The sequence below is a fragment of the Cervus elaphus genome, chromosome 23 (assembly GCF_910594005.1).
Source record: "Cervus elaphus chromosome 23, mCerEla1.1, whole genome shotgun sequence".
Taxonomy (NCBI): domain Eukaryota; kingdom Metazoa; phylum Chordata; class Mammalia; order Artiodactyla; family Cervidae; genus Cervus; species Cervus elaphus.
In genome coordinates this window covers 17,727,561-18,304,276 of record NC_057837.1, presented here as the reverse complement: position 1 = coordinate 18,304,276, position 576,716 = coordinate 17,727,561, and the positions used below count along the sequence as shown (strand labels likewise).

The 576,716-nt window shown below is 40.9% G+C and overlaps 13 protein-coding genes, 2 non-coding genes and 1 pseudogene across 44 annotated transcripts; 8 read left to right on the top strand and 8 right to left on the bottom strand.

Moving 5' to 3' along the window:
• Nucleotides 1-5,472: 5,472 nt before the first annotated feature.
• Nucleotides 5,473-13,826, bottom strand: LOC122681308 (endogenous retrovirus group V member 1 Env polyprotein-like). Its single transcript, XM_043883249.1, has 3 exons — nucleotides 13,712-13,826; nucleotides 9,181-9,340; nucleotides 5,473-9,150 (listed from the first exon to the last, which is right to left on the bottom strand). Exon 3 carries the CDS (start codon nucleotides 9,111-9,113, stop codon nucleotides 8,055-8,057), a length of 1,059 nt encoding a protein of 352 aa, XP_043739184.1. The 5' UTR covers nucleotides 9,114-9,150; nucleotides 9,181-9,340; nucleotides 13,712-13,826; the 3' UTR covers nucleotides 5,473-8,054.
• A 93-nt stretch (nucleotides 13,827-13,919) lies between these two features.
• CCNY (cyclin Y) lies at nucleotides 13,920-120,432 on the top strand. Of its 3 annotated transcripts, none has more exons than XM_043882722.1 (10): nucleotides 13,920-14,441; nucleotides 84,098-84,172; nucleotides 87,789-87,823; nucleotides 94,177-94,277; nucleotides 107,194-107,229; nucleotides 108,871-108,928; nucleotides 109,024-109,143; nucleotides 113,188-113,372; nucleotides 116,800-116,962; nucleotides 117,777-120,432. In XM_043882722.1, the coding sequence occupies exons 1-10, from the start codon at nucleotides 14,288-14,290 to the stop codon at nucleotides 117,891-117,893; spliced, it is 1,044 nt and encodes a 347-aa protein (XP_043738657.1). In that variant the 5' UTR covers nucleotides 13,920-14,287; the 3' UTR covers nucleotides 117,894-120,432. The 3 variants fall into 3 exon arrangements, with proteins under 3 accessions (XP_043738657.1, XP_043738658.1, XP_043738656.1); XM_043882723.1 differs by having other exon boundaries at nucleotides 13,924-14,441; nucleotides 113,206-113,372; XM_043882721.1 differs by lacking the exon at nucleotides 13,920-14,441 and adding an exon at nucleotides 46,594-46,727.
• A 23,041-nt stretch (nucleotides 120,433-143,473) lies between these two features.
• Nucleotides 143,474-217,154, top strand: LOC122681476 (amyloid beta precursor protein binding family B member 1 interacting protein). Its single transcript, XM_043883616.1, has 14 exons — nucleotides 143,474-143,599; nucleotides 181,720-181,791; nucleotides 183,880-183,967; nucleotides 186,077-186,360; nucleotides 188,186-188,263; nucleotides 192,589-192,748; nucleotides 194,409-194,530; nucleotides 200,101-200,187; nucleotides 201,694-201,837; nucleotides 203,833-203,943; nucleotides 208,794-208,892; nucleotides 209,645-209,759; nucleotides 214,533-214,636; nucleotides 216,309-217,154. Exons 2-14 carry the CDS (start codon nucleotides 181,720-181,722, stop codon nucleotides 216,822-216,824), a joined length of 1,980 nt encoding a protein of 659 aa, XP_043739551.1. The 5' UTR covers nucleotides 143,474-143,599; the 3' UTR covers nucleotides 216,825-217,154.
• LOC122681481 (peptidyl-prolyl cis-trans isomerase A-like) lies at nucleotides 175,797-176,551 on the bottom strand. Its single transcript, XM_043883629.1, has one exon. It carries the CDS (start codon nucleotides 176,508-176,510, stop codon nucleotides 176,016-176,018), a length of 495 nt encoding a protein of 164 aa, XP_043739564.1. The 5' UTR covers nucleotides 176,511-176,551; the 3' UTR covers nucleotides 175,797-176,015.
• A 1,513-nt stretch (nucleotides 217,155-218,667) lies between the features above and the next one.
• On the bottom strand, nucleotides 218,668-251,713 carry LOC122681479 (protein adenylyltransferase SelO-like). The gene is given in 15 exon segments (XM_043883628.1): nucleotides 218,668-219,276; nucleotides 221,966-222,045; nucleotides 231,093-231,136; nucleotides 232,158-232,237; nucleotides 235,383-235,475; nucleotides 235,580-235,661; nucleotides 235,760-235,804; nucleotides 236,780-236,909; nucleotides 239,192-239,267; nucleotides 240,022-240,068; nucleotides 244,112-244,199; nucleotides 245,814-245,912; nucleotides 246,016-246,072; nucleotides 247,824-247,952; nucleotides 251,528-251,713. Coding segments are annotated over 10 exon segments (756 nt in total). The 5' UTR covers nucleotides 240,025-240,068; nucleotides 244,112-244,199; nucleotides 245,814-245,912; nucleotides 246,016-246,072; nucleotides 247,824-247,952; nucleotides 251,528-251,713; the 3' UTR covers nucleotides 218,668-219,153.
• A 576-nt stretch (nucleotides 251,714-252,289) lies between these two features.
• On the top strand, nucleotides 252,290-292,399 carry PDSS1 (decaprenyl diphosphate synthase subunit 1). Of its 2 annotated transcripts, XM_043883626.1 has the most exons (11): nucleotides 252,290-252,502; nucleotides 256,581-256,645; nucleotides 258,062-258,182; nucleotides 261,352-261,482; nucleotides 273,709-273,850; nucleotides 276,129-276,240; nucleotides 276,362-276,471; nucleotides 282,987-283,067; nucleotides 283,162-283,275; nucleotides 288,558-288,638; nucleotides 291,947-292,399. In XM_043883626.1, exons 1-11 carry the CDS (start codon nucleotides 252,344-252,346, stop codon nucleotides 292,085-292,087), a joined length of 1,257 nt encoding a protein of 418 aa, XP_043739561.1. In that variant the 5' UTR covers nucleotides 252,290-252,343; the 3' UTR covers nucleotides 292,088-292,399. The 2 variants fall into 2 exon arrangements, with proteins under 2 accessions (XP_043739561.1, XP_043739562.1); XM_043883627.1 differs by lacking the exons at nucleotides 252,290-252,502; nucleotides 256,581-256,645; nucleotides 258,062-258,182; nucleotides 261,352-261,482 and adding an exon at nucleotides 271,907-271,985.
• A 277-nt stretch (nucleotides 292,400-292,676) lies between these two features.
• Nucleotides 292,677-374,233, bottom strand: ABI1 (abl interactor 1). 8 transcript variants are annotated; one of them, XM_043883624.1, is made up of 12 exons: nucleotides 373,943-374,232; nucleotides 343,148-343,315; nucleotides 317,730-317,906; nucleotides 315,678-315,692; nucleotides 314,844-314,944; nucleotides 313,552-313,692; nucleotides 310,068-310,168; nucleotides 309,110-309,190; nucleotides 304,721-304,897; nucleotides 301,570-301,656; nucleotides 297,855-298,040; nucleotides 292,677-294,336 (listed from the first exon to the last, which is right to left on the bottom strand). In XM_043883624.1, exons 1-12 carry the CDS (start codon nucleotides 374,057-374,059, stop codon nucleotides 294,161-294,163), a joined length of 1,527 nt encoding a protein of 508 aa, XP_043739559.1. In that variant the 5' UTR covers nucleotides 374,060-374,232; the 3' UTR covers nucleotides 292,677-294,160. The 8 variants fall into 8 exon arrangements, with proteins under 8 accessions (XP_043739559.1, XP_043739560.1, XP_043739552.1 ...); XM_043883625.1 differs by lacking the exon at nucleotides 301,570-301,656 and having other exon boundaries at nucleotides 373,943-374,233; XM_043883617.1 differs by lacking the exon at nucleotides 309,110-309,190 and having other exon boundaries at nucleotides 373,943-374,231.
• An 18,751-nt stretch (nucleotides 374,234-392,984) lies between these two features.
• Nucleotides 392,985-423,930, top strand: ACBD5 (acyl-CoA binding domain containing 5). 5 transcript variants are annotated; one of them, XM_043883727.1, is made up of 14 exons: nucleotides 392,985-393,104; nucleotides 394,438-394,606; nucleotides 398,521-398,641; nucleotides 400,092-400,164; nucleotides 402,119-402,233; nucleotides 402,331-402,363; nucleotides 406,247-406,381; nucleotides 407,285-407,488; nucleotides 408,247-408,353; nucleotides 409,824-410,091; nucleotides 411,911-412,110; nucleotides 413,477-413,521; nucleotides 414,165-414,274; nucleotides 421,961-423,930. In XM_043883727.1, exons 2-14 carry the CDS (start codon nucleotides 394,531-394,533, stop codon nucleotides 421,971-421,973), a joined length of 1,500 nt encoding a protein of 499 aa, XP_043739662.1. In that variant the 5' UTR covers nucleotides 392,985-393,104; nucleotides 394,438-394,530; the 3' UTR covers nucleotides 421,974-423,930. The 5 variants fall into 5 exon arrangements, with proteins under 5 accessions (XP_043739662.1, XP_043739664.1, XP_043739663.1 ...); XM_043883730.1 differs by lacking the exon at nucleotides 392,985-393,104 and adding an exon at nucleotides 394,075-394,248; XM_043883729.1 differs by lacking the exon at nucleotides 413,477-413,521.
• On the top strand, nucleotides 396,805-396,943 carry LOC122682356. The gene has a single exon (XR_006337363.1). It is a non-coding gene; the product is annotated as a U4 spliceosomal RNA (small nuclear RNA).
• Nucleotides 423,931-429,763: 5,833 nt separating the features above from the next.
• Nucleotides 429,764-458,678, bottom strand: MASTL (microtubule associated serine/threonine kinase like). Of its 7 annotated transcripts, none has more exons than XM_043884439.1 (12): nucleotides 458,413-458,651; nucleotides 452,769-452,906; nucleotides 450,769-450,908; nucleotides 449,999-450,087; nucleotides 448,308-448,414; nucleotides 447,964-448,114; nucleotides 445,887-446,059; nucleotides 443,800-444,945; nucleotides 442,594-442,735; nucleotides 439,118-439,231; nucleotides 438,913-439,014; nucleotides 429,764-429,927 (listed from the first exon to the last, which is right to left on the bottom strand). In XM_043884439.1, the coding sequence occupies exons 1-12, from the start codon at nucleotides 458,596-458,598 to the stop codon at nucleotides 429,881-429,883; spliced, it is 2,535 nt and encodes an 844-aa protein (XP_043740374.1). In that variant the 5' UTR covers nucleotides 458,599-458,651; the 3' UTR covers nucleotides 429,764-429,880. The 7 variants fall into 7 exon arrangements, 6 of the variants coding, with proteins under 6 accessions (XP_043740374.1, XP_043740372.1, XP_043740373.1 ...); XM_043884437.1 differs by lacking the exon at nucleotides 429,764-429,927 and adding an exon at nucleotides 435,000-436,165 and having other exon boundaries at nucleotides 458,413-458,678; XM_043884438.1 differs by lacking the exon at nucleotides 429,764-429,927 and adding an exon at nucleotides 435,000-436,165 and having other exon boundaries at nucleotides 442,594-442,732; nucleotides 458,413-458,678.
• On the bottom strand, nucleotides 455,416-458,063 carry LOC122681885 (chromobox protein homolog 3-like). Its single transcript, XM_043884444.1, has one exon. It carries the CDS (start codon nucleotides 455,902-455,904, stop codon nucleotides 455,416-455,418), a length of 489 nt encoding a protein of 162 aa, XP_043740379.1. The 5' UTR covers nucleotides 455,905-458,063.
• Nucleotides 458,679-458,759: 81 nt separating the features above from the next.
• Nucleotides 458,760-487,738, top strand: YME1L1 (YME1 like 1 ATPase). 3 transcript variants are annotated; one of them, XM_043883924.1, is made up of 20 exons: nucleotides 458,760-458,843; nucleotides 459,526-459,707; nucleotides 466,196-466,327; nucleotides 471,860-472,022; nucleotides 472,482-472,580; nucleotides 472,803-472,912; nucleotides 474,223-474,373; nucleotides 474,773-474,856; nucleotides 476,172-476,254; nucleotides 478,401-478,491; nucleotides 479,198-479,350; nucleotides 479,934-480,066; nucleotides 480,813-480,875; nucleotides 481,754-481,866; nucleotides 482,703-482,858; nucleotides 483,792-483,943; nucleotides 484,545-484,671; nucleotides 484,766-484,839; nucleotides 485,908-485,994; nucleotides 487,366-487,738. In XM_043883924.1, exons 2-20 carry the CDS (start codon nucleotides 459,675-459,677, stop codon nucleotides 487,507-487,509), a joined length of 2,148 nt encoding a protein of 715 aa, XP_043739859.1. In that variant the 5' UTR covers nucleotides 458,760-458,843; nucleotides 459,526-459,674; the 3' UTR covers nucleotides 487,510-487,738. The 3 variants fall into 3 exon arrangements, with proteins under 3 accessions (XP_043739859.1, XP_043739860.1, XP_043739858.1); XM_043883925.1 differs by having other exon boundaries at nucleotides 458,826-458,843; nucleotides 459,523-459,707; XM_043883923.1 differs by lacking the exon at nucleotides 458,760-458,843 and adding an exon at nucleotides 458,882-459,154.
• LOC122681644 lies at nucleotides 463,232-497,844 on the bottom strand (annotated as a pseudogene).
• On the top strand, nucleotides 497,462-573,795 carry ANKRD26 (ankyrin repeat domain 26). 8 transcript variants are annotated; one of them, XM_043883916.1, is made up of 36 exons: nucleotides 497,475-498,385; nucleotides 500,087-500,201; nucleotides 500,362-500,535; nucleotides 504,509-504,615; nucleotides 506,755-506,822; nucleotides 509,621-509,654; nucleotides 510,780-510,849; nucleotides 513,707-513,767; nucleotides 513,853-514,055; nucleotides 516,800-516,929; nucleotides 517,230-517,291; nucleotides 518,463-518,556; nucleotides 520,404-520,502; nucleotides 521,121-521,149; nucleotides 521,244-521,316; nucleotides 529,174-529,256; nucleotides 534,202-534,356; nucleotides 536,234-536,401; nucleotides 538,211-538,244; nucleotides 538,524-538,659; nucleotides 541,373-541,586; nucleotides 542,429-542,612; nucleotides 543,267-543,404; nucleotides 546,216-547,172; nucleotides 548,768-548,920; nucleotides 552,210-552,280; nucleotides 553,040-553,133; nucleotides 554,522-554,634; nucleotides 556,179-556,308; nucleotides 561,417-561,707; nucleotides 562,296-562,513; nucleotides 563,731-563,959; nucleotides 566,409-566,454; nucleotides 567,591-567,700; nucleotides 573,382-573,496; nucleotides 573,657-573,795. In XM_043883916.1, exons 1-35 carry the CDS (start codon nucleotides 498,156-498,158, stop codon nucleotides 573,457-573,459), a joined length of 5,151 nt encoding a protein of 1,716 aa, XP_043739851.1. In that variant the 5' UTR covers nucleotides 497,475-498,155; the 3' UTR covers nucleotides 573,460-573,496; nucleotides 573,657-573,795. The 8 variants fall into 8 exon arrangements, 7 of the variants coding, with proteins under 7 accessions (XP_043739855.1, XP_043739851.1, XP_043739853.1 ...); XM_043883915.1 differs by having other exon boundaries at nucleotides 497,478-498,385; nucleotides 536,231-536,401; XM_043883917.1 differs by lacking the exon at nucleotides 520,404-520,502 and having other exon boundaries at nucleotides 497,479-498,385; nucleotides 536,231-536,401.
• Nucleotides 522,697-525,542, bottom strand: LOC122681642 (pre-mRNA-splicing factor SLU7-like). The gene has a single exon (XM_043883927.1). The coding sequence runs from the start codon at nucleotides 525,474-525,476 to the stop codon at nucleotides 523,737-523,739; it is 1,740 nt and encodes a 579-aa protein (XP_043739862.1). The 5' UTR covers nucleotides 525,477-525,542; the 3' UTR covers nucleotides 522,697-523,736.
• LOC122682272 lies at nucleotides 542,214-542,320 on the top strand. The gene has a single exon (XR_006337291.1). It is a non-coding gene; the product is annotated as a U6 spliceosomal RNA (small nuclear RNA).
• Nucleotides 573,796-576,716: the final 2,921 nt, after the last annotated feature.

Sequence of the window (576,716 nt, the reverse complement as noted above, 5' to 3'; positions counted from 1 at the left end):
ATTTTTCCAAATGACTACCCACTGTTAAAATTTCAGCACTGTAATAATGAAAGAACTTGCTAGGAAACTGGGGTTGTAACAGTTATGTTTTGGTAGTTATTAAGTGTTGCAGAAAGTTGAATAGTGTTTTGCCATTACACAGCAGAAACTATACATCTGCAGAAATAAAGAGCAATGAACAAAATGAGAAAAGCAAACGCCATCATTCTGAGTTTGCGATAGTAAGGGAGCCAGCCACTGTCACTGGTGTTTTGGTGGAGACTCAAAGGTGGGCAAGGAGTGGGAAAACTTTATAAGATGGAGAAAGGGAGGTTTCAGGTGTGCCTGGCAGGGGGCAGCTGAGGGTGGGTAACCTAGCACCGCGGATCTTACGTGATTGGTTGGGGGTCAGGTTTGACTCTCTCTGGTTGGCTTTAAGTTGGAAGCAGGGAAAAAATTAGGAAGGTGTGTCAGTTATTAATCAAGCCCTAGCCATCTGAGGCCAACTGTTAGAGAGGTTACTATTTAGCTTCCTGGCTTGTTGCTAGAGACAGCAATCTTGCTTCCTGTAAGTTTGATTTAAAGGAGGCTGGCTTCCTGGGCTGGTTACTATAGATAAGGGGTTGGTCTCCAGGGTAGGTGGCTGCAGGCTGTGGGTCAACCTATTGCTCTGATGGTCTGGCCATTGGGTATGTGTACATTCAGTCTCTCCCATTCCATTCCCTAATCTGTGACAGAAAGAGAAACTAAGCAGATACACCCAGATGTTGATGAGAGATCAAAATGAAAAATTTTAATCATAATGGGAATTCCCTGGTGGTCCTAAGGTTAGGACTCTGTGCTTCCACTGTATCTATGATTTGATTTCCCAGGTGCTTCACATATATAAGTGGAATCTTAAAATATCTGTCTTTCTGTGACTGGCTTATTTCACTTGGCGCAATGTCAAGGTTTGTTCATATGTAGCATATGTCAGAATTTTCTTTCTTCCTTTTTTTAACAGCCCCCCCACCTGCTGCTTCCCCTGAGAAAAATTAGGAAAGATTTAATCTGAGAATAATGAACTCACAGCAGTGCCCTTGTTTCTCTTCATTTACTTTCACCTTTTGGAAATGGGCCTCATTACCCGCATTTGTAACATGGGGTCATAATATATACATATTCGTGTGCACACTGCCTAGCACAAAAGAGGGAATGAGGGGCTGTAGGTCTCCCCTGCTAGTCCCCTCAAGATGGTTTTCCCCTGCACCCCATCTCCCCCTCCTCAATTTCCTTCTCTCTTCTTTTGACCCTCCTAGGAACTGAGAGAGGGACGGACCAGGATGAAATGTTGGTCATGACATGCAGAGGTCATAGCCTGGTGGGGAAAGGCTGAGAGGGAAGAAAACTCAATAGACCCAGGACAACATAGGGATTCTCAAGGGGAAATACACCCTTTTTAAGGCTGAAAAACATTCCATTGTAGGTATACACCACATTTTGTTTATCCACTCATTTGTCAACAGACCCTTAGATTGCTTTTGGCTATTGTAGATGCTGCTGCCGTGAACAGGAATGTACAAAAATCTTTTTGAGACCCCACCTTCAAATTTTTTTGGGGGGTACACTCAGAAGCAGGATTGCTGAATCATACAATAATTCTATTTTTACTTTGGGGGGATTCCCCTGGAGATGGAAATGGCAACCCACTCCAGTATCCTTGCTTGGAGAATCCCATGGACAGAGGCTACAGTCCAAGAGGTGACGAGTCGGACATGACTTGGCGACTAACCGCCACCACCGTACTAGTTTATACAGCAGCTGCACCAGTTTACATTCCTACCAGCAGTGCACAAACACGTTTCTCACTCCTAAGTCTGATTTCCTGGTGTGCTGGTCTGGAGTAGATTGCTTCTTTAGTCACTAAGTCGTGTCTGACTCTTTTGTGACCCTCTGAACTATAGCTTGCCAGGCTCCTCTGTGCATGGGATTCTGGGGCAAGAATACTGAGTGGGTTGCCATTTCCTCCTCCAGGAGATCTTCTTGACCCAGGGATCAAACCCACATTTCCTGCATTGGCAGGTGAGTTCTCTACCACTGAGCCACCTGGGAAGCCTGTGGAGTAGTTGAGAAGCAGTGAATTAGAAGGGACCAGAGGGTGAAATAATAGTGTGTCATCTGGCAATCTGGCTGAGAAACAAGAATTCTAAGAAGCAAAACTAGCACTGGATTATTACACTATTCAATAATGTATACTTAATGATGCTTTGGAATGCAATGAAAAACTTCAATTATGTCTGATTTCCCATTTACAAGGAGGCAGACATCTATATGGCAACCCACTCCAGTACTCTTGCCTGGAAAACCCCATGGTGGAGGAGCCTGATCAGCTGCAGTCCATGGGGTCACTGGGAGTCAGACACGACTCAGCGACTTCACCTCCACGCATTGGAAAGGGAAATGGCAACCCACTCCAGTATTCTTGCCTGGAGAATCCTAGGGATGGGGGAGCCTGGTGGGCTGCCATCTATGGGGTCGCACAGAGTTGGACATGACTGAAGCAACTTAGTAGCAGCAGACATCTGTATACATTTTAGAAAAACATCCACTGATAAATATGTAAGTACTTAAGCATTTGATTATGATTTCTGAAACGAAGAGTGCCATCAAAAATGGTGAAACTTTTCAAAGGGTCCTTAAGGAGGTCTTTTAATTTACCCAGGAAGTTTACTTAAATGGCCTGGACCCCTTCCTATAATGCCACATCAGTGAGACATTGCTGTTTCCACGTATAATGATCATACAGGGGACTTTTCAAATTTAAATCATTATGTAAGAAGGACATACACTAAGCCAGGATGATATTTTCAGCTAATGGTGTTTGTACGGTAGTGAAATGTTTATTAAGGAAAGCACTAATCTGTTGAGCTGGGAAAAAATTCTCCAAACCATTGGGGAACAACAGGTCTAACAGATAATTACCATTTGGGGGTGTATATTGAACTGTCTACAGGGCACTAGGAGTCTGAGAGAAGTGAGGAGGTGACATATGGCCTGAGAAGGGTCATGACCTAGTTATGACACACACGGGACATTATTACAGGGTGTGGGCTGCACGTAGGAAGAAGGGGGTGGTCAGAGAGAGGTGTGCCCTCTATCTTGGGCAAGAACCATTGCAGCCACCCTGTTGATATCTGGTGGGCTGGCAGGGATGTCCAGAGGCGGCTGGTGGAGGCATGGTGCTGGGCCTGTGCAAGCCAGGCCAGGGGTGCTGGGGATGGAGGGTGAGCTGGGAGGCAGATGAAATGGTTGTCGGAAAGCTTAGTCAGGGCTCACCATCAGAGATCAAAGCCAAGGTTAGGGAATCCAGAGTGACCTGAACAGAAGGTACTGAGGCTGAGACTAAGTAAGTCACTGATAGTTAACGGGCTCCCCAGGTGGCACAGTGGTAAAGGAATTCACCTGCCAAAGCAGGTGATGCAGGAGATGCGGGTTTGATCCCTAGGTCGGGAAGATCCCCTGGAGTAGGAAATGGCAACCCACTCCAGTATTCTTGCCTGGAAGATTCCATGGGCAGAGGAGCCTGGCGGGCTATAGTCCATGGACTCGCAGAGTTGGACATGACTGAACATAGTGCCCTGATAGTTAAAACGGCAGAGGTGTGTGGGGACATCTCACATAATGAAGTTATGCTTGCCCATCTTTTTTTTTTTTTTTTAATTTTCTCATCTTGAAATGGGAAAAGTGCTGCTGTCCTTTGTTTGCCCCACATCCTGGCCCCTTTGTGAAGTCGGCTGTGTTGTCATTTCAGGGTCATGGTGAGGAAACTGGGCGGTGAGCCTGAAGTCTCTTCAGTCACATCATGTCAGGAGCTGAACTGGGACTGGAATTCCCTGCCCTGGAGCTTTCTGCTACCAGGTGAGCCTTGGTCCTGTTATTTTCCAGTGCTAAACATCTCCCTAGAAAAAGTTTTTGTTTCTAATAAATGTGTTATGTCTTAGTGGGCAGTGGGCTGTGAAGCCTGGAGGGTAGCTTGTGCAACAAACTCAGCCAAAATTGCAGGTTAGTACCCTGGTTTCCCCAGCAATGTTAGGAGGTGGCCTGGAATTAAGGTGACTTGGTTTTTGAAAAGTCTTTTTTAGAGACACTAGGTTTTTGGTGGCTGGCTCTGAGACTTCTATTCAGTACAGATTCTATACTAACCAATAAACCTTGGCTGGACTAATGATTTCTATCTAGGTGAAGGTATTCATCTGTTTTACAGGCAAATGAAGCAATGGCTTTTGCATGTACATTTAACACTTCAGTGAATATTTCAGAAAATCACTAAAATGTAAGACTACTGAGATTGCTTATGTTATTTAAGGCTTTTAAAAAATTAACTGGATTGGTAGGGAATGAATCTTGGCCACATTTTCAATTGTAAGTTCCCTTATTCACTAGTTGTATCTTTAAACCTGAGTTACCACTCATTGGTTACAAACAGTTCAAGGCATTAAAGTATTCTAGAATGTTCTGCAAACAACTGCAGCTTAGGATGTATACCAACAATCGCAAGGTGGAGTGGGCTCCCTTACTTCCTAACTCACCTCAATTGTTCTGAGGATAAATGAATCACTTTACGTTGGTCCAGGTCAAGTTGCTGTCAGAGTCTATACTTCCCCCGTAGCTGGTTACCATCACATTTTCCAGGGGCCTATTTTGGAGGGGGAGGGGTCATTGGAAAATAAAGTGACAGGAGAGCACTGGTGGCACAACAGAGGGTCTTGGTTATCCCACAGCAGCCTTATAAACATCAGCGACTGACAGGGAACCTGGCCACCGGGTGGTCGGAGCAGATACACTCTGAGCAGGTATTTAGCCTGAGCTTGGGGCCATTTTCCTTCTTTTGACCAAAGGTCCACGTCCTGGGTTAACTTGGCTCACTGTTTTCTGTCTTCTAAGAGGTGATTCAGGGAGTTGTGCAAATTATGTAATTTGCACATTGTTGTGTAATTATGGCTCCCTGATTCAGATGAGGTGGTTTCTTTTTATAAAGATATTTATAAATTGTTTGAGCTGACAGTGATATTGCTCATGTTTTCAATATTGTGATTCCTTTCAAAATTCTGCTTAAAAAAAACCCAGCTTCCATAGCTAAAAAGTTTGAAGAGCACTGACTAAGCTATCCCCCCAAGTTTCATATTTACTTCTCTACAACAACCAAAACCTTCAACAGCGATTACGGAGATAAAGGGGGAAAAAAAATTGCCAAGTACTTCTGTCTGCTTAGAGAGCAGGATGGGGTTAGCTGATCCAGCTGGAAGTTTTCTAAGGCTGAGTGTTCAAGGACAGGGTCTCAGACTGCACTGCTTACCTCCCCTTGCCCACTCCAGCCCCACACCTGGGCCAGGTCCATGTGAGAAAGTGCCCCTGCATTCAGACTTCCAAGGGCTACATCACAGCAGATGCTGGGGCCAAAGGCATGGGTTCTTCCTGAATAACACTTCTCAACCTTGCTGCCTTTGGTCGGGAGGGCCGAGTTCCACAGAAATAACAAGGCTCCCCTCTCTTCAAGTCTAGAACTAGTCCTAGGCAGTCACTCCCAAACCACTTCAAAAAGAGGAAAGGAGAGAAGCAAGGCTCATTAGAATGGGTCTCTTTCCCACTCGAAACATCTGCAGAATCCTCTCTCATTATTCCAGTCTGCTTTCCTGAGCTCCTCCTGTTCAGTGATTCCTGGAGATGGGGCAGGAGGGTGGGGTAGAGGCGGCTGAGAGGGTATCTTGCAGATAAGATCCCCACTTTGGCCATTTCTCAGTAGTGTGACCTGCCACAGATTTAATGATCAGAATTAGTGTCTTTATTTGTAAAATGGAGGATAAAAGCATAGGCTTGGTTATTAAAAACAAAACAAAATAAAACACCTTAATATCCAGCAGGTGTTCAATAAATGACAACTTTCATCATCATATTGGCACCATTTCTCTGTACTGTGACCTTCCACAGGTTTAATGGTCAGGAGCTTCTGCGGCCTTTCCTGGAACTCTCACCACGTGTCAAACAGGAGCCATTTCTGTCTTGAGGATTTTCACGTGCGTGTTTTGGTGGGAGGGGGTTGGCACTCTGGAAAATTACTGATGAGGCCTTAATACTTATCTTTCCTTTCCAGGCCTGCTAACCCAAAGTCATATCCTGAATAAGCCCCGCAGATGCATTGCTAAGGGGAATGGCAGGAACATTAAAGGAGGTGGGATGGGGTGGGAAGTGCAGAAAAGTCCCTGTAGATGAGTAGCTGTCCATCCATGGGCAACAGCCTGTGGCCACCTTGCCCCCTGGTCGTGTCTAAGTGCTCCCCCAGATGGTGTTCTCAGTTGACACTGCCATTCTGTTCTGCCAATGACTCTTCAGCAGAGAGTGTGCAGAAGTCATGCTGTCTCCTATGTGCCATTCTGTGTCTCCTTGTAAGCCCTTCAGCCCACATCATTAATGTAAATATTTTAACTGTTATGATTAAATAAAAAGTTCATGTGTCTGCATGGACATGCTGCACACATATGGTCGAATGACTGCAAGCTTCCTTTCACATAGCACCCAAATCACAAAACAGCAATTGGAACAGATCACACAGTAACCATGCACTGCAGATCTGAAAATCTGAATATTCACTGACTTGCAGTTACATCCCAGTCAAACTTGCCTGGGAAGCAAAAGAGTCGGAACTGCCTTAATAAAGAGAAATACTTTCATCCTGTCGCTACCTCTATGGGACTGCAGTTCTTTAGAACTTTCCTTCCTCATCTTGGCATTAGCACTTTGCTGTCATTTATCTTCCCAGTGCTACTGCCCTGGGCCCTTGGACTCTTTAATCAATAGAAACTGACAAGAGGCCAGATGAGAATTTCCAAGGTTTTATGGGAGCTCACACTGCAGCTCAAGGGAACAAAGGCAAGAATCAGGTGTCCTTGCCCACCTGCTCCTTCACAAAGAGCTCCCTGGGTCCTTAGATGGGGTGACGGTGGGAATGGATCTGCAGTCCAGGCAGGGGGCATGGCTCAGGTGGTCTGTCCATCCTCCTTGGCAGTGCCATATACGTGAATTGTGCAAGTTTTTTGCTTTCTGCATTAGCACTTCAAAATGGCAGATTGCCGACTACCGCCACCAGGAAGGGTGTGTAGTGGTCAACATCGCCCTACTGCATGGGCCTGAGGTTGTTTTTAATCACTTGTGGTTAACTTATGGCCTTCAGCACCATGTTTAAGGAAGCGTCACCCCTTGGTCTAAGGATGCCAGCTTCCTGTTTTTCAAGGAGGCACTGTCCTGGGGCAAGTGTCCTGGCAGATGACCCAAGATCCCAGCTGATCTCATTTTCCTTTGAGGGATTTTACACACTTTGTTCTTAAGGGTCAAGGAGCCGAATGTCTCTTCTCCTGGAGCTTCTTTCTGCTTGAGACCCTAGCCTAGCCGAGAGGTGTAGAAGTTCCTCGCTGACTGTTTCAAAGACCTATAGGGACCAGGGTCACCTTCTAGGAATGTGTTTAAATCCTTGGGCCATCAGGAGCCTCACTTGGAACTGTTGAAGCATGGAAGACACAAATTTAACTAAAGATTAAACAGGCAGGCTCTGAATAACAAAAGAACTACCACCACTAGAGGGCCCAGGAGAGGCAGAAACCAAGGAATGTAACAAGATGAAACCTTTGACTGTGTCCCATATAGTTTGGGCAGTGGGGCAGCTGAACCCATGTAGCCATTTAACTTGTTCATAAATTTCCTGAGTATTTACTTCAACTTCCTCTGAGTTGTTGATGCATGTTCCACGAGTTTTGTTAATCACTGCACAGACACCCCCTTGTTCATCCAGAAGATGACCCAGGGTTATTGTCAAACACAACACTGGCTAAGGATCTGGGGACTCTTGGAGACCCCTTAAAGGCATCACCAGTTGCTGTTGTTGTTTTTTGGCTGCACCAGGCATACCTTGCAGGATCTTAGTTCCCTGACCAGGGATTGAACCCGCACCTTTGGCAGTGAAAGCATGGAGTCCTGACCCCTGGACCACCAGAGAATTCCCTGGTTTTTTGAGACCAGGTTTTCAATGGCCTGTGTGAGGTTTCTTAAGATTGTTTCGTGATAGGTGAAACTCCCCAAGGGGCAGCCAGACCTATGGCCACCCCAATTCCTGCCAGGACTAGTCTGAGTGCCCAGTTATGTCTGTTTTGAGAGGTGGCATTACTGTATGCAGTGGTGCTTAGTCCTTCAGCGCCCAATCGGCCCAAAGTGCATTCTCCTCGGAAGTGAACATTGTCTAAGCAGGGGTAGGCCATTGCTCGGAGAGGCCAGGAGAAGGAGGAATTTGGGCTCCCTTCAAAGGGTAGTTTATTCTGCGGTGGACCACAGAGGAATAGATATCCAGCAGGGGTGCAAGCTTGGCGGGGTGAAGTAGAATTAAACCATCGACGTAAAAGGGCACCCCAGCGAGGGGCATTACTGCATCTAGGGGACAAAGGCCCTCCGTCTAGTGATCCCCCATCTAGTTCTGAGTTTTCCTCTATTTCCTCCTCGTCACTGAAGGCAGAGGGGGTCTGATAGGTGAGCCTCCAGGCCGGGGCTGCTGTTCCTTTCCAGTGTGTACAAGATGTGTTGGGCTGGGTGCCTGGGGAGAGCAGAGATGGGTCCACACACCAGTGAGTCTGGTTAGGAGTGCAAGAGGAGCTTAACGTGGAAAATGACATTGGATAAATAGATAGCGAGCTTCCCACATCAATAAGGCAGCCATCTGTCTGGCAGGGGCAACAGGGTTTTCCTTGCCCTGTGCAGAGAAAGGGCCGCTTGATCCAGAGACCCGTTTGATTCCAAGGGTCTGTAAGTTCTACACACCCCATTTCCTCATGATCTTCAAGATTCACTATTAGAAGCCGCGTGTTCCTAACTGGTTCAGAAGTCAGGGTGAGATTAACATCCTCATCTACAGGCACAATCTGGAGCTGAGGAACCCCCTCTTGTGGGTGGGGATGACAAGTCCAACAATTGGAGAGATTATTTCCTGAGGACAAAATGCTGGAGAAATTGACAACTGTGTTCTCTCTCCAGGTTCCCCTCTCCACGTTGTTTTGTCCCCAACCCCTCCTTAGGAGAAGGGCCAGGAGAAGGGTCCATGTTTCCCATCCTGTCATTGGTTCTGGTCTTCTAGACTCCGAGGGTCCAAAAAAGCTGCTTATCCGGTGGGGGTGGCTGAGCAAACTGCTTATCCGGTGGGGGTGAACAAAAATGCAAGGACGAAATTAGCAACCGGAAGTCCAGCCTAGTGCATCACTTTTTACTCATCTGTTAGTGCTGCTTGTCTTCTGCATAAGTATCGCAGGTCTTCAACTGGCTCACGCGTGTATTCTTCCGTTGTAGCCTGTGGGGTTTTTGGAGGCAAGAGATTTAATCTAGTTAAATGTACCTAACTAGGTATTCCTTGTACTTCACTGGCAGTGAGGGTAGCTAAAATTACTCCATAGAGGCCCTTCCATCTTGGTAGCTGATCGTCAGGGGATCCCTCCTTCCAAGTTTTAAGAACTTGGTCCCCAAACTTAACTCATAAAGAAGCTGCCCCCTCTGCTGTAGCCCTAGTGGGCGCTGGTGGTGCCTTGTTGGCGCTCGCCAAGGCTGCTTCGTGAACCTGTTCCAGGGTAACAGTACACTGTAGGCACTGGCTCAGTTCCTCACACTGGTGGTGAGGAAGGGCCTCTGCTAGGGCACGTCAAATGAGCTAATCTTCAGGATACCCTGGGGCTGTGTGCACCCTGAGGAGTGCAAAAGGAACCAGGACTCATGAGTCTCTTGGCAAAGTTTTGTTAAGGTTTTCTTTAAAGTATGGCTCATTTTTTCCTACTTTTTCCTGAAGATTGGAGGTGCCAAGAGGTGTGCAGATTATAGCTAATCCCCAAGGTGTTTGTTAGGCCTTCCTTTGCTATGAAGGAGGGCCCATTATGGCTCTGGAGGGATTTTAGAAGTCCATCCCAAGCAACTGTCTCCTTTAAGAGAGACTCACAGACTTCAGTGGTCTTTTCAGATTGAATGGGGAAGGCTTCCACCCATCCTGTAAAAGTATTGATGGACACAGGACGATAACTTTTATCCTGACTGTGGGGGCATCTGCGTGAAGTTCAGTTGCCAGTCTTCTCCCAGGTCTGTCCACCGGTGTTGAACTGGCTTGAGTAATGAACCAGGGACTGCATGGGCTTGCAGATTATTAAGGGGCTACAAATCACAAGCAAGGGTCACTTGTTTTATTGCTCCTTTAAGTCCCTTTCCTGAAAAAGGCCTTAGTATCAAGTCCCATAGTGCACTCCTCCCATAGGTGGTGGCATCATATGAACCCTAATGAGCCTTCATTGTTAGGCTCCAAGGATAAGAAACTTGTCATCCTTTCTATACCAGCTTGTTCTAGCTTTCTTATAGCCCCATTTTTCAGCATCCTCTTGTTCCTGTGGGGAACACAGGGGAAGGCAGGCCAGTTCAGGGTGGGGAGACAGTAATTAGGGCCGTGATTTGGTCATGCTCTGCAACTGCACTGTGTGTTTAGGGACTGGATCAGCTTTGTTCTTTCTTTGGGTTATAAAGGACCTGTCTTTCCGATGGCCTTTACAGGGAATTACTGCCACCTGGGTCAGGAACTGCACTGCTTCTAAAAGAGCTAAGATTAAATCTTCATGTTTTGTGGCAGAATTTCTAGCAGTTAACATTCCTGTCTCTCTCCAAATGGCAGCATGAGCATGTACATATCACATGGAATCCATATTTAGAATCAGTAAAAATATTTTTCTGGGCTGAAGTCTGAGGTGGTGGGGCCTTGGCTTCGATGATTTTATATAAGCCAACTATGTGTGCTGCGCTTAGTCTCAAAGTCGTGTCCGACCCATGACAACCACATGGACTGTAGCCTACCAGGCTCCTCTGTCCATGGGGATATCTAGGCAAGAACACTAGAGTGGGTTGCCTTGCCTTCCTCCAGGGGATCTTCCCAACCCAGGGATTGAACCCAGGTCTCCAGCACTGCAGGTGGATTCTTTACCATCTAAGCCCCCAGAGAAGCCTTAACTGTAGCAGCCTGCCATCTGGATTCCCATCTCTATAAACTACTCCCATCAATGAACCGTTCAGCCTTAGGGTTGTCATGGGGTTCACCCAGAAGACTGGATCTGACAGAATAAGTTTGCTTTACTGTCTCTGTACACTTATGCAATAAATTTCCATTTTCAACAGCTGGGAGAAGTGTTGGGTTTAAGGCTTGGCACACCTTTAAAGTAATATCAGGAGCGTCCATTAGAAGAGCCTGGTATTTTGCTAACCTCCCTCTGGTTCACCAATGGTATCCTCTGGCTTCTAACACAGACTGCACCTGATGAAGGGTTAATTCATCTAGATGTTGTCCCAGGGTGAGCCTGCAAGCCTCACTGACCAGTAGGGCCATGCTGCTAACACCTGAAGGCAGCTGGGGCATCCCAAGGCTACTGAGTAGAACTATTTTGAAAAGTAAGCCACTGGCCGTTGATCTGCTCCCAATGTTGGGGTCAGGACTCCTAGTGCTATCCCTGCCCTCTCATGGATAGGGTGAAGGGTTTGTCTAAATTTGGAAGCCCCAGTGCTGGTGCTTTGCTCAACTCAGTTTTTAGAGTCTCAAAGTGCTACTGATGCTCCCTACTCCACTGAAGGGGTTCCCTTTCTCCCTTCAGAGCTTCATATATAAGGCCACATTTGGAATCCGGATACGGCAGAATCCAGACATTCCGAGAAAGCCTCGGAGTTGTCTCTTTGTGGCTGGAGGTGGTAATGCACAAACTGCTGTTTTCTGATCTATGGCCAGGGGGTCAAAACAAACCCTAAACATTGAGCCTGTTGTAAAAGTTCAGGCTTTGTTGAGGAGACTTTATATCCCCTTTCTGCCAGGAAACTTGGGACCTTCAGTATTCTGATCTGAATCTTGCCTTATCTCACAACTTATTAATGGTCGGACATGAGCTTCAACAAACTCTGGGAGACAGTGAAGGCCAGGGGAGCCTGGTGCGCTGCAGTCCATGGGACGCAGAGTCGGACACAATTTAGTGACAGAAAAACAGTTAACAGGTCATCAGCATACTGGAACACAGCGCTCCACATTACAGGCTGACTTCCACCAGTTCTTTTGCTAATGCATTTCCAAAGAGATGGGGGCTCTCCAGAAAGCCCCAGCGAAGCACTGTCCAAGTGCTTCCAGGGTATCAAGTTCCTTCCATTCAAAGGCAGAAAGGTATGAGTCTGAATGAAGGAGGATAAAGAAAAATGCATCCTTGAGGTCTAGGAGAGAGAAGTACTCAGCACCCCCTGGCATTTAGGTGAGTTGGGTGTATGTATGGGTTAGGCACCAACGGGTGAATTGGGAGGATGACCCATAAGTCTTGTACAAATGGAGGCCAAACCGTATCCCTGTGAGGCTTTTTGGATGGGAGAATTCAAGTGCTGCAATAGGACTGACTGGGCTCAGTGGGCCTGTGTTTTAGGAATTTGGTGAGGAGAGCAGCAGTTTGATCTGCGACCCCTCCTCCCTGCCAAGGTCTCAGGCTTTAAAAGATAGTGCCTCTACCAGGGGTATTTTCCCACAGGCTTGACCTCTATTTCCATCCGGGGAACAAACTTTGCCTTTCCTGGTACCGATATAGTTCCAAACCATAGGATCCACCTGTTTCCTAATTTCCTGGGGAATATTTTCATGACCAATGGGTGGGGCATCTGGGGCTACTAACAAATGCATTCTCTGTTCTAATTTTCCGTCTTCTTGGATCTAAGAGTATACTAGCTTGGTTCTAAGAGTATACTAGCTCCCAGTTTATTTAGCAAATCTCTTCTGAGGAGGGAAAGAGGCCACTCAGGCATATACAAAAAAGAATGAGTGATGAGATGACACCAGCTGCAAAGTCACAGGTAAAGGGTGTAAATCGTCTTATGTTTGGCCGCCCATCACCCCCCGTTAGTACAGTCGCGGATAAAGACGCGGGTGGGCTGGGGACGGCACAGCCGGGCCAAGTCAGAACAAGGACACCTACCCCTTATCCCAATAAACGGCAACAATACACTTCAGACATGGAGCTTTTAAAATGCGGACTAACAAAAAGACACAGGGGGAAGCACAAGTTTAAAAGAGAATAAACTCGTCCAGAATTAGACAAGATCATGTTTACAGTGCCTCTGGCAAGCTGTACACACAGTGCGGATGCCGAGTATTTGCTCCCTTTTGTTACCAGTTAGCACCTGCGTCGACACGTCGTGTTTCTGGGCCTCAGTTTCCTCGTATGGAGAACGGGGTCACGCCAGGTTCTACCCGCTAAAGCATTCTGTCCCCGGTCTCAGGATACCTTCCCCGGCCATTTGGAAAAGGGGGGCAGGGTTGTTTCAGCTGCCTTATATTTTCTTTCCGAGGGGCGAGGGGGCAGCGCTGCAGTGTGTGTGTGTGTGGGGGGGGGGGGTCAGGATGGGGACTACCCTGCAAAGTTCCCGCACCCACAGCTGACTGCGTGGCGGGGTGAACAGGAGAGCCTGGCGCACCTGACGATAAACCTGCGGGGAGCGCGGCGCCGCCCCGGCCCAAGGTGCATTCTGGGCAGACGACGGGCGGCTCAGGACGGGAGAGCGCCCCAACCCTGCCCATTAACTCTAACCTCTGAGAGTTTAAAGGAGGAAAAGAAAAAAATCCCCTCCCTCCACCCCGACTCCCCTCCTCCGCTGCCAGCGGCCCAGGCGCCGCACGCACCTCTCTTCCCTGCGCCGGTTCCTCGCGACACCACTACACCTCCGGCGCGCGCGCGCGGGAGGCCGCCCCCTCCTCCGCATCCGCTTCCAGGGCAGAGGGCGGGGCGAGGCCGGTGGGCGGGGCGCGGAGGGCGCGGAGGGCGGGGCGGCTCGCCGGTGGGCGGGGCGCGGAGGGCGGGGCCCGGCCCCAGCGTCCCCCGGGCCGCCCACGCCCGGGCCCAGCGCCGCGCCTCCTAGCCGCCCGCGTTCTCGTCGCCCACGGCCGCTCGCGTCCCCGCCGCCTGCTTTCGCCCCCGCGTCTCCGCATCCCGAACGGCCGCGCCCCCTGAACCGGAACCGCTTGCGGCCGCCGGCGCAGAGCCGGGCAGATCGGGAAGCGGAGGCGGTTGCGCGGCGCCCGCCATGGCGGCGGCGGGGTGAGCCGGGCCGGGCGGCCGCAGTCGCGCGGGCGCGGGCGCTCCTCCGCCGCGGACAGGCCGCCGGGCCGGGCGAGGGGAGCCGGGCCGCCCATGGCGAGGCCGCGCCGCCGCCGCCGCCGCTGCTGACCCGGGGCCGCGCCGGGGCCGGGGCGCCAGCCATGGGGAACACCGCCTCGTGCTGCGTGTCGTCCAGCCCCAAGCTCCGCAGGAATGCCCACTCGCGGCTGGAGTCCTGCCGGCCCGACGCCGACCTGAGTCGCGAGGACACGGGCTGCAACCTGCAGCACATCAGCGACCGAGAGAACATCGACGGTGAGGCGGGCGGGCGGGGCTCTGATTCCTCCGACGCCCCGCGCCCCGCGCCCCGCCCGGCGGCCGTTGCTCTCGGCCCGTTACCACGAGCGGACCGGGGTCTTCGCCCCGGAGAGCGGGCCGGGGCGGGGTCCAGGCCGGGCTCCGGGTGTCTGTCCGGCGGAGCTGCCTGTCGAGTTGCGCGCGGAAGGGTGAGCCTGTCTGTTTCCCGAGAGGCGAAGGAGATGGGGACCCTGGGCACGGCCGAGGACTGAATGCCTGGGTCGGCTCCCCGGAAACTCGCGAATTGAGCCCACTTGCTGGCCCTGACCCCATTTCTTTAAAAAAACAAAAAACAAAACCACGGCCCTCCTCGCAAAATACCAACAACAAAAAGGATTTTGGGTGGGGGAATGTTGAGAGATTGCAGTCAAATAACGTCACCTGAATTCTTTAACATTTTTTTCTTTACAGTATTATCGCAGTGATTTGCAGACAGCTTTGGAATAAGCCCCTTGTTTTTGCTTGAGGTTGAATTACAGTCCTGTGAATTTCTGATTGATTTCAATGACTTCTGGACTAGGATTTGTAAAGGAAGTTAAAGGACTGATCGCTGCACCTAGTAATGATTGTTTATTGGTCTTACAGTATTTTATTGGTACTGTTTTATCAATAAGCTTATGTGATTTAATATCTAATAGGTGGGTAGTTTATGCATCATACAGTTTATGTAATTTTCAACTTAATTTTGAAATTGGAAATACATTTTTATGAAATCTTGACTTTTTTTTAAAACCACCGATTCTTTTCACAGTTGATGTGGTTGAACTAATTTGAAAAAAATTTCTTGTGTGAATGAATTGGCACGACTCTGTCATAATTCATTCTTGTCACTTTTAGGATGGCGCATTCCATCTAGTATGCAAAGCCAAATTTAAACTCTACCACGGGGAAGAATTTTTTCATTGTTTGGCGTCATTTAATTTCTTGTAAATAGTAAATTCATCTTTTTAGAACAACTTTATTAAATGGGTACTATATGTAAAGAGAGACTAATAAAATATCTGGTCTGTAGTAGACAATAAGTTAGGGTTCAGTATGACATTTCTAGTGGTGTTATTTTAGACTTCCTTTATGTTAACCTGGGCTTCCCTGGTTGTCTGGGTGAATGGGTGCTAAGTCGCTTCAGTCGTGTCTCTTTGTGACCCCATGGAGTGTAGCCAGCCAGGCTCCTCTGTCCATGGAATTGTCCAGGCAAGAATACTGGAATGGGTTACCATTTCCTTCTCCTGGGGATTTTCCTGACCCAGGGAGCATTTCTTAAGTCTCCTGCATTGGCCTGCAGGTTCTTTACCACTAACTAGCGCCACCTGGGAAGCCCTCCCTGGTAGCTCGGTGGTAAAGAATCCCTGGGTGGGGAAGATCCCCTGGAGAAGGAAATGACAGCTCACTCCAGTATTCTTGCCTGGGAAATCCCATGGACAGAGGAGCATAGTAGGCTATAGTCTGTGGGATCAAAAAGAGTGGGACATGATGACGCGACTTAGCACACATGCACAGCAGAAAGATATTAAGTCCCACTTGTTTTGATCACTTCTGTGGTCCCAAGCACCTGAAAGAAGTGTCCAGCATGTAATAAAGACTGAGTAACTATTGTATTATAAAGGGATGAATGAATGACTTTGTTGTAGAATATCGTTACTCATATATATTGTTGGAACATTGGAAATAATTTCTCCTTTGTGTTGTGCCCTAATATTGGGTAGAGACATTGTTTTAAATGATGGATTAAAGCAGTACAAAGAAAAGGAAGACTCATGTTTCTTAGACCCAGGCTGCATGCTGTTATGACTATAATAAGAAAAGGGGAAAGTAAAAGTAACTGTAATCAGCTATTTGGCAATAAGGTTTAGAAGGATTTTGCCAGAAAAATGTAGAATGGTGTTGTGTGTTCTTTTATTTGGAAGAAGTCTTACGTTTTGGTCATTTGTTTTTCAGAAAACATTTGGAAGATCATCAGCTCTTGTTTTGGAGCTTTGGGATAGTTTGAGAGACTGTAGAGCAGGTTAAGAGGATTTCTGATCTGGGCTATAGTGTCTTCTCGCCCCAGAACCCACTGGTTATGATGCTAATTTAAACCCAGAAGTATTCATTCACTATTTAAATAATGTTCTCTCTGTCTATCACATTCAGTCAATAATACTTGTAATATTTACCTATTCAGCTGTTCTCAATGATTTCAGTTAGACCAGAAATCTAGGACTGGGCTTTGGCATGAGTATGTGTAAAGCTCTCCAGGTGATTCTGAGATGCTGCTGGTTTGAAAATCACTGGCTGGGGTGAGTCTTGGAAGTGTCATTGTTGTTCAGAGGCATTTTCTGTGGGAATTCACTGTGTCAGAAGCTGGCAGAGAAGAATAGATTTGTTTAAGTTGTAGTGTATAGATATGTATATATATTTGTATTTTAACTTCTGATTGTTAGACGATTAAACTTTTAAAAACTGCGTCTCAAGAGTTCTTAATTTTAGTACATAACAAAAGCTGAAGTGCCTAAGTACCATATTTCTTCTGTCCTGAAAGACCTTCCAGATAGCTAGACTTGGAAGATGCAGAGAAATTCATAGAGCTTGGTTAGGTTAGTTTCTTTAGAGCACCAAGGATACTAGGTTCATGTTTTCCACACCCAAATACAGCAGGTAATGTTTATCTGTAGAATTTCAGTGATTGTATTAGGCTTCCATGATGCCCAAGGGGAACTTGCCTCCTTTTATATTTAGTGTACGCTAGCCACTCCAGTATTCTTGCCTGGAGAATCCTATGGACAGAGGAGCCTGGAGGACTGCAGTCCATGGGGTTGCAAAGAGAGGAACAGGATTGAGCAGCTGACACACACACAATGTTAGGTTATTCCTGTTTTAGAAATTTAAGTTAGACTCATCATTAGCTAAGTAAATGAATGAGTTGCTAAATGAAATAAATGTTACTAAATAAATGTTACTTCTTATAAAGTTATTGTGAGATCAAGAAGTAACAAAAACACTTAGCAACAATGATGATAACAAAGTATAACACTTACATGTTGCTTGACATCAGCTCATTTGTTTAGTAACATTTAGTCACATTTAGTGACAGTAACATTTATTTAGTCACTCATTCATTTAGTAACATTTAGTCACAGTAACCCTGGGGACAATATCATCCTTACTTTACAACCAGAAACAAGGCAGAGAGGAGAAATGACTTGCCTAAAGCCATGGAGCCATTAAATTACAAGTGGAAACTTTTCAGTGTTGCTTGACTAGCCGTCAGATAATAACTAGGCTGGGGTTGCCTTCTTGGGTAGGCTGTGGGTCACTGGGTCATATCTGTGGTTTCTCTTCTTCCATCTGTAACAACTGGTTTTACCTGATTAGATCTTTTTTGTGGAAGAAGAAGAGGAGGAAGGACTAAGGAGAATTTAAAATTCAACGAGGCCAAATAAATCAGGATAATTATAATACCTGTACCTGCATGTCAGTTTGGCTTTACAAACTCAAATCTTAAAATGATTGAGAGCCACTTCATCCAGGGATTAGCTGTCATCCTGGACCACCCTATCACTTCCTCATCTCCTGTTCAATCTGCCAGGAAGGCATGACTCTGCCTTCAGAGTACATCCAGAGGGACTCCCCTAGTGGTCCAGTGGCTAAGACTCCATGCTCCCAGTGCAGGGGATCAGGTTCTATCAGTCGTCAGGGGACCAGATCCCACATACAGCAATGAAGATCAAAGATTCCGCATGCCACAGCTGACACCCGGTGCACTTTAAACTTCTCCTGCTGTTGCCACGTAATGAGCCTGACTGGTCTCCCTGCCTCTCTACAAGCTTACCCACCACAGTCTGTTCTCAGCACTGCTGCTGCACTGAGATCCTTCTGAGAACTTGAACACATCACTCAGAAAACTGCAGCGACTCCATCTGTCACATAGAATAAAAGCCTTACAGTGCATTTGATAACGCAGGCCTTCCAGTGGACTCCAGGGTCCTTTGTAATCTGCCTGCCTGCTTACCTACCTGCCTCAGTCACTTGCTCTTTGCAGCCACACTGGCCCCTTCAGTTCTGTTCCTTGAATACGTCAGATGTGCAGTCACCTCAGGACCTTTGCTCTGTCACCCTGCCTGCAGTTCTCTTCTCCATGTGTGCTCTTGGCCAGCTTCCTCACCACTTTCAGTCTCAAGTCAGGCCTCACTTTTCAGTGAATCCTTCCCAGACACCCCACTAAACACCCCTCTTGTCACCCCATTAGCAATCTTAATATGCCTTTTGTGCACCACCATTTTACTTTACTGCATATCACCTATAGTGCATTGTATATATACTTTTACACTGCATATACCATGCCACTGCATACCACTTTTACCACTGCACCACTTGCGAAGCCCCTTTTCGTACATATATACAACTGTAACCATAACTATTTCTACTTACTTTAGCATGTAAGTTCTAATAGAACTCTTTATTTATTGATGGGACCCACATGCTTACAGTAGTGGTTGTCTGATACCTTGCAGACACGCTCTATTTGTTGAATGAACGAGTGACGCCACCCACTGAAGGACATCAGAGCATCAGTGTGTGTGTTTATTGAGAGGAAGTAGAGAATGTGTAAGACTTGTAGTAATGAAAGCAGATTGGAATAGGAAACTTTTTGGTTGGTGTGCGTTTCTACCTGAGAGGTAAGCAGATAGTGTCATGTCCTGAAAATGAAACTTAAGAAAGATTTCAAAGCATATAGCAAAAGAAAACGCACCCAAACGAAAGGAAACTGAAAGGAAACCGTGGCTAGTGGCAATCTGTTTAACAACATGATACTGTTCAGTCTTCTTTCCTTGTCTCTTTAGATGAATGACTAGCTGTCTCACATCTTTGAGGATCAAAAAGAGTCTCACATGCTTAACACACCAAAAAGTACTAGATAAACATTTTTGATTAGGGACACAGCCACTCACGGTGATTTTCATGTATTTAAAGTGAGGTGTGTTCTGAGCTGATGAGCTGAACCGCTCATCTCAGGCGTGGGAGGGTAGCTGGGAAAGTCCACTGTGTTTAAACTCCATGGACCTCAGTGCCTGTTGGGGAGTATTAGCTTGGACTCCTGCAGTCAGTTTCTACGCTGTCTGCAGCCTATGGAAATTCATCTCTTATGCATTCTTTTTCTCGGGCTTTAACCCACTTTAACCTTTCCAGCTTGACGGGCAAAACCATGCCTGTGGACTTTGCTTCCAAGCTAAAGTTTATTAGCAGTGCTGCCTGTGAGGTGGTGAAGATCCTCTGACCAAGTGTGGGAGTGGCTCCCTGACCTCCACCCCACTCACTTATTTTCCTCTCTGATTTAGCGTAGGGGGTCGTTTGTTCCCATCCCCTCATGCTGTGTATGAGGAAACTGAATCTTGGAGAGGTGCAGTCTGTTGCCCTGGTCTTGCAGATCCTGGACAAGGGCAGTGAATCTCTTCACGTCTTTGTCCTCATTTTCCAGGAGAGGTAATCGAGTCTTAAAGGTTAAGATATTTGCTCGAGTTTCTGCAGGTGGTTAGTGGCAGAGTTGGAGTCCAGTCTGTCCTCACTTGGTAGAGCATCCCACCTCAGCTGCCCTGTGACTGCTAATTCGAGGTGGGGGATGGTATGTGCCTGGCCCACACTTGCCTTGTTTTCAGAGATTCAGTTGTTGCCTGGGCACTTTTGGCTAGCAGTATTTGTGATTAGGATTTTTACTTTTCTGCTTTTTGAGAGGAGTGCATATTAAATAATTTTGTGGGCAAGTATTGAATAGATTTCCTCACCCTTTTCTACAAAGCTGATTGTCTCTATCATCTTGAAATGAATTGCTTTCACATTTGTGGCTAGATGACACTTAACAACACAAAGATGAAATTCATTCCTACCCAGGAAAGGGCAGAACCAAAAGGAAAAATATGAGAGACAAGCCACGTGAGCAGTTTTGAAATCCCGTGTAGCTCCAAATGTATAGTGTTGGACTTGCCTGTAAGGAAGCAGTGTTTGGTATTTTTCACGAGAGCTATTGGCAGTGTTATACTTGTCATACTTCAAAGTACAAATCCGTTAACGATTCAGCAGCTGGGTGCCCAGGGTAAGTGCATGGCACCAGCAGTTGATGTCAGGGCCTCGCGTGCTCTCAGTATCGTTTTCAGCAGAGAGCTAGAGGGAAAGAGAGAGCTCACTGTCTCTGCAGCCTTTGTTTGCATCATTGTGAAATGTTGAGTTTGTGGCTGCGAGTCTTGGGTAGGAGATTGTTTCCTGTCTGTGCTCTAAGACTCACTGTTAGCCTGTCCTACCTTTCCTGAAGAAGAGGGAGGGCTCTTCCCTGGATGTTTTTCAGAATATGCCTCTGGCTATGTGAAGTGGGTGGAGGGTGAAGAGCCCAGAAGTCTGGAGTCTGCAGTCTGGCCATGACCCCGCCTTGGCTATGGATCCTCTGTCCTACTGAGCCTCACTGCATCTCTGCTTAAACATACTGCCTTGACATGTGACCCGAGGAACCTGCAATTGGACTAAGATGGTTAATAAACCAGAAGGTGCTAGATGGATATATGTCTTGAATGTAGCATTCAGGTTGATTTTCTTGAATTAAATGTGCAGCGGGTGTAAGAGCTACAGCAGCCTGTGTATGAGCTTGCTGTAGCCAGAGAAGCCAGAAGCCAGAGGGCTCGTCCTGCAAACACATGGAGGGTTCAAGGCAGTCCTGGAAGGATAAGTGGAATTTGAGAGCTGGGTGGGAAGAGGTTAGACAGAGCTCTGTGACTTGAGTGGATGCTTGCTGGCAGTAGGATTCAGACTGCACATCCTCCTCTTCTTGGCATTTATTGCCCTTCTAGGTTGCGTCTCTCTACAGTCACACCATAATGCCGCTGCAGAGAGGGTGAAATGAGTGTTTTAGGCAACTCCCCTCTCTCCCGTGGGTGCCGGACCCACCCAACCGGCCAGTCTGTGTCCGCCCTCATCCTCGGAACATCAGCTTATGCCCTGACAGAGAGGGTGAGGCCAGGGATTTAAAAAAAAAAAAAATTATTCAAAGAATAAGGTTTAGAGGCCTGCATACAGGTGCTTTATTTCATTAAAATACTGCTCTAACTAAAGAGTAGTTGATGGGCTGAAAAATAAGCACAGGCAGCCCTGTGTAAATTTGGGGGATGGCTTGTGCCTGTTTCTTTCAAGGAAAAGTCTGACCGGCTGGGTCTACAGCTGCAGAGGTCAGAGGAGACCTATGGTCCCTTCCTTTGCTTCTTTTTGAGGCTTCTGTTGCTCTCTGCCAGCTTGGAGAGAGGGATGTGCTGAAGCTAAAATTGAGTGGTCTGCCCAACAGCAGACAACTTGGCAGGCTCCTTGGTTGGCAAGATTCTGCCTAGAAAGTCAGTTGGTGGCTCTTAGAAGAGAGGTCATCTCAGGGACGGTTGGTCCCAATCAGCAGTGTGCTGGCTTCTCTGCTGCTTTGCTGGGGAGGTTACTTAACACATAAATACTGGAGTGGAAAACCTTGAAATCCTTTATTCTTCACCTTTGTCAGAATACTGACATTCTATACATTGGTTTTGACTTTGTAAAGAGATTTTTGTTTTCATTATTTGTTTTTTCATATAGCTCAAAAGTTGGACTGAAAAGAGTCCAAAAAGGGAGTTAGTTCTAAAATGTTCCAGCAATGGTGACATCTCTGGGCTAAGTGTCTAGTCTTCATTGCTTATACTACTTTGATTTAAAAATAAAAAAAAAAATTCAACCTGGTTTCACTATTCCATAGATACATCACCGGGCACGTGTGATTTTAATTTCTGGGTCATTTTCTGCGGTCTTTGTCCCCTACTCGGGCTGTCTGGCGGGGGCTCATTGGGGGTGACAGATGAGTGCCGTGCCCAGCAGAGATGTACCAGCCTCCGCAGACTTGTCAGCTGGCTCCTGGTACTGAGAGGAATACAGCTGGAGTACACTGAAGATAATTGTTAGCCACTGCAGTTACATCCTTGCCAGTGTGCTCTATGAGCTTTGCAGAAGTCTTCCTTGGATGGTGAAATGCAAGTCACTTCTATTTTGGATGCCTCTGATTATAGACCTTGTGACTCTGAGGAGGGTGAATAGGAAATGCTCTACATGGCAGTTGGTTGATGTGTAGTATAGCCGTGAGTGTAGTGCTTGAAACATTCTGTAAGCAAGTTCTTTCTTGTGGCTGGGTGATTCTGGTCCTTGGTGGGGAAAGAAAAGCTATGAAAAATATTCTGATTATATTTGGGGAATCTTGTCTCACTCTGCAAATTGACCATTAATCTGGGGAATTGGCGCATGGACTGATAGGTTGAGAGGCCTGTACTTCAAGAGAAGGCTTTGCTCCACACTTAGGATTTTGTCCATTAATGAACCTCTGACTCAGGATACCAGTTGATGGCAGCTGTTCTGTTAAGTGTAATTGTCATCGTCCTTTAAACACCCTTTTGTTTTTAGATGTGGATCTAGATTTTGTACAGTTGCTTGTCAGTCCAGGTTTTAAGGCTCCCCGTGAGTCCTGCCAAAATCTAGGACAATAGTCGAAGTCATGATGCTGTGTTTGAATTCAGCTTTGAAAATTTTGAACTCCTGAAACAATCAAGCAGTACTTTCATTTATAGTGAACATTACTTTTGCCAGTTTTATGCAGACAATCTTTTTTCCCCTCAAGCTGTAAGTGATGAGCGGTTATTTTAATGTGTAGTCCTTGCTACTCCTTTGCTTGAAAGGCATTAATAAGCAGGGTTTCTGCAGTGTTGGAGAATGCCTTCTGTTTTCTGCAAGCTGCAGTGGCGACTCGTTCATTCACTGTAATGTTAGTGTACATTTGACCCTTAAGATAAATCTAATGTCTAATTTTCTGTTTCTTGCATTTTGTCAGACATCTGGAGGAAGCACAGCAGAGCTGGCCTTCAGAAGTGTGACTTTAGGTTTTAACCACACAGCCCTGAACTGGAGGAGGAGAGCACAGGTCCTTGCTTTGCATGCCGCTCTCTTCCCAGAGGCTGGTTGTTCGGAGCCCTGGCCCGGCTGCAGGGCCTGCTCCTTTGCAGCGAGGGTGGGGCACCTTTGTTGCTGGCTTTGCAGCTGTCACTGGCCCCTGGGTGTTGGGGGTGCAGGACCTGAGCAGAGTGTGCGTGAAGGAGCTGCAGTGGCCTTGAGAAGGGGGAGGAGACCCAGCACCAGACCCCCAGACTGGCAAAGCCCCCACGGTGGCCCAGGAGTGGTCAGTGGCTCTGCTCCTGGGCCGTGTTGGGTGTCTCTGAGCCTTTGAGAATGACTGCGGCTGGATGGAGAGTGTGGCCGTGGTTTTCACTTGGTGGGGATGGTCTACTGGGGCCCTGTGGGCTTCTGGCGTGGAGCCGGGAGACTGGATGACTGGACCACATCACCTTCTCTCATTTAACCAAGAATGTTCTGGGAGGAGCCCTTGTGGAATCTAGAGTCGGGTTTTTTGAAAACAGTTAATCCTGTGTCTGGGGTAAAATGGTGCTGTGATGGCTCAGAGGGAAGGACAGAAGGAGCTGTGGACAGAGTGTGAGGACAAGAGAGGGCGGCACGAGTAAGCGCGGGCCCAGCCACTGAGGCCAGGCTGAGTCACCCTTGTCCTGGCCACCCAGCCCCCAGGGACCTCAGGCTCGATCTGTGTCTTTATGTTGGATACAGAAGGGTGGCAGCCGGGGCACTGGGCGAGTGCTGTCCCCCGCCTTCTGGGTCTGGAACGTAGTGCTGACATTCAGCCAAGAAGGACCTCAAGCTGATTTTCATAAATGGGTTTCTGATGAGCTGTATTCACATGTGAGGGGATATTTTTGGAGCCTGGCTTCTTGGGGTGAAGATCAGGGTCACGTTCAGTAAAGCAGGTGTCCTCAGCGAAGGCCCACTGGGTCTCTCAGCTTTGGCGTCATTGACGCTTTGGGCAGGATCCTTCCTTGGTGGTGGTGCTGCTGCTGCCTGTCCGTGGTAGCATGCTTAGCAGCGCCCCTTCCTCCACCCGCTGCTCAGGAGAGTCAGACATGTCTCCAGACTTTGCCAAATCTCATTTCCCCAGAGGGCAGCTCCCCTCTGCCCCTTTTGAGAACCACTGAGCTGCCAGGCTCCGTGAGTCACAGGTGACAGAGAAACTGACGTGGTGGTCCTGCACCTTGGTCACGGTCACACACCGGAGGCTGCAGAGGGGTCTCCTGGGGCACCGTGTGAACCGTGCCGCTGTTCCCCCGCAGGACTGCTTTCTGTACTCATGTGGACTCGGTGGAGCTGGCCCGGGCTCTGGGGTGGGGCTCCTCCTCCACAGCTCCTATGGTGCTGTGGACAGAAATCTGTGCCCCTGACTCCGATGGTGCCATGGCGTTCTGTGTGCACTGAATGGTGTGTGATTCCTTCACTCAGATTAAAAGGTCATGTGTTTTTCTTCTCTGTGCCTTTTCCTTTTTTTCTCCTTTCTTTCTTCCCTTTTTAATGCAATATACTGAGAGGCATGGTACATTTTTCTTCTTTTAGCCAGCAGTTTTATTTTTTACTTCAACTTCAAAATCAATTAGTTTTTTTGTGTGGGTTTTCCATATTTTATTAATATTCACCGTGGGCTTTCTTCTGAGACTCTGTTTTGAGGAGAAATGTAAAGATTGTTCGAGTTGATAAAGCTCTGATCTGTGTTTTCTGCTTCACTCTGGCTTGGTTTGAGTGCTCAGTGTGGTTTTGTGTTTTTGTGGACCTTATCAAATCTCATCTCTGCAGCTGAACGATCTGGGTGAACTGGGTGGGTGTTTGATTCAGGGTCTGGTGTTCAAGGTCATGCTCGGTAGAAAACTTGAGGGGAAACCCTCAGGGCGTGGATCTCTGTTGCAATGTTACACTCTGAAGGAAAAAAGTTGAGGGATGAACCCACTTAAGTCATTTGATTTCAAGAAGTTTCTTTACCCAAGCTCAGCACTGCTGGAATGAGGAAGTGGAGTTTGGGTTTCTTGAGATGGAAGTTTAGAAATTGAGGTCTTGGTTTGTAGCTTGCCTAGGTGAAGAAAGCCCCCTAAAATATGGTGATGCTATATTCCTGACAATTAAACCTTGCTTCTATGAATATTTGAACCCAAACTGTCAGTCCCTCCATTGTAAAAGTCCTTGTAAAGATACAGATGGAAGTGGTTCCTGAAGTTAAGAGGTTTCTCCCAGAGCCTGGGGGTTGAAGGTGTATGGTCGATGTCCGCATAGCACAGATCGCTGGTTAGAAAGTGTCCTTGTGGTCAAGGTGCAGCTGCTGGTTAGAGGAGTGGTGGTCAGCACCCTTGTTACAGAGCTAGGAGGGAAGCTGGCTGCCTGGACCTTGACTGCAGGATTGAAAAGGATCCCAGCAGAAAGATGGGAAGACGGAGGCCTTGAGGCTGGGACCGCGTCTGGGGCTGCCTGTCTGCGCACACACAGTGCGCCGTTTAGCAGCACTGTTTAGTTATCAGGTCGAGCCCCTCTTGATCCTTGGGACACATCTGGATGTGACGCAGAGATGAGCCTCAGAAGCAGCCAGAGCTTGGTCATTTTCTCTCAGTTCTTTCTGTATTCTGAAGTCCTCCAAAGTGACCTTCAGTATTGTTTTCAGAGTGACTCTTAAGTTTAACCAAGCCCAGCACATGCCTGTGTGCATGAAATAAGAGATCTCTCAGGGAGGGAAGGTCTGGCCTTACCCAAGCGAAGTGTGTCATAGTTCTTTCAGCTCCTTTCCCGAGCAGCCCGGCTAGTGAGTCTCTTTGCACAAGAAGAAACACAGCAAAACGCATTCTGTACCACTTACAGAGTGGTGCTTAGCAGTGTGTGGGAACTCTGAGACAGAAGATTGTGGTTATAGAGAATTTTAAGTATTTTAATTTTAGGCATATAAACAAAACCGTGGGGCAGTAGAGCTTATCATTAGGTGCCCTCACAAGACTCTTTCCGTGAGCAGGTGACCAGGATATAAAGGGGTGTCCAGTGTGAACCTGCATCCTGTTCCCTCAGTAAAGAGCAGTGTTCCTCGCGAGTGTCTCCACCCCAACAGTTCATGGGGCTATTTCTCCTTTTACCTGTTGGTGGTTTAACATAGCGGCCAGCTGGGTGCTGTCACTGAGATCTGTGTTGGCCATGTTGTTTGGTTTGCACCCTGGGGCGCAGGTAATTTACCTAATTTTAAGGTATTATTAGAAGACACTTGGTGTGTGGCATTTTAGCCTTCATTTTTCTAAAGTCTACCGAGAATACACAACTTTTGGTACCATTTTTGTTTGAAATGATTGTTACTGTTGATGATGGGATCAGTGATCCCATCAGAAAGTTTTTTTTTTTTTTCCCCAGAGTTCAGAAACGAGATGACAGTTTGAAATTCTCTCTATAGATAAAACAGGCCAAGTGAGCAAAATACTAATGCTGAGAAGTTAGGGGGCTTCCTTCCCTGTTAAACTAACATGTCTAGCAAGTGGTAAATTCCTTGTGAGAAAGTATTTCTAGAATGTGTTCTCTTCAGCCACAGAGTTGGAAAGAACGTGGGATTCAGTAGCACGTGTTGGCTGAGAGATATCTGGTCTCCCTCGCACTTACAGGGGAACTCGTGGTGCCTGTGACCACTGGGCTCAGAGCCCTGGCTACCGTGGGCAGCACACAGCTATGCTGGCATTTTGTACAGGAGCGAGAATTTGATGCCCCCTGTTGGAGTTTAAGGTTCATTTCTTCTGCAGGTCAATAAATAATTGGTCAGTCCATTTACCAGTAAATTCCAGGCTCCTTCCTCACTGGATGCTGGGAATGCAAAGAACAGTGTAGCTCAGACTTTGCCCTTAAGGACCTGATGATCCTTTAAGGGAGACAGATATGCAGAAAAATGATTGCAGTAGGTAGAAGGGAGGCCAGTGGTGACCTCTGACCTAGGTGGTGAGGGGATGTGGTCAGGGGAGGCTTTGCCAAGGTGGCCTAGTGGTGAGGGAAGAGGAGTGGGCATGGGGAAGAGGCAGGAAGCGGGCAGAGAAACTGCTTCAGAAAGCTCACACATGAATTGGGCACGGGATAGTGTGAAGTCAGTAGACAATGTTGGACTTGTTGGTGGCTTAGCCCCAGACATCGCATTTAATGATTATGCTTGTTAGGGGGACGTTTGTTCTAAAAGATTTCCTAATGGATGGATGTTCATTGGAGAGCAGTGTCTTGTGTATTTTGCACATACTGTGGATTCTGGAAAATGATGACTCAAAGTTGTAATGTGGAAGACGAAATAAGGTCTGGAGAACTGTTTTTGTTGAGCTTGAGAAGTTAACCTTCATAGAATCACAGAATGTTCATACCATCAGGGACCCCCGAGATCCTCTAGCTCAAGGCCAGGCAGCCTGCTGGGAGGGCTGCTTCTTCCCAGCGCCCCACGATTCCTGCTGGGTGGTGTGCAGGTGGGAGCTGTCTCCTGACGGAGTCAGAGCCTTTCACCCTGGTTCTCGCCACCAGGTTAAAGATTTCCCCAGAGGAGATGAATCTTGACCCATCTTAATGTTCCTTCTGTACATGATGTTAGTCTGATTGAGAGTTGTGTCTTAGAGAATTGTGTTAGTCATCAGGCTGTGTAACAAACTACCCCCAAATTTAGTAGCTTAGAACAACAGCATTCATTATCCTCAGTGTCTGTGGGTCGGGACTCAGACCTAGCCTAGCTCGGGGCCTCTGGTGGCATTGTAGTCCAGTTGTCAGCTGGGGCCTCCATCCTCTTAGGGCTCAACCAGGGGAATTGAATCTCCTCCCAAGGCCTTAGGTGCTGGCTGTAAGTATCATTCCTTGCCTTGCGGGCCTCTCCAGGGCAGCTCACACTGGCAGCTGCCTTCCCTGGAACCAGTGGTCTGGGAGGGCAAGAGAGACCCCTAGGGTGAAAGCCGCAGCCTTTCTGTACCTAAGTTAGAAATGGCATTTCATCATTGCTTAAGACTGGCCCACACCCAAGGAGCCTATGTTCCACAGGAGTGTGAATTACCTGGAGGTATCTGGGGGGCTGTATTGGAGGTGGCTTACCATGAACATTAGACCAAATTCTCTTGCTTGTATGTAACAGAAGTCCACTGAAACCACGAGAGCAAGGTGGGTGGGGAGTGCGAGAGGGAAGAGCTGTTGCAAGTATGGGAGGATATTTCATGGAAAACGAGGGCCAGGAGCAGCCTGAGTCTCACAGAGAACTGGAGTTGGGAGTTGGACACCCTGTTGGAACAGGCGCACCTTTCTCTTCAGTGTTTTACTGTCAAATTCTCTTGTCAGGCTTAGTTGGTCTTATCCTTCTCCATGTCTCAGACTTACTTTTACGTCAATTTTTATTCTCTATAAAATTTCTTCTTTCCTTCCTTCCTCCTTCCCTCCCTCCCTTCCTGTCTTTTTCCCTCCCTCAGTTCTAAGACCCCCGCAGACTGACTAGGATCTCAGTGTTCCAGCTTCCCAGGAGAAAGGATTGCATTCACTCAGCCCAACTAATGGGGTGGCTCCCCTGTGAAAGGCGTCCAGTCAGCTATGGTGCAGGAAGGTCGAGATGGGGATCTAAACATGACTATAGAAGCGTTATCTCTGTTGTTGTGGAAACAGATAAAAGGATGAGGATGCAGGGGCTGGTGAATGGTTGGGGGAAGCACATTTCAGAAAAGGGCATTTGGAAATAATTTTCTTAGGTGTATTTTTAAAATCCATATTTCAGTTTTTCTTAGTAGAAAAAAAAATTCCCTAGTAGACCTAAAATGATTTGGGTAAAACTCAAGCTAAGGATAAGTTTGCAAATAGTTTTGAAAGGAGGGACCTTAGCAGAAAAGCATGGTTATCTCTATTAAGAAACAAATTAAAAAATTTCTTTGAGGCTTTTGTTAATTTGAAAGCTGGAAAATCTATTGGTTACTAAAATTACTGTTTCTCTTTCTCACTCTTTCTGAGCTTGCCCCTTTATAAATTCCAGGTTTATCCACTTTAAAAAAAAAGTTCTTAGACTGTGAACATCTGTCAGCTTTCCTATCTTAGATTTTTTTTTAGGAGTTTATGTAACTTGAATTGAAATAAGCATTTTTGTTCTGTTCTGAAACTGCCCACTTAAGTGTCTTCATAACACTATGTTTTGGGCTTTAATTGATTTTAGTAAATTATAAAAATGCACAGAAGGTTCTTAGCCACGTTTTTGCATGCTTGTTTACTTTCACAACATTTTAAATGGTGTACACTTTGACTTAGCTGTAAAAAATCTTGTATTGTAAAGGTGAGAACTAAAAGCTTTGTTTTGTTTGTTTTTTTGCTTTGTAGACAAGTTGGTTGGTTGGTTTCGAGTTTTCTCGGAGTTTGATTTGAATGGCCCTAGTAATAGCAGCAGGTCTTTTTTCCTTCTAGATTCGAACAGGAAATAGCACCATTATTACCAAATGTACATCTGCAATAGGGGTTCCCTGGTGGCTCAGTGGTAAAGAATCTGCCTGCAGTGCAGGAGAGCCAGGCTCAATCCCTGGGCTGGGAAGATCCCCTGCAGGAGGGGATGGCAACCCACTCTAGTATTCTTGCTAGGAAAATCCCATGGACAGAGGAGCCTGAAGAGTTACAGTTCACGGGGTGGTCAAGAGTCGGACACGACTGAGTGACCAAACACACACACGCCAACTGCAATAATGGAGTGTTGTGTGAGGAATATATTAGAGTCAATAGAGCGAGTAGACTTTTCCAAAGGAGCACCAGCCAGCAAACCTTGCAGAAATCAGTGGACCCTGAAATGCTCAGAATACCCTCTGGGTCTCCACACCCACTGGTGCCAACTCCGCTTGCCAGCCCCCAATCCAGGGACCTGTGAGGGCTTAGCATTCCCAGAGACCATTCTGCCAGTTTCAATTTTTAACCAACAGAGCAACATCCTAAGATGTCCAGGCTTAAGTATTCACCGCGTGTTAATCTGCTTTGACTGGCACAGCACACCCAGAGGCACATGTGTCCTGTTCATCCCAGTGCTGCTGATGCTGACTGCACCCTTGGTTAAGGGATGATGTCATCCAGGTCTCTTCAGCACTCTGGTTTTAGTTACTAGTAATAAGTGATTTGTGGGGAGATGGAGACTGTGTTGACACCCTGTTTCTGATGAGTTTATTTTTCTGTGAGCTGCAGTGTCCATTGGTGACTTAGCCCCTTCCATGTTTGGGGTAGGCATCTATTGTGGGGGTGAGCTCTTCCTTCTCACTTATATATTTGCCAGTATGGAGTCATGGATTCTTATTTTATTCAGTGAGTTGCAATACCCTCATCGTCTTTTTTTGTTGTTCTTGCTGAAGTTGTCCCAGATTTGGTTGGTGGAAGCCTCTTCAAGCTGCAGACTGGTTTCTTTACAAGCTGTGTCATTTTTCTATGTCTTCCTCATTCCTTGAACACTTCCTTAATTTCCAGCAGGTTATTTGCCTTTTAGAAGTAATTTTTCTCTTAGTTTGGAAAAAGTTTTCCCCTTTAAGAAATACAGATGCAATATTTTCCTTTCCAGAACATCACAGTAACATCAGTAGCCAATCATGCTGCCTGAGAATGTGACTAGAAGCCAGTCTCTTGTAAACTCACACGATTTTGCTTGCTGGTCCTGAGAAATCAAAAAGAGGCAGCTTATCTGCTGGTAGCTCACGAAGTAGAGAGTTCAGTGAGATGCTGACAGTGTTTACTGAGTACTGCCAGTGGCTCAGTGGTAAAGAAATCTGCCTGCCAGTGCAGGAGACACAGGAGATGTGGGTTCGATCCCTGGGTTGGAAAGATCCCCTGGAGGAAGAAATGGCAACCTACTTCAGTATCCTGGTCTGGGAAAATCCCATGGACTGAGGAGCCTGGCGGGCTACAGGTCTCAGAGTCAGACACGGTTGAGCGCGCACACATACCTGGAGCTGAAACCACTGGACAGTTGCCGGCTCTGCTCCCTGAGATGGATGGTTTAGTGGGGGAAGACTAGACTGTCTGCGCTGAAGAATGAGTGAGGTCAGAAAGTTGGACTTCGGTAACAAACAGTCCTCTTTACCTGCTCACACATACAGGACAAGGCAAGGCCAGGGCCTGTCCCTTTGACTATAAAGATATGGCCAGTCACCTTCAGATTTAGATGATTGATTACCTATTTAGACAAAGGAGCCGGCGTCGCATAATCCTTGTCCCGCACGTCAGCAGGGGTGCACTAAAATAAAAGGGACCCATGATTGTGTGACTCACAGAACCCTGCTGCCATGAAGCCCCATCTCAGTGGGTTTGTGTCCTGGACATCTGCTCTGGGCAGAGTGAGGTGTGCAGAAGGCCCCCACTTCACCAGAACCCCAGGGACAGAGAACTGTCTCATGGCAGCTGCCAGAGAGCAGGGCTGGCCGACGGGAAGTGGCCTCTGCTGTGTCTGAGAGTGTGTGTTCCCCAGAATTCATATGTGGGAATCCTCACTCCAATTGGGTTTGTATTTAACTCAGGCCTTTAGGAGCACTTAAGTTGTGAGGGTTGAGCCCTCATGAGTGGGACTAGTACCTCATGGAAGAGATTTCAGAGCACTCCCTCACCCCTTCTGCTAGGAGAGGGTACAGTCAGAAGTCTGCACCCCAGAAGAGGGCCCTCACCCCACCGTACTGGCACCCCAGTCTTGGACTTCCAGCCACCAGAACTGTGAGAAATCAGGTTCTGGTGTTCATAAGCCATCCAGGCTGTTTGTATCTGCAGCCAGAGCAGACTGAGGCAGGCTCCAGGCGCTCCTCAGGCCCCCTCCTCTCATGTCCCGGGAGAGGCACAAGGTCAGATCAGCTGCGGTTCTGCCTCCGGGACTGTGTAGATGAGTGCCGGGTCGCTGGGGCAGCGCGGCGGGGCCATCCTTCTGCACTTTTTCACTTTCTAATATGGTCGATATCTCCACATGGAGATGGTCATGGGACCTCTGATTGTCGCTTACCTGGTTCTTCCACTTCCCCCAGTCCTGATCCACCTGGCTACACATCTGTTCTGTGATTGGCTCTTGTATGTATCAGGCTCTTCTTGGGGCTCTGTATTCCCTGTCTACTCTGCTCTTTCGATCCAGTCTAAACTCATGAATGGCATTTGTTTGAGAACGCCAGGTCAGGCTGTCCTGAATGCCATTGTTCAGGAGCATCTGGTTTTGGGCAGCAGGCTCAGCTGGTCAGGGTGGTCCAGGAAGATGAGTGTGTTGGAGCTGTGGAGCCAGAGAAGTTGCTAATAGGAAATGATGAGCCCATGGGTTCACGTGGAAAGTCTGAGGTGGGATGGTGGTCTTGAAAGGAAAGTTGTGGAAGTGCCCTGATGCCACAACCCCCAGCATCTTGCAGACGGAGTCCATTAGAACACCCACACCACTCACTCGACCAGCTTTGTTGAGAATGAATGGAGTCTTGGAGTTTAGTACCCGAGTGATGATTCAGAGCTGACCCTGGGTCCTTGGAGAAGGGAGGATGCTGTGCTAGTGAATGGAAGCTGCAGGAGAGGAGGAGGGATTGACTTTGAGGAAGGAGGGGGCAAACTTTGGGGGCAGAGACAGGTTTCATACAGTTTCTCTCAGTGTTCAGTTCAGTTCAGTTCAGTCACTAAGTAGTGTCTGACTCTTTGCGACCCCATGAATCGCAGCACACCAGGCCTCCCTGTCCATCACCAACTCCTGGAGTCTGCCCAAACCCATGTCCATCGAGTCGGTGATGCCATCCAACCATCTCATCCTCTGTTGTCCCCTTCTCCTCCTGCCCCCAATCCCTCCCAGCATTAGGGTCTTTTCCAATGAGTCAACTCTTTGCATGAGGTAGCCAAAATATTGGAGTTTCAGCTTCAACATCAGTCTTTCCAATGAACACCCAGGGCTGATCTCCTTTAGGATGGACTGGTTGGATCTTCTTGCAGTCCAAGGGACTCTCAAGAGTCTTCTCCAACACCACAGTTCAAAGCATCAATTCTTTGGCGCTCAGCTTTCTTCACTGTCCAACTCTCACATCCATAAATGACTGCTGGAAAAACCATAGCCTTGACTAGATGGACCTTTGTTGGCAAAGTAATGTCTCTGCTTTTAAATGTGCTATCTAGGTTGGTCATAACTTTCCTTCCAAGGAGTAAGCTTCTTTTAATTTCATGGCTGCAATCACCATCTGCAGTGATTTTGGAGCCCCAAAAAATGAAGTCTGACACTGTTTCCACTGTTTCCCCATCTATTTCCCTTGAAGTGATGGGACCAGATGCCATGATCCTAGTTTTCTGAATGTTGAGCTTTAAGCCAACTTTTTCACTCTCCTCTTTCGCTTTCATCAAGAGGCTTTTTAGTTCCTCTTCACTTTCTGCCATAAGGGTGGTGTCATCTGCATATCTGAGGTTATTGATATTTCTCCTGGCAATCTTGATTCCAGCTTGTGCTTCTTCCAGCCCAGCGTTTCTCATGATGTACTCTGCATATAAGTAAAATAAGCAGGATGACAATATACAGCCTTGATGTACTCCTTTTCCTATTTGGAACCAGTCTGTTGTTCCATGTCCAGTTCTAACTGTTGCTTCTCAGTGTTCAGTGATAATTAATTTTCACAGAGTTCATTTTCATATATTCCTGTTAAGAATGTAATTTTCTAAGATCTGAATGTTCTCATCCTCAGATTGGTGTCAAAGGGGTGATGAAAGGATCAAGGTTTATAGTCATTTCACTTGATGAAGGTGTGTGTTTATAGCAGCTCTTGGTGGTTTGGGATCCTTTGATTTTGTTTCTCATGGGACTTCAGAGCCCTTCGCCCATAATTCAAAACAAGAGAAGGGGCAAGTAGAGGTGAAATTCAAGTATTCAGATTTAACTAAAGGTTCTTTTGGTTATTCCTTTAAGTTATTCAAGCTAGCATGATAGAAAGTTGACTAAGTTTTATGTCCTGTTTGTCTCACTTGTAATTAAATATATCAAAAGATTGCTTTCTGACCCCCAGACATAGTTTTTAAGTTGGTTCAGTATAATGTTATGCATTTAACTAATTTAAAAATACGATGTGGTGGAATGGTCAGAAGTACCATTAGGATGATTTTTTAATTAAAAAAAAATTTTTATTGGGCTATAATTGAATGACCATGTTGTATTAGTTTGAGGTGTACAGCAAAGTGAATCTGTTAAACAAATACTTTAAATCCACTCTTCTTTTAGATTGTTTTTCTATATAGACCATTATAGAATATTGAGTATTGATGTATAATTGATTTACAATATTATATTACTTTCAGGTGTGCAACATAGTGATTCAGTATTTCTATACATTACAAAACAATCACTGCAATAAGTTTAGTTACCATCTATTACCATTCAAAGTTATTAAAATAGTATTGAGTGTATTCTCTTTGCTGTACATTACATCCTTATGACTTATAACTGGAAGTTTGTGCTTCTTAATCTCTCTCACCTATTTCACTCATCCCCCTACTCCCCTTTCTTCTGGCAGTCACTTGTTTATTCTCTTTATGAGTCTGTTTCTGTTTTGTTGTTTGTGTTCGTTGTTTTTTTTTTTGTTATATGCATCTGCCTTCCCAGGTGGTGCAGTTGGCAAAGAATCCGCCTGCCATTACTGGAGTCACAAGAGATGCGCGTTCGATCCCTGGGAAGAGGAGATCCCCTGGAGTAGGAAATGGCAACCCACTCCAGTATTCTTGCCTGGAAAATTCCATGGACAGAGTCGTCTGGAGGGCTACAGTCCATGGAGTCACAAAGAGTCAGACATGACTGAGTACACACGCATAAGTGAAATCCTACGGTATTTGCCTTTCTCTGACTCATTTCGCTTAGCATAATCCCCTCAGGTCCATCCATGTTGTCACAAATGGCAAGAGTTCATTCTTTATGGCTAATACTCTGTTTTATAAATATGCCACATCTTCCTTATCCACTCATCTGTTGAAGAACACATAGATTGTTTCCTTGTCTCAGCTACTGTAAGTAATACTGCTGTGAATATGGAGGTGCAGATAGTCAGTGTTTTTGTTTTCTCTGGATATGTACCTAGAAGTAGAATTGCTGGATCATGTGATAGTTCTATTTTTAATTTTTCGAGAAACCTCCATACTGTTTCTCATAGTGGCTGCACCAATTTACATTTCCATCAACAGTGTCCAAGGGTTTCCTTTCCTCTGCACATTAGGATGATCTTTGAATTTGTGTTCATAGTGGTATCAAATATCAAGAGACAGCATATTTCTGAAGAGTTCTGAATTCTTATGTGAAAGTCAGCTTTAATAGGAACATTACCCACACTGATGTGCTTATTAGACATTTCACCTCTGTGAATTGTATGTTTTTATACTCCATTTTTTCCAGCTGATTGTGTTTTTTCCAAACTTTGATTTCTTTACAGATTTGCCTATTAACTGTTACAACTTTTGAACTTCTAAAAGCCACCTTCTTTTACAGATTGAGGTCTTTGCCAAAGCAAAGGCTGTATAAATCTGATTTGGGGAATGGTCCCAAGTTAGAATTGGGCACTAGCTGTCAAAATGTGGATTTTTTGAGTTCTTCTAGTGTTCATTTAAGTTCAAAACCACCTTGTTTATGCTTTTGAAGCTAGCCAATTAACATATGTTTAACAATCAGTCAATTTAAACAAATGTGTTTTGTAACATGTTGAACTTTGAACATTAATGCTTTGGAAGGTGGAAAATTCCAAGTGCATGTGAAAGATTTTTATCACTGAGTTTCCTACCTTAAAGTCAGTTCTATCTTACACTTACTGAGTAATGTTTGTTGAGCTGGTGAGGTTTATGGAGTATAAATAAGATAGGTTATCTTCTTCCCTGTAGGACATTTGAAAGCAAGAGTAACATAAATTTGATACTCAGCTAGAAAAGAAAAGAAATGTGGCTAGTGGGTGCAAGTGCTCGTTCGTTAAGTGGTCCACTTTGAATGCCAATTTAAGTGTAAAAGAAGAGACACAGACATTCAGTTCTCCATTTTTGATATAAAATCTCCATTAAAGCACATAGAAATGATGTTACCATGTTGACTCTTTGCTTTTGCTTTAGGGGTGCATTAGTGAAAGTCACCTTTTGGGTACCTCTTTTTTTTGGGAGGGGATGGCATGCCACATGTCTTGTGGGATCTTAGTTTCCTGACCAAGGATTGAACCCGGGCCTAGCAGTGAAAGTGTGGAGTCCTGACCACTGGACCTCCAGGGAATTCCCCTTGGGTACCAATTTAAAATATTTTTTTTTTCCACATAAACTTTTTTCCCAGGTCAGTAAACATAGCTTATCTCTTTGTTGTTAATCACTGTTGTAGTATTCTATTTTATGGCTTGTTGTTAATCACTGTTGTAGTGTTCTGTTTTATGGCTCTGTCATCCTTTACTTATCACCTATTTATTCTTTTAAAATATTATGTACAATTTTTATGTTACATGCAATTCTTAGGAGATTAAATTATGTACATTCACTTGGGAGGGGATACATCTTTGCTTTGTTCCTCAGGAAATTCCTAGGATTACCGCTTCCTAGTCAAAGCTCGGGTGTATATTAGGTTGGTTTGGTATTTACTGCCAAAGTGCCCCTGCTGTCACCCCCGCCTCTCAAGGCTGGACCAGTTTACTCTCTAAACTGACATTTGTGGAAAGTTCATCAGAGTGAGACACATTTTAGGGGTCATGTGTTGACATAAAGGCGACTTTGAGGTGGCATCTGCACTTTGCTGAATCTTTGTCTCTTGTTTCTACCCCGTTCGGGGCAGAGGTGCCGTGACCCTGAACATGGTGTCGTGTTAGATACTTGGCTCTCTGGGTTGACCTCAGGGTGATGGCCCAGCGGCACCTCCTGGGGGGCAGGGTTGGGGCTCGTCTGGTGGGTTCTCGCTGCCTGTCGGGTCTCCCAGTGGAGAAGCCGTTTACTGGACAGCAGTGGGCCTGGAGCCTTCGGCGCTCTCTCCCCGGCGCTGCTGCCCCGGGACCGAGGCCCTGGCTGAGTACAGTGATGCCACCTTCACGGCCGGCGCGTCTCTTGCTGGACCAAGTTAGCTGTCTGAGGTCAGGTCAGTGCTGCCAGTCCAGTGCTGAAAACAGGTGTTATTTGACATTTGGGACAAAAGGGGGCCATTTTCTTTCACGATTCTGTCTAATCTTCCTTCTGAAAAAGGCCTCAAGTTCAGAGACTTGTTGAAAGGAAGTAGCCTGGCTTATTCTTAATTTATTTTTAAAGACAACTTTTAAAAGAGCAGTTAATGTACACCGCAAAATTGAGAGGAAAGCAGAGCAGTTTCTCATACATGTCCTTCCTCCCCAGCTGCAGAGTCTGCCCCACTGCCAACATCCCCTCCCAGAATGGGGCTTGTTACAGTTGCTGGACCTACACTCATCATCACCCACCATTCATATTTATGTTAAAGTTCACTCTTGGTGCTGCACATTCTTTGGGTTTGGACAAATACATAATGACATGGATCCATCATTATAGTATCATACATAGTATCTTCACTGCCCTGAAAATCCTCTGTGCTCCACCTGTTCATTCCTCCCTCCTCCCAGCTCCTGGCAACCACTGATCTTTTTTACTGTTGCCATAGTTCCTCCTTTTCCAGAATGTCATGTAGTTGGAATCATACTATATGTCACCTTTTTTAGACTGGCTTCTTTCACTAAATAATATTAATTCAGGGCTCCTGCATGTCTTGTCATAGCTCACTAGCCTATTTCTTTTTAGCACTGAGTGATTTTGCATTGTCTGAATGTGCCACATATGTTTATCCATTCACCTAATGAAGGACATCCTGGTTGCTTCCGAACTGGGGCAGTTCAGGATAAAGCTGCTATAAACATCTGTGTTCATGTTCAGGTCTATGTGTGGGCTTAACTTTCCGATCCCTTTGGGTAAATACCAAGGAACATGATTACTGGATTGTATGGGATGAGTACCTTTAGTTTTGTAAGAAATCGCCAAACTCTCTTCTGCAGTGGTTGTACCATTTTGTATCCCCACCAGTAATGAAGGAGAGTCCTTGATGCTCCACGTCTCACCAGCATGTGGTGGTGTTGGTGTTCAGATTTGGGCCATTCTTATAGGTCTGTGGTGGTATCTCATTTTAATTTACATTTCCCTGATGACATTTGCTTATTTGCCTGCATTTTAGAAAAAGTATTAATTTAAAAATTGTGATAAGAACTGACCTCTGCTAGAATTAAACCTGGGGAAGTGAAGAACCGCTAGCACAGAGATAAAATCCCCGAACTTTAGAATGAACGGTGGAAAGCTTTTTCTTTGACGGGCTGTATGTGGGTGGGAATAATAGCCCTTGCTTATCAGAGAGCAGAGTGATGTGGGAGATAAGATATACAAGGAAAAGTCACAAAACAAGAAGACTTTATTAGATCGTAAGAAGGTAAAAGAGGCAAATGGGTTAACATTCATGGAGCATCTGCTGTGATTACCTGGGCCTGTTACTTCATGTCCCTCAGCCTCATTTTCCTCTTCTGTGAAATGGGGTAATAAAAATGCCTACCTCAGAAAGTGTTTGGGGCTCGCATGGGGAAAAAAAGGATCAAGATCACTTACTTTGTTTGGTACAAAGTACTTTGTACCATATAATAACAAATACTAATTGTTATTCATCATATTACTAGGTGAAGGTTGTTTCTTGTGAAATGACAGGGGCCCAAATGTCGTGGATCTTAATAGAATAAAACAAACACGGGAAAACTTGGGACAGGTTAGGCGTCTCTGGATTCCGAATCCCAAGTGCTGACCATTTTACCTTGGAACCAGCTAGTCCGGCATCTCTGGAATGCTGCTCTCCAAGAGGCTGGCTTCCCGGGTGGGCGGGCAGCCTCTTCTGGGGGAGTCATGTGGCTTGTTAGAGGGCACCTTCCCCTCACAGCCGAGTGGTGGAAGTGGGCAGGGACATCAGGGCACCTCTGGGCCTATGTTTTTTCCACAAGTCTGTGGTTTGAAACTGATTTTCTTAAACCAGAACAAGGCGTGTCTGAATGACCAGAAGTTGAAGATAAAACCTGCTCTTGGGGACTTCTCATTCTGCCCAGTCTCCTGAGTAATGGGGTACAGAGAATAGTCACACATAAAAATTCCGCTTTCCCACTCCTCTGTAAAGCTTCAGAGTGTAGGTGCTGGTTTAAAGAGTTTGGTTACTACTTAGATGGAAAGCCACTAGCTTTTCTTTCTTTTTTAATCAGCACAGGGAAATAGGCAAAATTATGAGAAGGGTGATTTAGGTGCATGTGCTAAGGAAACTCTTAAAAGTAAGAAATGTTAGAGCTGGAACTGGTCACAGGTGAGGCTGCACAGTTCTGCCTGGGGGGCCTTAGAACCAAGGTGAGAGCTGCCCCATTGGGAAGCAGCTCTGCAGCCAGAAATTGGGAGGCCTGCCATAAAGTCACTCAGCTGCTCCTAGCTGCATGACCTCGGGCGAGTCCTACGAGTTTCCCGGGCTTCAGGTGCTTAACCTTCACCCTTAGGACTCATCTGTAGACCAGGCCCTAGTATCTTTAATTTGCAGAAACTGCACTGCCACAAAAAATGGAAAAATCATAGTCTTTTCCTAATTTGCAAAAAGGAAAAAAAGAAAGCTTTTAAAATTGCATTGATAAGCTTTTCTTTGTTCTTGTCTTATACTTTTTTTTTTTTTTTGGTTTGGGCCCAGACCACGGATCGAACCTGAGCCCTCTGCAATGGGAGCACAGAGTCTCAGCCACTGGACCACCAGGATGCCCCCGTCTTACAATCTTTTGCTTCTTTTCACCTGCATCGAGCATTCATAGATAATATATGTGCTTGTTCTGTTCACAGATGTGGTCATCATCATATCCTCTGTTAGGCTGTCAGAGGCATGTCTGTACGGGTGAGACCATTCCCAATTTGCCATGGAGCCTTCTGCACCCCTGCCCAGAGACCGGGACTTCCCTGGGGCACTCACTGCCCTGCACAGGCCCTTCTCAGTGGGATTAAAGATGGTGTTTGAAGTAAAGAGTCATGAAATCCTAGATTTTAGATCCTCAGAGGGGCCTCACAGAACATCTTACTATCTTCTTAACTAAGGCTCAGAGTTGTCCCAGCTCATAAGGCTGCTGAAAGGCTGCTCAGTGGGCTGGGCAAGCAGCTGTCCGGACTCCAGGCCAGTGTACTTTCCACTACTGAATTCTCAGAACTTAGCGTTCTGTTGAGAAACCCTTTGGTGTTTGCCACTTTCTGGTGTATAGGAAAGAGCAGCAGTAGCCTGCCTGTTATCCTGTGAAACTTCCTGCTGGTCTGACATCATGGACGCCACCCAGCTTGCTTTGTGGAAGTGGTTCGGTGCCAGACATACAAATAGCATTCTGGACTAATTCATCATCAGGTACAAATGGCCTTGCACTGTGTCATGGACAAGATTAGTTAAGACTATCTTAACGAAGGTGCTGGTGACTGTGGGAACTGATGTCCCCCTGCGGGTGTCAGCCGATAGAGGAACAGAGCAGGACAGATGAATCTTGACAGAGGTCCTGCCCATGACCTTGGACTCATTAGCACCATATCTCATCCCACCAGAGGCATCAGCTAAACTGTTAGGGTATGAACATTGTTTGGTTTCAGGGGTAAATTTGTTGTTAATCACATTCGCAAAGCCAAGGATAAAAGGCTCAGCAGAGTTCAGGGAGGTTGTGCTCTTTGGCAAGTCCTAAACAGAACCATTTCCATAATCCCTGAAAACTTGGATTCTTGCTGTCAGAAAACACAGAACAAATTCCAGTCAGTTCTTTATGGGAAATAATTATGAAAATGTAAATTAAAAGAATAAATTCTTGGCTTTGTTGACTTGAAAAAAAAGCACAGTGTTAGAGCTGTGAGTTTCAGTTTGATTTGGGGATGGCGGTGGTCTTATTAAGGACTTCAGCCTGGGAGACAGCCTCTCAGATAGCGCTGAGGAACTGCTCCACAGAGAGAACCATGTGTGTGATTCTGGTGAAGGGTAGTATGTGTAATTAGGGCTTTCCTAGTGACTCAGTGGTAAAGAATCCTCCTGCCAATGCAGGAGATATGGGTTTGATCCCTGGGTCAAGAAGATCCCCTGGAGGAGGAAATGTCAACCCACTCCAGTAATCTTGCCTGGAGAATCCCAGGGACAGAGGAACCTGGAGGGCTAAAGTCCATGGGTCCCGAAGAATCAGGCAGGACTCAGAGACTAAACAATAGGCAGCAACATGTAATCAAGCACACCTCTTGGTAGAAGGTTGCTGCTCGTCACGAGGAACAAATGTCTCAGTTAATGATATTAGTGCTTTTTTAAGTATGGGAAGATGCCAGGAACTGGGTTCATGACATTTTCTCCTAAAAATACCTGTGTGAAGCTTGAAGTGCCTCATTCCTGATCTTTGCCCTGAATTCCTTTTGTGATATACTGTAGGTAAAACTGGAATGTGGGCAGCATTCTTTGTTTTATAGCTTTATATACCCTCCTGAGAAAACAGCTCTATCAGGCCATCCTCTATTAAATTTATCTTGCCTGTTATTTTCATAGTATTTTTCTCACTGGACTAAACCACCTTAGGTGAACTAAATGTATATAAAAATTTGCAGTTGAAATATGTTTCTGAGATTAAACCTACTAATGTGTAATGGAGTATTTTTCTACTTCCCATTTGTGTGTATTTCATCAGTTGGACCCTAGAGAAATCAGTATCTTTATTAAATTAGAGGTGACCAGATATCTTAATAAAGTGCATTTGAATTCTGCCCTGTGTTGCTCTAAACTTGGCAGACCACTTTTGAGAATATTGAAAAGGGTGACTGTACATTATTCTGGATCAGAATTCCCTGGGTGGCTGTTTGAAAATACAGATTTCTAAATCAGAATTTGCAGGAATGGAACTGCAGAGTATGTGTTTTTAGGAAATTGCCCAGGTGATTTGTCCTAAAGCCTGAGCTCCTCCAAGACTCACAGCATCCCTAGGATTTCACTGGTAAGGGCATATGCTCAAAGAGGGGAGGGGAATCCTGTCTGTCACCCTGGCCATATTCTCTGGGCGTTGACATGTATTTGCTGTGTGCTTGGAGGTGGACTGGTTATGAAGCCTGAATTGAATGTTGTTTTGACTTAGCGAGTTACAACGTTGCCCATAAACAGGGATCTTCTGCTCCGTTTCCATTGCTGATCATCCGGAGACCTGGCCAGGTCGTGTCACTGCTTTTCTTCCTCTGCTCAGCTGTTTCTGGTCTCATCTTGGAAGAAGCTCTTAGACTCTGTTCCTTGTTGAGTGCCTCTTAGGTAGCTTATTTCACTTTTTGTGCTGTGAAGTTTTTTTAAAAAGGCTGGATTTCTTCTCCTTCCTCCCTGCCTAGCCTGCTCAGCAGGGACTGTATATGGATGGTGTTGGTAACAGCAACAAGGGGAAGCAGGAGGAACGTGGTGCCTCGTTAGTGACGTGGACTGGTGAGACCTTGCTTTCTGTTGCCACCCTCGCTCCTGCCCTCATCTCGTAAGGCTGGACTCAGTGGCCTCCTCGGCCTCCTCCTCTGTGGTCAAGACCCATCTTCGCCATCCTGCCAGGCTGATGTGTGAACACTGCTTTGACTGAATCCGTCCCTCCTCAGTGACCTTCGCTGACCCTCGCTGGCCTGGGAGACTCTCCACAATCTCCCTTCTGCCTGCTTTTTCAGCATCTCATCCTGCCTTTTCAGATCAAGTCTGTACCAGTTGGGATTGGCTTTTTCATCCTCCCACGGTTTTAAATGTGGGGCTCGTGCTGAGCAGGCTCAGGACAGGGCCGAGGTGGTGGAAGTGTTCTCCTGGCATAGGCTGTGGGCCCAGAACGGGACACGGGGCTACAGCTCCGGTTCAGAAGTCAAGTGGAAAAGGGTGGTCAGAGTTGATTCGGGAACCAGGAGAGGCAGCCTCAAAGTCCAGGGAAGAAAGAGTTTCCAGGTGAAGAGGATGATTGAGAGTATTGCGTGTTCAGGCAAGTGGGCGAAGACTTAGGGAGTCCCACTGCATTTGATGAGTGAATGACGACAGGCTGTTGTGCTCTGAAAGCACCTCAGTGGGAACAGAGGTTAAATTGCCCAGTGAGGAGCCAGACCACACACACTTTTATGAGATTTAAAAATGAAAAGGCATGGGGAATAAGTGTAAATCTATGGCTGATTCATATCAATGTATGACAAAACCCACTGAAATGTTGTGAAGTAATTAGCCTCCAACTAATAAAAAAATTAAAAAAAAAAAAAAAATGAAAAGGCAGGTTTTATTTTCTTTTTTCCCAAATGGCAGATTCTTAGGTATATTGAAGGCTCAGAGGATGGAGCTGGTATACAGAAGATTCAGAATAAAGAGCTGTCATGGAGGATGGGGGAAGGGACCGGGTTCCCCTGGGGCAGTCAGGAAGGAGGAGAGGGCGGGAGGCAGGCGGAGGCACTCTGTCCAGCTCTATCCCTTTTGCTGTTGGGAGGAGAGGAGTCTCGCTGTTAGCCTCTCACCTGGCGCAGCTTGAGGTGAGCCTGCACAGATTAGTCTGGCAAAGTCTGTCTGTGTCATCCTCTTCTCTTCACAAAGCTTAGGTGACTCCCTGTCGCTGGCACGAGCCCGGGTGACTTCTGTGGTGGCCAGGCCATTGCCCATCTGCCTGCCCAGCCCCTCTGTCCCGAGTGTCATTTCCCCATCACACCCGGCTGTTTGCCGACGTGCCTTCACTCACACAGGCTCAGGCCTTGGCCGGAATCAGCCTTTCCTGCTCCCCTTCCTCCACTGTGCTATGGGTCAGTTAACTGTAGATCTCACTCCGTAGAGAATGGAAACACATTCCTTAAAACTATGGTTATTTTTAGTCATGCTTTATTTCCTCTGCTAGGTTTGTGACTGAAAGAATTTTTAAATCCAGGAATAATTTTAAATGTTATTAAAATGTAGTGAGAACATGCCTGTCAGTATCAGAGGACAGGCCCTAGCTGGGCTGACTTCAGTTTGAATCCAGGCTCTGCTTCTCCCTGGGTGTGGTTTGGGGTGGTTACATCCTGTCACCTTATTAACCTACAAAGTGGGGATCACGCAACTGACCTTTTAGCAACGTGGGGCCCAGGCCTGGCACACACTAAGTACTCAGCAGTCTACACCCCAACAACATCTGGCTGCACCTCGGGGGGTGGGGATGACGAGGTAGAGGAGAGTGGGTGAGGGTGCCCCCTGCTCCTCATTAGGGTGATGGGGGCAAGGATGCGTGATTCTGCCCTTCTGAACATCCTTTCCCATGTCTGTGCGCATCGGGTGACGCATGTTATAAAGAGCTGGTGGACGTTCTTTATGATTGTGCTCACTTGTTTCCTAGAGTGTCCTATGCTAATAGCAGTTTCATTTTTTTCCGCTGGTGATTGCATAGAAGGAAGTGCGTATTTATTCTAGGAAAGCAGTGTACACTACAGTCAATAGCATCAATTTGTACTTTTTTAAAAAGATTTGATTGGCAACTATTTGGCAGTATCACACAATTCGATATTTACACTTATGGCAGGAGGTGCAACCTGTAAAGTTAGTTTCCCCATTGAAGTTGCTCTGTTTTGCCTTTGCCCACAGAACTCTCGGCATGTTGAAATGATTTGGTTTTAGGCCCCCTCCTTTTCAGAACAAATGCTGAGGCTTAGATGTATAGTAGGGCAGCTGTATGAAGTGTATGTACCATATCGCTTATGAAACCAGAGAAGGAATATTACCACGGGGTTCGTTTTTTCCTATAAATTTTTAATGTATTTGACATGGTTGTGGGTAGCCGATCCTTCCATTTTCTCAGTAGGAATACAAATGTTTCCTAACAGAGAAATGAAAAGAAGCTTGCTCTATGAGAACTCGATAAACCAATATAAATATTTTAAGAGTATTCTGTTCCTCTCCATAGCCAGTCACACCAGGTTTTATCTCTCATCCCTCTTCATGATAAATGAGTGCACATTAATTTTTAGTGCTGAAAATCTGTCTCGTGACATGGAGGCTGGTGACAAATGACACTTCCAACCAAGAGATTGGGTTGAGATGTTTTGCAGGTGCAGATGGGTTGGTGGTTCATAAATGAGCCAGTGGGAAGCATCTCATTGAATGCTGATGCATCCTTGACCTTTGTGAAGTGTCTTGGTTTTTCAGATGGGCATTCTGAAACAGTTTATGTTCATAGCATACTAGAGGTCTAACTGGAGATCTGACACGTGGATCTCTGGAAAATAGGTAAATATGCCAAAGAGAACACTGACAGAAAGGGTGGGGGAAATGAAGTCTGCCCACGAAAGAGATTTGGATTGTTAAAACCAGAATGCAAAGGAGACAAAAGCGTATTATCAGTACTTGGTATGAAGTGGTGCTGAGCAAGTACTCTGATGTTTGTCATTCGACAGAAAATAAGTGTTACGAGTGAGGGTTCAGATTGTAAGAAAAGACATTGAAAAGCTCCAGGGAAAGAGCGTGGGTAGACCCGTGCCCCTTCCTTCCTCCTTCCATCCATCTCTACCTTCCCTCTGAGTGTTTGCAACAACTTTATTTGGAATAGTTAGAAACCAGAAACCACACAGATGTCCTTAAACGGGTCAGTGAGTACCCCATGGAACTCTACACAACAATCAGAAGAAACATACCACCTAAACATGTAACTCCCTGGGGGCATCTCCAGAGTACTGGGCTGAGTGGATGAAGCCAGGCCCCAGGGATGACCTCGTGTTCAGTACCAAGCGTGGGGCCGGTCTCCTTTCGCTTTCTGGGTTCCTGGCCACCTCTCCACGCTTGTCTCTCCTTCACTTTCATCCCAAGTGTGTGTCTCTCCTCTCGCGTCTGCTGTACTCGTTGGCTTCCCGTAGGAGACAGCCTGGGACAGGCAGCGGCGGGCAGACAGCGCTGTGCTTCTGGTGCCCCTCTCTGAGCACCGGGCACAACACGGGCTTGGAGAGGTGGATGCAAAAGCCGCTCTCCAGAGTTTCTGAGATACAGTAAAGACAGCATCGTGCCCCTGTGGTCTGTCCGTGCTACAGCAGAAGGCAGGATTTCCCCATTTTGAGGACCCCATTTCAAGGTCCGTAGGACTAGCACATGGTAGATATTAAGTGCATACATCAACTACTGTTGTCCCATATTATAATTCTTTATAGCTCTATCTTCTTTGATCCAGGCTCTCATCGCTCCATCTCCAGCATTGGGCACAGTGCCTCAGAGAGAGCAGGGCACTGATAAAGCTGGGATTAACGCATGAACTCCTGCGGGTTGGTATTGGAGGAGGTCGTGTTCAGCAGCTGCCTGCTGTGCCGGATCTGAAGGGAAGGAGGCTGCTTTCCCGGACGAGTAGTTCATCTTTTGGTGCTTTCTTGATAACTTGGATGGTGAGTGACGTTTTCCCCAAGGGTACCAGATAATTGCAGATTTTGATATTTGACATTTGGCTGAGACCTCCATCTTGGGAGTCTCTGTGGTGATGTTTGAGCTCATGAAGATGTTTCAGGCCGGCGATACACGTGTGATTTCCAGCCATCACCTCTTTTGAGGAATTGGCCCCAGTGTCCATTTGGATGTGCGCGGGGAACACAGGTGCCCGGGCAGGGAGGGGGCAGCGGGGCCACGGGAGGCTGAGTTCCACCTGGATCCATTTCTACATTAAGACCTGCTTTCTCAGCACTTTGATCAGTTTTTGTTTGGTTTGTTTTGTTTTTTGGTTTTGTTTTCAATTTGATGACGAAAAGTTTGTGAGTATGGGAGCCATTACCTTAAAGAGGTTTCGTTATTCTTTATCCTAACCCTGAAACTTGGATAATTAACCTGGAGGTGACTTGTTACATTTAGATTTTTCAAAATCGACATCTGCTTGACTTCTGAGCTCTTCCTTATTACCAGTGTTGTTGTCAGTGGGAGAAGTGGCTTTTCTTTTTCAGTGATTCTCTGTGGTGTGATCAACATATTCCCTTCCTCCAAGGGGCTCAGAAGTTGAGAGGGAACCCCAGCTGTTGGCCTTGGGGGCTGTGATAAGATGTGTGATATTCAGTGTTTGGCAGTATGAGAGATTGTGCCTGGTGTTAGCCTGTTTACATGGATGACTCCCTGAAAGTCCTCCGTTACTGCTCGGGTATGAGGAGAGCTGAGGTTTTGTCTGTTTGTGTTCAGTGATCTAAGCCTTTAGAGCAGAGCCTCGGGAGCGGCGGAGGGCAGAGAGCAGGGCAGGTGCTGGGGGGGGCGTGGCTCATCACCTCGGGGAGCCGCTGTGTGTGTAGCACCACAGCTTGCAGCTTGCCATCCGCCCCTTCTGCTCCTCGGCGTCATCAAAGGGCAGGCAGGATGGCCAGCCGTGTTTTCTGAGTGTGACACTGAGACTCACACCTGCCAGTCTCAAGTCATAGGTAGTCGGGGGTGGAGTGGGTCCTGATCCTCAGGCCTTCTGCTCCTGTGGACACCTGTAGGTTTGTGCCCACAGGGTTGGCATACCAAGTGGCGACCTTGGAAAAGACTTGGGCCGAAGTTGGAAGGAGCACCCGGAGACGTGTGGAAGTGGGGTGGCCCCTGCTTGAGCTTGGTTCGGAGGTCAGGGGCTCATGAAGCCACACACACACAGGGCGTGTTGTCACATCCGAAACTTTATGGGGAGCACCGGGCAGGCGCTCAGGCAGGCTGAGGGGTGTTTTAAGAGAGCAGGGGAAGGACATGGCATGGCTTTGTGTTTCGAGGGTGAGCTTGACTGAGGCTTCCTTGGTTGGAAAGTCCTGCGTGTGCTAAAAGGGGTCCCCAGCTTTCTTCCCAGCTCACCCTCAGAAAGCCTTAGAGTCTTTTGTGGTGTATAGTATTGCCTTCAACTCAGCCTTTTGAGGGGGTATTTCCTTCCTCCAGCAACAGCCCCCGTCATTGTGTCCTTTGCTGGGCTCTGATCGTGAAGAGCAGGAAGATCCAGGCACCAGTCTCAGGTCATCAGGGGCTTGGATTTGAACGTGCTGGTCCCGTGTGGGTTTGTATTTTGGAATGAAAGCCTGGCGTCAGTCTGACATCCAGTCATTGAGACGAGTATGTGTAGGATCCCGAAATGGACTAGTATAGTGTATCCCTATAGATTCATCCCCAGATTCAGTAATTTCAAGGTATTTCCTGGGTACAGCTGCCCGTTATGTCTAGAGTACTTAACTCTGCTTTTATTACTTTACAACAGCTCCATGGGGCAGGTATTATTTATTTCCATCTTGATGATGAGAAAACTGACAGGCCCAGAGATACGAAGTAACTTACCCAGGGTCACACAGCAGCAGCTGGCCTTGGCAGCCTGAGTGCTGACTCTCTTGACTGCACTGCTTGGGAATGCTTCTTATCTTTTCTGACAGTTTAATAAAACCATCCAAAAGTTTGTCTGCAAAATCCGAAAGTCTAGAATTGTGCCTGTAATTGTGAATGTCGGTGATGGCATACTCCTTCAACAAAAATCTTTTGTTGGTGTGTGTTCTGCACAATTGCCATGGTAACTTGAGTTTTAACAATATATGTGTAAGCCTCAAATGAGTACTTTTTGATTACTTAGCCTTTAGTAGACATCGTAGACTGCATGAAAGTTAGAGACTGCTAATTATACAGTTAGCTGCTAACATGTGGTGAGGGACTCAGCTATGTGCATTCATTTCAAGAGAAGATTTTTAAGAGTTTGGAATTGTTCCAGCTTGCTTCAGACCTTCTTCCCCTACTTAACCCCTGTGGTACTGTGTATTTCTGCATTTAAACAGTAGATTTGAAATGAACAATAGTAGTGATATTGAATAATTCTGTCATTCTGTGTGACCATATGGAGTTTTTTTTTTCTGTTTAAAAATTAAAACAGATCTGGAGGTGTAATATTTTTTCTTTGGTAAGTTCAAATTTTAGGTCATACATAAACTGTTTTACTAAATTTGCTTAATATCAGTAAAGTTGAAATGTATTATTTTAAAATGGGTGGTTCTGATACTGAAGAACAAATCATGAAAATAGTTGATTTTTACGTAATTATTACTGAAAATAGTGTTTTCATATGAAGAGAGTGTTTTTAAAAATGGTCCTTCCTGGCTGTTGAATACATGAGGTATATCCTGGCAGGCAGAATTCTTTTTCTGTGATTCCTTTTTAAGTGGACAGAATGAGAATCTCGTATGCATGCTGCTGGAGCCTTTGGCAGGACAGGAGGAAAGACACAAGACTCTACTGCACGAGGAGTCTGTGCCAGAAATCACCGCGGGCACGCACTGCACCTTTATCTCACTCTGTCCCTCTGCAAACTTCTCCCGGGCCTGCAGCCCATGAGACCAGGCAGTGAGGGCTCCAGCAGGGCGGGCTGGGTGGAGCCGCAAAGGATGGCATCGAGGCTGCTCCTGCCCAGGTGGTGAGCTGGTGGAGACCTCTGCTCTGACCTGGAGCTTCACTCAGGGCAGTGTCCCTACCTGATTGTGTGCCCGAGGGTGTGTGGTCAGGATGGGAGATATTCGTGGTCACAGCTGGAGGGGTCTGACCTTGGCATCTTGTATGTTGAGGCAGGTTATGCAGCTCAGCATCCTCCAGGGCACCAGGCAGCCTCTCCACTCCCACGGCAAAGAACTCTCTGCCCAGAACGTTCGTCCACGGTGCTGAGAAACTCTGACTTAGGACAAATAACGTAAAATTCCCTAGCCTGTTTCGTTTCCTTGAAATGGGAAAAAAATTAGTGCTTTTCTCATAGCGATTTTGTGGCAACCTGTGGAAAACGATACGTTGAAGAGGCCAGTTTTGGGTGGCATAACAATGATGGTTAATTTGGTCAGGAGACGCATAGGATGGAAACCTGTTGCCGTGACGGCTCAGGTGTAGTAGAAACGCTCCACTCTGCATGCTAGGTACTCTGCACGGGTGATGGTGCTTAGGATCCTGCCTTAGATATTTATTTCTTTATTTTGGGCTGCACTGTGCAGCTTGCGGGATCAGGGGTTGAACCCAGGCCACTGCGCCAAGTTGTAACCACTGGATCGCCAGGAAATTCCCAAGATCGTGCCTTTAAATTAGGAAATTGAGCTGGAAATCGCTTAGAAACCTTTGAACAGGAAGCAGTGTTGCTGGCCAAATGCTGGCTTGTCAGTCCTTTTCCAAACTGGTCTGACGATAAGCCATCTGGGCTGCTTGTTACATGACAAGATCCTCCCCTTGAAGACTCAGAGGTTAGAAGAAGGGGCCAGGGTTGGCTGTGTGGCAGGAATCCTCAGTGTCAGCAGTAGTCCTCAGTGAGCCTTAAGATCAAAGAAGTTTGGGAAACAGTCCTTTTAGGTGGGAAAAAAGGACAAACTCACTTGTCAGTGAGTTTGGAAAACCATGGTTTAGAGTAATGTGTGTGTGTTAGTCGCTCAGTCGTGTCCAATTCTTTGCAACCCCATGGACTGTAGCCTGCTGGGCTCCTCTGTCCATGGAATTCTCCAGGCAAGAGTACTGGAGTGGGTTGCCATTTCTTCTCCATGGGATCTTGCTGACCCAGGGATCGAACCCAGGTCTCCTGCATTGCAGGAGGATGCCTTTACCGTCTGAGCTACTAGGGAAGCCCATCGTTAAGAGTAAAGCAGACATCTTTCGTATAGCCCTCTGCTGAGCCTTTAATAGGGTAATTTGCGTTGCTGTCTGCTCAGTGTCCCATCTGGTACAGACGTGGGACAGGGTGGTGGGACGGGAAGCAGCTTTAATCAGCCGGCTGACCACATGTGCAAAGTTGGACACTGGGTGGTGCCTCCGAGAAGCTATGAGGAGATCAGAAAAAAGAAAAAACTCTAGACATGAGAGGAGGGGAGGATGCACATGTTCTTAAAAGTGACTGTATTCATACAGTTCACTTGTTTTTAAAAATTTACTGTGGGAAGTGTTCTAAGTGCAAAAAACTAAGACAAAATTTTGGACAGTGTAATAAATTTAGTAGTTAATATACAGCACATTGAATGCAACTTCCTGCCAGCATCCACAAGATAATTTTTAAGCCACAGATCGTTGATGGATTCTGGACACAGCTAGGGATTTCATACTGAAGCCTGACTTTCCTGAAAATAACCCCAGAGGCATGGTCCTTCCCTTTGGCCTCGGTCCTCCTGAGACCGTGCTCCCCAGAGTCATCGTGAGGCACAGACACTCTCCAGGCTGGGACCGCGGGGCAGCCGTTGCCTTGTGCTTTTCCACACTCACGTCCAGTTGGTGTTTCAGGATTCGGCCTGGCAGGAGACTGAGGGCTGTTTCCTCTGCAGAGCAGTTCCGGAGAAGCAGACTCTGTGGCCCCTGATTGTGTAGCTTTTTGTGGCATCACATTTAAATGCTGTGCTCCATGATAAGCAACATCTATAGTCTCTGTTGACGAAGGCTGCCGCAAAGTAGACTCAGCTAGCAGGCAGCTCAGAAGGCCTGCATCAGATGCACGGCACGCATGTGTTCAAAGTGGTGGTGCCAGCCCAGTGGTTGTGGCCTTGTAATTTGGCAAGTGGTTTGTCTCCCCAGTGACAGCTCTCTGGCTGGTGAACGAGTGAAGGGTATTTCGAGAGCAGGCCCTGGAGACCTACTGTAGCACCATGAACGTGTGGAGCTTGGCCGTTTGTGCTTCTGGGGGAGCGTTAAGGTTGGACAGCCTCGCTCTCCTTGCCGAGCCTGGCTGATGAAGCTTTGGTAAGAGTGAGTGTTCTCGTTCACATGTAAATAGTATCTTCCCACTGCAGGCCTCTTGATTAACTTTCTGTTGCTGCCTTAAATTACTGCACATTTAGTAGTTTAAAATGCTACAGACGTGTTTATTATCTCTGGTTCAGAAGTGCGCGTGTATCACCAGGCTGACATCACGCAGCCCTGTGTGCGCCTCTGGGAGCTCCCTTTCTCCCTGCCTTCTCCAGCTGCATCCCTTGGCTTGTGGTCTCCTCTGTCTTCAAGAGTTAGCAGCCTCACATCTCTTGACTTGCTTCTCTCTTTGCATATCTTCTGTTCTCCATGTTTATAGGTTCCTGGGGTTAGGGTATGGACATCTCTGGAGCCACTATTCTGCCTACCACAGGCTCTTTCTATATTTCCATAGTACCCTGATCTGTACTAAGTCACATAGAACTTCTCTGTTTATATATATTTCATTCCTACTAAATTTCCCAGGCTTCTCTAGGGCCACCACGTTGTCTGTATCACCTTTGAATTCCCAGCATTTCCGCAACACCTGGCACACAATATAGGGTGCTCAGTAAGTGTTTGCCAAGCTAAACAGAACTGTTTCAACCCCCGCCCCCCACCACGCAACCCTGGCCCAGATTTTAAGAACAAACATAAGAGATAGAGAATTGTGACTTTTACAGCAAAGCAGTAAGAACTCAAAACCCCTTTTGTCTCTTGACTTCTGGAAAGCCATTGAGTGTAAGGCTCAGACAACCTACATGTGCAGTAGAATGCATTATTGTAGCCATCTCTCAGGAACGCATCATCTGATGCTGGTCATGAGTGTGAAACCAGCTGTGCAAAATGAATTACCGCTTGTCTATTTGAAGACTGCTCTTTGCTAAACCGAGTATCGCTTCATAATAAATCATGGAAAATGGAAAACCTCAAACCACACATTCATTATTGCCTTGCTGTTAAGGATAATATTGTAAAACTGTGAGGACTTCAGATTATTTTTGTATTAAATATACCATGTAAGTTAGCACAGAAGCATAATTTGATCTTTCTATTACAGGTGAATATAGATAAATTCTCATCCACTAATTTTGACTTTGTCTGAATGCCCTTTGTGCCACCTTTTTAGGGATTAATTTGTAGGAGGCACACCTCAGATAGAGTAACACCCCCCAAAACTTGCCCAGAATACCTAGTGAGACTGCCTCAGGAGCAGGAATGCTGAGAAAGCTCACCTTCTTTTGCAAGATTGGCACACATTCAGTTGATTTTAAAATAGAGTTACACATCTGTTGCATTTGTCTTGGTATTTGAGTTCTTAAATCAGAGCTGGCTCTCCCAGAACAGCAGTTTCTCTGCAGTTTGTATTGAACGCCATTGCTTTGAGGGTGACCTGCACATTTGGTTCTGGTGTGGACGGTTGTCACCCCTAGAGGCTCCTTCACCTCTCTCCTGCTCCAGGTCTCTGGAGCTTCCTGGCCCTCATGTGCCATCTCATTTCTGTTTCCAGCACATGCTTCTTCCTCCCCCCTGTGTCACTTGCCCAGCATACCTGCCAAATACATCTCAGCCCCTCAGGGCCCGTGTAATTGGCACTATGGCAAAGGAAAGTGGTTTTCAAACTGTTGTTTATTTTCTGAAGTGTTGAGAACTCCTGTGTGTGTGTGTGTGTGTGTGTGTGTGTGTGTGTGTGTGTGTATTCTAATGCTCTTTTACACAGATACTGAAGATACAGAAAATAGGTACAGGTAGAACTGCTCAGGTGATACTGAAGGGGGCCAGGGCCTTCCCTGCTCAGTGTGGGGACTGAGGCCACATGTCTGAGGATCCCGCTGGTCACACAAGTACCCCCTTGAGAAATTGCTAGTGGAGTGGAGAGAGCACAGACTCCATCACTTACTAGATGTGTGCTTCAGGCAAGTCACCCTGGTTTTCAGTTTTGTCATCTTTAAAAAGGAAATGATAGCTATACCTACCCCCTTCACCGCCCGCCTCCCCCTGCCCCGGTGTTGGTAAGGACAAGAGGAGATCATGCTTATCAGGAGCCTGGGGTCTGGCTGCTGTCAATAAATGGTAGTCTTGGCTGGAGATAGGGCTTTATTGGGACAGCAGGCCAGGCATGTGTTCTCCTATTTATAGGGGCTCTCAGAAAACACGTGCAACCGGAGGCTCACTCACCATCGCCTCTTGGATACTCTCTCTCGCCTGATTCCAGCCACGTGGATAACTTTCCTTTCTATTTGGATTCCCTTCCAGCAACATGTATTTGATGTGGGCAGTTTTGCAGAGGAAGCCTGGTAGCCTTTGTGAGACACTAAGAAGTCATCCTTGTCATGCAATGAATAGTCATTTTATTCAGAATCTCCCTGGTACAGTGCTGGGGTTTCATTCTGGGAGGACAAGCTGAACAGTTACCTTCTTCTCACCCCGTCCTCCTGCTTTGGGAATGCATGTTGAGGGCACTTCAGTGGGCCTCGGAGGGAGGAGGGCACTTGGCATCACAGCCTGCAGCCTTGTAGTTGCCGACTTGATTGGATTACTTGAAGTAACCTTGTGTGCTTGGTTAAGAATAAGCCTTATTGAGAAGTGTATTTTCTGTTCTAAGAACTGAAAGAGATTTTCCTAACTGACATCTCCCAGTCATCCAGCTGAAAGAACTATCGGGAGATATCTCCAGAGTCATCAGCTGTGGGTTAGATGACTGGGAGCAGGAATATGAATGGTGCAGTAGGTACTCAAACAGTGTTCTCAGTGGTGAGAATTCCAATCACAGAACAAGGGAGCCCTCCCTGCCCTGGGAATCTTTGCAGCACGGAGGCATCAAATGCTTGATGCTGCGAGTTGGGCTGTGGAACTGTTGCTGTGGCAACCTCTGCATGAATTTCCAGACTATTGTGTTTTCTTTTAGTAGGCATGCTGTGGCAGTGATCTGTTGATTTTAATTGGCACTTTCTTTCTTTTGGGAGAAGGAGAAGATGGTGGAGAAGAAAAGAGACTTTTGCATGTGTACTTTCTAGAAAACGGACTGCGGTGAACTGTGCTCTGAAGGGCGTGTGGGACTGGCAGGGAAGATGCGGGGCTGGCAGGCGCCTGCGGGCGGTACTTGTGTTTGATTGAGGTTGTTTCGTCTGGGGGGGTTCTATCGTGAGAAGCAGGTGCCTCTTCGCATCCCTGGCCCCCAGCCGCCCTGTGATTGCTCCATCGCAGCTGTGGAGAGAGGAGTGGAAGCAGGGCCGAGGGCAGGCCTGTGCAGAAGAGCGTGTACTCCCGGGGGGACTGCGGCGTGTTCCTTTGTGACCCCCTCATTGCCTAGGAGGTGATAACAAAGCCCTGGCGCTACCAGAGGACCACAGAGTACTTGTCCTTCCAGCTCCACTCTTCTGGATTGAACGATTGCCTGCGAGTCCTCTCCTCAGACAGCTGTAGCAGAAATTTGTTTTGCCAGAAGCAGGCCCAATTCTAAATTTTTTGCAGGGTAGGGGGAGGGAGTGGCACCTGCTTTTCTCACTCTGAAGTGTTTTTTCACTCAAAATAAGTGACAATTCGGGACCTGACATGAGAAATTGATGAACACAGGCCAACAAACTATATTGTTTCATCCTGAATGGCTCAGCTTGTGTTCTTGCCATCCGCCACCCTGCTTAATAACTTGTTCTTATTTTCCAGGAGAAAAACAAAAAGTAATTACTCTTTCCCCTGAACCCAGGCACAGAGATGAAAGCAGAAATCAAAGTGACCCTGCCTCATAGCTCATTATCAGGCAGAGAAGCAAACTGTGTTGAGAGGACTGTGTCTCCCTCACGGACTCGCCTGGCTGTGTGTTGTGACCAGGAGTCACCAAGCTTCCGGCCCAAGCCCAGGTCGGGAGCCGTGATGCTGTGTAGCCAGGTGCCTTCACGGGGGCGAGCCCTGCGCCTACATGGTGAACCCCCCACCCCCCCACAGCTGTGGGGTCCCCGGCTCACTGCAGTGATGGCTCCGGCACCCTTGCTGCCTTCTCTGGAGCTCCTGTGCTGGGAGAGCCCGCCGGCTGACACGGGCCTGGGCGCTGGCTGAGGGGGCCCGGCCGCAGCTGCTGTCCGGGCATCTGAAGTGGGGCAGCTGTATGCGGGCTGGCCAAGCCACACGCTCCGAGAGTCACTGAAGTCACCGCCGGCAGCCGGAAGGTAACGGCTGCTGTGAACAGAGGACCAGCTGGTCTCCTGCCCTCCAGAGGCTGGGCCAGAGTGAGGGGAGAAGAGAAACAGTTGGGAACAGAAAATGTACCGTAATTCTAAAGTGCAAAGAGAAATTGCTTTAATTTAAACTGACATACAGATGATTCCTGGGCTTCCCTGGTAGCTCAGCTGGTAAAGAAGCTGCTCGCAATGCAGGATACCCCAGTTCAATCCCTGGGGGGTCAGGAAGATCCCCTGGAGGAGGGCATGGCAGCCCACTCCAGTATTCTTGCCTGGAGAATCCGCATGGAGCCTGGGGTCGCAAAGAGTCGGACATGACTGAGCGACTACGCGCAGCACAGCACAGATGATTCATAGGGAAGAAAGACAGTAGAGGGAACACTTTGAAGAAGTCATGTTAAAATAAAATTGGAATTAATACTAAAATGTTACAGATAAGAGATACTCCGCCCCCATGTGATAAAGTTGTCTGTGATTCTTACATATGTCTTGGATGGTACAGAAACACAAAGGAACCAAAAAAATCAGCCTTGACCTGTTCCCCTAGAAAGAGCAAACCGTAGATGGAGGAGAGGCACTGACTTTTCAGAACAGTGTCAAAACCCTGCATAAGCAGAGGCTTTCACTAAAGCTAGAGACAAGACAGAACAGTGAAAATGGTCTTACGCCTTGAGCACAACCAAGGAAGAGACAGGCTCCCTGCATGGAAGATGATACAAAACAAGCAGTTTGGTTCTCTCCTACATTCCCCCTGCTCTGCTTGCATACCATCTGGGCAGAGCTGGACTGAGAATGAGAGTAGACATGGGGAGATGTAATGTTCAGGACAGAGGCGCGCCCCCCCCCACCCCCCACCCCGCTTTCTTGGGGAGCTGTGGAGCCAGTGGTGGCTGAACTTGACCTCTCAAGTTCCCTTCTGCCATGGAGCCTCTGTCACAGAGTCAAGTTGCAGATATTGATCTTTCAGTCCAAGGGTTTCTACCTTTTTTTACCTGTCCCTTCTGTGTTAGTTTTTTATTGCGGTGTGGCAAATCACCACAAATTCAGCATACCTCGAGTGCTCTGTTGTGTTATTTCTATTACTTGGGAATTCTTGAAGGAAAGTTAATAAAAGGTAGGTTGAGGTTAATTGTGAGGCACCTTTAATGTGATTTGATGCTAAATAAGTTGTACTTTGTCCTGTAAGTCTTTAAAAAATTAAGCAAAGCAATGGCATGGAGAAGTGTTTTGGAGATGTTGGAACACTGGCAGAGTCATCCATGATGGACCCGGGGTTTCACTGGAAACCTGGTGAAATAATGAATGCAGGTGTGCCTCAGGCATGCACCTGGGTGGTATCCATGGAGACATAAAGAGAGCTGGGGTGCATTGGTCCTTTCCCTTTCTTTGCTGTGTGTATCAAGTGTTAAATTAGAGGTTGAGAGACTGATTGAATAGCTAATTTGGAGACTGTCCAAACCTAGGTCCCCATAGACACACCACTCACTGTACTTTCATCCTTAGTCATGCATGTATATGTGTGTGGATTTTATATATATATGAATTATACATGTATATATGGTGTTTTCAGTTTTGATGCTTTCCCATCACTGTGGCCATCTTCAGTCTTCTGAAGGTAGGACATAGGTTGAGTGATTATCAATTGCTAGATAAATTTTCTAATTAAAAGAAATAAGAAATATGGCTGTCATTATTTGGTCCTGCAAATGATTTCTTCCTTATTCAGTTTTTCTCTGTAGGAAAAGTTTGGTGCCCCCTGTTCCTAATCTTCTCTTTTTTCTTGGTTGAGGTCCTAGGCCTGTGTTTGCCTGATTCTTCCTGCGCTGTCTCTCTTGCCCAGCTAAAATAGTGGGAGTGTTGTCATGTATATAAATTCCAGAAATTTTCCTTTGAACCACTTTGCTCCCCAGAGAAATCTGCATCCTGCTTCATCTTTTGTTTGTGTGTGGGAGTGTATCGAGCCATGCCCGAGTGATTCATGTCCTGCTCTGGGAGAGAAGGTTTTGGTGTCTTTTGCCTTGTGTACAGTGGAGTGGGCTGGTGGGATCCAGGCCCAATGGTCCTTCCCAGTGGGGAGGAGGAAGCCAGCTTGGGAATCTGGGTCCACCTGGATATTCTGGGTCTTTCTCACTGGTGGCCTCTTACCTCTCGAGAAGGTGTGAAGCTGTTGTGATGATATTTTTATGCCTCTGACTTGGCATAGGTAGCTTTTTGGTGAGTTTACACCTACTCCTCCAGCGTATCTTCAGTTTGAGGTTAAAAAAAGATGAAAATGTGTGGAGTGCGATTGGAATGAGGTAAAAACCCACACCTGCGGATGGAGGCTCTAGGGAGTGGAGTGTGGGACCCAGGATCGCCTATCTGATCCCTGATAATGGAATCGTAAGGAAAATCACTACCTTAGCTCAAAATCTCATTTGAAAATAAAAATGAAGTCTCACCTAAAAAACAGAAACTGAATGCTAAGTAAACTCTAAAATGAAACAACTAGCTGCCATGCTGCAAAAGCAGGTGCTTGCTTTTGGCAATTTTGCTTGTCAAGCCTAGGCTGAGTGTGAGTGGAGAATAATTCTTAACTATTTCAATATTAATTTGTTGGAAGCTGGATGAAAATGAGTCTGAATTCTCATTTCAAAATCTTATTTGGCCGACCACAGTGAAAAATGTGTCATTATGTTACTAATTCAGAGTCATACCCTGTAGCATTTTAAGCCAAATCTGAGCCTGTCTTCGTCAAATGTAAATGTGCCTGTTTCCATTTATTTCTTTTTTTTTAAGTGAAAAAATATATTTTTACTAGTTCTTTTCTTCAAAAGATACATCAGAGTAATAAAATGCCTTAATAATATTTAAGCTTCAGCCATCAAATTCATCTTTTAAAATTTTTCTGCAGTAATAAATTTTCCCTTTTAAATACACAAATTAGTATTTCATTATATACTTTATAAATTCATAATATAAGTTGTATCTCAAATTATTTTCTTACATCTTGCAAAAAAAATACAGTTAATGCTGTTCTTAATCTAATATGATGGGGATTTTTTCATTAACCTTGATTTTGGACCCTTTTGCATTAGTTTTTTTTTTTTTTTTCATTTGTATTAGTTGGAGGCTAATTACAATACTGTAGTGGTTTTTGCCATACACTGACATGAATCACCATTTATTTCTTAATCGCGCAACCAGCCGAGTTGACAGGCCTGTCATCTAAGTCAGGCTCTGCTGCCCTCGTGCTGAGGCCTGCTCGGCTCGGGGGCTGGGCCTTGGGTACAGGACCTAGGGAACCTGGCTGAGGACACGGAGCGGCCACACCGGTGTCCAGCAGGCCCGCTCCCAGAAGCCAGTGCCTGTGCCCTTCTCGGTTTATCTTTGGAAGGCCAAGTGTAAGGACAGGGCATTTCTTCTTTAGGTTGGCAGTCCTGGCGTCATGGACATGTCTTTACTTTGACCTCTCTGGAAGTTAGTGGGCAGACAACATGGTGCTTCATGGGGTTGTCTCTCTAACTCAGTAAATCCCACCACTTGTCTACTGTTCCTCAGGTTTACAGGGCAGGTGCCTTGTAGTCCTGTCCAGGAGCCCTCTCCTCTTATTCTGGACCCTGACCCCGACGGCCCAGAACTTGCTAGTGTGGCTTCAGTGTGCTGTCTGCAGTCTGCGGCCAGGGACTTCTGACTCCCTTGGTATTTCAGGGAGTCAGGCTGTTCACGTCAGAGACTCAGCTTCATGCCCCCTTGGCTTTGTTTTCCTCCAGAACCACCCTGCTAGTCTTAGGCAGATGCTGCCGTGTTCTCCTGGCTGGACCCCGTTCGCCTGGGTCTGGTCAGCCCGCCCTGTGTCCCTGAGCGCAGTTGCCCGTCGTCCTGCGGGAGCTGTGTCTTCCTGTCTGCTCTGTCTCTTCTGTGCTCTGTCCTTGTCCACGGGGTAACCCTCCCTCCAGACGTCTCCCTTCACAGCAGCAGCCCCAGCGCAGTGCTCGCTGCAGCCAGACGTGGTTCTCAGTTTGGGGCACATTTAACCCCTTCCTCATTACAGTCTTACAAGGTGCATTATCCCCGCTCTGCACGTGGGGCAACAGAGGCGCAAAGAAGGTGGGTCACTGCCCCAGGTTGTCAAGACTGCTAAGTCGGGGAAGTGGGATTTGAACTTAGACATCTGTCTCTGTGACCAGATCTCGTACCACTGCTTTATTCTGCTTGGTCTTGGTTCCTCCACTCTGAAATCTTCTTTCCATCTGGCCCAGTGGTCCCAGGTGGGTCAGCCTGTTCATACATGCTCAGCCACTCTGTAACACAGGCAGGTGTGGTGTTTTGAAAACAGCCTCGGGCTTTGGGTTAGATCTGGGGTCCTGGCTTCAGCACTCACCTAATTGTGTGACTTCGGACAAGCTTCCTAACCTCCCTGGTCTGTTTCCTCCTCTCACTCACGAGCATTTGGGAAGATTAAATGTGAGTAAGTAGCAAGGTTCCTGGCGCAATACTACATACTCAGAAAAATGGCAGTTGTTATGTCCTTTATGAAAAAGTGGTAAACTGCTATTAACTTGAGAACGACACTAGTTCTTGTTTGCAGTTAGTTCAGGTTTATCATGGATGGGGCCAAGAAAAGACTTGGCAGTTTACATTCAGTTTGGGACAAAAAGGCTCTTTTGTTTTTGTTTTTTTCCAGTTAAGAGCTGAAGGGATAGGAGGGAACTTTTGACATCTAGTTAAGTCTGAAGATACTGATTTATCTTTTGCATTTTTTTTTCGTATTTTTTTTTCCCATTTACTTTCTCTCTTAAAAAATATCGACTCATTTAATAAATGTCTATAGCTAGGGTAAAGGCCCTTAAAACAGTTTTCTCTAAAAACACAATAAAATAGTCTTTGCTTTCATCTAATTGCAGCCTTTGAAACTGACTCCAAATGTTGTTAGATGGCACTAAGTCATCCACAGTTAGTGCTCTAATTAATGGGGAGGAAAACCCCCTTGATTTGTGAACCTCTATTTTGAGCCAACAAACCCCCACCCCCCGCAGTCTCCTAAAATAAGACGGGCCCTCCTCGGGTGCTGCTTGGTCAGCATGATGCTTGCCTTTAATTCAGATCAGTTTTCTGTAGATAGTCTTCTTTCACTTATTTAGTCATTTTCTACTGAAAGAGGCTTTTCGGGGAGGGGACGTGCATACTGAGGGGTTGACTGCAGCAGCGGGTTATTTTGGTAGAAACTGTTGTTTTGGGAAGAAGCTTTCTCCCCCATGTGCTGGATGGCGGCAAATGCGTCAGTTTGGTCTCAACACTTGAGAGCTCTTGGAGATCCTGCAAGGAAACCTTCTATCCAAGAAGAACTTTGGCCTGCTTGAATTCCTGGGGCAGAAATTCCTGCCATGGCCAGATCAGGCAAACGATTAAAAACAGCAGATCTCTTTGACAGACATCCTCCTTTGAAAATTCTCACATTTGCTGTTTCGAAACTCCAGTGAGGCAGCACATATCCAAAGGTTGCTTTTCTGGTCACCTAACAGAATTCATGCAGTGGAACGTGCTGGTTAGAGAACTCTAACCCAGCAGATGGTCCCCAAGTCCCCCTTCAGCGTGGAGATGAGGAAACTGGGGCAGTAACGTGCCCAGAACAAGGGGGCAGAGCAGAGAGCAAGGACGGGCCCTGCAGTCAGACTGCCTGGGCTTCTCCATGTCCCAAGCCGCCCAGCGTGGGTAGGAGCCCTCCTTCAGACCAGCTGTGAGGGTGGGATGAGTTACTGCATGCAGAGCCCACTGTATGCTCTCGGATGTTAGTTTTTCTGATTGTGATAAGTAACCCCTTGCCTTTCTGCAGTGCTTTGTGGCTTACAGAGTGTCTCCTCACACATTCTCTCATCTGAGGGTCACAGCATCTTCTCAAAGAGGGTGTGTCTGCTGTCAGTGACGTTGGACCTTGTGTTCAAGGGGCCTGAGCAGAGGCTGGCTCTGCAGCTGTCCAGAGTTGAGAACGAAGGTGTGTGTTCCACCATGTGTCTGAGGAGACATGTATAGTTTATAGAATTCATGCTTTGAAACTCATGCCTTGTGTGATTGTAGAAATTCCCTTTGCTGAGAACATATCTGCTGTCAGGCACAGCCTAGAGAAATGTCTAATCTGCATTGTCCTCCAGCTGCACGAGCTTGGAAAGTGCAAGTAAAAACGTCAGGTACAGGATTGGTTCTAAAGCAAGTAGAACCGTGATTTCTTCTCAACCCCGTACACTGGCCGGGGTTTTCTCTGGTTCTGCAGAAGCCCTGATGCTGTGTGCTGCGGTCCAGATGTGACGTGGGCGCCCCGCGCTCACTCCAAGTGTGTACAGTCACACGCGCAGCCAGAAGTGCAGCCTGGGCCCCCAGAGGCTACACGGCAATCCTCTTCTCCGGAGATGGCAGGCTGCCCCAAAAGGCGGTGGTGTGGTCGTTCAGTCGCTCAGTCGTGCCCGACTCTGTGTGACCCCATGGGCTGTATGTGGCCTGCTAGGCTCCTCTCACCATGGGATTTCCCAGGCAAGAATACTAGAGTGGGTTACCATTTCCTTCTCCAAGGATTTTCCTAACCCAGGTATCGAACCCTTGTCTCCTGTGTTGGCAGGCAGATTCTTTACCGCTGAGCCACCAGGAAAGCACTGCCAGAAGAGGGGCTCCCTCCAAGTAGCATGGGCTTTGGGATTGCAGTTCCCATTTAGTTGACTTACTCTTTACTGTTTTCTCCTATTAGGGCCAGGAACCTTGGAAAGGCCTAAAGATGATTGCATTTGTATCAGATTAAAAGTTCTGTAAATCGTCACAACTTGTTGGGAAGGTGACTGGGCAATATCTGTTTAAATTTACTTGACCCCTACAACCAAGAAATTTCCATTTCAAGGCCTTTATTACTAGTATGCATTTGCAAAGGTCTAGGGTATTCATCCGGGCTTCCCTGGTGGCTCAGATGATAAAGAATTCGCCTGCAGTGCAGGAGACCTGGGTTCAGTCCCTGGGTCAGGTTGATCCCCTGGAGAAGGGAGTGGCAACCCACTCCAATATTCTTGCCTCGGAGATCCCATGGACAGAGGAGCTTGGCTGGCTAAAATCCATGGGGTCTCAGAGTCAGACATGACTGAGCGACTACCACCTTTCAGGCGTTCATCACAGCATTATTCATAGTAACTATGTATTGGAGGCCCTCTGGAGAAGGAAATAGCAACCCATTCCAGTACTCTTGCCTGGAAAATCCCATGAATGAAGGAGCCTGGTAGGCTGTAGTCCATGGGGTTGCAAAGAGTTGGACACAACTGAGCGACTTCACTTTCTTTTTTTCATTTGGTTAAAACCCTGTTTCCTCCTCCCCGCTCCACTACCCCAGCACACACCCGGGTGCACACACCCACACCCATCCTTACACACTTGGACACACAGTGAGCAGCACTTAAGCCTTTGCTCTGAAATCTTCTCTACAAACATGCTGTGTTGCCTGCTTTCCCAGTTGGAAGCAAGTTATTAGGAAGGTATGATAGTGAGGAAGGAGACAGCAGAACTATAGAGAAATAAACCAAGACCTCAAAAAACACCCCAGGTCAAACTCCACGTTGGTGCAAAGACCCCAGCATCCTCAGTAGCCTCTTCACGGCAGTAATGCGTTGTGCCTGCGGATTTAGCCCGATGACTTTGGTCAGGCATCGAGAACAGGCAAGATGCGGTCTCAGATACTCTGATTAGGAAGGCAAGAGGGTGCGCAGTACATTTTAAAAACACTCTTAGAATTTCTTTAACAGCATGGTATAATAATACAGTGTCAGTTATCTGGAAATTCTGTGATGCTGAACCAGTGGTTTCACTGACTTTTAAAGACAATATCCATTTCCCTGGAGCTCTTTGTCTCAAAAATACAATGCTAAGTTGAGGCCAGAAATCTTTCTGGCAACCCTTCCACCCTGGTAGAGTATTAGAGTATTCTGAATTATCATTTCTACGTGGACAAGCACTCTGACAGAAAAGATGTCGATATTTTGTTCTGAGGAAGAAGTCAGATTTCTACCCGTCTGTGTGTCACAATAGGCTTTGTGGTTCCTTCATTATTGTTAGATCGAATCTGTAATGAGGAGAAGCCATTGTGCCCCTGAGGCTTCCTGTCGCCACTGAGGCAGAAACCATTTCTAAGATCCATTGTGCACTCTTAAAAAAGTATATCGGTGTCTTGAGCAGAGCAGAAAGAAGGTCCCTTTAATATCCTGGGCTTTATGTTAGTAATTAAATGCAATGACCCCTGTCACAGATTTATTAATTATCACGGAGAAATCCACTGCTCAAGCTGCACACCAGGGCATGCGACATGCATTTTGTCAGGGACGTAGTTGGTACCTGGGTGGACTAAGGCGTTAAAGCCTTGGAGTGAGGAACTCAGGAGCCTTTTGGGTCTTTCGTGATGGGGGGCTGGGGCAGCGCGCTGCCGAAGGGAGGCTGGTCCAGGACCCCACCCCTCCCTCCAGCTACCCCGCAGGCTCCCCGACCAACTCTGAGATCCGCCTGGCCCTAGCCCATCCCAGACCCGTGGAATCAGGAGCTGTTGGGGTGGATCCAGGCATCAGTATTTTGTAAGCTTCCCAGGTGAGTCTCAGCTGCAGCAGGTGAGCACGACTGCTTGGGATGGATCAGTTGGAGGAGAGGAGCTCTCCTTCAAGGGAAGAGGAGGTGGTTACCTGTCTCTCCCAGTCCTGCCCTCATGTCCACTCAGGGAACCAGCTTCACCTTTTCTGTGACACCTACACGCACAGGAAGATGCTATAAATTTAAAAGGGAAGAAAAGAAAATGGAAAACTGTGATTGAAGCCTAAGATGAAACAGAAGTGAGGCTGAACACAACCCCAGAGAGCCTGAGGACCTGCCATGAGCCGGGGGCTCATTTGGCAGCAGCCAGAGTCACAGGGAACTCTCCTGGGGTTCGCAGGAATCCGGGGCTTCCCAGGCTCCATGCCTTCAGCCTGCCTGGGGTGCTGGGAGGCAGGGCACTGTGCCAGGGCTCGGCTGTTTGCACGCACACGCGTGCCTGCGTCAGTGCGGCCTGAACTTGCCTCTCCACCCTGTGGCTCATTGAATAGAACACCAGACAGCACAGCTGGAATTTGCTAAATACCAGGATTTGTGAAACAGTGCACTGTGGAGAAGGTGTGTAAGTCAGGGGTGGGCAAGGGTCATACTCCGTGCATCTGTTTGTGTCAGGTCTAGAGAAGACGCCTCCAGCTCACTGTGAGTGGCGGGGATCAGGGCCTGCCTGTGGGTCGGGGTGAGGAGGGCTGTGTGGGCTGGGAAGGGGCACAGAGCAGATCTGAAGGCATGAGAATACTCTGTGTCTTGACTGTGATGGTGGTCATACAGTGTGTGAATTTATCAAAACACCGTGAGATGTACACTCAAAATGTGTGTACATTTAATTCCCTGTAGATCACCTCCGTAAAGTTTATTTTTAAAAAGTGGACAAGAAAAAAGGTGGGCGAGGAGCAGCAGTGTGAGCGGAGGGCCCTGGCATTGCTGTTCTCAGGGTTTGTACGTCATGGGTGTTTTTCCAGGGAGGGACGTGGTCATTTTCTCTGTAGTTAAAATACATGCTTCCTAAGGGCATACTGTAGTTTTCCATCCAGGCCAGCAAGGGTGGAATCAAAAAAGCCGGTTTTAAGAAATGTACAAAGTAAATGGTATTACCCTTGGTAGTTCCCCCCCTTTCTTTGATGCATGTGATTGTATGTGCTTACATCTGGCCTGAGAATTCATTCTATGGTGGAGATGGATCTCCAAATAAACCCACTGTGCTAGCTCTGTGTGTGGTCAGGGCCTGCCGTGGCATGGAAAGACTAATTAAAGGACGGTATTTTCTTCTCTTAAAAAAAAGTCCAAAACATTTTTCTTTCCAAGCTCCTGCTGGTAGGCTGTAGTTTGGCAGAAGTGTAGTGAGCTTGGGGGAAAGAGATGGCGGGTCTGCAGCAGAGAGACGCCTGCTCCGCCTCTCCCCTGTGGTGGTTCAGTCGCTCAGTCGTGTCCGACTCTCTGCGACCCCATGGACTGCAACACAGCTGGCTTCCCTGTCCTTCACTATCTCCCGGAGTTTGCTCAAACTCATGTCCATTGAATCAGTGATGTCATCCAACCGTCTCTTCCTCTGTCGCCCCTTTCTCCTTCTGCCTTTAGTCTTTCCTAGCTTCAGGATCTTTTCCCACAAGTTGACTCTTCACATCAGATGCCCAGAGTATTGGAGCTTCAGTTTCAGCATCAGTTCTTCCAATATTCAGGGTTGATTTCCTTTAGCATTGACTGGTTTGATCTCCTTGCTGTCCAGGGAACTCTCAAGAGTCTGCCTCAGAACCACAGTTTGGAAACATCAATTCTTTGGGGCTCATCCTTCTTTATGTGGCCTTGGGCCAGTTATACAGCCTTCTAACCTTCAGTTTCCTCATTTTAAAATGGATGTGATCATGGAATGTTCTTTCTACTATGAAAGCCTTCTAGTAAGTAAGTGAAATAATGCATCTAAAACCTTTGTTATGCCTGGCACATAATAAATATTCCATAAATGTTAATGATATGTGTATCTGTGTGAGTATTATAATACTTACTGTACATGCATTCTCCATGTATGTATATGAGATAAATTTGTTACAACCCACAGAAGCATATGTGTAAATAAAGAACATAGGTTGCAGGGGAGTTGAGATCAGCATCTGGGATTTGCCAGGAGCAAATATGTGTAGTGTCAGTGGGAGCCTGTCAGAGGTCTTCATAAAAGAGGCTGAAACCCAGTCTCAAATTACATCCTTCATTGAGACTTAAGGAGCAGCGACTAGCCAAGCGCTGACGGGCGCCAGCTGTGAGGGCACCGCACACTGCTGCGTCCTTCACCACTGCGCCTCCTGGGCCTGGCAGCCGCCACTTAGCCAGGACGTGGAAGCTTCCCTGGTACCTGGTGACGAAGGCGGGAAAAGTCACTGTCACAGCCTGTGGGTGTGTAAATTGGCTCGTTCTTTCTGGCGTGTGTCAGCACATTCTGATTCTATGTTAGTTTTTATTTATCTAACAGCTATTTATTATGTACTTATTCTATGCCAAGCTTTGGGTTAAAATGATGAGCAAAGCAGATGTGTCACTGCGCCAAGCTGTTCACAGCCAGGAGGGCGAGGTGGTGCTCTGTGATGGATGACGGGCATGTTCAGATGGGGAGTTGTGCAGGTGAGAGGTGATGGAGATAAGATTAAGGTGGTGACGTTGGCAGCACGTGCTGGATGCGTGAGGGGAGGGAACCACTGGTTTGAGCCACTGCACGGTGGTTCTGCAAACTCAGGGAACCCTGGAGGAGAGCGTTTTGAATGCATCCGGACTTTCTCTCCTTTTCTTCAATCAAAATAAGGAGAGTTGACTGTGGAAATGAACACAAGAGTTTCCTGGAGGGGAATGGAATCCGCCACAGGGCAGCGGGTAGCCAGAGCCTGAATGAAGCAGCATTCGCCTGGCCTTTGGGGTGGCAGATTTAGGGATTGGCAACGTAGACTGAGGAAATTGACAGCTCCTCTCCTGACTATGATAGCATTTCCCTGGATTGTCTCAGGCTATGGAGAGGAAGAATCTTGGGCAGTTGTCCTTATCCAGTGCTCCCTAGGGGCAGCTCTACAGGGAAGTAGCTTTATGCTTCCCTGGTGTGCTGAGTTCACATACGATTTACATCTGCAGGGGATGAAAGTGCTTTATAGACTGTGGGGTCAGGTGAGCTAGGTTTGGGTATCGGGTCTGCCAGTTTCTAGCTTTGAGACACTAGGCCAGTTATTTAGTTCTCTCTCAGCCTCAGTTTGGGCTTCTCAGGTTGTGCTCGTGATAAAGAACCTACCTGCCAGCGCTGGAGATGTAAGTGGTGCAGGTTCAGTCCCTGGATTGGGAAGATCCCCTGGAGGAGAGTATCGCAGCCCACTCCAGTATTCTTGCCTGGAGAATCACATGGACAGAGGAGCCTGGCGGGCCACGGTCCATAGCGTCGCAAAGAGTCAGACATGACTGAAACGACAGCACACACACCCAAGCCTCAGTTTTCATTTGTAAGATAGGAATTAAAAGACTGTGTTTATAGGGTTGCTTTAACTAACTACGTTAAGACTTTGTTAACTTCTACCGTGTATAACCTGCTCAACCCACTCCGTGTCTGTGGTGGTGCAGCGGTGGGCAGAGGACGGCAGGTTGGTGGGGAGTGAGGACAGAGCAGGTGCTCGTGTCAGCAAAGTGCATGCATCTTTTGAAGCATGTATTTGGGTTATATAAATGCCTTTCAAGTACTTAAGAATGATTGACATTTTTTTGAGATACTGATAATTAGCATTGAAGGGTAAGAGACTTGAATAAATGGTACATCCCTGTATTCCTTACATGGATAAAAAGGATGGGCTAATACTGCCTTTTTTTATTTTTTTAAAGAAACAACCATTTTCAAAAGGCTAAGCATAATTAGTCTTTGTTTCTTGTGGTGTGTCTTGCCACTTGTTCATGAGAACTAACACATATACTTTTGCATACATACTTTTTAGTTAGCAGAGAGTGTGCTGTTGGGGGATTGAAAGTAAGGATGGGGTGGCACTGGTCTAGAAGCTTCCTTGTCCTACACCCTGCTTAACTGTCAGTTGACTTAGACATTCTTGTTCTCCTGGGGAGTGACACCTCTATGCCCTTATCCAGAGATGCCCTCACACGTATTTCCAGCCTTGGTCTTTTTTCTTCGCTCTAGACCAAAGGTCAGCTGACTTTTTCTGGAAAGGGCCACATGGTCTGCATCTCACCTACTCAGCTCCGGCAAAGAGCTACAGAAACAGCCACAGACAAGCTGCACATGAGCAGCCCCCCCCCCGCCCCCACCCCGGCTCCAGACCCTTCTTCTTTCCCATGCCTCGTACGGCTGTTTCTCCAACACTCCCAGAAGCAGTTTTGGGGTGTCTGGCTGGGGCTTATGCCTGTGTTCTAGACCCTGTTCCTGATCTCCAGTGTTTGAACATTTGACACATGCTCAAGCACACTGGGACCCGGTCTCTAGTGAGCTGCCCTTCCAATAGACATTGCACAACACTTGTTTGCTTGTTCACAGCATTTTTAGTGATGTTACCCATAGAAGTCATCCAACTCAGGCCTGCATTTTTGCGGAGTGTCGCTGAGTCAAACATCTCTTTGTACACATCATTTTGGCATGTGCTTCTGTGATGTTGTTTAAGGATGGGTGCTCTTATTTCTGTTGTAGAGCTCTGGCCAGAGACATTGCAGGAAGCTGTGCTTTTTCTCCAGTTAGAGTATTGTGGTTGCTAATCCGGAGTTCAGGCTATATTATTAGCACCTCCCTGAGAAGACCCCGTTTGCTGGAAATAGAAAGGCAGAGTCTGTTAAGAAGCCAGACTGAAATGAATAACATGCATTAGATTATTTACTTGAGATTAGGCCTATAATACGGGCTTTCCTGGTAAGCCAGTGGTAAAGAATCCACTTGCCAAGGGGGAGACTCAGGTTCAATCCCTGGGTCAGGAGGATTCCCTGGAGAAGAGGATGGCAACCCACTCCATTATTCTTGCCTGAAGAATCCTGTGGACAGAGGAGCCTGGTGAACTACAGTCCACGGGGTCCCAAAGAGTTGGACACGACTTAGCAACTCAGCAACAACAAGGCCTGCAGTAGAAAAGGAAAGGTGATAAATGTTCATGACAAGAAGGGAAATCCGCTTCTCCCCCCGCCCCCGTCTTTTTTTTTTATTAAGCAAAGTCATGTGTTACAAATCAGACTGAAATTGCTTGAAATGTAAAGTTTCCCAAAATGTCAACTTCATAAAAGTTCTCCTCATACTAAAGGGACATAAAATGTGGCAGTAGAAGTTTAATATAGGAACTTAATTCTGAGTCCCAAGTGCTGCAATTATACAATAATCTGAGAAGAGCACTGTTGCATAACACCCCATGCTTTGAAAGATGGGCTCTGTGCTCCCAGTGGCTCCTGTGGAGCGTGTCATGGGCTGGGGTGGGCTGGGGGTTCTCCAGCTCCGACAGGTGTCGGGCCCCCTCCTTCAGAACACAGCCCGTTCCACCGTCTTGCAGAAAGGCGCCATTGTGAGTGTGGAACAAGTTGGCTTTCAGACTATTGTCAGCGGAGAAGCAGCAACAGTCTTGTTTGAAACGACTTTCACTGTGGAAGGGACGGTGACAGGAAGAGCCAGAGCTTTCCCAGATGTTGTGTTTGTGGCCTTAGGTAGTTACATAGTGTTTCTGCCTGTGCATCAGCCTCTGTGTGCTGCTTGTTTTAGCTTCGTGGTCTATAAATAAGACTGTACCTCAGAAATTAGGCTTTTAAATGGAAAAAGCAGGAGGTTATTCTTATAAATTTGGTAAGAGTTTATCTGTTATATCTCATTTGACAGTGGAGATGCCTTTTATGTAAAGTTAATTTCGGTTAATGACTCACTGTAAAATTAAAAGAGAAAGAAAATATGTTTCTCTGGAAATAAACTTGGCTTCAGAGTTGAAGATACTGAGAATACCCAACCTTATAAGAAAATCTATGAAAGGGAAAGTTTCCATTTATAGTTTTAGATAGAAAAAGTTTTAAACAGTGAAACAGTTATAAAGAAAGGAGGTTTTAAACAATAGTTTAAAAGTCTGAGTAAAGCAATATGAAAAGTGTCCCTGGGCATAACCCAAGGGCTGGAAAGGTCAGTTTGTCTCCACGACCAGCACTAAATGACCAGTTACCTGCCCAGCAGAGCGCATCGGTATCGCCCCTGGTGTGTAAGGTCATGTGCTGAGGTTGGGCTTTGGCAAACCTTGAAGTCAGGGCCCGTTACCCTGCGTGGGTTTACAGTGGAGCCTCAGGATCCTTCACAGGTCAGAGCACTGGGAATTGACAGGAGTTGGGCAAAAAGTGCATCGTATTTAAAATCTAAGGGCAGTCTAAGAGTCAGAGGAGGAAAACTTCATGGAGAGACAACAGCGGAGCAGGAGTTGGAGTCACATCGCCACCAGAAAAGCTGGAGTCTGGTTAGAGCTGGCATGTTGGATGTGAGAGTCAGTGGTGACTTTGGTGAGAAAGGGCTCAGGTGAGCAGAAACAGAAGCCATGTTTGGAGGTGGCTTGGAGCCGGGAGTGGGGCGCGAGAGCCTGCCTTCCTGCAGGTCTGACTAGGAAAGTACGAGGTTGGATGAGAACCAGAAGTGAGGAAAGGTAGAGAGTCTGTAGGAAAGACTTCACAACCTAAATAACTCTTCTTTTGTGTAGTAAACCTGCTGATACATGTTCCTTCATGTTTTATTTGTAAACAGTTTCAGACTTACAGAAAAGTTGGAATAGAACTAACGTAACCGCCAAATGTGGTTAACATTTTGCCACAATCGCTTTATTATTTTTTCTTTCTTACATGGATTTTTTTCCTGAACCATATGAGAAAAAGTTGCAGACAGTAGGTACTTTTACTTCTCAATAGTTCATGTTTTAAGAACTCTTACATTTGTTATATAATCTGTTTAATACCCTTTACTCTCATAAGAAAAGATTTTTGAGACACTGTGTTGAAAAATAATTAGGACACCTCACCATCTCCTAAAATATTTTATGGTTATTTGTCTAATGGGAGGCTTAAACACAGAAAGTCTGGGACTTGGACTATACTATACTCAGTTCTGAAATAAAAAATATTCTTTTAGATATTGGTTTTTCTTGATTGGTAACCAATCAGCAGAAAAAGTAGAGGAACATGATGGCTATTTGGACCTTTTTCAAAAACTAGTAAATGTTTGATTCCACAGTGTAACACTGTGTTATTTATTAATTTTATTAATTGTCTGAGAAGTGAGATAGATCAGTGAGGTTCAAAAGTCTTCCCTTCAAAATACTTACATGTCAAATTAATCCCTGAAGTGTTGTCCCCTATGTGGCATTGGACAAATATATACACCCAGTGGAAAATGTGAGTTTTGTTCCATCCCTTCCAAATACAGAATACTTTAGTTCATTCGATAGTACTTAACTGTCCTAAATCCGCTGCCCTCTGGAGCATGTTTGTGTGGAGGAAGTCTTTCCCTTTCCTTCCCTGCTTTCAGTGAAAACGGGTGGTGTATATTTGCCACAGATAGTGTATATTTGGAACACAAAACTCAGAAACAGGAATTATCATAAAATTGTGTCAGATCGTCTTTCTTGAGCAGCTTCCCCTCTTTGCCAGGGTCTTTTTTTGGTGGTGAGGAGAGACAGCCTTCTGTCCTTGCCTTGCCCTTGTGGGATCTGTGAAGCTGATGACCACCCCCCACCCCCAGCCCCCACGATGTTTCCCCACGGCTGTTTATGGTTCCCTGCTCTGCTGGTTAGAGGGGAGAAGAGGGTTGGTTTTCATTTATATTTAAAAGCAGAGGATAAAAGCCAGCACTCTGGGCCTGAGATGGTGATGATGATGACAAAGATGGTGGTGAGGATGGTTAATCACCATCATCATCGTCATCGTCATCTCAGTTATTTCTAACACTCTGCATTCATGTTTCCTGAGAAAATATGGCAGGGGGGTTCCCTGGTGATCTGGTGGTTTGGACTCGGCACTTTCACTGCCATGGCCCAGGTTCGATCCCTGGTGGGGGCTGCACAGTGTGGCCTCCCCAAAATTAACTCTGAATCCTAAAAAAAGAAGAGAAAAAATATGGCAAGACTGGAAGTAATGTAAAATTTTAATTTCTAATGTCAGGGGTTATTTAGTAGCAGTGTTGTTTCAGTAGTTTGAAAGCTTTATAAATAATAACCCAAATGTAGTGTGTCTACCATGAAATGCCAGAAATAGCGTGTCTGACGCTAGGGCGTTTGCAGGCTTCATGTGATTTCTGTTCACTGGTTTTGTTCAGTCTTTTTAGCCAAAGTTGGCTATTTGTGCTGTGTCTGTGATTTGGGACCACAGATAGTTGGATAAGGAAGTAACAGGCAGGAAACAATTAATACACTTTCAGCCCAACTGTGTAGGGATTTCTTTGGGGCACTGAGCTGCTCAGGGTGCCCCTGGGTGCTCTGCCCGGCTCCCCACTCTCCTGTGAGACTTTGTCTCTGCGTATTTGCTTAGTCGCTCAGTCATGTCCGACTCTTTGCAACCCCAAGGACTGTAGCCCACCAGGCTCCTGGGGGATTCTCCAAGCAAGAATACTGGAATGGGTAGCCTATCCCTCCTTCAGGGGATCTTCCTGACCCAGGAATCGAACCAGGGTCTCCTGCATTGTAGGTGGATTCTTTACCAGCTGAGAGACGGGAGAAGCCCCGTCTCTACATACACCTTTAGGTTAAATGCTGCTGAAATGAGAAATGACATGTACACTTTTCACCTCCTACTCAGATATCAAAATAGCCTTTTAGTTTATATCAGCTCAACAGTGGTATTGGTCTTCTTTAAACCAGCCATAACCTTGCTTATCTGGAATGAAACAATATTCCTGTTCAGCAGTAAATAAATTTAACCTTGTTTAATTTGTAATGTTTATCTTCCCATCTCTTATATGAACTTACTACCAACTCTTTGTTTTTCATCTAAGTGAATATGGAAGTTTCCACCATTTTAGAGTAAATTTTTTTGTCTTTGTTGTTGCTGAAAATTTAATGGTAAGATTTAAAGCTCTGTAGCATGGTATACCGGAGAAGGCAATGGCACCCCACTCCAGTACTCTTGCCTGGAAAATCCCATGGATGGAGGAGCCTGGTAGGCTGCAGTCCATGGGGTCACTACGAGTCGGACACGACTGAGCGACTTCACTTTCACTTTTCACTTTCACACACTGGAGAAGGAAATGGCAACCCACTCCAGTGTTCTTGCCTTGAGAATCCCAGCGACGACGGGGGAGCCTGGTGGGCTGCCGTCTATGGGGTCGCACAGGGTCGGACACTACAAGCGACTTAGCAGCAGCAGCAGCAGCATGGTATACTTATAAAGGGCAGCTCTGCTGCTCTCTTCATTTTGAATGTGCAAAATATGTCCACAGAGAAAAACTGGAACATATAGAAAAGTTGTTTTTTTTAAAAAAGGAAAGACTCAAATGTGTTCCTTTTTATGACTAATATTCCATTGTATATATGTACCACAGTTTCTTTATCCATTCATCTGTCAGTGGACATCTAGGTTGCTTCCAGGTTCTAGCTATTGTAAATAGTGCTGCAATAAACAATGGGATACATGTGTCTTTTTCAGTGTGGGCTTCCTCAGGGTATATGCCTAGGAGTGGGATTGCTGGGTCGTATGGTGGTTTTATTCCTAGTTTTTAAAGGAATCGCCATACCGTCTTCCATAGTGGCTGGCTGTATCAATTTACTTTCCCACCAGCAATGCAAGAGGGTTCCCTTTTGTACACACCCTTCTAATGAGGTGGACAAACCTAGAGCCTATTTTACAGAGCGAAGTGAGTCAGAAAGAGAAATATAAATATCGTATTCTAACGCATACATATGCAATCTACAAAGATGGTACTGATGAATTTATTTGCAGGGCAGCGGTGGAGAAGCAGACATAGAGAACAGACTTAGGGACACAGGGAGAGGGGAGGAGAGAGTGAGATGTCTGGAGAGAGTAACATGGAAACTTGCTTTACCCTATGTAAAATAGACAGCCAATGGGAATTTGTTGTATGACTCAGGGAACTCACACAGGGGCTGTGTATCAACCTAGAGGTGTTGGATGGGGAGGGAGATGGGAGAGGGGTTTGGGAGGGAGGGGACATGGGTGTACCTAGGGCTGATTCTTGTTGATGTTTAACAGAAAACAACATAATTCTGTGAAACAGTTATCTTTCAATTTAAAAAATAAAGTGAAAAAAAAATGAAAAGAGAAAAAGTTCCCATGCTTGCTTTACACAAAAGAAGTACTGTGAACATTTTTTTTGTGTAGTATCTTTTAGTACTTTTAAAAGCTTGATTTACTTAAAACCACCACCACCAAAGCAATCAAATCCAAACCTGGGTGACATATAATTGTGGTGACACTGTCTACAAAATTTTTTATCTTCATTTTCATTTAGCATGATAAATAGAAGCATTTTCCCAATTATAAATGCATTATGCATTTTATAAACATTTATTATTTGTAATAGCTACAAAATTTTCAATATGGTAAATTTGCCAGCTACTTTATTAAGTCTCTTATTACTGAACATTTAGATTATTTATAGTTTTCTTTTTCCTATTATAAATAATGCAGTAATGAACATCTTTGGGCTTAAAGTCTTATTTGCATGTGAGATCATCTCACTAGGATAGAGTCCCAAAACTAAATGAGTGACTCAAAGTTTCAGATTGCAGTCTGAAATTGCCATATGAGAAAGTATGTAATACTAATATTTTATGTAACTAGCAAAAGCTACTCATTGGATGTCTAAATTGAGCAGGCATAGCTGATTTTAATTCTTTTTAATTACTTTTTCTCTCTCCAGTGACTAGACTTTTTAAAAGATTTTAATCAGGTAAAAGAAAATCTGGCATATTTAAGGCTTTTTGCAATTGTGCATGCTCTCTAGTAATAATATTGGTGTTTTACTGATATACTTGTGGCCCTTATTAATTTTTTGACTGTGACCTGTCCGAATCTGTGTTTTCTGTTCATAACCCCCCATGAAGCAGTATGATCCCTGCTTGGATCAGAGGCGGCCACTGGGTGCTTTGAGGAGGAGGCTGTCAGTGACTCAGAACCTCTCGCCACTCTGACTCCCAAGAAGCATGATGCAGTGACCATTTTACCCGAGGGTTTCCGAGGGCCTGATGTCGCTGGAACTGTCCCCTTCCACTGGGCGCGGTAACCACGGCAGGATGACCTTTCAGTGAACGCTCCAGGACATTCTAATTATGGAAGAAAATCAAAGCTAATCACTGCTAGTGTTTTCCCCTTCTCAAAGGGCAGTTCATTGCATCATGCGAACAAGTGACATTTCCTATTTTGAACATAGTCACCAGGGTATGTGGTTGATCATGGATTTCTTGGAATGCTGAGAAAAATGTTGCCTTAAAAATCCGTTTTCACCAAACCTGGCAGATTGTGGTAGGAAAAATGTAATAAATGTGGCATTCTCCCCTCCTATTCTCTGTCACAAGAAACCTACCAGAGGGCCCGCTCCTATTCTGCTCCCCCCGGGGTCGCCACCACGCTGCCAGCACAGAGAAGATGCCCCCTGGCTGCCCTGCTCGGGCCTGGGGACACCGAGCAGGCTCGGTGCCTGACTCCCCGGCCCTGATGTCTCACTGGGTCTAGAGAGGAGAGGAACAGGACGGGTGCGGAGCCCCTGGTTCTGGCATACTGACTGAACGCTATTTACTAGGTTGGCAAACCAGGGACCCCGAGTGACCTGCGCCAGTCACATGTGCCTTTGTTTTCTTCTGCAGTGGCGATGGCTGTTTCAGCGGCAGGCCGGGCACTTGGCTGCCTGTGCCCCGTGTCTCAGTGTCTCGGGTTTTGCAGAGGACGGAGGGTTTTCATGTGTGCTGGTGTGTGTGCGTGCACTCATACGTGCTTAGAGTCGTCGAGGTGCATCCACCGTCCGCCGGGTGGCTGGAGGGAGAACTCTCTGCGTCTCGGTGCTGCTGGACTGGAGCCTGACGTGCCCAGCGCTGAGCCCTCAGATGGAACAAAAGAGTCAGCACCACGCTTCTCGTGCTGGACTTATTACTGATTCAGCTTTAAAAACGAAATGTGACCGTTTCAGTTCGATGCTAGTGAACCGAGCAGCAGGTCTGTGATGGCAGGGTCTGAGGCACATTTATTTACCTGGATCTTCCGGTGTGGCTCTTCTGAATGCACGTCTTGTCCATCCGGCTGCCTGTCTTCTATCCCTCTGAACCGCGACAGACCTGATTAAATACAGAACAGCTCGGCCCTGGCAGTTGCCTCGCAGATTTTATTATTAGTTTTGCATCCCATTTCCTTGTGTCTGAGTCAAGTAGGACCCTTAGAGGCCACAGTATTCCCTTCTATATATTTCCCCGGAATTGACAGGTTGAAGTTATAGATTGAAGCAGGAGGTAAATCCTGGATTTAACGTTCTTCTTAGAATATAAGATATAGATCAGGTCTAAACGTGAGGAAAATACTGAAGGGTGATGATCTCATTTGCAGAGTATGAGTTTGACCTCTTGAAACTGTAGATGTGCTCTCGGCTGACATATTGGAACTGAGAGAACAGTCTTCAGAGTCTGTGGAATAGAATTGCTGTGAGAGAGGCAGACTGGTTCCTTTCCTGTCATTTATTCTGCGTCGTCGGCGTCGAGTAGGAGCCAGGTCTTTCTTTCCCTCAGACAGTTCTGGGGTGTCGCACCTCGGTGCCCACATTCTGGTGTCACTCACCCAGCAGGTCTCCTCACACATAGCTCACACTGCATTTGCCCCGAGTTACATCTTCTATTTTCCTGTCTTGCACGTGATATCCTTTTGTAATCTTATTTTCATTTTTTATTTGGTTTATTTCCCCTCTTTAAGTGCTTTCAGGTAATTCCTGATTTATATAACCATGATTTCTGTTTTTAGCCTTTCTGCATCTGCTCCACATGTGACCCTCATTGACATGGGTGGTGGTGACTGGGGAATGCTTCAGGTTACTTGGTGAGAATTGATTAGAGAATCTCTTGCCACTCTCTTGCTCTGTGTTCTTTACAGCACCTGTGAGCTTTTGGTGGTTTTGTGTTTGAAAGTAGAAATGCTGTCGAATCTATTACTGGGAAATCTCAGTATTACTGACTTCATTTGTCCCGGATGTTATTCAGTCCCACCTGCCTCTAAAATCAGACATGAATCTTTTTGTGGCCTGAGTATTCTTGGTGCGTTTATGTTTTCATCCCCAGCACCCGCACATCCTTCGCCCCTCACTCAACACGCAGTCTGACTCGATTCACGGCGGCCTCAGCTCTCTCCTGGGTTCTGTGGCAGCGTCCCGCCCTGACTGCTTCCCCGCCCCCAGGCCTCAGCATTCTGGGGGCCACGGGAGTGTCACTTTGTATTTCTTGCATGCAATGCCTGCATCAAGATGATTCTGAGTAAATACTTATTGACCATTGAATAAAGTGTCTTTGCTGACTTTCAGGGTGTCATTTAGCTGTCCGTAGTAGCCAATTTTACCAATATTGCTCATACTAGACCTAGTTATTTGCCTGATATTAAAACATCAATGTTCCAAGTGGTGTTTTTCCTGTTCAGTGATAGCATTGATTCAGGCCTCAGGAGAGGCTGGTTGCTAGGAGATTCTTTCTCTTTGAATTAATCTACATGGGAGTTAATGGTTAGTTCTTGCCAGTTTTTCTTTATTAAAAAAAAAAAAAAAGCTGAGAAGAGCTGCTTCACTTGATCATTCGCTTATGTATTTCTATTATTCAGCTTGTTTGTTGATTACTGTTGAGCATTTGGACTTTGTACACATGGTCTCTGTCCTCAGTGCTGATCTGTAGGGCTGAGGGCCCCGCTCAGCCTTTCCACGGGGCCCCTGAATCCCATTGGCCTTAAGCAGCACTGTCTGTGATCATCACAGGGTCTGGTGGCCTGTCAGACTGTCACCATCATCTTTAAGTGATTTGTTCAGGTAGCCGAGGAGAAGCCAGAATTCAATCTTGTCATCCTCAGTTGTACATTTTTTATCTTTTTCTCTCCTGGACTTTAAGTACCTTGTGCTTATTTTCCCGTCTCTCACCAGCTCTGTTATGCAGGTTCTAGTCGCATCATTTGTTGTGTCTCTTGACTCTCACTTCTGATGGATCATTTCCTCTGAGTCATGTCATTTGGGATGGGGAGCCTGTCTTTGGAGGGGCTCAGAGAGGCAGACTTCTCCAGAGTGGTTTGCACTTACTTCTGCTGGGCACACAGGGGTCCCACTGGCATGTGACCAGCTTGGTGTGAAATTCTTGTCAGAGGGTTCCCTGGACTATATGTGTGGAGTAGAGTGGAACTCCAGAACCATGCTGGAGATTCGGACAGACCAGTGGGTACCATTCACTGCAGCGGTGGGGAGCTTGGGAGACATTTCCCCTTCTGAGGCCCAGCTCCATTTGGGTTTATAGATAACTTTGTTTTCTAATTCAGTTTTTGTTGCAGTTGTATCTCTCTGAGGGTTCCAAGCATCTGTTCTAACTTGTATCCCCTCTACTGGCTTATATCCTACCCTGCAGGACATTAAAATAAGGTAACTTCCTAAATCAGGACATTATAAATAAAGAGGATAGAATTGGTTATTGTGTCAGAATAATCGGTGTGAACCAAGACATGTGGTCACCTTGGTTGAAACCCAAGACCCAGGGCACACAGCCAGACAGCCTTTGCTCTGCCAGAAGACTCCACTTCACTCTTCGGTTAGAGGCTCGAGCCATTTCCCTTGCCTCACTCTCTAAGCTTTTCAATGGATGTCTTATATTCTATCTCAGATTTCTAGGTGCTTGTAGTGTGAGAGCTTATAGTTTATCTAGTTGCTGTATTGGCATAACAGTCTCTCTTTAGCCTTAAACATTAGGATCTTTTCTCTCCTTTGGTTCATCTTAACAAAGAATATTTGAAAGGGACAGTGGAGAGACTGGAGAGAGGGTGCGGGAGCGAAAGAGGAGACAGATACAGGGAGAGGACAAGAGTGAGTAGGAGACTGAGAGATGGGCAGTTTGGAAAGAGGTGGATGTAGAGACAGAGCACTTGAGTGTGACTCAGATGTGTGCACAGACCTAGGCTGGAGGCCCACCATGCATAGGTGTGCCCCCAGGAGAGTGAGAACAGAAGATGACCAAATGTGAGTGCGTTAGAATATTTGTGAAAAATAAACATGAAGTCAGCAGGGGTACAAAAGATGGCTTTGGAATCGGTCGGAATTGTAGTCGCAGCAGTTTGCTGCCGCGGCAACAGCAGCAGGGTTTATAAACAGGGGTGCTGATGCGGGATGCAGGGATTGGGGCTGGCCCGGTGGCAGCCCGTGGAGCAAACCAGTGGGGTCAGGTTCTGATGAATGGAGCACTAATGAATGGAGATAGTCTCTGATCTTCAGGCAGTGGGTCACTAGTGACTAAAAATAAAAGTAAACCAAACTGATTTAAAATGAACAGGCTTTATTTGTTGATTTTTCATCATTGCTTTGCAGATCCCAGTCACACTTAGCAATATGACTACCTGAAATTGAAATTAGAAGTTTTAAGATTATGACCATGTCAAATATATTTGTCTAAAGATAGGAAACAGACCTGATGGAATCATCTGAGGTTAAGTTGGGGTTGTTTGCTGACTGCAGTTGGTCTTAAAACACTACCAAGTGCTCACAGGGTCCTTGAGTCTTCGGCCTCTACTCACTGATGCTGTCAAGCCCGAAATGAACAGCTCGTCTCTTGGATGAGTCACTGGAACATGACCAACCTGAGACCAGGCAGTGTGGAGAAAGTGGGTGGGAGGTAAAAGTTTCTGGTTTTTGCAGATCGTCTTTTATGTCTCCTCATCTATCCTAATTAGACCCAGCACTGTTTAGGCCTTGCTGCACCATCATGTTTTTCTTTTTCTGGTTTTCCAGACCGTCAGTCATGGATTGTAACTCCCACTTATCTTAGGCATCATCGCAGGGATCTTTATGGCACTGGTGCTAGTTTAAAAGCCGAGACAAACAAGGCTATGACATCTGTGGAAAGGACAGAAAAAACTAGGCTACGTGGCATGGGAGAATACAGTCATTTCTCGGTAACCACTGGGGATTGGTTCCAAAATCCGTGGATGCCCAAGTCCCTCATAAAATGCCATGGATTTGCATATAACTGACCACGTCTCCCTATACACCTTAAGTCATCTCTAGGTTACTTATAATACCTAATGCTATGTAAATTTTATATACAGTGTTTTAAACATGCAATACGAATGTTATTTAAATAGATGCCCATGTGTGGCAAATGCATTATTTTTGACCAGAGGTTGATTGAACCCACAGGTGCAGTTCCCACAGACATGGAGGGCTCACAGCATTGCTGTATTAAATTCTGTCCGTTTCTTTCCAGTTTGAATAAAGGGATCCTATCATGCCTTGTACTCAGCCAAAATGTGGACTGAAAGCATTGTGACCGAGTATTTCTGTTTTCACCTGAAAGTCTGGCGATAGACTCTTAGAATGTTGTATTAGTATGAGGCACTCAGTCATGTCTGACTCTTTGTGATCCTGTGGACTGAAGCCTGCCAGGCTCCTCTGTTGAGGGGATTTCCCAGGCAAGAATACTGGAGTGGGCAGCCCTTTCCTTCTTCAGGGGATCTTCCCAACCTAGGGATTGAATCTGCGTCTCCTACATTGGATTCTTTACTGCTGAGCCACCTGGAAAGCTTAATAAGTATCATCATCATAAAGAAGGAGTGGATTTACATGTATTCCCCATCCCAATCCCCCCTCCCACCTCCCTCTCCACCCGATCCCTCTGGGTCTTCCCAGTGCACCAGGCCCGAGCACTTGTCTCATGCATCCAACGTGGGCTGGTGATCTGTTTCATGTCAATGTATGACAAAAGCCACTACAATATTATAAAGTAATTAGCCTCCAACTAATAAAAATAAATGGGAAAAAAATAAAATAATTAAAAAAAAGAGTGGGCTGAAGTCAACTCCAGGGACTCCACATCTAAAACTGCCTTTTCTCTCTGAGGCACAGTCACCTCCAAGGGGTCTCTGTGACAGCCATCAGGGGTTGCCTCCAGGGTACAAGGCAGAGTGCCAAAGTAGTGATGCCTTTGAATTGTGGTGCCGGAGAAGACTAGTGAGAGTCCCTTGGACAGCAAGATCAAACCAGTCAATCTTAAGGGAAATCAACCCTGAATACTCATTGGAAGGACTGACGCTAAAGCTGTTCACCTAATGTGAACAACCGACTCATTGGAAAAGTCACTGATGCTGGGAAAGATTGAGGGTAGGAGGAGGAGAGGGCATCAGAGGATGAGAAGGCTGGATGGCATCACCGATGCAATGGACTTGAATTTGGGCACACTTTGGGAGATGGTGAAGGACAGGGAAGCCTGGCATGCTGCAGTCCATGGGGTCACAAAGAGTCAGACATGACTTAGTGGCTGAACAACAACAAAGAATAATAAAGTGCACAGTAAAAGTAATGCACTTGAATCACCCCCAAACCATCCTCCCCACCCAAATCTGTAGAAAAACTGTCTTCCACAAAGCGGTCCCTGGTATCAAACAGGTTGGGGACCACTGGCTTAGATAGAGCAAGCCCTAGGCTTTGACCTGCCACTCTGAACGGACTCGGGAGCCATTGCCCTTGTGTTCTCTCCTGATTGGCAGGTAGATACTTATCTCCTCCGAGGATATGATCCTCAAGTTAAAATGAGCAAAGAGCGACTTCCTTGGTGGTCCAGGGGCCAAGACGCGGTGCTTCTAAGGCAGGGAACCCCAGGTTGGATCACTGGTCAGGGAACTAGATCCCACCTGCCAGAGCTGAGGTCTGAGGCACCCCAATAAATAAATAATAAATACAATAGATATATATTTTTTTTTAAATGAAGCAATAGAACACAAAAACACAAGGAGTCAGGGCCCCAGCCAACGTGGGCCACAGGCAACCATGAGGGCTTTCATGGTCTGATTCTCTTTCTTTCCACCAGCAAGTCACAAACGCCCACCTTCCACCAGGTCATGAGCTGCCACACCTTAATGCAGGTGGCGCCTCAGGCTGAGACACAGTCATTCTCTCCCTCAAGGCAGGCTCCAGAGAAAACTCACAAGCACAGACACGCCAACACCCTCCAGAGCTGAGGCTGCCCTGAGCCCAGCAAGCTACTTGTGAGGGCCCTGGATGCCCTCAAAAACAGCAACAACAATGTGTGACCATCCTTGTTTTTTCTTTCCTCTTATCTTGGGCTGGATGAACTATTAAAGCTAAGGATAAGATCCCTTCTGTTTTTTGTTGGTGTTGATTAGATTTCTTTGCAAATTTATTGAAATAATGGAACTCAAAAGTTCTCACTGTGATGTTGGAAGCTAATTTGAAGACCGTTCTGACTTTCCATTAATTTTGGTCTTCTCTCTTCCCTCCTGTAACTTTATTCTTTTCTTTTGCTTAACCATTCTTTCCGTATGGAATTTTTTTTTAATTGAAAAAACTCTGTAGTGATGGGATTCTGATTGTTTATACTGGACAAGCCTGTCGCCCTTGGAGACTGTTCTAAGGCAAGATTACAAAGGCAGATGCCAGTAGCGGGGAGGAACTGAGGAACAGCCCGAAGGAGTGGGTGGTGGGGCAGAGGGTGAGGACTGGGCACTGGGGTTTTAGGTCCTGCCAGTTGCTACCATTGGGGTGGGGCCCGGTGTTGCTGAATGATCTGATTTCTCAAGAGAAGCTGGAAATACAATTTTTTTCCCTGTGTGATATGTGTTTGAAATACAGAAATTATACATGGGTTCAAATTTATTAAAAAAGAAAGAAAATGGATGAATCAGACAAAACACATCTGTGGCCCTGATTATGCCCACAGATGGGCATTGTGAGCTTTTGCTCTGAAGGATTAATTTTGCCTTTTCAGAAAATAACCGTCTTAATTAAGCAGAGTGTGTTGATACCAATTTGGCTGAGATATCCTATTTTAATCACATTTAACAAGGAAATACCACTCGCTTAACTGTGGATTTAGATGAGTCGCACATACCTCTCCTTAATTACGTGTTAAGACTTTGTCCTGCTATTTTGTAGTTAAACTGGGTGCAGAACAGACATTTAAAAAGAAAATGGAGTTTTGGGCTAATAGATCTCCAGCCAGGTGTCTAATTTTATGTATGACTTTCTCAAGTTTCTAAATAGTTAAGTGTTCGAAGTTGAACCTGGAAGAATCTATTAACACAGTAACTATTGGTTTCTTCCAGAATCCTTGAATGTCTTAGTAATCTAAGGTTTAAAAAATGGAAAATCTTGACTCCTTCTAGTTATCAGATGGGTTTTCATATATCTTCTTTTTCTTTCTTTAAAGATTTGAACATGGAATTCAATCCTTCAGACCATCCTCGGGCCAGCACGATATTCCTCAGTAAATCTCAAACAGACGGTAGGTTCTTTCTTCTTCTTTTTTTTTTTTTTTTAAGACTTATGTTGGTAACTAGCCTGTCTTGATTTTCCAGTCGCTGTGATTCTCAGGATAAAGATAGAATCCCCTTTAGTGACCGCTAAGGATGTTTGGGTGGTTACCCTTTGGGGTTTCTTTACTTTATAGTAAGTCATATTTTTAGAATTTACTATATGAAGCAACTGTCCTCATTTTGCCAATCAGTTGGGATAGTTCTAGGCAGTTTCTACCCTGAGAATCAGAAACTTTCCTTTAAAAATTTATTATTTGTATAAATTCTCTAAAGATCAGAAGTATTAGGTAGTATGTAAAAAGAAATCATAATACAACTCTAAATAAAAACACCATTATCTCAGTTGTGTCATTTGAGAGCCAGATTGAACCTGTACACTAGGGGTGGATATTTTCTTTCTGTCATACTTGTGTTAAGCTCTTTGTTCTGTGGCGTGGAATTTCTTCTGGGGGATTTTCCCCTCTTTTCAGCCCTTGACTTATGTCACTGTTCCCTGGCCCTTGGCTACAAAGGAGAGATAAAACACACAGTACAGAAAAAAGATTTTTTTTTTTTTGTTCCTGCAGAAAAAAGCAGTGGAGGAATCTGTTAAATGATGCTGTAGTGACAGTGCTGAGGTCCTGGGGGCTCTAGCCGTGACTCTTGTCAAATTGCTAAGCTCTCATTTTGAGAAGATCCTAAGTTGACTAGAAAAATAATCAAACATATTTAAGACAGTTCATTTTAAGAACTGATAACTCCTCAGTTATGGCTAGGTGACAACTTTGGTGTAGCATAATGCTGATATAACATTGGTGATCTTGATTTAAGCAGGCCAGTGATGAGATCTGAGAGAATTTGGTGCATTTATTTATTTATTTTAAGTGTATAAGAAGAAATCACTGTAGGCATCAAATACTTGTGAGATAAGTTTTGAATGTTTTGGGTGGAAATTAAGCAGGACATTTTTTTCTTCACCTGGTGAAGTGGGAGCCCATGGAGAGGGGAGGGTATTGCCAGGCAGGAAAGTGGTGGTGGGGTGAAGGTTTGGGACAATGAGAAATGAGAGTCAAAAGCAAGTTTTGCACTTAATATAGTACTATGAAAACAACTTACACAGCTGGCACACTTTCAGATTCGGTTCTCACTTCCTGTGAATTCAGGGCACAGACCAACATCAGTCAGAAGCTTTTTACCTAGATTCACATGGAATGGCACTAGAGCCTCTTAAGTGGGTGACACGTGGCGTGGTTGTCACGGGGAGACGGATGGCAGGGTCCTCCGACCTCACAGGATCCCTGGGTGTGAGGCAGGAACGTGCATCTACCCCTTCCCTCTCACCCTGCCCTCCTCCACCGATCGTTGGGGTGTTGGCAGCTCTCGTCCTTCTGTTTTTCCTTCATTCCTCAAATGCTGGGTCTTCTCTTTGAGTGTAAAGGATCTGCTTGAGTCTCACAGGTTAAAAGCAAGGAAGAGGACCCGACACCGTCTCTGTGCGGTTCCCTGTCTCCCAGCCTGCAGAACGAACCCTCCTGTGCCTGCTCCTCCTCCTCTTTGCCTCCGCTTGCCCACTAGGCTCTTCCTCCCGCCACCCCCGTTCAGGGGATGTGTTTGCGGTGAAACATTGACGAATCCATAGGTTCTACGCTACTTGGTTTATGTGTTAAAAACTCCAAGGGATTTATCATCCAGAATCCCTCCTAATCGCTGCAGTTCAGTCTTAATCTCCTTCAGTTCTGTTGACAGTGAGGAATTAGAGTCCACTTAATCGTAAGACTTTCTCACCTGGTTATGGGAGCTCCTTAAAAGTAAGGAGTTTCTGGAAAGAACACCCTAAAGCCTGTGAATGACTGTCACTCGCGTCCATTGTCATTGGTGGCAGCTGGGCTGACCTGACACTCTCAGGAGCCTAGAAAGCGTGGACAAGGGGTCTGCAGCATCTGCATGCCCTCTGGAGCAGCCGCAGGTCTCTTCTCCACGCCAGGCGCAGCACCTCACAGGCAGGGACCTCACATCCACACTCAATGAAAGAGCCTCACCTGCCCTTTTCCTTTCAGCTAAGGTTCCTTTTGATTTAAATATATCTCTGTTCTCTCCAGTGACCTGCTTATTAACTGTGTTGATTACTATGTTGTTGTTGTTCAGTCACTAAGTCCTGTCCGACTCTGCGACCCCATGGACTGCAGCATGCTAGGCTTCGCTGTCTTTCACTATCTCCCCAAGTTTGCTCAAACTCATGACCATTGAGTCGGTGATGCCATCCAACCATCTCATCCTCTGTCGTCCTTCTTCTCCTGCCTTCAGTCTTTCCCAGCATCAAGGTCTTGTCCAGTGAGTAAGCTCTTCACATCAGGTGGACAAAGTGTTGGCTCTCCAGCTTCAGCATCAGTCCTTCCAATGAATATTCAGGGTTAATTTCCCTTCGGATGGACTGGTTTGATCTCCTTGCAGTCCAAGCGACTCTGAGAAGTCTTCTCCAGCACCGCAGTTGGAAAGCATCACTTCTTTAGCACTGTGTGTTCTTTGTGGTCCAACTATTACTCTGTGCTGTGCACAGTCATTCAGTCGTGTCCGATTCTTTGAGACCCCATGGACTGTCGCCCACCAGGCTCCTCTGTCCATCGGATTTCCCAGACAAGAATACTGGAGTGGGTTGCCATTCCCTTCTCCAGGGAGTCTTCCTGACCCAGGGATCAAACCTGGGTCTCATGCATTGCAGGCAGATTCTGTACTGTCTGAGCCACGAGGGAAGCCCCAGAATACTGGAGTGGGCAGCCTATCCCTTCTCCAGGGGATCTTACTGACTGAGCTCTTACTCTCTATACTCTCAAAAGGGAGTTTTTAGGAAAGAAAATGCAAAACTCAGTGATACTAGGTTGTTAAAAAAGCTCCTCTGGGTTCCCTGTCTCCCCCCTCTACATCTTTGAGGTTGAGGGCCCCCATTTTGAGAAACATTGAGATCTGGGAAACGAAGGTGGGGTGCTAACCCCGTCACACACACAGCAGCGTGAGAATGGTCTCTGAGAAGGGGTGCTTTTGTTGTGAGTTTGCTCGGCCTCCCTGAGGGGGCAGGGTGCTCTGGGAGGCCCCCCAGCACCGGCGCAGAGAGTAACTGGTTTCCAGTGATGCTTCCGACGTCCAGTGTCCTGTATTTTCATCCAGTTATGGGTAGTATTGTTATCATTTGTTGTCTAGTCACCAGGTCGTGTCATATTTCACCCTAATAGTATGGACCTTTATGAGTCTGTTTTGGTTAGAAATAGATAGTCCTGCTTTTTGTTGACCATCTTAATTAGTGGCTGCATGCAGAATTTTATGAGCTTTACTAGTTACTGTTTTCTTTAGTTACTGGAAAGCCGTTACCACTCCGTTCACTATGGCGCAGTGATCTTGTTGGGTGCTGCGGTGTCCGTGGTTTTATGTTCTGCTCTCTCAGCACAGGTCACATCTGCATGTGTGCAGATCATTTCTTAAGTCATAATTGAGCAGCTGGATATGTTGGTTGGTGGAAGGATGGGACCTTGACACAGAGGCCCGTCCTCAGCAACCTGCCAGGGGTTAGCACGCAGGCGTGTAACATTTCTGTTGCATCTTTTGTTTTCACAGTGAGAGAAAAGCGCAAGAGTCTCTTCATTAACCACGTAAGTGGAACTGTTCCCCTGTGTTCTTCGTAATAACTGTCCAGAGACCATCCACACTGTGTGTGCGGTGGGGAAGTGGTCCATGAATCTTGTCTGCACGTGGAAGAGTGTGAAGAAGGCTGCAGGGCACTCGTGCTTTGTTTGGCCTGTGGCTGGACGGGCACGGCTTGGCATTTATCGCCAGGGCCAGTGTGGCCTGAAGCCCCGGGCTGCTGCCGCTCCTGGGATGGTGTGCATGGATAGTGCGGCATCAGATGCCACAGGTCCTTTCCTGCCTCCCTTCCCCCAAGTGACTGTCTTCTAACTCAGTCCCATTTGAATAAGCAAACACATGTTTTCTTCCCCCTTGTTGTTTATAGGTCCAACAGAGTCTGCATGTTCCTTCGATGCTCTAAGAAAGGATGAACTTGACAACACTTGAATTTTAAAATGAATTTAAAAAAAAACCCAGCTCTAGTCTCTCGGCCATTCTGAGCAGCGTCTCCCTGCCCTACTGGCCAGGCATAAAGATCCTTGATCTTTCTCTTCTGATCAGTGGGTACAGCCAGCCTCCCTCCACCCTGCCCAGGGGTGACCTCAAGCCGCCCCTCAGGACTGTAGCGCCCGGCCACCAGGAGATCTATGGCCACACCTCCTAATCCTCTAAACTTAGGCCTCTTGATGAAGTAGGTGTGTTACCAAATAAGTATATGCCATCAATTCTCGTATTGAAAATGAGAATGATGTATTTGATTTCTCAGGGGTTTTTCTCAGGATTTCTAAACTGTCTACATTTAAGTATTTGTGGATCTTGAAGTACTTGGCTCTGGAGCTTTGTGCTAAACAGACTTAAAGCCATAGTATTGCCTCTTCTGCCCTTTGAAAATCTGGGCAAAATGCTGTTGAAAAGAAATTCATAGCTGGACCCTTGAACCGCACCCAAAGGGCTCCACGCTCGGCCGTAGGAGGTTGCTGAGTCCTTCGTAGGCAATGGTCTCAGGGTTGGAGAGACGCCCTATGGTTTTTATCAGATCCTTACAGCAATTCACGGCCTGTTTCTGGCCCTCTCCGGTTTTGCCACAGCAGTGTGAAGCATCTGTGAAATTTATGAGCTATGTCTTAAGGAAAATATGCTGGAAATTGCTATGCCCTTTTTTATTTTTTTTGAAAGCTGTATCTGCCGGGACCTAGAGAGGTGGGAGGTTTGACCCCATTCTGTAAGCCCTCACTCCCATCTCTTCACGTGCCGGAGGCACTAGAACACTGCCCCCCGCTTCGCACGTCTGCCCAGGAGCCTGTAGACCCCCTCTGCTGGTCACTGCAGCCGCATTCAAGTGGCTGGAGGGGAGGTCTGCCCTCGTACCAGCCACACGCCCCACATGTCTCCCCCACGCCCCGCGACCTCATGCTCTGCGGCACACCATCCTGGCACCTGCCCTGCACCGTGCCCCCTGACTCAGCGTGTCCTCTCACTCCTGCCAGCCTCTCGCCCCCCGACACAAAGAGCGGAAGCACAGTTGCTGGAATGTGCTCAGATGTGCTCATTCCTATAAAAGAAATCTCTGTGCTGCCTTATGCAACAGATGCCCCGGTAATAGCGTGCCCTCCAGACCACATTGCACAGTAGCATCTCGGCTCTGCCCACGCTGGGAGAAGCCACTGGAATGTGCTGTTTCAACCAACTGAAGTAGATTGGAGTGGAAGTACCTGCAGGTTCAATTAGGCTAATAAACCAGCTGTGCTTTTCAGGTTTTGAGACACTTGAGTGTCATGAGTTAGGGCAATAAAGAGACGATAAGTGGTAATAATAATCATCAGTACAGTCTAGCCAACATTTTATACCATGTTTGTGCCAGACTCTGTTCTTTAGTTTAATGTGCTTGATAACTGTGTCCAGGAGGTACTGTGTGTCACTCCAGTCTTCCATATGGGGAAAGTGAGGCACAGAGAATCAGCCATCCGAGCAGTGGAGCCAGCCCGGGGCCCAGGGGGCTGGCCTGGGCCATTCAATCCTCAGACAGTCATTCCAAGCGCCACCCGGACACAAGTTGTTTAGCTTTTTATCTGAAGACAGAGAGCACTGTTTTCTGAATTGGGGCCCCAGCTAACATTTGTAATTTCTTTTGTTGTTGAACTCTGGAATGACCATTATTCTTTGCCCTTGTTTATAAAACCCGTTGTGTTTTTTGTTTTATTGTGAGGGATGTTGTTTCTTTTAATTTACCCTTCAAGTTTCTGAAGAACCTGCTTATTAGTACATGCTGCTAAGACAATCTTTAAAGAGGCTACTATTTAAGAAAAAACAGTGGGTGTAGGTAAGCCATGTGAGGAAAGGTGAGGGGTGATGGTCACAACAGGAAATAGCTACCACCAGGTGGAGAGAAACAAGGTCTTTTCTGGCTCCAGTACAGTAACACAGTCTAGCAAGTGATGGAAGCTGCCTTTGGGTACCGCCTCCAAGGAAGGGGCCAAAGGAAGGAACCCCTGGCTGGAAAAGAGGGTACCACTCGCTGGATGAGAACTGCCAAGAGAGACTTAAAAAGTAAAAGGAGCTTCTTCTAAAAGAATTGTTATAGATTTTAAATCTTGAAGCTATTTGAGGATAAACCCTTCGGGGGAGTTTTAACAGTAAGTTAAACCAGGGCATATTATAAAGATTAATATTCTAATCAGCACTATGTTTTAGATGTAATTATCAGATCAACAGTTACAGGAAAATTTAATAGATTACAATAGAGACACTTAGGTATTTTAGCAAGGATTGCGTAAAGGGCTTTATTTAAAGTTCGTAGCTTGCTTAAAATTTGCTGAAGTTTTGGCTAGCTGTTTTAATGAATCTTTTAATTAAGATGCGGTAGTCTCTGATTATAAATTGTGGGTGGCATTGTCGGTGGCTGAGAGTCTGGAATCTCTCTCCTGAAACTTAGGGAAAACGCACATCTTTTGCTTTAGCCTAATTTTTCCGTGGTGTTCTCCTCCCTTTGATGACAGTGTACTTGAAGGGAATTGATCATTCTAAGTTAAAGAAAAAATTAAAACAGAGTGAGTCAAGAGTTGAATGGCCAGCCTCCTTCACCCTCAGCAAAATGATCACAGTTATTTGTCTTAATATTGAGACAGGTGGTAGCTATAAAAACTTCGCAAAGGAATATAGAGCATTCTTTATCAGTTTAGCAAGAGCCATATTTGGAGCTGGACTTGGAGCCAAAAGAATTTTATTCAAGCCCTAAATCTACTAGCTGATAAAAGGGGGGGGACCTTGAAAAAGTCTTGAAGTCATAGTTGTCTGATCTCGTAGAATGACTCCTGGTCCGCCTGTTTACCTAGTGGACTGAACAGAAGGTGATTTGCAGAAGTGATTTTAGCACCATCTGAGTATGCTGATGTTATTATTGTTATTGCTCATTAGATTTGTAGGTAAATTTTGTGTTTCCAAATTCAGTAGCAAAACTGATCAAAGTCTTTCTGGTATTTTGAGTACGCGTATAGTTTTTTCGTAAGTTTTAAGCCATAGAAGTTAAGGAATGAAGTGAATGTGATCCAGGAGCTGAAATTTTAAAAATTCTAAACCTTTTTGCCTCTCTGGGAGCTTTGCTCTTAACAGAGTACAGATTTATTGAGCACAGTCCCTGCCTGCCTCTGCCACACAAGAGTTCAAACAGGGAACCAGGCAGGGGCGCTGCCCTGGGCACAGAAGCCTTTCTGTGGAGGGATCCTTGCTCTCTCAGCTTTTTTTTTTTTTTTTGGTGGGGGGGTGGATGTCAGATCAAGAGAAGTATACATTCTGTGAACCTTGTAGCCCTTCTATCCAGCAAATGGCTTAATGCCCAAATGCGGTTTCAAACGTAACCCCATTATAACAATGCCAAGGACTTATATTCAATTTAGAAATTACTAAACAGTTTGAAGGGAGCTTCCCTGATGGCTCAGATGGTAACGAATCTGCCTGCACTGTAGGAGACCAGAATTCCATCCCTGGGTCGGGAAGACCCCTTGGAGAAGGGAATGGCTAGCCACTCCAGTATTCTTGCCTGGAAAATCCCATGGTCAGAGGAGCCTGGTGGGCTATAGTCCATGGTGTTGCAAAGAGTCAGAAAGCTGAGTTGGCAACCCCCTTTGGCACACCAGCCCTAGAGGGCTCAGGCTAACAGCTGGCAGATCTCCAGGCCAGGACCGGCCCCTGGGGGGTGCTGGTTTCCAGTTAACCCTGTGACCCCAAAGGTACTGCTACTCCTGAAAGGAGGACGAGGAAGTGCCCACTCTGTGACCTCCTCCCTTAACTCTAGTGCTCATGTTTTCTTAGGGAAACCATTTACTCTTGGCTGTTCCCATCACGTTTTCATCTTGAGGAAATTTGTGTCAGAGGAAACAGTAGAAACCTCACAAATAGAAGCCAGTCATTGCTGTCCTTTGTGTCACTGTTGTGATTATTCCTAAATAATAATTTTCTTGTATTTCTAAAGATTCTTTAACATATCAACTAATTACTGAATTTTTGTGTTAAGTATATCTGTTGAGGTTTCTGTTTTAGGTAGATTTTCCATTGGTGGGGAAAATTTCATAAGGATTTTTAAAACTTGCCACACATGTTAATAGCTATTATTAGATTGCAAGTTTTTATCTGTGACTTAAGTGTGATTGCTACCTGACCTACAAAAGAGATCAAAATGGTTTTTAATGCCTCCGGCTTGTCTTAATGAAACTATTATGATTAATTTGATAGACGTGAAAAATGCCATGTTAAAATTGCACTCAGGTAACTTGAACTTGACAGGCTTTTTTGGTGCCCTTATCTTACACAGGCACAGAACAATGTGTGCCTAAACACACTGGCCAAGAACAAGCCTTATCTTTTGAGTTCCCTGACTCTGGTTATTTCCTGCTGACCCACATGGCCTTTGTAAAAGCCACGCTCAGGAGGGTCCTAGCGATTCAGTAGTGCAGTGCCCTCTGGCGGGGATTTTAGGAACTGTATGCCCCAAGGAGTGACGATTAGCAAGAGGGGAGATTGTTTATAATGCTGTCTTCTGTTTCTTAGGCTGTTGCATATTTCCATAACTTTATCACATGGGAAAGTGAAAGTCGCTTAGTCGTGTCCAACTCTGCAACCCCATGGACTATACAGTCCATGGAATTCTCCAGGCCAGAATACTGGAGTGGGTAGCCTTTCCCTTCTCCAGGGGATCATCCCAACCCAGGGATCGAACCCAGGTCTCCCGCATTGCAGGCGGATTCTTTTTTTTTTTTTTTTTTTTATGCAGGCGGATTCTTTACCAGCTGAGCCACAAGGGAAGCCCTAATTACATGGGAAACCTTATTAAATAATTAAATGTTAAACAGGGCGTTTGGTCTCTGGTGAGCTTTAAGGCTCCCTTCGTGTTCATAAACCGTGGGTACTGAGTGCTTCCCTGGGGGCGGGCAGATGAGTCAGGGCAGGGTTATCATCCTTAAGGAATTAATTGTTGTGGTTGCTGAAAATGAGGCTTTTGATTGTCAGCAAAGCACCAGGCCAGTTGAAACTGGTTTGGATGATTTGATTTTTTTTTTTTTTTAGTATGCTTTGAGCAAGAGTGATCCAGATTGATATCTACTAATCACATTGCCCACATAATTACCAAAAATCTACTTACTATTCAATTAGATGTCATCTGCGTGTGATTTAAATCCTGTTTTCTCTAGCAGTATGTTTTAGAAGTATACTTCTCAGTTCTGAAGTTTTCCAAAGAGCTCCAAACTTACACCGCCTGAGAGAACCAGATGCACAGCTGCCACAGGCACCCCGCCTGAAGCTCATCCACTGGTCATATTGTCAAAACATCAGATAACTTTCACCTTTAAAATGTATTTTGCCCTTAAAGAAGGAGTACTTTTTTCTTTACATCTTCACCTCCTGAAATTGAAGAGTAGGAGATTCTTAATTCACAGTGACTGCATCTTCCATGGTCCCCAAATCAACTGTACCTCAGGGGTAGGAAAAAAGGGGTTCTGTGGACTCCTGTCTTGATTCTGGCGCCTCACACCAGGTTGTCCCCTGCAGCATGGGCTTTTGCTGGCAAGATGAGCGCATGCTGCTTGTTTCTTGGTGATTTTTATGGGCTCTGCAGCACACCCCTTGGTGCTCGATTTTGGGAGTGTGCTGAGCTGACGGAGGTTTGGGGCCGGGAGTGGTGGTGGTGACTTTTTATATGGAAGAGCGTGGAATTCCATTGTAGGAAGAAAGTGAGTCTTGTGCTGTACTTGCTGGTAGTGTTAACATTTCTCGGTTAGACACTTTTCCTCTCTAGGCTGGTCTCAAGGTGAAGGGGATGATGGTCCTTGGAAGAATTTTGAGCCCCTTTTTAATTGTTCTTGTCTTGTTACCATTGTTTTTCTAGCATCCTCCAGGACAAATAGCGAGGAAATACAGCTCCTGCTCGACTATTTTCCTAGATGATAGCACAGTCAGTCAACCAAACCTCAAGTATACAATTAAATGGTGGGTATACACATTTTTCCTTCACTGAATGCCTTTTCTGTTCCTTAACCTGCTGGCTAACTGTTTGTTTGTGGGATCTGTGAGTGGTAGGATTGGGGAGGGGGAGGACATTGGCAGGGAGTCTTTTAAAAATGTGATTTTGGGAGTTAAAATGTGGAAGTCTTAAAAATATTTATGTGTATTACCATTTACAAAAAAAGACCAAAATTTTCAGTGACTTGAAATTGTAAGTTAAGCATAGTTTTGCTTTTGTGCATGCTTTCTACCTTCCCACTTTGTATGGACTCCATCCCAGCCTAACTCTGCTTGAATTTTACTGTCAGAATATGATGGGTCCCACTTTGACTTGGGGCTGCAGTAGAGAGCAGGTGTGTCACCGTGGAAGTGTGCTTGTCTGGAGCAAGGACAGCAGGCTTCTGACCTTGGCTCCCTTCCCAGCAGGGAGGGTGGGAATGAAGACCCTTTTCTTTGGGCTTCTGCTGTAAAGTGGGGTTTAAGGGAGGAAGGGGAGTCTTTGGATTAAAATCTTTCCCTTTGGGCTTCAGCTCCCTTATTTTAAAGTGGGAGGTGGGAGGGCCAGAACACTGGTTTTCCCTGAAGTGTGCCCCTCAGCATTGTAGTAGAAAGCCTTGACTGAGGTTACAGAGACCCATTTGCTGGGGATCTGGTCTAGGCTTAACCGTGAAAAAACCTGGGGTATTTTGTCTCTGTACTCATTTAGAGAGAATTCACGTTTAACAGCTCACTGTGCCATCCTGTGCAGTGAGTGTTTGCTTTCTAAATAAGATGCTTTCTGTTCCATTGGGCCAGGCCTCCAGGTCTAGAAACCCTTTCCTGCACATGCCCATATGTGACAGTGTTAGGCCTGCCAGGCAGTGGAGACGGGGATGGTCTTCTATGGACAGTGTCCCCTCAAGGGAGAAGGTGGGAGTTGGGCCCACCTGGAGAGTTGGGTGGGTTGTATGTCTCAAAGTCCTAAATGGGAATGTAGCTTCTTCCTTTGTTCCATTGGTGATAGAGGGTGTGGTGGTGACCAGTGGGCATCACCCCATGGTGGACACTCACAGCTAGGGGACCGTGTGTGCCCTCGCTCCACTGTTCTGCCCTGGGAGCTTCATGCCAGGAACGAGAGGTGCTGGGGGGTGGGAGCCTGGAGACCTGGTAGCTAGCACCCACTCCAGCCCTGGAGCCCAGCCTCCCTGGGGTCTGAGACCTGCCTTCCGGGGCCAGTGGGTTTCCTGGGCCTCCGACTCTGTTGCTCAGCACTTCCCCTGCTGATGACTTCACGCTGCCCCTGGTTGTGACACAGACACTCGGGGGCCCAGCAGGAAATCTGGGTGACAGTTGGATACTTCGGTATTGAGTCTGGGAGGTGCCAGCTCCAAAGTCGTGTGTGTGGTTTGTGCATCAGCAGTTTTAGCCATACTGCACCTGTGAGGTCCTCGCAGGGATCTGGTGATCCCAGTCACCAGATACGGGATCTGGATTGTCAGCCCCTCCAGGAGGGTTTCATGGGTAGCCAAGGCTGAGGACCCCGATGTCTGTGGATCTCTACCTTCCAGTTCCCTTGAAGGTGTCACCTGTGGTTAATACCAAGAGGAAGAGAAGGGTCTCCCACACAAAGGTGGAACATCCAACCTGACACCCTCGGTCTCATTAGGTTGTGACTTGTGTCTGCAAAAAAAAAGTGAAAACTTAACCTGTCTTAAGAACTACCACAGATGCTGGATTCTTCTAGAAAACATATCACATCAACTTGGTCTCTCCTCGTTGTAAACACTGACAACTGGTATATGGTATCAGTTTGTCTCATTATTGTGATGTTGTGATGTTGATTATGTGCTTAAAGTGGTCACCAGAGAGCCCCAGGTAGAGTTCCCTGTGCTGTACACTCTAACACCCTCTTACTGAGATGCCCATAGTTCCCCATTGGTGGGTTTTCTTCTTGTTGCAACAAGCAATGAAACTACTCATGGACTCGGATGAAGAAGGACATGAAGACATCAAGCCCTGAGCCTTTAGAGTGGGAGCACTGACTCCAAGACCCTTGACTACCAGAGAACTGACCCTAGAGAGCATCAAATAGTGAGAACTCACACAAAGGAAACCACTTGAATATGAGACCCGGCATCACGCAACCACCAGTAGCACCCTTTGCAGGACGCCCCATCTAAACAACAAACAAAACGAAAATAACACTCAGTCATCAGCAGACAGGATTACCACTTCGCTCAGCCTTGCCCATCAGTGGAAGAACAAACAAAAGCTCACCACAAATCTCAACCTATACGAAAATTACACAAACCACAGTACCAGCCTTAGGAGGGCAGAAACCAAAAGGAAGAAAGAATTCAACCTTAAAGCCAGGGAAAAGGAGACCTCAAACACAATAAGTTTAAAAAAAAATAATGAAAAGGCAGAGAAATACTACACAGATGAAGGACCAAATTAGAAACACAAAAGTCCAAATAAATGAAGAGGAAATAGGCAAACTACCTGAAAAAGAATTCAGAAAATGATAGTAAAGATGATCAAAAACCTTGAAATCAAAATGGGGAAAAATGCAAGAATCAATTAACAAAGACCTTGAAGACTTAAAGAATAAACATACAGAGACAACACAATTACTGAAATTAAAAATACTCTTGAATTTGAAGCAGAAGAACAAATCAGTGAGCTGGAAGATAAAATGGTGGAAATAACTTCTGAAGAGCAGAGTAAAATGAAAAGAATGAAAAGAACTGAGGATAGCCTTAGAGACCTCTGGGACAATATCAAAAGCACAAACATTCGAATTATAGGGGTCCTAGAAGAAGACAAGAAAAAGAAAGGCTATGAGAAAATTTTTGAAGAGATTATAGTTGAAATTTCCCCAAGATGGAAAAGGAAATCATCAAATCAAGTCCAAGAGGCACAGAGAGTCCCATATAGGGTAAACCCAAGGAGAAACATGCTAAGACACATACTAATCAAACTAACAAAGGCTAAACACAAAGAAAGAATATTAAAAGCAACAAGGGAAAAGCAACAAGTCACATACAAGGGAAACACCATACGTTTAACAGCTGGATCTTTCAGCAGAAACTCTGCTGAAAAGAGCAGAGTTCTGAAAGGCCAGAAGGGAATGGCAGGCTATATTTGAACTACTGAAAGGGAAAAAGCTACAACCAAGATTACTGTACCCGGCAAGGATCTCATTCAAAATTGGTGGAGAAATAAAAAGCTTTTCAGACAAGCAAAAGTTAAGAGAATTCAATACCACGAAACCAGCTTTACAACAAATGTTAAAGGGACTTTTATATAGTCAAGAAATACAAGAGAAGGAACGAGATCTACAAAGTCAACCCCAAACAATTAAGAAAATGGCAATAGGAACATATATATCAATAATTACTTTAAATGTAAATGGATTAAATGCTCCAACCAAAAGACACACACTGGCTAAGTGGATACAAAAACAAGACCCATATATATGCTGTCTACAAGAAATCCACTTCAGACTTCAAGCCACATAAGACTGAAAGTGAGAGGATGGAAAAATATATTCCATGCAAATAGGAAGCAAAAGAAACCTGGAGTAGCAGTTCTCACATCAGACAAAAGAGACCTTAGAATAAAGAAGATCACAAAAGATAAGGACAGATGCTACATAATGATCAGGGGATCAGTCCAAGAGGATGACATAACAATATCTATGTACCCAGCATAGGAGCACCTCAATACATAAGACAAACATTAACAGATACAAAAGGAGAAATTGACAGTAACACAATAATAGTAGGAGACCCCACTCACACCACTGGACAGATCATCAAAACAAAATTAATAAGGAAACACAAGTCTTAAATGATATATTAGATGAGGTGGATCTCATTGATATCTTTAGGACATTCCATCTAAATGCAGAAGAATACACCTTCTCAAGTGCACATGGAACATTCTCCAGGATAGACCACATCTTGGGTCACAAATCAAACCTCATTAAATTTAAGAAAATTGAAATTGTATCAAGCATCTTCTCCAACCATGATGCTATGAGACTAGATATCAATTATAAGAAAAAAACTGTAAGAAACACAAACACATGGAGATTAAACAACACATTTCTAAATAACCAACAGGTTACTGAAGAAATAAAAAGGGAAATAAAAAAACTTCTAGAAACAAATGACAATGAAAACACGACAACTCAAAACCTATGGGATGCAGCAAAAGCAGTTCTAAGAGGGAAGTTTATAACAATACACTCCTACCTCAAGAAACAAGAGAAACATTGAATAGACAACCTAACTTTACACATAAAACAATTGGAAAAAGAACAACAAAAAACCCCCAAAATTAGTAGGAGGAGAGCAATGATAAAGATCTGAGCAGAAATAAGTGAAAAAGAAATGAAAGAAACAATAGTAAAGATTAATAAAACGAAAAGCTGGTTCATTAAGAAGATAAACAAACTTGACAGACCTTTAGCCAGACTCATCAAGAAATCATCAGGTCAACAAAATTAGAAATGAAAAAGAGATTACAATGGACAGTGCAGGAATACAAAGGATTATAAGATAAGAGACTACTGTGAACAACTGTATGGCAATAAAATGGATAACCTGGAAGAAATGGACAGATTCTTAGAAAAGTTCAATCTTCCAGGAAGAAATAGAAATTATGAACAACCCAGTTATAAGCACGGAAATTGAAACTGTGATCAAAAATCTCCCCAAAAACAAAAGCCTAGGACCAGATGGCTTCACAGGAGAGTTCTGTCAGACATTTAGAGAAGAGCTAATGCCTATCCTTCTAAAACTCTTGCAAAATATTGCAGAGGAAGGAACACTTCCAAACTCATTCTACAAGGCCACCATCACCCTGATACCAAAACCAGACAAAGACAACACAAAAAGGAAAACCTTATTGCCAAATTCAGACTTAAATTGAAGAAAGTAGGGAAAACCACTAGACCATTCAGGTATGACCTAAATCAAATCCCTTACGATTATACAGTGGAAGTGACAAATAGATTCAAGGGATTAGATTTGATAGAGTTTGACAGAGTGCCTGAAGAACTATGGACAGAGGTTCGTGACATTGTACAGGAGGCAGTGATCAAGACCACCCCCAAGAAAAAGAAATGCATAAAGGCAAAATGGTTGTCTGAGGAGGCCTTACAAATAGCTGTGAAAAGAAGAGAAGTGAAAAGCAAAGGAGAAAAGGAAAGATATACCCATTTGAATGCAGAGTTCCAAAGAATAGCAAGGAGAGATAAGAAAGCCTTCCTCAGTGATCAGTGCAAAAAATAGAGGGAAACAATAGAATGGGAAAGGCTAGAGATCTTTTCCAGAAAATTAGAAATACCTAATTTCTCTTCGAGAAAATTAGATACATCAAGGGAACATTTCATGCAAAGATGGGCTCAATAAAGAATAAAAATGGTATGGACCTAACAGAAGCAGAAGACATTAAGAAGAGGTGGCAAGAATACACAGAAGAACTATACAAAAGAGATCTTCAAGGCCCAGATAATCACGATGGTGTGATCACTCACCTAGATCCATACATCCTGGAATGTGAAGTCGAGTGGGCCTTAGGAAACATCATTACGAACAAAGCTAGTGGAGGTGATGGAATTCCAGTTGAGCTACTTCAAATCCTAAAAGATGATGCTGTTACAGTGGTGCAATCAGTATGCCAGCAAATTTGGAAAACTCAGCAGTGGCCACAGGACTGGAAAAGGGCAGTTTTCATTCTAATCCCAAAGAAAGGCGATGCCAAAGAATGTTCAACCTACCACACAATTGCACTCATCTCACACGCTAGCAAAGTAATTCTCAAAATTCTCCAAGCCAGGCTTCAACAGTACATGAACCAAGAACTTCCAGATGTTCAAGCTGGATTTAGAAAAGGCAGAGGAACCAGAGATCAAATTGCCAACATCTATTGGATCATTGAAAAAGAGAGAGTTCCAGAAAAACATCTATTTCTGCTTTATTGACTATGCCAAAGCCTTTGACTGTATGAATCACAACAAACTGTTGAAAATTCTGAAAGAGATGGGAATACCAGACCACCTGACCTGCCTCTTGAGAAACCTGTATGCAGGTCAGGAAGCAACAGTTAGAACTGGACATGGAACAACAGACAGGTTCCAAATGGGAAAAGGAGTACGTCAAGGCTGTATATTGTCACCCTGCTTATTTCACTTTTATGCAGAGTACATCATGAGAAACACTGGGCTGGAAGAAGCACAAGCTGGAATCAGGATTGCTGGGAGAAATATCAATAACATCAGATATGCAGATGACACCACCCTTATCACAGAAAGAAAAGAAGAAATAAAGATCCTCTTGATGAAAGTGAAAAAGAGTGAAAAAGTTGACTTAAAGCTCAGCATTCAGAAAACTAAGATCATGGCGTCTGGTTCCATCACTTCATGGCAAATAGTTGGGGAAACAATGAAACAGTGGCAGAGGTTAGTTTTTTGGGCTCCAGAATCACTGCAGATGGTGACTGCAGCCATGAAATTAAAAGACGCTTGCTCCTTGGAAGAAAAGTTATGACCAACCCAGACAGCATATTAAAAAGCAGAGACATTACTTTGCCAACAAAGGTCTGTCTAGTCAAGGCTATGGTTTTTCCAGTGGTCATTTATGGATGTGAGAGTTGGACTATAAAGTTGAGCACTGAAGAATTGATGCTTTTGAACTGTGGTGTTGGAAAAAACTCTTGAGAGTCACTTGGACTGCAAGGAGATCCAACCAGTCCATCCTAAAGGAAATCAATCAGTCCTGAATATTCACTGGAAGGACTAATGTTGAAGCTGAAACTCCAATACTTTGGCCACTTGATGCGAAGAACTGACTCATTTGAAAAGACCCTGATGCTGGGAAAGGTTGAAGGCGGGAGGAGAAGGGGACAACAGAGGATGAGATAGTTGGATGGCATCACCGACTCAATGGACATGAGTTTGAGTAAACTCCAGGAGTTGGTGATGGACAGGGAGGCCTGGCATGCTGCAGTCCATGGGGTCACAAAGAGTCGGACACAACTAAGCAACTCATCTGAACTTAAGGAGACAAAAGAATTGTACACAAAAAATTATAAGACACTAATGAAAGAAATCAAAGATGACATTAAACAGATGGAGAGATATTCCATGTTCCTGGGTAGGAAGAATCAATATTGTGAAAATGGCTATACTACCAAACACAGTCTACAGATTCAGTGTGATCCCTGTCAAATTACCAATGCCATTTTTCACAGAACTAGAACAAAAGATTTCACAATTCATATGAAAACACAAAAGACCCCAAATAGCCAAAGCAGTCTTGAGAAAGAAGAATGGAGCTGGTGGAATCAACCTTCCTGACTTCAGATTATACCACAAAGCTACAGTCATCAAGACAGTATGGTACTGTCACAAAAACAGAAATATACACCAATGGAACAAGATAGAAAGTGCAGAAATAAACCCATGCACCTATGGGTACCTTATTTTTGACAAAGGAGGCAAGAATATACAATGGAGCAGACAGCTTCTTCAATAAATGGTGCTGAAGAAACTAGAGAACTACATGTAAAAGAATGAAAATAGAACACTTCCTAACACCATACACAAAGATAAACTCAAAATGGATTAAAGACCTAAATTTAAGACCAGAAACTATAAAAGCCCTTAGAGGAAAACAGGCAGATGACATAAGTTTTCAAAGCAAGATCCTATGTGACTCACCTCCTAGAGTAATGGAAATAAAAACAAAAGTAAACAAGTGGGACCTGACTAAACTTAAAAGCTTTTGCACAGCAAAGGAAACACTAAGCAAGCTGAAAAGACAACCCTCAGAATGTTGTCTGGGGTAAAAGCAAATGAAACAAATGACAAAGGATTACTTTCTGAAATGTACAAGCAGCTCATACAACTCAATACCAGAAAAACAAGCAACCCAATCAAAGTGGGAAAAAGACCTAAACAGGCATTTCTCCACAGAAGACATATAGATGACTAACAAACATGAAAAAGATGCTCAGCATAGCTCTTTTATTAGAGAAATGCAAATCAAAACTAAAATGAGATATCACCTTACACCAGTCAGAATGGCCATCGTTAAAAAGTCTGCAAACAATAAATGCTGGAGAAGGGTGTGGAGAAAAGGGAACCCCTTGCTCTGTTGGTGGGAATATAATAAATTGATTCAGCTACTATGGAGGACAGTATGGAGATTCCTTTAAAAATTAGGAATAAAACCACCATATGACCCAGAATCCCACTCCTAGGCATATATACCCTGAGGAAACCAAAATTTAAAGACACATGTATCCCATTATTCACTGCAACACTATTGGAATAGCTAGAACATGGAAGTAACCTAGATGTCCATCGACCGATGAATGGATGAAGAAGTTGTGGTGCAGATACACAATGGAATATTACTCAGCTATAAAAAGGAACGCCTTTGAGTCAGTTCTAATGAGGTGGATGAACCTAGAACCTGTTATACAGAGTGAAGTAAGTCAGAAAGAAAAAGATAAATATTGTATTCTAATGCATATATATGGAATCTAGAAAAATGGTACTGAAGAATTTACTTACAGGGCAGCAGTGGAGAGATAGACATAGAGAATAGACTTGTGGACATTGGGAGAGGGGAAGAGAGGGTGAGATGGATGGAAAAGAGTAACATGGAAACTTACATACCATATGTAAAATAGACAGCCAACGGGAATTTGCTGTGTGGCTCAGGAAACTCTGACAGGGGCTCTGTATCAACCTAGAGGGGTGGGATGGGAGGGAGAGGGGAGGGAGGCTCAAAAGGGAGGGGAGATATGTATAACTTTGGCTGATTCATGTTGGGATTTGACAGAAAACAGGAAAATTCTGTAAAGCAAGTATCCTTCAATAAAAAATAAATAAATGCCAAAAAAAAAAAAAGGAAGAGAAGCTGGAAAGCTGGACCAGTGGTGAAGGTTGAGTGTCAAGAGGAAGAGTCCAGTGTGGACGCTGTGGCTTCCCGGGACACCACCCAGATTTGAGATGCTTTTAGTCAGTAGCTTATTTGTTTTAAAATGTGCCCTGTTTTTAAAAATGTCCATTTTGGATCTGAGAGCTTGGCAGGGTGAACCCTAACTGTAGACATACCATCAGAATCCTTCCCTGTAAATCCGGTATGTCACACATGACTTGGTGATGGTCATTTTGAGAGGTGTTAGCGGACCTGGGTGACTTTAGCCAAGGCCTTTGCCCACACAAGGGGAACAGGAAGAGGGGCAGGGTGTGCGAGGTGTGAATGCCCTCCTGTTCTGAAATTCAGCCTAATCTTGTCCCACACTTGCCAAGGCCCCTGTGGCCTCCTCCCCCAAGATGTTAAAATTGATACAAACTCACTAATCAGTCATTCAGCGTCCTATGGGCAGAGTGGGCATTCTTGGGCTGAACTCACCTTCTGTTAACCACATTTGACCTTTGAGAAAAGCTCTGGGTTCTAACAAGTGCTTTGTAAGCTAATTTTAGAAGAAAACCCTCTGGGGAGTTCCCCGGTGGCCTACTGGTCAGGATTCTGGGCTTTTCATGGCTGTGACCTAGGTTCAATCCCTGGTTGGTGCAGCCAGAAAAAAGAGTAAAGTTACAAAAAGACCCAAATGGAAATCCAGGAACTGAAAGGTACTGTGAAATAAAATTCATATTTAAAAAAAAAAGAAAAGAAAACTCTTTTGTAAACTGGGGATTGCCCAAAGAGCAAACGTATTTGCACATTCTGATTAGGGAATGGGTGGAGGGTTGAACGGCCAAAGAGAAGCAAATGTGTGACAGGTTTGCACACAATTCTGTGTTCATTGTTTTCACAGGCATTGATATCTTCCCTGAGAACTTGATTTTTCCCATCTTTCCCCTGAGTGCTGATAGCTATGGTAAGAATTCAGAGTTTGCTATCCACCCCGGTGCCCCTGTAACCACCCCAGGCCCCCAGTTGTGTACAGGCATGGGGCTGGTGCTCAGAGGACGGGTGCAGGTGGTGAGGAGCTGTTCGCAGCTGCGCACGCCATGAATGGCCCCTGGCCTCAGGGTCGGAGCAGCTTCGTACACCTTCCAGAACCCGGCACTTCTGACCTAGCTCTAGGTTAGGGTGCTAGCCGTCAGAAATGGGTTTTGTTTTCCTGGGCAAGAACATAGCATCTCTTCCTTCCAGGCTCCCCTTTCCTCCTGGCTCTGCAACTAGGGCAGTTGCACCAGCCCTCTGGTCTGCCTGTCCTGGGAGACCTCACCAGTTCTGAGGACGTGGCAGAGTGGCCAGGCCTCCCAAGCTGGCCATTGCGAGTGAAGCCTGGGATTGATTCCGTTTCCAGCTGGCCAGGGTTTGCCTCCAAGAGTTGCTTACTTCTTTCACGGTGACCCGCTGAACTGGCTGGTGGAGCTGGACCACATGTGCATCCTCAGCTTGGTTTTCTCACTTTCGGGGTTTGACCTTGAGTGGACATTGGCCTTCCGAGCATCCCTGTGTTTCACGGGGGTGTGAGTCATGAGAACATCCAACCTGGCTTTCGGCTCTGGAGATATGGGAGATAGTAGTAATCTGGGGCCCTGAGACTCCCTCCACAGAGGCCGGAAGACCTCCAGAGGTGGAATCATTCATAGGACAATAACAGCTACTAATAGTAACTTTCATTTGAGAACTATATATTTGAGATCATGCTTTTATTTACTTCATTTGATTGTAATAACCACTCTGTGATGCAGGTTGAATTGTCCAAGGAAGTGAATGCTCTGAGGGGTGGATGAACTCTAACTGATGAAGGAGCCAGGTTTTGAGCCCAGCTAGTCTGACTTCAGTCCAGTGATGTTTTTCCTATGATGGGGAAAGCAGGGACCATATTTTTTCCTCAGCCAATTAAAGCAATTAAAGTAATCACTTTACCAAACCCAATCATATGAAACATTCAATTTAATCATCACAGCGTGACTTTTAAATGAATAAAACAGCATCTCTTCCTTTTTTCCAGAGGCAGCGTTATAGACTGAAAGGGCACAAATCCATTATATGTCAGAAATCATGACATCTGATATATTTACCTGAATTTTCTCATTTATAAAATAGAATCGGTAACATTTATTATTTCCCATGGCAGGGCTTTTTAGGTACATGTCAAGGCACTTTGAAAACTGTACTATTATTTTTTAAACTTTTGAAGTCCCTTCACTCCAATTACAATTCCTTCATCAGCTTAGACACTTTTCAGGATGTTAGGAGAACAAATATATTACACTTGCTCAGGAATACTTTCCACACTTAACTAAAATCTCTTGAATTCATAGATCCAGAAAGAGAGATTTGGGAGAACATGCTCTCTTTGGGCAGAGTGAGATGAGCTGCTGTTGTGTCAGGGCGTGGGTGAACATCTGGGCCGCTCGGAGTCCAGCGTGCCTGCCCGGGCTCTAAGTGGGCAACTCCGAGTGAGGGGAGGTGTCTGGGGCTCAGTCTGCTGGCTCCATGTTGGGGCCCTGGGTGGCAGTTCCTGGGCTCAGAGACCAGAGCACAAGCTGATGCAGCCAGTTAGCTATGTTCTTTAGAAGCTTAAAAAAAAAAAAAAAAATGGCCTCCTCAATAAATTTTAAAACTGTGGAAGGATCTAGACAGGTTACAAAGGAGGAAGTAATAAAAACATTGGGCAGTTCAACCTAAATAACCCTGCCCACTTGATAGGTGATCAAAGAAACTCAGGTTGAAAGCAGTTACCCTTTTTACCCTATCCAGCTGGAGAACATTTTTTCTAAACATTCAAGGTGAGCATTGGTGAAGGTAAAGTGAGACAGACACTGGTGAGGAGGTGTACACTGGTACAGCTTTTCTGCAAAGATATTGGGAGGTATGTTTGGGGGGAGCCTTACAATTATTTATGACCTTGGAGCTCCTGTTTCCAATTACAGGATGTTTTCTTGTGAAAATAGTAAGAGTTGTAGGTCATAGAATGTTTATTTGTGGGAATATTATGGTGTTAATCATAATTGCAAAATACTATAAACAACTTAAATGTTCAAGAACAGGGAAATAGTTAATAAATTATTCAACAGTATGGTGGAATATGGAATATAGTCAGCCATTTAAAGTTGTATATTTGAGTAATATTTTAATGATAAGAAACATGTTAATGAGGATGAAAGTGGGATGCCAGCCTGCTTGCTTACACACATAATTTATAGGTAACTAGGAATAGATGTCTCTGTATCTCAAGCTGGTCGTAATCATCTTTGGGCAGAGGAATTATTTTCTGTATACTTTTATTTTCCAAAATTTTCTAAATATGAATATATCTTTTTATAATCAGAGAAACGGTACTTGAAGAAAATTCAGGGGATGGGAATGTCTTCATTAAATTCTTTTAAAATGTAAAATGAAATTTTAAGGTATTAAAGTATAAGGTATTACAAATAAGAGGTAAGTACCATTTCAGCAGATGAATGAATAAGTTAGGCAGACTGCCAAGAGGTTATTGATTTTAAGAGAAAAAATGATAAACCACTGTGGGTAATATTCACATTTTTCCGGCAGTTATAAAGAAACCACTGATTTTCTAAAATAGCAGGTGCTGAATTGGGAGAACTCTAGAGAAGTTTTATTTCATCACTTAATTTTTACATAATGACTGTATTATAAAGTGAGGAAACTTAAAATTTCAGATAGAGAAATTTATTTCTGAATATCACAAAATTTTGGTGTTTATGGAAAAGATTTAATAACTGCTGGGTATAAATACCTGATTGATTTACTTTGAAGAGTGCATATTCCTAATCAGCATTCTGAATTAAATGGGGGCTGTTCAGATGGATCGTTTTACTTAAGTTTTAAATATTTATGATCAGACTGATGCCAGAGAAAATACAGCATCTTGAATATGCTTATGAAACACTGAACTCCTGCATTTTATTTTACAGTGTAGCTCTCGCAATATATTACCACATCAAAAACAGGTATGTGGATTTTGTTTAATTTTGTGCTGAAACCATCACACATTATCTGCTGTGACATTTTTCCTATTGCGTTCTAGTTGCCTCAACCTTTGAGTTTTGTATTCTTATCTCACTTTCATAGAATCTGTAAAGGTTAGGGTTATCCACACCTCCCAGAGAATTACTGAAGTGCTTCTGAGTCAGAGGAAACCAAATGAAGTCAGCAAAAGAGAACAGAGTTTCTTGACAGTATTCACCTCCTCTTGACTTTATTTTCTGTGTCATTCACTTAAACATTCTGTCTTTTATAAGATATTTTAACAAGTTTCTGTGTGCAGCTTTCACATGAAAAAGAAGTTTATAGTTTCAATTCAGTAGAAACAGTTTTGTTGTAAAGTTAGTCATAAACTCTTTTAAGGTGGCAGAAATCCTCTCTGATGGGAGACATTTCAGTTAATTTTAGAAGTGAATTGAAACCCGGAATCATGGAAAAATCATATAAGAAGTTACCTGTTCTGCCAGTTCTCTTTCGTCTTTTTGCAGACAGTAAGTCATAGAGCAGACACTGTGGTGTGTGCCACGAGGGTGCATGTCAGAGACAGATCTGCAGCTTCTAATAATTGCGAGCCTAACTGATGTTGGAATGTTACATGCTGTTACCAGAGCAGCGGTTTCCAAAGAAATTTTTTAGACTACACTCAAATGACATAAGCTTGGTGGAAGCAGAGCCGTCACTAGCGGGGTGTGGCCCCCCGAGCCCAGCGCCCCCTCTGTCTGTGTTCACAGAGGGAGCTGCCCCTTTAATGGGCCTGTGCAGGTACCGCTTGGTGACAGCCAGGTACACTTTTCTACACGCCCCCTGTTGTTTCTCAGTATTGAGTCGTGGGGCTTCCCTGATGGCTCAGTGGTAAAGAATCCGCCTGCCAGTGCAGGAGACACAGGTTTGATCCCTGATCCAGGACGATTTCGCATGCTGCAGAGCGGCTAAGCGCATGCGCCACAACTACTGAGCCTGTGCTCTGGAGCCCAGGAGCCGCCACCGCTGAGCACATGAGCCGTCACTGCTGAAGCCCATGTGCCGAGAGGCTGTGCTCTGCCACGAGACGCCCCAGCACAGCAGCTAGAGAAAACCCCATGCAGCAGCGAAGACCCAGCACAGCCAAAGGAAAATACATAAACTTTATTAGTTATTTTTTAAAAGTATAGTCGTGAAGCCCCTCATTAGTGAAGTGGTTAAGCCTCATGCTATGAGAATTTCAGACTAATCTCCAGGACATACGGCGTGTTCATTCTTATCCTCAGACTTCTTTTGTGTTGACCACAACATAGTGATGGTTTAAACAGATCCGTCAAACTTTGCTCAGAAACAAGATGTTAAAGAAATTTAGATTTGGTGCATTTGAAAACTCAAGAAATGAAAATCTTTGATTTTTACTTTATTAAATGGGGTTCATAATCTTTATTTTATGGACTATTCGAAAGTGATTAAGTATTGTCCCCAAGAAAAACAGATTATAATTCATGAAGTAATCAGTAGCATCTCTTAACAGTACTGCCTCTGTTTCTTGAAATAACAGTTGAATCAGAACATATTTTGTTTTCATTTTGACTGGCACTCTGTTACAGAAGGGAAACTCCATTTTCTGTTACTTTCCTCCCCAGGGACCCAGATGGAAGGATGCTCTTGGATATTTTCGATGAAAACCTTCACCCTCTCTCGGTAACGCTCCCCTTGGGCCCCAGGGTGTGGTCCAGCCATGTTTCTGTGGCAGGTCCTGTGGGGCGGCTAGTCATTGAGAATGTCTCCCTCCCCAGAAATCCGAAGTGCCACCAGATTACGACAAACACAACCCGGAGCAGAAGCAGATCTACCGGTTTGTGCGGACGCTGTTCAGTGCCGCTCAGCTGACTGCAGAGTGTGCCATCGTCACCCTGGTGAGTGCCCGCAGGGTGACGTGGCCACGAGCGGGGTGCAGGCGGGGATGTCCACTGCAGACTGGGAGCCCAGCGCCACCTCGGGGTTGTCTTTTATCCAGAGTAGCCACTGGATCTCCCAAAAGAGGGTGTGTGGTCTGTTCCGCAGGCCCACCTAACGCCCCTTGTCAGATCACACTCAGAAGCAGGAACGCTGAAACGACCCAAGCAGGTGAGTGGGACCCAGGGCCCACAGCGCTGAGAAGGACCAAGGCCGCCTCAGTGATGTCCAGGTTTCTGGACTGCTGTAACTGCTGTCTTGTCTTCTGTGATTTTTGTGTAAATATATGTCTGTAAGATACTCAGAGACAGGATGGACATAATATGCACATTGACTCAAGTTAAGAACCTGTAGCCTTACTTAGATTCTTAAAACCTTAGGGACAGATGATTTAGCTCCGATGTCATTGGGGAAGTAGCTTTGACAGCAGCCGCTGTCACTGACCTTTCACACTGTGAACCACTCAGATAAGAAATGGGCTCCGCCAGGGCGTGGGCTGCCCCGTGGCCTGTTGCAGGTCCCTGAGAAGAGGCCCTGTGGTGTGACGACGAGTGTGAGGACCATCCACATCTCCACCACACTGAGAGCCCCGTGTTCTCAGCTGACGGCACAGTGACCTGTTTGCTTGTGCATTCCTTCTCTCGTGGAACTTGCCCCCTGACAGGTGAACAGACACCCAGCGAGTCTTCCTCCGGCTATGTGGCGGCTGATAGACCCTGAGGTCATGACTGAGAAGCATATTTATGGCTCAGCTTTGTTCCTCCAAAGGATGTCAGATCCTCAAAAAACACCCTCCAGGCGGCAGGGTTGACATTTTGATGAAGGGAGATAGTGACAAAGGGGGAAGAAGGGGAAGAAAATCAGATAATGAGTACTTAAATTGACGCCCTAAGGAAAGATTTATTTTGAAGCTCCTGCTCCAAGATGCAATGTGGTGGGGTTTTTTACCTTCCATTCTGAAGAAAATGGTGACTTGACTTTGCCCTGTAGCACCTTCGAGTTTGGATTTATCAGTGTGAAGAAGCTTCGTGTCCTGTGAAAGACGTAGTTTCTGCAGAGACTTCTGTTAAGGATGTGTAGAGTGTGTTCCCCTGTCTCCGAGCAGACGTGGGTGGTTAGTTTGTCTTGGGAGTGCTGTGGGAGTGGTGTGTGTTTGTCAGTCGTGGGAGCTGCTGAAATCTTCCCTTGTCCTGGGACAAGGTGGCTGGGGCTTATCGGGAGATGAGCGTCTCTAGCTACAGCTGGCGGTGGGCAGCGTCAGGGGCCCTCCTAACAGGCACAGCTCTGCAGACTGATTTTTGATCCTCCAGGGTCTGCTTGGTTGGCCCAGGCAGCCAACTGTGTGTTCCGAGTGAGCCCTGTGTGTGATGGTCCCACCCGTCTCTCCAGGTTTGCAACAACCCTTCACAGCAGGTCTGGGCTAGAGCTGGCGGGCTGCATCCCTCTCTGCCTTTCTCCTGGGCCTTCCCTTGGTGGCCTGGCCCGTTGCCCGGGGGAGGCAGGGAGGACCGCAGTTAGGTCTGCCCCGCTGCCCGCCTGTGGGAGGCAGGGCCGTCAGCCACTTGCTGCTGCGTGTGACCGGGAGCACCAGGCTTGCCAGCCCAGCTGGTTCCCCCCGGCGCCCTTGAGGACTGTCACTCGGCCCCAAAGTGCCTCTCAGGCCGATGCTCTGGTGAAGAGGCCACCTGTGGAATCTATCCATTCTGACCCCAGAGACCCCCTTTTTAGGGCACATTAGTGATTTCTACCGAGGTCAGAAGTGTTGTTCAGATACAGTCCAGTGAGGAATCCAGCTTCCTCAAATATTAGCAAATAGGAAGCGCTGGGGAAGCCCACAGTCAGCTCAGCTGTGGGTAAGAGTCTACAGTGAATGAACCCAGTGCTGCTGTCTGTGATGGACAGGGAAACCCAGCATCCTCGGAAGTGTGGCCCCGTGTACCCTGGAGTCTGTGAGTTTGCACTTTCTCCCTCCCCTCCTCCCCCACACCATGCCTTTGAACAGCTTTATTTTGTACAGTCACCTGAACGCTCTGTAAGTGCTCACTAACCTGTATTTTCTAGAGACTCTCAGGATGGTCCTTCTGATGAAATTAAATCTGAAAATTTAATTGAGCAGCAGTGTCCTATTAGCAATGGTATAGGGAATGGTGTTCAGAAAAAATCAATCGTATATTATTTTACTTGGCAGAAAATTAAAATATCCAAGTGGGAGTTTACTAAAGAAATTATAGCTGACCATTGAATATAGCTTTCTTAGCAAGTTCTGCTAAATTACATGCTATTGTGTGGTGCTTATTATGAATTCCTTCTCCTCAAACATAACATCTGCTTCCCCTCGGTAATGGAGTGTGTTACCATATCTAATTTCTCTAGTTCATCTTAGTGGAATATCAGATGTGATAGATGCCTGTTTCCCTAACATCTTAAATATTACCTAGTGTGCCTATTAATATCTATCTACTGTGGTTAAGTAAGAAGAAAACTGAGTAGCCTTCTTTTTGTACTGAGTCAGTGAGAAGCTATTTCATTGGGGAGCTTGGAGAGATTTACATAGCTCATTTATATAAAAAAAATAGCGTCTTAGGGATCTGGTTGAAGAGTGTTGATAATGATTGTTTCAAAAAATCTGGAGTTAGATCCAGCCTCAGTTTTCTGCTCTTAGTACAGTTTTGTGGCACGTTTTTAAAAATTCTTTTCTTGGTGGAATGAGAAGAGTTAGTCATCAACCTTTGTAACATACATAGTCTGGGCTCCTGAGGTCGGTGTCCAATTAAAATTCCACTCGGCCTGGCCTGGATCTCTCACTGAAGAATTTCAGTTTTCACACAAAAATAATGATCTAAAACATTAGCTTACTCTTCCTGCACCTTGATTGTAATAAATGCCATTAAAAACTAAAATATGAACAATGGAAAAGATGATTGAACTCTGCTGAGTGACCTACTTTTTTTCACCAGTGGTTGTCACAGCCCAGTGGTATTCTGTCCCTGAGAGACATTTGGAGTGCCCCGAAGGTCCGTAGAGTACGGTTGGCAGGCACGTGTCATGACCTCAGAGGCCTCTGTGAAGGCCTCTCAGATGTTCTGTGCTAAGCACCCCTGAGTGGGCTCTTCCCCGTGCGGTCTCCTCTGACCCCCCATTCCCCGCGCACCTGTCTCTCAATCCAGGGCCTGAGTTTCCCACCTGCCTCTGACCGCGGCTCCTTCCTGAATGCCATTGCTGTGGGCATCTCATCCACTCAGGCCTCCCTAGACCTGCTCTCCTGTAGCCGCATTCCACACCCAGAGCTCGTCCTCCCCGCAGCGTCCTGTGTCCCTGAGGCCAGCACGCGGGGGCCACTCCCTGACCCAGCCCCATGCTGGATGCTGGGCACACGGTGGGAGTGAGGCCCAGATGTGGTCCTCAGGGGACTGTGGCTTCCTTGGGGGAGAGACCGGAGGAGGGCAGCTGCTCTGCCAGGGGAGAAATGCAGCCACGGACCAGGGTGGGGCAGTAAGGTGGACGTGATAGCTTCCTGTTTGATCACCAGGGCCTCTTGGCAGCTCATTGGGTATGGCTATTTTGTCTTTGTAGTTACATTGGTAGTTTCTTTCTCATGATTTTTGTCTTTCATACTGTGCCCCTCATCCGGTCTGAGTACCTGGTATCTGAGATCAGCCATAAAAATCCTGCTTTTTAAGATGGAAAGAATTGACTTTTCATTAGTAAAGCAGTGGAAGCAGAGTGAAAACTTTTTAAGCAGAAGAACCATCATTCGCCTGTTTATTGACTTAGCAGACAGTTAGTGCCGACCCCTATCTTAAGAGGCAGAGAGCGCCTGTTGAGCGGCAGAGGCAGACAAGCTGGTGGCCCCACTCAGCCTCCCTGGGGCTTCCTTGCCTGGGCCGCCGTTCACAGACCGCAGGCCGCACAGGCTGGCTGTAGAGGCCATCGGGGGGCTGCTGTGGTTTGGGAGGGAGCCCTGACCCTGCCTCTGCCTGTGGTTTAGGGATGAAGGGGGCCAGTGTGCTCGTGTCTTCCAGGTGTACCTGGAACGGCTCCTCACATACGCAGAGATTGACATCTGTCCGGCGAACTGGAAGCGGATTGTTCTGGGGGCCATCCTGCTGGCCTCCAAGGTGTGGGACGACCAGGCGGTGTGGAACGTGGACTACTGCCAGATCCTGAAGGACATCACGGTGGAAGACATGTGAGTGTGGGCAGGGCGGCCCCGTGTGGACGTGCACGGCGTGGAGTGAGTGACCGTGACTGTGTGTCTGTTGTGAGCTGGCCGAGCAAGGACACGGCTGCGGGCAGGATTTACAAAAACCCGTACGTCTCGTCCTGTGGGTCCCAGACAGGTACTGGTTACGCTTCCTGGCTTGTGAGTCTAGTCTCTGAAACCATGTCCCAGGGAACCTTCCTTTACCTTCCTGCTCCCTGTCTGCGGTGGGGTTCATCCCCACAGTGTACCCACTGCAGGCTGGCGACAGGCAGCAGATGGGCTGAAATGCGCCCCGCCGCTTCAGTTTCAGAGAGAGTTTCGCTGCTTTTGTCGCGTGTTGCAAGTTCAGTTGGCTTCACATGAACTCTCCATCTCTCAGGGCCCTCCTGTGTGTCCTGATTGGGCCGCTTCTCTCTCAGGGCACCGTCCTGGGTTCACCTGCAGCCCGGGGTCCGGGGTCCCTGGGGCTGGGTGTACAGGAAGTGGGGTCAGGACGAAAGGAGCTGCTTTGGAAACAATCAGGATGAACTTCTGCATTGCTGACCCAATTCTTACATTTTTCTCATCTTGTTTGTCCGGCGTCCTCGAGGCACCTCTTGCTAGAGGAGGTTCCACTGTGTCCCAGCCCCCATCCGTGTCCCTGGACCCTGTGACCACTGAGTGCTCCTCCCCAGCCTGTCCCCTTCCTCCAGTTGCTGGCTGGCTGGGCATCCCCCTTTTTGCTGCCCTGGGGACACTTGTTTATGTTCTTGTATCTTTTGCCACAGAGCCTTTTCCTACTACAGACCAGTAAGACTCCTTCCTGCATCTGTCATTCTTTATCCTTAAAAAGTAAGAAAAATACGAAGTTTTTGATATCAAGAAAAAGAAAATTTTTAAAAAAATTTTAAGTCTTGATTTTATTTCAAGCGGAAAACAGTTATTAAGAGAATTGTCATCCAGACCATAAGTTGGTCGCTTCCACCTTTTGGCTGCTGTGAGTAACTCTGCTGTAAACGTGAACATGAGTGTGCAAATTCCTGCCTGAAGCCCTGCTCTCTGTTCTTTGGAGTTTGTGCCCAGGAGTGGGATTGCCGCTCAGTAGCTGGTCTTTAAAGTGGGCTCATTTTTCTAGAAAAGTCGATAGGCCATGAGGTGATGAAAACAACTCTCTTTCCTGCATTGGAGAGCCCCATTCAGAAGTTGCTAAGTGGCATCAGTTCAACTGGGTTTCTTTACAGTGATGACCTTCTGAAATGTTTTTTGTTTATTGGCTTGAATTTATTTATTATAAAGTTTTACATCAGAACTATTTACTGGTAATTAGGCTTCCCAGGTGGTGCTAATTAATGGTAAAGAATCCACCTTCCAGTGCAGGAGACGAGAAAGACTCAGGTTCGATGTCCTGCGGAAGATTCCCTGGAGAAGGAAATGGCAGCCCACTCTAGTATTCTTACCTGGAGAATCCCATAGACAAGGAGCCAGGCGGGCTAAAGTTCATGGGGATGCAGAGAGTCAGATACGACTGAGCAACTAAATGCACACACACACACAAACACACACCCTTGAGAGTAGCAAATCCATCAAACTCATTCCCTCTGCATCACTGTTAGTTTTCTGATGATTTATCATATAACAAGCTGTCAGATGTCCCTGGAGGAGGTACTGCTATCGTTTGGAAATTCAAAGTTGGGGAATTATTTTTATTTTCTAAATACTGCCCAAGTTTGAAAACACAGCCACTCTAAAATCTTTATTTTCCCCCAAAACTTAAGCAGGAACATTTAAAAAATAAATATTCAGAAAGGCTGTTTTTCCCTTAAGGAACCTGGGGAAACTGCCACCTTGTTGGAAACCAGATTCCTCTCAACTTTAATCCTGGTTATACCCTCAACAAAAGGCAGTGGTGTCTAGATACCATCTGGGGTGGGAATAGCTTCCTGGCTCTCCCACTGGTTTTCTTCCTGGCATTGGAGCATGGGGTCTGCAGTTGCACCACTTGGCCACTAGGTGGCAGTGTGTCCACAGGCAGCTCCCAAGTCTTGTTAAGATCCTACCTGGATTCTTGTATTTCACAGGATGATCTCCTAAGTCTGACTTAAAGCAGGCATAAATAAAAGTCATTAGAAGTGTAAATTTTGACATAACATATACATTTGGGGCTTAACTCCTTTCTCAAAGCTGCATGGAAGCAGCCCCTCTGATTAGATGAACTGAATTCAGTGTCTTGGTCTTTCCCTCCAAAGCACTCAGGCCTTTGATAACAACTTGCTGAGGTTTCTCAGCAGCCTGGGAGCTGCTGTCAGGGAACCAGCCACTACTGCCTCCCAGACTTAGCTCAGCTGTCACTTCCAGGAAGCTTTCCCTGATTCCTCCACCCAGGCTGAGCTTGGTCCGCTCCATTCAATAATTAATAACAGTAATTATTGAGCACCAGCTGTGTGTCAGGTGCTGTGCTGGGGCCAGGCGGCAGTCAGATGTCAGGATTTCTGGCTCGGAGGAGAGGAGAAGGGGAGACTGTGATAAAGGACAGAAGTGAGTCCAGAGTGCTGCCCCGGGGGGTGGCCTAGAGCTGAGAGTCTGGCCCAGGACCAGTGCTGACAGACAGACCTGTCCCTGAGGATGCTTCTCCCCCGGCAGTGACTACCAAGAGGTAGGCCTGCTGATGGGGGACATTTTACAGTGTGTTCTGGCCTTCATCCAGCTATAAGTGGGTTGGCTCCTTTATGGACCAGGCGCTGTTATCCAGGTTTTCAGCAGGAGGGCAGGCTCAGCAGCAGGAGCATATTAGAGATGCATGTTCTTGGACCCACCCAGACCTGTCAAATCAGATGGGGTGGCCCAGCTGTGGGTCCTCACAGACCCTGCAGGTGATGGGTTAGGGTTAGGGTCAGGGTGGGTGGCTGGGTGCATGCTGAGACTGGTGGTCTCCTCCCTCCTCTCTCATGGTCCTGAGGAAGCTGCTCATCGCTTCCCCACCTTTCCCTCCCAGCAAGGTGATCCTCTGGGTCTCAGAGGCCTGTCCTCTAGGCAGAGTCCAATCTCACTGGACTCTGTTTGACAGCTTCTAACTGTGTCTTCTGCCCCCTGTTTGATGGCTCCTGCGGTGAGGTGAGGCCGGAGCCTGCTGCATGCGTATGTGTGTGCACACACACGTGCACTTGGTCTCAGTGTTGGGGTCACCCTGAAGCACTTCCTGGTACTGATCATCCCAGTTCATCAGGCCTCATCCTTCCCGGCACTGGATCAGATGGGCTTGGCTTTTATTGCCGATTTGGTGGTGAGATGGCAACTCTGCGTCCAAGCAGGCTGCTGGAGAGATGGCTCTTCTCCCTGGAGGGTGCGGTCTTGTGGCCTCTGTGTCCGGCAGCCTGCCTGGGCCATCCACGGTGGGGACAGTGGCCGAGCTGTGCATTTCTGTCTTCCTCTGCAGGAACGAGCTAGAGCGACAGTTCCTTGAATTGCTCCAGTTCAACATCAACGTTCCTTCCAGTGTTTATGCCAAGTATTATTTTGATCTTCGTTCTCTGGCGGAAGCCAACAACCTGAGCTTCCCCTTGGAGCCCCTGAGCAGAGAGAGGGCCCACAAGCTGGAGGTAAGAGGCGCCGGCGTCCCGCGCGTGCGCTCCTGCGGCAGAGCTCTGTGCTCAGGCCGGTTCCTGCCACTGCCAGTCATCGTAAAATAAGGGCCAGATGACCTGGATTGCATTGGTACAACCTCATACCAATAACCGTCTCAGTACTGGTTTTTATTTAATGTGCATTGATTCTGTTTTTTAAATCAAATAAGTTTTTTAAAGCCCCTGTTTTAAACCAGCATGCACTTTTATAAGGGAAAAGATACCAGATGACCCTATGATTGGCAGTCCATAAAGGTTTGAGTCTGCTTTTATTTTTTTTATTTTTTTAATTTATTAGTTGGAGGCTAATTACTTTACAGTATTGTAGTGGGTTTTGTCATACATTGACATGAATCAGCCATGGATTTACATGTATTCCCCATCCCGATCCCTCCTCCCACCTCCCTCTCTACCCAATCCCTCTGAGTCTTCCCAGTGCACCAGGCCCGAGCACTTGCTTTTGTTTTTCATTTTTTAAAGTGTTTTCTCCACAGCCTAGTCAGAGCTCCAGCCAGCCGGGTTGGTCTTGACCTGGGTTTAGGGCCGTCATTGTGAAGCTGTGACACTGTGTCTTAGGTACAGCTCGGCTTTGCACTTGCACTGGGCTCTTCCCACCTGACTTTTGGCGGCTGCAGGTGTGGGGAGGAGAAGGCTCACAGGTCAGAGCCGTCTTCCAGGGGAGGCGCGGGGCCCTCAGCACCTTCATCCCGAGCGTCCTCAGTGTCGAGGATGGAGGTGTGGCCAGGGTGCCGGCCCGGGGCTGATCTGAGTGTCTCTCTCTGCCCCTCAGGCCATCTCCCGCCTCTGCGAGGACAAGTACAAGGACCTGCGAAGACCCGCGAGGAAGCGGTCAGCGAGTGCTGACAATCTGACTCTGCCCAGGTGGTCCCCGGCCATCATCTCCTAACCGTGGGCGTCCCTGCCGGAGGCCGTGCCATCCCTCAGTTTCTCCTTTAGTTCGAGAAAAGACAGACGTGGGGTGGTTTTGTTTTGTTTCCTCTCCTTTTCTTTTTAATTCATAGCTCCGCCAGGCTGCCTTGATGAGCGCCTCCAGGCTGCGTGCACATGCAGCAGGGCTCCGAGGACATGAAGTCGGTGCCATGGGATCCCATCCATGCCTTCCCAGCCCCGGGTCAGCGCTTCCTTCGTGGAGGAAAAAGACTCTAACCCTGGAGGAGGCAGGGAAGGGACGGGAAGTCGCATAGAGGCAGGGAGAGCGGCTTGACCTGGTTCCTAAGTCCCCGTCGGTCAGTAACCGAACCAACCCGACAGGAGAGCCCGGCGTAGGTGACAAAGTTGGATGCGCATTAAAGGCGCGCGCCGCGTTCACCACCCCACCCGGATCAGTATGTCCCGTTAAGACTTCTTGCATTCCTTCTTGCTGCTTCTCGGGGATTTGGGGGGGATTTTTGTTTGTTTTATTCTGTTTTGGTTTTGGTCCCACAGAGCAGAGAATATAGTTTGTACCCACCATGGCACAGACATCCAAATAAATAGCACTGGCTGTTTCTCTCTGCACCACTCCTGCGAGCTGTCTTCTGAGCTTTCTTGCTCTCCAGGGGGAGCACTTGTCACGTCTCTGCGCACCTTTATCCTAGACGGTTTTCTCCACAGTGGCGGAATCAACTTGACTGTAGTGCTGAACCAGACGACTCCCTTCCCCCAGCTCCTCCCCCAGGAACATTCTAGATCACTTGGGTGCTTGTGCCTTCTGATCCTGCGGTGGTCTCTCTCTCTGCCTGCCCCAAGGGGCAGCCCCGTCCTCGCCCTGCCCACCCCACTCCTCTACTTCCACGTCCATTGTGCAAGCAATATTCCTCTCAACTTTTATATGTTTACTTCAAATCAAAGTTAGTCTATTTGTATAAAAATTTTTTAAAAATCTAAAATTAAAAAAAAAAAGGGGGTGGGGGTGGGTATTCACATGGAAGATCACTGAAGGGCAAAATGTTCCTATTTACTGAGGTATTTTTCACAGAATGATTGAATAAAAAACTCGACTTGCATTTTCATTGTGGGTGCTTAGTGAAGTTATATGAAACTAAAACTGTGAAGGTTTATGCGTCATTAATTATGACCATCTTTTTTCATTTCTGACTATTCTTCATTTCCTTATGGGCTAGATGAAAAGCTTTTATAGCAAGGAAAATTAAGGGTTAATGACAGAACCTCACAGTTAAGTGTAAGAATCTGGGTCAGTGAAGCATACAGTGCTTTGGGGTTTGCACATTTTCACGGGTTACAATAACAGAGGTTTCTAAGTTTTTCCTTCATCAGGTCTTTGAGGCAAATGGCAGTAGATAAATCTGTGTTTTACCACCCTCTTGTGTGAGCTTGGAAAACTCTGGAATCTTATGTTATTTGTCTTGTGCCCTGAGCTCATACACCTGCTCCCCAGACATGCCTGCCCTGAGGAGACATGCTTCGTCAGTGGGAGGGACTCAGAAGCACCCAAGCAGCCCAAGAACACGAAGCCCAGTGCTAGTCAGATGGCCCTGAGGTTTGTAGCATGTGTAAACCCAACTGTGTGGGCCAGAAACACTGTCAGATTCTTTCTGGCTTAAACTTTCAAAAGCAAACAAGCGGAATATGAAAAGTTAATTATCTTTCCATTGTAACTGTGTGTCAATATACTCCATATGGGTTCCAAAATCAGCTGCTCTCTTCAAGTAAGATTTGGATTTAGAACATGAAATAGAGACCCCCCAAAATGTAGAAAATACCATTTTATATTCCCTAAACTATATAGCTTAAAAAGGGACATATTTTCTTAGCCGACTATGAATACCTCTCAAATAAATTAGTTCCTCCCATGTAGAGTATGTTACTTTACCGATCCATTTCAGGAAAGAGGTTTTGCTGCCTTTCAAGCAGACATCTTATTTTTATCCCTTTTATTTGAATGAGAGATTTGAAAATTGAATTATGTAAATAGTTCAATGCATCTGCTATTATTTTGTGGAGTTTATTAAACTACTTTAAAAAATTGTATAGTCTATTTATTGTATGTATGTACATACAGTCTGCTAACTTAAAGTGGATTCCGTAAAACCTGACTCAGTCTTGTTTAGACTATTGAATATTGTTTTAGCCTTGTGCACTGGATTCTACCTCTGTATAGGAAAATTTTCCATATTCCTGAGCATCAATCTGTATTAATTGGTTATGTTTCTTGCACTAAGGATTTTTAAAACTCTGCTGTAAGTGTAGATTTCAGTTTTACTTTTGCAGAATGGTTCCCTTGACATGAAGATAATTTAGGTTGGGTTTATTTTTCTACATGATGAAGAAGACATTACGTTCTCTGGTTTGTTCTAAGTTTGCAAAAAAAAAAAAAAAAAAGCCCGACAACACCCAATACAGTACCTATTGATAAATCATGGTGATGTAATTTGTTTGCAAGGTGGTTCATGCCCTACAATTAAAGCCGAATTGCTATTTAGGAATACATTGTCTTAGTGTAGTTTTTGAACGGGCAGTTTTCATCATTAATGAAGGGTGAAGAAAACCACACAATTTAATGCCTTTAAGTTTAGATTTGACTTAAGGTCATTTGGGAGAATAAGTATGCCAATGAACTTTCCCTTTTTGTTTTACCCTTTTTTTTCTTTTAAACTGGGAAAAGGCAAAAAAGTCAGGGATTTAAAACCAACTGGAGCGCAAGATGGGAGGTCCTGCCAAGATCCCAGACATCGCTGTGCCTTAAATGCACCCGCTGGGGCCGTCACCTGGCCCCTCTCCCGGGTGGCCCACCCACACCACCCCCAAGCTGCTCCTCTTGGTCTTTGGCAAGACCATCTCCGCCCCGGGCTTTCCCTTGGGTCTGGGGGTTTAGATGCTTGGGCCGAGCTGCAGAGCAGAATTTGCGGAGTGAGTGATTTTGATCCTTCCAGGCTACTTTTGGTAACCTCTCACCTGGGGCCATATTTACAGCTTTGAAAATTTTAAACAATTCCTGGTTCATTGTAGGTACTTACTAAGTGTTAAATAAACAGACCAAATAGTGCTTGCCTTCTTGCTGCTTTTTTTGAATATGACATTGAGATAGAATTGAACCGGTTTTGAGGATGCTGAGTGAACCAGTTCTTTTCTACATGATGAAAAGCAGTGGAGAGTATTATGGGTTCTGTAGGTGTTAAGTGATCCTCAGAAGGACTGGATCTTCTTCATCCACTTTGACTTCACTAGAATCAAACATCTCAAGACTCCCAGTGGGTGGACTGTGGCAACACAGGCTGTCTGAAAGGCCAGCCACAGGAGCCCTTCCCTGCCCTTGTTGAAAAAGAGAAGGAAGTAGGGAACATACCCTCAAGTGAAATGGGAACAGGATACTGAAGGATTAATTTGGAACTCATATTTTAAGCTCTGTGAATTACAAGGAAGGCCCCGCACACAACTGCCTTCGGTTCATGACTGGAGGGTCCTGAACGCCAAGCCTTCCTAGCCCCACTGCACTGGAAACAAATCGTCCTGCAGGGGCCAGCGGCCCCGTCCGCAGTAGGGAGGTGAGCAGGGGCTTGCAGTCACCAAGCTGCTAGACTCAGACTAGAGTGGGGTAGCAGCTTCCTTCCACTTCTTCCTGGTAGGTTTCTCACTAACTTTGCATGTCTGGAGCTGCTCAAGTTCAGTTGTGTCATTTTCCATAAGAAATGTTCATCTCTGCTTTGAAAGGGTCATGGGAGGCGTTGTCTGCATCGCTGTGAGTCTGGGCCGTGGGTCAGACTGGGTGGTCCTGGTGCCCACAATGCCCATCATAGGTCTTTGCAGGAAGAATTGTGGAGGAGCCTGTGTCCTTTAGGGACTTGGTCTGGGTAGAGAACTTTATTCCTTAAAGAGCTTTGTTTAAATAGAATGCAGGATAAAAGAATGGCATTCCAAAACAACTGCCATTATGGGCAAAAATATTAAATGTAACTAGAACTTAGGCATAACATTTATATTAATGTCATTCATTTATATTGTAACAGAACATCGGGTTTCAGTCTGCCCAAAGTTAACTTGTGTGACCTTGGACAGGTTCCATCACCTTCTGGATCACTCAGCAAACTTCACTGGCAAGAGATTGACTTGCTCGTGTTTTCTCCACCTGTCTCACGCTTTTGCTAAACTCACACTGCTCAGCCATCCTTGCATTACAATTGCTGGATGCTGCTCTGTGTGTATGTAGGAAGGCTGGACCCACTGAAAGACAAGTCCAAGCTCATCTGTGAGTTTCCCCAGGGAAATCAGTTGTCCCTTTCAGGGCCAGGGTGGAAGAAGGGTGGGCATCAGCAGATAGGGCCGTTCTTAGGAGGAGGATGTGGGTATCTAGAATTCAGCTGCTGTCCCTCCTCCCCAGCTTTGCCCTAATGCAACTGAATCCTCAGCTTGTCCAGTTGGGTTTTACTGGACCTTGTGGTTCTTTTCCACATTGATGGATAATGAAAATCTTGCAACAGAGAAGTTGGGTATAGGAATCCTCCCCAGTGGTTGTCTTGAGAAGGGTGCTGCCTCTTGGGTTAACTCCCAAATAATGCTTATCCTCCTTAGACCTGCAGACCCAAAGCTCTGGGGGCCACCATGAAGGAGAAGGGCTTCCTTCCCCCCCTTCTCCTGTGACACTTCCATGGAACTCAGCCACTTGCAGGCTTCTCAGATCTGCCTCTGCTCACCAGTTCTTGGGTCTACTGCAAAGGACTTGCATTTTGTGTGTGTGTGGCCGGGGCGGTGGGGGGAGGGGGGGGGCGGCGGTTGTGTGCAGAAGAGTTGGGGTCCACTCCAAAGAGAAGTGTAGTATTTGGGGGACAGTGTAAAGTAAAACAGTAGACTCTGCAGGATCAGGACACCCGCGTGCGAGGATTCACCAGGGTACACTGGGCATTTGGTCTGACCAGCAAGTCTTAGAACTTTTCTGGCTTCCAGGAGCTTCATCTTTAGAGCAGAGAAATGGGTCAGACCCTGGATCACCCTAAGATCCTTTCACTTCTAAAACTCAGTTATCTTATGAACCACTTATTCTGAGATTTCCAGGAGCAGCCTCCAGGCTCAGAACGAGAGATCTACTCACCCCTGCAATGTTAGGAAAACAATTTGGGGAAGTCTATCCTGAAGCGTTCTAGGATCCCTCGTGTGTATTTGCTCCCTTCCATGGTTCTCGGCCGCATCCTGCAAAGAGTGCCAGCCTCTTAACACAGCAAAAACTGGAAACAAAATTTCTATTCCAGAATATTCTCTAGAACACAGGTGTTCGTTTGTGAGGAGTAGACGTGAATGAACGCTTTAGCTCACACAGTTATTCATTCAGCAAATACTTACGGAGCAGGAACTGTGAGGGATTGTCTGTGGGTCTACTGACACCAGGGACAAGACAGGCGAGGTGCGTGCGGCAGTAGGGCAGACAATCAGGAGGTCACTGTGTCAGGAGCACATTTCAGACCGTCATCAGGGTCAAGAAGGCAGGCGGGTGGCCCGAGTAATGGGGTGAGGCACCTTTTGAGTGGCGGTCTCCATGGACGAGCCCCAGGGGGAGCCGTTCAGGGAGAGGGAGAGAGCACCTTGCCGACCTTCATGAGGAGCGCGTGCAAGACCATCCTTGACATAACTCAGCTACGTCTTCACCAGTATATCGTGATATCATATCACACTATGTGTTCTTACTATTTTAAGTTTCATGTGGGTCCTTAAACAAGTTTGTTTTGTTGTTGTTGTTGTTAATAATGCTTTCTCTGCCTGAATGCCTCTCAGCCCCCCTTCACCTAGAGGTGAACTTCAGGACTCATGTCACATTGTTAACACTTCTAGAAAGCCTCTGCTTTCATAAGTATAACACTGCAGAAAGTACTGGAGAGCTTTCTCCTCCTTTCCGGAGGAGAAACTTCCTTCTTGGGAATTATTCTAAATCTCTGCTTCCTTCTCCCTCAAACGTCACATCACCAAGTCAGTAACTCAGTGTCTGTCTCTTCAATAACAACCTTAATGCGTTTACATTTGGGCTCCTTCATTTTTTTCCTCCCCTTTTCCTCATCTGGTCTGGAATTAGTGGGACAGATAGTAAAGAAATGATCAGAAGCCAGGTATTAGGAAAAGCTTCTTTATCTTAGCCAAGAGTGAGAGTCAGCACCAAGGACAGGGCACCCGTGCCTGTCCAGGCTCTCTCCCCTGCCCTCTCCTCCCCATCAATATTTCAGTCGTGCCATGCCTGTGTTCCCTAGGTTAAGAGCTCCTCCTCACTCCTCCTCACTGCTGAGTAAACTCTATCCTAGGTGTCACTTTATATTGAAATTACTTGTCTCTTACTATCTCCCTTGCCAAACCTAGGGGTACCCTCCTTAAATACACTTAGCCCAATTCCTGGGGCATAGCAGACTCTTCAAATTCTAGATGCATTAATAAATGAATCAATGACAACAGACCCACAAATACATTTCATAAAACAGTAAAATCCAGGGACACATTTAGATAAAACAAGTATGCCCAGAAGCAAAGGCATGTCTTTTTTATTACACCTTCAGACATCACTTCTCAACCCTGGTGGTACATCAGAGTGATCTTGAAGTGCAAAATCCAAGATGCTACTCTAGAAATGTAGACAAAAAATCCTAAGAGTGGGGGCTTTTCATGTGCATGGGAGTTGGGGGCAGGTGACTTCCAAGGGCACGAAGTGATTCTTCTGCAAAGGGCATGAAGTAATGTGGTCACTTCCACAAGTGACCACAAAGCTGCCACATCCCTAGAGGGAGAAGCAGGCATCTGGATGAGGGAGGAAGGCCCAGCTGCTCCTGTTTGTATGAGCAACAGGACCAAATCTTTTCATCTAGGTGAACCGGAAATCAGGAGGATTGTGTTCTTATGCTGACATCTACTGGTCTCACAGTGCTGGTCTAACAGTGCAGGCAAAATTATTCTTTCCGGTCCTTCCCTTTGCATCTGCAACTTACAAGGAAACAGTCCTCAGAATCATTTCACTTCCCAGGTGGTGCCAGTAACACAGTAAGTCCATTCTGCTTCAACTTTTTGTTGTTGTTGCTCAGTTGCTCTAGTCATATCCAACTCTTTATGACCCCATGGACTACAACACACCAGGTTCCCTCCCCTGTCCTTCACTATCTCCCAGAATTTGCTCAAGTTCATGTCCATTGAGTTGGTGATGCTATCTAACCATCTCATCCTCTGCCACCCCCTTCTCTTTTTGCCTTCAACTTTTCCCAGCACCAGGGGCTTTTACAATGAGTCAGCTCTTTAACTGGGGAAGCAAAGAAATGCCAAAACAGCACAGTGGATGTGAGAGTAAATCCATTTCAAGCTTTTGACTTCCTTTCTTTTTGTGAACTTCACCTTTCTGGTTGTCTAACTAGCTATGCTGCTGCTGCTGCTAAGTCGCCTCAGTCGTGTCCGACTCTGCACGACCCCATAGACGGCAGCCCACCAGGCTCCCCCGCCCCTGGGATTCTCCCGGCAAGAACACTGGAGTGGGTTGCCATTTCCTTCTCCAATGCATGAAAGTGAAAAGTGAAAGTGAAGTCTCTCAGTCGCGTCCGACTCTTAGTGACCCCATGGACTGCAGCCTACCAGGCTCCCCCGTCCATGGGATTTTCCAGGCAAGAGTACTGGAGTGGGGTGCCATTGCCTTCTCCACTAACTAGCTATAAATGTTCTCTAAATATGAGTGATAAGCATGTTTCATTAATACTGAAAGCTCAGGGACTTCCCTGGTAGCCCAGTGGCTAAGACTCCATCCTCCCAATGCCGGGGGCCCAGGTTGAATCCCTGGTCAGGGAACCAGATCCCACGTGCCATAACTAAGAGTTTGCAACCCACAACTAAAGATCCCACATGCTTCAATGATCCCATGTGCCACAGCTAAGACCCCATCAAATTGTAGGTTAAATGAAAGTGCTCGGTTATGAAACAAAATGGACTAAAGAGACATTCCTCTGACTATGCTGATTTTAATGGAAACCATTTTACAGAAAAACCTGAATGAAACTTTTGGCTAACCCAATGTTAAAATACCTTTGTGTCTCCTAAGAACTCACAGGCAGATGTTGAGGAATGCCCAAAAGAATAGTGATGGGTAAAGGGAAGGCAATTTAGAACTAGGATTTACCCTCAAAAATCCAGAAATCTGCTAATCCATTTGCAGGTGAGCAAAGATTAACAGCCTGTGTGTTTTATAAAAATTAAAGTAATACATGTTCATTGTAACAGAAGAAACCATCTGAGATAAGTAAAATAAAAGACATACTATGTGCTGAAAAAACTGATTTTAATAAAAACTGATGGTATTTGCTCAACAAATTTCCCCAAATTAATGATTAAATGCTAATATACAGGGAGTGTATCTGCTCACAACAGTAAGATCATATTATTGATATTTCTCAACTTGCCTTTGCCATGTAATAATAATAATAATAATAATGGAGTTTCTCCACCTTTGTCAATACATATCACATCTATATCATATCTATGTCCAATATCATATATATTGATACACCAAGTTATAAAAATTATATATCAATACACACAAAAATGTTGTAGAGATAAATCACATTCTATTTAGCACATACAAGGCCCCAGGGTTATTTAACTGTTCATCCAGGCAATCTTTCCTCTATCAGAAAGAATTTCTGAATTCCATACCTAAGCAAAGCAGAATAGACAATGATGAAGTCAAACACCTAAACATTTTCACGTAGAAAAGTCTGAGAGAGAAAGGAGGAGATCTTGTAAAGCCCTTAAATCAAGGTCGAGGCACTCCCTCCCCCTACAGGGTTTGCTATAGGAACAAGGTCACAGAGCATGGCTCCATATCAGTATCTTCTCCGATCTTCAGCTTTTGAACATCCTTCTGAATTAGTCATTCAGTAACTGACAACTTAATCATTTTTTGTTTTCTTGCCACTACAAACAAAGCTGTTAACAAATATCCAGGAACATACGGCTTTCTATGCCACTATCTCCACGAGACAGATTTCTAAGGTGGAACTCCTCTGCCAAAGAGAATGAATTTTTTTTTTCTTTTGGTAGATGTGGTCAGATTACATTCAGAAAAGGTACAGCACTTTACTGCCTCCAGAAACAAAAGAAGAGAACATCCGCTCTCTGCAGCACAGCTTCCTTTCTTTGTCCTGCCAATTACATGATTTATAGTTACACTTAATGAGTGTTAGCACTTTGTAAAATACATATATTTGATATAAAATTATCAAATATTCCTTCTGAAAAGAGCCGATATAACCTGTACCCACCTAACATCAGAACATTTCTTCATAATTTTAAAAATAGTTGTTGAATTATTGCTTTAACTCCTGGGACCTCCCTGGCAGTCCAGGGGCTAGGACTGTGTTCCCAATGCAGGGGCTCCAGGTTCAATCCCCGGTGAAGGAACTAAGATCCCACATGCTGTGAGGCACGGCCAAAAACTACAAAGTATATATATATATATATATATATAGGCATATACACACACACTCCTTGTTTAACTTTCACCAGCTTGACTTCTAGTCAGTTTGAGTATCTTTTCATATAAATCTTATCTTCAGTGAGTCACCTTTGCCCCTATGTTTTCTATTTCTCATTCAGAGAAATTATTATTATGGATATTAATAGTTTTGTCTGTCATATCTATTGAAAATATATTTTCCAATCTGTCCTTCAACTTTGTCTATAATTTTTTTGCCATAAACTTTAAAATTATATATATATATATATTAAAAAATACCTGTCTGATTACTAGGATTTTTGGTCTGTTTGGAGGATTTTTTCCATTCCAAATTTACTCTCCAAAATATTATTCTAATTCTTTATTGTTTTCTAATATTAAACCTTTACTATTTCTGTTTATAGTATGAGAAAGGGAAGTAGCTTTGTTTTCATGTATCTAATACTTGTATGTTACATTTATTTAAGCATCTATCAGGGAGAATGATGTCACCAAGATGGCAGAGTATGATAGGGACCCTAGTTGCCATATCCCAACAAAGATCCTTAATTAGACAGCTATGCACAAACACACACCCTGGGAGAGCTCTGGAGTTCACTTAAGAAACTTCAGTAACACAGCAGAACAAAAAAACCTGAGAATAACCACACAAAAGGGGAAGGAAGACAACCTCATCTTGCCCGCATCATCCCATCCCCCAAGCCAGCTTTGCAGAGCATCGAGAGAGAGAGAGAAGTCGTCAGTTAGAAACAGTTCCCCTCACAAGAAGAGGAAGAGCAGGGTCAGCAGCCAGCTTCCCAGTCTCTCTGGGCCCCATAGAAAGGTCGCATTCAGTTTTACCGCAACCAGGGGCCGGCAAAGCTGAGATATATACAGACGACTAGGAACGACAAAATCAGGAGGCTACCAGCAGCAGCCACGAGGCAGAAACAATCATCGGTTCTCAGGGCCCTGTCCTGGCGACAATCCCCGCAGCCTTCACTACTAAAGAGATTCCTCGCAGATGTCACCGGCTTCCATTCCACAGGCACCTGCAGCTGGCCGCCACAGCTGAGCATGCGCAGACGCCACCAATGCCGCACCCCTAACCCCCGACCCCCCCGCTCCCCCACCCCCCTGTTGCTTGTCCTCATCCCTGTTCACGGAGCCTGGAGGCTCTGCTGAGGACCCCACCAGCCCTGCAGCCTCCGTAGACCTTCCTCCCCTCCTCCTGCAGTGCTCATCAAGGACCACACAGTTGTCCTGCTGTGGAACCCAGCAGCCTGAGCTAATGACCATCACTAGACTTGGGGCCACAATCTTCCCCTGCACTGGGCAACCTTCAATAAATGGTGTTGGGAAAATTGGATAGTCACCTGCAAAAGAATGAAATTAAACCTCTTTCTTACAAAAATTAACTCAAGTGTAAAAACTGAAACCATAAAACTCCTGGAAGAAAACATGGAGAAAAATCTGGACATCTGTCTTGGCAATAAATATTTGGATTTGGACACCAAAAGCACCACCAACAAAAGCAAAATTCAACAAGTGAAACTACATCAAAGTGAAAAGGCTTCCACATAGGGAAAGGATATATATATCAATAAAATGAAAAGGCAACCTAAGAGATGGGAGAAAATATTTGCAAACCATATATGTGATAAGGGGTTAATACCCAAAATATATGAAGAAATTACATAACTCAACAGCAAAATTAAAAAGTCCAACATAAAAATGAGCAAAGGCTTTGAATACACATTTATCCAAAGAAGATATACAAATGACCAAAAAGTACATGAAAAGATCAACATCACTAATCAGGGAAATGCAGATCAAAACTATGAGGAAATATCTCATGCCTGCTAAAACAGCTATTATGAAAAAGACAAGAGATGATGTGAAGAAAAGGGAACTTTTGCGCACTGTTGGTTGGGAATGTACAATGCAGCCACCATGGAAAATAGTATGGAGTTTCCTCAAAAAAATTAAAAATAGAACTGCCCTGTGTGTGTGTATGTTAAGTCACTTCAGTGATGCCGACTCTTTGCGACCGTATGGACTGTAGCCCCATTAGGCACTTCTGTCCATGGGGATTCTCCAGGCAAGAATACTGGAGTTGGTTGCTATGTCCTCCTCCAGGGGATCTTCCCGACCCAGGGACTGAACCTGCATCTTTTACATCTCCTGCATTGGCAGGCAGGTTCTTTACCACAAGTGCCTCTTGGGAAGCCCCTAGAACTACCCTGTGATCCAGCAATTCCATTTCTGTTTGTATTTCCAAAGGAAATGAAATCACTATCTCAGAGAGGTATCTGCCATGTTTACTGCAGCATTTTTGACAAGAGCCAAGACATGAAACAACTTAAGTGTCTACTGATTTAGTGAATGGGTAAAGGAAATGTGAGAGATAGATACAAGGAGAGAGAGAAAATAGAATGTATCTACGAGAAAAAAGAAAACCCTGCCATTTGCAACAACACAAATGAACCTTGAGGGCAAGTCACACAGAGCAAGACAATGACTGCATGATCTCCTTTATATGTGGAATCTAAAAACATTAAATTCATAGAAACAGAGAAGAGAATGGTGGTAGTCATTGGTTAAAGGGTATACACTTCCAGGTATAAGGTAAGTAAGCTCTGGGGAACTGTGTACTGCATGGTGCTGCAGTTACCAATATGTATTATATACTTGAAAATATCTATAAGAGGAGAGGTTAAAATTTCTCACCACAACACCACCACAATGATAACCATATGAGGTAAAGGATATGGTAACTAACCTTAGTGTGGTAATCATTTTGCAAATATATGTGTATCAAATCATTATACTGCACACCTTACATTTACCAAATGCTATATGCTGATTATATTTCCAGAACGCTGGGAAAAAATAGCTATGATTAATATGTTCAAGAAATTAGATGATACAATGGAAAAATCTCAGTAGAAAACTGGAAACTTTTTTTTTTTTTTTAAAGAACCAAATGGAAATGCTAGAACTGAAACGATGAACAAAATTGGGTTTTGTTTAACGGTAGATCACAAACAGGTGAACCAGAACACAGCTCAGAAGATTAAAGCACAGAAAGAAAAAATAGGATTCAAAATTACAGAAAGAGCATATGAGATACATGTAAGATAGCAGAAACACTTAACATGCAATTAGAGGCCCAGAAAGTAAGGAGCAAAAGAGGGGGACAAAAGTAACGGTGTGGGGGATTTTTTTCTCTTTTTGAGAAAACAATATCCCAGCGAAGGAATGAGTAACAACAGAAGCAGCCCCTCATCAAGGGGAACAGGAAGGCTTCCTTGGCCCACGCGTCACAAGAAAAAGAGTAAAGTGTACGCTCTCTTTTCTTACAGGCTGGTGAGAGGCTTTTGATAGATTCAGACCAGGATGTGGCCTTCAGGTGGCTTATTTTCAGTAAAGTGTTATGTGAACTGTGACCCTGTCTATGTGTGACTTGTTTAACTTTGACATGTTTCTGATGTAGTTTAATTGAATGTTACTAAGTAGCTTCTCTGTGCAAATGCAATTTGGACTCTAAAAATACTGCTTATTTGTACTGGAATACATTATAAATTTGTTATTAAGTGTCTGGATGATTTAGCCCGATGAGATCTAATTATTTTCCTTTGCATTCATGCATTCTTTTCTTCCTCAAATACCATCTACAGCAACAAGAGAGGAGTTTTGAGCAAGACATTGCCTGAGTTATAAAGCACCTTATCATAAGAAAGACAGAGGAAGAAAAGATTTTAAGTAACACAGGATTGAGCAGAACTCATTTTTTACTTGTACTTCCAAAGCTTGGAGTGGAAGGAGAGAGCCCAAGAGAAGAGGAACAGGGCGGGGAGCTGGTGTGGGTTGCCCAGCCTTTCGGCCTGGTCTGCAGGGGGGAGCGTTTGAATCAGGTGGATCCCTGCCCTGACTGCATTCTGGTTGCCCGTGGAGGGAGCCAGTGTGCCCACATGTCCATGGCTCGGAGAATAAAGACAGCGATGTGGCAAAAAGCTGAAGAAGATAGGTTAGAAAATACAGCTCACAGTCCCCAAGCCTCAGCATGAGGCGGAGTAGCCACATGTTTCTCCTGAGGGCTCAGAATGGGGATGTCAGGGCTCTGGGAGCTTTCAGTAGAGACAGGCACCATTCACTCATGGGGCAGAGGGCCCAGGGACCCAGCCCGTGGCAGTCTGCCAGGAGTAGCGTCACAAGATTCAAATGAAGGCAGATCACATCAACATGAAATAGATTTGGGGAAATTGTTTTGAATAAGATTCCTTTTTATATAAGAATAAAATCACTTAGAATCGTGCAAGATGAGGATGGGAACTAAAAATAAAGGAGCCTGTTGACAGATGCATTGGTGGCTTTACCAAATACCATCTAATTGACGGACTGCAAGCATGGCTCTAGGAGAGGAAGACAATCTGACTTTGTCCCTTATTTTGAATAAATTACAATTAAAAGATGGAGACTTCACCCACAATACAGTTCTAATTAGAAACTTACATATCCTGTGATGGATTTTTTTAAACTTTTACCTTAGATGATAGGATATAAAACTGAATGAAGCAAAAGCAAACAGAAGGAGTCAAGGTAGCCTTTGTGGGGTTTTAGCAGCTCCCCCGGGTCATCTGATTACACCAACATCCCCTAATATCATAAATGGATAACACTAAAATATCTACTGCCAGCTGTTTTGCTGTACTTGACATTCATTTGTTCATAGGAAGTTTTCTGCTTTGTCCAGTTCCCTGCTTCAGTCTTGACAAAGGTGGGAAGGAATCAGGGGAGACAGTAAATGAGGGAGGGAAAAAGGCAATTCTGATCTAAGTCAGCTAGAGAAAATTTTCTCATTTGAAATTTATTTTGGGGGGGACCTCCCTGGTATTCCAGTGGTTCAGACTTCACCTTCCAGGACAGGGAGTGTGGGTTTGATCCCTGGTCAGGAAGCTAAGATCCCACAAGCCTCCTGGCCAAAAAGCAGATCAGAAGCAACATTGTAACAAATTCAATAAAGACTTTAAAAATGGTCCACATCAAATGAAACATATTTCTTGCTGTGTTCTTTGAAATAAGACACACATATTGTCACTAACTTAGTGTCTGAAGGCTGCTGCATGATGGGCAATGGGTCCCTTGAGGTCCCCAGAGCAGGTGATGAAATGATCCTAAGGGCATCTCCTCTAGCCTGTTGACCTTCTCTAATCGGTCCTTGGCAAAATTCACAAAGGAAGGCACCACTCTGATGTGAAGACCACATTAGCCTGAAGCACTGGTTCTTGTTTACACTTTTCAAGGCAAACTTGCCCACGTTATCTGCACCCCCAGTTATCTGCACCCCCACCCTGTGATTTGGGCAGGAAGACATTATTATTAGCCTCATTTTATAGCTAAGGGTGGGGTGAGAACATAAACATGCCAGCTTCTGACCTCCTTATGTTTCACAGTCTGATCACGGTATTTAAACTGAATACTTCAAACTATTTCTCTTAGAAAAGGCACCAGTGTAGGAGAAACAAAGCTCCCTGAGTTCCCCGAGGCCCTACCTTCAAACCACCCTTTCCCCACACTGCAGCAACACCTCCATGTCTTCCCGGACCTTACCTAACGGGGCAGAAGGCCACCTTTAAGCTGAGACTGAAAGGATGTGAAGACACCATTCAGAAAATTCAGAAGGTAGGAATTCCAAGTTTCTCAATCAGGAATAGAGAAGAATACGCCAGTGTAGCATGAACTCAGCTTGCTTTGGAAGAGAATACGAGATGCTATGAGATGAGGTTAGAGAGGTAGAGCTGGCATCAGATCTTTTTTTTTTTTTTTTAATTTTTAGCTACACAGCTTATGAGATCTTAGTTCCCCTGAGTGGGAATTGAACCCAGGCCCTTGGCAGTGAAAATACAGAGTCCTAACCACTGGACTGCCACTGGAATTCTCTGGCATCAGATCTTGTAAAGCCTTGAAGGTCATGGCAAGGAGTTTAGATTTTATCCTAAGTACAAAGACAAGTTTAAATTTCCTCTAGCAAAGAATGACAAACCTGACATGTTCAGGGAGGTGTGATATATAACGGTTAATAATTCAAGCTCTAGAATCAGACTATGTAGATTCAAACACCATTTCTACCATTAAATGAAGACATATTATTTAATTTCCATATGTCAGTTTCCTCATTAATAAAATAAAGGTAACACTAGTACAACGTAAGACTCTATTGAAACGATTCACTGTAAATCACTTAGAATGGTGCCTCTTGTCTAAAAAGCATTGGTAAACATTGTGTACGTGTGTGTTAGCCATCAGTCATGTCTGACTCTTTGCGAACCCATGGACTGTAGCCCACCAGGCTCCTTTTTCCCTTCTCCAGGGGTCTTCCTGAGCTAGAGATAGAACCCTGGTCTCCCACATTGCAGGCAGATTCTTTACTGTCGGAGCCACAAACATTACTTGTTTTTATTTTTAATTATTCTGGCTGCTGTTTGGAGAATGGATTGGGGGCAGGGGGTAAGGAACAAGGTCAGTTGGGAAGTTATTGAAATGGCCCAAAGGATAGTTTATGGGGCTTGGACTAAGTAGGTGAGGACGGAGACAAAGGGATATACATTTGGGGAGAGCCAGAAGGACATCTGCTGCATTAGACAAGGGTAAGAATTAAAAGATAGAATTAATAATGGTTTTGGGGTTTAGGATTGAGGTATGAAGGGGAGAGATCAGGTTTACTGAAATGAGAAAGACCAAGAGGAGCACTGGTTTGAGGGAAAATAAAAATTTCTATTTTATTCAAAATAAGTTTCAGGCAACTTGTTGCAGATTCAAGTGGAAAGGTCAACAAAACAGTTATGTAAAACCAGGTAAATGTAATAGCCAAAGCTGTTAGAATCTTGGGAGCACAGAGTCTTAGCCACTGCATAATTTAAATGGTTCTATTGAATAAGACCTTGTTGGTAACCCCAATGCCTTAAGGAAATAATTTGTATTGATCTTAGATCCAGCTCAGTGTTGAAGACCAGCATTTAAATGTGACTCTGTAGGGACGCCCTGGTGGCCCAGTGGCTAAGACTCTGCTCCCAATCCAGGGGCATGGCTTTAATTCCTGATGGGGGAACTAAGATCCCACAAGGTATGGCCAAAGATAGAAAATGTAACTGTGCCCATTAAGAAGTGCTAAATCTTAATTTGATGTTCTAAAATACTGAATAGAGTCCATTGCAATAAATTCTCATATTTTTTTGCCTTAATCAAGCTATTATAATCTTACCATATAAACATACATACAGAAAAATAACTATTTAAATTGGAAGCAGTTGAAATTCTTCCCTTCTTATCAATGGAGTCCCACCAGATAGTCTGAGAGTGTGTGGCCTCTATTACCATCTTCCCAGGCAGCACTAGTGGTAAAGAACCCAGCTGTCCATGCAGGAGATGAAAGAGACTGAGCGCTATCCTGGGTAAGGAAGATCCCCCCTGGAGGAAGGCATGGCAACCCACTCCAGTATTCTTGCCTGGAGAATCCCATGGTCAGAGAAGCCTGGCGGGCTACAGTCCACAGGGTCACAAACAGTCGGACAGACCAACGCGACTTAGCACACGCACATACACCAGCTAAAAAGCAGATTAAAAAAACCTTTGGGTACAAAAAACCTTTAATAAAGTTTGTGCTCTAAACTTAAAAAATATGTAACACTAGTGTTTCTTAAATCTTGTACTCTTTTCAGTTCTGGGACAAACCTCTCTTTGCTGTAGGATCATTCAAGTTTCCTCTGCAACCTCCAAGAGCTTGTTGTAGACAGTGGCATCAAGCAGAGCTTCTGGAAAACCTGTAGCATTTAATTTCGTATTTCTTCCCACACAATTTTGAATTTTCTAATTCTATTTCAGATCAAGGCTTCCTACAGCAAAACACTGTGATTCTTTCATAATTATCAATATTTGTTAAGAATATTAAAATTACAGACTGAAAATTTTCCTTTATTGTTGATAAGATTTTAATTAAAATGTAGTATGTAGATAGTTAAAATTATGTGTGAGGTTTTTTGTTTGTTTTCTAAATTTTTTAAGTTGCTTTTTGAAATCATGAATTGAAAAACAGTCCAAGATACAAAGATATTTTCTATAGCTCTGTTGATGTACAACTGATACATAGTAAATGACACATATTTAAGGTGTACTATTTGGTCCCTTTTTGACATATATACATACATTTGGAAACCATCAACAAAACATGTTCATTACCCTTGAAAGTTTCTTTTCTTGGCCTCGCAGGGCATGAGGGATCTTATTTCTCTGACCAGGAGTTGAACCTGTACCCTGCAGTGGAAATGCTGAGTCTTAACCACCAGGGACGTCCCTAGAAAGTTTCTTAAAATTCCCTGTGCCCCTCTGTAATCCTCCCTTTTTCCTTCCTCCCACCTCTTCCTGTTCTTTTACTCAGTACAGATTAGTGTGAGTTCTCAAGAATTTAAAGAAATAAGATCAACCATTCAACATGTCTTCTTTTTAACCTGCTTTCACTCAGCATTATTTTGAGATTCATCCACACTGTTGTATCAGAAGTTTGTTCTATTTTATGGCTGAATAATATTCTGCAGTATGACTTTTTTTAACACTATTTTTTTTATCCATTCACCTATGCTGGGCAGTTGGGTTGTCTCCAACTTGGGATTATAACAAATAAAGTGCTATGAATATTTGTGTACAAGTCATTGTGTGGACATATGCTTTCATTTCTCTTGGACAGTTACCTAGGAGTAGAATAGCCAGGTCATGCAGTAAGTATGTGTTTAACTTTTTAATCACCTGCTAAACCATTTTCTAAAGTTGTACCACTTCCACTCCCGCAAGCAGTATCTGAGAGTTCCACTTCCTCCACACCCTTGCCAACACTTACTACGATCGATCTTTTTTTAATTTTAGCCACGCTATGTAGTAGTGCCTCATATGGTTTTAGTCAGTGCAGCAGTTTTTTTTTTAAATTATTTATTTTACTTTACAACATTGCATTGGTTTTGCCATACATTGACTTGAATCTGCCATGGGTGTACATGTGCTCCCCATCCTGAAACCCCCTCCCAACTCCTTCCCCATCCCACCCCTCTGGGTCATCCCCAAGCATCCTGTATCATAGTGCAGCAGTTTTGATATCAACAAGTTGTTTAAGATTTTGGTTAAGGCATAAGTATTTTTCAGGGTTCCACTTGTGGTTCTCATTTACACCCAGGCGTGGCAATCAAACTGGATGAAACATACAGAGGAAAGACTTTAAATATTGGTTTTATAGCTTGCATTTTCACACATTTTACTTTGACAGCCCTAAACCAGTTGTCACCAGGTTTGGTCTTTCATATAAAAGCTGACTGTTGGTTGTTGCCATTTGCCATTACTGTGTGAAAAGAAATGGTGTGGAAGAACAGGTGTTTTCTTTTTAGGTTTTGCTAGGGTTAACAACTGAGTGAGCAGAAAGTGGATATTAAAAATGTAAAATTATCTAACAAAACAGAAACAGACTCACAGATATAGAGAATAAACTAGGGTTACCACTGGAGAGAGGGAAGTGGGTGAGATGATATAGGGGTGAGGATTAAATGACAGAAACCAGAACAGATAAAATAAATAAGCTACAAGGATATATTGTGCAGCACAGGGGATAAGACCAATATTTTACAATAACTTTAAATGGAGTATAAATTTTAAAAACTGTGAAACTTCTATTACATCTGAAACTTACTGTTCATCAACTATACCTCAATAATAAACAAATAAGCTACCTGATATATTGTACAGCACAGGGAATACAGCCAATATTTTATAATAAATCTAAATGGCGTATAATCTATAAAAATACTGTATCAGTATATTTTACACCTGAAACTAATATAATATTGTAAATTGACTATACTTCAATTTAAAAAAACGTAATCACAAAAATGTTATATTCTCATAATGTACAAACAACTCATAACTCAACAATAATACAGCAAAGCCACATAAAAATGGAGAAGGCAAAAAAACGTATAGAGTCATAACTACAGCTAATAATACTGGACTGTCAATTTGCAAGTTACTGATACAGTAGATCTTAAAAGTTCTCATCACAATAAAAAAAAGTTGTAACTGTGGTGACAGATGTTAACTATCCTGGTGATCATTTCACAACACATACATGTACTGAATTATCATGTCGTACATTAAAGCTACAATGAGGTACCTACTGCCTCACACTTGTTAACATAGCTACTAGGAAGAGGGAGGGTGTGGAGAAATTGGAACACTTGTGCACTGCTAATGGGAATGTAAAATTGTACAGCCACCATGGATAACAGCACAACACTTCTTCAAAAATAAAAAATAGATATGATCCAGCAATTTCACTTCTGGGTATATACCCAAATTTATTAAAAGCAGGGGTTCAAAGAGATATTGGTACACCCATATTGAGGCAGCTTTATTCACAAAAGCTAAGATGCAGAAGTAAGCCAAGTGTCCATGGGTAAAAGAACAGATAAGCAAAATGTGAATACACAAGGAATGGAATATTATTCAGCCTTAAAAAGGCAGGAAATTTTGATTTACACTACCACATGGATGGAGCTTAAGGACAACATGTAAGTGAAATAAGCCAGTTTCAAAAAGACTAACACTGTATGATTCTACTTATATGAAACAGTCAAAATCATAGAGAAAGCAGAAAGGTGGTTGCCGGGGGCTAGAGGTAGGGAAGACTAGGGAGTTAGTGTTTAATAAGTACAAAGTTTTGGTTTTTACAAAATGAAAAAGCAATGAAGATGAATGGTGGTGATGGTCCCACAACATTATAAATGCATTTAATTTTTGTTGTTGTTGTTCAATTGCTAAGTCGTGTCTGACTCTTTTGAGACCCCATGGACGGCAGCCCATTAGACTCCTCTGTCCTTCATTACCTCCTGGAGTTTGCTCAAATTCCTGTCCATTGAGTTGGTGATGCTATCTAATACCACTGAACTGTACACTTTAAAATGGTTAAGATGATAAATTTTATGATATATATATGTATTTTACCACAATTTTAAAAATTGGAAAAAAAAAAGAGATTCAGAGACTTCCTGGTAGTCCTCTGGTTCTTAGTATAGATCCTCGAGAGACCCAGCTATACTTCCCAAGTTCAACCAAGAACTTCTTTATGCCTGAGCCACTTTGAATGGAATGTGTTCCTTATAAATTGTTCCCCATTGGTTTCATACTTTCAGCCAGTCATACTAGGTAAGCAATGATAACGGCTCCAGAGTCACAAAGTCTAGGGAGGCACAGAGTATGCATGTATCTCAGTACTTCACAGATGTTAATGCTTATTAAGTAAACGAACACTGGGCTCCCATGGGCATAGTCTGTGTGCAGTGTCAATGCAAAGAAACCAACAACCACATTTAATTTTAAACCAAGACTACAATTCTTAACCCCTCTTCTTCCCTTCCTTCTCGCTTTCTGCCTCTCTCACCCCGCAGTGTCCCCAGACATCTTTCTCCCTGCTTAGCTCTCAGCTCCCCAACAAAAATTCTCTCCAAGCTTTCTTGGGCATTGTCTTCTTCCCCATCCTTCTCCTCCTGGGGTTATTCTTCCATCTCTTCTCTTCTGGTTTTCCTCCCATTCACTAGCCCCAGGGTGTGGAGCAGGAAAGGGTTGGCTGAAGGAGGTGAACAAAGGTCCGAGGACTAAGTGGTCAGGCAGAGGGAGGGTTTTATTAACAAGCAAGAGGAAAGATATATACTACATATCCCTAGCAGTCCAAGGATTAAGACTCCACTGCAGGGGGCATGGGTTTGATCCCTGGTCAGGAAACTAAGGGCCTATATTCCACACAGTGTGACTAAAATTTTTGTTAAAAAAAAAAAAAACCCATCCTCCGTTCATGGGATTCTCCAGGCAAGAACACTGGAGTGGGTTGCCATGCCCTCCTCCAAGGAATCTTCCCGACCCAGGGATTGAACCTGAGTTGCTTACATTTCCTGCTTTAGCAGGTGGGTTTTTTTTTTTTACCACTAGCCCCACCTGGGAAGCCCTAGTAATAGCATCCTAATTACACCTACATGTTATGGTTAAAATAGAAATCATGAGCAGGGTTATCTTTTTTTAACTACCAATTTGTAAGTACACCTTTACCAGGACAGAAAAAGGAGAAGCAGATACCCAAGATGATACCCTGAGCATCTCTGGCTGTGAACACGCTGAAATCCAGAGGCTCACAGAGCTGTTCACCATTATCTCTCAGGGATCTGTGGGTTGACTGAACTCAGCTGGGTGGTTTTTTCCACCCTGGTCTCTCTCCTGCAGCTTTATTTAGATAAGGGGACTGGGTGCCTTCACCTCATCCCTGATGCCTCCGAGTTTCTCCACATGGCCTCACCCCCGCTGCGGGCTGAAAGAGCCAGTGAAGGGCTAAGCCCACCACCACTTCTGCTGTCCTCTATCTGTCAGAACAGTCACAGCACCTGCCTGGATTCAAGGAGGAGGGAAAGATATGGATTCCCCTACTTCATGGGGAAAGAGAGAGATGGTTGTGGCCATCTCTGGAAAATACAGTCCGCTGCAGGGGGCATAAAAGTTAGACACTTATATCAGAAACAAACATTCCTATGTTTAAGGGCAAGCCAAATAAAATAAATGGGCAAAACTATACAAAATGCTAAACCAAAAGAAAAAAAAAAAATCCCTCTCCACTGGAGGAAAAAAAAAGGGTAGCAGGATTCTTACCTCAAGACAACCCAGCTCCCTTGCCAGAAGATGAAAGTGCCAGTTAGCTGGAAGGAAATGAGCTAAAACACAAGTTGGACTTGGTGGATGTGCCCAAAGAGCGAGGTTCTAAGAAACACAGTGAAAATCCAGTTCAGTGAAACTGAGCTCCCCTGCATTCTCTATCCACGAGCCAGCTTCTGCAGAGATATTCCAGGGAGGCCCTCCCCAAAAAGGAAGCTACCCGGAGAATTTTCTTCCACCCCATCGTACCAGGATAATCAGTTCTTCCTTGCTTGTAATTCCATCAGGCATTCTCTTCCCCATCTCAGTCACTCACTCCTGTGTCCTGAAGCTATTTCTGGAGCGTTCCTCTACTGGGGCATTAACTCTGCCCTTGCAGACTTTCCACTGCAACTTTCTCAATGGTAAGTGGTCTATTCTCTCACGCTCCATGTACCTTAGGTTCAGAGGGTGAGTTTGGTGTTCTCTGTGCTCCCCACTGCTACCTGCAGACATTCTATTGGCTCAACTTTTTGTTTAAAATAATAAAAAAGCAAACACATGTTTCTCTTGAGGTTCATGCCATTTGGGTAAACTATTCCGTTTACCTCTTCAGAACTGCCATCTCCCTGAATTCCAATCACTCCTGCTCTCTCACTTCAGAACCCTGAAACTTGACTCCCAATCTTCCTTTAAGATGACCTTAAATCTTATCATTCTGTTTGTCCAGAAGAGTCATGCATTACACCTATTTCCTGATTTCTCATCCAATTGGCACTCTGGTCCCCTCAAAAGTGTCCCAGTCTCAACAGTTCCATGTGACCACCCTAACCCTGGGTGACTTAACAGTTTGCTACTTTTTGGCCTCTTACTTCTTTGACCATCTCAAACACCCAGGCCCTTGGTCACACCCTGGACATTGTCAGCATCCATAATCTCACTGCCTCCAGAAGCAAACTTCAAACTGCCTCACTTCTGACCACAATGACCCATCCTTCCAGCTGGCTTGTTTTGGCCACTCCCATCACAACTTAAGGACTTCCCTGGTGGCTCAGACGGTAAAGCGTCTGCCTACAATGCGGAAGACCCGGGTTCAATCCCTGGATGGGGAAGATCCTCTGGAGAAGGAAATCCCTTCTGCCCCTCTCCCACCCCCAGCCCAGCCCATTAGCAATGCTGTTGGTTCTGGTTTCATAATGTATCTTGGATCCAAACTCTTCTCATCATCCCCACTGTTTGAATCCTGATCAAAGCTACCATCATCCTTCATCTGGATGGTCCCCACAGCCTCCTAAATGTTCTCTTACTGCTTTTTCCTCTTGTCCCGTCTGACTGATCTTCCAATCACAGGCCAGCACAATGGCACATAGCAGAAATCAAATCACTTGCTAAAAACCTTCCAATAGCTCCCTGCTGCAATTAGAATAAAACCCAAAGTCCTCAAGGCTGACTCCCAGGTCCTGCTTGGTCTGGAGCCTGCCTACCTCTCCGTCCCCAGCCTCTACCACTGCCTGACTCTTTTGCCATATTCTAGTTACACTGCCTTTTTAACCTTCTCCGTTCCTACCTCAGGACCTTTTCTTGCTCTTTCTTCTCTATGAATGCTTTTCCAAGTTGCTGAATGGCTGCCCCTTTCCATTATTTTGCAGAGGTGTTCCTTAACCTCTTTTGCCATGAAAGTCACTCTGCTGCTCGACTCCGCCTCTTTACATAGTACTGTGACTGTTCAGAAACTCCCACTGTCTGCCCATCACTCAAAGCAAGATCCCTACTAGACCAGAAGAGTCCCTTCCTTGCTGTTTTTCTAACATCTTGAGTGCACTCCTAACCCAAGGCCTTTGAATGTGCTTCTCCTTTTGCTTGGAATATTCTCATCCAAAAATCCACATGGATTGCTCTCTCATCCATTTAGGTCTGGCTAAAGTGTCACTTAGCTGGATCTTCCTTGATAATGCTAATTAATACAGCACTTCTATCCCCACTCCCATCAGTCTATTCCTCCCCTTTTAATTGCTGTCAAAATACTGACATTACTTGACATGTTAAATATTAACTTGTATATTGTCTGTTTTCTCCCAACTAGAATGTACCTTCCTTGAGAGCAGGAATTACTCTCATTACTACTGTTTTGCTTGTTCTTAGAAGAGTAGGTGGTAAACAGTTTCTTCTTAAATATTCAATGGCTTTACTATCTGAAATTACCTAATGAATTTATGGGTCTAATTTATGCCATCAGGTCTCCACCACCTTCCCTACAGATCCAGCTGTAGAACGACAGAGGACGTGACTTCATCCACATTTCCAAATCTGGCTTTAACTGTTGTGTTTTCAGATTTCACCCACTTTCCCTCTGGAGATTGCACTTCCGAAAGTCACCAGGTTCTTCCCAGTTCAGTTCAGTTGCTCAGTCCTGTCCGACTCTTTGCGACCCCATGAATCGCAGCACGCCAGGCCTCCCTGTCCATAACCAACTCCCGGAGTTTACTCAAACTCTTGTCCATCCAGTCAGTGATGCCATCCAGCCATCTCATCTTCTGTCGTCCCCTTCTCCTCCTGCCCCCAGTCCCTCCCAGCATCAGGGTCTTTTCCAATGATCTTAGATCGCTGGGTCAAAGGGTCACTGCAGATGTAAGTTAAATCTCTGTGGCCGAATCCCCGTGCACAAGGTTTTGGCTATTTTGGATTTCCACCAGCTATATGGGAGAGGACACAGCCTCGCCCGCCAACTGAGTGTCATTAGTCTTTAGGGTGTTGCCAACCCGATAATCAAGGCACTGCCCCTGCGGAGCGCAACCTTCCCCGCCCCAGCTCTACCACGGAGACCGCCCAACCGCGGGCGGCGCGCGGCCTGCAAGCAGGGCCTTGCACAACTGGCCCGAAAAGAGGAAGCCCCGAAAGGGCTGAAGTCGACACTTACGAACACCGCTGCAAAAGAAACCGGCTTCTCGGGCTTTGGTGGAACCGCCGTTTGGGCCCCAATCCCTTGGCCGGTGATAGATACACCGAGGCGACAATCCAGAGGACGCCTCCGAGACAGGAGGGCCCGCGACGCAGGTAGGGGAGGGTGGGAGGAAGGCGCACCTTTCCCCCGCATTCAACCCAAGTTGTGGTCTTCTTTAGGGAGGTGGGAGAGAGGAGGAGGGAGGGGAAGGAGGAAGGGGGAGGTGGGCCGTGGGAGGTGGGGAGGGGGAGGGGGAGATGCGCGGAGGCACAGAGCCGTCGAGTCGGAAAAAGCAGCCCCGGGGCTTCAGGCGTCTGTATCCGCGTCCGTGGGTGTGTCTCCCACCAGGCGTCCTCCTCGCACCTCCATGCGGAGCCGCGCGCCGAGCGCCCCACGTCTACGCGCCGCGAGGGCCGGGCCGGGCTGACACCACTTCCTCCCGAGCCGCCGAGCCGAGCCGGGGCGCAGCCCGCGCTCCCCGAAGCCTCCCGGCCGCCGCCCCGAAGCTGCCCCCGCGCACGAGTCTCCGCCGAGTGTCCGCGCGCCCGGAGCAGCCGTCGAGGTAAGTGGCGCCGGCCCGCCTGCCCCGGGGGCCCTGGCAGCGGCACCCGGGCAGCCCCCGGCCCCCGACTCCCCGCCCCGGGATGTCCCCCGACCAGAGTCGTACCCAAGGCCGGGCCGGTGAACGCGCCGCTCCGCTGGGCCCTGGAGGGCGGTCCCCTCCGCCGACCCCTGCCCTTGACCCAGCTCCGCGGGGTTTGGGGCAGAGGCTCGCCTTCCCCGAGTTGGGTTTCGTCAGATTTGGCTGATTTCCTGCCCAGAAAATTGCTCCAAGGTCAGACGGGGAACCGGTGCACCCTCTCCTGTCCAGCGGGTCCGGGAGCCCCAGCCTGACTGGCGCTGAAGGGCTTCCAGGGTCGTTTCAGGGGGCATTTCCGGGCGCCATGCATTGAGTGCAGGTCGTGTGAGAATTTGAGAGTGACGGTCACAAGTCTGTCGCGTCTTAGTGTTTCTTTCCTTGAAAACTTTCAGACGGCTGTTTCTTCTTTTTAAAAATAACTTTGCCTCCGAATGATTGTCCTTTTCGCTTGAAAATAGCAGAGAGGAACGGGCTGGACATCGGGCACAGGTGTTGTGATTTGGCTTGGGATGAGTATCCAGAGCGCCCTTTTAGAAGCACGAAGCAAATTAACCAGGATGTCGTTCTATCCAGGAGGATCTCGGGTCAGGGGTCCCGCAGAACACCTCTTCCAGTGCACCCTTTATCTTCCTTCTGGGAAGGTGTTTCTTATCGTTCGGACCGTTGTGGAATGCTCAACATGTTTGTTCCTGGTGCCTCTCACTGCAAAGCAGTTCACAAATAACTTTAAATGCGATCGTTATAGAAAGAAATGGAGTATCAGCAGAAGTACCATAGGGAAAAAGCTCAGGGGTTTATTACTGCTGAGGTGTAATGTGGTTTAAACTGAGGCAAGAGTACTAGCTACTAGTGATTTTAAAGTCTAGGCCTCTGAATGGAGGTTTCCGGGCCTTTGTTTCTTTGAGTAAACCTCAGGGTCAATTTTCTCTCTGTCCTGAATACTGAAGTACTGGGACAGCCCGTGGGCAGCCTTAGAGTAACGCTGGCTAGCAAAATCAACAGAGAATCTATGAGGAAATTTCTGTAATGTCTTCTGGGTGGTATTTCCTGTCTGCTCAACGTGTTGTGAAAGGTCTAAGAAATTTAATGTCATCTTCAGATTCTGAGCCACCAGGGAATCAGATGGTAAAGAGTCTGCATGCAAGGCGGGAGACCCAGGTTCCTTCCCTGGGTTGGGAAGATCCCCTGGAAAAGAAAAAGGCAACCCACTCCAGTATTCTTGCCTGGAGAATCCCATGGACAGAGGAGCCTGGCAGGCTACAGTCCATGCGGTTGCAAAGAGTCGGACATGACTGAGCAACTTCACTTTCTTTCAAATTCTTAGTCATTTTTACATTATTGCTGATATTTATATCTTTCCCGGGCACTTGGGAGACTTGGGTTCTTTTCTAGACCTGCCTTTAAGTAGAAAAAAAAATGATGTTATTTAAGTTGCTTTGATCTCTCTAACCTTATCAGTAAAGATTATTGGCCTACCTGATATCTATCATTAAAATAGCAATTGAGGAGTTTCCAGAATTCTTTGAATCTGTCCTGTCTTGAATGCTGACAAAGAATGGCTGATCACTAACAAAAAAGAATGGAGAAAATGATAACAGATGTTGTTAGAGTCCAGTCTTTTGAACATGATCGAGCAACTTAACATCCTGAGAACGTATACCAATCACCCACTATTTTGACTTTTTAAAATAACAAATTAAAAGTTCTAGATATCTTCATATTACTATTAGTATGAACTGCTCATAAAATGCATTGCTGGGACTTCCCTGGTGGTCCAGTGATTAAGACTTTCCTTTCCAATGCAGGGCATACAGGTTCCATTCCTGGTCAGGTAGCTAAGATCCCACATGCCTTGCAGCCAAAAAACCAAAACATAAAACAGAAGCAGTATTGTAACAAATTCAATACTTTAAAAATGGTTCACATAAAAAGCCTTTAAAAAATGCATCACCGTAAATGCCTATATTTGATATACCACTTTCAATTTATTTAAACCATCCCACTTTCACAAACATGATTTTCATTTACTTCTAATCCTCTTCAATGTTAATTATTTTTATACTCAATACCTTTTAGTAAGTGCTGAAGCTTGTAATAAATTATTTGTGTGTCGTAGTCTGTCACACCAAAACATTTACAATTGCACTGCTTCCCCATCACCTAGCCAAATTCCTTGCACCATAGTTGGGACTCAAATAACATTTACTAAATGTCCAGCGATATTAGTTCCACTTCTGGATGGTATCCTCAATCTGTCTAAGCCCTGAGACCCAGCTGGCCCCCTACCAACCCTGACACTTGAGCAGGCAGAGCTATAGCATTGCCCCAAGGCACCACACCTTCTCAGCTCCTGTTCTAAAGCTTGAATTCCTGACTCCATTTCCAAATATTTTCTTTCTTTTTTTTTTCAAATATTTTCTAAACATCATCTATGCACTTGAATCACTAAGAATCATATTATGAGAGCTAGTCTTTCTTCTCTGTCAACTCAGTTTCCTCTTTATCACCAAATGGTCATCGCAAACAGTTATTATATTTATTTAGCTTATATTTTGTACCAGACCCTGTGTTAACTAACTTGGATGTGTTGTTTCATTCATTCTGGGTTTATGGAGCTTCCCTGGTGGTGCTGGTGGTAAAAACCCACCTGCCAGTGCAGGAAACATAATGAGGCTTGGGTTCTATCTCTGGGTCAGGAAGATCTCCTGGAGGAGGGCATGGCAACCCACTCCAGTATTCTTGCCTGGAGAATCACATGGACTAGAGGAGCCTGGCGGGCTACGGTCCTTAGGGTTGCAAAGAGTTGGACATAACTGAAGCAACTTAGCATACATGCACACACACACCTGGGCTTATACTCCTATTAACCCCTTTTATCGTTGAGGAAATGAAAGGGCAGAGAGGTTAAGAAGCTTACCCAGGGAGTGAGAAGCTTAGCTGACCTTTGAACTGAGTCAGTATAACACCAGCACTCGAGGTGCTATACCAAGGGCAAGGGTTTAAATGGTGAAAAAGAACAGGAGGCCTTTTCTCGGTGAAGTTCGAGTTTAATAGGGGAGACATAAATGAGCAGTTATAGCCCCACACATGACCAAGGCCCTGTGCTGTGGGAGCACCCATCAGATTCCTACACCACATGGGGGTCAGGGAGGATGGAGTGAAGGTAGGCCAGCAAAGAACATGCCTTTTTAGAGTGGGAAAACATGTCTTTTGAAAAAATAATCTTTAGCAGCAACCATGTGATTTAATTTTTGGCTGTGTTGCACAGTATGTGGGGTCTTAGTTCCCTGACCAGGGATCGAACCCACACCCTCTGCATTGGAACCGCGGAGTCTTAACCACTAGACCTCCAGGGAAGCCCCCATGTGATTTCATTTTTAGCTTTATTATATTTCCAATCCTCTTGATAATGGACTGTGTTAATTAAATCAGTGGACAGTGAGTAGCTTTTTTTTTTTTTTTCCTATTTCTGCTGGGGATCCTTCTGATTTGATCTCATATCACAGACTCATCAGTGAAATGGCTGTAGGCTGGGAGCAGGGATAAATGCTAAATCACACAATAGTTGTTTCTACAAACTGGCCGGGAGATTTATGTCCATAGATCTATATCATATCAAACTGGAGGGAAAATACAGAGTGATAGTAGAACAAGCAAACACTATATTTATTTTCCCTTTTTCACTATGAAATATTTCATACATACAGCAGATGGTGTAAGATATATACGTGAGTGTGTGAAAGTGCCTTAGTCGTGTCTAACTCTTTGCGACCCCATGTGCTAATACAGTCCATGGAATTCTGCAGGCCAGAATACTGGAGTGGGTAGCCTTTCCTTTCTCCAGGGGATCTTCCCAACCCAGGGATCGAACCCAGGTCTTCTGCATAGCAGGTGGATTCTTCACCAGCTGAGCCACAAGGCAAGCCCATTAATTATAGCAAATAATAATAAAAGCCAACATCAAGATACATCAGTTCAGTTCAGTTCAGTTGCTCAGTCGTGTCCGACTCTTTGCGACCCCATGAATCGCAGCACGCCAGGCCTCCCTGTCCATCACAAATTCCCAGAGTTCACTCAAACTCATGCCCATCGAGTCGGTGATGCCATCCAGCCATCTCATCCTCTGTCAAGATACATATCACCTAGCTTAAGAAGGAAAATAATTCCAGTACCTCTGACTTCCTCTCAATAGCATTACGCTTTTTTCATGATGGACTTCCCTGGTGGGTCAGATGGTAAAGCATCTGTCTACAATGCGGGAGACCTGGATTCAATCCCTGGGTGGGGAAGATTTCCTGGAGAAGGAAATGGCAACCCACTCCAGTATTCTGGCCTGGGAAATCTCATGGACGGAGGAGCCTGGTAGGCTACAGTCCATGGGGTCACAAAGAGTCAGACATGACTGAGCAACTTCACTTCACTTTTTCTTGATAGAGGTCATCATTATTCTGAATGTGCTGATTTTTTTGAAAAGGATTTAGAAAGCAGGTACATGCATTTACAAAGATGTCAAACTGGGAATTAGAGTATATTGGCACTTGGGAAACTGAAATTATTTTTTAAATATTTATTTATTATTAGTTTATTTATTTGGCTGCACTGGGTCTTAGTTGCAGCATCCGGGATCTACTTCCCTGACCAGGGATGTAACTTGAGCTCCCTGCATTGCGAGCGCAGAATCTTAGCTACTGGACCACCAGAGAAGTCCCTTGGGAAGCTGAAATTAGAATCTTCACTGACTCAAAGCATGGTCATAAATAGAGTGTCCTATAAAGTAAAGACAATTTATTTTAATTTAAATAGCATGAAAACAAAGTGGATTACCAATGGTTAAGAGGGAGTACCATGGAAGTAGTAGAATCTTAGTCACTAATGAAGTAACCAAGATTCATCATGGGAAAACTATAACTTTTAAGTGTGGTAAAGCATACATAAGTTAGGAACTGCAATTTCTACTTTAAATAGAATTCAGTCATTCCAAAAAATATTTGCCAAGCCCTATTCCAGGTGAATGGAAGAGACGGAGATCTCTGCATTTGGGGAGCTATATTCCAATGAGGAGACACAGACAATCATCAGTAAGCATCATAAATAAGTAAATAATATAGGTGAGTAAAAAGTCCCATTTGAAAAGGTAAAGTTGAGTGAAGTAAAATTGCAGTGTTAAATAAGATGGTCAGGCCTGGCCTCCTTGGGAAGGTAAGACCTGAGCCAGGATTTGAAGGAGTTGACTGTCTGAGGGACCAGTGTTCTGAACAGAGGGCACAGCTAGTGCTGAGGCCATAAGGCACAAGTAAGCCTGGTGCGTTCGAGGAAAAAGGCACCTGTGTGGCCTGGAGGGCGAGAGTAATAGGAGGTGTGGTTGGAGATGGAAGAGGAGGGTAAAGAGATGACAGATCACATAGGGTCTTGTAACCCATCATGAAAACATTGACTTTTACACTGAGTTAAATTGAGGGGCCATTACAGGATTCTGAGAAAAAGAGTAATGTGATCTGACTTACATGTCAAAGGCTCACTGTGATTGCTTGAGAAAAAGCTGGATAAAATCAGAAATCTATTAGGAAGCTTTGGGAATCGGCATATATTTTAATGGTAGAGCCAACAGGATTTCCTGACAAAGCGGATGTGGGATTTAAGAGAAAGAGGAACCAAAGATGACTTGAAAGTTCTTGACCCAAACAATGGGAAGGATGGAACTGGCATCAACCACGTGGGCAGTTTAGAGGGGAAGCTGTGAGAAGTTGAGTTTTGGGGAGGGAGGCTTCAGAGGGAGGGGGCATATGTATACATATAGCTGATTCATGTTGTGGTACAGCAGAAACTACACCATTGTAAAGGACTTATACTCCAATTAAAAATAAATTGAAAGAGAAATCTGGAAAAAAAAGAAGTTTTGGACATGGTTATGAAATGTCAACTGGTAATAACTATGTGCTTATTATATAAATGGCTAAAGTCTTTCAGCCTAAGTAACTTTTGGGGAAGGTACTGTCATTAATTCTCATTGTACAGATTAGAAATGACAGTTTAGAGAGTTTTAAGAATTTTACCCAAGATTACAGTCTAAGAACTGGGATGTAAAACTAGATCTTTAGGATCCTAGTGCTTTAAACTCTTCTTTTGAAACTTGCTGAAAGAATTGACCAACAGTCTTTATCATATAAATGAAATAAGAATATAGTCAGCTAATCAGTAATATTTCATGCTTGAAACTCAAGACAGTGAGAGTTCTTTTTAATAAATGAGAGAGCAAGAAATGAATATTGAAAAGCCCCATATTTGTACATGAATTCACAACCAGTGACATGGGCCTTATAAAAGGTTTCTGTGATTGTGAGGGTTTTGGGAATTTATTTATTTGTTTGGCTGTGTTGGGTCTTCGTCGCGGCATGTCGGATCTTCACTGGGGCACGTTAGATCTTCACTGGGGCACACGGGCGTCTCTCTAATTGTGGCCTGCAGGCTTAGTTGCCCTGTGCCATGTGGGATCTTAGTTTTCAGACCAGGGATTGAACCCATGTCTCCTGCTCTGAAAAGTGGATTTTTCACCACTGTACCATCAGGGAAGTCCCCTCTAAGATTATGAGTTTAACATCAGGATTCTGAGAAAGGGAAGACAACGGCCTTTTCCACAAAGGAGGTTTTTGTGCCCTGAGGTTAAGATACTTATATTTTCAAAATCTAAGACCAGATGGATTTTAAATGGATGCATGAGTTAAAGCAGGACTAAGAGTTCACTAGCAGCTGTTGAAGAATGGTAGGTAACACAGCTGTGACATTTGGAAAGCTGGAAGTGGCTTCTGGGAAGTAACTACTGAGATCAAGATAGCTGACATTTCATTTGTTTTGGCTACAGTAGGTGTCAGGGCAGTGTAATTATGAGAGAGTAGCACTTAGCAGAATTCTGCTTACTTCATTGTCTGCATCATAGTTCATGTTGTAGACTGTTTTTTGCCCACAGGCGAAAGTTTGTTTTTCAGTTAAGTGCATGATTAGAATTTCGTCTCAAAAAGAAAAGAATGAACAAATCAATTATGTGGCAGAAAAAAATACCACAGAATCTTTTTCAGGCAATTTACAGAATGATCTCAATTCAGTGACTGACTATGGTATTAATGAACTCTTTCATCTCTGCTGATAACATCAAGTTCATAGTTGATGGGTCAATGAACTGATGAGGTTTGGGATGTAGCATTAAAAAAGTCATTTATTTTATTATTTTTTAAGGGAAATGACTCCCTTCTAGTTAAATTCCTAAATGATATGGCGTAGCAAGTCAAGACTGTTTCTTAGCAAATCAAGACTATATGTTGACTGACGTGGTGCTTAAATTTCCGCCATTGTATGTGGCAAACAGAGATGAAGTGGCTTGGGCCCGGCACGTGGGTAAGTGCAGTGTGATGCTGTGAGCAAATGCTCCCAAGATTGCTGTAGAAGAGAAAAGCTGAAACGTCCAGGGAGCTCACTGCCCGGACCATCAGAGCAGAAAAGCGCCCCTCATTTGAGATTCACAGAAGGGACTTCTGTGCTTACATGGACACTCAAGTTGAATGACACTCTGCTGAAGATGCTGACACTGGAACTTTTTCTCCAGTCTTATCACATATCTGTCAAGGGCTGACCATGTGCCAGAGTAGAAGGTGTGAAACAAAATAAGATATGGCACCGAACCTCCAGAAGCTTCTGGTCTAGTGGGAGACCCAGGCCTGCAAATAAACATATAACAGTTTGTGATGAGCATAAGACAGTGATGGGAGTGATTGTAGGGAAGACATTGTAGTGGGGGAACCAAAGGCATTTTGAAGGATAAAGATATTTCCAGGAGGCCCAGTGGAAAAAAGCTACCTTAAGCACTACATGCATGAAATTGTTCGGCAGAGCTGGAGCATACAGGGTGGCGGGAAAGGAAATGGGGAGATTTCTGTTTTAACTCTTAGTGTATAATACTCAGATTACGTTTATGTGGTACAGTCCCCATGGCCTACCACCTTTGAGTCAAAATGCTTAGCACTTGAAAAAACAGAAAACTCTGGTTCTCTGGAGCCCTGTCCAACACAAGTATAATGCAAGCAACATAGATTATTTTTATTTATTTATTTATTTTGCCATGCCATGCGGCATGAAGGATCTTAGTTCTGTGACCAGGGATCAAACCCATGCCCCTGCAATGGAAGTACAGCATCCTAACCATTGGACTGCTGGGAAAGTCCCCATATAAATCACTTTACATTTTCAAGAAGCCACCCTAGAAACAGTCAAAGAGAAACACGGGATGTTAATTTAGTAATCTATTTTATTTAGTACATGTATATCCAAAATGACCATTTAATGAGTTAATATTAATTATACTAAATTACAGTAAATGTAAGTCATATTGAAATTGTGGATGAATTCTTTTTCTTTTTTCATACTAAATCTTCCAAATCCAGCATGTCTTACACTTACAGCACATTTCAGTTTGGACGAGCCACAATTCAAGTGCCCCGTGGCCACCTATGGCTAGTGGCTACTGAACTGGCCGGTGCAGCTCTAGGTAATTGCACGAATACTGTACCCTAACCAAGTGTTGGCTGTTCAGCTGTATGGAGGATACTAGATGCCTTATGAAGAAAACTAAGGGGAAAAAGAAACAAAAAGCATTTTCTATTACTGTGGGGTGTGTCCTTGAAACCAGATTTTAATGCATAGCTCAGCCTACACCCAAAATGCTTTATTAGCCCCCTAAGCAACAAAAACAACAACAAATTGCCACTGTTTACTTTTTATTCTTTATCTTCCCCTCTGTCCACCCTCCCATCCTCACCCTTATGTTTTTGGATTCTTCTTAAAAGTAACAGGGACTGAAAAAAGGGTGGAAGTAAAACGTAGAGCAGGATACCGTAAACCCACATCCGGCTAATGTGATTGGTTGCCCTAGGCAACGGTGGTTGTCAACTCTTTTTTTTTCTCTTTAGTTTTCATCTGCTAGCTCACAGCAGCATAACACACCCTCACAACAGCAGCTGTCTTTGTGATGGTCTTCAACTCCAAAAATACACCTCCCTTCCAGGGCGGAAGATAAGTGATAAGATTTGGATTGTGGAATTGTAAAGTGCCATGGGGACAGTTCGAAAAAGCTTTAGGGAGATTCCAGTGCAGTTCCTCTCTAGTTCAGAATGGTTAAGAATCTGTCCTAGGGATTTCCCTGGCGGTCTAGTGAGGAACTAAGAACTCACATGTTGTGTGGCGTGACCAAAAAAAAAAAAAAAAAAAACACACAACAATCTCTGTCCTAGAAACACAACTGACAGATGTCCTTTTCAGCAGCTTTGTATTTTAAAGCTGTGCCTAGTCTGTGGAAAAATGGCAGTTCAGGAACACAGTAATGCAACAGGCAGAAGTAAACAAATCCTGCTTGGGACTTGGGAACCTGTATGTGGTGTGTGAGTAAGTGACGGACATTTGTTTCCACTAGTGGTTTTAGATCCCGTGGAGAAGGAAATGGCACCCCACTCCAGTTTTCTTGCCTAGAGAAACCCCATGGACAGAGGAGCCTGGCGGGCCACGGTCCGTAGGGTTGCAAAGAGTCAGACACAACTGAAGCGATTTAGCACACAGTTTTTAGCACACGGTGGTTTTAGAGGGAGATACAGTAACAAAAATGATGATGGTGGTGATAAAAATAATGGCTTAGTATAGTATATCAGACACTATACCATGGACTCAGGTTAAGTCCCTTAGCCAGGATCTCCCAACAGCTGAATGTATTTACTGAGTACGTGATGTGTGTCACAGGCTTGGATGAAAATACAAGATTTTCTGCCTGACCTCAGTGTGCTGTGAAAGACAGACACGAACTCAGTTGCATTCAAACTGGACAAATAGATACTGTGACAGCAGCATTAGCAAAATAGCTGCCAAACTCTACCTCTTAATGATCACCGTCGGTCTGTGTCTTCAGAAGGCTGTGTGGCATGATTGCGAACATGAGCTTTCGACCGAGACCTGGGCACAGTCCAGTCCTCCACTCACATGAGCTTGTGCAAATTATTGTTTCTCCAGCCCTAAGTTTTATAACCCATAAAATTAGAATAATGTCACTACATCCTAAGATTGCTTTGAGAATTAAATGAGATACTATATGTGTCTGATCTATAGTAATTGTCCCATATTTATAACTCCTACTATTCTTTTTTAAAGGTGCTAATACATATTAACATGAACTGTTATCCATTGAGTTCCAATAGTTGAACTGTTATCCAACCATAGTGCTGTGCCAGCTACTGGGAGAGTTGAGTCAAAATGCTTAGGCACTTGTAAAAACAGAAGACTGTGGTTCTCTGGAGCCCTGTCCTATACAAATATAATACAAATAAAATGCTGCCCCTCTCAGCATAGCTGAAAAGATTTTTTGAAATCTTGGTTGTTGATTCATACTTTTATTGAAAGGCTAGAATAACATAAGAAGGTGGTATGATTTACTTGGCAGCCGAACAAACCTCTTTCTTGACTATGAGGCTGATGGGTTCCACAGATGGATGTGGTGATTGACAGAAGGCAGCTTTCCTGTTTGGTTTGGATAAAGATCAGATGTGTAAGTTTCAGCCCTCCTTGGGGGCTATTTGCTGAGATCAGCAATGCCTTATGCTGAAAGTGGAGCTCCTAAAAGTTCTTAGTGCATTTCACTGAATGTGGACATTTCTTTTCTGAACCCCTTCTAATGGATGGAAGGATGGATGAATGGTTGGCTGATTGGACTGGGATCTCATGTCTGTTACAGAGTCCCAAACTTTCTGAGTCCCAAACTGCATTATTTGTTTTTGTTTTCTTGGCTCAAGTCCCACATTAAGTACCTGTGAGCCAGTTCTCCCATAGTGTATAGGGCAAGGGTTCTTGCTGATTCTAGACCCAGGGCAGTTGCAGTTTCTCTTTGTTCATTGTGACAGAGGAGTCGAATGGCCCATAGCATCAGTCCTTAATTACTCGAGTTTGTCCGTGGACTTCCATCTTTGCTGACCCCGAGTTTGGGCGTTTTCCTTGGCTCTGTGTTTGACAGCCCTCCTCCAGACCCACATTGGACCACTGCTTCCCTCGCTCTAGTGGTTTTCTGTACGATCCCTTCTCCTTAACATCTTCCAGAAATTCTTCAAGGTTTTTCATCTAGCAGCGGCATCCTTCCTTGCTTTCCAGGCTGCTCTGGGGTGATTTCACTTGAATCTTAGGAAAGGATGTGTATGCACTGCCCACTAAACAGAAGTTATCAGTGCACTTATTTTTAAGAAAATAATTTTATGTATTTATTTATTTTTGGCTGTGCTGGGTCTTCGTTGCTATGTGGGCTTTTTCTCTAGTTGCAGGGAGCAGGGGCTACTCTAGTTGCAGTGGGCAGATTTCTCACCGCAGTGGCTTCTCTTGTTGTGGAGCATGGACTCTAGGGCACACCGGCTTCAGTAGTTCTAGAGCTGTTGGGCCCTAGAGCACAGGCTCAGTAGTTGTGATGCATGGGCTTAGTTGTGGGATCTTCTCGGATCAGGGGTAGAAACTGTGTCTGCTGCATTGGCAGGCGGATTCTTCGCTACTGAGCCACCAGGGAAGCCCCTATCAGTGTATTTAAGTGATTTGAATTATGTAGATCATGAAACAGTCACTACAATAAGTTTGGTGAATATCCATCATCTCATATAGATATAAAATCTAGGTAATAATTTTTTTTCCTTGTGATGAGAACTCTTAGGATTTGCTCTCTTAACATCCTTCATATATAACATAGAGCAGTGTTAATTATAGGCATCATGATGTACACTACATCCCTAATGCTTATTTATCCTATAAGCAGAAGTTCGTACCTTTTGATCACCTTTTTCCAATCCCCACCCCACCCCCCAGTAACCACAAATCTGATATCTTTTTCTATGAATTTCTTTGTTTTTGAAGTATAGTTCTGCAACCACTGCATTAGTTCCTGGTGCACGACATAGTGATTTGATCTTTCTATTCATTACAAAATGATCATCACAATTTGTGCCGTTTTCTCATTATTATTTTTGGATAAAGCCTGACATTTTGGCTTTTTTTTAATGCACTGAATATTGACATAAATAGTCGTTTACCGCGTGTGCCTTTGCATGACACTTTTCTGCTCACAGCCTCCACTTCTTGACTTGCAGTTGGGACTAACATATTTTGCAGAGCAGGTGCGACGAGGCAGAGTCTAGCGTAAGAGCATAGTACCATGCTGGACTTGTAGAAGGTACCCTGGAGTGGTAGCTGCAGTGATCATTTGCTCTCCTGTCAACAGCTGCATAACAGACCATAACAGATCTGCGCAACAGATCACGGATTGTGTGGGTCAGGACTTGCCCCCGCAGGGCTCACTGGCCTCAGCTCCGTGATCTGTGACCTCGGGTGGGGAGACTTGGACAGCTGGAGGTGGTGCAGACTGCTGGAGACTGGGCTCACCTGGAGGATTTTTCACTCGCCAGCCTGGCCGCTGAGCTGGGCCGGGCCGGGTAACCGGAGTGTCTCCTGTGGCCCCTCCAGGTGGCTCTGGCTTCTCACAGGGAGACAGCTGGGCTTCCACAGGGAGTGTATGGAGGGAGTTCTAAACCACCTGTGATGGCCTCTCCTGGCCTGCCCTGCACACAGAGCGTCACTTCCTTAATACTGCATCCGTCATAGCAGCCAGAGACTGCTCAAGTCAAGGACAGGGGACAGAGACCCCACATCAAAGAACGGGAAGCCTTGTTTAACCATCATCATCATCACCATCTTTACACTGTGAATCTGCTTCTTCCGTATGAATAAGGAAAGGAAGTGCTTTCAAGTCCCATAGCAATTGAGTGAACATTTTCCTCAAGAGGTTACACATTGCCCAGGAAAGGAACATTAGTGATAAAGATAAGCTGGATTTTCCAGTATCTAACCAGGTTAGATCCAATATCTAACCTGATTCTTTTTTCATTCCATACTGTTGTTTTTTTTTTTTTAATCTTTTTTTTTTTAAGCCATGCCACAAAGCTTGTGAGAACTTAGTTCCCCAACCAGGGATCGCACCTGGGCTCTTGGGCAGTGTTAGCGCAGTCTAAACCACTTGACCGCCAGGGAGTTCCCTCATTCTATACTTTTAAACAGTAAATAGACAGTTTCCTATGCATTTTCAACACAGAAATAATACAGGGCATGGCACATGGTGAGTGCCTTCTTTCCTTGCGTTTGACGTAAAGCACAAGCCATTTTTGTTTTTTTTGTTTTTTTTGGGAAAAAAGTTTCTTTATTTCTATTTATTCATTTATGCAAAGATAGTATCAGCATAGGTAATAGGAACACATTTTTAAGTTTAAAATTAATTCTCCATTTTGAAAGGTTCAGGATTTTGTCTCTACTTTCTACCTTACTCTTTTAAATACTTCAGTCCAACAAAATAGCAGACAAAATGTTTATTCCCTTTTTCTTAAGGGAATAAGGTCATATTGGAATAATTAGAATTGGCTCTTTAGAATTTAGGTATCATTTATAGTAACCTGGAGATTTAATCACAGAATAATACATGTAAGAATGTTATAGCACACACACAAAAAAGTACAGAGAACTTTAAAAAGAACAAATTTCAGGGCACTTTGAAATTCTGAGGCATAAGAAAGCCCTCTTGGGTATCCTTAAAAGATTCTTCCCTTCAGATTCAGAATGAAAAATATTAGGAATGATAAGACAATGGGCACTGATGGCATGGCCCATGAAAGCTTCATTAGGACAGGGCTATATGGAGTTTCCACGTGTTAATGAAGGGACTGGCCCAAGAAAGAAAAGCCAGGAAGCTCCTCTAAACCCATGGCAGGTCAAATGATGCTGCTACAAGTGATTCCCTTAGAAAGGGATTATCCCACTGCTACCCTTTCCAAGGCTTAACTCTCACACTGCTTATACAACTACTTCTTTCCTTCACATCACCTGTTCCAGGAGCAAACCTCCTGCAAGAACGCTGGAGACTGGAAAGGCAAGACCGTGGGTATAGCAAAGGGGCTCTGGATCTCTGGTTATCTGTCACGATTTGCAATGTCTAACGAGGAGCCTACCTAATCTAAAAATGGATTGTTAACTAACTCAAGTGTATGTCTTGACTGAAACTTTTGATTCTCATAATCTTCATATACCCTGTACTTGCCTATGACATTTTAAAAAATTTACTTGTTTTTAATTGGAGATAATTACAATATTGTGTTGGTTTCTGCCATATATCAACATGAATCAGCCATTGGTATACACCTGTCCCCTCCATCTGGAACCTCTCTCGCACACTTTTTTAAAAATTTCACCATCTATTTGTAGACCAGTGGTTATCAATCTTTAGCATGCAAACAAATCACGTGGGAGGCTTTTTAAAATACAGATTGTATAATGGGCTCCAACTGATAAAAATAAATGGAAAAAAAAGATTAAAAAAAGAAAAAAAATAAAATACAGATTGTTGGTCCTCACCCCCAGAGTTTCTGATTCAATAATTTTGGAGTGGGGCTGAAGAATTTGCATTTCCAAATATCTGGGTGATGCTGTGGCTGTTGGTCTGAGACTCATACTTTGAGACCCACTGTTGCAAAAAAGGGGCTTCCCTGATGACTCAGCAGTAAAGAATCCACCTGCAGTGAAGGAGACTTGGGTTCGATCCCTGATTCAGGAAGATCCCCTGGAGGAGGAAATGGCGACGGACTCCAGTATTCTTGCCTGAAAAACCCCGTGGACAGAGGAGCCTGGAGGGCTACAGTCTGCAGGGTTGCAAAGAGTCAGACACGACTGAGTGACTAAGAGGGCAGCAGGCAGGCTGCAAAGAAAGTGCAGATCCAAGTCCAGAGATTAGCTTGGGCCTCACTAGATTTCCCAACTCTGTCAACCCACCATGTGCTTCCAGAGTCTGGCATTCTTCTCGTAGGATATATGTACTGACTCAACAAGGACAATGGTGACATGATCGATCAGTCTTAGCACTTTCTCAGCATCTCATGTGTATGAGGCATTCGGTGTTATCTAATCCTTGCAAAAATTCAGTGAAATATCCTCGTTTTATAGATCGAGAAGCCAACAGTGTTCAGGCCAAGTTTCTCAACATTTTACCACAGTGAGGGCAGGGCTGAACCCCAGGTCTTCTAGCATCCAATGTGCTGGCCCATGATCTCAGCTTCTGTGCATCCCACCATCGTCTCAGGCTGCAGAGAACAACTTCTCACCCCTAGAGAATGAGTGATCTCTCTCCTCTGATCCCTCATTATTTTATATCTTTCATATTATTGTTTGTGTGTGCTCAGTCGCTCAGTTGTGTTTGATTGTTTGCGGCTCTGTGGACTATAGCTCACCAGGCTCCTCAGTCCATGGGATTCTCTAGGCAAGAATACTGGAGCGGGTTGGCATCTCGTACTTCAGGGGATCTTCCCTACGCAGGGATCAAACCTGCATCTCCTGTGGTTCTTCCATTGCAGGCGAATTCTTTACTCCTGAGGGGGAGCCCTTAAATTATTGTTATGTGATGTTAAATTATTTTCATGTCTGCCATCCTGTTTAGACTTTGACCTTTATTCATCCATTCACCAAATATTCAAGGTATGGATTCTAGCATTACTATAAAGTCTGGCAGAGAGCTTGCATCCCATTATTGCTTCTTGAGATAATGAATGAGTTGAGAAGTAAAGAATCATGGTCTAAAACTATGACCTATCGCTGTGTAGTTAAATGAGTTCATGTGAAAATAAACACGTGGTCTCTAGGTATATTTGGTTTTGAATCACCCATTTCTCTAGGTCCTCCCAACCTAAGTGAAGAAGTAAGAAACATGGTTATTATAACAGCAACTACTTAGTGGCCCCATACAGCAGACCTATGTTCTCGGTTTCCTTTAGGAAAACAAGAGATGGTCTGTTTTCTTTTTGTTTTTTTACCCATTTTGTATATCGTGGTGAGTATATGTCAGTCCCAAACTTCCAATTTATATCTCTCCTAGTCCCTGCCCTGCTCTCCGCTTTGGTAACCAAAAGTTTATTTTCTATGTCTGTAAGTCTGTTTCTGTTTTATAAGTAAGTCCATTTGTGTCATTTTTTAAGATTCCACAATTAAGTGCTATTATATGATATTTGTCTTTGTCTGACTTACTTCACTTAATATGATCATCTCTAGGTCCATCCATATTGCTGCAAATGGCATTATTTCATTCTTTTTTGGCTTAGTAATATTCCATCATGTGTATGTGTATATATAGATACCTACATAAATACATACATACATATCACATCTTTTTTATCCATTCATCTGTCAATAGACATGTAGGTTGCTTCTGTATCTTGGCTATTGTACATAGTGCAGCTATTAACATTGGGGTGTGCATGTATATTTTTAAATTAGAATTTGCTCTGGATATATGCCTGGTAGTGGGATTGAAGGATCATACAGTAACTCTAGGTTTATTTTTTTAAAGAGCCTCCATACTGGTATCCATGGGCTTCCCAGGTGGTGCTAGTGGTAAAGAACCCAGCTGCCAACGCAAGAGACACAAAGGATGTGTGTTCAATCCCTGGGTTGGGAAGATCCCCTGGAGGGGGCGTGGCAACCCTCTCCAGTATTCTTGCCTGGAGAATCCCCAAAGCCTGGTGGGCTGCAGTTGCATAGAGGCAGACACTACTGAAGCAACTTAGCATGAATTACTGATAACCACAGAGGCTGCACCAACTTATATTCCCACCAACAGTGAAGGAGGGTTCCTTTTTCTCCACACCCTCTATAGTGTTTATTATTTGTGGGCTTTTTAATGATGGCCATTCTGACTGTTTGGATTTGTAGTTTTGCTTTCCATTTCCCTGGTGACTCAGATGGTAAAGAATCTGCCTGCAACGCAGGAGACCCAGGTTCGATCCCTGGGTTGGGAAGATCCGCTGGAGAAAGAAATGGCTACCCACTTCAGTATTCTTGCCTGGAGAATTCCATGTACAGAGAAACTTGGCAGGCTACAGTCTATGGGACTGCAAAGTGTTGGACACGACTGAGTGGCTGACGGTTTCTCTTGCACTTTTTATCTAACAGTTAGTGATATTGAGCATCTTTTCACATGCCTGTTGGCCATCTTTGTGTCTTCTTTGGAGAAATGTCTCTTTAGGTCCTGCTGTATAGCACAGGGAACTATACTCAGTACCTTGTAATAACCTATATGGGAAAGAATCTGAAAAATAATTTGTATATATATAACTGAACCAGTTTGCTGTACACTTGAGACTCACACAACATTGTAAACAAACAATACTCCAATTTAAAAAAATTGTTAAAGAAGCTATTGTAAAAAAAAAAAAAGATATGTATATATTTTAAAACACTCTCCCTTTTCTATCCATTCATGACATTCCCACCCCTGCCAGTTACAACCAAGAATGCCTGCGGAGCCAGTTGGTTCTCCTTGTGGGGAAAGGATGGGCTGAGCGTTAGGTTCCTCGTCAGGAGACTGCTGGCTGGAACAGAGTGACTTGCACTGCTCACTGTCACCCTTCTCTCCACAACCGTGATCAGAATATCCAATCAGCCCGAATCCTTGAGCATTGGAGCATCCGATATGATTTGGTGGAGATCTTGAGGGGGCATGCTTTTCTTTGAGGAGGTGACATTTAAGCTGAGTCTCAAGCACCAAAGCTACTGCATTCACCCAAAATCTCTCTCCTCAAACCCTAAGCTGCTAATCAGACTCTAAATAATGGATCTAAGGCAGTGATTCAAAGTGGCACTTATTTTAAGTAAAGTAATTAGTGATTCCATACTATTACAGCTCACTAATTTTCTGATCTAGGATAAGTTAAACTTTGTAAAGTAGGAAAAATAATGCCAGCTTCTAAAGGATTATTGTCGGGATGTCTTCAGCCTTCCAGGCCTTTCAGAGGCTAAAGAAGGCTTCAGTTCCAGTTGCTTATGGTATTGGGGCTACAGTTACTGAGTGCTCAGAGCTCAGCCAGGCCTGTTGTACAGACTGTACATGCATTCACTTATAGGCTCTCACCTGGACCCCGTGAGGTAGCTAGTTATCACATCTTTCGAAGATGAGAAAACTGAAGTGCCGAGAGGTTTGAGTAACTTGCCCAAGGTTCCCCAGCCATTAAGTGACAGTGCTGAGTTTTATCTCTGAGTTCTGGACTCTGCTCCGTCCCTGGGGAAGGGTCTTGTCTGCCCCAGGTGGCTCAGTGGTCCCCCAGCCGTGGGTGGGCCCACGTGTCACAAGGCAAATGTGAGCAAAATAGGAGTGCCCCCCACACACACTGCACCCCAGCTACTTATGGAAGATGATTTGGGAGAAAAATATTGTTAATAGATGTTTTTTGCTTTTTTTTTTAAGGGATGAATCATCGCGAATCTGTGGGAGTAAAAATTCAGTTCCTATCTTGAAAATAATTCTAACTTCAGTTCTAACTTCAAAGTAGAGTAGAAAACATTGTCAGTGCATCTTTGAGGAGAAAGAGAGAAAATTTACTAATTTTAAAATTTACTAGAAATTTACTCATTTACCAAAATTTTAGTAAAATACATTAGAATTTACTAAAAAGTTTTAGTAAAATTTATAGAAAAAGAATTAGAACTGGGTTGCTGCTGAAAACTCTTAAATGCACCTCAGATTTTTCTGATATCTTTTCCGTGGCACGTGGTATATCATGTTTTGGACACATGCGCTCACAGAAATGGCCATAAATACTTGAAAATAGAGAGAAGGCCAGGGCATGGTGGGGACACATGCTGCTTGAGCTCATTAATGCAGAGTTTACCACTCTTGACTTATTTTTACCAACAGCCCCAGTCCTTTGGGGGTTTTGGTGCCAGGTGCAGAATACTGACCAAGACCCAAAACCAGAGATTTTCTTACCCCATAGAAAGGCAACAAGAATTAATTGATATTTCCAGTTTTATCCTTAAGCCTTGCTGCATATAATTTTTCAGCAAAGGAAAACATCTGGCTCATAACATTATTTCTTGAAAAGAAGGGCAAATAATCCATTTCCAGCAATAGAGAAGTGGTTAAATGATGGCACAGCACATCAGCAGGGGACTTCCTTGGGGGTCTGGTGGTTAAGACTTCATACTTCCATTGCAGGGGCCTTGGGTTCGAGCCCTGGTTGGGGAACTAAGATCCACGTGCTGTGTGGTGCAGCCGAAAGAAAAAAATAAGTAGATAAAAATAAAAATTCAGTTTAAAAGAAAGATGTTTGGAGCCATGAAATTGGAAGAACTGTGCGTGACAGACAGAACGCATGTTATAATTGCCACTGACTGAATGGACTCACCTTCTCAGATAGGTTGTCTTGTCTTATCTCTCTTCCCCACTCCCTTCTGAAGGGGCTCCATTTGGTTTCCACCCTCAACGCTTCTCCAGAGATAGCCAGTGACTTTTATGTGGTTAAAGCCAAAGGTCATTGTTCACTTCTCATCTTGAGAACATTCAGCATCGTTATCCTGTTTCATTGATCAGTTCCTTAACAGTTTCTTTTTGGAGGTGGAAGACACTGCATCAAATGTTCAGGGACATTTTAGGACATAACAGCATACAGTTGCTTGTAGAATTTCATGTTTCTTCTTGGTATTACAAATAAAATGTGAGCCTTTACCTCTTCACATTGGGAATCTTAAGATTCTAAGACAGGCTGAGCGTGCCAGACACTCAGCCAAGCCTGTTCCTTTCAACCTTTAGAGTTCACAGTGTAATTTTTAGGCTCTTCCAAAAAAGTCAGTCCATCCTAAAGGAAATCAGTCCTGAATATTCATTGGAAGGACTGATGCTGAAGCTGAAACTCCAACACTTTGGCCACCTGATGTGAAGAACTGACTCATGTGAAAAGACCCTGATGCTGGGAAAGATTGAAGGCAGGAGGAGACGGGGACGACAGAGGATGAGAGGGTTGGATGGCATCACTGACTCAACGGACGTGAGTTTGAGTGAACTTCAGGAGTTGATGATGGACAGGGAGGCCTGGCATGCTGTAGTCCATGGGGTCGCAAAGAGTCAGACACAACTGAGCGACTGAACTGAAAAAAGTCATGAATTTTAAAAATATTTCTTATTTGCTTAAATACAAAGATTTCTTTTTCTTTATTGTCTTGAATATTTTTGGAAGCAAAACAACTTTTGAATTCCAATTACAAGTGTTTAATAGGTAGGCCTTTGGTACCTAAACAGTAATTCTTCATGATACATATATCTGTGAAATCCATCTCTCTTGAGTTTGAAAATTACAGTCTGAGCACTCTAGTAATTTCTGCTGCCATGAATTGCATGTCCTGGTCTATGAATGTCAGTCTTCACCAGACTTTAACTTTACATTTCAGTGCTGCATCACTGTGAGTTTTTTTTAAAGCTTTTTATTTATTTTCAATTTTATTTTTATTTATTTATTTTTTGGTTGTGTGGCATGCAGGATCTTAGTTTCCCAACCAGAGATTGAACCCAGTGCAATGGAAGCATGGATTCTTTTTTTTTTTTAATTTATTTTTTATTTGGAGGAAAATTGCTTTACAATGTTGTGTTGGTTTCTGCCCTATGACAGTGCCAATCAGCCTTCCTTCCCTCCCTCCATCCCAGCCTTCTAGGTCATCACAGAGCGCCAAGCTGAGCTCCCTATGTTATATAGCAGCTTCTCACCAGCTGTCTGTTTTACACGTGGTAGTGTACATACGTCGATGCTACTTTCTCTGTCGCACTTTTTCCTTCCCTCACTGTGTCCCCAAGTCTGTTCTCTGTATCTGCATCTTCATTCCTTCCCTGCAAATAGGTTCATTAATACTATTTTTCTAGATTCCATATATATGCATTAATATACGAGGTTTGTTTTTCTCTTTCTGACTTAACTTCACTCTGTATAACAGGTTCTAGCTTCATCCACCTCACTAGAACAGACTCAAATTGCTATAGTCATCAAGACAGGATGATACTGGCACAAAAACAGAAATAAAGACCAGTGGAACAAGATAGAAAGCCCAGAGATAAACCCACACACATATGGGCACCTTATCTTTGACAAAGGAGACAAGAATATACAATGGAGAAGAAAACAGCCTCTTCAATAAGTCGTGCTGGGAAAACTGGACGGCTACATGTAAAAGAATGAAACTAGAACACTTCCTAACACCGTACACAAAAATAAACTCAAAATGGAAGTGTGGATTCTTAAGCACTGGACCACCAGGGAAATCCCTGATAATTTTTTAAATGAACTGTGTCTTCTACTACCGATGCAGATAACAAATAAAATGACGATAAGATAAAAAGACACCTTTTCTGTTCCACTCGGTTGACACGTGTGTGGTTAAGGAATACTGTGTCATAGCTGATTCCTACTGGTGGTAGCCAGGTTTCATATTTGATGCTATGAATCGTGGCTTCAGAAGTATTTTAATGTCAAAATATGTTTTTGAATTGAGGAAATAAGTTTGCCTTTCATTTTTCTCCTGGCTTCAGTGATTTTTTTATGGTGTGCAGTAACCTGTGGGTCTATTTTGCTATAAGAAACAACTCACAAAGCTGGCCAGCAGTCTTAGGGTGGTATTGTGGCAGATTCAGCCCTGGGGAGCTGTTTCTTGCTTTCTAAGCAAAGCCTGGAACATGTGCTCTGCGGGGGGCTATTCCACGCATCTCAGTGGACATGTCTAGTCCTTTTTACTCCAGTGATGGCTAAGGTCACGACTCTTCATTCTTAAGAATCTTTAGGAAATATCCCCTCTGCCCTTCTGCAAATTAAAAAGCCATCTGACACTAATATTCTCATGCTTGGATATTTAAGAATTTCAGCAATCCTTCAGGGAAATCCTCCTTGCACTAGAACACATTGGTCTTCACTGCCAAAGCAAAAATGAGAAATTGAAGCCAAAGTGTTTTGACCTCTTTCCCTTCATCCTTTTCCGCTTTCAACTAGGAGTTGGAAGAAGGGAAGATTACTGTTTTAAAATCATGCATCAAAATCCTATGATTACCAGGTAATTTCTGTTTCCATCTGTTTGTTGCACACAGCATTAAGACCCACGTGGCCCCTCCCTTTCCACATAGCCTAGGGGTGGATGTCAGGACCATGGCCAGATAGGGACCCTAGCTTAGCATAGCTGTTCTAGAGCGGGGAGATGCTATGACATAGCACCCACGGTCATGTCTATGAAGACACAACCCCGTTCTGGAGTCTTTAGAAGCTCTGATGTGAAAGAGCCTCCCTTGGAGCTGAGATGTTACTGCGTGAAATCCTGTTTCAGTTTGGCTTCCTATACTGTGTGTGCCTTTTTCTCCTCTTATATTTTCTTGCTCCCAATGACCGTGTGTCATCTCTAGGCAGATGTGCTGCGAGTGTCCAGGTGTACTTTGCACCTACATTTTTCTTTCACTACGACTCCCCTGCTGTGACTTTTTGACTATGTGGCTTGTTTTCTGCATAAGGCAGGAGCAAGCAGTAGGATGAAAGAGACAGGACTCGAGTTTGAGTCCTGTCCTGTGTGATCTCGGGCCTGACACTCAGACTCCTAACCACAGGCTCCTCGTCTATGAAGATGGGAGTAGTGTTATCCACCCCCACAGGGTTATATAAGAATTAGATGAGATAACACATCAGCTCTGCTCAGAATAGATTTTTTTTTCTTTTGTATCGTCTTTGCCAGCATCTCGCACTTCATTCTCCCCCTGTTCCTCTTTCTTTCTTTCTTTTTGGCTTGGCTTTTTTTTTTTTAAGGAGTACCATTTTTTAATTTATTTCGTTTATTTTTTTTCTTGCTCTGGGTCTTTGTTGCCGCACACAGGCTTTCTCTAGTTGCAGTAAGCTGGGGCTACTCTTCATTGCAGTGCATGGGCTTCTCATTGCAGTGGTTTCTCCTGTGGAGCACAGGCCCTAGGCACACAGGCTTCAGTAGTTGCAGTCCTTGGGCTCAGTAGTTGTGGCACATGGGCTTTAGTTGCTCCAAGGCATGTGGAACCTTCCCAGACCAGGGATCGAACCTATGTCCCCTGCCTTGGCAGGCGGATTCTTCTCTGTACCACCAGGGAAGTCCCTGCTTTGCTTTTTAAAATTCAGATTCACCGGACTTAAAAGATTTTGGTTCTTTATTTCCCCCCAACTTTTTCTCTTGAAAAGTTTCAATACTTCCACAACAACAAAAAAGTAAGAATACTGCAACAGACAGCCGTATTCCCATCACCCAGACTCACTCACTGTTTACATTTTACAGTTTGTGCTTGATGTTTTTCACCATTTATCTCTTAAGAACAAAGACCTTCTCAAACACAAACCACAGTTATCACACCCAGGAAGTTTAATTGATTTAATAATTTTCTGATATACAGTTCATATTCACATTTTCCAGATTATCCCAATAACACCTTTTTTTTCCGAAGAGTCTAAACAAGTCATTTTCTTTGTTCTGCAGAAAGTCCCTCAATGGAGATTTGCTGGATTGACCCCTCCAGACTAGACTCCAGCGAAACACCCTGGTGCGTTAGTGTAGAGGTAATGCCACGTTCTGGGGGCATTACCACGGGGCAGTGATGTCAGGTTGTCCCACCAGTGATGATCCTAAGTCTTTGATTATTTGGTTAAAAGTGTGTTCATCAGATTTTTCCATTTAAAGGTATTCCCTTTGAAAGCATTAAAGAATACTCTTGTGTCACTTACTATTTCTGAGTTCTGTTGAATGTTTTGGGGTCTTATTCATGCATCTCACCTCTCACCTACCTGGAGCTTGACTTAGCAGAGCTTCATCTTTTTTCTTTCCTTTCCTTCTCTTTTTTTCTCTTTCTTTTCTTGACTATACCTCAAGGCTTATGGGATCTTAGTTCCCCAGACCTGGTGCATTGGCAATGAAAGTTCAGAGTCCTAACCACTGGACCCCCAGGGAATTCTCTACTGTTCATTCTTACCACCCACTATGGTGGCTGTAGAAACATTTCCCTTCTCTTTTCTTTTTTAAAATATTTTTGGCCACACTGTGTGGCATTTGGGAGGTTAGTTCCTTGACCAGGGATCGAACCTCATTCCCTGAAATGGAAGCACAGAGTCTTAACAACTGGACCATCAGGTAAGTCCCCATTTCCCTTTTCTTTTTTTTTTAATTTTTTTATTAGTTGGAGGCTAATTACTTCACAACATTTCAGTGGGTTTTGTCATACATTGATATGAATCAGCCATAGATTTACACTTATTCCCCATCCCGATCCCCCCTCCCATCTCCCTCTCCACCCGATTCCTCTGGGTCTTCCCAGTGTACCAGGCCCGAGCACTTGTCTCATGCATCCCACCTGGGCTGGTGATCTGTTTCACCATAGATAGTATACATGCTGTTCTTTTGAAACATCCCACCCTCACCTTCTCCCACAGAGTTCAAAAGTCTGTTCTGTATTTCTGTGTCTCTTTTTCTGTTTTGCATATAGGGTTATCGTTACCATCTTTCTAAATTCCATATATATGTGTTAGTATGCTGTAATGTTCTTTATCTTTCTGGCTTACTTCACTCTGTATAAGGGGCTCCAGTTTCATCCATCTCATTAGGACTGGTTCAAATGAATTCTTTTTGACGGCTGAGTAAAATTCCATGGTGTATATGTACCACAGCTTCCTTATCCATTCATCTGCTGATGGGCATCTAGGTTGCTTCCATGTCCTGGCTATTATAAACAGTGCTGCGGTGAACATTGGGGTGCACGTGTCTCTTTCAGATCTGGTTTCCTCAGTGTGTATGCCCAGAAGTGGTATTGCTGGGTCATATGGCAGTTCTATTTCCAGTTTTTTAAGGAATCTCCACACTGTTTTCCATAGTGGCTGAACTAGTTTGCATTCCCACCAACAGTGTAAGAGGGTTCCCTTTTCTCCACAGCCTCTCCAGCACCCATTTCCCTTTTCTTATCCATCTCCCCTTCTCATCATTTCTTTTCCACTGCTTCCCCCTGAAGCCTTTCATCCATTTGTGGAAGACTTTTGCGGGTCTTCTATGACCAAGACAGGCACCATGTTTGGCACTAGGAACGCATAAGCAATCCTTGCCCTCGTGAAACTTAAATGAATGTATTGCATTTTATATTTTTTATTCATTCATTCATGCGACAGATATTCACTCATTGTCTATCATGTATCTGCATTGCTCAGCTTCCTGGGAACCCATCAAGAAACAAAAACAGTCAAATCCGTGCCCTCACGGAGCTTACATTCTGGTTGATAAGTAGAAAGAGAAAGTAAACAGGGAGAAGTGGGCTTGTGGTAAAGAGTTGATTTTGAAAGAGTTAGGGGAACACTGAGGGAACATTTAAGCAACCACCTTAAGGCTGTGGGGAGCAGGCCATTTAGGTCAGCAGGAAACAGATGTTCCAGACAAAGAGAAAAACGTGTGCAGATACACGCTCGCAGGGTCCTCAAGAGCAGCTGGGGGGCTCCGGGGAGCAGAAGAAGTAAAGAAGATAAAATCAGACACTCGAGGGTTGGGGTGAGGCTATGTAGTAGTTGAATATGTGAAATAAGAGGGAATTTTGGGCTGGAGATGCACACTTGTATGCAGTGTTTGGGTGTGGAGAAAAGGGAACCCTCTTACACTGTTGGTGGGAATGCAAACTAGTACAGCCGCTATGGAGAACAGTGTGGAGATTTCTTGAAAAACTGGAAATAGAACTGCCATATGACCCAGCAATACCACTTCTGGGCATACACACTGAGGAAACCAGACCTGAAAGAGACACGTGCACCCCAGTGTTCATCACAGCACTGTTTATAATAGCCAGGACATGGAAGCAACCTAGATGCCCATCAGCAGATGAATGGATAAGGAAGCTGTGGTACATATACACCATGGAATATTACTCAGCCATTAAAAAGAATTCATTTGAATCAGTTCTAATGAGATGGATGAAACTGGAGCCCATTATACAGAGTGAAGTAAGCCAGAAAGATAAAGAACATTACAGCATACTAACACATATATATGGAATTTAGAAAGATGGTAACGATAACCCTATATGCAAAACAGAAAAAGAGACACAGATGTACAGAACAGACTTTTAGACTCTGTGGGAGAAGGCGAGGGTGGGATGTTTCGAGAGAACAGCATCGAAATATGTATATTATCTATAGTGAAACAGATCACCAGCCCAGGTTGGATGCGTGAGGCAAGTGCTTGGGCCTGGTGCACTGGGAAGACCCAGAGGAATCGGGTGGAGAGGGAGGTGGGAGGGGGGATCGGGATGGGGAATACATGTAAATCCATGGCTGATTCATATCAATGTATGACAAAACCCACTACAATATTGTAAAGTAATTAGCCTCCAACTAATAAAAATAAATGAAAAATAAATAAATAAAGCCACAAGACCGCATGAGATCAGCCCAGAGTGAGTGTAGACAGAGATCAGAGGGAAGACCAGGAGATCTGGGAAATGAAGAGGGACTGATGGGAGAGGCTGAAAGGAGAAGCCAGTAAGGTTCCTGAATCTTACACATTTTGAGGACATTCCCTTTAAAAAAAAAAAGAGTACAAAATGATGAATGAAATTTAAAATAGAAAGTAAATATTTAGAGTGAGAAAGGAGTCACAACAAATGGTTAATTTTTTAAAGTACTTACCACAAATCTAAAAAAAAAAATGATACAAATGATACAAAACAGAAATAGACTCACAGACATAGGAAACAAACCTATGGTGGAATCTAGAAAAATGGTACAGATGAACCTATTTGCAGGGCAGGAATACTGACACAGATGTAGGGAACAGACCTGTGGTCACAGGGCGGAAAGGGGAGGGTGGGAGGAGTTGGGAGATTAGAATTGACATTTATACATTGCCATGTGTGAAACAGGGGCTTCCGAGGTGGCTCAGTGGTCAAGAATCCTGCCAAGCAGGAGATGCAGGAGACTCGGGTTCGATCCCTGGGTCGGGAAGATCAGCTGAAGGAGGAAATGGCAACCCACTCCAGTATTCTTGCCTGGAAAATACCATGGACAGAGAAGCCTGGCGGGTTAGAGTTCATGGGGTTGCAGAGTCAGACACGACTAAGTGACTGATCATGATGGGTAAAATAGAGAGCTAGTGGGAGCCTGCTATAAAGTACAGGAACCTCAGCTCTGTGCTTTGTGATGACCTAGATGGGTGGGATGGGGCTGGGGCGGAGTAGGAGGGGAGATATATATATATATATATATACATATGTATATATATATACACACATATGGCTGATTCATTTCATTTTAAAGCACTTATACTCCAATTAAAGTTTTTTTAATTAAATATATCAAAATTTTAAAAAATAAAGAAACCATGGTTACCAAAGGGGAAAGGGGAAGGGGAGGATGAATCAGAAATTTGGGATTAACAGATACACACTACTATATATGAAACAGATAAAACAGCAAGGACCTACTGTATAGCACGGGGAACAATATTAAATACCTTAACCTATAATGGAAAATAATCTGAAAAACAATACATACATATGTGCATTATATATAATATGATGTATATATACTATACATATATATGTATAAGCTGAATCACTGTGCAGTACACCTGAAATATTAGTAAATCAACTGTATTTCAATTTTATTTATTTATTTTTTAAATTTTTTGTATTTCAATTTTAAAAGAACATGTGTTTGTGTGTTAGTTGCTCAGTCGTGTCCTACTCTTTGTGACCCTGTGGACTGTAGCCCACCAGGCTCCTTTGTTCATGGGATTCTCCAGGCAAGAATACTGGAGTGGGTTGCCACTTCCTTCTCCATTAAAAGAACATATGTGCCACAAATATCATAATATTCCCAAAGCACATTTTTATTTTTATTATTACTAACTGCCTGACATATGTCTTCCTGCATTTTAGACTGCATATTCTCTAATCAGCTCTCCGTATGAGGATGGATTTGAAATACAATCTTCTGTAGTGGAAATAGCTAATTTTCACTAATAGCTGGAGCCTTTCCTCCAGCCTGGTTACTCATCATTAATTGTGTTACTGGTAATTTAGAAAAAGTTTTCCTTCAGTCGCATAACTCTCCATGGTCAGGCCTTGTCTGTAACTTCCTCTGTGGTTTCTTCCACTGGAGGTGCTTCTTGCCTAGGAGCAAGATCTCAGAGAACTGAGTCACTTGCTTTTGCTAGATATGACATGGTACCCATGGCTCCCAATGGCTCAAGAAGCAGCTGGTCCAGTTTAGCTAGGACCACACAGCTCCTGCCCCTCCCAACTGCTAAGCTGGCCCTGTGGGTGAGGTCAGGTGGCCATGAAGCCTGCGTCAAGGTGACTCCAGGCAAGTAACAGAGCAGAACAGTGTTTCCTTCAGACGTTCTCCTTGGACTAGAAGATGACATCCACAGTCTGTGAGATTTACCTTAGGTCCAGTTCTTGCTGGAGTCCAGGTGAAGTGGAAGTGATGCTGATGCTGGCAGCCCACTAGCCCCACTCCCAAGTCCTGAGACCACTACCAGGGTGATCTCCCAGCAAGAAAGCATTGTTCCACGCTGTGGCTTGGGGCCCAGAAGAGAAGTGCAGTCTTATAAAGAGCCTGTAAGTGAGGATCCCTGAAACTTTAAAAAAATAAAAAGTTTATTTATTTGGCTGCATCAGCTCTCAGTTGCGGCACATGGGACCTTCACTGGCACACAGGCCTAGCTGTGGTGCATGGGCTTAGTCGCTCTGCAGCATGTGGGATCCTAGTTCCCAGACCAGGGGTTGAATCCGAGTCGCCTGTATTGCAAGATGGATTCTAAACCAGTGGACCAGCAGGGAAGTCCCTGAATCCCTGAAACTTAAGTTTTACTAGCTTCAAGTTCAGTTGGTCTCTGTTAGGAGGAAAAGCAGGAAGGAAAGCTTTCATGGAAGCCAAGTGAAGAAAGTATTTCCAAAACAAGGTGATCGGTGAATGGTGTTAAATACTGCTTAAGAGGCTGAGAATTAACTACTGGACTTAGAAATGTGATGGTTGTTGGTGATCTTGACACAGTTTGGTGACATGGTGGAAACAAAAGTTCATGGTGGCTCAGATGGTAAAGAAGATGCCTGCAATGCAGGAGACCGGGGTTTGATTCCTGGGAATATCCCCTGCAGAAGGGAATGGCTAGCCACTCCTGTATTCTTGGCTGGAGAATGCCATGGACAGAGAAGCCTGGCAGGCCTCAGTCCATGGTGTTGCAAAGAGTCAGACACGACTGAGCAACGAATACTTTTCATTTCATCAGTTTGATATGCTATAACAAAAATACCGTAGACTGAGCAGCTTAAGCAACAGACATTTATGTCTCAACAGTTCTGGAAGCTGGAAAGTCAGAGACCAAGGCATGACTAGATCTGGGGACTGGTGAGGGTCTTCCTGGTTTGCAATAGCCATCTTCTTGCTGTGTCCTCACATGGCAGAGAGAGAGAAGCAAGCTCTCTCATGTCTCTTTATTTATTTATCTGACTGCACCAGGTCTTAGCTGTGGCATGTAAGATCTAGTTCCCTGACCAGGGATTGAACCCAGGCCCCCTGTATTGGGAGCGAACAGTCTTAGCCACTGGACTACTGGGGAAGTCCCTCAAATCTCTTCTTATACAAGCAGTAATCCCAACATGAAGGCTCCACTCTCATGACCTAATTTCCTCTCAAAGGCTCCATCTACAGATACTGTCACATTGAAGACTAGGGTTGCAACAAATTAATTTGGTGGCCGGGGCAGGGGTAGGTAGGACACAAACATTCAGCCATAGCAGGGTAAATTCAAGAGAAAACGGGGACAAGTAGGAAACAGTGAATATATATAACCATTTGTAGGCGTTGTGTGTATGAAAATTAGTTCCCATTGTTCTTATTTACAAATGAGTGAATAATATATTTTTCTATTTTTATCTCTTCAAAAAGCCCTAAATTATGTTGTCACTTTTGTTTGATGCCACTGTAGATCCTAAATACGAAAGCAGTTCCCCATACTTTATGTAAATGCTCAAAATAGAATAAAAAAGGAACTTAAGAAAATCTCAAGATCTCTTTTCAGCCCAAGTATATACAAGTAACACTACTTCTTGTCTTCTAAAGATATAGAAAAGTCAATAGGACAGATGCAAGTGAGAATTTGCATTCATATAAGCCGCCCTTCCCCCATGTCACATGTGGTTAACTTTTGATGCTGTTGAATATTTTGGGGTCTCTTTCTGCCGTCTCACTTTTCACCTCCCTGGAGCTTGACTTAGCAGAGTACATTATTACTCTGCCCACTCCACCCTGCATTCACTCAAAACCAAAACAATCTGGAAATAAGTCCATTTAAAAATCATACTTTTGGTGCTTGCCTGGTGGTCCAATGACGAGGACACCACACTTCTAATGCAGGGGGCCTGGCTTCAATCCCTGGTCAGGAACTAGATCCCACATGCCACAACTATGAGATTGCCTGCCACCACTGAGACCCAGTGCAGCCAAATAAATAAATACAAATATTTAAAAAATAATCTCTTTTTAAAAATATGGTAATCCATTTCATGTTACGTATGTGTGTGTGTGTCTACACTTAAGAACTTCTAAGACTTTTTCAAATACCCCTTTGGTTTTTTTAAAATTATTAAATAAACTATGTCATTTCATGATCACTCTTCCATTTACAAATGTTTTTTCCATCAAACTTTTGCCATCACAATACTGCCTACCATAGATTCCTGTTGCCTTGGCTGTTCCTTTTGCATGGTCATACATACACACACTTAACGACATCCCCATGAATTTCCTTTGTGATTAATTGTTGTATTGGTCTGTGTTGTTCATATGACCGTAATGATTATCCTGTTGACTTCATAACTGTTTGTTAGCCTAGTTCTTAAAATTTTCACTGATTTCCACCCATGAATGGATAAAGAAGATATGGTACATATATACAATGCAATATTACTCAGACATAAAAAGGAATGGGATTGGATCATTTGTAGTGATGTGGATGAACCTAGAGCCTGTCATACAGAGTAAAGTAAGTCAGAAAGAAAAATATTGTACGTTAAGGAGAATATATGGAATCTAGAAAAATGGTACAGGTGAATCTGTTTGCAGGGCAAGAATAGAAATGCAGATATAGAGAACTGACGTGGACATAGAGAGGGAAGGGGAAGGGAAAAGTGGGACGAGCTGTGAAAGTAGCATTGATACACACACAGACACACACACACACACACACACACTACCATGTATAAAATAGATAGTTAGTGGGAAGCTGCCGTATACCATAGAGAACTCAGTTCGGTGCCCTGTGATGACCTAGAGGGGTGGGAAGTGGGGGTTGGGAGGGAGACTCCAGATGAAGGGGTATATGTGTACATATAGATTCATGATGTTGTACAGCAGAAACACAACATTTTAAAGCAATTATACTCCAATAAAAACATTTTTTTCACTGATCTCAAGTATACTGTGCAAAGCCAGTTTAGTTGACCCAAGAGATTTCTTGTAGTTCTTTGCTGAGTATTATTTGGCCCTGGGTGTAATTTTAGAGATGTTTCTGCTTCCTGTTTTACGTTACACAGAAGTTTTACCTCCCGCCTCCCCCACACATTGCGAGAACCTTTAACCACGGGCTGTGTTGTTCCATGAACCACTTCCTCTTGAGGAGGGCTTTCATTGCATTTTGAAAAAAAACCACACAGCAGGAATTGGGTAAAATGCAATATCGTCTGTTATTTTCCAGTTGTACCTTACACTGGCTACTTCACGATCTCCGCCAGCATTTGTGATCACCTGGATTCTACACTACTCCATATTCCATACCAAGTGTGATTCCTATCACCAACAGAGTTTTTTTAAATTATCTCCTCTTTTGTATCTATAGTTGTAGTATGTGGGCTGGAGCTTCCCTGGTGGCTCAGTGATAAATAATCCATGGACCAAATGGTTCGATCCCTGGGTTAGGAAGATCCCCTGGAGAAGGAAATGGCAACCCACTCCAGTATTCTTGCCTGGGAAATCCCATGGACAGAGGAACCAGGCAGGCTACAGACCATGGAGTCACAAAAGAGCTGGACAGGCTGAGTGGCCAAACAGCAACAATGTGTGGGCTGATTTTTTTTCCCTTGAAAAAATAAACACAGCCAGTTGGGTTTTTTTTTTTTTCAATTTAAAAATAATAAAAATATCAAAGCAAATTGATACTGAAAGAACCTCAGATTTTTCCAACCTTCTTTTTTTTTTTTTAATTGTTTAGTTTTTATTTCATAATCATAAATTTAACTTTGCAATCCAGCTAAACTTGGAGGGGGATAAGGAAAATATGGAACCCAAAGAACTGTAGCGAGAGCACAAAGATTATGGGATATTTCGAGCAGATGGGGGTGAAGGGGTGCTCTCCTGGGCTACAGAAGGAATGGTCTGGTGGTTAAGTAAAACACAAGTCAAATTTATTAGATTTGTCCACAGTCAGCAATGGTGATCTTCTTGCTGGTCTTGCCATTCCTGGACCCAAAGCGCTCCATGGCTTCCACAATATTTATGCCCTCTTTCACCTTGCCAAAGACCACATGCTTGCCATCCAACCACTCAGTCTTGGCAGTGCAGATGAAAAACTGGGAACCGTTTGTGTTGGGGCCAGCATTTGCCATGGACAAGATGCCAGGACCTGTATGCTTCACGATGAAATTCTCATCGTCAAATTTCTCGCCATAGATGGACTTGCCACCAGTACCATTATGGCGTGTGAAGTCACCACCCTGGCACATAAATCCCGGAATTATTCTGTGAAAGCAGGAACCTTTATAACCAAATCCTTTCTCCCCAGTGCTCAAAGCACGAAAGTTTTCTGCTGTCTTTGGAACTTTGTCTGCAAACAGCTCAAAAGAGACGCGGCCCAAGGGCTCGCCGTCGACAGCGATGTCGAAGAAGACGGTGGGGTTGACCATGGCTAGACAGCAAGGAAGGCTCCGGGGTGGCGGCGTCTGCAAGGCCCCAACCTTCTTTCTCATGAATTCTGTTAATAGTTATAGTTTAATTCTCGCAATCTAGCTATAGACTCAAACACCGCTTCGCTTGCACAATAGTGCGTGATACACGATAGTGCTACAGCCAGGGTGAATCTTGAGGACAAATATTTCAGCCCACTTACCTGAGATGTCTAGTAGCCAGATTCATAAACAGAGAAAGTAGGGTGATGGATCCTGGGATTCGGGGCTGGGGGTGGGAGGGATGGGGAGTTACTATTTAATGGGTATGAAATTTTGGTTGAGGAAGATGAAAAGGTTCCGGAAATGAATAGTGGTCATGGTTGCACACCAATATGAATGTCACAGCAATCTACCAATTACATCTTAATCTCTTCATTTTACGGATAAGGAAACTAACCCAGGGAGGTTTAAAAACCTTATCCAGGTTGTTGTTGTTAGCATCTGGATTTACTGATAGGGTTGCCAAGTGCAGTGGACAGCAAGTCTCTCTCCACAAGGTATGCTGACATCCATGAAAGCTGGATTCCAAAAATCAGTAGGATTATATGAAGGATGAATGGACAGAGGAGGATGCTACTTGAAGGGAATAGTGTGTACCAAGACAAAGAGAATGTTTCAAAGCCTGTTCAGACAGTGTTAAGAGCCCTGATGTGTAAGAGTTGAACCCTGAAGAGTAGGTAGGGGCAAATTATGAAGGACTTTAAAAGATGTGGCGAGACTTGAACTCTCCCCGCTTCATCGTGATCAGCCGCAGGACAGGAGATTGAAACTTTCAGAGTCCCATTTCAAATTCGAAATGATAGTGATGGGACTTGATGAGGAATCCGGGAGTCCTGATGAGCTGATGAGAGTCTGAACAGTGAGGATAAAGGAAAGGAAAGCTCTCTGCAGGAACCACCGACAGGATTTTTTTGACTGATGGGGGTGGGAAAATGGGAAGAGTCTGGGGACTATGCCAGAGTTTCTAAATTAGACTCATAAGTGGATAATGACCAATAGCCAAGTTAGGGCGTATAGGAGGAGAATGCACCAGAGGGGGAAGAATGAGGGAAAGGCTTGTGGAATATTGAATGGGCTGTTTTAGATGAGCCACTCAGGTCCAAAACCATGGCTGGAATCGCTCATCCAAGTGGCAATGAAACCTGCGTCCAAACTGAGTTAAATAGGCAAGGTTAACTTTGCCGTAGATGTAAACAGATGTCCTGTTAAGCAATATATAGATATATATTTACATAATATATGTTATAGATAAATATATTTAGATTATGTGACATACAATACATAACATAAATATATATTAGAATACTATCAGGATACACTTTTTCCTGCACTCTGGGGATCTGACTGACATCTAACACTAAGGCATCCAACATAATGATATGGTATATGTATATATTGTGAAACAGTCATCACAAGTTGCATTAACACCTCCTATGATGCTGGGAAAGATTGAGGGCAGGAGGAGAAGGGGACGATAGAGGATAAGATGGTTGGATGGCATCACGGACTCAATGGACATGGGTTTGGATGGACTCTGGGAGTTGGTAATGGACAGGGAGGCCTGGCATGCTGTGGTTCATGGGGTTACAAAGAGTCAGACACGGCTGAGCGACTGAACTGAATTGATAGTCACCATGTTTTCTCTTACAGGCAGATTTTTAAAAATATGCATATTTAAAGCTTATATAGGAAATGTGTATATGTGGAGAAGAAAAATTATCTGTAGATAAAAACAGGCTTAGAAGTTTGAGCCTTAGGGAAAGACAGAGCATTAGGGAAAATCCCACCGCCATGCAGGGACTCTAAGGCAGAATTTCGGCCTTAAATGTACAGCCTCAACCACCCCATGCTACTCCTATCCAACTCTCTGCACCCTCCAAAAAAACCCAGCAAAATGTATCTGATAAAGAATGATTCCAAATGTTTTTAATCAACAATGGGTTGTTCTTCCCAAGACACAAAAGGAGTTCAGAGATGAGATACTCACACAAAAGGAGTTCAGAGATGACATACTCACAAAAAGATGTTAATTCCACCCAGTCACTATGTGCATGTTGCTTGTTTCACAATCCATTGCTTCACTAAGGCTCCTCCACCCCTTCTCTTTTGGCTGTTAACCCATACAACACTTTGAGTGCTCAGGGCTGTGTGTTTCCTTTCTCTCTTTCTCTCTTTTTACTCTTGATTTAAACCTTCAGGAAATAACGCACATACAAATAGACACAGCCCTATTTTCTTGTGTGTGTGTGTGTGTGTGTGTGTGTATGGACACTGAATATATCCATGGAACTCTGGTTCTGTTCATTCCAAAAGCAAGGTTTTCTTGTAGGGAAGAGAAATATGTAAGATAGTTTGAATTTACACATTAATTCACATTTATGTTATTAATAGCTTTTAACTAAATGTTTCAGGATTTTCACCAAGGATAGCAATGCTTTTAAACTGTGATCCTTTCAGCAACCTACTTTACTTACAACAAGATTTACAGAAGAATTTTGACGTTAACTCCTTTAAATAATTCAATATCAACAGACTCTAGGGAAAAGAAAGGGCAGGGGGAAGATTTTTCTATTTTGATGAACATAGGGGGAGTCAACAGAGGTCACAAGAATGTGCTGCTGTTTCGAGTTATTTCCACATTAGGTGTATGATTCACTCTGGCATGTCCTCAACTTGTTCTGGTTTTTTAAATTTTTAATTTTTATTGTGTATTGGAGTATAGTTGATTTACAATGTTGTGTTAGTTTCAGTATACAGCAAAGTGATTCAGTTATACACATACTCATTCTTTTTCAGATTCTTTTCCCATGTGGGCTATTACAGAATATTGGGTGGAGTTTCTGTGCTGTACAGTAGGTTCTTGTTGGTTATCTATTTTATAAATAGCAGTGTGTGTATGCCTCAACCCATTCTGTATCAGTGGTGTATACAGTCTGAGAATCGGAGGTGTTTGGGCTCAATGGGTATTTCTGACCCATCGATGCCACATCTTAGCCACTGGGCCACCAGGAAGTCCGCAGGGTGGATGTCTGGAAGATATGCACTGATGGACTCCAGATGGTTTTTGCAGCCCTCATCCATTCTGATTTCTCAGTGTCAGTGCCCTTCTAGCTCTTTACTCTTAATATCAACCCGGCTTATAGATCAGTTCCTAGAACAAGGTTAAGTGCTAGATAATGTCTTCATCATTGTCATCATTACATCTCTGTACTTTTAAGAACTGATTTTTTTAATCATTTGGGTCAGTTTTAAATAAGCAGAGTCAGTATGACAGAGGTCTTTTAGCTACATATAAATAGATAAATAAGTCATTAACTAAAGCTATTAAATATGAAAAGGCATTATTGCTTAAGTATTAGTTTGAGGTTATAGTAAAGGGACAACTATAAGTTTTCATGATAATTTATTCAAGGAAAGATAAGTCCACCTTGACTTTGCCTGTTTTAGCCAAATATTTTTTATTGACGTATAGTTGCTGTATGGTATTATGTAAGTTACAGGTATATAGTATAGTGATTCACAATTTTTAAAGGTTATACCTCATTTATAGCTATTATAAAATAGTGGCTATATTCTTGTGTCATGCAATACATCCTTGTAGTTTACTTCATACCAAATTGTTTGTCCTGCTTACCCTGCACCCCTATATTGCCCCTCCCCTCTCCTCTTTCCCCACTGGCAACCACTCATTTGTTCTCAGCACCTGTGAACCTGCTTCTTTTTTGTTTTATCCACTAATTATTGTATTTTTTTAATTCTACATATAAGTGATATCATATAGTATTTGTCTTTCTCTGTCTGACTTATTTCTCTTAGCATAATGCCCACCCAGTCCATCTGTGTTGCTGCAAATGGCAAGATCTCACCCCTTTTTATGGCTGAGTAATATTCCACTGTGTATGTTTACCACATCTTCTTTATCCATTCATCTTTTGATAGACACTTAGGTTGCTTCTGTATCTTGGCACTTCAAATAATTTATTTTAACTACAAATATACACAGGTGTTTGTGCAGAGATATTATTATTATGGTTATGTGAGAAGAAAAATCCTTTAGTGTTACATATATGATATCTACATAAAAAAGATCAGTCATGAGTTGGTCATTGTTAAAGCTGGACAATGAGTGCATGAAGATAATTACATTATTTTCTCAACTTTTGCATGTATTTAAGTTTCATGTAAAATGATGGAAACCCAAACACATGCATACACACACATACATATTGTTTGGTTTAAATAATCCATGCTGATCTCATCCATTCACCAGACTTCTTAGCTTGAACTGTAATGAGCACTAATTTTCCAGTGTTTCAGAGCATTTGCGACCCTTAGAAATTATCTGCAACAAAGTCCTCATCTTACAGACGATGAGGACAGCAGTTGAGTCTTTATTGGCAAACAACACATTACTAATTATGCCTTGTGACCGTGTCTCCTAATGTCCTAATCCAGCCTCACCAACAATGTCAGGACCAGAGCAACTAGTTATACCTCCCAGGGCGTCCCTCCTCATACTTTATGGAAGCACTTTTTCTCCCGTGGCCTCTTCCTTGACTTGGTTTAGGTAGAGAAAGGTTATAATGTAAAATACATTTTATTTCCATCTCTTATCACTTGATCATGTGGCCGTTTTAGTTTTAAGTGTGTGTCACCCTAATATTTCCAAATAAATGTGCTGAAAACTGCTGTTTCAGAGATAAACTTGTAAAGCAAGGACTTACTTGGTAAATTTGCTTACTCACACCTGACATCATTTTTGTGTTCGTTTTCAAGTGGAAATGAAGTTCTTTGTGGCTCTGGTGCCATCACCCATGACCTGAGGCATTCTCTTTTTCCGATCAGGGTGTCCTACATGGTTGTGAGTTCCTGAAGGTCACCCACATGTCCACTTGGCCCCGAGGAGACTAGTTCTGTCTGGGAAAACAGTCCTGTTGTCACTCTTGAGACAGTCCCTAGAGTTCGGCTCAATCTTGGAACAAGCAAATTGCGAAGAGGTCAGGCATGGAAGTGCAGGCTGAAATGAACCTTCCTCTCCACAAGCTTCTCTTCTCAACTTATTTGCCCATTGATGGGCCTTTTGGAGGAAAAGAAAGAGATGGGATGGTTATCCCCAAGGACCAGGCTTTTATTAGACTGTTTATATCTGGATTTCTTCCTTTTTCAGATGGGTGAGTCAAACGAAGATATAGACCAAATGTTCAGCAATTTGCTGGGAGAGATGGATCTCCTGACTCAGGTAAATTCTCCTTCTTAACTTTCAAATTAGGGGGGAAAAAAAAACGGTGTTACCAAATTTGATTCTAATATGACAAGAGAGCTATCTTTCTAAAGACTGGAAATTGACAATGTTATATAGTCCTGCTCTAACTGTAGTAGGGGAAAAAAAATAAAGCTTTTTTCCTGACTATTACCTTTCTGAGTTGAGTTAACTGAATACCTGGGTCACACACACATTCTGTTATGGCTGTTCTCATGCTCATGGTATTGGTCCCCAGGCAAACCCTCTGCAACCACCACCCTCAATGAACAATTTCCCTGGTAGTTACCTTTATGTAAAGGCTAATCAGCTCATGACTTTCTGCATAAAGCACTAAAATAAGAATCATCCAATATTCCTAAATAAGACAGGGATCCCAAAGTTTTCTACAAAATAAATGAAGACTAATCTATTTTTTATGTTTACTTTAGAAAAATAAATCAATACTAGTTAGCATCTACTTTATATTCTATATGAAATTCAGGGAGGTTCAGATTCTATGAAGGAAGAGACAAAAGATGAGACAATAGGCTTAGAGAAAAGGGGTGCTGACTAAAAACCAGAGGGAGGGTGTTAGGATGGTAGCCACATTTCTGTAGGTCTGAGGGCTTCTTTCCGCCTGTGAAGGGGGAGAGTTTGATGAATGTCTGCGTGTCTCTGTCCACTCACTTCTGCTCCGTAGAGGAATGACTATCCTGTTCGGTCCGTTTGGGATTTTCACAGTTAGTGTTGTTCCTGTGACCTCCAGAGTAAGGCGGGGACCCCTCAGAGTGTCCTGGATCTGCCTTTACTGAGAGCCACTCTGAGTTTTGATCTTTACTATGCTGAAGTGAGTCCAGTCACGGGGTTTGTTTGGCTAAAACTGATTAAAGGAATTCCTTCCTAAAACTAGTTTCCTTTCTCTTCTTTCCCTCTCTATTTTACTCAAAGCCTGTTACATCACACATTCATGGATACATATTTTGATAGAGAACTATTTCTAGTTTCTTTAAGTAGCCTGATATATTCCTGAGGAAAAAATGAGTTGGCCCTGCTGATTGCAATGTTATACTTCCTAATTATAGTGTTTAAAAAGCAACTACTTAATGAGTATTTGTGTGTGTGTGTGTGTGTGTGTGTGTACACTTCCTTCCACTAATTTTTTTTGCTCCAGTATCTGCCCCATAGTTTCTCCATCAGCCTTCCTTTTCTTGGCAATTTTTGCAAGCTTATTCTGGTTTTTAGAATGAATTCTGGGGTTGCAGTCACTCTTCCCTACATTTTATCCTTGATTCTAACTGTCTGGTTCATTTTTTTAAGCTTCTTGATTAATGGTCTTTTTTTTCCTACTTATAACTGATAGTATCTCATTTAATTTATTCTCAAAAATATAATGATTGCTTCTTTCATAAATTTAAAACATGAACAAGGATATTACTACATCAAATTAACATCAAAAAAATACACTTACTGTCATGAAAACATTCATGAGTAGGAACCAGTGAAATCATTTCTCAAACTATGGATTTAAAAATATTTTTAAATATTAGCTTTAAAATCATACAAGAAGTCACTTTTTCACTTAAAAAATAATGTTATTTACAAAATTAGTAACTTACTATGTCTTCATTTCTTTTTAACAAGAGTTTTATTAAATAAGAGAAACAGCATTAACATTTTACTGTATAATAAAAGATTGCATCCTGAACAGTTATTTTCTTCAAGTGACTAAATATTCCTTTCTTTGATGTCATAACTTAAGTCTTTGTGAATTATTTACAGCGAATGTGTCACAAGTGCACCATTACCAGAAATTTTTTCTGTTGTTTACAAAAACAAACAACTTCATTCTCATCAGTCTCAGTTGATCTGTTTTGTTTCAAAGGTACTTTCTAGAATAATTTTTAACCTGTCATTTTCTGTAGGGAAAAAAATCACCTAAAACGTGCAAATAAGAATACAGTTTTAAGAGAACATGTTTAGAGAGAACATGGGTAAACAGATATGATTCTTTACTTAATGATTAATTTGCCCTGCAAAAATGTGAGTATCCTGAATAACTTTGGGGCTGGGGATCTGTTTTCACAGAGTTTAGGAGTCGACATTCTCCCTCCTCCAGAACCCAAACCACCTAGAGCTGAATTTAACTACACTGTGGGGTTTAAGGATTTAAATGGTAAGCCTCATCATTTCTTTTCTTGAGTAATTTGAAATCATAGCAATGACTGAAATCTGTCAGAGTGTAATTGGTAGCATAGAAAACTAGGAATACACTTCCTTAGTTCTACATATATTCTTTCTGAGGTTTTTAAAATTCACTTCACTTAATTTTATGAAGAAGTTATGTGCAAAATAGCACTGGCTTAGGAGGAAATAAACCCTTTTTACATAGGAGATCCAAACTTCAGTCCAATGCTGTACATAGAACCGTTGTTGTTCAGTGACTAAGTCATGTCCAGCTCAGCGACCCCATGGATTCCAGCATGCCAGGCTCCTCAGTTTTCCACTATCACCTGGAGTTTGCTCAAATTCATGTCCATTGGGTTGGTGTCCGTGAGATCTAACCATCTCATCCTCTGCCACCCGCTTCTCCTTTTCCCTTCAATCTTTTCCAGCATCAGAGTCTTTTCCAATGAGTCAGCTCTTTGCATCAGGTGGCCAAGGTATCAGAGCTTCAGCTGCAGCAACAGTCCTTCCAATGAATATTCAGGGTTGAACCATTAGCATTAATGTAATAATATGCTACATGGTGTTTGTGCTCATGACATTTGGCAGTAAATGATTTCCCCATGCTTTCTGCTCCTTTGTTCCTGAGAAGGCTGTATTTCCCCCATTCCCATTTCCTCAATCTTGTTCACGTTGCACACAGCAGCTAGATTTCTCTTCCTCATCATCACTTCCACCCTGCTCACCCTTTGTTCATTACACTCACCATCTGGTGACTGCCTGATCAGCCAAGTGCTGTCCCAACTTGATTCACAGCCGAGGCTCCCTGGATGCACGTGGTCTCGTTAGTTTTCAGTATCCCATGTCTGATCACCACAGTAATCTCACACGTGGAAGAAATTCCAGAGAAACCATCCTCCCTCACCCTCAATCTGAAAATCCAGGTCTGCCCTTTCCTTTAAGAGTTAACTCCCAGGACCTCCCTGGTGGTGGAGTGGTTAAGATTCCTCTGTGCTCCCAGTGCTATAGGCCCAGGTTTGATCCCTGGTCAGGGAACTAAGATCCCACAAGCCGTGTGGCGCAGTCAAAAAAACAAAACAGTACTTAACTACTAGTATTAATGTATAGAAAGTCTTGAAAACAAGAGAAAATTCTAAAAAAAAGAGAGAATTAACTTCCAGCTCACTGTCTTATGAAGTCTTTACCAGTTAATCCCAATTTTTCAATAACGTTTTTTTCACTCCTTAATGCCCTTTGTGCTTTGTTTCCTGCTGTTTGTCATTAGTTGCTCTTTTTGAGATGTGCGAGTTACTATAATTGGATGGTGTGCCCACAGAAACTCTATCCTCACCCCAAATCTCAAGGCATATTAAATAAATCCCAGTTAGTGGAGACCGACTCTCTTCCAAGTATATTCATTAGTGTTGCTCTGTTTGCCATTGTCCAAAGACCTGGGAGAACTTTCCATCTGTTTCCAGCCTCTCCCATCCCCTACTTTGTAAAACTCTAAGATCTTGCACCAGAATGCACAAGAATTCCTCCAGTCAGCATTTGGATTTGACTTTATAGGTGGCCTGTGAGGATGCTCAGTGTAGGGAAGGCATTTGCCTCCCTTTCATTTCTTTTTTTGGAAGGAAAAGATATTTTTAGCTTTATTGAGGTTTAATTGATGAATAAAACTGTATGATACCTAAAGTGTACAACGTGCAGATTTGGTGTGCATATACATTGTGAAAAGATTGTCCCCATCACGATAGTTAACCTATCCATCACCTCACATATTTACTTCTTTTTTTAGTGAGAACGTTTAAGTTCTACTCTTTCAGCAGATTTCAATTATACCATACAGTGTTAGCAACTAGAGTCATCATGGTATACTTAGATCCTCAGACCTTATTTGCCTTATAAAAGTTCATATTCTTTCACCAACCTCATCCTATTTCCCCAACCCCAGCCCCTGGCAACCTATACTCAAACTGACTCTCTTTTTAAAAATTGATTTATTTTTTAATTGAAGGGTAATTGCTTTACAGAAAAGCTGACTCTTTAAAATGACTTTGATTTAGTTTTTCCAGGTACACATCATTATCTTGTTCATGAATGTGATTTTCCCTATCAGAGTCCTTAAATGCACTGGAAGACCAAGATTTAGATGCTCTCATGGCAGATCTGGTAGCAGACATAAGTGAAGCTGAGCAGAGGACAATCCAGGCTCAGAAAGAGTCCCCTCAGAAACAGCCTCACTCAGCAGCCGTGTATGTGCCAAGTTTCCATGGTGCAGCCTCTCCTGGTTACGGGGCACATGTTGCTGCAACGAGTCAGTTTGATGACTTACCACCGCCACCAGCTGATCCAGTGTTAGACCTTCCGCTGCCACCACCCCCTCCAGAACCCATCTCTCAGGTGAGTCCGTGGGGTCAGGACTCTGGACCTCTGCCACCCATGATCTCTGACTTTCTTCAAAGTGACAATTCCATTCATAAATTTGTATGCCCAGAGCTCTAAGATTCAAAAAAAAAAAAAAAAGGATTCCAGATATATTCATTGCAAAGTCAGACATAAAATGCCCGTGAAAGGACATGTTGGTGAGTATAAGGAACTTATTACAGCCATATTCAGGAATTACTACAGTTTGGCTAAAGTCTACATTTGTATGTGGCTTTTCCTGATACTACTCAAACTTTGAGGGTCATATGTGATTAACTTGGTATGAGCTATGGAAATGATTTACACATTGCTGTGTCCCTGGTCCTCGCCCAGTACATAAAGAATAGAAGGCATTCCTTACATGCTTCTAGATTGAACTAAATGGAATTTTGCTGAATTTGACAGCCTTGTTCATTGGCAAAGATACCACTTTTAAGGTCAAAGTTGGAAGGGGTGTTATGGGCAAGCAGGTGATAAGTGTTTGATATTAATAGATTTCTGGGGAGTTCATATTGTCATTATTTGGGATGTCAGTTTATGTCCCTCATCAATGCAAAAAGGGTGCTTTAAGGATTTTGCTAGGGTAAGCCACTTTAAAAATATTTTAGAGGAATAACCTAGCTCTGTCTCCTGTGGCTGTCACATTCATTGTACTGTATGCTGATCAGTACTTATAAATACAACACTAGTAACCCTGAAAACCCCTACAGTATCTTTTGGATGAATATATATGAAATATAAACAAATATCAAATACTACTCATTGCTGTATTGTGTGATTCTTGTATAAAAATTATTTGAAAATTGGTGATCCATTTAGAACAGAGGCTCTTTTTTCCTCCAGTTTATTGAGATATAATTGACGTATAATATTATAGAAGTTTCAAAGGGCCTGGTTGAGTCCAAAAAACTTTTAAGAGAGAATTTTGTACATTTATATTATTTACAGCAAGATGCAGTAACATAGGGGCTTCCCCAGTGGCTCTGCAGTAAAGAATCTGCCTGCAAGTCAGGAGCCGCAGGAGACACGGGTTCCGTCCCTGGGTTGGGAAGATCCCCTGGAGGAGGGCAAGGCAACCCACTCCAGTATTCTTGCCTGGAGAATCCCATGGACAACGGAGCCTGGTGGGCTACAGTCCATAGGGTCGCAAAGAGTTGGACATGACTGAAGAGACTTAGCATGCACCTATGCAGTAACATAAGACTTCCCTGGTGGCTCAGTGGTAAAGAATCCAGCTGCCAATGCAGGAGATGCAGGTTCGATCCCTGGGTTGGGAATATTCCCTGAAGGACATGGCAACCCACTCCAGTATTCTTGCCTGGAGAATCCCATGGACAACGGAGCCTGGTGGGCTACAGTCCATAGGGTCGCAAAGAGTTGGACATGACTGAAGAGACTTAGCATGCACCTATGCAGTAACATAAGACTTCCCTGGTGGCTCAGTGGTAAAGAATCCAGCTGCCAATGCAGGAGATGCAGGTTCGATCCCTGGGTTGGGAATATTCCCTGAAGGACATGGCAACCCACTCCAGTGTTCTTGCCTGGGAAATCCCATGGACAGAGGAGCCTGGCGGGCTACAGTCCTTGGGATCACAAAGAGTCAGACACGACTTAGCAGCTGAGCGCAAGCACGACTATTCAAGTTTAAGTTGTACAGCATGATGAGTCTTAACCACTGGACAGCTATGCAAGTACCAGTACAGCCTTTTATCAACAGAAAGTGGCTAAGACACTAGCGGTGGTGGGAATACTTACTCGCTAGTGTGATTAATGGACTGTGTTGACGTCTTACATTTTACAGGAAGAAGAAGAAGCTCAAGCCAAGGCTGATAAAATAAAACTGGCATTGGAAAAACTGAAGGAGGCCAAGGTCAAGAAGGTAAACTATGAATCACTTGCATGGGGCCGTCAAATTAACAGCTTCTTCATACACTTAAGGGTGTACAGTTTACATTCAAGTGGGATTTTCCAATGAGTTGTATTTTTTTTGACTTAAGGACAAAGATAAATTATTCTTTCCATGACACCAATTGCTCATTTGTGATTGATAAATAGGGAACCTATGTTAGTGTCAGTGTGGAAGTTTCCAGGTTTCTACCACCAGGGCTCGCTCCCCTGAGGATGCCCTCTGGGTTCTGCTCCCTCTTGGGTAATAGCAGGTGGCATCCTCTTCTGGGCCCACCTCAATTTGGTTAGAGTTCAGCTTCCACTGGCATCACCTCATTTCCACAGTTGCTTTTGTGCATGTCATATACCCCCTGGTGCAACCTCTAGCCTGCCCTGGGTGTCTGAGTTCTCCCCTGCAGTTCCAAATGTTCTTCTGACTGGTGCTGTGTGTTCAAAGTTGTGTAGGTTTTGAGTGACCTGCCCCAACCCTGTGGTCCCAATAAGCGTGTAATTTATTGTGCATTTTCCGTAGCCTTTTCCAGAGACACATTTATTATATTGTATCAGAAACAGACATATTTAACCTCAATAAAAGCATCTGCCTAATAATAAAGTGTTAATAATAGTTAATTTGGTAAATTAAGGGAAGGATAAACAGTTTCACCTCGACCCCTGAGGCATACGCCATGACTGAGACTCATTAAGAGCTTTTTACTTACAGTTGAGTGAATTATTCTTTTCATAGAGGGTGTTCGATTTTATGTTCCTGCAGCCCCTCTCATGGTTCTTTGAATGAAGGAGTTCAACACATGCTGATTGATGTTTAATAAATATTCCTTCATTTCCCCGGGATCCAGACAGTCAAGGTTCATCTGTGAGTTTCCAGATCAACCTGGTTCCTTTCATTTCAAGCACGCATGCACCTTCTTACTATTTTCCTTCCTATTCTCTATGTGTAATTACTTTCTGGGGTCGGTTACTGAGCTGATGCATCTGAGAGGGCCATTTCCTTCCCTGCCTCATACTCTGTGAATCCCCGGTTAAATCCAGCTCTCCTCCTGCTCAGCCCGGGCCCTCAGTGCTGCCGGAGCTCCCCACTCCAGTCTCTGTCTCACGAACCCAGAGAGCTGCTTCCACCTTGTCCTCCCCCTGAAAACCTCCAGTGCCTCCTCCCTCTTCCTCATGATGTTGCCATCCATTGCAGAGAAGTAGAAGCGATCCAAAGAAAGGTTCCACAGGCTTCTAACACATTGGCCTCCTGCCCGCCTGCACCTCCGGCGGCTGGTCCATAGTCTTGTCCCTGTGGATGGACTGTGATGTTTCTAAAACCAGTCTCCTTCGTGTGCTTAACTGGAGATGAAGAGGACAGGGACAAGTGAGCGGTATTTCCCACTGGAGACCGGAAGCCAGAGAAGGTTGCCATAATTCAGCTGAGGTGAATTGTAGCAGCAGCAAAAGCACCACCTGCCTCTAGTCAACAAAGTGTGTGTGAAACAAGCTGCTCTGATCGGGGGGAGAGAAAAGAAAATTAAGAAGCCTAGGTGTATATTTTTTCTGACTTGAGGTACTTGAGACTTATTTCTAAAAATAAAAAGCTGATAAATAAAAAACAGATAACTTAAAAAAAAAACTGAATCATACTCATCTGTTAATAAATAAGGTATACTAACACATAATCTACAGCATGTTTTATAAAGGCTGGAAATCAAGTTGACCTGAAGTACTCTGTCCTCAAATATTCTGCTGGGTGTTGTCATCTTTTTGGATGATGAATGATGTACATGGTTTGTGGTGCAAAAAGTTTTTGGAACTGGAAATCGAGTATCAGGCTCATTCATTGACTGTATTTGTTTCTTTGTGGTAAAGAATCGGCCTACCAATGCAGGAGAAACAAGAGGTGTCAGTTTGATCCCTGGGTGGGAAAGAGCCCCTGGAGGAGAAGATGGCAGCCCACTCCAGTATTCTTGCCTGGAAAATCCCATGGTCTTTACTACAATGGATTAGAAAGGGGAAATCTTTTCATTCTGGAATCATTTTGCCCTATATCATATGGTATTGACGTGAAATGGGGTCGCAAGGAGTCAGACATGACTGAGCGACTGAACTAAACTGACTGATGTGAAAAGTACTCAGCTTGCTGCATCACGTAACCGTGCTTTAGGGTGTCATGTGGTGGTATAGAGCTACCCTTCAGCTTGGAAACGGGAAGAAAGCTGTGAAGAAGAGTCAACGTGGCTTCTTCTCGCTCAACATCACCTGCCTTCTCTTGTTTTTTTCCCTAAGTTTCATAATTGTGGACATTCGTAACTACATGTGGGTTAAATTTAGTTTGCAGTTTCTGCCAAAAGAAAAACCAAAACCCAGCCCTTTCCATTATTGCATCATTGTCAAACTATGCGGTTTGCTTTTTTTTTCTCTCTTTAAAAACAAAAGATAACACCAAACTATGTTTTATTTTCTCAAGAATTCCTAAGCAAGAAAAAATGTGGTCAAAAGTCATTGATTTTCCCATCGGGAACATTGTCCTCTAAATCCTAACATTGGTAGGGTTTCTTAGGACCCGTAGCTACTTTATAGCAATAATCCTCAGCAGAGAAAAATGGGTATGCCTTCTATGGAAAATAAGCCATGGTCATGCCGATATTTGAGGAATTTCTGTTTTTCCATGCACCCCTCCAAGCGTGATTTCTCAGGTCAGATGAATGTTTTTGTTGGGTTTTTTGGCCATGTGGTATGGCATATGGGATCTTACTTCGCCGACCAGGATTGAACCCTGGTACCCTGCAGTGGAAGGGTGGAGTCTTAAGCACTGAACTGCCAGGAAAATCCCCAGATGAATGTCTTTGACACTGTGGTATTACTTGAGCCTGTTGTGTTAAATACACCAAAAGATGAACACACAACAAAGTGTCCAACTAGAAGTGTCTGGGCTTCAGGTTTCAAAGGAAAGAAAGTATTCTTTGGCCACGCCTGGAATAAAAGCCTAATTCGAATGGACTCAGGAGGAGGAAATGTACTTTACTGCCCTAGTGTTTGCATTTGAGTCTCAAGAGTGCAACTGGGGGAAGGGAAGATACTAGGGAGTGTTTGACACGTGGTCCTTGCCTGCTCCTCACCCAGATTCTTATCACCACCCACACCCTTGGTTGCTCTCAGTCACTCTGCATAGCAGTCCGCAGGAACTGTGTGTGCCCTTCACCATCCACTGTAGTGTCTTCAGGATCTAACTGGGTGATGGAGGGTCCAACGAGGCAGTTTACCAGCTGCTCAGAATATGGCCCAGACTTTAGGGGAGGAAGAAATGTTGCCAATTGCATGACTTCTCTTTCCATTCCGTCTAAATACTTTTTATTTATTTATTTTTAAAAAGTATTTATTTATTTGGCTGCACTGGATGTTCGTTGCCACACACAGGATCTTCAGTCTTTGTTGAGGCATGAGGGCATCTTTAGCTGTGGCGTGAGAACTCCTGTTGTGGCACGTGGGATCTGGTTCCCCAACCAGGGATCAAACCTGTGCCCCCTGCATCAGGAGCGTGGAGTCCCAGCCACTGGCCCAGCAGCGAAGTCCTAATACTTTTTAAATAATGACACACTTCCTATGTGAGTAACCAGGACCAACCTTAGACAAACAATAGGCAGAACTTGTCTCTATCTCACACTTCTCTTTTCAAGCAAGAATAGAGATTTAAGCAAGAGTGTTTGGGGGTTCTGGGTGATGATGTTGCTTTGGGAATTCTCTGCTGGTGGTGTGTGGAGTAGCTTCAAGCACTGCAGGCTGGAGGTTGGATGGGGATGGTCTGGAACGGGAAAGACAGTCCCATGTGGCAGAGATGGACTCTGAATTAGGGAGGACCAGTGATTTTGGTGGGCTTCCTTGGTGGCTCAGACGGTAAAGAATCTGCCTGCGATGCAGGAGACCCAGGTTCAGTCCTTGGGTCGAGAAGATTCCCTGGAGAAGGGCATGGCAACCCACCCTAGTATTCTTGTCTGGAGAAATCCATGGACAGAGGAGCCTGGTGGGCAACAGTCCATAGGGTTACAGAGAGTCAGTATATCTGTAAGTATCAGAATGCAGAGTCTCTGACCACGGAGCAAGCACTTTGCTTATTGTGTATCATTTCTGTTTTTGTGAATTGGTTTCTCTAGCACCTGTCTGTATTCCTGCACCTTAAACAAATGCTTGGCACATGGAGGAGTCTGTGGGATACCTTCTTACCTAAATTTGCAGAAGCAATAGCAGGTGAAACCTGAACCTTTCTTAGTGGCCTTCTCCAGTTGCTGGAATTTACTGGCTGTCCTGTGGCTTTATCCTCAGCTCGTTGTCAAGATACACATGAATGATAACAGCTCGAAGTCACTGATGGTGGATGAACGGCAGTTAGCCCGAGACGTTCTCGACAACCTTTTTGAGAAAACCCACTGTGACTGTAACGTGGATTGGTGTCTTTATGAAATATATCCAGAACTACAAATTGGTAAGTCCCAGTCCTAATGGCAGGCTGTACTCCAGAAACCTGTGGTTTGCTTTATTATATTATGGGTTTTGATCTAATTACGAAGAAGAGTTTTGTTCAAGGCTATGAAGACCTCCCCATCCATCACTTGCCTTATGTCAGATTCAGTGCTTGTCTCTTGGCTTGATGTGTGGTGAAGACTCAGATGGAAGCAGGTGGCCAGACCCGGGGGAGTGTGTGCATTATTGCAGCTACTTCTCTAGCAGATCCAAAAGGAGAGTGAGTGACAAGATGATGCTTCTTCCTGCTTAGCCAGCTGAACAGATGGGCCTGGGTACGGACCAGCCAGTGTCTCTTTAAAGTTTGCTTCTTTAAACTCTAAGGCAGTCATCCCACACCTTTTTGATACCAGGGGCCAGTTTCATGCAACTCAGTTTTCCCACAGACCTGGTCAGGGGTAGTGTTGGGATATTTCAAGCATGTTACATTTACTGAGTTCATTGAACAGGAGAAGGTGGATCTCTGGCAGCAATACGAGCGATGGGGAGCAGCTGTAAATACAGATGAAGCTGCTTCACTCACTCGCCCGCTGCTCACCTCCTGCCGCTCAGCTGGGGTTCCTAACAGGCCACAGACCAATACCGGTCTGTGGCCCAGGAGTTGCTGACCCCTGCTCTTGGGTAACTCTGCCATGGGCCTCACGTCACTGTCCACTTCTCTTCCTCCACGCCTCACTCACTTAGTATCTGATACTTTGTCTAGTGGAAGAGGCTCAGCCCCGAAGAGCAAAGGACAGTTGATAGAAGTTGATGAACTAAAAGCAGTTAAAGAAAGATTCTGTTACTTCTCATTTTTAATCCACTCACAAAACAGTTGTCTCCTGGGAGAGCTGGGATACAGAATGGTTGGGATACAAGATTGCCTGTTTTAGAAGCTTTAGGTATATGTCTTACTGGAGGAAATGATCTACAAGAAAATAATCCTCCAAGTTTTCTTCAATTCTTAGAGTCAAATAGAGAGAAGACAGAAAGGAAGGTTTAGGGTTGGTTTTGATATTCATATAATACTTTGTGTTTTATATGTATTTTATATGTGTTTAGGGAGCAATGTTTTGTGGGGCCCACAACCTCTAGGATCTAATTCCTGATGATCTGAGGTGGAGCTGACGTAATAATAATAATAATAGAAATAAAGTGCACAATAAATGTAATGCCCTTGAATCATCCTGAAACCATCTCCCATCCCCGGTCAGTGGAAAAATTGTCTTGCATGAAACTGGTCCCTGATGCCAGAAAGGTTGAGGACCTTTGTATAAGTGCTTATTAGTTATCTCACAATTTCATTCAAAGTTATTTACCCAATTACTGCCTACTTGTCCTCCTTCCAGGGTGGAGGGCTATTTAAAGTAGTGAAAAACCCAAATACAAAAAAAGAGCAATGGCTGAGCACTACCACTATATTGTAGGTTCATCTGCCATGTTTTTTATGGGAAGTAAGTTGAAGATCTGAGACTGACGAATAGACATAATAGGGATGTTACAGTATGACATCATGTAAGAATTAGGAATTTCTAAAACCAATGAGAAGTATGAAACATTGTGTTAGCTCAGTACCAACTTATTTCTGTGTTGGAAACCCCGATGTCTTCGGTCTGAAAGAATGCTTTCTCTTGTTACATCAGAAAGGTTTTTTGAAGACCATGAAAATGTTGTTGAAATCTTATCAGACTGGACAAGAGACACAGAAAATAAACTGTTATTTTTGGAGAAAGAGGAAAAATATGCTGTATTTAAAAACCCCCAGGTAAGATAATTTATATATTGTTAAACCATATAAAATATCCATTCTGTAATGTCAACTTGTGTCCTCACAAGATAGCTCACAAAATTTCACATTATTCATTATCTCACAAAATATCACAAATGTATTCCTTTCAAAGAAATACGAACTCAACGCTTAGGGGTCAGGACAGGGGCCCCTCATGCCCACGTGGTCCTGTCTCTTTGGGGTAAAGTGGTTGGGGCAGTAGAACCTTGCTGTCCTAATTAAAGCAACTTTGTTGACGAAGCAGCTGAGTCTCTCTCAGTTTCTCAGGCCGGTTGGCGTTGGGAAAGTTCCTCTTCCCAGTTAACTGTGGTCACAGAGTGGTCTGCTCATCCTAAAAAAGTGCCAGGTGTTCAAATGAACACAGGAACCTCAGCTGTAACCCAAAGAGTTTTGTTTTCCCAGCTGTGCTAACATGTAGCCCCCACTGTGCAAAGACCAGTGGGGCCCAAAACCAAAATAAGAAGTGTGAGGCCTGGGGTCTGTGGAGAGGGTGACCCACCTTGGTATTAACATTAGCCGACCTTCTTGCCTGGAGCCCCGAAGAATGTCTTTTTTCGGAGAATGTATGGTGAAAACAAATTAAGGTCACCTGCTTGCTGTCTTGCTGTTCGTTTCTTTTTATAAACATCTTTTATGTCTCTGACTTCAAAATTAATATCAATTTATTGGAAAAAAAACCTGAAAAGTAGAAGAAAGGAAATTTAAGTATTCCCACAGTTCAGTGATCATCACTGTTGATACTTAAGGCAATTTTTGTTCCACTGTTCTGTTTCTTAACCGAAATTTGGTAGTGGTGGTAGTTTATTTAGTTGCATGGACGGAACCACAGTGGCATGCTTCCCCTTGGGTGCAGAAGGGCACCAGCCACCATGGGGGAAAATGACCTCATGGTCTCTGCCCTCCTTTCCAACCTCCCTCTCCTGCCAAGGTTCATCTCTGAGCATCCGGGACCAGGCCCAGCTGGAAGGAAAGTCATATAGGCATCCCATTTACAACCTCCAGAAGGGGCTTTTATTTTATTTTTTATTGGTTGATTTTACTTATTTGGCGACACTCGGCCTTAGTTGCAGCACTAAGGATCTTAGTTGCAGCAAGATCTTTAGTTGTGACATGCAGGCTTTTTGTTGAGGCATGTGCATTATCCCTGACCAGGGATCAAACCCGGGCCTCCTGCTTTGGAAGGGTGGAATCTTAACCTCTCGAGCACCAGGGAAGTCCCTGGGAGGGGCTTCTCCTTTAAAACAAAGTCGTCTCTTGACTTCAGTGCCCAGAGCCCCTGACTGGCCAGCGTGGGCCTGTGTATCCGTCAGGGGTGGAGGCGTGAACACACCCTGAGGATCGCAGTGGCTTCCAGCAGCAGGTATTTCCTCTCTCCTCGGGCCGGCAGGTCATCAGGTCCTCTGTCCCCGGCTCCACAGTGTGAGTCAGAGCAAGGGAGTGCCACGTGCCTCTAACTGTCCTCAGACCAGCAGCCACCTGTGAAACTGTCCTCCTGGTGAAGGGCAAGCGTGCCGGAGAGACCGTGGAAAAACACCATGCCACCTCTCAGGCCCTCTGCTCCCATGGACCCACATTCTGTTCTCCCACCCACATTCTGCTGGCCCAAGCAAGTCGTGTGGCCAAACCGAGCATAAGGTGGCAAGGACATGCACTCCAGCCATCCCGGCGGGCGGGCACTGCACAGTCAGTAGCTGACGCATCGGTGAATTCTGACACAGGACGGAAGAGAGGACTTGGGGTGATGGTCTGGGTTGCATCAGCTGCTTGTTCACCAGGGCCCCAGAGATACCCAGTAATTTTTTTAATTGAAGTATGTTGGTTTATAACTTTTGTGTTAGATTCAAGTGTACAGGAAAGTGATTTGGTCATACACACACACACACACGTATATATTCTTTTTCAGATCATTTGCCATTACAGTTTAATACAAGATATTGAGTAGAGCTCCCTGAGCTATACAGTAGGTCCTTGTTGTTTTTCTTTTATATATAGTAGAGTGTGTATGTTAATCCCAGGCTCCTGCTTTCTCTTTCCCCTCGCCCCCACTATCCCCTTGGTAGCCATAAGTTGGTTTTCTGTGTCCGTGAATCTATTAATATTTCTGTTTTGTAGATAAGTTCATTTGTATCATTATTTTAGATTCCACATATAAGTGATACCATATGATAGTTCTTTCTCGTCTGACTTAATATGATGATCTCTAGGTCCATTCATGTTGCTGCAAATGGCATTATCTCATTCTTTTTATGGCTGAGTGGTATTCCATTGTATTTATGTTCCACACCTTCTTTATCTGTTCATCTGTCAATGGATGTTTAGTTTGCTTCAAAGAGCCCCAGTTTTTAACCACCTCTGGGCCTTTGTCCATGCTGTTCCTCCTGCCCTGCTGCTCTCTTTATTTATTTTCCTCTGTCTGAATATGAACACCTTTCAAGGCACAGTTACAACTTTGACCTGCTTTGTGAAGTCTTCCTTGATCATCTCACCCCACTGTAATTTCTTCCTCCCTGCCAACCTACAGAACTTGGCTCATTTTTAATTTGTGCAGTCTTATACGGTTCCCCCATCTATAGATATATAGCCATCTACTTACATTTATCTTCTCAGTGTGATAAAATGATTCTTAAAACAGTGATATTTTACATGTGAAGGGTACTCAGAAATATTTATTCATGGACTGATAAGTGTTTGCTTGATTTATTCATTATCCCAACAAGGTGATTTTAAAAAATGGATTTGCTGTTTCTTTCCTACCCTGCTGCTCTCAAAGTTTGCATTTTCAGAAGCTGTGAGAAAGAGGGGTGGACTGCAGCTGAAAGTCTCATTTCCCATTTTAAAGTTCCTTTATTTTTCAGCTCAGATTGTCCCTACCAGATAATGGATGAACTGTTAAATTCTGCCGCTTGCTACAGAGCCCTCCAAATTCTCACCCAAGAGCAATCAGTCCCTCTAAGGATTGCCCTGCATGATCTCCAGCTTGGAATTTCATTAAAGCAAAAGCACAGTATAGTACTACCACCTGGAAGGGGAAAGGGGTATTCAGAAGCTGAAAAAGTGAGAGGGGTCTCTGAAAAGATAATGGCTTCACAATACCCTCATAAAATGAGACCCTTCATAGTTTAGAAAGGCTCTTGCCCTGTCTGTCCTGCAGAGGGCGACACATGCCCTCCTTTTCTCAAATGATGATGATCCGCACACGCTCTGCAATCTTCATGTTCCTCTCCCTTCTTTCAACACAGACACTATCACATTTTCCCAGGGCCCTAAAGCACGTGTGCTTGCTAGCAGCACACTGTGTATTCATTGTCAGGACTAAGTTATCACATTTTTTAAAATTTTGGTAAAATAAACATAACATAGAATTTAGCATTTTATTCACTTTTTAGTGTGCAGTTCAGTGATATTAAGTCCATCCACACAATCATACTGGGTTCTTTCCTGTGGTGTTTAGAGCAGTTTAATACTGAGAGATTATGAGAAATTCAAAGCTCTGACCCTAATTGTTCTTGGGCAGTCACTTAACCTGTTTCCTTATCTGTGAAATAGCAACCACACCTACATTGTGGGGTTGCTGTGAGGGTGAAATGAAAAGTGTACCTGTAAGGCCTTAGTATAGAGTTCAGGCAGGTGGTATACGTTCCATATTATATTAGTCACAGTCTGCAAGCCAAATACATAAAATTAGAATAATCTCCAAACCCTATAGAATAACCACACTAATTCACAATATGCTGTCCTTTCAAATAATACATAAAAGTTTGTCTTTAAAAATGCATTAAAAGATAATTCAAGGATATCAACCTTGAATATTCACTGGAAGGACTGATGCTGAAGCTGAAGCTCCAGTACTCTGGCCACCTGACGAGAAGAGCTGACTCACTGGAAAAGATCCTGATGCTGGGAAAGACTGAGGGCAGGAGGAGAAGGGGACGACAGAGGATGAGATGGTTGGATGGCATCACCGACTTGATGGACATGAGTTTGAGCAAACTTGGGGAGATAGTGAAGGGCAGGGAAGCCTGGTGTGCTGCAATTCATGGGGTCACAAAGAGTCGGACATGACTGTGTGACTGAACAACAATAGAAAAGTAATTCAGTATTTATGGAAGGAGTTGTACCTGACTTATTTCCTCTATTTAAGTTAACAATTTGTCATCGTGACGCATTCTATTTCTAGGAGATCTCCTAATTTTACAAAGTTTGCTTTGCAGTTTGCTTCCTCTTTATTCTCAAACTTCAGTGTAAGTAGAAATCATCCAGGAAGTGTGCTGGAATGCAGATTCTCAGGTCCCCTGAGATTCCACTTCAGTAGGTTGGGGGCCCTGGGAACATGCATTTAAGAGATTTAGGGTGTTCTGGGGGTCACACTTGGGGAAACACTCCCATCATGTAAATAAACATTTGCGTCTAGACTCAGGAGGCTCCTTAACTTAGTCACTACCCTCCAGGGTTATATATTGTAGTTTTAATACATTTTTTTCCAGGCATTGTTTTATAAACCTTGTTTCCACCTGTAAGTCGTTAAATGCTTCAACTATGGTGGTGCTTCTGCCTGACATAGTCTACAAGCAGATGTTCCAAAAGGATAATCATGGGGAAGGCGAGGACCCTGGCTCCTCCGTGAGTCAGGGGCTGCTGGAATCAGAGTAGGTTTAGTCTCTCTGCCCTTGAACTGCACTGACCTCCAGTTTCAGGGGTAGTGGGTGTAGTGGTAAGAGCCCACACGTCAGACACACTTAGCTTTGGTGTTCATTCACACTGCAGTGCCCTAGCTGTTTAACCTGGCTGAGCTTCAGTCTCCTAACCTGTAAAGTGGAGGGGACTGTCACCTCGAAGCTTTGTCATTAGGATTGGAGGTGATGTTTGCAAAGTACCTGGCTGAGGATCTGCCATGTAGTATGTGCTCCCTCCAAATCGTGAGTGCTTCTAAATGGTGGTCTTCCTTGCCTTTGCTAAGCTGGTTCTCTTTCCAGAAATGTCCTTTCTGCTTCTCTTTGTCCCTGGAAGTTGCCAAGTAGCGAACTCTGTGTTGTGACTGACTCATGTAGTTTTAGAAAATTAAAATTGGTTGCCCACACTGATAAAAGTCCAGATTTCACGCTTCTCTGGAGAAGCCAGAATCTCTAGTCCTCAGGGACCCTACATGGTCACGAAAGGCCTGGGATCTGGGATGCTCCACTGTCCTCCAGTTCTGGGCTTTTCCAAGGGCCCTGGGGTCTCCAGGCCTCCCCCATTTGACACGGAATTCTAGACCATGGTTAAATTAAATGGCAGTTGTATCCTTTGCTGGTGTTTTCCCTCTTGTGGTTGCTTCCTCATTGATTTTAACTGTGCGGGGAAGGGCAGGTGTCACTTCTGGCCCATGGGGCAGTGCTCAGCGCTGGGTAAGCCCCTCGGTAAGCACTTGGTTGACAGAGACCATACGCTGTGGTCCTCAGTTTACCTCCTCCAGGTATGTGTCCCTCTCTGGCAAGACCACAGGTTCTGTGCAGGGCCTACCATGGTGACGAACCCTTACTGATCCTATCTTTTACTGTTTTATTTAGAATTTTTACCTGGATAACAAAGGAAAAAAAGAAAACAAAGAAACAAATGAGAAAATGAATGCGAAGAACAAGGAATCCTTGCTTGAGGTAAGATTAATTTTGCAGAGTAGTAGAAAAGAGAGGAATATTAGCTGTATCTTTTTAAACTATTTGCTTCTCAGAATAATGGGCAATTCAGAGAGACACTGAAATTTTAGCTTGGGGTTTAAGATCAAATCATTACTAAATTATAGCTATTTAGATCATTAAACTGGTTCTTGGAGTTGGTTGTTCAAAAGTATTGTTTTGGACAACATAGTTTACTCTTCATGAAGTTGGATTGGTAATTCTTGACTAAAAGACAACAATCCATATGAAACTCATCTCTAACATTCCATAGATTTCATTGCTTACATGCTCTTAACAGAAGTCAGGCGTGACTTCTTTGCAGTGAATTCTCCGATGCCCCTCCGGCAGGTGGGTGTGGTAGAAAGTGTGAGATGGCAGTTGGGAATCTGATCCAAGTTTGGTTCTGCCTGCTGAGGTTCATGTGTTATTGGGTAAGTCCCAGAACCTTGGTTTCCTGTATCGTATTGCATTATTACAAAGATTTAGGAAAAGAGTGGAAGCACCATGTGTAAAGTATGGTACACATGTCTGATTATCACTCAAGGCTGTATTGCTGAAGTTCGTTTGATGGTTGATTTTTTTGAAACTTCTGAATGACTTTCACCTTGCAACTTTGCTAAAAATTGAGGCTTTGGTCCCCACCTATAATGCAGATGCCTGCCAGGTCACAGGTCACAAATGGGCATGGGAGCCCCAGATTGTTGTTGTCGCAACAGCATGATGACCTTTTGAATTAGGAGATTTTCGGCTTCTCTTGAAAAGTCAGAAGACCTGGTGACACCTGGGCCCACATTCCCCCCTGGAGCCAGTTCACTGATGCTCATCATGAGGAAAAAAATGTATAACTGTGTGGGGTGATAGATGTTAACTACACTTATAATGGTGATCATTTTGCAATATATACATGCATCAAATTATTAGGTCGTATACCTAAATCTAATGCAATATTCTATGTCAACTGTATCTCAATTTAAAAGTATACCAAAAATAAAATACTGATTTATACATATTTTATGTCCAGAATTAATGATAGAATTTTTCTATTTACTAGCAGTGAAATCATAACTTTTCCACTTACAGGTAAAGGAATAAATTATATATTTATCAACCTACAGTAACAGAAATAGATTTTATGTAATACTTCTACAATACGTACCAAGATTGCTCTCACTACCTTCCTTATGAAGTTGGGGCTATCAGCATTCTTATTTTGCAGGTAAAGGCACTGAGGTTGAATCACTTGCTCAGAATCACAGAGCTAAGTGGTCAAGAAGCCTGGAAGTCGAACTCTGGAGCTGAAATTCAGTCAACATGTTCTTCCTGTCTTTTGGCAAATAGTACGCAGTGTCAATATATGCATTCAATTAGAGCTCTAGACAAAATGATTTTTAGCTTGCAGGCTAGCTTGCCACAGTTTATTTCAATGTGAACAAAATATATGTTTTATCTCTGATGGGTTTTATATCATTGGAATCTCAATTTCAGGAGAGTTTCTGCGGAACATCCGTCATTGTGCCAGAACTCGAGGGAGCTCTTTATTTGAAAGAAGATGGGAAGAAATCCTGGAAAAGGCGCTATTTTCTTTTACGAGCTTCTGGAATTTATTATGTCCCCAAAGGAAAGACTAAGGTCAGAAAGAAAAAAAAATATGCTTATAAAAACGGCATTTCATGAAAGTGCGAGTCACTCAGTCGTGTCCAACTCTTTGCAACCCCATGGACTTACACCATCCATGGAATTCTCTAGGCCAGAATACTGCAGTGGGTAGCCTTTCCCAATACTGGAATGGGTAGCCTTTCCCTTCTCCAGGGGATCTTCCCAACCCAGGGATCAAACCCAGGTCTCCTGCGTTGCAGGCAGATTGTTTTCCAGCTGAGCCACAAGGGAAGCCCAAGAACAGTGGAGTGGGTAGCCTATCCCTTCTCCAGCGGATCTTCCCAACCCAGGAATTGAACTGGGGTCTCCTGCATTGAAGGTGCATACTTTACCAGCTGAGCTACCAGGGAAAAACTAAAGAAATCCTCAGGTGGAAATGTCAGTACTCTACCTTTTGCTGTGAGATTCATGTGATGACAGGGTTTATTCAAATAAATATACTTTTAGGACAGAATTACAGAAATCCTTCTGAATCTCTCAGTTGCTTTCTTTTAAAGGTGAAGAAATCTATCTACTTTAAAAGTCAGGTCTCAGAAATTATGGCCAAAGCATTTCTCTAAAGATTCATTCACTTTTTTACATATTGATTTCAGAGGACTTTTTTCCCTTCCTTTTTACTCTATTGTTCTGTAGGCATAAAAGTATGACATCTTTTATCTGGAATCATACATCTGGGTATAGCCAAATTGGGGGACAGTTTAGCAAGATCTAGGCAAATGTAAAAGGGAATACCCCTTCAAAGGCCGGCTTCATGTTTAGCAATCTACCCCACAGAGTATTTTTTGTAATAGCAAGATATTAAAATAACCTCTAGTTATCTATAGTAGGATGGTTAAAGAAATAATTACATCTGTACAGTGTAATGTTATCTAGCTATATAATGTGATATAGCCTTTCATACATCCTGACATAGAAAGACCCCAAGATATAATGTTAAGAAAAAGAATAAATTAATGACAAAATATTAAGAGTAAAATCTCATTTATATTTTTAAAATTTTACATGTGAATATGTCTACACATACATAGGCATATAAATATATCCCCAAAAACATTTGGAAGAATCTCTTCTCTGGAGAAAAGAAATGAAAGGAGAAAAGAAGAATGAAGGAAGATTTTCATTTTTCTTTTAAATATATATTTATATTTAATTTATATTTAAATATAAATATATAATTATTTTTAAATTATGATGAATTATTTTTCTAATTAAAAAGACTATAACTTTAAAAATCCAGAAAAAAGGATTTCACAAGAAAAACATGTACTACCATATATAAAGGAATAATTGTGCATTGAGATGTAGTAATTCTGCCCTTTATTTTGTATTCTTTAAAAAACAGAATGTGAGAGGGGCAAAAAGTAATAGAACAAATTTGTAGTTGATGTGTCACCAAATATGTAGATTAGAAGTCTTCACAATGTATATTATACGCAAGGAGAGGATTCTGTTTCCATAGCAACACTGCCAGCCCTAAAGAGATGGCATGAAAGGAATCTCAAGAAGAGGTGCATGAGGTGTGTGCTGATTTTCTGAGCATCAGATACCACTCATTGTTCATCCACGAGGGATTTTTCTCCTAAATGCTCAGTCATGAAATCCATCAGTGACTTAGAATGGCTAAAGCCAAAATAAAACATCTGACAAGGTGCTCAGTCACCTTGTCTGGACCACATCAATATAGTAACGATGTCTCGAGGTGAGCCGGTCATCTCTAGGGGTCCGTGTGCAGGAGCTAGGACAGCACTGTGATCTTCTGCTCCACCTGTGGCATGCTGTTTTGCCTTAGATGTGCCCTTTCACTTAAAATGTAGGCCTGGCTTTTAGAAGACTACATGGTAAATGGTTAAGTAACACTTGAAATTCTGTATTTTCCTACTAAAATGTAACCCTTCATTGTGCCGTGAACAACCTTGGGAAAATATTACCTGTCAGCTAGGTTGAGGTTATTTTTTCCTTCTCTTTCAGACATCTCGAGATCTGGCCTGTTTTATACAGTTTGAAAATGTCAACATTTACTATGGGATTCAGTGTAAAATGAAATACAAAGCACCCACTGACTACTGCTTTGTTTTAAAGGTAGGTTTTAAGTCCCTACCTTAGATCTGTAAGCAGTTTGAATTAGTTATTTCCTTTTAAGAAAAGAAATGTTCAGGGAGAGGGGTTCAGGATGGGGAACACATGTAAATCCATGGCTGATTCATGTCAATGTATGGCAAAAACCACTACAATATTGTAAAGTAATTAGCCTCCAACTAATAAAAATAAATGAAAAAAAAAGAAAATCAAAAATAAATAAAAATCAAAAAAAAAGAAAAGAAATGTTCAGTGTTAAATAGTTAACTACAAGCATAACATAATAAGCTTTTTATTGTAAAGCAAAATAGGAGAGGAGAAAACATTTCTACCCAATTCAGATCATTTCCCCCAAAGTCTGTTACTGGGTCTAAAACTTTCAAGTTAGCCTGTCTGGATTTATTCATCACTTTATGAGAATAAAAGCTCTACATTTTGGACAGATTTTATTGACAAAATGATTGTTCAGTTCTTTACCAGGTCCTTCCTTATTCCATTGTAAGATATTTTGAGAAATTAGGAAGTTGACAAGACTTCCTAGAAAAATACAGAAAATAGAAAAAAAATCTTTTTCAAAAATAGTATTAGTGGGTCTTGAAACTTTTTAAAGTGCACATTATCAAAAGAGAGTATATATTATCAGGTGTCTGGTAAGGTTGACCTTAGCACCAGATTTTGGAAGGTTGGGCAGAAGTAACTTTTCTCTGCCAAATATAACAACTGATTCCTAGAAATGGACTCGAGGAATTTATGGAGCCCTTCTGGCCCTGACATTGCCTCCAGCACCACAAATTCCCCTTCACAAGTTCACACCAGAAGAACCCAGGTTATCTCATTCCATTCAGCTCGGGTGCAAGGCTGTGTGCAGAACTTCCTGCAAATATACTTTATTATTTTTTATTCAATTATAAACATTGCTGTGCAATGTTATATAAATTACAGGTGTACAGTATAGTGATTCACCATTTTTAAAGTTTATACGCCATTTATAGTAATAAAATACTGGCATAGAAAGGGCCATGAGAACAATGGCAGACACATTATATATTGCATCTGCAATGCAGTGAGTTAAGCACTTTTCATACGTCAGTTAATAGATTGATTCATTTAATCCTTCATCAGCCTGCTACGGTACGAGCCACAGTCCTCCCTCGTTTGCTTGCTCTCTTTGTTTTTGGCTCTGCTGGGTCTTCGTTGCTGTGCACAGGATCTCTCTAGTTGCAGAGAGCGAAAGCTGCTCTCTCGTTGAGGCGCGTGGGCTTCTTCTTGTGGTGACTTCTCTTGCTGCGGCTCCCAGGTTCTAGAGCACGGGCTCCGTAGTTCTGGCGCACAGGCTTAGTTGCTCCATGGCATGTGGGATCTTCCCGGACCAGGGATCGAACCTGTGTCTCCTGCAACGGCAGGTGGATTCTTCACCACTGAGCCACCGGGCAAGCCTTCTCTGAAGTTTGTAGATGTGGAATCTGGGCACAGAGACTCTCAGCCAGGAAGTAGCTGGACCAGGATAAGAAGCCAAGGAGGGGGAGGGTGGGGTGGGGAGGCTGTTCTCTCAGATGCTGTTTGCCGGCACACAAAATCTCTTCTCTGCCTCCCCTAACCCCAGCCCCAGCCACTCTTGAACTGTGTCTTCATGATGTTGCTCTCTGCCCTCGTTTGCAATCCTGAGACTCAGAACTTAGAAACACAGAGGCCCTCCTTTGCACACAGGCATCCCGATGCCTGCACGGCATAAAAATGTCTTCTGGCTCTAAGCGTCAACAGTCGGGGCTTCTCTGCTGGTGATGAAATGCGCTTCAGAGCAGACAAATATAATAAAAGTTGTCAGAAGCGGGTAAGGGCCCATAAACCCATGGCCAGTGACTGGAGCAGAGATGTTCAGCAAGAGAAAGCAGAGACCTCAGACCTAGAGGTCTCCAGGTTCCTAGTGCTGACTCACAAGCTTGAGACTAGGTCCCAGGATCATGGGTTGAACTATCTGGCCTGGGACGCAGGTCACCCTGGGCTGTACCAAGAATGGCGATGCTGAGACCCAGGGGAGGACCTCCCACGGACAGGGACGAGGGCTCTGAGGTGGAGAAAAATGCAGGCCTGACGATCAGAGAACAAACAGGAATCAGAACAAACAAACAACCCAACAGGAACATGCATTTCCCTTTTCTCAAAATGATGACCGATTCTGTACTCAAGCCAGGTTCCTTATGGGCAGTCACCCTGCTTGTTTTGCACTTAGGCACACTTCTCAGTTCCTTCCCCCAATGCTAGGAATTTTTATTCATTTGCTGAGTAAAAGGGTCAGTCATCCTTTGGAGAACTTAATTTTTTTACAAACATTTTGGTCACTTATTTCCCTTTGTGTCCACGCTGGAGGGTGGAACACTCTTGATATGCAAATATTTCATGAGGGTGAGCAGATTGATAGAATTCAAAGAGAATGCACATACACTGCAGAAAGGGCTCAGGATTAGAGTAGCGTGTTAAGAGAGCATGTGAGTCCACAGACATGCACAGGCTGAGAAGTTCAACCCGGGAGCTTCTTACTCAGGATGAACCCATGGATTATGACCGTCCATGGAGGGTGCTGCCGGGAAGATGGGAGTTTGAGTCCTGGCTCTGTCTCATGGCACAGTGTCAAGACTCGCTAAGCTTCACTGCCCTCTGCTATGAAGTTGAAATAACCCTTCCCGTGCAGATTAAACCATCTATGCCCGTAAGACCATTAGTGCAATGTTGACAGGCATAACCAGTGAGCAAGAATTGGAGTCATTCTTACTGCACTCTAGTACAGTTAAACATGTCTGTTGACCGGCATTTCTCAAACTTGAGAGTACATGGGACTCGCCAGGAGAGCTGTTAAGACAGGTGGTTGGGCCCCCAGAGCTTCTGATGCTGTGGGTCTGGGATCTGGCCCAGGAATTTGCACGTCCACCAAGCTTCCAGGTTCTTATCTGCCTCTTCCTTCCACAGCTGTCACCTCTTCCAAAGAACCTTTCTCTGTTTTCCAACTTTTGCTGCAGACTTTACCATGCCATCAAGTGATCATACATTTGTTTACATACGTCTCCCTCAGCAACACCCCAGCCACCACTTCTTTAGGATGGTGTGAGTCACTTTTCCTCATCTCTAGCTAACCACTCAGAGGTATCTACCGAATGCACGAGCCCTCGCTTCTCATCAGGGTTCTGCCACTCAGTGTGACCTTGGATAAATAGCTTCACCTCTCTGGTCTGCCACTGTTTCGAGGATCTCTAAGATCCCTTTGGACAAGGGTCTGCAGTTGCCCTGACCTTTGTGTGCTGCGCGGCATGTCTCTGGGAGCTTCTCCCTTTCTGTGGTCAGCAGCAACCAAACCAACGGCAGAAAAGGCTGGCCAGTGGCACGGAGCTAGCATTTTTCCTTAAACTTCTTTGCAAACATTTTTCCAGCTAAAAGCTCAAGGGAGTAAACGCCTTGGCAAGGTCCCAAGCCATGACAGCAGACTAAGCTTAGGGACTTGCCGAGTGACGTCCCGGGAGCCTGTAGGGTTCCTGCCTCGATGGGCGAGCCAGAAAGGAACCTTGTGCCCACCAGGCAGCTCATCTTAGAATCATAAAATCCGAGGCTCACGAGTGATCTTTGAGGTCATCTTCAAGATCATCCAATGTTTAATTCTCCTGTGTCCAGTCCTGGTACACTTGTGATATGAGGAAGTTGGTGAGATGCACCCCATTAATGTTGGGGAGAATGAGCCAAAGTCTGGACATCAACCTCTTCATCACAGGAGGAGCTGTGGTTAGAACTCATGGTCAAGTGTTCTTGCCTGTGTTTTGTGCTCAGCAGCCACTGTGTTTAAAGGAAGAACCACATTTTACTCTGGATGAACATACTTAAGAAATTGTTGATTGGGCTGTTCAAATGGATCCCTCTGCCCAGACAGTTGCTTCCTGCCTTTCACTCCAAACACAATATGATTTACAGTCTGCTCCTGGGAACCCGGCTTTCCCATCACATGGCATGCACAAAAAAAAAAAGAAAAGAAATTTTAATATACCAAGCCCAAGGTAACAAAAATCAAAATTTTTAATTCCTCCAGGAAAAAAAAAAAAAAAAGCTGTTTTCTAAGAACAATTATAAACCCAGATTGCAGGGGTCACCCATGTTTTGCCCGTCTTACACAAGGACCAGACCAGAAAGTTCTGTTCTGGTTCAGTTGGAAAGTTTGGTTGGAAGTTAGGAAGCCGTGTTTCTGGTGCTGAAAGACAGGGATGTTCTATATGACCTTGGACCTGTAACACTCCGTCCCCTTCGCACCTGCCCATCACTGTTCTCTTTGACCAGGAGCTCCTGGAAGGCCCAGGTGACCCCCTAGTGCAGCACCCAGCTCACCGCCACTTAAAATTAGACAGAAATACTCCTCTGGGCTATGCATGTGGGTAAGAGATGACAGAATACAGGGCAAAACCCTGAATTCCTCATAGCAGAAATAACCCTAGGCCTGCATGAGAATCACAAAAGCATTAATTCCTTGACATGAGAATTACATCAGGTAAATTCCCTTATCAGATAAATGGAGAAGTGATTTGGATTTCTTGTAGGGCTAGAAACATAATAGACGTGGTTTCCAGATGTTCGAAAAGCAGGAATGGAGATGACTATTGATAATATAGTAAAAAGTGCTTGTGATAAATCATGTCAATTCTTTCCAAATTTAGCCTCTATAAAAAAGTACCCCTATTCCTAATTCTAAAATTGCTACCAGTGATTTTCGCCACCATCTCAGGAAATTTCAGACAGTGTGAGAATTTTCTAAACATTTTTTTGAAAGGTGTTAATTTGTGAAGAGTTTACAAATGGTCTTTGGAATGACTTTTTTCCAGCATCCCCAGATTCAGAAGGAGTCCCAGTATATCAAGTATCTGTGCTGTGATGACGCCAGAGCGCTAAGCCAGTGGGTCACGGGAATCAGGATCGCCAAGGTGAGGGAATGGGTGGACTCACCCCACCTTGAATCTGCCAGCTAGCATCCTGACATGGGTCCAATCTTTGTGCTACTTGGAAACAGCTGATTCATTCTTTTCTTTTTTTAATTAATTTATTTGGCTGCAGAAGATCTCAGTTGTGGCCTGTGGGATCTAGTTCCCTGACCGGGGATCAAACCCAGGCCCCCTGAATTGGGAGCTCAGAGTCTGGACCACGGGGAAAGTCCCAACACCTGATCCATTCTCACTAAGTCAATGCCATTAATGGATCAATGCCACAACTATCACCTTGTTTATTTGCCCATTGGTTTTTTATTGAGTTAAGTGGGAGTGGTTGACACATGGACCTCTCCCATGACCTGAGAAGCAGGGATTTATTTTCATATGAGCCATTGCAGATATTGAGTTTATGGATAGCTTTGCAAGTGTTATGCGTAATTAAGAAACATGAGATACAAGCTATGGCAAAATTACATAGAGACATATGTCATCACATTGCATAGCTAAAGCTCCCTTCTCATGGGGAGGTACAAATATTACCTGATTTTGCTAATCTGGAATATTATTTCACATATGAAAACATGGTTTGTGGATTTTTTTTTAATGGAAATACTTCTAAAAGTATGTCAGAAAAGGAGTAAAAAGAATAGTCATGAGGTTCTCTTTTCCCTGAATTTGTGGATTGCAGTGGAGTGCAGAATTTGGGATAAATGGATTGCTCTGTTGCTTCTTTTGTGTTCTCTCTCTAGTATGGGAAGACGCTCTACGATAACTATCAGCGGGCCATGGCCAGGGCAGGGCTTGCCTCTCGGTGGACAAACCTGGGCACAGTCAACGCAGTGCCACCAGCCCCGCCTCCCACAGGTACCATGCAGGGGGGAGATTCTGACACCTGTTCCAAGCTCAGAGCTTGTTCTCAAACTTACCTAATGTATTTCATAGAAACAGGACTCTGTAGACGCTGTACTGAATACTCTTCCGTCCTGATGGTCAAATGTAAGATCCCCCAATACCTACCCCCCACATGCTTGTATCTCTTTATAAGTGACTTTTAGCAAAGCTCTGACCCTTTTATTCATGATGTGCTTATGGAGAAGATGGTGGTCACCAGCTTAGGGTGAGCTTGTAGGAAGCTGTGTCTCCTCAGAGTATAAGTGTGATGATTGTCCAAGGCTCCATTAATGCCCAGCAGACTGCCCACACCAAGGGTGAGAGCATTCCTTGGTGTTTTGCCTCAGTAACATCACACCTAAGTCCTTGTACCCAATTCTGGATGTCACATCTGAATGTGACAGCTACTAGTTTGTATTTTAAGACACTGAGAGATGGAGTGGGTACTATGTTACTGCTGTTTATATATATACAAATTTGCATATACATATACACACAAATAGATCTATATATATACATACATATGTATACACACACACACACACACACATATATATAATTTTTGGTCCTTATAGCAAGGTATACATTATTATCATTCACTTCACAGCTGAGAAAACTGAAGCTGTGAGAAGCTAGTATCTAGCTTGGAAAATATGCAGTTCTATGCCAGGATCCCAGGACAAAGACCAGACCTGGATGTATTACTACACCATTTTCTTCCACTTTCTCTCCTGCTCTCCTGTGTCCTTCTCATCAACACTGCTCCCTTCTTCAAAGAAACAAATTTAAAACCCTCTTATGACTCCAAATCCCCCTCTTACTGCTCCATCTGACAAGCAGACTATTCTAAAGGGTGGACTGTATTTGCTGTCTCTGTTATTCTACTTCCTGTTCACTCCCCAGGGCTTCCCAGGTGGCTCAGTGGTAAAGAATCTGCCTGCCAATGCAGGAGACCTGGGTTCAATCACTGGCCTGGGAAGATCCCGTAGAGAAGGAAATGGCAACCCACTCCAGTATTCTTGCCAGGGAAATCCTCTGGACAGAGGAGGCTGGCAGGCTACAGTCCATGGGGTCGCAAAAGAGTCAGACACGACTTAGTGTGTAAACAGCAATGTCTCTTCACTCTTCATAACCATTTCAGTCAGGTTCCTGCCTCTAGCACATCATGGAAAATGCTCTTGCGAAATCAAACTACTATAGACTTCTCTCTTTTTTTTTTTAATTTAAACTTTCCAGCTATACCCCACAGCATGGGGATCTCAGTTCCCCGACCAGGGATCAAACCCCAGTCCCCTGCATTGGCAGTGTAGAGTCTTAACCACTGGACTACCAAGGATGTCCCATAAACCCTTCTTTCTAGTTGACCTTTCAACAACCCCAGCACAACTGACCACTCCTGGAGCCAACCCCTTTTCTGGGGTATCACACACTCCACCTACACCCAACCTTAACTTCTCTAGCCACTCTTTTTCAACCTGCTCTAATAATTCTTCTTCTACCCCAACTTAAATTACCCAAGGCCGAGTCAATCCTAACCCTACTCTCATACTATCTCCCTAAGTGATCTGATCCACCCCCAGCACTGTCTACAGGCTCATCACCTATAACTGCATAAATCCAATCAAGGCTTCTCTGTTGACCTTCAAACCCGTGTATCCAACTGTCTGCTCAGTGGCTTCATCTGAATGCACCCTAGACCACAAACTCAACATCTGTAAAACCGAGCCCATCCTCTTCCTCTCCTGACTTACTCCCCCATGATTGTTCTGTTTCCACAAATAACATCACCATCTGCCCAATTATTCCTGCAGGAAACACGCAAGAAAAGCTCATTGTTGTCAAGTTGTGTCTGACTCTTTGCAACCCCATGGACTACAGCATGCCAAGCTTACCTGTCCTTCACTATTTCCCACAGTTTGCTCAAATTTATGTCCATTGAATCGATGATGCTATATAATCATCTCGTCCTCTGTCATCCCCTTCTCCTCCTTCCTTCAATCTTTCCCAGCCTCAGGGTCTTTTCCAGTGAGTCTGCTCTTCACATCAGGTGGCCAAAGTATTGGAGCTTCAACTTCAGCATCAGTCCTTCTGATGAATATTCAGGGTTAATTTCCTAAAGGAGTGATTGATCTCCTTGCAGTCCAAAGGACACTCAAGAGTCTTCTCCAGCACCACAATTTGAAAGCATCAGTTCTTTGGCACTCAGCTTTCTTTATAGTCCAACTCTCACATCTATACATGACTACTGGAAAATCCATAGCTGCGACCAGATGGACCTTTGTTGGCAAAGTAATGTCTCTGCTTTTTAATTTGCTGTCTAGGTTGGTCATAGCTTTTCCTCCAAGGAGCAAGCATCTGTTAATTTCATGGCTGCAGTCACTATCTGCAGTGATTTTGGAGCCCAAGAAAATAAATCTGTCACTGTTTCTATTGTTTTCCCATCTATTTGCCATGAAGTGATGGGACCGGGTGCCATGATCTTAGCTTTTTGAATGTTTAGTTTAAAGCCAGCTTGGTAAATGGTAGTTTTTCCAGAAGGAAGCAGAATGCTTGGCAGATAATAGGCTAGAATTTGAAGATGGTTGGGATGACAATAAATTAATACCTTGTAGGGTTTCTCTCAAAGTGAAGTAATATAAACACTCTTAATACTAAATGTTCAATACATGCTCAATCCATTTTCCTAAATGAAATGCTTAAATCCAATTTTTGAAGAACACTATCACAGCAGTCAGATGAGATGTCCATTGATCAAAAAAGAAGATCTTTCCCGTAATGGAAAATCCGTTAGTAAACGGTAAATTAACCCATGTTGGTTCTGCTGTAGAGTTTTATCAAAAATAAGCCCTACAGAGAACAAATGTGCTGAGATGTTAAACCATACTGGGAGTGTTCCTGCTTATTATTTTTTTGGAGCCTCTTGAGAGTAAGTAGATTGACTATCGTGTCCCTTTGCCCATTAAATCTTCCCTTTGTATCTTCTAAAAGAATAAAAAGTAAAATAAGGCCATTTTCTTACTAACAGCAATGCAGTTATCAAATTTTGGGAATTTAACTTTTCATGTTGAGCGAGTATTTTTAGGTAAACCACAGCCTGTATTGCAGTTTGCCAGGTGTCTCGGTGATGCCATTGCAGCAGTGCTCCTTCCTAGCACGGGTTCCCTCCAGAATTGCATTTAGGCATCGTATCTCTTTCTTCCTCTTTCATTTGGGACATTTCCTCAGCCTTTCTTTGTCTATCAGGACATTAACATTTTTTAAAGAATAAGGGCCATTTATTTTATAGAATGTCCCTCAGTTTGGATGTGTCTGATGTTTCCTGATAATTCATCTCAAGTAATGCGTTTGGGGCAGGACTAAGCTGATGTGTCCTTTTCGGGGTACCCCCTTCGGAAGCCTATGGTGTCTGTGGCCCTTCGCTGGAAACATTCACTCTGACCACTTAGCTAAGGTGCTATCCGGTTTCTCTCCTGTGAAGCTTTTTCATGTTGTATTTAATAATTTGTACAGAGATACTTGGAGACAACAGAAGTGTCCGAGTCCTTATCAAACTTTCCCTTCTTCCGCTTTTCCTGGAGTGCTTAATAACCTTCTTTGAGTTGTTCTGTAGATTTATGGGCTTTTCAAAATATTGGGAAAATATCTGAAGAAGCAAGCACACAGTCATTTCATAAATGATTGACAGAAGAGCTGGTCCTGAGCAGAGAGCTAAGGCAAGCTCAGATGCACTCAAAAGGGAGACCTCATGTCCGGGGCTGGGAGGTAGTTCAGTTGTGGGAGGAGCAGCCACCCGCAACAGTCCCATCCCCACCCCGCCTCCACCCACCCCACCTCCCCCCACCCCACTTCTCCCACCCCACATCCCCCTATCCCACCTCCCCCCACCCCACCCCGAGGATGCCCTCTTAGGACCCAGAGATCAACACACAGCTTCTGACTCTCTCAGAACTGTGAAACCTCAGCTAGGCACACTTGTGCAAAAGGGCAAATAAAAAGACAGGAAAAGCAGCATATATCAGGACTTTCTGGGGAAAATAAATATAATTCCAGGGTATATTCAAGGTTTGTACATTTTGCTCAGTCCCCTCTGTCTGCTGTTTTGGTGCCCAAAGTATTTTTTTGTTGAGGATAATGTTCAAAAGTTGTTTCTGTACACAGCATGATGCGAACCCAGATACATCCATTTCAGAAAAAATCATCCACAGGAAGAATTCTTTTAGAAGGGAGGTTTTCGAGATTTATTCCTCAGTTACCAAAAGGTTTTTAAAAGCAGAGCATACTATTGCTTGGGACCCAAGTTAATCCAGATCCTGTGGCTTGGATAAAGCATTCACTTCCCTGAATGTTTTGTGGAACCTTATGAAGTATTGTTATAGAAACTCAGATTTTTTTGTAAACCCTGTGTACCTGTTAATCCTTTCACTTTGGAGACAAACTGCTTTATCTTTTCAGATTAACTCTCAAGAATGTTGAAAATACCTCACCGACTCTTCTTGTTTTTAGTGAAGTATAGTTGATTTACAATATTGTGTTAGTTTCAGGCGTACAGCAAAGGGATTCAGTTTTCTATTCAGATTATTTTCCATTATAGGTTCCTATAATGTGAGACACTGAATAGAGTTCCCTATGTTATACAGTAACTCCTTGTTGCTCACCTATTTTATGTACAATAGTTTGTCTCTGTTGATTCCATACTCCTAATTTTCCCTCCACCCTTATCTACTCTTCTCTGTCTCTGCCTCTTAGGAGTTAAAACAAGCACCACCCAAGCCAATGGTCAGATCCCCCAGGCAACACAGTCTATGAATACTGCTCTCGGAGAAGACCGGAGACACCTTGAAACAACCAAGGTAAGACTGGGGGTACCTGACCTACTTCTATCAGACTGTCACTTGTAAGCCCCTATTCTAAACTGTGTTCAAGTAACTGCTCCTTTAAAAAAGAAAAAATACAGTTCCAACAATTCAAGTCACTATAATTTCATTTAGATAATTACTCCATATGTATATATATATTATCTTAAAGTTACATAGGCTAGAAGGGAAAATTAAAACCAACTGCTACCAACACAGCTTCAGGAAAATGTAAGAATCTTTTTTAATTCTGAGGATTGGTGACTATTTTTAGTTTAGCTACACTTTTTTTTTTTTTTTAGCTACACTTATTTTGACTGAAGTGATTTTTGTTTGTTTAATTCAAGTGGTTTTAGCCCTCTCTGAAAGTGGCACCTACATTTTAAACCCTTGGGATTTTAAATTATTTTTTCTGAATAACTTAAAGCAGTGTGATGGTCAGAAGCCCTTTATTAAATGCTAACTGGGCCCCAAACCAAATTAGAAGAATACTGATAAGGTTCCACTGTAAAATATGCATTTTGTATTTTTCTGTTAATGTTCTACATACATCCTCAGGCTAATGGAGAATAATACACATTTGAAAATAATAGCCAAATTGGTATAACAGTCTCCATAACTTTTTTTTTCAGTAGAGGAGATACAACGAAGTTATTTAAATCTAAAATTTAGCTAAAAATTATAGTTACTAGTCCAGTTGCTAACATCTCAATTGACTATACAAGTTCCACTGAATATTTCTCATATGTGACTCAAACCAACTCTAAATATACCTTCAGAAATTTTCCACCTCACACTCCCCTGTTACTTTGTCCCATCAGCCAGTGGTGGAAACAAGTCATATAGTTATTGAGCTGCTTATAATTTTTGAAAAAAAATTTAGGTCATTAAAAGGGCCACCTGGGAAGCCCTTATGTATGTACAGGAGCAAAATAATTTCAGACACCCGCTCCTGACAACTGCATTTCACAACCAGCTCAACTCAGACCAAGAAAAATGTATCTGTGTATGCCTACAACCCTAGTAGGGCTTCTCTGGTGGCACAGTGGTAAAGAATCGACTGACAAGCAGGAGGCTTCAGTTGGATCCCTGGGTGGGGAAGATCCCCTAGGGGGAGAAGGGCATGGCAACCCACTCCAGTATTCTTGCCTGGGAAATCCCATGGACGGAGGAGCCTGGAAGGCTACAGTCCAGGGGGTCCCAGAAGAGCTGGACACGACTTAGCGGCTTAAAAAACAACAAGGGTAAAGACTGAGGTAACCCCAAACTAAACTCTGTACCACTAGAGCTCTAAGACACTAGCAACCTTGTATCAAGCAGTTCCTAGAAGATACATGATTAGTATTATAATAAATAACCTTGTGAAATAGGGCAAAGTCTTCCATTTATGGAATACAAGGAAGATTAGCACCAGGTGATAACGTTAAATAATAATATTATTGATGATCCTGTTGAAGGGCATTTGGAGTCGTTCTCTGTCCCAGAGCACAGAAGGGCTAATTCAGGAACAACCTGGAGTCTCAGGACTGAGAGATAGGGGCCACCCCTGGTGGGGGTTGGGGGACAGGGACAGATGCTTCCTAAATCCGCAGACTCACCTGTCCAGGTAAATGTCTTGGCCGCACGGCCGTGTGGTCACAAGCATAACGCTGTTGTCGCTTTGTTAAAGGACAAGAAGCCCGGCCTCGGCAGCCACGACCCCGGAGCGCCCAGGGCCCAGCCCCCTCCCAAGTCCAGCCTGCCTCCGCCGCCTCCTCCGGTGCGCCGGTCCTCGGACGTGGGCGGCGGCAGCCCGGGGACGCCCCCCAAGGCCAAGAGCGCGGCCGCTAGCTTCCCAGCCCAGCCCGACGACCTCCTGCCACCGCCCCCGCCGCCGCCGCCGCCCCTGGAGGACGACGAACTCCCCCCGCCACCCCCCGACTTTAACGACGCGCCCCCAGACTTCGTGCCTCCCCCGCCGCCGTCGTTTGCGGGGGATTTGGGGTTCTCGCTGCCGCCACCGCCGCCACCCCCACCCGCCCTCGCCCCCGAACCCGCGAGGACGCCCCCGGTGGTCGTCAAAAGGCCGCCGCCTCCGCCGAAGAGGCAGGAAAACCCAGGACCGCCGGGCGGGGCAGGCGGGGAGCAAGATTTCATGTCGGATCTCATGAAAGCTTTGCAGAAGAAGAGAGGCAACATGTCCTAAAGGGAAGCTTAGAAATACCTTTTGGTGATGGGCGTAACATTGCTAGCCTGACATGTATTTTTGCTACTTTGTTTCCATGACATCTCGTTCATTTTAGATACAGTATTGAAGTAGAATATGCAAATGTAAACTTCGCCCTGTTGCCCAAGTACATTAGTAATCCTTAACCTGCACAGAATTCAGACTATCTGCGTCAATGTACGTATTTTTTCTGTGTATTCCCATTTCCATGGATTTTTATTTTCCCTTTCAGGTTAACTAAAATAATGTTTTTGTTCATTTATTTTATTATGTTCTGAACCATCAAATTAATAAAAGTTTAAAATGTTTTATCTGAAAATGGTATTTCTAGAAATATCAGTATAAATCTAGTGCAATATCAGTCCTGTTTTATAATATATAATTGACCTTTTACAAATCCTAGGCCTTCTAAAGTCTTGTTGATCTTCGAAATATGTTCCATCTCTGTCTCAGTAACCTCCAGAATTTTCAGAGAAGTCGAAAGAGGACAAAGAAAAAACCAGGAGACGTAGAGTGAATTTAGTTTCTTTGAGATTTCATTTCATTGTTTGGTTGAAGTCCTGGACATAACCCTAACTTGGTTTTGGTTTTCTAGTGGCTGAATAACATAGTAATTGGGGGGTGGGGTGGGGAAGCATTTTAGATAGTTTTTGGATTCTCTGTTATTATACTTTTATTTGCTATAAGTTGTTATGATGCTACAAATTGCTATAAAAATTTAGAGACAGGAAAAGGCAATCATATTCTTCAATCTGTTATGTTTTCCCTCAGATAAACTTAATGCGCAATTTTAACAACCAGTTTATCCTAAGTTCCTGTTACCCTTATCTCTCTTCTCTAATTGGCTGTGAATCCTTTTAGATTTTTTTTAGTTTTATTTCCATGGTTCTGTTTTATTTTCTTTTTAAGTGTAAAACACCTCAAAATCAAAAGTAATCTCTAAATTGACATTTAAGACAAAAAGCAATTTCAGATTTTAAAACCAAAATATTTAATCATTAAACCTGGTAAGGTGCACGCAATTTTTCCTAAACACTGGGACCAATGGCCATGGAAAGGAAGGGCTCAGAGAGCAGGACCAGGGGACTGAGATAGGGAAAGGGAGAGATGTGTTTATTATGGGCTCCAGTATGGGCATCAATTCAAACATATAGAAATATAAAAGTGCAAACTTTAAAATCTTCTTGAGTTTTAGCATTCGATGATACATATTTTAGAAAAACTACAGAAGAGAATTAGCTGATTTTGTGGTCAAAATATTGATGCAGTTTTAGTGGACCGAAAGGCTGAATGCACTGTTTCTGTCTATCCCTGCCTTTGTTACAGGATACAAATGAAGACACTAGGCAGCAGATGGTCCAGACAGCCCTTGCTTTGCAGAGTTCAGCCTGCACAAGTTCCAGTTAGCACAATGTCGTTAAATAACACTAGACTCCCCAACATGGTTCGTATATGCCGCCATGGTATTTTAACCAGTAATTAGTTTTAACTAGTAAGTAATTATATGGAGCACAAACTTTGCTGTTAGCTTTTCAACCCACAAATCACTATGTAACAGATACGTATCATGATCAGTGACCAGTTACATCCCTTCTTTCAATGCCTGTTAGGGATTGATCACTGAATTATTTGTTATTCAGTTTATGTACAGACAGAAAAGTGTCTTAAGGTGATAAGGTATTATACATATGTGTCAAGTCAGTAATGTTTGGAGATACAGAAATATTCATAGATTAATTGAAACTATGTCAGAATTCCTTTAAAATACTTGGGGATATGTAAATTATACTTCAATGAAAACAATAACTAGAAATGGAAAGTGTGTAAGGGTATAAATGAAGCAAGACTGATCATGTATTGATAACAAATTGGTTGAATGGCAAATCAGGTTCATTAAACTATTCTCTTTATTTTGGTAAATGATTGAAAATTACCATAATAGACAAAGAAAGCTTGAGGAGTACAATTAAATTATATTACTTGATATGACCCAAATTTCTAGGTACATGGTGTCAGATTGCTAGTATTAGATAAAAACTTATAAATTCATTAAAAGATTGTCATAAATTTTTTTTTTTAGTTATTGAGAATAACTCAGGTGGTTTATTTATTTATTAATTAAAACAAAAATGATCACAAAGATGTTCCAGAGAGTTGGCCAAGTTTATTTGGTTAAAAAAAATACATTACCATTATTATAGAGTGCAGTATTGTCAAGAAAATATAGGTGATCATTAAGAATTTATCAAATAGATTGTTCTATCCTGGATTTGATGACAGAAGTATTCCTTAATTGATTTGCCCCAAATTAAGATGAGCAGCTAACTCTGAGATCTCTGGCCCAGGAAGGAGTTGGGGAGGAATAGCCTGCTCTCTCAGCTGCAGAATGCTTCTGGAAAGGATGGCGGAGAACTTGCTGGAGGAGGTGGACCTGGGAAACAATTTAAACTAGATAAATACAGATTCTTGTAATTACTAGGACCCTTATGAATGTTCTAAATTTTTCAAACAACTAGGTAAATTTTAAATGTATATGAAGCTGCTTAAACATTTTCTGTTTCATTACAACTTCAACTACGGCTGTTACTTAAGATTTCTGTTCTTCCACAGAAAGTTCCTTAGGTACTAGTTTTTTTGCTAAAACAGGAGAGTGAATATGTACAGTGTCACGAAGAATATGTATATATCCTGATCATTTCTTAACTCCTTCACAGCATTAAGAGAATTATAATTTTCTAAAATAGTTATAAAAATAAGAGGATGTCAGTGATTTACACTATTTCCAGATCAAGGGTATGGATTCCAACTGATGCTGCTTCCTCATTTGCAATTTTGCCCTGTGACGTAAACTGAGGCATCAAAGAACTCACCTCTTTCAACAATAAATTCTAGGATCGAAATGTGTATTTTCATTTAGTTATAATTAAGTCATGGGGATATACTGCATGGTGACTATAGTTAATAATACTTTACTGTATATTTGAAAGTTGCTAAGAGAATCTCAAAAAAAGAATAGCTCTCTAAAGTCCTCATCACAAGAAAAAAGTAGCTATGTATGGGGACGGATGTCAACTCGACTTACTGTGGTAAGCATTTCACAAAATACACAAGTATCAAATCATTATGCTGTACATCTGAAATTAACAAAATGTTACATGCCAACTATACCTCAATTTAAAAAGTAAGGATAACACATGGTAAACCTGTCTATCTCACCTGCTAGTTTAAAAGCTCCCTGAATATATTTTTATACTTTTCCACAGCACCTTGCAGAAAGTGGATTCTCAAGAAATGTTTGATGCAGAAAAGTAAACACAAGAGGTATGTGTCACGGGTTATAGGTCTGAAGGTTTGACAAAATCTTTTTCTTTTCCTGCAATAAGAATTTAACCCCTGGCTAACTTTCTGGGTCTGGTCCCCTGATAACCTGATGAGTGTTTTGTCCACTGTATCACCATACAACATGGCTCATGACTGACAAATAACACTTGGCCTGGGATAACTGTAAACACCTGAGAACGCCAGGGTTCCTTTCCTGTGAGGACTCGTGGGATAAGGCAGGTCTCTTGCGGGGATATTGGAAACTACGCCCATGGAGTTGTTATGGGAGCCCCTGGTTTGTGTGGAACATTCAGCCCTTCAGCCAGGGCCACCCCTGCGCCTTCCCAGTGTGGATCATGTCCTCCCGCACCCGAGCTTTACCGCTGCCCCTTCCTGCCTGTGTGGACACTGCAAGAACTGCAAAGGAGGAACCTGACGGTGCCTGCTGCTAAGCTGTGCTTCTGTCCTATGTCTTTCTGAATCAAGTGGGGCCAAGAGCAGCCTGTAGTCATCTTAGGAAGTTGAATGTTTACTTGAACCGAGGAAGATACCTCCCCACCCACGCTGGACACTGCATCCTTACTTAAATATAATTTTGAGGAGAAAACAGGGAATGAACAAAAGAGGGAAGGAAGGCAAAACAAGCCAACAAAACACCTTATTACACACTGTTTAGTTCCCCGGCTTAGACTGATTTATCTAAATACTGACAACTCCTTTCTCTTTGGTTTTCCTTAATACTCTAAGAAGGTTACACTTTAAAATATTTTATTTTCTAAGATGAAAGGCTGGATTTTGTCAGGCTAATTGAACTACTGAAATGAAAAGTTAATGCAAGCTCCACATTAGAAATGGCAAGAACAGCTTCTCTGTCATGCCCGCTCTGGTGGGTTGTGGTGACTACACAGTATGCTGTGATGAAGAAGATTCTGAGGCTGTGACCCATGTGGGACAGAAAGAGGGCCGTGATTATCGATAACATCTGCAGGATTGAAGAGGGACAGCGCGAGTGCCGGGATCATTCCTCTTCTAAGAAATATACTGAGTGTAATGCATTTTTAAACAATTAGGAAATATTTGAGATGCAGAAGGTATACAGAATAATTAAAACAAACACCTGTGTACCCTCTACTCAGCTTCCTAACCCAAACTTCCTCCTTGTTGCTAAGCAACCACCGTCCAAAGATGATGTTATCATCTCTGTTCATTTTTGTTACTTTTATTATATGTGCATATATCCCTAAAAACAAGATTTTACATGTGTTACATGAAATTGGGGTGGTGACACATTGTATGTATTCCTTTGTTTATTTTGCTAACATTATATGTGAGATTCATCCAAGCTGAAGAGTGTAGATGGTGCCTTCATTTTCATGGATGTCAAGACTCATTTCAGTGGACCCAGGTCACTAGAGCCATGGAAGCCTGGTGAAAATAAAACCTAGCTCCCTCTGGGGAGATGCTCAAATCAGGTTTCACCAGATTTCTGAGACTAAATTCCAAAACCCCCAACATGAACAGTGAGTAGCAGAACCAGACCCTCAGGAGTTCAAATAATGTAAGTATGTGATATCAAATGAATACTTAAATTTTTAAACACATTAAAGAATAAATTTTGAAATAGAAGAAAATGCTCCACTGATTTAAAAAAAAGAAAGAACAGGCAGTGAGAATCCTGGGAAGCTAGTGCTAGCAATGATGTGGTTTAGTAAGTCTGCAAAGAAGAAAAATAAGTGTGTTTAAAAGATGATACATTTAAAAATGAATAAAAATAAGTCCAGAAAAGTCAACGACCTTACCTCTGAAAAATCGTTCCTTTCTGCTTTTTGCACTGCAGATTCTGCCATCCAGTTCTTCAGCACGTATCTAGGAATAACAGCTTAAATAAAGAGGGGGAGGTGTGTCGTGGGACAATGATTACTAGGTTGACACAGGCCATAAGAAATTACCACTGAAATGAGATAACCTTTAAGAACTTTGCTGGAAGGCCCAAATGAGAACAATGATCAACATCAGTCAATTCTGACTGTTTACAAACAATGTACTACAGTATTCTGACCTTGTGGCACAGAAAAAACTTTGTTTAGCATTATGAGCAATATTATGGTTTATCTTTTCAGTGTTTCATTGATTTGGTTTTTCACCATGTTCAGTTCACTAAGCATTTTATCAAGTGCAGAGAAAGTAGCAAATTCATCCTGTAGCCCACGTGAAGAGAGGAAAAAAGTTGCTGCTTTTATCTTCAAACAGAATTAAGGTCTGACTCTAAGACTGTTCAATGATGATGTTGCCAAGGGCAAACAGGAAGGGTTACATGCAAGCAAAACTCTCTGTAAATTTATATTTTTTACAGTAACCATGCATTTTTTTCATACTAAAAAGTATTATAATAATGGGACATTGCAGAAACTATGTCTTTATTTGAGATGAACCTTTTCCAAAATAATTTATCAAGTGGGTGGAGAGGAGGCAAGTTTATCCCCAGTGGCATAACAGGAATTCAGAGAGGACTCCCAATATCACCATTTTGTGATTCTCACCAGCATTCTTCTGAGTTACTTGAATGGACAGAACATACAAATTCCATTTCAACTTGGTTTTAAAGATCTGCAGAGACATGACAGATAATCTGAAATACAACTTCTAAAACAGAATTTCCCTGTGACCCAAGTAATCCTATTTCTCTAGGAACATAGTCTATGGAAACAAATTTAAACAAATTCAAAAGCATTATTTATAGTATGGAAAATTAGAAACAACATAAATACCTATTAACAGGGGACTAAGTGAAACATTATACACCCTTTTGTTAGGTAGAATAGGGAAAAGGAGTCCAGAATGGCAGCGGCTAAAAGACCTGGAAGGGAAAAGCCTGCGAAAATAGAACAAAGGAAGGTCCGAGGACTGGAGTGAGAACCTCAGGTAAAACAACACTCCTGGCTGGCCCAATTTACATAAGACAGGCCCAGGGACACAGAAACACATAAAAGGAGGAGCCAAAGCCCTCTTCTCTCTCTCCCGCACGATGGGGCGCTCTTCTCCTCGCGTCTTTGGGTAGACGTGCCCTCACGCCTCGAAGATGGATTTTCCTGCTATTATCTAAATAAATTGAGCTGTAACACTGATTTATTTAAGAGCTATAACACGGTCTGTCCTCCGTGAGCTGTGACCCGCCAAGGGGCTTTAATGTCCGTCACTCCAAATTTTTGTTGTGACGGGACAAAGAACCGAGGAGCATACACTCGCCTGACATCTATGGTGCCGTGACTCGGGTTTAACCTGGCTGAAATAACCTCCGCTGGAAACCAGGGCAGCGGAAAAACGAACTCAGCAGAAAGCCCAGGCGGCTCAGATTCCAGAAGACCTCCGGTTAAGGTAGGAGGTCCTCGCTCCTGTGGCTGGAGGGACATGCCTAACAAAATCTTAATTCCTTTGCAATCTCTCGTTTCTTGTTTCCTTGAACCAACCCCACCCCACCCCCCACCCCCCCTGCGCACAGGCGGGCGGCAGTGGGCGCAATTGAGGGACTCTGGCCAGGCTACCCTTCGGTATGTCCCAAAGGCACTCTCTGCTGGGCCCCAGTAGCGGTTACCCAAGCCGGTGGGGGTTCTTCTGTCCCTACTCTTCTCTGTGCCGAGAATCAGGCCAATGAAAACTGTGAGCACCAGTCAGATATCTAGCAAATTTTCCAGTAGGCTATGAAGGGGATTCCTTGGCACGTTTGTCCCACTGCTTTTTCCTCTTTTCCTTCAGCTCTTTTTCCTGGGACTCGAGCCCGACCAAAACCCAGGATGCCCGGCTCAGGCTCTGAGGTCTTATTGCAAAAATTCAGTGAGAGACAAAGCGATAAGTGGGAGGTGGATTTGCTAGGATTCAGAGAGAAGCGCCCATGCCCATTCTACAGGTTATGGGCCATGGAATGTGGCCCGGCTAGGTTTTGCGAGTGGGGTGAATTCATATGCCAATGAGTGGGAGGATCATCCCAGCCATTGGAGAACCACCCACGCCTCCCTCTTTCAACAGTGCCTTAGAGTTCTGCCACCTCTGGGTGTATCTTTTGCCTTATGGATTGGGGATTAAGGTTACTTGAATTTGACATGTCATCTTGGACCCAATTGATTTTAATCGTGATGCGTTATGCCCATGTGCTATGTCATTCTTTCAAAGGTTGTGCTCTTTCCCTCCTGTTTCATGCTCCTTTCCTCAGCCCCATCCAGGCCCACAATGTTGCCTCTACAATCTACTAGAGGGATAGCCAGAAAATAGCTGGTCTTGGGAGGTAAGTACTGTATAATATCCAACCCCTTAATCCTACCTAGCACTGGTCACACTGGAGATCTTGGGGACGCCTAAACTCCAGTCCGGGGGTCCCAGGAGATCATCACGCCTTGACCTGCCTAGGGATCTGGTCCTCAAAAAGTTGTCACGCCTCAACCTGCTCGGGGATCCGCTATTCCCAAGGGTCCCAGGAGGTCATCATGCCTCAATCTGCCCAGGGACCCAATTCTTGGGAGGCCGTCACGCCTCGACCTGCCCAGGGATTCAGTCTCTAGGAGGCTGTCACGCCTCAGCCTGCCTGGGGATCTGCACCCTGACCCAGGGACGCTTGGCTCTCAGGTTGCGACAGTACTAAGTAGGATGAGCTTACATCATGGTATCTATTCCCACCCACAGAGGACAAACCAGCAATGAGTTACAACCCCTTAATTCTACCCAGCACTGGTCACGCTGGAGATCTTGGGGACGCCCAAACTCCAGCCCGGGGGTCCCAGGAGGTCATCACGCCTTGATCTGCCTAGGGATCTGGTCCTCAAAAGGTTGTCACGCCTCAATCTGCTCAGGGATCTGCCAGTCCCACGGGTCCCAGGAGGTTGTCATGCCTCGACCTGCCCGGGGATTTGATCTCTAGGAGGCTGTCATGCCTCAGCCTGCCTGGATATCTGTATCCTGGCCTGGGGACACCTGGGTAGGATAAGCTTCAAAAAGCCTATTGTGGTTTGCCACAAATGCCATCAACTGGGACATTGGGCGGCACTCTGCCCTGGGGACCCAAGAGCCTGAAGGTCAAGCGCCAAGCCTTCCCTCACGGTGGTTCACGAGGACTGAAGCGGCCCGCCCCAGCCAGCCCGCCTGTCACAGATAACCATCACGGGGCTGGAGCCAAGGGTGCGACTGCATGTGGCAGGTAGGGCCGAGAACTTCTTGGTTGACACAGGGGCTACCTACTCTGTCTTGATCTCCTACTCCGGAGCCTTCTCCTCCCAAACCTGTACCATTTTGGGTGCTACAGGAAAAGCAACTACTAAAAGATTCACCCAAGTACTTCTTTGTTGCTGGGATGGACAGATATTTTCCCACGAGTTTCTGGTGGTCCCTGAGTGTCCTGCTCCCTTAATGGGAAGAGACATACTCACTAAACTGGGGACCACCCTTGTGATGGGAAGCTTTTCAGCCCCTGGGGCCCTACAGCTTCTGGTTACTATTAAAGAACCCATTACACCTTCTTCAATAGAGAGGGACCAAAAACTATGGGAGGACAAAATTAACCCCCAGGTGTGGGACAAGGGGATTCTTGGACAAGCCCACCAAGACCTCAGGGGTTCAAAGATAGCCCCCACTTGTTTGGACAGGCCCTTAGCCGGGATCTCCTAGATCTGGACCTGGGACCTAATGGGAAAATATTACAATATGTAGATGACCTACTAATCTGCTCTCCAGATGAGAAAAGTGCCCAACAACATGCAATTCAGGTTCTAAACTTTTTGGCAGAAAGGGGATATAAAGTCTCCCATGCTAAGGCACAGATGGTCGAGACAAAGGTCACTTACCTGGGAGTTCAGATTACACATGGGTCTAGGAGGCTGTCCTCTGATCGGGTACAAGGAATCCTCCAGTTGCCCTACCCCACGACTCGAAAACAATTGCGAGCTTTCCTGGGGCTAACTGGGTATTGCAGAATCTGGATATCCAGCTATGGTCGAATTGCCCAGCCCTTATATAAAAGCTTAAAGGGACAAGATGATTCAATCCCACTAATGTGGGGAACTCCTCAAAAGAAGGCAGAGGCTACACTAAAACAGGCCTTAACTCAGGCACCTGCCTTGAGGTTGCCAGATCCAAAAAAAGCATTCCAACTTTATGTCCATGAAAGAGAAGGAATAGCCTTGGGCGTGTTAACTCAAAGGTCGGGATCTGAGCCCCAGCCTGTAGCTTACTTATCCAAGAGACTTGATCCAACCGCCCAAGGCTGGCCCCCCTGCCTTTAAAATCTTGCAGCTATTGCAATCATGATAGAAGATGCTTTAAAACTCTCCTTTGGGGGCAAACTAACTGTTTTTACCAGCCACCAAGTAAAACAACTCCTAAATCGGAGAGGCCATTTATGGATGTCTGATCAGAAAATACTCAGATATCAAGTAATACTGATGGAAAATCCAGGCCTCACTACCCTTGTGAGGTTCTTAACCCAGCCACCCTCCTGCCTACCCCCAAGGGCTCTCTCCCCTTTCACTCCTGTCTAGAAACCTTGGACCATTGGACAAAACCCCAAGAGGGATTGTCAGAAGATCTTCTGACCAATCCTGAGGAAATCTGGCACACTGATGGAAGCAGCTTTGTCTTGGATGGAAAAAGAAGAGCCGGATATGCAGTAGTCTCCAATTTTGAGATCATAGAGGCTAAACCTCTGCCGTCAGGTACTTCAGCCCAATTAGCTGAGCTCATAGCCCTGACTCGAGCTTTAGAGCTGGGAAAAGAAAAAAGAATAGCCATTTACACTGACTCCAAGTATGCCTTTCTGGTGCTACATGCACATGCAGCTGTTTGGAAAGAAAGGAGCCATTTGACCACCGGAGGGTCCCCAATCAAATATGGTGATCAAATTCTTAGACTCTTGGAGGCAGTCCATCTGCCCACTGAGGTTTCAGTCTCCCACTGTAAAGGACACCAAAAAGGGAGCACTGAAGTGGCACGAGGGAACAAAGCAGCTGACCAGGCAGCTAAGAGAGCAGCGTTACAGAACCATGACCTAATAGGGGTTGCCACCTTAGTTCCACAGACTAACTTGCCAGAAACTCCTTCATATACTGAAGGTGAAACTCTTAAAGCTAAGAGTGAGGGCTTTCAAGAAGATCGTATGGAGTGGTTTCAAAAGGAGGGGCTCCTTTTTCTGCCTGGGAACCTCCAATGAAAGTTGGTTAACTCCTTACACGCCACCACTCATTTAGGAGAAAAGGTCCTCCAAAGATTACTAGAAAGGTCTTTCAGAGGAACAGGCTTCCAAACAACTATAAGACAAGTGGTCTCCTCTTGTCCCACTTGCCAATTAAACAACCCCCAAGGAGCTCAAAGACCCCAGCTGGCCCAGTCCGTCCAACGACGTGGGGCCTATCCAGGAGAGGACTGGCAGATGGACTTCACCCAGATGCCAGTTTCTCAAGGGTATAAATACCTATTAGTCAGATACATTCACAGGATGGATTGAAGGCTTTCCCACCCAGACTGAGAAGTCTCAGGAGGTAGTAAAAAAACTACTCCATGAACTCATTCCAAGATTTGGTCTGCCCAGGTCATTACAAAGTGACAATGGGATGTCATTTACTTCTAAGGTCACCCAAGGGGTCTCTAAAGCATCTCCATTGTGCCTGGAGGCCTCAGTCTTCAGGAAAAGTAGAAAGAGCCAACCAATTCTTAAAATCAACAATAAAGAAGATAACCCAAGAGACCTCCCTGGGATGGAAGGAGGCTTTACCAATAGCTCTCCTCCATACCCGTATTGCCCCTAAGGAACAGGTTGGTTTTAGTCCTTATGAGACGCTATATGGGAGACCTTTTGTTTATGTCAATGACCTCTTCCTAGATCCAGAGGTTCAGACCCTCCAGTCTTATACCATGGCCATTGGGCAATTTCAACAGGATGTACAATTGTGGGATATGAACCCGGACCCAAAAGATTCCAAGGAGTCACCACTATATGCTCCAGGGACTCAAGTCCTAACTAAAGTCTGGAAAGATGGGTCCCCAAAGGCTCAACTCCAGCCCACATGGAAGGGCCCCTATCCTGTAATACTTTCTACTCCCACAGCGGTCAAGGTACCAGGACATGACTCCTGGATTCACTACTCATGAGTCAAGCCGTGGAAGAAAACAGAAGAGGACACTCAATACACCTGTGAGCCCTGGGAGATCTCAGATACCTATTCAGAACTACAAATGAGTGCCATTCTAATGAACACCCCCAAAATCTGGTCTCTGGGGATAAGATTTCTCAAGACAGCTCTAAAGAGCCAACACAGCTTGGCACAAATAATACTCCAAAACAGACAGGAGATAAATCTTCTGATCTCTGAACAAGGAGAGACTTGAGCCATCCTGGTGATGTAAATTTGAAATTGGCTAGTGCCCCTACTAGTCCTTGTCATGCCACACTGACGCTGCTTGTGACTGCTCCATGTACTGTCAGTGGTCTCGCCTGTCCTGTCTCTGCCCAGGTCAAGCTGCAACATGCAGCGCCAGTTCAACAAAGATACAAAACTACAGCCGACCACGGAAAACATCACTCACCCTGAGGTGGACACCACTACGAGGACTCTGAGGCCTGAGACTAGCAAGAGGGAGAGGCCCAATGCCCCTCACCATCCCAGTTCAGCAGGAAGTAGCCAGAGAGACCTCGATGCCCCTGTTCCCAAAGAATTGGGCCTCCCATCTCTTGAGAGGGGAATGTTAGGTAGTTAGAATAGGGAAAAGGAGTCCAGAATGGCGGTGGCTAAAAGACCTGGAAGGGAAAGCCCGCAAAAATAGAACAATGGAAGGTCTGAGGACCAGAATGAGAACCTCAGGTAAAACAAACAACACTCCTGGCTGGCCCAATTTACATAAGACAGGCCCAGGGACAGAGAAACGTATAAAAAGAGGAGCCAAAGCCCTCTTCTCTCTCTCTCCAGCGCCATGGGGTGCTCTTCTCTTCGCGTCTTTGGGTCAATGTGCCCTCATGCCTCGAAGATGGATTTTCCTGCTATTTAAATAAATAGAGCTGTAACACTGAGCTGTAACACCGATTTATTTAAGAGCTATAACACGGTCTGTCCTCTGAGAGCTGTGACCCGCCAAGGGTAAAGCCCCCGTCACTCCAAATTTTGTTGTGACGAGACAAAGAACCGAGAAGCATACACTCGCCTGACACTTTCAAAGATATATTATGCAGTCACTAAAAATGTTACATTATAAAGGATGAAGTAGGAAAAATGTTTATTTTTAGTTAAAAAAGCTCTAAAATTTTTTAAAAAAAGCTCTAAAATTATACCACAATGATTACTACAATATTTTCTCATTATCAATACACACAGAAAAAGAGAGGCCAGAAGGAAATGCATCAAAAGAGTGATAGCAATTGTGTTTGAGTATGGGAGTCTTTTTAGTCTTTCCACAAATTTGCATTTTCCAAATTTTAAAGAATTCATAGAGAACTCTTTTAAAATAAAAACACATACAGACAATAAATATATACAGTCCTTAGATGAAAAAGAAATTGGCATGCAAAGAAAACTGTGGAAGCAGTCAGATTAGGCAGAGGGAGTATAGTCACCCAATTTAAAGTTTGACAATCTTAACACATTAGAGAGACCTGGCAGTGGAATGCTGTGAAAATATGCTGGGACTGGCAGCTGCAAACAGAAGTACCTTGGATCAAATTACACATATACAAACTATTTGAAATCAGAAAATTGTAGATCTGCTTATAGAATTCTTTGACAAGTTACCTAATTCCATACAGTTTTTCAATCTGGTCTGGAACTTTCCCATTGCTCATTGTGGAAATTGAGTACACTGTTCAGCACTTATTATTTCTTTAACTCAAAGCTGCAGCCTTGAATTCACTTAAATATCTTTCATTTTTCCATCTCATCCATCCTCTCATGACCAAACAAATCCAAATCCTAAAGACAGGCATCATATTTTCTTCAATTTTTTTTCCTCTTAATTGCTGAGACTATCCATATTGAGCTGCCCTATAAATTCTGTATGACTACATCAATGTACGTAAGTGGCTGGCAACTGAACCCATGCTGAGCCCCAGATAGATTATTCACTTCCTTGTAAAAACTCCGCTTGCTTTTATTTCTACAATGATGTCCTGAGTCAAAAAGCAATCTCATCCACTAACTTAGTGTGGGATATTTGCATCACCCTTATTTCATCCACATGGATCAGCCACGCTGATGATACCAACCTACTAGCTCTCCTCAAGAGTCCTCAGTAAGGCAGGAGAACTCCAGGACTTGAGTCCTTCTGTCTTAACTTATTTGATCTGTTAGATCCCACAGTGCAAAAAGAACTAACTTCCATTTTTTTTCTTCCATTTCTCTTACCAAGCATGATGTCGCATGGTAAACTGAAAGCAGTATATAAAGGTGTTTTTTTTTTTTTTTTAGCTCTATCATTTAGTGGATGTGTACCTTGGCCCAGGCACTGTAACAAGATAACTTACAAATATTATTGCTCACGATCACAACATTCCTGCAAAATATGCCCCCTTTTCAAACAGCTGAGAACCTTGAAACTATATTATATAGCAAAAAAATGGCAAGATGAGATTCATCTGTCAGATTCCAAAACTCATGTTCTTTGCACCATAAACCACATAATCTTCCTTTTCTCTCCACCATCTTTGAAGACCATATTATTTAAACATCAATTGGCAAATATATTGAAAGCATGGGTATCATACTCAAATTAAAAGTCACCTGCTGAAACTAGAAAGGCTTCTATTTGACACTTCAACTCCACTAAAATATATTCATCTAGAGTTACTGTAGTTAAAAACAAAACAACAAATTCAGTTCCTTCAAGTATTTACTTCCAGGTTTCAAAACCTATCACTTTTATGTAGAAATCTTTAAAGATAAAGAAATCAAAAGGATTACTTACCTGTCATTCTTTTTCTTCTTTCAGAATCTGAATCATTGATGTTACTAAAAAAATGAACAAAACAAAGGACATAATTAATCAGTCTCCCCAAATCATATCTTTTTTCCAAAAGGGTGAATATTATTTCTTAAGACAAATATTGAAAAATTTTTTTAATTACACTGAATCAGTATCTGAAAGGAAGAGAGAAAATACTGTTTGATTAAACAATACATAAAATAATGCCTTATTTAGTTATTTGTGCTGTGCTGTGCTAAGTCATTCAGTTATGTCCTACTCTTTGCAACCCCATGGTCTGTAGCCTGCCAGGCTCCTCTGTCCATGGGATTCTCCAGGCAAGAATACTGGAGTGGGTTGCCATTCCTGTCTCCAGGGAATCTTCCCAACCCAGGGATTGAACCTAGGACTCCCGCATTGCCCACAAATTTTTTACTCTGTGAGCCACCAGGGAAGCCCATTTAGTTATTTGAGATAAGCCCCAAACTTTTACTTTTACCAATTAAATAATTCTGTCTTAAAAAATTTAAACTCCCTGGCACCTATTTTTATCTCAAACACAGTTTTCTGAAAATAACTTGTTCTTTGTTACTCATGGACAGCTTTATGAAAACCCTCAGCTGCCATTAAACTGTGAAAGGCTGTTTGCTCCTGTGCATGCTGTGGTCTCCTCCTTCAACTTTTCGTGTCCTACCTACAACTTCATACTCTGTCATGTTTGTTGCTTCAGATTCATTGTGACGGTTATGAAGCAGAGTAACTTCTGACAGTTGTGTAAGATGTGAGGATAGTTAACAGACACTGGAAGAAAGCCCAGGACGCACTCTCTTTCCAGAGCTTCAAGGCTTTGAGGGGGTGGGTCCTTGGGCTGTGTTATCAGAGTTGAGGTGAACAGAAGGGTACTCTCTGTGTGGGTGAGATGTTAGCACACACACCTCATCCAGAGCAGACTTCCCGGGAGTTAGAAGGAAATGTTGGAAAATGGAAAGGAAGTGAGGAATCTGATGGGTTGATGATGCTAAAGTAACACATTACATGCTCTTTCAAGAACTGATTAGATCACTTTACCTCTTCAGTCTCCAAAGGTACTGGGACACACAGGCAGGAAAGAGTTTGTGCTTTGAGATCATTTTCAGTGCCCAGAATTCCTAGAAGAAAATACAGTAATAGACTGCTTATTAATATTTGTTCAGTTTATTTTAACTGTATGTTCCTTAAATTGTATGTTCCAATATTAATAATTTATAACATCCAGATTTCTTTTAAGGTTCTCTATTTCAAGCAGAGGCAGTAAAAACGAATAATGTTTTACTTTTCTTTATAAAACATTCAACTCAAATTCTAATTCATGGAAATCCATGTAATAGAATGATTTAAGAGAAATAAAAAAATATACAAAGTTCTTATAAATAGACATTACATGTGAATACATATCAAAACCCTTCCTTTAAATAGGGAACTTGCTTAATTTATAATTTACTTTGAAAATTTAATTTGTAACTTTTATTTAGTTATCTACTAATTCATTATGTCAGCTACGTGCTAGGAACTGTTAGTTGAGAAGGATATAAAAATTAATAGGACATAGCCTCTACTTTTTAAAAGGAAAATGTGTAAACAAATAATTCAGTGCCATTTGAGAAGTGTTATAGAAATATGCATAATGGTTAAAGGAACAGAAATAAGCTATTAGCTCTAGCTAAGTGTTACGGGGTTGAGAAAGTTTCAAATTCAGAAGACACAGAAATGAACTATTAAAATAAATAAAGGCATATGATCTCCTCTCCTAGATTTTCCCAATATTCAGTAATTTAAATATTAACACTTGTCAAGAACTTGTTCAGATCACGTTAACATTACTTTGTCTCAGTTTTCTACACATTAAATGATAATTAGTTCTGATAGGCAAATCATTACTAATTTTAAAATTATATCCAAGATGCTTAATAGTTAACATTTTGCTGAATAAGTAGACAGTCTTTTATTCAAATCACTCCTAAAAACATAATTTATGGCTATTTCACACCTGGGAGAACTATATATATATATATATATATAATTTTATGTAGATATATACATGTATATATTTCTTTAGTTAACACAGAAAAGATCATAAAATATAATGAAGAAACTGAGATTTTTAAAAATATGGCTATGTTTTTATCTGAAATAATAAAAACAATGATCAACATAAAAGATTCACACCCTATAAGTAGATCTATATTTATAAAAATCTATAATAAGTAGGAGTCTTCTGGTTAGTTCAGTTCAGTTGCTCAGTTGTGTCCGACTCTTTGCAACCCCATGGACAGCAAGACACCAGGCCTCCCTGTCCATCACCAACTCCCGGAGTTTACTCAAACTCATGTCCATCATGTAGATGATGCCATCCAACCATCTCATCCTCTGTTGTCACCTTTTCCTCCTGCCTTCAATCTTTCCCAGTATCACGGTCTTTTCCAATCAATCGGTTCTTCGCATCCAAGTATTGGAGTTTCAGCTTCCGCATCAGTCCTGCCAATGAATATTTAGGATTGATTTCCTTTAGGATGGACTGGTTGGATCTCCTTGCAGTCCAAGGGACTTTCAAGAGTCTTCTCGAACACCACAGTTCAAAAGCATCAATTCTTCAGTGCTCAGCTTTCTTTACAGTCCAACTCTCACATCCATACATGACTACTGGAAAAACCATAGCTTTGACTAGATGGACCTTTGTTGGCAAAGTAATGTCTCTGCTTTTTAATATGCTGTCTAGGTTGGTCATAACTTTTCTTCCAAGAGGCAAGCATCTTTTTATTTCATGGCTGCAGTCACCATCTGCAGTGATTTTGGAGCCCCAAAAAATAAAGTCTGTCACTGTCTCCATTGTTTCACCATCTATTTGCCATGAAGTGATGGGACCAAATGCCATGATCTTAGATTTCTGAATGTTGAGTTTTAAGCCAACTTTTTTACTCTCGTCTTTCACTTTCATCAAGAGGCTCTTTAGTTCTTCTTCACTTTCTGCCATAAGGGTGGTGTCATCTGCATACCTGAGGTTATTGATATTTCTCCCACCAATCTTGATTTCAGCTTGTGCTTCATCCAGCCCAGCATTTTGCAAGATGTACTCTGCATATAAGTTAAACAAGCAGGGTGATAATATACAGCCTTGTACATTGCACTCCTTTCCCAATTTGGAACCAGTCTGCTGTTCCAAGTCCAGTTCTACCTGTTGCTTCTTGACCTGCATACAGATTTCTCAGGAGGCAGGTCAGGTGGTCTGGTATTCTCATCTCTTGAGGAATTTTTCAGTTTGTTGTGACCCACCTAGTCAAAGGCTTTGGCATAGTCAATAAAGCAAAAGTAGATGTTTTTTTGGGACTCTCTTGCTTTTGGATCTCTCAATGACCCAGCAGATGTTGGCAATCTGATCTCTGGTTCCTCTGCCTTTTCTAAACCTAGCTTGAACATCTGGAAGTTCATAGTTCACGTACTGTTGAAGTCTTGCTTGGAGAATTTTCAGCATTACTTCTGGTTAATATCCATATTATTCCATAAATGCAATGGATTAGTATTGAAATAAAAAGATGACACATATTCTTAAAACTAAATTAAGAACAGCCACTTTGGTAACAGTTCAGCAGTTTCTTTAAAAATTAAACATACATTTACTAAACAATCCAGCACTTCTACTCCTCATATCTACCCAAGAGAAATGAAAACATGTTCACACAAAAACTTGTACATGAATGTTCATAGCAGTATTTATTCACAAGAGCCAGAAAATGGAAATGATCCAAATGTCCATCAACTAGTAACTGGATAAACAAAACATGGTCTATCCTTATAAGGGAGTTATAAAGTAATGAAGAGGAAATAATATTTTAATATCTACTTAAGAGATCTTAAAAGTAATAAAGAGGAAAGAACCACTGATATAGGTTACAACATGGGTGAACCTCAAAAATATGCTAAGTGAAGAAGCCAGATACTAAAGACTACATATCATATGATTCCATTTATAGAGAATGTCTAGAAAGGGAAACCTTAAGAGACAGAAAGATTAGTAGTTGCTTGAGGACAGAAGCAGAAAAAAGGAATTCACTGCAAATGGGCACAAAGGGTCTTTTAGAGTGATGGAATTGCTCTAAAATCAAACTGTGGCACAGCTGCACAAATCTGCACATTATTTAAAAATCATTGAATTATACACTTAAAATGAGTGGAATTTTAGGGTATGTAAATTATGCCTTAACAAACCTGTTAAAGAAAAGTGAGTTAAGAAAAAAGCCAAAAGGCATGAATAAATACCTGAGGAATGACTAGTTCCTATAATTGGCTTTGAGTGATCTCACTGAGCTGCCGAAATGTCATTGTAAAGTCAGCTTCTGTCTTTTCCATGAGCTAATGAAAATAATTACATTTAGCAGCCTCAGCCATTCCAAGAATATACAGTGTATTCAGTCAAATGTTAATCAGGAAATAAGATAAAATGATAATAAACTCACATGTAAGAGAAATGCAATTAAATCATCATCACCCTCGCTTTTTCCAAGTAATCCCAATTTGACTTTGAACAGTTCTCTAAATCTAAAAGGAAAAATGCCAATTCGTTATTAAAATTCTTGCTATTTTAAGAATTGCCCTCAAACCAAGCAGGATGCTTTAATGTGTTCAAACAAACAAACCTTGTATAATAAGGAATGGGATACTCCTTAAGAATCTGAGTGGCACTGTAGGGAGAAAAAAAGAGAGCATAGGTAAACCTTAATTTAATATTCACATTCTTGAATTACATTTTATGTGAACAAAGTGAACCTTCTCATATATTAAATAATGTTTGATTATGTGCTACTGATTCTATTTAGTGATTTAATTATATATCATATCTTAGAGAAAATTGTCCATATAAATTTACTGTCTCAAAGATTTGAAAACAGTACAGGTCAAATCATGTCACTCCTGAAATATCACTATATACAATTAGCTTAGAGGATGTCTCTCCATAATACCAAAAGAATTTGGCGTATTTGACCCAAAACAATGCATGAGATACCTCACCCAGTACAATGATATTTTATTTGCCTGAATGGGATGGAGGGGAACATAATGTGCAAATAGATGCTTAGTGAGGGAAAATATCTGAAAAACTTGTTCTCTTTTAACAATAGAGAAGGTGGCAGAGAAGGGAAGATAACTGTGGGGGGTCGGAAATGCAGTAGTTTCCAAATCAAAGCGGGTAGGGTAGGGTGGGGGGATGAGTGAGTTGCTCAAATCATTAAAAGGTAAGGAAAGTAGGGGGAGAGTTAAATCAAAGATAATGCACAATGTAAAACAGAAGGAATAAAATATGTCAGTTACTATAATCAATGTGAATAGCCTATATATGTCTGTTAAATAAGAAGCCCGCTACTTAGAAATTCAGAAAAACAGTAACAACCTATGGATCAAATAAGAAATAAACTATGATTTCACAACACCTAAAAAACAATAAATAGGAGAACACTTAATCCTTATAACTATGGAAAAAGGCCAACACTGTACCCTCTCCCCCTCAAAAATATATATATAAACATATATGTAGTTTGGAAGTCTTCATTATTAAATACTAAAGATTGTTTTTAAAATGTTTCTTCGTTTTCAAAAAGTGATCACTATACAGATATATTTTCACACTGATTTAATTAGTGGATTTTAGGTTTACTCACAGCTGCTTTTGCCTAGGATTCAATAATGGGTTTAGCACTTGTAACAACTTGTTTAAATTAAACATCCCAATATTGGCCTGATTTCCTATTTTATATCTTCTTTCATCATCAGATGCGTTTGGTACAAAATCTGTTTAGAACAAAAATACAACCGTTTTACAATGATGACAATTATAATAGTTCTTTCTTCATTTTTAAGTTCACATTTAAACTTAGTGAATTTATATTTATTAGATAAAAACATTTCTGACATTTAAACATTTAACTCAAGAGTAATGTAAATACTTAATACCCATGCTCGTGAAAATCTTTTAAAATATGAATATTTGCCTAATAGAGGCACATATTTCTAACCTACAAGAATTTCCAGGTTATCACGTGTACTTCACTCACCAACTCAACAGCATGTTCCCTCACCTTGATCCTATAACAGATCAGTAAGGGGTGAGGTTAAATTACTTGACCAAGGGCACAGATTAAGGATCCATCAGATGTCAGAGCTCAGACTCATGTCTGTCTGACAACAAAGGCCCTTCTTCCCTTCATGGCATCTTCTCTTAATAAGTAATTCTTTGGCTTTCTGGTTTTTTTGCCACTCCTAGGGGCTTTCAGGATCTTAGTTCCCAGACCAGGGATTGAACCTGTGCCCTTGGCAGTGAAAGCTCGGAGTCCTAATCTCTGGACCACCCATGGATGGGAATTCCCATCTTTGAGTACTCAATATTGTATCCCTGTGGCAGCTGGAAGATTGAGTAGCACATAATACTCCTGTTTAATCAATGAACCCAATTCTTTCTACTACCTCAGCATTGTGTTAGCCATAATGGTTTATCTAAAATAAACCAGTGATAATTTTTTTTAGTGAAATAAAGAATATACATGTAAATCATACATACCTGGATTATAGGCCTCCATAAAACCAAATGGACCATAGTCCATTGTAATGGATAACAAACTGAAGTTATCAGTATTACAAACACCTAATTACAACAAAATGCCAAAAGCATGATAATAAAGTAATAAAGCATTTTTAACTATATAAAACTATGCAGAATAGGAAAGATCATGAAGATGCATTTGTTTTAGAAATGAAAAAAATTAGTTTACCAACTGAAAGTTTTAACTGGTGAAGTCAAGTAGCTTAATATATATTAAAACTGTATTTTAAAATTAAATTTAGCCTTTTGTTGTATACTTCCCCTCCCCAAAGATTTCAAATACTACAGAGACAAAAGCCCCAAGAAATAAAAGTTCTTTTCATTTGTCCTGAATTTCTAGCATTATTTCAAAATATATGTAGTTTGGAATGGAACTGAGACTACTAAAGAAGTAACATTAATTTTCAAAGGTTGTGAGAGTGGGGGAAAGGTAAAATATCCATATTGGTACATATCCATATACCCCATAACTAACAGTCCTTAGCTGCAGACCACCAGCAGTGTGGGGAGGGAGTGTGGCCTCCTAGGGGAGGGGGTTGTGGCAGAGTGTGGAGAAGGAGGGAGGCTGGGCGTGCATACACCAGCCTAATGTCGGAGAATTGGATGTGGTGGCGGCAGTGCCCAGGGTAGACAGTTTCACCCTTTTTCAGAGCAGGATGACTCTGCTTGTCAAAGTGTTCAGTATATATATATATATATAGACTCTCTAATCCAGTCATTCCACTTTTAGGAGTTTATCCTCAGAAACTCACCTTCAAATACAGCTGTATGGTGGTCACTGCAGCACAGTTCATAAAAGCAAAAACTCCCTGCTCACCACCCCAACCCATCCCAAGTGAGACACAGTGAGTATGTAATTAAGGCAGAGTTCAAGAGGTTTTGCAGTGTGAGAACCCTCTTTGGTATTTAGTCATAGATCTTAGTATATATATGATTTGCTTTTCAGTATTCTCAGTTCAGGCAGATATTCCTTCCAGTGTAACCCTACACACACAAGCCAGCCCTATTTTTATAGATGTATGAATACCATCCGAAAAAAGTTTAGGAGAATTGAGATGAAATCGTTACTAATGATCCTGGAAGATCAAGAATATCCTGGAAGACAGAACTCACAGGCACTTCTGTATATTTTAAATTCTTTACCATAAGCAGATAGTGCTTTTATGATTAAAGTTTTTTTAAAAAGGCTTTTAAAAGACCTAATATATACTCACAAGGTTAAAAAGTTTTACAGGTAACAACATCCTCATCAAATCAAGGATGCTTATTCTATTTTGTGTATCTGTTCCATTCAAAATCATTTTAAACATGAGAGAATTGTTTCTCTTCCTAAAAACAAATTCATATATTATAAATGTTATTCCTGCTCACTGGTGGGAATATTTTAAAATACACACAAAAAAGAAGTCTTCTGGCTTCAACAGATTGATTCTACTTTCTTATCAGAAGACTGAAACATCAGTAGATAACTTACCATGAGCAAAACCAACAGACATCCACAAGGCAATGAACTGTGCCGTCTCAAACATCACAATAGAAAAAAAAAAATCCTAAAATAAAATTAAGAAGATTTTCAGATTTCTCAGTAGTGTAATATGATTTTAGGATCTTTCTGTTTCCAACATGAAAAGATCCTCTCAAAAGTGGGCCAAAAGATGATTAAAGGGATGGAAATTAGTACATGTAAGAAAACAACAGAAGAATATAGAATTATTGACCCAGAAATAACATATAAAAGACTCAGGCACAGTATTATGATCAGATTTTCTCCATGTACAGTAAGAAAAGGAAAAAACATTAGAATTCAGCATAAAGGAGTTAAATGTAAACAAAATGAGTTATTAAACTTTGAAATGAGTCACCAAGAAAAATAATGGAATTTCTTTCTTTGGGGCTGTTACAAGAAAGAAAAAGGTTATGCATATCAAAAAATTTCCATAAGAATAGAAAATCACATTTGCTTATGATGTATGTATTTTTTTTTTACAACCACTACTGTAGAAATATCTATATATCAAATGTGTGAGAAAAGAATATGTGTGACCAAGTTACAAAACACAACATACGTAGTCAGGATGTAGTCACATCTGTTCTCTTTTTCTAGACACCTTTCAAACAGAACAACTTCCTCATCCATGTCTTGTTTGCGAGGTGGTTCATCATCTTTTCCTTTCAGAACATGTTCAAAGTGCTCTACTTTTCCCTTTTTAACTTTAGTTTTTTAAGCACTAGGTTGTAACCATTGATGGTGGCCAGCCAATAGAGAAAGGAGAGTATTGCCCTTTGTTTTAAAAAAAAACTTACCATCTACTAAGGGGAAGTACTCCTGTATGATGAAGTCTAATAACATCCTAGAGATAAAGGGGAGATAGCCATCAGTGTTCCTCAGAATACGATATCGAATATCAATCATCTCAGTCCACTCCTGACATTCATGAATTCATTATAATGCATGCTTATCATTTTAAAAAATAAAATAAGATTTTACGCCCAGCCACAGAGAAATATTTCTTCAATACCAATCACAACTGGCAATATGTTTCTAAGATCATATTAGATGCCATCTTATTATAATGCAACTCAGATTGGTTCAACAAACATCTACAGAGAACCTCCAAGTGCTAGGAAAAAGAATGACAAAACCCAAAACCAGACATTAAAGAGTATAGAGTCTATTGGGGAGAAAAACATCTAAAGAAATAATGACCTCAATGTCTAATACATGCAATCATAGAAATATATAAAAAGGACAAAGATAACAGAGCAAGGAACGATTATCTATGTGTAGAAGGTCATGTAAGGTTTCACAAATAAGGTTTCAAAGAAATTGGTCAATGTTTGAAGTTAAAATATTGAAGTTGTGTATCATGTTCCATTCCCTACTTTAAGTGACTACCCTGGTTAGTCGACTACTAGTGTTTCTTGCATTGGATGAGAGAATCCTGAAAAAAAGCTGGGGATTGCAGATATGATTTGGGAATTATTTAAACCCATTCAGAACAATAGGAATGGATTAGAGTTTATTTAGAGTGGATTAGAGACCTGTTTCAGGCACTTGGGAAACAAAAAGGAATATATACATGGTTGTGGTAGCCAACATAGGCATTTTCAGGATAAACAGGTCACCAATATATATCAAATGTCAGAGAGAGAAGTGAAATATAATTGAAGGATGACCACCAGATGGAACAATTTCAGTGATCCGGTAAATTTGAGTGGAATGACCACCCCCCAGAACAATGAGAAGTTAGAAGCAGCGCCCTTTGAGAGGAGACTCCTCTCTCCATAAGCTCGGATGACCTTAGTTCAGTGTTGCTGTTGTTCAGTCGCCAAGTCGAGTCTGACTCTTTGAGACCCCATGGACTGAGGTATGCCCTGTCCTTCACTGTCTCTTGGGATTTGCTCAAATTCACGTCTACCAAGTCAGTGCTGCTATCTAACCATCTCCTCCTCTACTGTCCCCCTCTTTTGCCTTCAATCTTTCCCAGCATCAGGTTCTTTTCCAATGAGTCAGTTCTTTGCATCAGATGGCCAGAGTATTGGAGCTTCAGCTTCAGCATCAGTCCTTCTAATGAATATTCAGGACTGATTTCCTTTAGGATTGACTGGTTTGATCTTCTTGCTGTCCAAGGGGCTGTCAAGAGTCTTCTCCAGCACCACCGAGTCCAGTAAACACTTGCTAAAGAGACTTGGGAGAAAAGTCATGACAACGGTGATGACTTCTCTGCTTTTCTCTCTCTCCATACTCTTCGTGGACCAGGAATTTGGATTTACTAAGCTGGTAACTTCCCTGATAGCTCAGTTGGTAAAGAATCCGCCTGCAATGCAGGAGACCTGGGTTCGATCCTTGGATTGGGAAGATTCCCTGAAGAAGGGAAAGGCTACCCACTCCAGTATTCTGGTCTGGAGAATTCCATGGACTGTATAGTCCACAGAGTTGCAAAGAGTTGGACACAACTGAGTGACTTTCTCTTCACTTTCACTCTCAAGCTGATAACTACAGTGAGGATCCATGATCCAAATGATTCTAGTTTGTCCAAGAGAATTTTCTTATATTATTTCTAAGTGGCTTTTTAACAAATGGAAACAGAATTCCTCTTAAAGGAGGAAACATTTTTGTTTGAAGAAACATCTTGCTAAGTCAGCTTTGAGGAAGACAGAATTTTGTGAGGGTTGATTCCGTAGGCCCCAAGACATCGGAGTTTGGTGGAAGCTACACTGCGTGACACAAGGGGAAGAGCTTTTGATCTTTTAAGGGAGTTGTTCCTCTGTCTCACCTGAAGAAATCTTCAGTAAGATTTGTTCATAAATGCTTTGTGCAGTTTCAGTCTGTCGTTTGTTTGCTTTTGCCCTGTTGAAGGGACTGGGTCAACCCAGTATGAAACAGGCATCACACATGTCAAAACCGGAGTCCTGGAAAGAAGACACATGAGCCAGAGCACACATCCTGGGAACTCCAAATGTTGGAGGAGAGCTCTGGAACCTCGTGAGGCTGAAGAATTCGGGAGTTCGAGTTGCTTCCACCCGGTGTCTGGGTGGCACAGAAGCCCTCAGTTCCAACTGGGTTTCATACTAGAAAAAAACACTCCTTGAGAAGAGGGTCTACTGTCGGGAGCCATTATGGGGGGTCCCACCCATGACGAGGTCATGAAGAAAATACCGGGCAGGCAAGGCCGTCCGGGACCCCATCCATGACGAGGTCATGAGGAAGATACCTGACAGGCAAGGCCATCTAGGATAAGGGACCCTCCAGGTTGGCCTCGGCCTCTACCCTACCCTATATCCTCCCCCCTTTTCTGCTGTTGTTCTTGTTTGCCCTGCTGCGGATTCTTGTGTTGCCTGCTGAGACCTCTCCTGCTCCTCTTTCACTGAATGAGGACCAACTTAAAACCCTAATTAATAAATCTCCTGGACACTGGTACCCTATGAAGGGGCCAGGGGTGAAGGAAATGCTTCAATTCAAACCCTTTTGCTGGCATTCTGGCTTGTTTGATAAATGTGTGCTCTCATTGCACAAAATGCTCATAATTGTTCTAAACATCCTAAGCACAGGACGCTAACAAAAGAAACTATTAAGCCCCTTTGTGGGGTGAGAAAAGCTCCACAAATATTATAGCCACAAATGTGCCTAATAGAAAATAGTTTAGATAGAGATTAGCTGGTGACTTCTTGCAGGTAATTAACTTTTAGACTAAGAGCCTGTTTTGTGCCATATCTGCTGTTTTTGCAATCCTTTGCATTTCTGTTCTGTAAAAATGTAATCCTATCTAGTTCCCATGGAGATGACACCTAATAGAAAGAAAATAGATTAACCACAAAAAAGACAGGGTCGGCTACTGAAGTTGCTTAAAGTTGCACCAGGTGCAAGCCATAAATTGTCAACAGGCCTGAAAGCCAAAAGATATTATACATAGAGATTAACCATTAAAAAGGCCCTATATAGGCACAGAGCCCTTTGGGGGGCGAGGAAGCCCTATTAGAAAATACAAAAAATATTGTTTTAAAAGTGGTTATTAGATCAACGTTTGATTGATGTTAATGTGCTGAGGTTGTGCAGTGGAAACTATTGTTAATATAGTTAAAGATATAGTAAAATACGAGTTTAGCCCTAGTGTAAAAACAACAAGATAACTGTTAATTTTAACCAGGAGTGCTAAACAGGGGCTGCCTCACCAGAGCCGCAGAGTCTTTGTGTGTTAAACTTTTTAGATAAACTTAGCTGAGAATTTCTGCAAAAAGACTGACTTTTATGTTAACAGGATTGTATTGCTATTATGTTGCGACTTGCTATACCATGAAACTGCCAATTTTCTGTTTTCTGCTAACCTCAAGGCCAGAAGATAATGTACAAAAAATCTATGGGAAAAGACTCTCATAAACAAAAAATATACAGAGAACACCTGGCTTCATGAAGGACAAGCTGATATAATGTTAAACTAAGTCTGTGTGCTTATCTGCCCCTTAGAAATGTACCAACTTAGGGTATAAAGGCTACGGTGAAAAATAAAGCAACTGCCAGACTCTGCAGCATATCCTGGTCTGGTCTCTCTCTCTCTCTCTCTCTTTCTCTCTCTTTCCCTAGCAGACTTGGCCCCATCAAGGCCGGTCCCACGTGTCTCTCTCTCGCCGACGCCAGTGATCCTGAGGGCTCCCCTGGATCCTGCTGGGGCTGGACCCCGGCAGTCTACTGAGTCTAAACACATCTTTTTCAACCTCCTAGAAACCCACACGATGGTAGACACACAGCATATCTAATAGATGTTAAAAATATCTATTAATTGAAATTTCAGGTCTTACTTACAAGAAAACCAAAAATATTTTAACTTCATAGCACATAAACAAGTGTTTCTTCCCACTGTCTTCTACCATGAAAAAAAAACACTGGTTTTCTAACCTTAGTAAATCCAGTTCACCATAATGAGTCAAAATTTCTAACGATCCAATTCTAAACCAGGATTTTGCAACACACAGCACTACTGCATCTGGAAAAGAAACATTTATTTTAGCATAAACTATTTTAAACTGTGCAAAAACAGCATAACATGCTCTTCTTAAAAATGAAATTATTTTAATAAAAAAGAATAGAGTGATTGAATTTATCAGAAAAATAATTAATTTACATCCTACAAAGGGCCAAGGCTTTTATCTCTTTCTTTACCTAGTAAAGCATGTAAGGCTGTCGGCCATTCTCAATAGCTCTGCTTTATAAGTAGTTAAATATTATTGACTTTCAGGTCTTCTCCCTCACCAGAGATTTAGAGACAGGTTTCCCTCGCTCTTTCTCTTTTTACTACTCTACTACTCTACTTTCTGATGTTTTACTTCTGGCCTACTAACAGCTGAGGGGAAAGGTAACCAAACTTACTGGACGTAAACAGGAAGTAAGAGCAATTAGGATCTGAGGAAAGGTCTTGGGGCGGGGAGGGGGGTGTTGAGGGGTGGTCTCCTGGGAAGGAAGTGTATGAATGTTGGTGCACTGGTTTCATGACATTTTGGGATGTTTTGCATTGGTTGTCCATGAATTTCCCATGTTCACTTCCCAGATGTTTTGCTATTTCAAAGGATGGCTTAGTGATATAAGCATATGAGAAAGGATATTCTATTATCATATCATAATGCTGAACTTACATCATGAAGATCCACAGGTCACATTTTTGATCTTTTGGTTTTTAGTATTTTAAAGTCTTTACTGAATTTGTTACAATATTGTTTTTCATATTTTGGCTTTTTGGCTACAAGCCATGTGGGAGCCTAGCTCCCTGACTAGGGGTTGAACCTGCACCCCTTGCACTGGAAAGTGAAGTTTTAACCACTAAATCATCAGGGAAGTCCCCACAGGCCATGTTTTACGAAGACTGCTGAGATGCCCAATATCTGTTATTCCCGAAGAAGTTAGTCTGATTTTATGTAAGCATTCTAAGAACTGTCATTACCTTGTTCTTTTGCAAGGTTTCCACTGTAGAATTGATCTCTCCATACCACAACATCACTCACAACCAGACCGAAAGGTAAGAGAACCATCCAAGTTGTACTTTTAACTGCTAGCAGGCTATCAAGAAGTTATAAACTATACCTAATTATGTATGGATGTGAGAGATGGACCATAAAGCTGAGCACTGAAGAATTGATGCCTTTGAACTGTGATGTTGGAGAAGACTCTTGAGAGTCCCTTAGACTGCAAGGAGATCCAACCAGTCCATCCTAAAGGAAATCAATCCTAAATATTCATTGGCAGGACTGATGCTGAAGCTGAAGCTCCAATACTTTTGCCACCTGATGCGAAGAACTGATTCATTGGAAAAGACCCTGATGCTGGGAAATGTTGAAGGCAGGAGGAGATGGTTGGATAGCATCACCAACTCAATGGACATGAGTTTGAGCAAGCTCTGGGACTTGGTGGTGGACAGGGAAGCCTAGCGTGCTGCAGTCCATGGGGTTGCAAAGAGTTGGACACGACTGAGCATCTGAACTGAACTGAAAACTGTAAGAAATAATGAGAATTCACGCTCTTGTGGGTGTATCTGCTCACTTCACTGATGTGTTTCTGAAGGTAATGGGACGCAGTCCTAAAAGCTAGCTTACAGGAAAGTTATTACCTTGCAGCTCTGCTGGTGGGAATTCCAAGATAATGCAGAGCCTCACTACACAGAAATTCTCTTACAGAGGAACGAAGGATGGCTCTGCCGTTGCCATTTCTATGGGTAAAATGATAAAAAAGATTTTCAGTTATAATTCAGATAACATTAATTTCTACTTAGATGACTAAAATTAAAAAAAAAAAAAGAACCCAAAATGTACCGGGAGCATGGGGTCTTTCCTGAGCCTTTTAACTGGAGCTCCCATTTTTCACCTTGCCTTAGGAAAAAAAAAAACAACTAAATATTAGAAGATTTGTGTTAATATTTAGCAGAAAAGGTATTCTACAAGAAAACATGTAGTCCCTGTTCATGTAAATTGCAGTAAGATGGGCTCTTCCATCCCCAAACTGATCTGACCATATCCCAAACTAAAAGGGAAAAGAGAAAATTATTCATGTTTATTAAACTTTAGTGTTTACTGTAATCTTATATTCAAAATTTGTCAAATGATACTGGAACAGTGTATTTTTAAGATTATAATAATCAACAACCTGAACAAAGGTGAAAATAAAATTCAATCCATAAGTTAAATTCATTGAAAAAATATAAATTTAAGACATATAATTAATTTCTTCATCATTTTATAGCTGAGCTTAAGCTTGTTTGGGGTAGAATACTGACAACTGACCTATTTAATTCCAGAATGTGAACTAGGAACAACTGTCAGTAGAAAATTTACCTGTACTATACATATACAATATAAAACCAGGAACATACTGTACCTGGAAAAAACTGCTTTTGAATGGACATGATTAACTGTTTCCAGATTTTTGCATTCAGATTTGTTTGTGGTTGTTCAACTCCCGGCTATGCCACTTACTAGTTGTGGAAATTTGTTTGTTACTTCATCTCGGTGAGACTGACTTTTCACTTACATAAAATGGGAAAACCCTTGCCAGATTGTTGTAAGAATGAATGTTAATATATGAAAAATGTCTTGCAACATGTCCAACACACCCAAGTGCTCAAAAGATGGTAATTATTATTATTGCTAATGGCTACTTGCTAAGTTAAAGATCACCCTATTTTCTTAAATTAATCAAACTCACAAGAAAGTCACAGCAATTTCAACAATTGGTTCTGATTCCTTTTTTTTTTTTTTTAGATCAGTCAGATTCCACAGATTCCACAGAACTTGCTTCAACATCTTGCTTTACTTCTAGAAGGCAACATTAGATATAAAGCAACATGTTTGCTTTATTTCTAATTGCTTTCTCATGTACAACATCCCCAATTAATCCTGATTTAATTTCTACCAGTTTCTATTAAAAGCAGTTCTAAAACTTTGCTCTACAGCTATTCTGGCAAAATTATATTTGTCCTTCTGAGGCTTTTATATTGATGCATCAGGCGACCTGACTTTGCTTAAATCTCTTGCCAAAAACTCCACAGAATGATTTTTTTTAGCAGTAATTCACAGAGCTATTATATTGTGCTGCCTGAGTTTCCTGAGTTCCATCAGAGAAACTTAAAAAAATCACATCAGCTAATGCATATAAACATTTCATGACACATTCTTCTAGAAACATCTTGGTGAAGTTTCAATATACTAATATTAGAGAAATTAATGCAAGAAGAAGGAAATGACAACCCATTCCAGTATTCTTGCTGGGAGAATCCCATGGATGGAGAAGCCTGGTGGGCTATAGTTCATGAGGTTGGAGAGAGTCGGACACGACTGAAGTGACTTAGCATGCATGCACTTCTGTAATGGGATAGCATTTCCACCAGCTGCTTATATTTGCATAAGGAAGTGATACTGGTGCTATTTTTTTAAATTAATTAATTTATTTAGCTGTGCCAGGTCTTAGGCACTCGGGATATTCAATGTGTTGTGGCATGCGGAATCTTTTAGTTGTGGCATGTGGGATCTAGTTCCCTGAGAAGGCTTCGAACACGGGCCCCCTGCATTGGGAGTGCTGAGTCTTAGCCAGTGGACAACCAGGAGAGTCCTGGTATTATTCTTACCTGGTGGCCGCCATATCTGTGAGCCAATGGAGTGGATCCAAATACTATCTTTCTACCACTTACAAGCTGGATAAAATCATCTGTTTCTGAGACAGATAAATCAAGGTCCAAAATATCTTCCAGCACTTCCTGAGGCAGGGAAAAAAACAAACAACAAAAAACTTCTTACAAACTTAAGTAATCCTTTGATAGTTTTTGAGAAAATAAACTTTATGGAAGAAGGAAAATTAAAAGAATAAACTTCTTACAGAATTACATTAATATCTTACCAGAAGAGACGTACCATACTTTCTAGGATTATTTATGCTACTTGGGAAAATTAGTTCTATTAGATAGTTCTAAAATTTTTGTGGATTTCTTATTATGCATGGTAAAATAATATTCTTCCTAGCACATATCCTTTCAAGGAAGTAGAAAAAAGTAAATGTCCTATCTTTTTTAATCTCAAATTCATTTATATCTTGAGAGAACAATTTAGAATTTGTTATTAGAGCCCCTTTCTAAGAATTTAACTCATTTACCTCTTTTTTTTTTCCCACAAAAGTGTGTTTTCCTTGTAAGATAATTTTAAAATGAAACTGAGTTCTAGTCCTAGGAATAAGTATAAAAAAGTGATTTCTAAGAATGACATTCTCCAAGTTATAAAGTTTAAACACAAATCATTTATCAATAGACTAACAAGTTAACTCTGAAAAAAGTTACTAATTTTTTAGACAAAATTATAGTGAGTTAAGTATTTGTGTTGTGAAAAAGTAAAGCCTAACCTTTGAAACTGCTACAAGACGTACTCTTGATTGAAAAGAAGTGGGGAAGGCAATTGAGAAAACACAGTTTTTCACGTTATGCACATTATTTTAACAGGATCAGTTGGCAACACAGCTGATTAAAAAAAAAGACCTTCTTAATGTTCTCATTTGTTGCATATACAGCATTAATAATCCTTAGAAAGGCTACAGCTCTTCAAGAAAATCGACTTAAACTACTATTTTGTTCACACTTTGCTATTTAAAGCTACCCTATTATTTTCAACCATTTTCTGATTCCAATCTCATGAGAAACTTCAAAACATTTGATACATGCCTGTTCACAATGCTAGAAATTTAAAAATTGCCTCTAAAGAGATATGTTTCATAAAGTCCATACACTAAAGTACATATTTTAAAAGTCGTAGAGGAAAAAGGAGAGCTTTGAACATGTTTACTTTTAAGTATAATTCTTAAAACCTTAATGTTTTCCTAATCTAAAGCAATTAAAACAAAAATATAAAAGAGACCAGGTGTATTACTAAAAGATATAAGAAACACAAAAATCTATGTTTCTGGATAAAGATATTATCAAGTTGTCACTGTCACCAAATTATTTACCAAACATAATGGAAATACAATCAAAATCCTAGTAGAATTTCTTTTTTGAAGAAACAAAGTGTAAATATAGGAAAATAAACTTTTTTTAAAATAAGAGAGGAGCTTATCATTTTCAAACTTATAAAAATATTGCTATCCTCAAAATAGATGCAAAAATCAATGGGACTCCAAAAGCACAGAAAAAGTAATGTAAGAGTTCCCTGTATAATGAAAATGATTATTTTGAATCTGTGGAGAAAGGTGGCATCAGGTTGATTTGCTAAACTGTTTGGAATACCTCCTATTTATTCCACCCAAGCCTAGGTGGACTAAATACCAGTTATAATAGAAACAAGAGAATTCTTATATCTCCTCCATGGAAGTAAAAAACAGGCAAACGTGGGTCAGATTTAGGTCTTCATAGTTTTCTCTAAGTACATGGTGAATAAGGCAGCATCGTGGGGAATTATCCACCAAGAAAACCTCTGATTAGTAGTAGATGATCCATTGTTCCTGCTAGGAGAGCCACTGTGTGGAAATAGGCTAAATTATATAATAAAGGCATTTTCTTTTATGGTGCTATACACTTTCAGTAGCACATGGCAAGTATATGATATTTAACTGATAGTTATGATTTTGTACTGATGGACTCATACTTTGGCAAGGTAGTTCAGCTAATACCTGTGATCATTGACCATGGAATGAAAAAGACTGTTTCACAGGCACCCAGTCCTCACCCTTATTACATTTAGCCAACTCATCAGTCAGAGACCAAGACCCCAGCAAAAATTCCAAATATATGTTAACCCTTTTCGGAGAAATTGGTAATAGAAGTAAGGGTATCATTCCAATTCTTCAGAATTCAGTGGGGCCTCGGAATATTAAATGCACAAATATTGCTAACCTTTCAGTGCAACTATGTTTGAACTGCTTCTCTCAGTAAATGTTCTTATCACAGTTATATTGATAATTTTATCAGCTATCAAATAACCTCAAAATGAGGTATTTCTATGCAGTACTATGAAATAAGACATGGTTAATACATATATAACATTTTATATATAATCCTTCCTTGGCTGTAAAACCTAGTCCTACCTAGTGTTATGAACAGTATCTTCATGATGGAAATGTAGCCAATTCTGCAATATCAAAATAACTTTGAAAATGTTTTTAGCAATACACTTATTCCATTTTTATCAGTGTTGCTAGTTGTTTCTTTTGTTTAAATGCAGTGAAAAAGACTGCACAAAAGGAGTCTCTTCTTTGGCAGTTAATTGCTCAGCATAGACAGTGTGTTAACTTCCTAGAGTCATGCTTGACTTAGTTGGGTCAGAAGAATTACTTTGTATTCTCTGGTGTCCAGTTGGTGGGTTATTGTTCATCAGAAGTTTATTTATAATGTTGGAGGCCTTGACTAATTTCAGCTGCTTTACCTACTTAGCCTTGCCATTACTACATCTTTGTAAGAGCCAGGTTGTTGCTTTAATCTGGCAAACAATGTCTCAATGAAAATGGCTTAACAGAATCATGCAGAGCCCTGTTTTACCAACTATGTGAGCTTGGGCAAGACACTTAATATTTCTCCCTATCTAGAAAAAAGGGCAAAGGATACTGTTTGAAGTCACAGGATTGTTGCAAGTTCAAAGGTTTACTGCAATTCTATTTTCGCAAATTCTACCTGTTGGTTATTTCTTAATATGTAAACCTAGATCAAGATGAGCCACCAGATGCATAGTAACAACCTTAATCTAAAGCACCTGACACATTTTTTTTACATAATTTTCAATATTGGAGTGGGGGAACACCTCAACAAAATGGACATTAAAAAACTGTATTATATTCTTTTATTCAGTTGAAAAAACACTTTGAAGATAAATCTAAAAATACTGTGCTCAGCTATTTGGGTACTTATGTTTTTTTAAGTGCAAAATGCATGGGTGACAAGAACAAGAAAAAAATATCAGAATCACAGTTGTCTGCTTGCTGGTCTGTTTTCTCATCGGAGAGTTGTTTTTTGTTTCTTTTTGAGGAAGACACAGCAAGTTTCTATTTCTGTATCCCTGATGCTTACACTGTCTCTGATCAACTTTGTGCGTTTATGTGCTTGTATTGATTGATTAATTATATCACAACTTCCGTTATAAAGGCTCAGACGGTAAAGAATCTGCCTATGCGGGAGACCTGGGTTCGATCCCTGGGTGGGGAAGATCCTCAGGAGAAGAGAATGGCTACCTACTCCAGTATTCTTGTCTGGAGAATTCCATGGACAGAAGAACCTGTAGGTCTACAGTCCAAAGACGCCCTGTCAGTACCATGACAAGAATAGATGTGGACATATGATTAAGGAAAGGACTTTCTAACCCTTCTCGGGTATTAGTCTTGTCCATTCTCCAGTATCCCCTGGGCTGGTTACAAGCAGCTTCAACATTATCAAGTAGGAAACAACTCCACACAGCTCAGTACACGCACGCGCGGGACTCACACATCCAGATGTGAGCAAGACCTCCAAACTAGACCACGATATATCTATGAAGTTTTCAGAGGAGAGAGTCCAGAAGTCGAGAGACGAAGCTAATCTAGCTCCTCTTTCACAACAGCCCTGCTCGGGGTTTGACCTGTTCCTGGAAAGATGCAAAAGGTTGGCATTTCCTTGCAAGCTAGGTCTCCATAAAGAACCGACAACGGCGTGGCAAGTGACGCCCAAGAGAAGCAGCGGCGGAAACTGGAGCCTGCAAATTAGGCAGCAAAACGGGAACCCGATGCTCTGCGTCCTATTTCCGCCTAAAAACGCAGAAGGAAAGTTAAGGAGTGTTCGTCGGGCCCCCTGTAGCATTTCCAGGTGACAGCTGGTTTCCGCCAGGGGTAGATTTTGGCGGTGACTGCCGGAGGCACGGGCTGGACAGGGTCGGGAGAGGCCACTTCCCGGGAGGAAGATCCCGCTGGCTTCTCCCGGGCCGGCGGCCGGCGAAGGTACGAAGGGTCCAGCCGCCGCGGAGTAAACTTTGTGGCCGCCCCTCCAGCTCCCCAGCTAGACAGTCCTCCATGAGGAGAGCGAAGAAGCGGGGCGTGCGACGCCAAGCTCTTCCGGTGCCGGACTTCCGGCTCCGGGTCATGGGAGGAGGGGCCGCCGGGCCAGAGGCGGAGCCGCCGCCCTGCCGCGACTTTCAGACTCGGACCATGGCCTCGTGCTGGTGGCGGTGGCGGTGGCGGTGGCGGCGCGGCTGCTCTTGGAGGCCGGCGGCGCGGAGCCCCGGGCCCAACTCCGCAGGCCGCGCGGCACTCTCTGCGCCGCGGGCTGCCGCCGCCGCTGCCACTGTCGCCGTCGCCCGCGCGCAGGTGAGGTCGGGGAGCGCACGCCGCGGCCGGCCGCAGAGGTCACGGCGCCAATGACAGCGGCGCCGCGGAATGAATGGGGCACAAGCTGCGCGCGCGGCGGCCGGGGACCGTGGGGCCGCGCTGGGATGCAACCCTGGGTTGGCGGGGCTCCGAGGATGGGACCGAGCAGAGGGGTGGGCGCCCGGCGTCCGCCTGAAATGGGGGGTGCCCCGCGCGCGGCTGCAGAGTGGTGTTCTGGGACCGGGGAGCGTCTTGGGTGTCAGGGAGGGGCAACGAGGAGCCGGGTCCAGGGCAACGCAGGTGTGGCCCAATTTTCTCCTGGAGTCTGTGTAACGCGTGGAGAGCGTCTGCAGGTGTTTCCTTTCGAGTTAACAGTCAAGGCTTCGGGGGCAACCGAATTTAATTGGGATTTTAGGGCCAAAGGTGCTCTGAGCGCTCAGAGGTGCGGAAGGCCGGGGTAGCCTCGGAATAGGTCTCGTGGAGAACGCGGGGCTGCTGCTCAGAGTGAACAGGAGATCGGCTGTGCGGTAGTTGCTTCGGAGGGAGGGCACAACTGAACGGGCTGGAAGAAGAGGCCCAAGGGTGTCGCCGAAGTGGAGAAACCTTGATGTTTAAGTCTGACTTCTTGAAGTAGAGTCAGAGTCTGAGTGCTAACTGTGGACTCTGGTGTTCTCTCCTGTTGCCTTTGGACTCCATCTCTTTTTTTCTCCCTTTGTAGTCAGTTTAGCTTCTGTGTATTGACAAGTTTCTGGCTCTGTGAATCCTGTTCTGCACTCTGGTGATTAACTTGCTGTAGGCTAAGCTGGTATTGGATAGTATAATCACGCAAGATCGATGGACTCACTGTCTTTTGGAGACTTCTCCCGTCACATAGTAATTGTTATGTGTTTGCTTCTCATCTGCAAGGCTCATTTTTTTTTTTTTAAAGTTTATCTCCCAATATGAAATACATAGCATTTCTAAGTGCCTGCTTTTGGATGCATATGGGTACATAAATCACAACTTATTCAGAACAGACACTTGAAGAGAGAATGGCAGTTGGGCTGGTCTACAGAAGAGACAGTAAAGAGAGAATATGGGGAATAGAGAGACTGGGATCCGTGTAGGTGCTGTCCTAGCCAGGCTTCAGATATTCCTAGTACTGCAAATGAGGATGTTACTTGCAGAGAGGGATGCACCCACCACTGATGACATAGATTCTTCTTTGACGCTCCTGTTTTAAAAAAAACAATCCATGCCCATTAAGCAATTCTCTTAGCTACATAAAGGGTGCTTTCCTGGAGAGAATTGTTGGAGGAGCTTTGCCGATAATGCCAGTTCTGTATATCTCTCTTTTTTATTCATTTTATTTATTTGCTTATTGGCTGTGCTGGATCTTGCTGCGTGGGCTTTTCTCTAATTGCAGCGAGTGGGGACCACTCTCCAGTTGTAGTGCATTGGCTTCTCTTGTTGCGGAGCATGGGCTCTAGGGCGTGAAGGCTTCGGTAGTTCTGTCACATGGGCTCAGTAGTTGGTCTCCCTGGCTCTAGAGCACAGGCTCAATAATTGTAGCACGTGGGCTTCGTTGCTGCCCAGCATTTGGGATCTTTGGGACCAGGGATCAAACTCGTGTCTCCTGCATTGGCAGGCAAATTCTTTTAACTCTGAGCCACCAGGGAAACCCCAATACCGTCTGTTTCTGATTTTTGTGTCAGTGGTATTTTTCACTGTAAATTACTTCTGGTGTCTGCCTTAGGAGAGGGTGTGTTTTGGCCAGTTCAAGTCTCACAGGGCCTAAAGGCCCTTAGGGACAAAGTTCAGCAACAGTAAAGCCACGCCGGGCTCTCCCAGCAAAACTCCACTCTTAACTCCTGTTTGTACATTCTCTCAACCTCTTCACTGGGAGTGTTCGCATATCTTGTGATAGGACAAAAACCAGGGTTTGTCTGATTGTGCCAAATCACTGGTATGTCTTGATTCTTACTCAGCCTTTTTTTTTTTTTAAAGTAACTTCATGGGAGGCAAGTTGAATTTCAGGGGAAAGGATGAGATGGAAAGATAGAAAATCAGATTTGGGAGATGGTTGATGTTTGCGCTAGTCATGGTCCCTAGGTGGCCCCGGTGCCACAACACCCTTTTAATACAGCTCTTCTGTGTTATCTCTAACCTCACTTCACAAAACCTCAGCCGAAGATAGCTTGGCTGATAGCTTGGCTGAGTACATCCTATAAATGTTCATAGCTAGGAGCTTTACGTGTAATTGCTCAATTAGTCCCAGCATCTTTGCCATAGATTTTATCAGAAAGCTGTCTCAAGGTAACTAGTAGGAAATGTTGGGATTTGAGCCAAAATCCACCTCCTAGGCTTTGAACAAGTTACACGTTGCTCAGTGATTAAGAGCCCTCTGTGCTAGCTGTGTAATTTTAACTCTTCACCGCACTTAGAGATTAGGTTTCAAATTGAATAAGTATTATAATAAATACTAAATTCATGTGAATTATTTACGTGCGAAGGCTGAAGAAGTAGGTTAAGTGTCACGTTGGGTTGAATTCAGAGGAGGTTTGTTAGTTTTTTTCTTTAGGACATTGTAATGCCTGGGACGTCATTAATGGATTTGTAGTGCCATGGGGAATACAACTCTGGGCCACCTTCTTCGACCACTGCCTGCCAGGCAAAGTCAGCATTTATTGTCATTTTATTTTATTTATTTTTTAAAATAGTGGGCCATTTAAAAAATTATTTGACTGCCTTGGGTCTTAGTTGAAACACATTGGATCCTTCCTTGCAACATAGGCAGGATGCCTTGCTTCAAGGTATGTTGGATCCTGGTTCCCTGATGAGGGATCCAACCCACATGCCCTGCATTGCCAGGTGAATTCTCCCCCACTTGTCCACCAAGGAAGTCCCTATTGTCATTTTAATATGTAAAGCAGTGTGTGTTCACTAGAGAAAACTCAGAAAATATGAATTAAAAACGAAAAGCAAGAAACCTCCCATGATCTGATTTATTCCAAAATAACCATTTTTAATACCCCCCCATATGCTTCCAAACCCTGGGTTTTATTTGTATAGTTATACAAAATTTTTAGTGGAATCACATAGCGCACAGTGTTCTGTAGGTGCTTTTTTCTTTTGATGTGTTGTAAACATATCCGTATTATCAGTTTTTCAGACTTCTCTGAATTTCAACTTCCCTGGCTGTATAACACGTAGCTGTCGAGTTGAGCCCACATCGTAGGACGTTATTAGAAAGTCTTGGTTGTAAGACCAATACAGTGGATTCATTTTCTTCTTGCTAGTGCTAAGTCTGTCCTTGGTCAAAATATTTTCTTTAAATATCCTATAAGAGTCCTTCCTACACCAGATTAGTAGTTTTTGAAATGCCTGTGTCCCTGAATTCTTCAAGTTTGGCTGCTCTACCCCTGGGTCACTAGTGCCTGTCATATTTGCTGGCCCGTAATAGTGCTCAGCAATTGTTGTCTGTTGTCACCACAACCTCAGTCTCCTTGAAGCCATCTTCTGTTGTTCTTGATCTCTGATTAAGTTAGTATTATCAAAATGTGCTGCCGAGCTTGTTTGTTAATACTACTTTTCAAGAAGTACCATTCCCAAGTATATTCAGGAACGGTGGCTTGACATAGGCAGTGTTTGTGTAACTAAATTTCTCAACACTGAAATCCTCTTTCACTGTCTGGGCAGGTGCTTTGGGGATCTTGATTATTGTCTTAAACCAATTTAAGATTTTAAGAGTGTAAGCCACACTAATCCTTACTACTCTCTGCCCAGTGTTAGTTAAATGGAAGGGAATTTCAGATCTGGAAAGATAGGTATAAATGTGGAGCAGTCTTTGGGAGAAGGGATAGATTATAGATGTTTTCTATTTCCTGCTTTTTTTCATATTTATATTTTCTGTAATGACAGATACTGCTTTTGTAATATGGAGGGGAAACATCATTTTTTCTGAAGTTTGCAGTCTCTAAATGGACAACTAAAAGATAAAATATTACTATTTTTTATAAATTACAGGAATTCTTATTTAGTGTTATAAAAGTTTTTCATGAATATTCTCTTAGAAGTTTCTTAATGTTTTATTTTATAGATGTCCTATTGTAATCTTATGAAGAGTTTAACATCTGCCTTTCCAAATATGTATCGTGTATCACGGTAAGTTTATTATCCGTATTGCAGCTAAAATTATTAGTCATATATGTTGCCAGTAAATGTCTATTCTAAATTGTGGTGGCCTATTCACTTCAGGAAATTGAATGTGCTATTTAAGTGTCATAATACCTGCTTTATGTGATCTTGGTCTTCTTAAAAAAAAAAAACAGTCATCCATTGGTGGGGCGGGGGGAGGAGGGAACATTGGTTCTAGAGCACTCTCACCTCAGATACCAAAATTAGGGATGCTCAAGTTCTTTATTGAAGAAGGCACCCCACTCCAGTACTCTTGCCTGGAAAATCCCATGGATGGAGGAGCCTGGTAGGCTACAGTCTATGGGGTCTGGAAGAGTCGGACACGACTGAGCGATTTCACTTTCACTTTTCACTTTCATGCACTGCAGAAGGAAATGGCAACCTACTCCAGTGTTCTTGCCTGAAGAATCCCAGGGATGGTGGAGCCTGGTGGGCTGCCATCTATGGGGTTTCCCAGAGTCGGATACGACTGAAGCGACTTAGCAGCAGCAGCAGCAGCAGAAAGTCCTTTATATAAAATGGCATAATATTTGCATATAAGCTACACACATCATCTTTTATACTTTGTTATTTTTAGATGACTTATAATACCTAATATAAATGCTATGCAAACAGTTGCCTGAGCATGGTAAATTCAAATTTTGCTTTTTGAAACTTTCTGGAATTCAAATACACACACACACACACATATTTTTCAATATGAGGTTGTTTGAATCCAAAGATGTAGAACCTGTAGATACAGAGGCCCAACTGTATAATAAAATGTAAACTTGGACTTCTCTGGTAGCTCAGGGTAAAGAATCCGCCTGATTTGATCCCTGATTGGGGGAGATCCCATATGCCTCAGAGCAACTAAGCCATGCACCAGAAGTTTTGAGCCAGTGCCCTGGAGACCAGAAGCTAAAACTAATGAACCTTTGTGCTGCAGCTGCTGAAGCCCGTGTACCCTAGAGCTCATGCTCTGCAGCAAGAGAAGCCACTGCAATGAGAACCGCATACATTGCAACTAGAGAAAAGCCCTTACAGCAATTGAAGACCCAGCACAGCCCCAAAAAAATAAAAAAATCTGACCTTTAAAAAAATGTTTACACTCAGAACACAGTGAACGTGGTTTATATTTCTTTTGATTTTGTGGCTCCCTAGGTCCTGGTTATGAAAATTGGTGTAGTGTTGAGCAGGATCAGAATTCTATATGATCTTTGAAATTATAATGAGCTTTTTGCATTCATGCTTAATTCCCAGCAAGTATCTAGGCTTAAATTTTCCATCCTCCAGCTCTGTTACATATATGTGTATATGCATAGGTCTGTATAATTCTTACTTAAAAATGAAGTAACTCGGTAAAACAGCGACCAGCCTTCCATTGTGTGCGTTTCTGCTTAGGCTCCATCACGTGACGCCGGTAGCTTGCTGCTGCAGTAAGACACAGAGCGGTGAGAGATACGCCGACCCTTTTAAGCTTGGCTGGAGAGACTTGAAAGGTCTCTATGAGGACATCAGGAAGGTAAGAGATTTTTGATGATACTCTGAAGTTAGGTTGATTTCTTTGAATTACGAAAAAACAGTGCAGGTTTCCCCATGGGTGGCATGCCATTGCAGACCTGATTCCCAAATGTCTGGTTTTAAATGTTTCTTGAGCAGTGAGTATGGGGCGGTATGGAAGATGCGATACACGTCACCACCCAGAGGCAGGAATGGGAAACTTGAAAAAAAGAAGGTTCAGGCCACAAGTGCATGTCCACAGAGTCCTCTGCCTCTTTCCCCCCAGGTCGGTCGCCTGCACCGGGCCTGGGGCAGCTCTGAAGCCTCCCGCGCCTCCTGCCACTGTCCTCCCCTCTGGTTCTGAATATCAGTGCCCCAGACAGGGCTTTCTTCATCAAGCATTCTGTTCCCCAAGCTTTCAGTGGCCCAGAGCCTCACGTGGAGTCTCCTCTGCTGCCCAAGATGCTCAGGTGCCCCTGGTCAGCTTCCTCCCCCTTTCAAGGTTCTGCATTTACCCCTTCCACCCCCCGCCCCACTCTCCTGTCTCCACGCCTCCACCGCTTCCAGTCCGAGGAACCATGCAGAAGCTGTGGAGGAGGAGCTCCCTGAACGCCCGCTCTGGGCCCGTTACAGTCCCCGCCACGGCTGTAGCCTGCCTCCTCGCCTCCTCCAGCATCGTCCCTGTGCCTCTGGTTAAATGCCATGCCCTTTACCTCCCCCTTGGGGCCCAAGGTTTTCTCCCCCAAGTCCCTGTTCTCCATGTTTGTCTGCAGACTTGCCCTCCTTATTCTCTTCTGGATCCATTTCAGATGCTCCAGCTTCTTCCTGTTCATCTTGTAAAGGACCATCCCATCACCCTGTGTCCTCCCGGTTCCGTTCCAGTATTCCCAGCCTTTCTCTGTCTGTTCTACCCCTTCACCACGGCTCCACCACCGCCCTTTGCCTTCCTATCCAGCCTCTCACCTGAAACTGCCTTTGCCCGCTTCTACTAAATCCAACAGGCCCTGCTGGCTTGTATCTTCCAGACTCTCTGAACGCTGGACCGTGTTCACCACAGCCCTTCTGTGAAGCCGGCCCTTGGCTCCTGCACTGTCCCTGTGCTCCTCAGGCCATCCCTCAGTCGGCTTCCAGGGCTCCTCTCTGTCCCCTCCCCACCCCCTTTGATGTTGCCATTCCCTGGGGTCGTTTGCTCCTCTGCTCCGTCTTCAGTTTACCCATTTCCGTGCTCAAGACTCCCGTGTAAAGGCCCTGGCCTAGAATGAACGTTCTCTCCTAAACTCTGCCTGCTCCCTGGGCAGCGCTATGGAGTTGTCCATCACTGGCTCACACGGGCAGATCCGAAGCTCCGCTTCTTCCTACGAATTGTTTTTTTCTCTCGTTTATCCTGTTGATGCGAGGTTGTCACCCCGGACCTTAGGGAGGACCCTCGACTCGGCCCTCTCCTTCCCCTCCACACCCTCCTCATCTCATCTCTCTCTCTCTCTTTTGAAAGTTGTTTTTATTTATTTTTGGTTGTGCTGGATCTTTGTTGCTGCATGAGGGTTTGTCTCTAGTTGCGGCAAGCGGGGTGCTACTCTCGAGTTGGAGCGCCCAGGCTTTTCACCGTGGTGATTTCTCTTGCAGAGCCTGGGCTCTAGGTGCACAGGCTCCAGTAGCTGTGGCTCTCCGGCTTAGCTGCTCTGCGGCACGTGGGACCTTCCCGGCCCAGGGATCGGACCGGTGTCGCTTGCACTGGCAGGCAGGTTCCTACCCACCGGACCCTCAGGGAAGTCCCGCGTCGGTGTCTGGCCTTCAGTCACCAGCCCTGGGTTTCCGTCACCCCGCCGCCCCTGCCCTTGCCCCGCCGGCCTCAGGCTGAGCCAGAGGTGCCTCCTGTGCGCTCCCAGCAGCAGCCCTCACCTCCAGGACAGGAGTCCTCACCCTGCCACGCTCCACTGCGGTCCTGTTTCCCTTCCCCGGCCTAGACTCTGAGCTCCCTGTAGACCGGGGGTTGTCCCGTTTATCTCAGAAGCCTCTGTGTTTATTATCTCCCTTGGCCCCGAGGAGGGAGTGCGCTTGAGCCCTGTGAGGGGCTGCCAGGCCCGTTTGTTGCTCCTGGGACACAAGCTCTGATTCTTCCCAGCAAGTCCCTGAGGGACAGAGACAGGAGACCCACGTGCCCATCCCCAGGACAGCTCTCCCTCCTCTTCAGGAAGCAAAATCCTTCTTAGCCTCTGTTCCCAGGCATAGCTTGTCTCCTCCATGAAGTGCTCGGTTTTTCTCGTCCACACTGATCGCTCCATTCTTTGAACCTTAATGCATTTAACATATGGCCATTATTCAAGTTGCCACCATATCATTCACTGAATATTTCATATTTTAAAAAATTTTGCTTCCCTAATGCCATCGTAGGAGAAGGCAGTGGCACCCCACTCCAGTACTCTTGCCTGGAAAATCCCATGGATGGAGGAGCCTGGTAGGCTGCAGTCCATGGGGTCGCTAAGAGTCGGACACAACTGAGCGACTTCACTCTCACTTTTCACTTTCATGCATTGGAGAAGGAAATGGCAACCCACTCCAGTGTTCTTGCCTGGAGAATCCCAGGGACAGGGGAGCCCGGTGGGCTGCCGTCTATGGGGTCGCACAGAGTCGGACACGACTGAAGCGACTTAGCAGCAGCAGCAGCAACAATGCCATCGTAAGCTCCTTGCAATCATGTATAGCTTTTGTTGTACACTTTCCCTGTGAGCCTTTGGCTTGTGTGGCTGAGAAATGCCTGAACCAGACTCTGACGCTGCCCTTGTCTCTTCTCATCTCGTCTGCCACCCCCTGACCTTCTGCTTCACTGGCTCCCACACTCCGCCTCTTTGTCCTCCTGCCTCTGTCCTCCAGGCTGCAAGCAGCCCTGTTTCTCTCCCGCTCCAGCTGTCACCAGCCATCTGGCATTCCCCCTCCGCCGCTGTCACTCAGGGTCTCCACCAGCGGCAGGCCCCCCCAGCACCCCGGCCTCTGGCGGGGGGGGCGGCCAAACGCTGCTTGCGGCCCAGCCGCAGGAGCCAGCTTTGTGGCCACACAGTGTTGGCACCTCTTCCCACCAAGTGTTGGATTTCCCCGTTGACATGAATGAGTAAAATCAAAGCTGTGTGAAAGAAATTCCACTGATGTTTTGTGTAGTTATGCCGCCCTGTTGACGCAGAGAAACTTTGTTTCAGGAACTCTTCATCTCTACAGCAGAACTCAAGGAAATGTCTGAATACTACTTTGATGGAAAAGGAAAAGCCTTTCGACCAATTATCGTGGTGCTAATGGCCCGAGCCTGTAACATTCATCATAATAACTCCCGGTGGGTTATTTACTTTCTCTCCTCTGTTCTCTGTTCGGCAAACCTTCCTTCCCAAGGTTACCATTTATTTTCTTGTTTAACTAATACCTTGTGTCTGCGAACTCGCTTTGTGGTGGGTAATTTCCAGCTTTGTGTTCCCAAGGTCACCCTGGAGTCTAGTCTGGGCATCTTCCTTTTCCACACTTTTTAATATCCATGGAAGAACAACTTCAGCAAATAAACATTTTAGAAAGAATTTTCAAAGCTACATTGAGTTTTCTCATGCAGAAGTAAAGAATGCCAGCATGTATGCATACTTGTAACTGTGGTACACACGGGGCCCTTATTCCGAAGGTTGATGGTTATAAAGTCATGAGTTAGGCCCAGATTCTGGCCACCACACCCCTGCAGGACCTGACTTCCTGTGGCCTTCAGAAACATGCGAAAGAAAATTTTTCTTAAAAGAAGGCATTTTGACTTTTGGTCTTCAATTTCTGTGTTGCAAATATATGTAAAATTTTCAACTATTAAAACAACTGCCATGTTTTAATATTAAAGGAAACCTTGAAATGACAGAGGACTTACCTATTGCCATTATTCTTAAAACTCTTTGTTAACTGGAGTGTCTTCACTGTGTTTATTGTTGCATCATGCAATCTACTGATGGACACTCCAGTGGACCATAATGTGCTGGCACGTTTTCCTGGTGTTGAGTGTTTGCATTCTGCTCCCTTTTATCTGTAGATAGCTCAAGAAAAGATGTAGACCTTAGGGAGGGCCTAAGGTTTGCCATGCTGGGAAAGACCAAAGGCAGGAGAAGAGGATGACGGACGGTGAGTGGTTGGATGTTATCACCCAGAGTTCAATGGGTATGAACTTGGGCAAACTCTCGGAGATGGTGAGGGACAGGGAGGCCTGGCGTGATGCAGTCCATAGGGTCATGAAGAGTCGTTCAAGACTTGACAGCTGAACAGCAGCAGCAAAGCTTTGCCAGCACCAAATTTAAGGACGTTGTAAGAGCGGGCGTCAGGTGCTGCTGCTTAGCACACGCTGTGCCGCCCCAGCTCCAGGACGGGACTCTGCCCAGGGTGCCTCCCGTTTGCCCTGAGACTTTCTAAGTGCTCACAGGTGAGGCTGAACAAGCAGCGGGACCTCTGGGGCGGCTGTTTTCCCATCATCAGGACCACTTCTCCTAGGAGGCAGAGCAGCAGAAATGCTCCCTCTGCACCATACTTGAAATTCCTCTCATGAGGTCTGGAACTGGGTTCCTCAGCCTTGCCTCTGCTGACATTTGGGGCCAGCACAGAGTCGGACACGAATGAGGCGACTTAGCAGCAGCAGCAGCAGTCCTTTGCTATGGGGACTGTTCTGGGTCTTGTAGGGCATTTGGCAGCTGTACCTGGCCTCCATCCATTAGATACCAGTGGTACCCCTTCCCCAGTAGGTGACAACTGAAAAATGTCTCCAGACAATGCCAGGTGTCCCTTGAGGAGCAGAATCATCCCTGGTTGAGAACCTCTGGTCTAGAGATAGTGCTTATATCTTTAATTCCTCAGATTAACTTCTGATACAGCTCATCACCCTCAGAGATGACATGGGAAGGAAAGCGTTCTCTGTTGCTTGCTTTAAATCCTGTCAGCTGTTATCCCCATTGTCAGAGCCTTCAGTTTATGTCATTGAAACTGTAGAATTGTTGATTTGCAGGAATAAATGGGAAACTATGATACAGAAAAGGCATTGCTGGTTTAAAAAGTTAAGTTCCGTTCTGCCTTCCCTGGGGATATCCTGGCTCCAGCTTCGTTCTCCCCATGGTGGGAGCAGGGCTGACTGAAGACTCAGCACAGAGCTGTGTCCAGCATTGAGATGTGCGTCGTGACTGGTGTGCATTCTGCTGGCACAGTCGCCTAGCACGATTACCCTCCAAGTCCCAACTTCTTGGGAATACTCACTTCCTAAGGACTCCTGTGGATCAGGCACTTAATGGACCGGGTGTCTTCCCACTTAAAGCAGGAGCAGGTTGGGAGCAGCGGGAGAGCTTCTGGAGAGCCAGGGCCATCTGTGGTTTTGCTGTAAGAGGTTTATTAGAACAACGTGAGCAAAGGTGGCTGAAGATCCAGGCGGGGCCCCACACGCCTGTTTGCAGCGGAGGCCTCAGAACCTATTCACCTCTTGAACTACCTCCTTGTCAGTGTCGGCAGAATTGCTTCATCATTTGACAGTTGAAGTTGAATGGCTCCTCTAAGGCTTGTCAGACATCTTTAGCCTACTTCTGTGTATTAAATAAGTTAAGGGTAATCCTGGAGGGGACTTTAGAAAACAAAATAGAAACCTTAAGAAATAGGGGGGAAAATGACCTTCTATTGCTTTATTTTTTTTCCTTCATTAAGCTTTTTCACTTGTCCATTATACATTCCCTACTAGATTGTTGAGAATTCTTAACCTGAGGTCCATGGAAGTTGGGGGGGGGGGGGTCTGTGAGCCCCTGGAAATCGTATGCAAAATTTGTACGTTTGCATTTTTCTGGGGAAAGTTATCAGTTCAGTTGCTCAGTCACGTCCATCTCTTTGCAACCTCATGGACTGCAGCACGCCAGGCCTCCGTGTCCATCCACGACTCGCGGAGCCTGCTCAAACTCATGTCCATTAAGTCGGTGATGCCATCCAACCATCTCATCCTCTGTCGTCTGCTTCTCCTCCTGCCTTCAGTCTTTCCCAGCATCGTGGTATTTTCCAAGGAATCAGTTCTTCACATCAGGTGGCCACAGTATTGGAGCTTCAGGTCAGTCCTTCCAAAGAATATTCAGAACTGATTTCCTTTAGGGTGGACTGGTTTGATCTCCTTGCAGTCCAAGGAACTCTCAAGAGTCTTCTCCAACACCACAGTTCAAAAGCGTCAATTCTTAAGTGCTCAGCTTTCTTTATGGTCCAACTCTCACATCCATACATGACTACTGGAAAAACCATAGCTTTGACTAGATGGACCTTTGTTGGCAAAGTAATGTCTCTACTTTTTTTTTTTTTTTTAATGTCTCTACTTTTTAATATGCTGTCTAGGTTGGCCATAGCTTTTCTTCAAGGAGCAAGCATCTTTTAATTTTGTAGCTGCAGTCACCATCTGCAGTGATTTTGGAGCCCAAGAAAATAAAGTCTGTCACTGTTTCCACTGTTGCCCTATCTATTGCCATGAAGTGACAGGATCGGATGCCATGATATTCGTTTTTTGAATGTTGAGTTTCAAGCCAGCTTTTTCACTCTCCTCTTTCATTTTCATCAAGAGCTTCTTTAGTTCTTCACTTTCTGCCATAAGGGTGGTGTTATCTGCATATCTGAAGTTATTGATATTTCTCCCTCCAATCTTGATTCTAGCTTGTGCTTCAACCACCCCAGCATTTCACATGATGTATTTGGCACATAAGTTAAACAGGGTGATGTACTCCTTGACATACTTCTTTCCCAGTATGGAACCAGTCTGCTGTTCCAAGTCCGGTTCTAACTGTTGCTTCTTGACCTGCATACAGATTTCTCAGGAGGCAGGTCAGGTGGTCTGGTATTCCCATCTCTTGAAGAATTTTCCACAGTTTTGTTGTGATCCACACAGTCAAAGGCTTTGGCATAGTCACTAAAGCAGAAGTAGATGTTTTTCTGGAATTTTCTTGCTTTATCTGTGATCCAACAGATGTTGGCAATTTGGTTTCTGGTTCCTCTGCCTTTTCTAAATATAAACCTTTTCTAAGGGAAAGTATACATGGCTTATATTGTCAAAGGGTGGTGTGGCCCCAGAAGCTTAAGACTTAACCTTTTGTTTTCTTCTGTGTATCCTGGCAACCGCAGCACCTGGCCAGGTGCAGATAAGGAGACTTGAGTCCAGAACACAGAGCCGTGGTGGACTCCGAGCCACGTGCCCAGAGCCTGCCTTAAATGAAGGACCTTCTGCCCACGCCGCTGGAAAGCCTTTGCTTCTCAGGCTCCTCGAGGGCTGTCCCAGCAGCCGAGAGTCCTCTCACCTGAGCCCATCCACATCCGGGGACTGGTCGATGAAGGGCCATGCTAGCGCCGGGACACATGGTGAAATGGCAGCAGCTTCGGACAGGCCTGCCTTGCAGAAATCCCTCCCCCACCTCACGCGTTCATCCCGGGGGTCCAGAGGAGACAGCCTGTGCTCTGAACCTGAGAGAGTGCTTCCTGGAGCACCGCGCCCTCCAACGGGTTCAGCAGAACCCAGCTAGCTACCTGTGAGTCAGAGCTCACTTGAACAGAGAACCCAGTTGAAAAACAAGCTCTGTGAGAAATAAGATTTCTGTGAAATGCTCTGCTTACTGACAATAGCACGATTAGTGTCTCCTCTCCAACAAGCCAAAGCTGACCTCCTTAAATTTAAAGGTACCTGTTCTTACCATTGGTGTTGACGTCACCTGTTTCTCTTGGAAGTCTTCCAGCCCTGGAGAGTGGATACCAGTACCAGTGACTGAGGTAACAGGCCTCCTCCAGGTACTGAGGGCACGGGTCTATGGCTCGCGACTGTACAGGTGGTCAAGTGCCACCGAATCCTGCAGTGCACTTTGCAAAGCCAGACATTTGATTAGACAGAACGGATCTGTGGTGCAGTTGTTTTCTTTTTGTTTTTGTTTAATAACGCAGTCTTCACAGTAGTTAACAGGTCAAGTTTCCAAATGTGATAAAAGTCTTTTTTTAGTTCTACCACTTTATTGCTACCAACCCATCTCGCTCCACCCTCGTGCACACAGCCTCAGTCATGTAACCCCATGGCCTGCAGCCCGCCAGGCTCCTCTGTCCATGGACTTTTCCAGGCAAGAATACTGGAGTGGGTTGCCATTTCCTTCTCCTGAAAAAAGTCTTAAATTCAGTGGAGGTAACTTTTGTGATTCTCATGACAGCAACAGAAATTACGAAAGCTTACTGTAGGAAAGCTGTAACAAAATAGTCATAACAGCACCAGCTCACTTGAATGATTCCTAGGGTCAGGCTGCTAAAGATTCTAGACCCATTCCTGGTCTAGAATGTGTGTCTTTTGAATCGTTGAGCCAGCTACTGCTGTGGCTGTTTGTGGGTTAGGAAGTTTGGTGCCCCAGGAAATATTTTTGTCTTTAAGCCAGGAGATGACACTTTTGATGTGTCCATACTCATTATTAACATGGATCTACAAGTAAATATCAGTAACCTCAGATATGCAGATGACACCACCCTTATGGCAGAGAGTAAAGAGGAACTAACAAGCCTCTTGATGAAAGTGAAAGAGCAGAGTGAAAAAGTTGGCTTAAAGCTTAACATTCAGAAAACTAAGATCATGGCATCTGGTCCCATCACTTCATGGGAAATGGATGGGGAGACAGTGGAAACAGTGTCAGACTTTAATTTTTTGGGCTCCAAAATCACTGCAGATGGTGATTGCAGCCATGAAATTAAAAGACGCTTACTCCTTGGAAGGAAGGTTATGACCAACCTAGAGAGAATAATAAAAAGCAGAGACATTACTTTGTCAACAAAGGTCCATCTGGTCAAGGCGATGGTTTTTCCAGTGGTCATGTATGGATGTGAGAGTTGGACTGTGAAGAAAGCTGAGTGCCGAAAAATTGATGCTTTTGAACTGAGGTGTTGGAGAAGACTCTCGAGAGTCCCTTGGACTGCAGGGAGATCCAACCAGTCCATCCTAAAGGAGATCAGTCCTGGGTGTTCATTGGAAGGACTGATGCTGAAGCTGAAACTAAAGTACTTTGGCCACCTCATACGAAGAGTTGACTCATTGGAAAAGACCCTGATGCTGTGAGGGGTTGGAGGGCAGGAGGAGAAGCAGACGACAGAGGATGAGATGGTTGGATGGCATCACCGATTCAATGCACATGAGTTTGAGTAAACTCCAGGAGTTGGTGATGGACAGGGAGGCCTGGCGTGCTGCGATTCATGGGGTCGCAAAGAGTCGGACACGACTGAGCGGCTGAACTGACTGACTGACAAGTAAAGTCTGTAACAGAGGATGCCTACTGAGGTAGAGAAGGCTTTAGTAAACAGAGGTTTGTCCATTTCATGGGTGAGGTCAAGCTCCAACCTCAAGGAACATCCCTGAAATCAGGACGACTGTAGAGCTTGCTCTTCTGGCTCCTGGCCCCCAGGGGAGGCTGAGTCCATCACTGAAGGAATCACCTTCTGCACTTTCATCAGCTGGGTCCAGTTTGCAAAACCCAAGTGCATCATTCGATGTCACCATGGGTCCTGTGGAGCAAGCCATCATGGACAAGCTGCAGGTCTGAGATGTCACCATGGGGGTCCCTCTCCACACGTCTCAGGACTCTGAATGCAGTGCTTCAGAGGCAAGAAAACTGCCAAGAGCATGAGCCCTGCATCGTTCACAAGGCAGCTTTGCAGGCATCTGTTTTTATCTGGAGATCAGTCTGAAATATTCAAGAGCTGCTGCTCTGGGATGTCAGTTCTTTTCTCCTGATATTAGAACTGTTAATGGATTCATGACTGTAGGGTCAAGCTTAAAACCGCCACTCCCTTCAGAGAAAGATAGTCTTCACACTAGTCTGGTGCGCTTGTTTGAGTTTTCAGAGGAGGGTGGCCCGCAGAGCGAGTCGGAGCTCGCAGGCGTCTCTGCTGTCCCTGAGATGTGGGGGGCACTGCTGACGTTCATGGCAATGGCGTCCCCAGCGTGCCAGTGAAGAGTACAGCGGAACAGCAGATTGCAGAGGCCAGAGACCAAGGCCAGGACACAGCAAACTGGGGTAGAGGAAGAGATGCGGCGAGTGAGAGACGGTGAGGAACCCCTTCCATGGCCCCCTCACCCCAAGTTCAACCTGAACCCTGCGTGCCACTGCAGAAGGGGAGACACTTCAAAGTTGTATCAGTAATGTAGAAAAACAAGCTTTTAGACAGAAGCAGTAAAATCAAGTCATTTTAGGGATGAGATCACTGAAAAGGAAACATTTGAGCATCAACAGAAGAGGCTGGGGAAAGCAAGAAACTGTTCAGCTGAAAAATGGCTCCTCAAAAGGTATCCACGTCCTAAGCCTCGGGACCTATGTGTTGCATTTTGTGGCAAGAAGATGGTCTTTGCAGGTGTGCTTTCAGCTAATTGGAGCTAATTGTGAATTGGAGGCGTCATCCTGGATTTTCTGATGGGCCCTAAATGTAGTCACTGGTATCCCTAAAGAGGGGGCGGAGGAGACCACCTCACACAGAAGGGCATGTGAAGATGAAATGGAGGGGCTTGAAGGGGGCGCCTTCCAGCTTGTGACCACAAGCAAAGGTCCCCAGCAGCCAGCAGAACTGGAAGGAGTGAGGAGAGGACCCTGCCCTTGAGCCCCTGCAGGGAGCCCAGCCTTGCCAACACCTTGGTTTCAGTTCAGGACAAGTTTTTGGACTTGTGGTCTCCAGAACGGTGGGAGAATTTCTGTCAATTTAAACCAGCACGTTTGTGGTGACCTGTCACAGAGCCACAGGAAGCTAGTACAAATGCCGTTGTTAGCGTTGTGTCGTGTCCATGCGGGCCGTGTGCCCGGCGGGCTTCTCGCTCCCTCTGGAGGCCCCTCTTCGGGATGCACCCCAGCAGGAAAGCAGAACCCCTTCCATGGTGTCGGTCGTTGACGGGCCCACACTTGCAGCAGCCCGCCACCCGGCTCAGTGGCAGATAAGATAGAATCTAAAGTGCATCTCTGCGGATATATTGTTCAGTGAACTGAAAACTTGGCTATATATACTTCCATCAGGTAACAGTTCACATCCTGAAGAATTTTAGAGACAGAGACTTTGTTTGCCTTATAAATAGAGAATTTCTTCAGTACCAAACTGATCGTGTCCATTCCTATCCTTGAAAACTCGAGATGACGTGGAGTGTCAGAGAAGAGGTCACCCTCCTGTGACTGCGCCCTTCAGAGCAGGGGACATGGCCTGCCCGCAAGCTGTGAAGAGCCTTGGAGAGAAGCTGGCCCAAGACCTTGCTGGAACTGAGCCGCCAAGTTCAGGTCACCTTTCAGGCAGACTTCTCATGCCTGCAGTTTCGAAGCTTGGCCACAGGGGGGCAGCAGAGACCACGCTTCTGTCAAACTCCTCCTCAGGAGCTGCTTCCTTTTGGGGCTTGCGGTAAGGCAGGTGAATGCCCCCCACTCACAGATCAGCATTTCCCTGACTTTGTGCGTCAGACTCAGTGGGCCTGCCACTTCAGAATCCCAGTTCCTGAGCCCCGTCATGAGAGATCCCAATTTCTGTGTCTGAGGAACTTTCAGTCTGCATTTTCAAGAATATTGGTTTTTGACAAGGTGTGCAAGAGGTGAGATTTAAGGAACACTAGAATACCAGACCACCTGACCTGCCACTTGAGAAACCTGTGTGCAGGTCAGGAAGCAACAGTTAGAACTGGACATGGAACAGCAGACTGGTTCCCAATAGGATAAAGGAGTACGTCGAGGCTGTATATTGTCACCCTGCTTATTTAACTTCTATGCAGAGTACATCATGAGAAACGCTGGGCTGGAAGAAGCACAAACTGGAATCAAGATTGCCGGGAGAAATATCAATAACCTCAGATACGCAGATGACACCACCCTTGTGGCAGAAAGTGAAGAGGAACTAAAAAGCCACTTGATGAAAGTGAAAGAAGAGAGTGAAAAAGTTGGCTTAAAACTTAACATTCAGAAAACTAAGATCATGGCATCTGGCCCCATCACCTCATGGGAAATGGATGGGGAGACAGTGGAAACAGTGTCAGACTTCATTTTTTTGGGCTCCAGAATCACTGTGGATGGTGACTGCAGCCATGAAATTAAAAGACGCTTACTTCTTGGAAGGAAAGTTATGACCAACCTAGATAGCATATCAAAAAGCAGAGACATTACTTTGCCAATAAAGGCCCATCTAGTCAAGGCTATGGTTTTTCCAGTGGTCATGTATGGATGTGAGAGTTGGACTGTGAAGAAAGCTGAGTGCCAAAAAATTGATGCTTTTGAACTGAGGTGTTGGAGAAGACTCTTGAGAGTCCCTTGGACTGCAAGGAGATCCAACCAGTCCATCCTAAAAGAGATCAGTCCTGGGTGTTCATTGGAAGGACTGATGCTGAAGCTGAAACTCCAGTACTTTGGCCATCTCATGCAAAGGGTTGACTCATTGGAAAAGACCCTGATGCTGTGAGGGGTTGGGGGGCAGGAGGAGAAGGGGACAACAGAGGATGAGATGTCTGGATGGCAGCACCGACTTGATGGGCATGAGTTTGAGTAAACTCTGGGAGTTTGTGATGTATAGGGAGGCCTGGCCTGCTGCGATTCATGGGGTCGCAAAGAGTTGGACACGACTGAGCGACTGAATTGAACTGACGCTAGTGCTAACAGGCAAAGTGAAACGCTTCTCTTTAGAATTGTCAGAAGAGAGAAACAGAAGAACATAATGAAATATTTGGAAGTAGAGCCTCCTGTAACCCACCTGAGGACTTTCTGGTCTTACAATCCCTGTAGTTTTAGGAATAGATATGTCTCTGACCCTGTTAAAGTGACAACCACATTTACTATTTAAATTTATCTGCCTCCTTCACTTGTTGCAAGTCAGAGTAATCCATTGACAAGGTTTGATTTTCTTTTTGGAGACAACTTTCTCACTCTCAGGGTTTGCTTGTCATTTAAAGACAGCGTTGTACATCCGCATGAATAGGAGGAAAAAGTGTTTTACTTCAGTCACATGTCAGCTTGGTGAAGGGTATGTGGAGAGGTCATTATATTATTCCATCTATGCCCATCTGTGCTTCTAATTCTTCATTCTAATAATGTTGTGAATCTGATGAGGGGGAACCCCTGACGTGGTGAGGGGCTGGCTGCCTCATCGCTCACTCTTGCAGGTGTGACGCGCAGGGGACAAGAAGAACCTCTGCTCTCTGAGGTTCGGAGCCTCCTTTCTCCCGCTGTCTCGCCTGGCTGGCTTTTCCTGGCTGCTCTCCCAGGAGCTGGGAAAGTGTGGCCGCTCTTTCACAGCAGGAAGTAGAAACGGTGCCCATTTTTTTGAAGGCATGATTCGGTTCAGTACTTGGAAGATTTCATCTTCACACAGTGTGAGTTGTTTCCGGAATCTGTAAATTGGGCTTCCAGACCACTGTGCTGTGCTTGGGTATGCAGTGGCAGCATCTTCCAGACAGAATCTCACACGCGTGAAAGCCTAAGTGTGCAGGAAAAAGTACATCAGATAAAATGAGGAAGCGTCGAAAATGTGATGCTATCCTATGTAGGGGCTGTGTCATGATGCCAAAGAATGTTCTAAGCAAGAATCCTGGTTTCATCAATTTAGGCATACAAAATGGTATTTTTACATACATACCGAGTCTATTAAATTTCAAATTATTTCAAGAAATCTCTGTATTTTAATATCTTAAAATTACAAAAAAAAACAAACCACCCCAGTGTCTCACTGAGCACTGCCACTTTACTGCAGTTTCTCAGCAGGGCCCTTGCCTGCTGCTGTGATAATGGAAATGGTGCCCGACCTAGAAATGCCAGAGAAAGGCTAGATGACATCTTCCCAGTGTTTGAAGGTGAGTCTGCTGTTAACCAATAGCAAGTATATGTTTCATCAGACTGAAATTCATTGAGAAAATATTCTAAAAAAAAGAAAGTCTATTTTTAAAATGGCTGTAAAAGTCTACATCTTTTCTTGTGCATTCAACTCAAAAAAAGATAGGACCCAGTAAATGTACCTGGAAAATATTTAAGGTCCAAGCTTCTTCCTGTAGGGTCTGTGAGTGTCTCACTGAGAGATTTGGAGCAAGCTCCTAGAAGCCCTCTGAAGCTCCATTTTCTCAGTCACTAAAGTGGTCTTACCAGATCATTTGTTCCCTCCCTACTGCGAAGGAGGCTGTCATCCAGAAGTATTTAGAGCAGGTATAATTGTGACATTAATAAATAATAAGTGGCACTTTACAGTTTATTTCCAAGCTAAAAGCAGTTGGAAGGTTCTGAGATTTAGTTCTAAAAATCTTAGGTAAGAGTTGCTGGCAAAGCACTATATTTTAAAATTATATTTAAAGCAAAATGGGAAGATAGTCTTCAGGCTGATTTAGTAGTTAAATTCCAGCATCTGTACTGTAGCTGTACATCATTTTTCATGGCTTTCTGCTAGAACTGAGGCATTAGAAGGAGCACTGGCTTTTGTAGACATTCAGGTTAGATTTTTAAAGATAACATCACATTTCAGGATCCCCTTCACTTTTCTCCTGAGAGAACATGATATTTGAAAAGTAAGCTAGAGGAATAAGTGAAACATTTGGTTAGCATGTGTTTGATCCAGGCTTCTGTTTTTAGGTTAAGAAATTCAGTTGGTTATTTTCCCAGTTTGATTTTCTCAAAATTCAGTTTTTTAAAATTCCCGTAGAAGATTGATGGTGATAATAATCATGATTAAAAAGAAATTGAAGCCCCCTTTTAGCTGTAGAACTCATATCCATGTATCTTCTTGGAGTGCTTTTCCTGTATTTTGTGTTAAATGTGGGAAATGAAAGTTTAAATTTCTAATGCACAAGTTAGACATGAATTGGAACTCAAACTCCAGTATGAATGAATTACCAATTCATATTGATAACCAGTGTCAGTGGCCAAGTGGAATTATGAATTCCAGCTATCTTGGTTATGGAGGTCTTCTTACTAAACATGTGGTGGTGGTGGTTTAGTCACTAAGTCGTGTCCGACTCTTGGACCCGCATGGACTGTAGCCCGCCAGGCTCCTCTGTCCATGGGATTCTCCAGGCAAGAATACTGGGGTAGGTTGCCACTTCCTTCTCCATACTAAACGTGTAAGACGGTATTAAAAGGCTTGAACAGTGATTGGTGGTTCTTCAACACACGATTTTCTAGATTGCTTTTCACCTATCTTCCCCATCAACTCCTGAAATTTAGTTGTAATCTAATTGTAAACTTGATCAACTGACCAAGACCACTGTTACAGGACATCAAAAGACGATTATTTTCAGTCCAGTGCCCAGACTTATAAGCTGTTTATCCTTCTTTTGTTGTTCATTATACAAATTCTGCTTCTTAATGTGGTGTCCCGAAAGCATAATCTTGATTCACAGTATCTCCTGTGTTTTTAAATGTTCTCCAAATGATAGAATTGGCTGTGTAGGGAAGCCAAAGTTTTTATACAATTTCTATTAGAGAAATAAAATTCTTTATCCTAGATCCAATGTCCACTTTTCACAAGATGATTGCTGAGAAGGTTATAGGCGGCGTCTCTGTTAAAAAGCATTGCTTTCTGTTAACTAGAAATGTGCAAGCAAGCCAGCGTGCCATTGCCTTAATTGCAGAAATGATCCACACTGCCAGTCTGGTCCATGATGATGTCATTGATGATGCAAGTTCCCGGAGAGGAAAACACACCGTTAATAAGATCTGGGGTGAAAAGAAGGTACGTGCGACTTTTTGGGTTTTTTCATCTTTCATATTAAATGCCACACTCTTTGGATTGTGTTTATTTTTCAGATTTGTCTCAAATGTTGAAAATATGTTTCATCAAATGTGGTCTTCTAGCTTTCAAAAATAGTTCCTTGTATATAGTTTTCATCTATATACAGATGTTTGATCGTAGATAACACCATAGAAAGATAAACTTACTATTTCTGTTTAATCACAGTTTTACATAGAATTTGGTTAAGGAAAGCATATTTGTAGTTATCCAAAAAGTGTCTCTTATGAGGAATCACACCTTTTCCTCTAGGGCTCAGATTACTCAGATTCACCTGAATTACTCAACCACCACATGTGAGAGTGTCAGGGCAAGTAAATAAAACAAAAAAAAAGTATAAATACACAAAGGTGCGCGCGCGCGCACACACAGACGTATTCCGTCTCCATTCCTTCCTGTCCCTCACATGTCTGTAGTACCTGGTTCCCACCTGTTTGCTAACTGTATTCGGAGAAGAAATAATACCTTAATTACCATGTTTACATGCTGGTTTTGCTTTAGTATACATAATTCTGTTGTATAATCTAGTCCTGCAGTTTCAATTGTAAGCCTCTTATCACCAATTTTAGAGGAAAAGGTTTTGTGTCCTCTGACATGGCTTGCGGTTTGCTCTGTCCGTTTTCAGGGCCTGCTCTAAAGCCGTTAATACTTGAACGCTTTGGGCAGTGGAGGCTGAGGTGAACAAGTCGACATTTGCTCCTGACTGGCCCCCTCTCGTGAGTGCCTCTGCTGTTGGGGGCCTCGCTGCCTCTTTCAGCTGCGAGGCTGGCCCGCCCTGCCCGGGGCCACCTGCGAGTCTCCTCCCCTTGTCTGCCCCCCAGACAAGCCTGCTGTGTGACCAGGAAAGATCCCTTCACACAGTACCTCCGCACGAGCCCTGCTTTCCTTTCACCCTTCATCCCGGCCATCCCCAGTCTGGCAGCTTCACTTCCCTTTGGGCCTCGGGGATCCCCGGGGCCGAGAGAGGAGAGAGGCAGAAGCTCGGGGGTCCTGAGCTTCAGCGTCTCGGGCAGTAGGGCAGAGGTGGATGTGTGTGCCTCTAAGTCACGATGTATACAGTGACTTCATCAGTGTGTGTTTACAGTACCTCGTACAGTACATGTTGTATAAAATGATGTTTAGTTGGTAAACAAACTGAACATCACTAATTTTTAAATGCTGGAGAACTAATAGACAATAAAAGCTTGGGACTTCTCTGGTGGTCCAGCAGTCAAGACTCCAAGCCTCCACTACAGGGGGCATGGGTTCAATCCCTAGTTGAGGGACTTAGGTCCCACATGCTGTGTGGAATAAAGACTTAAAATGTCGTTATGTTGCATATTCTAGGGATTAAAATTTCCATGAACTCTTATCATTGATAACTATACTTTAACACTTATGCATATCTTTAAGTATGCAAATTAGTATACTTGATTATAGCATATAATTCAATCATATGATTTCTTTTTTTTTTTTATGATTTCTAATTAGTTGCAAATAACAGTGCAAATGTTTAACTCATCATCTAAAGAAAATTGAAAAAATATTGATGCATGTTCAGTGAAAAAAATATTTTGTTCTGGAATGAGAGGCAGTGTAATAGTGTACTAAGAGCTTGGAACTTAGAGCCAAGCTTCCATGGCTTAGTTTTCATTGAGCAAAGTGTGCGTGAGGCCATGGTGTGTGCCAAGTACTAGCTGGGTGATTCACAGTCTGTGCCCTTAGGGGTTTGGCAAATAAGAAAAAAGTGGGAAGACAGCAGTACCCAAAGGGCACTGTGCTCACAGGTCAGACTGAGGGGTCTCAGCGGACCTCCTGCAGGTACCGCCTGAGCTAATCCTGCAGGGGAGTCGCCAGGTGGAGGGGAGGGGCTTTTTGAGGAGAAGAAACAGTAAGTGCAGAGGTGCAGCCACATGATTTGAGGGGAGAACGAATGACCCAGAACTAAATGAAGGCAGTGGGATGCATTTCGCTGCAGCCAAGGATGAAACCAGGGGGTCAGGCACTTCCCATCTCCAGGCTTTCATTTCTTCAGCTCTCAACTGAAGAGACAGACTGGGTAATGTCTGAGAGCCCAGAGATTCCGAACAGGGTCCCAAATGTGTAAAATAATCCCACCGAGGAAGAGGAAAAGCAGAGACCCAGGATGAACCCTCCCTCCTCCCATTCCGACTTCTCTCCTGAGAAACTTCACTGTTGGCTCCAGTGCTCAGACACTTTAAAGGTTTTTGTTCTTTTCTAGGCTGTCCTTGCTGGCGACTTAATTCTTTCTGCAGCATCAATAGCTCTGGCACGAATTGGAAATACAACTGTTATATCTATTTTAACCCAAGTGATTGAAGATTTGGTGCGTGGTAGGTTAATTCTGACTTTTCTTCTTTATTCATTCTTAGTATTTTACCAGCAACAACCCCCCCCCACCCCCGCCAAAAAAAATTTCCAAAACCCTCACCTGACCCCTTTTCTTCTTTGTAGGTGAATTTCTTCAGCTCGGGTCAAAAGAAAATGAAAATGAAAGATTTGCACACTACCTTGAAAAGACTTTCAAGAAGACTGCAAGTTTGATCGCCAACAGTTGTAAAGCAGTATGTACGTTCTGTTTCTTTTCAAGTTAAAAAAAAAAAAGGCCTCCTAACTCTTTCTTGGGAGCTAATTCTCATAGAAAAAGTTGCACTGGAGAATCTTAAAATAGTGACCAAAATCCCAAGAGTAATTGAGAAGAGAATTGCATCCCCAGACAGCAGAGAGAACTTCTGCTGTGATTTTCATTTTTGCTGTTTAGGCATCAACTTTCCTCCTAGGAGTCAAATCAAAACAAGCTTTTTAATATATTCCCCAATCTAATTTCCAAATGGGTGCAACATTTTGAACAACTAATCATAAATGGTCTCCCTCATGGTTACCACACAGTCTTGTACAATTTACATGTAAAACGTGTAAAAGTGCTATGCTGTGTTCTTAAATATTGACCTGGGCAGAAATATCCAACTAATAGATTGTACCAGTGTTCTGTGTCCTCTTCTATGAGTAGTAAATCCCTCCCAGTTATATGGAATATAAAAAAGCCCTTCTACTTCCAAGTATAAGCTGAGCATGAGCCATAACTTTTCCGTACCCCTTGCTTTCTCTGTGGCCTTCCCTCCACTCTTCACATAGTTTCCTTTTTAAAAATCAATATTGTCTTTAATCATTCAGTGCTAGCCCATGAATGAGAGACAGTTCCCTGCCTAGAATTATTCATCTGACCGTCTTTCAGCCTAGCAGATACACAGGATGAAAACTGGGCCAAGTAAGAGTCCCTGTGATTAAAACAACAAGAAAGGGAGACTCCTAAGGGGCAAGTGTCAGTTGCTGCCACGATACACTCTTAACATAATTACAGTTGAAGAGAGCTTTTTCTCAGGCCTCTCAGGTGAAAAAGCCCCTTGCCAGTAATGTCTCTGTTTGGGAAAGTGTCAAGAAATGTGTCGTAATTGAGCCAAAAAAGAATGAGGACAACATTTCTTCCTAAAAAGACCCAATTGAAACCCAAAGGAATGTGAATTATGCAGAACATGATGGCCACAATCTCAGCCATTTTTGTCTTTTTATTGAAAGAGCATTTTTTTTCTTAATTTCCCAGAAATTGTGAGTGTGGTTTTCTAAAAAAAGACAGATAAAAATAGAATAGGCTGGAGAATGGTAAATTAAAAAAAACAAAGATTTAAAATGGTGGCCTTCAATCTTAATTAATCTTAAGAACATTGATGTTTCATTGCTCATCATACCCTTGATGGCCAACGTCTCCATGAAGCTGGAGACCCAGCTAGTGTGTTAGGTGACAGTGAAATCTTCACAGTCTGAGGCTGCAGAGAGGAGCACAGCCGTTAGCGGGGCAGTTGGATCTGAAACACTGCGGGCCATTGTCCACAGAGTGGACATTCCACAGGGCGCAGAGCCGGCTGCCCGGAGCCTGACCGGGAGCTCTTGCGCTCAGCGAGCCATGTCATCGGGGGACATGCATTCGCTGTCCTCTGCTTAGGAAGCCAAAGACAGGGTCGCACGTGCATTGGTTCATAAAGAGGACCTCGTCCGTCACAGGTAGGCAAGTGCAAGTGGACCTGCATGTTAACAGGGCTCCACCCTCATTAAAAATGAAATGTCTCAGGCTGTCCACTAGGAGGCAGGCTGACATCAGCCCTGAACTGCCCACTTTTCTTGTGATTTATTCCTGAGCTCCAGAGCTGTCAGAATAATAAAGCAGAATGCTAGTGTGAGCTCCCTGAATAAAAGTTTCTATATATAAGTGGCTATGGGGAGAGATGTTCCAGAGGTGTTATATATTCAAAACTGCTATTTTTATGTGATTTTGGTATTTAAAACGCAGACACGTGGCCTCTGAACACATGCAAAGCAAATTAGAGACACCAAAAAGAAGGGGTGAGAATTTAAACATCAGAATCATTAGAGAAGAACTGATGGAATTCAGGATGTCATGGGAATTTGAAGGAAACCTCTCAGCTTACAATTCATTGTCCTGAGGACTGTTTAATGAAAAATGGTATTAAATCTAAGAGGGCTGTTCAGGATTGTTTTGGGACACTGATTGACGTTAAAATAGAAGTAATCTTAAAAGGTGATTGGCTGTTTGTTTCTGTACGTAGTCACGAAAATACATTGTGTAGTTTACCAGTGAACACTGCCTTGTTCCCCGGAAAGCCTCACGGGAATGAGACCAGAGGGATCTGGTGGCCCATCCGGTGTTTTTCAGTCAGGCAGTAGCTGAGCGGAGATCTGAACCCAGAACTGGGTATGATAACCCTGCAGATTCATGTATTCATTCATTTTCTCGTGTTTTTCCCCCTGAATTTCTGTTCTCTTGAGCGCTGCATGTGGCCTGGAATCAGTGGACTGTCTTCCTGGTGCCTTATTGTCAAAGCTACAGAGGGCCGCCCCAGAACCTCGGTTTGTGGGTCATAGCTGTAGAATGCCTATTTTTTTAATTATGGTATTCTTATCTAATCTACACATAGTCCTTATTCAAATTTTAATAGTTCTCATAATATTGTTAGAACAAATAGGAACGTTGTTTTCTGGCCCAGGATCTAGTCTAGGATCTCATGTTGCATTTAGTTGTCAAGAATCTTTTTTTTTTTTTTTTTAATTTGAAATATAGTTGTATTTTTAGGCATATAGCAAAGTGATTCAGTGATATATAGATAGATAGATACAAGATTATTTCCACTATAGGTTATTATAAGGTATTGAATATAATTCTCTGTGCTATATAGTAAACCCTTGTTGTTTATCTGTTTTACTTATAGTAGTTTCTGTCTGTTAATCCCATATTCCTAATTTATCCCTGCACCCTATGGTAAACATAAGTTTTTTTGCTGTGACTCTCTGGTTTGTAGTCAATAATTCTTATTATTTTTGAGATTTCACATATAAGTGATATCATATTTGTCTTTCTCTGACTTACTTCACTTAGTATAGTATTCTCAAGTTCCATCCATATTGCTGCAAGTAGCAGTATTTTATTCCTTTTTGTTACTGAGTAATATTCCATTGTGTGTGTGTGTACACACACATACATGTCTTCTTAAACCAGTTGTCTGTTGCTGGCCACTTGGGTTGCTTCCGTGTCTGGGCTTTGTATGACTGCCGCCTTGCACACGAGGGGGTGTGTGTGGGGGGGGTGGGGCGCAGACGTGGTGCTGGGCTGCGGTGCTTGGGCTGTGGCCTGGGACCTGGGCTGCCTCTGTGGCCGGCCTGTCCCAGGACCTGTTGGCCCAGATCCAGCTCCAAGTGGGGGTGTGGGGCGGGCAAACCAGGGCTGTTGGCTGGGAATGAACGACTGTGTGCTCCTCCCCGGGGCTGTCTGCCTGAGCCCCACGGTCAACATGGTTGCCTGTTTTCCTACAGCCACGCTAACCAAATGTAGCCTTAGACTCGAGTGTTTGACAGCCTGATAGATGAGACGTGGTGTTACAATGGAGTTCAAATTTACATTTCTCTTTTCTCAGTGAAGTAGAACTCCTTTTAAGATGCTGAAGGTCTGTTTTCAGTTCTTTAATTTTTGTGAATTGTATATTCATGTCTCTAGCCCATTTTACTGATGGGTGGTTGGTCTTTTTCCCTTCTCAGTTTTAAAGAGTTCTTTATATATGAAGAATATTAACCCTTTATCTGTGATTTTATGTTGAAAAAGTTTTCTCCCACTGTTTTCCATTGGTTTCTGACGATCACCTGTTTTGGTAATTTTTTAATATAATGGTGGAGCTCCAATAATCTCCATTATTTTTATTTTTTTAAATTTTTTTTTCCAATAATCTCCATTATTTTTAATAAATAAGACCACAGTACGTATATTAACTCTCATAGTGATGTAAACACACCCTTTAAAGACAGAGATGCTCGGTAGATGTCAAGGGCTGTGCCCCTGTCAATGTGATCTTTCTGATGGTTTTGAGGAAAGGCGTAGATGAGTCTCCCGAGAGGTGTGGGTCTTACCCCCACCCTCGACTTGTGCGCCCCATGGCCTGGCTGCAAACCTGCTTCAAACAGAACGGTTAGCTAAGCTCTGCTTTCTTCTACCTTCTCCCCTCCACCCTCCTCCAGGAATCAGATGGGGGGCGTCTCTCTGAGGCTGAGGACAAGAAGTGTGCATGTCAGCGTACCTCCTTTCTTTCTGTTCTGCGTTGTGTCGCTTCTGACTTTCCTGGTTCAGACAGTCCTCGAGGGGCAGGGGGAGCAGGACTATGCCGTGGGGAGGGGTGCTCTTCACGTTGTAGTGGGGAAATCTGAGCAGGAATGTCCCTTTACTGCCTGGCTTTGGGGGGGGACGGTGAGGTGGACTCGGGGCTTTCTGCTTCCTGAGCACCGTGACTGGCCTCTCTGAGCCTCGACTTTGAGGCCCATTAAAGGCCCCACGTGATAGGGACCTGTCTCTGAGGCAGACCGCCCGGGTTCGGTCCTGATTTCGCCATCTCCTCGTCCTGCGACGCCTGGTCCCCACTGTGTCTCAGCGCCGACCTCCTCAGTGAGTGGCAACGTGAGAAACCTCAGGATAGCGCCCAGCACAGAGTGCTCAGTGGTTGTTAGCTTTTATCCTCGTCAAGCACAGAAGAGATATTTATAGGCTGTCGTGAGATCTAAGGTAATGCACAGTGCTTATTGTATGTACTCCATACATTTTAACCCATTGAGTTTAGAAATAGAATGGCGTTTTTAAAGATCTTCGACTTCTCAGGAAGGAAGTCTGTATTTCTGTGCTGCTTTGTGCATAGGAAATAGCATCACCCTCTACAGAACTGCTTTACAAGTTATTTCTGTCTAGAAAGGGGATGTCTTTGTTTTCTGGGCTCAGCATGTCCCAGGCTGCCCGAGCCTGGCTACTCACTCATTCTCTCAGCCAGGTTGATGCATCTCTTGACTTCTTTCAGAATCTCTGCACCGTCTCCCCCGGGGGCCTCCCGGATCCCTCCCTGCGGCCCACCGTGGGCCAGTGCCTGCCGGTGGTAAGGTCTTTGCTGTTGAGAGCAGTTGAGTTTATTATTCACTCAAGTAAGCAGCTGCCTGGCCTTTTACCACATGTGCGTTTTTATCGAGAGCATGTAACCAAACGTGACCCGGGCCCGGGCTTCACTCAGTCCCTGAAAACCTGCTCAGGGCTGAGCAGGTTCTGTGTTCTGGCTGCAGCAGGCCGGGACACCCCCCGGGCTCCTGTTGGCACAGCAGTGGAGGCGGGCTGGTCACAGTCTTGGCACACACTTGGGGTCACAGCTAGACGCCCGCACGGTGGGGGGGCATGGGTAGCATCACGTGTCCTCCTTCCAGCCTCTGCTGTAGGTGCTTGTGAGCCTTGGGTTCACAGAGGAGGAAACTGACGCGCAGACAGAGGATCACGAAGGTCACGTGGGAACTGAGGGGCAGAAGCCAGCCCCCAGGCTCGCTGTGGCGCCCACCTACCTGTGCCCAGCAGGGTCCCCCGCGTCCCCCGAGGCTGACAAAGGTGAGGGCTGAGGTCAGACAGGAGCCCCAGAAGAGCTCTGTCTGGCTCTCGGGACCAGTCCAGGCCCTCTCTCCCCTAGAGGAGTGTTCTCCCCCACCCCAGCCCACCCCCGTCTCTGACGTGTGGCCGGGCCTGCTCTGCGTGCTTAGCAGAGCGGCAGGAAAAGTGCGGAGTGGCCAGTGCCAGCTGGGTTTTTCAAGTTTTACAGAAGACTTAGAAGTCCTGTTCCCTCACCGAACAGAGGAAAAAGCTTTTAGACAGTACATGACTTCTTGTGAGAGAAACATGGAAACAGTAGGATCAGGGACTGTCCTTAGGTAACGGAAGAACTGTACCTGTGTCTGAAGCATGAGGCTTGAGGCTGTTACAGACACCAAGAGAAAACAGCTTTTCAGAATCAAGTGAAATCACTGAAAATGATTATAAGGACTACAAATGGGGAAATGAACGATGGCCACATCCTGTGTACGATTAAATCAGATCAGATCTCTACCCCTAAAATAAGGGTAAGTCAGTAGAAAAATAAAAATAATTCCAACAGTTGGGCCAGGTTTGCCAGGCGCTGGAAGACAGCATTTCAGATACTGTAGTCTGTTTGGTTTGCACGTCAGAAAGGCTGACTAGCAGAACTGGTCTTTTTTTTTTTCTTTTGGAAGTTGCTCAGTCATGTCTGACTCTTTGCGACCCCATGGACTATCCATGGAATTCTCCAGGCCAGAATACTGGAGCAGGTAGCCTTTCCCTCCTCCAGGGGATCTTCCCAACCCAGGGATTGAACCCAGGTCTCCCGCATTGCAGAACTGGTCTAGTCCTGTCTCATTTTTCCCTAAGTGGTGGGAAAGATGGCCTGTCTAGTGAAAGGAAGTGGGAAAGGCGAGTTTTCTTGAAATTTAAGAAAGCAGTCTGAGACTGAAGTCCTTTATTCCACAGGTCAGACATACAGGTGCTCTGTCTGTGACTGGTCTGAGAGCGGTCAGAGGCGGCACACCCAGCCTCACGGCCCTTTTCTAAGGAGGAGGAGGTGTGAATCCCCTCCCTGTGGGGACCAGTGTCCCCGCCACCCTGCCTCTGCCCTCCAGCAGCTTACCTCGGGATCCTCTGTTTCAGGTCTCTGTCCTGGGATGCCCTGACCCAGCGGTGCATGAGATTGCCTATCAGTACGGGAAGAACGTGGGCATCGCTTTTCAGGTTGGTCTGCTGCTCTGGAAGGGTGCGGTCCAGCGGGCAGGGCGGGGGGGTCACTGGTGTGGCGGGGCTGTGACAGCCCTTTCTTCCTCTCCAGCTGATAGATGATGTCCTGGACTTCACCTCGTGTTCTGACCAGATGGGCAAACCGACCTCGGCTGACCTGAAGCTCGGGTTAGCCACTGGCCCCGTCTTATTTGCTTGTCAGCAGGTAGGTTTTATGCCCTTCCCTGGGACATACTTCCGGGAGGCCCTGTGGGACCAGTACCTGCCGGGCACAGCTGATGGGAAGGTTAGATGAGATGGGAGCATTTCTAACAGACCAGAGTTCTAGATGTGATCCCAAGTCCAGGACTGAAGCATCCAAGCCAGTCATTTTTGCCTCTGAAGTCTGTTTCCTTGTTTGTAACATGAAGATTATAAGCTTCCTTCCAGGGCCGCTGTAAGGATTACCTGAGATGATATTCACGGAGATACTGTGTGCATTAAGTGCCGTGTGCATTTAAGGAAGCACTGCGATCATTTCTGTGTGTCTTGGGCACTGACAGGGTGGGTAGTTTCCACATCTACCTTGTAGGGAGACTTTGTGCATCAGAGCCCCTTAAATAGGCAGAGGAAGGCTCCCGGCAGGAGTAACTCTCCAGTTCTAGAAATTTAACAGGACTGTGGGCTGCTCTCAGCGAGCCTCTGCCATTGCCTCAAAAATGTCAAGAACAGAGGGATGCACTGGGCCCATATAGTTTCTTCTTTGTCCAGATTGAGGGGCTGTTAATTAAGGAAGGAAGTAAAGCTATCATCATCTTCCCCTTAATATGGATAAAAAACTGCAGAAGCTTCAGAGAGGCCTCGGTGACTCGCAGGGCGGACACTTCCAGATCCTGCTCTGGCTCCCGGCCACGCTGCTTCTGGTTTGCCAAATGCTCTTTAAAAGAAGTAGGACATTAGCTGGTATTTGGACTTCTTTCTAATAGATTTTCATCTTCGTATTTAATTCATTATTTAGCAAAGCTAAATGTTCATCACCAGGCTGTGAAATTTAGAATTAGCTCTTTGGTCCAAAATGCTGTAACTTATAGTCTGCTGAAGATTTTGCCTCTATTTCCCCAGAATTTACAAAGATAAATCATGTTTTCCATAGACCTCAGTGATTTCATTCTTTTCTTATGGTCAAATTTTTAAAAATTGGATCCATTTTGATATCCCAAAAACCAGTGACCTTGCTTTCACTCAGTTTCTGGTGCAAGAAAACAGAAGTTATCTTTTAGCTGTAAAAGGGGGTGGGGGGAGGGGGGGGGTGGTACTCAGAGAAGGGAGATGCCTGAGGGCAGCAGGGGACGGAGGAGCAAGGCTGGGGACAGAGGTGATGGGGACAGGCTCTGGGTGGCCTCTCGGGATGTTGAGGCAGAGGTGAGAAGTGTGAGGTCTGCTAGGAGTGGCTCCATTCTTCTGACTTGCCCAGCCACAACTCAAAGTGACACGTTCTGACAAAAATCTGTCAGATCACCTTGTGTGCATTCAAGCGTGAGTGAGGGATTTTTTTTCTTTTTTTTAACCATGAGCTCACAAAAAAGCAGAGGATTCATGAGCCATGTCCCTGTAAGGCCTCTGAGATTAGAAAGAGGAGGCCTTTGCTGCAGACACGAGTCTCCTTCCCTGGCCCCGGTGAGGAAATGTGGGTGAGAAGCCCCAAGCTGGGCCTGGCGCTCTGAGCTGCTGCCCCCGGCCCCCAGGTTATCAGGATGCCTGGGGAACGCGCCTCTCCCTGAAGAGGCCTGCAGTCTGCTGAAAGCCTTGGGGGACTGTGCTGTCAGAAGTCTCCCCAGGTCTATGTAACTGTCCTGAGCCCCTGGGACTCAGGTAACAGCAGGGTCCCGCTTCAGCCTTAGGATGGAGAATGTTTGCCTCTTCTGATTGTGTTTGACCATGAATGTATTTCAGAAGAAACACGTTTACTTTCCTCTACTCAAAGGAGTATTACTGATTCTGCCTGCAGATATGGAGGGGGTGAAGTCGGGGGGCAGTGGACCACTCCCACAGATTGACTTGTCAGTTATCTACAAGAGATTAAGAAGTGATGGTTTAAAAAAAAAAAAAAAGGAAAAGGAACAAACAAAAGCATGCAGTGTGCGAAACCACAGTTCTGTATCACTGGGACAGCCCAGCTTCACGAGGCGCACGCTCCCTCACTGGACAGGCTTCTCCCACCTGCCTGGAAAAGGAGTTAAAAGGCACAGGCTTTGCAGTGAGGCCGAGCAGGGTGATGCTCCAGACAGGACTTGTTTCCCAAGCAGACTGATTGTTCTGTCTTGTGGTGCATGGGCCTACAGTTAGTCAAATGTTTCAGTTCTTTTCAAATAAAACATCACGTCTAGACTCTCCTAGTTCACACTGTCAAAAATTAAGATTTCTGGTCAGAAATTTTCAAGATTTGTGAGGCTAAAATTGATTTGGGTTAAAATAAGTTCCATAAAATAACATGAGACTGTGCAGAATCTCCACTGAAGGAAAATGCATTGCTTTTAGAGCTTGTAAAGGATTACCTCTGATCTCACAGCTCTTCCCTGGGTAGGTAGTATGTCCCTTCTACAGATAAGAAAGTGATGCTCAAACTTGGCCAGAATGAAACCTCGGGTAAATGGTACAGCGGGCAGTTAAACGCTTTGCATCTTCTTAGACCAGTGTCGTGTCCCCACACGCTCAGAATCACTGCTGCTGCCTGTGGGGATCAGCGCTGGTGTCCAAAGGGCCCGTCTGAGCCCCCAGAGACCACCCAGAGCAGGGGACTGGCTTCTCCCATGCTGGAAAGGCTTTGAAGACACTCAGGAGTCTGTGTCGGCCTTTGTCGTTTGCCCATTTAGTGGAGTAATTCCAGGATGCCTGTCATCTTTTTCCATAGGTAGGTGTGTTTTGTTTGCAGGTTAATTAGTCTTTGAATTTTTCCACTTAAGAACACTGAGTTTCATTGCACCAAGACAAGCAACCTTGAGAGACCACTTTTCCTTTCATTTAGCGTGCTGACTTGTCTTAAAATTGGAGTTTGTTGATAGAAACCCCTTGTTTGGAACTATTTTTGAAATCTCTCTGAAGGGGTTTTTTGGTCAACTGGGGATTTAAGGAAAACGTCCACATTTCTGGGGAAGTCCCAGAGATGCAGCACGCTCCCATGGGTATGTGTACATATACTGTCTGTCTATAGGAAACACAGACCTTAACATTCAAATAAACCTTTAAGAACAGAGGTTGGATTTCAAGATCTTCAGAAATCAAATGGAGGTTGTTTTCCTTTTTGGTGAGATTATATTTGTTCCCAAATACCCTTGAAAAGCTCTCTCCTTCCTTCTTCTGCACCTCTTCCTTCTGTGATCAGTCAGCAGACCTAAATGTCAGCCTGTAGTCATGCTTCCAACTGCCGACCCCGCCACCACCAGCCCCGCACCAGCTGCACGGCTTCTGCTATTGTGAGTGTCGCCGCCTTAGAGTCACCCCCAAGTTTCCCTTGGTAACAAGCTCACCACAGTTTCCCGACCACCCTTTGTCATTAGTTTATGGACAGACTTCACAGTCAGACTCAGGTGACTTCCCTCTTAAAATCAGAGCCTAGGCAACAAGAACTTTGCTACTTCTCAGTACCTCTGCAGGCAGGCCAGCCCTCCTCCCGCCTGGTGCATTTCTCATTTCTTCTCACAAGTTTCTGGAACAGGAACGCCTAGGGGAAGAGTTTGATATTTGCATACTAAAACTGCACATACTTCATGCTTCAAAGGAAAGATGTAGTCAACACTCAATGGAAAAAAAAATTTCCCCCAAATTTTGCTTTCTCAGTGCTTTTTATAGTAAAAGGAATCAAGAGAAACCACCCAGTCAGCACATTTTACTCCAGTTGTTGGAATTGCAGGAAAATGCTCATCTCCCCTAAAAAAGGTAGTTTTACCAGTTGCTGGACCAGTATGACATTAGCTTTGAGGATACACAGCCTTCTAGAAATCCAGTTGTGAAATATGGTGTTAAGTAACTAAGACCCATGCCTACTTGGTTTGACTCTTACCGCTAAAATTGACTGATGGGAGCTTTCCTATGAAACTTAAAATTTTTTGTTCTTAAAAGACCAGTACCTGAACCTAATCACTGGTTTTCATTGAAGAACTAACTAGTTGCTGCTCTTTACATTTCATAAGCAGGTTATCAGCACCTCTCCTTTATCTGGACATGTACTTTGTTCTGAAAGGAACAATCTTCATTTGTCATTTGCTGCCATCTAGTTGAGATTTTTCTGTATGACCTATTTTCCCTTCCAGGATTACTAACGCCATGGTGGTTCCAGGACAAAGCTGACTTCATCCCCCAGGCGCCCTGCCAGGGGAGCACTGGCCGCTGCCCTGAGCACTGCCTGGCCGAACACACACCTTGTAACCTCATTTCACAGACTAAGCTGTTAGAACAGATTTCTGAATGTAGCTCGGCTCCTTCCTAACATAGACAAGGAGGCGGAGGAGCTTGGCTGTGGCAGCAGCAGGCCTCGAGCTCAAGTCTCGAGGAGGAAATGATTTGGTGTCTTGGCTTCCAGGTTCTGTTCATGGTGGCAGTTCCCCTACCTGGTTGCTAAGTACTACAGGACAGATTTTCTCTTCATTGCACCTTGGACCTGTTTTCTGTTTTCCTCTTAACTGCCATTGGCTTAAACTGCTGTTTAGAATTCACTCCAGTAAAAAAAGAAAAAAATTTCACTCCAGTAACCTGATGGCTGCTTCTGTCTCAGTCTCCTCTAACTCCATGGTTCTCAACCTTGGTTGCATATTAGAAATGCCCGAAGAGTTTTTAAAATATGACGCTGGGGCCAAACCCCAAGCCAGCTGAGTCAGAACCTTAGGGAGCAGATCCAGGCAGCTGCACCGGAAGCCTCCCCAGCTGGCTGCAGGGCCGGCGGGCGTCTAGCAGTGCTGCCCCGGTCCCGTCCACGAGCTGAGCTTTTCCCAGCATTCCCTCTGCTCAGAGACCTTGGCGTCTCTCTCAAGTAAGATGCAGCTTAGGAGTAAAAGCAGAAGGCTCACCCTCGTCTTAGGCCGGTGATTTGATTTTTGTAGTTTGCAGGCAGAGAGCAGCAGGACCGGCATCCCCTGGGAAAGCTCCAGGGCACCCTCAGGCCCCACGGCTGCTGAGTCAGAAACCTCAGGGGAGAGGCCCAGTGGGCCCCCAGTGACCTGGGCAGCCGAGAGCTTGGGACCCCGAGGGGAGCCAGCAGGTGTCGGGGTGCACGCCGGCTCCTCCCCTCTCAGCGCTGGACGCAGGACAGAACACGCGGCAGAGCGGTGCGTCTCAGGTGCCTGGAAGGAGGCGTCCTCTTCACTCTGCTGTGATTGCTACAGCTCGCTGCTCCCCCACCCCCGTCATTTAAACCTTTGATCGCCTTTGTTTTTTTTTAATCTGTTCTTACAAACTGATGCTTTAACATTTGATTTCTCCCAAGAGCTCTAAATAGGTTTTCTTTCTGGTTAGTTCCCAGAAATGAATGCTATGATAATGAGACGGTTCAGTTCACCAGGCGACGTGGACAGAGCGCGACAGTACGTATTACAGGTGAGACGATTTCAAAAGGAAGAGCGGCAGCGGCAGGCATGGTGCTGTAGAGGAGTTCTTTGGTAACCACATTAAGGAATTTTAGACACAAGACCAAGTTTGGTCAGGGAGTGTTCTGTGTTTTCCTCCAAGAGTTTTATTGTGTCTGGCCTGTGTTCAGGTCTTTAATCCATTCTGAGTTTATTCTTGTGTGTGGTGTTAGGGAGTGTCCCTCCTGATTTCGTTTTACATGATTATGTCCAGTTCTCCCAGCAGCTTACTGAGGAGACTGGAAACCACTGTATAGTCGTATCTCTTTTGTCAGATGAGGTGACCATAGGTGCCTGGGCTTTCCACCCTTTACCACTGACCTGCATTTGCTTTTGTGCCGGTATCGTTCTGTCTTGATTACTATAGCTTTGGAGTAGGTACAGTCTGAAGTCAGGGAGCCTGATTCCTCCAGCTTCATTTTCCTTAAGATAGTTTTGGTTATTCAGGGTCTTTTGTGTTTCCATACAAATTGTAAAATTTTTTGTTCCAATTTTATGAAAAACGCCATTGTTGGTAATTTGATAAGGATTGCACTGAATCTGTAGCTTGCCTTGGGTAATAGTCCTTTCGACAATATTCTTTCGAGAACATGGTATGTCTCTCCCTCTGTTCATGTTGCCTTTCGTGAGTATCTGCGTATTCTGCATACAGTTCTTTTGCCTTCTTATGTAGGTTTATTCCTAGGCATTTTATCCCTTTCGTTCCAGTGGTAAATGGGACTGTTTCCTTAATTTCTCTTTCTGATCTTTCATTGTTAGTGTATAGGAATGCAAGAGATTTCTGTGTATTTTGTATTGTACAACTTTACTACACTTCATTGATTAGCTCAGCAATTTTCTGGTGGCATATTTAGGATTTTCTATGTATAGTATCATCGAAAAAGCAAGAGAGTTCCAGAAAAACATCTACTTCTGCTTTATTGACTATGCCAAAGCCTTTGACTGTGTGGATCACAACAAACGGTGGAAAATTCTTAGAGATTGGAATACCAGACCACCTGATCTGCCTCCTGAGAAATCTGTATGCAGGTCAAGAAGCAACAGTTAGAACCAGACATGGAACAACAGACTGGTTCCAAATCGGGAAAGGAGTACGTCAAGGGTGTATGTTGTCACGCTGCTTATTTAACTTATATGCAGAGTACCTCATGAGAAACGCTGGGCTGGAGGAAGCACAAGCTGGAATCAAGATTGCTGGGAGAAATATCAATAACCTCAGATATACAGATGACACCACCCTTATGGCACAAAGTGAAGAAGAACTAAAGAGCCTCTTGATGAAATAGAGTGAAAAAGTTGGCTTCAAACTCAACATTCAGAAAACTAAGATCATAGCATCTGGTCCCATCACTTCATGGCAAATAGATGGAGAAACAATGGAAACAGTGACAGACTTTTATTTTTTGGGCTCCAAAATCACTGCAGATGGTGGCTATAGCCATGAAATTAAAAGACACCTGCCCCTTGGAAGAAAAGTTATGACCAACCTAGACAACATATTAAAAAGCAGAGACATTACTTTACCAACAGAGGTCTGTCTAGGCAAAGCTATGGGTTTTCCAGTAGTCATGTATAAATGTGAGAGTTGGACTGTAAAGGAAGCTGAGCACTGACGAATTGATGCTTTTGAACTGTGGTGGTGGAGAAGACTCTTGAGAGTCCCTTGAACAACAAGGAGATCCAAGCAGTCCATCGTAAAGGAAATCAGTCCTGAATATTCACTGGAAGGACTGATGCTAAAGCTGAAACTCCAATACTTTGGCCACCTGATGTTGAAGAACTGACTCATTTGAAAAGATCCTGATGCTGGGCAAGATTGAAGGCAGGAGGAGAAGGGGACGACAGAGGATGAGATGGTTGGATGGCATCACCAACTCGATGGACATGAGTTTGAGTAAGCTCCTTGAGTTGGTGATGGACAGGGAAGCCTGCTGCAGTCCTTGGGGCTACACAGAGTTGGACAAGACTGAGTGAATGAACTGAACTGACTGATGTATAGTATATCATCTATGGCCAATGACAGTTTTACTTCTTCTCTAATTTGAATTCCTATTTTTTCTGATTGCCATGGTGAGGCAATCACTGTTGAGTAACAGCACTGAGAGTGGACATCCTTGACTTGTTCCTGATCTTGGCAGAAATGCTTTGTTTTTCACCAAGGAGAATGTTGTTTGCTGGTGGTTTATCATAGGTGGCCTTTGTGTTGAGGTAGGTTCCCTCCATGCCCACTTCCTGCAGTTTTTGTCTATCAGTTTTGTGAAAAGCTTTTCCTGCATCTGTTAGAGATGATCATATGGTTTTCACTCTTCAGTTTGTTAATGTTGGTGTCCCACTGATTGAACTGCATATACTGAAGAATCCTTGCATCCCTTGGATAAATCTCACTTGGTCATGGTGTATAAGCCTGTTAATGTGTTGTCAAATTCGGTTTGGTAGTATCTTGTTGAGAATTTTTGTGTGTAAAATGTGTCATATTTTGAGTCACTTGGTAAAGAAAATCAGAGTCCTTTCAGTCATGATACTACAGGTATCTTGTTCTGAATGACAGCGGGAACCATGCAGAAGAAAATAAAATCAACTATATGTCTTGATTCTGCCATAAACATTTTGACATAATGGAAATAGTAAATATAATTATTTTATTAGTATTTAGCTTTTTGAAAGAACCAACATAAAAACGCAGTTACAAAATGGATTGCAGATCTCTATAGTGTAAAGATAGAGGAAAGAGAAGGAGCAGTGGTTTCTTCATCTCAGACGAGATGAAGTCAGAAGTTGATGCTGCATGATGACAACAGTGATCAATAGAGGAACTGAACACAGAGTCAGTGGTCAAGCTGGGAGACAGTATGGCTGGGCTTAAACCCCTGTCTTAACAGAAAGGCAAGAGATAATTAAAACAAAACTGGTGCCTTTGGAAGAAAGAACTGTTGATTTTCATCGTAAGCTCTTCTGTATTATGAATGTATTATGTTAAGTTGTACTTAGAATTTTACTATATAAATTTTAATGTATGTGTAACTTAAAAACTAATACTTAAATGAAAAATAGGGGGAATAGATGGCTACTTGGTATTAATGAGTTTACTGCTTGGCATGGTAACAGAATAAAAATGTGCTTCAGTCTGAGAAAGGAGGAGACAGAAAACATTAGAAACAACATCCGGCTGTTAATCAGATCTCAAGAGTATGTTTTAACTCATTGTAGCAGGAATCTAAAGAGCTGATCCCAGTGGCTGACATGCATCTGTTCTGTTGTATTTTGTTACACGTCCGGTAGAGTGACGGTGTGCAGCAGACAACCTACCTCGCCCAGCGGTACTGCCACGAAGCGGTGAGAGAGATCAGTAAACTTCGACCATCCCCAGAAAGAGAGGCCCTCATACAGCTTTCAGAGATTGTGCTCACAAGAGACAAATGACACCTCTTTCCGGTATTTCTGGCAGCTATTTTACCAGATTGTGCCTCAAGAATTCTGTGGAATATACTTTGCTTCATGTGCAGATAACCAAACAAATCATTTAAAAAGATCATTTCCTTATTAATGGGACTTTTTTTTTATTGGCGAAGTTTTTCAGAAAACTTTTTAAATGTATTTAAATCATCTGAATCTGTCATTCTTCCTGTAAACGCTAACCGAGGTATCTTGATGGTTATATGTGGTATTGTTTACACAGTTATAGTAGCCACATGTAAAGCCATTACACAAATAAATAATCAATGTTAAAATTCATATGGTTTATCTTGTTTCACCATAGGCGTAAAGATCATAAAACTGAAGTCTACATTTCAGTCCACATTAGTTAGATTTTAACAGTATCCAAAATTTCATATAGGAGAATGGTTTATTATAAAAGACTGTACATAAAATTTAGACAACAGGTTATATACAAAATTAAGAGAACAGTCCACTTGAAAAAAGGAAATGAAGAAGGTAGCTGATCACCAGTGATACTGAAATCATGTTTAACATTAACAAAGGCAAAATGCGGATGCAGCAGTCACATTGATTTGGTAGCAATAATGGCCTTTAATTTTCAGAAATAAACATCTTGCACTAGTCTTACCATTTACTATACTGTTTTAAGTCTGAAACGCCCAGTAGTACATAACTAACTTGAAATCCAAACAAATCATTGAAACACAGAAACCCACAATTGAGTGCTCTACTTTAATGTCCTAGGCAACAGAGAATTATACACGATGAGAAAACACCCCTCGAGCCCTCCCTTAAGGGGAGACGCACAAAGTGCACATGTTGCATTTCAATTACATCAAAGACAGTACAACTCTGTTGGTCAGGTACATCCCTGTTCAGTGATTAATACATGGCGCACCTTTTCCCCCCATTTACTTTATATTTAAAGTCTTTTTATGTTGCAAGTGCCAGGTAACGGGTTAAACAGTGCCTATTCAAAAATCCACTGCATTTACTTCTACCAAAAAAAAAATGTAAAAGATAATTAGCATTTCCTATCATTGAATCAGTATATGACAGTCCACTGGAAAACCAGAGGACTTGGGGCAGTCCTTAAGAATCTCACCTACAGCATGTGCACTTTGACACATTATCTTAGCTTTGAAAAAGTTACTTTAGAAAAGGAATTCAGTAGACTGACTTGTAAATAACCATCTCTGATTTTAAATTCTGCAAAAATCAGCCACTGCTATATTGGGATAGGTTGAGATAAGGCTAAATTTTTTTCCAAGTTAATATATTGAGAAAATAGAACCATAATTCTGCAATAAATTGGTATCTTTTATTTATCATTATTTTTAAAGCAAACCAGTGAAGGAAAGGACAAAAACCTTTGGTTCACTTATGTATTTATGAATGGAAAAGATTTATAATGCAAATTCACTGATTAAAAAACTTAGGTACAAATTACAACATTACAGGTAACCCTTTGTTTTTGTTTCACGTGGAGAACTTAGAGACTCAGTTCGTTTCAAGAGACCTAAGTACGAGTACTCCAACTAGTATTACACAAATTGGAAGCATCTTGGATTTTTTAAAAGTATATTTCAATACATAAATTTGTATGCATGCTTTAAACAAACAGTATATTTCAAGAATGAGCGCGTCTACACAAAAAGTATGACCAGCACCAGCGTTTAAGTTTCTGATTTTCAGCATTAGTCTGACAGAGCGTTAGTGACCGTGCTGCACTGACACGTGATGGCGCGATCTGAGTCACCATCTGTCAGGCAGATCCCACACCCCCAGAGCGTTTAGGCTGGTCATCAGGTTAACAATGCATAAGGAAGGACGTGAGCACAGTCCGTGACAGGCAGCCTCGTGCAGAATGCTGTTCAGCAATCCGCAAACTGCCTCAGAGATTTATGCTTACAGGTAGACATTCAATTATACCAATAAAACAGCATGTTCTGAAAATATGGGCACATTTTAAAACATTTTAAGACAATTCTGTTAACCATAATAGTCCCACAGTATGACTGAGTGATAACAAGAACCTACTTTAAAAGCAAAAATTTAATCAGTATAGTGCATGATTGACTCCACATAGTTTCCTGGGAACAGACCAGTCACTCGATTGCAGACTCCTTCATACCAGCCATCGTCGTTTTTCTTTATTACATAGATGATTGCACCCTCCATAAATGACAGCTCATCATCCTTGTCTTTTGTATAATCGTATATTGCCACAACTGTGGAGAAGAATTGGAAGATCATGTGAGTGCATGATAGCCAACGTTTAATTGACTTTTTAAATGTAATGCCAACCAATAGTATAGCAAACCCAACCTCTTTATGAATACTTGTACTTCTTAAATCTCTACATCCAGGTAGGTCAGGTAGCCAGCTGTGTGCCTAAACCACTAGCTTGATCTTCAGGCCAAACCAACAAATAACTCGAGAAGTCAAGAGTGTCTACCAACCTATTTAGGAAAGGTCTCTGGATTTTAGGTTTTATTACATGTTTCAATTCACTTGTTCAAATATCTACTAAGTGCCAACCATATGCAAAGCACCATTTATCAAAGTAACTATTGAGTAAACCTGCAGAGCCAATCAGTAAACCAGGTAACAACCCGAGCTATCTAATTTAAAAATATACATATATTGTGAAGTAAATTTCATCCTACTCATCCCAGAAAAATACTCATGTGTTCATATAATTTATGGGGCTATACCTAGATTTAAATATATATATATATATATATATATATATTTATATACCTTAGAAGTCAGCAAAAATTTTTCTTTATTTTTAAAGGAAAAATAGGTAAGTAAAGAATAGGTAAGTAAAGACTCACATAAGATTTAAGAGAACATTTTTGCTATTTATTGTGTTATCTGTGATTATGCTGAGTACAAAATACCCATTTCCTTTGCAAACGGTTGTGGAAAGGAAAGGCATCAAAAAATCACTAGCTTTACAAACCACTGGTTTATTATTTTAAGTATTCCTTCCTTCTGGCTTCATAACATGATCATTCTGGAATATGCAATTTTCCAGTATATGTGAAAGAGTATGTCATACAAAATTTTTTTCATTACCTCATGTAATCTTTTTCTTAAAAGAGGATTTTTAAGACATTTAAGATATTCTGGAACTCATTTTTTCCTTAAGAAAGGTGGCTATGCTCCATAATTATTCTGAATCAATAAGTTACAATAAGCAAGAGACCCGAAGTACTGATCCACAGCATCATTTGATAAAGTAAAACAGGCAATCTTTTTTCCCTATACAAAACAGTATATGAAAGTAAACTCAGCAAGTACATTTTCCTCCATTTTAATCCTGCAGTGAAATCACAGTGTGGTAATCACAGGCTCAGTTAAACATGCCCAGTTTCAAAACACCAAAACATACACAATAAATAACATTAATTATCCTGGTAATTTTGGCTAAATAAACACCCAAGAAAACCAAGTGACTGCTAGAAAGAAACATTTTCTTTTGTCACATTTTCAGTGGTATAGATGAGTTTTAAACTGATCATGACAATGCCTGATATCCTCAAAGTCATTCAGCAAAATTAAAACAGTATTTCCTCACCTTCTTAGTTCCACTTATACTAAAGAGCTAATAAGAACACTGCACCCAACTAATTGTTTCTATTTGCCAAATCCCCTCTGTAAATGAAACTTAGTTGCCCCTCCCCTCCCCTTCCCCAATGCATATATTCTCATATAACAATTCTCACTGCTGAGTATTTAACCATTAACAATGCGTGTCCACCCTAGTCTGTAGTATCCTAGTCCACATAAAGTTCTGAACTCTCCCTTCTCTATATACTCACTGTAGGGTTCTGTGGGACTAGAAATTTAATATTCTTATCTACATCTGTCATGAATGCATGCGTACTAAGTCACTTCAGTTGTGTCCGACTCTATGTGACACTATGGACGCTTTGCAGCCTGCCAGGCTCCTCTGTCCATGGGATTTCCCAGCCAAGAATACTGGAGTGGGTTGCCATGCCTCCTCCAGACCCAGGGATCAAACGTGCATCCCCTGCATTGCAGGTGGATGTGAGCCTCCAGGGAAACCCCTACATCTCTCTACATGATGAAAATTTGAAGATAGCTATCTAGTCCCTCTGAAATCTTCTTTTCCTCAACTTAGAAACAATGCTTTTAACTCATTATAGATACACTGTCTTAAATATTTCAACCTCCTGAATATCATCCTCAAAATTAAACATACTATTAGCCTAATATAAATGACTGAATTTGGCTTCTGCAATAGTCATGTCATACTGTTGGATTAACATATTCAATTGAAATCCTATTAAACCTAGTTTTAATCATCTTGTGACTTATAAAGGTGACTGGGCTTCCCTGGTGGCTCAGAGGTTAAAGCGTCTGCCTGCAGTGTGGGAGACCTGTGTTCGATCCCTGGGTCGGGAAGATCCCCTGGAGAAGGAAATGGCAACCCACTCCAGTATTCTGGCCTGGAGAATCCCATGGACGGAGGACCCTGCTGGGCTACAGTCCATGGGGTCGCAAAGAGTCGGACACAACTGAGCGACTTCACACACACACACACATTAAAGGCTTTAAATATAACCCTACTAAATACCAACTTTCTGATTAAGACCAGGGGTCCATAAACAATGGCCCATGACCAAATTCAAACCAAAGCCTTTCTGTCAATAAATTTTACTGGGGCACAGCGACATCCTCACTTGTCTATGACTGCTTGTTTTGTTTTTTCCCACTTTGGTTGCACTGCATGGCTTGTGGGATCTCAGTTCCCCAACCAGGGATTGAACCCGGGCCCTCAGCAGTGGAAGCGTGAAGTCCTAACCACTGGACCGCCAGGGGATTCTCAACGACTGCTTTCGTGCTACAACAGTGGGGTTGAGAAGTTGTGACAAGCCTGAATGACCAGCAAAGTTTAAGATATTTCATTTTGCCAATATATACAAATATCAAAGAATTATGTTGTACACCTGAAACTAATATGTCAATATACCTTGATTTCTTAAAAAGTGTATTATTTGGTCTTTTCCAAAAAATTTGGTGACTCCTGATTTAAGACTCATTATTTCCTTCAACTTGTGAAGAGATTTCTTTAATCCTGCTCTATTACCAAGTATATTAACTATTGAAAGTGAAGTCGCTCAGTCGTGTCCGACGCTTTGCGACCCCGTGGACTGTAGCCTACCAGGCTCCTCCATCCATGGGATTCTCCAGGCAAGAGTACTGGAGTGGGTTGCCATTTCCTTCTCCAGGGGATCTTCCCAACCCAGGGATCGAACCCACGTCTCCTGTACTGCAGGCAGACACTTTACCGTCTGAACCACAAGGGAAGCCCTATATTAACCATTATATCATTCCAAATCTGTTATGTAAATATAACTGTCCCATTTTCATAGTTACTTAAATTTGCTTTTCCAAACCAGAAAATATGGGTCAAAACACAATTCAAGATTGCTCATGTTTATCACTCTCATAATAACCACAGCATATCTGTTTGAAGGTACATGAAAATCTAAATATGAAGTAGAACATTCAAGACTTTCTCAGTACGATGTAGAATATTTACTGTTTAGAAAAAATTAAAATATTGGGAAATGTTTAGGAACTAAACCATCTTGGCTGAATAAGCGTGTTCAAAAGGCAGAGACACACTGGACTAGGTGTTCTTTACAGCTCTAAAATAAGATCATCGCTAGTTCCTTCCCATTACAGCAATTCAGTGATGACTGTACCTTACCTTTCTCAATATAATTCTTGGGGGCCCAAGCAGGATCCCCATCTGCGTATGGGTCGTTATACTGAACTACCGCGGCCTCCTCATCTTCATAATCCACTGGTGGTGGAGGTGGCGGAGGTGGCGAGTCGTCAAACAAGGGGATGTCATCTGGTGGAGGTGGTGGAGGTGGAGTTGGACTATCAGCAACTAAAAAATTCAGATACTTAATTGAAATCAGAAATCAGACGAGATGGGAATTGCTAAGTTAATAGAATTTAAGGAAGCTCTATCTCATATACAGCATGCACTATAATAATACATGCAAGATTAGAAATAAAAGCTTGGTGTGTTAAAGCTTCTACTACTTTTAAGAGTAATTTTGCAATAATAAAATGAGCTAAAATTAAAGGTATTAGGAAGTACTACAAATTAATGAATGCAGAGGTTAGGAGACAATATGTCTTTTTTTTTTAAATAAGACTACAGGAGTAAAGAAGTTCCCTTATTCCAAGGTTCAGGTCACAACAAATGTCACTCTTTAGTTAGCCTCTCTCCTTAAATAAGCCTTATGTCACACCTGTCATTTGGACTATAGTAAACATGAATGTTAGTTTAATGGTTTGATAACCATTTATTATGCACATTCATGTCCCCAATTTTGGTTTTTAGTTACCTTTAGTTGCAAAGAAATCTCTAGTGGGTGGATATGTGTTTATTTTTATTTGTTTTATGCAAGGGGAAAAAAAAGCTGTGGTGTTAGGTATGCTTCTATGTGTGTAGATTTTCTATTATTTAAATTTTAACAAGAGAAAATAAATTTAAATAATTCTAAGCTAGCAGAAAATCTCATTAAATATTTTTTAAATGTTTGTATTCACAATCAACTTTAAAAAAAGATAATCAGCTTCTTAAATGTAGAAAGCAAGCTAAGATTTCTGTATTATTGTTTGTAAAACTAAGAATGGAATGAGGAAGACTCGATCCTAAAGATCCAATTTCCTAAGAATACATCCTCAATAAAGATTTTAAAAATAAAGTACTGCAGGAAGATGTTTAAAAAAAAAAAAACAAAAGAAGAACTCAAATCATGTAAAACGATAAAAATGATTCATACCTCAAATTCTAGATGGCTATGGTATGTCTATGTGTGATTTAAATAAAGAGGTAAACAGTGAAATGGAAAAAATGTCATGCTAGAGTTGTTTCAATGAATTATTATGATACCAGGTAACAAATGCTCCCAATATTAACGAATTCAGAGCTGAAGCACAGCTAATTCTTAAATTTCTGATCCACAAATTTCTTAAAAAAAAAAAAAAATTTTGATACAAAGAATAATATAGTCTCCAGTATCTGAGATAAGTAATTCAGAATTCCAACATACTAATAATTCCAACATACTATCTCACGTGCCAATTTCCAGGGCTATTTATATGATCAAAGAAAACGGTTATCATCTATTCTAAGGTAGTGTTAAAGTTATCAACACCCTATTTGCAGTAATGAGCTGAGAATATAACCAAAGAACCCAGATTTAAAACACACGCACATAAGAGCCCTACTGACAACCACCTTAGTTCTGTGATCTCCGTTTTATCCTATTTGGGGTGAGAAAGAAGACCACCAGGAAACAAGTCCTGTGCGCTGATGCTCATTTGGACAGCGCTCACACAGGTGTGTAGTTTATTCTTCCTACAAATGCTAGGATCCATTTTATTTCTGCCAATTCCTTTTCCATAAATTATTATTTTTATATTCCATAAAATATTATTATTGGGATGAGAAGAAAATGCATATGAATTCATTCTGACATTAAAGAGTCATAGCTCATATCCTTAATATGGCTTAATGAATAAATTATGTATGTTTACCTGAATTCTTAAAGTATATTTACTCTTGATTTATAGACAACTTACTAGTCTAATTTTTCATTCAACTGTCTTTATACCCAACTGCTGGTTAATTTACATTGGCTTATCTTCAAACTGCATACACTGGGGAAAGAGTCTTGTCATCTAATTCCCTGTGCATAATACTATGTCTAGCACCAGGTATAATTAGTTCAAAAACGCTTTCTGATGTTAATCATAAACAGATGTAAACACACTGCTTTTTTAGACGCTCATGTCTTAAACTGAAACACATTTATTAATAGGTTAACTGCTCTGTGCATTCATTATCACCACTTTGTAAAAGAAAGTGAACGTTAAAGAACACAGAAAATTTGTAATTCATAAAGCATTTAGTATACTGATACCAATTTATCAACAATCTTCCTAACATGCTTTCAAAGAAAACAGATGCCAAATAAAGTGAGGCATTCTGTGGCACCAGGAGAATTACTGACTCAAGATCACAAGTTAGGGAGAAGAACTGAAATAGTACCATGGCCTCTAGAACGAAGACCATACATGTACATTACACTGAATGTCTATTTAAAAAAAGGATTACCAAAAATCTAATCAATGAGCTTTGGACTCACTAAATGGATGTTTATTATGGCTATTTTAAAACATTTCCTAAAAATTCTCAGCTATTAGGCAGTTCAAAGGTTGAATTGGCTTTGTTTTTAAACTCTTAGAGCACCAAGAACCAGCAATTTACCTTTATTCACTGATTTTTTAAACGAAGATTCACTTATTTTTACATGTTTAAACACATAAGTTTCCAACCAAATGTAAATGGTAAGGTTGGTTTAGGCTCAGAAATTTTAGCATTGTGAAACTGTTTTATAGAAGGTCTATTAAATCACACATTTCTTAAAGATGGGGACTTTGTCTTAGACTATGTATATTCCTCCCAGAGCCTAGGACATAACACTGAATAAACAAATACTTGACTGGACGAAGGGAGGAAACGTGGAGAATAACACAACAAGGTCAGGAGCAGCTGCAGGATGGAATTTGCCACAATGTTTTCTCCTGGAAGATGGGCTGGTCATTTGAGTTACACATCTTGTTCAAACCGTTCTGAGATTTATCTGCATGGTGGTGAAGCCAAATGAAGTGAATTAGTACTAGACCACCTTACCATCTTCAGCATTTTTGGCATAATTCAATAATAGTAATATTTTCCATTTTGCCAAATAACATTCACTATGATCATGTAGTTAGGATTATGTATCTTCCAGAATGTCAAAGTAATCAGGTGGTAATTAAAAAAAAAAACACCTCTATCCTAATTCATATATTCAAAAGAATTTCCTAGTCAATCTGACCTTCCTTCAAAAAGACCTAAAAAATGTGACAAGTCTGCCTGTTCAGAAATCATCCTCATGGGCCAAAACATAAAGAGGGCTCTACACAGATCATCACTTAAATGGGTGCATGGATGTAATTTACTTATTTAATCTCACAGTGTAACTATGCATCTTGATGAGTTTGCTGGCAACAGAAAACTAATTCCCCTAAAAACTATTGAAAGCTAGTAGTTTCCACACAATTTTAATTTGAGGCTTTGATTATGCTTTCCTTAAGAATCTGCAAAGATCTGATTTCATGTTTTAGAGCATGTGAATACATAAGGAAATTGCAGTTGTGACATTCATCTGAGTCAGTAACCATGCACACAGAAGAAAACTGAAGATCGTGCTCTTCAGTTTCAATAACGGATCTGCACCTATTTTCAAGGTAAGATTAGCTTCTCAACAAAAGTAAGGAAAATGATGACTCATCAGCCATGCATGCTATAAGGAGACAGCCTCTACTCTTGGACAGCTCAGGTTTTCCAAACTTACTGTTTTCCTGCACCCTGGCCACGAAGCCTGTGAGAGGTATCTGTGGAGTCAATTGAGGCATAGGGGGAGGGGGTGGAGCAATAGAAACTGGCGGTGACAACACAGAATGGGGGAAGTAAAACAGATAAAGGAAAGAAAAGGAACAAACAAAAAGCAGAAGTCAGTTACAAGGACCACAAACATAAGTATGCAAAGAACAGTTTGTAAATGAAACAAAACAAAACAAGAAACAAAACAAAAACCTGCAGAACCTTCATTTCCCACAAACAAACCTAAAGCTGAGCTGTGCTTAGCCAACTGGTAATTTTATTAAAAAACAAATACATCTATTTTAATCCTACTGTTACATTGTTTGGGGAAGATTTAGATTTACCATCACCTTCACTTCCATGCAATGAGAATTTTAAATTCTAGGGAAAGACTTTAACAAAACAGGTAAGAATGAAATACCAATAAAGGTTTCCAGGATACTGTTAGTTCACCTTACCTCTCTAATCCTAACAAGTATGTCTAGCTTAAGGATAATGCTGTAAATCAGAATTCAAATAAACAAAACAAAAATGTTATGGAATAGCTGTTTATTCCATGTATAAATAAATGCATTAGTTATAGGTTTCCTTTAAAAACAGTTCTTATGTATCTATAGCATACATCTAAATTATATATAATCTTATTATATATAACATGCATGTATGTTATAAGAAGATTAATTATATAATGTATGTTATATAATTACATGATAGTATAAAATATGATTCACCATGTAAATTACATGATTTAATAATAAACACATAAATTATAATACTTATATATTATACAATTATATAACAGTATGATTGATTATATAATATAATCTTATTATATACAGTAATATAATCTCATTATGTAGCTAAATATTTTCTATATATCTATATCATCTCTCTAGGAAAAATCCTTGTTTATAAAAAAAAAAGGTTACTATTATTTTTAAGTTGACAATTTTAAATACATCACTCTTAAATTTACTAGGGAATAAGAGTGGTCCATACACCATGTTAATTGTTCACTGAATTTCAAGGATATTTCAAGGGACCTTCTTCCTTTTATATCACAAAATTCTGTTTATTGGTCGTCACCAAGAAATGACACTAAATTGACAGGGAAAATTTATTGACTCCCAAAGATCATTTAATTGAAAGATTGTTTCCATTAATCCAATCTAAAAATTGTTTGGTTAAAAAAAAAATTGTTTGGTAAGCATAAAAATCTGAAAGAGGTTCAGTGTACAAATAAACAACAAAGCAATGTATGTGTATTTATATTCATTGTATGGCTAAAAACAACATTCAATTCACTATGAAATTAGTCCTGGTTCATTCTGACACTCTGTATACAGAAGTATATACATGTGTGTATATACTTGTATATACATGTGTGTATATAATGTTCCGGTATATACACATTTATATATGACAGCTTTAATAAATAAAAGATTATATACCTTTTCAATGTAAAAAAAATTTTTTTAAACTTCCACAAACCTAAAAATTTAAAAAAATAACCCTTAGTAACTAGCCATGCTGGTTAGTACATAAAGAAAAGAAAGGTTATGCTGCAACAATACTAGCCATATGCACAGAATATGCACATCAAAACACTAAAAACACTCACATGCTACCACTACAACACCAACGGTAACTCAGGTTGAAGGATAACTGATTTGACAACACATAATAATGTTTAAAATGTGAGGCAAATTTGCTTTACATATCCAAAAATATGGACATTCAGTAATGACAATGTCTTCTTTGAGGATAAGCAACCAACCCAAGCAGTGTTAAAACAGAACTACACAAACATGTATCAGGTGAAGAGTCACCAGAAGTCCTATTTGCGGAGTAAACTAAATAAATGTCTAAGTGCGGAAAAGAAAAATAACACAAAGATGAGATCTAAAAATGCAGCATAATATGAAAAAAAAAAAAATTAAAGGTTCATGAAACTAGTGAGACTAATGATCAGATCAACTGCTCTGATGGTGGGATTCTCAGCCACCAGCTACTTTTCTTTACCAAAAGGAGACTAGGGGAAATGTGAGGTAAAATTCTAATTGGCAAAGTTTCTCAGGAGCTTGGATGAAAATTTCAGTCTGGAAAAGGGTTCTAATAATATAAATTTTGGGATTACTTGTGAATTATGATATTTCTGCTAAAGTGATTTTCAATTCTTAGAAGGTTTTTTGCTTATAACCACAATTAAGTCTTTAAAATTTAACGCCCCCCAAAAGAGAGAGAATTTAGGTCTACTTTAAAACACTTGTTTAAAACATGCATCATAAATAAAAAGAATTTAAAACCAACTTCCTGTGTAAATATGAAGTATTCAATATTTTTTAGGTTACATAAAATAACATGCAGCTCCAGAAAGTAGCTAGAAAAACCACACGAGAAAGTGTGTTTCAGTCTATGTCTGGTGATCACTGTTTCAAGCCAATAACAAATACTGAACAACTGGCTCATTTCAGATTTCTCTTGGTTGGAATTGAGCATCCTGATATGGAAGAAAGTGAAATTACTGACTACTCACTCTAAGCAAGTGGAACTTTTTCACATTTTATGCCAAAGTTATTTTCTAATCTTATTAGCCTTTAAACACTGATTGCAGTTAGTGTTGAGATGTGCAATCTGAGGTGAACAGAAAGGATTTGTCAAAAGAAAAGTCCTCCCCACTGTTATAATTATTAGAGACAGAATAAGCAGGCATCAAGAATGGTTTTTAATGGTTTGGAACTCATTTCAGTATAGGTTAACAAGCTTAAAAGTGATAGCCAGCAATTTTGTTATATTATTGAAAAGAAAAATTGTCACAATATTTTTAATTTTACTGTTATCAAACTGTATCAAACATGCCAATATTTAAAAATTCAGCTTAATTAATTTCAGAGTATTTCCTCTTTAGTTTTATTTATAGTATACTCAGTGAGTCGGAAGTTTTTGAAAGTGATAAGCAATTATTCTTAAAATGATAAGATTCAAGGTCTCACTTCTTAAAACAAAAATAAACATGAAATAACATGGTTTCAATTGTTGTCTATCACTGGCAAGAACAATTTAAAATAATTTCCTTCAAAAGGAGCTCCACTGCTGCGTGCGCCTGCTAAGCACAAGCTTACTTGAATTCTGAGAATAAAGTGGCCCTCCATTAACATGAGGCTGAGCAGAAAACTGAGCTGTCACAGAGGGGGTCCGTCTGTATCCACCAGAAGATGTCGAGGAGGTGGTAGAGTTGTGCCGAGAAATCTGCCTGGTCATTGTGCCATACTGGGAACCAGGAGCTGAGCCCGGGGCTGCTGGAAAGCATGAGTCAAAGGCAACCAACAAAGAACTTGAGCACTGCAGTAACCTCCAATGGCAGCACAAAGAGAAGCAGACTCTCAGCGAGAAACGTTTTTTATCACTTTTTAAAGTCCACAGCACAAAATAAAGAGAAAAGTAAAGATACAACACAAATAGCTCCATCTCTGAACTTACAAAAACTTACAAAAAAGCAGAAAAAACAGATACTGTGTGGAAAGTGCAAAAGTTAAGTATGAAACATTCTTCAACCTTTTAATTTAGCATAATCCCAAGTGGTATTTTGCTAATAAAATGTATAATCTTTTTGTTATTTTAGAACGTATAGTTTTTATATGTCAACTGTGTCTCTCCAACAAGATAAGTACCAAATGACAGTCTGAGGTGAAAAGCATTAGTTTTTAGATGTGAATACCTTAGTATCTGGATTGTACACTTCTTCCTTTTCACTGGCAAGTCTACAGAAATGCAGTCTAAGAATCTAGCCAGCCAAACACGCTTAAATTATAAAGTTTACACAGTTAAGCTTATTTTCCACATTTACTAGTATATTTATTTGACTGTTTATTGTATTAGCAGTTATTATCAATATCTATTATAGTAAAATCATTTTTTTAGAGAAGCACACTTTCTAGCTTCAAAGCACCTATGTCAGATTTGTTGTATATCTCCAAACTTTTAAGAATTATACACTTTACCCTATCACTGAAATTTCTGTGATTGATAAAACTGAAAAAAACTTTAAGACTGTAAAATATGGACATTTTAGGGCAGCTTTGGGTAGAAAATCCACTATCTTTTCCCACATATTTGGAGGGCTTTTTTTTCCCCTTAGTACACCCAAAGCAATCTTTTCTAATTTCAAGCATATTTAAAACTAACTAAATCTGGAGAAGGCAGGGGCACCCCACTCCAGTACTCTTGCCTGGAAAATCCCATGTACGGAGGAGCCTGGTGGGCTGCAGTCCATGGGGTCGCAAAGAGTCAGACACGACTGAGCCACTTCACTTTCACTTTTCACTTTCATGCATTGAAGAAGGAAATGGCACCCCACTCCAGTACTCTTGCCTGGAGAATCCCATGGACCGGGGAGCCTGGTGGGCTGCCGTCTATGGGGTTGCACAGAGTCGGACACGACTGAAGTGACTTAGCAGCAGCAGCAGCAGCAGGTATAGAATCATTAAGATTCTTTGAGAGCACTGGTTCTTGCCCATAATCGTATCCAATTCACAATTTTAGATTAGCAAAAGTCCTCATAAATTGGGGGAACTGATTCTAAGAATATGAAACTTCTTTATGTCTAGAAGATAAAATCTTCTGCTATAGGGGTGAAAGATTAAGAAATAATGTTTTTAATAGAATGAATAACAACTACATGGTCCTCCTGTATAGCACAGGACACTATATTACATATCTTGTGATACCATAATGGAAAAGAATATGAAAAAGAATGTAATAAATATAGCTGAATCACTTTGCTAAACAGCAGAAATTAATCTAACATTGTAAGTCAACTATACGTCAATAAAATAAATTTTTCAAAAAAAAATAAATAAATAAAACTAAAGTATTAACAATACTTAAAATTTTATTCAATGTCATCTTTATCAACATCTTCAAAGTTTAAAATTTTAAAGGTTAATATAAAGTTCAAAGCCTCTAAAGTTAACTATACCTTCCAGGCAACTTCAGGATTTACATCATTCTCCCAAACATCTAACCACGACTGAAGAAATAAAAAGGCAGAATCCTGGTTTGCTTTCATTTAGTCGTTTCATTTAACCTCTCCTAGAGGCCATACAAATTATTAGAAAAATCATACAGCAGAGGTTGTTCATTAAAAGAAGTGCTGATATTCAACATTTTGGAGCTCCCAAGCCATAGGCAGTCACTAATTAAATCATCCACACACTCATTTTCTAAACAGAGACACACTTTTAAAATAACTGTCTATTCAAATGCCTTTGAGAATGAGTAATTCTGGACAGCTAAGTTTTCCAAGGAGCTAAGAGGTAATCCTTTAACCATTTTTAATAGAAATCCTAAAATGATTTTTTATATTTCTTTGACTTATATAAAAACTATACAAAATCCAGGTTACTTTTTTTGGTGATTGAAAACCAAATCGAGCTATTTATATAGTTCCAAACCAGGCCAATTTTAGAATTCATTTTAGTATTTTATTATGAAATAAGTCATAATGTTAAAGGGTATGTGACTGATGTATATATAATTATATATGCTATGTACATATAAATAATACATATACTAATGTATATTATATAACTATTTACAATGGTTATATATAATCTGTTTACATATATAAATATTATTTGTATATTTGGTTATATAGGATTATATATTCTGTTGGTTTGCTGTTTTCCTTTTATATTTTTTAAGATTCATTCATGTTGGTAAGTATATCGATATATCATTCATTTTTTTGCTTTATTTACATACAAACATGCCACAATTACAATTACTTATCCATTCCACTGTTAGACATCTGAATTGCATCCAGATTTTTGCTATTATTATTATACCACATTATGAACATTCCTAAATATGGTTCCTCAGTTTCTCTGAAACAGTGGTTCTCAAACACTGATCAGAATTTCATCTTAAGGGCCTACTGTGATACAAGCTGCTTGGCTCGTCTCTGTTTCTGAATGAGGAGGTCTGGAATGGGACCTGAGAATTTACATTCCTAACTAGCTCCCACAACAATGATTCTGTTGATCTGGAAATCATATTTCAAAAGCCACTGCTCTAATACAATGGTGGTTAAACTTTTTGGTCTTAGGGTCCACTCTAAAATTAGAGAACCTCAAAAAATTTTTATTGAAGTGAGTTACAGGAATAGGTAATTACCATATTAGAAATTAAATCTGATTTATCTTTAAAACACATGAATACACGTACACATTCCTTTAGCTGTCAAAAAATGATGCTTTCAACTGTTATGTAGCCTCTGGAAAATTCCACTGTGTCCTCATTCATCAGAATGAGAATGAAAATGGAAACAAGTCTTAGTATTATTATGGAGATAGTTCTAACCTCAAAAATGCGAAGAAAGAATTTTGGCAACACCCAGCAGTCACATACCTATATTTTGAGAACCAGTACTCTAGGGGAAATATCTGGAAATGAAATTGATAATTCTAAGGTAAGAAACCTGGTTCAACCTGGCTGAGTAACAACAAATTACTTTCTAAAGGGAGCATATTAACTAATGAACTCCCACCAGCAATGTACCTTGCCTTTCTGTTACTGCACCTCCTCAATGACATTTGGTACTAGGGGACTGGGACATGTTTACCTATCTAGTAGCTATAAAATAGTATCCACTGGTTTTCATTTTCTGTCTTCCTGATTATTAATTAGGTTGAGGGCCTAATTATTTTTTCCACATGAACTTTCTGCCAACAACTTCTTTACTAGGGCCTTTTTTTTTCTTACTTCCGTTTCCCCTTTTCTTTTGAGTACAAGTGCCAATGTTTTTAAAAGAAGATGCTAGATGGTTTTATTTCACCTAAGCTCCATTATTTGAGACAGTTCTTTATCCATTTCCACCCAAATGCTACTGTGCATTTCTAGGCTGAATGGTTTTATATAGTCTATATTTGGAATTCTTATATGCTCAATCCAGTCTCCATCAACCTGGGAACAATTTAAATGTATTTTATTGATAAAAACTGTTTTCATGGCCCCCTCAGATGCCATAAATCCTCAACTGTATCCGAGCTTTTCAACTGTGAGCCACAGGAAAGCCTCAGAGCACCCCACACATCATTCTCTTTTCCATTTTTCTTCCTCCTGTCCTCCACCTTCACCCCACTCCTTTGACTGTTGTATACACCAGGGAGTTCCAAATCAAGTCTCACTTTAAAAAAATACTGCATCACTAATGAAAAAAATTTTTTTGAACAATCACTGCTATAATATTCCTTGAAAGATCTAAACAAAACAAAAGCTAAACCACATTAAATTGGTTATAAACAAGGCAGAGACACATTTGACATCACAGAGAAGTTTCTGCGTAACTTCAGAGGCCTTTCACAAGGAGAAATTAGTGTAAATTAGATTTAATACTTAAAACTTTGTACTACCACCTACAAGCTAGTAACCACAAAAGCTACCCGTGTAACAGGGGCTGACTATGACCGAGGCCAGTCGGTTAACCCACTCCAGTGGCTATGCAGTCTCACCTAACACAGTGTTCGCGGGGAGGGGTGGTGGAAGAGGTGGTGCTGGTGGAGCTCCAGAAGGAGGAAGGACAGAAATGTTTTCTAATAAAATAGTTTATAATTCAGGTCAGAGTGCAAGAAAGAGAACTAATCATTCTGAAACAGTAAGAAAGTACAATGCTTTGGAAAGAAGAAAAAAAGAAAGACACCCATATGCAAAGCATGTTCCAAAGAATAAGAATTTCACAAGGTAAAAAGGTCACTGAGTCCACACTTTCGTTAACTATAAAATACGCCTATTTTTATAAGTAGCTTTTTCTCCTTTTTCAACAACATCCTTGAGAAACTAAGAATTTTTCCCAGTTTTAATTATCAAACTCATTTTTCAAATGTATATTTTAACACCAAAAAGTCTTCCTTTCATTTACTAAACAATCAAGGGACTAATCATAGCTCTGCTATGATTTCTTACATTTTTATAATCTAAAAAGTAAAAGAGCTTTTCCTAGTTTAATTCCATGTTACATTCACAGCGTTTTACTGACATATGTATCGAATATCATACATAAAAACAGGAAAGTCACAACCAGCTATCACCAGAGTTGATACACCTACCAGCCTACAAGGCAACATCAAAGTTCAGTGATACATAATTCACATTAAAGACACTGATCTTTCAGTTGAATTATCAACAATATTGGTTTGCTCTTGAAATAATAATCATCATTTCTGACTAGTGCCCAAGTATTTCTAAAGCAAAATGGCCCAAAAGTTATTTTTTTTAATAAGTAAGGAGAAACAGCTGCAAAACTCTAAAGATTCTGAGAACCAATAAAAAATGGTTTTTAAATTTGTTAGCTTTCATTCTGGCAACAATCAGATAAATCTAATTAGTAGTTTTATCTAATGTAACTAAATTGCCTCAGACGTCCATAATAAAGCTCATAAATACCAGCATGTATGACAGCTGATGACACACCTGGCCCAATGGTGGGTGGCGAGGGTGTAGGCACGGCGATGGGGATGCCAATACTGCTGCTGCCACTGTTCTCTCGGCTGCCGCTTCCTCCACTGCTTCCACTGCGAGAGAGAAAAATCATGAAAACAGCAATTCTAGGGATTCCTTCAAAAAACATAATCAACTCAAAGCCACCAGATACTACTTTGATGGATGTGTGTGTGCATACGTACACATACGCTTACACAGAAAGAAACATTTTAACTGTCCAATACAAATTTTAACTCTAATACCTGAAGTGATTTTTGTGTTTCACTGTGTGTGTTAGTTGCTCAGTTGTGTCCGACTCTTTGCGACCCCATGGACTGTAGCCTGCCAGGCTTCTCTCTCCATGGAATTCTCCAGGCAAGAATACTGGAGTAGATTACCATTCCCTTCTCCAGAGGAACTTCCCAACCCAGGGACTGAACCCTGGTCTCCTGCATCGCAGGCAGGTTCTTAACCATTTGAGCTACAGAGTAGTCCGTGTGTTTCACTATGTTTCTCCATCTACTGAAAAACCAATATAATCATAGAGTACTCAGAACTGTAAGAGATCACTGAGAAACAAATGACCAATACAATCTAATATACAATGTATCAGCAAGGATTTATTTAAAACCTAGTATAAACAGCAGTAAACAAAGCAGACATGAACTACAGTGTCATGGGACTCTTGGCTGAGAATGGGAAAACAGACATTAAAAAATAGTGGGACGGAAGCCACAAAAGATGCTATGGAAGTTAATAAAAACGGTAACCAACTTTAGTCTGAAATTGGTATGCACACCTCTAATTAATCTCAAAGAACAGTAATAAGACAGGGAAATTTTTGGAAAAATGAGCAAATGAAAAAGAAAGACAATAATGAAATTTCACCAAGGAACATTCTAGAATAGTGGATACTATTAAATTTTAACTTCTATGGACTCACTGTCTTTAGGCATACAACCTCACACTGACCAGTTTCAGTAACGTGAAGTGGACATGTTGTTGTTCAGTCGCTAAACCATGTCCGACTCTTTGTGACCCCATGGACTGAAGCATGCCAGGCTTCCCTGTCCTCCACTATTTCCCTGAATTTGCTCAAAGTCATGTCCACTGAGTCAGTGATGCTATCTAGCCATCTCATCCTCTGCCACCACCTCCTTCTTTTGTCCTCAATCTTTCCCAGCAGCAAAGTCTTTTCCAATGAGTCCGTTCTTTGCATCAGGTGGCCAAAGTATTGGAGCTTCAGCTTCAGTCCTTCCAATGAACATTCAGGGTTGATTCCTTTTAGGAGTGCACATGTACATATATGCAAATATACATATGTACCCATGTATCCTGAAGCTCCATATTATATTTCTAAAACTCAACATCATTGGTTCAACAGGCCCAGAAACCCAGCAGAGTAATAATCTGCACTGTCTAGATTGATTTATTTTCTTCAATATGATCCCTCTATAATTACACTGTCACATACTAACAGAAGGGGAAAAAATATTTATATAACAAAAATAGCTCTGGTGTGAAGGCCTCCCTCCTCCCAAGCTCGTCAATACTCTGCTTTGGGCCACCACCATATAACAGACAGATGCACTATGTGCCTGTATGATTAACTAATCTGTATGCCTTTTTCTAACATGAAGGTTGGCAAGTTACAGCTTGCAAGCCAAATTTGTCCCATAGTGTGATTTTTATAACCCATGGGCTAAGAACACTTTTTTATATTTTAATTAGTTGGAAAAAACCAAAAGAATAATATGACACATTAAAATTACGTGAAATTCAAATTTCAGTGCCATATATTAAGTTTTGTTGGAACACAGCCATGCTCACTCATTTACGTGCTGCTGATGGCTGCTCTCATGACACAGCTGAGTAACTGCAGCAGAGACCATATGGACCACAAATCCTGAAGTATTGACGATCTGGCCCTTGATAAAAAAGTTTGTTGATCCCTATTCTAGTAGAACAAGTTCCTGAAAAAAAGAACCATATCTCACTGGTATATCCCTAGTATAATGAAGTAACTTAGTTGTTGAATATGATTAAACTATTACTACAACCACTACAGAGAAAAATCATGCTTTGATGTAATAATTCAATAATAAACATATAAAGAAACAATTTAAAAAACAATTTTGGTCCTCACTGAACTCATACTGTAACTGATACTGTAACTGCAGATATCAATATGACAATTTATTTACTAACAGAAATAATAACAACAAATAACAATTACCTAGCATTTGAGAGCCTGGTATACCCTATGTTAACTGAATCCTTCAAAATAATTTTACCAAGTTATATCTCTAATAAAACCAACCAAAAATCAAGGTAAAGAGCAGTTTCCTGCCCAAGTTATTAAGTGAGAGGTAAAAATTAAATTAAAAAATTAAACTATACAATAAAGTACTCCCCAAATAAAGTAGTTACTTTAGGGGGAGGGAGGTAGAAGCAATCATTGGGAAAGGCCTGAGGCGGATTTCTGGGTTGTTGGTACTATTCCATTTTCTCATCTGCGTGATGGTTACATGACTATATTCAGTTTGTACTAATACATCAAGTTTTATATTAATAAATTATCTCCTTTTCTGAAATGCATGTTATGTTCCATACCAAGTTTTTAAAAATCCACTGGGTAGATCCCCTGGTGGCTCAGTGGTAAATAATCCACCTGCCACTGCAGGAGACAAAGGTTCGATCCCTGATCTGGGAAGATCCCACATGCGGCAGGGCAACTAAAAGCCCACGGCGCCACAGCTACCGAGCCCGTGCTGGAGCATCTGAGAACCACGACGACTAAGTCCCGCACCATCAGTGCTGAAGCCCACGCACTCCTGAGCTCACGCTCTGCAACAAGAGAAGCCACCACAATGAAAAGCTTGTGCACTGCAACTGGAGAGGAGCCCCTGCTCACCTCCCCCAGAGAGAAGCCCGCACAGCAACGAGCAACCAGCACAGCCAAAAACTAATAAAACACATGTTTAAAAAATAAAGGGGAAAAGAAATTCACTGGGTAGTTATTTCTAGAACTTTTTAAAAAACCAATTTATATAATAACATATTCTATAGTCTATCAACTCTCCTAAGAAATTCTTCCTCAGAGCTTCAAGTTTAAATCTCATTGTATAGTTTCTGATATTCAACCATTTACCCAAAAAACTTCACAGTGGTTATCTTGATCATTTTTTCCTAAATGACCATAAAAAAAATTCTTTAGGCTTTATCCAAATGTACATATGTATCTCTGTCAAAAAGAGGAAATACTAGCAATCTGCTAAGCAGTATAGATACTAAAAAATCTAAAAGAGTACAAGTTCATGATATAAATGTACAGAAACGTATACAGTAGTATCATCCTCAACCTTACCATCTATGTTAGCATCAGAGGAGCACTTTACCTATAATTCTACAGGAGTTTGTCACCAACCAATAACATACATTCTCAGCTGTTCAAAGGCTCAACCTAAAAATTTACCTGTGTGTCCTCGGTCTCTGATTTAAAGAAGCCGTCCTGCCTGGACTATGCTGACTTCCCAGCCTCGCAGGGCTTGTCATGTAGTCATTAGGAACTGTTGGAGGTTTAACAGGCTCAAGGGTTTTGTAAGGAGTATTTCGTCTAAGGAAGCATAATAGAGAAAGGAGTAATGGATGAGAAAGAGAAAATGGTATTTTCCCCCAAATCTGTGACTATCCCTTTATTACCAAGTATAACACAATTTTTTTAAATAATAAAGTTTGTTTTTAAAAAATGCTTTAATTGAAACACATGAATTTTGTTACTTTAACAAAAGCTAAAATCTGTTACCTTTTCTTAGGAAAACCACTGAGAAAGGTAAAAGTTCTAACTAATCTTATTTCTAAAAATAATAGCTATAACTTTTTAAATGCTCAGTAATATGAAACTCTGAAATATGTATGATTCCCAACTCAGTAGCCCACAAGGCACTTTCCTTATATATTGTGGTAGCTGAATATCTCCTCTGCAATTTATTCCTACCTCAACATGGAAATATTAATATATGGGCAAGTACATTCTGGTCCCAGTTGTGATGCCATTAATTTCTCAATAAATGATTTTAACTTTTCTATTTAACAACTTCATGTTTTTTTTCAGGGGCAAGGGGTTCACAAAATGAAAATAGAAACTAAGAGCCTACAAAAAAAGTTGGTTGCTATTAAGTTAACGATTCTACCACCCCTCCACCAAAAACTAGGAGTCTATAGTCTACAATAACGTGAATGATCTTTCAGGACTGTCTTACCAAGTATTCAGTATTTGCATTGCATTGAAAATTGGGAACGAAGAAGGCACAAACTGTTATCTTTTCTACTTCTGCACTGGCCTTCTCACAAAGCTACTCTAGAATGAAGGGCCCCAAAATGACCAGCAGAAGCACAGTTAGAAGGATTCCCAGTAAAGATTCCCAAGTCTCAGGTGAAACAGAAATGGGGATTATGGAAGAACTGCAAGCTACCAAACCAAAGTATGCAAAACAGGCCACTTATTCAAAGTTCTGTAATATAAATATTGCAAATACATGTGAAGACAATATATACGGAAACCTCTGGTTATTTCATTTTAAGGTCAGATTTATATACATGTATATAAAATTTTTAATGAATTGGAAAATAATAGACAATGCTCACTTATACACATACAAAAAACTTTTCTAGTACAGAGTTCCTCAGAGAAATTACAGAACAGGCAGATTCATTTTGGATTTCCTTCATTGGATCTGAAGAACACAGATGTAACTGAGTCCTTACCCCAGCGTTCCCCGGCCTGACATGGGAGGACTCGGTGGTTTCTGAGTAGGAGGATTTGTTCTCGACAGTGTGCCAGTTCTTGCAGGCTGGTTATTTCCATGCTAAAATGTGGAAAGAAATGCTTTTATTTTTATATCAAAATGTTCTCTTGGTGTTTTGACACCATGTATTATTATTTTTTAAATATCAGAATGTGAAATAAGGATTCCCAGACAGCTTTAATAACAGACTTTGGTACTATATTTTAAAAAGTCAAGATACCACTTGCACTTGGCTTTTCATATTATTTTGCACCCTTCATGCCAATTAATTGCAAAATACAGGTGAGATTACTGAATTTTATATATTATTTTATTGTTATACATGTTCACTGAGATCTAATTTATCTGCAATTCAAATATACGGTTTCCTGAAATTTTCAAAATGTGTGCATGAATATAAACTACAGATCTCAGTGTCAACTTGATAAAATATTCATCTGAAAAATCATCTCTATCCCAACAACTCAGTAACAAAGTCACATGTAATGTCTGGGAAACCTCCTAATTGTAAGTCAATAAAAGCAAGGCAACTATCAAAAAATGAGCAAAGCAATAAATGTTAGCAAAATTAATGTTCCTATATAAATGCAGATGTCAATATATCTTTGATATATTAACACATCCAAGCTAAATGTTGCTGATTTGAACTGGGTTTGAGTATATTTAACCCATATAAATCCTACGGGGAAAAAAGCAGACAGACATAGGAGAAGTTTTCAAGTTTTAGTGGCTCTGCAGCCTCTATCAATACAGAAGGAATACTGTGGATCAAATGATAAGTAGTATCTCTTACCTTGGCTTTTAGCCACTTTACGTTGGCAAAAAAGGGGGGAAAAAGTAGAAATTAATTCTAGATATCTTATCTGATAGGACAGTTACTTGATTCATGTTAATAAGCTTTTACCCAGTCATATTTCAAGTATTTTATAAAGAAAAGTCATCCACAAGCAGTAGGGAAATATTCATAGGTATCACATATTTATTCAAAGTAATATAATTCATAAGAAAATTACCACTTAATTATGCCAATCTCATGCAAATTATGTAATTTCTTAGGTCAGTATTTTATCCTATCAAACTAATTCAACTGAATTATGGATGATAAAAAACAAACTTTGATTTAAATACAAACAGCATACCTCATTAAATGTATGGCTATTTTAATACATCAGTCCACAGACCTTAAGACTACTGGATAATGAATGCTCACGCTTCATTATTTGAATGGTAGTACAGAATTTTAAAGAGTGATCAACTGTAAATGTTAAAATCCAAAATTACAGGTTGCTTCCAAATGCAGAAAAGGACCTAGCAACTCAGGGTTTAAAACAAAATTACAATGCACCATAACATCTTAGCCAAATTCTAATTAAGGAACAAACAAACAAACAAATAGGGTCTGGAAACCGTCTCACTTGTAGCTTAAGAACCAAATCCTAAGAGGCCAGCACTAGTAGATAGAGTTTGTTTTAGCTCTAAATTTCCTTCTGAACAAGTCTGACCAAAATTCAAAACTGAAAAAAAGCTGCTTTGATCCTAAAGGCTACATCTTTGAAACCTGGCCAGCTTATATATACGAACTAATATGTCCAAGGCAGCCTACTTGCAACATGCCACTTAAGGAAAATTATCTTCAGATTGCAGTCTTTTTCTACACTGGAGAAAAAAGGATTCCCTCAAGTTCTTTCCATCTCATCTGCCATTCTAAATTTGTATATTATCATTTTTCAAGTGACTGTAAAAGCAACATTAAGGAAAGCATCCAAAAATGGAATATACCTGGACCCATATTCTTATGGCTAGAAACCGTGCCAGAACTTTGGTATTCTTTAACATTTGTTTAGAATAACACGGCTCATTATTATCTAGATTAAACAATGTCTGGAATCCTACCTTGCCACTACATTTCACACCTGGATTTAGAAATTAAATTTGAATAGCCTCATTATCTTTGAAGAAAAGACATATTAATGTGATACCATTATAATACACTAAATACTAAAGTAACTTAGAAATATTCTAAATATGACCATACATCTTCCCTCATATGATGTTTCAAGTAAAAGAGAAAACCAAAAAATAGCATTCAAGTATAAACTAATCCCAAATGAAAGGGTGAAAGGACAACTTATTTGGGAATAAAAATTTTACTTGAATTCTGCTACTGTGTAATGGTGTAACCTTTAACCTGTTATGGAGCACAGCTTCCTCTGTTAAGTGTGTGTAAATTTACACAAAGATGTTGGGAGTGTTGGAGGAAATGATCTCTATATCTTACAACTCAAAATGTAATTGGTTAGCAACTTAAAAACTTCCACTTCAATGCCCCCCAAGCACGTTTTAGAAATAAAACATCTTAAGGAAATAAAAGTAGGCTTTTCATTTCCTTAAGATCTCACTTCATTTCCTTAACATTTACATTTATGGATGAGTCCGTTTACCATCTCCCTGGAATCTAAGGTTGAAAACAATAGAACTCTCTTATTCCACCCTGTCTTTAGGCCCTAAGTAGATCATAAACTTCGCATACTACAGGAAGGAAACTCTGTAAGATGCCAACTCCTCTTTGAAATGATTCATCAGTTCATTCCTCTAATAAAATTGAAACCTTTAAAAACACCATTCTTATGTATTATAAAACTTCAGTGTTTCCATTAATAAAACGGAACAACCCTTAGATCACATGATCTTTTCAAGGCTTGAAAAAAAAGACATGTGGAAAATCCTTCACAGTTATGAACCAGGCTCTGTAGCTATTATTATTAACAAATAATTTTAACTGTTTCTACTATGTATTCAAGTTTACTCTGAAACTGTATAGCCTGCAAACCTTTAAGACACTTACCTTGACACCATGGCCCACATCATCCAGAACCGTATAGTCAATAGGTTTCCGAATATACCTTACAGGTCGCTCCATGTTTGCAGGTGCTATTATTTTGTGAGTTCTTGATGTATTCTTATTTGTCGTCAAAATACCAATCTCTCTTCGAGCCACTTTCTCTTTATGAATGTCCACAGTCTATAAATTAAATTTGAACAAAGCAAGAAAATGTTGTTTGGCAGAGTAAATAATATATATGTCTGCATATTAAGACTGTATCACATGTCTATTTTCCAGTGAATACTACTACATGCTCCCCTTCAAAATTAAGCAAATTAATATCTTTGACGTCAAAACATGGAATCTCTAAAGCTGATTAAAAGCACCAACTAAACTATTGGTTTTGATTCCAAAGTGATTCTGAGGGAAGCGATTTTCTCTCCCAAAGAGCTGGTATGTGTGGAAAGGGAGAACTCCTACTCTGTGTTGCTTACACTTTGTTTTGTGGCGATACAGACCAGATAAATCAGTAATTACAACTAGATGAAGTAACTACTATAGTGACACACACACACAATTTATTTGCAATTACTCTAAAGGTGTTCAGAGCAAGATATCCAACTAGGTTGAGAAGGCTTTAATAGAGTAAGTACATTTAAAAAAAATAAACAGAAATATTAGAGGCAAATTATGGAAATTATTTAAGGCGAAAAGAACAGCATATTACAGACAAAGGTTTAAGAAGGAAAGAAAAGACCAGGGGTTACGATTTAGCACCAAGGAGCCCACACATCTGCAGCCTACCTAGTACTGGTCTTTATAGCTTTAAAAAAGGTGGGTTTTTGTTTTTCTTATTTAACTGTCAGTATTTTAAAAAAAACTGGATAGCAGTCAGCACATAAGAAATAGTTACACAACCACTCAACAGTTTAAGCTTTGGCCTAATAGTAATGAGTGGGTAGCCATTCCTTTCTCTAGGGGACTTTCCTGACCCAGGGATGGAACTCGGGTCTCCTGCATTGCAGGCAGATTCTTTACCATCTGAGCCACCAGTGAAGTCCCAATAGTAATAAAAAACCAATAAAAAATTCAAATTGAGCAATATCATCAGGTTTGCATTCTAAAAGATCCCTCTTGCACAGGAGGACAGAGGGAAGACTACTGGGATGAGACGAGTTAGAAAGCAGTGAGAAAACAGAAGCACGTGAAATGAACTGAAAGCGGCTGGAGGTGGGGGATTGTCAGGAAATAAAGGTTACTGCTATGTGTATTTCTGCACACCCTCTGAGAAGAGGTGCCGATTCCCCAGCCTTAGAAGATACAGTGTCTCCTCAAATCACAAAAGGCAGGCTTACTGTTCAGTATAATAAAGATAACGTCAGAAGGCTTACTGCCCATTAGAAAAGAGCTGGTCCCCTAAGCTGGGAGCTCCTTTCGGGGAACACACCTGACTGTACAGGCACCACCTGGCTGGCTGGGACATATTCTGTAGAAAGTGGGGCCGGTGTCTGACAGTGTTGACTATGACCACAATAATGACCTTGGTCTCTCACCTGGAGTCTCACGTCTTCTCCTCACATCTATGGAATTGTGGCTGGCTCAACTTGTGAGCGTCTGCGAAGGGTAAAATCTCAAACCCTTCACAGTGTTTGAAGCTTCAGTAATGAAGATGGAGTGCTGACAAAGACAAAGCTTTTTAGAGTTGGAATGAAAGGATAGCTAATGAAAATTGAGAGAAGTCCATGGGAATTGTGAGTGAACATGATCAAGTCGTGTGGTCCCCCACGCAGTATGTGGTCCTCTATCTCACAGCTGAGTAGTGAGGCTGAACTGGGGCGTTAGCTTCAGGCCAAGTACCAGGAAGTAGTTTCAAAAGCAGCAGCCTGAATGATGCCCTGGCTACTGCCAGCTACTCACTAAGCTCACCTGATGGACCCTGAAAACAACTAGTAATATTTATCGGCAGAGGGAGGCAAGCGCACATAAGGTTCTTTCAGTATATCTATACTGAGCATGAAAGAAGGAAAACTGTAACCACTCTAAGCAGAACCAGGAGAACCTCGAACTCTGGCTAGTTTGCTTGGGAGACTGAGGGGTCGGAGGGGATGCATAATGCTTGTTAAAGAAGAAAGGCAACAGCTGGCTATATTCCTGCTCAGTCCCTCCTGCAGTTTGTCTTCTCAACCTTCTATTCATTCGAGATGCGGCAAAGACCTCGGCATTTTTGACAGTGGGCCCTGTCTGCTGTGAGACAGCTTTGGCCCTTTGGGGAAACTCTCTCCGAAACAATCTCCCAAGGGCACTGATTCGTCCTGCAGGCTCTTCCATCCTAAATTGGGTTTTAAAGGATGATGACGGTAGTTCACCAGAGAAGGAGAAACTCACCCAAAGATTAAATTCTGTCACCCCTGCCAGCTTCAGGAAACTCCCAGTCCTACGCTGAAATCAAGCAAGAATCACAGAGCTGGTCTTTTGACAAAGGAGCAGCCAAGAGCCCACACAAGGCGAGCTCCTAAAAACAATGATGCCACCGTGCAGATCAAGCCCAAGCCAATGAGAGAGTACAAACTCATGGCCCCCGCCAAGAAGTAATATGGCTGTAGCTGCTGAATAAAGGTGTTCCCAACAGAAATGGATGATGTCCATCAGCAATGATGACCTTGCCACAGAAAACAGAATGCAGGCCTTTAGGTGGGCCAGAAATGCTTGCAGCCACAGCACTGCTCAAAACAAATAAATTGACCTTGTTTACGGGAGCAGAGTCACTCTCTCCCAACCTCCCCATATACCCTTAAGAGAAAGATGATTAAGGGTTGGGCCAAGTTCTCCGGGTCCCCAAGGGAAACTGAAGACCAAGCATACCTGGGTGTCTGACATCATACCTGGGCAGGACATTTTATAGCTGGCTGATATATACATATTGGAGCCCACGTCCCCATCCTGTGGAGGGAGAGGGTATCTGCTTTCAGCTATGAGGTTTGGGCGTGGTTCACAGTGGGAAACAGAAGCTAATGCGTCCTTCTGGGTGGAGTTCTTGGGACCAACTTGATGGATTACTGTTGTGCTTCCACCAATGAATGTATAATTGGTATCGATATTTTTCATGCTTGCACAGTGAATGCTCTTAAGAGCCAGAGGAGATGACGCCAACTGGGAAGAGTGGCATGTAGAAGAGCACTAGTGGTCCCAGGGCCCATCATCCTTAGGACCCCTCTGAGTACAAGTGTCTGTGCATGGATGATTTTACGGACTGGAGCCTCTGGCAAGAGGAGCAGCCTCCATTGGAGGTGCCCCTTGGGTTTGGTATATTCAAGAATGCAGCCAGCCCAGCTCCTATGACATCCCAGCTTTACATGAAAGAGTGGCAGCTACATCTTTAGGGAAAATGTCTCTTCCATACTGCCACCTAAACCAATGCCATTGATACACAGAGGATCCTCTAAGTGCCTGGGCCTGGTACATTAATAATTCACCTAAGCTGACACCCTGTGGTGTTCTATGGACCGTTGTGCTGTTTTGACCTCAGTGCCAGCTACACAGAATTGAGAAGTGGGTATGGCTGCTATGCTCCGTGGGCGGAGCTCAAGGATGTTCTCACAGATTTGGCCGATATTCCATGATAAACCTTGTTAGATTTTTACTAATCTGAGGCAGTTACCCATTGGGAATAGCTGTTTGGGTCTGCTACTTGGAAAATGACAGACTGACATCTTAAACATGGGCCATATAAATTGTGGAGACAAATTGTAGTTGCTGATCAGACCATGTGGGTCATTAACACATGGCCATGGTAAGGGCCTACGGTCTGACGAGGCCAGCTGCAGTCCAGCTGCTGATGAAGCCTGCACTGCCCAGGCCGCCATCACTGCCAGCAGATCCATCACCATTCCAGATGCGCCAACACGTGGACCATCACTACGCAGAGGTAACCACTGCATCCCACACTGTGAGTCCAGGAGAAAGACCTATCTGTCTCCTGGTGAGAGACGCCACATCTCCCACCACTGGCAGACTAGCTACATCTGACCTTTAACCCATCTTCAGACCATCAGTGGTGCCTCTCCATCAAAGGCACTCTTTCATGTTATGGTATTACAATTCCGATGCAATCTGCTGACTCCAGCCAAACCACCTGCCAATTCCTCCAGGTGTCTTTCCAACTGCCACCCCCAATTCCTGTAGCTTTTCATTCAGTCACCCCAAGGGGCAGATGAATGCCACCTGACTGGTGGCATAGGCAAGTAAGACAGATTTGACTGACCACCTTCAGGTAATCCTCCCAAAATAAAAACAAGTACTAGATTCAGTTATTTATACTGAACTGGGAGCCCTGATGCCTACCATCTGTGCAGGAGAGGACACTGGAGAAACAGCTGGTCTGTGCTGCCTAAGTAGGTCCCACCTGTGCTGCAGGGGGTGGGGGAGGACGGGACACACATTCTTTACAGAAGTACTTATACGGAAGTCAGGCATTAACTTACCTACCTCCAGAAATGTGGTGACTTGTACTTTACGGGTGGTTCTAAGAGACCCTCAAGCATTTAAGCAAGCACCACCAGTAGATCCTGTACCTGCAGACAGCTAGGACCTCTCCAAAGTATAGCTATTCTTGACTAGTAGGAGGGGCTCCCCAGAGGGATAACTGATTTGTTAATTATGTGCAGTCTGCTCCAAACTACTTAACCCTAAAATGGGAGGTATCCAATTAGAAAGGGTGGTTTGAACTGTCCCTGACTTAAGCTGAGGTGAACAATGACATCATACCAGCCCTGGAGCCATTCGGGTCAGGGTCAACTACTTGGGTCAGGCCAGTATTGTTACGGGTGACAGAACCGCCCCAGACTTCCTTCCGCAGACCCAGCCGAGGCTGTGCACTCCAGCATCCTCCTGAAGTACTCGCATCAGGTAGCAAGTCAGTGCAGAAACTTGAAGAGAAAGCCACTTGGCTCTCTAGAGCAGACCCTGAAGGGTTATGGTGTTTGTTCAGCTGGCTGGTCGAGGACCCTGGGGAGCCAAACTGAGGTCAATATTGCAGTTTGGCCTCATTCTGCTACCATGCTGATAGTACGTAAACTGTATTACATGTTTTATGAGATAAACTGAATGGCTCTGGTCCTAGGTTCTGTCAGACAGATTACTCAGGGTGGTCAATCATAGGAAATTGTGCCAAAAGCCAAGAAGGTAGAGAAATGAGGGATGAATATTGTTGGAAGGCAATTACCCTTGGACCCATCACATTTCTATACATCTTGTAGGTAGAGGCACTCTTTGTTCCAGACTATTTTAAGTACATCTACATAGTAAACAGCCAGGAAGGACAAAAATGTCACCCTCAGGAACAACAGGCAGGTTTGCTCACTGTCTCGTGCAAAAAGATGTCATCTCCCACCAGGATTAAGGTCAGGCAGGCTTTCTGCCCATTATGAAAGTCTGGGGAGCTCCTCTCCTGTAAGACATTATACTACACATCCAGAAGCATCACCCACCCTCCTCACAGTCTATGGAGCTCAGGGTTGGGAAAAGCAGCATGGATGCCAACAACTCTGGCTCCTGCCCCTGTCATGAGTCATCAAGTCTTATGTCTCTGACTGAGAAGTCTGCGTCTTCTACCAACATCCATGAAACTGTGGAGGGAGCTAACTTGTTAAACTGGAATTAGCTAAATTTGTGTGTGTGTGTGCACACATCTGCACGTACCCCTACACATCTCTTCAACACTTTTCTTTTCTAGCAGGTCCAGCACAAGATTAACCAGTACAAATTTTAACTAAATTTTGCTTGACATGGAATTAAAGTTTTGCTACTTATTACTCCACAGAAGGGAAAATATTGAGAGTTCATCAAAATATTAAAAAAGATAGATCACCTCGGTTTGCTCCTAATCCCATAAACGCTCATTCTTTGTCTCCTTTACAAGGTCACCTGACAGATAAGGTGCCTCCAGGTTTAGTCATAGGTTCTTCCCCTTTACAACCTGCCCCTGACAAATTCATCCACATTCAGGTCTAAATTACTACTACACATCCATAAGCTCTTCTCCATTTCAGACCTCTCTTCTGCACTACAGAATCATAAGAACACCTGTGATGTTCCTCTTGAATATTTCAATGGTACCTCAAAATGCATGTGCCCAAAATATACAAAATATACAGAGTTGACTTAACCCCACTTCCTCCTTCAGTTCTCTATCAAGTTAAACAGTTCAGACATCTACAACTCACTTCATATCCAGTATCATCAAATCTTGTCACATTTTCCTTTAAGCAACAGAAATTTCTTTCCTTCTGTTTCCAACACTTCAATTTACTCAATCTACTATCATCTCTCACCCTAGCTACTGCATCTGTCTTCTAACAGGTCCGTTTGCAGCCAATCTAGCCTCTTTCCAACTGTTCTCCATAGTATAACCACAGTGATCTTCACCAAAAAAACTAAACTTGCAGACAAAATGAAAAAACCTGAAGCTATCTGCTTAGTCCTACTTAAAAGAACATCCCATACAGTTTCCAGTCTTCATGGGGAAAAAAAAATTCAAAATGGCTCAAATATCACCGTGTCCACAAATCCCTTTAAAATCATCTCTTTTTTTAAATCCTTATTTCCCTCAAACACTGTAGAACTATTCAGGACACTATTTCCAATTATCTGAAAAATTTTTCTGAGTTTACTCCCTTACCAGTCTCCTAACTGGGAATCAGGAAAGTCCACATCATTACCTGATCAGTGGCATACAACCCTCCAAATGGCAGGATGAGTGAATACGGCAGCAGCAGAAGGGGAACAGGCCTGAAACATCTGTATGTCAGCATGATTATGTTCACCAAGCCAAAGTTAGCTTTCCCAGGGAGACTGGTTCCCTCTCACACTTGAATTTCCTTACTTTCACACTTTATATTTAGATGTCAAAAGAAGCAGCCTGATATAAAGAAAATTAATTTTCAATTCTAATAAACATAAAATTCAAGAGTCTCCCAAGTTGAGAGGAACTACCAGGTTGCAGCACCCTTACAGCAATCTCTGGCCCCATGAAGCTCAGGTGAAACCACTACAATAAACCAGATTTATTATAAAGCCAAAGTAAATAAGACAGCAGAGTTCTTAGATAGAGTAAATAAATGGACCAATTCAACAGAAGACAGAGCTCAGAAACAAACTCATGATCATAAGGAACCTTGTTACCTTACAGTGACTGCACAGGGCCAAAGAATGCATTACTTAAATAGGGCAACTAGTTTGCCAGATAGAAAGAAGCACAGAAAATGGACCCCTACCTCACACTCACTAGAAGGAAAAGCCAATTCCAGATTAATTAAATATACATGCAAATAAGTGGCAAATTTATATTTGAACTATTACATTAGTGAGAATGAACTACTATGAATGAAATATATGAATTACAGATAAATGAAATTACAGATAAATGAATGTAGAAACATAATGCTGAATTTAAAAAAGCAAGTTATATACAGAGTTTTGATTTTGACTACATATAGGCTGAATCTATTTTTATAAAACTCAAACTCAAACAAAACTAAACAATAACTATTTAAGGATACACATACATGTGATAAACTTTAAAAGGGCAAGAAAATAACAACACTCCTTGGGAGTAGACCGAAGCACACAGTAGAACTGACCATTTTCTAGTAAACTTTGGTGGTAGAATCACGTTTATTGTTTAACATGTTTATTGTTATAAATTTTATGTTACATCACATTTATTCTTTTGAATGTTATTAAGTATAACTTTTTGAAGTATTTAATTGCACAAAAAGCACAAACAAAGCAGGGAGGAAAAAAATGACTAATATTCCTGGAGCACCATTGTAAGACTCCATAAAAGAAACCTCACTTTAGCCAGCTGTATTTGGCAGGCCAAACAGAAGAAAGCAGACTGTGGGGGGTGGGGGTGGAGGTGGAGGTGAACACGATAACAAGAAAAAGAAACAAAACAAAAAAAGGCCAAGGGGCATGAAAACACAACATCTGCCTAGAGATAAGAGACAATTTAAAAGAGCATGAATAAAAATAGGTTGAACTGTACTCACATTAAGGAGTTACTAAAGAAAGACTAAAAAATTGGAAAACCAAATTTGATGGTTTCTTTTTAAAGGGTCGAGTGAGCCCTTAATAATATGGGAAGGGGAAGTAAATAGGAATAGGTAAAATAACTTGTGTAGAAAGCAAAGGTTCAAAGAAAAGAACATGCACAGTATTCCAGGAGTGATTCTATCTAGAAAGAAAAAGTTTTTTTAAAATGAATGTTGAAATAAAAAAGAAAAATTTCACAAATAGACAAGATTTTTAAATTGCCCTTTTTTCAGGTTTAACTATTTTAAATTATGAAATGCTTCAAACGTATGATGATAAAACAAACATCCATATACACACCACTCGGATTAAATACAGATTATCATTTTGTCTTGTTCCCTTTTAAGACATGATTATTTAAAGTCATTGTACAGAAATACATTGTTTTAACTATACTCCCCCTTATCACTTTAGGAAGTTCCAAGGTGGTAAAGGGGGTAGGGGGTAAAGTTGGGAAGGAAGGAAAGAAAGCATATGCTCCTTTTAAATATATTCTCCAGAAAAAAAATCCTTTTTAATTATCGAAAGACAGGTGGGGAAAAATATGACACAGCAAAACTACTTAATATTTCACATATTTTCTACACTATCATATTGGAAGGGCTACCGTCCCCATAAATGCCAGTGCCCATACAGGGAGGCATTATAGGTTTCAACCAAAGAAACTTGTATGTAAGTAAAATCACAATAAATGCTCATTGAAAGAGTAACTACAGAATGAAAACCAAAACACTTTTGCCCTGAATAGAAAGAGGAGGAGTATGAAAGGGGTAGAAAAAGTGTAAAAGAGGCCTGAGACAAGCCACACACAGAAAGCCTTCAGCCAAGAAAGAGACAATCTTTGTCTGTTACAGCTTCTTTTGGAGCAGACTTTGGAAATGGCCCTCTGCCCAAAATTCTGTGTTACAGGCCTTTGTTCAATAAGCCTGAAACAAGGTCCCAATCAACTGTGAAGTTAACTTGATTCAGAATGACCTATATATACACACACTATAAAAAAGATCTATTTAGAAAAGATGAGCTGCAAAATAAGACTCTGGTGGAAAAACATAATATAATAAAACACTCAGAATTATTCCAAAATATTTTATCCTGGGAAAGACTGAATCTGTCATTAACACCCTGGCCTACACCCAATTTTTCAGTACAACCCAAGGACATTTTTCTGTCCGCTAACCTCCTGCTTAAGAATATAATGCACACTTTATAACACTCTACATGGCAATTATGTGTCCACCTCAAAAATATATATTTTTTGTTATGTGCTGGATTTAATCATTTTATCCAAACCAGGATTTAAAGTAAATATGAACTTTTAAGAGGACATTAGGGGGGAAGGGGAGCCTCAAGGGGGTGGTGATATACATATAATTATGGCTGATTTGTGTTGTATGGCAGAAACTGACACAACACTGTAAAAAAATTTTCTCCCCCCAAAACATTGGAAAAAAAAAAAAAAAAAGAACATTAGGTCACACTTCATCTTCTACACATGAGGTCATGAACTTGTACTTATTCCCAACTACTACTCCTTGCTGTTGTTCAGTTCAGTTGCTCAGTCGTGTCTGACTCTGTGTGACCCCATGAATTGCAGCACGCCAGGCCTCTCTGTCCATCACCAACTCCCGGAGTTCACCCAAACCTATGTCCATCGAGTCGGTGATGCCCTCCAACCATCTCATCCTGTCGTACCCTTCTCCTCCTGCCCTCAATCTTCCCCAGCATCAGGGTCTCTTCAAATGAGTCAGCTCTTCGCATCAGGTGGCCAAAGTACTGGAGTTTCAGCTTCAACATGAGTCCTACCAATGAACACCCAGGGCTGATCTCCTTTAGGATGGACTGGTTGGATCTCCTTGCAGTCCAAGGGACTCTCAAGAGTCTTCTCCAACACCACAGTTCAAAAGCCATCAATTCTTCAGCGCTCAGCTTTCTTTATGGTCCAACTCTCACATCCACACATGACCACTGGAAAAACCATAGCCTTGACTAGACGGACCTTTGTTGACAGAGTAATGTCTCTGCTTTTCAATATGCTGTCTAGGTTGGTCATAACTTTCCTTCCAAGGAGTAAGTGTCTTCTAATTTCATGGCTGCAATCACTATCTGCAGTGATTTTGGAGTCCAGAAAAATGTCTTTAATATTTCAGGAGTGTCCCTATCCTCTCAAAAAGATAATACATTAAAAATTCTGTAGAAATGTCAGGTGTTGTAATATAATGGCTTTAAGAGCACAGACTCAAGAACCAAACTGCATAGATCTAAAAGTAAACTCTACCATTTACTAGTTGTGTAGACTGGAGCAATTACTTAATTATTCCATGCCCTCAGTTTTCTTATCAAACAGACAATTTAAAAACAAATAATTTTATCAATTTCACACAGTTAATATGAAGGTTTAAATGAGCTAATATGGATAAAGGATTTTCAACAGTGCCTATCATCTGGAAAAAACTAATGTTAGCTTTTATTGTTATTATTCTTTGTTCCCCAATCCATACTCAAGTGTTTAACTGAGTTTATCAGATGGTGATAAACCAGTTAAAGTTTACAGCCAATACCAAATACAACTGTTACAAGCAATCTTAGAAATTAAAAATTGTTACTGAGTTCATTTAAGACATTCCAGCTATATTAAACATATACTAAGGAGTGCAAATTGAACCAGTGTGATCACAAGGGTTAAACCCAACACTTCAAAGGGATTTGGCGTGTACTTAATAATAACCCCTTCCGAGCCTCATTTCTTTCATATTCATCACAGGAATATTTTTGATCCTGTAATTCTTACAAGAAAGGGCATCATTTGGGGATATTCATAAAGAAAGAATAATTCTTTAAGGTACAAGTTGGTAGATTAAAAGAATTGATTACACTGGTTTTATATATTTATACACACACACACATCATGCTGCTGTGCTATTTAGGTGCTCAGTTGTGTCCGACTCTTTGAGATTCCATGGACTACAGCCTGCCAGGCTCCTCTGTCCATGGATTTTCATGGGATTTCCCAGGCAAGAATACTAGAGTGGGCTGCCATTTCCTTCTCTGGGGATCTTCCTGACCCAGAGACTGAACCTGCGCCTCCTGCACCTGGCAGGTACGTACCACCTGCCACACACACACGTTTTTTTTTTCTTCTCCAGAATGACAAAGGGATATAAGAGGAGAAAATCAGTGGACAAGAACATCCAACAAATCATTAAATATCAGAAAGCAAATGGAGGCAACGTTAACTAACTGAGCAGAACAACAGGAGAAGCTAAAACCCCAAACACCCACAGATGGCAAGGCAATTTATTCTAAAAGAAAAACAATGACCCCTGAGAGGCTGAGAATTTGGAAGCAACAGGTTCTTTAGACTACAAAAGTGAGGAAAAAAATCAAAATCACAATGAGATACTACTTGATATTCACTAGGATGGCTATTAAAAAAAAAACAGATAAAACAGAGCTGAGCATGTGGAGAAACCGAAACCGGGACACACTGCCAGCAGGAATGTAAAACGGTGCATCCACTTTGGATGACAGTCGGCAGTCCCGTGAAGGGTTAAACACAGAGCTACCACAGGACCCAGCAATTCCTCTCATAGGTATATAACCAACGCAACTGAAAACGTATGTCCACACAGAAACTGGTACACAGATGTTCATAGCAGTGCTATTCGTAATACCCCCAACTGGAAAAAATACAAATACTCATTAACTAATAAATGGATACATTTGATATATCCACAAAATAGAATACTATTTGGAAGTAAAAAGGAATAAGCACTGGCACATGCTCCAATATGGATGAGCTTTGAAAACATCACGCTAAGTGAAAGAAGACATTACAAACGACCACTTACTACATGATACCATTTATATGAAATACCCAGAACAGGCAAATCTATAGGGATAAAAAGTAAACGGCCAGTTGCTGAGGGCTAGGTGGAAAGAGAAGGCAGGGACTGAGGAGTGAGAGCTAAGGAGGATGGAGGTTTCTTTTGACGTAATGACAATATTCTAAAATTTCTGTGGTGATGCATGTGCAACTCCATGAATATAACAAAAGCCACTGAACTATACACTTTAAGTTGGTAAACTGTATGGTATGTGAATTCTATCTCAATACAACTGTTTTTCTTTTAAAAGTGAGGAACAAAGGAAAGGTTACAACAGACAATGCAGAAATACAAAGGATTATAAGAGACTATTATGAACAACTATATGGCAATAAAATGGATAATCTGGAAGAAATGGACAGATTCTTAGAAAAGTTCAATCTTCCAAGACTGAACCAGGAAGAAATAGAAATTATGAACAACCCAATTACAAGCACTGAAATTGAAGCTGTGATAAAAAATCTCCCAAAAAACAAAAGCCCAGGACCAGATGGCTTCACAGGAGAATTCTACCAAACATTTAGAGAAGAGCTAATGCCTATCCTTCTAAAATGCTTTCAAAAAAATTGCAGAGGAAGGAACACTTCCAAACTCATTCTATGAGGCCACCATCACCCTGATACCAAAACCAGACAAAGACAACACCCACAAAAAAGAAAACTACAGGCCAATATCATTGATGAACACAGATGCAAAAATCCTCAACAAAATTTTAGCAAACAGAATCCAACAGCACATCAAAAAGCTCATATACCATGAACAAGTTGGGTTTATTCCAGGAATACAAGGACTCTTCAGCATACACAAATCAATGTGATATACCATATTAACAAATTAAAAGATAAAAATGATATGATCATCTCAATAGATACAGAAAAAACCTTTGACAAAAGTCAGCACCCATTTATGATGAAAACTCTTCAAAAAAATGGGCATAGAAGGAACCTACCTTCAATATAGTAAACACCATATATGATAAGCCTACAGCAAACATTATTCTCAATAGTGAAAAACTGAAAGCATTCCCTCTAAGATTAGGAACAAGACAAGGGTGTCCACTTTCACCACTATTACTCAACATAGTTCTGGAAGTCCTAGCTACACCAATCGGAAGAAAAAGATATACAAGGAATCCAGACCAGAAAAGTAAAGCTGTCACTGTTTACAGATGACATGATACTGGACACAGAAAACCTTAAAGGTAGTATCAGAAAATTACTAGAGCTAAACAGTGAATTTAGCAAAGTTGCAGGATACAAAATCAATACACAGAAATCACTTGCATTTCCATATACCAACAATGAAAAATCAGAAAGGGAAATTAAGGAACCAATTCCATTCACACTTCAACAAAAAGAATTAAATATCTAGGAATAAACTCACCTAAGACGACAAAAGAACTGTACACAGAAAATTACAAGGCACTAATGAAAAAATCAAAGATGACATAAACAAATGGAGAGACATTCCATTGTATCTCATTGTTCATTGTAGCACTATTTACAATAGCTAGAACATGGAAGCAACGTAGATGGCCATCAACAGATGAATGGATAAAGAAGTTGTGGACATACACACAATGGAATATTACTCAGCCATAAAAAGGAAGGCCTTTGAGTCAGTTCTAATTAGGTGGATGAACCTAGAACCTATTATGCAGAGTGAAGTAAGTCAGAAAGAGAAAGATAAATATCGTATTCTAACACATATATATGGAATCTAGAAAAATGGTACAGAAGAATTTATGTGCAGGGCAGCAGTGGAGAAAGAGACATGGAGAATAGACCTATGGACGTGGGGAGAGGGGAGGAGAGGGTGAGATGTAGGGAAACAGCAACACGGAAACTTACATACCATATGTAAAATAGATAGCCAGCGGGAATTTGCTGTGTGGCTCAGGAAACTCACACAGGGGCTCTGTGTCAACCTAGGGGGTGGGATGGGGAGGGGGATGGGAGGGAGGCTCAGAAGGGAGGGGAGATATGTATACCTATGGCTGATTCATGTTGGGGTTGGACAGAAAACAAATTCTGTAAAGCAATTATCCTTCAATAAAAAAATAAATTAAAAAAATAAAATAAATTTAAAAAAAAAGTGAGGAACAGAGCTGAAAGCTGGAGAATTAACTGTCTATTAGATTTGGGTAAGGCCTGTTCACCCCATCAAGTGACAGTCTCCGTCACACATTTATAGTTTCTACTTAAGCATTTTAGTTCCTCATCCTTAAACAGAAGACTAGAACCACCAGATCATCTGAGACAACACAGCATGGCAGGGTGAGGGAAGACCTAAAACACAACAGAAACTAAAAAAAAGAACCCCCCCCCAAATTTTGCATAGATTAGAGGAATCCTTTTCTGAAAAGGATTTACATTACATGAAATATATATGTATGCATTATATGAAGCGTAAAAGAGAATTCATTGACAAAAATCCAACTTGTGAAAAAGAAACAAACATTCTGAAAAATTATGAAGAACAGTAACTGATACACTGGAATTTATTTTTGAGATGTCTTCCAAAGGTAAAGAAACAAGATAGGAGAACAGCACTAAAATATTAATTTAAAAGGTCTAATATCTGAATCTAGAAAAAGTGGGAATACATGAATCTATGAATATTCCCAGAATATATGGGAAAACAAAGAAATAACACATAGCACCCCAAAATACAGCAGCATATCCCCCAAATGCCAGCATAATATACTTTCAAAAGACCAAGTTATAGCCCTGTGAAATTTCAAAATATCACAGCTAACAAGAATAAATATTCCAAAGTTTTCAGAGAGAAAAAGGCAAGTTACATACAAAGAATCAGATACATCAGGCATCTCAGTGACAATCCTGGAAGCTAGAAGAAATGGACTAGACTGCCTTTCAAAGTATGGAGGGAAAATAATTTTCATTCTAAAACCAAAGCGGTCCAGCATAGTGATAACAAAGCAGATTCTAAAGCCAGACTTCCTGGTTCAAATAATGCCATTTAATAGATGTATGATTCTGAACAAGTCAAACAACCTCTTTGAGTATCAGTTTCTTCATCTGTGAAGTGGAGTTGTTGTGAGGGTGAATTAACTCACAGGTGTTCACATGTGTAAAACATCTGATACACAGTAGTGTCTTAGTCGCTCAGTCGTGTCCAACTCTTTGCGACCCCATGGACTGTAGCTCACCAGGCTCCTCTGTCCATGGGATTCTCCAGGCAAGAATACTGGAGTGGGTTGCCATTCCCTTCTCCAGGGGATCTTCCCAACCCAGGGATCGAACCCAGGGTCTCCTGCATTGCAGGCCTGATACACAGTAGTTACTATTAAAGTGCTCTAGAGAACAAGGCTGAGTATAGAAAGGGGCAAAACAGATCTCAGCTTTTCACTATAATCCCTTTGGTAGATTCTGGCTGGCCTGGGCACACTCACATACGATCAGACAGGAGGAAGGAACTGTGAAACGAAGTCCAATGATAACTGCTCAGTAGAGAATTATCTATATGCCTTTAGCTCAAATGAGACAGAAAAATAGAAAACAGAAATTCGTACTGAAAGAGAACCACCTGACCAGACAGTCAAGAATGGAAACAGGAAGTAATAAGAGAGAGTCTTGGTCTGGTTGAGCATCAGAAACAGAGTAACCCAGGACAGGTGGAGTCAGATTAAAAGAAAAAAGGCAGTTTGTCGATAAGAGCAAAACAGAGTACTCAAAGAAGAGAAACTGACTTTAACCACAGTTAAAGACAAGCTTGTTCAAAGATGAGATTCACTAAGGTTTTTGGGGTTGGGTTTTTTTTTTCAAGGCTAAATTAAAAGCATTTAAAATTAAAAGATAACAGGAAAACAAAAAGGAATACCAACTGAGGCAATTTGGCAGATTAGACACCTGAAAACTCTCACTTATGAACTGCCTAAACATACTTGATAGACTCTTTAAAAATTCAGAGTCCAATATTAAATACAGCAAACAAAATTCAGGGAGGAGGGAGAAGGGGGAAGTAAAGATCAGAGCAGAAAACATCAAAGAAGTTACTCCATAGAGGTTTGCTGGCCACTAACAGACTTAAGACTTACACCAAATGGGAACAAGGGCTTCCCTAGTAGCTGAGCTGGTAAAGAATCTGCCTGCAATACAGAAGACTCCGGTTCAATTCCTGGATCAAGAAGATCCCCTGGAGAAGGAAATGGCTACCCACTCTAATATTCTTGCCTGGAGAATTCCAAGGACAGAGGAGCCTGGCAGGCTACAGTCCATGGGGTTGCAAAGAGTAGGACACAACTTTGCAACTAACACTTTCACTTTCAAATGGCAACAAAATAGAAGGTCTTGGTTTGCTCAATGTGGGAAGGTAGAAGTGACATGGCAAAAGGATCTCTGCAGATGTGATTAAGAATCTTGAGATAGAAAGATTATTCAGGATTACTGATATGAGCTCATGTCATCACAAGAGTGTTTAGGAAACTAATACACACACACACATACACCCCTGAGGGGGAAGGGGAGGGCAGTTATCCAAGAAAGTATAACAAGTTCCCATGTTTTCAGGTACAAAATTCTCAATAGTCCTGAATTGATCATACCCCAAGAACATTTGGCAGAGTAACAGAACAAAACTGTCTAGGAATACATCTTCAATTTATCTTACCAATGTATCACCCTCAGCATGCAGAGAGATCTCAAAGATGGTATCTTAAGATGGGCTCACAACCAAAATTTATAAAACATATAAGGAAATAATTCACCATAAGCGGGAGGCAGCATACACACACATATGCACATACATACATGTGCACACTTACACAGTAAGGCCTCCAGAGAATGTTAATCTGAAAGAGAATGTTAATCCAGAAGAAAGGAAAGTAACAGAATAGATGACATGAATAAAAGGTACAAAATAATGGTGGTTCATCTGAAACCAAATAGTTCAATAACTACATTAAGTGCATATGCAATAAACGCCCCAGTTAAAAGAAATGTCACACTATTTTTGTTTTTAATTTTTTATTGTTGGCTTGTGGAATCTCAGCTCCCCAATGAGGGATTGAACCTGGGCCATGGCAGGGAAAGCTGGGAGGAACGCTAACCACTAGTCTACAAGTGAACTCCCACACTGTATTTTTTTTATAAAATCCAGTTATTCCTAGAAGAGACAAATCTTAAAAGGAAAAAGTTGAAAGCAAAAGAAAGGGAAGGGTATATTCTGTATGTTAACATGTAGTAATATTAATGGTATCAAGACAAAATAGGCTATAATTTTTAGAAACTCTAGGCCAGAGAATATTTTATTCCATACTAATGCTGTCTTTCATCAAAAATAGATTTACATGAATTTACTCAATGGAGATTTTATAATTTATACTTTGCTCTTTGAAAAGAACAAACTAAAAACATTAGAGAAGCTACTTTCATGCCAAGCTTGGAGAAGGGAGGGGACAATTTTAGAAAAAATAAGTATGTGTGACTGCACATAAAACTGCAGGTGGCTAGAAAGGAAATCAGCTCAAAGGAAATATAACTAAAAATAGGCTTAGAACAGTGGTTCTACTGCCTTCATTTGGATTTTCCAATTATTTCAGAGCTAAAATGCACACAATTTGTTTTTAACCAGGAGGGTTATTTTAGAAATAATTTCTGCCATAATTAAATATATTTATTTATGTCTCAGAAGTTCTCAAGTACCACTTATAACTCAGAGACCAAAGGGTTTTTAAATGTGCAATGATCTTAATGGCAAAATATAGCACAATTAATTATTTTTACAAGTTGAAATAAAAATTCCTATGACAGCAAATTTGTTGGATCTCTAACAAAACATTCTTAGGGGTGTTATGCCTTGATGTGTGTCATGCCAGATTCTTTAATAGAATTCCTACATCTTTAGATATTATTATGAATTTATAAGCCCTAATGCTAGAAACACTTAGAAAAAGACTTAAAAGTAAACAAAAAAGTTTTCTTAACAAAATTAAAACAATGAAAGTGGTTTTTAAATAGGAAGCTACTGCCTCCAAAAAGTCTCTTTATCACATGAATTTACTCATGAAGAAACATTAAACATATCCACACTGACATTCTACAAATTAACTGGTCTATAGTTTTCAAAAGTATCAAGGTCAGGAAAAGTCCAGTGTAGGCTGAGGAACAGTGGCAGACTGAAGAAGGCTGAGGAGACAGGATAACTAAACGCTTCTGAACTGGCTCAGAGGGAGGAGCTAAGATGGCGGAGGAATAGGACGGAAAGACCACTTTCTCCCCCACAAATTCATCAAAAGATCATTTGAACGCTGAGCAAACTCCACAAAACGACTTCTGAACTGGCTCAATTTCCCATAAAGCTACTGAACAAACCGGCAGACTGCAGTAGAAATTTGAGTAGAGAGTAGTAATATATCCATGTTAATCACCTGATTTTGATGCTTGTATAACAGCTATGCAGTAGCATGTAGTTGTGTCTAGAAAATACACACCCAAGATTTCAGGACTGATGGGGCACCATAGCAGCAGGTTATTCTCAAACAGTTCGAAACAAAAAAGTTCTTTGTCCTATACTTGCAATTTTCTGTGAGTTTAAAATTGTCATGCATTCCCCTCCAAAAAAATATTTGATGTCATCTTTACTACTTACTCACAAAAATGAGAGCAAGATTTTTTTTTTCTTAAGTTCACTGATTCGGAGGTATTTAGCAATCAATGTTCCATTAACCTATGAAGGAACACAACCAAGAAAAATTTCTCTAAGATAAGGATACAATGATTTTTTTCCCCATCAACTGAAATTAAAAGGGGACAGCCCCATTCAAAGCTATAATGAATTCCAATGGCTCTAAAGTCTCTTGCATTGAGCTTCTCTAAGGGATTCTGAGACCTTCCACTATAATTTCCTTCCCTTTTATTTGTTGAAATTAACAGATGCATGCATGCTAGGCACTGGGATGATCACAGCAGAACCCTGCGGAAGGCAAAGAGAACAGGAAAAATTAACTAGATAATTCTAATAATAAATGCTTTGAAAGGGAACTATAGGATGCTGTAAAAAAACAATCAGCAGAGAATTCTAATAATATGCGCACAGGTAGGAGACAGGACAGAAAAGGGCATTGGGGAAAACCACCCTGTAATAAAATTCAGAGTAAGACCTCAAGGATGAACGGGAGGGACTTGACCAGATGAAACAAGCCTGTAACAATATAAGTCAGGTATGCAGAGAGATTTTTATCCCTAGAACTTAAAAATCCTAGATGGGTTAGTAATAAGGAATAAAGCCAAAAATAAAGGCAGGTGCCAGGCCTCTTAAAGAAACTTAAATGCTGTTAAAAAGATTTTAGGGTTTTTATTCTTGCAGTCCAGTCACTGACTTCCAAACCTTTTTTATTGTTCATCCTAATTTCAAGTCAACTCTTACAAAGAATCTCAATATGTAATATAAACAAAAGCAGCACTAACCTGGCTAAAGTGTAAAGAGAGTGCTCTAGAACTTCATCAGCTGAGCCTCCTGCTTCCCTAAGTGAGAGCAAAGGCAAAAACAGGAGAAAAGAGATGGGGCCAGTATGAGAAATAACATAAGCTGGGCTGCTTTAGCCAGACTTCCAATCAGAAACTAGTGAGATACTCTAATTAGAAGAATTCAAAGAGCATTTATAACAGAGGGACTAAACACAATGAATGGGAAGGGATAGGGGAACAGGAGGTATCGGAGCCAATGTTCTCAGCAGGAAGAGCTAAAATCCTAAATCCAAAAGGACAAGGGCAGGAGGATCACTAGAATGAGGAGGACGAAGTCACCCAGACAAGGCCACCTTGAGAGGAACAGGGACTTGGCCTGGACACAGCCAGTCCACTGGGAAGAAACCAGGGAAATAAACGTTCTGAGCTTCCCTTCCTCACTGCTGCAGACCTGTCCATGTCCACACTGGCTGCACTCTTTCTGAAGCCAGAAGTCACAGATGCCCATGGACATAATCCATACGGTAAGCCTCCCAGGACAAAGACCAGAGGGGAGACAAAAATCAAGGAAGATCAAACAGAAGTTACCTGTCATACAGCAGCAGGCACAGAAGTATTAGGAAAGATCAAATCTACTCTTCTGGAACCAACGAAATGCCTTCCATGAGGCCAAGGCAATTAAACTGAAGCTGAAGAGTGACCAGGAATTAGGCAGAGGAAATCGGGTAGGTACCCATTCCAAGCAAAGGGACTGGCCACAACAAAGGCACACTGCTAAAGCACTGTGTGAATGAGGATGTGTGAAGCCCAAAGTGCGGAGGGAGGGACGGAGGGACAGAACGAAGCTAGACAGGCAAAGGGAGACAAGACCGTGCTTATGTCCATACCACACTAACCACCCAGCCTTTGTCCTGCAGGCAAAGTGTAAGGACTGACATGATATCACTTCAAAGAGGTATGGGTGGGTTTTTAATGAAAGTAACAGGCAAAGAAATTTTCCTCTTAATGGTAAAAGGCAATTCTTGCTCTAACTTATTGACCGGCTCCTGCCTAGCTGTTTCACAAGAACTGCAAGGCGGAGTGCAAGTGTGGAGATGAATATGCAGACACTGATAACATCTAACTACAGGGCCTCATCCACTTCAGCCTCTTAAGTCTTCATACTTGGACTTTCTCAAGGAACAAGCAGGCAAAAATATATTCAGTGACCACACTGAGTATTACATTTAAGATTCTGCATCAAATAACTGATAATTCAAAATTTACATTAGGGTTTGTTCATTTTCCTTTGAAATGGAGAACTTTCTAAAAACAACAGTAGTTAGTTCAGTTCAGTCACTCAGTTGTGTCTGACTCTGCGGCCCCATGGACTGCAGCACTCCAGGCCTCCCTGTCTATCACCAACTCCCAGAGTTGACTCAAACTCATGTCCACTGAGTCGGTGATGCCACCCAACCATCTCATCCTCTGTCGTCCCCTTCTCCTCCCGCCTTCAATCTTTCCCAGCATCAGGGTCTTTTCAAATGAGTCAGTTCTTCACATCAGGTGGCTAAAGTATTGGAGTTTCAGCTTCAGCATCAGTCCTTCCAATCAATATTCAGGACTGATCTCCTGTAGGATGGACTGCTTGGATCTCCTTGCAGTCCAAGGGACCCTCAAGAGTCTTCTCCAACACCACAGTTCAAAAGCGTCAATTTTTCGGCACTCAGCTTTCTTCACAGTCTAACTCTCACATTCATACATGACTACCGGAAAAACCATAGCTTTTACTAGACGGACCTTTGCTGGCAAAGGAATGTCTCTGCTTTTTAACATGATCTCTAGGTTGGTCATAACTTTCCTTCCAAGGAGTAAGCATCTTTTAATTTCATGGCTGCAGTCACCATCTGCAGTGATTTTGGAGCCCCCAAAAATAAAGTCTGCCACTATCTCCACTGTTTACCCATCTATTTGCCATGAAGTGATGGGACTGGATGCCACGATCTTAGTTTTCTGAATGTTGAGCTTTAAGCCAACTTTTTCACTCTCCTCTTTCACTTTCATCAAGAGGCTCTTTAGTTCTTCTTCACTTTCTGCCATAAGGGTGGTGTCATCTGCATATCTGAGGTTATTGATATTCCTCCCGGCAATCTTGATCCCAGCTTGTGCTTCATCCAGCCCAGCGTTTCTCATGATGTACTCTGCATATAAGTTAAATAAGCAGGGTGACAATATACAGCCTTGACGTACTCCTTTTCCTGTTTGGAACCAGCCTGTTGTTCCATGTCCAGATCTCACTGCTGCTTCTTGACCTGCACACAGATTTTTCAAGAGGCAGATCGGGTGGTCTGGTATTCCCATCTTTCAGAATTTTCCACAGTTTATTGTGATCCACACAGTCAGATGCTTTGGTGTAGTCAATAAAGCAGAAATACTTGTTTTTCTGGAACTCTTTTCTTTTTCAATGATCCAACAGATGTTGGCAATTTGATCTCTGGTTCCTCTGCCTTTTCTAAAACCAGCTTGAACATCTGGAAGTTCATGGTTTACGTACTGTTGAAGCCTGGCTTGGAGAATTTTGAGCATTACTTTACTAAAGTGTGAGATGAATACAACCGTGTGGTTGTCTGAGCATTCTTTGGCATTACCTCTCTTTGGGACTGGAATGAAAACTGACCTTTTCCAGTTCTGTGGCCACTGCTGCATTTTCCAAATTTGCTGGCATATTGACTGCAGCACTTTCACAGCATCATCTTTTAGGATCTGAAACAGCTCAACAGGAATTCCATCACCTCCACTAGCTTTGTTCATAGTGATGCTTCCTAAGGCCCCACTTGACGTCACATTCCAGGATGTCTGGCTCTAGGTGAGTGATCACACCATCGTGGTTATCTGGGTTGTGTATATCTTTTTTGGATAGTTCTTCTGTGTATTCTTGCTACCTCTTCTTAATATCTTCTGCTTCTGTGAGGTCCATACCATTTCTGTCCTTTACTGTGCCCATCTTTGCATGAAATGTTCCCTCGGTATCTCTAATTTTCCTGAAGAGATCGCTAGTCTTTCCATTCTATTGTTCTCCTCTATTTCACAAACAATTAGTCCTCATTCACAAAAGACTAGATTTTTAGAAGTGCCACAGGGTAACTTAAAGTTTCAAGGATCTACTCCTTGTCAGACCCTAAAGGAGACACTAGGGACAAGACACAGTGATGAACCCAACAAATGAGGTTTCTTCATCACTAAATTTACCTCTCAGAGAAGAAACAGGCATTAAATAGGTAAACACACAAACACAATCACAAATTTGTCACATGCCACAAATAAGAGCAACAAGGAAGAGGTGCTGAAAAAGTATTTCTAGAATTAGAACAAAAATATCCTTGTTCCTTTTTGTAAAAGCAACATCCAAGGATAGGAGACAAAATCAAACCACAATAGACTGATACATATATATGTTTCGAGGGAGAAGACTGCCACAAGATGACAGATTCGAGAACTTAGTCTGTGAACTGTCAAGAGAGAAAAGGCAGTCTCTCAAAAGGTATGGTAAGGAAAGCTTCTTTATAAGATGGAGGGAAAATGCTGAATGTTGATTAGAGGGCTAGTAAAAGAGAGGTCAAATGTTAAAGGGAGAGAACAGATGATTAGCTATGATGACTAATAATGCCAACATTTTATATCCAGGTATTAGGCTAAGTTCTTTACATGCAATTCCTTATTTCATCTTTTAATATCAGCACTAATGGGCCAATTCTGCATATGAGAAAACGAAACACAAAAAAGTTAGGTAATTTGAACAGATCACATGCAGACAGAACTAGGATTCAAACTGAGATCTTTATGTGTTCAAAGCAGTCTATACCACACTGTCTCATTCAAAAAATACTTTTTAAATCATCTCTTACATGCCAGTTAACTATGTACTGAGGATAAAAAGATGAACAACGCCTGGGGCACAATCAGTCAGTACATGGTGCTTACACAGGATGGTCTTTACCTTTAAAGAGAGGAGGGGGAGACAGACATGGAGCTCAAGTCACTGACCAGGGGGAACAAGTAAGATGGCATAGCACAAGGAGAGCAGCAGTATCTGCCCTGTGCTAATGATCAGTGAAGACTTCAGATGGTGCTTATGTCAAGCAGAACAGAGACAGACAAAGTTCATGCCAAGTAAGACAAACAGATTACAGAAAAGAGGCACAAAATTGCATGCTATGTTTAGAAGACTTCAACAAGTTGAGCATGGCAGGAATGTGATGCGAGTTGGAAGAGACCAGACCAAAGGGCCTTTTATACCACACTAAGATATCTGAGGTTTAAAACCATAGGAAGCAAAAAACCATTTCCAGGCTTTGAAACAAGACTGGCAACTGTAAAGACTCAGCAATTGACTAGGAGGTTCAAGCTGTAGCCTGGGGCACGGCTTAACAGACAACCAAAAGGTGAGAAGATCTGCAAAGAGATTCCCAAACTCACCTCTTATTATCAGACCAAAGAAAGGAAGGCTCTAGCCCCTTTTTAGAAAAATGTAGCCTTTATTCTAAGTGAAATGAGAGCACTCTTCAGTTATTACTATTAATCAGGACAGAACTAAAATATGGTTTGGGCTTCCCAGATGGCTGGGAAAGAATCCACCTGCCAATACAGGAGACTCAGATTCAATCCCTGGGTGGGGAAGATTCCCTGGAAAAGGAAATGGTAACCCACTCCATATTCCTGTCTGGAGAATTCCAGTGACAGAGGAGCCTGGTGGGCTCAAGTCCATGGGGTCAAAAAGAGTTGGACACAACTTAGTGACTAAACAACAATAAAAATATGGTTTAGCTCAAACTTTGTGATTAGTAGGGAGAAGTCTGAAGGTTTGCTTCCTCAACACCCCAAATAGATTATTTGAGGCAGAATGTGGACTTGGGTGATTCATTTCTCCAAAAAAGCATATTGAACAGAGGCAGGATAGCCTGCTGTCTGCCTTGAAAGTAAAGAACAGAGTCTTCAGTTTCGGAAGGATACGCCCATCCTTGCTTCAGGGCTGAATCACATCAGTCTGCCATCTGGCAATGGTGAGGGAAGATGGATATTCTCTTTTTCTGCTCAGCATGCTGCTCTGATTCAGGAGTTGTGTATTTCCCACCAAGCAGATACGGAAAGCAGCAAAAGGATACACCCACTCCCCTAGCATAATGCAAGCCATTATTCAGCTTCATCAATGAAAACAAATCAGAGAGAAATGAATTAGAACTTCAGATTTAACTTTCAAAACTAACCTCCAGGTACATTCCTCATTCTAAACAAAACAAACATCCTAGTCACCCTGAACAAGTCATCATGACTTTATTATGTAAGACCATTATCTCAGACTGGAACACATTTGCACTCCATGTCCGTATGATCAAATGAGCAGGCTCCCATCAAACCCCAACTTAAACATCACTCCTTCAATGCCACCCAAAAGACATGCTCACAGGACTTATTTCTCCATTCAAATGTTCATTAAATATTTCCAGGTATACTGAATAGTATACAGACCAATCCTTCCTAAAGAAAAATTTTAACAAACACTACTGAATGCTTAGAATATGACAGGTTTAGTGCTAAATTCTAGAAATTTTTTAATCCAATAACAATACAATCTACTGCTTTTCAAAAACTCCCTTAATACAGTAAAAAAAAAAAAACAACATACATAATAAATGTAGCATTTAGGGTAAATGGGTAAGAACAAAGAAAGAAATAATTAAAACCAGAATGAAAATCAATTTAATAGATGAAAGTCAATTAATTCTACACACACTTTGCTTAAAACTGAAGAGGCGGGAACACCATCTAACGTTACTTGGTAAGGTCGGCGTTGTACTAACACAAAGCCACAGACCAGTAACTGCTGGGGTGTGTATCTTACCACACACACACACAGAATAGTCTCACTAAACTCAAAGCTGAAGCTGAAAGTGACAATGACTAGTCAGTAAGAAGAGTGAGGAATCCTCATCTCCAAGCCACCTGCCATGCTGCTAGTTAACTAAACCTGACTTTGAAGCCTTCCACACGCTGTTACCTGTGAGATGTGATTGATGGAGGACTCCATTCTCCGGAGCTGAGAGGCCTGGATGTCCAGCAGTTGGAGCACATTGTTAGCCAACGCATTTATCTGATAAGCGACACTAGCTAGGGATTGGGTTGTATAGGCTTTGGTCTCTTCTAAAGCTTTTCTCTTGTCTGTAGCCTGAAATAAGAACAAAAAAGCCCAATATTTATTTTGGTTAACATTCATTAAACATCTGTTCTATAGAAAGGCAGCATTAGAATTATATTTTTTTAATAGAAAAGCCCAACTGAATCAAAGAACTTACCTGACCAGTTTGATGAACCACAGAGCACGCCACCCTCCGACCCTAATAAAGGCAGGTGCCTCGAGTCCACTGACTTACTCTCTGCCTGCACTGACCTCCCCATGTGTCCCCTCAAGGCAAGCTATGACCTCCTCCAGGACCTGTGAGTCATAAATTTCTCCATTTCACTTTCCCTTACAGTCTTTTGTTGAACTTTGAGGTCACCATCCATGATACCCCAGGGCTCTACTTAACAAACGGTAACTTAACAACAACAAAAAAAATCACAACATCCACTAGTACAATGACATGGACTAAATCCATTCTACCTTACAATTCTGTTTACATCAATGAACATCAGAAATCCAAACAACCTGTTAACCATTACAACCAAGCTTCTCATCACCACAAAAACTACTGTAATCTTATGACCCCATCCTTTACCCATCCATTTTCCCCAAACTCCAGTGCACAACTCAGTCAGACAGTGAGAAATGTTCAGAAACCAATTTCAAAGCTAAGTTCAGAGAAAAATTCAAAGACAAGTGATAAACTTTGGGAGGGTGAGGGAGGTGATGGGTGGGGAGCAAGCAGGGTAGCCAGCAACTTATAATATATAATCTAAAAACAAAAAGGCCAGGGATAGAAAAAATGAAACAGATCTAAGAGTTCAAAAAAAAAAAAGGCAATGCAACCACTCTTAACCATGTTTAATATTTAATAACATTCAACCTTGCTCGTCATAGAAAAGAAATGCAGATGCAAACTAATATGAGATAATATTCTCATCTATCCACCCAGCGAAAATCCAAAAGCAGGACAAGGTACTCTGCAAAGTTGCAGAGGAAGACTGATACACTCACTGCTGGTGATATCCAGCAAAATTACATACAGGCTTATATTTTGTCCCAATAATCTCACTTTTAGGAATCTCAAAGAATCACTGGCAAAAATATATATGTAATTATTCATTACAGCACTATTTACAATAGGAAAAGACTAGAAACAACCAATACAACCACCAATGGGGGACTGGTCATACAAATTATGGGATCTCCAAACCTTAGGGTACTACACTGCAGTAAGAAGTAATGTTGAGAGATACTGTTATTACCACCACACCCAATCTCCAGAATACTGGTAAGGTGAAAAAGAAAAAAAAAATGTTTATAGAATGCTACCACTTAGGAAATGAGCAAAGATACAAAAATATATTTTTTTACTTTTTAAGAAAAAAGGATAAAACATAACATCTTTAAAAAATAACTGCATATGGGGCCACGGGTCAATAAGTTAGCAAGAATATGGATAAGATTTTTTAAACATACCTTGTTTTTTAGATTTGCTTTTTGCAACTATGCAAACAATTTACACAATTATAAAACAAAATTAAAATTTAAAAAGGAATTCCCCAAAATTAAATGTCAAATTAATCAAATGGGCCTAACTGTGCATCCAATTAGTGGCTTAACCAGAGAGGAAATATCCTACAAGTGGCTTCAAAGCACAGTAATTTGATTGTACATCTCTAATGGGGTTTATCCTTAGGACAAAACAATTAAAAGAAGGAAGAAAAATACTGAATCTGTTTTCAGTTACTTTATTGCTGATGGTAGTTTTGGAATTATTACCCGGAGACTGCTGTTTGTGTGGTGTGGAATAAAGCAAGTCATTAAATATGTTCAGGTCATTGAGAGCTGAGATTTGGGGCATAATTCAAAAGACATTCTGATGTAAGAAGAAAAAACCTGTGGTTCTGCATTTAAGCTGAAAACATTAATCTGAACTTAATTATTATTGTATCACATTTATCAATATCTAACCAAAAAAGCCTAAATGGTGACTGTAGTCGGTAACACTGTACTGTAAAATTGGAATTTGCTAAGGACAGACCTGACATGTCCTCAGCAAGGAGGCGGGGGGAGGTAATACACACATGAAGTGATGCGTGTGTTAACTAAGTACTGTCAATAGCAGATACAGGTGCCACTTCCAGGCCTAGACATAAAAGCCTCCCACTCATGTTTGGATGCAATGGTTAAAGTAAAATGCAGTCCTACCAAAAAAACTGGTATGATGATTGGTATGATGGTATCACCAACTGGATGGACATGAGTTTGAACAAGCTCCGGGAGTTGGTGATGGACAGGAAGGCCTGGCGTGCTCGTGGGGTCGAAAAGAGTTGGACACAACTGAGCAACTGAACTGAATCAAAAAAATTAAGCTGTATTTAACAGAAACCATTGTACATGGCTTCCATTTTTAAATTTAAAATAATTAAAATTAAATAAAATTTTAAAATTCATATTCTCAAACTAGCCACATTTTAAAGAGTTATATATGGATTGTGGCCTTACTGGAGAGAGTGCAGTTCTAGTCACAGTTAATTTCCTCTATAAACCATGGATTTAAAAGTTAAGCCTGCACAAGAATTACTGTTTTCACTTATTTCACTTAAGTTTAGTATCCAATAGTTGGTCTCCCTCATTCTTTGATACTTTTGCTGTATTAACTACCAAGCAGCCTTAATACATCCAAAGGATCACACAAAATGGATTATAAACCAGAAGACTTCTCCACAGAGCTAAAACAGACATCGTTAATCAATTACAACAGTCTTCCTACAAAAGTCTAAACACTCTTAACTAATCACTCTAGGAGCTGACATGTGATTGTAACCAATCTGCCATCCCTGTCTTATGCCACTGACAAAGTTTGCTTAAAATGGAAATAAACATATGGCTTTAAAAGAAAAGTAATTATTTAAAAGAGCTAAACTCGAAATAAATAATGTAGGCCAAGAACTTAACAGGAAATTCCTTAGATAACTGAATTTTCTCAACAGCCCATATATAAAACTGTCTTCTTCCTCCCATATCCACCTGTGGAAACCAAGTTTTACTGAGTTAAGATCTGCTTGCTGGAGGAAAGAACATTTTCCTACTCCTAGCAGTACCTACTCCTATTACATCCTTTTCTTGCCCCTCAAGGTGACTACATAGGCAAAGTAATCTCTTATTTTTCACTGTTTAAAATGGAAATGACAATGCCATAAGCAATCTCTCTCATACCCATATGTTTATCTTTATCCCCATCGCCTTGCCCTCATTCTCAACTTCCACCTATGACCAGAAGAAAAACCTCTCTCCCTCTATTACAGCTAAGTACGTGAAGCCCAAAAGAAACAAGAACAGCCTCGCCATAAGTACGCTTAAAAAGTAATACATTCTAGGTGAAAACAAATTACATGGTTTAATTTTTGCCTTTTCTTAAACAGAGAGAGAAATTTACAAAAAAATGCATTGTCATTGGACCTTACTAACATTTTAGTATAAGTTCTTCAAGTCTCTCAAGTACATCTGTTTAATCTAACAAGAATGTAAAACTAACCCTGCTCTTTTCACTTAAAAATGTATAATGAGCATTTCCCCATGTGATATTCTTCTATTCCTATTCTTTTTCAAAAACTACATAATAATGGCAGTAACTATTAGCTGACAGTTCTCCTTTTAATTCCTCTAATGTTAAGACCCTGATTTTAATCAGGACATCAACGTGTGCAGATTCAAATCCAACTTCCTCTAAATAACCAAACAAGAGGTGGCATTATTTTCAAACATTAACCTCTAAGCCAACGTTAAGAACACCATTTCTAAGTTAGGGCCCGACTACTGAAAAGACCTGGCACATGTCCTATAGCACTAGCCTGTCTAATAACATTTCAGAGAAACAGTTTAAGTTAAATTACAGTGTTCTTTTTCTCACTCACCTGAACCCTTCCCTAAAGTCTGACAGGAAGATCAGAAAATTATGTCTGCTCTGAGGAACAATCTTTCTCCATGTTTTAACTGCAAGACATAGGGCTTCCCGTGTGACTGGGTTCAATCCCTGGGTTGGCAAGATCCCCTGAAGAAGGGAAAGGCTACCGACTCCAGTATCCTGGCCTGGAGAATTTCACGGACTGTATGTGTATAGCCCGCAGGGTCGCAAAAAATCCACACGACTGAGCGACTTGCACTTTTAACTGCAAGTGATTTAATGATCCTGCTCAGGTAACAAAACAGGGGTCTCACACATTTAAAAAAAAAAAAGTTTCTCCATTTTGCTTCTGTCTTTACTTTTCCTCCCGCTCTTTGTAGAAATGACACCACATCATATCTTTTTAACAACTTTTAGCTTATCTCTAATCCAAACTTGCCAGAAACTTTTCCAAAGTAAGTTATTTTTCCCACAGAATATTTCAAATATTTAAATAAGGTTTTTCCAATTATATTAATAGAATGAAAGCAATTTCATGGTAATTCATTAAAAAATTACCCACATCTACCAAAACACACCATATTTCAATGACTCCAACAAAACAGCTATGTCAGATGCACCATTTTTATGTACCACTCAGGGAAAAACCGGCCAACTCCATTATGTCAGAATGCTTTCTTATGAAGAAATTTTATTTTATACTCAACAGAAAATGCTCTTTGGGATTTATTTAGATGGTGAGCTTTATATGTCACTCTTAATTATACAGTAATACCAGCTATAGATTCATTTTCAGATTTATCCAACTTCCAAAAGAAACCCTTTATATCTTTTATTTTGTATGATTCAAGATCCAACCGAACACGCTCACAACTCTTGACAGTCATGTCTATTCATTTTTTAAATCTACAAAATCCCCTTCAACCCTGACCTTTTTTTTTTTTTTTTCTTTCAAAACACAGAGTTTGTTTTAAAATTCCAGGCCAGTTGTCTTATAGGAAGTCCTACAATCTGGATTCGTCTGATTGTTTGTTTCCTCATGATTAGATTCAGATTAAGCAGAGTGGCTACAATAATAATAGGTGATGCTATAAACTTCCCACTATAAGCAATACATCTTTTAAAATAAGGCTCCACTTTTATTTCCACAATTTTCTTCCAAACTCCTGACACCAATTCTGCAAACTTTGACGCTGGTGCTATCTTACAAGGGGATAACCAAAAAAAAAAAAAAAATTTTTTAAAGACAAAACCCGAGACTCTTTTCTTTCCTGAAATGGTCTTTAAACGTTTTGACTCTAGTCCTTTCTCAAATGGTTTGATGACAGGTTGCAATAATCCAGTTACCCCAACAGTAAAACCATCCAAATTCATACAAGTGGGAACAATGACAACTGCTGCCTGGCTGATAGCTTTCTAAGGACAACATTAATTGAAAATGCATCCCAAGAACAGAAATTTTAAAATGTAGGGGTGAGGAAGAAGTTTCTTAGAACTGCTAAAATTTACTCTATAAGGTTAAGGTTTCTGTCAATTAGGAAGGATTTAAAATGTCAACTTTCAATACGTATAAGGAAGAGTACAGAAAACACAACACAAATACACAAAACGTCTATCTTGGTGAATGAAGGCCACTGAAAGGTCTGGCTTGAGAGTATTTCCAGAGGGAATCCAGAATCCCTTGTGGGAGGGATGAGAGGAGTCGGGACAAAAGAGCACACAGGCCCAATCCTGGCTGGAGCCATGGGGCTTAGGCTATGAATACGCTCAATACCTAGCTAACACTGAAAGGATCTAATTTTCTCCAACACAATTTCCATTCCAATACAAGTAAAAAGGAAATAAAAAGAAACCCTACCAGGTTACAGCAAATATCCAGCAAAAAGAATAAATTTTTTGCAGAACAATTCAGGTTGAAACCTAGACACTGTAACCAAAGCACAGCTCCTCCCCACCACCTCCCACTTAAGCAGCTGCTAACAGGCCTATGATCCTTTCATTCCCAGCAGAATCCAGGGAAAACCTCTGCTGCCTACTGAGTCACACAGCCGCTGATGGACAGGAATGCGAGTTGTGGCGCATGCTCTTCTTTAACTGAAGAGTGAATACTAAACAATCAACAGCTAGTATCCTCATTAAATAACATTCCAAATTAAACTCTAACGTAGATTATGTTTTCAAACCTTCACAGGTCAATTTATATCTCCAGGGCACTTCCAATAACTAGATAATTAGGTTCTGAAATTTTAGGTTTTACCCTAATTATAGCCTCAATCAATGAATTATATTTATTAAAAACAGGCAAAACCTGCAAAAATCCAATTTTAGAAAGAGCAACTACATTTAAACACAAAATTAGTTAAACGTACTATTGACAGAATATATTCCATAGGAGTCCAAGACACTGGGTTCGTTCCATCAACTCCTTCCATGTTAACTAATTATCTTCTCATATAATCTTATTTCTTCTTAAAAGGAATTAAACTGAAAGAGCCATGATGAAGAGTACAGCCTGAACACGTTCACATTCTGCTGGAGGGTGCAATTAGACAATAAGTATCACAGTTCTTTAAAATGTATATATTCTTCACTTCTAGGAACTTACTCAAAAGAAATAAAAGGCAAAGGGTAAAGAAACTGTATGTTCAAGAATGTCCACACCGTTGTTTAAAACAGCAAAAAAGAAAAAACAAAAAAACTAGAAACAACCTAAGTGGCCAATGATTGGTGTTTAAAATATTCATGTATTAGAGTACCATGTAGTCAATAAAAGTAATCTAGATATTTACCAACAAGGAAAATGCATTAAGTTAGAATTCAAACTGAGAAGTAGAACCACTATGAGTTACAGAATAATTATAGAATTTCACCTTACACAATTATAGAAGTAGCTGGGAAAACTGTGAAGGTCCCAAAGGGAAGTAGGAAGATCAGACAGTCATCAACGAGAGTCTATTTGAGACATCTGACACATTCAGCTACAAAAACGTGGCTGCGAAGGAAAGACTCCTGGGGAGATCTGAGAAGCTGCAGGTCTCCCACCAAGTGAGTGGGCCTGACGCAGCTGGTAACCAAACTATCAGCAACCAGAAGAAAAGAGCTGGAGGCAGAGCAAAGGAGATCACGATCTGGCTGGACCTCACCAACACCTCCATGTCTGTCACTGCATATCACCACAAAAACCTTCAGAGGTTTAGTGAGGGCTGCTTACACAAATTCTCTTTTGGCCAATTCTAGCCATACCCACGGAGAAGGCAATGGCAACCCACTCCAGTACTCTTGCCTGGAAAATCCCAAGGACGGAGGAGCCTGGTAGGCGGCAGTCCATGGGGTCGAGACGAGTCGAACACAACTGAGCGACTTCACTTTCACTTTTCACTTTCATGCATTGGAGAAGGAAACGGCAACCCACTCCAGTGTTCTTCCCTGGAGAAACCCAGGGACGGGGGAGCCTGGTGGGCTGCCGTCTATGGGGTCGCACAGAGTCGGACATGAATGAAGCGACCTAGCAGCAGCAGCAGCCATACCCAGCTTCAGCTTAAGTAAACTGATACAGTACTAACTACATGGCACCCCCAGTCAATATGGTACACACACACCTCTGTCATCATATTCAACTCCTGAATTAAAACAACAGCAAAATCACACTCCAGTGTAACATGATGTAACCATCCCTTACACAACTCAAAAGATGATATCTCCTCAAAACAGAATACAAAGTCTATCTTCTCTTCAAGTAAAGTTCTTTCCTTTCCTGAGTTGTACTTCCCCTTTGATATCCTGTGACTTAAATACTGAAATACAAGGTTAACCAGTAATAAAAATCTTAAGAAGAATGGGGGGGGGGGGCAGTGCAGGGAAGAAGTGGTTACTATATACATAAATATTAAGAAAGATACAGAATATTCATAGCTACTAGTTTTCATTCTACAACTGGTCATGAGGTGACCAAGAGCAGCTAGTGTTTATTATAATTTTCTTCTCCCACTATTAATCACAGTTTTGTCTGCCCTCTGCACTCATCTCATCCGGTCACTGTTCCTTGCCTGTTGTGTCTGTGCTTAGTTGCTCAGCTGTGTCTGCATCTTTGCGACCCCATGGACTGCAGCCCGCCAGGCTCCTCTGTTAATGTAATTTTTCAGGCAAGAATATTGGAGTGGGTTGCCATTCCCTTCTCCAGGAGATGTTCGGGACCCAGCGATCTCCTGTGTCTCCTGCATTGCTGGCAGATTCTTTACCTGCTGAGCCACTGAGGAAGGAAGTCCAGTGACCTAAACCTCTTTTACCATCAGCAGCCCTACTTGTATTGTGTTGCATTAGCTTTCCATCAACTTTTATAGTATAGACTCGGGAGTGGTTAAGAGGCACTCCAGGGACCTTGTGCACTCCAGACATACTCCTCTCCACCCCCACTGTGTAGTAGCAACCCAATTTCCACTCGACGGACGGGATCAATCACCGACGGACGGGATCAATCACCGTAGCCAAAACAGTAATCTCCTGCTTTGCCCTTCCACAAGGAAGGCAAAGTGGCCAGGTGTTCAATTTCCAGTTTAACAAAACCAATGCTGCATTTCCCAGTAAAAGCATTCCTCTTTGGAACTCAGAACTCTACACTGGCATGCCCCAGAGTTGAAGATAAAGAAGAAAAATTTTGCCAGCAGATCATTAGGGGTGATAGTGAGAAAAGGTCACTTTATTTCCACCTCTTGAGCCTCAGACCTATGAATGCTGGCTACAGGAGAAACCCCACCACACACCTGTGACTGATTCAGAGACCAGACCCCTTCTCAGAGAACATTACACCAGCACTGCAAAGAACTGCCACCAACAGGTGCAGTGAGTCTTCAGAAGGACATTCCACTGTTCTATCAATTCAGCTGCTTCAAGTTAATGGGGAAAATGGTAAGACCAGGGATTCCGTGAACATGAGCCCAGTGCCACATTTCACTTGCTGTAAATCAACTGCCTGGTCAGAAGCAATGTGATACAGAATACTAAGCCATAATTAAGGCATTCTGAAAGTCAATGAGGAGTTCTGGCAGAAACAGTGCAGGGAGGGAAAGCAAATCCATGCCCAGAGCAAGCAGCTTTTTCAAGGAGAACAAAGTGTTGTCCTCTTTGTTATGGAAGTAGTCCAATGCAAACCACTTGCCACCAGGTATCTGGCTGGTCCCTTCAGAGGAATGGCGTCATCCTAGGGGGTCACAGTGGTGGCACTCTACCATTAGCAAGGCGGTCATTCAGCGGTAGTGGGCTCCAGGCCAGTCGTGATGTTTCTGAGGATACACACCATCTCAATGCCTGCCACTGTGTTGTCTTTTTCATCAGCACTGTGGGCAAGGACTGAGGTAGATGGGGAAAGGCTGAAATGCAGATGTGATATCCCATCCACCTGGTCATTAAGATCCTTCTCTGCTGAGGCTGCTCCTTGATGGGCATTCACAATGAACCCAAATATTACTTTGTGTCCATTTGGAAGTATGTCTGTATATCTATTCCCCAAACTTCCAATTATGTTCCTTCCAAGCCCATAATCAACTAGCCAAACGATTAGCTACTGCCATGAATTGAGTGGGTCCACATCTCTAACCATCTTTCAAAACGAAACAACTAGGTGCACTGCTCAAAGACGCACCAGTGAGTTGCAACAAGGATTTACCATATAGCACAGGTAACTATATTCAGTATCTTGTAATAACCTATGATGGAAACTAATCTGAAAGAAAAAATATATATATATACATATATAATCATTTTGCTGTATACCTGAAACTAACACAACACTGTGAATCAGCTATACATCAATTAAAACAGAAAGGTCTGCCCACAGAGGGAATTCCCCTTCACCACTGCGCTCTGGGTCACGGCTAACTGTGGCTATAGGGCCACAGACGTCCATGCTGGCACCAGCATATTAGTGTAGAACCATTTGTAAACTAGACCTAAGTTGTTTCTTCCTCAGTTAACTGGGACTCCTCGTGAGGCCGTAAGTGTGGACTGAGAGGGAAGAAGCAAAGAAACAGGAGCTTAAGTATACACCTTGTGGAGTGTGCATCACAGGAGAAGGTCCATAAAATACTCAGTAATAAAAGCAAGTTATAGGGGCTTCCCTGGTGGCTCAGTGGTAAAGAGTCCACCTACCGATGCAGGAGCCACGGGTTCAATCCCTGGTCTGGGAAGATCCCACATGCCGTGAGGTCGCCCAGCCCATGTGCCACAACTACTGATGCCCACGCTCTACCAAAGAAGTCACCACACAATGAGCAGCCTTGCGCTCCACAGCTTGAGAAAGGCTGCATGTAGCAACGAAGACCCAGGATAACCAAAAATAAATAAATAAAATTATTAAAAAAAAAAAAAAAAAAAAAGCAAGTTATAAAATGACTGTGTGCCTGCTTTTTAAAAAGAAATGGCATATGTAAAGCAATTATCCTTCAATAAAAAATAAATTAATTAAAAAAAAAAAAAGAAATGGCATGGGGGAGACCACTGCCTCCCAGCCTATGATTCTAAGAGTGAACGAAGTACAGTTTTAAAATGTCAGTGAATCCACTGAAGTGTTTCCTCCAAGATTTGAACACCACATGAATTTTAATTAACTGGAAGGAAAAAAGGAATAGAGTGATAAAGTTTTCTGCAGATAGTTGAGGAGAAATAGTTCCTCCAGATAGTTCATTTTTGACCAATGAACAATTAAAGCTCTACATAAGGGATCTATAAATGGAGAAGAAAAAAAAAATTTTTAACACTTTTCTAAGTTATTCTTCATATAGGAACAAATTCGTATCTTTAATTCATACGCAAATAAATGTGACTTTTCGAGGTAATTACTTAAGGAGTACAATGCATCGTTTCACAAACCACAAGGTAAGGTGGTAGTTAACACTGTCACGATCAGTACCACCCTTAATTAACTAACTGAGTGGAGAAAACAAAGCACTCCTGCTTTAAAACAAACAAACAAACAAAAATCAAGGTTCTGTAAATATCAACAAAAGTAACTTGTGCTACCACTGACTGCCTATTTCCTCACACCAGCTCACAAAACAGCCTCATAGAATCAGCACTGGCGGTCTCCATCCTAGACTGATTCACTGACCACAGTTGCCAAACCAAAAAATCACAACTAGCATGACATAATGTGACAAACTATATTTTCCCCTAATTTCTTCATCTATTATATAAAAGTGTAAGAATTACAGTGGTATTAAGAATCAGTTAACAAGTCTTATTGAAAGCAGCTAAATTTTCTAAATTATAGCTATTCCCAAAAAATGTGAGACATAGAGTCATTTTTACAAGTATTAAACCCCCCCCAAAAAACTAAAAATAAATAAATAAATAAAAGAAAAAAAAACAAAGAAATTAAAAAAAAAACCTGAGACATGGACAGAGGGATATTCTGTTCCCATCCATCAGTTATAAAACAAAAAGAGATAAAAGAAAGACACTTTATTAACAAAATACCACATACTGAATACAAACCAAATAAGTTAACCATTTAGGAATCTAAAAACCAATTAAGGAAACACAATAATATTAAAAAGAAAGCCATCTAACAAGATATGTACAAGATCTATATGAGGAAAACGACAAAACTCTGATGAAAGAAATAAAAAAACTAAACACAGAATCCATGGTCATGCCTAAGAAGACCTGATACTATCAAGACATCACTTCTCCCCACCTTGATCTAGAGATTCAACGGAACTCCAATCAAAATCTGAGGAAGTTACTTTGTGAATACCGACAAAGTGATTATGAAGTATATAGGGAAAGATGATGTCAGACAACTGAATATGATGTCCTTCATCACATCTACCTTCAAAAATTTTGCATCCATCCTTGGACAAAAGGGAGCTGTGGGATCCAGAGAACAAACTGTAAAACTCAGGTGTAGTACAAGATCAAGGAGAGCTGTTTTAAAACAGACTTGTACCCATGGTCTCAGCTGGATTTAAAACTAGCTCTATCCCAGAAGCCATTGCTATAGCCCCACTTAGCTTTGGTTCTGACACCAGCACCAGATGCCAGCGGCATAGGAGGACTCCTACCCACCTGTAACCAGGTAATACACATACAGACACCAGTCTCAGGGGTGAACCATGCACTGACCTGTGAACCAGCTCCAGTTCCTTGCAGCTGCAGTTCAGGAGCCCCTAGAGAACACTAATTTAGACAATCACCCAGAGAGGAGAGAATCTCTGTGAAAGTCCAGGAGTCCTGCGGAGAAGTTCCAGCCCACCACTGGAGCGAATGAAATGTGAGATAAGATGCACTGGAAAGGGTAAGAAGAACAGTCTGATTTCACCCACTTCACACATCCCTCCAAGGCAGCACAGCTCAGTGCCAAGAGAGCCCTTCTCAACCAATGACTTCTCCGCCGGGTCAAGTGAGAGCAGATGAGGGAGCCCCTGGCTTCCCAGCTGTGGGACACACTGCCAAAGCCCATTTCCTTCTCGCCCCATCCAGAATACTGAAGCGTGAACAGCACCTCTAGGAGGTGGTGAGTGGCTGGTACACAACAAATGGGATGTGGATCCTGCTGAGCATGTCAAAGATTCCACTAGGAAACCCAACCACAAGCTTCTGAAGATGCTTTGCCCACAGTGCCCCGCGTGCCCAACCTTCCATATCCCCACCTCATAACTGGCTCAGTGAGTGCTCCTGACAGTGGCAGAGTGGGCTTTTGCAAAAGATCAGTGTGCACACATAGAGAGGCAGACTGGACCTGCGGCCTGGGAAAGACCATAAACTTGAGCCATAAGCACCACCCTCAGAAAAGCAAAAAAGGATGCCTGTTACTTTGCAGGATCAAAAGAATGCAAGCAAGCTTAAAAATTCTGTCACAAGGAGGAGCAAGAAATGTAGAGCAGGCATATCCTTAGAAGATCTATCAAAGCCTTGAAATTCCTAGCAGATGTGACAAGATATTTCTCTCCTGCAGTCAATTAGTAAAGACGGAAAGAGGTGACAGCTCTACTTCAATGTGAAGACAGCAACACAAGAATTCAAAGAATATGAAGAGACACTGCCAGAGGGAGACGGGCTGGACTTCTGTTGTTGCTATGGGAAATCTTGCTGTGTTGGGGTCCATTGTGAACTTGAATCAAAATGCCCTGAAGGCTGTCAGGTCCTGTATTCTTCTAGAACACCATCGAATCATGTATATTATCAAGGGTGAAACAGATCGCCAGCCCAGGTTGGATGCATGAGACAAGTGCTCAGGGCTGGTGCACTGGGAAGACCCAGAGGGATGGGATGGGGAGGGATGTGGGAGGGGGGATCAGGATGGGGAACACATGTAAATCCATGGCTGATTCATGTCAATGTATCGCAAAAACCACTACAATATTGTAAAGTAATTAGCCTCCAACTAATAAAAAAAAAAAAAAAGAATATGAAAATTCAAGAAAAAAGGACACCATCAAAGGCTCACAATATTCCAGTAACCAATCCCAAGGACAAGGAGTTCTGTGATTTACCCAATAAAGAATTCAAAATAGTGTTTCAAGGAAACGCTATGAGCTACAAGAAATCAGAAAGATCATTTAATGAAATCAGTAAACACATGAACAAAATGTGTTTAACAAAGAGATAAAAATCCTAATAAAGAAACAGGTTCTGGAGCTAAAAAATGCAATCAATGAAATAAAAAATGCAAGAGACCATCAACAGCAGCATGGATCAAATAGAAGAAAGAATCTGTGAAACAGGAGACAGAAACTTCAAACACAGGAGAAAAAAAAAAGAATGAAAAAGAGTGAAAAATGACTACATGATTTGGGGGATATGATTAAAAGAAACAATTTGTGTATTAGTGGAGTCCCACAGGAAGAAGAGATGGAGAAGAGGGCATAAAGTATTTTTAAAGAAATAATAGCATAGGACTTCCCAAATCTGGAGAGAGGTTTGGACACCCAAGTTAATGGAACAAAGACCTAACAGACACATCATCAAAGAAGAGCCACAGATAGCAAATACACACAGGGAAAGATGCTCCACATCTTTAGGGGAACCCAAATCAAAATGAGTTATCACTACACATCTATCAGAATGGCCAAAATCCAGAATACTGACAGCACCAAATGCTGGTGAGGATACGGGGCAACTAAACTTTCATTCACTGATGATGTGAATGCAAAACTGTACAGTCACTTTAGAGGTGAAAACAAAGGTACGTACACAAACCAGTACACGAATGTTTATAGCAGCTTTTATTTATAATTGCCAAAACCTAGAAGCAACTACAGAGAAGGCAATGGCACCCCACTCCACTACTCTTGCCTGGAAAATCCCATGGATGGAGGAGCCTGGTAGGCTGCAGTCCATGGGGTCACTAAGAGTCGGACACGACTGAGCAACTTCACTTTCACTTTTCACTTTCACGCATTGGAGAAGGAAATGGCAACACACTCCAGTGTTCTTGCCTGGAGAATCCCAGGGACAGGGAAACCTGATGGGCTGCTGTCTACGGGGTCGCACAGAGTCAGACATGACTGAAACGACTTAGCAGCAGCCGCTGCAGAAGCAGCCAAGGTGTCCTTCACTGGGTGAACAGATAAACTGTGGTATACCCACACAATGGAATACTATTCAAAGCCAAAAATAAATGAGCTATCAAACCATGAAAGGACTCAGAGAAACCTTAGATGAATATTACTAAGTGAAAGAAGCCAATCTGAAAAGGCTACAAACTGTATGATTCCACCTATATAACAGTCTTTAAAAAGCAAACCTTAAGAGACAGTAAAAAGATCACTTATTGCCAAGAGTCAGGAAAGAGGGAGAGATGAATAAGTGAAGAACAAAGGATTTCAAGGCAGTGAAACTACCCCGTACTATAGCATAGTGGTGGACACACGTCATTCTACGTTTGTCAAAACGCAGAGGATGAAAAAAATAAAATAAAAAACAAAGAATATACAACACCAAGAGTGAATCCTAAACTATGTAAACAAACTCTAGACTCTGGGTGATAATGATGTGTCCATGTAGGTTCATCAATTGTAATAAATATACCATCCTGATACATTTGATATTGATGTTGATAATGGGGGAGGCTGTCCATATGCAGGGGCAGACAGTATATGGAAATCTCTGTGCCCTCCATTCAATTTTGCTGTGAAGCTAAACTTGCTCTTAGAAAGTCTACTGGGGGAAAAAGAGTGAAAGAGAAGACAATAAATCCGTTCACTCAGTATGTTAGCTCAAGCACAGTTCGGATGCATCAGCAGTGTAACTGGTGCAGGCTGTGGAACAGAGCCCAACAAACTATGACCCTCAGGCCAAACACTTACCTTCTGCAGACAAAGTGTTACGAGAACACCTTCACACCTATTAATTTACATGCCTCTCCGGTTTGCTTACTACAGTGACAGAGTTCAGTAGTTGTGACAGGTCCCTTGGCCTGCAATGCCTAAAATATGATATTACCTGGCCCTTTGGGAAAACACTGACCACTCTTGCTCTGAAACAGTGATTTCCAACCTGAAGTGGATATTGACATCCCTAGTGAGCTTTTTAAAAAATTCCAGAGCCCCAGACCCAACCTAATCCTTACCTCCCCTCTAAAAAGATTATAATTTACTTGGCCTAGGGGTAGGACCATTAGCTATTACTATACCAACAGAAAAAATCTGTACAATAAAACAGGAAAATATACAAGATAAAAATCAGGATGCCCAGTAATACAGAAGATAAAGGCAGGAGCCTAACACAGAGACCACAGAGAACTGCATGATAAACTGGAGCCGTAAGTCTGGCTCTGACCTCCACAAAGAGTCTGCAAAGATAAAGAAACAAGGTCACTACATGATCTACCGTAACCATGAGGTCAAAACATTTTAGTGAAACTCAATTTTTTTCCTAAGACTTCAGCCTGACTGTAAAAGGAAAGCTTTATTATAATTTTTCTCTGTGATGTAAACATATCATTTATCCCTCTCACCTTATATACCTTATATACCTCTTAGCCCCAAAAAACAAACAAAAATCCTAAGAGTGGCAGGATTTCATACAGACAGTACCATGCTCCCTGCCTGCCTTTCTTCTCTTTTTGAGGAGGTTTGGGGTTGGGTGTGGTGGGGTGGAGAGTGAGGCAGGAGGAGGAGGGGGAATAAGGATGAGTGTAAGAAATGCACCACTAAACTGGAGATAAGGTGACTCTATAGTCCACATTATTAAATACAAATAATAAACCCACTAATGCAAGCAGTCCCCAAGTTATGACACATGGTTGATACAAAAGTGATTTATTCAGACCTATAATTCATTTCTCCTGCATTTACAACCACTTTTGAATGGCATCTGTTGATTACACCAAATGTGTTCACACAAAAGAACAGAGTATATATCAGGACACAGAAAAAGCATAATTTCACCTTAACAATGTTGCGGTACATTTAAAATGTGGTTTCTCTGTTTTCCAAGGTGGGAAATACTACACTGGTTTTCTACAGTTTAAGGACAGTAGTTCAGGGATATTTTTGACCGAGCCTTCTATCTCCCCCACTGCCCTCCCTGGCAACTGACACTATCAAAATCAAACAACTTTCAGCTCTTTCAAATGTGCCCTGGTGTACATGTTGTACTTACTACCTAGATCCCTTGCTTCTTAACCTCCCCTTCCGTGTTACTCATGACTCAGACAAACTCACGCTATGAGGCATTTCAAACTTCCCTGAAACCCCCAAACAATACACTGTTCCTTAAAATACTCTCTAAAGGATCCTTTCTAAAAAGGACAGTTCTTAATCCACGTGTAAGTCACACATATTTTGAAGATATTTATACACACACACATAAAAAGATTCTAAGTGTCTAAAAATGCAGCGATCTGTAACAGGAGATTATGACAGAACATCAAAGTTAACATTAGAGGGAGAAACTTGCCCCTCGCCTCCTGACACAATAGTACACAGCCAGAGAGAACTCAGGGTCCCTCCCTTTCCTCTCTCCTGCTCCCCACTGTTGCCCACACTGCCAGCTAACATCAAGCCTTATTCCTATTCTCCAACCCACTGCTCTGCCAATCAATTCAATTGTGGAGGAGGAAAAGCTGGAGTGTGTTGGAACCAACTGTGTACTAACGACTGAAAAAGAGAAGGTCTATAGATTCACTTCTGTGACTGCAAATTAGTTTCTGTGGGCGTGCCAGCTTTATGCTGGAGAACAGTTCCAGGTAAAATAAGTCATCTCTGAGTTCTCCCTTTCCTATCCACCGTATCCCCTTTACCAAGCTTCCTGATTCCTCTGGCACCTGTTCCCTCCTTTTCTCTCGTAACTACAGCTATCTCAATTCAAGAAATACCCTTTATGTGTGGACAGATGCAACTGTCCTCTACCTGGTCACCCTGCATCCTCCTCCTCTGAGAAAAAGTGGAAGGACACAAAAACTGACAGCGGTTGGGAGGAGGGGTGAGCAGGCATATGGGAAGGAGGAGGAAGGGGAACTTTAGGTTCTGCTTTGACTGCAACTGAATTATCAGACTCTTACAGGAATCTTTTCATTACCTAGATGCTCCTTAAAAAAAAAAAAAAAAAGCTGCCTGACGTTTGTTCTTTCCATACGCAAGATGCTACTGACTGCCAAAACTAAAATCAAAAATCTTTCGAAAGCAACAATTTTCTTCTATACAGAATGTTTCCTCTTCCCTAAATTTAAGGCTTTATAACCTTCAATGATTTTTCATATAACTATACTACATATAATATTGACATCACAACACCTAGCAAAGAGTCTTTTACAGAGTATGCAATTAACTATTTGTTGAGCATGAAATAACTATTTGTTGAGTTACTTTTAATACAGCTCTACAGCCTCAAACACTCTTCCTTCTAGCAAAGAAAAATAAATAGTCACAGCCTATCACAATGATTCTAGGCACTAGAAAGTTCAGATAATTCACCACCCCTCACTACCATCGCGCAAGACCAGCCCCCCCCATCTCCTCTTGAGCTCCTCCTTCCAATCCATACGTACTCCAGCCTCCTTCCAATGTTCTCCACTCTAAACACGAGCCATCTTTAAAAAGTAAAAATGATAATGTCATCCCATTGCTTAAAATTCTCAATGTCTTATCAGCTTCAGAAAAAAAGACCAACACCCTTAACACAGCCTATAAAACCTTAAGGATCTGGTCCTCACCTAACTCCTCTCAGATCACTATCCCCTCTTTGCTCACTATACTCTAGAGCACAAGGGTTTATGTTAATAACTCATTCAAAATCATTCTGCTTTCCCTCACCTTTGGGCCTGCACATACAATGCTCCTGGTTCCCTCTGGTAGGGACAGCGCTGTTCCTTCCCTCACAATTTCTTGGTTAACTATCAATATAGTCACCCTTCAGATCTCAACCCCAGCATTACCTCGGTGGTATTCCAGGCTAGGTGGAACCACTTGACAGGACACTCTCATGTCAACATGAGTTTCCCCAGATAAAATTTATTACAGTATGTGATTTGATTAGTGAGGGAGGCAGAAATTATAGCTGATTTGCACAATACACTCAGGGCATAACAGGCAGTCAAAAATTGCTGAGTAAGTGAATAGGGGACAAACTAATATATTCTGTAATACAATGAAGTACATTACATATTATAATTATGCATGTTTCATTTTACTGGGCATTCCTATGGTTCCAAACTTAGAAACTTGTAAAAATCTGCCTATTTTCTTTAGGATTTTTATGGCATTCTCTGATTATTCTGAAAGAATGGGAGTATCACCAGTCTGTCTCCCTAAGCAAACTCTGAATATGATTGATAATTAATTTTAATGAAACGTGGAGCTGAAAACAAAAAGATTTCTCAACCTTTATGAAAAAGAAATGGATTAACCCCCGAAAGAATTTTTTTATTAAAAGTATAAAAAAAAACCTAAGAGGAAAAATGCCAGAGAAAGAGCTGAAACAAAAAGCCAGTTTTTGGGTTTTTTTTTTAGCTTTTTCTCCTGCTCTAGTTGGGTTCCTTTTTTTTAAAACATAAATAAATTAGTACAGAAAAGGGATATATGTACCATAGGTAATATCAACAACAGATTTCTTCAAATCGAATTTGGAACATACTCAAATTAGAAAAAAATTAAATGGTTACTATAAACAATTTAAGATCAGTGTTTCATATTACTTCATAAAAATCATATAATGTAAACAACTTCCTATTAATCGAATAAATTTATTCGAACAAATTACCAAACTTTTGGCATGGGTAAGATTTGGAGAAAACAGATATATGAAACTAAAACTATTTGAAAATTAGTGCTGAAAGGTAAAATATACAGAGGAAAGAATAACACCCAGAATATAAGAAACTATCAAAAATGATTAACAGAGTATATGCTGTATTAATAGAATTCCTAGAGAAGGAACTTTAAATTTTTTATGAGGTATTGCACAAGCTTTTAGTCAGAGATGCCCACTACAGACAGTGCTATACAATGATATTTAAAATTCAGACTCCCAGCATAACCTTAAATGGAAGATGTTAAGCCTACTAAACCAAACATTCATATTGAAGTTTCTCCAAGTGTGGTCTGCAGGCTACTGAGGACCCCTCACACCATTTCAGGAGATTCACAAGGTCAAAACTATTGTTTTCATGATAATACTAATGCTATTTGCCTTTTCTTCTGACATGATGTCTTTTTTTTTTCTTCTGACATGATGTCTTTTAATATTCTGTGTGACAAAAGGAAAAATACTTTCAAATAATTCTGCTGCATTCTAAGTATAATAGGAAAAAGCACTTGTGCAAGCTAAATAAGTCATTTTTCCATGGAACTTCAAAAAACAACTTTAAAACTACGTGTTATCTCAAAAAACAACTGACAAACTATGGTTAATCATATTGGACATTTGGCAGACACCTTCCTTAAAGTGAATGAAGTAAGCCTATCATTTCAAGGAAAATTTTTGTTTGTTTTGTTTGGCAATGTTTGTTGCCAACAGTAAAATTCGAACTTTCAAGTAAACATTAGAATTTTGGAAACCTTTAATCCACCAATGTGAGCTTGGAAGCTTTTCAATACTTAAGACTCATGAAGATCTGCAGTGATATTAATGAATGTGATTTTTTTTTTTAGTATCCTGTAATGGGATGGGTCAACACTCAGAAGGATCCACATAACTAAGTGAAAAAATATTTTCCATCAAAATGACCCATGCAATGATTTTTAACGTACTGGAGTATAAAATGTTGACACTGTTTCAGAGTCCACACTGCAACAAATCGTTAAGAACTACTATCTGAGTTTCGATACAGTATCAAACAAAATTATCCATAGTTCTATACATGGACTATTGAAATACTTCTCTCTTTCAAACTACATAACTGTATGAAGCCAGATTTTTCCCATATATTTCAACCAAAATAAAGTATCACAATAGGTTGAATGCGGAAGTAGATATGAGAATTCAGTTGTCTTCCAGCCACACACTAAAGAGATTTGGAGTCATAAAACTATGCCACTCTTTTCAAACTTTTTTTTGTTTTGGAAACCTATGGATATTTTTCAAAAAATTACTATTTATATTATTTATGTTAAAACCTATCACATGTCATTTTAAACGAATTAATAAATGTTTTAAATTTCTCCATTTTAATTTTTGATACAGTACATACTGATAAATATAACCCCTCTAAAAAACGTTCTCTGGGGTCCTTGGCTTCTTTTAGGAGTATAAAGGATTCCTGAGACCTTTACGTTTTGGTCCGGTTGATCTATACTGTGAAGAGATAAAGACAAAGACGTTCTAATTTAACACAATGTCACTTGTATTTTCTCTCTTCAGCCAAGACTGAACCTATTTATTCAATGTCTTGATATCTTAGTTATGACAAAGTAAACATTTCAACATACAAAACAAAAGGAATAAGTGGAAGTAAATCGAAGGGTTTTTTAGAGGAAATTGAAGAAATAACTCAGAAACAAACTAATGAAAAGCACCGGATTTACAAGACTAAAAAGTCAGAAGCAAACTAATAAAAACCATCAGAACTGTAACTTTGGACATTATCTAGTTTAAACTCATCCTTTTACAGAAGATAAGAGTTAGGAGGAGAAGAAAATGGCAATCCACTCCAGTATTCTTGCCTGGGAAATCCCATGGACAGAGGAGCCTGGTGGGTTACAGTCCATGGGATTGCAGAGAGTCAAACAGGACTTAGTGACTAAATAACAACAACAAAAGAGTTAAAGGTTGGTTAAAATACAACTAATTCGTGATAGAATGAGGATGAGAACTAACCTTCCAGACTCCTTGAATAGTCCATGTAAACTTTCCAGAGCTTATATACCAGGCAATGGGCAGGCACTGGAGATGTGGGAATGAACAAGGCAAACCTGGTAAACCTGCTTTCTTAGATGGAGATCAGCATCGTGTCAAACAAATGTAATGAGTGCACAGAGGAAACACACTGGATTCTAAGGGAGCACTGAACAGAGTATAAACTGAGCTCACAGGGAAGAGGTCTCTAAGAAAGTAACCTTGTTACTGTCATCTACCAACATCCTCATCACTCCCTCCTTCGCTAAGGACTCACTAATTCATCACCATTCCTGTCATCATTCTTAGTGATGTCAACGCTCACTCAGATAACCCACCCCAAACCGTGGCCTCGCAGTCTCCAGACTTCCTGAACTAAAACATTTTCTTCTTCATCACTGTCAAAACCTCCCATGGTCATCACTACTATTTACACCATTTTCAAAAATCTAGATTTTTAAAAATCCTGTATTCTGAACATCCAATTTCTTCTTCTATCTCTGCAGTTCACTTGCTCTAACACCTCAATTTCAACAATCCTTAGATTTCACAGGACTTCCCATTCACTAATCATCCCAGTTTTTCACTATCTGTTTCGCAACTAAGACGTGCTCCAAGTATAAAAAACACATTAAAAAAAAAAAAAAAACACATAAAATTCCAAAGACTTGGTACTTTAAAAAGAATATAAATATCTCATTAACAAACTGTGTTGATTACTTATTGAAATAATTATATTTTGGATGCACTGAGTAAATAAAATGTTATTAAAATTAATTTCAACCTATTTCTTTATACTTTAATATGGCTATTATAAAAATTTTAAATTAGATATGTGGCTCACATTGTATTTCTATGAGGCAGTGGTAATCTATTCTGTGATGACTCCTAAATATGGATCTCTACCTCTGATTCCTCCTTAAACTCGAGAAGGACTATCTACCTAGCCTATCTACTTCATTGTCTAATCTAATGTGGACCGAACACACACCCACAAAGAGCACTCTTGACAGCCCCCCGCCCATGTGCAGCCATCCACTGACAGTTAGGAAATAATTCCTACTAGGAGTCATCCTTCAATCCCTCTTTCCCTCATACCCCATAGTCAATCCACCAGTAAGCCCTGTTCAGCTCTGCCTTAAAAAAAGCCAACCTCTCCCCTGAATTCCTCACCCCATAACAAAATACAAGCAATTTTCATTCTCTGCCCGGACTAGTACAATAATACCCTTCCTCCTGGAAATTTTGCTCTTGCTTTCCCTTCAGGATGTTTTCCACTCAGTAGCCTGAATGATTCTTTCAAAAAGTAAATTAAGTACTGCAATGATAACCGCATCACACCTGCAATAAAATCCAACCACTTTTCTTTTTTTTTTTTTTAATCCAACCACTTTTCAAGGCCTACACGTGGTCTGACACCTGACAATCTCTCTGACCTCTCTCTCACCAGTCTCCTTCTCATTACCCTGTAGACATAACCCTTAGAAAGATTTTTCCCATCTCTGAGCCTCTGAACTTGCCTTTTTCCTAGGTCCTCACAGGGAAGACGCCCTATCCTCCAGGTCTCATTTCAAAGGTCATCTCCAGAGGGTATCACTTCCTCCTGCCCAATCCCAGTTTTCTGCATCCTGTCACCCTATTTAACTTTCCAAACAGCACTCCTCCTCATGTGAAAGTCTTTGTTTTGTGGGGAGGGGGGAGAATCCTCTGTCCCCTCTCCTCTATAATGAAAACTTCCTAAGGGGAGGAACTTGGCCTCACTATTTTATCTGTGGTACCTGGAAGGTACTCAAAAGATTTTGATCAAATGAAGAATGATGAATGAATGCAGTAATTTTTCACCTGAACTACAAGACCTGACACATAAGTGATATTTAGACCAAAAGGAACAAGTTTTCTAGTTAGAGAACACCATTTGCAAAGGTAGAGAAGAATGAAATTTCAAAAAACTGAAAGGACGTTATGACTGGTAAGACTAGACCAACGGGATGAATGTAGCAAGACTAGAAAGACAGGATACATACCATATATGGCCTGAGAGGCCTCACTGTGAGACTGCATATTTATGAAGAATCACTGACTAACTTTTAAGCAGGAGAGTGACATGATCAGATTTCCATTTTCAAAGTGCCAGTCAAGCCACAGTGTGGAATAATGGGGATGTGATCAGAGGGGATATGTGGTAATGTAAAGACAGAAGTTAGAGCAGGTGTCTAAGCTTTACAGTAGGGTAGTACAATGGAGACAGAATAGACTAATTTAAAGAGATATTTAAGAGAAAGAATCAACAGGACGTGGTACAGATCAGTCAGTAGTGGTAGCTGGGTAAGGAGGTGCCAGGGAAGCATAATGGAGGAGCCAAGAGATGAATAAACAAAATGTGGTATAATATATATACACTAGAGTATTATTCAGCCATGAAAAGGAATACAGTGCTAACACATGCTACCAAGTGAATGAACCAAGCTTGAAAACATTATGCCTAATACAAGTCAAACAGACACAAAGGGCCACATACTGTGTAATTCTGTTCATATGAAATATATAGAATAAGTAAATTAATAGAGACAAGGCAAATTGGTGGATCCCAAGTGCTGGGGGCAGGGTGGTTGAGATGGGGACAAACTGCTTAACAGCCTCAGGCTTTTCTGAGGAGCAATGAAAATGTTTTAGAATACACTGAGGCAGTGGTTGCATAACACTGAATGTACTAAATACCACTAAACTGTATACCTTAAAATTGCTGGTTTTATATGACTTATAGCTCAATCTCTAAAACTGCATTATGAAGCAAATAATATAGAATCAATCTATGGCAGGAGTTACTAACAAAACTGGTTGTAAATTTAAAATATATTAACTATTTTAAAGCTCTCTACTCCTTACTGTCATAAATAAATTATAGTAACATTCATTATCTTTTCCCCCACATATAGCAGTTGTGCAGTGGATTTAGTAAGACTTTTATCTTGTAGAGATACATACTAAAATATTTATGGATGAGATGATATGTCAAAGATGGACTTCACAAGAACAATAAAGAGACAGGAGACGATGATAGATGGCCATGAGTTGGCAGTCGTTAAAGCCAGATGATGAACATGTGGGGGTATCATTACATTATTCTCTTTATTTTTGAGTACATTTGAAATTTTCCATAATGAGTTTTAATTACTACACTAAAAATTAGTAAAATAGACTTCGGGGCTTCCCTGGTGGCTCAGTGGTAAAGACTCCACCTGCCAATGCAGGAGATGTGAGTTTGAACCCCGATTCAGGAAGATCCCACATGCCATGGAACAACTAAGCCCATGCGCCAAACACACATAACATTCCTTAGGATGTTTTGGTTTCAGGTTTTTTTCACAAATACTAGTTCACTACCAACTGTATCTCAGAAAATTTCATTTTGTAAATGAAGAAAATTGGTAAATTAGTTAAGCATACCTATTTGGGTACATTAAAAAACTTCAAGTCTCCTTTCTATGGAATTAAGGTATATGTCAGCTATTTGCTTTAAAAACAAAATCCAGTAATCACCATTTTCCAAGTGCCTTATCCTCTTAATTTTGTACTTTTTAAAAAAATCTCTCATTTTTAGCATGATGTCTTATTAAATAAATATTAAGGTCTAAAAAGTTTTTAGTCCCAGGGCTTGACTATTATTCTTCAAAAACCAAGTCATAACTTCAGTAAAAATTATAATCAACACTAAAAGGCATTAGAAAAAATACACAGCTCCCCCCAAATTCAAACTTTAAATGCTCCAAACTTCGCGTTTAACTATGACTTCACCTCACTTTCTCTACTACCACTACTTTCATGGAATTGCAGTCTACATACATCTCTCCTAATATTTGACTCAACCTCTTATCCCAACATTAGCATCTTCCTCTCTGGCTAACACATTCTTGTCTGTTAACTCACAAATGTCTAATTCCTAAAATATAATTTAACCTAAGATAAAGGGTTATCCTAAATAGCCATAGAGGGACTGCCCCGGCCATCCAGTGCTTAAGACTATGCTTCCACTGCAGATCTCTCTTCAGGGAACTAAGATCCTACATGTCAATAAATAAATAAATAGCACTGATCAGAATTCAAATGGCCCAAACATCCTTCTACTTTAAGGAGTATTAGCATTCTTCACCTATCAGAACCAACTGGAGAAAGCAGACACATAGAAGAGGAATTAGAAAAGTGTTCTTATTTGAAGGGATTATTTCAACAATTTTCTAAAAAAAAAAAAAAAAACAAACTTCTCTCCAAAAGACAAAAGGAAGCTAAAACTGAAGATCTAATCACAGACCAGAACTAGATCACAGAATCACATGTAAGTTCTTAGTGGTACTGTAGTTACAAAATGAAAAAAAGATGTTTGTTTTAATACAAACATTCAAATGATATACAGCCCTAAAGAATACTCAGTACTCTTGAGAACATTAGTAAGAACTGCTATAAAACTCCACTCTTATGAATGGACTTTCATTAAGACCCAATATGCAAGGTCAGATTCTGCCTGTTTAATGGCAGCACTGCGTTAGTTGCTCGGTCATGTTCACTCTTTGAGACCTCATGGACTCCTCCATCCATGGGATTCTCAAAGCAAGAATACTGCAGAGGGTTGCCGTTACTGTTCAATTAATGTTATGACACAATATAGGTCAATCTAGCAAATAACTGAGGATCTTCCATAAAATTACCTAAAATTCCATTTTATTTTGTTTATTGAGATATAACTGACTTATAACACTAGTTCCAAAAAAAAAAAAAACACACTAGTTTCAGGTGTACAATATAAAAACTCACTATTAAAAAAAAATTCACTATTATTTGTATATACTGCAAAATGATCACCACAGCAAGTCCAGTTAACCATCACCACACAACTTTACAATTTTTTTTTCTTTCTTACAGTGAGAACCTTTAAGATTTGCACTCCTAGCAATTACACAATATTATTAACTAGAATCACCATGTTGTGCATTACTAAACCTTGTTTAATTCACATATTATAGATTTCCAAAGCACATCTCTAATTTTTCAAACCACTGTTTTACTCAAACTTTCAAGTGCAATTAAGATTTTTACCATTTCTAACCTGTCCTCATCTCTGCAATCATTCTGACTGTCTTTACCTGAACACAATTTGTGTGGAAATCAGAACTATTCCAAATATTTCAAGAAGTTTTTTGTTTTGTTAGGCTCAGAGGTTAAAGCATCTGCCTGCAGTGCAGGAGACCCGGGTTCGATCCCTGAGTCAGGAAATCCCCTGGAGAAGGAAATGGCAACCCACTCCAGTATTCTTGCCTGGAGAATCCCATGGAGGGAGGAGCCTGGTAGGCTACAGTCCATGGGGTCGCAAAGAGTCGGACACGACTAAGCAACTTCACTTACCTCACTTACTTACTAATTTTTCTACAAATTTCCTTATCACAATCGCAAAGCCGATTCAGAAGAGGAAAAAAAGGCAAAAACACACAAGAAAGGAAAAGGGACCAGTGAGCTCAGTGAAAAACTAGCCTACAATTCCTGTAATTCAATACTTCAAGTGCCAAAGCTACTTTATTTTGTGATTCAGGCAAGTTCCCAAATTACAAACATACCTGTTCTTATATAACAACTTGGAACTCAGAGGAAACAATAGTAAAATAGTTGTGAGGATCCCAGACACAACCCACAAGAGTCTGTTTATTTCATATTTCTGGACTCATTCGCATCTCTAGACAGTGTGATATTGAAAGAGTATGGCTTTTAGAGCCTGTCAGAGTTAGACTGCCAATCCCTAACTGTATGATAAAATAAAAATTGATTTACATTTTCCAAGTCCTAATTTCTTCATCTGTAAGAGAATACTGTCTATCACAGAGTTTTTGCAAGGATTAAAGATAATACAAATCAACCAGCAAAGACTGTGACAGAGTAGGTACTCAATAAGCAGAAACAGGTGTTTGACTCTTCCCTTTTCTATTACCCTCTTCACACATTCTTTTTATCCACTTAGGATACAGAATCAGAAAATCTGGGTTCGATTCCAGGCACTATCCCATACAGGATATGGAACTTTAAGCTAGGTATTCAATGTCTCAGAACCTCAGATTGCCCATTTGTTTAAAAAAGAAAAGGAAAGGAGAAAGAAAAAGATCATAGAATTACTGTAATACCTAAGTGACATCACTTTATAAACTGGAATAAACTATAGAGTACCAAAAGAGTCAGTTTTTACCTACTCCAGAGTGCTCCCACTCAAAAAATTACCTGCCTTCCAAGAGTCTAATGAGCAAATGAATACAAACTAACATCACAGGTAGAGGAAATCAAGCTAAACTAAGTAGCTCACTGATGGTATCCCCTCATCCTCCCAGACGTCAGGATATACTTGTTGACCCAAAAGAAGCCCCTATGGGGGGATTCCAGAGGAAAAAATTAAAAAGTTAAGTGTAAGAAAGACTTTTCTGTCCTTACTAACTCAACCTATGCTGAGAAATCTCTCGTAAGCAGTTTCTGCTCCTTTTCACTTATATCTCCTTCCTACTCCCCCGGAGTCCCTATGACAAACGCAGTATGGACCCTGAAGTGGAGTGCAGAGAACTGGCCAGAACAAATGAATTCGAGTTGAACAGTGACTGTCTTTGACATAACCACTAGAAAATTCAAACTAAAGCTAGAAAAAGGCAAAGATTTTTCTTATGTCTAAGTAAAATACACTTTCTATTTTGAATACTAATTTCCCTTAAGAAATTCAAAAGCCCTGTCCTTTTTAAAAGACAGAGGACTCTTCTGAGGAGTTTTGCTATTAATAATAAAATTTAATAAAGTCAACAGGACCAAAAGAGCTAACAAAGTGCTCAAGGACTCAACTGCACTACAGCCAAAAGAACTTGCCAGCTAAACACCTTACCAGAACTGTACTTCCAAAGTGTAGGAAAGAAACAAAATCAAAACTAAATTCTCAGGATAAAAATCACTCAGGCAGTAATTTAACTCACCTTGGGTGTAAAAAAATTCTCAAAACACAAGTGACCATATACTTTCTCCAAGTGAAGCTATGTTTACACAGGGTGTTGGCCATTACCCAAACAGTCACAGAAAGGATAAAGAGAGATCTCAAAAGACATCCAAACAGATATTTCCAGTACTATTTGTCCCCTCTCCACAGCACCATGGCAGATCACAAAACCAGCTACCACCACATCAGCTCCCACAAAGTGCACGTCGTCTTTGGAGCCTGTCTGAGCCTCCTGGGAAAGCAGCTAGTGACCAGCTTCATGAGCCCACAGCTACAAAGATAAACACTGCTGTGGGTGAATTTCATCCTTCCCCTCTTCCCCCGGGTACTTCTGAGTATCTCACTGGTGTTGAGGATCACCAAAAATAAACAACTTGGGGCCAGTGACAGGGCATCTGAGCACCATGGTACTAACATGCTTAAAAGACTACAAGAGAAACAGAATGACTTATTTATTTATAACGAAATTTTAGTGCTTCAAAATTACATGATGGTAGCAAGAAGGGAAAACAAAAGGGGTCAAGGAAGAAAAAACAAAAAACAAAAAAACAGCACACAACTACCTGAACAAGAAATAGTCAACAGACAGGTTAAAACACGTTTGCGTTGGCCAACACGTAGCAGTTACCACACCATATATTTGTCAGATTTCCCAACATGCAAAACAAAAAGAAACCACCCCTTTATGAAGCGCCTGTCTGCTGACTTCCACAAAGAAATGACTTCTCTAGAATGTGGGTAATTTAACTTCCTGCGCTCTTCCTTTGGCTTTCAAAATCTTTAATATCTGCAGCAAACTGAGATTGACCTCAATTTTAAGGTTCTTCATGTGAAATTGAATAAAACGTGTTTATTTTTAATATCGATAAACTGTCAGTGTTTCTATTTGAAAACTATATTCACATTCCTACTAGATTTAAGAATATTTTCTTAAAAGCCAAATATAAAGCTTGCAAAAACAAGTAATACAGTGGTTGTGGCAGGCACTCAACAAGTTTATCAGTGGAATTTCTAAAATAAAAGCCTGTAAAAAAAAAAAAAGCCTGAAAAAATTTATGAGATAAATTCCTAGTAGTGCTACTGAAAATACAATGTTACTAATATGGGAATTGAGAAATATTCAAAATATTCTGAAAACAGTATCTCCTTCTAAAAATAAAGAGGAAAAGTATTTGCCAACACAGAGACGATTGGTTCTTAAGAATGATGATCACATGGGATGCATTTCTATAAATACTTTAGTTCTCAATTGCAATAACCCCAACCTTTCAAAGCACGTTTGGGTCATGCCTTTCCACTAACAAGCGAGTTTTTGGTGCCATTACATAGATACAAAGGACTCTGCTACTTTTATTTGCTTCTACTGCAAACTGTTAAGTTCACGCAGTTAAAGATCTACAAATTAAACTATCACACAACATAATTCACTTTCAATCATTAAAATAAAAGCAAACAACCAACCCCTGTCATAGAAAAGTGACAAGAGTTTTCTAGTAAATTTACAGTAACATAATTGACGTTACAGTTCTAGTTCGGAGATTCATTCTATACATGCACTTAGGGTGGAAAGAGGCAAACCTCAAGAAAAAAAAGCAACCGGAGATTATACCGTTCTATTTTTACTTAAGAAGCCACCAGTTCAAGAACTTTTAGGGAAGAGAATATTCAAGCCATTTTTCCCAGTAGTTAAGGATAATTTGTGTTTTACACTAACGACCGCCCTAACAATCTCTAGCATATTAGTGGTGGGGGCGGAAGTGAAATTGATGAGAAGGGAAAAACACCCGACTTGAAAACCGACAGGCAGGCAGATTTACAAACCTTCAATTAAAGGGAATTCGGAGGTTAACTTCTCTACGCCCTCCCTCGCTCCCCACCCGCTTCCTCCTCTCCTCGGGGAGGTCTATGTGATGTGACTCATGACCAATTTTTAAAAAAAAAAAAATAAATAAAAGACACACCCTCTGGGCTGAAACTGACATAATCGCCCCCACCCCACCCTCCCCCGATGCACCCCCGCTTCCCCTCCGGCTCCTGCCTCTCCTCGTCCCGGCCCTCGGCTCTCTGCTCGGTCGGCCGCTCCGAGACCCTCGGCCGGCGGCGGAGGACTCCGGGACGGAAGCCCAGCGGGTGGAAGGCGGCTGGAGGGCAGCGCGGTCCTGGGGGCCGAGCCCGCGCGGGAGGGGGACGGCAGCGGGGCGCCGGGCTGCGGCGGCCGCGGATCCGGGATCCCTCGCCCATTTTCTCTCTCGGCTTCTCGGGGTTTCAACCACCGCAGCCACTTCCTGTATCACAGCCCGACTTCCCCGAGCCCGGCCGCTCGCTATCTGCCCCGGCTGAGCTTGGGGTTGGGTTTGGGCTTTGGGGTTGCCGCTGGGGTTAGGCAGTTCCCCACCCCGCCCAGTGGGCTGGTCACTCGGTCGGCCGGTGGCGGGTCCTTGGCCCAGGCGGCAGCGCCCGGCCGCCCGCCCGCGCGGCTCACCTGTATGTAGTTGTTTTCACAGTAGTCCGCTACTCGGGTCAGGTTCTGGTAACTCTCAATCAGCGCCCTCTTGCCGGACGGGATTTCCTCCTCTAGTAACATCTGCAGCTCTGCCATTTTCCACCCCTCCGCATCGCTTCCTCTCGCGTTAAAGAGACAGAGGCAACAGCAAGGTCCGCGGCGGCTCCGAGCACCTCACAGCCCGGATACAAACCGCCTGCCCGCCCTCCCGCCTGGTATTGTGGGACAGCACCTCCTTCTCTTCCTCTTCACTTTCTCCACCCGCCTCCACGCACTTCGCGCAGGCGCGGCAAGCTCGTCCTCTCGCGAGCTTTCCTGCTTTTCCCTCCCGCTTCCCCGGACCATGGGATTTCCACCCCCCGCTTTGGCATGGCCTTCTGGGAATTGTAGTCTCTCACTGGCTTGCTGCCCATCAAAAGCGCATGCGTCCAGGGAGCCTCCGAAAAAGACCCGGGAGGAGAGTAATACAAGAGCTTGGAAAGAGGGTGGAGGTTTAAATCCGCAGTTTCTTAACAGCTCCGGGAGACGGCGCTACAGGGTGATTCTAGAGAATGAACCGGGATCCCCGAGAAGGCTGTGAAGCTTGGGAGAATTTGGTTCTCTAGGAATCAGATTTCATTCTGACAAGGATTCAGTTCAGTCGCTCAGTCGTGTCCGACTCTTTGCGACCCCATGAATCGCAGCACGCTAGGCCTCCCTGTCCATCACAAACTCCCAGAGTTTACTCAAACCCATGTCCATCAAGTCGGTGATGCCATCCAGCCATCTCATCCTCTGTCGTCCCCTTCTCCTCCTGCCCTCAATCCCTCCCAGCATCAGGGTCTTTTCCAATGAGTCAACTCTTCGCATGAGGTGGCCAAAGTATTGGAGTTTCAGCTTCAACATCAGTCCTTCCAATGAACACCCAGGACTGATCTCCTTCGGGATGGACTGGTTGGATCTCCTTGCAGTCCAAGGGACTCTCAAGAGTCTTCTCCAACACCACAGTTCAAAAGCATCAATTTTTCGGCACTCAGCTTTCTTCACAGTCCAGCTCTCACATCCATACATGACCACTGGAAAAACCATAGCCTTGACTAGACGGACCTTTGTTGGCAAAGTAATGTCTCTGCTTTTTAATATGCTATCAAGGTTGGTCATAACTTTCCTTCCAAGGATTAAGCATCTTTTAATTTCATGGCTGCAGTCACCATCTGCAGTGATTTTGGAGCCCCCAAAAATAAAGTCTGACACTGTTTCCACTGTCTCCCCATCTATTTCCCATGAAGTGATGGGACCAGATGCCAGGACCTTAGTTTTCTGAATGTTGAGCTTTAAACCAACTTTTTCACTCTCCTCTTTCACTTTCATCAAGAGGCTTTTTAGTTCCTCTTCACTTTCTGCCATAAGGGTGGTATCATCTGCGTATCTGAGGTTATTGATATTTCTCCCTGCAATCTTGATTCCAGTTTGTGCTTCTTCCAGACCAGCGTTTCTCATGATGTACTCTGCATATACGTTAAATCAGCAGGATGACAATATACAACCTTGACGTACTCCTTTTCCTATTTGGAACCAGTCTGTTGTTCCATATCCAGTTCTAACTGTTGCTTCCTCAAGAGGCAGGTCAGGTGGTCTGGTATTCCCATCTCTTTCACAATTTTCCACAGTTTATTGTTATCCACACAGTCAAAAGCTTTGGCATAGTCAATAAAGCAGAAACATGTTTTTCTGGAACTCTCTTGCTTTTTCGATGATACAGCAGATGTTGGCAATTTGATTTCTGCTTCCTCTGCCTTTTCTAAAACCAGCTTGAACATCTGGAAGTTCATGGTTCACGTATTGCTGAAGCCTGGCTTGGAGAATTTTGAGCATTACTTTACTACCGTGTGAGATGAGTGCAATTGTGCGGTAGTTTAAGCATTCTTTGGGATTGCCTTTCTTTGGGATTGTAATGAAAACTGAACTTTTCCAGTCCTGTGGCCACTGCTGAGTTAATCCTGACAAGGATTAAAAGGGACTAAATATGGAGAACTCCAAACCTTTACTTCCTCTATCTTTTTAGAGATAACGCGACTCAGGCTTTACTGTCTAGACTTCTGCTGCCTTCAATTCAATTAAAATTTAGTCAATACTTGACATTGCCAGCTCTATACCAAGCAATGAAGTAAACATTGCGGGTACAAGTTGAGTAAGGATAATCTGTACCTTTGCATGCGTGCTTAGTCCTCCCCCAGGTTCCTCAGTCCATGGGATTGTTCGGACAAGAATATTTGAGTGGATTGCCATGCCCTCCTCCAGGGATTTTCCCTATCCATGGATCCAACCTCCATCTCTTACAGCTCCGGCATTGGCAGGCGGGATCTTTATCACTGGTGCCAACTGGGAGGCCCACTCTGTACCTTTAAAGACCCACAATTTAAAAGCAAACAGATACATATAATCTATTAAAAAATATTCACTATGTTGTACACGTGAAACTGAAAAGGAGTCCCCTTAAAACCAAGCTCTCTTATTGAGTTTATGATTAATTTCTCTCCCCAAAACTTTATTCATTTTTTCCTCCCCTTTGACTTCAATCCTGTGCTAACAACACTAATCAACCAGCATCAGATAACTAAAGTTACTGCTGTTGATAACATTTTTTTAATTAATTAATTTTTTATTGAAGGATAATTGCTTTACAAAATTTTGTTGTTTTCTGTCAAACCTCAACATGAATCAGCCATAGGTATAGGTATCTCCCCTCCCTTTTGAACCTCCCTCCCATCTCCCTCCCCATCCCACCCCTCTAGGTTGATACAGAGCCCCTGTTTGAGTTTCCTGAGCCACACAGCAAATTCCCATTGGCTGTCTATGTAACTCCAATACTTTGGCCACCTGATGTGGAGAGCCGACTCATTTGAAAACACCCTGATGCTGAGAAAGATAGAGGGAAGGAGGTGAAGGGGACGACAGAGGATGAGATGGTTAGATGGCATCACTGACACAATGGACATGGGTTTGGGTGGACTCCGGGAGTTGGTGATGGACAGGGAGGCCTGGCGTGCTGCAGTTCATGGGGCTGCAAAGAGTCGGACACGACTGAGCAACTAAACTGAAGTGAACTGAATGTTAAGTTTCCATGTTACTCTTTCCCTACATCTCACCCTCTCCTCCCCTCTCCCCATGTCCATAAGTCTATTCTGTGTCTGTTTCTCCGTTGTTGCCCTGTAAGTAAATTCTTCAGTACCACTTTTCTAGATTCCGTATATGTGTGTTAGGATACAGTATTTATCTTTCTCCTTCAGACTCACTTCACTCTGTATAATAGGTTCTAGGTTCATCCACCTGATTAGAACTGACTCAGAGGCGTTCCTTTTTATGGCTGAGTAATATTCCATTGTGTGTATATATACCACAACTTTTTTATCCATTCATCTATAGATGGACATCTAGGTTGTGTCCATGTTCTAGCTATTGTAAATAGTGCTGCAATGAACAATGAGATACATGTGTCTCTTTCAATTTTTGTTTCCTCAGGGTATATGCCTAGGAGTGGGATTACTGGGTCATATGGTAGTTTTATTACTAGTTTTTTAAGGAATCTCCATACCGTCTTCCATAGTGGCTGTATCAATTTACATTCCCACCAACAGTGCAAGAGTTTCCCCTTTTCTCTACACCCTCTCCAGCATTTGTTGTTTGTAGACTTTTGTTGTTGTTGTTGTTGTTTGTAGATTTTTTGATGAGGACCATTCTGACTGGTGTGAGGTGATATCTCATTGTAGTTTTGATTTGCATTTCTCCAATAATGAGCGATGATGAGCATCTTTTCATGTGTTTGTTAGCCATCTGTATGTCTTCTTTGGAGAAATGTCTGTTTAGGTCTTTTCCCCACTTTTTGATTGGGTTGTTTGTTTTTCTGCTATTGAGTTGTATGAGCTGCTTGTATATTTTGGAAATTAATTCTTTGTCAGTTATTTCATTTGCTATTATTTTCTCCCATTCTGAGGGTTGTCTTTTCACCTTACTTATAGTTTCCTTTGCTGTGCAAAAGCTTTTGATAACATTCTTAACGATGCACTAAAATCACTGCTACATGGTCACTATTAAGGTACAAACTCAGGTTGTTTCACTAGGGCAAGTTGAGCTCACAGACTATGGAGTCACCTGGCCAGAAACTCAAACGAGAGATTCTGACTCCTAAAATCACAGATACAGAAATGTCACAGAGCAATGAGTAACCCCAGTTTCTTCGTTCCTCCCCTTTAGAACACCTGTAACTCAAAGATTAAGCTGGAGTAGATCTGAGGCTCATCTCCCATTCACCTGCTTGGTGCCCTGCAATAAATCCTTGCTTTGTTGCAAACTTCCACTGTCAAAGTTTGACTTTCTGAGCCATGAGCACACAAACCCTTTGCTTGGTTACAAAACTAAGATAATACTGCAAATCAGCTTTGCTACTTCTGCTAAGTGGCTTCAGTCGTGTCCAATGCTCTGCAACTCTGTGGACATAACCTGTCAGGCTCCTCTGTCCATGGGGATTCTCCAGGCAAAAATACTGGAGTGGGTTGCCATGCCCTCCACAGGATCTTCCCAAATCAGGGATCTAACCCGGGTCTTCTGCATTACAGGCAGATTCTTTAGCACTGAGCCAGCAGGGAAGCCGTAAATCAACAATATTTCAATTAAATTTTTTTTAATTTTTTAAAATAAAAACAAACATTTTTTTTTTACTGCTATCACGTCCTAATCGCTCATTCTTTAGGAGAATGTGTGTGTATGTCCCTATGCTTTTGAAGTTTTGTACAGGTTCTCTACATCGTGTAAGATCATTTTGCTTTTTCAAAAATCATCAGCTGCTTTAAAATAGTCTTAAAGAACATATTTCAAGAGAAACATTAAATGCTTTTAATATAATGGACTATGAAAAATTTTGTCCAAACACTGAAAAACAAACTAAAAGTCACTTAAAATTCCATCTTTTCATCTCTGTGTGAAGTCATTTAGAACCACAGTAACTATAAGAATAATAACCTGACAACCGAATGTTTAAAAATTGACCCATCAGTAGCTATTTATTGGATATTTCCTTTCCTAGGGGCCATAACACATTCAGCCCTCTACAAGGAAAATTCATGTCTCCTACCTGAAAGAGGTAACTACTCCCAGTCACCAGATTTTCTTTTTTTTTTTTTTTGACCATGCGGCTTGCAGGATGTTAGTTCCCCAACCAGACTGAACTCAGGTCAGTACTGGAAGTGCTGAGTCCTAACCAATGCACCACCAGGGAATTCCCCGAATCAAGGATTCTAAGGTCCATAAATCAATAAATGAAATACTCTACATAATAATCCAAGGTAGATGTAATAGTCTTTCTTTACTACTTATCATTAATCCACACATCATTTAGTCCAAGTTATTGAAATTTTATATTCTTTAATTTGGTCTCTACATGAGCCAGATTTAACCAAGGAAATCACTAAGCATTTCCATACACTGCAACATTTCAAAAACACTGGAGAATGATTGGGCAGGTGATGCTGCTTTACTGTTTTCAAAATCCTGTAAGATTTCTTTAATGCTTACAACTCTGAGAGATAAATGACCTAAAGCTTTTTTCTGTCGCTACCAAAAAAGTAAATTCAAGTTTATGCAGGTTTAGCTAAACTGCTTTAGAGATTTAGCTAACAGCCTTGAAAATAGTAGTCAAGTTCTCTGACTTTTAGATTAGAGGTCTTTCTACTTTCCAGTTAAAACCATCTCTTAGAATATTTATGGTTCATATAAAGTCTAATCAATGAAGTGATCCCTCATAGGGTAAGTAAGTATACTAACCTTGTATTTTTATTTAAAAAAATTAGTCTTCCTTATAATGATAGTCTGTAATAAAGCAATATTTCCTTTAACACTAAAATAGGATTTGTGGGGATAAAACTGTAAAACACAGCACCATACTGTAGTCATGGGTTTTCAATATCTTTTGACACAACTCAAAATAAAAAATAATATTATATAAAGTGAATCAAGATATATATATATATATATATATATATATATATATATATATATATATATATATACATACATGCTGGTATAAAAGTTTCACCAAACTAATTATGGTATTCTGATTTTTCCTATTCTAATTCAATTTATTTAATGGTGGTAAGGACTATTAAATTGATTTCATGATCCATTACTGAATCATAACCCACAGTTTGAAAACAATTTTTTCCTTCCACTAAATTAAACAAATATGATTCTTTACTAAGCATGTATTATTATCATAAATTTCTTGTCATAAATTTTTAAAAATCACAGTTATTAACAGAGCAGAAAAAATTTATTCAAAGATTTAATAGAATAAATTTAGCTAAAGTAAAGTAAATAATCTGAATTGCTATATCAAAGCAATTAAACCTGTGCAATCCTAATTAAAATCCTACAGGTTTTTTGTAAAGATTGACAAGGTGATTCTAAAACTTATCTTAGTGCAAAGGCCCTAGTACAACCGAGATAAAAGAAGAATGAAGTTAGAGGACATACACTATCAAATTTCAAGATTTACTTAAAAACTACAGAAATTAGGTCAAAGCGGACTTGGTGAAGAAATTACAAATAGTTCTTTGGAACAGACACTAACATACACAGAAACTTAATTTATGACAAAAGTGCCAATGAAATTCAAAGGGAGAAAGGATTCTTTTTTTCTCAATAAATGTGCTGGAGCCATTGGATATTTTTTCTCAAATGAACACTGAATCTACATACAATACTCAAAAATTTATTTAGGATATCAGTTCACTTCAGTTCAGTCACTCAGTTGTGTCCGACTCTCTGTGACCCCATGGAGTGCAGCACACCAGGCCTCTCTGTCCATCACCAACTCCCAGAGTTTACTCAAACTCATGTCCATTGAGCTGGTGGTGCCATCCAACCATCTCATTCTCTGTCATCCCCTTCAATCCCCGCCTTCAATCTTTCCCAGCATCAGGGTCTTTTCAAATGAGTCAGTTTTTCATCAAAGTATTGGAGTTTCAGCTTCAGCATCAGTCCTTCCAATCAATATTCAGGACTGATTTCCTTTAGGATGAATTGGTTGGATCTCCTTGCAGTCCAAGGGACTCTCAAGAGTCTTCTCCAACACCACAGTTCAAAAGCGTCAATTCTTTGGTGCTCAGCTTTCTTTATAGTCCAACTCTCACATCCATACATGACTACTGGAAAAACCATAGCTTTGACTAGATGGACCTTTGTTGGCAAAACAATGACTCTGCTTTTTAATATGCTGTCTAGGTTGGTCATAACTTTTCTTCCAAGCCAAAGATGGAGAAGCTCTATACATTCAGAAAAAACAAGACCGGGAGCTGACTGTGGCTCAGATCATGAACTCCTTATTGCCAAATTCAGACTTAAATTGAAGAAAGTAGGGAAAACCACTAGACCATTCAGGCATGACCTAAATCAAATCCCTTACGATTATACTGTGGAAATGACAAATAAGGGAATGGCAAACCACTTCAGTATTCTTACCTTGAGAACCCCATGAACAGTATTCAGGATATATCACTTTCCAAATGTAAAAGGTAAAGCAATGTGCTTCTTCAAGAAAACACAGAGTAACTTCACAAGCTTGGGGCAGGCAAAGATTTCTTAACCAGAATACAATAAGCACTAACAAAAAGGAAAAAAAAGAAAAGATAAATCACTTGTTTTACGGTTTTGTTTTATTTTGTGCATAACTGCTTTTTAATAAAATGAAAAGCTAAGTCATTGTACTCATTTCCTATTGCTGCTGTAAAAAAAATTACAACAAATTTAGTGACTTAAAACAACACTATTTTATCATCTTTAAAGCCCTGGAGATCAGAGGTCTTGTTTGTTTCAAATTAAGATAGTAGTAGGCTTTTTTCCTTCCAGAGGCACTAGAGGAGAATGGATTACCTTGCCTTTTCCAGCTCCAGGAGGCTACCTGCCTCCCTAGGCTATGGCTACTTCTTCCATCTTCAAGTCAGCAGCACAGCATCCTCAAAGCTCTCTCTGACTCTGCTTCTGTCATCACAACCCCTTCTCTCTGACTCTGACCATCAACCTGCCTCCTGTAAAGACCCTGTGACTACAGACATCCCACATAGATAATCCAAGATAATCTTCTCTTTTCAAGATTCTTGACTTGATAACATAGGCAAAGTCCCTTTTGCCATGCTTAGGTGGTAATAAAATATATTTCCTTAATAATACAGTCACGGTTTTCAGGGATTAGGACACGGACATCTTTGAGTGGGCCATCATTGAACCTACTAGAGCCACCATTAAAATTAATACACTGCTCATGAAGAGATACCATTAAAAGTGAAAAGCTAAGCTACAACACATACATTTGACAGAGGACTTATATTTGAACTATATTAAAACAAAACAAGAAAACTCCTCCAAGTCAATGAAGAAAAAAAAAGACAATGCAAAAAAAGAAGTGGATAAAAGAGGGCAACTGGAAAAAAAAAGACAACTGCACTCCAATAAATATATGAAAAGGCACTCAACTCAATATTTACCAAGGAAACACAGCTTAAAACCATAATAAGGAAAACCACCAGAATGTAGTGTAAAATTTAAAAGACTGTACTACACACCCATTAGAAAAGCTAAAATAAAAAATCCTGACAATAGCAACTGCTACTCACAATGTAGAACAACTGGGCTCTCATATATTCAAAATGGTGCATCCACTTTGGAAAACATACAAAGTTTTATAAAGCCAAATATATATATACTTAATAAATAACCTAGCAAGCCAACTCCTAGATATTTACCCAAGAGAAACAAAAACTTATGTTTGCACAAAAACCATATGAATGTTTATAGTTTAAAAAAAGAAAAAAGCTGGTAACAACTCAAATGTCCTTCAGTTATTGGATAAACAAACCAGTTTATGAGTAATATGTAATGATGTAACATGTAATACTATACACACAAAGTCATAGACGAATCTCAGATGCCTTTTCCTAAGTGAAAGAGGTCAGATGTTGCCCCCCCCGCCCAAAAAAGACCAACAGTACCCAGCGGTGGCATATTACACACACACACACATACACACACACACACGGGTATATATGAATATACAAGTGTAAAAAGGCACTGTCACTTTGGAAAACTGTTTGGCAATACCTGTTAAACCTAAATAAATACCTCCTTAAGGCCCACCAATTCACTTCTAGGTTTTTATTTAAGAAAAATCAGTGTAAAAAAAAAAAAAAAGAAAAATCGGTGTATATATATATACACACATATATATATGTATATTCACAAAAGGACCTGTACAAAAATGTTCAAAGCAACTTCATTCATAATAGCCAAAAAATGGAAACCAAAAGCCTATAAATAAGAGAAAGGAGAAATAAATGGTGGTATATTCATGTAATGAATACATGCAGCAGTAAAAGGACCAAACTACTGATAAATGCAGGAACACGGATGCCTGATTCACTAGGTGTACTCTCAGAGATGAAAGATGTTTTATCAAGTAAAATTAATCAGACATAAAGAGTACATTGTGGTGGGACTTCCCTGGTGGTTCAGTGGTTAAGACTTCATGCTTCCAAGGCAGGGGGCATGGGCTCGATTCCCGGTCGGGGACCTAAGATCTCACATGCCCCACAGTGCTGCCAAAAAAAAAAAAAAGAGTACATTGGGTATGATTTCATTTCCATGAAGTTCAAAAACAGGCTAAAGTCATGGATGATGGCAACATTCAGAATTGTAGTTAGTTGTTATAAGGGATGGGCTAGAAAGGAACATGAAGAAATCTGGGGCACCAGGAATATTCTACATCTATTCACCATCTGGTTGGAAGTTACAGGGGTGCATATGGAAATAAAAATCATCCAACTATACTCCTGATTTAATTAATTTGTTTATTTTTGGTTGCACTAAGTCTTCATTACTGCCCAGGCTTTTCTCTAGTTCCAGTGAGCAGGGGCTACTCTCCAGCCGTGCTGTGCAGGCTTCTCATTGTGGTGACTTCTCTTGTTGCAGAGCACAGGCTCCAGGGCACATGGGATCAGTACCCATGGCTCCTGGGCTCTAGGGCACAGGCTCAATAGTTCTGGCCACAGGCTTAGTTGCTGAGCAGCATGTGGGATCTTCCCAAATCAGGGATCGAACCTGTGTCTCTTGCATTGGCAGGCAAACCCAGTACCACTGAGACACCAGGGAAGCTCAAACTTACTCTTAAAAGTGGTGTGCTTTGCACAATTTACTGCTCGTATATTTTATTTTGGGCTTCCCTGGTGGCTCAGATGGTAAAGAATCTACCTGCAACACAGGAGACCTGGGTTCAATCCCTGGGTTGGGAAGATCCCCTGGAGGAGGGCATGGCAACCCACTCCAGTATTCTTGCCTGGATAATCCCCATAGAGAGAGGAGCCTGGTGGGCTACAGTCCATGGGGTTGCAAAGAGTCGGACATGACTGAGCTGAGTGACTAAGCACTAAGCATCTTATATTTTATTTTAAAAGTGTATAGAGAAAAATAATTTTTAAAAAATCTCAAAAAAAACCCCGCCAAAAAATAAAAATAAAAAATCTCACATGGGACTTCCCTGGTGATCCTGTGGCTAGGATTCCATGCTCCCAATGCAGGAGGGCTGTATTCCATCCCTGGTCATGGAACTAGATTCTGCATGCTGAAACTAAGAGTTTGCATGCTGCAACAAAGATCGAAGAGCCCATGTGCCACAACTAAGACCCAGTGCAGCCAAATAAAGAAATATTTTAAAAAATTATGCACTAAGAATCACACCTGACTTCTAGCAACCAGCCTCCGAGGCAACAGTTGTTATAAATTTCTTATAGACCTTGTAGATCTTCTATGCACATAAAAACAATTTTTTTTGTTACCTAAATTGTACATGGTGTTCTGTCTTCCTGCTTTTTTGTTCATTTAACCATATCATAGAGATCTTTCTATATTATACATTAAAACTGTCCCATCGTACTTTATGGTATTTCACTGAATGGATGGGCCATAATTATTCACTCAGTTCCAAGTGGAAGGACATTTAAAGTGTCTTCAAACTTTATCACCACAATCCTGCAGTGAACAGTTTTTATTTTACATAAGGAAATCTAGCCCTATATATTATTAAAACATATTTAGATGCTGCTGTAATTTAAATGGTTTGGTAATGGCACATGAAGAGACAAAAAGAATAGAAAGTCCAGAAAGAAGCCCTCAAATATAATGAAACTTTGTATTTGCTTGTTGTTTGCTCTGTTTGCTTATGTACACACATGGGTGCGTGCTCAGTCATGTCCAACTCTTTTTGTGACTAAGCATGCACACTACAGTCTCACCACACTGCTCTGTCCACAGGATTACCTTGGCAAGAAGACTGGAGTGGGTTGTCATTTCTTCCTCCAGGGGATCCATTTACTCATCTAAAACACACTGGCCTATTATGGAGAGAAAAACAGTCCAACCTTTTAGTTCTGATTAATCCTGGATAAAAACAGTTTACTGGATTTGGCTTTGCTGAAATAAATACAAAGCCTTGAATTTTCCAAAAAAAAAAAAAAAAAAAAAGATTTGCATTGCAAAATTCATTTCTGTAAAGTAGGATTTCTCCATTTTCTCAGTATTTTCAGAATTTCCAAGGGTGTATAACTTATAGAGTTGAGTTTTTATTGTGACAAAATATATAAATAACACAAAATTTACCAGTTTAAGTATACAATTTAGTACTGTTAAGTATATTCACAACGCTAATGTACAACCATCACCTTCGTGCATCTCCAGAACTGTTTCATTCTTCCAAAGTGAAATTCTGTTCCCATTAAATAATAGCTCCCCACTCACCTCTCCACCCAGCCCCGGGCAAGCAGCAGTCTACTTACTGTCTAAATGAATTTGACTGTTCTACCTCATGGATGTATAACATTTTTCCTTCTGTGACTGGCTATTTTCATTTACCACAACATATTCAACATTTGTCCATGTAGCATGCATCAGAAATTCCTTTATTTATCATATTCCACTGTATGTATATTCCACATATTATTTGTCCACTTATCTGTTCATGGACACTTGGATCCACCTTTCAGTTATTGCCTAGTTTTGTTATAAACACGATTGAGTTTCTGCTTTTGATACTTTTGAATAGATGCCCAGAAGTGAAATGCTAGGTCATATGATAATTCTAATATATATGTGTGTTCTAATATAAAGAGAGAGAGAGAGATTTGGACTCAATTTCTGGGCTTCCCAGATGGCTCAGTGGGTAAAGGATCTACCTACAATGCAGAAGACACAGGAGATGTTTGATCCCTGGGTCGGGAAGATCTCCTGGAGGAGGAAACGGCAACCCACTCCAGTATTCTTGCCTGAAAAATCCTGTGGACAGAGGAACTTGGTGGACTATAGCTTGAAGGGTCGCAAAGTCAGACTTAACTGAGCGACTAAACACACACACGTCTTTCAGGGTCTTAGTTCCCTGACCAGGAACTGAACCCAGACCTTAGCAATGAATGTGCAGCGTTGAACCAGACCACCAGAGAAGTCCTGACAATTTTATATTTAATTTCTTGAGGAACTGCCATACTGTTTTCCAGAGCTGGTGCACTATTTTGCATTTCTATCAGCAATGCACAATGGTTCCAACTTCTCAACATCCTCCCAAAATTGCTATCTTCTGTTTTTTGATAATAGCCATTCTAATAGATGTCAAGGGGTATCTCATTGTGATCTTGATTTGCATTCCCTTATTGATTAGTGATGTTGAACATCGGTTCAAGTGCTCATTGGCCACTTGCATGTCTGCTTTGGATAAATGTCTCTTCAACTCCTTTGTCTCTTTTAAAATCTGTTTCCTTTTGCTGCTGCTGAGTTGTGGGAACTAGTATTTTAAAGGGGGTTATTTAAAATAGAAAGTGGAAAGAGATGAATTATTCAATAAGCAATGTGGGGCAACTGGGTAAAATTCTGTAAAACTATATATTATTACACTTTTCATATTAGTATTTGCTTTGTAAAGGGAAATAAAATGTTCAGATAAGAATGTAGACCTTTGGTGCACCATATCCAGTCCCTCCACCCGTCAATCAGTAGCATGAATTTTGTGTTTATCTTTCTATTGAAAACTAATTTTACATATTAAGCTTGTATAAATAATTCACAATTCTGTTTTTGTATTTTATATATTCTTCAAATTGATTTTTTTCCACTTCACATTAAATTCTTAGGCTTCAGAGTCGAATATGCTCCATTGTTTTTTCATTGCTGAAACCTGAAACTCTAATCTCTCAAAGTGATGGCTCTGGAGGTGTGGACTTTGAAATGTAATTAGGTTTAGATTAGTTCATGAACTTGGGACTCTCATGATGGGATTAGTGTCCTTATAAGAAGATGACGGGAAAGAGACTTCTCTATGAGCGTGCATCACATTGAGGAAAGGACAGCAAGAGTAGCCACCTGCAAGCCAAGGAAAAGGGGCTCTCACCAAGACCCCTAGGCTGCTGGTATGCTGATCTTGGATTTCTCAGCTTTCATAATTGTGAGAAATAAATGTCTGCCGTTTAAGTCACTCAGTGTATGGTAGGTAGTTAATACAAGCCTAAGATAAGTATCGATATTTTCTTTTTTTAAAAAAGTTATTTATTTTTGGCTGTTCCACCCAGCATGTGGGATCCTAGTGCCCTGACCAGTGATCGAACTTGCACCCTTTGCATTGGGAGCATGGAGTCTTAACCATTGGACCACCAGGAAAGTCCCCATATTTTCTTTTTACAATTCTATTTTGAGGGTTTGTTATGTAAACTTTTCCTTAACACTTAATCATAAGCAAGACCACTGTGCTGCATGACTTTAGGGGGCATCAGCTAACATCAATTAATCACAACATGAATGGTACCCTCTGGGGTTGTGAGACACAGCAGCTGTTTTATTTCTCTTCTAAGGACTTTAAAGATACATTTTATACATTAGAACCTTAATCTGTGTGGAATTTATTATGTGTGTTTCTGAAGTAAGGATCTTAATATTTTTGTTTTCCATGTGGGATTGTTTCATTGCTACTTAATAGTTCATTCTTTCTCCACTAATTTTTAATTCCTGTCTATCTCTGGCTTCTCTATTCTGTCCTATTAAACTAGCTTTCCTCAGTCAATATCACACTCATTAATTATCAATTATTCTTAAGCATGCTATTTGGCAGTGCCAATATTTTGTGGTATAGATGGCTCTTTGTTCAGTAAGCCCAGTTTTCTTTTAGGTAGACATTTAAGTAGACTAAAAATTTTTAGTATTGTGTGAAGTGGGACCATATTTGCCACTTTCAGAGCGGTAAGGTGATATTCACCATTTCTAGAGCTGGCGCCTAAAAATCTCCCCTGAGACTGTGTCTTCTTTCTGAGTGTCTTCTTCTGGCTTGAGGCCGCAGATCCTGCGGAGGACTCAGAGGTCTTTGGGATGATGGAGGCTGATAATCCTACCTTCCTGGATGACTAAATGGAGCAGAGTCCAACCTACCAGAGAGATAAACTTCATTGTGTTAGGCCTCTGAGATACTGCGGGAGTTGATTGTAGCAGATAGCCCACTCTGATTAATATAACCTTCCATTGTGTTCTTTCTGGAATCATCTTGCCTGTTCTAGACTTTCTTGTAGGGTTTTTAAGAGTTGGGTTATAAAGTGCCACAGAGTCCTATGAGGATTATAACTGACTTTACATTGTATCTACGCATTAATTTGAGAAGAGTTTTCATCTTTGTAGCTTTGAGTAGAACCATCATGTGTCAATTTATTCAGGTCTTTCATGCCCATTGATAAATTTTATAATTTTTCTCCATAAAGGTATTACATATTTTTCTTTGTTCAGAGTATTTTGAATTTTATTGCTATTGTCAGTATTTTTCTATTACACTTTCTAATTGATTATTGTTGGTTTAAGGGATCATTATTGATTGACTTTATGTTCAACAAGCTTGCTGGACACTTTCTTCATTGTAATAATTGCCCTAGATTTTCCATGTGGACAAACATCTCATCTGCAAATAATGAAATATTTACTTTTTCTTTCCTGATCATTGTATCTCATTCATACTTTTCTTTCTTGTTGTATTAGCTAGGTCTGCCTTATCCTCTAAGAATCTGTAGTTTTGCTTTTTATATTTAAGTCTCTATCTGGGCTTAATTTTTGCATTTCAACATTAGAAAGCTATAGATTTTGTATATTTGTCCCAAATTGTTCATCTTCCTAAACTCAATTTTAATAGCATTTTAGCCTATTCAATATAACTTTTCTAGATCGACAATTCTATTATCCAAAAATAATTTTGTCTCATATTTATGCCTCATTTCTTCTTCCTCTTTGGCTGTCTTTCACAAGTAGTCGTGGTGCCTTTGTTCACTTCAGTTCAGTTCAGTTCAGTCGCTCAGTCGTGTCCAGCTCTTTGCAACTTAGTCTGCCGTAATAAACAAATACCATAGACTGGGCAGCTTAAACAAAATAAATTTATTTCTTTTGGTTCTTGCAAAAGCCCAAGATCAAGATGCTAGCTTATGGGAGAGAAAGAGAGCTGCTGTCTCCTCCTCTTCTTATAATGGCACTAGCCTATTGGATTAGGGGTCCACCCCATGACCTCATTTAACCTTTATCATAGGTCCTCTCCCCAGATTCAGTCACACTAGGGGTTAGGGCTTCAACATGTGAAGTTGGGGTACACAAACATGCAGTCCATAAGATAGTATTTCCGAATAACAGCCAAGATCGGATTTTTGTCTTTTCATTTTCTCTTTTGATTTATGTTAAAGTTTTTAATGTTTATCTTTCTATATATTTCTGGAGTAGAAACTGGCCACTCAAAGAATAATAATAATTGTGGTGAATTTGTTTTGGGCCATTACTCTTAGAGAGGCTAGAACTGTCTCTCCCAGATGAACTTATGTGATGTTTGGCAGGTAGAAGTGAAGCAGCTCTGAAAGACACCAGGCTGGAGTAGCAGCTGACACACAACTGCTCTGAGTCTTAGGTCAGGGGTGAGTTCATCTCCACGGAGACTGGTACCATTTTGTTCTGAAGGTTGTGCATGTCACTGAGTTTAGAAGCAGTAAGAGGTCATGTTGGATTCAATTTGTCCTCATTGGTTCCAGATTGTGCTTAGCGGGGTTTCAGTTTGTTCTTGTCTTTCACATCAGTTCCTGACTATAAAGATATGCTGATCTAGAACCATTTTAGCATCAGGTCCAGTAACAGAGGTGAAGTGTTCCAGAGGCCTCCCACAGTCATGGAAACTCTAATCCCCACAATTAATCTCTTATACTGTATCAATCTTAGTAGTTTTGCTTTTGCAATCAAACTGTGAAAGTCGCTCAGTCATGTCTGACTCTGCAACCTCATGGACTGTAGCCTATCAGGCTCCTCTGTCCGTGGAATTCTCCAGGCAAGAATACTGGAGTGGGTAGCTGTTCCCTTCTCCAGGGGACCTTCCCAACCCAGGGATTGAACCCAGGTCCCCTGCATTGCAGGTGGATTCTTCACCGTCTGAGCCACCAGGGAAGCTGTGGAATCAAACTGTAGCTGATACAAAAATGGTTTTTGTGGGTTCAAAACAAAGTACAAACTCCTTTGCACGGCAGATGTGACCTTCAAGTTGGCCTCAATCATCGCTTTCACCTTTCATCCAGTGCTGTGACTCCCTTCCCTCATATCTATGGTCCCATTATATGAACAAGCTTGCTGCTGATCATATACAGTGTACTGTTTCAGGTTTTTTTTTCTTTCAGTTTTACTGAGTATAATTGACATATCTGTTTACCACACTAGACTGAGTAGCTTAAAAATGCTCTGTAACATCAGTGTCAATTACATGACATGACAGTAAGGACTTTTAAAATATTTGCAAGTTAAGTGTTAGCCAACTTTTGGTGACCCCATGGACTGTAGCCTGCATGCTTCTCTATCCATGGAATTCTCCAGGGAAGAACACTGGAGTGCGCTGCCATTCTCTTCTTCGGGGCGGGGGCGGGGGGGGGGGGTCTTTCTGACCTAGCAATCGAACCTGGGTCTCTTGCATTGCAGGTTGATTCTTTACCATCTGAGCCCCCAGGGGCTTCCCTATAATTGTAAAGGCAGGAGCATCTAGAAGAATCCTTTTTAACTTATTTTAATATTTACTCCTTTATGTTTCTTCAAACCCTTAAATGTACTATTTTACCTTGCTTATGGTCATGTATAAGAAGTGGGCCCAGTCTTAATTATTAATTAAATATCTGTAGACAGACACGATCAAAAATGCTTTATTTACTGCAGTGATCATTTTATAATGTATCCAAAGCTCAAACCATTATATTGTACACCTGGAACTAATAGACTGTTGTATGTCAATATATCTCAAAAAAAGAATGCTTCATATTAGTCACTATACTGAAAGTTCTGAAAGGCATTAGTGTTCCATGAAATACATTTTAGGTAGAATTACAGGATTATATAGGGCTTCCACAGTGGCTCAGTGGTAAAGAATCCACCTGCAATGCAGGAGACACACCACTGGTTTGATCCCTGGGTTGGTAAGAGCCCCTGAAGGAGGGCATGGCAACCCACTCAAGTATACTTGCCTGGAGTATCCCACCGACAGAGGAGCCTGGCTGGCTACAGTCCATAGGGTTGCAGAGTTCAACATGACTGAATTGACTAAGCACACATGGGTGGATATATAACTGAAAGGCGCTTTAGGAACTGATTTATCACACTCATCACTATATTTCGGTAGGAAGTACCACATCTAAACCAGAACAGATACATAAACGAGCTATTTTTTAAACACCTTTAACTGAATAACCTCAATTTCTTTTCTCTATGCTATTCTCCATGATTGGAAATCCATAGTACCAGCAAATGGATATACAAGAGGAGTCACTGGCAGAAAAATTCTTACTCATCATTACCTAATGACCAACTTATTACATAAATCTTACATCCTATTATAGAAACCTTAATGAACAGTTGCCAAAATGAAGTCTTAGATGTGAAATAAATACCTATGTCCTTTTACAAGAATGCACAACTGACTGAAAGTGGAAGGGCTATAAAATAAAAGAGCAAGCAAAGAGGAAGCAGTAGATATTAAACACATAAAATCTTCCTTGTTTGAATAAGTTGGAAAAATTGTTAGCCTCTTACACTTTAGTGTCCTAGAAAAAGTTCAAGACATAAAGCAAGAGTTTTTATGATTGACTGACTCCTGGCTTCGCTCCTGTTGCCCTTTAGTCATTAAGTGGTGTCCGACTCTTTTGCGACCTCATGGACTGTAGTCCGCCAGGCTCCTCTCTCCATGGGATTTCCCAGGCAGGAATACTGGAGTTAGTTGTTATTTCCTTCTCTAGGGGATCTTCCCCACCCAGGGATCGAATCCTTGTCTCCTGCACTGACAGGCCGATTCTTTACCACCAAGCCGCCTGGGAAGCCTTTCCTACAGACTCCTGTACTCACTGCTACTTGTTCTTGGACAAATCCTTTAATATGTTTCAATTTCCTCATTGGTTAACACTCTACAGCGTTTCTGGAATATGTTACACGCTTGGCAGGTATTATCAGACACTCAGTAAGCCTCACTACCTAGACCGTAACGTAACAGCAACGACCTCAACGTTTACTAAACATCAGTTCAGTTCAGTCGCTCAGTCGTGTCCGACTCTTTGCGACCCCATGGACTGCAGCACGCCAGGCCTCCCTGTCCATCACCAACTCCCGGAGCTTGCTCAGACTCATGTCCATCCAGTCGGCAATGCCATCCAACCATCTCACCCTCTGCCACCACCTTCTGCTCCCGCCTTCGATTAGTAAACATCAGGAGCAAGCAATGAGACCCCAGTTCTCCGAATCAAGTCCAGTCCCACCGGGATTTTTAAGACACTACAGAGGGTCAATTCCCTTCGGCTGGAAGCGGATGTGGTGTTTCTGGAAGGAGCACAGGAAGGCGGGATTTCCGGCCCAACGGCTCCGGCGTCTGCGGGAACTAGAAACCGAACCCGAACAGGTGGGAGGAACTCCCGCCGTGGGAGGGAGGTGTCCGGAAGCGCCGGGAGAGGGGACTACATTTCCCACAAGCCCGCGAGGGTGGGCGGGGGGACGACGAGGGGCGGGCATCGGGGACTTAACGGACAGGCCTTGCCCCCGCAGAATCAAGGTAAAGGCTGGCACTGCGACTCCAGGGGGAGAGTCGATTTGGATAGTCACCCTCCTAACCCATCCCGAACTGACAAAGGGACCTTGGCGACTTTGGGGTTTCTGGGCCGCAGGACTCCACCCCCTAGAACCTAAAGCAGCGCCCCCACGGTGGGCCTGGGGCCGCTTCCTAGGTGCCTGACGATGCGGTTCGAAGCGCTAGGAAGGCGAAGGCCCGGGGTCTACCCCTTTCTAGGGCTGTCGCGCCTGTACTGGGTCTTCGTTCACCCCTGCCCCACGCCCTGTCTCCCGTTAGCGCGGGCTGAAGCGGTACCGTGCCTGGCTCCTTGGGGCTCGAAGTCGGGGGGGGGCGGGGGGTGATGCCGGGGAAGGTGTTCCTCCCCCCGCCCCGTCTAAGTAGCGGGCGACCTCCCCTCTCCTTTGGTTGTTGCTCGGACGTCCTTGTGTCGGGGCGGCTAAAGCTGTCGAAGGCCTGCGAGCCAAGCACTGCTAAGCACCTCCACCCAGCATCCCTAAATCCTTTTCTCTACTGGTGTTAGGAAGATTGCCACCGGGAGAGGCGAAGTGACTTGCCCCTAGGTCGGTCACAGAACTTTAAATGGCAGAACTTAAGGTTCGCACCAAGCCTCTCGGATCCAAAGCACTTTGCTTAAGCCCCATCACATTTCTCCAAATCTTAACCTAAGACGCTGGGGACCACAGTCATTTTTTTTTTTTTGGCTCCGCAGCACACCCCCTCAACCCCCCACCGCGCGCGCTGCACCCCCGCGGCGGCCGCGCTGGCAAGGACACTTCGCTCAGGCCTGTTTAAACAGCGATCCCAGGCCCTCCGGCGATCCACTTTCCCTGCTCTCATTTTCTGCCTTCTCGGGTCCAACTCCTCTGGGGAGGGACAGACAGCGTGCGTCACAGCCGCAGCGGCCGGGCGGGTGGGTGGAGTTTGCTGCGCGGGGGCGGCAGAGGGTGGGTCCCCCCACCCCCAAAGCTCTGGGGCGGGGCTGCCTGGAGGTCGCGGAGGGACAGACGGACCTCGCCGGGATGGGGGGTGTGGCTGCTCCGCCAGGGTCCTGTGGGTGGGACGGCTGCACCGCGACCACCGGTGCCCTGGGCCCCTCCGCCTTCTGCTAGAGATGCTCTTCCTCTCGGTGAGTTGTTTTTCCGTCCGGGTGGCCCGGCCTCCCCAGCGTAGGTCACACCCCGGGGAGGAGGAAGGAGCCGGGCCCTCTCGGACGGTGAGGCCTGGAGAGGGCAGGGCCAGGGGGAGCTGGCCAGCTGCGCTTTGGAGTCCTCCTCCCTTCGGGAATGTTGATCCGCGGCTGCGCTCCATGTTTCAGTTTCATGCAGGCTCCTGGGAAAGCTGGTGCTGCTGCTGCTGCCTGATTCCAGGCGACAGACCTTGGGACCGGGGCCGGCGCTGGCGGCTGGAGATGGCGGACACGAGATCCGTGCACGAAACCCGGTTTGAGGCGGCGGTGAAGGTGATCCAGAGTTTGCCGAAAAATGGTACGTGCACTTGGGCCCCGCTGAAGAAGCCTCCTGCAGAGGCCCGAGGTCCCAGTTTTCTGAATCCCACCTCCTTGAACCTTCTTTCTGCTTCTGGTCTTGCTTATTTAACCTACTTATTTTCTTCCTTGATTTCTGCATGCAGTTGAAGGGAGGTATCGGATGTGAATTAACTGCCTGCTGATCTTTCAAGCCTGAAACAGATCTTAAGTAGTTTGTATTGTTGAAAAATCTCGTCACTTAATGACTGCGGATTTGGGTATGGTAAAATAAAATCTAGGATGGAGATGCCTGGGGTCACTTACTCATAAAGTCTACTTTCTGAAAACTTTTCATATGAAAGAAAAGAAAGGAAAGAACCACTGTATTCGCGTGTAAAACGATTTCTCTTATTTAAAAAGTGCATAAATATTTGCTGCTTTAAAAAACACTGTTTTGTACTAGTGTTCTCTCTTTTACACTCATTTGGAGTCTTGTCACTTAGGTGAAAAGTCATTGGAGTTGTTTGATATTTGGCCTGTCATTTTTCTGACCTTTGTCAAGATTTTTCTCTATGTGGTTTGATTATGACCTGTCTTGGTGTGGTTTTCTTCCATGTTTATGCTGTTCAAGATTTTGCAGAGCTTTTTGAACTTGTGATTTTATGTCCTTTGACAAATGTTGGGAAGTTTAAGGCCATTATTCAAATATTTTTTTTTCCTGTGGAAAGGCTTGAAGAAGGGGACTTTGACTTTTCACTTAATCTTTCTGCATTATATGAATTATCTTTCACAATAAACTTGTATTTTTAAAATGATGCTTTTAAGTGCGGTCATTGTGCCAGAGTGTAAAACTAACTGAATACAACACTAATATATTACTACAGTATTTAATGTCATGGTCACTATTTTCATGATCATTGGGTTAAGTAATTCATTGGGCTAAGTTCAGTACTATTAGCAAACATTCATTAAGTGTGTATAAAAAAGGTTTTGAAAACAACTATACATAAAATAACTTTTGTTTCGTAATCTTCAAACATCAAATCGGAGGACACATGAGGGACTGAAAGAGAAGAGTGAATGAACAAAATGTAAAGAAATAACATAGGAACTTAGGTATTGATTTTCAAAACATCTGATTGAGAGAGTTTATAGGAAGGCATGATGCTAAGAGTTTTGTTTAAATGGCACCTTCATCTTTATTTCTAAAACACATGTTTTTATACTTCTTGAGAACTGATAGGATAGACTTGGTGATAGTTTGCTATCTTTACTAGGATCATATATTGCTTATTAAGAAGTCCATGTAAGTGTAAATATAGTTTGTATTATATAACGTTTAAGAAGATATCGCAAAGTCAAGAACCTCTGGCCAAGTGGCAGCAGGGTTAGAGTCAAGAACCTCTGCCAAATGGCAACAGGGTTAGGCAAAGTTCAGTACTGTAATATTATTCCCTGAATTGAAATTGATAATAATTGAAGCAGAACTATTGTTATAGTGAGTCATTAATTATTTTTAAAGTAAAGCTTTTAAGTTGTGTCATCTGTCCAGGATTATTTTGCAAATAATCTTAGAGTTTTTTGTTTCTTGTTGCATCATCTTTATTATGGTGTAAAGTTATGAAGAATCCTGTAGCATCTTGTTTGGTATGCTCTTGGCCTTTAGAAATTTGTTTTCCTATATAGTATTTTAAACACATTTATATCAAATATATTATGCATGAGCACCTTGAGGACAGAGATTATACTTTATCCACGTCTTATACACAGGATACATTCAGTATATGTTATTATTTTTTGTTGTAACCTAATATATATGTTATTCACCTTAACTAATAAACTTTTAAATCTCAGTTGATTGACTTACTAAAGATATTATGAGATGAAGCTTTTGATGTTTTAAATTTGGGTTTGTGTTAGTGAAATAGGTAACCATTTTAAACTATAGTTTCTCCATTTATCCCCCTCTGCTATGTAAAGACTGTATCACTGAAAATGAGCATATAGTGTGTACTTAGTTATTATTGTGATTTTGGAATTAATTATTTATTCCTGGCCAAACCTGAACCTGGAGAAAGAAATGGCAACCCACTCCAGTATTCTTGCCTGGAGAATCCCATGGATGGAGGAGCCTGGTGGGCTAAAGTCCATGCTGTCGCAAAGGGTCGGACACGACTGAGCAACTTCACTTTATTTCTTCACTAAACCTGAACCATTAGCTTTGCGCAGTGGCAGTATCGTAGCCAATGAGGTTTATCCGAGGCGCGATTATTGCTAATTGAAAAAAAAAAACCAAAAACCTGAACCATCAGCTCTCAGCTTGTCTGTGTTGTAATTTTCACAATGTGTATGAATTCTTAGCTTTCGATAACTTCATGTTATCAGATTATTATGCAATCTATGAAGTTTTAAAAATATTTTTACAGTTTTAATTTTTGTTATAAATTTTGGAATAAAAGTAATATACACTAAATGTAAATTTTTAAAAAATAAAAACAAGCAAAAAAGAAACTAGAAGTAATCTATATGCCTATGATCTAGCTATATCCTCTTTTAACATTTTGATGTGTTTCCTTCTACTCTGCTTTTTAAGTATGTAAGTATTTATTTTGCAGAAATGGATTGTGCTGGTTATGCTGTTTTTAAATTGCTGTTTTGTTCTCATTTCATAGTAGATCATGAAACATTTTTCATGCTATTTTTTATATTTTTCTACAGTAAATTTTTAAATGATTTCTACCTGTCTTTATTTTCTGTATTTTGAATTTTATTACAAAATAACACATACTTTGTAATATAAAAATAGTGCAAGTGAAAGTTGCCTCATTCCCCGTTTCTAAGTCCCAGAGATAATCAGTGAGAATAATTTGATATGTATATATCTAGATCACACATTCATGAATACAAGCTGGCTCTTACATATATGTACAACTAATACATTTGCATATATATTTATTTTTTGAAGATGGAATAAGACAATAAAATTGTCTACAACCTTTCCACTTATAATATGGCATCAATGTAATTCCATATTACACAAAAGACAGCAAAATTTTTAAGGGCACTAGTTATAAATAATCCTGTCATATATATGTATCAAAATTATTTAGCTTGTTATTATAAAACATTTATATTCCAGTTTTTCTTTGTTGTTAAAGAGTATTGCAACTTATAGCATTAAACAATTTGAAATTTTTAAATATAAAAAAGTGTACTGATATGCTAGAAACATGTATGAAGACTGATCCTTAAAAAACTGATGTGTCTAAAAACTATGGAGGTAGGAAATAAGATACGTATTTCATATTGGATTAATTCTTTTTCTACCACAGTACACACTGGTTGGCTGTAGCCCAACTTTGTAATCCATTGAGAAATCGGAAATCAAAAGAAGTTGAATTTCTTGCTGTTGCAATTTGAGTTAGCAGAGTATATATTTTTGACTTTTTCATTTATTCTAGTCAGTGTGATTTGTCACAATTTTTGGATAAAAATACCTTATTACAGTTGCATGATACAGTTATTCTATATTTTGGTTTTTTAAGTGACATTTACCAGGATTACACTTACAGCATATTTATTCATTTATTCTTTATTGAATTGTGAGGCATTGTTATGAAAGTGTAAAATCTCACAGTTTTTTGATTTGGCCCACGCTGTGTGGCATGTGGGATCTGAGTTCCCCAACTGGGGGTCAAACCTGTGTCCCCTGAATTGCAAGGTGGATTCTAACTCCTGGACAGCCAGGGAATTTTATTTTTAAATCAAAGGAATGAAGAAACTGAGCCATACTTTTGTTTCTGTAAAATAGGAATAGTTTGAACTATTGATGAAGTATTAAAAAATCATTATTAGTATAGCTTAGCTAATTTATTGCATTAAATGATCAATTGTATTCTCCAAGTGATCTTACTTAATGTATGTTTCCAACAGGTTCATTCCAGCCAACAAATGAAATGATGCTCAAGTTCTATAGCTTCTATAAGCAGGCAACTGAAGGACCTTGTAAACTGTCAAAGCCTGGCTTCTGGGATCCTGTTGGAAGATACAAATGGTAATTTTATGAAGAAAGCTATGAAAGAATTTTTAATAACATAATTATCATATGACTGTTATTTATGTGGTTATGTATTATTCTGTGCATAAAGTATTCCAAGTATTGGATCCATTTTTATCCTCCATGTGCTCTAACACAATTTCACACAAATGGGAAGGTCTTGGGGAAGAGAGAAAAACAATAAAACCACAAGAGGTGGGTGTATCAAAGATAAAAAAGCATTTTCAGTTAGTCTGTTCCTTTATGGAAGTTTTTTTTTTTTTTTTATGGAAGTTTTTATTTTTTATTTTTATTATGCCAAGAATGTCTCGCAAACTGCATTTAAAAAAACCAAACTCTCCTGCTTCTTTTACCTGCCAAGAAAAAGACTGACTTGGCTTGTCAGGTGACATGGTTTGCTTCGAGCCTTTGAGATAATAAGTAACTAGGAGCATGACTCAGGTTCTGGCTTACTTTTTATCTCAGCTATCACTTCTGTCCCACTGTACTTGAAATTTGATTTTTAATATATTTAACAGAATCACAAAATACCTCTGCCATGTTTCCAACTGACCAACATTTAATGTTCTTAAACAAAATATCATGACCATACATCATATAAGTCAGGAACAGAGTATGCTAACTGGCAGAGTAAGTCTTTAAGAGCCATGTGTTTCGATGGCTAAGTTCACCCTGCACTGAAAGTCCTTAAACTCCTTTGATGATTTCTTAGTCCTGTACTTTCCTCTAAGATCTTTTTGAAAAGTCCTAAGATACTAGCTTAAAGGTAACAGCAATATGGTATTTAAACTGTTTGAAGAATATTTATTAATGATTTTCCTCAGAATTGACCTTTGTTGGAGTTAAACTGCTTCTGGAAAATATCTCTAAGAAGAGAGGTTTTCATTTTAGGCAAAAATTTCAAAAGGCTCTTCTCATCATCACTTTAAATTTTTCTTGTCCCTCACATTTTCAGTTTTTTTAGAAGTAAGAAAACTTTTCCATTTTTCAAGTGTCTAAGTTAGACTCTTATTTAAATTAACCAAAACTTCTGTTCATTTGAAACATGACTGTGACAATGCTTGTAAAATTTTCTAAAATGTTCATTTTTGTCAGTGTTCTTTATAATGATAAAGACTTTAAAGAGTTTTTAGCAAATAGTCATGAACAGTGTGTAGTGTCTGTGGCCTGTAGTCTGTATAATGTGGCCTCTGTAATCTATTATATATATATATTTTTATACTTCTTAGTTTTAGATACTACTCAATTTGCCATTTTACTCAGTGATATTTTTCTTCAAGTTTGGTGCATTTAAAGAGATCCTTTGGAAACATGGTAATGTTTATATTAGTAGCTTTAAGTAAAGCCTATTTTAAATTAATGACCCTATAGCAGTAACTGTAAATTGCATTCTAAGCAATTGAAATTAGGTGTCTTTCTGTTTTTATTTGGATATCTTCATTTCTAGGGATGCATGGAGTTCTCTGGGTGATATGACCAAAGAGGAAGCCATGATTGCTTATGTTGAAGAAATGAAAAAGGTAAGGACAATAATTCATAATAGAAAACAAAACTTTTCAGGGCCACCTTAATTTTTATATCAGCCTAACTGCTTTGTTTTAAGGAACAAGGAGATTGTATTACATTAGAATACAGAATCTAGATTATTGACTTTATCAGGGCTTTATATCAAAGTTCATCTTAAGGTGCAGTTTTTTCTTGAAGGTAGATCACATCGTGGTGACATGGTATTTTGTTTTTTTTTCATCTTTCCTATTTTTCTCTATAGTTGACTTCTGCAGAAAGTATATGAATAGGAACCTTTTAAAATACTGATTTTCCTTTCTCAGAAGTCTGGGACTTACCTGGACTGTCTTTAAAACATTTCTGCTTTGAAACTTTTAATAAGAAATAGGTAATAAAACTGTCCAACAGTGTTCTCGTATAAGTGTTGACTCATAAATTGAGATGTTCCTATCAGTAGATTTCTCACTAACAAGCTTTTTTCTGTGAATGCGAAAATTCTTCATAAGGAGAATAAGATAAGGATGCTTTTAGTTTGTCTGGTAACTAGTAAGGAGGGCATTCTTTATTAATTAGCTCTTCCAGAAGCAATTTAATGAAGAAATCATTTTAAATTGTCATTTTAAAGATGATCTTAATGCCTTTTTATAAAGGACCATATTTGTATGTTGTGATAGATTAGAAGTTGTGAAATCTAGATCTGTCTGATAATGTAAAATAACATTTCTTTATGAGAAAATCTGTAAAAAGGAATTGTTTTTGCCAGGTCCTTCGACAGTATTAATCTCTTAGTAATATTCTTTATTTGGTAGATTCAGACTGATTTGCTTCGGTTTAATCTCTTCTACACTGCTCAGAGTTGTGCATTTTGTTACGTTTTCACAGTTTTATTTGGTGGACTTTGTTTATCTGTAACAGAGGTCAGAGCTTAGTTCTTCTGGTTGTTAACTGTATCAGTAGCACAACAAAGGAGCCTTTCAAAAGCAGAGAGAAAGATAATCTACAGCTTTGGTTTGATACCATTCTTTTTTTTTTTTTACCTTAAATATTGTTATAATCTTTCCTCATTCCCTCCATTTTAATTCTTTAGTGGTAATTACTTTTAATTATATTTTGCAGATTGATACAGAAAAGACATATATATATATATGTACATATATATATATTCTGTTATTTAAAAATGGAAAGAAAACCAATAGTGGTATCATATTGAACATACTGTGCAGCAACTAGCTGTCTGCCTGTAAAAAAGATATTATAGATATTTTCCCAATCAGCACACACAGAACTAATCTTAGACTTTTTAATATCTGTAAAATATTCCATATATAGGTAGGAGGTGGGAGGGAGATTTAAGAGAGAGGGGACATATGTATATCTATGGCTGATTCATGTTGATGTGTGGCAGAAACCAACAGAATATTTTAAAGCAACTATCCTCCAATTAAAAATAAATTTAAAAAATTCCACATATAGAAATAATTTGCCAGTCACCACCTGATGACTGTTCATTTGAATGCTTTTTCATTTAATTTGCCTTGCCTTTTAACTCTGATAATTCTAAATTGGCCCATAGTCATGAAGATGTCTGAAAGTGGTTACCATGTCCTACCTTCCTTAAGTACCTTTTTAAATACCAAACACAAGAATTTTACTGTAGTCCCGCAGTTTTCTATTTTATTTTACATTAGTGCCTTTAGTGTTTAATGCACAATATATAGGTTATCATGTAAATTTTACACAAAGCTTATGTAAAGTAGTTTTCAAAATGAGAACGCTTTTAAATCTTAGCCTGAAATTTTTCTAGGGTAGTGTATATACATTAATATGTAGTTAACATAGATACTTTGAGGAGTCTGTAAAGGAACTTCTCAAAGTTCATCAGTAAGTAAATTATAAATATATTATTTGGTTACAGTGTAGATCATATTAATAGTTGGTTTTCACAAGATTTGTTTCATTTCATTACAGATTCTCGAAACTATGCCGATGACTGAAAAAGTTGAAGAATTGCTACATGTCATTGGTCCATTTTATGAAATTGTAGAAGACAAGAAAAGTGGCAGAAGTTCTGATTTAACCTCAGGTTGGACTCTTTTACCTAGTTTTTCATTGAGCAATTGATATATTATGTGTGTATTAACATTTATATGTCTAATTTTTTTTTCACTTTCACATGCCAGTCCGACTGGAGAAAATCTCTAAATGCTTAGAAGGTAGGAATAAATGAAATCCATGTGAAAATTTTGTTCAAAATTTATATGTCAGAAGAATTCTGCACAAATTTATATAACTTAACAAGCTTTTCACTCAAGAGTTTTTTTTCTAAGCAAATACATTGCACCAAGTTCCAAAATATTAAAAACCCTAATTTTTAACCCTGAGTTATTAAAATATGACAGGTGGTTTATTTGTATACAGAATTGTATACAAATGTATACCAGAATTCATGGTTTTGTTTTTATGATTCATATTTTATATTTTCCATTTGCTTTATGAATTGCATTAGCAGTGCTATGGCTGAAATGACTTGCTAGCTAATTTTAAGTGATTATGTTTATAGTATGGTCTAACTTTAGTGTAGCTAGAGTTTTAGAGTGTTTAAAACAAGAGGTCAGTGAATTCACCTCGCTTGTCTTCTTTTTTTTAGAATTGTGTTTTGATGTTCTCAGTAAAGAATTGAAAGGCTTATCTTTTATGTACTAGCAGGAGCTGAAAAATCTGCAGAATTGCTGGTATTAACTGTCAACATTTGCTCTTCAAATTATTTTGGAAAGCCAAGTAAAATGAGCCAGTAAGAGTCATTTTAAATGACTGTCATATATGTTTTAAATAAAAATCAGCTTGGCCATCCTTACTTTCTTTTACCCTGTCATCCCATTCCATCTTTTACTAATTGATGGAAACAGTAATCTTCCTGTCCTGTCATAAGGCCTATAGATTGTGTCTGCCATCATAACTGACGGTGATTTTTACTGTGTATGACTCAGTACCACACCCTCTGTATCTGATTTGTCTACTCGAGGGGTCAAACATTAACAAATCACCTTCTTTATATTTCATACTTACTCAAGTCAGAAGTCAGAAAAGACTATCAATGTTTTCTTTCTCTGAAGTGTGTTTCTAGGATGCAGAAGGGAATAATTCTGGACCTGCTTTGGCTGTGTCCAGCCTACAGCCAGAGGCAAATGTTGAAAAAACTAATGAAGTTTCACATAATGCGGTCTCAGATCCACAATCCCTTAGCTATAATTAAAAATTTCAAAAGGCTTGATAAAGCTTTTTTGGTAACCCATTTGGCAGAAAAACGTGTCCTAATATGTGTAGGAGGAGCAAACCTTGATCTGAAATGTCTTGAGACTATTTTAAGTTTTTATTCTAATTTTGCCTATTACTATGTTTTGCTGTAAAAATATTATTTTTTAAAATTTTTTAGTGAGAGCTGCCTTAGATTCTATTAAAGGTGTTGTATAATACACGTTATATACAGTATATGACCTTTGCAAAGTTAGAAAACTCTGGATTTCAAACCATATCTAGATCCAAGGATTGTGAGGGATGTGGATCTACACCATAATTTATTTAACCTGTGATACTCTAAAGGAATTTAGATTATTTCCTCTTCTGATTTTCAAAGCCTGCTGCTGAAAGTAACCATGTACAAATGTAATTTTACATAGGTGGAGCTATACAAGTAATAAATTATATTAGAAATGTAATTGCTAAATCACAGGTTATGAGTGCTTGATGGGTGTTTCCACTTTTGTAAGATACTGCCAAATTGGAAGACAGTTGGTAATCTTGAATTTTTTATGTTTTTTTTTTTTAAACAAAGAATCTTATTAGAAGTAGTTCTTTTTGTTCTTATTAAAAGCAGGCCAAGTAGAACAGATTATCTGTGTCACATGGGCTTTTTCAGAACATACGTAGTAAGTTTTGAAATCAGGAAATATGAGCTTTCCAACTTAGTTCTTTTTCAAAATTGTTTTGTCAGTTCTTGATTCCCTGCATTCCCTATGCATTTCAGAATTAGCATGTCAATTTTTATAAAAATGCCTAGCCGAGATTTTGTTAGGGATTATAATGAATTATAGATCGGTTTGGGGAGTATTGTCAGCTGAAAAATATTACCTGCCAATCCATTTCTTTAAATCTTCTTTAATTTCTTTCAACAATGTACTATCATTTGCAGTGTATAGTCCTTACACTGTCTTTTGTCAAATGTGTGGCTAGTTATTTTATTCTTTTTGCAGCTATTGTAAATTGACTCTTCTAATTTCATTTTTGGATTGTTTATTGGTAGTTTGTAGAAATACATTGATTTTTGTGTATTGATCTTGTATCTTACAACCTTACTGAACCATTTATTATTTCTTTTCTTTTTTCCATTTATTATTTCTTATAGATTTTTTTTGGTAGATTACTTAGCATTTTCTGTGTATAAGAGCATGTCATTTGCAAACAGAGGTCATTTTACTTCTTCCTTTCCAATCTGGATGCCTTTTATTTATTTTTCTTGCCTGATAGCCCCAGGTAGAACTTACAGTACATCTTTGTCTTCTTCCTTGTTTTAGGAACAAAGCATTCAGTCTTTTAACATAAAGTATGATTCTAGTTGTAAGTTTTCATAAATGCCCTTTATCATACTGAGAAATTTCTCTTATATTCTCAATTTCTTCAGTATTGTTGAGTGTTGGGTTTTGTCAAGTGCCTTTTCTGCATCCATTGTGATAATCATGTGGGTTTTGTCCTTTAGTCGGCTACTATGGTGTACTATGTTGATTTTTGGATGTTGAGTAGCTCTTATTAATAATTCTTCATGCTTTCTGCAGCTCTCATCACAGAGGTGGTACGGGGCTGCTTTTGTTGCTGTCTGGTGTTTCGCTAACAAACATCCATTTGATGACAGGGGTTAGGTGGTTCCCTGTTGCTTTCTTTGTTGAAGGTCTCTGTGAGTGGTGGGTGTTTCTTTATTTTACTTATTGTCAGTTTTTATTTATTGTTTCTGGTTGTCAGGGGAAGAGTAAGGGAGATTCAAAAGCTGTGCTATCATCATGATTCTCTGAGAGGGGACAGAGCTCAATGTTGACTATAGAGTTGAAGTTTTACTTGTTACTGCTACTGATTAGGGAGATTTAAATAAGGCTATAAGCCTGACTGTTAAAGATGAATGGAGATTTAATAGGTTATTTGAGATGCATGGAAGCATCCAGAATGGACCTGTATAATTGAAAATAAAGCCCAGATGTTTGTGGAGGAAGGCCACTGTTTTTGGCCAAGAGCCACTTAGGATGCCTTCAATATCTCAGAATTATGGAAATATAATCCCCAGTGTCTCAGAATGTGGTCCAGTAACCATCAGCATTGGCATCACATGGGATTTTTATGGAAATCCAGAATCTTAGATTACCCCAGATTTATCAATTCAGAACCTGCATTTTAACTAGATCTCAGGTGATTCCTATCCATGAAAATGTTTGAGAACCTTTGATGTATTTACTATCAAGGTATGACTTTGGGTAATAGGACAATTTGCTCCTTTTAAGTGATTGATCGCATTAACTAATGCTTTTTCTTTTTTTAAACTCATGCTTAAAACAAAGAAGATTAACTTTACACTTACTGTGTAAAGACATAGTAATGTAATTTTATGCACCTGAAGCCCTAAAGGTAATAAAAGGATAAAACACTTTTTAATGCAGTCCAACCATAATATTCATGAGTGCTTTTAGGGCCAAAGGTGTTTATGTTTTCAGCATGCTAATATATGTAACAACTGTCTCTTCATTTACTGTGTATAAAGATCATTCATTTCTTACCTTTACATTTTGATCAGTGTTAAAATAATTTATCCTATGCCTTGTTTAGAAAGAATTTAAGATAGTGTTACCATTTTGTTGTGAACAGATAACTGGAGGAAATAATGTACATATATTTATAGTTGAAGAAAATAATACTGTTAATTATGTATTAACATTCTAACTTTTTACTTCAAGATTATTTTATTAGTTATTTGTGAATTACACAAGGTATTATTTGTAAATTATAACATGATTGTGTGTTACAGCATAAAGTTGAAATGGTCATATTGTATTTTAGATCTTGGTAATGTTCTAGCTTCTACTCCAAATGCCAAAACTGTTAATGGTAAAGCTGAAAGCAGTGATAGTGGAGCTGAATCTGAGGAAGAAGAGGCCCAAGAAGACACGAAAGGACCAGAACAACGTGATAGCGGTAATCTTTGGGCGATGGGCTGATCACTTTGCATTAACTAAGATGAAAGGCTGTAGAGAGGTGTGGACTAACTTGGTATTGTGTGTGATCAGGGCGCGTGGAGTGCCTGGACTCGTGACCTCTAACTAGGTTTGTTGTGGACCAAGATGCTCTACTACAGAGGTCAGGGACAGCCAGCCTTAAGCAGAGATGGGCTGATGTTCCCTGAAGGCTGACAAGGAGAGGCCACTCCTGTAAAGGCAGTGCCTGAAATGCTGCATTAGAAATGTATCCCATTTATAAATATGCATATTGTTACCAAGGAGACGAGACAATTCAACCCTCAATATCGTGTCAAGAACAGCATGGGTTCCAGGGAATAGGATACAGGCAGAGATTCTGATGAACAGGGAATGTTGGAATCATGGGGTATTGCATTGGGGGGCGGGCCTTGTGAGTAAGAGTACCATTGATTCTTTGGGGGATTTTAGGAAGGAGGGGGCAGAAAGACACTAAAACAAACCATACAGCTTAGTTTTGCCTTCACTTTCCAATAAAGTCTGACAAGTAATACCTTCTTTGAAGGCTCTTTTTATTGGCTATGTAGACCTCTTAGTTTGACCACGTCTCAAAGCAATTTGCCTATGTCTGAGAGAGTGAAAGGACCTTGAGAGAGTAACTCTTGAAAGGGATTTGAGGAGAGTCACATGCAACCGAAGCAGTTTTGAAACCAACACAGTTTGGGTGAGCTCTCAGCATGTAATTAACCCATTTTCAAGGAGCATCCTGTCTCTCTGATCCAAGTGGGAAGCCCTTCAAAAGGATTATCTTAGGCTGGAGAAATGACTACCCAATATTAGAACATAGTGTACAGAAGTTTTCCTGCAGTGAACTTTTATGAATCTCTCCCTTTTCACATGAAAGATAAGAAAATGATGAAGAAATCTGCAGACCATAAGAATTTGGAAATCATTGTCGCTAATGGCTATGATAAAGACAGCTTTGTGCAGGGCGTACAGAACAGCATTCATGCCAGTCCTTCCCTGAATGGCCGATGCACTGAGGAAGTAAAATCTGTAGATGAAAACTTGGAGCAGACTGGAAAAACTGTTGTCTGCGTTCACCAAGGTACTGTCCCCATCAAAATTTGTTTCTCCGGCTTCTTTCCTATGTATAAAATACTCTTTTAGTAATTTTAAGATATTTAGGAGCAGCTGAGAATTTTAAAAAACCTCTTATGAGTAACATCTTAGGGTTTATTGCTATTATAAGGGTTATCTCTTTGAAAGACTGAATTAGGGCTAGGGCTTTTATATTTTTCTTAGACATTTTTTATTGTGTTTTTATGTGGCATTTTAAAATAAAATCTTGGAAATTTTTGCTTTTATTACTGATGTTTCTTTTAACTCATGCTCTAATTATATGACACTTTTGTTCTCAAGTCAGCAAGGTAAGTTACAGTCTTTTTCTAAGTTAGGGCTCTAGGGATGAGCATATAGTATGTATACAGTGAATTACTGACATTGCTGCAATTCACTCAAGAAACCAAGAAATACCTTTTCTTAATATAACAACCAAACATGCATGGTTGCATCCCAGATTTAAGGCCCTAGCAGGTAGTCAGTTTTTTTCTTACGTGTTATTAGGTTTTTCATAAGCTTGATCTGGACATTATCTTTGTAAAATTCCATGATAAAATACTTTGTAATCTTTTTACATAAAAATTAGATTGAATTTAAATTTTTGGTAAGTTAAAGTAAATCAACTTTAATATCTCTATCCCAATATGACAATAATATGGAGCCAATAAGTTTTGAAAATGAAATAAATGCATTTTTCTTCAATTAGAGAATAACTATTCTACCTGGACATTTGTTTATATTTAGATGTAAATGATGATCATGTTGAAGATATTTCAGGAATTCAGCATTTGACAAGTGATTCAGACAGTGAAGTTTACTGTGATTCCATGGAGCAATTTGGGCAAGAAGAGGTAAAAATAACATTTTTTTAATTGGTAAGTTTTCAAAGTGATATATTCAAATTCCATGCATAACTTCTGCTAATAGCAGATGTGTATGCTTTTCACCACTTTGAAAACGTACCTGTAAAATGTTTAAACATTTGTATTTTGTTCTTTTGTGAGTTAAAAAATATATAAAATTTCTGACTATTCAAAATATTTAAATATTATAATTTATAATGTATTTACATTTATAAATATTCTGAGAGAGGTGGTATGGGAGGCAGAAGGTGAATTCCTTATGCTAGTCCTTATGTCTGAGACATTAACGGTCAAGAAGATTGAATAACTTAAATAAATCTGTTCTTCACGTTGACTAATACGTTAGACTGAAATTTTGAGTGGAAATACTTTTTAAAATTTCAGTTAATTAAGATTTGGTATTGATTAAAAAGAATTCATTTGAATCAGTTCTAATGAGATGGATGAAACCATTATACAGAGTGAAGTAAGCTAGAAAGATAAAGACCAATACAGTATACTAATGTATATATATGGAATTTAGAAAGATGGTAACGATAACCCTATATGCAAAACAGAAAAAGAGATACAGATGTACCGAACAGACTTTTGGACTCCGTGGGAGAAGGCGAGGGTGGGATGTTTAGAGAGAACAGCATTGAAACATGTATATTATCAAGGGTGAAACAGATCACCAGCCTAGGTTGGATTAATGAGACAAGTGCTCCGGGCTGGTGCACTGGGAAGACCCAGAGGGATGGGGTGGGGAGGGAGGTGGGAGGGCGATTGGGATGGGGAACACATGTAAATCCATGGCTGATTCATGTCAATGTATGGCGAAAGCCACTACAATATTGTAAAGTAATTGGCCTCCAACTAATAAAAATAAATGGAAAAAAAATAAATAACTTGATTAAAAAAAAAAGATTTGGTATTGAAAGCGAACTTTGGAAAAACCATTAAAGTACATGAATTTTATTTTTCCTTTTTGACAACTTTTCCTGGTAACAGCTAAGGTGGTTTTGACAGTTCTATTTATGCTTGTTGTTTATATATTCCCCCTCCCCTCCCGGTCTTTCCCCACCCCTATTCTAACACAGTTCCTTCTAAATTTCTTTTCAATTTATTTTATTTTTTATTTTAAAATTCGTTAATTCATTATTTTTAACTTTATTGCGGTGTAATTGATTTACAATGTTGTGACAGTGCTTTTTGAACACATTAACTGTAGGTATTTAAATGTTTCTTGGATGAATGACTCATGAGAACAATTCATTGCCAAGTATCTCAGTTCTTTGCTCATAGATGAATCATCTCCATCCCATTTCTTCCCTGCAGATGGGAGGCAGAAAATGAGTTGACATTTTTTAGAAAAATAATATTTTCTATGATAACATTAAAAAAAAAACACTTTATAAAGCCAGTAATTCTTCACTTGTCATAAGAACTTGGTGATGTGTGACTGTTTTCCATTTGTAGTCTTTAGACGGCTTTATATCAAACAACGGACCATTTTCCTATTACTTGGGTGGTAATCCCAGTCAACCGTTGGAAAGTTCTGGCTTTCCTGAAGATGTTCAAGTACTTCCTGGGGACGGCAGCACTGGGGACATGCAGGTAGCAGCAGTTGAAGGCAAAGGTGAAGTAAAGCGCGGGGGAGAGGACGGCGGGAGTAACAGTGGCGCCCCGCACCGCGAGAAACGGGCTGGAGAAAGTGAGGAATTCTCTAACATTAGGAGAGGGAGAGGTATGTGGTACTTATGTTTTGTTCTCACTGCCGTTATAAGGGAATTAATGAAATGGGGAGGTTCTCGATAGGAGAGGCACCAGGACTGTCCTTTGGCAAAGGGAGTGTTGAGAGTTATCCTCAGAACATCTGACCATTTTCCTTTATGTTTGGTTCTCTCCTTTGACTCTACAGGGCATAGCACTGTATTCTTTGAAGATATGGGGGAAAACATGTCTATTTCCATATCTTTTATACACTTCTTTAAGGTAGCCAAATGTGTGTCCTGTCACCTTTTTTTAAATTTTTGCCTTTTGGCCGTGCCATGCAGCATACAGGACCTTATTTCCTGATCAGGAATTGAATCCCTGCCCCCTGCAGTGGAAGCATGGAGTCTTAACCCTTGGACTGCCAGGGAATTTCCCTATAATAATGTTTAAAACTTACACATTATATTAGCAAACATGTAAAACTTGTGATATCCCATTTCTGCAAGGGTAAGGTAACATGGTAGTACCTTTTACACACTGCAATACAAAACTCTTTTGGACTTCCCTGGCAGTTCAGTGGTTAGGACTCTGCATTCCCAGTGTAGGGGGCGTGGGTTTGATCCCTGATTAGGAAACTAGGATTCCCAATGCAGCCCAGCCAAAAAACAAACAAACAAACAAACAAACAAAAGTTTCAATCTTTCTTAAAAATAACTTGGCAACATTTATTAAAAACCACAACAGAGTTGTTATCCTTTCACCGAGAAATTCTTCTTTGAATTTGTCTGACCTAAAGGAATCAACAGAAATTTGGACAAGAATTTATATACAAAAATATTCATTGCAATGTTATTTGTAATCGCAAAAATTTGGAGTCATCTTAACTATCCAAAAGTGGAGAACAATTGAGTAAATTACTTCTTGGTCTTACTAATGAATTCACATAGCCATTTCAGTGTTATTGGAACTGGAATACAATTTTATTATTTAAAATAAAATTTGTTATGAACACACAAATGTTCATAATATCTTTTAAAAAGTAGTACACAAAATCACATATAAGGGGTAATGCCAATTCTGTAAATAAATGTGTAGGGAAAAAATGGATGGATAGATAACCACATGTTAATAGTAGTGAGGTTTCTATATGTCTGTAAGTATGATGGAATTTATAAGAAAAATCACTTAAAAACCTTTGGGAGAAAAAAAAAAAAAACAAAAACCTTTGGGAGGCTTACAGTGACCAAATAAGAAAACATGGCTATTTGGTGTAGCTCTCAGTACTCTAAAAGAAACAGCTTTCATATTTTTCAATCTTGTTACTATACTAGTAAATAATTCTTAAGAATTACCCAAATATGTGTATTATTTATATATTATATACATTGAGTCGTGTACTAGTTTATTAGGTACATTATAAAACCTTAGCAAAAAAAACAGTAAGTGTAAATAGAAGTTTCCACCTATGTCAACTTCTTTGATTTTAGTAGTTTATTTTGTGTACTTTCTTATTGCTTCCATTTTTGGAAATTTAAATCTCAAAGAAACAGAGAAAAAATGAAAAAAAAAAAAAAAATACACACCAAAACCCAAACCCCACCATTTCTACTTTTATAAAAATGATTGTTGTTTAGGTGCTAAGTCATGTCCCTCTTTTGCAATTCCATGGACTGTAGCCCACCAGGCCCCTCTGTCCATGGAATTTCCCAGGCAAGAATACTGGAGTGGGTTGCTGTTTCCTGCTCCAGGGGATCCTCTTGACCCAGGGATCAAACCTGCGTCTCTTGCATTGGCAGGTGGATTCTTTACCACTGAGCCAAAAAATAATTTATTTTGGTCTCTTAAAATAGGGCACAGGATGCAGCATTTGAGCGAAGGAAGCAAGGGTCGGCAAGTGGGAAGTGGAGGTGATGGGGAACGCTGGGGTTCGGACAGAGGCTCCAGGGGCAGCCTGAACGAGCAGATCGCGCTTGTGCTCATGCGCCTGCAGGAGGACATGCAGAACGTCCTCCAGAGACTCCACAAACTGGAGATGCTGGCGGCATCACAGGTGGGCTTCTGCATTCGTCTTATCTTAATCTGCTGTTAATCCTGCCAAACAGTGTGCAGCTGGAATCTGTGTTAATCTGATTTAAATGGACCACACAAATACTACCCAAACCTTATTTTAGCAGTTAAGTAACAAGTTATTTTTAGGGAACAGGGCTCAGATGATGTTTTATCAAGAGGTGTATTCAAACACACTGAGAAAAATATTCAAACACACTGATTTGAATGGTTTTGCTAAGAAAGAGATTCTGGAAGCACAAAATGCTACACAGTAACAATTTAGAAAATGGTTTTTAAAAAAAAACAAACAAAATGGTTTTTCAATGTTGAATGTGGGATTTTTTGGTACTGTGTTTAATATCTCTTTCTGCTTAGACTATTAAACACCATGGTTGTAGGAGCTATTTTATTTACTGCTGCTTAAGTGTGGAGCTTCATTCCAAGTAGGGGGCACAGTAATTATTTGCTGTTACATTAAAAAATATATCTGGGAAAAAAAATCTGATTTACAGCATATCAGAGGAGATTAATGATTTTTAAAAGGTTCTACTTTTGAAAATATTATTTCAGAAAAGACTGTGCCAAAAGCCACATTACCACTTAAAGTAATAGGAAATTTTCAGTCTATAAAATTAGGAGTACCACGTTGGAAGTAGGAAGAAGAAAAATAGGAGAATAAGAATTGTCGAATAGTACAGTTTTAGGCTGTACTACAGAGACTGTAGCTGATGTCCTAGAGTCCATCATTGAAGTGTCATCGTTTTATAGTAAGCATGGTCCTCTGCTTTGACCTCTTTTAAAATGCTCTGGGGGCAATACACTAACTTCCCCATTCTTAATGTAAATTATTTTTAAGATGAAAACTTCTAAGCAGAGAGAAAGGAAAAGTTATGATTTGACCTCCACTATGGTTTGCTATAGCTGATCATGAATTTCCAAAACAAATATTTGGATATTGTTCACATAATCTTTACATTTTTTACATTCTTAATGATCAGGGCTGTAGTTCTCCTTGAATGTTTGTAAGTTGGTAGTTTATATGGAATTTAAGGAATTAAGAAATGTTGAGTAGGTAATTTACAAAGAGTGTAAAAGAAGTAATGGCTCAAAAAAAAAAGTAATGGCTCATTAATTTGAGGTTTTATTTTGATAATTTTATATTTGAACTACTATAAAACATAAAATGCCAAAGATAACTATTTGGCTGGCAACTTTAAGGGACTTTTAATTTGGTCACTGTGAGTTTCAGAATAATCATAATTAGAGAATAAACTAATATTTCAGGCTTTTTTTAAAAGACAGGAAATAGGAAAAAAGTACTGTATTTTTTCTGTCAAAGCTAAATCACTGTTTGTTTGTATTTATAGGCAAAATCATCAGCATTACAGATCAGTAATCAGCCCACTTCACCAGTAAGAAATTCTTTTCTTAAATTTAAGCGCCAGGGTTTCAAACAGGTTACAATAAATATAGATTATATGATACTCTTAAAGTTTTCAAAATAACATTTACCATTTTGAACTTTGAGGTTTAAGATATATTTGTTTTAAAATAGAAAAGAGAATCATAGACTTGGAGAACAAACTTCTGGTCGCCTCGGGGGAAGGGTCGGGGGAAGGGAGAGTTTGGGATGGACATGTGCACACTGCTGTATTTAGAATGGATAATCAACAAGGCCCTACTGTATAGCACAGGGGACTCTGCTCAGTGTTATGTAGCAGTCTGGATGGGAGGGGAGTTTGGGGAGAATGGATATATGTATATGTATGGCTGAATCTGTTTGCTCTTTACCTGAAACTATCACAACATTGTTTGTTGATTGGCTACACTACTATACAAAGTAAAAGACTTTAAAAATTATGTATCTATGTTTGTCTTATAAGTCTGAAGTACTTCTGAAAGTCTATGTTATTGAATTATGCTCTAAAATTATCTCCCTCCCTTTAGGAGGAATGAAATCTTTTATTTGTTGTATATTTTAAAAATTATGAACTAGGTGTGTTTTTAAGTTTATACATGTAACAGATTGGTGACCAGCTTACTTTATTTTCTCAGAGACCATCTTGGTGGCCCTTCGAGATGTCTCCTGGTGCATTAACCTTCGCTATCATATGGCCTTTTATTGCCCAGTGGTTGGTGCATTTATATTACCAAAGAAGGAGAAGGTAATATGATAGTTTTATAATTCTAAAGTGGAAAAAGTGAAAGTGTTAGTCACTCAGTCATGTTCAACTCTTTGCGACCCCATGACTGTAGCCCACCAGGCTCCTCTGTCCATGGAACTCTCTAGGCATACTGGAGTGGGTTGCCATTTCCTCCTCCAGGGTATCTTTGTGCCCCAGGGATCGAGCCTGGGTTTCCTGCATTGTAGGTGGATTCTTCACTGTCTGAGCCACCAGGGAAGACTGTTTATATTACGAGTTTACATACTGGTATATAATTCTAAGCAGTACGTATTCTAAGCGGTATGTGAACTCTTCTACAGCAGACAGAGCTTTCAGCAGTAGTCAGGGAGATAGGTCCATCTTACAGATAGTTCATCATACTGAACATCCTATACTGATCTGAGACTGCAACTACCTTGGTAATGATATCTGGTGGGTTGCTAGACACTTGTTAGATTAAAATTTTTTCACTTGAGAGCATCTAAAGAATTAGTACACTTTTGATTCATGCAACAAGAAAATGATTGATTACAGGCATAAGTTTTATGTCTTATGGAGAAATAATGTTCTTAACATCTAATGTTTATTTTGGGCCCTTTGCTAATATTAAAGGACAACAGATGAAAAATAATGCCTGCATTCATTCTTTCTGTACCTTAGAAATATGGACACTGGCACTTTAGAAAGTGTTCACCCTGGTGGTTGACTGTCTCCAGAAGTAGGGCTTATTCTAATTTGAGAACCAGAATTCCAGATTGGATGCCAGGAAATAATTCAGATAAGACGGAAAATAATAAAATCATTGGCAAGTATTCTGAGGTTGTCTAGATGAGGAGTAATGTGAGGCCAAACTCTTGGTTCAAGAAAATCTTTAGAGCAATTTTTTGAGACACTATATAAACTGAATTACTTTCCCTGGATGGGCAGATGGACAAACGTTGGTCGTTCTTGGCCTCACTGATTTTGTTTTTGTTGTTTTGTCACCATTTCCCATTAAGTCAGAACTGATGGGGAAAATAGAGAGGGTGTTTGGTGGTAAGATTTTAAGTGTTCTCTTACATATGTGCAGTAGAAACACATTTTTTAAAAAACCTACAAATTTAAATAATTGTATGTCTGTTGTATCTCTACCAAAGAACTCAGGTTTCTAATTGCTGCACATGATAACAAAAGCAAAAACCAAATATTTACCCTTCTCTTATATCATAGGGGTAAACAGCTCACTACTCTTTAAGTGCTCTAGTGAGAGTACTTCATAGTAGAGAAACTGAAAATGCACGTGACCTCATTCAGTCTTCTTTGTTCTCTGCTTATGTTATGACAGTTTGATTTATGTTTATAAGTGAACTCACTGTTTTCTGGTACATTAACGTTCTTGGAATATACTTACTGACTTACAGAAATTTAGGTGGGATTTCAGAAGCCTAAGCTGCTTTCTCAGTGTCACTTACCCCCTTTCTAAGCCATCTGTATATGTGTTATTTCAGCTATGTGTTATATAGACTGTAATTTAAATCCTTTCTTTTTCCACACAATTTATGTTTCTACTATGATGATTGGGTTCTATACAGCATTTTAAATCCTAACATCCCTTATACCAGGAGGAAAAAAGAGCCAAACTGTTTTTCAGTAGGTGGTTATGCTGAATTTAAGCAGCTGGCAACAGTGGTGCTAATGGAAAGTGTGTATATATTTTGCAATGCATTTAAGAATTCTTTTTCATGTTTTCCTTTGTTGAAAGTTGGGGACTGGAGAATAGAGAAACTGGGCACAGGACGAAAAAAATGTAAAGCTTATTACTTCAGTATTATTTCACACAAGGTTGAAGCAGCTTGTCACTTTATTAAAAACTGAAAAAACAAATTGTACTTTGCTTAGTCTCTGAAAATTACAGTTTTTCTAAAATGATTATTATTTTTTAATGTTCCTCACTAGTGAAAGTATATAATAGTCCTTCTAAGCATGCCTTCTGGTTGTTGACGGATGTCTCTGAATGGGAAAACTTTTCTCTGTTTTTAATTTTCTGTTATATTATTATTGAATCCGTATCCAGTTTTCAATGTATCCTGAGTGTTGTCGTCCTTCCAAGTTGTAAATTATTTAGTGCTGTGCAACTGCATTTTGATGAGATAGTGTTTTTATGTATTGTTTGCTTACATGTGTAACAAACCAACTGGGGTTGGAGGTGGAGCCATGTTTGTTTCGGAAATAAAGTTTTGGCTTTGAGGGGCTTTCAGTTCAGTTTAGTTCAGTCGCTCAGTCATGTCTGACTCTTTGCGATCCCATGAACCGTAGCACGCCAGGCCTTCCTGTCCATCACCAACTCCCAGAGTTTATTCAAACTCAAGTCCATCAAGTCGGTGATGCCATCCAACCATCTCATCCTCTGTCGTCCCCTTCTCCTCCTGCTCTCAGTCTTTCCCAGCATCAGAGTCTTTTCAAATGAGTCAGTTCTTCACATGAGGTGGCCAAAGTATTGGAGTTTCAGCTTCAGCATCAGTGCTTCCAATCAACACCCAGGACTGATCTCCTTTAGGATGGACTGGTTGAATCTCCTTGCAGTCCAAGGGACTCTCAAGAGTCTTCTCCAACACCACAGTTCAAAAGCATCAATTCTTCGGTGCTCAGCTTTCTTTATAGTACAACTCTCACATCCATACATGACTACTGGAAAAACCACAGCCTTGACTAGATGGACTTTTGTTGACAGAGTAATGTCTCTGCTTTTTAATATGCTGTCTGAGGGGCTTTAGGTATGTTTTAATCTGGCAGTTTTCATTCCAATCCTAAAAAAAGGCAATGCCAAAGAATATTCAAACTACCGCACAATTGTTCTCATCTCACACACTAGTAAAGTAATGCTCAAAATTCTCCAAGCCAAGCTTCAACAGTACATGAACCGTGAACTTCGAGATGTTCAAGTAGGATTTAGAAAAGACAGAGGAACCAGAGATCAAATTGCCAACATCCATTGGATCACTGAAAAAACAAGTGAGATCCAGAAAAACATCTACTGCTTTATTGACTACGCCAAAGCCTTTGACTGTGTGGATCACAACAAACTGTGGATAATTCTTAAAGAGATGGGGATACCAGACCACCTGACCTGCCTCCTGAGAAATCTGTATGCAGGTCAAGAAGCAACAGTTAGAACTGGACATGGAACAACAGACTGGTTCCAAATCGGGAAAGGAGTACGTCAAGGCTGTATATTGTCACCCTGCTTATTTAACTTATATGTAAAGTACATCATGAAAAATGCTGGGGTGGATGAAGCACAAGCAGGAATCAAGACTTCCAGGAGAAATGTCAATAATCTCAGATATGCAGATGACACCACCCTTATGGCAGAAAGCGAAGAAGAACTAAAGAGCCTCTTGATGAAAGTGAAAGAGAGTGAAAAAGTTGGCTTTAAACTCAACATTCAGAAAACTAAGATTATGGCATCCGGTCCCATCACTTCATGGCAAATAGATTGGGAAACAGTGACAGACTTTATTTTTGGGGGGCTCCAAAATCACTGCAGATGGTGACTGCAGCCATAAATTAAAAGATGCTTGATCCTTGGAAGAAAAGTTAGACCAACCTAGCATATTAAAAAGCAGAACATTACTTTGCCAACAAAGGTCCATCTAGTCAAAGTGATGGTTTTTCAAGTAGTCATGTATAGATGTGAGAGTTGGACTATAAAGAAAGCTGAGCGCTAAAGAATGGATGCTTTTGAACTGTGGCATTGGAGAAGACTCTTGAGTCCCTTGGACTGCAAGGAGATCCAACCAGTCCATCCTAAAGGAAATCAGTCCTGAATATTCATTGGAAGGACTGATGCTGAAGCTGAAACTCAAATACTTTGGGCACCTGATGTGAAGAACTGACTCATTTGAAAAGACCCTGATGCTGGGAAAGGCTGAGAGCAGGAGGAGAAGAGGACGACAGAGGATGAGATGGTTGGATGGCATTACTGACTCAATGGACATGAGTTTGAGTCAACTCCAGGAGTTGGTGATGGACAGGGAAGCCTGGCAGTGTTTAACAGGTTTTTAGTCTAATAGGAAAGAAGATTAGAGAACATTGTGCATGGTTTGGAAGAGACAGGTCCGTGTTAGTGATGAAGACAGAGATCTAAAAATCTTAGGATGGGAAAAGTGTGGCCAGGAGACGGCCCATTCTGTATATCAAGCTCTGGCACAGTGTCTGGCATGTATCTGGCTTTCAGTAAATATGTGCTGAATACATGGCTAAATGCCCACTCTTGGTAGAGCAGCTGAAGTACCATGTGACATGGATAGGCTTTGATTTTATTTAACGTATATACATCTGGACGCAAGCACACACTGAGATAATCCTATACACTTGTAACTGCTTATCTATTTGTGTTAAGCTTTAAAAAAATTTTTTTTTTACATGAAAAGTAATACTTAAGGTCCACTGCTTGATTTTTTTCCTCCCAGTATAGAAGAATGTACATTTTTAATAGTTGATTTAGTGTTAATTCTGCTATATAGCAAAGTGATTCAATTATGCATATATATATTTTATATTATTTTCCATTATGTTTTATCATAGGATATTGAAAATAGTTCTCTGTGTTTACAGCAGGACCTTGGTGTTTATCCATTCTATATATAATAGCTTACATTAGAAAAATATAAAAGTAAATGAGATCCTATATCACTCTGCAGGGTATCTGAAAAACATTCTTTCTGCATGGTATGAAGAGTAACATCTGCAGCCCTGTTCAAAATTAGGCCCTGAACAGCCAGCCTCCTAAGATGGTAGCTCCTGTGGTACCATATTCCCTCAGATACCTAACCTGGTCATTCTGCTATTAGAATTGTCCATGACTTAAGTCTTAAGTACTGATAGCAGGCCTTTCTTTTTTTGACGAAGCCACATGGCTTGTGGGATCTTAGTTCCCTGACCAGGGATCGAACCCAGGCCACATTAGTTAAAGTGCTGAACCCTAACCCCAGGATCACCAGGGAAGTCCCTGCAAACAGACCTTTATTTAAGTCCACAAGACTAGTCTTAAAATGTTACAAGCAGACCTGGTCTCATTTTTTTTTTGCACTTTGCACATATTCTAGTTTTTAAACTCTGAAGTTTTGTGACACCCCTGTTGTAAGCCTATCAGCACCATTTCCCCAGCATCTTGTTCACTTCATGTCTCTTGGTCTTATTTTGGTAATTCTTGAAATATCTGAGGCTTTTTCATTATTTTTTTAATCTGTTACGGTGATCTGTGATTAGTGATGTTTGATGTTATTCCTATGACTTGTCGAAGGTTCAGATGATGGTTAGCATTTTTTAGCAATAAAGCATTTTTGGAAGAAAAGCTATGGCAAACCTAGACAGCATATTAAAAAGCAGAGATCACTTTGCCAACAAAGGTCCAATAGTCAGAGCTATGGTTTCTCCAGTAGTCATGTATGGATTTAAGAGTTGGACCATAAAGAAGGCTGAGGGCCAAAGAATTGATGCTTTTGACTTGTGGTGCTGGAGAAGGCTCTTTGAGAGTCCCTGGACAGCAAAGAGATCATATCAGTCAATCCTAAAGGAAATCAACCCTGAATATTCACTGGAAGAACTGATGCTGAAGCTCCAATACTTTGGCCACCTGATGTGAAAAACTGACTCATTGGAATAGACCCTCATGCTGGTAAATATTGAGGGCAGGAGGAGAAGGGGATGACAGAGGATGAGATGGTTGAATGGCATCACTGACTCATTGGACATGGGTTTGAGGAAACTCCGGGAGATAGTGAAGGACAGGGAGGCCTGGTGTGCTGCAGACCGTGTGATTGCAGAGTCAGACATGACTTACTGACTGAACAATTTTTAAAGGAATGTACAGGTTTTTTTAGACATAATGGTATTGCACACTTAATAGACTACAGTAGAGTATAAACTATGCACTGGGAAACCAGAAAATTTGCATGTCTCACTTTATTGTGATATTAGCTTAATTGTGATAGCCTGTACTTTGAAGGGAAGCATGTTTTTAATTAATTAAAAATAAATAAATGTTTAAAAAAAGTCAGGCCTAGGTTTCTGGGGCACAGAAAGCATCTCAGCATTCCTGACAGAGCAGAGTTCAGTGGGCTGGGGGAAGGCAGGATGCTATTCCTGTTTTCTTCTCTGTTGTTTTCTGTAACTTCTCTTATCCTGCTATACCCTCCATTATGCAAATTAATTTTTTATAAAAGGAGAGACAGTTCATAAGTGCCTGAAGAAAAATCCCCAAATTCTGAAGATAGTAATAGTGACTTATGTCTATTACCCTATTACAGTTGAAGATTGGGGGTTTCATAGATCAAGTCATGTGCTTTTTGGTAAATCTATAGAGGACCTTGTATGGCAATCTGCATCACATGAGTTCAGGCACCTACCTGTCAGCATTTCTGCTACACCTCACTCAGGCAGTCTTTACAACCACCCACGATTCTGTTCCTCCAGAGGTTATTTTCCCTTCATGTCATGAGTAATCTCCTCCTGTTATGTGAAAATCCAACTGATTATTTAAAATTTCACACACAGGTGTACATAAGATTTCTGCAGAGGATAAAGAATGTCCAGTTATGTACAAGATCATCCCTGCCAAGGTGTTGCTTAAGATTATTTCTACAGAGGTGGTGGTGTAGTCACCAAGCCATGTCTGACTTGCAACCCCATGGACTATAACCTGCCAGGCTTCTCTGTCCATTGGAATCTCCAGCCTAGGCTGCTGAAGTGGGTAGCCATTTCCTTCTTCAGGGGATCTTCCCGACCCAGGGGAAGAGAGGAGACCCAGGTCTCCTGAATTGCAGGCAGATTCTTTGCCATGTGAAGGAGGGAAGCCCTTCTACAGAGGAGAGGAATCAATTTGTAATGAGAGTTTCAGGCATTTTGGCCTCTGCAATGCTGAGGAGCGTTTAGAAGTTTTACAGCTGTGGGTCCTTTCCCAGAATTCAGATCACATGTGATTGTTGTGTCTTGTGCTCACCAGTTTATCCTTCCCTGGTAACTGACCCTGCTATTAGTAAAACTGTCACATTATACGTATCTGAGTTGTTGGTTCACATGTCCTTTGCACACCATCCCATCAATTAAACAGAGCTTTTTGAGGGCTGAGGGCCTGCCTCATGGATGGCTGATCCTCAGTCACTGGCACAGTGCCTAGACAGTAACAGATACATAATATCTGTTGATTAAATGAACAGTTCAGGTTGCAGAACTTTTCCATTTTGATAAAATTATGAAATAATTTGCAAAAATCTGAACTGTGGAGTAGCCAATTAGATGAGATTCTAGAAGCCATAAGAGGAGGAATGTACATTTATTAAATTTAGTTATTTTTAATTGAAGTATAATTGCTTTCCAATACTGTGTTGATTTCTGCCAAATATCAACACGAATCAGCCATAGGTATGCCTATGTCTCCTCCCTCTTGAACCTCTCTCCCAGGGAAGGTGTATTTAAATTGTTGGAAACTATAACTTGGTAATGTCATCACTTGCAGCTGGATCTTTCCTGTCGAGCTCTAAGTGACATGAAGTAACTGCATAAGAATCATTTGTAATTTCATGGTCTTATTTTGAATTTGAGTATTATAATTATGTTACCATTCTGCAAATTCTTTGGTATGGTGTCTTATATTCAGGTTGCATTTATACTCATAGGACCTTGTTTATTTTCCTCTTTTCAAAGAAAACTGAACTAAAGAAAATGACGTTTTGTTGAAGAAGTCTACTGGCCCTGGATAACCTCGGGATGATACCGATTGTGGAGCGCACACGAAAATCCTAGTTTGTGATGATTACATTTTTGTTGTCCAATAGTTTGGTTTGTGTACATATATACATATATATATTTTGCACTACACAAATGATAAACATTTTAAGGACTAATATTGCTGATACTTGAATAATCAATCTCAACTAGGTGATAAGTAGCATAGATTTCCCCTACCCTTGACTTCAAAGGACATTAAATTATTAATTACTGTTTGGTAACATGTTTACCTGATTATCGCCCATAGAGAATCATAAGCTGCTTTTCCCAGGTATAGTTGTGATGATGGTAACAGATTTATAACTGGGTATTTTTAACTTTCTAAATTAAATATGAGAAAGTATGCAAACCAGGAGTGAATTTCAACTGATAAATCAACCATCTTTCTAAGTTACTGAACCGCCATGCAATTTAGTAGAAAGAGACTGGAAGGATCTTCTCCACATCCACTCTGTGGGCTGCTCAAGATCCCACTTGGGCATGCACTGCTCTGACTTCAGTGTTCAGGCATCATCATGACAAAGCAGAGCCCTGTGTACTAGGCTTCGTTTTTACAAATGATTCACAGAATAGACCTAACCGGCTAATGGAAATGATGAAGAGTGGGCTTAAAGTAGGTTTGTCAGTGTGTTCTGAGCCTGCAGATCATTAATAAGATTTGTATTCAGTTATATATACATGGATTTCTTTCTAATCATTTTCCTTTAACTGAGAACATCTTGTTTCTGCTTTATAGGGTGCTTTGAAATATAAAATGAAAACTTATTTATACTGTTTTTACAAAGGTCAAAAGGAAACATGAAAAATCACTTTTCTGCAACTGGTATAAACCACACAGACTGGACTCTTAACCTCTTAGTGCCTCAGTTTTTCTTCGGGGTATAATATTGGAGACGTACCTATTTCTCAAGGGGTGTTGGAAGGATTTGCAAGCTAGCAGGCCATATGCTTCTGTTTGAATAAGACACACCCAACTAATGTAAATTTAAGTGTCTCTCGCCCACCCCCCACCTATAGACCAAGAAGAAGACTGTAATTTAGATTCTTGAAGGCTTTCTTTGGAATTATCCTTCCTATATACCTTTTGAAACTCCCTGCTCATGTAGATGTACCTTACTTATACTTCCAAGATTTCTCTGATTCAAAGGCTTAGTATCAAATGATTTTTAAATATTCTTGGTATGTGTGATGTTGGCTTTAGCATCATGTGTTCAGAGTGTTTTTGATAAGAGAGAAAGAAATCTGTCCCTAGTATAGAGGGTGGTTCTTTGTTTACCTGAAGAAAAAAGAATATGATTTGCTTTTCTGAAGACTCTTTTTTCACTTGATTTTTTCTTACATGTAACTTGGTGTTTTTTTTAAAAAGTTTTAATCCCATCTTGATTAAAATGTGTCTATCTAAATGGATCTACTGATATTTGCTTTTAAAAAGCTGTCCTCTATTTATTTAGGGGAAAAACATGAAGCCAGTAACTGAATTATATGTAACAATAAAATTTAAACCTGTGGATCTGGAATTATTCTAAAAAATTAGCCCTCTATCTGGTATCAGAAAATAGTGGCTTTTCTCTTAGTATATAGGGAAATAAGATGCAGAGTAAGAATGTAAGCAGTTGTGATTTGTGACAAGCAGTTGGAGGTAACCTGCTCCTAGGGATAACCATTTGTATCCTATTCCAAAGTCTTATTTTATAGTTTGAAAAGCACTTTGCACACTGTTCTTGTATATACAAGTAAAGATGTAATTACAGGACGTAGTGTTACTGCTTTGTTTAACAAGAATCTCATTTAACATTTGAGATTGACAGCTATGGTATTTTTTTAATGATAATACTTTTCTGTTTCTTTACTGTAAAACTAAGTTAAAAATAAAAGGTTAATGAGAATTGTTATGTTTTTTATTTCTTGTTACTGTTAGAAGTGCATTGATTATATACTAAGGCTTAAATAAGAATAAATAGTAGGGATTCAGAGAAAGTAATTGTTTCTCTTTCAAAATAAAGCCATGCTATTACACATCATTAAAAAAAAAAGAACAAACGGGGTGAAGTTTAACTCATTTAGTCATTTGGTTGAGAGTGTTGTTGATCATGTGAAAATCTTAGTTTCAATTTTTATTCCAACTCAGTCGCTTCCCACAGCCTCTCGGTGCAGCCTTCATCAGCCATCTTAAATGCATACAGTTGGTTTTAGGTAGAAAATGGTGTTTTTATTTTTATTTTATTTTTTCATTTATTTTTATTAGTTGGAGGCTAATTACTTTACAATATTGTAGTGGTTTTTGCCATACATTGACATGAATCAGCCATGGATTTACATGTGTTCCCCATCCTGATCCCCCGTCCCACCTCCCTCCCCATCCCATCCCTCTGGGTCTTCCCAGTGCACCAGTCCTGAGCACTTGTCTCATGCATCCAACCTGGGCTGGCGATCTGTTTCACACTTGATAATATACATGTTTCAATGCTATTCTGTCAGATCATCCCACCCTCACCTTCTCCCACAGAGTCCAAAAGTCTGTTCTATACATCTGTGTCTCTTTTTCTGTTTTGCATATAGGGTTATCGTTACCATCTTTTTAAGTTCCATATATATGTGTTAGTATACTGTGTTGGTCTTTATTTTTCTGGCTTACTTCACTCTGTATAATGGGCTCCAGTTGCATCGATCTTATTAGAACTGATTCAAATGTATTCTTTTTAATGGCTGAGTAACATTCCATTGTGTATATGTACCAAGCTTTCTTATCCATTCGTCTGCTGATGGGCATCTAGGTTGCGTCCATGTCCTGGCTATTACAAACAGTGCTGCGATGAACATTGGGGTACACGTGTCTCTTTCAGATCTGGTTTCCTCAGTGTGTATGCCCAGGAGTGGGATTGCTGGGTCATATGGCAGTTCTATTTCTAGTTTTTTAAGGAATCTCCACACTGTTCTCCATAGTGGCTGTACTAGTTTGCATTCCCACCAACAGTGTAAGAGGGTTCCCTTTTCTCCACACCCTCTCCAGCATTTATTGCTTGTAGACTTTTGGATAGCAGCCATCCTGACTGGCGTGTAGTGGTACCTCATTGTGGTTTTTATTTGCATTTCTCTGATAGTGATGTTGAGCATCTTTTCATGTATTTGTTAGTTATCTGTATTTCTTCTTTGGAGAAATGTCTGTTTAGTTCTTTGGCCCATTTTTTGATTGGGTCATTTATTTTTCTGGAATTGAGCTGCAGGAGTTGCTTGTATATTTTTGAGATTAATCCTTTGTATGTTTCCTCGTTTGCTATTATTTTCTCCCATTCTGAAGGCTGTCTTTTCACCTTGCTTATAGTTTCCTTTGTTGTGCAAAAGCTTTTAAGTTTAACTAGGTCCTATTTGTTTGTTTTTGCTTTTATTTCCAATATTCTGGGAGGTGGGTCATAGAGGATCCTGCTGTGATTTATGTCGGAGAGTGTTTTGCCTATGTTCTCCTGTAGGAGTTTTATAGTTTCTGGTCTTACATGTAGATCTTTAATCCATTTTGAGTTTATTTTTGTGTATGGTGTTAGAAAGTGTTCTAGTTTCATTCTTTTACAAGTGGTTGACCCGTTTTCCCAGCACCACTTGTTAAAGAGGTTGTCTTTTTTCCATTGTATATTCTTGCCTTCTTTGTCGAAGATAAGGTGTCCATAGGTACGTGGATTAATCTCTGGGCTTTCTATTTTGTTCCATTGATCTATATTTATGTCTTTGTGCCAGTACCATACTGTCTTGATGACTGTGGCTTTGTAGTAGAGCCTGAAGTCAGGCAGGTTGATTCCTCCAGTTCCATTCTTCTTTCTCAAGATTGCTTTGGCTATTCGAGGTTTTTTGTATTTCCATACAAATTGTAAAATTTTTTGTTGTAGTTCTGTGAAAAATAACGTTGGTAGCTTGATAGGGATTGTACTGAATCTATAGATTGCTTTGGGTAGTATACTCATTTTCACAATATTGATTCTTCCAATCCATGAACACGGTATGTTTCTCCATCTATTTGTGTCCTCTTTGATTTCTTTCATCAGTGTTTTATAGTTTTCTATGTATAGGTCTTTTGTTTTTTTAGGTAGATATACTCCTAAATATTTTATTCTTTTTGTTGCAATGGTGAATGGTATTGCTTCCTTAATTTGGCTTTCTGTTTTCTCATAGTGTATAGGAATGCAAGGGATTTCTGTGTGTTAATTTTATATCCTGCAACTTTACTATATTCATTGATTAGCTCTAGTAATTTTCTGGTAGAGTTTAGGGTTTTCTATGTAGAGGATCATGTCATCTGCAAACAGTGATAGTTTTACTTCTTCTTTTCCTATCTGGATTCCTTTTATTTCTTTTTCTGCTCTGATTGCTGTGGCCAACACTTCCAATACTATGTTGAATAGTAGTGGTGAGAGTGGGCACCCTTGTCTTGTTCCTGACTTTAGAGGAAATGCTTTCAATTTTTCACCATTCAGGATAATGTTTGCTGTGGGTTTGTCATATATAGCTTTTATTATGTTGAGGTATGTTCCTTCTATTCCCGCTTTCTGGAGAGTTTTTATCATAAATGGATGTTGAATTTTGTCAAAGGCTTTTTCTGCATCTATTGAGATAATCATATGGTTTTCATCTTTCAATTTGTTAATGTGGTGTATTACATTGATTGATTTGTGGATATTAAAGAATCCTTGCATTCCTGGGATAAAGCCCACTTGGTCATGATGTATGATCTTTTTAATATGTTGTTGGAATCTGTTTGCTAGAATTTTGTTAAGGATTTTTGCGTCTATGTTCATCAGTGATATTGGCCTGTAGTTTTCTTTTTTTGTGGCATCTTTGTCTGGTTTTGGTATTAGGGTGATGGTGGCCTCATAAAATGAGTTTGGAAGTTTACCTTCTTCTGCAATTTTCTGGAAGAGTTTGAGTAAGATAGGTGTTAGCTCTTTTCTAAATTTTTGGTAGAATTCAGCTGTGAAGCCATCTGGTCCTGGGCTTTTGTTTGCTGGAAGATTTCTGATTACAGTTTTGATTTCTGTGCTTGTGATGGGTCTGTAAAGATCTTCTATTTCTTCCTGGTTCAGTTTTGGAAAGTTATACTTTTCTAAGAATTTGTCTGTTTCTTCCAAGTTGTCCATTTTATTGGCATATAGCTGCTGGTAGTAGTCTCTTATGATCCTTTGTATTTCAGTGTTGTCTGTTGTGATCTCTCCATTTTCATTTCTAATTTTGTTGATTTGGTTCTTCTCCCTTTGTTTCTTGATGAGTCTGCATAACGGTTTGTCAATTTTATTTACCTTTTCAAAAAACCAGCTTTTAGCTTTGTTGATTTTTGCTATGGTCTCTTTTGTTTCTTTTGCATTTATTTCTGCCCTAATTTTTAAGATTTCTTTCCTTCTACTAACCATGGGGTTCTTCATTTCTTCCTTCTCTAGTTGCTTTAGGTGTAGAGTTAGGTTATTTATTTGACTCTTCTCTTGTTTCTTGAGGTAAACCTGTAATGCTATGAACCTTCCCCTTAGCACTGCTTTTACAGTGTCCCATAGGTTTTGGGTTGTGTGTTTTCATTTTCATTTGTTTCTATGCATATTTTGATTTCTTTTTTGATTTATTCTATGATTTGTTGGTTATTCAGAAGTGTGTTATTTAGCCTTCATATGTTTGAATTTTTAATAGTTTTTTTCCTGTCATTGAGATCTAATCTTACTGCATTGTGGTCAGAAAAGATGACTGGAATGAGAAAATGATGTTTTTAATACAAATGTATAACTTGTAACTTCTCTGCTTCTGCTGCTAAGTCGCTTCAGTCGTGTCCAACTCTGTGCAACGCCATAGCTGGCAGCCCACCAGGCTCCCCCGTCCCTGGGATTCTCCAGGCAAGAACACTGGAGTGGGTTGCCATTTCCTTCTCCAATGCATGAAAGTGAAAAGTGAAAGTGAAGTTGCTTAGTCGTGTCCGACTCTTAGCAACCCTGTGGCTGCAGCCTACCAGGCTCCTCCGTCCATGGGACTTTCCAGGCAAGAGTACTGGAGTGGGGTGCCACTGCCTTCTCCATAACTTCTCTAGGTAGTGATAAAAGTGATGCTAGATATCTATAACCCTTAAGATATAAGGGTTCTGTTGCCTGTAATAGGAACCTAACTGCAGCAGCTTGAGTTGTTTTCCTTATCTACAAGGAGTCCAGAGGTAGGAAGTCCAGGGCTAGTGACGTGCTCCTGCAGTGCCCTTAGGGACACAGGTTCCGTCTGTGTTTCTGTCCTGTCATCATTAGGGCATGGGCCTTCTCTTTGTGTTTGCCAAATGACTGCTGTACATGTCGGTCCAATGTCTACAGTCAGTCAGTCAGTTCAGTCACTCAGTTGTGTCCAACTCTTTGAGACCCCATGAATGGCAGGCCTCCCTGTCCATCACGAACGCCCGGAGTTTACTCAAACTCATGTCCATCAAGTCGGTGATGCCATCCAGCCGGCTCATCCTCTGTTGTCCCCTTCTCTTCCTTCCCCCAATCCCTCCCAGCATCAGGGTCTTTTCCAATGAGTCAACTCTTCGCATGAAGTGCCCAAAGTATTGGAGTTTCAGCTTCAGCATCAGTCCTTCCAATGAACACCCAGGACTGATCTCCTTTAGGATGGACTGGTTAGATCTTGCAGTCCAAGGGACTCTCAAGAGTCTTCTCCAACACCACAGTTGAAAAGCATCAATTTTTCAGCGTTCAGCTTTCTTCACAGTCCAACTCTCACATCCATACATGACCACTGGAAATACCATAGCCTTGACTACTCGGACCTTTGTTGGCAAAGTAATGTCTCTGCTTCTTAATATGCTATCTAGATTGGTCATAACTTTCCTTCCAAGGAGTAAGTGTCTTTTAATTTCAATGTCTACAGACAGGCAAAGAAATGGTAACTTTCCTGGGAGTCTCACAGGATATCCCTTCACCATCTTCTTGGCTAGATCTGGGTCTCATATCTTTGTCTGTAAGAATATTATTTAAAGAATAAAATTGTTCTACTTTATAAAGATACTAATTTTATAAGTTTTGCCCATACATGGGAAAGGCCATGTCGTTTGGCCTTTAATATGCTGTCCTAAATTCTCCTCATTTTCTTTTCCCCTTCTTAGCTCTTGTGTTCTCTTGTTTTCACCCTGACCTTCTCTTTCTCTCCATTAATTCTCCTTTCCAATGGAACCACATTTTTCTTTTTTTTTTTTTATTTCTCCTTTATTTATTTATTTTTTTTCCAGTGGGTTTTGTCATACATTGATATGAATCAGCCATAGATTTACACGTATTCCCGATCCCGATCCCCCCTCCCACCTCCCTCTCCACCCGATTCCTCTGGGTCTTCCCAGTGCACCAGGCCTGAGCACTTGTCTCATGCATCCCACCTGGGCTGGTGATCTGTTTCACCCTAGATAATATACATGCTGTTCTTTCGAAACATCCCACCCTCACCTTCTTCCACAGAGTTCAAAAGTCTGTTCTGTACTTCTGTGTCTCTTTTTCGGTTTTGCATATAGGGTTATCGTTACCATGTTTCTAAATTCCATATATATGTGTTGGTATACTGTATTGGTCTTTATCTTTCTGGCTTACTTCACTCTGTATAATGGGCTCCAGTTTCATCCATCTCATTAGAACTGATTCAAATGAATTCTTTTTAATGGCTGAGTAATATTCCATGGTGTATATGTACCATAGCTTCCTTATCCATTCATCTGCTGATGGGCATCTAGGTTGCTTCCATGTCCTGGCTATTATAAACAGTGCTGCGATGAACATTGGGGTGCACGTGTCTCTTTCAGATCTGGTTTCCTCAGTGTGTATGCCCAGAAGTGGGATTGCTGGGTCATGGAACCACATTTTTCAAGCCGAAAAATGGTAAGTGTTCTTTTCCTTTTTCAAAAGAAACAAAGAACTTTTAAATATATCCATAATACAGGTGAGGTGTAGCCACTGTTGTTTTTTTCTGCCCAGCACCAATTTCCCCTGCTGATAAAACATCACTCTCCTCTTCCTCCCTGTAATTCTGCCCCACCCCAAGCCACAGTAATGGGCATGTCACTCAGATCTGGCCCATGTCTATCTCATTCTCCTCTTGACCACAGTGACAATCCCAGGGAGGGGCATATGACTATCAGTGAAGCAATAAGAGTTATTCTCCACATCTATTTCTTTCTTCTCTCCAGAGTTTGGAGAGAAAGTCTTTTCCAGAATCTTACATAGTTTGAATCATAACAGTATGTAGCCCTTTCAGATTGGCTTCTTTCACTTTGCAATCTACATTTCCTTCAATGTAATATCATAGCTTCATAGCTCATTTCTTTTTGTTTTTATGGCTGTGTTTCAATAAAATTTTATTTACAAAACAAGTAGGGGGCCCTATTTGTCCCATAGGCTGTAGTTTGCTGACTTCTGATTTAGGTAATTCATCTCTTTTTAGCACTGATTAATATTCCATTTGTCTGGATGTACCAGTTTATTTATTCACATACTGAAGGACATCTTGGTTGCTTCCAAATTGTAATAATAATGAATAAAGCTGCTGTCAACATCTCTGAGTAGGTTTTTGTGTGCTCATAAGTTTTCAACTCACTTGGGTAAATACTAAAGAGCATTGCTGGATTGCATGGTGGTTACCCTTAATTTTGTAAGAAACCATCAAACTGTCTTCCAAATGGAGTAGGAAATGGCCACCCACTCCAGTATTCTTGCCTGGAAAATTCCATGAACAGAGGAGCCCGGCGGCTACAGTCCCTGGGGTTGCAAAATGACTGAGTGACTTTCACTTTACTGTCTTCCAAAGTGGCTGTACTATTTTTGCCTTCCCACCAGTAGTGAGTGGGAGTTCCTGTTGCTCTACATCTTTGCCAGCACTGGGCGTTGGTGTTTTGGATTTTAGCCGTTCTGATAGGTGTGTAGTGGTTGTCTCATTGTTGCATTCTCTTTCTCTCTAAGTTACAGCCTGTAAGGTTATAACTGAGAAATCCTGCAGATGTATATCTTGCCACTTGGAGGAGCCTTAAATAACCAACATCTAAATAAGCCTTATTTAAATAAGGCCTAAATAAGCTAACATCTAGACCTAGGAACTTAAGACAAGAGTCAGAAAACATTGAGTTCAAGTCCTTTAATCCAGTTAACTCTGAAAACCCTATCCCTATGTTTACATGGGTTAATAAATTTGCCTTCTTACTTAAGACAGTTTAAGTTAGGTTTCTGATACTTGGAACCAGAGTCCTGACTAGTGTAAATGACTTGGATTGTCAGGACTGAGCGCAGGCCCTGAAGCCAGACTGTCTGGGTTCAAATTCTGCGCAGTCATGGAAAGTCCCTTACCTTGTGTTTCAGCTTCCTTAGCTATACGATGTGGATGAAAATATCTCATAGGGTTAATGTATGTATAAAGTACATAGATAAGATATAGTTTGGGATATAGTAAATGCTTTTAAACTGATAGCTACCACAATGATAGTAATACTGGGTTGGCCAAAAAGTTTCATTTGAGTTTTTCTATAGATCTTATGTATCAACATATTGTATCAATAATTGGGTTATTATTTCACTATATTACATAAAAATCCAAATCCATTTTGCAGAGATAGACACTGGTAATGTTGGTGCAAATGTACCAGTTTTTTTTTTTTTTTTTCCATTTTAACAAGAGCTAGTCTTTTCATTATCCTCTGGTTACTGTTCCTTCCCTTAAAAAGTGTCATTGATTTTCTGCTCTGGAGACAACTACTTTCAGCACTTCTGGCTGTTTGGAACTTAGCTCCAAGGTTCTAAATGTGTGAACTGCTACTTTTTGATACTTCTGTTTGGGGAATTATCTGTTTACTTCCACCTACTGAAAATGGAAGATTTCATTTTTTTCCCCTCCCTTTGCAGTCCCAGCTCATGTGTAAATAGTTTACTGTTTATCACTTTGTTTCCGAAGGATGTGGTAAAAGATACAGATGAACTCTGTAGATGGAAGGGATGCAGGAAGTGGTGTGGAGCTTCTATGCTTCTCTCTAGGGGCACCATTCTCCCAGTGCCTCCTTGTGTTCATCAATGAAAATGCAGGGTGGGGCAGAAAATTACGTTCTCTAGAGAAAGGAAATGGAGTTAATGTTTGATATTGCCTATGTGACTAAGCCTCCATCAGTTCAGTTCAGTCCTCAGTCGTGTCCGACTCTTTGTGACCCCATGAACTGCAGCATGCCAGGCCTCCCTGTCTATCAGAATCCCCCAAGTACAGGGTTCAGAGAGCTGCTCTGTGTGCAGTATCTTAGTTCCCCAACCAAGGATCAAAACCTTGCCCTCTGCAGTGGAAGCTGTTAACCACTGGACTTCCAGGGAAGTCCCAGAAAATTCCAAGCTTCTAATCATGGCTGGGTCTTTCTGGTGACCACCCTCCCCCCACCCTCTGCTCCCCCCATTTGGAAGCCCACCCAGAGTCACTTCATTAGAACAAAAGGCACTGCTATCACCCAGGAAATCCCAGGGGATCTAGGAGCCCTGGGTGAGGAATCTGGGCCAAAGATCAATTGAGTACAACAAAAAAAATGCTCCTGGTACTCTTATCACTTGGGAGATTAAAAGGTTTTAGGAACTCTGTGCTGGGAATAAGAGGCAGAGACCAATATATGTATCTTTTATTATCTCTTATCAGTCTTTTTTCTTTCTCTTTGGATGCTTGCAGTATGTTTTTTCCAGTGTCTGAAATGTCACTGTGTTATATAACTTGGTATGTACAAGAAAGGTATTGATTACAATGCTGCTGTGTAACAAACAAGCTCAGAACTCCTATTCTTTCACCCTTCTCATCCCATCCATCAGTAAGTCCTGTTGGTTCTACCTCTAAAATTGTCTTGAATCCAGATGGGCTGGTCCAATAGCCTTCTGTTCAGTCTCCCTCCTTTAAACGTTGCCCTGACCCATCCACTTTCCACAGTTAGAAGAATGACCCACACACGGCTGGCATGGTATTAACTGAAAGGTGGCTAGGTGGAAACGGTAAATATTTGCACAGTCTTTTGGACTCTGAGTCTGTTTGTAACTGGTTAAAAATAAGGTGGTTCTTCCTGACAAATAAGAGTGATCAGACCTGAAAATGGTCTTCAAGATGTTTTGGAGAATAATAGCAGAGTTTTTATACAGCGACTATTTCCCAAACCCCAAATTAAGACAAATATTCTGAGTAGTAGGGTACTTAGGGCCATAGCGATCATTTATTAAACACCATTTAATGTACTTAACGTGTTATTTGAATCCGTACTTGCTATTTATGTACTTCGTGTTATTTGATTCTGACAAAGGTACACCAAAGTAAATGCATTTTCTGTATTTGTTTAACAATTAGTGGAAGTGGAGAGAAAATTATTTTTAATTAATAAAAATTATACATAGTAATGGATGCACAGATTTCTAATGGCAGAGCCATCTGTGTTCTTTAAAGACACACACATCCACACAGTTGCCAAAACACTTCCATTTTTTTTTCATTCTTGTTCTGTCTCAAATTTTTTCTTAATGAGTATCTGAACCCAGAACATCTTGACAGGTGTCTTAAAGGTTTGCGTGTGTGCTAAGTCACTTCAGTCATGTCTGACTCTTTGCGACCCCATGGACTGTATCCCACCAGTATCCTCTGTCCATGGGATTCTCCAGACAAGAATACTGGAGTGGGATGCCATGCCCTTCTCCAGGGGATCTTCCTGACCCAGGGATAGAACCTGTGTCTCCTGTAGCTCCTGCATGGCAGGCAGATTCTTTACCGCTGAGCCACTGGGAATCCCCAAAGGTTTAAGTTTAGATAATAAATAACTTGGTCCCAGCAGACACCATCACAGGATGCAGAGTTCCAGGTGGCCACTGCTGCAACTGCTAGGGCTGTAACAGCAAACTTTTCTTAACTTTTCCACTTACGGGCACCTCTCCTGCATTGGAAACAGGTTCACTGCACATCTCCCCTGATCTTTCAGTAATGTTTCAAATTCCTGGTAAGAATGGTGTCCTGGGAAGCTCCTTTCTACATAACACAGGTAGATGATCAGAGTTTAACCCACCTACAGTTTTTTACTGTGAAAGAGCAGTGGTTTAAACCATTTGTGCTTGATTCTAAAACCACTATTTTTTCTGCTACTTGAAAATTCCATGGGAGAAAAAAAAAAAAAGGAAAAAATTCCATGGGAGGATAATCTTAGCTTTTACCTAATTTAAGGGAAAGATGTAATTTACATTAAACAAAGTTTTAACAACTGTATTTTGAACATATTATTGTTAGAAAAGGTGACAATTAGGCGGATTAAACTTGAGTAGTCATTACTAGAACAAGCTCAGTAAAACAGTTAAATCATGGATTCAATTACATGGCACCGATTATTACAGTGTCTCTTTCACTGCAACAGTTCTAAATAGTTTTAACCTTTGTCAACTACATTAATAACAGGATGCTGACAGAAAGTTGCGGGGAGCCGGCCTGACTGCTCAGGCCCCTTCTCGGCCCTGAGAGAGATCAAAAGGTCCCTCTCTGTCCCGCCACCCCTGATTTGTTAAAGTGCAAATTGGCCTTTCTCACCTCCCTCAAGGAAATCGCTGCAGCCACCATTTGCCCATTTTCCTGACTCTGATAAGATTATCGGGCTCCTGTGAATGGCTTATGTCTAGGTAGTCTTTACCTGATTGTAAGACGCTGGTGCCATGCTCTGCTGGAGTTAAGATAAAACTCCTGAGCTAAAACTAGTGTCTGCAGTTCTGCATGTATGCAAGTCTTTGATCTAAAATTTGGTGAATCCTGTTAGTATATATATGTATGTTACCCCTCAATAAAGTCGTCAGAATCAGTCACAAGCTGACTCCATCCCTCTCAACCCCATCTTTCCTAGTCTTTTATTTCTCAGGTGCTCTGGTGATTGTGTCCTCGACCTGTTCATCTAGCCGGCAGGCCCGGCAGAAAGTAAAAAAACTCAAGCCATTTTGCAAAATGAGCAACAGTATTTAATATATTAACAGAAAATTTACACATGGTACATTTAAATTTGAATTTTTCTCTTTTGGTGGGTAAGTATGCAGAAAACCTCAGTGAATTTAAGATATGACTTGTGAAGCTGAATCTTAGTGTATCTATATTGAAAAGAGTGATGTTGACAGAGAATGTATCAAAGTATGTTACAATTATATTTATTAAGCAAAAGTAAGTTATTTTTTTAAAAAAGAATCAGGCTACTCTGGTAATGCTGCATATGTTGTAAATGAATTATTTAGAAATGTAAACCATCACATTTTTTGTTAAAATTGAACAAGCTGTTAAAATTGCTACAGTATATCTCACCTAAGCTTTCTACTACTATTTTAAAGTAATCTGTATTGTAGAGAAAGCACCAGAAGCAGCCAATGCAACAAAACTGTATTCATAGCAAAGTGAGGCAAAACCCTAATCCTTTTATTTCTCATTCCCAAAAGGAGTTATAGTACTGAGTGAAGGAATTTTCCAGTTGCATTTTTGAGGTCACAATGATAGCTTTACATGATTGCCCTCAAGACTATAGCTTTTGCAGGCAATAAAGTACAGATAAATTACAATAAAATAAAACTATAATGTTTTTGTTGTGTTAACACCAAATGAATGGTCGACCGATATGAACAGATGAGAAAGAAAATCAAGCTCGAGGCTTACTCTTTCTCTAAAGAGGTCATGTTTCTAATAGTTTTACTGAAGCATTAATTTTTATAAAGTGCAATAACAAAATAAATAAGATGAAAAAACCTTTGAAGATCTATTTACAACTCTGAGACTAAGATAAATTACTGATTACATTCTTGATAGCCTTTTTAATGCTGTGGAAGCTATAACATACATGAAAAGCTCGCTGATCCAGGTAAAATAATGATTTTTCCTGCTTAGATCAATCTAGTACTAAGGTGTATGTAATTATGCTAGCTCATGCTATAAGGCAAGGTTAGATTAAAGGGAAAAATTTAACAGATGGCTAAAGGCTAAATCCAGATACAGTCAGGTGCTGAGCATTATTCCTGGCTTCAAAATAAGATGTATCTGTTTCGTCATCTGGTTGGGGTATGAATGGCATTTTTTGATGCTGTAGATTTTCCCAATCCACACCACTGAAGAGAGGATGATGTTTCAGCTCTTGGGAAAAAATATCAAACAAAACAATATTATGACACCATTAACTAAGTACTATTGGGTTGGCCAAAAAGTTCATTCGGGTTTACCATCAGATGGTATGAAAGACCCAAATGAACTTCCTGGCTAACCCAATATTTTACAGGCATCGAGGAGAGACTGTTTCACAGGGACCTTGCCCTGGTTTACTATGACCGTTTCACAGACATTTTAAAAACCTATCTTCAACCACACAGTTCCCAACAGCACACGCTGTGTTATTCTGCGTACCGCCTGGCGTACGACAGGTGCCTTGTCTGAATCAGTCCAAAGAGTGAATGATGACTGGCCTTAACAGGAGCCTATCTTTCTCATTGCCTGTACCTGCAGGAAGAATCCCAGACTTCATGAGATAAGGGAGCCTGGCCTACTTCCTGTTCCCCCATCACTGATCTTAAGTGATCAATGCCCCACTTCTTATCTCAAGGCCTTGCTGACTGCTTGGAGCTCAGCATCGCCCACCTACATAACTTCAGCAGGAAGCTCATCCTCCAGTCCTGTGCTCCATCCTTATCCTTCCTGCTAATTTCAGCATACACACCGATGACACTTCTGACACATTCTTTCTCTTCCCAGTTCTCTGATTTCACTAACTTGCATCTCTACAACACACCGGCCACCCAGCAGTATGGCTACATCTGAGTCTATGGCTTCCACTTACAAAATCACATCTTCACTACATTTTTCTTCTGTTGACTAAAATAAGAATTTGCTTTTTTGGTCACACAGGTATTCAGTTGGTAGACATAGCTCCCCTCTCCTCAACTATTCACTTCATCAGGCAACAGTAAAGATGGCAAAAAAAAAAAAAAATGAAGTGTCAATTAAGGCAGTATGCAAACCAAAAAAGCAATCAAATTTAAGGAAAATATCAGAAGATGACTACGCAGACAGTAGGGAATTGTATCTCTGTGTTGGGGCTAGTGGGTTGGAAAAACACTATGTGTATATGTTGGATTTACCATAAACTAAAAGACTGGTAGGAAAAAGGATAAAATAGCAAAAGTAATTCACATTTAGAGAATTTGTCTCAATTGTTCAAAATAAATAACTGAACATTGGTTACTTTAGAGTTACTTGTAGTAGTAACTGGAACTGGGATATCTGGATGTGGTATGATGTTTCATGATTCTCTCATTGTATCTCTTTATTTAAACTGCATCTGCAAAGAATTCTAATCTAGGTTAAGATTAACTAAACTGAAGAATAACCCTGTCTGCTTCACTAGGTAAACTATTCATTGAACAAATGAACAGTATCTGCACTCTGGTAAGAATGTACTAAGCAAATTACAGTGCAGTACAGCCATTTTCTAAACAACGGTTTCAAAATTTTGTTATGATTGACATTTGATAATTTTCTGTCTTGAGGGATAAGGGACTGTCTTGAGCATGGTAGAATGCTGAGTGAACCCGTGGCCTCTACCTACTAGATGACCCCAACTGCTGTGACAACCCAGAAATGTTTCCAGACAACACCAAATGTCCTCTGGGGAGCAAAATCATTCCAGAGGAGAACTGTTGCTTTAAAGCAATTTTTAATTTCATTATTACTATTTTTTGGTCACACTATGTGGCATGTAGGATCATAGTTCTCCGACCAGGGATTGAATCCGTGGCCCCTAGAGTGGAAGCTTGGAGTTAACCACTGGACCACCAGGGAAGTCCCTTAAAGTAATTTTTAGAGCTAAGTTTTCAAATGTCTGCATCCTCACTTTACACTGGTTTTTGCTCAAATTCCACTTCTCAGAAATCTTCATGACCATCCAGTCTAAAAAATATATCTCTTGCCTTCACTTTGTACCCTCTGTGCTTTCTCTTTGTGTAGTTACTACTGGATGGTGTTATGATTATATCTGTCTACTTCCTGTCTTTCCGCTAGAATGTAGTTCTAGAACTTAAGGACAGGAGTTTTAGTCTGGTTCATCCCTAGGTTACCTCCAGTGCCTCAAATAACAACACTGACACCTAGAAGTCACTCTATAGGGGTTTGTTGATCTGATTAGAGGGAAAACTAGAAGTTGATACAAATGACATACGACTAAAGTCCATTTTCTTAATATACTGTACTTCACATGGAAGTGTATTTTGAGACATAAGTGCTTAGCTGTCTCTATCTATACCGTGTGACAAAAAGAATTTTAAGGCAACTGCTAATGAGATTTACTGGAGTTTCAAAATTGGAGTTTAAAATTAATTCGAGTTTCCAGCACGGGAAAAAAGCTTTGAATGGGTCACGATGAGCCCATTTTGTCTTCTTTGAGGCATCTTAGCTGTGAAGATAATGCAACAAGGAGCCAGAGTACATAAAAATACTTGTCAATCAATAATGATGTCAGAAATGAAGCAGTAAGAAATCATAAAACAGGAAGTTTTGACTAAAAGAATTTCCTATATTGGTTGAGGGTTAACTTTATCAGGCTCCGAAAAACTTAAAGACATTGACAAGATGAGATTGTTTTGAGAACCTGCTTGAGAGTAATAAAATTCAAGACTGCAACCTGATTGCACTGAATTTTAATGTTCTGAATAAGGACAAATATATCAATGAATACTGAGAGGGCAAAAATAAACTGAAAGTTTAAAACCAACTGAGTTTAGCTGTCAGATTATCAGTAGTATTATATTAGAACTTGATATTATTAACATTCATCCCTGAAGCAAATCAAGGGTAAAAGTCACCGAGATTTGGTGACTAACCCCAAACCTTACCTTTCATTCCTGCTCTCTTTGTATCATCAATGGTTAAGAGTATGTCCACAGCACTTTGAGCATTATCAGATAACTTTTCTTCACCTTCAGGCCAAGGGATATCTACAAATACAAATTAACATGTTCATCATTGGTCAAAAGAACAATACGCAGAGATAAATGAGATAAATGAATCTATCTTCATAGATAGGAGAAAAAGAATCACCTCTTTTCAGAATATTCTGGAATACTTGCTGTGGTGTTTCATCATTGAAAGGGGGAATTCCTGTTAGAAATTCAAACAAGCAAACTCCAAGGGCCCACCAGTCTACTGCAGGACCTGGAATTTAAGAGGAAGCAGCTGAACTTGCAAGCATTTTCTACAAATGTTTGATCAACTAAAACATTAATATGTTTTTATCTGGGCACAATGAAGGCCCAAAGACTTACTTCCTAAGGTTTTCCTCTGGCTCTTTAAGGTACAAAACCCCAAATTACCTTCCTTTAGGCAGTGTGGTAATTATTTTCTTGGAAAATAACAGTTTTATTATTTTTATTTATTTAAAAAAACTTTTTGCCATACCAAATGGCATGCAGTATCCTAGTTCCCCAACTAAGGATTGAATCTGTACCCCCTGCATTTGGAAGTGCAGAGTCTTAACCCCTGGACTTCCAGGGAAGTCCTGAATATAGAGGCTAGATTAACAATTAATGTGGCTATTAAAAAAAAAAGTTAAAGTTATCTTTTGCCATTTATTAATTACTTCCAATATTCTGGAGACTTACTTTTATGCTAAATCCTAAAACACAAGGAAGGGATGCATTTAATCTAAAAATTATTCTTTAAAATTAGAGTACTCCTCAGTTTCAAATCAGGAAATAATAACATTCGGATGATTCTGTATCTACTTGTTTTACAAAGGAAGGAGATGAGGTAGTAATATTAATGCTAACTGGAGGATAACCTCGTGACTAGGGAAGCCTTACTTACAGGGTGTTTTAATGTTGCTTTACTCTTTTTAAGGACGGAGGGGAACAAATTAGTTTAACAAAAAAAACATTTAGACTATAGCTTGAGGAGGGAATTAGAAGATAAGTCTTAATAAGTAGGTAAAACTGACTTCTAAATAAAACCTTCAGTGAAAGCATCATTTCTATACAAAGATTTTTTTAATTTTTATTTTTTGGGCTATGTCATGAGGCTTGTGGGATCTTAGTTCCCCAATCAGAGACTGAACCCAGGCTTTGTCAGTGAAAGCACCAAGTCCTAACCACTAGACCACCAGGGCATTCCCTGCAAAGATTTTTTTTTTAGATGTTTATTTTAAACAAGACCTTATAATCTGGTTTATACTTTCGCTTAGTTATGTGTATGAAGGAACAAAATGTTTCCTAAGCAAAACTTAATTTCAGTCCAAAAACGATTAACTTCAATATAAATTTAGAGTTGTGATTCTAGTCTAGAACTAAATTTGTCTGAAAATTAACTCTTTAAAGTCAGTTTCACAAAATTCATTACTGTGGTTAAGCAAATACCACAAAAACAAACAAACAAAAAAGCCTCCAAAACAAGAAACAATAGGAAAGCGTTGTGGAATCTTCCATTAGAAAAAATAATTGCATGCATTTTGAATACCTTTCCATCTGCAAGCCACATGATCCCATTTTTCCTATGGAACACAAGGTACAAACAGTCTACAGGCTTCTATCTCTATTGTAATCACTATAAAAACACACAAACCACCTCCATTAGTAGGCCTTTTAAGCAGCACTGAGAAAGAATTATTTCAACAGATTAGATAACCAAATATAGGAAAGTAAGAGGAAATCAGGAAAACCCTGCATTTTAATTTATTTACTTAGATTAGAAATTAGAACCCTTTCCCCAGCTCAGCCAAAAATGTACTCATGTCAGAAACATACATGACTTCTCCATGGATATGTCATACATACCCATACATTTGAGTCAGAGTCTAAAAAGATCACGTAATGTGATAAATCATATTATCAATTATAAAATAAATAGCTAGAACTATAGAACAGAGTTGTTTTACACAACTGGCTTTCTAATTTACAATCCACTTCTGTAATTTGTATGCTAATTACTCTATTTTCTAATAATAATGGAATGGAAGGCTTAGAAAATTCAAGCCCTTTTGTAGTTATTAATTTTAATATTTTTATCAAGCCTATTTCTTCAGTTGTAATAAAAAAATTCCATATGCCGACACTTGTTTTCACAGAGAAGAGCAATCTCTCTGGATGTCTTCTTGCTCAGAAGACAGTTCATTTTGGTATTTCATGGGATAAGGATAAACATGTACACGCTGTGTGCATGCTAAGCTGCTTCAGTCATGTCTGACTCTTTGTGACCCCATGGATTGTAGGCCACCAGGCTCCTCTGTTCATGGGATTCTCCAGGCAAGAACACTGGAGTGGTTTGTCAGGCCCTTCTCCAGAGGATCTTCCCAACCCAGGGATCAAACCTGTGTCTCTTATGTCTCCTGCACTGGCAGCTGGGTTCTTTACCACTAGCGCCACCTGGGAAGCCCATTTTGTATTTCATAAGTGAGCTGAAATTAGGAAAAATTTTGCATGCAATGTGATCTAGTTAGACTTTGACTATTCAGATAAGTGTGCTTTGCCATGTTCCTTTATGGAGAAATTCACTCACCTGAAGTCAGAAATCCTGCATGTAAGAAAACAGGAGTTAGGTACATTGTTTGAAAGTTTTAAGTTCATTATTAAGTTATTTATTGAACTAGAAACCAGGTAGTGTGCCTGACACAAGAGACAAAAGATGAAGAAGAGCTTTTCCCAAGTAGAAAACAGCCTACTCTGGGAGCAACAATTCAGGTAATTTTACTACCAATATAAGAGAGCTGAAACAAACATATCTATTAAAAGAAGATGCTATGGAAACTCAGGCTGGGGTTCCTAAGTCCCTTTAGCAGTTAGAGAGCAGGGAATTGTTATTGTTGTCTTTAAAATGATAAATTGCTCTCTATTATTTATTTTAAAAACTATGTGTCAAAAAAAAAAAAAAAAACTATGTGTCAAGTTACTTTTATGGGAAATAAAAATTTTAGAACATATCACTAGCTAGCTATAATAAATAGATGTCCTACTAAAAGAATGGCAAGATTTTATCAAGTAAACCTTGCCATCTGAGGTTTCCATTCATACTGTATTGATTTGAGAAAATGTATAAATGATAATATAGGAAATGAGCTAGCAAAGCCGTCCAAAAGGGACAATGTCCAAAAACTAGTTAAGTGCCCAGAGGAACTTTTATTTCTGTGTTGCTTTTTGAGGGATGGTTCCTATCTGGCTGGACCCTTCTGGTGAGGGTATAGTGAGTGCAGGCTCTGAACAGGGAGAGGCATCTGCAGACTGAACAGAAGCGCAGGACTAACTTTGTATTCCCGAAACCAGACAAGAATAGACCTGGGAAGACATTTAGAACAAAGACAGTGGAGGGAGTGGAAGGTGGGGCTTCTCTGGATCACTGAGACTGAACAAGCAGGCTGAGGATGAATGGCCACGTGTCTTTATTTACTATAATAAACGCCATGTATGTGAGAAAAAGAGTACTGCACCATCTCATCTAGTTTTACCTTAGGTAAAGAAATTTAACACACTTTATCTCAAAAGAAACGATAATGATAGATACTTGAAAAACTCAAGATGTGTGCGCCTTACCATGGGCCCTGGCTAACAGCAGCTCTGGCGCGAGGTAGTCCGGTGTCCCCAGGATTCGACCGTCGTCCACTGGGGCTGCCCCTCTTCTCACACTCTTTGGAGTTCGGTATGGAGTTTCTGATTTGACCTGATTTGGGGTCTGCTAATTTCAAGAGTTTAAGGCACAATAAATATCTTCATTCCTTTCACAGTGAACAGAAATGCTTACATCAAAGAAAAGCTAGGCTGCTGGGCGTGGAAAATAGTGAAATCCTTGATCAGCTTTGGAAATGGTCTCAGAACTAATTATGAAAAGTCTTACTTAAAAAATCCTAATGATATTAATACAATTCAATTGCTTAGCTAACACCAGTTATTTCAATAAGATCTGGATATGCAAGAAACAATGAAAAAAATCCATGAGAAAAATTTATTGATAGGATGGATCAATACAAGCTTACAAAGTGTCCTGGAGGGAGGCTACAGCTGAAAAATGACTGAATTATTAGGACAATGCATAAGTTTGAACTATATGCAAATAACCTTTGGTGCCAACTGGCATTTATGTTTTTAAGATATTTTGTTGTCTCACAAGGACTCAGTTGGACCAGCAGGACAGGTGGCAGACACAGGCTCTGAAGGTAACAATTTCTAAGTCCCTCACTAAGCTCTAAATAGAAAACTAAAGTCTTGTAACCTTACAGGTGTGCACTTTCTATATTACTATGTCTCTCCAAAGGAAGACAAAAAAAGAAACTTTGGGTTTCAAAAGATAACGGTTTAGGGACAAAAAAAAAAGATTTTATTTGATTTTTCAACTCTTTTCTACAAAGAAAAGAGATCATCTAAATGTGTCCTTAGAAGGCAGTAAAGTAGATGGATTTTAATTTTGTATCTCAGAATTACTGTGATCAAGTGAAAATGTGATTGTAAATATGTAAACATGTGACATATAAATATGTGAAAGTATGCAGGACAATACAAATGAAGGAGGCACTGGAATTAAAAATGATAAACACTGCTACCCGCTTCACCTTTCTATACTAAAACCTCCACAAAGCCACAGATTTCCAGTAAGCAGAACAAAACCATTTGATTAATATTATATAGTCCAGCTGATAGGCAAATGTCTGGCCTTCATAGTTTATTTTTCTAAAATCTAAAGGACCACACATTAGCAAGTGATAACATACCTGATACAGCATGGAGTATCCAGTGATAACATACCTGATATGGCATGTAGGATCTTTCTTTCTGAGTAGGGGTGATAGCCGTGGGATATGACCCACTATAGGCACACGAAATATCCATCACATCTAAAGAAGTGACGCTCTTCTTAGAAGGTTCGGAGCTATTGGAAGCATTAATGTGACTGTTAAAACTCCGAAATGCCACAGCATTTCTTTTAGAGGTTAATGGTTTTAAGACCTCTGAAGAAGGAGCCAACATTTTTTGGTTGCTGTCTTGGATGGTAGGACACTCAACACCTTTTGGCAAGGTACTTTCTTGGCAGCTGGGTGATACAGCAAGTAGGTCTTCAATATTTGACTCTTCCAAAGAGGATTCTTTGATGTTTTTATCTGGATCTAAAGACTGCCCTCCTAACGGACTTTCCATGATGGAAATTCCAGGAAAAGATGAATCAGAGTCCATGTGAATACTTTTAGGAGTTCTATCACCATCAGAACATAGGAAACTAGAACTTAAGTAGTCCTTCTTACTATTCTTGTCACAATCGTCATCCAGCTCACACATAAGGTTTTTTTCTATCATTGGGACAGACGATTTTTCTGGGGTTTGGTGTTTATCAATAAAAGAATTGCCCACATTCTCTTTATTCACACAGTCATTTTGCTGATCTCTGTATACCAACAGCTTAAGGTCCTGGACTTCAACTGTCAGGCCTGTCCTTTGATTTGCATAACAATCTGTCATTTCATTAATACACTCATACTCAAAGCAACTTTTTTTATTTGGTATAATTCCCTGACGAGGACTGGAGTCAACTAATTCGAAAATTCTTTTACAACTTCTTTTCCCAAGGTGCTCTTCAGTCATCCCACCAGAATCCACAGCCCATTGTTTTGATTCATGGAGACCAGACTGGTTTTTGTCAGCAGTCACATTGATACTATTTACATCTAGTTGTCTTGCTTCCCAAGAAACTTCCCCTGAAGAACATTTTTTAGCATGGTTAACGTAAGAGTTTCCAGTGGCAGGAACGACACTGCTGCCGTGAATGGGAGAAAGAGCTAACTCAAGATCCCTTTCATTGAAACTTTTGGTCTCCATGGCATCTACAGATTTTGTGCATAAAGGCTTTTCAACTGTATTCCAACTCATCATTGTGGAGCCTGCTGCATCGTCACTTTCCTAAGAGGGAGGAAAAAACACTTAAAAAATTAGGGGACGTCCTTGGTGGCCTAGTGATTAGGACTTAGTCACTGTAATGAAGAAAATCATATTACTGAGACTAAAGAGCAAATAGAGTTCAATTTAATTTTATCAAGTGGAAGGATTTTTTTCTTTGGGTATTAACAGAATTCTAACCTAACATTTTACCCACATTCTATATAGGAAAGGCTATCATATTTTTAGTTCCTCTCAGCTTTAATAGCTTTAAAAAGCCCAGAACAGAATACATAAATTAAGTAAAATGACTTTCAGTATCTATTCACTTGGCAAGCAATCTCCTTAGAATAGATACTTTTAAAGACACACCCGCATCAACCTTTGTGGTCTAGAAGTTATTTCTGATTCAGAAGAGTTACCATTCCATTAAATGATAAGCTGGCAGTAAACAGTTATAGAAGGACGTAGTATAAGTTATAAAATAAGACAAAGGTTAAAAAAAACTCAACAATCTAATGTCTATGTTAGGGCAGGGAATTTTAAAAAAGTCCATCTAGATGCCTAGAAGCCAAACATTTACTATTAATATACTGCAAAAGTTAAAAAATTGGAGGACTTCCCTGGTGAACCAGTGGTTAAGACTCCATGCTTCCAATATAGGGATCATGGGTTTGATCCCTGGTTGGGGAACTAAGACCCCCACATGCCTCGCAGGATGACCAAAACATAATTTTTTTTTAATTAAAAAAAATTGTAATCTCATATACTGAAGAATAATTTCACATTTCAATGAGAAATGAAATATTGCAAAAGAATTTGACAGAATATACAGGAAAATGAAGAGTATCTTGACTGCTGTTCACATAACACTTTCATGTCCTTACAGAACTTGTATGAAAAGGTGTCAAATGTTTCTATCATTACACACAGTTGGTTCTGGGTAAGGTGAGTGGCACTCTAACCTGGCAATCCTTTTCCCATCTGGGACTGCTGTGGCACTCGGATTCCACGCTGGATATGAAGGTATGGGACGGACTGCTGGTGCTGGATGTTGCCAGCCTCTTCCTAGACTGAAGGAGGTGGGAAGTTAGACACTTCACAGGCATCCGGGGGTGGGAGGCAACCATTTCAGGACCTGTGGGGAAGAGAAAACACTGAGGCTTATGTCACTTCTTTCCTACTTCCCTGCAAATCCTGAATCTTTACAGGTAATTGGGTTAAGTAGTAAGTAAATATTTCATATCAGAACTATTTCTATGTAAACATTATCTCATCAATAAGGATGGCTTCTGAAAGTTAATAGACAAAACTCTCAATATTTATAAAGTAGAGATCAGGATAGGGAGCAAATTTATTTATTTTTTTATTTTTATTTTTTGCAAATTTATAATTAGGAGGAAATTCATTTTGAATATCCATTATCCAATTTGACACTTTTCTCAATGAAGGTTCATTACTGATGGGCTAAATCTGGATGTGCTAGAAGGCTGGAATGTGACTACTCTTACTCAATTCAATTTGTATTTAATTAAAACCAGAGCTTTATTTTAATGTTGAGGTTTACATGCTTACCAGTGTGGAATTATATACATCCGCAAGGACTTTTTTATACTACTGGGTAAAAGAAATAATAGTGACCTTGCTAAGCATGAGCCAGTGCCAGAAAGTAGCACCATCTCTATAACACAAGTTCCTGTATCTTATAAATAACTAATGATGCTAAAACTTTTTGCTCCTGAACTTAAAATGAGACTCTTTTGTTCTCATTTGTAAAAAGGAGGCAATTCTTCCTTTTGGTCTATCCATCGCTTCAAGATATGTTCAGAATTGAGGACCAAATTCATAATGAAGTAGCATCTATGAAAACAACTAACACTAATTACTCTTTCAGTTCAGTTCAGTTCAGTCGCTCAGTTGTGTCTGACTCTGTGACCCCATGAACCGCAGCACGCCAGGCCTCCCTGTCCATCACCAACTCCCGGAGTCCACCCAAACCCATGTCCATTGAGTCAGTGATGCCATCCAACCATCTCATCCTCTGTCGTCCCCTTCTCCTCCTTCCCTTAATCTTTCCCAGCATCAGGGTCTTTTCCAATGAGTCAGCTCTTCACATCAGGTGGCCAAAGTATTGGAGTTTCAGCTTCAACATCAGTCCTACCAATGAATACCCAGGACTGATCTCCTTTAGGACAGATTGGTTGGATCTCCTTGCAGTCCAAGGGACTCTAAGAGTCTTCTCCAACACCACAGTTCAAAAGCATCAGCATCATTATTCACATTTCCAAGATGAAGAAAACACACATGCACAGAACTAAACTGTCCACTGTTGATAAGTTAGAGGGTGAGGTTAAGTGCTATACAGATTTTCCACTTGCTTCCTTTACTTTTGACTTTTATTGTATAATAACTAAAACTATATCTTGACTGTAACTATTTTATTTCAGAACCTTTTGGAAATCATTTTATAAAGGCACAGAGTATTACTATATCTTCTCCATCTAAGATTTCCATAGACTCAGTACAGTGAAATTCACCCAATGATCATTACAATGTTGCAGCTAATTGAAAAATTAGCTTGACATTTTATTTTGTTGATGTAAAGATCCACCAGGGACTTCCCTGCTGGTCCAGTGGTTAGGAATCCACCTTGCAATGGATGGTACACCAGTTCTATCCCTGGTCCAGGAAGGTCCCACAAGCTGTGGAGTAACTAGGCGAGGGCTCTAGAGCCTGTGCTCTGCAACAAGAAAAGCCACCACAATGAGAAGCCCACACACCGCAATTACAGAGTAACCCCAGCTCACTGCAACTAGAGAAAGCCCATGCGTAACAGTGAAGACCCAGTGCAGCCAACAACAACAAAGATCTGCAACAACCCCTGTCAGAAATGGCACTTACATGACAAAACAGAGGAAGTCCACAGGCTATCTGAATGTCTGCATTTAAAAATTATTGATATTCAAAATTTTAAAATTATAAAATACTTTGTTCCTCAAGGGCACATTTAACAGAATATACTATCTTTTCTTTTATACTCACATGATTTTAGTAGCTTGCTAGAATAAGGAGTAATGTCCTTTTGATCTATGGACATAGGACAAGTTAGTCCTTGAGAAAGTGGTGATGTTTCAGATACATGAGTCGAAACAACATTTGCAGAGTCGTGATTTTCTTCTGCAACTGGTGTGTGCTATGACAAAGAGGAAGACAAAAACAAATGCTACAATTTGTTGTCACAAAAACACCACCTAAATGCATAGACTGTTATGATATCTAGGTAGATGAACTGCCGAAGTAATGCAACATGCTTAATATTTGAATCTGTGTAAATGGCAATCATGTTAGGGTCTATCATGTGAGTTTTTTTCTTATCGAGTACTTACAAATCCCAAAGAGCTGATGAGAGATAATACTTGTCCTGGGGTTCTTGAATAATCCTGTCTAGGTTTCACCATGGATGGTGTTGTAAGAATATCCATCATGTTGATATCTATATATAGAAAGAAAAGTACATGATATTCTTTAAAAACTTCAACTGTCATTGACTAAAGTCAACAATTATTTGTTCTGGACTTTGCCCCACTTTTCACATTGCTAACATCAACTACAAAGTTGGCTTGTGCAAGACAAACACAGCCAAGAAAACCATCATGCCATATAGTAAACATGTAGAACTAACCAGACAGAGAAAGACAAATACCATATGCTTTCTCTATATGTAGAATTTAAAAAACAAAACAAAAAATCAAGCTCATAGATACAGAGAATTGATTTGTGGTTGCCAGAGGTGGGATTAAGGGCTGGAAGAAATGGATGAAAGGGGCCAAAAGGTAAAAATTAATAAATAAAAATAAATTAAAAAAGATAAATACAAAAGTGTTACCTAACTGCCAACAAAATAATTCTTGGTAAATAAAGCATTAGAAAAGGAAGTGGTTAAAAAAAAAGCTAAGAAAGGAATCAAAGTACTAAGAATACAAAATAAATTTCAATAACAGAATCTGAGTGACTGAACAACAGAAGAATCAATTTAAGGAATTAACACAAATTATGGAACACTTATGTTAATTTACTATGTAAGCAAGATAGAAACTAATGCAGATTTTTATCAGCTTTCAATGTGTAACACTGTAAAATGATTCAAAACTCACACATAATATTGTACGATTTTCTTTAGATATCAAAAATAGTAAAAAAAAGAAAAAAAAAGGTAAAAAAAAAAAGTAAGAGAATTGTAACACTTTGTATGTAGTGTAAGACTTTAAAATGTAGGTTGAAAGTTTGAATTTAAATTTCACTTATACCTCACACTGATGAAACTGTAGGAACTACAATAAACTTCTTAAAAAATATTTTACAAATTAAAAAAAGCTACAGCAATGATTTCTTGGTTATGATTTTGAAAGCACAGGAAAAAGGCAAAAAAAGACAAATGGGACTATATCAAACCTCACAACTTCAGAACATCAAAGGAAACAAGCAACAGAATGAAAAAACCTACAGAATGGGAGAAACATCTGTAAATTATTTATCTAATAAGGGGCTCATATACAGAATATAGAAACAACTACAACTCAATAACAAAAAAAATCCAAGTATCTAATTAAAATAGTGGATAAAGTCTTGGATAGACATTTCTCTAAAGAAGATATACAAATGGTCAAGAGGCTTATGAAAATATACTTAACATAAGTAACCAACAGAAAAATGCAAATCCAAACTACAATGAAATATTAACTTATACCCATTAGGATGACCACTATCAAAAAACAAAATAAGAAGTATTGGAAAGAATGTGGAGAAACTGAAACTCTTGTGCACTGCTGGTCAACTGTAAAATGTAAAACTGTGCAACCACTATGAAAAATACAGTGGAAGTTTCTCAAAAAATTAAAAATAGAATTTGGTCTATATGATCCAGCAATTCTTCTGCTGGGTACACACACAAAAGCTGTTTTAGTCATTTTTTTTTTTTAGTCATTTTTAATTAACAGAAAATGTATAAACTAATGAAATGTTAGTGTCTAAAATGTGTTGGACTTTTAAAAAGGTACTTACTTGCTATGTTTCTTACCTCTATTTAAAGTAACTTTGGAAAGGCCAAAATCTGTTAGTTTAATATGACCTTCATTAGAAATAAGCATATTGTCTGGCTTCAAATCCCTGAACATAAAAAAGACAAATATCAGATAACTAAAAAAGAGCTAGTGTTGATTTTAGAATTTCAAGCAAAAAAAACAGAAAGTTAAAGAAGAATCAAACCCTATTTATTGGCTCTCATTGGTGGCTTTGAAAGTACAGAAAAGAACTCTCAAAAGCAAACTAAAAAAAAAAAAAAAACCAACTAAAATTTGAATATCTGAATATACAAGAGTTAACTATTTAATGCTAGATTATCTTTGGCATTATTCACTAGATATTCCATTAAGATAAATTTCATTAGGTAAAATAAACCTCAAACCAGGTCAAATCATATTTACTTCTTTCTGTGAGATTAAGCCTTAACCAAAAAGAGTCAACTTAACCTTTCTTTGAACACAGCAAAACACTGTAAATCAGCTGGGATTATAAACTATAGTACTTTTGCATGATGTACAGCTAAACGAGTGGAAAAAAACAGTCAATATTCTTCACAATAAAATGGGATATCCATGGACAAAGCAACACATTCACACACACAGGGAGATGAAAGAGTTGATGGAATTTCTAAATTCGCACAAATTACTACTAAATTTAAGATAACCCATATATTGGAGGTTATGCAAATATCTAAGACTCAAATAGTAAATACATAATTTGATTACTTGTGCTTAAGTAATAGTTTGGAGAAAAGTCAGTAATTACCTGTGAATGATTCCATGTCTATGAAGGTAGTCTAGAGCTAATGCAACTTCAGATATATATTTCACGGCCATCTCTTCATCAAAATAGCCATAGATATGTAGAAGGGACTTGACATCTCCACCAATGAGATATTCCATTACCTGTCAAAATGAAATAGAAATACTGTAAAATAAAACCAATATGACTAAAAAAAAAAACAAAAAACCCCCCAAAAAACCAATATGACTACTTAAAAATATCTTATTTGAGCATTAATGATTACACATTTTAGCATGGTTCTGTAACAGACATTTTCTTGGTGTCACTGAGTACACATCAATACCAGGTTTGTTCATGCTACCATACACTTTCTAAAATTTAAACTGTTCAGCCTTACAAAAAAGGTATGAAGAGTAGAATAATTTCTCATGTACTCTTCATCTATTTTCACCCATCGTTAGCACTTTGCCAATCTGCTTTCTTCCTCTACACATATATGAATATAACAATACTTATTTATGCTAATCATTAACATGATTATGTTACATAATAAACATAACAGTTATTAACAACATTAACATAAATACACTATGTGCATGTATTTTTATTCAAACTAAATACTTTAAATAAGGCAACATTAGCAACTGGTATTAATCTTTAAAATTTTGGCTGAATAATTTTAGAATGAAGTGGAAGAGGGCATGATATGTCACCACAGAATTCTTTTTCTTTTTTATTTTTTAAATTATGAAAGTGTACCACTGAATTCTTCATCACATTTCTGCTAACAAGGGCATTCTTTTTTTTTAAACAAATGCTTTATCAAGGACATCATCTATAATTACAGTGTAATAAAATGCATGGAACTTAATGCTAAAATAATGCTATTACCTGTTGTTTAGTCTGTATTCAGATTTCTCTGATAATTCCATATTGTTCCTGACGGCCTCTCTCCTCGTCCCTCATTCCCAGGCCAGGACCATGCATGGGATTTAGTTATCATATCTCCTTTAATTTGGAATAACTTTTCTTCTTTTTATTTGCTGGAGAGGGGGTGGGACCAGGGGTGGGGCATAGGGTGGTCTTTCACAACGTCTGATTATTTCCTCATGAACCTCTAGAACTTGGAAGTCAAAATACCTGCCATCCTCACCTCTTCCTGTCCCCTACCCAAATTCCTCATTAGAATTAAAAGACTGTAAGCTGCCATGTTCAGTGAAAAGCAAGCAACTTGCTAAGTCCATAAATCCCCAATCCACCACTTCCTAATATCTTTTCCTTATTACACATCAAACTTGATATAGTATTTCTATTATGCATCCTTTACTTAGGAAATATTTTTAGCACTATGTGCCACACACGGTTCTACAAGGTTTATATCAACCTATTGGAATTTCATAACAACCTTTGAGGTAGGTACTATTGCTATCTCTGCCTTGCAGATGGGAAAACTGAGGCATGATGGTTCATTTTATACATCAAATTGGCTAAGCCACGGCACCCAGATATTTGGTCAAACACCAATCTAAATGTTGCTGTTAAGGTATTTTTTAGATGAGATAAACATCTCAACCTCCGCCATGTGGGAGAGCCTTATGCAATCAGCTGAAGGCCTGGAGAGAAAAAAGGTTGAGGTGTCATCTCTTTCTCCTCCAAAGAGGAGGGAGTTCTGCCTCTTCACTGCCTTTGGGCTTGTGCGGCAACATCAACTCTTCGCTGGATCTATAGCCTGTCAGCCTACCCCAGAGATTTTGGATTTGCCATTGCCATAACCATGAAGGACAATCCCTAAAATCCCCCTTTCTACATACATACACAGACACAGACACACACACCCTATTGTTCTTTTTTCCTGAAGAACCCTAACAAACAGAACAGGAAAGGTAACTTGGCCAAGGTCATAAAGCTAGTACGTCCAACAGCTGGAATTCAAACCTAGGTACTCTGAACCCAAAGGCAGTAATTCTTAAGTCACCGGGTTTAGTGGTTCCTGAATGAAGAAAAACATGTCATTTACTTACCAAGTAGACATTGTTTGCTGACTGCAGGGAATAGTACAAATGGACAATGAAAGGACTTTTGCTTAGGGCCAGTGCGTCCCTCTCAGCTTGTACTTGATGAGTCATATTTTTGTTGATCATGTCTGCCTTTTTGACAACCTGTAGTAAGTACATAATGTGACAACAGACACATGGTTTTATTTTTTATCACAGAGTGGTCTCAGGTTTCCAAGTGAAACAACAGAGAGAAAGCATGGACATGTTGTTTGGCCCTCACACTGCCAGCAGGAAACTCTGCCAGGAAAACAGCTGGTGAAAATAAAACTTTCTTCAACATAGAACCTCTCAAATTGGTATCAAGTGGTAAAAGTACTACTTTCCTTTTGAGAAGGAAAAAGATGTAAGCAAATGCTCCCAGTCTACCCTACCAATAAGTAGAAAATAAATTCTGTTCTGCTGTTCTTACAAGTCATAAGATAGCAATGTTCCTAATATGCTCCCAGATAATCAGGACTATAGGGCTTCCCTGGTAGCTCAGCTGGTAAAGAATCTGCTTGCAATGCGGGAGACCTGGGTTCAATCCCTGGGTTGGGAAGATCCCCTGGAGAAAGGAATAGCTACCCACTCCAGTATTCTGGCCTGGAAAATCCATGGACTGTACAGACCATGGGGTCGCAAAGACTCGGGCACGACTGAGCAACTTTCACGTAATCAGGAATGTAGGCATAGAGAAATAATTGGCCAATCCATTTAAAAAATCTTTTTGGTTCCTTGATGGATAGAAATAGAGAAAGAATGTACTTTTTTTCCCTTGGAAAAATTCTTTTTTTTTTTTAGGAATATAAAACTATTGACCACTGTTCACTAGTATTTACAATAAAGTAAATAATATACAGTTGAATAACATTCTGATTACTACAAAATTGTTTTTCTTAGCTTCTGCTCAACTAGTAACCTGAAATACTGAGAAAATCGAGCCTTCATGTATAGAATGGGTTGGGGTAAAGTCTGAAAAAACATGCAGGTCAAGTGTAGATTAGAAAAGTTTGTTCACTCATTTATTCCTGTGCTGAGTCGCTTCAGTCGTGTCCAACTCTTGTGACCCCACGGACTGTAGCTTACCAGGCTCCTCTGTCCATGGGATTTTTCAGGCAAGAATACTGGATTGGGCTGCCATTTCCTTCTCCAGGGGATCTTCCTGACTCAGAGATCCAACCCAGGTCTCCTGCACTGCGAGCAGATTCTTTACTGACTGAGCTACCAGGGAATCCGCTTCACAGACTGGGACCAGCTAAAGCGCAGGAAGCACTATACAACAGAATGTGTGTTTACACATTCTTGGGACTTCCCTGGTAGTCCAGTGGTTAAGACTCTGCCCTTCCACTTCAGGGGACCTGGGTTCTATCCCTAGTTAAGATCCCATATGTCCTCTGGGCATATTCCTATAGGGCATATTCCTGTATATTGGAAATTGCCAATATTTTAAAACTATTTGATTAGGTTTCCATGAACAAATCTGAGACATCCCATATATCACAACCTTTCCTAAATATAGCATAGGGATTTCAATTTCTTGTAAAACAATGGTTCACCAAAAGGAACGATCAAGTGTCCACTTAACTAAAGTTTTGCTTCACCAATTAAAACATACCAGAATTTTTCTACTTTTTTCATTTGGTTGGGGAGGTTGTTGATAGTGATAAAAATTTTCCTTCCAGGGCTTCTGCATTTATATGCAGACTTATATGCAGATACGGATGCAGATTCTGATAAGGATGCTTTAAAAAATTACCCAATTTAAATTGCTTAATTTATCTAATTAATTACAAAACTATTTAATTTGAAAGATTAAGACTTAAGTTTTCAATTTAAGTTGAAAGGATTTCTCATATTGCTCAAAATGATGGAATTCCAAAAACATGGGCTTATCCATGGTTATGAAAAGCTGTGTTTAAATATATTTACCAAAACAAAAACAACAACAAAAAAGCTCCCAAACAACTTACATATGTATTTTATGTATACACATACAAAAAACTTAGAATGATCCTTAGGCATATATGAAAGTTAAATCGCTCAGTCGTGTCCAACTCTTTGTGACCCCATGGATTGTAGCCCATCAGGCTCCTCCGTCCATGGGATTCTCCAGGCAAGAATACTGGAGTGGGTTGCCATTTCCTTCTCCAGGGGATCTTCCTGACCCAGGGATTGAATCTGGGTCTCCCGCATTGCAGGCAGATCCTTTAACCTCTGAGCTACCAGGGAAGCCCCAAAGCATAGATGAGTGAAATGCAAATTCTAAATTTTGATTAAGTAATGACTATGGAGATTTCCCCCAACATTTAGAAAAGCTGTTCTCCAATGCTGAGGATATAATATACTATGGTATCAAATTCTTTCCTGCTGAAGGAAGCAACTATAGAAAGTTTTTATTTGTTCAAAGCAACTAGTGCTACAGACCAAAAAAAAAAAACCCAATGTAACTTCCCCAATACTATTTCAATACAAACACATCAAACCTGATTTTCATTAGAATGTAGTTATTTCTTCACACTAATAAATCAAAAAACCAAGACCCACATTTTATGTATATAAATATATATATAATGTATATATATAATAAATTCAAACAATTATTGAGTCTCATCTTCTGGACAAGAATACCAAATTAGTCTCTCTTCATAAAAATTACAATTAAAATTTGAAGACACTTTATGTTTGCCTCTTTTGTCAGCACGAAGTCCGCCTCATTGGAATCTTTCCATTTCATGAGAAACATTAATTCTTCACTGCTGTCCGTGGCATCAATTATTCGTTCTGGATCAAGACCTCTGGCAAAATCTCTTGATTTATCAGCAGCATCTCTTTTCTTCTTTGATTTGCTATCATCAGATTCACTGTCAGACAAAGATTTTCTTTTTGTTCCATCTTTTTCTTTACCAGCTTTTTGAGAATTAAGAAATGCTTCAATTAACTCTGGACAATTTAAATTTCCCTCAGGTTCCCAAGTATTGTCTGCATCTGTAAACCCCTTCCACTTCAGGAAATACTCCACCTTCCCATTCACTACACGGCAGTCCAGTACTTTTTCTACTACAAATTCTTCAGGTTCTGCCTCTTCAACTTTTTTACTCTTTCCATTTTGTTTCTTTCCCATGTTTTTGCAATGTAGTTTTATTGAAGGCCATTTTTTATTGCAGACTGGAAGAGCTATTATTCACCGCCTCTGAGCTGCTCTGGGTCCTGGGTCTGCAGCATCTCCCGGAAAAATTCTTAAAAATGGTTAGAGTTTACTGAAACTTAAGTGTCAGATGCTGTGTTACAGAAAACAACTAATTACTCTTTTTAAGTCTCAAGGTAATTGGTAGGGAGGCAAAACTATAATCTATGTTAAAATTGGAGCACTAAACTGAACAGTTAGTAACACTGAGATCAATTCTCAGGAAGGGGAAAAAAGGCATATTTCTTCCAAAGATTCAATAAAGCATTTAATAAAATCATCAATACACTGTAAATTCCAGCTGTAGAGCCTTCCCATAAGAAAAATGAGCAAAACTGACAAAGCCAGTATAAAACATGATTTCCTTATCATTCCACTAGACTGGAAGCATCATGAGGGCATATTTGTTTTTGTTTACCACTGTATCCATATCCTACACAAAGTGGATATTCACAAATACTTGTGAAAAATATACTGGCATTTTCATTTCAACAGCTAATAATGACTGTTTAGTATAACAGAAGGAAAAGCAAAAAATCTTTGGACTATGAAGTGATGGAGAATTAATTTCAAAAGGGTGGGTCTGAAAGGTTAGGAAAAGTTTGAGGGGGGAGGGTGCTAAAGAGAAAGTGAAAGTGAAGCCCGCTCAGTTCTGTCTGACTCTTTGTGACCCCATGGACAATACAATCCATGGAATTCTCCAGGCCAGAATACTGGAGTGGGGAGCTGTTCTCTTCTCCAGGGCATCTTCCCAACCCAGGGATTGAACCCAGGTCTCCCACATTGCAGGATTTTTTTTTACCAGCTGAGCCACAGGGAAGTCCAAGGAAGGCCTGAGGGACCTCAAAAACATGTGAAGGAAGTGAAGAAAGTTGGATGCAAAAGACCATGTATTGTATGATTCCATCAATATGGAACGTCCAGAAAAGACAAACCAATAGAGATATAAAGTTACTTGTGGCTAAGTGGGGAGACACTGCAGATAAGCAAGAGAGGTAGTTTTCAGGTACTGGAAATTTTCTGAAATTGTAATGTGTTAATGGTTACCCAATCTTTGATTTACTAAAAACTGAGTTGTACTTTAAAAAAGGAAGAAAGAAAAAATTAAGTCTGTATTTGGGCAAACTTGAGAATGGAATGAAAGGGGTACTAAAAATGAATATGAGACAGAATTGATAGGCAGAGTTGAGAGAGAGGATATACAGATGCAGTAGAGGAAGGTTAAAAAGACTCAAGTTTCAAGCCTGAATGATGGTGGTGTTATTACACGGAGAGAAGAAATCCAGGAGGTGGTTAGGTGGAGAGGACCATGATCAAAGCTGGACAAGTACAATTTTGAGGTGCGTGCTAGATATTCACACGGCAATGTCCAACAGGAAATTGAAACCACATCAGTACTCAGTCTGCTGGCTTCTCCTTTATTACTATAACTCACTCCTTAGATGTGACTAATTTGAAGCTATGGGAGTAGATGAGAATCAACAGTGGCCTGAACAGCTTTGAATACTTTGAGCTCTTGAATGCTTTGGAATGATACATACTACTGTAGGGCTTCCCGGGTAGCTCAGCTCCTGCATTGCAGGAGACCCCGGTTCAATCCCTGGCTTGCAAAGATCCCCTGGAGGAGGGCGTGGCAACCCACTCCAGTATTCTTGCCTGGAGAATCCCCATGGACAGAGGTGCCTGGAGGGCTACAGTCCATGTGGTTGCAAAGAGTTGGACAGGACTGAGTGAGGAAGCACAGCACATACTACTGTAAGGATAAAGGAGTGATTTAGGAATATTTCAGCTTAGTCTTTAAATAAAAGTACATTCCAGATTTATAATGAAAGGCTTGAAAAGTGGGTTTGTTTAATGGAATCTTTTGGTTATACAGATCAAAAGTTCATCTATATCATAGCATGCTGACTATAGTTAACAATACTGCATTATATATTTGAATGCTGCTAAGATAAAGTTCTCATCACAAGAAAAAAATTTGCTGTTTCATCATGGCTGTTAACTAGACTTATGACGATCATTTCACCACATAGACAAATACTGAATCGTTAAGTTGTACACCTGAAATTGGTATTATGTCAATTACGCCTGAACAAAAAAAGAAATGAATCTACATCAAATTGGTAGTTAAAATATAATTTGAAAATGTTTCTAATTTAAAGTTTCAACCTTATTCCTGGTAAAGCCCAAATTAGTAAAAAGGATTCAGAAGTCCTAGATCTCCTAAGGTTTACGCGGTGGGAAGAGAAGGGCGGGGCAGAGGCAACAGCGACTTGCCCGCGCCGTCACCTCAAACGATAAATCATCTCACGGGGCCCGGAGGCTTCAGCGAGCCAGGCATCGAGTCTAGCCGCTCCAGAGGCCCTGGAGCCTGCCCAGTTCAGGGGGCGGGAAGGAGGGCCGAAGGACCAGCCTCTTTAGCTTTCTTTAATCCTCGACTCTTACCTTCACCGCATACAACCTGTTGCCTTTCTGCCCCAGATACACCTTCCCAAAGGCGCCGCGGCTAATAGGCTTCACTATGGTGAACTCCTCAATGGAGGGAGGTCTTGGCACCGGGATCCTATTCACGCACTCTCCGGTTGGCGCTCCACCTCCACTCTTCATCTCACCGCCCTCGGTGGGCTCCATCGCAGTCCACCCCGGAAGCAAGGCTCTATCACCGGCCAAGGCCCCTTGGCAACTCCCGCCAACTAGTTTCAAAGTGAGGCTCCGCCCACGCCTCACGTAGTCAGGATGTCACTACGTCGCAGCCCACGCCACACCCATCCATGCGCGTCTCCGCCTCCGTCACCTGCGTTGCGTCGACGCAGAAGCCGATGGAAGTGAAGGCGGGGCTTCCGGAAATCTCTTGAACCTACCACAGGCTGTTCCAGGTTGACGGCGGCTGATTTACCTCATTCGCACTGACTGGGGACGGCACGACAGTTTTTGGCTGATGGGGAAAGGGACTTTGGGGGCTGTAATTTGAATAACAGGGCTTGAAGAGTTTTTTATCCCGACCTCCAAAGGAGGCTGGTGGGGCCCTGCCCTTCCCCCACTTAAAAAACCACCAGATTCCTTTAGGGCCTCTCACCCGCTGGAGGAATGTAAACCAGTTCGGTCTGGTCAGTGAGTCGGTGACCAGTGAAATCATAGAATGTGGAGAAACTGGAAGCGTATGTGGAGAGCAGGAAGCGCATGCCTGGTCTTGTAATTTGACATTTTAACTGGGTGTAACTTGCCTATCTGGAACAGGAAATTTTTTATTTATTGTGGGGAAGATAAAGAGCACTAAATTGTAGCAAAAGAGCGTATTATGGCCCAATGCCCAGTCACAACCGGAGTCGAAAGTATTGATTAGAAAGCTGGAGGAAGATTTAACGGGGTGGATGCCGTTCCCCTTTAAAAAGAAAACGACAGCCAGAAAGCTTTGGGGCTCCGGCGCGTGTATTATTCAATGTGAAAGCGAACTATTTAGGGGGCGTCAGCGGCTCAGGGTGGCGACCTCACCTGCCCCGGAAGTACTGGTGCGTTAGCGCCTTGCCTTCCGGGGCGGGTTGTCTGTCGTTTCAGCAGCTGTATGCTGGGGAGGCCATTTTCCGCTTCTAGGAAGAGTGAGGGCGCTGAGAGAGAAAGGAAGGGGAAGAGAGGGCTCAGCGCCTCCCCGCCGGACCGGAGAAGAGGGACAGTTTTGGCAGGCGGGTGAGGTCGCTGACGGCCTGAAGATGTTTTCCCTGTCGAGCACCGTGCAGCCCCAGGTGGGTCCGCATCCAGTTTATTTTTCTGTCCCAGCCCTACTCTGGGCTGTTTGCCATTTGCGTTTCTTGGAAGCAGTTTCCTGTAAGGGGTCGTAGGAGGGAAGCGTTGAATCCAGTTGGAGTCCTGGTGTTGAGAAAAGATTGGGGCGACGCTGAGTAAAAGGCTGACGAAGAAGCATAAGTATAGTACGAGCGTGATGGAGATCTTGGCTTATCGACTTGATTGCGTGGAATTTTTGCTGGAAAATCCATCTGGCACTGTTTAGTGCTAGGCACTTCTGAGGTAGGGTTTGGGGAGTGGGTAGGGGGAACGTCTTTACCATAGTTGTAGAGAGGGCAAGTAATGTTTCTTTTCTGTCTTTCCGCCTCTTCAAAGACTGGTACTCACAACCCAGACTCTTTCTTTAATGGCATTTAACCCAGACATGCTAAGAAATTTGCAAGCTTCTAGGAATGCTTTCTCTATCTACAATAGCTAATACATATATTTTAAGTTATTGATTATTTGCAGGTAAAATTTTGATTCAGCCTCCTCGTCATCTTTCCATTTATGAAGCAAAGAAGCAGAGAAGAAAGATTCCAAGGGTTTTTATTTTTAATTCTCTCAGGACTTATCACCTGTGACTGTTTTGTTCTTAGTTCATTTAAAAATCATTTTTGATGGTAATTTTTTTTTAGAGTTCTTCACAGTTTTGCAAATAAACAGTTTGTATACATTCAGTTTTCAAAATATGTTTGACGTCTTTAGATTTTCTTGGTTTAAGATTATAGTTATGTCTCTTTGTGTAACCTCTACTGGCTTTTGTTTTGCTAGTACTGGTTGGGTTAAAAAAAAAGTGGTTATTTATAGGGCTTCAGTAATGTACTAGGTGGACAAAGAAAATATGGAACTTTAATGATGATGTGAAATAAAACATGAGTAGGAGTTTGCCACGTGAATAGACAGGAACAGGTAGGCAACATCTGGAGGGTCTGAGATCCTGACAAGCCTAGCTGATTGGAGGAACAAAAATAAGGCCATTGTGGCTAGAGCCTGGTTGGTGATTAAAGGGCCAGTGGCAGAAAGGAGGTTGGAAAGACGACTTGACATATCATACAGGGGATTCTAATAAGGGACTTTGAATTTCATTTGCAATTTGTTGGAAACCACCGAATTCTTTTAAACATGTTAAGGAGTGACATGATCAGATTTACCTTACAGTCTATTAACAGAGTAATGGGTTACTCTGGCTTCTTGCTGTGTGGAGAATGTAGAAGAACTAGAGTGGAGGTGTTTTCAGATAAGGATGTTATTGCACTAATCCAGAGAGGTGCTAATGCACTGCTAAGTGGTGATAATGTTCATGAAAAGGAGGGTATGAGATTTATTTTGAAAAAAGAATAGAATTTCATCAGGCAGGATGGAAAAAGATGTTTTTGGTTTGATCAGCTGGCTGCAAGAAGGTGTTACTAGTGTCTGGTGGAGTCCTGCAAGTCATTTGAAAAAAAATTTGACTTGGTCTGCTGACTATTAAACCTTCTGGAACTGAACTGCAGTAAGTTGGTATCAAGTGTGCATGCATACTAAGTTGCTTCAGTCGTGTCTGACTCGTTGCGACCCCATGGACTGTAGCCCGCCAGGCTCCTCTGTTCATGAGATTCTCCAGGCAAGAAGCTGGGAGTGGGTTGCCATGCCCTCCTCTGGGGGATCCTCCCAGCCTCGTAATCGAACCAGTGACCCCTGCATCTCCTGCATTGCAGGCAGATTCTTTACCACTGAGCCAACGGGGAAGCCCCTGGTATCAAGAAGACCCCATATTAGGAGAATTTATCATTGCTAAGTGGAGTTAGTTAGAACTGGACATGGAACAACAGACTGGTTCCAAATAGGAAAAGGAGTACGTCCAGGCTGTATATTGTCACCCTGCTTATTTAACTTATTTGCAGAGTACATCATGAGAAACTCTGGGCTGGATGAAGCACAAGCTGGAATCAAGATTGCCGGGAGAAATATCAATAACCTCAGATATGCAGATGACACCACCCTTATGGCAGAAAGTGAAGAGGAACTAAAAATGATGAAAGTGAAAGAGGAGAGTGAAAAAGTTGGCTTAAAGCTCAACATTCAGAAAACTAAGATCGTGGCATCCAGTCCCATCACTTCATGGCAAATAGATGGGGAAAAAGTGGAAACAGTGAGACTTTATTTTTCTGGGCTCCAAAATCACTGCAGATGGTGATTGCAGCCATGAAATTAAAAGATGCTTACTCCTGGGAAAGAAAGTTATGATCAACCTAGATAGCATATTAAGAAGCAGAGACATTACTTTGCCAACAAAGGTCTGTCTAGTCAAGGCTATGGTTTTTCCAGTGGTCATGTATGGATGTGAGAGTTGGACTGTGAAGAAAGCTGAGCACCAAAGAATTGATGCTTTTGCACTGTGGCGTTGGAGAAGACTCCTGAGAGTCCCTTGGACTGCAAGAAGATCCAACCAGTCCATCCTAAAGGAGATCAGTCCTGGGTGTTCATTGGAAGGACTGATGCTGAAGCTGAAACTCCAATACTTTGGCCACCTCATACGAAGAGTTGACTCATTGGAAAAGACCCTGATGCTGGGAGGGATTGGGGGCAGGAGGAGAATGGGACAACAGAGGATGAGATGGCTGGACGGCATCACCAACTCGATGGACATGAGTTTGAGTAAACTCCGGGAGTTGGTGATGGACAGGGAGGCCTGGCGTGCTGCGATTCATGGGGTTGCAAAGAGTCGGACACGACTGAGCGACTGAACTGAACTGAACTGAAGTGGAGTTAGTGGTGTGTGATGTTGATGAAAATAGTGAAGAAGCTGTATGTACTATAGGCAGTGCTAACTGGGCCACGTAGGACTCTTATGCATATTATGCTGTGGAAGATGGTAATCTTGTTTAGTCACTCAGTCACGTCTGATTCTTTTGCAACCCCGTGGGCTGTAGCCCGCCAAGTTCCCCTGTCCATGGGATTTTTCAGGCAAGAATACTGGAGTGGGTTGCCATTTCCTTTTCCAGGAGGTCTTCATGACTCAGGGATCGAACCTGCATCGGCAGGTGTGTTCTTTACCACTGCACCACCGGGGAAGCGCAGAACACAGTTTGTAATTCCTGTTTGCTTAATTGGTTTGATACACTTGAATTTAAATTGTATGACAGAGGGTCAAGTTTTTCATTGAGATCAGACCATGTTTTAGCAATTTAAATTCTTCTTCTTTTTTTTTATTAACAAGAATCATGTCTTTTATTTATTTTACAGAGTGATGATTTAGATTTAATACTTTTGGGCATGGTAAATATTTGACATGAAAAGCAGGTGTATCATAATGGGGATCAGAAAAATAGCAACTCATCTTACACATAATAAGTCATAATAACTAGAAAATATTTTTCTGTCTGGTCATTTAAGTGTCACAGATCCTGAGAATGCTGGACACTGAACAGACTTAGGGACTACCTTATAATTAAGTCTTGCTTGGAAATCATCCTTTAAAAAAATGCTCTGAGGTACAAATCACCTATGTATTAAACATGAATCTTCTACATTTTACAAAGAGTTTAAACAAATATATCAAATTATTATTGTTAGTGGCTCTTAAAACAGCTCTTAGGTGCAAGGACACACTGTTCCATGATTTTCCATAAGTTGGGTTTCTCCATTGCAGCCGCCACTAGCTCTTTGTCACTTATCTGCTTGTTCATATCTTCCTCTGTTGAGTGGGTTCCTTCAGAAATTTAGATTTCCAACGTATATTTAAATGGTAAACACTGTTGAAGTTTTACTCTTAAGCACAGGCCAATAAGAGTTGCTGAAGAGCCATGAGGTACTGTTGGTGTGAACATTATAATAACCAAATAGTTGTCTTTATTTATCTCTTGAACCTCCACACAACTTTCTGTTACCACTTCCAGTTCTTCTAAAGTACTGGGCTTCTCTGGGTCCCAGAGAGTTTGAATCTAGGAATAAACTTCTAGCTCTTTCTCTTCCATGATGCAGGATTGCCAGGCAGCTCTCCACTCAGAGGGGCCTGAGAGCCACAGGACTCTGCTCACTGTCCAGGAGAGCAGTCCGGACACTTGCCCCATTCTTACGTTCTACCATCCCTGGTGACTGTGTCCCACCTGAGCCAGTCTGAGCAGCGAGCCTCAGGATTTATCAACTGCCTGGTCTTCAGATCGGCCAAGACAAGCCTAAAGGTCCAGGGAAGCAGATAATAGGTGGCACCAGATGGATTGTTCGAGAGGACCTAGGGAAACAGCAATTTAAATTCTTAATATTGAATGAGAAGAAATATAAGTAATTAAGATAAAACTTTTCAAAGGTATAGGCAGAAAATATGTATCTTATTTCGATTCCTGCAGCTTTAAAAGAGCTTATCATTTCTTTCTGACTGTTAAAAATAATACACAGTCATTGCCAAAAATGCTGAAAAGAAAAATACTGGAAAATAAAGATCACCCATAATTCCATCACTGCAAGAGATTGCATTTTAGAATAATTTCTTTCATCCCCTTAACTATACAAATACGGGTGTGCATGCTATTCATTTATTCATGACTGCACTGGGTCTTTATTACTGCACTTGGGCCTTATTATCTTTACTTGGAGCGAGCGAGGGCTTCCCTTGTTGAGGAGCACGGACTCTAGTGTTTGGGCTCAGTAGTTGTGGCATACTGGTTTAGTTGCTTTGTGGCTTGTGGAATCTTCCCAGATCAGGGATCAAACCACTGGACCACCAGGAAAGTTCTGTATGCATAATTTAAAAAAAAAACACAAATGTTACATAAAGTTTTATAGCTTGCTTTTTTTGTATAACAATATTAGGATTTTATTTCTGCATCAGTAACCACGATTCTAACCCAGATAATCTGACTTCAAACCTGAAGTCAGATTATCTGGGTTAGAATCGTTCCTCTAATATTATACTTTCTTGCTGAATGACTTGGAACATGACATTGAATCTAATTTTTTGCTCTCTTCATCAAATAGAAGTAACTAACGTTTATGTCTCTTAGGATTAAATGAGATAATTAAGTAAAAACTGTCATATAGTAAGAGCCCATTTAGTTTTTTCATTTTCTCAACAAATGTTTATTTAGCAACTACTGTGTACGTTATTGTTGCACTGGGATACAGTATTGAATGAAATAGAGAAAGAGGAAAATAAAATCTAAGGTGTATAAGTATTATGTAAAAACATAGTAAATTAATGTATAAACAAAAGAGAAAAATATTAAAATACAGGAAAGAAATCCCTTCTGACATGAAACTTATATTCCAGTGGGAGAATGTGGTATAATAAATAAAAATTTTTGGTCTTTGTTCCCAGTTCTTGGCACAGAGTTCCTGAAACCCTTGAAATTTCCTGTGTGATAGGCGTGTTTTTATTCTTAAAGCCCCTCTTTGGGTCACCCACATGGATTTATGCAAATAAGGGGGCTTAGGTTGAGGTTTCTAGTAAACAGTACATAGGTAAACAAGTAAATATATAAAGTGTGTGAGATAACATAAATGTCAAGAAGAAAAAATAGAGCAGAGGAAGGCAGTAAGGAATACTTCTTAGGAGAGGGTTCTTTAGTAGGTTGACCAGGGAAAAGACACATGAAAAGATTGCTTTTGAGTGAAGTACTGAAGGAAGCATGAGAGCAAACTTTGTGACTAACTGGAGAGGTGGGAATACACAGCAGTGCAGCATCCTTGAGTGAGAGCCTGCCAGGTGTGTTCCAGGAACAGCAAAGGGGCTGAGGTGGCCAGAGCAGAGACAATGAAGGGGAACTTAATGGTGGCTCAGATCACAGAAGTGAGAAAGAGCCAGGGAGACATTGTTGTTAGGACATTAGCCTTTATTGTGAGAAAAGCCATTGGAGAGTTTTGAGCCAGAGGAGTGATGAGTGGCTTTAATAGAGGAGATTCAGGGGGAGAAGTTAGGTTGCTGTTTTTAAAAATCCACATACAAAAAAAAAATCCACTTAGAGATGATGGTGGCTCAGAATACGGTGGGATGGTGTAGTAGGGAAATTGAAAAGTACAAAATTCTGGATATATGCTTGCTTGTTTCATGTCTGTGAAATATTTCATTTTTGCAGTGGTACTGTTTATTTAGCCACTCCCCTATTCTTGGACATTTCTAGCTTTCCATAAATTTTAAAATATTTTGAAAATTATCGTCTAGGCATATGCAAGCATAAATTATTACTTACCAGATTATATCCTTGAAATAAATCCCTCAGTTAGGTTGCTACAACAATGAAATATATGTATTTTTAGTACTTTTGCTGTATATAACCCCAGTTCTATTCTAAAAGTTAGTAGTTTTCGACCGGCAGTAATCTGAGTATTTACAATTTGTAATGTATAGTTTTGATAAACAGTGTATGTTTAACTTTATACAATCCCCAGTTCTGACAATAAAAAGGTTTTTTTTTGCTGTTTTTATTTTAAAAAGCACTGCTGATTTTTAGCTTTTATCTTTTTTTAGGTTACAGTTCCTCTGAGTCATCTCATCAATGCCTTCCATTCACCGAAAAAAACATCAGTTTCTGTCAGTGCATCCATTTCTCAAAACCAGCATCGAGATGTTGGGTCTGAGCATGAGGCCCCCAGCAGTGAGGTAAGAGTTTTTACCCTGGATGTATGAGAAAGCTTTTTTGGTTTAGTACATTGTAAACATGTCTGCAGTAACTTTCTATGTTTAGGCATTTGTAGCAGGGTGATTTCTGTCTTCAGCTTAATCTCTGTTGCAGGATTAAAGACATCTAATTCTGGCTTTGTTTTGTGTATAGAACTATTACTTTGTCCTATTTTTAACATTTATAAAAAATTTCCCATGGCAATGTATTCGTATTCACTCCCTGTGTTACTGCTTGTGTGATACCATTTAAATATTCTTTTGTATTGCTTCAGTGGTAGCAGGGATCCCACAGTTAACTCCACAACTGCCCCACAAGTCTCAGGGAAGACAGAGAGCAAGAAGTTATTATATGCTGCCTTATAGAAGCTTTCAGTGTAATTGAACAGTTGAAACACAGATACCTGAAAATGAAATGTATTAGCTATGAAACTGTGCTTTGAGTTTTCAGAGAATTGTAAAATCATCATGGTCTGGTATATAGCAAATTGACAATCTAGGAACTTGTGTTTATAAGACTTGTTACTAAGATAGTTGCTTGTAGATCAGAATACATTTTTCATAATAGACACTAATATGTGACTAAGTTTCACAGAAGCCTCTTTAACCCATAAATGGCGTATATCCTTAGTCCTCATTTGAGGGACTGTGGCAGAGGACAGTATATGTTGTTCAGTTGCTAAGTCGTGTCCAACTCTTTATGAACTCATGAACTGCAGCAAGCCAGACTTCTCTGTCCATCACTATCTCCCTGAGTTTGCTCAAACTCATGTCCATTGAGTCAGTGATGCCATCCAACCACCTCATCCTCTGTTGCCCCCTTCTCTTACTCTCTATTTTTCCCAGCATCAGGGTCTTTTCCAGTCAATTCTTTGCATCAGATGGCCAAAGTATTGGAGCTTCAGCTTTAGCATCAATCCTTCCAATGAATATTCAGGACTGATTTCCTTTAGGATTGACTAGTTTGATCTCCTTGCTGTCCAAGGGACTCTCAAGAGGTCTTCTCCAGCACCACAGTTTGAAAGCATCAATTCTTTGGTGCTCAGCCTTCATTATGGTCCAACTCTCACATCCATACATGACTACTGGAAAAACCATCTCTTTGACTAGACGGACCTTTGTCGGCAAAGTGATGTCTCTGCTTTTCCTAACATGGTCTAGGTTTGACATAGCTATTCTTCAAGGAGCAAGTGTCTTTTAATTTCGTGGCTGCAATCACCATCTGCATTGATTTTGGAGCTCCAGAAAATGAAATCTGACACTATTTCCATATTTGCTTTTGGTGGGAGTGGGATGAGGGGATGGTTGTGAGGTAAGTCTTGAAATATAATTTTATGTAGGTGAAAAATTTGTCTTTATGTTTTCCCTTTATACTATCTGCCAAATTCCTATTGCCTCTTTCTATATGCAGTCCATTCTTGTTTTGTGACACTCTTCTCACTTACAGTCTGAGAAAGCTTTCCTAATGATATGACTGCATTTATCAAAATTGCTACATGCAGCACTATTATATTCATTTCAGAGATTTTGGAAAATATGTAAGTGGTAGAAATTAAACTATGATCCTACTTCTCCTTTTCTCCCATGTACTTTTATATTTTATAATAGTTGGATCATACTGTATATGCAGATTAAGATTTTTCCCTCATCATTTAATAGTCTTATGAACTTGTTATACCATACGTTAGTTTTTATGACTTCAGACTATTCATTTTATGTTCTGTTGTTGGGTACTGTTTCCAATTTTTTCTGCTATAAATAGCACCACTTGTACTTTCCATGGTACTAAATACTTGACTGTTTCATTAAGTGAAATGGCTAGATCAGTGATGAAGTATATTTTAGCTTAAAAAGTAACTAAATTCTAGAAGCCAAAGTTGAGCTTAAGACTAATGGTTTCAGATACAGAATTGGTGTCTTATCCTCTGGTTTACCCTCATTAGTCCTGTGGTTTATCACTGATGACTACTTGTTATTATTGTTCACAAACATTTCCATTTTTCTTAAGCATCCTTCCTCATCTCTACTCTCACCTCCTTTGTTCTGCGATGCCTTTGCTTTCATCAAGTCTTATTCATCCAAAATCCACTTCACAATACAAGCAAAAAACTTTCTTTTTAACTTCCTTCCAAGCTGTCTGACTTCTTTGCCTTTTGCTTTCAGACTTATGAAAAAAGTAGTATTCTGAACTTAATCGTTGCTTTTATTTATACCATCTCCCATTGTAGTTTGGCTACTACTTTTACCATTTTATAGACTTTGTGTATTTTGTTGATTTCCTTAGCAGTAAATACAGGCCTTTTAAAAAATCTGCAACTTTTCCTTAAGAATATTCACTGTTTTCAAAGTACGCTCAGAAATTAAGTGATACTGCATTGAATTTTTTTTCCCTCTGTTTTGCTGGACTTCTTTTTATTGCCAGCCTTTTAAATAGTGGATGCATTTACCTGTAAGCTAATTTTTATTCTCCACAGTCTCCCAGATTATCTGTCTTAATGTTTGTATATTTCTATATGCTGACAACTCCCAAATCTACCTTCAACTCTAAAGGATCTCTAAAGTTTTAAAATAGTCATCTGGTGACATATTAAAATACCCTCTGGACAGGTTTCAAGGACCTCAAAATTAAGATGTCTAAAACTGAACTACTTCTTCAGATTCCAGTGTATTTGATCTTAAAGTGGTTTTAGCACCTCTTTGTCACTCTGGGTCCAACCAAGAGAGACAGCCCACATAGTCATTTGAACAGTGCAAGTTTAATATACAGAATAAGTATTTTTAGTTGAATATTTTAAAAACTTTGATCTTACAGGGGATTGGCATAACTAGGAATTGGCTAGTAATAAGTAAAGAGAACTCGAAATATATAGGACTTGCAGATTCAAGGAGCAGCTAATACTCCCAGAATTGAGCTACCCACGAAGAGTTCTCCACCTTTGGGCTGAGATTCTGAGGTTGTTGGAGAGGGTATGGCCTTGGCTCACTAAATGGCATAGAAGTCGCTGGTGCTGTGCAAGCTGAACCTGATGGAAATCTGCCACCTGGGTACCAGGAGAAGCTGTTCGTGGGAAAGCTGCCAAGTATTGTTGGCAGCTGTGCACACAGGAGCCAGGCTTCAGAGAAGCTGCAGGAGCCAGATACTGGAGAAACCATGGGTGTTGCACCCAGGAACCTGTTGAGTGAACATAATACCTGGCCTGAACCAGGAACAGAAGCTCCTCCTACGAAGTCTCTCCAGTGCCCTCTACTGACAGCGTAATGTTTTAGCCAACAAAGGAAGACTATTTAAAGGGACCCAGATACATCACTGTGGAGCCAGAGAAAGGATGAAGAGGAGCTGAGAGACAACAGATGGATAACCAGCACATCCTTCCAGAAGCCCTCTCCCTCACAGTCCTGTACTTCACTGGTTTCTTCAAATGTCTGTTTTCTGCCACTTAGTATTTGCATCCCTCTTAGGGCTCAGTTCAGGTTCATGCCTTTTTTCTCTTGTTGTATCAGCCTTCTTTCCTCCAGCTTATCATCTTTATCTTCTGTTTTCTTCCTCTGAAACGAAACTAATGATACTAGGTATAGAATTAAATGCAAACACAGCTCCTCACAATTTGGCCATAGCCCATCTTTCTAGTGCTTTCTTAAGTCACTGAACTTGACTGCATGTCAAACATTCTAGGCCCTTTGATGACTTTTTGTTTGTCCTCTTCCCCGAGGTTTCCCCATCATTTGTGAATTAAGTGTTAATTCTGGGAAACCTTATCGGACTTAAGAAGTTGGTTGTTCTGTGTTCTGTTACCACTTTTATTTTTTATTTTTTTAAATTTTTTTTCTGTTACCACTTAAAAAAAAATACGTCTATAAGAGCAGTTACCATGTAGTATGGTAATTATCATACTCATATGTACTTTATTTCTCTTTGTGTTCCTAGGACCTGATACCCAATAAGTAAGGTGAATAATCTTCTTAGTTAAAAATCTGCATTTCTTTTTGTATTATAAATAGACTTTTTGGTTTCCCCATTTTAGAAGATAAAATATCTTTGTAGCTTTTAAATACTGTAGTCCTTCTGGTTCCTTTATAATAATGTGCCTTATATTGTACAGTTTTTATTACCTTAAAAAGCTCTTATTAAATATTTTATTTCATCCTGACTTTAACTGTCTCATTGTATATATTAGGCTATGTAGATGGGCAAGGCATGATCTCATCCATTGAGCCACACTATCCTGTTGTGAAATAAGTAGGATATATTTTATAACCATTTTTCTAATGAGGAAAGGAATTCTAAGAATGTGAAGGACTTGTTACAAAGCTTATAATTGACTAGCACCTGAACATCCAGGGATCTGACTACATCAGTCATAAAAAGTTGATGTTTTACTTGGTTTGTTTAGTTTTACTTCCCTTACTTGAAGTTTTAGCTGTTGGGACTTTAAATTGTTACTTGTTCTCAGTGGCTCCCTGTCTGCTCATTTGAACAAGAAAACAGCTCACTCCTGTTTAATCTCTAGTTATTTCAGAACTGTTTTAAGGGGAATGTATTCTCTTGACTGGTTTTCACACATCTTTTGCTTTGTTCAGTTTCTCTCCTTACTGGGAGTTAGATATGGGTAATTTATAGAACCTTTGGGTTCGAATAAGAATCTCAGCAATTGGTTATTGAATGGGCTTTTGTTTATGGTCATTAAAGCTCTGTGGACTGCTAATACTATTGGGAGTATGGTTTTTCAAAAAGCTTTGTCAAATCTCACATGGTTGATCTCAGTAAAGCTAGAACTAGAAAAATATGCATACCAATTTATTTTTTAAATATTTGAAGGAAAAGCGAATCAATATGTTTGTTAGATTTTAAAAATTCACATCAGTTTAGTTAATAAGTACTCTTTAAGTTAAATAACTGATGTGATAATGCTTACCTGAGCTAAACAACAAGCACCTACTATATAATGTTTTGTAGTAACTTATCGTAGAAAATTACATATATATATATATATATATATGGCTTCCCAGGTGGTGCTAGTGGTAAGGACTCCCCCTGCCAAAGGAGGAGATTCGGCTGATGCAAGTTCGATCTCTGTGTCACGAAGCGCCCCAGAGAAGGAAATGTCAACCCACTCTAGTATTCTTGCCTGGGAAGTCCCATGGACAGTGGAGCCTAGTGGGCTACAGCCCATGGGGTGACAGACAGTCAGACACAACTGAGCACACACACTCCACATATGTGTGTGTATATGTGTATATATATAACACATGTGTATATGTATATAACTGAAAAGACGTGGGTTCGATCCCTGGGTAGGAAAGGTTCCCTGGAGAAGGAAATGGCAACCCACTCCAGTATTCTTGCCTGGAAAGTCCCATGGACAGAGGAACCTAGTAGGCTACAGTTGATGGGGTCACAAAAGAGTGGGACATGACTTAGTGACTAAACAACAACTGAAACATTGTAAATCAACTATATGTCAATAAAAAGTTAAAAGCTAATAATGCTTACATGGTTGACTCAATCTTTTACAGCCTGTACTTAACTTAAGGGACCTTGGATTATCTGAATTAAAAATTGGACAGATTGATCAACTGGTAGACAGTCTACTTCCTGGATTTTGTAAAGACAATAATGTTTCTTCCCATTGGCATACGTCTCATGTATCTGCACAGTCCTTCTTTGAAAATAAATATGGTAAGTTAATGTATTTTATGTTTCAATGAAAGTAAGCCATTTTAGTACTGTTGATAATTTAATAGATAACAAGGTTAGGGGGTTTCCCTGGTGGCTCAGATGGTAAAGAATCCACTTGCAGTGTGGGTTTGATCCCTGGGTCAGGAAGATCCGCTGGAGAAGGGAATGGCAACCCACTCCAGTATTCTTGCCTAGAGAATCCCATGGACGGAGGAGCCTGGAGGGCTGCAGTTTATGGAGTCGCAGAGAATCGGACATGACTGAGCCACGTACACTTTCATGTTACTTATTAACATACTTGTGGTTTCCAATGTTTCATCACATTGTTGACTAGTTTTGAAACTGTCTGTTGGAAATAACTTGTTTTGGTTTTTCTAATATTTGGTAAAATCTTTTGTTGTATTTCATGATTTGATTGTTTGACAATTAGAAAGTTTACTTTTTACAATTTCTTTCCAGGTTGCTTAGATCTGTTTAGTACTTTACGTTCCTCTTGCTTGTACAGACAACATTCAAGAACTCTGAAAAGAATTTGTTCAGATCTTCAGTACTGGCCAGGTACGAAGCAACAATTATATTTATTTTGAAAAAACTAGATTTGTTTAATATATTCTGATTTGTCTTTCTTAGTGATATTAATGATTAGAAACATTCATTTGTAGCTCACAGTAGAATCTGCAGAATATTTGGAAATAACTAGTGTCAAAGTTTTGGTTCTCAGTAGACATTTTCATTGTGAAAATTTAAAATGAAAACTGAATGTGATACCATTTCATTCAGTTTTCATACAGTCTCGGGGTTTTAAAACTTTGAAATCAAGGACACGGCGTCTGCAGTCCACCTCTGAAAGATTAGCAGAAACGCAGCACACAGCACCGTCATTTGTGAAGGTAATTAGACCTTTTTTGTTGTTTTGAAAAAGCAGTACTTTTCAGAAAGAATGTTCAATATCTGATGTATATTTTTGGCTAGTTGATTTTCTTTCATCTTTTCATTTAGGATAATGGATTAATATTTTATGCAATCATTATATCTACAACATTTCTGCATTCCAAGCTTATCTTTCCACTAGCCTGTTAGACATCTTCCTTTGTTTTTCTCTCTGTCAGTCTACACCTGCTTATGTATTCTTATGTTAATAAATAGCATCCATCCAGGCTAGAAACATTGTGGTTAACTATGATTTGTCCATCTTCTCTCACTTCGTGCAACCATAGTTACTAAAATCCTGTTGATTCAGCCTCTTAAATATTTCTCAAGTCCGCCTTCATCCCCAGGTCCAATGTATAGACAGATGATGATTATTTAGTCTCCCTGCCTTCATTTTTGCTAGCTTTAGCCCAGTCTCCAGACTGCCATCCACTAGACTGTCTAAAGTGTAATAGTGTAATGGTTGTATTCCTCTGCTTTATTGTCAGATTTCTCCATGGTACATAAGGCATTTCATCACTTGACATTCTGCCTAACATTTTTCTGTTCTCATCTTTCAGTGTACCACCTCCTGTCTCCCTGTATCCTCGCCTCTTGGTGTTTTAAAGTCCTGTCAAACAAGTTTGCTGAGGCTGTTGTTTCATGGCTCTGTCAAATTGTTTATGCCCTGTGTTTCTGTGGTTTAGTTTTATCCCATCCTATGTAAGATTTTTCCTGACTTCTTAGACAGCGTTTGTTTTACCACCATACCTAGTTCCTCTAATGTAATATCAAAATAACTTCAAAAACTTAGTTATCCTAGTTCCTCTAATGTAATATCAAAATAACTTCAAAAACTTAGTTATTTGTGTATCTCTTCCCAGTAGACTGAAAACATTCTGATCATTGGTATTTACATCTTTAGAACTTACACACGGTCAAGTATTAATATATGAAATGTGCTAAGTAAACATTTAATAAGTGAGTGAGGTTTTTCTTCCAGCAGGAATAAAGGAGTGTGACCTATTGTAAGCTATTAAACCCTAAGTCAACTTGTGACCTGTTACTCAGTAGAGTTAGTGGTTTACATAATTTATATTCATTGACCACTAGAAGTATATGGGCCAGTGCTAGTTTCCTAATCATTGGCTATTTATTGTTGAGCCTTCATTCTTCACACTGACAATAAAAATTTTAAATTGTAGAATTTTAATGAATTTTTTTGTGAGTAGTTGTTATATTTGGGGGGAATATTACCTATAGTCAGTGATACTGATGTTTGTGTTTTTAGGGGTTTCTTTTGCGGGACAGAGGATCAGATGTTGAGAGTTTGGATAAACTCATGAAAACCAAAAACATACCTGAAGCTCATCAAGATGCATTTAAAACTGGTTTTGCAGAGGGTTTCCTGAAAGCTCAAGCGCTAACACAAAAAACCAATGGTAAGTTGATTAGACATCATCTATATTTGGAGAGGAATATCTGAAAGGAAATCATAATCCTGCCTCTAAGTGATTATAATAACTTTTCTAACAATCGTGCAAGTTTTTATTGGTTACATTTCCTTATATTTGTATCTGAAGCTGTGTGGAAAGAGAATATGTCCTGGCACTTTCATTGTCTGAAGTGAACTTAAGTCACTAATAGAAGTACAAGAGACTTTATGAAATTTTTGATAACATGTGCTGAAAGGCGATCATGGAGATTATGCAAAATATAGCAGGCTTCAGAACTGTGTGTTGTGAAATGTGATTACCATCAGTAACCTCACGTTTGCATTTCATTGAGCTGTCATTTCTAACTGATAACATTTATTTAAGGCTTTTTTCTTTCTCCTCCAGATTCTTTAAGAAGAACTCGTCTGATTGTTTTTATTCTGCTGGTAGTTGGCATTTATGGACTCTTAAAGAACCCATTTTTATCTGGTAGAGACTCTTTATATTTGACTTTTATTTTTTATATTTTTTATTTATATATTAAAAATATATTTTATATTTGACTTTATATTTTACTTTTAAAAAAATCTTTTATATACTCATTTCTTTTCCTTAGTCTAAGACTTAGAGATAAGAAAACATTTATGTTTATAATTCCAGGGTCTAGGTCTTTAATCCAAATTTGAGACTTCTCAGATTGGGTCACGTTAAGATTGTTTTTTGCATTGAGATAGAAAAATTTTAATCTCTTATGATTATGTATCATCCACCTTGTCAGAGGACTTACTATATTTGCATTGTTTTATGGATTATAAGAAAAATTCCTTCGGACACTGTATAAATTCAGTTGTACTTTTTTAAGGATATAACTAATATTTTTTAAAGTTCCAAGGATTATGTTAGAGTAATAATTTTAAATTTACTTTTAGACATGATTAATTCCCCAGATTTTTAGCAAATGATACTTAACCAATGATAAAATTCTAAGAACATGCAGAAGAATTTTATGATAGCAATTCAGAGTGAAAATAGTCATCTATTTCAAAGGCACAGTAATAAATTCAATGTATTGAAAATTAACACACAGAAGATTACTTTAGACCCCAGGTTTTCTCAGCTTGCTGGTCTAAAATGAAGTCATAGTGTCAGATTTAAGTGGTTCCAGTTGATTTCCCAGCTGTCATTCAGTGTTTATACAGTGTTTTCCCCTTTCTTTATGGTAATTACCTTGAGAGGGAAAAAAAATGATTTACAGTTAAGAACATTGATTGACCTAGATCTGAAATTATTCCTAGAACTTGATGTAGCCCCAGTTATTTTAAAAGTTATCAAACCTGAGATGAGGTTTTAACATCCAGGAATAGCCTTTTTTATATTCAGATCTGCCTTCTCTTGTCTCTGGTTTTTTAAAAGTATTTTTTCCAAAAAAAGGAACCAGTGTATGGATTGATAGTGATAGGTGGTATTAGCAGGGTGGTGGAAGAGTGGGAAGAGCTCTGATGATTTTTCTTTTGTGTTTCTTTATTGCACACAATGGAGCTTAAGAACCATTGGTTTACATTTTTATTATTATATATAAGAAGAGGAAAATTCTTAGTTTTAATTGGAAAGGCAAAGATGTCATTTTCATGAGAATCATTCATTCCTTGAACATTGTCTCAAAATCCAGAAGACCTAATTCCTACTCCTTGCATTGTGATATTGGACATTTAATTTTTCTGGACTTTCTTGCATCTGAAAAATAAGGTAGTTAGAATTTTATGAATCTATCAAATATGTAAGCATTTTTTTTTTGTCCCTTTAGTCCGCTTCCGGACAACAACGGGGCTTGATTCTGCTGTAGATCCTGTGCAGATGAAAAATGTTACCTTTGAACATGTTAAAGGAGTAAGTTAAAAAGTTTACCTTGGTCTCTTCAAACATTATTTTAATTGTATTTTTTATTAGAAAGGTTGAAATAATAGAAAATACATATATGGTCTCTGCCTCCAGTTTTTGGCACAGAGCTCTTAAAACCCTTGTAATTTCCCAGGGGACAACAGCACTGGGAGTATCTTTTGTTCTACTGTTTGGTCTTTGATACCAGTTCCTGACACAGGACTTCTGAGTCCCTTGGAATGTCCTGGGTGATAGCAGTGTCTTTTGTTCCTTTCTTTCCTTGTCCCCTTGACTACACAGCACGCACCTTATGGGATCTTAGCTTCCCAACCAGGGATTGAACCTGGGCCCACAGCTGTGAATACATGGAGTCCTATCCACTGGCCCGCCAAGGAAGTCCCACAGTGTCTTTTATTCTAAGGAGGTGGCTCTGAGTGGGCTCCTGGAGGGCGGCTGGTCACCAGAAAGATCAAGCTGTGATTAGAATCTTGGAACTTCCACCTCTACTGTCTGTTCTCCAGAGAGCGGGGAGGGGCTGGAAAGGAGTTAGTAATTGACTATGCCTGTGTGAGTACACTCCCATTAAAATCCCAACAGGTCGGGGTTCGGAGGCGTTTTCAGTTAGTGAACACATAGAGGCGTGAGGAGAGTAGCATTTTCAGAGAGGACATGGAGGGTCTGTACCCCTTCCTGTATCCCTTGCCTACCTCTCTCTTTCTTCCGACTGTTCTAGGGTATATCCTTTCATAATGAGCCAATAGCACCTAACCTGGTTTCCTGAGTTCTATGAGCTACTCTACCAAATTAAACCCAAGGAGGGATTCTGGGAATCTCCAATTTATAGCCCATTGGCAGAAGCACAGATGACAACCTAGACGTGGGATTGACATCTGAGGGGTGTGTGGGAGGTGGGGAAGGGGTAAGTCTTGTGGGACTTTGGCCCCATCAATATGTTTCCTGTATGCCTCTTCCCAAGTACTTTCTTTTTATCACTGCCCAATGTAAATACTTGAGTTTTCTCACTGAGTTATTAAAAGTTGTGTGATATGAGGTAGTAGGTTGGCTACAAATATATTATTATATGAGGGTAATTTAAAATAAATATGTGAAAGTATACATATAAAAAAGGTATTCTTCATTTACACTTGTAGCCAACATTTTTACATTGAAGTCGTACCCACGAAAAAATTTCCGGTGTTTGTTGAAAATTGCATTCTGGAACACTAGGTCTGCATTCTTTGACAGAGCCATGTGTGGTTGTCTTTAAAGGGACTGTTGCTTTCCAGTTTAGCACATTTTCACCAGTGCTATTCTACATCTGGCCTTCTTCACTCATTTATTGATACCATTTTGCCACTAGGAATTTGCATTTGTGACTTCTGCTTATATGCTGACTAGGAAAATTGCTCACTGTTTCTTTTTTTTTTTTTTTCCACTGTTTCTAATAGATAGCTTTCTTAATCCTTATCAGAGTTTTAAAGATGGTCTAATATTCTGATTGCAATTTTTGTTGGCCAGATTGGATTTTTTTTTTTTTTTTTTTTTGGCTAGGGATCTCAATTCTGTAAGATTTTATATTTGGAGAATTAAATCTTTAAAAATTTTTTTACCACAACTATTTATAAAGGAGTACATTATAGCTTAATTTTAGTCACTGTCCTTTGGCATTTGTTAGGAACTAAATTGTTTATATTCTAGTAGTAATTCCTTATAACAAAAATGACTTCATCACTAGCCACAAATTAAACACAGACTTACTTATTGTTAATATATAGTAGGTCCATATAGTTTGCCCTTGAAGCTTATAAGCAGGTCCAAAAAAGTTTTGGATTTGAAACTTATTAGGCAACTCTATACTAAATGCCACTGAGACATTTAACTAGAATTTTGAATGTAACAGGTTTTTTTTTTTTTTTTTAATCAAAGGAAGCAATTGGAAAGGGGTTTTGTTGGGATTTGTAAGGAGATTTCATGTATCTGGTACTGAGGGTCGAGAGTAAACCCTTTGTGTGAGTATTTCTAAAGGGACCTTTTTGTATACTTTAACTGTAACAAAAAGCCAAGTTAATATCAGGTTAAATTTACAATATTCAAAGAGGGTGTCTTGGTAAGATAATTAATATTTTAAATTATTTGGTAAATTGTATCACTTCAGGTGGAGGAAGCTAAACAGGAATTACAGGAAGTTGTTGAGTTTTTGAAAAATCCACAAAAATTTACTGTTCTTGGAGGTAAACTTCCGAAAGGTAAGGTATCTTCACTTTCCCATGACTTGACAAAACACTGTAATATATCACCAGTTTAACTTTTATCAGATTTACCTGATGAAAGTTTATTAGTAATTCTTAATTGCTATTTTACAAGTGCTCATTCTGAACATACTGTTTTATCTTTTTTCTTTGATAATTTAAGTTTGTTATTTCAAACTTTTAAGTAAACTGCAACAAAAAGTAGTACAAAGAATTCCCTCCATGGTTTTAACTCAGACTCAAAATTTTTTTTAACATTTTGTTCTGTTGTTAATTGGTTTTCTTTACATTATTTTTTAAACCATTTGCAAGTAAATTATAGATGTCATGCTCTTTTGCGCCTATATACCTCATCATGTGTTGCCTAAGAATTAAGGATATTCTCTTTATGCAATTTCAGTACAGTTATTAAAGTCAGGAAATTTAACACAGATCCAAAACTGTTATCTAATCCAAAGTCATATTCAGATACCAGCATTTATCTCAATGTGTAAACAGTATTGAAATAATACAGGAAAATTAGTTACAAAGCAGGTCCTGAAGTGACTCATTTATAGAGACAAATATGTTTGACTGTGTTTGAAAATATTGATCATTGGTGTGCCTTCAACCATGGCAGTGTATTTATTAATTAGTAATTATTTAAGTTCTTATCAGGTTGTGTTTTTGTTTTTTAATTTGAACCATTGTTCTTTTCCTTTAGGAATTCTTTTAGTTGGACCACCAGGAACAGGAAAGACACTTCTTGCCCGAGCTGTTGCTGGAGAAGCTGATGTTCCTTTTTATTATGCTTCTGGATCAGAATTTGATGAGATGTTTGTGGGTGTGGGAGCCAGCCGTATAAGAAATCTTTTTAGTAGGTTTAGCGGATCTTTCATATAGTAATAATTTCTCTTAATGTTAGAAAAAGAGGGTTTCTTAAACTCTTTCTTTGCTTCTTGTTTCTGATTTGATAGTTGGCTGAAATAGCCATTGTAGGATGCTAATCTCAGGTAACTTAGTGTGTGGGCTAAAATAAAACTATTACTTTTCTTTCCAATTAGTCAGAAGAGTTTGTGGAATCACTAGGCTGCTGGATGGGGCTGGGGTCTGTTGAAAACCTGTGGTTTTGTTTGTTTTGGGGGTTTTTTTGGTGTGTTTTGTTTTGTTTTGACCTCATTTACCAATTCTGCAGTATATATTTAAAAATTATTTGCCTCAAATCTGACTGTATATGGTTTGTATGACTAGGAAGAAGGAATACTCAGTGTTATAATTTTTTTTTCATTTGAGACTACTCTTCTTAAAGCAGTTAAGAAAGACCTTCTTTTATGTATTTGCTCCCTAATGAGTGTCTTTTATTGGCTTTTTAATTATCTTACAGGTTGTTAAATATTTATGCAATTTTATTTTAAAGGTGTTGATTTTATTAAACTTATTTGAATCTTTTCTGTCTTTAGGGGAAGCAAAAGCAAATGCCCCTTGTGTTATATTCATTGATGAATTGGATTCTGTTGGTGGGAAACGAATTGAATCTCCAATGCATCCATATTCACGGCAGACTATAAATCAACTTCTGGCTGAAATGGATGGGTAATTGAATCTTCTGTCTTGAGAATTTGGTGGTATATTTAGTAGCATTTCAGAGATAGGAAAAATTTTAAGTTTATAGGCAACAGAATAGCCTATGTGCAAGGAGTAAAGACAAGCTATTTTGACTATTGTTTTACTAATGGGATCATTGATAATTGATGTATTAACTACTCTTAAATTGAAAAGTGAAACTTTCATTTACTGTAGTATGACAGAAAAGCAGTGATTCTAGCTGAAAGTAGTTGTCTCTTTGGAGATGTGGAAGGAGAATATCCTCATTCCTGCACTGTTTGTGACTAGTTCTGAGGGTTGCTGTCGATCAAAAGCTTGCATCAGTTTTCATAATGTAAAAAGCAAGAGGTGGACTTGCTTTGAATGAAGCAGAGAAGTTTCTTAAAGTCATAAAAAATATTCTGAAAGTTTAAGAGTAAATAATTGGAATTGGTAAACTTGAAAATAATTTTTCAAAAAATCAGGAACTCAAGCTTCTTGTGTCGGGTTATCTCTTCCTAAGTAGAAAAATTACTGTGAAACCACAGATGATTTGGTGATTTATTATTAACAGGTGTTATTGAAGTGCACTGACCTTTTAAAAAGCAGTTAGGGATGTCTTGCTATTTGGGGCATTAAAAAGACAATCCCTTTTCTTTGCTGTTAATAAGATCGAAGATAAACAGTTGCATAGAACATTTCTGTGTGTGTGCTGTTTTAACTTTCAGTGAAAAGATACTTTTTTTCCTTAATAGTTTTAAACCCAACGAAGGAGTTATCATCATAGGTGCCACAAATTTCCCGGAGGCATTAGATAAGTAAGTATTAAAATTTTTGTGATATACTGTAGAACAGTGATGAACTTTAAAAACATTGTGCTAAGTGAAGAAAACCCATCACAAAACATTATATATTATATGATTCCTTCTATATGAAATGTTCAGAATAAGCAGGTGCATAGCAGTGGAAAGTAATTTAGTAGTTGCCAGAGGTTGGGCAAAGAGGAGGGAAAGAACTGCCAGTAGACTTGGGGTTTCTTTTGGCTGGAGAAAGTGGGGGAAGGGGCTCAGCATTCTCTCAAATTATTGTGGCGATGGTTAGACAACTCTGAATTTATTAACACCCACTGGATTGTCCACTTCAAATTCTATGACGTGAGAATTGTATCTCAGTAAAGCTACTAAAAGAATCTTTTTGTGACTTAAACATCACAGAACTTTCGGGGGTGGGTGGTAGCACATTTTTAAAAGTAAAATTTACTGTAGTTTAAGATTTTTATTGATTTTACTGTTTAAGTTAGTCATACTTTCATTTGATCTAATAGTTGGTTCTTGCTTAACGGTCTAGTTTAACGTTTTATATAATACAGCAGTAAGATGGGTGTGTGGCTCTTATAATAGGCTGTTATAGAATTATTTCTTCCTTTACTGACACACTTGCTTCTCTTTGTCTCTGAAGGGTGGTATACTATCTTGATGGACACATTTATCTATAGGAACCTTTGTTTAGCCTTTCAGTTATTGAAATTATTATTTCAACCATGTTTTTCAAGGAACTAATCTGAATATTTATGCTCAAAATAAATGTCGGTTGCCCTTACCTTTTCATCTTCTCTTTAGGATATCAGTCCTGTTTTTATAACCAGACCTTCAGAACAGTTTATTAATTATATTTTCTTTTTGTATTCTCCTTGTAGTGCCTTAATACGCCCTGGTCGCTTTGACATGCAGGTTACAGTTCCAAGGCCAGATGTGAAAGGTCGGACAGAAATCTTGAAGTGGTACCTCAATAAAATAAAGTTTGATCAATGTAAGTCTAATTCTGTGATACAAACATTAACTCTGTGAAATGGTAATGTATCAGTTTACCCTGTTTGTGGTCCTTACTCAGGATGTCTTAAAAGACAAGTTCCTTTAAATGTTTTTTTTCTCTCCTTTTATTTGTCCTTAAAGTCTGTTTCTTAAGTAGTGTGTATCAGAGATTCTATAATTTTGAATCCCTATTTGAAAGAAAGTTTTCTTTTGAATATTGAGAAAGATAATATTTGATGAATCTATATATAAATGTTTCTTTAGATGAATGTAAAATATAAATTAATAGAACAAGTACCTGTATATTATGAGCATAGTACCTCACGATGTAATCACTTTGGGGCCAAAAGAGGGGAAGCAAAAGTATAAAACAAAATACATGGAAATATTATGGACCCACCTGAGTAGTAAAAGCATCTATTAACTGCAGTATTTTCAGAGATAACAGGATCAGTTCATAAAATCAAACATGTTTCCTCTTGTAATGTAGATTTTTGTGTCCAGAGTTATTTCAAGGTGAAATGATAATGTGCTTTTTCAATTTGTGATTGGGTGATAACTGAAAGTCTGTAAATCGTTATCTGACAACACTACCTTTCTTTGTTTTTCACAAAATTATTTAAGTATAAGAACTTATGTTATTTGTCCCAGTGACAATTTTTATGGTCTGTTCAGTAGCAATTTTTCCTTTTTCCTCTTAGAATTTAGTCAAGTTTTTTAAAAATTATAGCTCATGATTGCTATTTTCTTTTTTCTTTTGCAAAATGAGTTCTTTTTGCAGAGCTTTTTATTACTGCTTTTGAAATTTCAATGTTGTGTTCTGTCTGCATGTAGCTGTTGACCCAGAAATCATAGCTCGAGGCACTGTTGGCTTTTCTGGAGCAGAGTTGGAGAACCTTGTGAACCAGGCTGCGTTAAAGGCAGCTGTCGATGGAAAAGAGATGGTGACTATGAAGGAGCTGGAGTTCTCCAAAGACAAAATCCTGATGGGTGGGCTTCTTTTCTTTTTTTCCCCATGTTATGCTGTTCATTATGTTAGGGAAAAAATTCTTAATTTTGAGAGAAAGGTTATAAAAAAGAAAGGTATAGAAACATGCAAATATATACTCAAACATAGCACAAAGTTTGGCCTGTTACAGAAAAAATACACCGTATATTATACTCTTTGAAGGTGCCCATGGTTTTCTTCTTATCTGATATTGCTGATTAAAGAATAGTTAACTTTTTACTGTTTTTCAGTATTTTAAGTTTTATTTTAAACCTTAAATTGGCTTCCAGGGGCTTCCCTGGTGGGTCAGTGGTAAAGAAGCCACTTGCCAGTACAGGAGACACAGGTTCAATCCCTGATCTGGGAAAATCCCACATGCCATGGAATAACTAAGCCCGTGTGCCACGACTGCTGAGCCTGTCGTCTAGAGCCCAGGAGCCATGATTGCTGAGCCCACATGCCACAACTGCTTAAGCGTAGAGCCTGAGCTCCGCAACGAGAGAAGCCATTGCATTGAGAAACCTGTGCACCACAACTAGAGAGTAGTCCCCGCTCACCACACCTAGAGAAAAGCCCACACAGTAGCAACGACCCAGCACAGACATAAAGAAATTAAAATAAAGATTATTTAAATTGGCTTCAAAACAGGTTGTTAGGATATTCCTGTTAGAAGTTTATTTTCTAGAAATAAAGTTTTTTCCTTTTGATATAAGGAGTAAGATTATAGTTCTTAGAATTTGGTTTTCAATTGACAAATTATGGTTTACATGTGTTGTAGAGTGGAGTCTACTCATTTTTTAAACTTTTACGATGTTTTAAAATATTAATGATATTAAATCATATTACTCTAAGAATGACTTTGAGGCATATGAGCTTCATTCACTCAATATTCCTTCCTACTAGAGTATTTTACTTAAGTAAATTTTTATTCTTAGGGCCTGAGCGTAGAAGTGTGGAAATCGATAATAAAAACAAAACGATCACAGCGTATCATGAGTCTGGTCATGCTATTATTGCATATTACACGAAAGATGCAATGCCTATCAACAAAGCTACAATCATGCCTCGGGGGCCAACACTTGGGCATGTGAGTATCTTTAGTTTTTCTTTTCTTTCAGATAATGCTCCCTAGTACCTTATGAAGGAAATTACTGATGAAAACATTTCAAAAGAAAATTCAGCTACTTCCTAAGTTTGTTGATACTTTCTTAACTTCCTCAGCTGTCTTGAATTCAGACATATGTGTGAAATCTATCTGCTAAATAAGGGTATCTTTAATATTTCAGATTTCAGGAATGACAACAAAATATAATTCTTAAAAGTGTAGTTGCTCTTTTCCCCTCAGAAGAAATTATGTTTCATAATGATTGGTTCAGTTGTTTTTCTAAGTTTTGTCTCATTGAGCATAAATTTCATTTTCATATCTTTCTAATTATAGACATTTTCAATATTTTTATTTAGCGAAGGACAGACAGTTGTATTGCAGCATTAACTACTTATTTATAAAATGCACTCTTTCCTCATTTTATACATTTCTGGTTTGGTCATCAGTCACCATGACTGTCTCTATGAAATGTTGCTGAGTTTTCAGCACATGGGTTAAGTAAGAGACACAAATGATAATTCAGGTTATTAACATGTATTTCAAAACTGTGTATGGATTTTTTCTTTGCTTTTCAATTGTCTAGGTGTCCCTGTTGCCTGAGAATGATCGGTGGAATGAAACTAGAGCTCAGCTGCTTGCCCAGATGGACGTCAGCATGGGCGGAAGAGTGGCAGAGGAACTTATATTTGGAAGTGACCATATTACAACAGGTTACTGTAAATAATGGCTTTAGTTCAAATTGTGTTCATTCGTTTAAAGGTTTTTTTTTTTAACTTGAGCTCTATGAATGTTTTAAAATTTTAGGTGCTTCCAGTGATTTTGATAATGCAACCAAAATAGCAAAGCGCATGGTCACCAAATTTGGAATGAGTGAAAAGGTAATAGCTAATTTTAACCCTCCCTCATGTATCACGTGATGATATGAAGAGTGTTTCTTTCTGAGAGAAGGTTCTATTATAAATTGATAGATTTTCCTGTTTCATTCCAAATGGACTTGACAAAGCTTACTTTATAAACTAAACCTCATTTTCTTAGAAATGGCACACACTCTTTCTATTCCAGTTGCTCAGACAGTAACAGTTATTCATAAATTAACCAAATGATAATATAAATTCTTTAGCTCTTTCTGTTCATATGACATCAAAGATCTACTTGTTGAGCTTGCTTAATTTGCCCTTTCCACGTTCTCTACATATCTGCTTTATCACCATGGCTCCATGAAACAATTCCAGTATACTGTGACTGTGAATTTCTGGACTAGAATAGCTGCTAAAGTTTTCCAAGAAAACTTTAGAACTTGGTACTCAGAACCATGCATGCTAAGTTGCTTCAGTCATGTCCGACTCAGTGCAACACTATGGACTATAACCTACCAGGCTCCTCTGTCCATGGGATTCTCCAGGCAAGGATACTGGAGTGGATTGCCATGCCCTCCTCCAGGGGATCTTCTCGACCCAGGATCGAACCCATGTCTCATATCTCCTGCATTGGCAGGGAGGTTCTTTACCTCTAGCGCCAACTGGAAGCCCACTGAGAACCATACTTGGGTTTTAAAATTCTCTCTATACATTTTAATATTATGTTTTCGCTTGTGACTCAGCTGGTAAAGAATCCGCCTGCAATGTGGGAGACCTGGCTTCCATCCCTGGGTTGGGAAGATCCCCTGGAGAAGGGAAAGGCTACCCACTCCTGTATTCTGGCCTGGAGAATTCCATGGACTGTATAGTTCATGGGGTTGCGAAGAGTTGGACACGACTGAGTGACTTTCACTTCACTTATTATACTTTCAGAAGAAGAATGAATTTTTTTTGCCCTCAAGGGCATTTTTATATTGTAAGTTTTCCTTGCTCTTGTGATACTTATTTTCTTATGGTTTAGTCCTCCCTCTGTTACATACATGAGTTGGAGATTTTTATGTTGAATTTCTTTCTTTTCATTGATTTTAGCTTGGAGTTATGACCTACAGTGATACAGGGAAACTGAGTCCAGAAACTCAATCTGCTATTGAACAGGAAATCAGAATCCTTTTGAGGGTAATAATTTTTTTTTTTAATGTTTGTTTATCTGTTTAGTCAAAATGTGCCTGAAAATTTCGGTGGATGCAAAATAGCTAAAGTTCCACTGTTCTTTAGAAATGTCAGTATATCTCATAAAGTTAATAGGGGCATGATTGCTACCGGAAGTACAGTAGGTACTCTTTCCATTAGATGGCAGGCTTACTTTGGTATTACGTGTTATGTTAGGTTCAAATGTAGTGGTATGACTGTTCAGTCGCATCTGTGTCTTTGCAACCCCATGGACTGTAGCCTGCCAGTCTCCTCTGTCCATGGGATTCTCCAGGCGTGAATAGTAGAGTGGGTTGCCATTCCCTTTTCTAGGGGACCTTCCCAACCCAGGATTGAACCTGGTCTCCTGCACTGTAGGCAGATTTTTTATCATCTGAGCTGCCAGGGAAGCCCCAGGTTCAAATGTACATGAGCCTTAAAAGTGTGAAACCTGATGGTCTTACATGTTATAAAGGGGTACATTCCAAGGAAGTTTTTAAACTTACTGCTAATACTTGATTTTTAGCTATAATATTCCATAATATATTTCTAATAATTTATATATTTAATGTGGTTATTTCATTTGGACATTTTGGTTATGTTCACAATGTCTAGTAATTGTATTATATTTATATATCTGTGTTTCTTGGTTTTGGTAAATTCATTGTTACGTTTTCTACCCATTTTTATAAGGGCAAAAATGATTAGCTATTCAAATATTGACATTTGTACAGGCAAATGTGATACTGTCAAAAATAAACTGTTGTTATTGCTATTAATCATAAACTGATAAACTTACTTCAGACTCACTTTGGAAAGAGAATTGAAGGATTTAAGTGATATGTTCAAGCTGGGTTGCAAAAAAAAAAAGTATAAAAGTCAAACATCATTTCTAGTGATAGACTGTTACAATATTGCGAAGTAAAAGAATGGAAATCTGTATCTTTTCTGGACATTCTAAATTGAGTAAATTGGTGAAATGTTAAGAGACAAAATGAACAAACTCCCTTTACTTTTAGCATGTATGTTGAATAAAGAAGTAGATTTCTGTGTTTACAGAACTTACTTAGAAAGCAGATGAGTAGTGTATACTTTTATTTCTTAAGTAGGTTTCTGTGTAAGTGGACCTTGGTTATCTATAGGATAGATTTGGAGGTTAAAAATACAAAAAACTTTTCATACTGGAAAGTATGAAAGTTATTGTCAGGGAACCAAGCTTTTAAATGCTTTTATGTTTTATAGATAGAAATCAGTAGATCTTATATATTTTTTTAGAGTACATAAAGGGTTTTTTTTTCCCCCCATTTATGGCTTTGCTTCAGAGGTTTCTGCTTTTTACATATCTGCTTTATATTTCAGGATTCATATGAGCGAGCAAAACATATCTTGAAGACTCATGCAAAAGAGCACAAGAATCTGGCAGAAGCTTTATTGACCTACGAGACTTTGGATGCCAAAGAGATTCAAATTGTTCTTGAGGGGAAGAAGTTGGAAGTGAGATGATAGCTCTTCAAATGGATGTATTGCTGGTTTTATTGCAAGACCACAAGTAGCATTGAAGCAGTCTTCTTTTGCAACTCTTTTTCCCATTCTTGACTTGGTATCATTCAGAGGTGTGAAACACTTTGTCAGTCTTTTGTCACATTCATCTAATTTTGATTATTCTCATGATGGACACCTATTGCAAGTAGCAAATTTATGAAAATAAAGAGCTATCAGGATTGAAAACAGCTTGTTTGAGAAGTGTCAGTTGGTTATTAAGTTGAAAATAAATAATGATTTTATGGTTGGTTACAGTGTTAGATGTGAATAGAAAGTGTGCCTTTAGCTTTTGGAGGTATTTTTACTTAGCAAAGTAAAATTCATGAAGGATTGTCTTTGTTTCTAGGTAGTACCATTTATCTTTGATAAAGAAATGATGCTGTTTGGCTGTTGGTACATCATAGTTCTGCATTCATTACTGGAAACTTCAAGATGCACTTAATTATGATCTAGATCATATATAAGGTGTTTTTAAAAAAAAAATTAAGAGTGGAGAAGTGTGAACTTACAGATACAATCAGAATTTAAATAACTTTTAAAAAATGCAGCTTGCATTTTCATAATTTTTTTTTAAAACATCACTATTACTCTGAAACCTCGAATTCTGAATAACAATGTAATTATGCTTGGCAGTGAAACCAAAATAAAACCAAAAACTCAGTCCTCTTCAGAGTGAACTTTTGAATTACTCTGTGTTAGAAATGGAAAGTTGTGTTTACTTTTCAATCAGATTTTGTGAATATTAATGTGTTGTTACAGGATTTACAGATGACTTTATTTAGCTCAGTAGAAAAATTATTTTAGAGCACATTGTATTGGCTTTACAACCAAATTTTATTCTTGAAGTGATTTTATTAAAATTACCTATAGTTTTCTAGTAACTTTTAAACTGTTTATGGTCTTCATTGAGGTTGATAGAGGGAGCTTGCTACATGATATTTTTGCCCTTTTGTTTGGGTAATTTAAAATTTTGATGTACTTTCAACGTTAGAGAAACATTATCAGAATAATACAAGGATCTTCCTTATGCTCTTGATTCAGATTCACTAACTGTTTTCATTTGCCCCAGTTTCTTCTGGCCCTTCCTCCGTTTTCCTTTCCTCCCTGCCCCCTGTCTGTTTATATATGTTTGTATACATGTCTTTGTGTGGACATGTTTTCATTTCTGTAGGTAGACTTCCAGAAATTGCTGCCTGAGGTGCTGAATTTCTGTTTAATTTCTTAAGAATCTGAAGAACTGTTTTAAAAGTAACTATATAAATATATAATTTTATGTTCCATCTACCAGTGTATGAAATATTCCAGTTTATCCATATCTTGTACGTTTCTTACAGTCTTGTCTTTTTGACAGTCATTTAGTGGGTATGAAGTAGAGTCTCATCGTAGATCTAACTTACATTGCCCTTGGGCTGGTGATTCCGTGTCCTCTGCTAGACGCTTGGCCTATGTATGTCCTCTTTGGAGAAATGTCCATTCAGCTCCTCCCTCCCTGCTTTGGTTAGTTGTCTTCTATGTTGTAAGAGATCACATATTCTGAAGACAAGTCCTTTATCACATGAATCTTGTGGGTTTTTTTTAAATCCAGTCTATAATATCTCTTATTTGTATAGTGTTTAATTCATTCATATTTAATACTTATATAGTTGCTTTTACATTTGCGATTTTGCTGTTTGTTTTTTGTTTTTCTCATATCTCAAGGGATTCCCTGTCTTCATTTTCCTTTTTTTTTTTTCTGGCTGTGTGACATATCTTATGGGATCTTAGTTCCCCAACCAGGGATTGAACCCAGACCCTTGGCAGTGACAGCACAGAGTCCTACCCACTGGACCACCAGGGAATTCCCTGTTCCTCCTCTTCTGAGTTCTGTCCTAGTAGTTGCTGCAGGGATGATGATAGGCATTTATCACTCTTAATTACAGTCTACTTCAAAATAATACAAATTTAATTCTGTAAAAATGTAGTAACTTTGTTCTAATATATCTCCTTTTTTTCTCTTCTTTGTGCTATAGTTGTCATGTTACATTTGTATGTCTTATAACAACTTGACAGTACAGTGACATAACTACTGCTTTATATAATCTTAAATCCTCAGTCTTTATCTGGGGGTGTCTTTATTTTGCCTTTTGTTTTTTTAAAGACTATTTTTGCTGGATATGGAGTACATGATTAAAAGTTTATTCTTTAAATACTTTGAACATGTCATCTCACAAACCCCTGACCTCCATTATTTTTGGTGAGAAGTCAGTGTCAATGGTAATGATTATGTTAATAGAAAATAGCTATTGATGCTTTCAAGAAGTTTCCCTTAGCCCTGTCTTTTTAACAGTTTGACTCTGATGGATATTAAGTGTGGATCTCCTTGAGGCTTTCCTACTTAGGATTTCTTGAGCTTCTTGGATCTATGGATAAATGTTTTTCATCAGATTTAAGAAGTCTGGGGCAATTATTTCTTCAAATATATTTATTTGCCCTTTCTCTTCTTCTTCTGGGATTCTTTTTCACATGTGTTAATATACTTGATGATGATGTGGTTTCTGAGGCTTTGTTCATTTTCTTCATTGCTTCTCTCTCCTTCAGATTGAATACTTTCTGTTGATTCTTCAGGTTTACTGATTCTTCTTTCAACTGAATTTTTCATTTTACATCTTATATTTTTCAGCTCTGAGTTTGTATTTGGTTCTTTCCTATACTTTGTATCTCTTTATTGAGGTTCTTTATGCATTGCATCATTTTTATCATAGGTCTCATTAATTCTTCAAACATGACTTCCATTAGTTCTTTGAGCATGCTCATAATAGCTGCTTTTAAATCTTTGCTAATTGCAGCATCTGGAGATACTCAGTTCCAGCTGAATGCTTTTCTTCCTCAATAAGGATACATAAGGGTAATCTTGTTGAATTTCAGATAATGTAGCAATTACTGATTCTGAAATTTTTCCCTAGAGGTTTGTTCTTGTTTAGTATTCGCCATCAGTAAATTGGTGAAATCTGTCTCCATGACAGTGTGCAGCCACTGGTGTGTCTGCTCCTTTATTTAAAAAAAATGTTAACTCTTGCTTCCTAACAGTTTCTGCTGTGACTGCATAGCTTAGTATTTAGCGAAAGGGTTGGACAGAGGTTGTGTCCAAACCCCATCAGTCAGGCCTCCACTCTGCCAGTGGATCTATGTGGGCTGGCAAGTACATTCAGTGTTCAACTCATTTGCAAGTCTTGTCTGGTCTTTGCTTTCTGCTGGGCTTTTTCCTTCTCCCTTGTGCATGTGTGCAGGTTTGGGCAACTGTGAGTATGTGGATGGCCTCAGTTTCCACTTTGCATGCCTGTAAATCCGGAGTATTTAGAAGTGCTTATCAAACCCAGATGGCTGTCTTCTTCCCTCCCAGAACTTCCAGTGAAATCCCTCGCAACTCTATTGTTTGCCCCACATGGGACTATAACCTCAGTGAACCCTGTTTGCTTACACCATTTTACAGTGCATCATGTCAGGTGAGTCCCTTCCGGCAGAGGCAGCAGGCCTTGTTCCCAGGATCTGCCGTCACTCTGGTTGAACTGCTGCCCGAGAAGGTCCAGGATGGGGCAGCACAGGCAGCCCACAGGCTCACACGTTCTTTCCTAAACTGGGTGTCAGGAGTAAGCACTTCTTGGTTTGTTGTAGATATTCAGTTCATTTCCAGAGTGCTGAGATGGCTGTTTTATTCAACTGTTTGTCCAGATTTATAGCTGCTTTTTAGAGATGATTCATCAGTCTCTTCCCCTCATCATGCTGAACGTTAATTTTCCAACTTATTCTGAATCACATTCCACCCAAATTAGCTTCATAAGGATAGACTTCAAGAGGACTCAAACTTCTCAAAGCTATCTGTTCAAAGCTACCACAGTGCCAGAGTTTTATAAGTAACCTATACCTACTTTTGATAATTGATATATGTTTTATTTTTAGATATTCTTTGTATTTGTTCATACTCATTTTAAAAGTAAATACTGAGTTATTTCAGTCTGCTTAGTTATAAGCATATTTTTTGATGTAATATTTTAATAAAATATGTTGGAATGTAGACTTGATCTTTGGATTGAAAGAAACAACGCTTAGTCATGGACATCAACTTTGTAGAGTTGATATATTTGAACTGAGGTTTTTATTTCTATGCAAATTCTCCCTTGCCCCCTATCTGTCACATTAATCCCTATTCTTCTAGGCAAGAATGTAATTCCCCTATACTCCCTCCTGTCTTTTAAAATAGAAACTTAATTTACTTATGTATCAGTGCTTCATACAGGAATACAATGGGTGGCTAATCTGTTATGAATTTGAGAATGCATTTCATGGAAAAAGGTTACAGAGCTGCTGAAGAGGGAGGGCTAGAGAGAGAGGTTGTAAAACTTAGTTTGGGGAGCTTGTTAGGAATCTAATTTTCTGCAGTTCTGGAAGCAGGTGTGTAACCTGCCCAGGGAACCTGGAATCTAAAGAAACTTGTAACTGGCTCAGGACGGGAGAAGAACTGCTAATGTATTGAGACTGTTCTGCGTTTTCTGCATTTGCTTTGACAAATTCCTTTTGAATGCTTACAGAGGACCAAATGTTGGTCTAGAGAGAAAGTGAGCCATGTTGGGGGATCCTTGTTAGATACTATACAGAAGGGTACTTAGAGGTGTGGACGGGCCCCAGAAAAGGATAATCTGAAATGGTGCTCTGGATTCCTTAAGAGCTAAGAAGAAAAGTCAGCAGAGTGGGTTACATACACTTAGGTCAACGGAGTTACAGGTGAGAAAGCTGTGGGCACAGAAATACCACTGAGAGTAATAGCTTTAAAACAAGTGCCAGATCCAGACTGCTCAAAACCATCTCACTTAACTCTGCTACTCCCTGCAGTTTTGATCCTGGCGGGTCGGAAACCATAAACTCCCAGCTAGAGGAGGAAGAATGGAATTAGGCAGGGAAGCTAAAGAGGACCATGCCTGCCTTCCACCCCTGCTGCTCGTGGGCATCCTGTAATGTGGCTGAGCTGGTCAACCCTGACTTGGTGTTTTTATAGTTAGAGACTGGAAATTCTTTTTAAGTACTTTGTGAGTAAAAGCAATTCTGGACTTTTTATTATTTGAGAGTAAGTTTTTTCAACCTGGGTTGGGAGAAGAACCTCTGAAAATTTCAAAGGGTAGTGGGAGATGGTGTTGCCTTCTAATTATATTCCATGAGTCAAAAATAGTGCTTACATATATTAACAGATTTTTGTTTGAACATTTTTGGATGATAACAATTCATAAGATTTTTCAGGATCAAACTATTTGTGTAGTTTCCATCATAATCATGTATGGGATACATGTGTGAAAAACTAACAAAGCTGCTGCCATCTTTGTACTTTCTAAGTTTTTGTTGAAGTGTAGTTAATTTACAATGTAAAATAATTTACAAAGTATAGTTAATTTACAATGTATTAGTTTTAAGTGTACAGCAAAGTGATTCAGTTATATATATCTATACTCCTTTTTCAGCTTCCTTTTCATTATAAGTCACTACAAGATACAGTGTAATTCCATGTGCTATACAGTAAGTCATTGTTTATCTATTTTATATGTAGTAGTAGAAGATAAAATATGCAAGGTAGGATCAAGTGCCAGGCTAACAGTATCCTGTACATAGAAGGATCTGTTAAGGGGATAAAAAGATAACTTGAAGACCTGTAGCATGTGAAATTCCTTAAGCTATTATGGGTTGATTTCACGCAAGAGGTATTTCATCTTTTATCAACCAGTTGCCTCCTTTCACATGTTAAAGACCAGTTGTTAGTAAACTTGAGGTGTTAGTAATGTCTGTATAGCTCTCCTAGAAATTCTGAACTTGGTGATGAAAGACACAGAGGTTGGAGAAGATGGAGGAAGAAGACAAAATAGGATTGAAGAAGATGGTTGCTAAAGGATTTCAGGAAGAACAAAAGAGCCTCTGTTTTTATATTATTAGGAAATATGCATCTTTGTTCAAAAAGAAACCTAAATCCACTATAATAAAAAATACAAAATAACTGAATGATTGTTAAGAAATTTGTGAATCAAACTTTGCAAAGCCTGGTGCAGTGTTCCCTGGTGGGGAGAAAGCATAGCAGATGCCAGGTAGAAGCATGTTGTCAGTATTAACAATGTGAGGCCAAAAGGTTCACAATTTTTAATTTTTAACTTTGGTGAAAGAGTGTTTTATACTGTTATAGCACAAAGAAAGCCAACTTTAAAATTTATCAAAATTTTGGCCTTCCCTGGTGGCTCAGATGGTAAAGAATTTGCCTTCAATGCAGGAGACCTGGGTTCGATCCCTGGATTGGGAATATCCCCTGGAGAAAGGATAGGCTACCCACTCCAGTGTTTTTGCCTGGAGAATTCCACGGACAGTGCAGCTTGGCAAGCTACAGTCCATGGGGTTGCAAGAATCGGATATGACTGAGTGACTAACCCTCACTTTCAATGTGATTTTTTTTTCCTGTTTGAGAAGTTGACCGATGGGCAAGTGCTTACCTGTGCCGTGGTTTGGTTCCACTTTCTGTATGCTTTTTCTTCCTTGTTAGATTTTAAGATTCTTAAGTTCATGCTGCTTCTTGGTGTCATAAAATCTCAAATCCTCATACATAATTTGAAGAAACAGGTGTTGGAGGAACACATAGAATATAAAATATCTCCTTTGGTTAGATTTTATTTTAAAAAAATAGATCTTTTAAAAATAAACCTTTTTAAAGAAAAGTGAGCTGTTACTATGCTTCTCACTACCCTAAATCACAAAGTTCATTTATCTGCCAAAGCTGTTGGTCACTGTTAAAACTGATTATACTGTTAACATTATATTTTGTAATAATTTGTGATGCTAAGATGATAGTTTAGATTTGTGCTTAATTTGGGGGGTAAGTATTTCTTTAAATGGATAATGCTGATTTGTTTTTTTAAAGTGTGTTAACATAAATTCTCACATAAAGTTTTACCAGGACTTTCAAACTATATCCTTTTTCCTATGCACCTAGTACCATCAGTATGAAGTCATCCACTTAATGGATAAATTTGATGAGCTGTTAAGGCAGTGAAAATATCAAGATCCCATGGATTAAATTATCACAGAACTGAAGAGCAAATGTCTTGAGGCAAGATGATGAAATTGAACTACTATCCATGTCAAGTAAGAGTAGAAAATTTCTGGTACCCATGGTTAATTTGTGAACTGATGGTATCCTTTGATCATTAAAAAAAAAAATCTAGTTCCTTAATTGTAAGCTAAGAATGTTACATTAATTATGTATGTTAATTCCTTTTCTATATTTGGATTTATACTAAATTTTTGGTCTCAAGTTTTATGTGGCCAAATGTACTGATATTTTCTAATTTCCATTTTTTTGGAAAGATCTTCTAAATATAGTACCACTCATATCCATATTTTCTTCTAAAATATTTAATGGTTTTTATTAAAAAGACTGACTCTTACTAACTTGGAGTTTATTTTGGTGATACCTTGAGATGAGTAGTTACTTCTTATCAGTAACTGATTTTTCCCAAACCATTTATTAATAATCCATATCATTTCTCATTGATTTGTATAGTTTTTGTTATATTAAGAAGTTCTCACCTCTATATTGTTTTCCAGTAATATGCTTATTCACCGTCATGGCATTATTTGAATCTTAGATAGGCTTAGTGGGAGTCTTAGTTGTGGGTATTCTAGGGAACAACTTTTTAGAGGACGTCTGTTTCCATAGAAATTGGGAATGGGAAATCTTAGGTTTCAACTGCTTGGGGATCCAGACAGCATTTGACCAAGGAAATACAGAATTATAGAGATGATGTAATGAAGACTCTTTGAGTATCTTGGTCCATACAAAAACACTAAGAGTAAACCAATCTTGACAACCTACCTGAAGTCCTGATGTGTAGTTCTCTCTGCAGCTTGGTAGTGCTTTGACCCTCATTCCAGGCTGCTTCAGGAAGTGTCAAGAGTCTTTTTCAGATATCACTATAGTTTGTACTGGTCTCATAGGTCACCCTGGAGAATACTGTGGAGGCAGAAGACAAAAGATAATTTTTTGGTTTGGCTATTGTGGAAGCAAATGCTTGGTGATCAAGCATTGATACCAGTCACACACAACAAAACCATTTGGTGTAGCTAAGCTGGATAGCCCTGAGAAATATTTATTTGTTTTTGTTCGTTGCTCTTTCATCAGTGAAAACGCTGTCCTGGAACCAGACATCACTTCAACAGGGACATAGCCTCTCTTCAGAGTTCTTTGGTGCATTCTAGCAGCAATTTCTGCAGAAGGTCTGGACACTTGCCTTCTGAGTCACTAATCCCAAAACTGTGTTGGCAATTCATTCAGTCTACAAAGAACAAAATGGCATTAAATGGCCTCTGAAGAATAAATACGTAAATTAATTTGTCTTGCTGTAAAATAAGGCTGCCATACATTCAGATTTGCTGGTGCATCTTGTGAAATGGAGGTATCTGTTCCTTTTGAATTTGGTTAATCAAAAGTCTTAACTTCAAATCATTAACAAATGGAACAGGAACTTGGTGAGTTTTGGGTTAGCCTGTTTTCTATTAACTGTTGTGAGCCTGCTTCTGCTTCACCCACAATACTAGGTTTAGTCCAATTGTAACTACTTTGGATCAGTAACTACATTAAAAGGAGTTTCTTTATATACTCACCTGTTTATGCCAGTATGGATTCAACCTGTTTTGCTTTATTCCTAAGAAATGGAATAAAGATGGAAACACACAAGTTGCAGACAGATGGAAGCAAGGGAAAAGATTATTTAAGTTTGGGAAATGTTAAAGAGGATGGAACATAAGATGCTTCATAAAAATGGAGTTGATAATATTCTGCAAGGCCATTATGATGATTACATTTAGGAGTGGGAAATAGATTTGGGTGAATAAAGCAAATGAACAAAGAGACTATTAAGAGGAAACAAAAAAGATGTCCCTAGAGTCAGACACAGCTGAGTGCGCGCGCGCGCACACACACATACACACACACACTAGTTAGCAAATTACTGAAAAATCTGGCTAATAGGGTTTTAGTGAAATTTAGCTATATTAAATGTTTTTTAATTTGTAGCAATGATCTTATACTTCAGTTTAAAAAAGCCCATCTTATTTGCATTTGCTTGATTTTTTATAATCTGCATATTATCAATATTGCATCTTTCTGGTGAAATCTATACCAACAGTTTGTGCCTTCCTTAAGTACCACCAGAAACTCAACTCTCTTCCTATGACAAGATTATAATTTAAAAAGTTCTTCATTCTGGTTGTCAAAAGAATACCCAGATATCAAAACAATAATGCTTCATAAATTATAATGAAAAATAATGTAATATCACAGTAAAAAATTTTAAAAGCCCAGATATAAATACATCAAGAAGGGTATAGGATTTACATTTAAAAAAAGCTTCCAAAGGTTAATCAGGGACATAAAATAGGACAGAGACATAACACCTACCTGGATACACTGATACAAGTGATTATCAAGATTCTCTTAACCTAATTAAATAAAAATTTCCCTGAGAATTCTCTTTAATTGGCATGGTGATTAAAAAGTCATCTCAAATAATGTAGAAATATTGCCAAGAGAATGCTGGAAAGGACAAATAAGGGGAGGAACTTTGGACCTACAAAGGATATTTAAAAATATTTTAAATACTACCTATGCTAGAAGCAGCAGACCATTCAATGGAACAGAATGGGAAACCCAGAAACAGAACATCAGAGTTAAAAAGTGGTATTTTAAACTTGATGAGAAAAGATGGATTATTTCGGACACGTGAATAATCATTTTTTTAAAAAGTTCTCAAACGTTACACTACGCTCCAAAATACATCTTGGATTGATTTAAGATTTGATTGGGGAAAATAAAAGCAAAAAAATTAAAATGAAGAAAATGTGTACATGGAGGCTGGACCACGGGAGGATCAGAGGGATGCGGAAACGCGGTTTCGTTTCATCTGGAGAACCTGAGTTGGTTTCCCCTAAATTTGCACTTGATAATACCTGTTACCACAATTTCTGGAACCATGAAAACAGTTTTCTGTAGTTACACTCGCTAAATTTCGCTGTTCCAAGAGGGATGTGGAAAGGAATAAGCTGAGGGATAAGTAGATTTAGAGGTTTTTTTTTTAGGAAAGCCCTAAAAAAGCTCTGGGGGACAGGCTTTCAGCATCGTGAAGCTCCTCGTCGCTCCAGCCCCAATTTCTTGCAAAGACGTCTTTCTCACCTGCTCTGTCTTCTGTTAAACATCCGGAAATGCTTAGCCAACAAGCACAGTTGGTTGAAATGTGCCTAGCACCGCCCACAGTCAATCTCAGACTTGAGCCGCGGGGTCTAGCACATGCGCACTGAGCAGTGTGGCCGGACAGGTCTCTGTGCCTACAGGCAGGAACACCCGCTTCCGAGGCGCGCAGGCGCACTGTGTTTAGCGGTGTCGCTTAGCTACGACTCTTCTGGGCTGAAAGATTGGAAACCGCGGAGCTTCCCAACTGGGATATTGTCGGGGGACTGCTTAGGCTTATCTGTGGCACTTCTGTTGGGTTTAGGGGACAGTGAAGAGCCGAGGGGGAGGTGAGGTGTGTTTGAAGCCCGTGGGCTCTGTGATGAAGAAGATTTTTGGCTTCGGGAGTAAGAAGGGCGAGTCGCCCTTAGGCTCCTCCATCAGCCCGGGGAGAGACGGCGGTCAGAGAAGCAGCTTCCAGTGCGGGTATCGCATCCGAGACAAGGACCTCGGAAAGATCCACAAAGCTGCCATTGTAGGGAACGTAGCCAAAGTGCAGCAGATTCTGTTGCTGGGGAAGAATGGCCTGAACGACAGGGACAAGATGAACAGGTAAGCGAGGTGGAAGGGCCTGGCAGAGGTCCCTCCGGTGAGTTTCCTCTCCAAGGCTCGCGGACACCTTCCTGGGATCCAGCGCCCTGCAGACTTTATAGGCAGCAAAAAGCCTTAGCTCATTTTGGGCCGACTTACAATTTCCCTTATAGAGCTGATAAGTTTTACTGATAAGTTTTGAAGTCATTTAACTGAATGTCAGTAATCAGAGTAATGAAATGAAACATAAATAGTATCTTTTCCCCCTTTCTTCATCTTCCTTTTTATTTGTTATAATGCATGGTTTAGCATGATGTACTCAATGAGTAAGAGCTCTTACGTTCTGTAGCTTTCAGGAAATCTGGAATCTCTTGGCGGTCACATGTTTTTCTCATGTGATTTATGGAAACACTTCTTCATGGATCGCCTCTTGTGGATCATGGCAGTGGACAGATTTCAGATGCTGTTAGCATCTTACTTTTAATGTACACATTTTTATACCGTAAGGCTATATATTATAGAAAACTGCATAGTGAGCAAAATAATTCCCATGCCAGATCAACTTCTGGATTAAAAATTCTTCAGATACAATTCAATATCCGTTTTATATCAGTGTATGCCTAAGTGTATATTTTCTTTGCTGAAGGACCTTAGAAGCTTTGAAGTAGGAAGCTGGCTGTGTCCCTGAATAGGAAGACATTTTATTAGGGTGTATGGTCTTTCAATATTTAAACCAAATCAACATATTGTGGCTTTAAAGATTTCGGGTTACATATGCTATCTTTAATTGTTGTGATGAAATTAAAAGTTTTGTATAGTAGAGGAAGATTTGCCCTTCTAGATATCAAAATGGGCTGTAAGTGTCCACAAAGTGTTCATTTACTAACAAGTGAAAAGAGAGAGAAATGAATGGAACAGAATGCCCAAACACCCAAATATATGTAAGAATTTAGAATTTGATGCTGATGACATTTTCTATTAGAAAAGATAAATTATGTGTAGATGGTGGAGAAATAACCTGGTAACTATTTAGAGAAAAGTAGCTAGATTTTTATCTCACAAAAAAAGCTTCAGATGGAGTATGGATCAAAAATTTTAAATACGCACAACGAGAAAAATACCAGAAGAAAACACAAATTCCTGTTTATACATTTTTTGTGTGTGTGCTGACAGAGACCTTCTTTTTCTTTCTATTACTACTGGTTCTTAACCTTAATTTTTTTTTTAATTTGAGAATAATTGCTTTACAATGTTGTGTTGCTTTCTGCTAAACAACATCATAAATCAGTTGTTATTACCTAACAATTATTGAGCTGTTCCCTGTGCCAGGAACGATTCTAAACTCTTTGCATGGATCTCATTTAAGCATCGCAGTGGTGTCCTGTGACAGAACTACTTCTCTCTCTCCATTCTGTTGATGAGGAAATTGAGGCACAGAGAGGCTGAGCAACAGCTAATAAGTGACAGAGTAAAAGTCAAATTCAAACCCATGTTGAGCTGAATCTCAAGGTCAAGGTCATTCTATTCAAGTAGATTGTTCTTTCATTACTGTGTTAAGAAGAGCTAATGCTAATATATAATGTTTTTCTCCAGAAGGAAATGAAATATTTGTTTCAGAGGGATAGGAATAGCATGCTATTGACTGTTTTCAATCACAGGAACAATTGTGTATTTTGAAACAGTAACACTACAGTTTCCTGAACACTCCTCTTGGTTTTGTAGGACTGCCCTTCACTTGGCCTGTGCCAATGGCCATCCAGCGGTGGTAACTCTCCTCCTGGAGAGAAAATGCCTGCTTAACCTCTGTGACAATGAACACCGGACCGCGCTGATGAAGGTATGGGGCCGCGAACCATGTCCACATGAGATGGATGGATTTAATTACTGAGGCTAAAAGTGAATTTATCTCGTTTAGATAGAGCAAACTGGTGAAGCTTGTGGACTGTGTACTTTGAATTCCTAGAATTGACACTGTGTTTCTTGGCACACACTGACAGGCCGTGGAATGCCAAGAGGAGGAGTGCGCGACTCTCCTGCTGGCGCACGGTGCGGACCCGAACATCAGGGATGTCCGCGGGAACACCGCGCTCCACTGTGCCGTCTTTTGCCAGAATATATCACTCGCAGCAAAGCTGCTTTCCTACGACGCCGATATAGAAGCCAGGAACAAGGTATAACTCAACTAACTTTATTTACAAAATATTTGTGAAGCATTTTTTTAAGCTAGAAGTGTTTTATTTGTAACTATGTAAATAGGTAAACTGAATAGTGTCCATCAGGACCTGTTACCATGGAAACAACTCCAAAGCCAATGCAGGGGGTGGGGAAAAATGTCGGAGCCCACAGAGAGGGCAAAGCTCTGTCTCCCAGCCACCCGTCTACCCCAGAAGGAAGATTTCCCATCAGAACGTGCCTGGGAGTGGGTGGTAGGCTCAGGGCGCACAAATGATGAAGGCCTGGGGGGAGTGAAGTGATGTGAGGAGTGGCTGCTTCCAGGGGCTCAGGGAGTGGGTGCCCCTGGGGGTGGGCGGGAGGAGGAAGGAGACCCAGTGCCCATGAGGGGGAGCCGGGTGAGTGCACGTGGGCCTGGGAGGCAGCAGGCCAGGGACCCTGAGCCCTCCAGGACCCCGGGTTCTGAGGTCTGGCCAAGAGGGTCAGGTGATGTTTGACTCCCAGCAAGGGCGTTCCCTTGCGCTGGTGACCACTTGGTTCGCCATGTACAGCTCGGGGTCTCCCGCGCTCAGTCCCGGGGAGCTGCTCGCGGGGTTGCTGCTGAGCGTGCGGAGCTGGTGATGGCGAAGCTGCCCCTCCTGCTCTTTCTCCAGGAAGCAGGTGACGTCCCGCTGCTGCAGCCCCCCAGGAGCTCCCTCCGCTCTCACAGGAGGGCTCCGTTTTCTGTGTTTGGAAGCTGCAGCCTTCCCCGAGTGAAAGTATTTTGAAAGAACCAAATTGTCTAAGATTGCACTTTAAATTGTGATGTTTCTAAAGAAGCATTAGAGAGTAAAGCATTCATTCATGTGTTTATGGCAGATATTTGTGGTAACACTGCACTGGTTAAAGGTAAAACTCTCCAAATACTTTGCCCCCCACTGAAATTTTTTTTGATTGGCATAAAATAGCACAGTAAAGCAAAATTTTCCTTAGAAATAGACTTTGTCTTAAAACTCAAACATAACATAAACATTTTACAACATAATAGAAATCTCACTGCTCTTAACAAATTCCTATTTTATAAAAAAAAATGATTTATATAAAAATGATTTCTCTCTTGTTGCCCAAGCCTTAAGAGAGTAAAGAAGAAGGAGAAAGGAGAGAGCAGGTGAAAAATGTAGGTCAGGTTGGAATTTTGGCCGTTGGGAAATGCCAAAAAGAGGGTTTTTTTTTTCATTTTTTCTTTTTATAATGTTTATTTATTTGGCTGTGCTGGGTGTTAGTTTCTCCATGCAGGATCTGGTTTCCTGATCGGGATTAAACCAGGCCCCTACACTGGCAGCCTGGAGACCCAGCCACTGGACCAGCACAGAAGTCCCGAGAATTTTGCTTTTGTCTTTTTTTTCCTTCAGTTTATATATTTTGGTTAAGGTGCTTTTCAGTTTTCAGGGATAATAGTTGTTATTTTGAGAAAGTGAGTGAGTGGATGGTATAGTAGCCTATATATCGATTTTAGGAAGACTCTGAGGAAATCAGACTGGCAGTGAACAGGTGGTGATTAAGTGGGAAATAAGAGAGAAGAGCAAATAATTAACTGATATCTTATCTATTCTGGCAGAAACAGCCCCTTAGATGAGTCTAGACTCTGCTCTCCAGTCTAGAATGTCTTGATGGAAAGTAAGTGGTTTATAAATAATGAGATAAGGTTGCCTTTTGAGTTTACTAGTCCCTGTTCTACCACTGTTCACCCAGGAAAATTTCATACTGTTTTGATGACTTCTACCTCTTACACTTTTCTTTTTTATTCAAATCCTCAAGTAAGGGAAGGAACTGGCCATGTGGGTAAGAGATGAGACTGGAGTGGATGCTGCGCTTATTCTTGGCTAGATTGTGCTGGTGAAAACTACAATCACTTGGGAAAACTTATAAAAAATTTACAAGCCTAGGCTGTTCCCTGAAGATTTTGATGGAATAAATTGAGGAAGGCCTGGCTGTGTGTATTTAGAACTGTTTCCCTGAGATTCTCATACAATCTGTGGTGAAGAACAATGGACTGAATAAGTGTAATTTCTAAATACACCTATCTCAAAAATAAGTAATCTCTAGAAGAGTTGGAGTTTGATCAGTGCTAGCTACTTCCATCAGCTCCCTCCTTTGCAACAGTATTAACCTGATTTTTTCTCTGCCTGTGTGATTAAGAAGTTAAAAGGAATATTATTGGCAATATCTATTGGCTTGAACGTTAACTCCTTTTCCTTCCACCCACTAGTTATTCAGTCGCACTCAGTCTTCAGAGATTTGCTCATGGTGAAGTCACTCCATCTGTAGAGTCTGACCCTGTCAGGATTTTGCACCTTCTGTTTTCATCCAGGTCATTAGGTCAACAGATGTTTGTTAGCAACAGGGTTTTCCTGACTGCAGTAATAGTTAAGTCATGAGCCTTCTTTTGGTGTCAGCTGCAGGACAGACTCTTGCAGTGTGTGTGTTAGAGTCACTGAGCCCTGGCATAAGCTAGGTAAGAGCTTTAAACATCAAAACCCATGAAGTCAGTAACAGTATAGATGGGAATTGTTTTGATGATTTTGTTTTAGCAGTCTTAGGAACTCATTATCCATTTGATTAACAATCTGGAGGAATTCTAGAGATAGATTGTAGTTTCAACAGGCAGTGGAAACATTCTTGAAGTGGAATTATGATTTTTTTAAAAATTATGTTTAATTGAATTATTAACCTTAATAGCAATTTTTATTACATGTTGGGCCCACTTTTTGTGAAACACATGATATGAAGAAGGGACGGTTTCACATAAAAATACTTGCTTTATTCCCACCTGTTTGGGAACAGCAGACGTCAAACCACAAGTGGGCCATTGACCAGGCAAGGCTCTTGGATATGTTTAGTTTACCTCTGCAAATTGAGTCAACATTTAAAATTTAGGAGACTCATGCAGAGTCTGCATTTCAGGCTTCTCAAAGAATGAAATCTGGTCCCCTTTGATCCCATTATACTGTTTGGTCAGCATGCAGAGGCCCCCCCTTCTGTATGGAGCATGTGTTCTCTGGTTTGCTGGCCTTACCTGGTTTTTTCACTTACTCAGGTCACCAACTTTCCCTCCATAAGCATTTGAATTTCCAATTCTTGTTTTATAGTTTATTTTGATAATTATTTCAAGATTTTAGAGACACTCTAGTTCGCCTGTAATTGATTTCATAGTTTAAAAGAATTTCTTAAGAATGAGATTGAATTTTTCAAAGTAGAAATTATTAGTTGGTCTTTTCAAAAAAAAAAAAAAACAAAAAACAACTTTTTCTTTGCATGTTCATATAGAGAGTAATATTCCCATTGGAATGTCTGTAAACCTTGTGAGGTTACTCATCATCATCCTTGGATCGGTTACGCATGCTACAGATAATAATAAATAATATGTATTTCTGCCTCAGCATTGTTCCTAAAATATGCAGTTGATTTAGTAGCTAATTGATTCTCTCTGGAGGACTGTTCAGAGTAGTAATAGAGCAAGTGAATACTACAATATCCCTGATAAATATTATGATAGGAGCAAAGATCCTTGGAACCAGTAAATGTTGGAAGTGAGTTTTAGAGAATGACTCTGTGGTTCGTCTTTTGAAGAGGTAGAGGAGGAGCATTTTATTTTTCATTTTTTAAAAAGACATATTTGACTACACCGGGTTTTAATTGTGGCACATGGAATCTTTAGTTGCGGCATGTGGGGTCTAGTCCCCTGACCAGGGATGGAACCTGGACACTCTGCATTGGGAGCTGGAGTCTTAGCTACTGAACCACCAGGGAAGGCCCAGAGGAGGACCATCTTCAAGAGAAAGAAGGCGCACAGGGGGATAAGGAGGAGGGGGCTCCCTTTTATTTGCTTTCTGAATTATATGTTTAAGTTCAGAGAATCTATTGCTTGATTTTAAGTTCAGCTTTGAAATAGGTTAACTGTGTACATTAGAAATTGTTTTCCCTGTTTTACAGGATGACCTCACACCATTGTCACTTGCTATAAGTGAAAGGAAACAGCAAATGGTGGAGTTTTTAGCAAAGAAAGAAGCAAATATACATGCAGGTGATAAGATGAAAAGGTACAGTTGTTTTTCTTTTTAAAAACCTTTGTGCTGTTCTAAGGTGGTAGCATCAAGATTAAATTAATAAAAGGATTAATTTGTAATCAACACATCTCAGGCAGGTAGAAAGTCAATTATTCTGACTGGGAATCATGAACAACAATATATATCTACTCAAGGAGATATATATATATATATATAAAATCTACTGAAGGATTGATATTCCTTTAGAATATTGACTGATGTCATATGCATCTGGTTCCTTTTTTTTTTTTTTCATTGATCTTGTAGTCACTGAGGGATTTCATATTAGTTTTATTAGCTTTATAAAATATGGATTCTGCTTTTTTAGTTTATCTTATGACATAATATTGAATTTCTTAATTTTTTAAAATAATTCTTTAATCTCTACTTTGTATATATTTTTCCTTAAAATTGCATACTGAACATAAAAGACTTGATTTTGTCTTTTGGATGACTCTTTGCTTTAAATTACTTTCTTAGAAGGATGCTGGTGTTATTAGTGACAACTTCTTAGTTCCCATATGAATGCTGTAGCGCAGCCACTGCTGCAGAGCCCCAGCACCAGCTCTGGCAGCTGGGCCTCCCAGCTCCCCCCTCACTCAGAAGCCTCATGTGGAGCCACGTGTGAGCCTAGACCTAAACCTTGAGCATCACAATGAGGCGGCCATTGAGGCTGTTATTTATCTTTTCTGCCAGCAGATATCAGTGCGGACCATTTTAAGCTGTCAGAGAGGTTCAAGTGCTCCTGCAGGGATAGAGCAGACTTCCCTTTCTCCTTTGTTTCTAGACCTGAACCTCAAGGTGACTTTCTGTCCTGGGAGGGCACATTTTCTTAGGTCATTGGTTCCCTGTCATTCTTCCCAGAGTAGTGGGTGCCAGCTTGCCCGAGATTCCATAATGACGATTGGCCCCTCATGAGATCTGTTTCCAGTAATACTGAAAATCTCCCAGAGGATTTGTATGTGCTTCAACCTTAAATGTTTTCAGTGAAGTGAAAGTGAATGTCACTTAGTCATGTCCGACTGTTTGCAATGCCGTGGACTATACAGTCCATGGAATTCTCCAGGCCAGAATACTGGAGTGGGCAGCCTTTCCCTTCTCCAGGGGATCTTCCCAACCCAGGGATCAAACCCAGGTCTCCTGCATTGCATTGGAATTCTTTACCAGCTGAGCCACAAGGGAAGCCCTTGTTTTCAGAGTCTGCCTCATAAGGAACCCATTCACCAGAAATCCCTAAGTCTCAAGTAAGTTAGTTGGAATTAAGTGAGGTAAGCCCTGTCCAGGACTTGCCAGTATCTATTGTAAGAGTAGGGTTATGTCTTCCAGGTGAAACGAAGATGAGTGTGGAAATTAGGCATCATTCTGAGAAAGATCTGCTGGTTCAGAGTTTGAGTAGGTAGAGAAGGAAGAGTAGTGGTCCAGGCCAGGTCTTGATTTTGATTAGTTTTCTGCTCTTGCTATAATTAGTTGCAATAATTGGGGGCAATTATGTTATCTAATGTGGTGAGTTCGTATTTTATAAGTAAATCTAGGTTCAGATTATGTAATAGCTGAAATTCCCTAATTTACAAACCACAAAGAACAGCTAATCACCATAATTAACAGGTTCCTGCAACACTTGAATGTTAAAGGTATGAAAAAACACACATTTTATTTGGAATTCCAAAGTAGTTCCAGAAATAAAGTTCTAGACCAAATTATTACTTCTTTGACTGTTTCTCCAAGCATTTTTGAGGTATATTATATCATTAAATCCTCTTAATCCCCTTGTGAAATAAGGCAGTAAGATCCCAGTTGTGTAGAGGAAGACTTCGAATTGAGGAGAAGTAACTTCAGAATGAAGAGCAGTTGGTTACAGAACTAGGATTTCCGAGTTCAAGAGAGTTTTCATATGCCAAGTTAACTCTAGTTATTTTACTGATCTATACTGCCCTTAGTTCCTGAGTACTTTATCTTCCTTTTCGTTCTCCTTTAATTACATACTAAATAAAAGTTTGTAGAACTTAGAAACTTGAAATGAATGGGACAGCTGAAATTTTGATATTATTTGTGATATTTTCTGAAATAGTCTTGAGACTTTGGTAGTTGTTTTTCATATTAGTGTTAAAATATTATCACGTTTTTAATGCATAGCATTCGCCAACTGATTTCTGAATATGAAGAAGAGAGACCTAAAACTCCTCCCGAAAATAGCAACCCAGGTACGTCATCTGACAATGATTTACTCTTGGTGATTCTACCATAGATAAAATAGGAATGAGCAACTTTTAATGATGAAAGAACAATGAAAAAACATATGTAATTTGCATGTGTGTTTTATTTTTAAAATTAATTTTTTAATAGTCTAGTATTCCGAATTGTTTAAGCAGTTAATTGTAGGGTAACTTAAAATCAGAGACTGTATTATCTGAAAACAAATCCATGTATTTAATCATGGCCCCTAAAATCCTGTATTAGATCTTCTTGTAGATAGAAAAAACTTTTTAAGTTAAATATGATGTATATTTTCTGTATAATCATATTATAGCATATTAGACTTGTTATAAAAGTGGAACTTTAATTTTTACAAATGGTTTGCAGTTAGTGAATGAATAGTTAGTAGTTCCTATGGACTGATCAGTCTCACTAAAACAGTTACCAACTGGGAACCTCAACAATACCTTCCTGGTATGATACCAAATGATAAACAATAAGAACTGCAAAGCTGAGCCAGTGTGCAGCATACCAGGAAGAGATTATTTTTGAAAGGTACCTACCAGTAGTACAGGAGACAGAAAAGCAATGTCTGGTTGAGAACCAGTTATTTTGCATATTGTTGTATCAACAAGGTCTCTATTACCAACTTCATTCCTTACAGACCCAGGAAGAGTGAGATAGATTGACTTTATTACAACCAGATGTTTTCTTCTGTGTGTTGGACAATTGTCATGACAGTATAGTTTTGTTAGAACAAGATGTTTTCTTGCAATTAGTTAAAAGATTATTGTATAAAATATTCACATAGCTCAAATTGGGACACTGCAGACTCTCATAAAAGCACAAAAACACATCACATTAACAAAAACAATACCATGGTCTCTCGATGTGGCATCTAGCACTTTGCACAAGCTATCTGAGGACAACTTTAACTTAGTAGACCTCTATCTAATCAAAGAGGGCTTCCCAGGTGTCTCAGTAATAAAGAATCCACCTGCCAATGCTGGAGATGCAGGGTTGATCCCTGGGTTGGAAAGATCCCCTGGAGAAGGAAATGGCAACCTACTCTCGTATACTTGCATGGGAAATTTTATGAACAGAACAGCCTTGTGGGTCCATGGGGTCGCAAAGAGTTGGACATGACTCAGTGATTTAACAACAACATCCATCAAAGAACTTCTGTAGGTTGGTTTTACATGTTAGAGGAGACACAGAGCGGAGAAGGCAATGGCAACCCACTCCAGCAATCTTGCCTGGAGAATCCCATGGATGGAAGAGCCTGGTAGGCTACAGTCCATGGGGTCGCTAAGAGTCGGACACGACTGAGCGACTTCACTTTCACTTTTTATTTTCATGCTATGGAGAAGGAAATGGCAACCCACTCCAGTATTCTTGCCTGGAGAATCCCAGGGACAGAGGAGCCTGTTGGGCTGCCATCTATGGGGTCTCACAGAGTCGGACACAACTGACACGACTTAGCAGCAGCAGCAGGAGACACAGAGATGACATAGGGTCTTGGTCTTCAATATGCTTAGAATAGAATAGAGTTGTCCCTGGTTACTTTCTGTATTTTTCTAAACAAAATTTTCAAAGAAAACATGCTTATTTATTTGTTCATTTGTTCATGAAACAGATAACTGTCAAGTGTCTTTTATGTACGAAGCATTGTTCTGATGTCACAGAGTGCGAACACTTAAAAATCACTGCCCCTGCCCTCCAGGCGCGAGCTTTGCAGGACTCCTCTCCCCGTGGAGTCACTGCATGTGAGTCATCCCTCCAGCATCAGATCATGACGACACATGTGACATGTTGTCCAACAGACCAGAGTCCATCACCCCCTCCCTCCTTCCCTCCCTCCCCTTGTTCATCAGCTTCGGATCTGATGATGTATGCCTTCCAACCTGAAAAAGCATGATTTCTGTCAACATTTGCCTTATAATGGGGAGTATCGATATAATGATGTCCCTCACTAGTACCCAGAACTGTTGGGATCATCCTGCTCTTTGTGGTCCAGATACTCTTGAACAATGGAAGGACACAGTCTCAAGAGTTTATACTTTTAAAATATATTGTATATATATATATATTTAAAACTTTTAAAAAAAGTTCAACTTATGTGTACCGTACTGCATGCTCACCACTACAAGTCTAGTCCCCATCCTCACCACCCAGTTGACCCCTCTTTACCTATTTGCCCTCCTCCACCTCCCTTTCAAGAGATTATTCTTTCTAAACCTAGCTCACTACATCTTTCATACTTCTCTTGCATTTGGAAATCGGGCCAGGAAGACTTTGTTTCCTATGTTTTACCACGCTCTGAAGTTCAGTGCCTGTAGACCAAGCTTCCCTGTGACAGGGCATTTTCATCCTGAACTGAGGAGCCAGGGACGTTGTGTCATGTCCCAGCGAGACGCCTGTGTTCTCTGTTCACTGCTCCAGGCGTGGACGTCCAGAGATACTGTGCTGTTTAAGTGGGCTATGGGCAGTTTATAGTACTGATTCTAATAATGGTATAATATCACTTTCTGTCAGTGTTCTAGAGTTTGGTTAGGATTATGATCATTGTAAACAGCAGTTCTTTCTTCTTCTTTTTTTTTTTTTTGCATTTGATGACTATAAAGGAGAGGGGTGGTTTTTAGGCATTAATGGCCTGAGAGTATAGTATAATCACTGTTCCCTCCAGTGTGGTCTCCAGGTGTGGTTCAAAAGGAATACTTGTAAACAGAGCATCAGTCTTGAGGTTTTAATATTCTCTATTTTTCTTTTGTTGATTTAAAATGTGTCTTACTTTTTTCTTTAATAGAGGATGAGAGTTCTGAAGAAGAATCTTTAAGCAGGTAGGATTTTGGTGGGTTTTTAAAAATTGTGTGTTTAAGTAAGGGAACACGGAGAAGAGAAACTAATATTTGTTGAGCGTTCCACTCTGGGTTAGATACTGCATTGTGTCCTTAACATTTGTGACCTCATAGAGTCATCACAGCAGCTTTGTAGAGTAGCTGTGTCCTAATTTTACTTAATTAGGCAACTGTGGTTCGGGGAGTTTGATGAATTAACCCGTGATTCCATGGTTAAAATCAGTTGACCTTTGATTTGACCGTTGGCCTGCTTGGCTCCCACATCCACTCTCGTGTCCCTGATCAGAGACTGAGAAGTACTTCGTAGCATATAAGCTAAACATATAAATTAGTTCTTTGACTTTGTACATTTTAAGTTTCAGACATTGCGAAGAACTCCTGTAATGTTCTAGAGTAAAGGGGAGGAGTGGGGCCATCTCAGTAAGTGGTTTCACTGCTGAAGGACCAAGACTGCCATTTTTGATGGATACCATTTAGTCTCTGAACCAGGAACAGAGAATGGAGAAGGAATGGCCTATCCTTCTGCTTTGTTTTAAGTCATCAGGTTTATTCCAGTTTGGGCAAACATTGTCAGTCTACCAATTTGATTTTCAGTTCAGTTATTAGGACTTTTGATGAAAACAAATTATTTTCAGACTCTGCCAAGTATATTAGCTGTCACTGTTTGTCATGGAAACTAAGAATGAATCTTAACTAAATATTTCAATAGTTGGGAGAGTTGGAAGCAGAAGTAGGTAACTAAAAACCTTTTAGAGACTTCCCTGGGAGTGCAGTGGTTAAGATGGTTAATAAGACTTCTCCTTCCAACGTAGGCAGTGTGGGTTCAATCCACGTTCGGGAAGCTAAGATCCCAGATGCCTCAGGGTTATAAAGCCAAAACATAAAATAGAAGCAACACTGGAACAAATTCAATAAAGGCTTTAAAAGTGGTCCACATCAAAAAATCTTTTTTTTAAAAAAAAAAAACGCTGTTTAAAAACAGAGACCAAGTTTTAATTATGTCAAGAAGCTTCATTTAATACACAGATAGCCAAACTTTCACTTGTTTTTTTTCTGTTTAAAGAAATGAACTCACTAATTTTAGTTGTATATGTTTTTGCTCTAAAGATTTTCCAACAAACCTGGTGTTGATTCATGGCCTACATCAGATGATGAAGACTTAGATTTGGAAACCAAGGTAAAATACTCTCTTCTATAATTAGTTTTTATGCTCAGAATTTAGTTTCATATAGCATTTACTCTTAATATTCAGCAGTGGTGTCCCTCTCACTGTTTTATGTTTGTAATGGAAAGTTGGTGAGAGCAAACCATTTTATAAAAACATGACTAGTTGATTTTTTTTTCTTTTTATTTTAGTAAATACTGAAAAGTGAAAGTGAAGTTGCTCAGTCATGTCTGACTCTTTGTGACCCCCTGGACTGTAGCCTACCAGGCTCCTCTGTCTGTGTGATTTTCCAGGCAAGAATATTAGAGTGGGTTGCCATTTCCTTCTCCAGGAGATCTTCCCAACCCAGGGATTGATCCCGGGTCTCCCGCAGTGTAGGCAGATGCTTTACCGTCTGAGCCACCGGGGAAGTCTCAAATACTGAAGGTGGAGAGAAGAAAAAAAAATGGGTTGGAAAATACATAGTGACAGGAAAATCGTATTGGGAAAAGCTTTCTCACAATGGAGGAAATACAAAATGTGGTCAAGGATAAAGAGTCTTACTATGAATTTTAAACCATACTGAGTTGACTTTTATAATACTCATAATGAAATCTTTAGTGGATACAGTTACTTACTGTCATAATCATAGAATCTTCCTGGAGCCTTTCAGTTCCCAAACTATATAGTGTATATCATCTAGTTTTTTTCTACCCTTAGACACTATTTTGGTTTTTTAGAAGTGCTAGGAGGGTGCTTTTTTTTTTTTTCCTTTTGTTCTCTTTTTCTTTCTTAGGCTCTGCATTAAAACTAAAGTAATTTGTAATTATGGAAATTTAGAAATTAAAACTCTGTTTCTCAAACTCCATATTTTAAAGGAATTCCACTGTGTTTTCTAAAGCATTCCATTAAGAAGATGTGCCCAACTCTTCATCTCACTGAAGAACACATGTTTTGCCTAAAGTAATAGCCAGCTGTAGAAGCACAGGCTTTTAATAACTGTAAGACAAAACTTACAGCTTCAGATTTTTTTTGTATTGTAGTAAAAAAAAAGTCTAATGAAAGTCCTTGTATCATTTTCTAAAATTTCAGATTTCAGACATTTTGTATTATTGTTATTTAAATATTCGTCTTATAGCCCCTGTATCAGTATAAACTAGTGGAGTTCAGGAAACAATTGTGCATCTCCTGGAGCAAGTAACATATGTCTCAAATGTAAGAACCATTTTAATCGTTTTTGAATGTGAATAAATGAAGAGACAAATGGAATCCTATATAATGTTACAGCTAATATAATATACATAATATAGCAGTTAAATCTGTTTGAATTCTAAAAATATGACTTAAATTTAGATTCTCTTTTTAATATTTAGGACTTAGAAGTTCAGTTGAGTTCTATTGAGGAAGGAGGTCCTGCACTACAAGGAAATAAATAAGAAATACGTGATAAAAATGTTACCGTATATTTTTCAGTGTTGTCCGCTGAGAATTTTAGATTAATATTTCTTGACCTTCTTTTTAGCTCCATCTTGTATTCCATTCAATTTTTTTTTCAAACAGTATATTCTCCTTAGAATTCTGACTACCAGTCCTTGTTCCCAGTGATGTGTTAGGAATATTTCTTTATCAATTCTTCTCTCTCTCAAGTAATACTTGACAACATTCAGGGAGTGATAGATGACCATGTGTGGCTAATTGAATGACTTTTTTTTATAGTGGCAAAATTAAACTCTTTATTACAGCATTATTTATAAACAGTTTTAAGTAATATAAATCGCTATTATTAGGGATATACAATGAACAAAAGCCTCTGTTTTAAATATATGTTTTATATACAATTTATGTTGATATTTTCATAAAACTTGAACAGCATAGATATATAATTTATGTATTAATAAAAACATTAAGCAAAGCTTTGTTCATAGTATATCCTTAACAATATTGATATATTACTGATTTATTATATATAAATGCTAAATATATGTTTTTCCACATACCTCATTATACTTATGTTTTTCTTTTTTTTTTTCATTAAGTTTGTACTTCACAAGGCATATCTCACTTTTTCCTTTCTTTTTCTTCCCCTACCTTTTGTCATTTTTAATATTTACTGTTAACCTAATTTTTCCTTGCAGAATCAATTTCTTCAGTGTCTGTTCTTTCAGTTCATCTCTCTCTGCCTCTGTTGTGAACATGTTTGCTTATGGCTTTCTGTTTATAAACACTCTATAAAGTGTGTTTTTATAAACACTTTATAAACTTTATAAACACTTTATAAACACTCTATAGAGTGTTTCTGGCTTTCATTCATGATCATTGCCCTATAGGTTTACTCTTATTTTTTTCCCTCTTTCTTAGAATGAGCTGAATTTAAAAAATCATTTGTCTTTAGCTCTTTGACAAACAGAATAGAAATAACTTTTCCTGTTTGCAGTTCTAACCCATCTAAATAAGGTTCTGCTAAAAACCAAAGTTTCATATTTCCCTTCCCAAGTGATAATTTATGTATATAGAAATCATGCAAGCAAATTTCAAAATATAGCAACTAATTTAAATGGCTTAGTTTTTCAGACATAGTACTCTAAAGTATTGGGGATAAATTTTTATTCTAGAACATTTTGATAGAGAAAATAATCTAGTGGGTGTCATAGTATTTGTATAGCAGTCTACTAGGGGTAAGGAGAGGAACATCTGGGGCTTCCGATGCCATCTATCATAATCCTTACCCCATGAGAAGGTTAGTCAGTGGCAGAACTGGGATTTGAATCCACATCTGAATGACTCCAGAGCCTGTGCTCTTTGTGTTAGATCATAGAGTAATGGAGGATGTTATAATTATTTTATTAAATTTGATTCTCGTTATTCTTAAAGTTCTTATTTTCTTCTCCAGAATGTCTTGAAACCAAACTTAACAAAGCTAATGAATGCTTCTCAGCAATCCAAGAGAAACAGTAAGTTATCTAAGACTGTCCTCCTGGTTTTATTCACTGATTTGAAATTACAGATGTTCTCATGTACTCTCCCTTGTTTTCACAGTCGCAGAAGCAAAATGTGGCACTGTGAGACCGGAGAGTGCCACCTCCTCTGAGGACAGTAATTCTGATAGTGAAATTGAAGGTGTGCTTGAAACCATTCCCGAACCATCGCCTGGAGTCCAGGGCTTCCCTCATCCTGCCTTCCCATCGCCTGAGCCTCTTGCACAGCCTGTCAAGTCTCTAGCAGGCCTTGGTCTTACAAAGGTAAGTTGTTTTGTTTGTAACTCTTTTTTCCCTGTACTTTTCCACATGCCATTCACATGTTATGTCCCCTTATGATGACAAAAAGGATACTACCACAGAAATGGAAGCCTTCAAAGTCACGATACAAAAAAATGGTGTGATAATAAGAGCAATATATGGGCATGATTCAGATTTATAAATGTTTGCATACTAAGTATGCCATTATGAAAGAAAAAAATTACAAAGCAATTAGGAAGAACAGCTCGATGAATATGAAGATGGGGAGAGGGATGAAGCGGAAGAATTCATTTAAGGACAAGATGAATATGCAATGGAATGAGGGTCAGGATGAGACAGATTATTACACCAACACAACAGAAATAGTGGGGGTATGTCAGATGAGGAACTCTATATTATAAATATGAGAAGAATTATTTCAAATTCAACTTAAGAGGAGACAGTGAAGTCGTGAAAAAACAATGCTCATACTCTTTTGAATGACATATAGCTGATTTTTATGAAGAACTGAAAGAAAGTTTGTTCCTTACCTTTTTTGGTGGTTGTTTTCGAGGTTGGTGGTTGTTCTTTTTTTTTTTTTTTTAATTGCAGTATAATCAGTTTACAATATTGTGTTAGTTTCAGGTGTACAGTGAAGTGACCTGGTTATACTTATATATGTATATATGTCTTCCCTGGTGGCTCAGTTGGTAAAGAGTCTGCCTGCAATGCGGGAGACCTGGGTTCAATCCCTGGGTTGGGAAGATCCCCTGGAGAAGGAAATGGCAACCCACTCCAGTATTCTTGCCTGCAGAATTCCATGGACAGAGGAGCCTGGTGAGCTATAGTCCATGGGGTCACAAAGAGTTGGACACAGCTGAGTGACTAACACACACACATATATGTATATATCTATATTGAATATAGTTCCCTCTGGAAGTTCATTTCAATTTGAAGTGATTTCTCTTTTTAAAAAAATTCTCACTTTGAAAGTAATGAAACGATGTCTTCTATTTAATATAGCAAAACTTTAGCTCATAGACAATTCAAGATGAGTTCTGTTTTAGGCCTTAGCAGATTTATTATGATTTAAGAATTTTTGGCCGTTCTATTTCTTGTGGTTTCTAACTTACTGTTTGATAAATATTTAATGTACTTAACTAATTTATCTTACTGTTTGGTATAATCTTGGTGGGTGTTTTAGATCTTTTTGAAAATAAAGAAGAAATAAGCATTTTATCTAGTCTTTTTACTAAAGTTATAATTTATAATTCTATAAATGAGATTCTTACTCTCTTCATTAAATGAGAAAATTTTCAGCTGCAACAGTCTTAAAGAAAAAATGTAGAGCTGAAGAGATTCTGATTTGTCTTTTCCTAATATCTATACATAATGGCACTTACACACAGTAAATAAATGAAATCACAATTTATGATTTTTTTTCCTATATAGACTACTTGTTATTATAAAATCATAAGGAAAGAAAAATTGCCAACAGAGTTTAAAAATTATCTCTGGAAGATAATTTTTTACTTTTAAAAATATCTCTAGCCATATGGATACTCCATGTTATTCTTAAGAAACTTTATATTAACTTCAGTATTTATAGGTGTAAGCTAGCCTGTCAATTCTTTGTTATACATATGAAAGTAAGTCAGTAAAGTCACTCAGTCGTGTCCAACTCTTTGCGACCCCATGGACGGTAGCCAACCAGGCTCCTCTCTCCATAGGATTTTCCAGGTAAGAGTACTGGAGTGGGTTGCCATTTCCTCCTGCAGGGGATCTTCCCGACCCAGAGATTGAACTCATGTCTCCTGCATCTCCTGCTTTGGCAGGCAGATTCTTTACTGCTGAGCCAACTGGGAAGCCCAGTTGAAATTAACCTATAAATTCTTTCGTATCCAAAACTCAGAAATTGTTGTTACTTGATTTTTTAGTTTGTTTGTTCTTTCCTGATGTGAAATTTGAGCCCTGCTTGATAATCATAGATGTATTTGAAAACCTTTATATCTCCAGCTTGGATAATCATAATTTTACTACTTTTTTTATATCTAGATCACTCCTTCAATCTTTACCTGCTATTCCAGAAGGCATAGATAGGAAATTAGAGTTGTTAGTGTGCTGTTTACAGGGAAATAAGAAGAAAACCTTGTGAATTCTTGGGGTCACAACGAGTCGGACACAACTGAGTGACTGAACTGAACTGAACTGAACCCTTTACTTGTGTAGTGGATTCCCATCACGTGAAGAAGAAAGATGACACTTGCTTTTTGCCGTTTGATCCTGGTCCTTCAGTTTTGTCTCTCCGTAGGGTTCCCAGTGACTATGCTCTGATTTTGCACATGACTTATTAACACTGTTTCACAGCTCATCCTTTGCTTGGGCTGCCCTTCCCAGAACCCCCCTCACATCCCGGCTCTGTACTCTGTCTTCTGAGACACAGCCCTTTGTCACACCGTCCCTTGGGCTTCACAGGTTCCCCTGCCTCCTCTCTCCTTTGTGCCCATCCTGTTCTCTGTCCACCTCAGTTGCAGGGCTGTTGAAGGATACTTCTCTGCCCTCTTCTTTGTTTTCATGTGTCTCTGCCTTGCCTAGAACACAGAACAGAATTGCTCTTTTCTTTACATCTGTAACTTCTCCGAGGACAGTGTCTATGATTTCTTAGACAACAGTGAATGTTTGTCATCTTACTGATTGACTGAATGACCAAATAAATGAATATGTTTTCTGAAGTTGGGTTTTTGTTTTATTTTGTCTTGTTTTTATAGGAAGGAGCCACAAAGCCAGAGAATGTAGAAAAAGAAAGTGATACAGATATTATTGAAAGGGCTCCACAAGAGCAAATAAATCTTGACCATTTGAGTTCTGTTGATGGAACACACAAAAATAATAGAAGTGGTAAGTTAGTGAGTGTCTGTGAATTTTTTTTTCTATGCTTAAAAGCTCAGATAGAAACGTTTGAGGTGTATAGATGCAAATATGGCATCCATTTTTTTTTAAGTGTGTTTCTTTTGCTCTCTCTCTTCAGAAGTGTCCCAAGTACTACCAACTTTTTCTTCCTGAAAATGCTTCAACCCTCTGAAATTCTTTTCCACTAGTTTTTATTGAACTATTTGTGGATAGAGATAGACTTATATATGTATTAAAATTCATAGTAGTAAATGTTCTCATTAATGTATCTGTGACTTCATTTTATAGATATGATGTCAGCCTTAGGATTGGGAGAAGAGGAAGATATAGAATCACCTTGGGATTCTGAGGTACTGTCTTCTGTTATTGTTTTGAAATGTAAGCACAGAGTGATGTAAAATGTAAAAGTGGGAAATGCTGTGACCTTCTCACCTTTGCATTTGCCCATCAACATTTTTAATCTGATTTTAATCTTTATTTTTAATTATTGATTTTTAATCAATAAAATAATTCTGTGCTAAATACTACCACATAATACACTTTAGCTAATTTTCAAGGTTTACCTTGAAATCAGTGTAGTATGGAAATCAAGGCTGAGAAGTCATAAGGAATCTGTTTGTGTTCTGAAGTTACATTTATCTGAAAACCAAAGCATTGTTCCAGGTGAGTCTAGGATCAAATGTCCCTTTCTTTCTTTCTTTCTTCCTCTCTTCCTTCAATTTTTATTGGAGTACAGTTGATTTACAATACTGTGTTAGGTTCAGGTGTGCAGCAAAATGAATCAGTTATATATATATATATATAAAACCTCTGTTTTAGATTCTTTTCCTATATGGGCCATTACAGAATATTGAGTAGAGTTCCCTGTACTATACAGTAGGTCCTTATTAGTTATCTGTTTTATGCACTGTAAGTGTAGGGTGTTTGTATCATCCCCAATCTCCCAGGCAAATGTATGTTTCTTTGGTACTTGTCCATGTGTAAAGCTGCTAGAGAGGGCCAGAGAGAAACGGGCTGAATTGTGGTTTTTTTACCACATCAACATTGAAAAGATAGTGCTTGAAACTTGGAAGTATTATTACATTTGGATTGTCAAGTTAATCTGCAAGGAACATTTCAAGAGAAGCAAAAGCATAGGGAATAGTAAGAAATATGTGGTATTATAATAACAGCAGTTAGCTTTGCTTTGTGATGTTTTAGTAAGTACAAACCATTTTGGATAGTGTAGCACACGCAGAGTACCTTTATGGCAGTTACTTGAAGTAACATAAAGTAACGATGCTCTGTTTGAAGGTGGCAGCTATGGAAGGAGATAAGGGCCTGATCTCTAGATGTAGCCACTGCCTGGTGGATGATACAGCACCATGTTTGAAGTCAGCATCCTGAATCTGTCACCTAGCAGCTTTGAGATCTTGGCAAACCTGGCTTAACCGGGTTAAACGTAGGCAGTTTTTAAAAGTAGGATATTTTCTTCAAAAGGAATTAGGAAATCTTCATGCAACTCAATATTAATTTTAACAGAGTATCTCTGAGAGTCTTCCACGGAAATATGTGGATCTTTTATCTGGAGCTGCTGGTCAAAGAGGGAAAAATACGTTAAATGGACAAGTAGAAGGTAAGAACTATATTTTATAGAAACGTCATTTGAAAGAATATTGATTTAAAATGGAAATGCTGATATATTCTAATAGGCAAAGAAAATCACCTGTCATGTGTAGTGAGGTAAAAGACAAGAAAAGGAGGGAAATAGTGTATCTTATCAGATGTCAGCCACAGATTAAATTGAGAATCCAGTTTCAGGAACTAAATTATTTAGCTCCTGGACTTCCTTGGCAGTCCAGTGGTTAGGACTCTGTGCGGTTAAGAATCTCCAATGCAGGGAGTGTTGGTTCGATCTCTACTCAGGGAACTAAGATTCCATTTGACACATGGGTGCAAAAAAAAAAAAAAATTTAATTCTGTTTCAAGATACCCTATGACCTAAGAAAGGTTGAGAAACAAGAGGAAAGAGGGAATGAAGGATTAGAGAGGCAGAGGATATAGGGAGGGAATGAAGGAAAAGGAAGCACAGGTCTGTCGGGAAGGTGGCCATAAGTAAGATAACTCTTTAGAAAAAGGGAGAGTGTTTGATATGGATGATGCATTTGAAGTGAGCTGCCAGTACCAAAATTCGTCAGAGAAGGATAGCAAAGTTTTCCCCCTCTTACGTTTTTCCTCATTTTTAGGAAGGCATTCAGGATTGAGGTCCCTGGGCATGCAGAGCTGTGTGTTATCCTCTGTGGAGGAGCACAGGAATAGGTGCTCAGCTGTAAATGTTTGCAAATTGGTGTCATACGAAATGTTGCTGCTTTATAAGATGGTGTCACATAGGCCAACATAAGAGAACTGGAAAGAAGGAGCGAGCAGGGGGCATGATAGGGAGATCAAGGAATCCACAGCCCGGTAGAGAGTCCACTGGAAAGCTTCCAACTTGTAATGCAGTTTCAGTTTGGGGGGAAGTGTTAGAGTGAGGAAGTTGAGGCTAAGATTTCAGGAGAACAAATTAAGTTGAAGTCATGTAGAAGCAGGCTCAGTACAGACCAGAGTTTCTCAAATTTTAACTAGTAGCCTAGGGACCTTGTGTGAAGTGCACATACTGAGCAAGAAGTCTGAGAATCTGTGTTTCTAACAAGCTCTCCGAGTAGCAAGGGTGTAGCCTTGCATTTAGAGAAATCTGGAAGTAGAGCTTTGGAGAGTGCAGGACATAACAAAATCAAGGAAAAGTATTATTTTGTTTTTCTTTCTAAACGTGTCTATAGCCAGAGGGAGGCAAAGAGTTGAAGATACCATTGCTAAGCAAAGAGGGAAAAAGAAGTGGTGGGGATGATCCATAGAAAGAATGTAAAGGGGAAAGAATTAAGACCACAGATCCAGAGATTACCCTTTATAGAGGAAAGAATCTAGTGAAAGGACGGAGGGAAGAAAGTAAGTCCTTAGGGAGGTGAGCTTGGAATGAGGAAACTTGAAGGAACTCCTTCTAGACGGTTCAGTGTATTTGCACTGAGAAGAGATAAGATCATTGTTGCTCCAGAGACTACTGGAGGTGGGAGGGGGTGCTAGAAGTGGGAGAAACCCCAGCCATTCCAAATACCTATCAGGCATCAAAGATATATGTTGTATCAGTATTTGTTATTCAAATTAGATTAATTTGATTATGGGGGCATTGACTTTTTTTGAAAGTTGTTTCACAGAAATCCTTTGAAGCAGTAGCATGGTGTACCAAACCAAACTAAGTTTTGAAACAAAACAGATTAGTAGGGTTCACTCCCCAAATGCTAGAGTTGTTATTTTCGATAAGTACTACACTGATTTTGAAACATGTAGGATTTTTAATATCTAGTAATTGTGTGATAGTTAAATTTATTATTTCCTTTTTGATAATTGTATTTCAATATTGAGAACTTAATATACATTATTTTCTAGATGTGTCTTATATACCTTCTTGCATGATTGGATCGAGAAACTTTAAGATGGCTAAACTAGAGGAGCCAAGACATGTAGGCATACCAGTAGTCCACATGGGTATGGAAAAAAGTGAATATTTTTATGAACCATTATTCTACAAGTGTGTATCCCAGCTAATCAGTTCATTACTCTTTCTCTGATGAGAAATGAATTATGCATTCAGTTGAACTGTCATTCCAGCTGTGCACTTGTTTAGTGACTGGACAGATTGAAGAACATGATAAAGACTTGTAGTATAATGGTGTAAACGATACTGCTGTATTGCATTCAAGATAATGCTGTTGCATTTTACCATCTACTTTCACATTTATCTTCTTGGGGTCATGATTTGTTCCTCTGATTATGATCACTTTTCTCCTCATCAGTCGGCATGTTCACATTGGTCTGTGTGCACTTTAATATTTTATAAAGTCATTGAAAATGTAACGTTACTTTTGAAATCTTAACTGCATGTTTGTTAAACCTGTATTTCTATTTTTTCTTCACTATCTATAGTGGATTCATAATCTGTCTTGCTGGTGTCTTAACATCCCCCTGAAAACAAGACACTAAAACCGAATGTATTCACTGCCAAGGCTGAGCACAAGGATTTCTGCTCAGTACTAACTCTGCATGAATGTAGAGCTGGCTTTCATATTTACATGTAATTAACTCTATGTCCCTTTTGCCTTTTAGATTCTCCTGAGAAATATCCTAACGTGAAGGTAAAAACGTTTATGTTTTTATCTTGAATTATGAACAGTGGATTCTATCATATGTATATTATTTATTAATCAAATTGTTTCCAAACCCATTCAGCCTACAGTCTTAGTGAAAGATTCTGTTCCTAATAAAACAGTCGGAATGAAGGATTTGCAAACATCCGCTTCAGGTAAATTTTGCAATACACATGTAACTCTGGAAAGAGGGACACTGAAATATTTGAAATGCTCAGTCTTCATACTGCTAACGTTTTTTTTGCAAATTTACTTGAAGAATTTGACATACATAAGGCAAATGTTATTATTGGTATCCATGTTTTGGAAAAAGAGATATGTATAAGCATAAGAACAAGAAATTTTTAAAATGTAAGCTTGAACTCAATATGTTTCTGTATATGTTTCGATACCCTGAAGTTCTCAGTTTGGAATCTGTATACTTCTTAGGGATTCTCAGAAATGAATTATTAGATCCTAAGATTTTCCCAGTGTCAAAAAATGCTTATTTGAGCTCTGACTTTTACCTAGAGTAAAGCTTCACTTGCTAATATGTCAGTTGTATTTCAACTTATAATTATTTCATTTTAGTGTTGTTACACAGATGAATGTAGACCAACCAGATATTTTGTTTAGCAGACTTTGTGTGTGTGTTGTGTTTGTGGTGTCTTTGATTTTTAGAAGCAGGGGAAGTACTCATGCTTTAATGACTTTTATAGACATAATCTTTAAAAATAGTGATTCTGAAAATTTTGGCTTTAGGATCCTTTTGTACTTCTAAAAATTATTGAGAATGCCACGGAACTTTTGTATAAATAGGTTGTGTTTATTGATGTTCACTGTATTGAGAAACAAAACTGAAAAACTTAAAATACAAGAACACAGAATCATAATGGCTGATTCCATTTGTCATTAGAGTTATAACATCACATATTGTGTCTCTGAAGAACTCCACTGTGTACTCAGAAGAGAATGAGAATGGAAGTAATGTTTAGTGTTGTGAAAATAGTTCTGACCTCTTGGACCCCCTGACCCGATGGGTCTCTGGACTTCAGGGATTCTCAGGGCACACTTGAGAACCACAGTTTTAAACCGTTGAAGTGGTTAGATGTGAAATGATAAAGGGGGCCTTGAGTTGAAACAGGGTTTAAAGTTTCACTTTTACTTTTTTTTTTTTATTTTCAATTATATATCTTTATTAAAAGATAAGTAAAATACAAAGTAGACACTAATGTCAGATTTTACACTGAACCAGCCTATGTTAAGGCAGGAATATGAAAACATAAATTTTTGACATTCTTAAAGTAGGTAAGAATTAGATGTTTGCATCACTGTTTTAATTTCATACTGGTCTGAATTTAGATACAATGTATATCCACAGTACTTGACAGTTTGATTCAGTTACTTTCCCATCAGCAGTATTTCTGAGATGTTAACTTAATGCAATATTCAAGTGGGATTTGGTAATTCGGAAAAGCCAGTGAACTGTTAAAAGTCAATGTACTTGTGTCAGGGGTTTTAAACAGATTGTTTTCATTGATCCCACTCTGTCAGTGTTATCTTCCCAATGTTATTAGAAGCAGCTTAAAAATCATGTCATTCTCAGATACTAATAACCCTACAGGCTCTGCTTGTAATATTCTGAAGAAACCTTCAACTTCAGGTTTCACTTTTTGCAAATTTTACCGAGAGACACCTGCTGGCTATAAAGATTAGGTACAAGAGATACTCTACAATCTTTTAAAAATCTAATATTCTCGACTGTTATATAAAGGCAATCACAATTAAAATAGCGATTAATATCACAAACCATATCCTCTGTGACAAAGGAGAGGATTTCTGTGTCTGAATACTCCCGTCCAGAATGGTAAAAGACCTAGGACTGATCAGTCAACACTGACTCAGGGTGAAAAACATTTTCCCCCATTCAAAGGCTAGCACATTTAGTTCTGAGTATAAGATACAAGGAAATGTTTTGAAAATCAAAATTTTATAACCAAGTGGAAAACAGAATTTTTACTACACAGACTTGACATCAGGGATAAAGTTATTCACACGTTCTACAGATTTCCTTCCAGTAATCCAAAGCTCAAGATAGGTTATCAGTTTCAGATCAGAAAAATATGAGAAGGCAAAAAGAAATGATTATTAAATAACTACAGTTATAGTTACTATTAATTAAAAAAAAAATGAAGCCCTTGTTTCAAGAAAGAGTAACTAATTGGCCTTCACAATGAGTCCTAACACTAGATAAAGGGCCATAAAAATTGACGAAATAAAGTTTGAAACTTAATAAATAAATGTTTAGAAGATATTCATGATAGGTGGAGAACTAAGATCTTTTCCCACATCATTAATATAAAATCTGAAATAAAATCTTAATCTGCACCACTTTATTTCTTCTTTGTTCTTCACTGTGTAAAGGAATGAATTTACTATGAGACTTCTGGATGCTTTATTAGGCAGTCTCCTTGCTTCCTAGATATGCTTCCTAGATCCGAGAATAGATATGGGTTTTTCCATCGATAATCAACAGCAAGAATCTCAAAGAATGCATCAGCAGAGTCTATCTTGGGTCACGGTCAGTGACGAGTTACTACTGTCCGAGGAAGGAGGCCATGGGGTCATCTGGCCTCTGACGTTTCATTCTGTAGGCCTCCATTTCCTCTTCAGTGGGTTCCCGAGTTTCATATATACTGTTGTAAGGTCGCTTCCTCTCATTGATCTGCATAATCTCCTTGACGTGAAGAAGACGGGCCTCCTCTGCATTCAGTGCCTTTTTCAACTTCTCGTGTTTCTTTTCCTCCTCATCACTCTCTGAACTGCTCTTCCGATGCTTCCTCTTCTTCTTCTTCTTTTTCTCCTCTTTTAGTTTCTCCTGATGCATCTCCATGAGGGTTTGAGGTTTTTTCACAGATTCTTCTCCAGTTGCATCATTTATAATACATTCCTCTGAATTAGCAATGTCGTTCCCAGCTTCTCCAGTACAATAGGAATACTTGAAAAAAGAGTGATAGCATTTGTATCCCCATCGGCCTTCTTTCCAGTAAGATCCCCAGATATGTGTATGATTGTTGATCTTCACATCTTCCTCATACTTGGAGCAGGCAACAGCCCGCTCCTGTCCTTTGATGACTGTCCCATGTCTTGAGTACTCCACATAGTCTTCAGTCTGAGCTAAAAGCAATTCAGCTGGAGGAGCATCCAAGTGTTCTTGACCACCATACTTTTCCAGGATACTTTCTTTCTGCTGTTCTTTGAAGTCTTCTTTCTTGACTTTGAAGGACTTATACAATAACTCTAGTTTTGTAGGATCTGCTTGTAGATGCACTTCAGACCCTTTGTCATAGGCTTCCCAAGCAAACAATTGTGTCTGGGCCATTGATATGGTATCACCTGTGTATCTAACGAAGTTATCCCCCGCATAGCTGACTTCATCTGGATTCTTTCCAGCATTCGCATAAGGATTCTCTCTCATCGCTCTAGTTTTGGGATCATAGTAAGCAGAATTTGGATCTAAATTCCGCAAATATTTTGCAATATCTTCTCGAATCCTGAGATTCCGGACAGTAATTCGTCTCTTAGAGTCAAAATTCTGTCCAGGCACGTCAATATCATCTGCATATTTATCTTCATCTTCATCTTCACTGTTATGATCTTTTTCCGTCTGAGAATTTGGTTCCTCTTCTCCCCACTGATGTTTCGGAGAATTAGCCTGTTCCACTAATTTTCCTGAGGCTAATTCTTCTTGGAGTTTTTGGGCTTTCAGCGTTCGTTTTGCCAGGTCAACTTTGGCATACTCTTCTACAATTTTCATGTGTTCTTCTGGATTGTAGCCATTCCACCAATCCCTCTTCCCATCGTAGTCAAACATCAGCTGAGGCTGGACATGTTCATCTGGAGCTATGTTAGTCCCTGTAAATTTTGCTCCAATTCGCCTAGGTCTCTCAAAACTGTCTTTCTTTTTGTGTGTCATGGCTCCACAGTTTTCACACGCCCCTTTTCGGTATTTAGTAGTTACACCCCTCTTGTACCATTCTCCTGATGAGCTGTACTGCTTTTGTTTCTCTGGCTGTGGTCTCTGGTGCTTTAAAGTAGGCCTTTTTGATGGATCAATATACCATGGCACTGAAGAAATATACTGAGGAATAGGAGGATTGATGTCTTTTCCTTCTTCATCAACTTCTGCAGGGGCATTACCCAATTTTCGCTGTTCTTCAAGCTCCTTCTTCTTTCTCCAGTCCTCTCTAGTCATCTTCTTTGGTTCCTCCAAACTCATTTCTTTGGACCCCGATAAGAGGGCTGCATTAGCTGCATCCACAGCTGCAGCTGACATGGTTATCTGGCCTCCCGGTCCCAACGCTGCTGACCCTAGTACAGTTCGACAAGAATGAAGACGATCGCCAATGTTTCACTTTTACATTTCTTGCTTGTTTCTTTGACTTCTCTTAAATTTAGACCTGACAGCTTTTTTTTTTTTTTTGAAGCAAATATTTCTGTGTTGTATTCATTCATGTCTCATGGTGCTCTGTGCTTTTTGGATCCAGTGTGGTCCTGGACTTATCCTATTTTCACATGGAAACAATTAGTCACACACAAGGCTATCATTTCTTATATAAGTTTATGATGTTTATCCAAGGCTTAAAAAATGGGTTCTGAAGATATGATACATTGAGAAAAGGCTGTCTCATTGTAATTAAAGTAGCTGTTGGTGGTGGTGTTCGGTCGCTAAATCGTGTCCAACTCTCTGTGACCTTATGGACTGTAGCACGCCAGGCCTCCCTGTCCCTCACCATCTCCCCGAGTTCGCCTGGTCATGTCCACTGAATCAGTGATGCTATCCAACCATCTCTCTGCTGTCGCCCTCTCCTCCCCTCAGTCTTTTCCATCATCAGGGTCTTTTCCAGTGAGTTGGCTCTTCACATCAGGTGTCCAAAGTATTGGAGCTTCAGTTTCAGCATCAGTCCTTCCAGTGTCTTTTCAGGGTTCATTTCCCTTAGGATTGACAGGTTTGATCTCTTTGCTCTCCAAGGGACTCTCAAGAGTCTTCTCTAGCACCACAATTTGAAAGCATCAGTTCTTTGGCACTCAGCCTTCTTTACAGTCCAACTCTCACATCCCTATGTGACTACTGCAAAAACCATAGCTTTGACTGTGCAGACCTTTGTTGGCAAAGTGATGTCTTTGCTTTTTAATACATTGTCTTGGTTTGTACCATTAATTAAGGTAGTGCCATTCATTAAAGGTGTTTTTAAAACCGTGGTCTCTAGAATACACAATATTGTCATGCATAATTAAATGTAAAATAAATGACATAAATTTTGTTAATAAAATATTTGTATGTTGAAGAAAAATCATTATTAATAAAGTTCTTATGGAATGCAGAATATGTAACACAGATTGAGTGAATCAAAGTAAGACTAGAAAATTAGCAAGTAGAAAAAATGAGACACAAGTTAACGTCTCTTCATGAATGGCAGTGACGTGTAAGACATAAGAAGCTGTGAAGGACTAGTGAGTTTGAGGGGAGAGGAGGACATGAAACTGATTCTCTGAAGAAAGACTGTACAAGTTAGTTAGAGCTGTGTTCTTACTGACATTCTAATAAATGGAAACTTTGTTTTCAGATTTTTCAGATTCCGATTCTACTAGTTTGAGCCTCAATAATGAGACTTATCAAAGAGCAGGGCATTTAAAACTTGATCAGTGTCCACTGATATCACAATCAATGACCAAAAATCAGTCAGCATCCACAGAATTTGGATAGATGTACTAGATAAAAGATGAATATTGGAGCGGTGTTTCTGGTAGGGAATTACATACTCCATGACCTGAGTCTCAGCTGCCAGAAAACAGAGAAAGCAAAGAAGGTAATGCAGAAGCCCAGAGCACTCAGCTGTGGGCCCCCTGGGCATGGCCTTACCATCATTCTGACGGTTCCAAATTAGATTTTGTGGCAAAAGCTCCCTTCTGCTGACTCCTTTTATGCAACCTACAGCCAATAAATACCTCTTAGCAAGGTGTTTGCATTCTCCCTCTGACCATAGTAATATAATAAATACAAAGAGAGTTAGGAGTTTAGCCTAGTATTTAGCCTACACCTGAGAGGGGGTAGCAGGATTATATTTAGAACTCTGGGACTAGTTGGGAGACCTAGGTGGACATCTAGAGATTGCCTTCTCAAAATGTAACTTCACAGCAATATTGAAGGAGTGCTGTATCATTTAAAAGCAGTATATAGAAAGTCAATTCTGATTCTACTAGGATGCCCAGTCTATTGAGTAACCATGTCTAATATGTGTTGTCCATAAATACCAATTAATTTAGCAGCTTTAATCAGTCATATGATCAGAGCTATAGTAAGAAATCATACAGTTTCTTTTTTTCACTCCTAGTTTTTTCTTTTCTCTCCTCACCTATAGGGTTAACTTTGCATTTACAAAGGATTCTCAGTTATTTCCTAGAATAGTGACTACAAGCTGTAAACTCAAAGTGTTGTTTTTTTTTTAATCTATAGAAGTGACTTGTTTGCCCTTGTTTCTCCATTAGCTTGGTATGTCCATGAAACATAAATTCAGATAAAACCTATCCAGTCCCTTCAACAGAGGAAGATGTGAAATAGGAAAACTACAAAATAAATAGAAGCAACTTCAGACTGTTTATGTAGATCATTTCCCATCTCAGTCGATATCTTTTATAAAGTAACCAGCAGAGTCTACTCCTTCAGGGTCCCTGGATTTGTACATTTATTCATTTCATGAAGATTTATTCTATACTGGACTCAGACAATTTTATATCCTAAATATTTCTGGAAACGCTCCCCCAGTTCAGGCCTGGATCACTTTTGTTTTTTTCCACTAATAATGCCTTCAGATTCATCTCCCTCCATTTATTTGTATGCCCTTCAAATTCATTCCTCTTGAAGCACTTAGAGTCACCTCTTTCAAAAGCAAGTGTGACTGTGAACCACTCTTCAAATCACATTAATGTCCAGGCATCGTAAAGTGACATGTGAGGCTTTTGTAATCTGACTTCTGCCTGACTCTCGCTCTTTCTCGCGCCCTTTCTGTCGTTTGCTGTGGAATCCTGAGCTGCTGCTGACGCCCTCCTCACCTGACCCTGTACTTTGGACAGATACTTACCCTCTCCTGTGTGTGCTTCTGCCCGTCTTGCTACAGCCTTGCATGCCTTCCCTCTCTTTTCCTTGAACTGTGCAAGTCTCCGCTCAGGCATCATCTCTAGAAAAGCATTCCCTGACATCTTTCATCTACATTTTTCTTCCAACTCCAGTGTCTAGTATAGAGCAGAAAGCTGATAAATAATTATTGAATAAAATAAATAAGGACTACTTATTCAAAACTGATTTTTAGGAGCTTGTCCTGTGCAGTCTAGGAGCCGAGAAGTTAGACATGTGAAGAAATAATTTACAATTCAGGTGATGAAGATACACTAGAAAAATCTTAAAAGTACTAAGGTAGCTACAAAGAAAGGGATATCTGTTTATCTGAGGAAAGATGGCTGTAATCAAGGACAACTTCACAAAGCAGGCTGAGTCTTATAAGAGGAAAAGTAATTTTTCAGAAGAGTACAGGGAAGCATTTCAGATTAAGGAACTGATAAAAGTATAAAAAGTAAGAGGAATTTTGTAAATCATGAGTAATGTTGCAGTTGAAGCTTGGCATGTTGTTAAAAAGGTACTGTTACGAAGTAGAGAAGAGAACGTATTGTGACTTTATATGTCTGTCCTGTATTTTGAAATTTGTTTGGTTTCTGATTGTTTTGTTCATTGATGTTTGGATGATTTTGTGAATGAATCTTTGAGCTGTTTGTGTGCCTGTATCCTGGGGACATCTGGTATTTTCCAAATTGTTGAAATTTTAGATCATTGGAAGTATTTCTTAAAGACGTGAATATTCAGCTGAAGATTAAGATTGATTTAAGATGTCATTTGATACAGTGTTTTAAATCTATGTTTTAATTAAAGATTATGTCTTTTATCTAAATATTCTAAGTAATTTTAACTAAACATACAGATTTGTCAGCAGAACTAGACTTAGAAATGACATCAGAGGAAGAAGAAGAAAAACCTATTGGAGATGAAAATAACCATTCCCAGGTATGTAAAAATGTAAATTTAAATTCCTGGTTTAATACTGTTTCCTATGCTTCAACAGCATAAATACAGTGTGTAACAGAGGTCATAACAAATAAAATTACCTTTCAAAATTAGCCTTTTAGAATCGATAGGTAATAATTTAATAGTTTTTATGGCACCTTAATTATAAAACTTCAAATATTGTTAGAATCTATTATATTTATAGCTTGTTTTTGGACTTGAGGGGAAAAAATTCCTGACTATTGTTTACTTCTTCCATTTTTATAACTTCATTACATGATTATGAAGGTGATATCAAATACTGAATTGTAAGAGTAAACACTTGAAATTATGAAGAATATGACAATGATGATCCCTGACCTAGATACGTGTAAAGAGAAATCAGTCCCAGTGGTTCAAGGTTTTCCATTGAAATTGCCAGTCAGCCAAGATGAAAGATTAATTCTGTCTGTGATCTCGGCATAACTGATTAAGGATGTACATTCAGGGAGAGAGTGGGGTCATAAAATCCACCCAGTTACCTATTTATTAAGAGAGTCGAAGCTTCCAGATTGGACCTTTGTTGTTAGGGCACAAATAGTAACTTTCTAATTTATCTCATTTTGGGGTGAGAAATCAGTAAATGTTACTAAAAATGCTTTATCCACTTTCATTGGTAGATATTAGAATATAATATAACTGAACGTAGGGGCTTCCTTGGTAGCTCAGCTGGTAAAGAATCCGCCTGCAATGCAGGAGACCCCAGTTCATTTCCTGGGTTAGGAAATTCCCCTGGAGAAGGGTTCAGCTACCCACTCCAGTATTGTTGGGCTTCCTTGGTGGCTCAGGTGGTAAAGAATCCACCTGTAATGAGACCTAGGTTTAATCCCTGGACTGGGAAGATCCCCTGGAGGAGGGTGTGGCAACCTACTCCAGGATTCTTGCCTGGAGAATCTCCATGGACAGAGAAGCCTGGCGGGCTACAGTCCTTAAGGATGGAAAGAGTCGGACATAACTGAGCACACACATAACCGAATGTAAGCAGGTAATATGTATTGATGAATAACACTATCATAATATATAATATGCATTAAAATTTAGGGATTTGTTCCTCTTTCTGATTGTTGTTAATTTGATTTTGGTGCCTAGTAATATAAAGTTTGTCTGTTTTGCAAGTACTAGTCCTTAAAAAAAAAACACAAAAATCTGACAAATGTGCTGTAGGGACTCACTATTTAAGATATAGTGAGGTGAAATATTTTTAAGTGAGGAAGACTTTATAACATTAAAAATCATCTAATTAATTTTTGGTAGATTTAACATATATGAATTCTTTAACTCAAACAATGACAAAATTGGGTTTGTGAGTTCATGTTTTTCCCCTATTTTAGGCTAAGGCAAGTTATTTTTCACTTCTTACTTGTGACCCAGTGATTTGTGAGTAGCTAAGCATAGATTAAGAAGTTTAAGAGTTAAATTTTAATAAATTTTAGATTTCCAACATGGCCACTTCAGGATATTTTTAATGACAAATACATGTACTCCCTTCCCTTTATGTATGTAATAACAAATGTAATAACAATAACAATAAAGTAAAAAATAGAATAAATAATATTAAACAAATTTAAAAAATAAAAAATTTAATAACAAATACATGTACTTCCTTCCCAATACATGTATAAGGCTTCCCTTGTGGCTCAGCTGGTAAAGAATTTGCCTGCAATGCAGGAGACCTGGGCTCAGTTCCTGGGTTGGGAAGATCCCCTAGAGAAAGAAAAGACTATCCACTCCAGTATTCCGGCCTGGGGAACTCCATGGTCCATATAGTCCATAGGGTTGCAAAGAGTCGGACACATCTTAGTGGCTTTCACTTTAACTCTTTCACATGTACTCCCACATATTCTTTAATCATCACTTGCAGATGTTTCTTTTGAGATAGACCTTTCCATTATGTTGTTTACTAAAATGTAGTAAGTTTTGACACGTGATTTTGTCACATAGCTGGTATAAACTCCTACCCCCCAAAAATTAAGTGTTTATCTCCAAAGGAGAAAACTGAGTTTTGAGACGCTGTGAGATTTTTCTTCCTTCCAGTAATAGATTTTTAAATTTCTTTGTTTGCTTGTTTGCTCTTTTGTGTAAGAGGTGCCTTGACTGAGTTTTAACAACAGACAAAAATCCATAGGTATTCTCCTTTAAAAGAAAAAGGAGATCAGCTCTATCCCCAGCTAAGGCATCAAATTACTTGGGCAAAGTCACACTTTTAATTTACCTGATTCATTTGATGAATTCATTTGGTAATTTATGAGATTCAAGGTTACAGAATTTTATCATCTGTTTTGGTGCCATAGAATGCCAGGGAATGCCACTTTAGGGGCTTTGAAGAAATCATTTAGTTTATCTTTGTGTATGATATTAGGAAGGGTTTTAATTTCATTCTTGTACATGTAGCTGTCCAGTTTTCCTAGCACCATTTATTGAAGAGGCTGTCTTTGGCCCACTGTATATTCTTGCCTCCTTTGTCAAAGAGAAGGTACCCATAGGTGCATGGGCTTTCAGTCTTGTTCCATTGGTCTCTATTTCTGTTTTTGTGCCAGTACTATACTGTCTTTATGACTGTAGCTTTGTAGTATAATCTGAAGTCAAGAAGGTTGATTTCTCCAGCTCGACTGAATTAAAATGGATTAAAGACCTAAATATAAGACTAGAAACTATAAAACTGTTAGAGGAAAACATAGGCAGAACACTCGATGACATAATCAAAGCAAGATCATCTGTGACCCACCTCCTAGAGTAATGGAAATAAAAACAAAAGTAAACAAGTGGGACTTGATTAAACTTAAAAGCTTTTGTATAGCAAAGGAAACTAGGTGAAAAGACAACCCTAAGAATGGGAGAAAATAACAGCAAATTAAACAACTGACAAAGGATTAATTTTCAAAATATACAAGCAGCTCATACAACTCAATACCAGAAAAACAATCCAATCAAAAAGTGGGAAAAAGACCTAAAGAGACATTTCTCTAAAGACGACATACAGATGGCTAACAAACAAATGAGAAGATGCTCAACATCGCTCATTATTAGAGAAATACAAATCAAAACTACACTTGAGATATAACCTCACACCAGTCAGAATGGCCATCATCAAAAAGTCTACAAGCAATAAATGCTGGAGAGGGTGTGGAGAAAAGGGAATGCTCTTGCACTGTTGGCGGGAATGTAAGTTGATCCAGTCACTATGGAAGACTGTATGGAGATTCCTTAAAAAACTGGGAATAAAACTACCATGTGACCCAGCAATCCCACTCCTAGGCATATACCCTGAGGAAACCAAAGTTGAAAAAGACACATGTATCCCATCATTCACTGCAGCACTATTGCAATAGTTAGAACATGGAAGCAACCTGCTGCTGCTGCTGCTGCTAAGTCGCTTCAGTCGTGTCCGACTCTGTGCGACCCCATGGCAGCCCACTAGGCTCTGCCGTCCCTGGGATTCTCCAGGCAAGAATACTGGAGTGGGGTGCCATTTCCTTCTCCAGTGAAGGAAAGTGAAAAGTGAAAGTGAAGTTGCTCAGTCGTATCCGACTCTTTGCGACCCCATGGACTGCAGCCTACCAGGCTCCTCCGTCCATGGGATTTTCCAGGCAAGAGTACTGGAGTGGGATGCCATCACCTTCTCCGTGGAAGCAACCTAGATGTCCATCAATAGATGAATGGATAAAGAAGTTGTGGTTCATATACACAATGGAATATTACTCAGCCATAAAAAGGTACGCACTTGAGTCAGTTCTAATAAGGTAGATGAACCTAGAACCTATTATACAGAGTGAAGTAAGTCGGAAAGAGAAGATAAATATTGTATTCTAATGCATATATGTGGAATCTAGAAAAATGGTACTGAAGAATATATTTATAGGGCAGCAGTGGAGAATCAGACATAGAGAACAGACTTATGGACTTGGGGCGAGGCGAAGAGAGGGTGAGATGTATGGAAAGAGTAACATGGAAACTTATATTACCATATGTAAAAAGATAGCCAGCGGGAATTTGCTGTGTGGCTCAGGAAACTCAATCAGGGGCTCTGTATCAACCTAGAGGGGTGGGATGGGGAGGGAGATGGGAGGGAGGTTCAAAAGTCAGGGGATATATGTATAACTTTGGCTGATTTATGTTGAGATTTGACAGAAAACAACAAAATTCTGTAAAGCAATTTTGTTCAATTAAAAAATAAATTAATTTTTAAAAAAAGAAAAAGAAAAGACAAAAAAATCATTTAACCTTTCTTGGTTTTACTCCTATTTCTGGTAAATAGTGGGGCTACAATAGGTAATTATTTCTATACCCTCTAGCTATAAAGTTTGATGGTTATTGAATGTGAAATTAGGAAGCGTTATTTGTATTCCAGAATTCCAGACTAACAACTCATCAGTTTCACTCTGCTCCTTGTGTTCTGGTAAACTTTGGTTCATATATTTTGGTGAACACCATCACTTTTTTGTTATATCCTGGATCCCAATGAACAAAGAAATGTAAAAGGCAGTGGGGAAAGAATAGCTTTAGTGTTTTTGAGGCACTAAGGTGTCACATTCTCTAAATCTGGCTGTTTAATGGAAAATCCAGGGGGTAAATATTGAAGAAGACAGATTTTGTGTGTTTTGTCTTTTTTTTCCTCTATCTCTGCCAGTTAGATGGGGAAGACTGGGGATGAATAGTTGCATCATCTTAAGAAAGCCTTTTTTGAAATTTTGGGAATTTTGTTTCTTTTCACCAAAGAATAAGAAGTAGGATTTACAAATATTTCAGTGAGTTGTTAGTGATAAAATTAAAGTAAGCACAAAAAGATTGTTTTATCACTTAAAATCAGGCCAAACCCTGAGTCAAATAATAAAATGAATGAAAACAACAACTAAAAGATGTTTATAATTAAGTAACAGAATTTCTTAGTGTCAAACTTTCATTAAAGGTTGAAGAAGAAAAGAAGCAGCACAAAAGTAGTGAAGTGGAAGTATCAGACAATGTATGTGATACTGCTGACGAGAGTGGATTGATTCAGCAGAGAAAGAGTGGAGGAAACAGCAATCAGGAGTTTGCTGTTATGGAGAATGAAGGTTCTGATAGGTAAGCTTATTTAACAGCAAGGTCATGTGTTATTTTTCTTTGAAATAAGTTTGGATGTGAGAATTGGACTGTAAAGAAAGCTGAGCGCTGAAGAATTGATGCTTTTGAACTGTGGTGTTGGAGAAGACTCTTGAGAGTCCCTTGGAGTGCTAAGAGATCCAACCAGTCCATCCTAAAGGAGATCAGTCCTGAGTGTTCATTGCAAGGACTGATGTTGAAGCTGAAACTCCAATCCTTTGGCCACCTGATGCGAAGAGCTGACTCATTGGAAAAGACCCTGATGCTGGGAAAGATTGAGGGCAGGAGGAGAAGGGGACAACAGAGGATGAGATGGTTGGATGGTATCACTGACTCAGTGGACATGAGTTTGGGTAAACTCCGGGAGTTGGTGATGGACAGGGAGGCCTGGCGTGCTGTGGTTCATGGGGTTGCAAAGAGTTGTATACGACTGAGTGACTGAACTGAATTGAACTGAACTGAGCTAATGGTTGTGATGATCACATTTTACATTTTGCTAGGGATATAGTTATTTTTATTCCTTTGTCCTTTAGCCATAATACTAAAGTTAATTTCTTAACTTACCACCATATTACAGTATTAGAGTATTCTGAATTTGACTGCCTACTTGCCTTTACCAGTGTGCTGTATATTTAAATATATTTTATGTCACTACTTAACATCTTTTCATTTCCGTTTAAGGACTTCTTTCAGCATTTCTTATGAGACAGGTCTAGTGGTGAGGAACTCCCTCAGCTCTGGTTTCTCTGGGAAAGTTTTTATTTCTCCTTCATTTCTGAAACATAACTTTCTGGATAGAGTATTCTTGGTTGGCAGGTTTTTTTCTCATATCACTTTGAGTATGTCCATGGATGGAATCCAAATTGTTGTTGGTGGCGGGGGAACTGATGAAGTACTGGTTTTTAGCCCTGATGCTGAAATCACCGGATCATGTGGGTGGTTTAAAAGTAAACTGCCTCACCTCCCGCCACCCCCCCACCCCAAATATTTCCTTGATTTTTCCTTTCATGGTATATGTGCCACATGATTTAAAAAAGCATCCAAATTAAGCATTATTTTTTTCTTTGAGGTTTTTTTTTTGGCTGCGCTGGTTCTTTGCTGCTGCAGAGCTTGGGCCTCTTATTGTGGTGGCGTCTCTTGATGCTGAGCATGCGCTCTAGGGTTCTGGCTTCAGTAGTGTGCAGCATGGGTTTAGTTGCCCCATGGCATGTGGGATCTTCCTGGACCAGGGATCGAACCGGTGCCCCCTCATTGGCAGGCAGTCTCCTAAGTCCAGGACCACCAGGGAAATCCCTAAATTAAGCATTATCGTATTTAAAAGCAAAACAGAAAATATAGTGTAAATCTAATTATGACTCCCATGGGTGAGAGTCATTGTGTCTAGGCAGTGAACTCCAGGTTTCCAGTGTAGCCCTTGAGGTTCTTCCCAATGTCTTCCCAAAGATGCATCTCTGCTTTCTTTCATGTGTTTCGTGCTTTTCCTTCCAGTTTCCTAGGAAACAACCAAGATGCCATGTGCCTTATCTTTGTGCTCATATTCTAACCTCCAAGTAAAATGGTTGTCTCCCTTTTATCTTCTTTGTAACCTACTCTCTCCACTTCTTCTGTAAAGCCTTCCTTATTTCACTGATAACTTTCACATATCAATTTGTACATATCACATCATATCATAATTGTATATCTGTCTTTGAGGCAAGAATTTGTTTTCTTGCATATGGTTAGTAGTTCATAACTATTTTGTGAATTAATCAATGACTTAAGATGGGTAACAGTTGCAATTTTACAAGAATTGTTTTTTTATTCTTTATCAGTTGAATTATTAGAAAATATTGGCTTTTTTGTGGATTTTTTAAAAGTAGCGATCCTGGTGTGCACAGGAAGGAAATAAAGAAAAAACACAGTGGCAAATGGACACAAGAAGAATGTGTGATTGCACCAATATTTGAAAAGACAGATTCACTGACTGGTGGTCTGCTGCATGTTAATGATGACAGCATTTTAAGTGAAGTGGATCAAGATGATGACAGGTAATATCTAAAAATTCTTTATTTCTAGAGGAAGAAATAAGCACTGAATACTTCTTCTGGAAATAGAGCAGCATAATATAGTGTACAGGCCAAGACAAGAGATTCCTCAACTGTAGTGGACAAACACTGCTGAAAGATTAAAGTGAGGGCCAGTGCCTTTGGCCAGAAATTGTTTCAGTACATAGTCTTCTTGAAAGCTGGACTGTAGTGAATATATGTAAACAGCCCTGTAGGGAATATTTGTTGGGACAGGCAATGGAGAACTAGATAGTAACTGAAGAGGAATGTGGAGTTCAAAGGAGTTTCTTGTTTTTTTTAAGACGGGAGCTTTTAGAGTATGTATGCTGTTAGAAATGAGCCAGCAGAGGACGTGTTCATTGAGTTTAATCTTGTTTGCATTTCCAATATTAGAAAGCTTATTGATTGTATGACATCATCTTTAAACTATTACAGTAAACTAATTGTACGTAATACTTCTGTTCATATATGGTTTTATGGTAAGGGCTTGTTTGTTGGTTCTGAAGTGTAATATTCCTATGTAATTGCATGTGTGGATGATTAGTTCAGTTAATTCTGTCCTACACAGATTTTAAAAAATTATATAATCGTGAACTTACAAACACTTAGGCTATACTGAATAGGATGTGATCATTCCTTGATGATTCTAGTTGACAGTAACATCGTGAGTAGCTATGATTTTGTAAGGTACTCTGAAACATTACATCATATCAATTTCATAGTTGTTTATAGATTCCAAGGAAAAGGGAAAAATTTTGTTTATATTCAATAGAAAAAAAACTACTAACAATCTTTCACAAATTATTAATTTTGGTTTATGAAGTTCTAAATTAGAAATACTATGCTTCCCGTAGTAAGAGTGTTATTAACATGTATTATGTGCTAAATAAGTGTATATCAGATTCATGAATAAAGAGAAGAATGGTTGAATGAATGCCTACTGATAAATTTCTTTACAAAAGCAAGTCTTTAGTGAAAGTAGATTTCCAATATTGCCTACCTCTAAAGTCTTTTTATTTTTTGAGAAACATGTGTTAAGATTCAGAAATTATTATTTATAGTTATAACTGGACATGGAATAATAATATAGATTCATGTGCTATCATGTTACTTGAAGACTTATTTAAATATTACTTTCTCAACATATTTTGGAACCGCAGTGTTGAAGCCAGATTTCCTGGGTTTGAATTCTGGGTCTGTTGGTGACCTGCTGTGTGGGCTTGGTCGACTTACTCAGCCTTTCTGTGTTCCGTTTCTTCCCATGTAGAGGACCTAATGTGTTACCTCTCTCCCAGAATGTTTGTGAGGATTAAAATGCCGTTAAGACATATAAAGTGCTTATAATAATGCATAGCAGTTGCATAGGCAGTCCTCAGAAGGCTAATATCATGGTTATTAAAAATGGGTTTCTAAAAAAAAAAAAAAAAACAATTAAAAATGGGTTTCTTTCCTATAAGGACTTAAGGAATACTTCCCAGATAGGTTTTATTGCTGTAAAACATAGTTCTTATTGAAAAGGACAACTGCAAGAAATCCTGGTATACTGGTTCCCTTCACATAATTCAAGTAATGTTATGTTTTTCCTTTTCTTTGATCTAAATTCAATGCTTTATTAGTATTATAAATGTATTTTCTTTGTCCTTTAATGTTACTCTTCTTTATTGTTTTAATCCTTTTATTAAAAATTACTTACCAATGCAAATGCAAAGGTTTTATATACAAAACAAAGTTTACATATTTGTATTTTTAAGTATTTAATATTAGCCTGAAAAGAATCATTTGTTTTTTTAGGCCTGCAAAGAAAACATCTAATGAAAATAACAAGGTATAGTCAAAAGTTAACTATAAAAAATATTTTCCTAGTTAAAAAATACTTTGTAAAAGGAATGGTAGCAAAATACAAAATCTTCCTTTGTTGTAGAGATATACTTTGACACTTAATTTAGAAACACTATTGATAAAGTTATTCTTTTGATAAAAAAAATCTGTTGTTTTCAAAAGTGTCTGTTTTTGCTTTAATGAAGAGATATTTATCACCTTTGTACAATTACTATGTTCTATAAATATTTTAAAGACATTGTGAAATAGTATTATTTATGTGTAGGTCAAAGAACAAATTAATTCTGTGGATGACCTTGATGACTTAACTCAGTCATCTGAAACAGCTTCCGAAGATGGCGAGTTGCTTTACTGTAAGAATTCCATGTTGCTAATTGAACAGCTTGACACGGGGTGTAAAGGTAGGTCTGCAGTGTAAATGTAAGTACAGTGCCTGTTTGTGTGTGGTGTAGTAGTGATATATGTACACTTTGTTTAGAAGTGCTCTAGAGCCAGGGATACGTTACAGTGCTGTGCCTCTCAGAAGTATGTTCTGTATTAAAAGAACATGACAGTGAGCGTGTGCTCTGACCACAGGCCTGTGATCCTCCTCACTCACTGTATCTTCTGTTGACTCTCCTTTCCTGTGCCTTCACCCAAGGTCAGGTTAGTATCACTTTCCTCCTAGAATAACTGAAATCTCAGAATTTCTTTCCCTGCTATTCTACCTCCCAGAACCTCAGTCCAGACAGCAACTATAATTATTATCTATTTTTTTTTTTTTTATGCCATAAGTTTATTTACAAACATATCTAGGATGCTGAGTTCAAGGGTTTGATCCTTTTAAGAGACTGCACCTCTTAATATGTTCCTCTTCCTATCTGTCTCATGGGTTACTTTTTAAGCAGTTGGTGTCTCACTATAAAGAAAGGTGCAGCAAATCCAGACCCAAAGAACAAAGTCATCATAGCTAGTAACCTCCACTTGTTTTCCACTGAAAAAGGTATATTCTGGTTTTAGGAAAGAATAAAATGTCATTCCACTGAGGCAGTTACAGTTTGAGAATATTGTGCCAGTCTTCTGAATGATTTAGTGATGACCAACTGGAAGAAAAATTTCTCCTTTCGAAGACAATGGTCTGCTTTTCTGGGCGCCTGATGACCTCAGCTAGCGATCAGAAGTTGTTTTGTGAAGTTTGCTCTGCATTCAGTCATTCTTTTGATGAATTTGTAGGAGAGAAAGTGGTCTCCCCGTCCTACTCCTCCGCCATCTTGGCTCCTCCCCTCAATTATTATCTATTTTTAAAAATTCAGATCTCATCATGTTACCCCTTTGCTTAAAGCCCAACTGTTGCTTCTCTTTGCTTCATGGTTAAAGGTCATAATTGTCTAGCTTCATCTTGTTTTATTTTTTACCCGTCTTTCCACATGAATTTTAGAATCAGCGTGTCAGTTTCCTAAAATGTCTGCTGGTCTTACGTTTTCATTTTCCTTCAATTCAAAATACTTTGTAATTCTTCTTTTCATTACCTCTTTGATCCAAGGATTCTTTAGATCCGTGTGATTTTGTTTCCAAAGATCGAGAGTTTTCCTGAGGTCCTTCTGTGCTCTTGCTCCTCATGATTTGTTAGGTGCATCCAGAGGGGCCCTGGGGCTGGGGCTGATTATCTCCTGCCTTGGAGGCAAGACCTTACTGACTACCCTGTTCATTCTACTGTAAGGAGATGTTTTCCCAGCCTGGCTTAGGAGAATAGATAGAATTCCTGGGACTGAGTGAGCACCCGGCCTGGGTTCCTATAGTCTTTTCAGGTGGTTTCTCCCTGGTCTCAGGTGGTTTCTCACAGATGGGCGCTGTTCGTTCCTCTGCTGAATAACCGAGGGACTCCTCCTCAGATCTCCAGGGTCCTTTTTCTGTTCCACTCTCTCCTCTCCACGGTTCAGATCTGTGATCTCTGCCCGCTCTGGTCTCACCAGACTGTCAGCTTCATCACCTCCTGTCAGGGAGTCTGGCTGACTCTGCTTCCTTTCCTTCTCCCGGAGTTCAGTTCAGTTCAGCTGCTCAGGCATGTCCAACACTTTGCGACCCTATGAACCGCAGCACGCCAGGCCTCACTGTCTGTCACCAACTCCCGGAGTCCACCCAGACCCATGTGCATTGAATTGGTGATGCCATCCAACCATCTCATCCTCTGTCGTCCGCTTTTCTTCCTGTCCTCAATCTTTCCCAGCATCAGGGTCTTTTCAAATGCGTCAGCTCTTCGCATCAGGTGGCCAAAGTATTGGAGTTTCAACTTCAACATCATTCCTTCCAATGAACACCCAGGACTGATCTCCTTTAGGATGGACTGGTTGGATCTCCTTGCAGTCCAAGGGACTCTCAAGAGTCTTCTCCAACCCCACAGTTCAAAAGCATCAATTCTTCGGCGCTCAGCTTTCTTTATATTTATAGTCCAACTCTCACATCCATACATGACCACTGGAAAAACCATAGCCTTGACTAGACGGACCTTTCTTGACAAAGTAATGTCTCTGCTTTTTAATAATTCCCTGAAGGCAGTGAGCAGGGCGTTCCTTAGGCTAACCTCATGTGTTTCCGGGATCATTGTCTTTCATTCCCTGAAGTCATTTGTCATGAAAATCATTGTTTAATGTATTTTGTCAGTGTTGTTTTTGCTTGCTCCACTCAGGAAGGTAAATCGGTAGCTGTTCACTCTGTGTTGGTTAGAAACATACGGCAGCTGGAGACTGTCCATAGGGTTCTTCTTCCTACTCTGCTTAGTACTTCCTGCTCATCCTTCATTTCTCAGTGTGACATCTCTTCCCCAGGGAAATCTTTCCTGTACCCAGTGTAGGTCACGTTCTGTTACGTGATCATAGAACTCTCTTTTCTTAGAGTATCCTTCTGAGGTCATAATTATTTTATTTCTCTTTCTCTTCTGCTAGACTTCAAGCTAAATAAAGAGCCAGGGGCATCTATTTTATCTGCAGAGCTTAGAATAATATCTTCCACGTTATAGACACTTAATATTTGTTCAATGTGTGGATGCATGAACATGAAAGGTAGAGTCCTTTATACTCAAAAATGACTCACATAAAGTTTTTTTTTGTTTTTATCTTTGTTTTCTTCATCATGCAGATTCTGTTAGCTTGTTGAAAATCCGGGATACAATTCTTTCGTATGAAAGATTAGTAGAACTTAAAAAAAGCCACTGTGAACTGCTTAGAGGAAAGATTAAAAAAATGGAAAGTAAGGTTAGTGGGCTACAGAAAGAGCTGTCAGAAACAAAAGAAGTGAAATCACAGTTAGAGCATCAGAAAGTGGAGTGGGAACAAGAGCTCGGCAGTTTGAGGTACTGTACATCTCGGTTTTAAAGACATATTTGAACTGTTGCTTTAATACTGCAGGGACATTGATGTGTTATAATTACTGATTTACCCTCTGGAATTTTACAGGGGAGAAAACGTCATTAGTATTGTGGAGTGTGATTTTCTTGGAAATAATTAGCAAGTTCTTAACAGTGAATGCTCCTAATAACTTAATGTATATTTTTCCAAATCATCATTTTCATGACCATACGGAAGTCCACCATAATGGAAACCTTATTAATCATTTAGAAAATTGACTTTCAGTTGTTTTTCACTTTTTTGTATTATATTTAATACTACAAGAAATGTTTTTTCTATAAATTCATTTCTACTTTTCTAATTATTTTGAATATATTTTCTTTAATAATATTGTATTATTTGGTCAAAGTATGAGAACTTAAAAAAGGTCTTTGGTCTATATTTCTAAACTATTCTTAAATAAGTTTATATTACTTTACATTCTCATGCACAGATGTAGAGTAGTCATTTTTCTCGACAAAAAAAAAAAAATTTATGCAGTTTAATTCTTAACCCTCTGCATGAACACAGTGAGAATTACTAAGTGTTCTTCATTGTATTTTACCCCATTTTACTATTTTAAACATTATGTAGTGCTCGCTTTGGCAGCACATATACTAAAATTGGAACGATACAGAGAAGATTAGCATGGCTCCTGCGCAAGGATGACACACAAATTCGTGAAGCGTTCCATATAAAAAAAAATTAAAAATAAATAAATAAATAAACATTATGTAGAGGAAATGAAAGTTATTGTAGCAGTGAATAATCTCATGATTTTCTAAGAAGAGCTGTATAAATTTTGCAGGTTCACCTTAAAGCAAGAAGAAGAGCAGAGAAGAAATGCTGATATGTTGTATGAAAAAATTAGGGAGCAGTTAAGAAGAAAAGAAGACCAGTATAGTAAAGAAGTTGAAATGAAACAGCAACTTGAACTCACTGTCAGAGCACTAGAAATGGAACTGAAGACTGTAAGAAATGATCTGCATCAGGTAGAGCAATCTTTGGTGAAATTTTCAAATTTCTGACACTATTTCATCAATATTATTTATAGTGTCCCTTTAATATGTATTATTTAGGTTTAGAACAAAATTGTTATCTTAAGTATTAACTATGACTTTTAGAGCTTAAGTTATTAATTTCTTGACATTCTTGGCTTCTAATTAGATGCTCTGTGTCTGTTTTCTGAGTGGAGGAATGGACATAAGTCAAGCTTACTCATTAACATAATTATTGGCATTTTTAATTCATTAGACAAAGTAGTATTCTTTTTTTTTTTTCTGCCCCTACCTGGTAGGCCCCGCCCCTCTAAAGTAGTATTCTTAATTCAAATCCATGTATTAATTTTGGCTTTTTTATGTTAAAATACAGGCTAAGTTGCCTTGACACTGGAGGAACTAGTTAAGTGCTTTGTAAAGAAATTTTCCTTCACAATACTATGTCTACATATGTTTTTGCTCTGTGATAAATTTAGCAGGCATTTAAATGAAGATCTGAGTTACTCATGTGGGAATAAAGATCCTTGTGCTTAAAAAGGCTACTTCCTTTAAACAGTTTTTTAAATTTTCAATTCTTCTCCTAATCTTTTAACTTTTCTTTCTTTTTTTAATGGTATGGGCCCAAAGCTTCATATAATGTCTCTACAGGTTATAGAAGAGCGAAATGACACTCAGAAGCAGCTTACTCAAGAACGGAATGCCAGAATCTTACAGGATGGAATTCTGGCGAATCACCTTGCCAAACAAAAGGAGATAGAAATGGCTAATAAGGAAATGAACTCTGAGGTATTTTCTGTAGTCATTTTCAAATATGTGTGTATGTATCTATGTATGTATATATTTTAAAAACCAACACTATATATCATAGAAAGTGTAGAGGATTTTGAAAGCCTATCTGTTGGATAAAGTAATATTTGTAATTCAAATCCGTTTGTCTGCTGCAGACAGGCAGTGACATCCGATGGCCTCATCCAAGGAGAGGCGCTTAATATTTTCCATAGGAATTGATCTCAAAGTTTTTGCGACTATCTTGGAAGAACCGGCACCCTGATTGCGCGTTAGGCCAGGTAGACCATATCTGCTCCTGCATCGACGGCGCTACCCGACCACGTCCCTCTGCTCTGGGGTGAGCGCGTCGGTCACCGCATGCCCGTCCTCACCTCCAGTGTCTCAGTCAGAGCCCGCTTCTGGCTCCATTCTCATTTCTGTAACCAGTGCCCTGTCAACAGCCTTTTCACATCATTTACAGCTTTTCAATTTGCAAAAACTAAACATCAGTTATTAAAACAGTTTTGAACACCTTAAAAAGTTGTTTCTTCAGAAGAAACTTATGAAAGTCTCCCCTCCCCCTCTAAAGAAAACTAACTTTTGCTGCTAACAATAGATACTCTGGTTGTTGGTAGCCATGTGATTTCCTCGAAAGATCATTAGGTTAGTTTATCACTTCCCCTGGTGGTAGGGAGAAAACTATAGGCAGTTCAGAGACCACACTTTGGATGTCATTCTTCTACTTGTGAGAAAATGAGCACTCTGCTCTGTGATTATCCCGTTTAAGTACAGGGAAGTTTTGAAAACAGTGATAGGTATGCCATAATATATATTAGTGATTATTATTGTGTTTTTCATTGTATTTCCCCCATCTTATTATTTTAAACATTATGAAGAGATAATGAAAGTTACTGCTGTAGCAAATAATCTCATGATTTTCTAAGAGCTGTCTACATTTTACCTTATTTACCTTTAGTGTGTGTACCATGAGTGAAATAAGAGGCTTGTTTTGTATTTATGTGTTTGCACTAGAGAAGTAACTGTGGTTTGATGTAAGAGGACTAGTAGAGTCAGAAGACCTGGCGAAAAGCCTGCAGCTTATATTTTTAACTTCTTCCTTTCCAGAATTATAGCTAATGAGTTAGTTGATGTTTGTAGAAGTGCTTAGTACAGTTATCAATAGATATAATTCTTGTAATTGACTATTTAAATGTTAGAATGGTAGCATAGTCTCAAAAAAGATTTTTTATGAAATTTAATCTGTTTAGATATATATAGAGCCAAGGCTCTTACTGTGGGGTAGCTGTATAGATTAGGTATCAGATGCAGTGTTTCTAAAGCTAGCACGTAGTGTTGTTCATTGAATCATAGTTGATTTACAGTATTGTGTTAGTTTCAGGTATTCAGCACAGTGATTCAGCTATATATGTATATGTGTGTGTGTATATATATATGTATGTATGTATGTATATATATATATATATGCACATATATATAGGGCTTCCCTGCTGGCTCATACTGTAAAGAATCTGCCTGCAATACAGGAGACCTGGGTTTAATCCTTGGGTTGGGAAGGTCCCCTGGAGATGGAAATACCCACTCCAGTATTCTTGCCTGGAGAATTCCATGCGCAGAGGAGTCCGATGGGCTACAGTCCATGGGGTTTACAAAGAGTCAGACACGACCGAGTGACTAACACACATGCACACTAACACACACACACATTCCTTTTCAGATTTTTCTTGTAGAATATTTTTTTTTTCTTGTAGAATATTAAGTGTAGTTCCTTACATTGATCGTTGTTGGTTATTTTATATATCAGTTCAGTCGTGTCTGACTCTTTATGACCCTACGGACTGCAGCATGCCAGGCCTCCCTGTCTCTCACCAACCCCCAGAGTTGACTCAAACTCATGTCCATTGAGTTGGTGATGCCATCTAACCATCTCATCCTCTGTCGTCCCCTTCTCCTCCCGCCTTCAGTCTTTCCCAGCATCAGGGTCTTTTCAGGTGAGTCAGTTCTTCCCATCAGGTGGCCAAAGTATTGGAGTTTCAGCTTTATCATCAGTCCTTCCAAGGAACATTCAGGACTGATTTCCTTTAGGATGGACTGGTTGGTTCTCCTTGCAGTTCAAGGGACTCTCAAGAGTCTTCTCCAACACTACAGTTCAAAGACATCAATTTTTATATTTCATATATGCTAGTGTGTATATTTTAATCCCAACATCCTAATTTCTCCCTTCCCATACCTCCCTTTCCCCTATAGTGACAGTAAGTTTGTTTTCTATGTCTGTGAAGCTCTTTCTGTTTTGTAAATAAGTTCATTTTTAGATTGCACATATAAACAGTATGATATAATACTTGTCTTTGTCTGACTTCACTTAGTGTGATAATGTCTAGGTCCAGCATCCCTGTTGCTACAAACAGCGTTTCATTCTTTTTTGTGGCTCAGTAGTATTCCATTGTATAAATATACCACATCAGATGCAATTTTTAAGTGTAGTCAGATCTATACATCTTTTGTTTAAGCCTTCCCAAGTTTGTTGTAATTCAAAGAAAAGCCTTTCCAGTTCTGAGCTCCTTGAAAAGTCTCTGGGGTTTCTTTTTTACTTTCACCAATTAGTTGTCTTCAATAAACTTTTTGAACTTTTGGGTACTTCTGCTTGTATAAAGTCTGAGGTTTGTATCGAACCTTGTTTTTTCCATTTGGAGACATACTTGGTACAGTCTTTTCATTGTATAAACATAGAGGTTAGTCTTTCATTTCAGAGGAAGTCATGAAATGTCACTTTATTGAGTACTAGCTAAAAGTCTCCTTTGTTTCACTTAGGTTTCAGATAGTTGTGAAGAAGCAAAAGATCTGTTGCACAAAAACCACATGCTGCATGATGAAATTGCCATGCTAAGACTGGAGATAGATGCAGTGAAAAATCAGAACCAAGAAAAGGAAAAGAAATATTTTGAGGACATTGAAATCGTAAAAGGAAAGAATGATGATCTTCAAAAGGCAATAAAACTGAATGAGGAAACGTTAACACAGACTATATTCCAGTATACAGGCCAGCTTAATGCTCTGACAGCTGAGAATACAATGCTAAACTCGAAGCTGGAGAACGAAAAAGAAAGCAAACAGAGACTGGAAACGGAAGTGGAATCCTACCGTTCTAGACTGGCTGCTGCCATACACGATTATGATCAATGTCAGACATCAAAAAGAGACCTGGAACTTGCCTTCCAGAGAGCAAGAGACGAGTGGTTACACTTGCAGGACAAAATGAATTTCGATGTGTCTAACCTGAAAGAGAACAACGAGATGCTTTCCCAGCAACTTTCTAGAGCGGAAAGTAAGTTCAATAACCTAGAAATTAAGCTGCATCACACGAGAGATGCTCTCAGAGAAAAGATTTTGATGTTAGAACGTGTCCAGAGAGACCTAAGCCAAGCAGAGTGTCAAAAGCAGGAAATTGAACACATGTATCAAAACGAACAAGGCAAAGTGAATAAATATATTGGAAAGCAGGAATCCTTAGAGGAGAGATTATCTCAACTCCAGAGTGAAAACATGTTGCTCCGACAGCAACTGGATGATTCACAAAACAAAGCCGACAGTAAGGAGAAGACGGTCATTAGCATCCAAGACCAGTTTCAGCAGATCGTGAGAAAACTTCAGGCTGAAAGTGAGAAACAAGGTCTGATGCTGGAGGAAAGAAACAAGGAGTTAATCAATGAATGTAATCATTTAAAAGAGAGAATGTATCAGTATGAAAATGAAAAAGCAGAAAGAGAAGTGAGTATCCAGAAGAAATTCTCAGTCTTCCTGAAAGAAAGTTCAAAGTGATTCTTGATTCTGGCTAAATGTTGAATCTAGCTGAATTTAAAAAATACACAGGCTGTGAATCTATGGTCTCTAAACCAGCCTAAAAGCACACCTTGTATCCAGCAAATAAAAATAGACCCAAGAAATGCTTTACTTTGAGTAGAGACATCGTATTGCGTATGAAATGTTAAGAGATTCAGTTCTAAATTATTAATATAGACAATGTTAGTAATTGACTCTTTTACGATAATAATAATAATTTTAATGTTTATGTTACCACGTTTCAGTATCATGATGAAGTAGATAAATGAAATGCTCAAACCTAAAATGAATATTTCAAAATTAAGCTTTAGTTATATGGATTATCTTGACAGTCAATTCCAGGTTTCCCAGATGCTATATTTTATATATTGTACTTTGGCTTCAGTAGCTTGTCATAGCTTTTTGTCATATTTGTTGGTATAATTTTAATTTTATTCATGTCAGTTTGAATTAATTTGGGAAAATTTCAGCCTTGAATCATTTATTCTTATGGCCTCTCAACTCTTGAAAGTCATCTATTTGTCATTGAATCATAATTTGGGACTTGAGTGGTGAGCTTTAGCCAAACTATTCCTGATTTAATCTTCCCACTGGTTTTTATGCTATTTACTTAGAACATTTTTACAGTCAGTTTGCTCATAATTCTCATTTTAAGGATCAATTACTATCATTTGAATACAAGTTTGTCCTCTAAAAATGAAGGGTGGCGGGATTCGTGAGCAGCAGGAATGGAGTGAGTCAGGGAGAGGGCTGCGGTCTGGAGGCAGGTGGAGGCCACATTATCGAGGCTCCTTGAAGGCCATGGGAGCAACCTCATTTTTTGAATTTCGTTTTTCTTTTATTTTGGAATATGGTTGATTTAAAATTTTGGGTCAGTTTCAGAGGTACAGGAAGTTGATTCAGTTGCACACATACCCATCTTTCCGGGTCCTCTCCCAGGCAGGTGACTGCAGAGCCCTGAGCAGAGCCCCCCGTGCTCCGCAGGAGGTCCTGGTGCTCAGCTGAGGGCAGAGGCGGGGAGGAGGGAGAAATTAGGGGTCTGGGATTAACATAGACAGACTACTAGATATGAAACAGATAAGCCACAAGGGAATGGCCTCATTTTTCTTCTAAGATAGGAATCTATTCGAAAGGTCTGAGCACTGGATTGAATTTGTGAAGATCTGTGAAGTTTATCGAAGCCTCTAATAAAGAAAGAGGAAATATGTTTCCACAGTGTGGAATTTTCCACCACTTGTCCTACCTACACACCCATTTCTTTCTGGACGTGAGGTGAAGCTCTGCAGATTTATTGCAAGGGGCAGGGCGTGGACAGTGGGGCTGCATCCTTTGTCTGAGTAACGTAATATCAGGAAGGCTGGAGGGTGGCCCCTTCTGTGTCTGTAACCAAACTCAGGAGGAAAAAGAAGGTGAGTTGCTGTCTGTGGTGATAATTTTCAAAGTCCATGTGTTAGAGTTATCTATTATTAGCATAATGTAATAGTAAAGTGATTGATAAACTCAGTGACAGAGCATCTTCTTAGGCAGTTGTGAGACAACTTCAACAAGAACTGGCTGACACCCTCAAAAAGCAGTCCATGTCAGAGGCGTCACTGGAGGTCTTGTCACGTTATCGTGCCAACTTAGAAGTTGAGGCACAGGATTTAAAGAAGAAGTTATGTCAACTCACAAGTCAGGTATGTATGAAATTGAATCTATTGACTCTTTATATGTAGGATAAAGTGTTTTAGGACGCTTGTTTTCATGGACAGCTTTCTTTTGTATTTTCATTGCAAATAATTTACTACAATTTTATTATCTTTATAATGCACTCATGTCTAAAACTCGAGTTTCATTCTGCCATTTGCATTATATGTATTTTTCTTATATTATTTACCCTTAGGAAAGTTAAGAATTGTGCAGCATTCTTCACAGAAGTTGAGAGATTTTGTTTCTTTGACACAATACTTTTTTTTAGTGATACCTGTATTACCATGATAAGGCAAGCCACGTGAAATCAGAGGATGTTTAATGGAATGTTTCAGGAAATTATCATTTCTCATCTTCACTTTTGTGAATGACTGTAGAGTTATATATGTATTTATTTCATGGATTTCAGAATAACTTGTGTGGAAAGGTTAATATACAAACTAGTTGAAGTTAGGCATTGCCTTGTTTTCATTTTAGACATATTATAAAAGCCTGGAGGTATTCAGATGGTATATAGTATGTACATACAAAATAGAGAATTAAGAAGATTATCTAGATCCTGCCATTGGATTTTTTTTTAAAGTTGTTGAAATACAATTCATCTATCATAATCCACCTACTGAAAATGTGTAGTTCACTATCTCTTAGTGTAGAAAGGTATCACCTGTGACCCATTTTAGAGCCTTTCCGTCACCCCAGAAAGGAAACCCTGCATCCCTTAGCCACCACTCTGAGCCCCAGGCAAACACCATTCTAATGTCTGTCTCTGTAGACTTGCTTGTTGGCGGTATTTCATATCAGTGGAATCACACAGTGCGTGCTCTTTTGTGGTTAGCTTTTCTCATTTGATGTAATGTTTTTGAGTTCCATCCATGTTGTAGCATGTATCAGTTGTATTTCTGTTAATCATCAAACAATAAACAATATGTGGCTAAGTTATTTATCCATTCACCAGTTGATGAAGCTTTGGGTTGTTCCCACTTTGAGGCTATTGATAATGCTGCTGGGAACACTGATATACAAGTTTCTGTGTGGACATGCTTTTGTTTTCCTGGGGTTGGATCTTATCCTCAGAGTTAACTGGCTGACTGCACCTTTTCTTGGCCTTTGCTCAGACTGTCCTTTTGGTCTTCACAGTTTTGTTTCCTCTTGCGTAGTCTTCCATTTATTCAGACCTGGTGCCCAGTCTCTTCTATCCAGGGAGCTTTCCTGACTGTCCAGTTCTCATTAGGCCTTTTCTCTTCAGCTTTTGTCATCTAGTCTGTGAAGAATATTTGAGCCCTTGATTTTACTTTGTTGTCATTTTTTTCATGAGGGAGAATCTTATCTAAATATACATTGGTTTCACAGGGAATATTTATTGATATTCACAATACTTGTCTGCATAAATGGAAAATATTTTAGCTTAACAGTTGTTAGAACACAAGTACTTTATTTTATTTTTTTTTTGATCTTTTTTTTAAAATTTTTTTTATTACTTGGAGGCCAATCACTTCACAACATTTCAGTGGGTTTTGTCATACATTGATATGACTCAGCCATGGATTTACACGTATTCCCCATCCCGATCCCCCCTCCCACCTCCCTTTCCACCCGATTCCTCTGGGTCTTCCCAGTGCACCAGGCCGGAGCACTTGTCTCATGCATCCCACCTGGGCTGGTGATCTGTTTCACCATAGATAGTATACATGCTGTTCTTTTGAAATATCCCACCCTCACATTCTCCCACAGATGAACACAAGTACTTTAAACCATACCAATAATTTCTTCTTGGAGATACTGGTATAGTAAAACTTTTATTAAGAAACTAAATTCTATTAGGCTAATAGAATAGTTCAGTGAAATGCTCATTTTTTTGCCTGACTCTGGAAGAAAAATGTAAAATTTCCTTCCTTCATTATGCTTCCAGATGTGGGATTTACAGAATTCTAGCCTTTCACCAACTGTGAGGTTCTGGGGTTGGCTTCTCTGATATCCATAGCTTGTAACCTTAATTTTCTCATCTGAGTACTTGCTAGACATTAACAGTTGCTGGGAGTAAATTGGTTCAAAACTTTGATTTAGCAATAGGGTAATGTTTCCATGGCAGTGACTTCACCCTTCCTTTGATGGTCATGTAAGTTCTGTACCCCACTATCCAGGAGGTGCTATTTGCATATTAATCCGTGGTCATCGTCCACTGAGTAGTACATAGAGGAAGTAAGTTACAAATTATTGTAAGTGGAGAACACTGCTAGTTGGTTAGTGGAGTCAGTGAACATTTTTGAAGTACTGGATACATGTGCTCTGGGCCTCATGCTCCCCCTTACTGCCACTTGCAATGGTATGGAGAGTGATTTCAGCGTGACTTGTGGTGAAGACCACTTCTGTTGGCATGACATCTGCCTGATATATGAAATTGTTTTGCAGATAAAATAGAGCGACTGTAAAAACGCCAGTTATAAACAGTTCTTATTCTGTGTCACGTCCTCTTCTAAATAGTTTATGTATGTGCTTAGCTACTCAGTCGTGTCCAACTCTTTGTGACCTCAAAAACAGTAGCCTACCAGGCTCCTCTGTCCATGGGATCCTCCAGGCAAGCAAGAATACTGCAGTGGGTTTCCTTCTGGCAATACTGGAACCATTTCCTTCTCCAAAGTACATTATGTAAACTCCACAATATAATCTTCCAAACATCCCACTGAGGTTGATGCTACCATTATCTCCATTTTATGGATGGAGAAACTGAGACACAGAAAGGTTAAGTGACTTGCTCCAGGACACACGGCAGAACTGACGGAACTGTGACACAGGCCCACGCATTCTGGCCCCGGTATAGCCACTGCCTCTCACACTAGTTCCTGAAGCATCCGGTTGTCACCAAGAGCAGTGTTAGCGCTCGTAATCACTGGAAGATCCGTGGTCCTTTACATATGTGGATATTTAAAGTGATGGCCGATGTGGAGCTTGGAATAAAAAAAATTTGTTTACCATAAGGTAGTTTTCTGTCTTTCCCCATTTGAGTAGTTTATAAATTTGTGTGTTTATTTGAGAAAATCTGATTTAAAGCATGGATGATGTGTTTGGGTGCTAGAGGAGAGGTCAGTAACCTGCAGAGGGCAGACAGGAAATATTTTCACTTTGTGGACTTAAGGTGTCTGTTGTAACAACTCAGCTCTGCTGTGTGGCAGGAAAGCAGCCTTTAACGATATGCAGACAAAAGAGACAAAAACCAGTGATGGCGGATTTACTCGGTTATCAGTAGTTAAAACAGTTGTTTTTTCTTTTTGTTTTTAGTTGCAAGAAGCACAGGATCAACTTACAGAGGCTGTGAGATGTGCTGAGAAAACACAGGATCACGTCCAAAAGTACGATTTAAGCAGCGTAGAAAATAAGTATAAAGCAGATAAACAGTATAGTATGAGAATAGATCAGTAGTGATAATAAACACATTATCGTGAAGCTGTGTAACGTTTCAGCTTTGAGCTGTTTTGAGATGCATGATTTTCCCCCATTATTTCCATATTTTTCACATTATCCACAAGTGAAAAGTCAAAGTGTTAATCGCTCAGTCATGTATGACTGTTCGTAACCCCATGGATTAGAGCCCTTCAGGCTCCTTTGTCCATGGAATTCTCCAGGCAAGATTCCTGGAGTGGATTGCCATTCCCTTCTCCAGGGGATCTTCCTGACCCAGGGATCGAACCTGGGTCTCCTGTGTTGCCGGCAGATTCTTTACCATCTGAGCCACCAGGGAAAGTGATTAGTCACAAACAGAAAAACAGTACAGTTGCCAAATCATCTACTTTTCAAGATTCTAAGAAGCTATGTAATTGAACCTGCAGATGTTTGTTCAAAAACAGGGTGGTATTTTAAAAATCTGTGTGTGAAAGACTCCTGTGACAGTCCAGGGCTTAAAACTGTGCCTTCCGAGGCAGAGGGTGTGGGTTTGATCCCTGGGTGGGGAGCGAAACCCCACGTGCCTCAAAGCCAGAAAACCAAAACATAAAACATAAGCAATATTGTAGTCAATTCAATAAAGACTTTAAAAATGGTCCACATCCAAAACAAATCTTTAAAAAAAAAACCTATGTGTGAGAATAATTATTTTAAAATCTGCATTTTAGGCTTGAAATTGAAAATGCCGAGTTACAAACTACAGTCAAAAAGCAAGCGGGCAAAATTGAACAGCTTGAGAAAAACCTGTTAAGTACAAGATCGGTAAGTCAATGTCTTAATTTCTGTCATACAGAGAAAGGATTTTAATTTTTTTACTAGTAATATATAAGAATATTTTGGGCAATGTGAAAATTCTCATTGATTAGCTTATTGCATTTTTATTGATACTGCTCTTTACTAGCAGTGTGATTCCTCTTTGTAGAAGAAATTGACTGAATTCATAAAATTAATGATTTTTATAGTAATATTTTGGAGAAGGCAATGGCACCCCACTCCAGTACTCTTGCCTGGAAAATCCCATGGATGGAGGAGCCTGGTAGGCTACAGTCTATGGGGTCTCGAAGAGTCGGACACGATTGAGCGACTTCACTTTCACTTTTCACTTTCATGCATTGGAGAAGGAAATGGCAACCCACTCCAGTGTTCTTGCCTGGAGAATCCCAGGGATGGCGGAGCCTGGTGGGCTGCCATCTATGGGGTCACACAGAGTCGGACACGACTGAAGCGACTTAGCATCAGCAGCATAGTAAGATTTTAATTTAAAAAAATTGTGACAGTCCAAAAGCAATATTTTATAGACCACATTTTGTTTGTTCATTCCTCTGTCAGTGAAATTGGGGTTTTTCCACCTTCTGACTATTGTTAATGATGCTGCCTTGAACACTGGTACACAAACATCTATTTGAGTCCAGAAATTTGAGTAATGATTTGATTGAGAATTTTGAATTTCGTTTGTAATCCAAATCTTTCTGTGAGATTTTTGAGAATGTATCATTTTAAATATTGTAGTTTGTTCTCTTCATTCAAAATGAATGCTTTATATAGAACCATTTTTCTGAACGAATGTATTTTTCATTTGTTGGATTTATTTTTTTAAAGAGATGGGGGTTGCATGGGAATTTTTCAAAGATTATTTTAGTAAGCTGTGATTTAACAAAACCTGGAATATCTTGAACCATTGATGAAAATTATTTTAGAGCATCTCTAGAAAGTAAAATGTAAATATAGGCACTCTTTAAAAAACTTTCATTAGCATTAATATTTTATGTGTAAAAGCCTCTATTTTTAACAAATCAATGTTGGCAATTTAAATTCCAGAAAAGTGATGAAATGAAAAATCATTTTAAGTTGTTTTAAGAAAAGTCATCAATTTTGAAATCTGTTCTGGAGAAGGAAATGGCAACCCACTCCAGTACTCTTGCCTAGAAAATCCCGCGGACAGAGAAGCATGGTAGGCTACAGTCCATGGGGCTACAAAGAGTCGGACACGACTGAGCCACTTCACTTTCCTATTGGCATCAATCAGGTTTAAAAACTGTGTTTACTACAAATTCACATTAACTTGTGAACTCATGAGAAATAATATTTTTAAGAAAGAATAAATCTCTCTAGGTGTTTAAAAATAATTTTCTTAAATTTTTTTTTCTAAGTCTGAGGATGAAAAGGAACAATTAAAGAAATATATTGAATTAAAACAATCTCTGGAAGATAGGTTGGACCAAGAAAAGAAGAAAAATAGTGAGTTAGAAAAAGAGATTACTGGGTAAGATTTTAATGTTTCTGATAATCTCAACTATTAATTAAAGTATAATTTTATTTTATTAAAACCTTAGACACAAATTCATTTTTGTGTGTATTTTCATAATTAAACACATTATCCTATTTCAAAGTTTACTGTGGAAAGTCAGCACAATCTGAAGTGTTTTTGAGTGCAGCAGTGTTGTACTTATCTGTAATGATATCTAAAATAGTAACAACCGTGCCTCTGCATATAGTAATGTCACTCTGTTCTTCATCATCTATGCTGAATTTTTACTTCTGCAAGGTATCTTTGTTCTTTTTGGTAATCCTGCCTTCTTTTAACTGTGTTCTTTCCCTTCATCATTCAAGTAATTTATTATCTAAAAACATACCTGTGTTATTGTTGAACAACATTAAAAAGTATCTTGATTTGGTTTATATTTTCTTTTTGCCCCAAAATTTTAGTTATAAAATGTACATAGAAAAATCCATGTGTAACTTAAAGAATAATAAAATTAGTGACCATGTTTTGATCAGTAAGATAAAAAAACTGCTTCTGTTTTTTTGCTGAGTACAGTCAACCCTCATCATCTACAGATTCAGCCAAACCAAGATCAAAAGTATTCAGGGAAAAAAATTTGAGAAAGTTCCAAAAAGCAAAACTTGGATTGGTCTCAAGCTGTGGCAACTCTTTCTGTAGTGTTTACACTGTATTTGTAACTATTTACAAAGTGTTTACATTGTATTAGATAATGTAGGTGACATAGGGATGACTGAAAGTATAGGGAAGCTGTGCTTAGGGAGACTTGAGCATCCCTGGATTTTGTATCCACAGAGTATTGGGGGATTTCTGAACCAATCCTCAGTGGATGCCAAGGGATGATTATACATAGGGTTCTTCTCTGATTCTCATTAATATTTTTCTCTTTTAATTTTCTCTACATTGCTTTGCATTTTGTTAACAATGTGCTGGGCAAGATTTCAACAGTCTTGAAGAGACTGGTACACACTCTCTGTCTCTCTCTTCTGATTTCCTTTCTTCTAAAGCTCTCAGCCTGGGTTATTTCCCACTTAACTCAGGCTCCAAAGAGGCTCCAAAAAGTTTTCTTTTTTTTTTTTTCAAGTTTCATTTTTGGATTTTTATATCTACTTTCTTTTCTTTTTATAGAGGCTGTGGTCAGTAGGACCAAACGTGTCGTGTCATTTTAAAAAACATTCATATATCATATCTCTTCATCTTTAGCTTGAATACTGATCTCTGGTTTATAACTAATGTTTAATAATAAATTAATATTTCACACTAGCATACTAAAAATTGACGTTAACTTATTTATAAGAACTCATATATATATCACACACAATATATTTAAATGTGATAAAATTTTTCTTCATCATATTTATCTAAGATTAGAATTTAGTTATTATGCTTTCAAGGAATATTAAATTAGAACAATGAGAAAGTATTATAATTTATAGATTTGTTTTATCTGATAGAACATATATCTGTTTAAATAATTATTAAATATCGGCTCTTAAAGAACTTACTCATTCTATACATTTCTACAGATTTAAAAAAGTCTTAAAAATGACAAGAAGGAAGTTAAATGAATATGAAAATGGAGAGCTTAGTTTCCATGGAGATTTAAAAACCAGTCAAACTGAAATGGATATTCAGATTAATATGCTAAAACATAAGGTAATTTTTAATCAGTTTTCGAACCCCAAAATCACTTAATTTGGGTGAATATAAATCATTCCATGCATTGAGCAATGAAACACAGATTTGTCTATTAATTTTTTAGGTTGGACACCAGTAAAAACGACAGCTTTTCCCTATATCATTTTTAGATAAAAAGGGCTCACTCTTGACTCTCTCTGTCTTGAACCCTGGCTGGTGATCTGAAGCTGAGCGGCACAGCATGACCCCAAAGCATCAGTTGTTTTTGGTGACAGGTTTGTTGAAATCTAATGAACATACCATGCAGTTCATTCATTTAAACTGTACAGTTCAGTAACTTTATAAAGAGTTATACAAGCATTACCACGCTAGGACATTTTGATCACCCTCCAAAGAAACCTTACAGCTTTTTGCAATCATCCTGTGCCAGTTTTCCCTTCCTGATCTTCCCAGCCTGAGGGAACCTTGACTCCACTCCCTGACTCTGTAGATGGCCCTTTTCTGCACATTTCGTGTCAGTGGAATCACACCATATGGGATGCTTTGTAACTGCCTTCTTTCTTTTTTTTTTCCCCAATTATTTTTATTAGTTGGAGGCTAATTACAATATTGTAGTGGTTTTTGCCATACATTGACATGAATCAGCCATGGATTTACATGTGTTCCCCATCCTGAACCCACTCCCACCTCCCTCCCCACCCCATCCCTCTGGGTCATCCCAGTGCACCAGCCCCGAGCACTTGTCTCATGCATCCAACCTGAACTGGCAATCTGTTTCACACTTGATAATATGCGTGTTTTGATGCTGTTCTCTCAGATCATCCCACCCTCGCCTTCTCCCATGGAGTCCAAAAGTCTGTTCTATATATTTGTGTCTCTTTTTCTGTCTTGCATATAGGGTTATCATTACCATCTTTCTAAATTCCGTATGTATGCATTAGTATACTGTATTGGTGTTTATCTTTCTGGCTTACTTCACTCTGTATAATGGGCTCCAGTTTTATTCATCTCATTAGAACTGATTCAAATGTATTCTTTTTAGTGGCTGAGTAATATTCCATGGTGTATATGTACCACAGCTTTCTTATCCATTCGTTTGCTGATGGGCATCTAGGTTACTTCCATGTCCTGGCTATTATGAGCAGTGCTGTGATGAACATTGGGGTAAACATGTCTCTTTCAGATGTGGTTTCCTCGGTGGGTATGCCCAGAAGTGGGATTGCTGGGTCATATAGCAGTTCTATTTCCAGTTTTTTAAGGACTCTCCACACTGTTCTCCATAGTGGCTGTACTAGTTTGCATTTGCCTTCTTTCATTTAGCATAATATTTTCAAGGTACATCTAACATGTATCAGTATTTCCTTGCTTTTTATTGCTCAATAATAGTCTATTGTATGGACGTACCACATTTTATTTATCCATTCATCATCTGATGGACCTTTGGGGTTGTTTCTACTTTTTTTGGCTAATGTCAGTAATGTTGCTGTGATCATTTATGTCTAAGTTTTGGTGTGAACATATTTTTTCATTTCTTTTGGGAATACAGTTATGAATAGAATTGCTGTATTACACAGCAGCTCTGTTTAACCTTTTGAGGACCTGCCATACTGTTTTCTAGCATGGCTGCATCATTTTATATTTTTATCCAAAGTGTGTAAAACATTCCAATTTCTATACATTCCTGTCAACACTAGTCGTTACCTGTCTTTGTGAGTATAGCCATCCTAGCAAGTATGAAGTGGCATCTCGTGGCGTTTTATTTCTCTCTCTGAGGAGAGGACAATGAAGATTGAGTTCTAGATTATTAACTACTCAAAGCTACCCCATCTCTTTTAGAATTTCAGTAAATTGAGATGAGGTCAAAAGTCTGATTTTGGTAATTAAACTATTTCTCGTTATTTCTTATAGTTCAAATCATATGTCTCATTGCTTACTAGTCTTCATTGTTTTCAAACTTGAGCAGAAATTCTAAGGAGACACACCTGTCTATTTGTAAGAAATTGTAATTGAAAGGAACCCTGAATAAACTTCTTTCTGAATAGTTTTTAAGTCTTTCTTCTATTTATATGCTTCTTCTCATCAACATTATTTGTCATTAAAAATCTCACCCTTTATTATATTTCAGTTTATAGGAGACCAGTTTCTACCTGCATTTAAGTTATGTTTCTTTACTATCTTTTTTTCAAAAATCCATTTTTCTGTTTTTTCCTAATCAGCTTTAAGTTTATCGGCTTCAAGAAACAACAATTGGTTTCATTCAAAATCTACACTTAGGAAAAGGTGGCCAGGAGGGCTGGCTTCTCATCTCCTCGGCTCCAGTTGGGGTAGCTCGAGGGCTGGGGGCTGGAATCAGGTGAAGGTGTATTCTTTCCCATGTCTGAGAGTTGGTATCTGTGGTTGGCTGGACTTTGGTGAAGGCAGACAAGTGAAACACCTACCCTGAAGACCTAGGTTCTCTTTGCAGTCTGGGCTTGCTCGCAACATGGGGGCTGGTTCCCAGGTTGAGAGCCAGGCAGAAGCTCTGCTGCCTTGTCTAACCTCACTTTGCAGTTCACGCAGCATCACTTTCATCATCTTCTGTTCAATAGGAGCAAGTCACTTTTACTTGGCCTATATGCTACCTTTTTTTACAGAATACATTTTTTAAAACTTAAGGGTACATTTAAACACTAGCACAGTTACTCACTGGCCACAAGTTTTTATGTTCCTTCCATGTGAAAAATACCCTTTCCCCCCCATTCCCTCACAAGTCTCAGCTACAGTGTCAGGCCCAGGCTTAAGTCAAGGTCTTATCAGGTACAGATGGCACATGGGGATGTGGTTTCTGGGTGTGATTTCTTGAGTGTGACCCCGTGAGCACACCACTGTCAGTACTAAGACTTGAGAACTAAAGGGACAAGTTATCTGCCACCCACACCCTCACCATTCTGCTGGGTGACTAGACTCTCCTGTTCAGAAATGGGAAAGGGGAGGCGCCGTAGTCCATGGCAGCTCTGAGGTCCAGTTTGATGCCGCCAGCTCTCTGATGAGGACTTGGTCCTGCCCATAGGAGTGCTTCTCCTTTGCTCTACCCTCTGAGCTCTGTGTGCTGGTTTTTTCATAAGAAATGACCTCTGTCTGTAGCTGAGTCATGTTTCTTAAGCCAGCTTCCTCTTTGTTGAACTTCTAGGAAAATCCCAAAGGCCTATTCTCATTTGTATGTCTTGGTCTCTGTTAGGCCAAGCACTGTTTTTTTGCTGCCAAGGTTCTCTTTAAAACTTTTAGTGTCCTGTAAATTGGATTGGGGTTCATGTTGTTGGAGAGGTTACCCTCACAAATCTTTTTTGAGAGAAGCTCTGTGCCTTGGGCTTCTTGTGAAGCTTTGTAGGATAATGCCTTTAAAATCCTTATGCTCTTAAGATCCTTAAAGGAATTTGAGGCAGCATGTTAAGTCTTTCCAGGGCCTTAATGAAGGGTTTTACACAGTCTACAGGCTTCACCTTTAGACCATGTTTTCCTGGCAGCACCCTAGGTTTGATCTTAGCCCAGAAGCCGTTTCTCTCCTTTAGCGTCATGTGACAACTGGACATGTGGAGATGCTGTAAAGGGGATACAGATATTGAACCCAAATATAATTGAACCTGGTTCCTTTATATTTAATAGTCCTTTTTTTTTTTTTTTTTTGGATAGCTAACCCTCTCATTGATGTTCCTTTCAGCTGGCTCATAGCAAGAGTCTCCTTTCCCCTATGTTTCAGTGTCATTGTCTTCTCTTGCCTGGCAGCTGTCACGAGCATCCTCTTCAAGCACCGTCAGGATTCAGTTTACAATGCTGTGAAGCCCTTTGGGTTTTCATTTCTTTCTCTGCATCTGCATTTCAGGTCTCACCTACCTCCAGGTTGAAAGGCATTCTCACATCTTTTAGTTCTTTTTTAATGGTATTTTTAATATCAGTGTCTGTGCCAGTTATTTATTGCCAGCAAATTGTATAATAAACCACGTCAAGGCCTAGTGGCTCAAAACAACATTTACTTTGTTCACAAATTTGTGTTGGGGCAAGGTTCAGTGAGTGAGGCCAGCGTGTTTCTTTTCCAGTCGGCATCAGCTGGGATGTCGTGGAGGTGGGGACCAGAGTCATCTGAAGATTAGTTCACGCACATGTCTGGCAGTTGGAGCTGGCTTTTGGATGGGACGTATGTTGGGGACGGTCAGTGGGGACACTGACAGGTGCTCAGTATGTGGCCTGGGCTTCTTCGCAGCGTGGTGACTGATGCTAAGGGTGGGTTTTCCGCCGGAGCAAAAGTCATATTCCCCAGACTCTGTGCAGTAGAAATCAGTTACTGAGGCCAGCACATATTTAAGGGGAGGGAATTTCAGAGAAAGTGTCAAAGAATTTGTAGACAGTTTCAATACCACCACCTCCACTCAACCTTGACTTACCGAGTAACCATTCTGTCTAAAGGAAAGTTCTTTCCAACATGGTGTCACTGAAATTCCAGCAAATTTTGTTTGTTGTTTTGTTTGGTATGTTCTGTTTTTTTGTGAAAAGTAACAAATGGTTATAAGAATGAGGCATTTTTTGTTGTTGTTGTTCAGAAAAATGTGTGGATTATCTCACTGAACTATTAGGAGATAGGATTTCTTTAACCCTTCGAATCATTTTTCTTTGGAATGCAGTTCAAATTAGCAAAAAGTATTTGTAGTTCAGAAAAAGACTTATGGGATTAGAATCCATATTTACAAGATTTATTAATTAGAGTCTGATTTTCACAGTCTTCTTTTGAAAAGCGTTTAACTCAGCTCTAGATAACTCAATACAGTATCCCTCAAACTTCTTTAAAACATAGGGCATTAAGATGGGGTGAAGGAGTAAGAGACATTCTACTAAGAGGTGACTTGTCATTTTACGGAGAAAAAATAGAAAAGAATGCAAAATCAAGTGCAGATGTTGTGTGACAAAGATGATGACAGTGAAGAATATATCTTGTGACTCTTGGTGGTTTGAACTTCTTTCTTGATTCTTTGAGTAATCCCTGGTCCTATATTCTACAATACAGATACCATCGTATTTATTTGATCCTGGGTTTGAGTTAGGCTGTGCTCAGTCCACTTGCCTCATTACCCAGCAGTATTGTTTTATTCTTGCAGATCGATGATCTCACAGCAGAGCTGGAAACTGCATCTTCAAAATGTCTGCACCTGGATGCAAAAAATCAAGTTCTTCGAGAGGAGTTATTGTCTATAAAAGGAATGCAAAAGAAATGTGAAAAACTAGAGAAGAATAAAAAGAAGTTGGAGCAAGAAGTAGTGAACCTCAGAAGTCTTATAGAAATGAATATGATAGAACACAGTCAAATAGAGCAGTATAAACGGGAAATTGAAGAAAGAGCGAGACAAGAACTCGTAGAGAAATTAAAAGAAGTCAACCTATTTTTGCAGGTTAATATGTTCATCTGTCATGTGCTTGAATTCACCTCATTGTCAATTACGTTTTGGATGTATACAGCTTATGTGTTTGCTCTATTTCCCGTAGAGCAGTTGGTTTGGTAGTTTTCTGGAAGGCAGGGGACACTTGTTTCTCCCTTTAAGTATTTCCGTTTCCATCACAGTTATCACCAAATTGACCTTTCAGAGTGATTCTCACTAGAGAATCCTTTCATGTATAAGACCAATTGGTATAAAAGAAGACTACTAGGAGGAAAAGAAAATATTGTGGTTTAGAACTGGTACCATCCTCTTGAATTATTTTCAAGTTGTCTTCTTCAAGTTTTAAAATTTTAAGTTAATCCTCTTATTCTTTGAATTATCAGATTATATAAGCACCACTCTAACAATAATCCCACTTTAATTTTATAATTCAGATTTAATTCACTTCACATTGACAATAATTGTTTTAAACTTCTGCTCTCTCTTTTTTTAACCTTTCAAATTGCTTTCTGAATCACAGACTCAAAACATAAGGGAGGAAATATCATTTTCCAGGTTAATGATTATTTTTAAAATGTTACCTTTTTAAATTTGCCTTAGATACAAGCAGCATCTCAAGAGAACTTAGAGCAGTTACAAGAGAAGAATAATGCTTCCATAAGAAGTCAGATGGAACTCAGAATTAAAGACTTGGAATCTGAACTCTCCAAGGTGAAAACTTTGCAAGAAGATTCTCATAAAGCAGAGTTGGAAAAATATAAGCATCTCTACCTGGTAGAACTAGCAGTTAGAAAGTCATTGGAAGGTAAACTAGACAAGTAAGTCAAAACACAGAATCACAGAAACTAAATTTAGTTCGTTAATTTGTCTCTAAAGCTTAATTTTTTTAGAGCGCGGTTGGTGAGATTAGTAGGAAGTGAAAGCTGACTAGATGGTCACTGCTAGAGGGCGCCCTAGGACAAGCTATTAATACTGTGTCCTTTTAGGTTTTTCTATACTGCATAAAGGCATACTTCTGAAACTGGGGGCAATGAACACAGGGGTGAAAGGCAGGATAATTCACAGAGTGGCTAGAAGTAGCATGGTGACCTGACTGAGGGGTGTGGAGGACTGAAAGGGCAGATCGCACCTCCAGGGCTGAGTCCAGCTTTCCCCAGTGTCTGAAAGCAGAGCTTTCCCAGGAAGCCTTTCATAAGCCAAAACAGCATAAAGCAAAGAAGAAGGGACCCGAGGACACGTTTGGCTAGTTGGTACATAAAGTGAGTATGCACAAGTGAAACACGGGTGCTCCCAGATAGGTAACTTGACCTGAGATGTGGGGTGTCGCTTCCGGGAAGGAGCTCCGTGGGGCCAGTCTCCCTGCTTGGCCAGCGCGATGCCTCTCTCTGTAAAACGTACACTGAACCTTTTTATATGAAACCAAAAAGCCTCTTCAAAAAAAAATTTTTGTTTTTTTTGATTATCAAAAACAGATGTTGATGTAGGCCTTTCCTATAAGCGAAGTAACATAAAGTGCACTTTGGAACAGCAGGGGATACTTGTAGTTGTTCCTGGGGCTGTTTTAGCTCTTCTCAGTTACCCATTTACTTTGTTGTCCTCCCCTCAAGATTGTGACTCTAGATGACACCTCAGAGCCAAATGCTTAATTTCTCCGAGGTCGTGAGTGATACGTGTACACAAGGGTGGTGAAAGCAAATGCTTGAACGCAGCTTTGTGGGAGGTGTGTCCCTTCACCCCTGAACTGTTTCCTGGGGGCAGGCGTGTCCCAGAGGCAGCAGGGGTCACTGTGGGCCCACCTCCTTTTCTCTCTGACGCCCTTTCTCTCCTCTCCCAGCGGTGACTTGTTACCTGAGGAGCCCCAGAGACGTGCACTTCTTTAGAGCAAGGTTACAGCTGTCACTGTTTACAGGAGGCCCGCTCTATGTGTTCAGGGTTCAAACAGTTTAATGGGAATTCCGTTTACTATACGGCAACTTAAAAAATGCAAATCCTTTAGGGAAACATGAGCAAGGTTGGTGTTTTCCATCTTCCCCAGGACTCATGAGAGGCTGGCAGAGATCAACACCAAACTTGAAGTGGAGAAGCAGCAGAACAGATCTTTACTCAGCACTCTTAGCACGAGGCCAGTCCTGGAGCCCCCTTGTGTTGGAAATTTCAATAATCCTTTAGTGCTCCATGAAAGTCTTACTCCACGAGCAAATGGAGGGTTTTCTACCTCAATTCCACGCCGTTCAGATGACAGCATGGAGACTTACTTGACCAAGGTTAGTTCTGTTATCTTTTTTCACTGGGTGTCACATTTCTGTTATGAATGATCCTTGTTTTTAATTTGGTGAACTTCTGAGTTGTTTATTTGACTTAATGCACCCTAAGTAAAAGTCATAATTAGCTGTGCTAATAAAGGAGACAGAAATTTTATGATTTTTTTGGTCCCAGAGTTCTTGATTTTAAGAGATACTTACTAAACTATTAAATTTCTCAAAAAGCTGTGTTTAAATTCTACTTTAGAAACAAAATCTTATTGCCTAGTATCCAAAAGTATTCTTTTAGATGTTTCACTTCCTTTCTAATTGATTTCAGTTGGCAATGGTTCATAATCATTTCCAAGCTCTGCTGTACGCAGCAAAGTTTTTCTACCTCTAAGCATAAGTGAATCACTGGCATCTGAACACTAACCACATATGGATGCTTTTTGTTTTAAGGAATCCTAGATAAATCCTTTTTATGAAATAAATAAGCTTATAGTACTAAACCAAAACATTAATTTCTAGTTTTAGCTTAACATTTTTTGTCATTTTCTTACATAAAATTTGTCATTTCTTACAAAAATGACATTTTTGTCATTTTCTTTAATTACTATTTTACCTATAGCTTTTTTTTAATTAAAAAAAAATCTTGCTGAGCATTTGTAGAATACTTCTAGATTTGTAGTATATTCAAACATTTAAAAATTATAAATGAAGCTCACTTTATCTCTATCTTGATATCACCTGGATGAATGGTATCTAAGATAGCAATGATGGGGAGTCTTTAAATTGCAGCCAGTTTTCACTGTTTAATCATTGTGATTAAAATATCCATTTCAGTCAGTGCACCCGGGTTTATCGTTTTGATAGTGTTTTCATGATGTTTATGGTGCAGATAAAAGTAGCCCTTGTTAAATGCAGTCTCAACCTGCTTTCTTATTTGGCTTCTTGCCATCATAGGAGAGCAATCTAAGGTTTCTTCGACAGCACTGCGGCTACGTTGGGTCTTAGTACTTGAGAGCCGTGAACCTGGAGGACGTGCTTTAGCTGTGCAGTCACAGCGGGCCTCCCAACACTTCATCCCAAGTCAGACACTGCCCCACGCAGGCCTAAGAGGAGAAGGCAAGTGCTTGACCCCCGTCCCAGGGGCAGGCTGCCTACTGCAGACTCAGGTTCACGATGCTGTGGGCACATAACATCTTGTCAAAGAAGAGATTTGGAACCAAGCAAGCACTTTGGGAGAAGTTCCTTCTCCCAAACTCACCCATTTTGTAGCTGTCCTCACCTCTCATAAGGAGGGTAGGAGTAGAAGTCCTCACCTTGGAACTTTTCTCCTTCAAGTTCCCTGTCTTGTGTTTTTAAAAAATTTATGCTTTATAAATTAACTGTATCAACTGACTGCTACATATAGGAGTTTGACAATAATTTATTCTTGTTCTTGCCTTTAAAACATGATTTAGTTAGAAAGCTCCTATGTCATGTCATGCCACAAGTCTTGTTGAACTATGTAAGAAGGCTTTACATATTCATTTTCTCTACGTTACAGTTAAAAATCTATGTGTTTTTTCTTAATCTGAGGAAGTAGCTGGCATAGGACTCTGGACTCAGTAAGAAAGTCATTGGCTTTATTACTTCTTTTGTAGAATTACAAACTTTGCCTAAATCATGACTCTCATACCTTAAAAAAAGTTGTGGTTTTTTTTTTCCAAAGAAAACAACCTTTCTTTAAAAAAAAAAAAACTTTTGTGGGAACCATATTACATAAAACGGAGAGAAGTATAAAGCCTTTTAGCCAAAGGAATGGCCAGAGGTCCTGCACTTGTGATTTCTCCGTCCCTCAACCCTGCAGTGATCCCTGTGGGACCTACCACGTCTATGGGACATAGCTTGGAAATGAACACTTATGAGAGAATCCTTCTCACTAAACACCTTTAGAATAAAAACTTGCTGGTACATTGTTTTCTTGTGTATAATTTTCTCACCTTTCTGTGTTTTCGTGAAATGGAGAAGTTTAAAGAAAATTGCAGATGTGTTCTCCTTAATAACATTCGACTCAAACTACTTCCTCCATTTGAACAGGATCCTCACCTAGAAATCAAAATAAAGGTCTTGGAAGTATGTATTTAGGGCAGGAGCTGTGAGGGGGGAGAAGATAGTAATCTTGTGGGTCATTCCTAGGATTATGGATCATTCTCTAATTTGAAATTCTATGTACTCCATAGACTGATATTTATTGTACTTTTTATCAGATTAAATAACGTTCCATATATATGTTCTCTGTTGTCTATAAGTGGAATAAGTAGGAATTCATTTTCTTTATGTGATTATTTTTCTACTTAAGTAATCTTCAAGTTAGGTCTAGTCTCTAAAAGTATTATTTAAATGTCACATTTAGTAAGCTGTATAACATTCCTATGATAATATCTCTTGCTTAAGTTAAAGATAAATAACATTTGACTTATTTCAGATGCGGCAGGAGTTGGACAGGAGTATAACTAGAGAACTAAGAGAAGGTATGTTGCCAAAATGTATGAATTAAATTTAGACATTGATTTCTGAAATAGACTGTAAACAGTAAATGGCATCTCTTTCCATTGTTTGGATAACAGATACTATGTTAAATATTTTTTCTTATCCATAGCTAATGAAAAATGTAAAAGCATGAGCAGTCATAGTGAAAAATATTCTTCCTCATTTATCCATCATGTTCCATAGTTTTAAAAAAAATCTCCAAAGGTCTATGTATTTCTGTGTATTTCGGGCTGCATCCTTCCTCTACTGCTGCCATCGCTGAGGAACTGTCCATCTGCGCCCTGACGCCATTCTCAGGAAGCATGGCGTCCACACTGTCTCAGCGCTGGTAGCGGTTAAGGCTAGAACACCCAGACTCAGGCAGTCATGTTTGCATAGCTGTCACCTGATGGCCGCCTTATAATTTCTGTGTCATTGACTTTGTCGCTACTTTATCTCTTGCCCTCAGGAAAAGCTCCAAACACCCGCATCAATTTGGGTCCTTCGAAAGTAGTTGGCCTTATCTCTTTACCACCTTACTCTGCCCCGTAGCTCTGCATCTAACCAGCCAGACTCTGTAGGATCCCACAGATTCGTTTCCTCACCTCCGGTCTTTGTACGTGCTTCTCCCCTCCCATCTCCTGCACTTTTTCCTGTCCTTCAGGCATCTGCTTCCATAGCACCTCCACCAGAAAGCTGGCAGTACTGACACAAAGCCGGCTGTCCCTTCTGAGTGTTCCCTGTGCAGTCTTGTTGTCTTAGTATTTGTAACTCTGTATGGAAATTGCCTGTTTATCTGTTTTTCCAGTTTATGGCATTGTCATTTCTCAGGGTGGACTGGGTCACCTTCATCTTGTAATTCCAGTGACACAGCACCTTAGCAGATAGTTATTGAGTAGATGAATGAAGAATGAGAAAGCCAGAAGCTCTGATACTCAGCCACATGTGGGACCATGGGCTGATTATATAATTGTAGTCTTGTATTTTGTTTTCTGTCATCTATAGATATGTTTCATTTTTCAGAGCACTTAGAAATATCTCAGGTTTTTGTTTTTATGTTGTTTTTTTTTTTTTTTTTTACTAATACTGAGTTAACTCAAGTATTTTAGATAAAGAATGTGATCCTTTTTCTTTCCAGCTGCTGCTGAATTTGAATCTGAGTCCTATGGATTGTCTCCTCTAGGAGCTACAGATGGGTCAAATCTGTATGAGGACCTGCTTTTGAAAACATCACAAGAATATGTACAGGTTTTGAAGAAAAAATATATGATCTGAAAGATAAATAGTAAAAATTTCCCTTCTGGACTGTTTTCATGACATTTTAGTTGTTTCTCATTAAACATGATGAGAAAATCTTTATTAAAGGGAACTATTTTTGTGTGTGTGATGAAAATTTAATGGTATTTTAAAAATACTACTTTTAAACAGTAGTATCTAAGTACTTTTGATACTAAGTATTTTCTCTGCAGCTAACTTACTTTTAAGTGATTTAAAAACCAGCACTGTTAAGTTTTCCATATTCAAAATGAAAGTGTTAGTCACTCAGTCATGTCCGACTCTGTACGACCAATGGACTGCAGCCCGCCAGACTCCTCTGTCCTCCGCTATCTTGTGGAGGTAGCTCAGATTCATGTCCATTGAGTCAGTGATGCTCCCAACCGTCTCGTCCTGTGTGTCCCCTTTCGCCTCCTGCCTTCCATCTTTCCCAGCATAAGGGTCTTTTCTGATGAGTCAGCTCTTCACATCAAGTGGCTGAAGTATTAGAGCTTCAACCTCAACATCAGTCCTTCCAATGAATATTCAGGATTGATTTCCTTTAGGATTGACTGGTTTAATCTCCTTGCAGTCCAAGGACTCTCAAGCCTCTACTCTCAACACCACAGTTCAAAAGCATTAATTCTTTGGCAGTCAGCCTGCTTTATCGTCCAACTCTCACATCCATACGTGACTACTAGAAAATTGTGTATATATGTTAATCCCAATCTCCTAATTTATTCTTCCCCTCATGTTTCCCCTTTCATAACCGTAATTTGATTTTGAGATGTTTTGAGTTGGTTTCTCTTGTGTAAATAAGCTTATTTTTATTAAATTCCACATGTAAGTGATGTGATACTTGTTTTTCTCTGAGTTATTTCACTTTGTATTATGATTTCGAGATCCATCTGTGTTGCTGCAAATAACATTATTATTTCTTTTTATGGCCGAGTAATATTCCATTTTGTGTGTGTGTGTGTGTGTGTGTGTGTGTGTGTGTGTGTGTGCACCACATCTTCTTTATCCATTCTTCTGTTGATGGACACTTAGGTTGCTTCAATGTCTTGGCTATTGTAAATAGTTCTGCAGTGAACATTGGGGTGCATGTACCTTTTTGAATTATGGTTTTCTCCAGATATATGCCCAGGACTGAGATTGATGAATCATATGGCAACTTTATATTTAGCTTTTAAAGAAATCTTTATAGAGTTTCCTACAGTGGCTGTACCTAGTTGCATTCCATAAGTAGTGTAGAAGGGTTCCCTTTTCTCCACACTCTCTCCAGCATTTATTGTTTGTATATTTTTTGATGGTGGCTATTCTGATTGGTGTGAAATGATCCCTTAGTATAGTATTTCTGCATTTCTCTAATTAGTGATGCAGAGCATCCTTTCTGAGCATCCCTTCATGTGCTTTTTGGTCATCTATAGGTGTTCTTTAGAGAAATGTATATTTAGATCTTACACTCATTTTTTGATCAGGTTGTTTGTTTTCTGATATTGAGCTCTTTGAGCTGTTTGAATATGTTGGGGATTAATCCCTTGTCAATTGCATCATTTGCAAATATTGTCCCCCATTCTGTGGGTTGTTGTCTGTCTTGTTTATGATTTCCTGCACTGTGCAAAAGCTTTTAAGTTTAATTATATCCCATTTGCTTATTTCTGTTTTTATTTTCATTACTCTAAGAGGTGGATGAAAAAAGATACTGCTGTCAATTATGTCAGAGAGTGTTCTGCCTATATTGTCCTCTGAATTTTACAGGACCTGTCTTATATTTAGGTGTTTAGTCCATTTTGAGTTCATTTTTGCGTATGATGTTAGGGGGTGTTCTAATTTCCTTCTTATACATGTAGCTGTTGAGTTTTCTCAGCACCACTTATTGAAGAGACTGTCTTTTCTCCTTTGTATAGTCTTGCCTCCAATGTCCTAGATTAACTGACCACAGTTACGTAGGTTTCTCTCTGGACTTTCTGTCTTGTTCCATTGATCATTCAATATATTTCTGTTTTTGTGCTAGTACTGTGTTTTGATTTACTGAAGCTTGCAGAGTAGTCTGCAGTCAGGGTACCTGATTCTGTCGGCTCTTGCTTTTCTTTCTCAAGATTGCTTTGGCTGTTTGGGGTCTTTTGTTTCCATACACACTGTAAAATTTTTGTCCTAGTTGTGTGAAAAATGCCATTGGTAATTTGATAGGAATTGCACTGAATCTATAGATTGCTTTGGATACTATAGTTATTTTGACAGTTATACAGTTATAATGTCACTTTCCTTTCTGTATTTATTTGAGTTTCCTCTCTTTCCTTCTTAGTTTCGGTAAGGGTTTATTGATATTATTTGTTTCTTTCAGGCAATGAACTTAACAGTTCTTGCATATGAGCAGTGGGCAGTCTGGCACGCCAGGCCTCTGTGCGCACGGGCAATGTGTTTAGAAGTGTCGCTTAGCAACCATCATTCTGGGATGAAAGATTCCAAACCGTTGAGCTTCCCAACTGGGAGGTTGTGGTGGGACCACTCTGACTTATCTGTAGCGCTTGTGTTGTGTTTAGGGGACTGTGAAGAGCCAAGGGGGAGGTGAGGTGTGTTCGGAGTCCCTAGGCTCTGCGATGAAGAAGATTTTTGGCTTCGGGAGTAAGAAGGGAGTGTCGCCCTTTGGCTCCTCCATCAACCCGGTGAGAGACAGCAGTGATAGAATCAACTTCCAGCCCGGGTACCACATCCGATACAAGGACCTCAGAAAGATCCACAAAGCTGCCATTGTGGGCAATGTAGCCAAAGTGCAGCAGGTTCTGTTTTTTGGAAAAAATGGCCTGAACGACAGGGACAAGATGAACAGGTAAGTGGGGTGGCAGGGCCTGGCAGAGATCCCTCCTGTGAGTTTCCCCTCCAAGACTTCTGGATACCTTCCTGGGATCCAGCACCCCACAGACTTTATAGGCAGCCAAAAGCCTTAGCTGGTTTTGGACCCACTTATAATTCCCCTTATAGAGCACTTTGCTGATAGTTTTGAAGTCGTTTAACTGAATGTTGGTAATCACAGAAGTGAAATGAAACATGAATAGCATCTGTTTTTCCTTTCTTCCTCCTACTTTTTATTTGCTTGGGTTAGCATGATGTACTCATAAATAAGAGCTCTGAAGTTATATAGCCTTCAAGAAATCTTCTGAACCTCCTGGCTCTCACATTTTTTCTCATGTGATTTATGAAAGCACTTCTTCATGGATCGCCTCTTGTGGATCATGGCAGTGGACAGATTTCTGATGTTGTCAATATCTTATTGTTAATGTATACATTTTTATACCATAAGGTTATATATTATAGAACACTGCTTAGTGAGCAAAATAATTACCATGCCAAATCAACTTCTGGATTAAAAATTCTTTAGATACAGTTCAGTATCCATTTTATATCAGTGTACACTTAGGTATATGCATTCTTTGCTGAAGGACCTTAGAAGACAGCTTTGAAGTAGGAAGCTGGCTGTGCCCTTGAATAGGAAGACATTTTCTTAGGATGTGTGGTCTTTCTATATTTAAACCAAATCAACATTTCATGGTTTTAAAGATTTTGGGTTACGTATGCTGTCTTTAATTGTTGTGATGAAATTAAAAGTTTTGTATAGTAGAGGAAGATGTGCCCTTCTAGATATCAAAATGTGCTGTAAGTGCCCACAAAGTGTTCATTTACTAACAACTGAAAAGATAGAGAAATGCATGGAACAGAATGCCCAAACACCCAAATGTGTGTAAAACTTTAGAACTTGATAATGATGACCTTTTCTGTTAGAAATGATAAACTGTGTATAGATGGTGGAGATATAACCTGGTAAAAGAGAAAAGTAGCTCAATTTTTATCTCACCAAAAAGTTCAGACTGAGTATGGATCAAACATTTCAAATATGCACAGTGAGAAAAGTACCAGAATAAAACTCAAATTCCTATTTATACATTTTTTTATCTGCTGACAGAGACCTTCTGTTTTTTCTATTTGTCCTGTTTCTTAACCTTAATTGTTTAATTGGAGAGTAATTGCTTTACCGTGTTGTGCTGTTTCTGCTGTATGACGTCATGAATCAGGTGTAAGTATGCACATATCCCCTTCCTTGTGAGCCTCCCGCCCACCCCAACGACCTTCTGAGAAGGATTTCAAAAGTAAGAATTCTGGAGTTTCCTGGATTTCGGCATATATAAAAAAAAGAGAAGAAAAGAAATCTGGATGTTGATTTAACATTTTAACAACACAAAAAATTTAAAACTCTCTGTAGATCAAGCTAGGTCTATAGGCAAGTCAGATTAGCAGACAGGGCTTGTCTTTTTGGCACTAATAGGAATGTGCACAGATAAAAATGACTTCTCACTTTCAATTTTTTTGAGAATTTTTTTTGAGGATTGATATCTTCTCACAACTTTCAGCCTTTTCAGAAGTCAAGGGAATCTAGGGAGTTCCTTGGTTGTCCAGTGGTTAAGACTCACTGCTGTGGGCCCAGGGTTGATACCTGGTTGGGGAACTAAAATCCTGCAAGCTACCGGGATATATTGTACAACATGGGGAATATAGCAAATATTGTATAATAACTTTAAATGGAGTATGACCTATAAAAATTGTGAATCACTATGTTGTGTACCTATAATATATAATAATATGTAATATGCATCATCTATACTTTAATTAATGGAGAAGGCAATGGCACCCCACTCCAGTACTCTTTCCTGGAAAATCCCATGGACAGAGGAGCCTGGTAGGCTGCAGTCCACAGGGTCGGGAAGAGTTGGACACAACTGAGCGACTTCAATTTCACTTGTCACTTTCATGCATTGGAGAAGGAAATGGCAACCCACTCCAGTGTTCTTGCCTGGAGAATCCCAGGGACGGTGGAGCCTGGTGGGCTGCCGTCTATGGTGTCGCACAGAGTCGGACACGACTGAAGTGACTTAGCAGCAGCAGCAGCATACTTTAATTAAAAAGAAGCAACTTTAGACAAAAAGACCTTATGGTAATTAGATCAACAGGAGAAATGAGAAATGAACAAACAAAAATGCTACCAATTATAGTTGTACAGACATTGTGAATTATAAATTTAATTCCAATATCAGAGATGTTAAAATGTGAGAAAATGAACATATTAGAATCACTGAAGTACAATGTTGTCTCTAATCCTTAAAATGTATCTGCAAAGGAGGTGTGATCCCCTTTGACTTCATGGAGTTTTGTCCTTATAAAATAGTAGTAATAGTAATAAGTATGATTATATTACCTAACAATTATTGAGCTGTTCCCTGTGCCAGGAACGGTTCTAAACTCTTTGCATGGATCTCATTTAAGCATCGCAGTGGTGTCCTGTGACAGAACTACTTCTCTCTCTCCATTCTGTTGATGAGGAAATTGAGGCACAGAGAGGCTGAGCAACAGCTAATAAGTGACAGAGTAAAAGTCAAATTCAAACCCATGTTGAGCTGAATCTCAAGGTCAAGGTCATTCTATTCAAGTAGATTGTTCTTTCATTACTGTGTTAAGAAGAGCTAATGCTAATATATAATGTTTTTCTCCAGAAGGAAATGAAATATTTGTTTCAGAGGGATAGGAATAGCATGCTATTGACTGTTTTCAATCACAGGAACAATTGTGTATTTTGAAACAGTAACACTACAGTTTCCTGAACACTCCTCTTGGTTTTGTAGGACTGCCCTTCACTTGGCCTGTGCCAATGGCCATACAGCGGTGGTAACTCTCCTCCTGGAGAGAAAATGCCTGCTTAACCTCTGTGACAATGAACGCCGGACCGCGCTGATGAAGGTATGGGGCAGCGAACCGTGTCCACATGAGATGGATGGATTTAATTACTGAGGCTAAAAGTGAATTTATCTCGTTTAGATAGAGCAAACTGGTGAAGCTTGTGGACTGTGTACTTTGAATTCCTAGAATTGACACTGTGTTTCTTGGCACACACTGACAGGCCGTGGAATGCCAAGAGGAGGAGTGCGCGACTCTCCTGCTGGCGCACGGTGCGGACCCGAACGTCAGGGATGTCCGCGGGAACACCGCGCTCCACTGTGCCGTCTTTTGCCAGAATATATCACTCGCAGCAAAGCTGCTTTCCTACGACGCCGATATAGAAGCCAGGAACAAGGTATAACTCAACTAACTTTATTTACAAAATATTTGTGAAGCATTTTTTTAAGCTAGAAGTGTTTTATTTGTAACTATGTAAATAGGTAAACTGAATAGTGTCCATCAGGACCTGTTACCATGGAAACACAGCCAATGCAGGGGTAGGAGGTGTGTCTGTGTCCACAGAGAGGACAAAGCTCTGTCTCCCAGCCACCCGTCTACCCCAGAAGGAAGATTTCCCATCAGAACGTGCCTGGGAGTGGGTGGTAGGCTCAGGGCGCACAAATGATGAAGGCCTGGGGGGAGTGAAGTGATGTGAGGAGTGGCTGCTTCCAGGGGCTCAGGGAATGGGTGCCCCTGGGGGTGGGCGGGAGGAGGAAGGAGACCCAGTGCCCATGAGGGGGAGCCGGGTGAGTGCACGTGGGCCTGGGAGGCAGCAGGCCAGGGACCCTGAGCCCTCCAGGACCCCGGGTTCTGAGATCCGACCAAGAGGGTCAGGTCATGTTTGACTCCCAGCAAGGGCGTTCCCTTGCGCTGGTGACCACTTGGTTCGCCATGTACACCTCGGGGTCTCCCGCGCTCAGCCCCGGGGAGCTGCTCGCGGGGTTGCTGCTGAGCCTGCGGAGCTGGTGATGGCGAAGCTGCCCCTCCTGCTCTTTCTCCAGGAAGCAGGTGACGTCCCGCCGCTGCAGCCCCCCAGGAGCTCCCTCCGCTCTCAGAGGAGGGCTCCGTTTTCTGTGTTTGGAAGCTGCAGCCTTCCCCGAGTGAAAGTATTTTGAAAGAACCAAATTGTCTAAGATTGCACTTTAAATTGTGATGTTTCTAAAGAAGCATTAGAGAGTCAAGTGTTCTCTTAGGTGTTTATGGCAGATATTTGTGGTAACATGCAGTTTTTAAACGTAAAACTTTTTCCATATATATCCCCCACTCAATTTTTTTTCCCCTAATTAATGTAAAATAACACAGTGAAACAAAATTTCCCTCTGAAGTAGACTTTGTCTTAAAATTCAAACGTAACGAAAGCATTTTACAACATAATAGAAATCTTGCTGTCTTTGACAAATTCCCATTTTATGAAAGATGATTTATATAAACACGGTTTCTCTCTCACTGCCCAAGTCTTAAGGGGCAAAAGGAAAGGAAAGGAGCGAGCAAGTGAGAAGTGCAAGTCAGGCTGGAATTGTGGCAGTTGGGAAATGCCAAGAAGAGGAGTTATTTATTTTAATATTTATTTATTTGGCTGTGCTGGGCTTAGCTTCAGCGTGCAGGATCTAGTTTCCTGACCATGGGTTGAACCCAGGCCGCCTTTACTGGCAGCATTGAGACCCAGCCACTGTACCACCATGGAATCCTGAGGTTTTAGTTTTTGCTTTTTATTCCCTTCAGTTTATATATTTCTGTAAGGTGCTTTTCAGTTTTCAGGGATAGTAGTTGTTATTTTAAGAAAGAGAGTGAGTGAATTGTAAATCTGCCTAGATACCAGTTTTAGGAAGACTGAGGAAATCAGATTGGCAGTGAACAGGTGGTGATTAAGTGGGAAATAAGAGAGAAGAACAAATAATTAACTGACATCTTATCCTATTCTGACAGAAACAGCCACTTAGATAAGAGTCTAGACTCTGCTCTTCAATCTAGAATGTCTTGATGGAAAGTAAGAGGTTTATAAATAATGAGATCAGGTTGCCTTTTGAGTTTACCAGTCCCTGTTCTAACACTGTTTACTGAGGAAAATTAAAGAATTTGCAGTTTTGATGACTCTTACGTCTTACACTTTTCTTTTTTTTCAAATCCTCAAGTAATAGAAGGAATTGGCCATGTGGGTAAGAGATGATACTGGAGCGGTTGCTGCACTTACTCTCGCTAGATTGTGCTGGTGAACTGCAATCACTTGGGAAAAGTTATTTTAAAAAATTTATAAGCCTAGGCTGTTCTCTGAAGATTTTGACTGAATAAATCAAGGGAGTCTTGGACATGTGTATTTAGAATTATTTCCTTGATATTCTGGTATAGTCCTTGATGAAGAACTATGGAGTGAATAAGTATAATTTCTAAATGCACCTATCTGAAAGAAAAGTAATCTCTAGAAGAGTTGGAGTTTGATAACTACTAGGTATTTCCGTCAGCTCCCTCCTTTCCCACAATATTAGCCTGACTTTTTCTCTGCCTCTGTGATTGAGAAGTTAAAAAAGTTTTATTGAAAATATCTATTGGCTTGAACAATAACTCATTTTCCTTCCAACCACTAATCAATCATTCAGTGACTCTCCACTGAATGGAGATTTGCTCATGGCGAAGTCACTTCAGCTGTAGAGTCTGACCCTTTAAGGATTTTGCACCTCCTCTTGTCATCCAGGTCATTAGGTCAACAGATGTTTGTTAGCAACAGGGTTTTCCTGAGTGCGGTAATAGTAACTCATGAGCTTTTTTTTGGTGTCAGCTGTAGGACAGACTCTTGCAGTGTGTGTGTTAGATTTGCTGATCCCTGGCATAAGGAGATGAGAGCTTTAAAACCCATGAAGTTAGTAACAGTACAGATGGGAATTGTTTTAATAATTTAGTTTCAGCAGTCTTCGGACCTCATTATCCATTTGATTAACAATCTAGAAGAATTCTGGAGACAGATTGTAGTTTCAACAGGCAGTGGAAACATTCTTGATGTGTGAGTTATGAGTCTTTTTAAAAGAATTTATTTTTAATTGAGTTATGAGTCTTAATAGCCATATTTATTACATATTGGGACCCATGTTTTTTGTGAAACATATGATAGTAAAGAAAGGAAAGTTTTCACATACAATATTTGCTTTATACCCACCTGTTTGGAAACAGTAAACGTAAAGCTGCAAGTGGGCCATAGACCAAACGTGGCCCTTGGATACGTTTCGTTTAGTTGACACGCTGAGTCAAC

Excerpts from the sequence above, each read along its gene's own strand:
- LOC122681308 (XM_043883249.1), bottom strand. The coding sequence starts at position 9,113 with ATGACAGGATGGGAAACATGGACCCTTCTCCTGGCCCTTCTCCTAAGG.
- CCNY (XM_043882722.1), top strand. The coding sequence starts at position 14,288 with ATGGGGAACACCGCCTCGTGCTGCGTGTCGTCCAGCCCCAAGCTCCGC. Across the intron at positions 14,442-84,097 it reads CGACCGAGAGAACATCGACG|ATTTGAACATGGAATTCAAT; the intron begins GTGAGGCGGGCG and ends CTTTCTTTAAAG. Across the intron at positions 109,144-113,187 it reads AGTGTGCCATCGTCACCCTG|TGTGCTCGTGTCTTCCAGGT; the intron begins GTGAGTGCCCGC and ends GAAGGGGGCCAG.
- LOC122681481 (XM_043883629.1), bottom strand. The coding sequence starts at position 176,510 with ATGGTCAACCCCACCGTCTTCTTCGACATCGCTGTCGACGGCGAGCCC.
- LOC122681476 (XM_043883616.1), top strand. The coding sequence starts at position 181,720 with ATGGGTGAGTCAAACGAAGATATAGACCAAATGTTCAGCAATTTGCTG. Across the intron at positions 194,531-200,100 it reads CTGTATTTAAAAACCCCCAG|AATTTTTACCTGGATAACAA; the intron begins GTAAGATAATTT and ends TGTTTTATTTAG. Across the intron at positions 208,893-209,644 it reads CGGGAATCAGGATCGCCAAG|TATGGGAAGACGCTCTACGA; the intron begins GTGAGGGAATGG and ends TTCTCTCTCTAG.
- PDSS1 (XM_043883626.1), top strand. The coding sequence starts at position 252,344 with ATGGCCTCGTGCTGGTGGCGGTGGCGGTGGCGGTGGCGGCGCGGCTGC. Across the intron at positions 276,241-276,361 it reads GATTGAAGATTTGGTGCGTG|GTGAATTTCTTCAGCTCGGG; the intron begins GTAGGTTAATTC and ends TCTTCTTTGTAG. Across the intron at positions 288,639-291,946 it reads CGCGACAGTACGTATTACAG|AGTGACGGTGTGCAGCAGAC; the intron begins GTGAGACGATTT and ends CACGTCCGGTAG.
- ABI1 (XM_043883624.1), bottom strand. The coding sequence starts at position 374,059 with ATGGCAGAGCTGCAGATGTTACTAGAGGAGGAAATCCCGTCCGGCAAG. Across the intron at positions 309,191-310,067 it reads GCCACCCACCATTGGGCCAG|AAAACATTTCTGTCCTTCCT; the intron begins GTGTGTCATCAG and ends CTATTTTATTAG. Across the intron at positions 304,898-309,109 it reads CCCCGCGAACACTGTGTTAG|CAGCCCCGGGCTCAGCTCCT; the intron begins GTGAGACTGCAT and ends CATGCTTTCCAG.
- ACBD5 (XM_043883730.1), top strand. Across the intron at positions 402,234-402,330 it reads AAGTTCTGATTTAACCTCAG|TCCGACTGGAGAAAATCTCT; the intron begins GTTGGACTCTTT and ends TTCACATGCCAG. Across the intron at positions 406,382-407,284 it reads ACCAGAACAACGTGATAGCG|ATAAGAAAATGATGAAGAAA; the intron begins GTAATCTTTGGG and ends TTCACATGAAAG.
- LOC122681885 (XM_043884444.1), bottom strand. The coding sequence starts at position 455,904 with ATGGGAAAGAAACAAAATGGAAAGAGTAAAAAAGTTGAAGAGGCAGAA.
- MASTL (XM_043884437.1), bottom strand. The coding sequence starts at position 458,598 with ATGGAGCCCACCGAGGGCGGTGAGATGAAGAGTGGAGGTGGAGCGCCA. Across the intron at positions 439,232-442,593 it reads GCTGTTAGCCAGGGCCCATG|GTCCTGCAGTAGACTGGTGG; the intron begins GTAAGGCGCACA and ends CTTAAATTCCAG. Across the intron at positions 436,166-438,912 it reads AAAGAGAGCAGGAATGAAAG|AGCTGAAACATCATCCTCTC; the intron begins GTAAGGTTTGGG and ends TTTTTTCCCAAG.
- YME1L1 (XM_043883923.1), top strand. Across the intron at positions 472,581-472,802 it reads AGATCTTCAGTACTGGCCAG|TTTTCATACAGTCTCGGGGT; the intron begins GTACGAAGCAAC and ends CATTTCATTCAG. Across the intron at positions 474,857-476,171 it reads AAAGAACCCATTTTTATCTG|TCCGCTTCCGGACAACAACG; the intron begins GTAGAGACTCTT and ends TTGTCCCTTTAG.
- ANKRD26 (XM_043883915.1), top strand. The coding sequence starts at position 498,156 with ATGAAGAAGATTTTTGGCTTCGGGAGTAAGAAGGGCGAGTCGCCCTTA. Across the intron at positions 517,292-518,462 it reads AATCACCTTGGGATTCTGAG|AGTATCTCTGAGAGTCTTCC; the intron begins GTACTGTCTTCT and ends TAATTTTAACAG. Across the intron at positions 543,405-546,215 it reads ATAAGGAAATGAACTCTGAG|GTTTCAGATAGTTGTGAAGA; the intron begins GTATTTTCTGTA and ends TGTTTCACTTAG.
- LOC122681642 (XM_043883927.1), bottom strand. The coding sequence starts at position 525,476 with ATGTCAGCTGCAGCTGTGGATGCAGCTAATGCAGCCCTCTTATCGGGG.